Source organism: Hirundo rustica, chromosome 6, assembly GCF_015227805.2.
Source record: "Hirundo rustica isolate bHirRus1 chromosome 6, bHirRus1.pri.v3, whole genome shotgun sequence".
NCBI lineage: Eukaryota > Metazoa > Chordata > Aves > Passeriformes > Hirundinidae > Hirundo > Hirundo rustica.
The window spans coordinates 23,654,706-24,229,455 of record NC_053455.1 but is presented as its reverse complement, the minus strand read 5'-3'; the positions used below and the strand labels follow the sequence as shown (position 1 = coordinate 24,229,455).

The 574,750-nt window shown below is 41.8% G+C and overlaps 18 protein-coding genes and 1 long non-coding RNA gene across 44 annotated transcripts; 10 read left to right on the top strand and 9 right to left on the bottom strand.

Annotated features, from left to right (window-relative positions):
- Positions 1–7,400: 7,400 nt before the first annotated feature.
- LOC120754546 (uncharacterized) lies at positions 7,401–8,405 on the top strand. 3 transcript variants are annotated; one of them, XM_040068278.1, is made up of 3 exons: positions 7,401–7,733; positions 7,897–8,045; positions 8,137–8,405. In XM_040068278.1, exons 1-3 carry the CDS (start codon positions 7,511–7,513, stop codon positions 8,224–8,226), a joined length of 462 nt encoding a protein of 153 aa, XP_039924212.1. In that variant the 5' UTR covers positions 7,401–7,510; the 3' UTR covers positions 8,227–8,405. The 3 variants fall into 3 exon arrangements, with proteins under 3 accessions (XP_039924212.1, XP_039924211.1, XP_039924210.1); XM_040068277.1 differs by having other exon boundaries at positions 7,401–7,580; positions 7,897–8,405; XM_040068276.1 differs by having other exon boundaries at positions 7,897–8,405.
- A 159,543-nt stretch (positions 8,406–167,948) lies between these two features.
- Positions 167,949–195,330, bottom strand: SEC23A (SEC23 homolog A, COPII coat complex component). Of its 2 annotated transcripts, none has more exons than XM_040067687.2 (20): positions 195,189–195,330; positions 191,434–191,675; positions 189,566–189,623; positions 189,225–189,311; positions 187,818–188,054; positions 187,639–187,718; positions 186,597–186,741; positions 186,138–186,296; positions 185,223–185,338; positions 183,688–183,811; positions 182,471–182,551; positions 180,679–180,768; positions 179,520–179,626; positions 178,373–178,526; positions 177,564–177,641; positions 176,417–176,578; positions 174,833–174,919; positions 173,188–173,343; positions 172,526–172,591; positions 167,949–169,385 (listed from the first exon to the last, which is right to left on the bottom strand). In XM_040067687.2, the coding sequence occupies exons 2-20, from the start codon at positions 191,652–191,654 to the stop codon at positions 169,296–169,298; spliced, it is 2,298 nt and encodes a 765-aa protein (XP_039923621.1). In that variant the 5' UTR covers positions 191,655–191,675; positions 195,189–195,330; the 3' UTR covers positions 167,949–169,295. The 2 variants fall into 2 exon arrangements, with proteins under 2 accessions (XP_039923621.1, XP_039923620.1); XM_040067686.1 differs by having other exon boundaries at positions 195,096–195,194.
- Positions 195,331–198,203: 2,873 nt separating this feature from the next.
- Positions 198,204–214,193, top strand: GEMIN2 (gem nuclear organelle associated protein 2). Of its 2 annotated transcripts, XM_040066744.1 has the most exons (10): positions 198,204–198,375; positions 198,893–198,977; positions 200,136–200,225; positions 202,173–202,232; positions 202,404–202,514; positions 203,103–203,147; positions 203,845–203,913; positions 212,751–212,861; positions 213,071–213,129; positions 213,787–214,193. In XM_040066744.1, the coding sequence occupies exons 1-10, from the start codon at positions 198,254–198,256 to the stop codon at positions 213,824–213,826; spliced, it is 792 nt and encodes a 263-aa protein (XP_039922678.1). In that variant the 5' UTR covers positions 198,204–198,253; the 3' UTR covers positions 213,827–214,193. The 2 variants fall into 2 exon arrangements, with proteins under 2 accessions (XP_039922678.1, XP_039922679.1); XM_040066745.2 differs by lacking the exons at positions 212,751–212,861; positions 213,071–213,129; positions 213,787–214,193 and adding an exon at positions 207,076–207,527 and having other exon boundaries at positions 198,230–198,375.
- A 727-nt stretch (positions 214,194–214,920) lies between these two features.
- Positions 214,921–220,331, bottom strand: TRAPPC6B (trafficking protein particle complex subunit 6B). Its single transcript, XM_040066747.2, has 6 exons — positions 219,618–220,331; positions 219,468–219,535; positions 218,327–218,444; positions 216,793–216,876; positions 215,741–215,834; positions 214,921–215,103 (listed from the first exon to the last, which is right to left on the bottom strand). The coding sequence occupies exons 1-6, from the start codon at positions 219,696–219,698 to the stop codon at positions 215,072–215,074; spliced, it is 477 nt and encodes a 158-aa protein (XP_039922681.1). The 5' UTR covers positions 219,699–220,331; the 3' UTR covers positions 214,921–215,071.
- Positions 220,332–220,659: 328 nt separating this feature from the next.
- PNN (pinin, desmosome associated protein) lies at positions 220,660–230,448 on the top strand. The gene is made up of 9 exons (XM_040065907.2): positions 220,660–220,811; positions 221,115–221,186; positions 221,868–221,936; positions 223,050–223,122; positions 223,206–223,300; positions 225,129–225,210; positions 226,656–226,811; positions 226,894–227,032; positions 228,061–230,448. Exons 1-9 carry the CDS (start codon positions 220,699–220,701, stop codon positions 229,341–229,343), a joined length of 2,082 nt encoding a protein of 693 aa, XP_039921841.1. The 5' UTR covers positions 220,660–220,698; the 3' UTR covers positions 229,344–230,448.
- Positions 230,449–236,622: 6,174 nt separating this feature from the next.
- On the bottom strand, positions 236,623–241,873 carry LOC120753589 (uncharacterized). The gene is made up of 3 exons (XR_005701171.2): positions 241,823–241,873; positions 238,259–238,378; positions 236,623–236,782 (listed from the first exon to the last, which is right to left on the bottom strand). It is a non-coding gene; the product is annotated as an uncharacterized LOC120753589 (long non-coding RNA).
- MIA2 (MIA SH3 domain ER export factor 2) lies at positions 237,293–273,425 on the top strand. 3 transcript variants are annotated; one of them, XM_040065903.1, is made up of 29 exons: positions 237,293–237,407; positions 238,975–239,108; positions 240,381–240,467; positions 240,785–241,916; positions 245,052–245,258; positions 245,442–245,542; positions 248,369–248,500; positions 250,966–250,987; positions 251,105–251,193; positions 251,600–251,671; positions 252,329–252,439; positions 252,754–252,825; positions 253,247–253,351; positions 256,848–256,970; positions 257,531–257,651; positions 258,526–258,572; positions 258,761–258,851; positions 260,062–260,200; positions 261,793–261,894; positions 263,194–263,254; positions 263,579–263,614; positions 264,524–264,591; positions 265,257–265,339; positions 265,700–265,831; positions 267,349–267,501; positions 268,854–268,985; positions 271,355–271,431; positions 271,829–272,063; positions 272,863–273,425. In XM_040065903.1, the coding sequence occupies exons 1-29, from the start codon at positions 237,293–237,295 to the stop codon at positions 273,009–273,011; spliced, it is 4,128 nt and encodes a 1,375-aa protein (XP_039921837.1). In that variant the 3' UTR covers positions 273,012–273,425. The 3 variants fall into 3 exon arrangements, with proteins under 3 accessions (XP_039921837.1, XP_039921838.1, XP_039921839.1); XM_040065904.2 differs by lacking the exons at positions 237,293–237,407; positions 238,975–239,108; positions 240,381–240,467; ... (1 more) ...; positions 245,052–245,258; positions 245,442–245,542 and adding an exon at positions 246,820–246,946; XM_040065905.2 differs by lacking the exons at positions 237,293–237,407; positions 238,975–239,108; positions 240,381–240,467; ... (1 more) ...; positions 245,052–245,258; positions 245,442–245,542 and adding an exon at positions 247,292–247,380.
- A 3,120-nt stretch (positions 273,426–276,545) lies between these two features.
- Positions 276,546–293,397, bottom strand: FBXO33 (F-box protein 33). The gene is made up of 4 exons (XM_040065908.1): positions 292,895–293,397; positions 286,449–286,559; positions 282,875–283,560; positions 276,546–278,934 (listed from the first exon to the last, which is right to left on the bottom strand). The coding sequence occupies exons 1-4, from the start codon at positions 293,395–293,397 to the stop codon at positions 278,663–278,665; spliced, it is 1,572 nt and encodes a 523-aa protein (XP_039921842.1). The 3' UTR covers positions 276,546–278,662.
- On the top strand, positions 292,826–315,554 carry ZNF410 (zinc finger protein 410). Of its 3 annotated transcripts, none has more exons than XM_040065911.2 (10): positions 292,826–292,938; positions 294,755–294,812; positions 307,757–307,892; positions 308,192–308,425; positions 308,715–308,906; positions 309,768–309,927; positions 310,246–310,427; positions 313,055–313,144; positions 314,233–314,358; positions 314,917–315,554. In XM_040065911.2, the coding sequence occupies exons 3-10, from the start codon at positions 307,883–307,885 to the stop codon at positions 315,099–315,101; spliced, it is 1,179 nt and encodes a 392-aa protein (XP_039921845.1). In that variant the 5' UTR covers positions 292,826–292,938; positions 294,755–294,812; positions 307,757–307,882; the 3' UTR covers positions 315,102–315,554. The 3 variants fall into 3 exon arrangements, with proteins under 3 accessions (XP_039921845.1, XP_039921844.1, XP_039921843.1); XM_040065909.2 differs by lacking the exons at positions 292,826–292,938; positions 294,755–294,812 and adding exons at positions 297,216–297,312; positions 298,479–298,699; XM_040065910.2 differs by lacking the exons at positions 292,826–292,938; positions 294,755–294,812 and adding an exon at positions 297,193–297,312.
- Positions 315,555–316,979: 1,425 nt separating this feature from the next.
- FAM161B (FAM161 centrosomal protein B) lies at positions 316,980–325,402 on the bottom strand. Its single transcript, XM_040068443.2, has 8 exons — positions 325,084–325,402; positions 323,346–323,908; positions 321,276–321,613; positions 320,754–320,881; positions 320,293–320,460; positions 319,701–319,800; positions 318,193–318,323; positions 316,980–317,969 (listed from the first exon to the last, which is right to left on the bottom strand). The coding sequence occupies exons 1-8, from the start codon at positions 325,230–325,232 to the stop codon at positions 317,879–317,881; spliced, it is 1,668 nt and encodes a 555-aa protein (XP_039924377.1). The 5' UTR covers positions 325,233–325,402; the 3' UTR covers positions 316,980–317,878.
- A 179-nt stretch (positions 325,403–325,581) lies between these two features.
- On the top strand, positions 325,582–334,971 carry COQ6 (coenzyme Q6, monooxygenase). The gene is made up of 12 exons (XM_040067968.2): positions 325,582–325,747; positions 327,526–327,660; positions 328,370–328,428; positions 329,530–329,653; positions 330,094–330,224; positions 330,589–330,696; positions 330,786–330,848; positions 331,162–331,269; positions 331,667–331,869; positions 332,989–333,104; positions 333,497–333,663; positions 334,818–334,971. Exons 1-12 carry the CDS (start codon positions 325,582–325,584, stop codon positions 334,845–334,847), a joined length of 1,410 nt encoding a protein of 469 aa, XP_039923902.1. The 3' UTR covers positions 334,848–334,971.
- A 519-nt stretch (positions 334,972–335,490) lies between these two features.
- ENTPD5 (ectonucleoside triphosphate diphosphohydrolase 5 (inactive)) lies at positions 335,491–358,282 on the bottom strand. Of its 5 annotated transcripts, none has more exons than XM_040067966.2 (15): positions 358,258–358,282; positions 355,877–355,990; positions 352,707–352,984; positions 351,446–351,525; positions 350,048–350,191; positions 349,613–349,688; positions 347,968–348,003; positions 347,042–347,130; positions 344,379–344,458; positions 343,129–343,190; positions 341,595–341,696; positions 340,661–340,801; positions 340,275–340,331; positions 338,697–338,812; positions 335,491–338,531 (listed from the first exon to the last, which is right to left on the bottom strand). In XM_040067966.2, exons 3-15 carry the CDS (start codon positions 352,921–352,923, stop codon positions 338,445–338,447), a joined length of 1,287 nt encoding a protein of 428 aa, XP_039923900.1. In that variant the 5' UTR covers positions 352,924–352,984; positions 355,877–355,990; positions 358,258–358,282; the 3' UTR covers positions 335,491–338,444. The 5 variants fall into 5 exon arrangements, with proteins under 5 accessions (XP_039923900.1, XP_039923897.1, XP_039923898.1 ...); XM_040067963.2 differs by lacking the exon at positions 358,258–358,282 and adding an exon at positions 357,803–357,986; XM_040067964.2 differs by lacking the exon at positions 358,258–358,282 and adding an exon at positions 357,852–357,942.
- Positions 358,283–365,420: 7,138 nt separating this feature from the next.
- Positions 365,421–375,803, bottom strand: ALDH6A1 (aldehyde dehydrogenase 6 family member A1). Its single transcript, XM_040067858.2, has 12 exons — positions 375,740–375,803; positions 375,503–375,565; positions 373,347–373,421; positions 371,835–371,996; positions 371,216–371,294; positions 370,357–370,659; positions 369,534–369,655; positions 369,098–369,287; positions 368,238–368,419; positions 367,657–367,836; positions 367,389–367,487; positions 365,421–366,948 (listed from the first exon to the last, which is right to left on the bottom strand). The coding sequence occupies exons 1-12, from the start codon at positions 375,797–375,799 to the stop codon at positions 366,844–366,846; spliced, it is 1,620 nt and encodes a 539-aa protein (XP_039923792.1). The 5' UTR covers positions 375,800–375,803; the 3' UTR covers positions 365,421–366,843.
- Positions 375,804–376,073: 270 nt separating this feature from the next.
- Positions 376,074–418,355, top strand: LIN52 (lin-52 DREAM MuvB core complex component). Of its 4 annotated transcripts, none has more exons than XM_040066908.1 (6): positions 376,074–376,133; positions 376,216–376,290; positions 376,475–376,512; positions 376,985–377,051; positions 378,069–378,152; positions 393,777–394,003. In XM_040066908.1, the coding sequence occupies exons 1-6, from the start codon at positions 376,115–376,117 to the stop codon at positions 393,824–393,826; spliced, it is 333 nt and encodes a 110-aa protein (XP_039922842.1). In that variant the 5' UTR covers positions 376,074–376,114; the 3' UTR covers positions 393,827–394,003. The 4 variants fall into 4 exon arrangements, with proteins under 4 accessions (XP_039922842.1, XP_039922845.1, XP_039922843.1 ...); XM_040066911.2 differs by lacking the exon at positions 393,777–394,003 and adding an exon at positions 389,018–389,411; XM_040066909.2 differs by lacking the exon at positions 393,777–394,003 and adding an exon at positions 378,227–378,670.
- Positions 418,356–462,306: 43,951 nt separating this feature from the next.
- VSX2 (visual system homeobox 2) lies at positions 462,307–485,008 on the top strand. Of its 2 annotated transcripts, none has more exons than XM_040066906.2 (5): positions 462,307–462,745; positions 463,921–464,005; positions 466,831–466,954; positions 482,214–482,394; positions 483,392–485,008. In XM_040066906.2, the coding sequence occupies exons 1-5, from the start codon at positions 462,307–462,309 to the stop codon at positions 483,721–483,723; spliced, it is 1,161 nt and encodes a 386-aa protein (XP_039922840.1). In that variant the 3' UTR covers positions 483,724–485,008. The 2 variants fall into 2 exon arrangements, with proteins under 2 accessions (XP_039922840.1, XP_039922839.1); XM_040066905.2 differs by having other exon boundaries at positions 483,329–485,008.
- A 2,987-nt stretch (positions 485,009–487,995) lies between these two features.
- Positions 487,996–502,499, top strand: LOC120753621 (acetyl-coenzyme A synthetase 2-like, mitochondrial). Of its 2 annotated transcripts, none has more exons than XM_040065993.2 (15): positions 487,996–488,092; positions 489,418–489,923; positions 491,296–491,392; positions 492,535–492,734; positions 493,186–493,361; positions 493,975–494,127; positions 496,304–496,451; positions 496,886–497,023; positions 497,156–497,248; positions 497,654–497,766; positions 498,249–498,375; positions 498,998–499,125; positions 499,354–499,417; positions 499,751–499,872; positions 499,961–502,499. In XM_040065993.2, exons 2-15 carry the CDS (start codon positions 489,611–489,613, stop codon positions 500,135–500,137), a joined length of 2,049 nt encoding a protein of 682 aa, XP_039921927.1. In that variant the 5' UTR covers positions 487,996–488,092; positions 489,418–489,610; the 3' UTR covers positions 500,138–502,499. The 2 variants fall into 2 exon arrangements, with proteins under 2 accessions (XP_039921927.1, XP_039921928.1); XM_040065994.1 differs by lacking the exon at positions 487,996–488,092 and adding an exon at positions 488,750–488,920.
- Positions 501,136–516,023, bottom strand: ABCD4 (ATP binding cassette subfamily D member 4). 6 transcript variants are annotated; one of them, XM_040065999.2, is made up of 19 exons: positions 515,977–516,019; positions 515,635–515,759; positions 515,390–515,517; positions 515,055–515,194; positions 511,870–511,986; positions 511,472–511,597; positions 510,558–510,608; positions 507,889–507,983; positions 506,832–506,953; positions 505,895–505,986; positions 505,629–505,718; positions 505,175–505,383; positions 504,798–504,889; positions 504,552–504,588; positions 503,403–503,452; positions 503,069–503,121; positions 502,645–502,721; positions 501,432–501,547; positions 501,136–501,274 (listed from the first exon to the last, which is right to left on the bottom strand). In XM_040065999.2, exons 1-19 carry the CDS (start codon positions 515,991–515,993, stop codon positions 501,182–501,184), a joined length of 1,830 nt encoding a protein of 609 aa, XP_039921933.1. In that variant the 5' UTR covers positions 515,994–516,019; the 3' UTR covers positions 501,136–501,181. The 6 variants fall into 6 exon arrangements, with proteins under 6 accessions (XP_039921933.1, XP_039921930.1, XP_039921932.1 ...); XM_040065996.2 differs by lacking the exon at positions 501,136–501,274 and having other exon boundaries at positions 501,309–501,547; positions 515,977–516,023; XM_040065998.2 differs by lacking the exon at positions 501,136–501,274 and having other exon boundaries at positions 501,309–501,547; positions 505,175–505,380.
- Positions 516,024–524,153: 8,130 nt separating this feature from the next.
- On the top strand, positions 524,154–534,198 carry VRTN (vertebrae development associated). 2 transcript variants are annotated; one of them, XM_040068731.2, is made up of 2 exons: positions 524,154–524,250; positions 527,661–534,197. In XM_040068731.2, the coding sequence occupies exon 2, from the start codon at positions 527,662–527,664 to the stop codon at positions 529,687–529,689; it is 2,028 nt and encodes a 675-aa protein (XP_039924665.1). In that variant the 5' UTR covers positions 524,154–524,250; position 527,661; the 3' UTR covers positions 529,690–534,197. The 2 variants fall into 2 exon arrangements, with proteins under 2 accessions (XP_039924665.1, XP_039924667.1); XM_040068733.2 differs by having other exon boundaries at positions 524,225–524,674; positions 527,661–534,198.
- Positions 534,199–539,137: 4,939 nt separating this feature from the next.
- On the bottom strand, positions 539,138–556,897 carry SYNDIG1L (synapse differentiation inducing 1 like). Of its 3 annotated transcripts, XM_040068552.2 has the most exons (5): positions 556,791–556,871; positions 555,695–555,845; positions 543,905–544,363; positions 542,537–542,674; positions 539,138–540,917 (listed from the first exon to the last, which is right to left on the bottom strand). In XM_040068552.2, exons 3-5 carry the CDS (start codon positions 544,331–544,333, stop codon positions 540,759–540,761), a joined length of 726 nt encoding a protein of 241 aa, XP_039924486.1. In that variant the 5' UTR covers positions 544,334–544,363; positions 555,695–555,845; positions 556,791–556,871; the 3' UTR covers positions 539,138–540,758. The 3 variants fall into 3 exon arrangements, with proteins under 3 accessions (XP_039924486.1, XP_039924485.1, XP_039924488.1); XM_040068551.2 differs by lacking the exon at positions 555,695–555,845 and having other exon boundaries at positions 556,791–556,897; XM_040068554.2 differs by lacking the exons at positions 555,695–555,845; positions 556,791–556,871 and adding an exon at positions 547,058–547,134.
- Positions 556,898–574,750: the final 17,853 nt, after the last annotated feature.

The window sequence follows — 574,750 nt, the reverse complement described above, 5'->3', positions numbered from 1 at the left end:
ATGGTAAAAGTCAGTTACTTTCTATTTTCACAACTGAGCTTTACCCTGTGATACAGAAAATGGCTAGTTATTTTTGGAACAGACCTGGCTGCTACTGCAAGTGGGAACAGATTAACTTTTGTGATTTTATCCAGTGGAAATCTTTTCACAGGCACAGCTCCAAAGTTGTGTGAGCCACTGACTGCCTCCAGTCCTAAATCCAAAGCTGTGAGGGTAACTCTGATAGTGGTTCACTGACTTACAGTATCCAAACCAACAGAATGGCAGGAAAAATGCTGGAAATACACTATATCCATGAAAGATAAACATAATTTGCTATTTAAAGTATGCTCAAACCTTTTTGTCATAAAACCATTTTACCAAAAAGCTCCATGGTAGATTAAGTAACGGTACAGTACAATAAATAACACATTGTGTCCTACATGCATCATAAATGTGATATAAAATCTCTTCAAACCTCTTTTTACAAAGAATCACTGATGTAACGCAGCTTGGATGGCTGACATGGTAGTGCAAAGTTACAGAGTTAAGGTCTGTGAAGCTATGGCCTCAGTATCCTATGCTAATCTGGTGTTAGCAACAATCATGAAACCTTAATGAAAGTCATAAGGGCACTTAAACCCCCCATTATTTTAGTAGGAACTTTCCTTAGGCATAAAGATTAACACAAGTTATTTAGCTGGCTATCAGACTGTAGAATGACTGATTTTCTTTGTACTGTTGAAAATCTCTTTTCAGTGTAAACAACGGTTCCCCACAAGGATCATGGTTATCAAATGCTCTTTTCCACAGTCTTGAACAGCAAGTTTGCATTTTAAATTCAAATTTTAGAATGCTGTGAATCTACGTGCTTATAGCTGTATACATTATGGGGCAAAAAGATGCTTGCCACAGAAGTATGTTTGATGTTAATTTTGTTTGCTAGATCCTCAGGGAAGGCTATTTCAAAACAGTGCTGTTTTCAATAAAACATCAAAGCCTTTTCATTCTGTCAAAATCACTGTCTTATTAAAAAGCTGTAATAGCTTGGTTAAAGTTTATGTGAATGTGTGTATCTACCTTGCAGCCCACAAATAACTCACAAGTATCAGTTTGTAGTCCCAGATGTTATATACTACGTTACCAAATCCCAATCAGAATCACCTTTTTTTTCTAGTAGCTTATTCTTCATCTGTAAATGCTGCAAACTATGCAAGTTTTCCCAGTTTTAGGAATCTAATCAGGTCCAAATTATTTGACTTTTTTTTTTCCCCTCAGTTTTATGATCTAATCTACAGCACTGTCTGCTGGGACAAATTATTTTTCAACATCAAAAAAGAAACTACTGTAGCGTTGCTTTTCTAAGATGAAAATTTTCTTTGCCAAATAAACTCCAAGGATATATAGTTAAATGTGAGCTGTTGGGGGGGAAGGGGGGAGGTGTAGTTTGAGAAAATATTTCCAAAGGACAGTTCTCTAAGTATATAACTTACAAAACATAAGCACCAGAAACCTCCACTAATTCGGACCCTTCTTTGCCAGGATGATAAGTCACGCTGAGTTGAGGTGAACATCTATACCTGATCTAAGTATTACTTTTATAGATGTTCAGCTGAGGAACAAAACATGATTGTCATATTCCCATAGCTACACATCATCAACAGACTATAGTAATGTATTTTATTTCTCAGGTTAGCATATTAATCAGAAGAATTTAATAGAAAATTCATCCACAGCCCACAAGCAGACTCCAGCTGGGCCTCAACTCAGTGGGATGAACCAACAGCCATTTCATTTTGCTTAAAGGTGAAGTTAAGCTGCTTTTTTTCTCATGTGGAGGGTGATGTGTTATAATCTTAGTAGCGTTGTGTCAGTGACTGTGCATTTACGTTACTAAAAGGTTGGTTTTTAAGATTTCTTTTCAAAATATTTTTGTGAGAGGATTTGGTGTAGTCTTGTAAACCAATTCTGAATTCAAGGGAGGATATTATCAAGGTAGTAAATATATTTATTTCTATGGAAAATTTAATCCTAATAAGCAGCTGCTTATGCTAGAAATGTCATCTATGTCTTTCTTCCATCCTGATATGACTGCCGATCTTCATTTGAAAACTAATATGTTAAGAGTTACCATTTGTCAAATACCAAGATATACTCAGTTGGGAAGCATCCCTGAAACTTTTAACTGATTGCTGCAAAAACAAGAGACTTTTAATCTTGCTATCACCATGCTGTAAAATTCAGGATAGCTGATCTGGGTACCAGCTGTCTCTTTTCAATGAAACAACCATTTGGGATACAATTTTCTGTAGTTCTATACAACTACCAATTATCCACAGTCACAATGGGCCATTAGAGACCCATCAGTCAGTGATTCATGTCTGCTAGTTATTTTAGAAATCTAAAAATCTAAATAAATAAATAAATAAATAAAACTTCCTTAATCTGCTTCCAGAAAAATTAAAAAACTTTGGTAAAAGGATGCATTGAAATTACCTAGAAGTCCCATGAAGATGGAGCAAAGGACTGTGAATTGACTAAATCCAATACTGTAATATAGCCAAAGAAAACATTTTTTACTCAGGAGTGAGATATTTTAGTGGTAGGGGGAGTTGAAAAAAAAAAAATATTATAAATTTTATAAATTGTCACTAAACATTTTGGGCTGTGGCAGTACATGTGGCTGTAATATGTGTATGTACATATGTAAGTATACAAACAGTTGGTTTCCCCTGTTCCCAGCAAGCCTAATCCAAATCATCGCATAATTGTGTCTGATAACATGCTGCTAGTTCTGTCTACATAGAGCCATCAGAGGACATTAGGAAACCTGATATTTTACATAAGCATTTCTCAAGCTATTTTAATCTCATTTACTGCTATCTCAGAGAAATTCAGCTGTTCACATCTCCTGCTTATTGGCTTCAACACAAAGCTGTACTGACACAAATATGTGGGTAATGTACCTAAAAAAAATAGCTCAAAGTATTGCCTTTTCCAATTCTCATCTCTTCCATGCAGCTCAAAGTATTGCCTTTCCCAATTCTCATCTCTTCCATGCAGCTCAAGGGAAACACTTGGAAACACCGATATCCCAAGCTTTGAAAAGATCATTTGAATAAAGTTGATACCATGCACCCCCCTGACACATACTGAAAAGCAGATTACCTCTCCAAACAGCAACCCACTCTTTATTTTTAACCATTAGCAAATAAGGTTTCAAAGAAAGCTCCTCAGTAGGCATGAACTAGTTATGGGTATTTTTCTTCTTGTTCTTAGAGGGGTAGGTGACTATCATCCTGACTACCACAGAAATAAAAATAAAAATTAAAAAAAAAAAAAAAAAAACAACCACACACACAACTCAAATCTCAGAATCAGAACAAGTATATTTAATCAACCTTTCTACTGAATCAGATATAATAATTTATAAGTAGGGGGTTTTCTTGTAGTCAGTAAACTGATTTTAAAACTGCTATTCTAGAGTGATAGCTATTCAATCTTTTAAGAATAGATTTTTAGTGCATTTGAACCAGATCAAGATAAAAATATAGTCATTATAATGAGACATCTAGTACTTTCTGAATGGACTAATCTGAGAGACTTACTAATAAAAAATGGTAAATAGAGATGGCAGTTTCCAGTAGATTCCATACGTAAATTTTTGTCTTACATAACATGCTCAAACTAAGGAGAAAAAAGATCACAGTTTAAAAAAATCTCAGGACAATCTTGTGTGGTATCTATATATGTGAGGGAACATTTCTCCTTCATTTCTTTACATGGCTGGGCAAACTTATCTACAAAGTGATATGCTTTCACAGGGATCTAAAATAGATAATCTCTTTTTTTTGTGGCTAAAATTCTTGTGGAATTTAAAGAGCACCTCCATGATATATGATCTCTTCAGGAGGTAAGGTGTTTAAATAGTTGTGTTTTGTGAAATGCCATATATTATGTATATAATAAATAATCACCGTATTTTTTTCTTCACATATATATAAAATAGCAACATCCTTTGTTCATTTGATGGGATTATTTAATATTGAAAATAAAAAGTCATCAACTACTATGCAGTTCTTAGATTTTCTAAACAGACTTGACTGAACATTCAGGTAAAATTGTTAAGTAAAGCAGATTTGGGAACATAAAATCCTCCTGCAGCTCAAAAGGGATCCAAAAATCCTTATAAAATCGTTTTTACTGGAGAAATTATTTAGAATGCTCAGTTGTGAGGCTGGTTCAGTTATCTGAAAAGTCACTTTTCCTTCTGATAGCATTAATTGCTTGAGGGCTGTGATAGATAGGGAAAAGTCTGATTGTTAAATTTTAACTGCAAGAGAGCAGGAACATTACATCTGCCAAGGAGCTAATGAGTATCTGAATGATCAGAAAAGGCAGCACTGACATTCGTGCAATAAAACCAGAGGAGATGAAGTCAAATTATGAATCCTTCAGAGTAAATATCTTATTTTCCCCAGTGTATTAGAGCTAGCAATTAAACAACTGGTATTTCCAATATTAGATTTTATCTTTGACCATATGGTACAGCTTATAGAAGTAATTTGGGCAGAAGCTGATGAGGGTTTTTTATGTGCTTGCTAAGTTTTTTCTTGGTACAAGCAGATGCCAACATTAGAAACATATCACTGGGTACTATTAGAGTAGGTACATTAGCTAGACATTAAAAAAATGAGCCAGTCTATATTTTCCTCAGTGAATAAATATGCAATTCAAACTGCTTTAAATTCATAGGTCTAAGCCACTGGCCTTTATATATGATACTGATAAAGGACATATGTCTGAGCCTGTAGTTTTACCCAAAACTTCTCCTGCCATCTGAACAGTAGAAACCTGCTGACAATGTGATTTGTGGGTGGATGAACGACAGCTCAGGTGGAAAAGCAAGAAGCTGCTTTCAGAGAGAAGGACAATTCAGCACTGCCTGCGACACACTGCTGTGTAATGCTGGCAGAAATATGAATGAGTTGTTGCATAAGGTGATGCCAAAAGAGGATCTGTAGTTGGATCAGGAAAAAAATTTATTGAAGTTTGTTTCAAGGTAACATGACTTTCACTACCTTATAACTAGCAATTACCATTTCTCTGAAAAAGCAAAGCAAATCAGATGTTGGATTTTTTTAGGTTGGAAATTTTTGCAGCACTTTCTTTGATGCTGCTGTATGCAGTAGTGCTCACTCCTGGTCACAGGTCACTTGGAACAGCTGATGTGGCCACTGCCCCCTCTGCCTCCCCAGGACTCCCCCCATCCCTCCAGCAGATACTAAATACTGTGTTGTGAATGAGAGTTCAGATCCAGAGCTGCTAAATTCTACAGCAGTCATTCTTTTCTCTTCAGAGCAACTGAACTAATGCTTTGGTTTTCTCTCCTGACCCCCTAGGAAGGACTTGGAAATATGCCTCCCTGTGTCCCTGGCTCCTGTTGCTTACTGAACACAATGCATCAAACCTCAGCATCAGCAGCTACAGAAATGAGCACTTTAGGCAATGACTGTGGGGAAGCAGGGACAGCCCCACTTACAGCACTCCAAACCTTAATGTCGCCAGGCTTTCTTCTGTGCTCAGCTCCATGCTGGCTGCACACCCACCTGTGCACTGCTGGGAGCAGCATGAGGGAGCAGCCAGCAAGCAGGCACGCTGCTGCAGAGCTGGAGGGTGGCAGGAGGGGCGGGCTGCTAATTCCTTGCTGCTGGACCAGCTGCTGGACCAGTGATGAGTGCTGTTTTGCCCCCACGGTTAAGGTGCCAGCTATGCAGGGATAAGTGCAGCAGTAATTATTAGTTTTGCAGCAGCATCCAGGGTTCAGTTGAGATTGTTCTAATGCAATAGGAAATATATAAACATCTGGGAGGCAAAGATCTTCATTACGTGAACTGGCTGCCATTTTGCAATCCCTTGTTATGACAGCTGGCAAAACAGCCCTTTCTTTGGTACATGTTTATATACTAAATTCAGTGATATTTTGTTATCTAGTAGGTAGATTTAGCATATAAAGGGATAATTGTCAGACAGAGTTTTAACATACACTGCTCATTTAAAATCTAAATGAAAGATACAATTTTCCATCAAACAAAAAATATGGATTGAAATGTAGAAAATATTTCCCTTTTATTACAAGCTAAATGATCTGATCTGTGTGTAAGACAAGAAATTTTATAGCTGTTTCTCTTCATACAGGTCATGAATGTCCTGTTTATATAAGCAGATTATGGAAGTATTTATGTAAAAATGGCATCAAAAGCTTTTAAAAAAGACAGAAAATCTGAAATGTTATATTACAAATCTGTCTTGATTCCCATTAAAAATAAAAGTTATATTGGGAAAACCAGAGAAAATTAGTAAACTCTGATTCAAAAGTTTTAGCCACAAACACAAAGCAAAAAGTTACCCTATTATCAGCCAATGTGTAAAGATATTCATCTGCATGCCCTTAGCAAATTTAGAGTACTTTAAATTAGCCAGGTTCTTTGTAACTGAAAGCCAAGTAACTGAAATTACCTGACATTTTCTGTAGGCTAAATAAGGCAGTCCTGCTGAGTCTAAGAGCATTGGTTCTTTATGAGAGTCAGGTAATTCTACAACCTAATTTCTATTTCTAAAATTAGATTCCCTGAATATTCCTTTTTGGAGTGCACAGATGATGTGTGTATGCACTTGCAGGTGGATTTTTTGTTACCTTTTTTCTTTCTGATCTTTAAGTCCTTATTCTTTACTCAGAATACTCAGCCCTAAGAGCTGAAAGAATTTTATTTTTCCAGTTTGCTTTCACTTCCCAGCTGCACTCCATTACTATCTCCTATGCCAAAAATGTTTGTTGCTTCATTGCATCCTCAAACAAAGGTCTTAAGCCTTTTTCAGCATCTAGTATGGTTGGTTTGCTTCTCCAGAGAACTAGGATACACATACAAGTTTCCAATGACAGGAGCTCTCTGCCCGTGCACAGAATTTCCTGGGATAATTGAGCACAGAAGCCTTTTTCACAAATGAGAATTAGCATTTCCTACATTCAGTCTAGCAACACAGAAATGGTGTTTCAGACATGCTATAGTCTGTTAACTTCCATGAAGGCAACACTTTCCAAACAACTTCTTTTGTATAAACATTTGTAAAAAGTGGGTTAACATCACATACTTATGTTGATTGAAAAACGTATCTAGTCTCCAATTCACAAGTTTGTATTAGAATAATTAGTGTCAGGTGAACTGAGCTAAAGGAAGAGTGCAAGTGGCTCTAGCAGACCCTAGTTTGAGCAGTGGGGTTAATCTAGACCACCTGCCTTCCAACATCAGCAATTTTGAAATTCTCTTCATCTGATTGCAAAATATCTTCCCTGCCATTTAAGCTCTGAAATGCTTCTGAAAGGTGCCAGCTGACAGCAGATCTTAAGCAGAGACCTACAGTTAGGCTTATTAGCACTTAATATTTTCTCGTAGGCATGGTTATTCTAACCAGTCAAGCAGCCTGGGCACTCCAAAACAACACAGCACTTTTCAGCAGTGATAGCAAATAAATGCTAGAAAGAGCTGCATTGCAGAAAACATTTGTTTTGCCACTGGGGATGAGCTGGCAGAAGAAACACAGTGAGTTGACCCTGTCTGGAGTCCAGGTGCTCTCCAAAGCTGCTCTATCACTCCCCTCCTCAGCTGCGCAGGGGAGAGGAAATATAATGAAAGGCTCAGCAGCTCTTTCCCTCCTAAGTGTAGGGAGAGAAGACTCATCAGTTGATTTTACAGGTAGAGAAGACTCAACTTGGGCAAATTAATTTAATTTATTACCAATCAAATCAGAGTAGGGTAATGAGAGATAAACCCAAAACTTTTAAACACTTTCCTCCCACCCCTCCCTTCTTCCCAGGCTTTAATTTTTTTCCATGTTCTCTACCTTCTCCCCACCCAGACAAACAGGATAGGAATGGAGTTTATGGTCAGTTCATCACTCATTGTCTGCTGCTGTTTCCTCCAGAAGGGGAGGACTCTTCACACTCTTCCTCTTCTCCAGTATGGGGTCCCTCCAACAGGAAACAGTCTTCCATGAACTTCTCCAATGTGAGTACTTCCCATGGACTACAGTTCTTTAGAAACTGTTCCACTTGGGAACCTTTGATGTGGTTCAGTCCTTCAGGAACAGATTGTATAGGCCCCCACAGGGTCACAGGTCCTGCCAGCAAACCTGCTCCAGCCAGGGCTCCTCTACGTGGGACCATACAACCTGCCAGGAGCCTGGTAAAGCACAGGGTCACAGCCTCCTTTGGGTACATCCACCTGCTCCGGTGTGGGGTCCTCCGTGGGCTGCATGTGGATATCTGTTCCATCATGGATGTCTATGGACTGCTGGGGCTACTGGTTCTCTGACCTCAGTTATCTCAGCTTACGCAGGCAATGTTGAAAATAAACAAAAACAGAAAAATAAAGGTATTTTCCTAGTTCAGTTCATTCTATGGGGGTTGTGCATTCTCCTCCCTTTTTGTTTTCCTGAGTTCCATTACAACCTTTACTAGTTTGGGCTGGAGGAAATAGGAGAAGAATTGTTTCTAGTGTTATTTCCTGGAGATAAAGCTCATATCTAAACTGTGAAACAGATGAAAATGGTAAACTCTAAAACACTGATTGATGATCTTAAGCATGGAGCAGGTTAGGTGTTTTGGATGGAGCCACTGAATTTCATACTAAAAAATGTTTGAGGCATATTATTTAGTGCTGTTTTAAAGCAGGACACACTTACCTTGCTAACCATGCCATCACTTGGGAGATGATCGAGCCGAAAGCCCTTTAAAATGGTATAGCCGAGGCTGGATTTCTCAATACAGCTCTGAGGAGTTTGCAAGGTAGGAGTCACACAAAAATCCTTCCTTGTTGAGCCAAACAGGATCTCACCCTGGCCAGCATGGAGATTCTCCCCAGACATTCCCACATCACCTGCTCGAAGCTGGTTCCCATAAAAGCTTTACTAAATGGCTGGTTATCTAACTTCCTTAAATAGAATTCAGTAGAAACTTCATATCTGGGGTTTTGATAATCAGTCCAAGGCACTCACAACGCAAACCCTAATGCAGAAACCTGATCTGAAGTGCAACTCCTTTCAGGCAGTAGATGACCCTGGCTACTGTCATCTTGAACAAAATGTATAGAATGAAGAGTTTGCCATTGAAAAGAACTGAATTACTCAAAAATCCCTACAATGTCTTTTCAAGCTTAATGAGCCTTCACTATGCACTTTGTTTTAACATCTCTTTCCCTTGAAGAACAAAGTTCTAAGACATTGGTTTAATGCAGTGTACATATTTACATGCAATATCCCTCTAGTATTGTAAGCTATCTTGCTCTGTTTCATCTATATTTTTTCCACAACACAACAATATTCAGAGCCCCTATTTACATATTTCCATCAGTCCATTTTTTGTTAAGTAAGTCACGAACATATAACATTTAGATCAGTTTTGAAACAAAACCAAGGATATTTTAGCTAATTTTCCTGCAAGATTTCTATAATTTCATTGGCAAACCAGGTGGCTGTGCAAACAAGTGAGAAACTCACTCTTTCTTTAACAGTCAATGAAATTTGGCCGTGCTTTCCTTTTTTATTAACTCTAATGCTGGAAAAGATGTAGTATTACTGAATTAAAACACAGGTGGACAATTTAAATATGACTGTAAGTATATCTATACTGGAATAGATTTTTTTTTGTTTACCTTAGGAAGAGCATCAAGCTGGTAATATTTATTCCACAGGCTTAGTCCTAAGGGTTTAGGGCAGAATGATCACTGCAGCACAGACTAGACAAACCAGCCACATTTGAACTAATTGTTCAAAGAAAAGAAGTAGCTCAGTGCAAACTCATCTATCCTGTCTCTCCAACACATTTTTCAGCTTATATTTATCTATATTCTATCATGTCTATATCAATACAAATACTGGTGCTAAACAGTTTAAGGTTAGTGATAGGTATATGCTCAATTATGTGTTATAAAATAAATAGTAGGGATAAGACTTTTCTAGTTTAAGTGAAATAGGACTGACATTAGTATAGATACAGAAACAACACCGCTGGACTCTTCATCTAGAATCACACAGGATTGATGGGGCAGAGGTTTTAACTTAAACAAAGAATGAAAGATTAATTGATGTGCTTTGCATTAACTCCGTATTTAAACCTATGTTCTGAAATAATTTTATGCTTCAATTTCCAGGATGGAACAAAGGCCATACAAGTGAAATATATGCTAACACATAGCTAGGACAAAACATCTGTGGCAAAATGTGGGGCAAGGAAAATTAAACGAGTCCATTTGTATCCCGCCACAGGGAATAAACATTGACACAAGATTACAAAAAAGAGAAAAGGATGTTTGTAACAGTGAAATATAATCGCTTCCCTAAGATGAAATTCTGCTTTTGTTTGCAAAAGTCAAGTGGGATTCTCTTTCATATAAATGAGAAAAAACGATCTGATAATGAGCATTTTGTCTTCATTCCTAATGCATCTCAGGTGAACCCTGCTCGTGCCAAGTACATAATTTGTCACCACAATTCTGTAGATATTCTGATTTTCTTGGGTGATGAGCAGCTTTTTGGATGAATGTATTCATATTAATATGCTAGTGTAATACATCATAAGAGTACCATTGGCACTAGTAAGATTTATTATTCAGAGAGCAACACTGGCCAGCAGATCAGTGGGGAACATTGTATATTTTATTTGGGTTAACTTTAAAATTGACAAGGAAAGAGAATATTTTTCATTGGGACGGATCATTAAGGAGGTGTAAAATGAGCTGCAAATTCTGCTAAGTATAGTCAACCCCTGGGAAAAGTTTTGCATTTTTTCTGATTATTAGGAAAGTATATGAGAAGAGGTAAAGTATAGAGTATTTACAGAAGTCCAAACTTAAGAAAATGGATATTAATTCATAAAGTATGATGAACATAGCAACCCATTATATTTGCAGCAATGATAGAGTGAGATAAATGTGGAAAAGAAATACTACTATGATTTAAAAATAATAGTATACTTTTGTGTTATGGCAGATTAATTTAAATGTCTTACACTGGGACTATATGTCAGATTTGATAGAATGGATATACTGCTATGAACAAAGAAAATCCACACACAAGTTAAATTTCCATCAATACAGATGGGCACAAGTGCCTATTATTGATAGAAAATTTGATGACTTCACTTTACACTTAATGCGATATTCCAGCAAATTTGGTTAGGTGAAGCCATCCTAATTTTAGACTGTGGACAAATGAAATAGTAGTTAATTAGTGACTAAAAATAAAGCAAGGGAAAAATTAAGGCAAAGAATCTAAAAAGGAAGTGAAAAACATTAAAATATGTTACAAAGTTATTTTCATTGGGTGCTGATGCCTGGGTACATGCACCTTCATCACAGTGCTATTCAGACAACAGGGACCACATAAAATAATCGTTAGTTTTATGTCTAGAGTGCCCTCTATCTCCCTACTTTGCTGACCCCAGCTACTTATTTGAGCTAAAGGTTCTTCTCTGTAACCAAATGAACAGCTATGAAACAGTGACAAGAAGCACTGTTTGTAAACCAGTGTCATGAATGGAGAAAAACAAATGCCGGAACAGAAATACTGCTACAGTCTGACCTGTTAGGAACTGAGTGTTTCACCAGAGACACTATTTAAATGTGTTCTGGCTTACAGCCAGAATATCAAACTTCTGAGTTTCTCCCAAATACTATATTACAGTCACTATTAGCTTTCACTTCTTAATTAGAGGTGAGGAGGATACAACTGATGAGGAAAGTACCACCACCTGCAAAAACCCCAAACCTGTCTTCAGCTTTCACAGATCTCTTCTGCTAAATCTGTCAGGGCACCTTCTGAAGACATTTCCAGATTTCTGTGCACTGTCTTTCAAGTGACACATCTCCTGGTAATGCAATGCCATATTTCAGGAAATCTCTGTGCTGCACTAGGCAGCAAGGAGCATTCATCAGTAAACACAATGTCTTGGGCCCTTGCTGGCAATTCCCTTAGGGAGCCTGAGCACACAGCACAGAAATCGACTTCAGAACAGAACAGAGCTTTTGTGTCAAAGACAATCCAGTACTCACCGGAATGGATTCAAAACAAGGCATGTTCTGCGCATTTGATAAGATGTACATTTGGCCTTCATCTCACTCCAGTCTATGTGGGGTCCCCGATGGTACAATGCCAATTTGACTCTTTCTCCTCTTCTCAGCGGCCTATTTTCTTGCAGCTTGGATGAATTTAATATTACTGAGCCCTCTACACCTCTGTCCAGAAGTTTGTTTTAAAGTAGCTGGTACATTCAAGGAGATACAGAATGACAGATTGGCCGATATTGAGACAGATAAAATGCTATCCCATAGACCTAATTTCCCTTGGACGTTAAGCCAATGTGGAAAAAATCCAGTTGCACATTCGTAGTAACATTTAATACTAAGCTGTTCTAGCCCCTGTTATTGTGACTTTACTTTTCATAGCAGCCATACCTGAAAGGAATGTTTTACACCCTAGTTGCTGTAGACAAAGCAACAATAGGTTTTATCAAAGATTGGGAGTTCTCATGTGTAAAACACCTTTTTTCTTTTATCCTTAGTACTTAACTGACTATTAAATAGAAGCTGATCTTTTAAGTTCTCTTTTTATATTAATTTTTACCTGCTGTGTGGTGCACTTATATTGTATGAAGACAGTCTGTTACTTTTGTCTCCCCATACAGTAGGTTTATAACCCAGTTATGGATACGAGGACTCTGCAGTACCTAAATCATATCTGATAGACAAAGGCAGTATAGACCAGTTCAACTGGTCAGCTGTCCACTTTGCAAATGATCATTTTCTTGTGACAAGTTGCAGTCTTTTTTGCATTCTATAGATCGGGTTTAACATATTGGTTGTTACCAATTCAACTCCATTTTGATATAGTAGAAAAAATATTTTAACAATGTGTTACTTCTATTGAGTGGATAGGATTCACAGCCACTAGAGAATGTTTTTTCAATCATAATGATGAAGCCAGACCTCATAAAATACTCAGGCTCCCTGCTAATAGGGCAGATGTTCACACTTCCCTCTGGGCAGGAAGGATGAGTAGGGAAGGATCAGTTCACGATAACCTGTACATTCATTTCTGCTGGGGCTGCAGTACTCAGATTTTGAGTGCTCAGCCCTTCACTAAGAAGCAAAATCCCAGTGTCCAAGCACCCTAACCAATGCCTTATAGGGACAAGCCAAACGAGCAGCATACTGATCAGGGAGAAGACATACCACTAGAAAACAGGGAAAGCAGCGAGCAAGCAAAAGAATATCATCAACCCAGCCCTCTCCAGAGATTTATGCTACTAAATCAGGGCTATGAGCAAACACCTCTGTTTAGCACCCCAGTCTTGCACAGAAATTAAGCAACTAAAAATGTCTTTGAAAGAATCCTGCAATTAAATCTCTCTCATGCTTTTCTGTAATATTTCTGGACTGAATAGGAAAGGGTGGGTAAGAGTAGCTGGATAGTCAGTACTCCTCCTGAAAACAAGACTTCTGAATTCTACGTTTTTCATTAACTGGCAAAATGAAACACATATATTAGATATCTTGGCAACACATCTAGACAAGACTTAAGATGTGAAAAAAGGCACATACATTATTGGCAACTTGCATACTTGATTACATTGTTTTAATGTCAGATTATTGTGTACCAAAATACCATATATTCCAAGGTATTCCATATATTCCAAGCATCCTTACAATGCTGCAAGGTCTTTAATGGTAAATTTGTGCCCAATGAACACTTTGTGATCTCTAATTGGTGGCATATTATCTTTGTGGGACGAAAATCCTCTGAATTCTAATAATCAAGAGTAGCACCTCTAAAATCAGAAAACATTGGTATATCTGGAGTCAAAAACTAATATTGGAAGTTAAATAATAAAAAGTATATTCCCTTTTTTTAAGAACTGGTGAGCATCCTCTGGCCTACATAAATTCTTTCTTCCTTCCTCCTCCATGCCTTTAAATTTTTTTCTTCCCTGAGGCTTCATACCTATTCTGAAGAAGTAAAGATTAATGTAACTGTTCACATTTATCATTTGATCTGACAGAATTCCAAATGGTGGATTTGATTTCTAGAACCAAAGTAATTCAAGGTTGTTCAGATGCAAGGTTTTGAATCCATCTTTATTAGAAATTAGATTTAATAACAAGATCACTTTCTCTTTTGTACAAGCTCTCTTCACAGTAGCTTTTCTCTGCTGAAACTCAGCATGGATTGGCTTTGGGTGTGATTTGAGGCCTTCTTTCTCTGCAGCTGCATTGTTAGAGCACTTGTACTATTTTGAAAGAAGAGTGTTTCCTGCCTTTCCCGTGCCTGCTTGAGAGCTGTTGGGCTGATGCTCACCAAGTTCAATTTGACAATATTGAATGTCCTGGAGGATCCACTTCATGAGGATCTGATCATCATTTCATGAAACAAATAAAGCCTTTTTGATCCAAATTATTAGCTATTAATTATATTCTTTGGTTATACACATTGATACTATTATTGACTAAAACAACACTGGAATTATTTCATAAAAAATTAAAGCCACTAACACTGAATTAAAGCAAAAATCATGAAGACTGATGTCTAAGACTGGGTAGATAAAAATATTTGTAGTTCTGTTCTCTTACAGCAATTGCTTCTATTTTCTGCCTTTCAGCAATGCCCTTTCCAAGGGCTTTTCTCACCTAAGTTACAAGCTATTGTAGATACACTGTATTTGGGTAAAATATAATAAATAGAATTGCATAAATATAATAATATGCAAATATATGTTTCATCTTGATTTGCCTTTTTTTTTTTTTTTTTTCCCAGTTATGAGTTTTCGGTTGCTGAGGAAGGTAATCATTACATAGATTTCCATGACAGTGCAACAACATTAAAAAAATCAATTCATTTTTCCTTTACCCTGAAAATCTACTACAGAGTCCCAAGCCTCTTTCACAGGGTCCACAAAATGCCAAACTTCCATTAAGTTTCCCTACTTATGACAATTATTAGGGTAAAAACTGTTTTGACAGTATACTAAGAGGGTCCCAAAGAGTAATAATGTCTCCTTACAATGGAGTCTCGAATCTCCTCCACTCTATATATAATTTTATTCTTTACCTTCATAAATTCTTCTAGTTCTTGATTTTCCATCAATTATTTGTTTCCTTTTGGTCTTCCTATCATCCCTCCATTTACATCACTGGTTTTTTTCCCCTCTAAATTGCCTACTAAACATTAATGATCTTAAATATTTCCAGATTCTTGTCCTTCTGCAATGTATTAGCCTGGCACACTTCACTCTTCACAAATTCTTCTGTGAGAAGAAAGGGCCCCTGTGGACGAGTCTTTACCACCAGCATTAAACCAGCAGAGAGGCGTCTCAACCTGGATCCAACCTCCCGCATGTATTGAGGAAGTATTTTTCAGTTAGCAGCAGTGGTTAATGGGTACTTGGTTTCTTATTCATTTCCCTCTATGCCAGTTTTCTGAAAGATCAGGCAAGATATAAAAGGCAACAAGGTTCTACAAACTCATCTGTATTGTATTTATTTACACTAGGGGTGGATAACATGTTTGGAGACTGTCTACTCCACAAATGTTCAGAAATAGTGTGTTGATATGACACTTGTAGCATTTCAGTCAAGAACAGAGGAAATTCTTCCTGTCTTATCTTTGTGGTACTTAACTCAGCATAAAAAGCAGTAGAGAAGGAGCTGAAGATAGCAGGACTTGAGACAATTATGGTAGTGTTAGAAAATCAAGCTTTTCAAGAGCAGTTTCAATTGTCATTAAAAAAAAAAAAAAAAAGAAAGAACATTTTGGCTTTCTGAATGTCCCACTTCTGTGTCAGTATCAAGTGTGTAAGAAAAGTTGTTTGTATATAGCTACAAAAAGATTACTCTATGAAACTCCTTCCCACCCCTGAAGTTTTAAACTGAACAGCCTGTCCCTTGGGCTTTGCTTTTCACAGTCCTAAGTCTAGTGAAAATGCCAGTTATGACTAAACATCACCTTTTTCTCTGCATTATTTCCTTCACCTTCTATCTCTTACTGTTTGAGATTAATTTTTTGTTTTTCCCTTCCAGTTCTCATTTCCCCTTTTATTTTCATCCTTTTGTAGTGTCACACAAACATAGTGTCAATTTATACAGTAAGGGTTCATTGCAAGTTTGACTGTTTTAATTTTATTTAAATTTAATTTTAAAACTAATTGTTTTAATAATGATTAGTAATTATGTAGAACCACTGACAGAATCTACTGATCTATTGTGTTTGTTTAAAAGAAACTGGCAACAGTACTAATTATCAAACAGAAGAGCTGTAATGGTCTTGCAATGTCCCTTTTGCTAGTAGGGATTGAAATTAATGAATAAGGTACAAAATTTTATTAATGCATCAAATGAAAACACACAGGGCAAGAAGGAAATCACATGAATATAAATTGAAATCTCCTAACACTTAGAATTTAATCTAGACACAGTCAGATCAAAACCCACAACACTGTGAGAAAACAAAAATCCAGTAAGTGAAAAATCACTATTGACACTCAATGGATATGACGCTGCCACCTGTAAAAATAAAATTTCCAACATAAAGACTACTTATCCCCAGCAACACCTGCGAATCACAGACACACATTGTGTAATTGCTGGACATGTGGCAAGCAGTAAGGTGTAGATTCATTAAGCAACTTCTCCAAAGTACTTTGTTTGTACTGAGAGTAAATTAGATATAAAGGAACAAGATGAATTTATAACTGCCATGGAAATCCAGAAAAGAGATGTTATTAAAAATAAACAAAAGCATTAAAACAAGCAAAAGAGTTCCTTGGGAAACACAACCATGTGTTTTGCTACTTCTTTGTATAAATAATTTAGCTCACAAACTAAGTAATTATTCTATAACATGTTGAAATGCCATCATTGCCTTTTAACAATGAAAGACACTGCATGCTTACAGTACCTTGTGACAGAGTCTCCCCTGCCTCATCTGATTAATTATACCTGTAGCTACCTCGTTCTAAACATGTCCTCCTACCTCTTCTCACTCATAATCCTCCTTATTCCCCAATCCTGACTAGACTTATGGTTATCATATCTCAAATCCCTTTTCCTATGCCTGGAAAATCTCATTTCTCTCATTCCCTTTGCTTCCTTTATCAATTTGGACAGTAATGAAAAGGCAGGAGGGACAGCCCATTGCCCAGCTCCATCCCACTGCTATCTTTAAGCACAAATCACCGTACCTTCCTGTTCTAGTTTTGGCCAGGACAGGGTTAATTTTTTTACAGAGCATGAGGGGAACCTGATGGTTTTTTGGTACTGTCTCATGTCACTTGCCAGGGGCAGGAATTGGGGGCTCTCTCATTTCTCATGGTTGGAGTGGGGACACAAATGATCTGGCGTTTACTTTCTGTGTAAATACATTCTTTTTCTTATATCTTTTGTTCTTAGCATTGTTGCTGCTACTGCTCATTTTCTTGTTTCATTGCTGTTTCCAGTAAATTGTGCTTATCTCAGGTAATGATTTTCATATTTATGTGCCTCCAATTCTCAACTCCATCCCCGGAGCAGGAAGGGGGAGGGGAAGGGGAGTGGGGGGAGTGAGCAAGCAGCGTCTGGTTTGAGAGAGTCTCGTTGGGAGAACTAAATTGAGGAGTACAGTTTCTAAACCACAAAACTTCCTTTGATCTCACTTGCTGATGGTATCATTCTCACCTCTAACCCATCTTTTGAATGCAAATAGATGCTATGGTGCATTAAGCAGGTGTTGCTTAATGCTTATGGAAAGCTTTTATATTTTTAGTCCTGCTTGGCAATTTTTTAGGCAGATCATATCTTACTTGGCATACAGTCTTGTGTTCTGCACAGCATAAAAGCAACATAAACTGTAACATAACTCAAACGCAGAGCAGGGGTGAGGATGGGGAACAAAGACTGGATCGTGGGTTTTAAGGGACACAATCAGGGTGGAGTTTAGGGTCAAGGGGCCAACAGGGAGAAGACCAGGGATGGACACAAGGTGAGGTTTACAGAACACAAACCAATGGGGAGGATAATGTGAGGAGATTTATATAAATAGACCAATGGAGCCTCAAATAATAGAGGATTTCCCAAGGGGCAGTCCAGGCTGGGACTGGTACCAGGGAGAATTGACAGAGAACATTGGGGAATAAGAGGTATGTATCAGGGAAGACTGACAACCCAATGACTGGGCACAACCCAGCATAAACCACCAGCCCAGGGAGGGTGAAATAGAATAGACTGTATGATATTAAAACACAAAATTACACACTACAGGTGTGAAACCTAAATGACTCTGCATTAGGTGGATGGCAACTCTGAATTAGGTAGGTGGGTTTATGCAAATTTCAATGTGTACATTCTTTTTCTTTTTACTCCCTAGTGTGCTTAATTTGTTGAAAATTTCCACCTTGCACCCTGTGCAGAATAAACAGTGTTTCTGCTCTAAACCTGACTCTTTGTTCTTGAGAGTTTTTCCTAAAATCTGGTAACACCACTTGCAAAAAAAGTCTCCCCATGTCATCAGCTCCTGAAGCTCCTGGAGGTATCATCCTTCATCTAGTGTCAACACGTATGAACTGGATCATTCAGAGCTGGCAAAGGTTTGAGAGCGTCTTCAGAAAATATAGGTGTTAAAGTCAAAGAAATATTGGACATAATGAAACAGTAATTTTTTTTAATGCATGTAATGGAGATGAGATCGTTTCTCCCCAAATCTGCAAGACAACCTTTCAGAATATCCCATGTTCTGGGGACACCAAAGAGGCAGGAAGGAATTCTGGAAAGTTCAGGGAACTGATGTAATTCAGAGTTGCTTGGATTTCCTCTTCTCACCAGAAGTGGTGTTCAGCTTCATAGAGAAAAAAAAACCCAAACCAAATCCCCCTAAAATCACAAGTATTATCTTTATGTGTGAACAAAAACGTGGTTTTGTTATAATTTAGAAATATTCTCACTTCAGTTGTTAAAATTGAAGACAGGATTGGAACTTGGTTTCTCCAAGTTTGCAGAGGTTTTTGTGACAAATGTGTTTGTCCTGCAGGGAATGAACATTCATAATAATGAAAGAAAGGTGTCAACATCTAACATCTCTTTTATCTGGTGTGTCTCAGATTTAGTATTAACAGACTAGGAACACTGTCTCTGTCTGTCAGCACATTACCATCTGTAGACATTCTGATTTGCTATTTTCAAACAAAAAGGTAGCAAAATATCTGTCTTCCAGAGGATGAAACTGAACCCAAGAGCTGATTTTCAAAAGATTACACCATTTTTCTATGGCAAAATCAGTAAATAAATCTATGTTCCCTTGTAGAAGTTGAGTACTATAGCCATTGGTCTATGTTATTTCTGGATGAATTCACTGGAAGAATCATCTAAATAGTTCAGTTACATTTCCTGCACATTTTTCACACCTTAAATGAAGACTACAGCGGCTTCTTCCCACTGTCATTTACAAAAACTAGAAATCAAGACTATGAATTCTAATAATTAAAGTAGTCAAATAAATCAAGAAATGTGAATTACAGCCTTAGTAGGTGAGACCTTTTTTGTTCTGTGCATATCCCTTCCTTCTCTGTCATTCCTACTTAGTAAACCAGAATGCAGATAGCTTGATTTAGTTAAGAAGCCAATAGATATAAAGGAAAACAAAATTAACAAACCAAAGGGAAATAAAAAACTGAATCAAGGAAATCGAAACTCTCCTTAATTCAATTGTTTTGGATTTTTTTTCCACAGAGCTGTTCATTTATCAAAAAGGAGAGAAAACCTGAAAAACAGTGGCAAATTCTTTTAGCAAATTCTTCATTCAAATTACACAGAGGAAATGAGCACATTCTGGAAAAACGATGGGTTGAATGTAAAAGCCAGCAATATAGGAGACGCTCACAACTGGCTACTCATGGGAGAGGAAACCAGAACAAGTGTTTCCAGAAAGCTCAGGACGTTGTTGGCTGACTCCTAGTATTTGAGGAAAGGAATTCTCTTAGGGTACAAAATTGTGCGGGCCTGGGCAGATCTTCCTCATCGGGCTTGTATCCTGGAGCAAGTGATGGTATTTCATGGTACTGGCCATGTTATAGCCAAGGAAAGGGTACACTTGCTCTGTATTCTCTTCTGAATTTTTGACACTTAGGAAGGATAAGAGCAGATTATATATTTTAAAAAGCTAAGTGGCTAAGGCTGCTGAGGGAGAGAATATCTACTTTTCTATAAAACCATGCTACTTTACCACAGCCACAGTAACAAAAAATCCTCAGATATTACTCTGAAAACTTGCTTCAGATTTAGCTCTTTCACACACTGTTTCTGCACTACTATCTTTCAAGACACAAATCACACCAAGGGCTAAAATGTAATCAAGCTAGCTTGTCAAATGTCTACTTTCTTTTTTAAAGGGGAAACTCTTTTGATACACAAGATTTTTATATGTCCTGAATAATCCTCAGACCTTTGCAATCTTCTCTTTTCTGAGATACAGCACAATGCTATCAGCATAATAATCAGTCAAAAGCCTTTTTATACACAGATATGACACCTGAGTTAAGTACAACAGCTTTGTCAATCAAAATTCACATTAAAATGGGAGCTCATGTCAGTTCTATTTTCCTGACAGTTGTATGCAGACAGAAAATTTTACAAACCTTCAGCACATCTAAGAAATGGACTGCTCTGCTATCTCTTTCAACATCTTTTCTACATCTGCTAAACCCCCTCAAAAACCATCAGCCTAAAAGCTTCATTTTCCTCCTGTGAGCTGAAACTTTACATATCTGAAATACATCTGTGCTCTAGTTCTTTCAGAGGATATGGAGTCTGGTTTAAGAATAAGTGCATTGAACTCAAAAAAAAAAAAAAAAAAAGAGGCGACGTCCTTTTTTGGCCTTAAACACTGCAAAAATCTGCCTTACTCGTAAAAAGAGATTTCACTTTACATGGGAACTCTTCTATCCCTGTCTAATAATAAATAATCACTCAAGAATCAGATGGAGTTATGTATGTTCACATTAAATCCACACAAGTTAGTCTAAATGAAGTTAGAACAAAAAATGGTACTAAGCCACCTGTGCTTGTGGTGATGGGTAAGAAATTTTGTGTGGGCAATTTCCTACACAGATCAACCACAGTATAGGCAATGCTACATTTTAATTACCATTTTTGGCTTGCAGGGAGGGCAGGATTTAGTTGCAACACACATATACCCACTAGACAAAAAAGTAGATTTATTCATTTAATCTCTGCAGTGCTGACATCTTAAATACACCACAGCATCCACAGCGCTGCACCATTGAAGGAATCTTTGCCAGTAAGGCAGAGAAATTACCTTCAGGAGTAATGGGAAATGCTGCAATGACTAAGCCCCATCTTTTCCCTTGTCCCCAACAGAAAATATGCTGACAGGCAAAGTTAGTAGGCAGACCTCTTCTTCCACTAGAAATGTGTGTCTGCTGTTGGTGCTTTTTTGACATCACCCAGACATCCACGCCGTCATTCAGCTGGCTCTGGCAAGGTATTATTGGGTGGGAGACCCACAAGGCTACTTGCTTGCTCAGGTGAGCAGTGGGCACACATCTGGAGGAGGCTCCATGGAGGGGTAAGCCCTGAGGGTCGTTACTGTCTAGCATGACTTTGTGTCCAGATGACACCTTGGGCAGTGGCTAGCGAAGGATGAACTTCATTAGGGGGAGCCTCATGTCAAGGTAAGTGTCATTTCCCCAAAAGACAAAATGAAACTTCATACACGCTCACACTGGAGAAGGAGATTAAAGTTTGGCGAGTCATTTTGTTCTGTTATAATGCCTTTTTTTGGTCTGCTATAAAGTGTGTGCACCTGTCTGCAAATAGACATTTGACTAATCTGGACAGAGCTGATTCTCTTCAGAACCACTTCCTTCTCATTTGTGATCTTGTCTCGAAGGGCTGCTTCTGAAACAAGAATTTATGTCCTGTAGATCAGCATATCACATCCATAATTGCCAACAACAGAACTGAAAATTGCATTTGCATCCAACACATGCCTGGATCATTTTCTACACAAGAAAGAATTAATTTTCCAGGGAGCTTTTCTATCAAATTAATGGTTGCTTTGAGAATTAAATTCCCCTTATTTTCTCCTAGAAAATCATTAGAGATTAGAGAGATGAGAGAATAAAGTGGACAAGAATCTTGCCTTTCACTTCAGCTAACATGTATTAGAGCTGTACTCGACCATCAAAGCCCCCTAAAAGAGTTTAGAGACAAAAAATCTGGGTCCCACCTGAAAACCTGAAGCTTTTGTAATTTGATGAACTTGAGTGCTTTTTGATTGCATTTTGAATCAACTTTTCTTGTATTAGTTCAAAAGTTATTGTTATGATCATCTGCAGAAAATAATGCTAAATTAATTCCATAAAATTTTATGAGTGAAATTTTACAACATAGTAATGAAATGCAAATATCCTTGTTCATTAGGCTCATCCATTTCAATTGTACCTGCAGTACATTTCTCAGCAGGAGCTGTTAATCATATAGCAGCATGCAGAAAAGAGTGTATTATATTAATTAAATAGCCACGTTATGCATCTGTGTGCTGAATTATGCCCAGGAAATTCAACGTAGAACATTATTATTTTTATTAGATCAAGAGAATTTTATGTTTATGGAATTTGGGATGAATACAGTGTCACTTTGATGTGCACTACAAGTAGCAAATGAAGAACAGTCCAGTATTTCAATAATAAAAATATTCTCCAAAAGAAAACCTTTGCATGAAATTTCACAAAACCATGATCCTTCAAAAGCTGTTTGCAGGCACATGGAACAGTCCATGGGTATGTTCAGACAACACTGAAAAACTAAAGCATGTAGGAAGATTAGAGGGTTGAACAGAGAAAAAATGATTGGCAGAATTGAGCCATCAAATTTTTCAGCCAACCCCTACTCAAGTTGATCCAATACTAAATACAGTTCATTTGCAAAGGCCACTTGGCTAACTTACTACCCAGTCCTTCAAGGACTTTAAGTAAAGATTAAGCTGCTACACACGTATTAAAAAAAAAATTGTCATAACCAGTGTGTGGTATGCTCACATTCACAGAAAAGAAACACTGATTACTGAAAGGTGTTTATGAAACTTTCTTCTTCCATCATTATACATTATGCATACCCTTAATGATGCATCTAATCTGGTTTCTTACTAGGATTTTAAACATGTAAGGTTAATGGAGGTTTACTTCTGGAATTAGAGGTGATATCTCCAAGACCCTCTTAAGAATGCTGGAATCAATGGCATAAGTGAGCAGAAAGAAGTCTACTTCAACAAACCTACTCAGTTTAAAATGTCAGTTTTCCTTTACATATAAAATAGTGCACTTCTCACTGTAGATTATGCTACAAAGATAGGGCAAATTTATATCTTACAACATGCTCTCAGGTTACTAAAGTAATCTTTGTCTTCCCTCTAAAACTATGATGTGAGGCCTGTTAACCAAAAATATTTGAAGAAAAGTCGCCATTTGCATTTACAGATGATCAAGGATTTCAGATTCCTTGAAGAATCGTGGCAGTGACATCAGAACACCTAAAAAATGAGCATCTAACCCTGACAGGACATTAGTTTTTAGGCTCTTTACCTGATCAATGGACACAGGCTCTTCTGGGGCTGGGCAATTCTGTTAAGAAATCAAGATTAATTTCCTGTATTTGAAGGAACCTGACACAACCAGTGTCTGACAATTTGCAGAGGGCTTTAACCAGTAACCTGTCTCACAAAATGTTGGTGGCCGTACAATTCCACCTCCTTCCTCTGTCTTTCAAAACAGCAAAGCCTGCTGTTCCTCACACTGAACTGAAGGCTGGCCATGGGCATTCAGCAAATTCTGGTTATGCCCCAGAGATCAGGTCCTCTGGGCCACAGAATTGGGTTCCTCTTTATACCTGTTATGCCATCAGACCATTCTTGCTCTGTGAACATCAGGCCACATATGTCACTCCATTTTTATGTGGTCTGTCACTCTGGCCTTGGAAGGGTTTATTTTGCACCTAAATGGCATTTATTTTTCCCCATTGGATGCAGAGACACACAGCTCCTATACAGGAAGACACATAGGCCTAGATATAAAGAAATTAAGTACAGCATCACTGAGTGCAAGGGAGCTGCATCTCGGCCATTAAGTTTTTTGTGACATTTAGAGACCTCCTGAGCAGGAATGATGTCAGATTGGACAGATTTTGTTCCATTTTTAAATAAATTACAAGACCAAGATGGTGCTGTGTATGACACAAGGCAAAACTTTTAAAATTATTTTGAAGACACTTTTTTTGTTGCTTCCTTGTGTATCAAATTTACTCCTAAAGTGGCTCTAGTTTTTCATTCTAAATAAACATTTTGATATGCAGTGGTTGTACTGCCTTTCATGCTGCAGTGAAGACTGCAGCCACAATAGCCATGTCTAGTTTCTCCACTGATGTATAAGTGAGTTGTAAAACTTTGTTCTAGTTTCAAAACAAACAGAACAGTTATTTTTGAAAGCAACTGTTTAAAACACAACTTCACATATAAATGTATCAAAACTACATTGTGCCACCTAGCTGGACTCCATTTATGGAAAATGTATGTTTTTAAGAGCCTTTCCTTTCTTGAGCAGTGTCTAGATTGATAAACATCTAAATTAATCAAGAGCTGCTCAGACTTGAGGTCTGGATTCACTTGAATAAGATCATTGTTCTGAATAATGTTAACTGCGCAGTTATCAGGATAATTAATTCGATAACTCTTTGCATGCTGGCTCAACATGCATGCTGGCCCTGACAAGCCATAATGAACTCATGATGGATAGGATATCATTCAGCTCACCGCTGTGTGACCCATCTAATCTGATACTTGAATTCAATTCTGATTTTAACAACAGATCCTCAAAATGAAAAGGAGATACTTTTTGCACACTAGTAAATTAAAGTAATGTTCTCCTATTTTCCCTAGGTTTATCTTAACATCTGTCTATGAAGAAAACAAGGTACAGCTAAGGATCATTGCAGTCACCCAGTCTGAACTTCTACATTAAACAATCCACAGCACTTAGGGATGTTTCCATATCTGTAGCTTACAGCACTTGGCACAGGTTTTTCCCAGACACTGGAGGATAGCTGCTTATCTGTTGTGGCAGTCAATCCATTACGATCTCCCTTATCACTTTTACTACAGCATGATGAGCAAATAGAGCAATCACAACAGTATCAGGGATTGCTACAGGAGGGTGAAATTAAACTGAAGAATTCAGATGGGAAGAGAGAAACACATAGCACTATTCCCAGAAGCAGCACCAATTTTCAGTGGATTATCAAAGCACCCCAAAGGACACAAAGGGCCTGCATATTCAAGACACAAAGGTTTCAGAAAACAGAAACTAACATTTTCACTTCTGAGAAATAGACATTTGTTAGATTTTCATCTGCCTAGATGAGATTAAAGCTGACCCTTTTGTTCCTACTTCCATAGTTCATAAATCAAACTCAGACATGGAACTGATTGTCAGCAATTGAAGCCCTCAACAGTAATAAGTAAACAGATAGATGATACATAAATAAATAAACACACCAAACATTTTGCTGCAATTTTATTAAAGCTGTAAACTAGAACAACTGCCTATAATGTCAGCCAGATTTATTATTTACTCTGACATGGTCACCCAATATTGGCATGTCTGCTGCAGGGAGGCGTTCTCATAACGACAGAGTTGAAAGCACAGCCACTGATTGTGGTTCTCTTTTCCAGGTTCAATTAAGAAACCACCTTCTTTCTATTCTTCTTCTTGAGGCTTTCTTCATGATCACCCTGCCAGCAGTGGATACTGAGTGCTAATAAGTAAAATGTTTGTCATTTAATGTCAGTGCAAACATTGCCTCTTCACACAGGATTATATTTTGCTTTTTTTTCTCATGACTGCGTGTCCTTTTGACAGAGGGAAGGGAAGGGAAGGGAAGGGAAGGGAAGGGAAGGGAAGGGAAGGGAAGGGAAGGGAAGGGAAGGGAAGGGAGGGAAGGGAAGGGAAGGGAAGGGACGGGAAGGGAAGGGAAGGGAAGGGAAGGGAAGGGAAGGGAAGGGAAGGGAAGGGAAGGGAAGGGAAGGGAAGGGAAGGGAAGGAAGGGAAGGGAAGGGAAGGGAAGGGAAGGGAAGGGAAGGGAAGGGAAGGGAAGGGAAGGGAAGGGAAGGGAAGGGAAGGGAAGGGAAGGGAAGGGAAGGGAAGGGAAGGGAGCACAGACGCTTAGTCATCACAGTGGGAGGACGTCTTGAATAGAGTTCAAGGATATGTGTTGGCATCTGTGTTGTTCAACATACTACTAAGTGGTCTGGGAAAGGAGCAGACAATGAAGAGGCAGATTTTTCTGAATTACTCATCTAAAACAGGTTATAGTAAGGCTGAAAAGTTTTGGTAAAGATCATAAGGAAAACCAAAGTCAAGGACCAGCTTCTGCACCAAAAATACCTAAGTAGAATAAGATTCTTAGGAGGGTAAAATAAAAGACTGAGGGGAATAAGACAGAGTTCTTTAACATCAGAAGTGTCATAGAGAGGGTGTATAAGGATTGATGTGCCATTAACTCTCCCAAGAAAAGAAATGGGAATGTGAAATTAAACTATGAAGAAGGCAGTCCAGAACTAAGAGAGTTGTTCTTCATACAGTCACTTTAGCTACAGTACTTCTGGCCACAAGGTGCTGTAAGTTGTAAACATTTACAAGATTTCCGGGAGAGATTAGCAAAGTCCACAGAAGAAATACCTGCTATAAAATAAATAGAAACTACAGCTATCTCCACAAGCCCTTGAGCTGCAAATAACTGGACGCCAGAGGAATAATTTTGGGAGTCATATTTACCTTGTTCTTACACTCTTCCCTCCTCTTTTGGTCAAAGTCAGCAACAGAATACTGGGCAATAAGGATTGACCTCCAGGCTGACTTTTCATGAGTCCTCTACCATTCTTAATTCAGCTAGGGTCAGCATATCAGCTCTACACCCCTCTACAAGGTCATTATGCAAGGTCTCCTATCACATGTCCTTCTTTTTGCTCTAAAATAACTTGTCAGATTGTAGCTGCCCTTTCAGCCTGTTGAATGGTAGAATATATAGGTAACTCCAAAGTGCAAGAGGTAACTCCAAAAATACTGTCAAAATAAAGAGCCCTTGATTTGCACTCTAAGTTATTTTCTTCTCCTCAGTGGTAAGAACACATTGAAATGCTTCTGAATTGCAGCATGCATTAGGTAGTTTGCATCTTGTGCATTTTGTATTCTCTACATTAAAATGAGTTACTTTAATGATGAGTGGTTGTTGATACACCAAAAATACAGCACATTGCAAAATACTGAAGTCAGAGAAATGCATTTAATAAATAATCTCTAAGTCAGAAATTTTGTTTTCATACAAGCTGAAAATTCAAGATTGAATGGCATTGTGTACTCTAAGTAGGATTTTTCAACATGTACGATTTTCTGTGTATACCTTACAAAACCCTTTCCCTCCATAAACATTTTCCAAAGGTCAAAATCAGAGTCACCTGGTAGTCTAGTTGTTAAGTACAGTACAATTATCACAGAAAAGCTTTGGAAGTCTGGGAAAGTAGAATACATTACTTGGGATGTTAAGTACTGAAGAAAAATTAAACATATATGAAATAATTCAAGGAGACAAATAGTATTCAGTAATCTTCACTTATACAGATGTACAATATTCAAATGTCTATTTATACTCCAACAATTCACATATCAATATACTACTTTAATACTATTTTTAGTTGTTCAGTGATGGGCAATGACCATTAAAATAACAACTGAAAACTGCAAAATCAGATTCTATACCAATTTGCATTGCCAAACAGATCCTTGGAGATTTCCCCCTTGAAAAGCCACAACAGATGGGTAAATTGACAGTGAAAACCTGTAAGAAACTTTAGGTCTGTATCTAATTTTTCTGTGCTAGACTCAATCCTCAGTAATGTAGCTAAGAACCATTTTTACTGTTAGAAATATATGAATGTGTAACAACTCTTGTTCATGTCAGAGAATAGGATATTCTATTAAAAGTGCTGTATGTTTCTACTCAATATGCAGTGTGAGCTTCCCTTGGGACTAGAAATCAAAATAAAAACAGAATAAATAGGCAGGTTTCCAACCAATCAACCACACTAAGCCATGGAGTGAATTCCAAGTCGCGTTTTTGAAAAACTGATCAGAATTAGTGCTAAATAAATACTACATAACACATACAAAACACAGGAGATTTTAAACTAGCTCATTCTGTGCTAACTCCATACTGAACTGCTTTTTCATAAATATTGTAATGAATGGTTCACAAAGATGAGCATTCAGTCTTGGGATATTATTGGAAAAATCACTCATTCGAAGACCTTGAACAAGAAAACTGTCAGGATCTCAACATAAAGATACAAACACAAACATTCTCCCCAGAATTCAAACATTGAGTACGTCTAAATCTTTGCTGTATAACCATTCATTTCTCATGGAAACTAGAAAGTATAATTTTATAAACAACTGTTCACAGCAACCATAAGTGTTTGCAATTCAAACAGATGTTAAATTGCTCATATTTGGTGGTAATAAGCCTGACAGTAATGAGACTGCATTTGGAAGTGTCATCATGCCTGTTAAAGTCCAGAAAACACTGAAAGTGGTGCATTACTCTGCTACAAGCTACTAACTAACCCAATAAAATCTTTAGCTCAAAAATCAAAAATTAATGAAAATAACAGTAAAGGTCCAAAGTCACTATCAGTGACTTGCTTGTTCATCTGGCGTCAGACAAGAAAACAAAAACACACAACAATTAAAACCTGGCACCGTTGAGGCTAGCAATAAAGCTCTGGAGATCTTTGCTGTGGGGATGGAGATCCCTTTTACATGCAAAAGAGATATAAGACATAAGATTCCATTAAATTACCTAGTTCTATGCCAGGAAGTAAATCTACAGATGGCTTGGTGACCCTTTCAGATCCAGCTTCGCAGACTGCCAAAGATGGCTAGCACTGTTTTGTTTTTTGGGGGGTTCTTTTTGTGGTTTGGTTTGTTTGTGTTGTTTTGTTGTTGTTTTTGATTTTGGTGGTTTGTGGTTTGTTGTTTTTTTTGTGTGTGTGTGTGTTGGTTTTTCTGTGGTTTTTTTTTTTGGGGGGGGGTTTTTTTTGGTTTTGTTGTTGTTGTTGTTGGTTTGGTTTGGTTTGGTTTGGTTTTTTTTGGTTTTGTTTTGTTTTGTTTTGTTTGGGGTTTTTTGAGGGGGAAGGTAACCCTTATTTGGAGACTCATAAATAAAATCAAAGCATTTATAAAGAACAGAGAAGAAAATTGGAAGACTAGCACTTCACAACTACACATATATTTATAGTTTATGTCTTCAGTTTTATAGTCAATGCTTTTTAAAATACCTGTTTGCTGTGTTGTTTGCCATTCCTACAGAAAAAATAATCCAAAATTTCAAAAGGCTGTAGCAAAAGTTTTGTTAACTCCCTGATTTGAGCTCTATTCAAAAATAAGAGACTTCTTCACCTCAGCTGGTAAATTTGCTGTCTGGGACAATTCCCCATAACCCAGGAGACTCTGCTTTCTCATTAAAACATTTTATCTCTGTGTGAGAAAATTAATGGTTAGTTTGTACAAAGTGGACAATATTTAATTACAATTAAGAGACCTTTGCCACCATAATTCTCCTAATAATTATTCCCTAGCATAAACTACAAACAAACTACAAAATTTCACACAGTCATTTAGTGCTCACATTTTGAAGGTATCATTTTCATTTCAATGCACCGATGAAGTGCAAAAAATCTCACTTTTTTTTTTTTAAAAAGAACTGTTTTATTTCCTGATCAGTCCTACTCCAGAGTTGCCATCTGCTAGTTCTTTACCTATTGCCATGCCAGTACTTTTGTAGAAGGCAGCCACTAATGCTAAACTGCCCCATTAACTGAATCATTCATGCAGCAACTGGATACTTCGCACATTATGTCAGCTAGGATTTTTTTGATTTATAAGCTATGGATGTCAAGCCACTAACTCTCAGTGAGCTATCTCCTTTTGGTATCATTTGTGTTAAATGCAACCTTAAGACAAAGAAACCTTCTAAACAGATTTGGAAGAGAAGAATTTGTCAAGAACCTCATCTCAGCTATGACAATGTGAGAAAACGAGCCAGGTAAAAGAATGGAAGTAGGGCTGGTAATGAACAGAAGCACATTGAATCTGATTTTGCCTATTTGTAAACATGTAGAACTCTTAATTTATTTTCCCTATCCTACACACTTAGGATGTTTCACCAGCATTACACTGAACAAATTATTAGCAACAGGAAAATAATTCTCAAAACAAAGTCTGACACTGTTCTCAGAAAGAAAAGCTATGTGAGGCAGCTGTGGTAGTGTGTTGACTTCTATGTAACCAGGCTTTTGTCCTCAGTTGCTGATTCAACTCCTTAACTTTCAGATTTCTATTGCAGTCAAAAAGTGAGTATTTTCAAGGGTTATGCACAGTATGTACAGTGTAACTTGTAGAAGATGACAGATCACAGGTGTTTTAGTAGCCTGTGAGTGTGGGACAGTGTGTAAACAAAACAGTTGTGCAGGTGAGGCATGTCCTGACTATGGTACACTTATAACAGGGCATTGGTTTTTGTATCTCTCCCCTCCAGTGCCATCTGAAGCATTAAGGTGAGGCTAGTTAGGTGATTAATAATAGGAAGCACTCCATCACTTTCAAGGAATAGGAAGATTCTGGAGTTATTAGAAAGGTAGGTAATGAAGTCACCACCATCAAATCTACCCTAGAAACTTATTAATAAGAGTCCTTGATCTACTGACCATTTTGCCAGACTGTAACATGACCTGGGAGCGGTCAGGGAAAAAAATTTACTATTGCTGCTTCTTAATATTCAAAGTACTAAGACTGAAACATGCATCTTAAAGCTTTTATTAAATGAAGCATAATAAAATGGCCAGCACAAGGATTTCTGCATATGTAAGTATGCTTTCATTCAAGTACTTGTCTGCAGCTTCCCAGAAAGTTCATAAATATTTCTGCATTAAATCACCTGCCAGCATGTACTGTGTTTTCATGTTAAGTGAATAACAAACACTCTGTACATCACCTGTTAAAGTCAAGAGAAAAAAGTAGTTGTGTTCTTGGCATACAAATATAGTTTGACGAGAAAGAGACAAGAACATTACAAAAATGTCCTCTCAATCAGCTTCAGGTCTTTACTCCCGGGTCAAATGAACTTTTTCTAAGTTCTGATTACATATTCTTTTTTAATTTTTCCCAGGTCATTTCTCTTTATGTCCAAATTATATCTCTTGACAAAGTTAAACTTTGCAGCTAGAGAGCAACGTTTATTTCTTCCATAATTATTTACAGAGTTTTGCTGCCCATTCCTGTGCAAACACAAATTTAACTGGCTTCCTTCTTTTGCTTCCTATTTCTAATTAGCCAGTGTAATAATGCCTTCCCTTTAGAAAATGAGCACTAAACAGTGTTTTCTGGAAAAGGCTGGTCCTCCTTCCTATTCCCAGTGCAGCTAATTAACCTCTTCTTGTCTTGGCCAAGGGTAGAAAATATCTCACACTCATATTCTGTTGTTCAGAATCCTGTTAGGCAAGTTTGCTTGATACTATAAAGTATCAAACATTTAGTGCATCAAGCCATTATCTAAACTGACTGCGAATGCCTTTCCATCTATACTGATAATGAGGTTATTTGCATCTGAGGAAAACAGAAGCAGGACAGAGAAGAACAGCAAACCACCTACCCAAGATTTTTTTTCACAGTTCTTTGGTTGTTAATACTTAAGCATCATCTAACAATGCCAGAAGAGAACCTTTAATTCTGATAATAGAAACAGAAAGAATTAGTGGTTTGAGTGCTTTTCTGAGACTTAGAATACCAGAATGCAGAGCTAAGCTCTGCTAATGGGTTTTCTTGTGAACCAGCTCTTCTGACTCCATTGAAACAATTTGTGTGTCTAATTGGGGGCATCCTTATAGCTCAACCACCTGTTTTATGGTCCATAAAACATACCCTAGGCAATGGTAGCCAGCACTCACAGGTGCAACAAGGGCTAAGCACCTAGAGGCGTTATGAGCCAGTTTTATCTTTCCCAATTTTTCATCTCTATATGAAAAATTTCAAAAATATCTGAAATGTCAAATCCAAGCATTTTATCACTTATCTTTGAAATGATGACAAAATGTGATTTTTTCCAGATATATTGCCTTTTATGCTGATGTATAATCTGTCAGGTTTTTATTATAAACAGTCCAGGAGAACATATGTTAAATATATGAATGGTATTTAAAAAGAAATAGCACCTTGACTGAGAACCACTTGAAATTTGAATGGCTGATGAGCATTTAAATTAGTGCTGTATTCTGTTTGTCACTGTATGCCAAAAATTCTACAGTGACAATCCTGCTTGGGAACTTGACTATCCTTAGTGCTTCCAAAACCATTTTCTACAGCACAGCAAGCACTTTTCCTGGTTCTGTTTAAACATTTTATCTTTTATCACAAGGTAGGGCACCAAGCCACTGTTGCTCTAGCTGTCAATCTAAAAGCTCCAGATCCTATTCTTTAGAACTTCAACTTTTCTAGCATTTCCCATTTGCATATGCATAGCTTATTTTAGTCATGTGTGGGAATTTTCCCCTTCACTGATTGATTTACACTGTGTCTGAGTCATCCTATTGCTCCAATCAATTAATATTTCACATTCTAATCTTCCCAAGTGCTTGCGGTTTTCCTGCCCTTCCTTTTTGGGATTTTTTGTTTTTTGGGTTTTTTTGACTGAAAATTTAATAATGGCATTCTTTATTCTGCTGTCCAAACCCTTACTGAAAACAACAAATAATACTTAACTTGAGAAACTTTTCTTTGCTCCTCTTTTCAGTTTGTGGACAACAGATAGCTACTCTCAATATGAATTTTCAGCCACTTGCTTACCAATTCTACACCAGTTCCCCAGCCTCTCTGTATCTCTGTTATGAAAATGCTCTGCAAGAGGACCAAATTATATTGAAAGTCAAGTTGTATATGCAATTTGCTTCCTTCTCCACAAAGCATGTCCCTCATAGTCTAAGAAGAAGTTAGGTGGTTTGGAGTTCATGAATTCTAAACAGTAGAGATACTTTATAAAATTAAATTAAGTTTTTCTCCTCCACTATGAGTCGCTTTGGAAATGGTCACTTGTTATGACTGAGTGAAAACGTGTCTTGAAAATACTACCAGGTATGTAAACCAAAATAATTAGGAGTTCTCTTTACCTTATGTGAGTTAGATAAAGCCATCTTATCTCGGTACTTAAAAGAGAAAAGTATCTGGACAAACTTTGATGGCTAATCTCAGCTGTTCCATGACTGCACTATTGATTTGTGGTTATTGAGTGAAATCTTATCAATAGACAAATGCTGTAGGAGCCTTCATAATTTAAAAAGTATAGGTATAGATAGTAACAATTCTACAGTCTTTTCATCACACAATTGATTATGTCCCTTTCCTAATAACCATTGAAATTTAAAACATGGAGACACAGTGATATATCTATAGCCATATTTTGCAATAAACTTATAAGAAACCTCCAAGTACAATCACACACTTTAGGATTCACTATTAACAAAAATATCCTTTTGTTTTATTAGCAATAATGCTTGGAATTGCTAAAGTTAGTTAGAGCTGTCTTCTTTTGTCCATTGCAATTTGAGACTTTTGACGGTTTCTTTCTTTGTCCACAATGTTTTCACAGTTTACTTCTGAAGCAGTCATCACTCAAAGCCAGGAGTCAGAGAGTTGGCTTTGCTTTCTGTCACTAAATTGCTCAGTTTTGTACATCACCCTAAATGAGTTCTGCCAGAGCTTCTCACACATCCATTTGTCCATGAGTCCATGTGTGTAACTGCTCCCTCTTTGTGCATGATTCAAGCAATCTCTGAGGCTGCTACTGCCCATTTTTCTTTATCCCAAATTGTGTAAATTCTAGTTTTATTTCTTTAGAGGTCATGGAACTGCTCGTCACCCACATCAATCAGTATTATAGGCAGAGAAATATGGTCTGCATTGTGCTGTGGATACAATTTTTTTGTCATTACCTGTCCCTGCAAAAAACTGCATATGAAAAGATGAAAATGGAGGTTCTGTGCAGGGTCAGAACATGGAAATGGAAATATGGATGAAGCTTTGAAAACTCCCATTATTAGCCATAAATAAAAAGGAAGAAATTTTTAAAAATATTCAGATTTGTGTTTCTAACATGTACAGAGTTAAAACCCTCCCTCCCCAGTTTTGAAAGAGTAACAAACATGAGATAAGTTTTTCTGTGGAAAGGCTCCTCAAACCAGATGAAATTGTTGGACTTTTCTGCCTAGTAACTGTGTGATGCTCACACAGAGAACATTTTGTGTGCCCTATCATCCTCACTGTGAGGTGCAAACACTTTGTGACATGCTGCATTTGGATGACCACTTTAATTACTCATTTTAATAACAGACTGGCCACTACAGTGAATAATAATAAACACCTTCCCATCTGCTGGATTTTAAAGACAAGGCATGTTGTTCTCTCCCAATCTCAGCTCTACACACCTGCTAATCTACCCATTTTTCTTCTTGTCTTCCTCCAAGCTAAAGAACACAATAATTCTGTCACTAAAGAGGCAAGACAGGAGCGGTAAGGACAGAATAACACTGCTGACAGCAGTTGTAGGTGAGAAGCTATCAAACCATCAACAAGGGACACGAGGTAAAAGAAGGCTCTAGAAACTTCCACCTGTTTCAAAGCCAACATAGACATTTTTATTCTTTCTTCTGTCTGGTTTAATATTCTGTTTCACTTCAGCTGGATGTGAGTAATAACCCCCGTTATTCCGAACTTTCCAAGTACATACAAAAAAAATCACTTTGTCTCCAAAGGAGAGAGTTCCCTGCAGTTGCTGTCTATGTTTTTGGCAGTAATTTGCTGGCTTTGACTGTAACTACCTAGTAGTAAATTGATCACTGCCATAGGATTTTTTTTTTTTAATTCATGTATTGTGGAAGTCTTATGAACTGTCAGGAAAGGATCAAAGTAAATTCATCAAGTTAAATCAACATGTACTTTGTCTCTACTACTATACTCTAAAAATTAAGAGGACTACATATTTAAGAAAAATTATCTTTAAAAATCCGACGTCTAATAATTCATGCATTACTCACACTAAGCAAAAAAAATCCCATTTTAACTTTCATGTATTAAAATAGGATACAAACTTAGAGTAAGAAAAAGTAATATTAATCATCTCAGTCCTTAATCCAAATCCAATAGGACGCAAAATAAAAGTAAACGAAAAAATATTGAAGATTTAGATTTAAGTACAATTGTTAGTAATCCTAAAATTGTGGCTATTATGAAGTTATGGTCTAAAGTTAGATACATGCAGAAGGATGCTTTTCTCAAAAGATATGGGACTTAACATGGTATTGATTTTTTTGTAAGTGCAACCACTTTCTCTTCTCTTTCCGAGAAGATTTGTGAGTTCAATTCTACTGTTGTATAGCAAGAGCTCTGTGTCTTTTCAAGCCCTTAGCTAAAGAACTATTGAGCAATAAATCAGATGTCAATCCTGATGTACAATATTGATAATTTAGATCTTCACTTCTGAAATCCACATGGGTTGTTTTTTCATAGGGTGTGGTTTTGGGTTTTTCTTGTTTGATTGTTGGGTTTTTTTTTATCCTTGCCCCATCTTCTTAAGTAAATTAAGTGACAAAGAAATTTGATACAAAGCCTGCATCTTAAATGTCTATCTATGGAGTAAAGAAAAAGTCATGTGAAGCATTAACTCTCTTTGGCAAGCACAGTTTTTACCAGGCTCAACAGGATATTGTGACAATGAAGCAGTGGCAACACAAAACATCAGGGTTTAAAAGAATGAGATAATTTTCTATACAAAAGATAGGACATGGAACCTTTCGCCTCATGAAATGAGATTAAGATTTTGTACAAACAAATCACAACCTAACAGCAGCTAATCATCTGAAAGTATTTTGACAGCATTTGGTGAAGAGTCTTCATAGCAGCATTGGAAACCACAGCCTCAAACTAGAGGAATTCAGGCTCTGAAAGAAAACATTTTCTTCTTTTTACTTTTGTCTTTCTTAAGGAAAAAAAATCTTTGTTTCTTCACAGGAAGATAGCCTGGGGAAGCTGGATCATCAAACAGTGCAGAACAAATGAGCAGAGCAAAAAGGAATCAGAGAGAACTGGAAACACTTGTCCATGGCAGAGAGATGGAGCAGGTCTCTGTGAGAAAGCAAGCTAGAGATTAGGTGGAACATTCTCTGTTGCTGTAACTTGCACAGCATAGGAGAAGCTGGATCATGACAGAGAAAAAGAGCTCTTTGCTAACGTTTGTGGAAGTTCTGCTTGTGGCTGAATGTGCTTCCTTCATGTCTGCCTTTGACTCTGCCTGCATCTCCATCATGGAGCTATTTCTCAGCCTAAACTATTGCTGCAGGACATGCCTTTATATTATTAATCACATCTTTGTCAAGTCTCTACATAAGGACCAAAAAAAGAAGCTGTATAAGAAGCAAAAAAGGAAGTAGTGAGATGCTGGAAACTGAGTATCCAGTATATTAAGTAATATCTTGAGCAGTTCTATTTAACATATTCCTTATGTTGGAAGTGCCTACTTTCATTTTGTTTGTGGCCACAACCTTTTCAGTTCATATGAATTAAGTACTCACTTTTTCATCTAGCCCTTCAGTACAATTAATATCTTACTACATGAATTTTAAAACTAGACTAAAATATCTTCTTTCCTGTGTAGGCTTTACAGCTGCTGGCTGAAAATCAAACTTCTCAAACTTGCATCAATCTTCTAATAATTTTACTTCTACATTGTTAATGAATTTTAGATTTCAAGATATTAGGTGGATGGGGGTTGAAGTAGACATTGACTTTTGTGGGTTTTCAGTACTATTATTACCTTACAGATGCTTACAAGTGAAAAAGACTGGACAATTTCTTCTCTACAGTCATGAATTTCTGCTGAGGTTTCAACATAACAAAATTCATGAAAATAATTGGTTTACTAATGATAGAGAAGCTAAAACAGCCTGGTATTCTGTATGGATTCTAAACTTTTTTTTTCTTTTTCTCTCTTTTTTTTTTTTTTTTTTTTTTTTTTAGCGCAGAATTATAAATGCAGTAATAAAGCTAACACAATATTTTGCATTTTTCAACAGAATTTTGGTCACAAGCAAAATCAGGAAGAGTCTAAGTGTCAATCTCTCACCTTTCAGCTTTAATGCAAAGTACAACTGACTGCTATGATGTACTAAGCAGCCCAAAGTAGGAGAGCCATTGCTCCTTATTAGCATATTTTGTCAATGACATCTGATGCATTTCAATGAACTTCTAACCTCTTGCTGTCAAAGAGTTTGGATATATCTGTTTCTCTAACTTTTATGTAAATTCCTGATCAATTCTAAGAATAGATTACACAGGTAAGGAGACTCCCATTTCTAATACTGTATAGCTACCCTTTCAATATTGTTTTACATAAGTAAAAGTGAATTATATTACTGAATAACTAGGAAAAAAAAAAAAAAGAAAAAGAAAAAGAGGAAAAAAAAAAAAGAGTCCATGTGATAATTTTTTCAAAAAAAATTATGGAAGTAAAACCCTAAATAATATTTGGTACTATTTATTGGGTCTACCAATCTAAATACAATATTTGGTTTTAGCTACAGTCAACTCAGAATTACTTTTTGAGCTAAGGTTTAGGTATTTTTTATTAAACAATAGTGAACCTATCAATATATGCAAATATCCATCTGTGGGCAATGTTGATAATAATTATCTTATTCTACAACTACAAAAAGAATCCCACAGAGAAACAGGTTTTGATTCTAGTTACGGAACCATATCTTTACACATCAGAGCTTCCTCTTATATGATACCTGCTCTTTTACTCATCCTGATGGCCTTTCCCTGGGCTGACTCCAGTTTGTCCATGTTTCTTTTGTACTAGAAAGCCAGAACTTATCCCAGCACTCCAGGCAAGGTGCAACCAGCGCTGCATAGACAGGACTAATCACCTTCCTTGGCCTCCTGGCACATTGTGATGCTATGCCGTGTACATCAGTCAGCAGCAGGCAACTCTGCCAAATTAGTTTTTGATGCAGAAATTTTCACCTTCTCCTTGCATAAGCAGTATTTCTATTTCTGCACTTCCACAGATAGAAGTAAGATATGTTAGGTCATAAAAATGGAATATCTCAGACAAATCATTTTTTCCATCTCCCACATTTCTCCTTTAGTCACCAATATTTTTTTAAGCAACTTCTCTGAGATTCCTAGTCTGTAGCTCTCTGCTGAATGTACACTTTTAAGCACTCAGCTGTTCACAGTTTTTCAGCTCCATGATTATAAAAAGCATATTTAGCTTTGTGAGTCATGTGGAAAGACTTATCAGCCAAGATGCTTTATTCTTGGGAAGGTGTCTCTAAAATTTTAGACTTACCAAATTGCAGGCTGGAGCTTCACTTCTGTGTTGCTCTAGACATGGTAATGAAATGCTGGTTAGACTTTCCTAGGATTTTGAAAGTCTGGCATTTGAGACTTCCAGAAGATACCCTAGTTTCAGTGTACCCGAGTCATGCAACCTCAAACTATTCATGAGTAATTCTACAAAATACTGAAACTCTTAAATTATTACCTGTTATTGTTATTTTACCTTGAGAAAACAGATTCTACAGAGTGAGTTAACTATTGCACAAAGTTTAATCACATCTTCCTTTCTTTTTATTTTCTCATCTCTCTTTGCTTATTTGTTTGAGGGACTTCTTACATTTTAGTCATCATTTCTTTCCTTGCAGCAGGATTTAAGACATCTCTCATAGTTTCAAAATTTTAGATTTGAATTAAAAGGTATACTGGAGAAGCCAGGAATAAAAATGCTCAGCAATTGAGATAAAATCATTCAAACGAGTATTCTGTCACCATAGTAACCTTTCTTCCACAAATTTGCACAGGAAAAAACTTAACATGCCATACAGTCATGAAAATGCATCTAATTATGATTTATTCATTATGCCAGTGATGAGCACTTACACATAAAATGTACTGTACTCATTGTATTTAGGTTTGGTTTTTTGAGTAAGAGTCTTACAGAATAATCCTAATACGTGAAATATTTTTTCCAATAAAAGGTTTATACCTGTTTTAGAGTACATAAAATAAATCATAATATCACATTTATCACAGTATGTCTCTATCCTTACAATTATTTTCTTGTAAAAATGCATAAATTTTTCAGCTTAATTGTTCCGTATTATCAAATATTAATTAAGATAACTTCTCCCTCTTACATAATAAATACTGCTACTTTTCCTGAGCCTGCATCTTTCAGAGCCATTCACTTTCATCAAGGATTGTAGAGATAAATTTAGACTTGATTTGAAACATGATCTTATAAAGACTTGTGCATATTCTTAATATCATGGATGGATTTATTAAAAAGGTCTGTACCTCCTTGCCACAAAGGGTATAAATTAACAAAAGACAAGGTACTTTTTCTCCAGGAAAAACTGGCAATATTTTCTATGTGCACAGACAAGTCTTCAAATTAAATTCGACTTTTCAGAGAATTCAACATGTTCTATTAAAAAGGTCATTTGAAAAGGACATTGCATACTGGCAAAACAGCATTGTTTAAATAGTGTGAAAAAAGATGACACTGCTTAATATATTATTAAAAGGCCACAAGTAGTATATTTCATGGCTAAAACTTTGTAATTCAACCTGTAGGAAAAACATATGAATTATTATCTCTTAAATTATATTGGTAGCAGGACATCATCACAGCCTAGATAGACGCATTTTAGGAGCGATCTTTTCCCATGTGAGTGAAGAAGTTCCAATGAAGAAATATTCAAATCTCATAAGAATCAATTTTGTCTTTGTGAGCCAAAGTTTTCTGAACTTATCAATTGTCAAATTTTTACATGTGCTTTCTGTGCCCATTTAAGAGAAAAACAATAAAGTTTCCTACAACATGTCCACAAACTGTGTAAAAAAAAAGTAAAAAAATTTATAGTCTCATATGGTTTTTAGAAGGAACAAAATGCTTTGAAAACATAAATCGGGTAAATCTTTTGAAATAGATCTACAATTTAATCATCATAGGAGCATAAAACATCAAAAATCTCCAAGCATCTCAGAAATACATTATCTTCTCCTAACATGCCTAACAAGTCCTTAGACCCACCAATTATATTTTGCACTTTTTAAAGTGCAACAGAGAGACTGTAGCTCTGTGACATTTTTCTTCCACGAGTTTGGTTAACCAGTGCTATCCAAGTTGGATGGGAAAAGGACAAAGCTTGGCCAGAGTCCGGTGCCTGAGCAATTGATATGATTAAGGATAGCCCCACATCAGAAAGCAGAGGACTAAATAAAAAAAAGGCAAAATACAGAACTGTTGTGCTGTGAGCTTCCACCAATGACAACGATAAGCGTTTCTCTGCCATGAGCTTTGTGAAGGGTTGTGGCTGATTTATCTGTTCTCTTTAACAGAGTGAAGGGAGAACTTGGAGATGAAAAAAAACAACAAACGAGCAAGAACAACAAATGGGTCTGAAAGCACAGACAGGATCCTGGAGAGAGGCAAAATGGCAACTTTGCGTACAGCTAAGGGAAGAAAAAAAAAAGGCAAGCATTCTGCTAAGGTGGACGAAGTTGTGTTATGCTGAACAGTGTGCCTCCAGAGAAAAGAATCTATGTGTGTCTTGGGTTATGTAACAAAAAAAACAAAAACAAAAACAAACAAACAAACAAAAAAAAAGTGTATTCTATTTTATCTATTTTATCTGTAAAAAGCTGTTGGGGAGATATTTTTCCCTCATCTCTTGTGACTCCAGGGGGGATGGGGGCAGATGCCCTCTGATATCGGCCCAGCCATTGAAACCAGGTGGGGCAGTGTTTCTCATCTCTTTCATCACCCCTCCATCCTCCAAGGGGACATCTTCTGAAAATGGGTCATTAGGGCCCACCAATGACATGACACATTCCATCATCCCATTGTGAGATGCTCCACCCAGTGGGGAAGGAGCCAGCTGTTCCCAGCTAGATAAAAACTGGGACTGAAGAACACAAGGTATCCAGTTTTTCCAATGGATTCCCAGAGGAAGACCAGACTCATCTCACCACCACTGGACTTTTTACAGGATCATCTCTGCTCCACAGAACCACATCTGTTACTCCAAGAGTTATTTGGACTGCTTCCAACACCCTGACTACCAGGGTGCCAGGTCACATTCCAGACTGTGTCAGGGTTTTTCCCAGGATTTTTGGGTTTTTTGTACTACTCATTTGTATTTCCTTTTTTTCCTAATATTCCTAGTAAATTACTGTTACTCCTATTCCCATGTCTTTGCCTGAAAGCTCCTAATTGCAAAATTATAATAATTTGAAGGGAAGGGGGTTTACATTCTCCATTCCAAGGGAAGCTCTAGCTTTCCCTGGCAGACAAACTGTCTTTCAAAACCAAGACAATATGTAATGAAAACTTCTGTAAAAATAAAAGAAACTCTGTAGCACCAATGAAGATTTAAGAAGTAGGCATTCTTTCTTTGGCCAGATGCACCAGGGAATATCTCCTCCAAAATATTGTGCATGATGAGTTCCTGCTTATATACTGTATTGGACATACATATTCATTGATTGTCCCAGAATATACATATGATAATGTATTTCCTGAAATCATTAACATATTTCCCCTCCCCTTTATCAATGCATTTTTCTGTCCTGGGGGTCCCTTTGGTAGTCCCTAGTGGTCAGTCTCCCTGATGAAATGAGTTCAAAGTGAGGCAAAACATAATGCATAGCAAGAACACCTAGAATTGTAGAAATTTTAACCAAAGAGTTAGGTCAGCAGTTGAAAGAGACTGGAAGTTCAAAATTAATGATGAAAGCTGGACCATGTTGTGAATCAGGTCAATCAGTATTCTAGAAGACAATTCAGTGGGGAAAAAAAAAATATGAAATATAAATAAGATTGCAGTACACAGAAGTCATCAACCCTTGTGACAGGGATTGGAATTGCTGACACAATCCAGGTTGTGCCAGGTCATATCTATCAGTTTGCCACAGCAATGCACTGCTTTCCTCCATAAAAAGAGTCAATGAAGGTAACACCTCCCAAAGTAAGCATAAAACTGATGACAGTAAGAATGAATGACATGAGGAGACCAATTTATCCTCAGACTGACTGGGAGTTGTAGCTCTTCAGTAGTAACCTGCAGTACAGTGGATGTTAGGAAACCTCAAGAATGATGTGAAAGCCTACAAAGTGAAAGCCTGCAAAGATACTGCAAGGGCATTTACACATTCATCAGCTTGAGCAATAACCCATTGTTGGACAGCAAATGACAGCTAATACCTTTAAACTGCATGGTGCCTACTTACAGTCTGTTTGCATGTGCTAAATGCCAAAACAGAGAGGCCCACAGGAGCAATACTAGCTCCTAGTCTGATTATGCAAAGGTTCCGAATAGGATGCATGAGGCATAAAGGACTGAAGCACCCGAAGTAAGGCACAAGTAAACCAAATGGTAATTGAAATGCAGCATTGATGGTCCTTTCTAAGAACTATTAGCGAAAATAATATTCCTTTATAAATAGGATAAATAAATAAATACTTCTTTAACTGGAATTTTAGTTCAGGTCTTTGGGCTTTTGTCTTCATGGGCCAGCTGTTCAAACCCAATTATTTGTCTATAGAATTTCAAGAATGGCAAAGAAAAAATGCAGTAAATAGGTGAAGATTTCCAATTATTCAGCACCTTCCAGCTGCTCATCTTTGTACTCTTTTTCTTCTACACAAAAATCTGTTTTCCAGAAGGCCATTTCATTCCAAGTCTTTGTATAGAAGAGGTTTTAAGTAAGAGTGCTTTAGATAGCTGCAGAAAACAAGTACACAGAGCATTCAGAGAAGGTTCAGTGAAAGCACCAGGTGATTTTTCAGAGTCAGTATCTTCTTATTCTAAGGAGTCTGACATAAAAGCTTATTGTTTCTATTGGCTAAATCAAAAGCACTTGAATTTGAAGTATGCTCTCTACAAAATTTTAATCTGGCGTAGAAATCCTTGGGTTTCAACGGAAAGCAACAGAAGTCTTCTTAAAAATTAATGATACAAACCGCAGTGTCTTTGAAACAACTGGATACTCTTTATTAGAAACAGAGATTTTTGCATTGGGTCTATTTGAAGAATCGAGGTGTAGTCAAATTAGGTGTTAAATAAGAGATCACCTAAGCAGTTTTGGAGCTGTTATTTTGAGACAAATTAGGGGGTGTTGTGAAGTGTTATTGACTTAGGAAGATTCTGAGATGATACTTTTTTACAAAACTAAATTTGTCTGATACCAGCATTTTTGTATTTCATGTAATTCTGCACACAATTATTCTAGCAAGACTTGAATTAAACTATAAACAACAGGAAGAATATTACTGCACAATGCAACTGCTAGCAACAGTATCAGCATGCCCTACAGGATAACTATATCATTAGTAAAATAGTTTTTAAAAGGCACACATTTTCAAAAAATATTATTTAAACTGCTTTTTCCTAAAATGTTTTCAGAAATAATATTTTGTCATTTTTTTTCTTGAGAAGTCTAAAACACTTTTATTTTCTGTCTATACAGGGACAGGCAGTAACAGCAGCTTCCTGAAAAGTACTCAGTCTGTCCTTCGCTGAGCTCTGGCTGCAAATGCCACCAGAATTGCTCCAGGCTCTCTCAGTAATCAATTTCCAAAAGGTACTTGGAGCTTCAGAGTCAGAGTGTTAGGCCATAAATATCATCTTTGAATATGATAAAGAAAAATATCTTATTTGAATATCATCTTCTGTGCCAAAAGTTATAAAGGATCCATAAGCAGGTGGTATGTAAAAAATTTGCAAGTAAAATTAGCGTAATCAGAGACAGTACTGACAGCTTTCTTTCACAGCAGTTAAGTGCTGTGTCTAGTGAGGAAAGATTCCACTGTCTGGCTTTTTTTTTCAGTTTAGGAATTTCTATTGTATTATCATAAATAGTATCCATTTTATGAAATCAGCTCTTCATCTCTTTTCTGGAGCAGTGGCTGCAAAATCAGGCACTTTTAACATCCATGTTGAAACAGAGGTAGGATGATAGCTCACTTTTTATCAACCTGAATAATATTAGATTCTGTGTCCCCATTCAAGGTTATCACTGTCCCTTGATGAGTTGTTTGAACCAAAGGCTAAGTGCATGCTTTCTGTGCACAAATAGAATTAAGGTGTTCTACCTGACACAATGAGTCTTATTGCACTGCTGAAGTCACTAGTCAAAACAAACAAACAAACAAACAAACAAACAAACAAACAAACAAACAAAAACCCCTTACTAGAAGTACAGAGACTAGTAAGAAAACAAAGTCCTATTCTGAAATTAAAATGAAATCATTTAAAATTTGAGGGGAAAAATACATCTTAATAGCTAACAACACACTGATTAGAGATTCAAGATCACATTCCTGTTTTACCTGGTACATAGCACAAGTCTTCTGTGATTTGGATTCAAAGAACTACTGTATTGAACATCTCTTATCCTTGCCCCATCCTGACTTGCAAATTGAAATACATGATTATTCTTCAACAGTTCTGCCTTATACACTTTAAAATCTCCATATATTCTCTTCTGTTTTACTGTAGGCCAGTGACAACTCTTATTTTCATTTCATATCAGAACAAAAATTCTGTTCGTCCAGCTAGTGTTAATCAGATTTTAACACCTAATACTTGTTAGAATAACACAAACAATACATTGCAAACAGTGAAAAAAAAAAAAAAAGTCAATCTAGTCATTATACTCTGTAGCAATACTGAGACTTTCACTAAGTGCTTTTTATTAATATTTTTTCTGCATTTACATAAAAATAGGGTTTTCCTTTCTGTTTCTTGATAAATGATAAACAAGGCTTTTGATGTACCAGTATGTATATGCCTAATGTTATCATTCTGAGAGGATTTGATTAGAGTAACAGAAATCCCTTTATACTTGTGCCAGATGTTACAATGCATCAAAGCATTCTGATGTCATAAAACAAATATATTATTATGTCAGGTTCTACCATCTTTCCCTACAGCAACACCAGCTCTCTACTGATGGCAAATGAGTACAGCTGAGAGAATGCTGAAGAGACAGTTTATCTCGGAAGGTAGACAGCACATGCATGTTTACCCATATGATGAGCTGTCTCTGTAGCAAAGCTTGAAATTTTGCTCTTTCAGAAGTGTTCTACTTCCTAAAATATGCACTCTGGCCAAACAGACAACAATCACTTTGTAACCTTGTGTTTGTCTTTCACACAAAGGAATACAAGTTGTCCTCTCTTATTTTTGTTGTTTCACTTGTTATAACTGCAAAATTGTTTTAAAGCCAATGCCTGAAGATTCATGTGAAGCCGTATGCTGTATTCCTCCCATCTGACTGACAGCTACAGCTACTTTAAAGTTTGAGATTTTAACATATGTTACATCCAAATATTTCAACTCAATCCTAAGATCCTAAAAGCATATATTCTTAAATCAATTTTGGCACTCAGATATCATAATCATTATTAGAATTTAAAGAAGGACAGTCTTTAAAGATAGACCAAGGACATTTCAGAAATTTAGAGAAAAAATCAGAAATTCAAGAATAAAAGCTTAATTTGGGGTTAGAAATAATTAAACGTGTGAACATGGGGTAAGATTCAGATGTCCTAGAGCAGCAACATCGAATTGAAACATGATGACAAGAACTATTGCTTACTGCTTTCCTAAGGCCTAATTGTGTACCATGATCCACAGGACAACCTATTGCACCAGGGTAGATCATAGTTCAAGAACCCCAACTAGAACATTAGCCTCAAGGCCTGCCTTATCCAGCATTTGTACAATGCCTACCATGAAGAGCCCCAAGCTGGGCAAAACCAGCAGAAGTTACTGCCAAGAACGGACAACTACTTGGTAATCAGATCTCGAAAAAAGGAAAAAAACCTAGAGACCTCCCAGTAGTCTGTTCTTGTACTGGGGTAGTTCCAGTTACAGATGAGGAGACTCTATTGTGCAGAGTTAAACTGTTATTACATAATTCTTATCACTTATAAATGTGATTGAATGCATATGTGCATTACATGTATGTACATACACATGTGCAGTATGAATATAATTCATATTCCATATAAATATGAAAAGTTAGAGTTTATAACCCTGAGAGTGCAATCCAGATATAAATCTTCCTGCCTTCTACTGCAACAGTCAGTCCCTGTAACATCTTGGTTTTCGTCACCTGGAGAACCTGAAGTAATATAGGACCAATGCTCAGGCACTATCAGGAATTATCCTCTGGATAAGAGACAAAAATTTACAAAATACAATTTTGATATCCTATGCTTCCCTACTCTGCAATAAATCAGTTAAATCTGCAATACTTACTTCATTTGAGAAAGAATCATACCAAAGGTTAGTATGTAGTACATGGGTATAATTTTTAAAGATTTCAAGGAGGCAAAAAAAAAAAAAATAGTCTATTCTTACAGAGCTTTAATGATAACTTCCCTCCAGGCAGTAAATCACTAGAGACAGTTCTTTTCAACTGTACAGCTCTGGGCATAATCTCCCTGATAAGAGTAATTCCTGAAGGGCATCGTATCAAATGTTGCCTGAAAATTCAGAGATGGGGGTCATGCCACTAATTTAGATTAGAGAAAAAAAAAGTCTTTCATCTTTTCAATAAAACATAAGGGTTTTCTGGCTTATATAAAACCTTTCTGCTTGTTTGCTGCTCCCACTTGAAGCAAAAGTTGCTTCCCTGCAGTTGTCTTATGATTGTTAACTACTCTTTTCTTTGAAGTTGTCTTTTAAGCCCCTACTTGACTAAACCAAGGGATTGCTATGTCAGCAATTAAAGTTGGTAGTCATTAGAGAGCTGGCCTCACATGTGGGGTGTGTTCAATACGTTCTAGGACTCCGTCAATACCCCAGTCCCTTTCTTTGACATTGAGTACAACACCCATGGGACTACTGCAGCCCTCATACACAGAACGGATCAGACATTTTTGCTTTGATAATTTACAAGCACTGTCAAGAAGTTTTATGGTTTTTGTCTTGTGACAAATCACAAAAACACAATGAATTCCTTCAATGCAGTGGCTCCCTGGAGGCAACTCACAAAATACTGTATTGTTCAAGAACACTTTAACTTTTTTCTTACTGTACAAAATGCCTACTGTAGTTAAAATACATAATAGCACAACTGGAAATAATAAAATGAAATCACACTCCTAGATGAAACCTCCTGTGAACAAATGTCATTGAGACTTAGCAAGAGTCAATAAAAATAAAGTTCTATACAAATGAGGGCTAATTCTCCATTAGAGTATGTAGGCTTCTGTAGGATAAATATCATACTTGCCTAAGAAATGTCCTGACCAGTGAGGAAAGCAGGTGAGGAGCCCCCCATAAGAAAATCGGTTTGTTTCTCCTAAGGATGGCTCACCAAAATCAGAGTTACTTTGTGGTTTGGGGCAATGGACAGTGTTTCTGTCATTACTGCTGTGTACCACGGGCTATTAATACACACACAGGATGGAATACAATGAATAATCTCCATCCTAGCTGAAAAAAACCCATACAACCTTGTTAAAATATGAGTGTATTTAAGGTAGTTCATACTGCACCTCTGAGAAACACGGTCATATTACCTAACCTGTACAGCTACGTCAGGATCCAATCAGATCAAGGCAGATCAAGAATTTTACATGTTGAATAAAATAGAGATGCTGAAAATATACATTAAATGCCTAATGATATTAACAGTCGAATCTTATTAACACAGAGAACTGAAAATCCTTTTAAGATGAAGTATTGGGAAGAAAGGTTTAAAACACAAAGATTTAGTGAGGAAGGAATAGCTCTCACTCAAAGTATCCTTGCATCCGGGAATGCTGAGAATGTTGGTGTGGGAAAACTCCATTGATTATGCATAGTATTGTTTATTCTCTGCCTGTTTTGAGTAGATTCCTGTGTAGAGATAACACACTCTCACACACAGGTTTGAGCGTCCTGCTGGGAGAGAGATCATGAAAGCACAGTCTTGTGATAAACTGCGTGTGGTAAAGCCCTTTGACATTGGGGCAGGCGGTGCCCCACCTGCCACTGCCCACTAGGGTGACCTAAGCCTACCAGAGCCTGCGTCCCTGTGTGTCTTTGCCGCCCAGCATTGTTAGGGAGATAATAAAATAAATCTATTTTGCATTTCAGCTGTTCCTTGGAGGACTCCTGGTTACCTGTATGTGTTGATTCACCCAAGTACCACTACAGGTTTTGTATCATTTGATAGCTCAGATAGGGCACTGTAGTTAGCAAGTGTCATCATTGAGGTCAATTGCTCACATATTTAGGAAGAGCAAATTCACTCTAAAAGGGTTAAAGCTGTCAACAGTTTCACAAGAGCATAAATGTTTAGAAGTTTCCCCTGTATCCCTGGCGAAAATTACTTCTCAATTGTCTCTTTTATAACATTCTGATATCTCTACATAAAATTCCTTGTTATTTGTGATTTACCTTTAATATAAAGAAGACTAGCAATGTAGTAGACTCTAGAATGCTTTATTTCAATCCAAAAATAGTTGGCAACAAAAGGAATTATTCACATATCTCTGTGGTAGAGTTTAGAGCATCCTGTTGTCATCGGCGTACAGTTATTTGTACAGCCTGAGCATGCAGACGTGACCACCTGATTACGCTAAGTGTTTGTGAAACAGCCTTAGCCCCTGACGATGGAAGAGAGTGCACTCCCAGAAGTGTTGCTGATAACATCAAATTGAGAGGGAGCAGTCAATATGCTGACACTGGAGGGCAGGGCTGCCATTCAGAGAGACCTGGGCAGACTGGAGAAGTGGGCTGACAGGAACATCATGAAGCTCAATAAAGGCAAAATATTGCATCTGGAAAATAATAGTCCTATGTAACAGTACAGTCTGTGGGACGTCTTGGCTGAAATGACCTGGAAGTCCTGGGAAACAAAACCTAAGCACAAGTCAGCACTGTGCCCTCACAACCACTAAAGCAGTTTTATCCTGGGCTCTGAGGACAAGTCAAGGAAGTGATTATTCCCTTCTCTGTGGCATTTATGAGAACAGTTCTCCAAAGATTTTTGCATGGTGCATCAAGTCCATGAGCATGTGACAACTGAGAAAAGCCTGAGGGAGCTATGTTTATTCATTCTTAAAAATAGGAAGGCTCAAGGGAGATCATATCTCTGTCTACAGCTACCAAGTGGGAAGGTATAGAGAGGACGCAGCCAAACTCTTCTCAGAGATATATTTTGGAAGGAGGAGAGGCAACACACATGAGATGTGATGGGAAATTCCAGTTTGAATAAAGGAAATGGCTTTTGTTTTGTTGTTTGCTGGGTTATTTTGCCTTAGACATTGTCAAAGATGGCTGGATGAGGTGATCTCTGGAGACCTCATTGAATCTATGGCTAACGACAAGCCACCCTGGTCCAAACACTACTAAAGACATAGTTTTCACTTTATATAGCAGTTTGAGGCTTCAGCTAAGACCACAGGCTGACTCTGATATCTGAATGAAAGAGAGTCCACACTAGAAACTCTTTGCAGTCCAAGAACTACAATATTGGCCCACTAAAATCAAAGCCCGTATAGGCATGATTACAATGTATATCAGATTTCCAAACTCAAAACACAGAGAAATTGACCAACCAGTCAAAATAATTGAAATTGAAGAAAAATTCTGTTACCACATCAAATAATTAAATGCATTAGAAATCTGTTTCAAATTATTTTTGGTTTAGATTCAACTGTAATATCTTTTTGAATATCTTAACCTTTTAAAATATAGAAATCTGTGAACTGTAAAATATTATTATTTCATTTTAACAATATTCCACTTTCACTTTGATGGCATGGAAATGTGCATTGATAATGATTCCATTTCAGGGGCTTTTAACTGGTAAATATTAGTATTCTCCCTTTGGATGAAAAGAAAAATATTGAAGTCGCTCATACTTTTACTTCTGTCTGCCTTTAAAACAATACGTAAGCATATAAAAAGGGAGAGAGAGAAAGCAGAAACATAAAAGATGCTACATTTTCTCCTCTGCAAATTGTCATCATCTTCACACTGCTGAGGAAACTTAGATGCATCACAACTTTCTATGCTGGGCAAGCCTTATCATGCCAGACAAAGGAAGCTCATCACAAACACCTTCTACCTTCTCTTTTGCCTGACCAAATACCCAGGTTATGAACCTCTGTACTAATCCTCATTACAAAAATATATCAGTGATTAAGCCCATGACTATCTGGGACAATCTGATTACCTACAGCCTGCCTGTAGATACCTGAAACTAATGAGGTAGCAACTCCTCTCTTGTTATGCAGTTTCTCTGCCTTGCTGTCCCTGGTCATAGCTAATCCCTTATTTAGTCAGCTTTCTGCTGGGTTTTAGTGTCTCAGAGGGGCTATAGTTATACTCTATAGTTATATATTTATATATATTTCTTCCGATGAGGAATTTTGTAGCCCATGCCTTAAAGGCATTCATTCAGTAAGTTTTCCAGAACTTCAACTCTTTGAAAACAAGTTGTCAGTGTAAAGAAAATTACCTGTTGAGATTTGGTAGTGGGATTTGACGATATTGCTCAAAGGTTCCTCACCTAATAACTGGCTGTCATTAGCCCATGAGAACAAGAAAGTTTCAAGGTCTCTATGCTTTCGCACAAACAGGGGTCATGAAACAGATGCTACCCAAAGCAGCAGTAGTGCCACTGATCTCAGCTCAACCAGGCACAGCGTATGCCAGCTAAGCACAGCAACAGTTACCACTAGAAATTCACTGGACGTATGACTTCGAGCCAGTGTGATTTGAGAGCACAGGCTGGATGCTCAAAAGTGGCTCCTCATAGTAGAACTTTGTACATTGTCTGTGCAAACGCAGACACAGTCCCGCCATGGCCTCCTGCTGACTGACCCCTTAAGTAGTAAAGGGCAGCCATTCCATGACTTTTCTTGACTGAAAAGGATTAGGCCAACTGTGACATCCAGGCTCCTGCTCCAACCTTCTACATTAGTTTACTAATCTGAACATGGCAGGTAGGGAGCATTTTCACATTCTGGGTCAGTTACAGGCGAAATACCAAAGCAACATTTTATCAAATCCTAAAACAAGCCCTAGAATACCTGTACATCTTCTCTGCACTTCAGAGACCAATATTGTAAAATATTCTTATCTATTGCCTCAAAATATTTGCTCTAAGAAAATGAATGCATTAATTGTAATAGGTATGGAGTATAACAATGTGTCCTGGGCTTTCAAAGTAATTTCTGATGACTTCTATTAAAACAGTTCATATTCTATTTAATATTTTCATTTCATTTTACTAGCCATGAAATTAAACTGCCTTGTTCAGAAATACCAATATGATTTAAAGGAAGTTACTTGGGTAAATAAACCCAGATGGCTATTACTCATTTCAAAATTTGCCTTTGCTGCTATAGGCTTTACATTTTAAAAAATCAGTAAGAAATTGTATAAAATTATTTCTGAACTAAATAAAATAATTCTAGATTTTAAAAACAAGCAATTAAAAACACAGTGCATTAGTAGTTTCATTTCTAAGAAGGATATACAGCAGTACAACACTTCTGAATAGGTATAATGCAAGATCAAAGAAGGCCGGAACTCTGGTTTTAAGAGGGCAAAGAGCATTCTTCTTTTAAATAGTTCTGTCTCTTTGGTTGTCAACAGCACTGATTTAAAGTGTCCTTTGAAAAATCTTTTAAAAGCTATTCAGTTATTGAAGTATGACCTTTTCACATTTTAATAACCTGGAAATTGCATTTTTATCCATAGGTTATAAGTTATCAGATCCCAGTCAAATTCCCCATGCCTGGCAAAAAGTATAAATGAAACCTGCTCCAATCACCTAATTTTTTATTGGGGTCATTATTGCTTCATCTTTTAAAACATCTAATAGATTGCAGCCAAAATCTATTTGATGAGAAAATGCTGATAAAACTCCACTGCATTATCAGAATTGAATTTTCAGGCTTGTTAAAGGATAAAATGTGCGGGTTTTTTAGCACAGTTTGTGCCCATTTTAAAAAATGAAGCAAAGCATCCAGTAAGCACTGCTGAAAGAAAAAGAAACCTAGAACAGAGTTGCACTTCATGATTTACACACCCAATACAGCATAGGTATGGCAAAGCTCCCAGAACATTGTGTGCATTTCTCAGGGCCAAAATAAGAGCTAACCATTATAAGGTGAGGAAATAATTTTTTCCTCATGTGATCATTTATGCATTCTTGAAGGTCAGGTGCTGGAAATAATATTAACATGAATATAAAATATAAAATACTTTTAATTGTGATCAGTGTTTCCCTGATCATATTGTTGCTCACTATACCTCTGCATTCTACTCTCATTCCAGCTTTAATAACATGGGGTTTGTCTGGATTTTTTTTTTTTTTTTTTTTTTTTTTTTTTTTTTTCCTTCTAATTATATAGCGTATTTTTGCAGGAGGCCTTGGAGATGATATCTCTCTAGCAGAACTATTATTTCAATCTGAATCTACAAGGACACTCACTAACATTTTGACAATCTCCTGTCCATTACTAAGGTTGCCTCATTTTTGAATATGATAGCGTATGGTAAGAAAAGCTTAAGAATTCTGATTCTGTTTATACAAGCGTATTAGAATTTTAGACGTGCATAGTATTTACCCAGATTTTCTATTGAAATGAATGGCAAAGTGCCCACTGGCTCCAGGTGGAGTAAGGACAGGCCACCACTGAGGGTTTTCGTTAATTCTTCCTTCAAGCACAGGACACAGTGCAAATATCTTGAGATAGTGCCACTCTGAGCCATTTTTTACTTTAGTGTATATTCAAGAATAATCAGAAATGGCAACACTATGTGAATTCAAAGACAAAATCCTCTGAATGGCAAGTTAGATTTATAAACTAAAGGCTTATTCTGATAATGATTACATGCCTAGCTGACTTTACACACAGGCAAAGCCTGTGAATGAACGTATTTGTAAGATAATTTCTAATCTCAGGCTTTGATGTTTTCTTGAGTGTTTCATTGGTTTTTTTTTTTTTACAAGCCAGAAGGCAGAAATAACATTTGATTTGTCTTATTTCTTGAAAAATGGAATTTGTCCCTTCGATGGATTTGTCTTATAGTATCCGGTTGCTACGATTATTCTTTGAAAGTGGCAGGACTCAAAAGAGTAGCTAGAAGGGAATGAAGAAGAAATAAATTCTGAAAGGCTCATATTGTGCTAAATGGCACAATATAAAACTCCCTGCACAGACAACAAATGGTGCCATGTTTGTCCATTAGATACAAATGTCATTAGATGATGTGATCAATATTTTTATGTAGCATGTGTCATAGTGAAAAAAAAACCAACTAATTTTGGAAATACCTTAGGAAACAGAGGCAAAAAATTGATGGGCAGTAATTTATTTCTCTTTATTTCTATTTTTACTATCTAAAAATTAGTAAACTAATGTATTTATTGCCTCTCCCAAACACATTTGTGGAAGGGCCATTGGCCTAGCCCACTTTCACTTGGAGACTTTAACACAGACCTTGTTTTTATCCTCACACTCAACAGTCATGTTAGAATACCTTTGTAATGTCATATGGCAAGTAATCTTGCTGAAACTGAGAAATATAGAACTAGTAAAGAAAATACTTTATATGACTATTTATCTTAGTTTCTGTAAGCGTAAACAGATATTTCCTTTCAAGAAACCAGAAGTTTTGGTAATTATACATATTATATTAAAAAATGTTAAAATGTATCATTGTTGATTTGGAAAATACAACTGCAAGATTTCAGTATGGAGGAAGACTAAGCAAATTAATCAAAATTCTTTTGAAGTTGCCTAAGCTTTCAGATAATATTGTTGAAGAACTGGTTTCAAGATGTTACATGAGAAAAGCACATTCTCCTTTTCAAAATTTTTTAATGCATTTGCACATTTATTATCAAATAATGTATTAATGGAATTTATACATATGTCTAAAACACATTAGTCAATTTTTTTTTAGTAACTGAACTTCTGAAATTGAATCACACTACATCTTTTCTCAGTGAGGCTTCTTGGGAAAACAGAACTTTCCCTTAGGTTTTGAAAACAAATTTCCTAGGTTTCAAAACAGCCTCTCATGCACTGTGGCATACAAATAAACACAAGACATACAGCACTGAAAAATTTGAGATTTTGGCAATATTTCCTGTATTTTTCAGTGCTATAAAAGATAACCTGGTGCCTGAGATGCTAACTACTAACCAGATACAGCAATACTTCCTAAAATTCCCTATTATTTATAGTTTTCCTTTGTTCTGTGCAGTGATTTAACAGCTACATCACAGTATTTATTTAGAAGGAAAAATACCCCCACTTTTAAATCACCCAAAGGAGGAACAGAAAAGTTTTAGTATTCTCAGTCTGAAAAATTCACCTTCTGCTTTTGTGGGTTTTCTTAAAGTGAGTGTACATGAATGATGACTGTGGGTATAGTTAGCAACTATGAAATTGTGAATGCTCAAACATCCCCAGAAGAATCTAAACCTGTAAAAGAACCTATTTTTGCTGTATTTGATTGTTTTACATGTCCATCATGTTCATTCATCTCCAACGTATGCCCAAAGTATGAAAATTTCAGCCTTCTGAGAAGTATACATTTGGGATGGCTATCAGTTACATCTATAAAGAGAGTAAAGAAAATAAGTGCTCCATATACCTTCAGGCCAAGATTTTAAAGACTTGTCTCTGTTCCATGAAAGTAACATAGTCTGGTTTTCTGTGCCTGTGCTATCTAGGCAAAGAAAGTCTTAAGACTGAAGTTGGATATTTTATAAGGGAGCTCGTAAATGTAATAGAAGTCCTTGCAGTAGGAGTTGTGATATTGAGAATAATACTGTCCTCTCCTCAACAGTGTTAAAAGCCTTAAAGATTTTAAGATACAAGAAAATGCATTTCTAGAATTCCTTTTTAAATGCTGTCTTAGTCTAGCTGAAAACATTGAACCATGTTTTAAAAGAATCCAAAACCCAAAATGTCACTAAGTGTTCTGGGTTTTTTTCCAGGAAAAATGTTTAGAGCCTTCAAAAAAAAATTCAAAGATTTCTTGTATGATTTGGTGAATCTGTATGAGGCATTAGACACAGAAAACTGAAGAAAATTAGATTGATCCATGAGAGCAAATCTGCGTGAAGTTTGCTACTCTGAATGGAAAAAGGCTTGCTAGTTTATGCAGTGAATACAGCTCAAGGAATAAATTATAAAAGCAGCAGCTCGGAAGAAAATGTGGTAGAATTTGTGGTTGCAGTTATGTTCTAAAAACACCTTACAGAAGCAGGCACTTGAACAAAATCTTTTAAAAAAAGTGGTAATTACAAAACTGAATCTGTATTATTGCATCCTTCAGTAGGATAACTTTGGCTGGCTAAAATAAGTAGCTACAGCACTGCCAGAAACTGTGAGAAGAATACAGGGTCAAAGCTCCATGGCAGCGAAGGCCAACCTGCCTTTCACTCACCCCACAGTAAGCACCTCACCTGGAGTCTGAAAACCCTTCCCTCCCAGACTCATACCAGGATCCAGCCTCCCTTCTGCTCCCAGGTCCCAGCAGCAGCTAGGCCAATGTTCATCTGAGAGTTTACACATCAAGGTGATCTAATGATAACCAAGTGGCTGCCTTGCCCCAAAAGGCTTCTCCCACCACATCTCCTAGTGCAACTCAACATGGCAATAATTTTGTGATCCCTTCTGGAAGATACCTTCCTCCTCCCACTAATAAACCATGGCCTCTGCATTCATCTCTGCTTACAGATATGGGCAAACATTACTCAAGAAAAGGCCCGTAAAAATGTTGCATCCAACTCCTACAGAGAAGGGAGCACCCAAGATTCATAGGTGTCCGTTGTGAAAAAATAATGGAAAAAGTCAAAGGGGCTAAAAAAAAATCCCCCTCAAAACACTACACACTCAACATAGGAAAAAAAAAAAAAAAAAGCCAAAAACCTCTTAGGGGTTTTCAGGGGTTTGGTTTTGCTTTTCACTTTTTTTAATTGCTGCAGGCTGCATGTCTAAGCAGAAATTCAGAAGGACACAGAATTACTGAGTTTAGAAGTGACCTTTGGAGATTCTTACTCTTGTTAAATTCCATGATCATCCAGAACAAGTTGTTCTCCAGGGCACCCAGAGAAGCACTCCAGAGCCTCTCTGGGTGCCCTATTCAAGTGTTAATTACCTTCACAGTAAAAATGGTTGTTTCTTCTGTTTAAAGGGAATTTCTTCAATTATTTTTTTTTCTTTACCTCTTGTCCTTTAACTGGATACCACTAAAGAGACTCTGGCTCTGTTCATTTTACTTTCCTCCATCAGGTATTTATATAAATCTGTCAGATCCCCTCTGAGTTCTCTAGACTAAACAATCCCAGCTCTCTCCTCATGTCAGCCTCCACTCAAATGTCAGATGCTCCAAGTTCTTAGTCATCAGGTCAGAAATATTCAAAACAGAAGCAGCTGATATAAGAGAAATGAGAGCAGGGATTCCTATAATACTGCCACCCACATCACATAACGCAACAGCTTTGTTTTGTTCCTCAGTGTCATCTTTGAAGACAACAAACTCAGAGTGCAGCCATGGGATTAGTAGCTTTTTTGAGTGGCCTTAATATGAATGAACCAGACAAATTTAGAAACTTCACAGCTACTAGGGTTCCTGCCCTGAACTAAGATATATCTTAGAGGAATTCATTATGTGACAGTCAGTCAGAGTAGAAAACCAACAATGCAAGAGTGAACATAAGCTGACAGTCCATGTAGTGAGAGGCACCTCGTTTGATAAGGAGAGAGGCACAGTCAGTAAATGGCTGTGAAGAGATGATCTTTGCAAAAACATTCTGAATGGATGGGAGAGGACTAGACCACATTTGTCTAGCCTCAAAAGACAGCAATACTTACAACACAAATATCTTGGACAAGGGTTTTAGGAGGGAGAGTATAAAAGCTGAGATACCTCTCTATTTCAGAAGTAAAAGGCTGATATGTCAGAGAGGCAAATGGACCAAGAAAGAAGACATTTCAAATAATGTATCTTCATGACAAATAGACTGTTACTATCATCAATAGAGAGTGAGAAGTCAGGGAATAGAGAGGGTTTAAGGAAGACATTTAAGAGCTCTGGTTTATATATTCTGGGTTTATGACTAGACCTCTATAAGAGATCTGTCTCACAATCAGCCCAGTTTTCATTGGGCTCATTTCAGACATTGAGAAAGTCCAGAGCTGAGTGGTAGATGTGTGCAAATGTTCAATATAGAGACTGGCACTAAAATTTGCAAAGCGTTTCACAGAAAATGGAAGCTGTACCACACAATTCTTAGGTAACCATAATTTTTGTAGGAGTTTTATCTGGTTTAAGACTTCAAGGTTGATATCTTTGTTTCTTATGTTTCCATAAAGATACTTCATGTCAAATCCAACACAGCTCTGCAATTTTTATTGAAATTTTTACCTCTGCAAAATGGTCATAAAACGGTGATTTTGGCAAGTACTTTATAAGGTATAAATTACAAAAACATGCAGAAAGTGCCATGAAATCAGAACAGTCGCTTTCTACATCCATTTTGCAGGGGTATAAATTACAAATGCAATCTGCTGCTGAATTGAACCAAGAACTAGTACCTATATACAAAAACAAGCACTTTCCTGTTCACCTTTCCTGCTGTAATAGGTTATGAAAAGAAAGGCAGTGTCCAAGAACCTTTCTGACTTTTAGACCAGTATTACATGTGAATAGGAAGGGTCACAAACAACTAATGGGCAGAGCAGAGAGTGAGCCAGGGGTGAGAGGGTGAGGAGTAGAAGAGAGAGGGAAAAGCAAATGCCTGTTAAACCAGTAAGTACTTTAACGGTTTATCCCACTAAACCAGACAATATGCAAGTGGTGTGGGTGGCATAGCAGTGAAAGGAAATGTGAGCTTTTATATTACAGAGTGAATATACTTGCAAATATCCTAGAAGGAGGTAGTAAACCTTCAGAAAATATAGACCATTACCTTCATAGCTCTAAAACCTCCCTTAGTATGTTCTGCCCGGTCAAGGAGTTCCTCTTGTATATGAAGCACAGAAATGTCTACCATGGACAAGTAGCTAAATAATGAAATCAAAATATCTATTTACAAAAGAAAAAAAAATGTTTCAAAGGAAGGCCTAAAAGGTGGCTCATGAACCCAGCATGTATCTTCTCTGAACACATAATACAACCTGCACTGACACTCCACACAAGCCAATCCAGGGTTCTTCCTGTTCAAGTGTTGCTAAGCAACATCACTACCCAGCAGCAGGGATGTAGTGTGAAGAACTGCCTGGCTTTATAATCATTTATCATCTAATCTATAAATGCTTTTCTGAAAAATAGACCAGAATTTTGCAGACTTTGGCAGTTGCTAGCTGGTTTTGTGGTTCTGCTTTAGAAAAAACTATCAGATATAATTTGGATGCTCTGTCTGCCAGACCATTTGCTTATACAATCCATCTTATACAATTTGATTTTAAAACTGTCTTCTGTTTATCTTTTCATAGTAAAATCTTTCATTATCTTCCCTTAAAATTATGTGTTTTACAATGAATTCTTCATTCTATTGAACAACTCCCTCTTTGTCTAGTCATAAAAGGAATGCTGTATAGCAAGTAAATATTTTCAAATTAACTTTCACTAACACAGCACTTTGTACATTTCAGTTGATATCACATAAAAGTTGTGAGGACTCTAAGACATATCAGCACATGAAGAATCTGTTCATCCTGAACAAACAAACTACCTTGCCAAGCTCTGTAACCTATTACATGCCAATTATTTCCCAAGAGTTAAAATATGTTTGCTTTACTGGAGTGCATAGCTTTTAAGAAAATTAAAATTCCTAAAACAATTTGCATGAGGAAAATCAGATTTGCAGCCTGGCGTACTTTTACTAGATTAGTAGAAAGGAACACAAGGAGCTGGACTTCATCATCTCAATTCCAGGCACTCCTGCATGCAATTTGGTCCCCACACCTCATGTTGCATGTTCTGTGAATCTGGACCATTCTGAACAGGCTTATGCTCAGAATGTGCTGCCACTGCTTACTGTGAGGGCAGGTCATCATCACTCAGCCCATCTCATAAGTTCACTCTATTCCAGATGTACAGCATGTACTCTATATGCTTTTGTTCTGCAGGTGAGCAGCAGCTGCCAGATGTATTCCTGGCATTAAGAACACTGAACAGAGCTATAGTTCTTTTTCTGATCACATGCCTTATGTCTACTTGCTGTGCCTGTGCTGCAGTTTTACACTCAATAGGTTCCTGCAGAGACAGAAGGCACTTGCCTGTCTTTTTTTCTGGAGACCCTCTGGCTGTATAACTCTTTCAAAAATATATTTATGTGTGCATATACATTTATGTAGATTATTATCAACCTCTCAGCCCTTTTCCTGAGGTAATATTTTACATTTAAATAAATATCTCTATTTCTTGCTTTTGGATACTTACAGCTATCATCCATTAGGAGACTGCATATACTGAAACCAGAACGACTGTATTTTTTTACCTGAGATTACCAACATATTGTAATAACATAATGTGATATCATTCCATGACTTCTGCTTGGAACCCTTCTATTGGACTATGAGGATGTCTTTCTATAGGTAAACCTTGCTTTTCATGATCCAAGGATGTGTGATGTGCAGGCTGAGGCTCAGTTGGATCCATACACATCCATTCTACAAGCCATATGTGTCTCTTGTATATCTTTGTCTCATCTTAATTGAAGCAAATTCAGCTATGTCAGGTATCACAACACTTTCTGCCAATCAGTGGCTTGAAATTTCAGAACCATCAAGTTTCAATAAACAGGTAGAGCAGGGTTTGCTCTACCACTGTCCAAGATTCCAGATGCAGCAGCTCTAAGCTGTCAGGTCCTCTGTTGTTCCCAGCAGTAGTTAGGGCTACCCAGAATACAGTAAGTGTTCTGCAGCTCTGGGGTTTGAAAATACCCTTCTTCTCCCTAGTACCAGCTCCTTCTCTCAGCACAATTCCTACAAGAACAACTTCAGCTGGAGGGCTGCTGTGCAGTGCCTCACAGGTGAACAGCACAACTTGGCCATCTTGCCAAACCAAACTCTACTCTTGCAATCATTTTATAGGGTTAGAAGTCTGATACGTAAAGCACAGTCCTGGGAAAAAAAAAAAAAAAAAAAAAAAAAAAAAAAAAAAAAAAAAAAAAAAAAAAAAAAAAAAAACAACACTAATAAAAAACCCACACAAATTAAGCCAACTCAGAAAACACAAAGGGAAACACATTACTTCTATGGACCTACAAGAATATATTGCAAATTACACTGCATGAACAACAAAAGAAGCAAAATGTACAGAACAACTGGCTATTTTATTGCCATATGCCCTTAATGCTCTACTACACTATAAAATATATGAAAAAAATTGAACCAGATATTGTAGGTCTGTGTCTAGATGAAAGCAATATACTTACTGGCAACATTTCTGTAATAATACAGGACTGGTGCCAGACTACTCTGTCAGCAGTCCACCTGACTCCTTAACACCTTTACCATCTCACCATTTACTGATCTCAGACCGAGTCTTGCTCCTGAGAAGTCAGATTCTCATTCTCAGGGGCTTACATGCGGCTGTAACTTTTGATCCATGCTACAAGGGTTTCAGGTCGGTGGAATTCTATACTTTGCATACCAGCACACATTTTCTATGAAGAGAATGCTTTGTTATGCAAAGCTTTCAAAGTTAATAGATGTATTGGTTCAATGTCTGCAAATGCTATGTCAACCAAGAGTTGACATCAAATAAAAAAAATTGCTATGCAAAGGAGTTTCTCTCTACTGTCCTGGTTACAGAGAAAGGGGTAGAGTTTAGTGTTCTGTGTGTGACTGAGTTGTTTATTCTACACCAAGTACATCATCATTAGGTCTGTGGGTTTCGTCAGGAAGAGACAGGGTGCTGGACTGTGAGTGAGTCATCATATTGCCTTTTTCCCTCAAGTACCACATGACACGGGGCATGGGAAAGGCCACCATGTTGCCTTTGTCTGAGGAAACCACACGGATGCATCCTACAGGGAGCATCCATCATCTTGGTTTTGTTCTCAGTAGAGAATACCTTTTTGTGGATAAAACACCTTTTTGCGTTTTGTATACTTCTGCTATTAATGTTGCTGTTGTTACTGTGTGTGTCTTTTTCCATTGCTTTGTGCTTTCAGTAAAGTGTTAAAGTGTTACTTCAAGTCCTAGTATTGCCTTTTTTTTTTTTTTTTTTTGGTCTCTTACTTACTCAAAGTATCAGGGAATGGGAAGTGGCTTATTTGGAGTTTAACTCCCTGCTAATCTTAAAACCAGCACATCCACAGAATTAAAATCAGACTCAAGATTCAGCAGAAATTCCATTAGTTGTAACTTTGAGGGAAAGATCCTATACCACCAGCATGCTAAATTTCACATTATCATATATGCTGAATAATGCCAAACTTCTTGGAGACTGACAAAAATCCTTTCTCCCAAGGGTGGACCCAAGAGATATTCAAATTCTGGTGGAGGTACCACCTCAGAAACCACCAATAATGAACTGGTTTCCCAAGGGGAAAGAGCCTTGTGCAATGTTAATTTTGAAAAGGCCCTGTTCCAGATAACACTTGGACACACATTAGTTCCAGGGTTCCTCCTTCCTCATTGTGATTTTTTACCCCCTTCTCCCACTTTACATGTCTGACAGCATGCTATCACACCCAAAAAAGAGCTCAGTTCCGCAAGCAGACGCACACTGGAATTCTCAGCTGCCCTTGATATTTGGACATGCTTAGAAGGACCCTGCAGTTTCCACAAGCATCAGTAATAAATATGGGAGCAAAACCACTATTTTAAGCCTTGTGCAGGTGACATTTAGGGATTCTTGAAGAGGATTTATGAACATGTTTTCCCATGTGTCCCTCCAGTTGTTTATCTTAAGACGTGCAGGCGGTAGGTGCTACAGACCAGGCCAGTATGGTGTCTAAGCACACCTTCAGAGTCAGCAGAACTTGTTCTTACACATGATTTAACATGAAGAAGTTGTTACCTCATGCTTCCCAAAGTTGCTTCAGCACTTAGGTCAGAGTACAGTTGGATTTAGTGGTGTTTTGTAAGGTATGCAGAACACAATCTGACAGAGCAAGGTACAAGAAAGCTCCCCAGATCCCCTCGGTTTCCAGCTATAAACCTAGCCACGAGCACACTCCCACCTGCCATCCATAAACCTGCTGTTGCATCGTTCATACAACTGGTCCAAGTGCCCCTGATCACAAGTTATATTTACAGCTTTGTCTGTCATTTCCCCACAGCCTAGGTCTTCACACTTTGGTGTGTTACACTGTGTGTGTGGTGCGTGGTGTGAAGTATTTCTCAGATTATGTGGTAGAACTCTGTAATCTAGATTGAAGATGCTCCCATCAGGATGATGGGATAAGCACAGTCACTTTCATAAGCACAATCACAGAATCACAGAGAGTACCCTGATCATTTTACAGCCCACAGAACAAGTTCCTGTGCTGCAAACAGAACTGGCAGGAGTAACTGAATGTCACTGCCTGCTGGGCTGCCAGGAAAAGCTTTTTATCATGACACATAATGGAGAATGTGAGATTATGTCTTCTCAGTGTCTCTAGCCCACTCTCATTCTAGTTGTGAAGGAAAGGGAACCCTTGGGAAAGAATTTTCTTGGAGATGGGAAACACACTATTTTTGGTTTTGCAGCTTTGAGGACTGTCTCAAGTAGCATCAATAAATTACAGAAAACAGCAACAAATTGAAAACCACTAATGGAACACTGCAGTTGATCCTCACTCTTAGTAGCCAAGAATTATGCATAATGTAGTAGCTATTGTTAATTGCACAGGTACCCAATTATTTAAATAAATACATTTGCAGATATTTAAAATGCATGGCAGGACAGTATAGTAAACTGAATATTTATCAGCCCTCTCTCTAAAGTGAATATGTTATGAGGCACTGCAGATTGTTTTCAGAAATGCAAGAAAACAATTCAGAGCTCTATTACATCCATTCTATTTTAAGAACATATTATATAACATGCCATTTTTAATGGATGAAACAGAGAATCTAAATTTAAAGAGTGATATATAGCGCAGAAGAAGTAGGATGGGAAAAGATCAGAGGAAAAATGGGTTTTCTTCTTTTTTTTTTTATTCCTTGAGTTTACTATCTCTGCTTTTGACAGTGCTGCAGGTGTTCAGCTTAATTATTTTCTCTTCTGTAACTAGTCGGTCTGTCAGTTCCCATTCTTGTTTCAAAGGTCATAGCAGCAAAGGAGGGTGAGGGGAAAGGAAGGAAATTGAATAGGGCAAACCCAAAATCTGACAGAACTCTCAAAGGCAATAATGAATTTACATGTTAGATTCATATTTTTATTGGCAAAGACCCCACAAGTGTCAAGAAATATAAATCAGGATGTTTTTCCATTATTTTGACTTGCTGTAATAACATCACCGTATATAAATGAGTGGCAGAAACTAATTATTTTTTCAAACACTGTACTAATGAGGAATGGATCAAGATGTCAATGAGCTAGTCAAATTATGGAATTAATTAAATCTCACCCTTTATGATGCATCAGATTCTAGATGATTTAATAATTCTTTTGAAATTCTTGTCTTGCTTTTCAACCAAACAGATTTCTGGACATGAGGCTTTTATTTCATAAGACTTTTATGTCATTAATAGGAGTATATCTAAATAAGAACATGGTCTCTTGGTTGAGACCTCACTATGAGTGAACAGATTGTCTCAACAAAACACAAAAAGAAAATTTGTTTCAAATAGAACATTGACTAGAATCATTGATATTTGAGTACTTCAGGCTACTTTAAAGCACCTTTTCAAAAACCTCATTCCTATTATAACTCAAAAGAAACCAAGCCTTGGATGGTTTACAGATGTTCATTCTTTAAATTACTGAAGACTTCTATTACATACTCAGGAGTTCGTATTAGGATAAAGTAAAAGAAATCCATCTTTTTAATGTTATGCATGTGTTGGATGGAAATGTAATGTTGGCTACCTGTTTGAGTGGTTATAACATGATAATTAGTGCAGTGCAGTGCATAATCATGTTACTCTACTATATTCACTCAGAACCTTATTCCTTTGACAAAATTATTTACATTGAAGACACTGCTGCAAAATTAACACAGACCTAACCATCATAGCAGCAACTACAGATAAAGAAAAAGGGGGAGAAATGACTTCTCAGTAAGAAATACCCAACTGAAGTATTAGTCAAGAATAACTAAATGGACAAAGGCTCAGTGTAATCCCTAGAAAATAGAAGAATGGAAAAGAAACTGTAGCATAATAACCCAAAACAAATAAATGAAACAGGAAAAATAGGAAATGACCTTAAAAAAAAAAAAAATTAAAAAAAAAAAAAAGGCAACAAATACAATTTACCACAAAGCACATTTTTGCAAAGAATGTAGTACATTTCATTGAGTCAGTGTGCTGTTTTGGGCTAGGATAGAATTAATTTTATCCACAGTACCTGGTATACGGCTACATTTTGCAGCACTGATGGAAGTAGTGTTGATAATACAGAGATTTTGCTATTCCAGAGCAGTGCTTACACAGAATGAAACCCTTTTCTCCTTCTTACACCACCCCACCAATGAGCAGGTTCAGAGTATCCAAGAAGTTGAATGGAATCCAGATGGAGCAGCTGACCCCAACTGACCAAAGGCATATTTCATAGTGTATGGTGTCATGTTCAGATAAAACTGGGAAGAGAAGAAGGAGGAAGAAGGGGTGTTCAGAGTTCTGGAGTTTGTCTTCCCAAGTAACCACTGCATGTGAGGAAATGCTGCTTTCCTGGGGATGGCTGAACAGCTGCCTGCCTGTGGTATTTCTTCATGAGACTAGATGACCACCGATGGCAAAAAGAAAGAGACTGTTCTTTGTCTGGGACGGAAAATATTGCTTTATTCTCCAGTCCTGCCCTTTTTGGCTGGAGATCTCCCCGACAGCTCGCTGGTGCCAGAGAGCGACGCCCCGCCCATACCGGGGCTTTTTCCCCAGGGGGCAGGGCCCAGAGGCAGGGACAAGACACCACCCGATCAGGGATAAAGTGGGAGGGGAACAGGGTTGGGTTACAGCTGAGCAAGGACAAACCACCTGATGACAAATCCGATGAAACACAATATTAATGCATTACAACACCTGCCCATGGGAAGAGGTGAATGAATTCTCTCATTTTTGCACTTCTGGTTCGCTCTCCCTCCCACCAGAGGGAAACTGAGCAAGCATCAGTATTGGGCTTATTTGTTGACTGGGGTTAAACCGTGACAGTCATCTTTCAAAAACAGAATTTTCTCTTTAATATAGAAAACAGTAATAAGCATGCCACTTGATATCAGTTTAAGATTTCTTTCAAAATGCTGACAGATACCATAGTTTTGCTGCCAAGATGCATTTAAATAATTAAAATAACTATGATATTGTATACCATTATGATAGCCTCCTGGTTCTTCTAGAATATTAGCCCTTTTGCTGATAATCTGAGTGATTTAGACTCATCTGCTAGAGTTGAAAAAAAACCTGTGAGCATTGAAAGTTCTCATTCTTCACATTCATTTTTTTCCTGATCCCCAGAACACAGCCAACCTAATATCACTTTAGCATGACCCAAGATTTCTAAGCTGCTAATGGCTTTGTTAGTAGAATTAAAGTGTTTGCTGAAGAACTGCCTATTGAGATTTGGGAGCACACTTGCACACTTTCTTTCTAAAACACAGAGTCACCACATGCTAGGGTAAATTAATGCAGTTACTCTAATTATAACTATCAGTTACCTTAAACTAACACTTAACCTTACTTTATGGCAGCTTAGGGCTTAATCTTTGAATTCAGACTTCAGAAAAATACACCTCAAATGACTGATATTTTCCAAGTATATCATAATAACTCAATATTTCTTTCTCGGACGTTCTGTTAATTTCCATAGTCAAGCTTCCTTTTGTGACTCAAAGTAGTTAAAGGAAAGGATTGTCACTGAAGCCTCGGAGAAAACTGAGCAGAGAAAATTGAGCCAGAAATGTCACATGGAGGCGGTATTGGAAGACAGGCTTTCATCAAAACTATAAGCAACTCCTTTCTGCTTAAATGAACAACCTCACCTTTATATTAGTCATTTAATGCTTGGCACAACAGTAGATCAGCTGGCATATCATTAACCTAAAAGTTGTGTCCTCTTAAAGAAGGAAATTATGTGGTGTCAGAAAACATGATAAGAAAAAAATTCATAGCAAATCCTATATGATCAATAACTGTGTTGTTTAGGCTGGTTCATGCACTCTCACTGATACATGCTTACCTAAACCGAAGGCCATGTACCAGAAGGCCAGAATTGTCAGTCTTTTATTGTCTCTTTTAAGAGGTAATTAGACACCAGGTATAGAACAATGACATGAGCAATTCATCATTCTTCCTTCAGCTACAGATATCCTAACATTGTTGGTCATCTCCAGGCAAGTATGAAACACTGAAAGATCAGCTACAAAATAAATTGTTCTTGGAAGATTAATGTTTTCAGACTTTTTCAAATTTATTTCTTAGGTACTCTGCAAGCCTAATTTTTGTAAAATCATTATTTTTAAAAGTGGTATGAAAATGGTTAGCACTTTAGCTGGTCTGAATATTCATGTTGATATGCATATCATGCAACAATGTTGACAGTAAATCTGCCAAAGTAGACCTAATCAACAGTTTCCAGAAACCTGTCAACATAATTTCTAAACTGAAGTACTTAGTGCAGTTTTGAGATTACATGAAACGGAGAGATTGGATATTATCTAGTTTGGTTTGTGTAAAGAAATAAAGGAAATTAATTGTTTAGTGTCTCTTACTGTCCTGGTTTCAGCCAGGACCTTGGTACCATTCAGTAACATTGCCAGGGACATGGGAAAGGGACTGTCTCTGGCTTCTGATAAGAAGAGCCCAGCTTCTGGTTGAAAAAAACTGAATGTCAGGATTGTCCACTACTGTTCACTGTTGCCATATTATGTGAGCTTTTGTGAGATGTTTACAGCTCTGTAACTGAATTTCCCACAGTCTGTACTGTAAACATCATGTTTTCAACATTCCTTTCTGATGAGCGTCAACTGATGGACTTCTAGCCTGGCCAGTGGGATGGAGAGGTGGTAACCTTGTTCTCCAATCCCTGGTCCTTCTTCAAAACCTATAAAAGCGATATAAAGTTCTTCTTCAGCCTTCATCTCGTGGAGTCAGATCTGTGAGTATTCATGTCCTCTAGCGACAGACCGCCATCTTGGAGTCCTTAGTGAGCATTTCACATGTAAAACACCCTCTCATTTGTATGCTTTTGTTATTAGTATTGTTGTCTCATTTCTTATCTCATTGCTGTTCCCAGTAAGTTGTTCTTTTCTCCACCCCTGATCTTTGCCTTATGTGCCTCCAATTCTCCTTTCTGGCCTCTCTCATAGGGTGGGGAGAGGAGCAGAATGGAGGTGGAGAAAGGGGAGCAAGCAAGAAGCAGTGTGGTTTGGAGTCTTGGTGGGAGAACTAAATTAAGGCAACAACTTGTGAAATTTCACCTAGGTACCCTGAGCTTTTTATCTACCGAAGTAAAAGAAGGCCTCAGAGCTAATTGATCCTCAAAGATAAAGAATCAAGAAAGGCCACTACCCCCATTAAGAGAAGTTGCAGCCTCCTGCAACTAATAAGAGAATAAGATAAGAAGATAAGAGAAGAAACAGCCCGCATAGAGACAACAAAGAAAACCAGTGGAGATCAACACCCCACAAGCTAATATTGTTATTTGACCCATTTCCCGTGAGGGGTGGCGAACTTAGATTGTAAGGGCGTAATTGTCCAGGGTCATATGGCTCAAGCTGTTCCTACCACTGTATCACCCAAATAAATTATCTTGTTGTACTTAAAGAATGAGATTTTGCTACAGGATGCTTAGGGTAGAGAAGTTGCATTAACCATTTGCTTCTTTTAAAGATGAACAGGCCTAGTGCAATCATAGTCTTGGCATACATGAAAAATAAAAATGGCTTAAATTTAAACTGAAAAGTAATTTGGATAACACTAGTTATGGTTCTTCAAGCAAATTCAGTCAATTCCTCTTCCATTTTATTCCCTATCTTATTTATAAGAGACATTAGAGACAGGATATAATTTATGATGATGCTCCATAAATGCAAAGGGAATATAAATGCTCCTTGTTTAAGTGTTAAGTGAGTCAGTCTGGAAGTCCTGAACAGCTAAAACCTATGTACGTGAAAAGCTTAAAAGTGTTGCCACAAGTCTACAGGATAACACAGGAAAGAAAAGAAAGCAGTTGCACTGGAGAGTGTTGAGAAATGAAACAGTTAATTCTTTTTCATCTAGGTTATAATTTTCTTCTTCTCTTGCTTTTTCCTGCTTCCTTTACTCTTTCTATCCCTTTTCTTCCCTTCCTCACTCACTAGTGATTTCATGCTCTGTTTGCAAGCTTATTCTGTTTCAGCCAACCACTTAGTGTCCATCTGTGCCAAAAGGAGCAAATGAAAATGTGAACAGCTTACTCCATGTTCAATGGCAGTACATCTTTGCTACCAGTGGTCTGGAGAGTCTCAGTCCAGTTTTGCATTGACAGAACATCTGTTAATTCACACTATTTAAGAGTTCCTTGATTCTAGTACCACAACACCACAATCACTACCTTCCCTATCCCAAGGCAGCAATTAGCCTCATGTTTTGACCACTGAACCAATCAAGGGAGAAAAACAAAGCTGTCGGGCTTGAGTGACCAATCCCACATATCAGTGAGAGCAGTGACACTGAACAGCAGATGTAGTCAATAAACACTGTTCACACAAACTGAAATTCTTTCCTGTGGTATAGCCAATCAAAAACGAATAGCAAACAAACAAATTAATGTGATCCAAGGTCTGTTTACAAAGCACAAATGGACAGACTGAAACGGATCATATTAATTATTTGCAGCTAGGAGTTTCACTACATTTAGCACTGAATGGTTTAAAAAGATCTTACTATAAATGCATAAATTTCTGCTGCTCCAAGCCTGAAGGATGTTCAACAAATCCTGAACTTCATCTTCAGCAGGTATCTGAACCACTGACTCACCCAATATTAAGGGTTGTGTATCTCCAGTTAATTTTTGTATGGGAGGAATGTCAAAAGTTTCAACTGAAAAAAGGAAAAATTAAATCAATAAAACACAAGCCCATTTTCAATCAATTTTTAATTACTTTTAAATTTTTTTGTACAGTACATTGAGATCTGTGGATCAAATATCCTGAGTAAGAGTGAGGTATGATTATTGGTGCCTCTTGATGGAAGAAGTGTCTTTTATTAGGATTTTTTTATAGTGAGTGGAATGACTAGGCTCATATTTAGAGGATAAATTCTGGGCATTTCAATGTAAGAGTGCTAAATTTAAAAAATGTTAATATGAATATAGCATTCCTTCACTGAGTCCTAATTTCCTACTTCTTCCACATTAATTTATATCTAGGAATTTATTGAGAAAATACTTAGTGATCACAAAAAGAGATTCCCAAGTATAGGTGCAGTACTAACAGCTCTGTTGTCATGAAACAAAAAGATAATTATTTCATTGATGCATGATGTGGCTAGAGTTAGCTGTGGAGGACTAAATAAAGTGCCTACCCTGTGTAGAGAACAGTGATTTCTGATACCAGGTACACCATTAAATAATATCTTGAGATAGCACTAATCATTTTTTTTTCCTCCAAGCTGCGCATATGACATAAAGTGCTTACCTGCCTCCTTCCTAATATTTTTCCATGCTAGCCCAGGTGATGTAGACATAGCAGCAAACATGTTGGATTTCTGAGCTCTGTTAGAAGTACTTTGTAGTGGTAAAGATCCAGAGATGCTGCTTATCGACCAGAGATGAACCATCCTCACACGTTATGTAAAGTGCACATTCACCTCTCCCACCACTCTACCTCGCTCTTGGTTCACTGAGGGAAAATAAGTAATACAGCTACTTGAGTTGACTCATAGAAAAGTCAAGGAGGGATCACAAAACCCCCTTCAACTACACATATGTTATGTCACTCAATTTAGCACTGAAATTACTGGTGGCTGAGCTAGAAGAGATGGAACAGTTTAGCCTAAAGAGCAGTGAAAAGTGAAAACAATCCTAAAAATCCACAGATCCCAAAATATTTTGTCATTTTTCCTTCACTGTAGCTTTAGGATTCCTGGATCTAGATCATCTCTCTCCAATGACTACTTAGTGGAGTCAGTACATGCTGGAAGAAGCTGTGTAGGGAGGTAGCATCTACTTGAGATATGGCCACATTTTCCTCACATGAAACCAATTGACCCAAACATACCAGGTCAGTACAGTCTGAGGGGTGGAAGTTTGTAGATTGATGCCTACCCAAAACCAGCACCCAGATGAAAGGAATTAAATATCATCCCAAATCCATAGACATGAAGAACTATATAGCAAGCTACATCTTCAGAAAACACCAAGTGCCTTTACTTGGAGGGATAGAATATGGGGGAGAGGGGAATTCATTATCAAGATGAAGCCTATACTTGAAAATATTAAGATGGTGACTGAAAAGTTGAGGCTTGTTATAATGTACCCAGAACTGGCTAAACTGTGATCTGTCTGGTTCATTGGCCACGTCTTGTTTAATTACTGCATTACTGCGCTTGAAGACTGGGAATTTTGCTGACTATACAGGAGAGGTCCCACATGAATTTGTTAATCTACATAAACAATGTGGAAGCTATGTTATTATTCTTAGGAAAAATAATAGGAGTAATAATAATAATAATAGTAGGTAGATATGTTCAATCAACTATAGATCTAGAAGTGTTTCATGCAGCTTTCTTGGTAATCTTTCATGTCCAAAACTTTATATTTACCAACAATTATTCTAGGGCTTATACTTTATGTTGTCTCTTTTCCCTGTCAACTTAACATAAACCTATTAGACGTATTTCAGAATAGCATCTATCTGCAAGTGATAGTCTGTCAACTTCTAGCTTGAAGTGCACTATGAATCAGAAAGATAAAACAAACACCATTACCAGTGGTAAATCTGCCTGTTTTTATGTAAGATAGATATTAATTTCACTTCAAGTACTAAGATGAATCAAATAGAACTATCATTCATTACAATGTTGGGAAAGTCAGAATTTTTAGACCAGACATTTTCATAGAAACGTGCTGCATGTTTTTTACGTATTTGTATTTAAGCTCCATCAATCAATCAGGCAAACTAAAGTGCTAAGTGAAACTTAGCCTCAAACAAGATCAAGTCTCGTGAAAATATTGTGTTTTCAATGAGGTTTGAATCCCAAATACAACATAACTCACCTATTTTGACTCACTTTCTCTAGCTTGATCCACATGTTTATGCATCAAAACCACGGTATATGACAGTCGGCTGGGAAAGTGTCAGTGAGCTGGAAACCATTATAAAATAAATCCTGTCTGTGTAAGTGGACAATGAGGTTAAACTGGTCTACTGCGCAAACAAAAATTGCTAGTGATTTTGGCTTTCTTCAATATGGTTACATGATACCAATCCCTGGGTATCTCAATTACATACAAAGATCTAATCACTAGATTAGATGTGATACATAATCTGAACATGAGTATCTGAAAATCTGGCTTTTTCAAGAATCTTAAGATAATATCTCAGTTTTGAGATGCTTAAAGTCAACAATCATCTTTGAAAATGTTGCAATGTGTTTTATGTTACAGGGAAAATTTATTGAGAAGCTCATGTTTAAATAATTCAGTCAGTGAATTATGTTATTCTAGATACCACAATAACCATATATTTTCAGGTAGCATTAGCATGCTAATGAATCCTGTCCATCACTGTTTGTGAATCACTAATGCATTCTAAATATCTGATAAATTGGAACCTTAGGGCGCAAAGTTCTATTAACATGCAAATGCATCTTGTCTCCGCTTGCTTTTGAATTAGAAAAAGTAGGGTTTAGCCAATACAAGGCCATTTTTCATTTTGCTAATGCCATTAGCACAGAGAAAAGTAATAGAGATGCTGTCTGCCAATCAACATTTCTTATCAACTAAGAGGTAAATATACAAAAATACTGCCTGTAAAGCAGTATGGGGAAAAGTCAAACTACCATAGCACCTAACTGTCTTTAGAAGCCCCAAGAATTACTTGTATTTAGCATGTGCATCTGGAAATTTGGCACCTGGCTTGATGTTTCATGGCCCAAAAATTTCCATCATTCTGAGCATCTTAAAAAACCAGTATGATGAATTTAAAAAGGAGTAATGATGTATCTCTGTTCCAAACTCAGAACTTTCCTTAGCAAATGCTACTCCACCCACAGAATTTGCTTTGAATACGATATCTTAGGTCTTCTCAAATTTTATGGAAGCTATAAAGGACTGCTTCCTTCCACTCATTTGAAGATGAGTTACTCCCTGAAATGAGCGAAGTTACATTTGTTTAAAAACAAGATCAGTTCTTTTTAAAATCAGGCCACTGATGAAGAATGCAGTTGTGCAGACCATATTTTTTAGCATTTCACCAGAGGCAAAAAAGAATGTCAGCACCTTGCTCCATACCCATAAGTGAAGTCAAAGGAGTAGAATAAAATGTCTGTACCAACTTACGGATTTGGCTTTGTCAGGGAAATAGGACAACAGCAACGGTTTACCAGCTGCCATGTTAATTAAGGGTCATGATATCCCCTAAGTAGTCTTGATGAGCACTGAAAATCTGTCTGATTTTGGCAATGCATACAGCAAAAAGGTCAAAACTTGTGGGGTTAGTGTGGCCTAATTTCCTCCTGATAAGAAAAATTGTCCTTTCATATACATCCCCTGGGCAAAGAGAGAGACTTGATGCGCAGCAAGGATTAGAGGAGAATCAGTCCCTGGTGCTGGAGATGCACAAAATAGCAAGGCTTTTTACACAGCCTTGCTTATTCTAGGAATCCATTCAAAGAGCCAGCTGCAATCCTGTTTTGGAATTTGTAAGGAGTGCCTTGATGAAAATGTTTTGTATATTAAGTAATGATTATAATACTCTCTTCTCATGCGACACATTTTTCTTGTCCTAGTCTATAACAGAAAACGATGAGGAATGTTTTGGTGGCTTGAGTTATGAATCAGCATAGAACAAAAAGTAGAAAGACACTCAGTCAAACCTAAATAAAAGCAGAATTCCTTTTTGTTTCTGTTTGTAATCCTCTTGTGTACAGTTTCTCAAGAGCAGTTGAGTATTACCAGTACTTTTGCCATTCAAATTTTCTTGGCTTTGAAACTAAAATCCAGAAATACTTGCCAAACAGATCTTCTGCACTTTTTATTGGCAGAATTTTTACCTTTCACGGAACTGTTATGTTACCTAAGGCATCAGATGAAAGAAACATGCATACATTATATGTCTTAGTTCACTAACAGTGTTCAAGAAATGGCCAATAATTTAAAAATTCTCAGATTGGAAAAAATTAACAAACCAGTGAAATTTGTAATAAGCTAGTGGATAATTCATAAACAGAAAAGGTGACATTGGTATTAATTATTCATTAGAAAATATTTACTTAACTGTACTGCAGTCAAATTTCTACTCAGCTTCAGAAAGAAATCATTATGCATTCATTCTTGATCCTAATTAGTTTTTAAACCTTGCTTAGAGATGCAATATGCCACTACATCACTTAGCTTGGTGTAACTTAACAGACATGTGAAAGACAATTGGGTATCTTGAGATCATGACAGATGTTGCAACAGCATTATCTCAGTATATATGAAGATACCAGATAAAAAGAGAACTGGTAATTTACAGGATAGAGGAGGAAGAAATAGCAATCTCCTTTTAAACAGAAAATAGATTCTAACATCTATGATCCAATCACTGAACCTTATAATATGGATGGACAGGGCAATACATACTCTCGGGTCTGCATTTGCTTCTTTAGCAGATAAGCAATGAGCACAGGCTCAAGCACACCTGAGCTGTATTATTAGACTAACAATATCCAATTAAAGTTGGAGTACAGGGGAAAATTTTCAAGTTATTTTATCATTAGAAAGTTTCAAAGCTTATGATGCAAATCTTGCATATTCAAGTGACAGACACAAAATGGGAGAGTCAATAGCAACAAACACTGTGACTAAAATATAACAGAGTACATATATATTGTTTGTAAAGCAGCACAAATTCCTTGCCATCTGTCATACTGTGCACCTGACCTATTATACACGGGTTTCCTACAGTTGCTCATTCTTACTGTCTTATCGTAAGCTTCAGAGACCTGGTACTTGTCCAGAGAGTTTTAATCCCCAGAGATTTGTGATGATGTGGGAGGCTCAAGTGAAAGAAAAATACACGTTTTGTAGTTGAAGAGCACAGCTTGAAAACAAACATTTTTAAAAAGCTCAAACAACAGCAGGAAAATAATTTTTAAAACCCCAGCATATTATTTTAAATATCACGTGAATATATTTTAAACCAAATGCTTGACCCAAAATGGCTCAGATCTAGAAATGTCAGTAAGTTCTGAAGAGTAGCTCTGGGGCTCTGAGATGATGCTAGAGCCCTGTCTCATCTCGCCGTGGTGTCTGTCTTCTACATATCCTACAGAGTTATACTTCCTAAGGGCTTCAAGACAGCAACAAGTTATGCATGGATACTGTGCTGCATCATGTATATAAGTAAAATTATAGCTAATTTTTTTAATGGATGACAGGAAAAATATAGTCCATGAAGCATACGCAAGACCAAGTCCTTCAGTCATCCAAATGAGGGATCCAGCCAAGGTCATCAGGACCAGCCAAGGTTAGCTGCAAATCTTCTCCAGGCCCTGGCCTTGGATTTCCTTCCACAGAAACCAGGGCAGAAGGAGAGGATGATGCACACATAGATGCCTGTTCAGAATTGAGATGCAACAGGGGTATCTGCCTGGACAAAGGAAATGGAGACTTATCCAGAAGCTCACAGTTTGGAAATATCTCACTGAACCAATAGAATCTTAAGGCTTAGTGCAGTGCTGAAATTTGTGGTGAGAAATCTTATGTTTGTCCTTCCCTGTTTAATATCTGACTGCATTCATACATTGATTGTACATACTGATAGAGAGATACACACATACAAAAAATCTAAAAGCAAAGGTAACTTTTTCTTGTGTTCTTCGTATCCTACATTATTTCTGAGTCCCACAACAAAATAAGTATTCTTGTCTGCGAAATGATACTACATGGTTTTAAATTATTGTTGATTTTCTATGCTTATTCCTTTCTAGTGTTAAAATCTCTCATTTAGATGGGATTTTGTAATTTTCTTGTTCTTAGTATGCAATTTTTTTCACTAACAATTAAATTGCAGAACATTTTGTATTTTCAACAAAGATTTAAACCCTCATTACCCTTTTTTTTATCAAAATAGTAATTTCAAATGAATTAAGGTGCTTTGTTCATTGATTCATTATGCAATTAATTTCTTTTCGTATTCTGCACACATCCTGATAAAAGATTAACGAGCATGTACCATGCATACAGTAGGGTGGAGGGAGAACATTTCTCCTTCAAATTAGTATACTGAAATATTAATATAAACAAAGCAGGAATGGTTGTAAGACATTTGCAGTAAGGTACGTCTGAGTGACAAGGAAGGATTTTACAATGCATGCAGAGTATAAGACACTCAAAGTCTAGAGAAATGGACTGAAATTCTCTCTTACATCAATAGTAGTTATTTACTTTTTAATTCAAATTTTGTGATATAGTGTCATTCAATTATCCAGTATTATTGCATTGTTTCTGCTAAAAGATGAAAATCTTTGCATTTTCCCATACTATTTTTCCAAAATAAGTTCAGTTGCTGCAGACATGGTTTCTGTTTTACTCCTTTAGCATTCTTTTGTGGTATTGATGACCCTATCATAAGATATGATAGTCTAAACTTGAATATTCCTAATTTTTCTTTCAGTAACCACGGTAAGGAAATTGTTTGGATAGAGGACACAGGAAGCAGAATATTTTTTCAGTTCACTTGTTTTAGATCCAGTCTTTGAAAAGAAAACTCATAAAAGCAGAGCTGGAGAAGACAATCCAGAAATTAAATGCCCTTTCATCTCCCAAGAACTGAAATAATAAGAAAACAGTGGTTGGGTTGTAGCAGTCATATTCAAAGAATACAGCCTGGGCAAGCTTTGTAGATAAGGTAATATCTTCTACCAGATCAACTGAATTTCTTAGGGACTGATCCTGTCAACTGTTAGGACTTTTAGGAAAAAAAAATAACTGAACCATAAGATTGCTGGAAATGTTTAATTTTTCTAATGGTTATAGAGTTTGACAATTGTGTCATTTATATATTAGAAAATACTTTAACTGTGGATTAATACTGATATTTTGATCATACTCCCAGATGCTTCTGAGCTTCTGATCTGAAATTCTATTCTATACTTTTAAAAAATGTCATTTTCAGGAAAAGATCTAATTTAAGCACCGTGATTCAGGCTAAAAGAATTCAGGTTTTGGTAAAGAAATCTAAACATCCTTTTTTTTGACAGCTTAACTTTCATTATAGTACTGCAATAACACATCCCCTCTGAAGTTTAATTCTTTAAACTCAGGATTTGAGAAATACCAGACACATTTTCACTTTCATCTGCTAAAGGCTTTCATTTTCTCTCCTGTTCTAATACCCAGCTAGGGTGGAGTTCATTCCTGTTTCAAGTATTGCAGTGTTTGTTTCCATCACTGTTAACAAAACCATAAGAGCAATGCTTTACAGCTCACTGGCTTCAAAGGATGCAGGGGATATTCTTTTTAAGCAGCCAAAAGGAGGGCATTTATAGCTGTAAAAGTCTCTGAAGTAGATCATAACTTTACTACAGAGAGGGCAGACATTTTCAACATGTCCAAAACTAAAATTCTCATGGACTTCAGTGTATAATAAACATGGGCAAGATATCGCACATATTCTCAGAACTAAATAATCCCTTTCATTCTAAGCTTCTCAGGCTCAAAGTCCTTGCAATGAAAAGCCTAACAATTGTTTTCTCTTTTGGTTCTAGAAAGAAAGGGTGATTCACACCCTGAACCTGCATAAATTCCAGTCTAATTTCCTGTTAAGCTTGATTTTCTACTATTTTAAGATGTATTAATGTAGTGGTTTCATGTTCGCTGAATTCTGCTTGCCAAATTTAGTGGAGTGGTTTTAGTGTTTATTCTCTTTTTTGTGGGAGAAGATCACGAGAAAGCAAAGCAGGCTTAAGTTTAAAAAGAAACAAATAGTTTTATTAACACACATTTTTAAAAAAATGGAAAAGAAAAATTGGGAAAAAACTAAAACAAAACAGAATGAAACTTCAAAACACTCTTCCCTCCCCCTACAAACTCTTAACTTTCCTACAAAACAACATAGAGAGACATAACCTGCGATTTTCAGTCAGTTTCACCAGTTAAACAGAATCTTTCATCACTTTAGGAGAGGAGTCCCTCTAGAGTACCATGGAGACACTCGCCACAAGACTACAACAGTCTAGCGGCTCCCAACGTCACAAATCTGCAACTACCCGGAATTTTTGCAGATTGTGCAGTCCCACCCAGTAGCAGCCTTTCCCCTGGGTACTCATGGGCTTCTCAGTGTATTTGGGGTACTGTTTAAGAATGCTTCTTCTAGTACAAAACAAGGATTTTCTTCTTCTAGCTTTAAAATCATCCCTATCTCAAAAAACATAGAGACCTCCTTTTACTCTAGGAGCTGAGGGCTTCAAATCACTTTCTCTTTAAAAACACCTTTGTCTCAAAGGCTGAGACCTCCTTTTACCCTAGGAGCGAGGGGCTTTGAGATTCTCACTTAAATCTCAATCATATAAATCCCTAATTTGATTAGAACCAGCATTACCCCAAACAACATTAAGATGTTACAAGAAACAGTCCATTTCTCCATAGTTTACTCCAGAGAAGTCTAGTTCTAATAATCTTATCAGTTCTTTCACTCTTGCTCCACTGACTTCATGCTGTGTCTTTTCTACATCCACTCTGTCTCTTTCTCTTCTCTCTCAGAGAAGGGTTAGGCCTTGGAAGCTTCACGTTGCCAGGAAATGGTTGAATCTGCCCAGGCCTGCAGTGGCCATGTGCTCTCTGTCCCGGGCAGCAGTCTCTACCCTGCTGTATCTCAGATCCTGTACCTCAGATCAGCTGGGGTTTCCTCCCTCCCCTCTTTTTCTTTCTCCATTTGGAATCATCGCAGGAGGGGAGGGGGCAGGAGGTGAAAGCTCTGCCCACCCCTTGGTGAAAATTGGCGCGGGCTTGGCCTAAACAGTAGGCCCATAGCTGCTACCAGGAGCCCAGCAGAGATCCTTCCCTGCTCCAGGGCACTAGGGAAGTTGAAAAAAGCTGTTGCTGTTAAGCTGCAATCTCTCCTCCCCCACCGGGAGCTGATGGAACCTGACCAGGCCTCGGGGCCAGCTTCCCCCCCAAAGGAGGGTGGGGAGCAGCAGGCCCATCTCGGTGTTACCTGTTCAGCTGACCAGGAGGAAAAGGGCCTGACCTGCAGGATATCAAGGTTTATATGGATACTGCCCAAAGTCACATTTAACATTCTCAGTGGTCAAAAGAGATGCCAATATCCCAAACTAGCCTTCTGATAGGTCCCTGTCCTTTCGCAAACAATTCCAAGGTCCTGACCCAGAAAACCACTCCACATTCCTCCCTAACCAAAAACCAAACTGTGCCAACCCATGACAATTGTTGGCATGCAGAAAGGACAGGGAGAAATCTGGACAAGTCTTCTAAATGGAAGCACAGTGCTAAGGAATGCAAGAAAAAGTTCCAGCTAATACAAATTTACTTATTCTTATATCATCTGCTAATACTTTTTTTTTTTTTACTTTCTGCTCAAGAAGTACTGCACATGCAGCCCACGTCCTTTGTCCTCACTGGAGTAAGTAATACGTAGTTACTAATTTGATATAATTACTTGTTGAAGCTCATTCAGTCTATCTTAAAGCCCAGTGAAGATTTCTATTGACAGTGGTAGGCACTAGATTGATATGATCAGAGAGAATAGAGAAGACATTTCACACAAACCACTATAATATGTGAAAATTAAGATAACCAGAAATTGGACTGTTTCAAAGTCCTGAGCAATGTTCTTCATTCTTGCAGCTGTGGCTAACATGGAGGGGGAAGTGGCTTTCAGAGTTGAAGACAGGGAGCTAAAAAAAGCAAAAATTGTCATGACTTACAAAAATAATTGGGATAAAAATAGACAGCTACTGAAGAGAAGAATGTTCTTGCTTTTCAGAGTATTTTAAAACCGCAAGAAATGACACACCTCTTCACTGCTGCAGAACTTGTGTCCATGTTTGAGGACCATAATGATAGCCCGTGTGCAAATTATGAATTTTTTACAATAAAAATTACCTTTTGTAACTGATTTTTACAGTACCCCAAAAAATTGTCTTCTTCTATAAACTACTAAAAAAGCAATGAGATAACTCTTTATAATAAAGTGTTAATTTCTTTCCTGCCGAAGTGTTTTCCAAGAAAATATTTTAATCAACTATAGTGCCTTTTCAAGCTTATCAAACACAGTTAACTGCAGTAGAAGTAACAATGCATCTCAACGTAGATCATTCAGCATAATTTATGCTATTTGTTCCTTTAAAAGGGAATGTTTTTCCTAAAAAAAAAAAAAAAAGGAAAAAAAAAAAAAAGAAAAAGAACTGATCTTTCAAAGTTATTTCTACAGTATTTTTCTCTATACGAAACAAGAAATGAGCCAATATTATCAGGTGAACAGATGTGGCAGCATATGAAAGGACCAGCCGATTGCCAATTAAAGTGGGGAAACAATGAAGAAGCAAAAAAATATTTGAAAATATGTTTGTTTGTATTATATATCTCACATCAAGGGACTGAAAGGAAGGAGGGAATAGGAAACTGCTTAGATTGTTTCCTATTCTTTAGTTTTCAATGCAATATTCCTTTCTATAAAAGGACAACTGTACAAGGTTATAGATACCATATACCCTGACTTTAAGGGGATCTTTTGCATGGTTTTGCATGATATAAGGCAGCAGGGTATAAATGGAATTACTAGGAGACACATGCAATGCAATAGTGATCAACTCTCAAACCAGAAAGGGTCAAGGACATCTGTCTTTTCTGGGTTTCAAAAAAGTCAAGTATTTGTTACTAAGTAGTTGGATGAAACTAAGTATACATTTAGAAGATGACATCCAAAAGGATGTTCTGTGCACCTGGAAAAGGGTGAACTGCAGTTAAGAACAATTGTAAAAAACTGAAGAAATGTACAGAAAAGCAATCTACAATTCAGTATTCTGCAGAACAAGGTCTGGGTTATGATTTCATGTTGGGATGCACAATCAGGTATTCTGTCTCTCTGTTGTAAAAATTAAGCTTTCCAGTCTTCAGGCTCCAGAAAGAGAATTTTGTTTAAATGCCCCCAGGAAAGATGTAAAAGACTTGACAGAGCCCAGAAGAGTTCAAAGAGATAATGATCAAGTTAGGAGATTTAACTATTAGGAAAGAAATTATAGGATAACTTTTTCAGTTTAGAAAAGGAAAAGCTGAAAGACAGTGTAATATACCCAGGTATGTAAAACATGCATGCAGATAACATTTCAAACTGAGGGAGAGAAACCTATTTAAATGCTCTAAATTAGCAATAAGGAAAAAAGTTTCAGCAAATTTAAATATTAGGATAATCCTTATAGAGGTAAGAATAGAAAAAAAAAATGCTAGAGTAGGTTGCATAGGGGAAACGGCAATCACTATAGTTGAAGACTCTTTAGTCTTTAGACCATCTTTAGCTTAATGTTTGTACAGAGTCTTACAAAAATCAGCCTCCTTTGCAGAAAAAAATTGCAGCTGCTCCATCTGTAAAGGTAAACACTCATGGATGCCAAGGGGAAAATAAAGCACATGACTAGGAAGGGTGTGTGAACTGAACAACCATCTCCTGACAATTTAGTTTAATGCAAAGTGATTTCACATCACTGGGAGATATGAAACCATGTCTGTGTCTCTGGTAGTTCATGGATTAAATTAATTGTGTGCTTCTCCAACTGCTAAGGGTTACAACAAGAAAATTCCCATTGTGGGAAATTCAGCAACATACATTAGTGAGAGGAAATAAGATTTCTGGGGTGTTTTCCTGAGGTGACACTTATGTATAAATTTAACAGGTGTGACATCAGTTTGTTCTCAATAAGGAGATATTTCTAGAGAAGCAAGTTTTTTCTAAAGTCCATCCAGTATCATCTTTTAAGCCAGAATTAAAATGGCAGGCAAATGCGTAGTCCATGAATTGGCTTGGTAGATCTCAAAAATTTGAGCTGTTCTCTGTCCAGCCAATTTTTCATTCTTCCTTCTTCCTCAAAATAAAAAACCCCTAATTTTGGAATCTCTGCTGCTCATTTCCTTCTCCATTTCCTCATTTGCTCCTTCAACTGTTCAGTGCATTGAATCACCTGAATTAAGGGAAGCTACTTGCACATTATGATATTCAGGTTGTAATTTGATACACTGGATTTAGCCACAAAAACCAAGGCAAACCATGGTTTCTAGTGAGAGGACTGTGAGTTGAATGCTGCAAGTATTAGGAGAAATACCAAACTATGCTTCACGGAAACAGTCAGATCAATTAATAGTAAAAGTCCCTCGTGGTCTCTCCCTGCTAATTTTTTTGAACAGCTGTTGTACTCACAGCCCCAGCTGTTATATCCCAGAAGCAAAATCAGAACTAGTCAGAACTATTTTTCTGCTTTATTTCTTTGTGCAACACATTGTCTTCACTATCATTGACTTTTTTGTGGAATATGCAAAATTATTTTCTGGGCCATTGACTTCCCATTGCATAGGTCAGAGTGACATGCTGGTAGTTTAATACAATACCTCATGAAAATCTCCTGTTCCATTTTTTCTTCTACTGACCATCATACTACAATGTTGTGAAACATCAAAAGGGTCTTCTAGTTTGGAAAGCAACATGGCAGAAGCAGTAAAATTGCAAACTACAAACCAAAACAAGTAGTCCAGCTCCAGCTCTATACATACAGAAATAACTTACTCAATTCTTTATCCCTTTGCCTTTGTAGTGTAGAATCATAGAAAGGTTTGAGTTGGAAAGGACCTTTAAAGGCCATCTAGTCCAACCCCCTGCTGTTACCTCCCATTAGGGATATGTTCAGCTAGATCAGGCTCAGATCCTATCCAACCTCACCTTGATTGTTTCAAGGAATGGAGTCACCCATCACCTCTCAGGACAACATGTGCCAGTGTTTGATGACATTTATTGTAAAAAGTTTCTTCCTTATATCTAGTCTGAATCTGTAAACCTTGAGGAGGGAATTTCAGGAAAAAGAAAAAAAATTTAAAAACCTGTAAAAATTTGGCTAATTAAATGAAAATTACATCTTTAATAGAAAAGATTGTGATATCTTTTCAGTTTGAGAAATCAGGGTCAATTTGTAGTTGCTAGAAATGCAGCTCAGTCTTCACCTTTTTATTATGCCATGTACTATGTATGCAAATAGACATTCCACTTCCTGAAAAATTTTCTAGACTTTGAAAATCATGATTATTATAGCACAAAATTTGCTTTGCAGGAACAAATCATAGACAGTGAAAGCTACAAGATAATGACAGCTTGATTGCAGATTGTGTTTCACAGCTACCTCTATTCCCCCCAAAAAACATCTATCTGCAGGTATTTTGAAATCCTGAAAGAAATCTTATAAGTCCATTCTGAGGACTGACTCTTTTGCTACCTTCTGAAAGTAAAAGCATGTGAAATGCAAGAACTTCTGAGAGGAAAAAAAAATTTAAAAAGCATAAAAAAGATGAGAAGACAAGCTCCAAATAGAACACCCAAAATCAATATAAGAGTAGTTCACAAACCAAGAACATGTAGAAGTTCCATCATATACTAAGAGATATTAATGCAAAATGAGTTTATAAATGAGGAATTTAGATACAGTCAAAGATTACAATAGAGGTAGTCAGGATTACAAAACTAGATTTCCAAACAGACTTCAAAGCTGGAAATTTTCCATCAAATGCAGTAGCAGAGAAGGGTCATCTGAGAGTAACTTTGCTAAAGAAAATTTGAGATATGTTCATCTGAGACAGGGGTGATAAATTTAAAAAACATTGGGGATTTTACAACTGTATACAGAAACTAATCTATGGTGATATGTCTTGGACTGTAGCAACAGAGCGAAAATAAATAGAAAATCTCTTACTCATTCTCAGGATTTGGGGTACATTTTTCTGAAGTGACAACTTGCAGGAACACACATGAAAAACTCATAAAACAGTTAATGTAGCAAGGCCAAAATAACAGCATGCACATCTCACTGCAAACAGTAAACATGGATAGACAATACAACACTTGAGAAAGCTTAAATAGACACTCCAGTCTGAAAAGCCAGAGTTCATCTTTAGGAATATTTCTAGAGGGCATAATCTGAGCTCAGATCTTAAAATCCAAATGGTCTCAACCTTAAGGGCATAGCTGAGGGAAAAGACATTTTCAAACCTGAGCTTTAAGAGGAATAGCGGCTAGAGGTATGCTCTTCTCTAGCTCTCTTTTCAACTACGATGAAACAGAAACCAGCTAGTGAATGAGTGTGTCATAGCACCCAAATTCTGCAACAATTGATTGCTAAAGACAGAACACACCTTTCTTCCTCTGCTTGGTGCCTTTCTGGAAATTTTACTATCTAAAGGCTATGGGGTTGGTCTAGCCAGAGTTTATCAAACAGTTGAAGGTCCAATTTACAAAAAAGGAACCGCAGACCTCCACAAAGTCACTAATCTTCCTGTAGAAACATCTTAGTATGTCAGGGAAAGGATATTTAAACAATATAAATTATATTTTAGTGGATAAATTGAGTCAATATTATTGCTTGTTTTTCCTTTCTTTAAAGAAAATTGACTGTGGAGCTTTTGAAAGTATTCGTATTGTACATATTAATAGAACAGGAGTCTTATGTTTAAAATATTTTTCCTTTTTTGTGGTGACTGCTCTTGGACCAGGAACTAAGAAAGACAAGGATTTAGCACTAAATAGAACAATTGTTATTTAATGTTATTTTATTGTTGAAAAAGAGAATGTTGAGAGTAAAATGAATTGATTCTAGTACACATAATTTTGATGACCTTTTTAGTATATTTTTGATTCTGGAAAAATAGCATAAGATATTTTAGATAATGTGACCATTTGTCATTCATCTGCTTGGCTTTAGTTATTGTTGCTTCAGGGCTCTTTACTAAAGACAGTTTCTTGTTAATGGTGGAAATATGTTTATAATTATTAGCAGTATTGATCCAGTAGGGCAAAGAGTTTCTGCTTCTACATACTTGAAAGAATAATAAAGATCTATATAAGCTCAGACAAGCTGTTATTCTCATGACTGCTCTTCAAAGTAAGTATATTCCATAGAGGCTGCAGACTTTGCTACACACATAAATTTTAATGAACCCTCTCATACTCTTACTGGTTAGTGTTTGGTAATAAAAATCCATATACAGCAGGGACTGTTCACAAGAGGAAAGTGAGGTTGAAGGATGGAGTTAGACACCCTTATGTTAACCCTGCATAGGCAAATCAACTTTTAGGAGAAAGCTGTAAGAAAAAGGGAGGCCTTCCTGCCTTTCATCAGAGGCTAGACATCAGCCAGGCTAAAGACAGGTCTACCAAGCCTCTTTTAGGTTCATGAAAAAAAATAAAGGCATGCTAGTAAACAAGACCTCCCATGGTAGCCCTGGTTGTGGGTTTATTTCAGGGAAATCACAATAGGGAGTATATTAAGTGTTTTCTTTATATAGATAGAGAAGTTGAATTATATCTCAGAGAACAGGAAAAAACACATTTCCTCTAAGAAATTTTAAGAATTTCCTAATAAACACGCCAGAGTTGTCATTAAGAAAAATATCACTACATTAGACTTTCTTTCTGTATTGAGAGACAGCTTGTTTGTAACAATTGAAACCAGCCTCTTCTGTTTAATTCATGAAATAGCTTAAACAGCATCTGCCATCTGGACCAAAATTAGATCCCTATGGAAATGGCCTATTATAATCTTAAATCACTATTTCTGTGCTATTTAAGAAGAATGTTGCCATACTTCTTGCATGTAGTAACATTACTGGAATCTTTAGAATAGGTACATTGACAATTTAAAATTTTCTAAAGGATAATCACTATATAAGCAAGGCAAAATATGACCAGAACACTGTCTTCTTTTATGTCAGCAAAGTTTTAAAGGATAGAATTTCATTTACAGTCAAAGAAATCAAATTGCATTTTCACCAGCTGCAAAGTTTTAGCTTCAGGAATTTCCATTGTTGTCTAAAGTCCTCAAATCAAAATAGATTGTATTTGAGATGACTCCTTCCTGTTTTTTCCTTATATTTTTTCACTGTAATTTTGACTTTGCAGTAGAGCTGTTGTAAGCTAGTATCCGACACTGGCCTCTTTGTCTCAGCAAGGTCTATATTCTCCATTCAGCATTCATTTTCTTACAGTAAAATAACTCAAATGAAGCCAATGTCTCAAACTAGAGTCCATGATGTGCCCTTGCTCAGAGGAGTATCTCAATTTACAGGACAGAAGGCTTACTAATAAGTGTTTGTACAAAAGGACCTTATGTCACCATATTGCCAGTGACAAACAAAAATAATATGGCTGTATATGAACACAGGTGTAAATGAAGCACAAAAATAATCCATGATTGCTTCTACATTCAAATGGATTGTACCATACACATGCTGTAATTACAGGTGTATTACTGTTAATATCCTTATTACATGCCTCTAGCTATTGTTTCCTTTGTTAGAAAATAGAAATATTAAACAATCCAGTGAGTTCTGAAATCAATAATTCAGAGAAGGAAAGGGAAGAAATCTTCCATAGATGCTTGTTCATTCCACTTACACTCAATCCAGCAAAAGCTATGTTGAGAGCGGTTTCCTGCCCTTTCTATGCACCACCAGTTTCACTGGGTGATGCATGGGAGGAGCAGAACCCAAGGTAAACCCACGCCATCCTCTTCAGGCACAGCTAATATAGTGAGGAGAGGTGGTTAGTAAAGTAAAGCTTGTGGTTTTTATGTTAGTGAGCAATATTACACGTCATTTACTGTTACAGCAGTGTGAAAACTAATCTTTACCATAGGAAATAAGATTTTTAGCCTAGGATAGTGCAGGCATGTCTAAAATGTCTGCCAAAGTAAGTGCCTCGGGGAAAAGATGAGCTATTTAAAGGAATTAATAACAGAGATCATGTGGAGAGTGTGAAAACCCTTGCCAGTCTTTTCTGTAAAAGATGAAAATATCTGGGACAAATACAGAGGACAAAGTGAGAGAATCTGACACAGAAGAAACATGGTGGATCAAATTGCAGAGAGCTGCAAAAAGGCATGAAAGCATCCTTTTGTGAACAAAGAAAATGTATTAGACTTACTAAAGAGAATTTCAAAAGAGACTAGGCCTGGATAGGCAGAAATACCTTGTTTATGCACCAGCTCATAAAAGCTAGCGCAGGAATAATTCAGATACAAATGGCGCTTTGTCCTTGCAATGGAGTTCTGAAAACATCAGAGACCAGTGATGGCTGGTGTAAAAGTGGTGTGGCAGAGAGGAAGGAATGAATGATTGAATGTAAGATAATATAAACCACATATTTTCATTAATGCCTTGTTTCGTAATACAGTGACCCACTTTCCAAACTCCAAGACAGTTTGGTCTCTGGACTAAGTGTTGCCTTAGTCTTTCTCTTAAATTCATGCTTAATATTTGTGATATATGTCCTAAAGTTAATTCGTGTTAAGCAATAGAATATGTAATTCGTTCGAGGCAGAATGTAATAATGTATCATATAACATTAATCTACTTTAAATTTGGTTTAAAAGCAATAAACTAAAAAGTGCATACTGGGTTAACTGAGACGAAAGCTGCACGGTGGGGCACAGGGAATCTCTGCCGGGAATTGTTGCAAAGACAGAATAAAGGAACGGAAAAGGGAGATATGGGCCCTGACGATCTCCTGATAGTATCAGATCACTATCTTATCTGTTCCGGCCCAAAGTTACCATTTCCAAAACTTCTCTGGAGGCAGCAATCAAGACATTGTTCAGCTATTCAACGGACCCCAGACACGGACATGAATATCTAATGAAGCTACCGCGAGGCACGAGCCTCACGGTCTCAGTCAGCCCTCAGCGAAAGACTGTATAAAAATCCGCAGTATGGGACCCAGTTTGTGAACGGAGGGGGTAACAGGCTGGCAGAGTCGGTTACCGTGTTCACCCAGTGCCGAAATCCCGGGATTCGACGCTGTCCCTTTTAATTGTGGCTACCGGAAACTGTGTTTGAGTCTCAAAATAAAATTCTAAATTTTGATTCACTGAATTTGGCTTATCGTGTTTATTACAATATTTGTAAGGATTTAACTTATATGATACCTTTCCACCATCTTTTCTGTGATTGATGGAGTTTTCTCCTTTTTAACAGCCTAAAACATTATGAAACTATGTACTTAGGCTAAAATGAAAACGGGTACTTTCTATCCTAATAGCCTACTTACTAAGATTCTTTTAGACAATGCAGTGTCCTGTCCCTTTCCTACAGACACTGGACATTAAATGACAAGACAGAGAAACGTAATATTTAAAGCTGATCATTTTAATGCAACAACAAAAAAGTGACTATGAAAAAAACACATTGCACTGTAAAACACCAGGAAAAAATGTATCAGGACTTGAGTTTTTCCACTTTGCTGACCATATATAGAAAGGATTGCTGTGGAGCCGTGTTCAGCCTCTGGGTCTTCAGCAAGGCTCTTCATCCAAGGCCTTAAAAAGAAAGCATTTTGACTTGCTGTGGGATATAAACATTGAATTACCAGTATGACATACTTAATTTCAGTATTAAGCCTAATACTTTGATATTTTTCACATTAGGTATGCTTTCCCTAGAAGAAATTGCTATTTTGGGATTAGGTGAAACCTCAATGAAGGTATAGGTAAGACAGCCAGTTTTCACTTACCACAAATACCAGCAAAAGTTAAGCTCCTTTTTGGACGTTAGTAGGAGCAACTGACTACAACAGAAACACCACACAGGTTGTATGGAAGCCTAGGTATCTGTGGTGCAGGTTACAAGTGCTAGTAACACAGTTGTTTGTGTCTGTGGCAAGAGAATCACTGATGGTGGCCATGAGGAAAGCCATCAGAGGTTTCTGGCCTCTGCTGACAGAAAAAAGGCTTAGAGCTGGAAGTAAAAGAGCTAACTAGAGGTATATTCATGCTTGACTATGGAAATCACAGGCATTATGAGGGCAATTACCTCGGAGTAGGAGAAGCTGCTAATGACTAATTATTTCTGTGTAAAAGAAAACAAGGAAAAACCACTCAAGACTCCATATGACTGCTGATTACACTTAGGTGCAAGAATATATAGAATATGAAGCAAGGAAGGGCAGAAAGATTATGAACATCCAGCACCTGCAAGCAAAGCAATGATGGAAAGTAAAAACAGATACAAGGAAGAATCAAAAGGCAAATCAAAGAGGAAGCCTTTCTGCTTTACATACCCCATAGCTTTTCCATTTCTTACCCCTTTCTAATCACATGTTCCCCCACTTTAAGCAGGAAGCTAATTTAGTTATTAAAATACAGCTTTGGAAAGTGAGATTCAAAACAAGAACCATCTGTCTCAAACACAGAGCATGCAGGAAGTCCCTCTCCTAGAACATAAATATGTTTAATTTCTCACAAAAATAGTCTGCTTTAATTTAAAAAACAGGAATGTTGTGAAAAGCATTGTCACTTTTCCAACTATGGGAAGGCATAAAGATGTAATTTTAAAAAATGTAAAAAAATACATTAAATTTTGTATAAATGAATTGTGTAATATGTTTAATATGCAATTCTCATTTTGGTGGGTAAACAATAAGTCTTCTTATCACAAAAGTACATGATTAGCAGGTATCAACTGAAAAGAAATACTCCAGAAAAAAATATAAACTATATAGGATTATTGATAATTTCCAGGTTTTAGAATTTTCATTCATTTTTTTAACAATTTTTTTCCTGATATGTCAGCTTAATCAGCTGTTGCCATATTTTTACTAATCTGTTAAGTTTGTTCAACAACACTTGTAAAGTTTTCTAAATGAATAATTTAAAAACAGATCTATGCTAACAGCTAATTTAAGCTTTTCAAGAATTTTAGCAAACATGAATTTGTTTGCCTTAGTATTCTATATCATTTATTTAGCAGATCAGAAATTAAAAGGGATTAAGGTTCCACGCTGAATATCAGTAATTTTAAAACCTAGCTGTCTTATTGTCACTGAATAGTCTGAGATCTGCATACTGGAGATATCTTCTTCAAAGTGAGATGAAGGGACATTAAATCTTTCATTAATATATTTTTCTACCATCTCTTTTTCAAAAATTTTGGCCAAATTACAAAATAAGCTATCCTATTCTATGCACTTTAACAAGTTTCCATTCCAAAAAAAACAAACACAAGTTTTATTCTATTCCAACTCATACTGGAATTATTAATGTATCCCTTTTCTCTGGCCATTTTCAGAATCATCCTTGAAAACCAGAGTATTGAGACCTACATTTATTTTCATTTGTAAGTGAACTTTATGGTAATTTTTGTTCACTGAATTCATGACTCTACATCTCTGCATGTCATTGTGTTTAATTGTATTAATTATTAACAGAAAAATTGAAGGAAATTTCTACTTCTCAGGCTTTTTTCTTCAGAATCCAATAAAGAATTCAAGGACCTTTTTTGAGGACTACAGAAATCTTTGGGAAAGCACTTTTAAAAGCAAAAATATTTTTAAGATAAAGGCAAAAAGGGAAAATCAATTTCTAAAATGGTAATATTTCCCTTATGGAAAGAATCCAAAATTAGTAAGCTAGTGTAGCTTCAGAAAGTAGGTTAAAAATACTTTCAGGCTTTTCACTCCTTGCATTTATTAATCACTATGAAGTTAATGCATTTGTATTGAGACTTCTACAGAACCTGAAGTGTTTGATTTACATTGAATCAATGTATTTTATTTGTTGAAAATGGATCCATTAAAAATCTCTTCTTTTATTGCTTAAGGAATTTCTTCTCCCCCAGTTTAAAACAGCCATGACAAAAACAAAACCACCATGAATATGCTTCCAGTAAGTACAAAAACAAGAGAACTGACATTGATTATTTTCTCACTCTGCCACCAGGTCTCTTATGACTCAAACAGTGGTGTACACACATCAGTAGATTAATCATGAAGGGGTGAATAAGGTGGAGTTGCATATGTTTGATTAGGAAAGTACTCATACGTGCCATAGTTTGAAATTCTCTTGCTAAATCAGTCCACCAAACAATTCCAATAGTAGATCAATCCTCCTTTTTTTTACCTCAATGTAGTTCCTATATAGAATGACTTCCCGTTTTGGAGAATCTCTTATTTCACTCCACTAACATCCTTTATACAGTATATATATTTATTCCTCATACTTTATATTAACCAACTTAAGATGAGGTTAAACCCCTTTATGGAAATTCCAGGTGTGACACTTGACTGGTCATAGATTATATATGTAAAAAAACCTGACAAAATTACAAGGCAAAACAATTTCCATTTGTATTTTAAAAAGCAAATACATCTTTTAGATGTATTTTTCTCCCAAGTATATTGCTTCTCAACATATTGGAACAACAAGGACCTTGAGTTCATCTCATAGCTCAGGCTTGGATTAAGCCAATTTGTGTGATTTAACAAGCCGAAATTAACTATAGAAAAAAAAAAAAAAAAAAAAAAAAAAGATTGATCTATAGAGTTTGTAGAGCTTATGTTTTAATTATAGTTCTTTTAAGGCTTCTAGAGGCTACAGCAGCAGATTTAATTAATTCAAAGCACCTAACAGTAGCATAATGACAAATTGTATCTGAAGAAACCTGGATGATCAATCAGAAATTAAACTGTCAGTCGCCTTAGCTCAGTTCAGTCAAAGAGATGGCAGATATAACACCACCACATTAATGTCACCAGAGACAGCACTCAACAACTAAGAGGGGAAAAGGGAAGCAGCAACCCAACTTTGCCACGTTGAAGGGCTTAGTTGTAGATGGGATGCATAGAAAAATACTGGTACATTGTATACACTCTGACCTCTGTGCAGAATGGACCTGAATTAATATTCACTGTAATTTTGATGATTTAGTATTGCTGGCATGATATCTATAACAAATATCACTACAATAAAGACAACTTAATTTCTAGAATAGCCTCTTCCCAAAGAGACTCAATTCATCTTCTTTTAGGAGGTATTTGGTATATTCCAAGCTTGGGGTATAGTAAGGTCATTCCAGCATTCAGATAGGATTTTCTCTCACTTTCATTTTGTTCTAATATTTGTGTTTATCAGTGCCACACAGGAAAAAAAAAGGCATTGATTACCCAGGAAATTATTCCAGAAAGCAGACAAAGCATAATAGATGTCATCAGCAATAATATTCCTTAAATGTTTGGGAGGAAAGACAAGTTCTCTTCACCAGAAAAATGTGGACAGTAATACCTTTCATAAAGAATGTCATAAACTTCCCTGAAACCTCAAGAGACAGAACTAACCTAATATTCACCTTCTACAATGAGTTTGGAAGTGACAGCCCTATTAGCAAACTAATTAGCAATCCGTTTTTCATGGCTAAATTAATTTTCATGGCTTAATTAGAAACCCTTTATGAACCTAAAACTTTCAGAAGCTCTATTTTTAATAAGAAATATTACCTTAAAACTCATCATATTGAACTACTAATTTAAATTTCTATAGAGAGTGATGCTTAAAAATATATTAATGATTATATTACCATACTCCTTTTAAATAATAAAATACCAACCACATGCATTCTTCATTGCTTTTATATTACAGTGCAAATACAACAGTATTTTAATACAAGTATGCAAATAAATTTTTGCAAGTGCACCTTACGTCTGCTTGTAACAAGATACAACTGCATTATCAGGATATTACTTTCAACAGTGCAAGCATTGTTCATTCAGCACAGTCTCATGAGGGATATGTCCAGCTAGAAAGTAATGCAGACAAGTCAGAGCAGACCTGTAAAGCCAAATAGTTGGTGATAAAGGCTCAATGTCCAGACTATAGTTATTCCAGCAGTGTTGGGGTTTGCTTTTTAAACTTTGGGATAACTCTAGCATGGACTGACAATGACAATTTACATCTGACGCTGCACCTGGAACACTTCTTCCAGATCAGTTTCATCCAAAAGAAAGCCAAAAAGGGCACTGAAAGGATTGACTGGAACTGCTTCAAAATGCAAACCAAAGCATAAATCAGGAATGAGCAGATTTGCCTAAAACCAAGCTCTTGATCCAGACATAAATTGGACACACCCTCGAGATCAACATATTGACCTATTTGTCCAGAGACTTTTTGTTGAAATCTGATAATAAAATGCAAATTTCACACTTGTTACTGCTGAACCCAAAATCTCTGAAACCTCTGAGGACATCAGCTGCTCTGTAGAGTCAAATAGTCAAACCATTCTTATCCATGACCTTTGATCTGGAAAAGAAAAGGATTTGACTTCAAATGAAGGAGGAAAAAAACCCCAACAGTCTCAACCTCTTATGGGTTCTTAAATGAATGAGTAGTAATAGACTCCCTTTCATGACAGAAATTCCAGCTGTATGGGAACACTGAATATCCACTGAATATCCACTGAAATTGCCTCTTTCATATAACCATCATCTTCTGAAGAAAAGTTATCTCTGTGAAGGTCTTTCCTAATTAACTCGAAGAAAACTGAGACCTTTCATGATTGGCAATGGAGGATTTATATAAGGTATAGGTCATACTGCCTGGAAGAAGGAAGCAAGGAAACACACTGAAATAACAGTGACAAAAAGTGCACAAAGTGACAAAAGGCACAAGAAAATGCAAAGAAAATAGACCATGGACTGCCCTGGTCAATTAACCCAGTGGGTCAAAAATAAAGATGGATTGGCCTTCGTCCATTTCCTCCCTCAGTACTCCAGACTGAGCAAACAAGAAGAGCCCACAGACTTTCCATTTGTTTCAGTACCATCTTGCAACCAGACCCTCTTCTTTTAACTCAGAGTCAAAACAGAGAGCTCTATCTACAGCCTCTTCTGGGCTGTCTGCTCCTTCCCTGAGGGAGACCAAGTAGGTTTCTCCTAGAGAACTCATATCAAAGCTGATATCATATCATTCTTACAGACAGCATGGTTAGAACGATATCAAATTTGATACACCTGCCTGTGTAGCTCTTCACTAGGCCTAATGCCCTAAAGTCATAAAGACAACTTGGGGAGATGTCTATTTCAAATGTCATTCAGCATTCCCTTTCCTTTGCCCACTCTTGGCAAGACTGCCGAGAGTTCAGAGGGCTTAGCAGGCAAGAGACATCGTTTCCTTACAGTTGCCTAAGAATGTATCTAAGAAAGACATTGGTCCATAGTGTTAAAAGAAATACATGAATGCAATAGATCCCCTGTTCTCAACTCATAACAGCCTGTGTCTGGGTGAAGAATACTCCTTTAGGACAGTGTTATGATTCAGCCTGTCACCAGTGCAGAGTAGGGTACGCTCTCCTAGCTAGCCCAGACATTCACAAACAGCTGTATGTGTGCGTATCCCATTCTTCACCCCCAACAGCAAAATGCAGCTGTCCACTCTTTGATCCAGACAGTATTCCACCCCGCTCAGAGCCCTCATCCCTGTTTACACAGCTTGTTTTGCTGTCACTAGAAGAAAAGTTTTCTTTTTCCTTCTTTTTCTAAACTGAAAAATGGCCACTTGTTTACAGGGGTACAGAGAAAAAACTTGCTAACAAATTTCAGTTGATGATTCCATGAAATCAGCAAAAGGTTTTGAAGATTTTGAAACCTGCTGCCTGTGAACTACATGTAAGAAAAATCCAATTTTGTAATCTTAGTCCTCAAAAGTTGTGTTTTGGGAAAATAAGCAATATAATACAAGTCCTCTTTCACACTAGAAAAAAATTACTTTTCCTTCTTTCAGTCAGCTTCCTCAGTTAGAAATTTGTTAAACATGAAATTGCACATATGAATGTTTCAATATTTATGTTTCTCTTGTGGTTTTTCACTTTCCAATTTATAACTTAGAGAAAGTTAGAATTTCCTACGAAATTTTGCAGTTTCCTATTAATTGCTTACCAGGTCAATGTTTCAATCAACAGTGTTACATTTTTTAGCAGCCACAAAAACACAGAAGTTTAATATTCCTGAAAGGTCGCTCTGATATTTCAGAATGCTAATTCTACATTTTAGTAAACTATAATTATTCACACAATCTTAAAGATCTTAACCTTTTCAAGTGGATCTAGGTTTTCTGATTGAGTGACCTCTAGATTTCTCTCTCACTGAGTCTCACAAGTGACAGGGGTCACTGACATACAAATGCATCTTGATGAGCCTGAAAGGCAAAGTTAGGAGCTGGATTTAAACTCTGTCCTAACCAAGATTTCCCCCTTTGTTGTGAAGAACGTGAAAAGAGTTTTAATAGACACCATTAAAAAAGCAGAAATGTTGATAGTAAAATTAACTTTGATGTAATTTTGTAGCCCTGTTATTTTCCATCATGTTGTAAAAATATAAAACTGCAAAACTGATCTGAGAGTCTTAGAGCTGCTATGGATACAAGGCTGTGGCAATGATGTGTTTCTTTCCTGATGAACAAGCAATATAAATATATCTGTTATTTACAAGTGTGTTACTTCATCTATCAAGGCTGCACAGAACAGACTGCACTAAGTATGTAAGTGAAGGAAGCATGGCAGAGAGTGATAAAAATGAAAAATTACTCTCACTTCAGCTATGCTAATTCTGAGCCATGTTTACAATATTTACACCACCTTTTAAGGTAATGCCAAGAATAGAGGTTTAATGAATATTGCATCAGAATATTCAAATATTCCTTTTCAGCTTATTTCACTCAAATAAAAGGAATTCAAATGCCCAACACACACACAAAAAAAAAAAAAAAAAAAAAAAAGTACTGATTTATTTGGGAGGAAAATATCTGCATGATTACAAAGCCCTATATCTATGACACCAGTTGTATAATGAGAATGGCTCTTTGAAGTCAGGACTACAAGTGAAAATAATTTGATAATTACCCAATAATGGGATGCAATAAGTTTCAATATTTCCTTGCATTTATCTCCTTCAGCTCCCTGTATAGAACTGGAGAGCAATTTAAAGCAGGAGGCTGATTGAAATGCTTTTTAAAATTGCCTGGAGAAGCTTAGACATCTTCTTTTACAATAAGAACAATAGTCCAACATCTTTCATGCCAGGATTTGGCAGCATGGCTAACCCCAGGCTTTCCCCAGGTATATTGTGGGGAAAATGTCAATAGGTGGAAGCAGCTGCCATTTTAAACGTCCTTGATTTAGCTAAGGAAGTAGAAACCAAGATTTGTGCCAGAAGCAAACCTTCCAGGACAGAAGAATATGATGCTCTGTCCTCACAATTTATGATACCATAGTGGGATATTGAAAGGTATTAAAATCTAGGCTTCAGAGCAAGGCTTTACTGGAAGCACTGCTCCTGTGATTGCAGTAGATGGTTACAGAAACAGATTACTTCTTGGTCTATGGTGGATTTTCCCTTCACCAAGAAGACTTGCGTCTGCTGCCACCCTCTTGGGATTAATGAATGGTGTCAGCTTCTTGAGGGGAGGAAGAACAGACCTAAAGAGCCCAGTGTAGTCCCCTTCTGCCAAAGGCCGGGGCAAAATCAGAGCTGGAGGGCCTCCATACTTCTGCTACACACTCAGAAATGGAACAAAACCTCTACATAGAAATTCAGTACCACCCCATTTTCGCACGACTGTAATGACAAATGTTTGCCCTTTTTTATGAGAGAGACTGAGAAAAAATTCTTTCAGACTTGGTGACAGGCAGACACTGGGGTACGTATCTGCTCCTACCCTTTGGTCCAAGAGAGAAGGACGTGAAGCTGAGGGAGTGCTTTCTGTGCCTGCCATGTGATGAGAAAGGAGTGGGTGGATTTCTGACAAAACTATTGAAAAAGGAGCTGCTATATTTGTTATCTAAAGGTACATACTCCGCCCCTGCAATTTTCCCCAACTTTATGATTCTGTCCCATTTGTGTTAACAAAAAAATTCATGACTATAATTTAGTAAAAAAAATTCTGACTCATAAGGAAATAAGGCTTCATCAGCTTTCCCACAATTACCAAAAGGGGCTCAAGTTTATTACATTATTTTCTTGTGCAATCCAGAGCTCTTGATTTGAGGCAGATTTTCCAAACCCAGCAGATGGGTGAGATTTTGGGGAAGAAAATGTGGATTCAGTGTAAAATACTTAAAGGGGGAATAGGTCCTTGGAAGAGGAGGAGAATATATTACATACCTTTTAGTATTTGTTTTATTCATCGTAATTTTTAAGGTACAATATATTTGTAATTGTTTCCTTTAAATCTGGGGAGGAAGCAGACTTTACAGACAGCAAAGCTCTGTGGAGTAATCCAAATTCCATTGCAATTCGGTATGTGGCATGTATCGTATCTTTCAAACCATACAGAATATCTTTCAAAGATACTGAAATTTTTACTATTTTCCACAAATTCATACACCTAGGAATTAAGCCTCATGCTTTTACCATTCCTGGGTTCTCTTCTTAAATTAATTCCTAAGATTCAGTGCATACTGCCCAAACTTTGTATTTTTCATCTAGAACACAAAAACTGATAGGAAAGAAAAAAATTATTCTTATCTAAGAAATTATTTTTGTCATATTGATTTAAAACCAACTATACGAGAAAAAATTATAACAAAACCTATGCATATGGTTCCATTTTCTAATGCTCTTAACAAATGAAGTTTATGTAAGTAACTCCAGAGATATTCTTATTTTGGCCATGTTTCAGCTGAATTTAAGCCTATCACTGTTCTTTTTCTATTGTTGTCTTTGGTCTTTCTATTTAAAACAGATCTGTGGAGGAGATCTAGACAAAATCAGTGATCCCAGTGACAAATAATAACAATTCCATAGGGGAAAACAGAACAAAACACATGCGCTGAAGAAGCAGAATTGAATTACTTGTTTTGAAGGTATTCGATATAGATTATATATTTCATACCAATGCAGTCTATAATTATTTGTAAGATCTATTAAGTTTAGTAAATTTAGTGGATTTGTTATTACAAATAAGTTTTGTTTTGGAATATCCCATAAACAATGAACCAATAAAGCTTATTAGAAATGGGCAACCCACTCTGCCTATATTAATTTAAGACACTGCCATTACAAATTTTGCTTCAATTACATAAAAAAAATATTAAAACATAACTTATTTCACTGTTTACTTTATACATAATAAGGACGTGAAGCATATTACAGTGGTTGGGACCGTGAAAGCATTGGTATGCTGTCAAACATTCTCATTCTTCAGAGACATGCTTCAATAAACCCACCTGTACAGAAAATGATTTCAAAACTATTGTCCATACACAATGTCAGCACCATCTCCCAGTGAGTTGGCAATAACATCTCGTCACCCTCACTTTTCTTGGTTTCTTAGACTGACAACAGCCATTGAGTTGGACCTGGGATGAGGCAATATGCAGAGGTCACAAACAATGAACATGACACACCTCAGCTAAGTGAATTAAAAAGCTTCAAACATGTATCTGGTTGTTACGGTAACCATGCACAAATTCACAAATACTTTTAACATAATCTCTTCTATGATATTTACATTGTTTTCCTCTTTGTGACACCCTCCAAGAGCAGTTACACATAGTTGCTTTCACATAATTTTAATTGAAGACAATAAAACACAAGTCATATTTTCAAAACACTGTAAAAAACCTTTTAGGCATAAGTAAAATTTTTTTTTTAGTTCATTACATCAAAATCCAACAAGGATTTATGGTAAAAAAGCCAAATTTCTCCAGCCAATGTCTTTTCTAGTAAAAACATTTTTCCATTACTAATTTAAGCATATTCCATTATTGAATTCAAAATCTGAAACTGTTTTAGCTAAATAATACAGATGATAATTTTCTAATGCAAATTGCATTTCACTAATGATGATGCAATTGTTATCAGAATTGCACTATATATAAAGATTAATTGCTGGATCAAAATATGTGGATATCTAAGAATCAATAACTGCAACATGACTGAAATTTCTTAAAAGAAGACAGACCTCCATTCCAATGCAAACTATGTTCTTCAATAGAGCTAATTTTCTAAATCTGAAGACCATTATTTTGAAGAAGAATCAAGCAAAGATACGACTATGTAAACTTATGTTAAGTAGCTGCAAAAGAGAGACGTTCAATGAAGACAGGAGATTAAAAATATTTTACATTATAAACATTGATATATCAAATGGAAAAGGAGAAAAATGCTTAGGGAAGCTAATCTCTGGGAAAACTCATAGGTAGTAAACGTAAAGCAAATGGAAATGAAAACTCTTGTAGTATACTTAGAGCAAAATATATTGTAATAGTGGTATAGTCTCGCCATTGGGTTTTGCTATTAGCTGTAAAGTCAAAAAGTGTTTCTTAGCTTTATGATATGTGTTCAAAAACAAAGAAGAATGAGGTATTCCAAAGAGGATCCTGGATCTATGTGCAGAGGAATGAGATGCTGGAAAGCAGTGCTGCAGAAAGGGATCTGTGGGTCCTGGTCCTTGGCAAGTTGAACATGAGCCAGCAGTGCCCTGGCAGCCAGGAGGGCCAGCCCTGTCCTGGGGTGCATCAGGCACAGCAGGGCCAGCCAGGCAAGGGGGGGGACTGTCCTGCTCTGCTCTGCACTGGGGCAGCCTCACCTCGAGGGCTGGGGGCAGTTTGGGGTGCCACAATATAAGAAGGATATAAAGCTATTAGAGAGTGTCCAGAGGAGAGCAGTGAAGATGGTGAGGGCCTTGAGGGGAAGTTGTATGAGGAGTGGCTGAGGTCACCTGGTCACTGTTCAGGCTGGAGGAGACTGAGGGGAGACCTCACTGCAGTTACAACTTCCTTGTGAGGAGGAGTGGTAGACACTGATCTCCTCTGTGGTGATCAGTGACAGGACCCAAGGAAATGGCATGAAGTTGTGTCAGGGGAGGTTTAGGTTGGATATTAGGAGGAGATTCTTCACCCAAAGGGTGGTTGGGCACTGGAAAAGGCTCCCCAGGGAAGTGGTTACAGCGCTTAACCAGGGCCATGAGTTTGGCTTCAAAGATCCTTGTGGGTCCCTTTCAACTCAGAATATTCCATCTTTCTGTGAAGTGATTTAAAGTTTGATTTACAGTGCACTAGTTATAGGAAATGTCAAACAGCCCTGTGAAGTTTAGACACTTTTAAAATTGAGCCCTTGGTAATTTACACCTCAAAATTTCTGGATGAGCATATTTCTGGTTTTGGAATTAGGAACATTTAAGAAGCCTGAAAGGATGCCGATGCTCTCCTGATACTCAGCAAGAGTAATGGCAGGTAATTATAGACTTGGTAGCCTGCCAATAAACCAAGGGGGGAAAAAAAGAAATGTTGATATGAAATTCATAATAATTTATGACAGCCAAAATAATTTTACAGAATATAGGTCTCATCAAACAAATAATTTTTTGTATGAAACTAAAAGAATGAAAAAGATAACTGGAGAGATACAGAAAAGATATTTGAACCTCCATTAACTATCACTGATCTTAAGAATTAGCGCACAAAAGATCAGTCTATTCTACATGACAGAAACTGAGAGCTGTTCAATTGTTACATATCAGCAAGCAGTTGGTTTTGTCCTTTATCTTATAACTCAATATGTTAGAGGCATTCTTCAAAATTTGTTTCTAGGCTTGAGGATATGCAAAAGAATAATTAAGATTCAAATGTAGACATAAAACTACTTATAATGAAAGTGGCTGTCCCCAACTAAATAACAATAGCATCAATGTCATCAAGCTTGCTTCCTATTCAAGCGTTCACAAAACAAATAACAATAACAAGTATAGCAACCATTTATGTCAGAGTCACACAAATAACAGAATAGTGGTCAGTAAAGTTCCTTAGAAATTAGAAAATGAGAAAGAAATTATGAGTTTTTCTCACTAATCAAAAATGAAATTTCAGAGGGATCTTTACTGAGTCCATTTCCTCTCTTACATATGCATAAATAAAACTGGAAAAGATGAAGCCTCATGTGAGGCAGTTTACTGATGAAATGTATAATCCAGCCTATAAAAGGTGAGGGCTGGCTGCCAAGACCTTACAGTAACAAACATGACCCTCAATGAAATGTGATTTATATATACATAAGGCAAGGTACCAAAGTATTTAAACCAAAAAACATCAAATCAAACAGAAAACAGGAGCTTTCAACATCAGAAATACTATCTATTTTTAATTCTGCCACCATATTTTTTTTTCTATGCAGAAAGCTTTGATTCCAAAATTTTCAATATTCAAGCTGAGACAAGAAAAAAATCTTGAAACCTTTCAGCCAGAAGGCTTATTCTGTACTAGAAACACAAACAACTGAAAATGGGAGGTGTATTGGGAAGTACTGAACAATATAAAGAGGAGTTTTCTGTTATTGCCTCTTCTCTCTTGAATGTTAGTGGTGTCTTGCCCATCATTCCAGTATTTCTTGGAGATTGTCTTCATCTACTGGCTCAAACAGTTTATCAATGTGATGTGAGCGCTAATGTTTCCACCAACCTCATTTATTGCATCTTTTAACAGCTGTATGAAGAATGTTCATTCAAACTTTTTAGCTGTTTTCTATGATCCCCATTCATGTTCAGACCTGTTACTCAACTGAGGACAAGTTGAGTTGTCTTTCTTTCTTTTAAAACATAGCATAGTAATATGAAGTGACAAACATCACCATTTTGAACTACATTTACTATGTCCTGGCTCTCCTCGTCAAGAAATGAAACTAAATTACCTTCAAAATAGATACATTCAGATACATTGGGGAAAAAAAAAAAAAAAAAAAAAAAAAGTAAACTGATGCTGAGTATTTCTAGGACCATGGGCACCTCCCATGGGTGGGAGGTACCCTTGGTTCTAGAAAAACTTATCATTTGATAATGCTGATTAAAAAAATTGAACTCATAGATTAGAATGTAAATCACAACACCAGGTCTACTAAAAAGGAAGAATAACTGCAAATGCTTTGGATACTAAAGTGAAAAAGACAATTTGCAATAAAACATGAGTCACCTTGGACAGCATATTACAACAATTGCAAAAGCTACAGCATGAAACAAAGCTATCAAATGGCTGTCACCTGAAAAATAATGTTTGGCAAGAGCTACTGTGAACAGCATATTAAACCTGAGCTGGCATTGTAAAATAGTAAAACAAAAGGCAAGCACGGTTGCATAGGAAACATGAAGAAGGCAAATTATTTATTCTTTCAATATGGGCACATGAATATTAGAAAAACTGTCAACACATTAAACCTACAAACCAATTTCTTACCACCCTACCACAGAGGTTGAGCCATAAGAACATCTGTCACACAAGCAAGTTAAAGATGATGGTGCATAGATATTAACAAGACATCTGATCAGAAATCTGTGCAAGACTGCAGCTGACAAGTCAATGAGGGTAGAGACAACTCCAGCCAGACATCTCAGTATGCCAAACTTATGGAAAAGGAGCAGCCACAGCAGAAAAAAGTGAGAGGGAGTTAATGCTGAAATTTAAACACTGATATGAATAGTCATGTAACTACAAAATAAATTTTGTTAAGACCAACCTGAATTGTTCTACTTTACTTTTCACTGCTTTGCATGTGCTCAGCCTTCTGAAGTTGTTGGTCAGCTGAGAAAAAATTTCGGGGATGTGTGGAAGAACAGATGCAAATGGAAGGAAATACTATTTTGCCCTACTGAGCCAGGAGCCCTACCTTAATTCCACCTTCCCAACCTTTCACTGCCTTCTAAACCAAAAGGAAAATCTTGAGGTAAAGCAACAAAAATGACTGCACCACCAATTTATAAGGCTGAAGCCCTTTTTCCATAGAAAACCAGAATCATTAGAATTGTTCTAGAGAAGCTAAGAGAGAGTTAATGTTGATTTCTTTGCCAGGTGCTTAGGGAAGAAGAATGGCTCTGCAGGTTTTCTCCTTGTAGATATCCACAGCAGAGCATGAGAGGCAATGGGAGGAAAAGGAACCTGTCTCAAGATTCTTGGTGCTCGGAAAAAAAATGTGACAGACAAAAGAAGAATTAAAAATTTTGTGAAAAGTAATCAGGCCCTTAATCCACTTCTTTTCCCCACTTACCACAGTTGGCTGCACCTGTTTTCCCAGTAAGAATGAATTCTAATTAACATCCCAAACTGCAACTCAAGGCAGAGATGAGAGGGAACAGAAATTATTGAACTTAGATATTGGTACACATATCTAAGCACACTTCTACAGCTCTGTAGTTCTCTTTTCATGTACATCCCACTGACCCCTCTCTATGCAGGAACCTCTCTGTATAGGTAGCTCTTGCTAATTGAATTTTTATCTCCAAAAAGGTAATGTGGGATGAAATGCAGCCTGGCTTTGGCTCTGTGTTTCAAAAATGAAAACATCCATTATAATAAGATACTTAATTCTTTTAAAAAGTGTCACAGCATCTTTTGTATGGAGATCAGGCGTATTTGGTGTTAATGCAGCCTGTTTGGTAAGGGATAGTGTGGAAAGGTGCTAGGCAATTTCATCTCTCCCTGTCTTCAGTGCTGTAAGAGACCTTAGCACTTACAAGGAAGTTCTTGGCACTTCACAAGGATTGGGACAGAGTGAGAAAATTAGGAGATAGTTTGCTTTCTAATATTTTAAGTCTGACTCATCCAGACTTGACATTTGCAACCTTATTAAAATATGAACATCTTCAAGAGTAATTAAAAGAGAACCAGTTGAAAAGAGCTATTTATATCAAAGAGAAAAGAAATAACTTTGTATTGACTGTCTGGAAAAGCGTGACAAAACCTAATTATATTTATTCAAAATCTAGCCCAAATAAAATGTCAAGATGATGGCTCACTTTCAAATTTAGAGCTGCACAAGGAACATACAGGGAAATAGACTGTAAAAGATATAACCAAATCCAAGTCTGTATTACATGAAAAGCTGTTACAAAAAAAAACCAGAACCATTTTCATAAAAGTAACAACATGGAAAATCAGAGGAAAATAAACACCATCTTCTTGCCTTTAAGAGAACACTAATTCAGTTTCACTGACTAAAGAAGAGTACAGGGACATGCAGAGTGAGGCATGAGGCAGAGGGGAGAATTTCTTAGAAATTATTAACCTTCTTAAAGAGCATGGGTTTAAATGGAAGCAGAAGCACATTAACCTAGGTTCTCAGTCAAATTCATCTGCTCAAGTTCACTCTCAAGATCCCCTGCAGAACCAAGCTCAAGCTGTTAACTGAAGCAAAAAGCCAAATTGCTGTCTCTTCCCTGAAGTAAAGATATATTGCCCAAATGATTTCCACTACTGGAGCAAAGAAAAACAAGGGCAAATGAATGAAAAAAGCCCATCTGAACGTGTTCAGAACAGAAATCTTGAGTGAGGAAAAAGTGATAGCTATAGAAAAAAAGGAGAAATTAAGAACAACTGCTTAACTGGTTCTCAAGTCTCTCTTACGTATACCTTCTCCTTGCTTATCCTCCTACCAGCTAATTTCATCTTTGAATTAACTTCTGCCTGTCCTTATTTTTTCTCCCTCCACTTCTCCATTGGCAACTGGGTTCAATTTCACAGTTCATAACACTGGAAGTCTCCAAACTCTTTGTGGTTTACCCTTTGGATGCTCTCAACCATTTTATGTACCACAAATGAACACAGTACCTCCTCAGGGATTAATCCTGCTATCCTTCAGCTGAGAACTCTCCCCATGGAAGAGGTCACATAGCCTGTTTATCCAGAGAAAGATTACAACGCCAACAAAAATAACTCCAGTGTCACCATTAAGACATGCTCTAATTAGGACTGAAAATAATAAATCAAAAGTCTTTACTATAAAGCTTCTTCTTTCTACATGCTCTAGATGAGTCATCAAAAACATACAAGCGTGTTGAATGCCAGTATTCAGGTAGCATCTCTGCAACATCACAAACTACATGGAAGTTTTATTAAAACAAGGAACTTGAGATCTCTGTCCAATTCTAATTACAAACTCACACTTAGTTCTGTAACTGCCAGATGTCAAGTCAGAGCTGCCAAAGTGAAGCAGAACAGATGGCATAGACCCATTTAAGACTGAGTTTTGAGAATGGGTTTGGGGGATTGCATAGAGGGATTTTTCTTGCGCCAAATAAAGTTCTAGGGGAATTTTCAGCATCTATAGGAAAAAAAATAATTTCAGGACAAATAAAAGAGAATCCAAAGTCTCAAGCAAAATTAGCAGATACTTAAACTCCAATAATTATTTTCTCCAATGGGAATTTTTAAAATAAATCCCCCTTTCTGAATAATTTGTTGGTTTTAATATTAAAAAAAAGTAAAATCTCAAGTCATTCCATAAAGTCTTTTCACTCCTACAGAAAGAAAAACCATATAATGAAGTACTTCAATGCTGATAATGAATCATGGCTCTGAGTGCAGTAGAGAAATGTCAGAGTGAAAATTAAAGAAGTTAAATAAACAACAAAAAAAATCTTTTTCTAGTTCCTGTGGTAGTATTCACATAGAAATCTTACACCTGGTCTTCTACTAGAAGCTTAAAGGACTTTCATCACAAACAAAGTAGCAAAATAGAATTGTTTACCACTAATTCAAGTCCAAAAGAGAAGTTCTATGTATTTGCCCTCTGAAATCACCAAAATCTTCTTTGCTTAGAAACAAAATCCAGAGTGATACTGAGGAACTTCTCCAGTTTTAGAGAGAAGAATTTTAGTTTCTGCAGCTGCAGATAACTAACACATCTTAAGGGTGTGTTCTAAGTGGCTGTTGAAGAGCCCTTTCTACTCTAATTCAGAAGTGACAGGTATTAAGGATGGCTTTTGACACATGAACCATTTCAGTCCAAGACACTGCTGTATTGAGCTTGCACAACAAAGTTCTCCTGGGCGGTGGGAAGACAACAGGGGTGGCTTCCATGAGAAGCTGCTAGAAGCTTCCTCCATGCCCAACAGAGCCAATTCCAGCCGGCTCCAAAACAGAACTTTCACTGGCCAAGGCCAAGCCCATCAGCAAACGTAGTAAACCCTCTGTGATAACTTACTTATGAAGGAAAAAAGTTATTGTGCAGAAGTAATTGTGGTCAGAGAAGAGAATATGTGAGAGAAACAACTCTGCAGACACCAGTCAGTGAAGATGGAGCACATGGAGCTGGAGCAGAGATTCCCCCCTGCAGACTTTGGTAAAGACCATGGGGAGGCAGGCTGTCAGGCTGTCCCCTTGCAGCCCTTGGAGATCTCAGAGGTGCAGAAGTCCACCTGCAGCCTGTGGAAAAGACCCATGCAGAAGCAGATGGATGTCCAAAAGAGGGTTTTGACCCTGTGGGAAGCCCACTCTGGAGCAAGCTCCTGGCAGGAGCTTTGGACCCATGGAGAAAGGAGCCCACACTGGAGCAGGTTCACTGGCAGGACTGTTGGGCACCATGTTGAAGCAGTTTGTGAAGAACTGTAGCATGGGAAGGACTCATGTTGGAGAAGTTTGCGGAGGACTGTGTCTCATGAGATTGATCCCATTTTTGAGCAGGGGAAAGACTTCTTTTCCTGAGGAGGAAGAAACAGCAGAAAAAACTTGTGATGAACTGACCGCAACCCCCATTCTCATTCCCCTGTACCACTGAAGGAGAAGAGGAAGAAGGAAGCGGAGAATCAGGAAAATAGTTAAGCCTGGAAGGAGTTAAAGATGAAAGAAAAGTGTATTTAAGGTTAGTTTTACTTCTCCTTATGCTACTCTGATTTTGATTGGTAACAAATTCAATTAATTTCCTCAAGCTGAGTATGATTTGCTCAAGGCAATTTGTGATCTTTCCCTGCCCTTATCTCAGTTCATGAGCCTTTCTTTATATTTTCTCTTCCCTATGCAGTTGAGGAGGGAAGAGAAAGAGTGGTTTTGCTGGGTGCCTGGCATCCAGCCAGGGTCAACCTACCACCAGTGTGAAAGTAGGAGGCCAGTCATGTGCCAGCGTAGTGCTGTTCTAGAGAGTGTCTGCTCAAAACGCAGTAGCCAACAAGATCATACCATTTTCCCTAAACAGACAGAGTTCCTTCATTTTGAAACTTGCTTCCCTTGACACCCTTTTTATCTCTTCATGTCTGTATTATTGCCATACTGCAGTACATAATCCCCGAGCCTTCTCTCCAGAAAAATGTTTGAAAATGGCTGTTTTCCCTTATGAGTCTGCGCAACATCAAATGTTCAATGTTGCAAACTGCACAGCAAGGCAAGGGCAGATGACAAGAAACAAACCCCTAAGTGCATTGAAGAATAGGTCAGTAAGCTCATATAACATGATGTGAAAGAATTTAGAGGAAGGATGAGCTAATATACTGAAAATAAAACCCTAAGCCTAGTTTTCCTCTGCTCAGCTTTCAATGTTTTACTTGGAAACCTGGCTGCTTTATATCCTCTTACTATATTTTGCAACCATTCAATCCCTCTGTATAATCCAGTGCATTTCAGAGAACAAGAAGCTATGGGGGCTTCTCTCAAGCCTCTTCTCAAGATGGTTTGATTTTAATACCTTCTTGCAAAGAACGTATCTATGCACTACTCACATTCTAGGCAAATTTTTCAGCTCTTGCACTTACATTCACTCATTCTTTAACAGAAAAATTAAAAAGCTTCAAATATCCCTTCCATTTTTTTTCCCCAACTCCAGTCTAATTATGAGAGAAGGGAACAAGCTCTAGACTAGGAATACAAAAGAATATGTTGGATTACAAGAAAGAAGTGGAGAATTATGCAGTAGAAATACAAACAGAGAAATTATCATTATTATTATTATTGTTGTTGCTGTTGTTATTGTTATAACTGCCTTTAACAGGGAAATAAGGCAGTGAGCCAGGCTGAGGAGCTTCTCAAGCAATCAGCCTCCACTCATGGTTCTCTGCTGTAGTTGGTGAAACAGATTTAGGACTAAGGACTTAAGTTCACTAATTTATATCCTCTTCATTATTATTTTAGACCTTATAGAACTCAGCCGTAAAATGGAAATTTTTTTCTTCAAAACAGGATAGGGAAAGCAGGGAGGGTGATTAATAATGATATATCAAAGTTCTGAAGCACAGATTAAACAATGAAAATATAACCTCTGAGAAAAAAATATGAAAGCAAAAGAAGAGGGGAATAAATGAGCTAAATTAGCCAGCTCTAAAACAAGACCTTTTTGCAAAGTAGCTAACTTATCTGGCATTTTATTTACTAAACTATGAGGTTACAAAGGCTATTGCACACTTATCAGCTATATACACCTCAATAACAGTCTTTTCTCACTGAGATTTTCAAACAACCCTTTAAATTTTCCTTTCTTCTTCAAAGTCTGAAAGTGATTTTTTTTAAGCAAGTGAAGCAGCTCAAAAATATTTTTATCTCTGCAAAAATACTGTTTATGAATACGTGGAGATTTCAGAGGAGTTACCAGTGAAATACCCATAGGCCTGAAACTCAACACAAATTTTCAACATGTGCATAATAAAGGAACCAAATATATCAGCCAGAGACCTAGAGGGAAAAAAATAAGGAGAATTGCACAGAAATGCAGGAGGAGTGTAAGTATACATCATTAAGATCTGAAGATAATTATTCCCCCTTTTTTTTCCTGTCCTACCAACAAATGGAGCTCCAGGAGAAGGAAAAAGTTATTTGCCCCATGCTCCTTCTTACACCATAAGGCAATTAAGCCTTTTTCTCAGTAGGTGCTCAACTTCTTCCACACTGTGGGCCAAATTTGCCATGTTTCTGCACTTTGAAGAGCTAACTGCACCTAAAGCACATCAGCATAAAAAAATTAAGTCAGTAAAAGGAAAGCAGATGCTCTGGACTAGGCTCATGAGCTGTTTTTCTCGCTTCTGGTAAGACTCATTTACTCCATGTCTTTTACCATCTGGCACGACCTAACTGTACCTTATTGCCTCATTGTCCTGTCTTCTCTCCAAGTCCCATTTACAAATCTACTTTGCTCTTTGCATGCCTCTTCTGCAGTTTCTCACCTGAATCTTTCAAAGACTTGAATCTGCACATCAGTCTACAATGGAGTGGAATTATTGAGGAAAGGGTGAACAGTATCCTCCAGACTGCTCCCTTAGAGCTCATAGATCTATTCATAACCCTTGCTTTTAATCTGAGTTCCTCCCAAAGTGGTGCATTTACACACTATTCTTATTCTCAGAGCATACATCTAAGGTCTCAGCCTAGTCCTAAACTGAATCTCACAAGAGTCAGCTTGAACATCTCATCTGTCTTAACCATTAAAAAGTTATCAGTAAATAACCAAAAAAACCTATTTCATTCTTAAAACCTCTCATATCTACTGGAGACTTGAATATAATTAGGCCCTACTACAACAAAGGGGAAAAAAAGTGTCTCAAGTCAATTCATGTAATTTTGTAATAACCATTCAACATGATGTTTCTGCTTGTAGAAGATTTTTTTTTTTTCCTAAATAAAATACGTTTTGAGGTCACTGGTAGTTTTCTCCCAGTTTTTGCACTGATTAACTCTCTTGAAGATACTGAAGATATTCCTGACCCAGAAATATTAATCCCATCACACACAAATAACTTCATCCAAGGTAACAGGTCTTTCTTTCCAAAGTAACTTCTATATTCAAGTGTGTATAAAATCATAGCCAAAACCAGGATCAACTAGACCCATAAATGGAGAAATCAGTAAATAACTTAAGATTTTACAGATTCTAAAGCAGTCAATAAAGTTTCTCCGAAACAAATGTTCACTGAAGGCCAGGATGAATACAGCGAGGTAATGCAAGGTAGTTTAACAAAACCTGCCATTTGTTCTCCTGGTCTCGCCCAGCTGATGCTTCTGCTCTCAGAATAGTGAAACTGTGGAAAGCCCTATTTAACACGAAAATTCCAGTTTGCATACAGAAGAATATTACGTATTGGTTTGTCACGTTATAGTACTCCGAAAACTGAATTTCACTATGCTTTTTCTTTTTCAGTCAAATTACATTTTTTCATTACATCAATAGTCAATTATTCTAATTTTGTCAAAAATATGGTTGGAATGATTCAGTGACAGAAAAAAAAATCATACAAAATTAAAAGTATTAAAAAATGTATAAAAAATCTTGAAGAGTAATCATTAAAAAATATGCACTTTGATTTTCTATGCTCTAATGAACTTGAAATTAAAATTTTCCCTCAAAACTCTATCTAACATATATATATCTTCCTGCATTAAGCTAGAAGTTATTGTTCACTTTAAATTATGACACAGAGGCGCTTTCTGCTGAAAACAAAATGTGACCTTTTTCAGTTTACTGATTGCCTTTGAAGACAAATAAAATGTCACTGAGTCTCATGAAATTTGCTGGTAGCTCATGTGAATCAGAAAGATATTTCTTTCTCTCAGTGGGAGACTAAGGTCTATGCAATCTGTGGTAGAAAAACAAAAAAATCCTTTGTTTTAGTTATATAACAAAGTTGTTTCGTTTCTGGGGAAAAAAAAAAAAAAACCACAACAACAACAACAACAACAAAAACGTCAAGAACTGGTTTTGGGTGCCTTTCAAAAACACCAAAAAATTAATGCCTCTCAAAACACCTAACAAAAACCCTCAGAAAATAACTTTACAACTTTCAGTTAGCTTCTACAAGTTACAGATTCCTTAGTGTAGGGATATGTTCTACTCCAAATCTGCCCAAGATTTAGCTCATTATTCCAGCATCTCCTGTTGAGGACTAAGTTGACTCTTGCTTGTTAAAACCCACCATGAAGCAGACAGGAGCACAGCAGAAACCAGTGTCTCAAAACTGGTTTCAAGCAGGAAACTTAAATAGATTCATAAATTTTAAAGCACATTTCAGAAACAAATTCTTTGCTGTGTTTACAATGAAAATTTCTGACACCACTGCATTCTTAATGTAGATTTTACTTTGTGAAAAGATCCACACAAAACAAATAACAAATGCCAGTAGTTACCATGAAGTGACTCTTCCTGGATCTTGTTCCTTCATTATTTCCACTAGGTACTCCAAGAAACAAAAGGTCAAGGTATCAGTAGCCTCCTGCAACACCAGGATGAGATTAAAGAAAAAAAGCAGAACCATGATCTTGAAGGCATGATCTATAAAGGTTGAAACTGATTTAAAAAAATTATCTCCCTTCCTTTCCTACAAGAAAAAATTTTATTCAACTATCTTATCTAATCACAGAGAAATTGTAAAAATACAGGATTCCATTTACTGAAGTTTTCATCCTGTCTCCATTTTTCAAATCTGAAAATTTTTATTTCCAGTTTGGATTTTTTTTTTCCACTAAATATTCTATTCTGTTCAGTGAAGTGTATTCAGCAGTTCCATTCTACTACATTGACATTACTGTTAAAGTTTAAAAATGTTATAGTTAAAAAATAAGACAAAGGAAAGTGAAAATGTGATTATTCTGGATTTTTTTCTATTCAATTTAGTGAGGAAGAAAAAAATATTTAAAATTACATATAAAGCTTTTTTTTTTCCTCTCACAGAGAGTTTCAGAAAGGAAGACACAAGCTCTGTTTAGCAAATATGATCAGCTCTGAACAGAGGTTTAGAAACCCTCTCTAGAGTACGCTGAGCAAATATTTCCCTCTACCACCTATGATCCAACAGACACAGCCTTCCTTGGTGATGTCTCTGTTTTAAATTTTCCAGCAAGAGGGTGCCCAACGCGGTAGATTAGTTTTCCGACTTCTGTTCTTCAGCAATCTTTCTGTTCCTCTGCTGACCAGTGTCAACACAGTACCACATGTAAAACGCTGCAGAAATCCCTCCTTGCCCTAAAACAGCCCATGTGCCTAGTGGGCTGAGATGCTGAGATGGTCAGAAGAGTCCAGTTGCATCAGCATTCCCTTTTGTAGCACACCACGTCTGGTTACCATCTTCTGTTGTTCAGCTTGAAAGCAGAGTGTCCCCATGTGCAGAAACATTATGCTCTCCCTTAAGGCTTTGCTGTGAAGTCCCTATTGCAGCATAGGGATTTTGGCATGGGAAAAGTATAGCAGCCATGGTGAGCCCATACATGAAATCTAATTCCTTGCACCTCACTTTACATAAGCTCCGCTGACTGACATGGTAAATGTGATGTATTAAACATTTCTTAAAGGTCTGTAGAACCAAGGACACTGAACTGGGTGACTAATCCTCTGACACTTAGCTTCTCTTGTACAAGGGTTTATTTTAAAATTTCAGTGTTGCAAAGAAAAATGAAAGGTTTTTGCCAATCCTTTATTTCTGTTTTTTTTTTTTTTTTTTCCCAGAGCTTTGTATTAAATGGCAAATGCACTTCCTACCATAAGCACATGTGTACCACACTGCCTTAGATTACAAGTAAAAATAATATTTTCCAATGTAAATTCCATGTGTTCTAGAAAGGCAGGCAATGGGCACACCAGCAAATAATTCTTGACAGATTATGATCCAGAGCAGTCCTAACCACAACCTATACCTATACTCACAGATTTGTGAGCCTTTCTGGAGAATGAGCAATAAAAAAACTAGCATAAATCTTAATATAATGGTTTACCTACATTGCACACTAGCATGTAACTCAAGATCTCCAAACAAGCTCCAAATAAGTTACTTTGGTCAGTCTCAGATACAGTCTAAGCATCTTGAAGCAGAGTAAATTTGCTCCCAGGAGCTTTGTGCTTCCACTCAGCATGAGCTTTGGAACATAGATTTACTTCTAGTTTTAACACCTGTGCTTACATTTTGTGCCTTTTTTTTTTTTTTTTTTTTTTTTTTTTTTTTTTTTTTGATAGTAAATTTTAGGTGTAGGCTTTGTTTTTATTTAAGATCATGCATATAGCCAAACTAACAAATAAAAGACATTTTAAACCCATCAGATATTTCACCACTGCTGAAAGTCACATTACCAATGACTAATAGATAGGAAAAAACATTGTAAAATTATGTGTGGTCACGTTACTCGTCTATTGACTTTGATTTGTTTGCAAGAATGATTTATGAAACTGTTAGGAGCTGCATACATTAACCAAACTATCCCATTATAGCTTTTGTAGTGCGAACCAGTTATCACTGGTGGTAACAGCAGTTAATGAACAAATCATGATTAGATATCGATAAATCACCAGACAATATTATTTAAATCCAATCACTTGTTCCTAAGCATTTTCAGTTCAGAAGCAACATAACTGGAAATACATCAGCTAGTGTCATTGTGTTCACCCTTTTCTTCAGATAAATATCTGTGCAAATATTCTATTTTTCCTGTTAGTCTATCAAATCGTTCAGTATCAAAAGATTTTATCATCCTATCCATTGTATTTCTTATGATAAAATTTGCTTTTATAGTGGAAATGCTTTTGTTCTCTGTAATTTAGAATACCATCCCTAAATATCTGCAATGAGAAGGATAATGCAACTAAATTAGTGGCAGATGTAACCCTTAGCATAGCAAAGATTATTTTAGCCTGTCAGTCAGAATATCAACCCCTTTTGATCTAATTGTTTGTTCTTGCATTTGTCCCTTCAGCATAACAATTAAATGCTGCATTCTCCTAGACAGTCTGCTCAAGAGTTGATTGTGCTCAATGCCTTAGCTGGAAAAGAAAAGAAGGGAATAAACCTTGAGACATGTTCTGGTTTCACTTATTCACAGAGGCTTACACTAGGATACAGTGTGGATCACTCGTCTTCAATAACAATGCCCTTTTAAACAGAGGTATGAATCGTTACTTGAAGATCAGAAATTATCACCCTCTTGCTGCACCCCACCCTTCTCTTTTTTTTTATTTCCTAAACTGCAACTAATCATTTGAGATCAGATCACCCCTTGTTTTAAGATAGTATCTTGAATTAGAGATACATTCCTGTAATATTATGAATGTATCCTACCATCTTAACACTTCCTCAAACACATTCCTGGCTACAATTTTAATATGTGGCATGATCCACTGTTTAGCCTACACACATACCCACTGCATACCTTTCTAAAATAAATGGAAGTTCTACTGCTAAAAAGTAGTTTTCTGCTACCCAGTGTGGTAAGAGCAGCAGACCCACAGACGAAAGGTTTCTCAGAACAGACCTGCAAATAAAACAGGCCCTTTCTACTCTTACAGCTTGTGGACATTATCTTATCTTTTAAGACCTGAAATCACAAGAACCCACAATTTTTGCTTCAGAATTAGTATATCTGCATAATACTACTGCCTGAGCCTTCACTGACTGCAGTCAGTCTTCATAAAAAAGAGAGCAGAGGCTATATAGGACTCGCACAACTGGGACTTTAAATTTATAGCCTTTGCTTACGGCCCCTATGCACTATGCCATGGAAATACACTTTAATAAATGCTTTATCTGCTACTCAGACAAAATCAGTTAAATGAGTAAGTATACAAGATAAAGAAATAGAAAAATTAGATGTATGCTATCCCCAGCATTTAAAATTGCCAGATTAGTCCATACTACCTTTCATTTAAAAGGTATAAAGAAAAAAAGAAATGCAGCACATATTTGAACTGTCTGTCATAAGCTGTGCTTTACGGGCATATCTGTAACACCTGTATAAATTATACTCTCTGTAAAATTAGGTTCCTTCATGGCATATTTTCCAAACCAGCAATTTTGCATCAACATTTGTTGAATTAGTATGTGCTGGATCCATACACAATCTCAGAATCAGATATTGTGCTTCCATGAGCAAGCAGCAAAAGCAGTTCCCTGGAACTTACCGGCTACAGGCAGTAGTCTTCAGACATTCACTCTGCTTCAGACTCTAAGCAAAGACATCCATTTACATTCTCTTCAACTTTTTCCCTGGCCCCAGATTTCACAAGTACCAGTCAGGTAGTGGATCTGCTCAGTCCTGAGCTAGAAGTCTTGATCCTCTCATCTGTACAGCCTGGCCCACGTGAGACTTGTTACTGGAGTTCTTTGCTGTATCTCACCTTCTGTCCTGCACTAGCCAGCAGAGTAGGTGCAATATTATCACACACCTGTCTCTGCTATATAATACAACTACCTCCATCTTGGCTAAGTACCTATTCAAGTATGGAAAATGTGACAAAACCAGCAAGATCCTATTGAACTTTGATATCAAACAGAAAATGCTTCTACAAAAACAAGCGTATAGTATAGGATTAAAATTTATGTTGAACCAACTGAGAACAAAACCACCCCAAGACAGGGATACAGCAAAGTCGGTAACAAACGAGAAAAAGAGAAACAGAGAGTGTTAACATCTGAAAAATATCTAAAATCTGTTTCTAGTGAACAATAAATACGTATATATACATGTGTGCACATGTGAATGTGTATATTGTATGTGTATTATATATGTGTGTGAGTGTGAGTGTGTGTGTGTGTATATTTATTATTATTATTATTATTATTATTATTATTATTATTATTATTAAAAATACAGGAGAGCCACCCTTGCCCTAGGGGCACCAGGCACAGCATCACCTGTTGGTCAAAAGAAAGGGATTCTCCTGCTCTGCCTGCACTGGTGCAGCCTCATCTCTAGTCCTGTGAACAGATTTGGGCACCACAATATAAGAGATTTAGCTATTAGAGAATGTCCAAAGGAGGACCATGAGGATGGTGAAGGGTCTGGAGGGGAAGTCATATGAAGACTGACTGAGGTCACTTGGTCTGTTCAGCCTGGAGGAAAGGCTCACAAGGGGAAGAGGAGTGGCGTGCACTGATCTCGTCACTCTCATGACCAGTAACAGGACTTGAGGGAATGGCATGAAACTGTTTCAGGAGAGGTTTAGGCTGGATATGAGGAGAAGGTTTTTCACCTGAAGAATGGCTGAGCACTGGAACAGGGTCTCTAGGGGAGTGGTTGCAGCACCAAGCCTGTCTGAGTTCAAAAAGCATTTGGAAAATGCTCTCAGGCACATGATGTGATTCTTGGGGTGTCCTGTGCAGAGCCAGGACTTGGACATCAGTGATCCTAATGTGTCCCTTCCAATTCAGTATATTCTATGATTCTATGATGTACTTTTGCAGGCAGATATATTATGGCTTCTTTTTAATCTGGTCCATACAAATTCAGACTTTTTAAAGAGTATCTTTGCCTGAGAGTTGCTCTTTTTAGTTTTATTTGCTTGTAATTCTTTACTAATCTAATTTTATGGTTCACTTGAGTGCTTGCCAATAAATATATCTTCAGGGGCATCTGGTGTCATGGTTTGCATCTGACACGATCAAAACATCTCAAATGTTGGCTTCAGAGGGCATTTCTTTTTATTCGGAAAAGAATTATAAAAAGAGCAAGATTTTTACTTCAGAATTTCTAGTTTTGATCTTCTAGATTACTCTCCAAACCTGTCAGCAAGAGCTGCAGTGATAAATCATGATGAGGAGGGATGGTTCTCACTCTGTGAATATATTCCTTTTCAAGACTGGTCAAGAGGATGGACTGAAAGCAGTCCATCTGCTCCTGCTTTTTTTATGTTGCTTTTATACTGAAAAGAAAGGTACAAAAATTATTAGGAGCCAGCCTTTTGAAGACTGCTGTGTTAGCAGATGGAGATATGTAGAAAGTTTCTATTGCCTCTGCCCATATGGGGGGTATGTGCAGCCAGCACACCTGTGTGCCAGAAAGGTCGTGAGCAGCTGTATCTGCCAACATACCCGTACCTGCTGTACACTACCCTTAAACCAAGCCAGCCCAAGGACTAGTGAATTCAGAACAGTTTGACAGTACACTTCAGGAGGTAGTGGCTGTGGAAGAGCACCGGGGTGTTTTTATGCCTTTCACCTGTCATTGAAGAGAAATTGTACTGAATCAAGCACTTAGAATCAAACATCCAAAGATTTAGCTTCATTTAGTCTTCAAGTGAACTAATACAGATACAGGGAGACTATTATTTTTGAATAGCAACAACCTGCACAGGAATTAAAGGTGATTTTAAGTAGCACACTTTGAATTAACTTATTTACTTATTCCAAATTCATTTCTATAAATGCTGTGTTGCATACAAGCCTTTAGACACATTTGATGCTGACTGATTTCATCTGGACTCTAGTTGCTTTGGTGAAACTGTCTTAACCACTGACATATTTATCACTGGCAAAGAGCAAGGGAGGGGAACACAGATTCTCAAGTACACTGGAGTCATATGAGAAAAGGGTGCAACAAAACAGCAGAGCAGCTCACCTTAAAAGAGGTTACAGGCTACAACTTGTATCATGAAAAAGGGGTCTCATTACACCAAAAGTTTTGTGCATTCATGGCTTGGCTTCCCCATCCCCTCCACAGCATTGCTATCCTCCTAGTCATCAAAATAACAAGACTCACTCATCCCTAATCATTAACATATTTGAAATATTTCATGTTTCACTACAGAAATTAGACTGAACAAATATTCCTGAGGGATTTTGCTTAAGTAAAGCCAGGAGACCTGAACTATAACCTACTCTTTTTCAGAGATCACATCAGGAAGAATTGAACCACAAGTAACATATGAACATATCTTCTTCCCTGAGTAAAATGGAGAATAATCCACAAACTCATTTATTTGACTTGCATTGAGCAAAAAAGTTTTTGTTGTAGGTTTTTGGTGTAGGTTTGAGTTGCATATTTTATTTAGTACCATGTACATTCTAACAGACAGAAAAATAAGCACAACATTCCCTCCCAAAACCCCGAAAGTTCAAGACAGGATATATCTCACAATAGCTGGAGTCCCTAGCAACTATTTTGTTTCACAAAGAAATCAGATGGGATATTCTATATTCATGGGGCTTGTAACATCAATGAGTGGATGTGGCCATTGTATCCCAGTTGTGTTATACTACTTTTGCCTCCTGTGACAAAGGAGTCAGCAGCATTATACCTCGTTCTTGCATTTCAAAACAGTTTGAGCATGTCGAAAGTCATATCTCAAGTAGGACAGCCTTGAAGTAGCTGGACAACAAGGACAATGGAAAGGTCAAAAGTCTTTTACAAAACAGTAAAAGTCAATCATTTTTGGACACAAAGTCGATTGCCCTTGGGCAACACAAGGGAAACCAGAAAGACTGCTTGGTTTGTTATTCTTCTTCATTGAGCTCTGCTTCTGCAGTACTGCAGAGTCACATTCAAAAGAAAAAAAAATGTACTAAAAAAAGCCCCAAGAATAAAACAGAAAAACCACCCACTTCTTATTGACAGTAAATTTCAATTATATTTAAAGCCAAAATAAGATAGAAGGAGCTAGGTGAAAAAAAAACCCCTCCTGCTACAGAACATAACACTGATAGATAATTTTATTTTCAGAGAATCACATAATCATTTACATTGGAAAACAGCTATAAAATCATTGAATCCACCTGCTAAAGTAACACTGACAAGTCCACCACTAAGCCATGTCCCAGGGGCCACATCTACATGTCTTTAAATACTTCAAGTACTGGTGACTCAATCACTTCCCTGGGCAGCAGTTCCAATGCTTGACATAATTTCTGTGAAGAATTTTTTTTTCTAATATCCAACCCAAACCACCCCAGTGCAACTTGAGGCCATTTCTTTGTTAGCTCTCTTTCCTAACCATTTTCACCTAGTTTTTATTCTCAGCATCATATATCATAATTCAGATAACTAATACCGACACCAGTAACTTTGAAAACAGTGCAAAAACCCCGATATAAAGATTCCTTAAAGAAATTCAGAAACTTCTTATTTTTCCCAAACCCTGAGTCAGATGCAGTAATGTAATAGATGTCAATATGTTTCAGTATTACACCCAGATAAACATCTGTGCTGAAGCTGTGCATTTTCACGTGCCCCTCAGATTTTTCATTCAAACCAGGCAACCAGAAAGATGTAATTATGGTAGGTAATCTTGTCTTTAAAAAAAAACACCTAACTTTTAGGAGTTAGTGTCACAGGAGTGTCACAGAGCATGCTGAAGATCATTAAAAACATGATCCTATTAGAACAACATCAATACAGGTCTCTCTAATTGTTCCCTGCTGTTACAAGTGGAAGGTGAAAGTATGATAACCAGAACACATGTATTAGTTATGTTTGAGTATTTGCAGATGCTGAAACTTCCAGAACCAATATTTTTTAAAAGATATTGGGGTTCTCTTTCAGCTTCCTTTTTTTCACGAATCTTTAACTAGAATCAGAAAAAAAAAATATTAAAGAATAGCTTTCAAAAGGTTTCATATCCTGTCCCTTGATCACCTTCTGGTGCTGCTGTCCAAGTCTGTTTGTATAATCCTTGGGCACACTGTGTGTGATACATATCAGTCTTGAAAATTCAATCCTTCTCATAAAAGCAAGTAATAACAGGTTAATTAACCTATTACTCCCACCGGCTTCTTTGTTCACTGAAGCTGTATATATATCCTGCCATGTCTAAACTTAACATTGAACTTATGTTTTAGAGTTGTTTGTCATTTGTCGAAGTTGATGAAAACAAAATAAATTGCTCAGTCAGTAAAAATAGTGCAGAATTTGTAAAAAACCTTTCAGTGATTTGTACTACAATTTATTTCATAACTATGGAGTTCTATTAACAGCTATGAAATCCAGGATTTATGCTTTGTTTACAGTCTTTATCTCTTATCTAATGTGAGTCAGAACTCATTAAACATTAACCCATTTATTAAATGACATCTTTACTGTAAAATGACTTTTTTCTCCCAGAAAATAAACAAACAAAACCAAAACAACCTGTCTAGATATTGCTGTGATTAGCCAGATGTTAATATTTATATGGAAAAGGTTAAACAAGGTTCTCCTCTGCATAGTTAAAACAGAAACCCTCCAGTCTAACTCACCAGAGAGGAGGATGTCATAAATATCAGGCTTGAGTTCAGAGCATCCAAGACAGAACTCACTTTGTTCACACATGAGAAGCCAAGCACATCTAGGCAAGGAACAGAGCCAAGTTCCCCACAAGAAAGCCATCTCCATCTTTCAGTCAGTTAGACTTGGCCTTGCACAAGGGGAGACAAGGTTGTAACCAACTTTTATTGATCCAGACAGCACAACACTGCTAGCACCTTGTGGCTTAGCACATCTCCTGAGTCACAGCTCAAACTCCCAAATGTGTAGATACAATAGAAGTAATGAAAAATAATTCTTCTGCGAAAGTCAGTTGCAGGAAGAGTTATGGTATTTCTCTGCCATCCAAGCATCCCTTCAGCACCAAGACTACCCAGAGGGTCAGACAGACGTGCCCTCATCTTACAGTGCTCCCTTAGAGCATCATAGACAGCAGTCAGTAAGACAAAGACACAAGTCTTGGGTGGCCTGGTGTATATTGTACCAAACCCCAGACAATGTCATTCATCCACAGCTACAGTTGTCAAAAAGTCTTTGTTGAAGCATGAAGCTAAAGGTTTGGCCAAAAATTTAATTGAGACAAGACAGTTTTTTGTAAATTGGTGATGGTGGTAGCTTTGTACAGATGAGCTACATGACAGGCTGTGAAGTGACTTGACTCAAGGAAAAATGTACAAAAAAAAAAAAAATCAACATTCTGGCTATGGGGCACTGAGGCTCAGAATGCAACATTCTCCCAAGCCTGCATCCCAACAAAAGTTCACTTTCATTCACTGGAAGAGCAGCTTTCACAGAATATATCTTGAAGAAATAAGATCTGCCTGTTTATCCCCACTATCTGCTGCCTACTCTCTCTGGCAGTTTGCCTGTCACTGAGAGTTTTTTATTTTCTCTCTGTTGACAGAAAAAAAAAAAAATCTTCCCTGTTACTTCATCTGTCTCAGCGGGCCTCTGGTGTCTCTGGCCTTGTCTCCTTTCTCTCAGCCTTGGAAAAGTGTATCACACCTTCAGCTATGTGGCATTTAAGAGGTTGATGGATCATTTCTCCTCTTCATCATCAGAATACTGTATTTTATCTAACCAAACTGGACAATTGCTTTGAACACCAGAGCTTTCCAGCATCTGCAATAAGAAGAACCTTCTAGTTTGCACACTCAAACAGTCAGGTGGGGTAACTGTCATGCTGAGCTTGAGGCGTGTTGGATGGCTACTCTCTTAAACTCCATTTCACATTAATGTGTCTGTAGCCACAGCTTTGTCTGTAGCCACGGCTTTAAAGAGTACATCGCCAAGATAAATACTGATGGTGCTATCAGGAGTGACATAGATGCTGAAGACAGGCAAACAAATAATTAATTCCATGCAGATCCATTAATACTAGACCACATACCCCTGACCTGTGTCCTCAGTCAGCAAGGTCAAGAAAGTGTCTACCACAAAATCCAAGTGAATGGACGCAACAGACTGAGCATCTGTGACAGGTCCAGACCAGGAGTAGCAAGGGGAAAAAATTGTACATGATACTCCAAGTAAAAAACTGAGGTCAGCTGCTATGAGTCACTGAAATGTTCCTCCCCTGACATTCCAGAGAAGATAGACAGCTTCCATGACAGGAAAGCAAAAGCACCTTGGTCTTCAATAGTTAGGGCCAACTCATCCGCTTTATGAGTCTAAGAATCTGTTTATTTTACACACTCAGAAGGCCCCATTCAATAAATGCTGATTTTCAGTGAGTGCCCAGTGTACTAAATGTTAACAGTGTTAGTGTCTTGTTAAGGAAGACATGCAATTTTACTATCTGGAGTTTCCTTATTGTTGGAGCATACGATATTAAAAAGGAGAGGGCGAGGGGACTTGCACTGATTAATTGAATTAATTTCCGGTTTAATTAAAATACATTATGTACTACATATTTTATTGCAGAACTACAGAATGACATGCCCTCAACAAACACATTTCTATTATAAGATTTCCTTCAATTAGCGCCAGCACAGAGAGCTTCCGAACGCAATGTACGGCCAGGCAGGACTCATTGGGAGGAAGAGAGGGAGAAAGCCAGCATGAAAGGCACTGTGCCTGGCACACTATGGGTGATCCAGTGTGCCTCTGGCTTCAGGAAGAAAACCAAACAATGGGTGGTTGTTCATTGTGGGACTGACTTACAGCAGAAGCCAGTACCATGCTGGTCCCTCTGCCAGCCTGCTGGCAGCCTAGTGGGGAACATGGACGAGACATTAGGGTGCTGGCTGCCTCCTGAATACTAGATAATCTGAACCTAAAATCATTACCTCACTGTCCTGGTTTAGGGCAAATTTTGGAGAAAAACCTCTGAATAGGGTCCTGCAGGGAAGCAAACCCAAATGGCTCTTTCCCCAACTGGTCCGGGAGAAAATCTCAGAGAAAAGTGGAAAAAACTATTAATTTAAACGAAGTGCCCACAAACACAAAAAAATAATAATATGAAACAATAAAACCTCTCATTCTCTGAAGAGAGATGGCAAATTGAGAAAGTTCTTGCCGTGGGTGTAGCTCGGCTTGCTCAGTCTCTTATCAGTCCCAGTCCCTCTGGCGCTGCTGGAAAATGCCGAGGTCCAGGCCCCAATGGGCCACAGGTGTGAGCTCCCGATGCTCTTCTGGGTTTTTCAGTCCAGAGCCGGTTTAAACAGTCCCAAGAAAAAGGAAAAAAATACAGTCCAGGGAACTTCTCTGCCTCAGCTAGCTACAACTAAGTAAAAGCAAAGAGGTCTCTGTCCCCCTGTCTGTCCGTGCCTCAGACGAGCACAGTCCAGGAGCGAATGTGGAGGAGGGAGGGCAGTTTCTCAAAACAAACTCCATGCTTCTTCTTTCCCCTGCTTCACTCTCAAAATCAGTCTTAAAGGTACAGGGCATAATATCCAGCACAAACAGAACAGACAGCTGGGGATACAAGCATCATAAAGTCACCCTGGGACACCCACCCATGGGCCTTGTCTGTATTTTGAGTAACAGCAATACCAAGCTTCTATAGTAGTATTAGCACAATAGTATTATTATAGTAATATTAGCATAATATGTACTATATAGTAGTATTAGCACAATACTACAACCTTGTGCTAAAACTGTACTAATTCCTCATCATCAGATTTTGAACCCTTCACTGTTCCACCTCCCCCCAAAAGTGCAGATGTCCAGTATTACTGGTGGTTTCACATTCATGATTTCTTACACAGCACATACGTATTGAATTCATGGCTCTGTTCTACCATCCACATCAGCAACATTAGCATCCTCACCGCATTATGATGTCTGAATTTTGGAGAACTGCTCGCCCCTCCCAACTCTCTGTCCTCTGGGCATCATCTTTGTTGTTGTTACATTGGTTGGATGCAGGCAAGAAAACAAGAACTCGAAAAGAAAACCATGGTAATTGTACAGATTGCTAGAACTTTCTGAAAGCAGGAAGAAACTGAGTATCATTGCTCCCCAGCATTTAAACATGGGAACAAGCGCTCTATCTGTGTAATTGCAGAGCAGTTACAGGCAAACAGGTAACAGACCAGGTGGTCTGAGCAGAGTGGGAGGGCAAATGGAGACCTGCCAAAGCGCCATGCAATGCGGGCAAATATAAGCAAGCAATAATAAAACACAAGATGGAGTTAACTGCTACTTCCAAGCAACAGAGTATGGCGTCACTAATGAGTGAATTTCCCAGTAAAGGTAAGACTTTTTATATTCAAAAAATTCAGCGGAGGGTAAGTTCTACAATGTAGCAAAGCCAAAGAACTGTGAATCTCACCCTGAAATTTTTAGTGGAGAGATTCTACAATCTTTTGACATTTAACACATATTCTTATCTAAATTTAGAGATGCTAAAAAAGTATTTTCTATATACCACAACATGATAGCTGTGCAGGTGGAAAGATCAGTCATAGAAATATTATTTCAAAATTTTGGGTTCCCATTTAACTACTACAAGCTTGACCATCCATAGCCTCACATACTATAATCATGTAGATGGGTATTCAGCTGAAATGCTACCCAATTCTACTGGATACTTTCTTCCCACAGAGGTGCAAATGACTTTACAAACAAGAGAGAAGAATCAGGGCCTTGTATACTTGAGTGCCTTGTTGGAGAACATATCCAGAATTGTTGCTGCTTTCACAAAGTATTTGGGATTTCATTTTCTTTCAGGATGCATTCTGTGATATTTTAAAATCTGAATGTAATTACTGATGTGATGTAGCCAGCTGAAATTCAAGAACAATAAAATTTGGAAGAGTTGATGCCAGTCTTTCTTTCACCTAAGCTGCTTAAGAAGCAGTAATTAACACCATGTTGTCACATCTAAATCACAAAGGTACATCCTGTAAAAACAGCAAAACTTTTACTTCCTCCCCTTAAATCACCCCTTGCAGTGCTTATCATTTAAAGACAGACTGCCCAGAACAGAGGACCAAGAGAGTAACTGCTGAGACAAAAGGAACAGACGCCAAGAACAATATGCAAATTTGCACAAGGACCTCTTCTTCAGTAGTGGGACAAATTCAATTCAGCTGTGGCTTATGTAGCTGAGCAGATCATATTTAATACTTATTATTACATAACAGAAGGAGAAGGAGAAAATAACTCTGAGACATAGAAAGAATTAGGTCTGAATGGTAATCCAGAGGGTGGGTGGGTTGCAAACCAGAGCTCTGCACTAGCAGCGGGATTTAACATTTTTCTGCTCTTTTTTCTCTTATTTTTCGACTTCCATGTCCCCGTTTACTTCAACTTGCATTTCTGACCCAAGGCATCTCCCTCAAGTTTGCAAAAAGTAAACTGCCAGGGAGGCAAAAAAGGCCAGTCAGGTTTAGCTAAACATTTCCCTTATGAAGCTAGATCACCTGAAGTTTTGCTCTACATTATGTCTTTCATACACAGAGCAGCTATTCCATGTAGACTCCCATCAGAGAGAGAGCAGCTGTCTTCTGTAAAACCAGAGAAGCTTCCTCCAGTGTCTACTCATTGCCAGCTGCCCCATGGTTGCTGCTTTTTGACTGTCGCTCAAAACTCTGCCTTTCTAGTATCCAGTTTGGTTCCATCTCAATTCAAAGGGCCATAGGTACCCTGCAGACTACCATGTGGTGTATGGTTCTGAACAAGCTTGAAATGAGAAAGCCTGAGTATGAGAGTCTGCCCAGACATGGACACATGATGCTCAGCAGAGGATAATTTATCCCACTTCCAAGAAAAGTAAATTGCCCATGGTAAGCCTTGTGTAACTGTAGCAAGATTTCTACCAATACTCAAGTTACCGCATTTAAAGCTAGGGTGGGAATCTATAAACAATACTGAAAGTTGCACGGTCTCAAATTCAGATGCATTTCCTTAGATGGATCATATTTCCACAGAATCTATTGCCACAGGAAAACAAAAAGGCAGAAGAAAGCTTCCATCATTAAGTACTCAAATCCTTAACAATTCTTTGGCATGTTCAAGCCAGGTCACCCCAAGAACTCATGTGATTAATTCCAATTTTGCTGTTGAGGTGTTGAACACAAAGCAGCTGTTAAACACCACAACCACAAGCAAGTTTCAACACTGCTGTCCTCTTGGGGAAGAAAAGTATTGAGAGCACGTAATGAATTTACTTTGTCTTTGAAGATTGAACTCTCCTTCTAAAGTCTTCCCACCTCAATGTGACCTTTAGACAGTAAAAGGACTCTCGCCAAACACTTTTTTCAATCATGCAGCCTTAGGATGTTCAGTGACTGCGGAAGATAATTTTATGCAGCTACATACATACACATGCATGTACATCTCTCCATCACATACACAAATATCTACATTTATAAAATGAAAGAGACTCTGGTTGTATCCATAAAGACCAGTTGCCACAGAAGTCGATGACAAATGCTGCAAATGGCACAAAACCAACTGTACTGGTAAGTGAGCAACTAGCTGCATACTGATGCCAGAATTCAAGAATACCTTTCTATAAAGGTGATTTCTATTTCATTTTGGATTTTTAAAGACAAAAACTTATCTTGTCAGTTTATAAAATCTTGCAAGTTCTACTATGCATTAGAAAGGACATGTTCCCAAACACTAATCACCCACATTGCCAACTCCAAGATATTTTTCAAAGTAAGATAATGTCATCCTCACTAAAGAAAATACCAGTGACTGACTGCTAAGTTCTAGGGACATTAATAATGTAAGGTATTATGTAAGGTACTGTAATATTTGCATTTTATATTATTTAGAAGTTCTTCAGAAACTGATTGGGATTTTCAGAAGTGGTTATAATTTGCTCAGATCTGCTCTCTCCAAATGAAAATAATTATACCACTTGCTTTATTCATAAAATAAGTAAAAGATTAAACCTCTTTAAAACTACTTTAGAGCTTTTCCTGAATAGAAAAAGTACAATCATTTTGACATTTGTTACTGTCAATGTAGACTGTTAGAATACCTCTATCTATTTAATTACATCATAGCTAGAAATACTTTGAAAAACAGATTCCTGGTTTTGATATTCTGGTATGGTAAGACAAACATAGGCCTAACAAACATAGCATCTCCACTGTTTTGGTGGCTCCAATAATCAGGTAAGAGTTAATCAAGGAATTGCATCAGCTTGAATTACTTTTGGAGAACCAGAGCCAAAGGCCACTGGTGGCTTTAATCATGCAGAAAATTGAAGTGATGTGTTCTCTCAATGCTTTTTTACGGCTTCTTCTTCAAGGAGATTGAAAGCATGAAGAAAACCTTCTGAACAGAAAATCTTCAGCAGAAACTTTAAACAGAACTTGGAAACAGTTGAAAAGCCACAGCATGGAAAAAAGAGATTCTGCAGAGAAGCAGATTGTAACTGGGCAGCAAGGACCTGTCTAAGCTTGCAAAGAATTGCCAAATTTAATTAGGCTGTGTGCATCTAAGGATTTGTTGTTTTAATCTTTTAGCTTGAAAAACTCCTACGGAAAAACAAATCACAAGCAGAACCAGCTGTACATGGTGGTTTGTGGTAGCTCTGGAGATAGTGCTATTGTTCTGACCAGTCAAAAGCAGATCAAACAGCTCAGGAAAATAAGGAGTCAGCCACAGGAGCCCATCAGGCATAAGGGGCATACCCAGGCCTCATGCTAAGAGGACATATTCAGGGAAGAGAGAAAAGGTAGTTTCACCTGATCTGCTTTACTAAAAGACGTACCTATGAACGCTATGGGAAACTTTGGGGGCAGCACAGGTTAATTAAATTTCTTTTTTCTTCCAGGTCTTCCTTATGAGAGTTCCCTTCCACAAAACAAATCCTTCTTTTGCCCTTAGATGAGGGATCATATTTCTAGTCAACCATGAGAACAGATTTTCTTGCTGTCTGTTCTCCTAGGCAATGGCCTGCAGGTACAGAAAGCCGCAACAGCATCATTCTTTGCCCCCATTTTGAAGACACCAATATCACGATCAAGAATAAACACAGCAGAACCAGAAATAAAGGCAATCATTGCACAAGTGGCACTTCCCTGGTGGAAGCTTCTATCACATTACGCGAAGAACTCCTTCCTTCATACATAGCCTGCTGCTACAGGTGAAACACAAAACTGTGTAGGATTGGAGTGCTGCGGTCTCTTAGACTTCTTAAATATTTATCATCACTACCTGAAACTAAACAGCAGTGATGTGCAAGGCAACAAAGAACACTGAACAATTTCCACTCTTATGACTCTTTCTGTCAATCACAAGTTTGGATTAATAACTTGACAATTCAAATATCTTGGTAAAAGCAAGAGCTGTGGGTGTTCATCGTTGCCAGGAATGAGGTGAGTTTTAATATCTGTTCAAGATCATAACCTCTGGAATAACTGAGAAGAGAATTCAGTCCAGAATTGTAACACAGCTAATGCAATGCTGGCAAATCTAAGGGATATGATATCTTATGCAGGCAAATCTAAGCTATGTGATGTCTTACTTCTATACCCATGCAACTGGCTTGCCAGAACTTGGGAAGAACTAACACATAGCTAGTAATGACACAAACAAGAAAGAAGTCTGTAGTCCAAAAGAACTAATCAAGGTCTTGTCTGGTTAATAAGGGGATCGCATGAATATAGGTAATGTACAAATAAAACACTTAAAAATAAGATAGATATTCATAGCATGAATGCTTCTAGTGCATATTATTACATACAAAAGGCAGAACATCATTGCATGCTACAAGGAAACAACATCTTGCATTCATGATGCTGCAACCTGTTGCTGCTCTGTGGCCACTGCTGTATCAGTTGTGACTTTCACTATCTCTGATACTCTGTTGAGAGGAGGACAGCTACTTCCAGCTACTGGAATCCGTGCAGTGCCGGCCACTGGAACACAAGTCAGCAAGAGAAAAATCCCAGCAGGAGCCACCTGCAAAAAGGAACACTTCGTGCTGGGGTGTGGCCAGCGTGATGCACAAGCCACCTCTCCTGTTAGCTGCTGGAGCACTGGCTGGTTGGAGAGAATAAAAACAGACCAGCAGCCTAAAGAATCCCTCCCTCGGTGGGGAGACAGGAGACAGGAAGGAATACTCAGCAGCTTTTCAAATGCAGGTCAGTTCCTATAATAGCAGCTGGATTGCAGCAAAGAGGTCTCTGCCAGTGCACAACAACATATAACTTTTGCATTTTCTGCAAATCCTTTTGGATTTCTTGAACTAGTCTAACATCAACCTGGATATTCTTCATACAGAAATATGGAAATGTTAAAGGAGAGAGTTATCAGAATGTAGTTATTTAAATTAACATATACATAAGAAAAAAACCCCAGGGGTGTTGCCTCAGATGTATTTTTTTTTAGATTTAAAAAAATACATAAACACATATAACGACAGTTTAATCTTAGTCTGGAAGGATAGTGCCCTCTGGTGATAAAAATGCCCTAATATTTCAAAGTATGAAGTGGGGTTTTTTAATTATGACCCTTCTAATCAGCTGCACTAGACTACTCAATTGCCTAAGCTTTGATTTTAAACACATTTAATTAAGAATCTTTCATCTGTAGCAAATATGATTCTGTGTGACTGAAAAAATCTAATGAATTAACATTTTCTCACCTAACACAGATAGCTGCTGACTGATTCTGCTGTTCTGCAATTTTCAGTATTCATTAAGGTTCACAAAAGCTTTATGGACACAAGAGGTACATACTTTCTGGTTGCACTGTTTAAGAAGAAACAGAGGTTTCACACTCTGTCATTGAACTGCTCCAGTTCCCTATAAGTTCATATAGTCAACTACAGGAAAGAAAATAAGGATGTGTTCATATTTTTTCCTATTTACAAAAAAAATATTCTACATTCATGATGTGTTCCACTAAGTATCTCACTAATTCATTCTGGTACAAGTAAATATATAAATCTGAGTGAAAAAAAAAATAGTGAATATTCACAAACTGAGGAATCTTGTATATTTCTGACTGAAGTCAGTTGATGCAACATTTTACACACCCATGACAAAGGAATAGGGATTCCTGCAGTTAGCTGCCATTCCTTATATTGCTACATCTTACTTTCAAATTATAGCAATATTACAAATGGTTGTCCTAAATGAGATATGTTTTAATATCTTTGCTAGGTTGAAAGGTTGAAGTTTAAAAGAGTCCTGCTTAATCCTGGTTCCCTTTTCTACCAAGATGAGAAGGTTTTTGTGGCCAGGTTTGTTTTACTAGCAAGCACTATAGTTACAAATATTGGTAAACCTTATGTAACTCTCTCCTAAGGCTGAAGACTAAGACATTAGAAAAAGAAAGAACAAACACAAGGGGAAAGAAGCTAATGGAATTCTTCTTACCAAGCTGGTATCTTCAGTCTATAAAGATATTGGAAAGGGAGACTAATTTGTCGTATTGAGGCTCCCAGATCCTAGCGCCATGGGAGCATCTGCTAACAGGGCTAGTAAGAAAGACATCATTTGAAGTCTTTATACGAAGAAGCAGGAGCAGTTAAGACAAAATTATACAAATGCTGATGTGAACCTGCCTGTACTCACAAAGAGGGAAGCTGACTGATGGAGAAATCCCATCGTCTCTGCCAGACACATTTCTAATCACTAGCTGAGTTACATACTGATTATTTCCAGGCATTCAGGCTGAAATTCCTTAGAGATTATTTTTGAAATGTTTTTCCATAGCTGTGTGCCCAGAACAAGAACCTTCCTTGAGGAAGAGATTAAAGTAAGCTAATTCTGCCTTGGAAAAGGGTGGAAACATGACAGTGAATAACAGGAAGGCCTCGGAGAGCTGAACCACGCTGCCATGGCAATTGAAGGAAGCATTATCCACCTTCCCACACACTGCACCAACAGCAGCAGTTGCCCTGACACTGCTTAAGGACTGCACACTGCCTGCACCAGAAATTTTTGCTCCACCACATGATCAAGTGACCCACGCAATTCCCTGTGTCTAAACTGTGTCACTGTTGCCAGGTCTGTAGCAGCATGTGTCAATGGAACAATGCAATACACTGTGAAGAATGCCCCCAAAGCCAGAATACATCCAAGGCTTTACGTAGCTCCCCTCACAACAACATCTGAGAAATAAAAGCCGACAGCCAATGACCACTGAAATGAAAGAAGGTTCAGTCTCATTTCCCTTTTCCATACAAGTCTCTTCAAATATTAGAGCAGATGTATCCGCCTTAGTGCCTTTTAAGAGCTCTATATTTTATCACTGGTTTAGTTTTGAGAATTTGAAGATAGGAATAGTGAGAAAGCCAATTTTATCTAAATCTATGGTAGGGAACAAGTTTAAAGAAGCATTCGTGTTCTACTTACAGTTTACACAAAATTAAGTCCTTATTATTTAGTTATATGACCTTCTGTACATTGCCTTTGAAAATTTAAGCAGTGATTATGTGGTGGAAGTGCACATGGAATGCAGCTTAGAAGTTAAAAATAAGTTGCCAATTGAAATGTTTATCTTATCCCCTGAGCAGAAAATTTAGTGAAATCTGCTTCCATTTAATTAGTATTTCTTAAAAGTGATCTTTGTGAAGCAAGAACCAGTTCCACAAATTAGTCTGCAGAACTGTCTTAGATACTTGCTCTTTCTTTCTGACAAAAATAATTGGGTAAGTTGCTTATGATGTTGAGCAGTCAGGAGCATAATGTTAAAAGATTTAACTAGGCATTTAAATCTTCCATGAGCATTTGAAATTATCAACATTCATCAATGTTTAAGAGATCACATATTATTTACTGACTTTCTCATTGAAATAACAGTAAATACAGGAAAGTTTTTTGAATTAAAATCAAATCGGCAAGATCATATACACCCAAGCACCAGAGCTACCATAAAGCTTTTTATGTTGTCTATCAGTCATTTTGCTCTAGAGAGAGCTGATACATACACTGCACTTCTGAAGATTAGACAGTTGCTTCATATACAGGTCTTCATTTTGAAGAACTTTGGGTATATGGAACAGCAACAATTGCCAGAATCAAGCTAGCTACTCCTAGGAAAAATAAACATTTTCCCTTCCTCCCCCATTTCCAGCATCAGAAACAAAGCAAGTTCTGTGTTGCTTGTGTCCTTGTTCTTCTTCCCACACCAAGAGTACAGGTTAGATCAGGCTTCAGCCTTCAGCTTTGATACGTAGTGCTATGAAGTCTTCCACTGACCTTGTTATTTCTACTGTCCAACTTCCTTTTCCAGTTTCCTGTTAGTCATTGGCCCTAGTATATTTTAAACAGTTAATAGCAAAAAGCTATAAACTTAAAAAGAGGAGTGACTCCCCAAAACTAAGACTTGAGAGTGCAAAAGAGAACAAGGCTCATATACCTTGATGTCACAGTGTAGACAACCTACATAACCAAGAGTTATTAACACTTTAAGTAGCATCATTGCATATTTTATGCAGAAATTCTTTGAAATGAGGTTTGTAAGATGAGGGTACCAATAAAGGGTGCTTATAGAGACAAGTTTCTTTATATGGGATCTAAGCTTCTGCAAGATTAGGAATAAAGAGCAGAGGAGTACCGTACTTGAAGAAGTCCAAATTTGCTCTAAAAGTGGTACATCACTAGGAGGGTTGTTTAAAGTTATTAGGGGTTTTTTACATCATTATCATCATTATTTGTGGCGGACACCATCCCTAGAAGTGTTTTAAAAAGCTTGTGAACGGGGCACTTGCAGACATGGTTTAGTGGTGAACATGGTAGCTCTGGGTTAATGGTTGGGCACAATAAAGTTAGAGTTTTTTTCCAAACCTAGCAATTCTATAGTTATTATTCCACTCAATATAACATTTTAATACATTCCAATTCTTTGGGAATCCAAATACACAGAAATAATGGGGAGAGAAGCCTCTGATTTCAACTGTCAAAAGAAAAATCAGATACTGTAAGATTTGCTAAAGTACTAAGCTTCCAACTGACAAGGAGTGTCAATAAAATTTTCAATAAAATGAAAAGGACTTTCATGTTAATGGATCAATTTTCAGATGAAACATGAAACTTCTAAAATAGAAGGGGAAAAAAGATAATAACAGGTTAAAGTGCTTAAAAGACTGCATTATATGCTGTGTTCTTAAATATTTTATTATCTATCACTGTTCCTACAAAATATGTGGATGAAGGATATACTGAATTTTTTTCCTCCCATTAAAATCCACTTGCAGAGCAGCTCCATTTCTTTTCATATTTTGTACCCTATGTAATAATATTCTTACTTTAACCCCTAAGGATTTACCCTGTCTCAGCATATCAAAGATTTCACCAATACAGGACACATTCATTTGGACGTGAATGAGATTCCTGGAAAAACCAAAGGCTGGAAATGGTCACAGAAAAGTAGTCTGCCTGATGTGTTAGTTTAAAAATTGCTACAAACTGCTACATAGCTTAACTCAATAGCAAAGGAGATCAAGGAAGAACTTCCTTCTTTAAAAGTTTTGTTGATCTGGAGGATAGGGAAGAAAGTGCAGCCAAATTGCAGACTACTCTGGTGTAGTCTCCAATGGTGTCACAAAATACTAATAGTAATTCTGGAAGTTCAAGAAGTTTTGAAATGTTTATAAATGTTTATAAATGTTTAATGCTTTTGAAAGTTTAGCTTGTGGTATTTCTTCACGAGACTAGACGACCGCCGATGGCAAAAGGAAAGAGTCTGCTCTCTCACCGGGTGGGATATTACAGCTTTTATTCTCCAGTCCTGCCCTTTTTGGCTGGAGCCCTTCCTGATAGCTCACCGGTGCCAGAGAGCGAGGCCCCGCCCGTACCGGGGCTTTTTCCCCAGGGGGCAGGGCCCAGAGGCAGGGACAAGACACCACCCGATCAGGGATAAAGTGGGAGGGGAACAGGGTTGGGTTACAGCTGAGCAAGGACAAACCGCGTGGTTACAAATCCGATGAAACACAATATAAACCCAATTAATGCGTTACAACCTTAGCTGATGCCTCAGACTTTAGCACCTGTCAACTCAAGCACATTAGAGCAGAAGGTGGCACTGGTGTAATAGCAGTGGGGAGCGTGAGTCTCTGGAATGATCACAGAGGAGAACCAAGTGAACAAGGTTTCTTCCCCAAACAGGAACTGAACATGCAAAGAGGACATCTAGACATTTGTACTGAAATAAAAACAGTGAGTAAGCTATATCTCCACATGAAGGAAACATAACTGAGTGTGACCAATTTTCAGGTGCTCTCTGAATATTTTGTTAATTTGTGTGTGGTTTGTTTGAATTTACAGGTTTGGTTTGTTTTGATCCTTAAGGAGAATGAGTGTTGCAGGAGGCATCACTGCAAAGTCTCCAGATTTGTCCAAGAGGAAGACACTAGTTTGCCTGGCCCCGAAGGAAAACATGACACAGAATGGAGGATAGAAATAGAGGAATTATAATAGATAAAATTGTCAGGATGATCAACAACTCAGGACAGAAACGGGCAGTACGATGTGGGAGCAGCAAAAGAAGGGTGAAAAGGGGGAAAAGAGAGGGAAAATGCATTTTTAATGATAACTAGTTACGTATGCAACTAAAATTTTTCTCCAAAAATGGAGAAGTTCTTCAGCATCTCTTGGATGAAACTGCTTCTTTGGGACTGCAAGGCTGGTTCTCTCTTTTAAGTGTCTGGCATACACCTCACTTTGGCCCTCTGAGCAATTTTCAAATCTGTATAATCCATCACAATAACTGTGACAAAGACTTTTAAATAGCAAGTATTAAGTTAATATGTTTCATCTGCAGATTACCACCAATAACCTGTCCATTATCTTACTACCTCGCACTGCACCCAGAAAAATATATTTTACCTGGACAAGAGTTACTACACATTATCATCATTCCAGTCTGGAGGTTTTTCATGCCATGATTAAGTAACCATACTTGAGGTTAAGGACTTAATCATTTGTTGAGGTTTTATTAAATTTCACTTTTTTTTGTTTAGCTGGCATCAACATTATGTTGCTTATATCTATGTTGGCTTTTAAATACCACGGGAGATTACCAGGTCATTATATTGCATAATTTTGCTTAGTTTAGCTAGAGTGCTGTGCAGTTTGCATGTACTACTACAACCATTACTACCACAATATTCAACATTTTTTTTAATTCTACTGTTTAAGGGACATCGCATAAGCAAAGCTAACACTTCTTTTACAGTAATATGTAAAATTTTATCTCAAATTAAGCAGAAAATATTAAGCATTTTTAAAGGCTAAATCTGCTCTGAGCAATTCTGCAGAAATTATTATATGAATAATTTAAATTTAAAAATAATATTTAATTATTTCTAACAGTGAAACAGCAAGAAGCTTATGCCAGCCTGGTTTTCTTCCCTGAGACTGTTTAATAATAGACTACCAATATTTACAAATTCTCTTGTCATAAAAAGAGCATATGAGCACTGATTTAATTGCTGAGAGCCAGTATGTTCACATATGCTCTGGACAAAAACTGAGATGTTTTTCAACAAGAGACTATCACGATCAGTTTTCTGTAGCATACGCACACACAAAATGCCAAAGTCTACTCTTCTTAATATGAGCCCAGTGGAAAGTTTTAAGATTATTTGCACCTTGCACTGCAATTTTCACTAATCAAAAGAAATCTTAGGTATGTTTTTTAGGCACTTCTCTTTACAGCACTAATTGAGAGTATTTGTATAGAACCAGTATAGAAAAGCAGATCACTTTTATTAAAAAAACATGTTGATATTCTTGCAAATATCAAAACTCTCCCTGCATAAATGAATCCCAGTGGCTATGCAAAAATACAGAGATTGCCAAGAAAACTTCAGAAAGGGTCCCTCTGCACGTAGATGTTCAAAGTCATTGCTCATCTCCTGCATTCTTAGCTGCTCAGCAGATGCCTAGCAGGAGGCAGTAGGCTGCTATTCTTCAGCTGTAAGAAGCACATGCAGAGAGGACCTGGAACTGATAAAAAGCCAAAAAGCACTTTTTAGACCTAGCCACACTAGTTCTCCCTAGTGACATGTGTCTGCTTATTTCAAGCTATCCTTTAGTTTCTTTCCTTGTGTCTTGTATCCCACCTTTCCCCATTGCTCCTCAGTCTTTGGAATAGCAGACCACTTACACACCTTGTGAGTTAGCTTGGGGTTTACTGTGGGTTTTAACTGAGCAAATACTCTCCCTCCACATTCAGGAAATTAATTTGATGCTTTATGTCACAGCCTTCCTGTTGCTCTGTCATATCAGTAAGCTCTGACCTCAGCAGCAGTATCTGGCTATGCCCAGCACCCAGGGGAATCAAGGAAGTAAGGTACACTGTCCAGTCTTAGCAGCAACTCTTCCTTTCCTCAGTGACAGTGGAGGTACCTGCTGTATTTGCCAAGTCCTGAGTCAAAAATCCAGACAGCTCAAGCTCTCAGGCGTATTAGAGAGTTATACTCTTTCCTCCTGCCTGATCCCAAAAGCTATTTTCCACCCCTTCCCAACAGCCTAGATCTATAAAAAGAGCAAGCAGCATAATCCAGTGGTTTGGGTACCCTTTTTCCTGGCAAGAGGTGTTCCCCCACCTGTTCTCTAAAGAAGAAAGAGCAGATGGATGGCCCAAGCCATCTGCACTGAAGGTCTGGGTGTAACAGTTCCAAGCTGAAGGAGGCTCAAGGTTCTTCTCTCACGCCCACATACTTTTCTGAAATGCAAATTTCCCCATTTTGGATTTGGGCTCAGAGAACAGGGTCACAATATAAATGTAAACACAAAAAGGAAAAATTCAATAGCATACAGCTGAACCTTTCAGGAAGCATTTGATTGATGCATGCAGGAAGGTACGTGCAGACATAGGCTTTCATATATTGTAAGGAATTTTTGCTCTTTCCTTATAGGATAAAGCACACAAGAATGCAGAAAATTAGAAAATACACTCTGCTATAACATCTTCACACTCTGTTTGCCTTAACCTGGAAGACACAATTGTATCTGTGGCATCAGTGTTTAGAAAAAAGTTCTTTCTATCATTAGATCTATGAACTAGGACAGGGTGGAATTTGGGGTGTCTTTTTAACATTTTCCTTTTTTTTCCTTTCACTTTGATTCCTTAAGTGGAGACTAATTGAATCACCAAAAGTCATCCCTTGCTCCCAGGAGCAAGGGTCTGTAAGAATACAATAAGTTTAGTGATATCATTTTGCTTCTCAAGTCAGACACTTTAGCATTGTATTTAATAGAATTTGAGAAATCTTTCTAAAGTTGATTTTTACAATTGGGTATCTCTCTTAATTTCTGGAGTCCTGTGGAAAATCTTGATGAGATTTGCAAGACTCTGCAAAAATTTTGCATTTCTGTTGTTTATTGAAATCTACTGTTGGATGTCTCTTATATTCAGTGGATGATTATTGTTTTTACATTTTCAAAACCTTCTCAATTTTTTTATCCCTTTCATGTGTCTGCCTCTTCTCTCTTCCACACTGAAGACCTCCATGCTGCTTAAACTTTTCTCATGAGAAGAGGGGACTCAAATCATGATGGAATAGACACAGTTTTAGAAAAAGACATAATGGTAACCTCAGATTTTCTGTTTGCTTCTTTCTTACTATTCTCTAGTACTTCATAGTACAAAAAAAACATGATGATAGGATCTTTACTGGGTAGCTGAAAGCTTCCGACCCATGCACAGAAAGTGATGATAACACAAAAGCTGAGACTTCTGACAGTAGCCTTTCATCTGACTGCTTTGAAAATCTACTGTCATTGCTAAATTTTGCCACATCATGACTCAGCTCCCAGGATTATATATGAGTAGAATGAAATTATGATGATCAGTGCACTGGTCTTTCCTACACCCTACTTCCATTCTCCTCTATACTGTTAAAAATGGCTCTGTTTCTCCCTTTTCCTCCCTTTTTGTTAATTTTGCTCTTCAAAGCTCTTAAATAATCTAAAGACACCATAGGACAAAAGGGAAAGTTTTTTTCACAGATTAAGAGTTGACTGAAAAACAGCCACAGAAGGACTGGAGTAAATGGATGAAGCTTTTTGCTATGAGTAGCTGGATATCCTCTGAGTAGTGGGCTTTCAACACTTTGCTTTCTTGGTTCTAGCCTTTGCCTCAAAATTATGCCCAAGCATTTTAAGCCACCAAAACCTACTGCTGTGCTTTTTTTTTTTTTTTTTTTTTTTTTTTTTCTGTGAGCCCTCTTTAAGAGCCTCTTCTGTTAATTTGTCTGATTTTTGTTTTTGTTTCACTTGCTGATGAGCTGATGGTATTTTTTTACTTGTCTTCTCCTGTCTCCCCACCTCTGACCCCCAAAAATACAGAGAACTTTTCTTTGTGTTTCCGTTACTAATCACAATGGAATAATCATCAAGACTAAATTATCTCTATTGTACTGCCTGATGAGTACACACTTGAACCATTGCTAGTCAGGGGAAGCATATTCATAGTACAGCAGTTTTCATAGTAACAACTATATGAAAACAACATTCACAGTAAAGTTTCCTTTTACTTTTACATTTTAAAAATTGTTTACTTCTACTAGCCCTATTATGTCATTCTCTATCATTGAATTTTTAGGAATCACTGTAGTACAATAAGTAACTTGAAGTATCTGTTCAACTCACAACTGGAAATCTTAAAACAGACATTGAAAATTCTCTTCTGTGGCACACCAACATCGAATTTCTACTTCAAAGTCAAGAGGAGTATAACAAAGGAATTATTTGTAGCAGCCAACAGTATTAAACCAGAACACGTCAAGACATATAAAGGTCTCAGAAAGCCTTGAAGCTGTTTGTCAATAATACAATTTCCACAGTTTGGAACTGAATAACTGCATTTTACTTGCAGTATTTTTCTTAGATTTGCAATTCATGGCACTCTAAATACCTCAACTGACATCCCACACATCTATTCTTGGGTGTTTTTTCCCATCTGGGTATTGCAGACATTGGTAACTTCTGAAAACATTTGCCTCAGGGTTTCCAACTGAAGGTCCTATTTTCAATGCTGATAAGTTTCCTGAACTCTGCGAGCCTGGACTAAAATTTCCTTGTGGAAAAATGTGCCTTAGAACATAAGGAAGAACTTTTTACTGTGTGAAGAGCACACACAGGAACAGATTGTCCAAAGAGGTTGTGAATCTTCCTGACTGCAGATATTCAAGAACTGTTTGGAATACACAATCCTGTGCCATGTGCTTTGGGATGACCCTGCTTGAGCGCAGAGCTTGACCTAGATGACCCTCTGTGGTCCCTCCCAACCTTACCCCTTCTGAGATTCTGTGATTCAGTTTTGTGTTTTTCCATTATGCAACTAGCTTTTGGAAACGTAAAAAAAAAAAATATATATATATATATATATATATATATATATATATATATATATATATATCTCAAACCCCAAAACACTACAGGATAGATAACTAGTGTTTCACAATTAAGTTTTTATTAATGCCATTACTGCTATGCTCTTCAAGTTACACATTGCTGGTTTTGCCTAATCTGACTAGCGCCATTTACGCACACAACAATAAACCAGTATTAACAAACACACATCCACATGTTTTCTCTCCCATATGATAAAATAGCACTATCAGTTGTTATGATCAAAAGGCTTTTTCCTTATTATATTAACTTTTTTTATGTGTGTCTCATTATCTCTTCATGTTGATTACTCAGAGGAAGAGTTAGATTCTATTTAATGCTACAGAAAAGGTCAGGGACAAAAGGGAACTCAAGTCTTTGTTTGCCATTTTAAAAGAAAACTACTACACTTGTGTTAATATTTGCTTTCACTTACAGAAGGTATACTCAGGCTATCTGAATAGCAAATCATGGTGGGCAGTGTGAATGAAAAAGTACTGAAGTGAAGTTATTGATCTCAGGGGAAAGATGTAGACATGTAACAACTGATTCTTTTTCAACAGAAATCTCTGAAAGTATTTGGGATTTTCTTCTTATGGTTAAAAGCTGTTCAGCTACCCAAATTTATCAGCTATCCACTTCAGAGAAGAGAAATGGCATCATTTTTATCTGATATCCAGAGAACTATAATAAGTAATCAGAACATGAACGGTAAAAGAAAAAGCTATTGATTGAAACTTAATGCAAAGTAAGTTATTAGAAAAAAAAAATTCTTTCAATAAAAATAAAGTTACACAGGCACAGGACATGAATAACTTCTGGGTTTGGTCAGCTAGTTGATTACTTTCGGTGGAGGGAGTGAAAATATTATGGGAATTTTGGTTGCAATTCCAGTCTTAATTCACCAGACAGTCATTTTTAAATGCAAATGTTACTACTGCTTTGAAGCAATGGTGTCAAATCAGGTTTTCTAAGAAATAATAAAGGTCAGGATTCAAGGTTTGCTGCCTGGATCCATTAATAACATTCCAAAAATCAGTATATATTATATTGTGAAAAATTATTTGCTGAGAGGCAATATTTTGTAACTTGCAGAAGTGTTTGATTGCTACTTGTGAGAGATTTCACAGACTGTAAAAAGGGTTCAGCCAGGTCAGGATCTTCGAGAATAGGCCCTGACAGACACAAACAATACTTACCTTGCCTGCTCTGCCTTGATATCTGCTATGGTTGTCAGAAGTAACAGATGCAATATATCCCTTCCAGCATGATAGTATCTCTTTCCTCAAAATCATACATCCTTTTGACATCTTGCCCATCTTGTAAGTGGGAGCGAACAGAGAAGTTAAAGAAGATCAAGGAAGATCAAGACTGTCCCTTCTTCCAGTTAGGAAAATACTGAAAGCAAAATGGAAAATGAACTGAAGGAATATGCAAAAGACTATACTAAAAATGCAATTATGCTCCAGATAGAAGAAAAATGGCAGGAAACTGCATCTTGGAAAAGTCGATACAAGATGGCATTTCCTCCCACGCAGTTTTGGTACCCGTATGCTAATGCTATATATTTGACAGTAGTCTGCTCCAGCTCCTGCATCTGTGACAGCCAAGGCATGAAGCAGCACTTAAAATAGCATTGGCTTATTATTTAAAGTATCTTCTACGGTATTAAAATATGACTCAGATAATCATAGTTACTGTTCAATCCAAGATTGCAGTTAAACTGGAGTTACTTATATGCAGATGGAATCCTAATACATGTTAAATTCTGCCTTTAGACATGTTGTCTAAACACAGGCATCCTGGAAACAATGCTTCATACTTGTCAACACATCAGGAATGCTAAGGAAGTTTGTTATGTCTGAAGATTGCAAAGCATGTTCTCTTGATGGGATTAATGTAGGTGTTCTTTTACTTTTTTAACATATATTAACTTCCTTTTTGCCTTTATAAGCTTTTAAATTTCTATAAATGACAGCTTGGTTCAGCTATTCACTGCAGATTGACTTATTCAGTCTAATTACTTCTTTTCTTACGTTATGTGAAAGCATTATTCCTAAGTTCAGCTTTACTGGATGACTGATCTAAATATATACCTGCATCTCCAGTCCATTTTACACACTGAATGAACAGATAAACAATATAATTCATTTTCACAATGGTATTGTCTTGAGGAAAATTGTACAGTTCAGTCCAGAGAATTTAAAAAATTAAGTTCTACTAAGTGATTAAAAAGCACATCAATGGTTTTGAACTCTGCGGAGATTGAGAATGTAGAAGGCAGGTAACAGAAGTTTCAGACCAGGACTGCCAACCAGGGAACAACGTGACATGGGCGGGTGGGGGAAAATTAAGAGTTCAGGATTGTGCCAGAGGCTGCTTCTAGTGACTCATTTGGCAAGAAGAGAATAGTTTCTTTGTATTAATCCTCAGTGTCTCTGAGTTCACCTGAAACAGGGAACATTTTCTATAACCTGTCCAGAATGCACTCTATTTCCTTTCCCATGGCCTCTCCCAGAAGCACATCATCAAAATGTACCCTACCCTTTCAGCAGAGTACCCTGGGGAGCAGGGCATGAATGAGGAGAAAGTATCCACACCCAAAGAGAGAAAATAAAGCGACGGTCACCATGTCCTCTCCAAGAGGAACAAGGAAAAAAAAAAAGTTTCTCTATTGCCCCTTTTTCTATTCCAAATAACTTTTGAATTGACTTCGTTCACAAGGCACACTTTTCACTACACTCATATCCACATAGGCAAATGTGCAGGCCAAAGCCACAGAGAGGGAGAAGGGGCACACAGGGAGAAATATCTTCATATATTTGTCAGTACCTTCTCTTAGCTTATCAATACAACAGTGAAAGAGTTTCTGTCTAACATCACTGGTTTCAAATATTTCAGGATTATTAATAGGTCAGGGATAAAAAAAATCTATTTCCAAGATTCACTGCACAATAGTTTATACAATTCTACTTCTTTTAATAGCTCACAGCTTTTACCATCTAACATTTTTCTTCTTTCCAAAACAAATTTGAGCTTCCTTAGTGTATTGCTGCTTATTTCATTTCCATTTTCTCCTTTGCACTAAGAATCCACCACAGAGATTACACAGCCATTCATATGTTCAGCAGGGCTAAACAATTACTGGACAAATCCCAAACCATCTTAATGCCTGGGGCCTGAGAAAAGGAGTTTTCAACTGTCTGCAAAACCATTCTTGGATTAAAATTACTGACCCTGAGAAAGTTCATATCATCATCTTTTCCTGCTTGCTAATTTCACTGCTTGTTTCCAATCAGCATGTTCCATCTTGAAATAATTACACACAAGAGATTAGTTCTACAGTCATGTGTTCAATCTCAGAAATTTCAATTACTTGCACTCATCACAAACAAGTTTGGCCCATTTTTTATGCCACTGAAAAAAAATTAATAGAATTTCATTCTCCTTCCAGAAGGAAAACACAGGAAAAAAAATTAAAAAACAACCTTATTGTACAAACTACTGCAAACAAAGCACTTTCACTCTACCACCCTAGGAAGGGAATAGTGTGGCAAGCATATAATAAACATTTTAAGCTTCTTTTTTTTCTTCAAGCTAAAATGATTGCTTGCCTCCCATATTTGAAAAACAAAGTATGTAAGTTGCAGTTAAGACTGATTTCCCAAGCACAAATCCTAAAGTTGGACAGAACCCCAGTTTCATATTACAGTTTTGTGTTCCAGGAAGCTCAGATTTACAGCCCTGGGATCAGTGCTATTTGTGAAGTTTAAAACAGAAACCAGCTCTTGCCACCCTCAGCCCTGAGCTTGCCCTCCAAGAATAGTGTATTCCTAGATGGGTACAGGAAGAGTTCCAATCATGAGCACCGCATGACTCAAGAAGAATTTTGAACATTTGCACTGTTACCAAGCACCACTTCCTTTCTCAACCAAGTATTTTCATAGAATTCTGGAATCATTTAGGTTGGCAAAGACCTTTAAGATCATCAAGTCCAACCCTCAACCTGGCACTGCCAAGTCGACCACTGAACCACGTTCCCTAAGCGCCAAAACTACAGGAAAAGGTGATTCCACCACTTACCTGGGCAACCTGTTCCAAAGGTTGAAAAACCTTTCAGCGAAGAAATTTTTCTTAATATCCAGTCTAAACTTCCCTTGGTTCAGATAAAGAAGGGAGAATGGTAATGTGACACAGCTAGTAATGGTAGATTTATAAAGTTCTAAGAAAATTAAATACAGTCAAAATATCAGTTCAGTGCTTCTTTAAGTTTGTTTTTAATATATAATGTTGTGCAGACATAGGAAAAAATACATCACCTTTTAAAACTGAGTTTTCATCTCTGGATTTATTAAGTTTCTTTCAAAAGCATCCTACAGAGTATACTATTTATAAACTAGCATCAATATAAAGAAGAGATTTTTTTAGGAGATGCTATCATACTACTCTAGCATTTTTTCTTTCTGAACGGATCTATCATAAGCCTTTCTCAGTCTTTCTCCATGTAAAAGTAGAAACCAAGGATCATCGCACTCTCTCAAAGATTGCTGAAAGATCTGAAGACAAAGAAAATCTATTTACAAACCTTGTAAAAAGGCCAGAGAATCCCCAAAAATATTTTTTTAGCAGAGATAGAGCATTGTATCTGCACAAGTCCATGGATGCCTAAGGACACAACCATTCAGCCTGGTACCTGTATTGTAAGTCAGACTTCCAACCCTTCAGATTTCAATACTGTCAATACACTTAAACATTCAATCTGCTGTTGCAGTGTAATTTTTATGTGTTGACTTTCTTGTTCTCTGTGACATTTGCTTTTCCCTTCCTTTATATATTCTTCCTCTGTCATCCTGAGGCCTCCTCCACATAGTTGCCTCTTTCACTATGCCATTAAACCACTTTTTCCTGTGATTCATTGATTTTAATTCTTTCCAGCTGGTAACCACATATTTCTATTTTATATGAGAAACTGTCCATAAAACAGATTCCTGATTACATTTTATGCTGAAAAACAAAGCAGATTCTCCTTTGTTTTAATCCATTTTTTCTTTTAATGTAGCTGAAAATTGGGCCCTATATTCATACTTTCCCCTAAGATAATTTACATTTACATCAATATTTCATTATATAGTTGACCTGAATTTGGGGGATTCTTTGTTTAACTTGATCACAGTAGATACCAGTGTTCATATTATGTTCAGGGATTGAAGTGTCTGCTAGAAGTCACAATGGCTTCTTTCAATGTCTTCCAGAACAACAAGGGAACGCATTGAAATATCAGGACAAATGCAGGCAAAGAGCTTTTCTGAGGAAATATCTGCAATTATTGTAACTTCCCTGATCCAAACGGACCAAAGTAACAAAGGTATATAGGTTGATCTTACTGAAGATGGGACAAAATGAAGTCTGATATCTTTGTTTAGAAGGCACATACAAAATCCTGTTTCTTCAGAGTGCCAGAGAAACCAAAAGAAAACAAAAAGTCTTTTCTGAAATCTTTAGCTTTTTTCCATTGGTCAGTACTTAAGCCTCAACATTGAAATTCAACATTTCTCTCAGAGGTTCTGTAGGTATATTTTAAATTTTCCCTTTGTTTTGTCATTCCACGCTTTTTACACCTATAGAGCAAGGTTCCTCTGCCTATACAGTCCTACTTTCTGAAGGGTCTGATCATACCACAACTAAGCAGTGGCACATGTAATTTAGGATGGAACTTGCTTCTGTTTAAGGAAAAATAGATTTTCCCCATCATAATTGGCAAAAGATAGCGTTTGCACATGCTGACTTTAACATCTTTTGCCCAAAACAAACAAAAAAACCTCCAATAACTTCTTGGAATTTCCATGTTAGAAAAGTGAGGACAACAAAGCTTTTTAGACTTAGAATGAAACAGTGCAGGTAGGGGAAGATAAAAACTTCAGCTGCCTCCTCTGCCATTTACTCCAGTAACAAATTCATGACTTAGCTATTATTAGTACCTCAGCATGGAACAGCTAACCATAAGTCTTACTGCTTGCATTGCAGTAGGAGCATGGACTTTTTGTTACCACTGTGAAGTAATGGGAACATCACTGTTGCACTGTATGTCCTCATTCAAGGATGACAGGATTGATATTTAGAATACATGTTAGCCTAGAGACACAACCCAACTCTTCTGAAAAATGTGTATTCCATGTTTGGTACAGCGAATCTTCCTGCAGTTGCAAACTATTAAAGATTTGTGAAAAAGTTTCTTTTAACAAAATATCTTGAAGCCGCTTGAAAAATGCATGCGGTTTCTGGTAATTATTGCAACTGTTAGTAAAACAGATATGAATTCCCACTTATCAACTCTACAGCAATAACAGATGTTTTAGTCATTAAACTGCAAGTCAAATATTTGCCAATTGTTAAGCTACAGATCCTTGACATTTACCAGAGCCATCCAGGACTCTCTAGTCCTCTTCTATCCAGCCACTTAGTTCTAGGAACACTTACGTTTTTTCCAATGGATGGCCTTGGGTATAGGGAAGACAGACTAACTCTTAGGCTTTTTGAGTTGAGATCATTGGCAAACATTCCTCCCACCACAAAAAGGGCAGATATTAATTTTTAAAGCAGCATTCTATTTAAGAAAAAATGGTACTTACAAGAAAAACATGCAGTCTGAGCAGGTTCTGAAATTATAGGTTGAAACCAACATCAAGCCAAAACATCCTGTTTCAATGGTAAAAGGTTCCATTCATTTCTCCTCCCAGACCTTCAGTTATTAGTCTTTAAGAAGAAGAAATCAATCTCAGGAAGATCTGAAAAGGCAATGATACTAATTATTATATACTGTAGTTGTTTAACTTTGTAAACTAGTTCTTCTCTGAGAAGAAATCAGAATGGCACAACTTGGCATAACACAGCTAAACTACTTGACAGATGAGTCACCATGTCATAGGAACGAAGAAACTAAAGTCATGTATTTACTAATCTTTCCAGAATTAAAGAAGCAACAAGAGTGTGAAATAAAAAACTAAAGGTAAAGCAATAAATCAAAACTCTCCTTGAATACTTGTTCCCTAATACCAAATACTATCACAGATATAACGTGATTGCAGAAGTTCTGTTGCTTTCAGTTCCTATTACAGTTTTGGGCAATTTCAGTTATTTTTTTAAACTCTTTGGCTTAGCACATAATTTTCATCATGGCTATCATTGTACACCTTTGGAAATATGCAATCTTATAGTCAGAAATCGTCAAGTTTCATTCCGTCTTTAATATCTATGCAAGTTTGGTTTTATTAAAAAAAAAATCTCCCCCAAGTGAAAGAAAATTAGTTTAAGACAGAGACACTCAGGAACAAAAATAGTTGTAAGGAATCTAGACTAGAGAAATAATGATTTCCTAGTTTTATAGTTTCTAACTCATTCACCAGGATTTTCAAACTTTTTGCAGATCCCTGGCCAATGGAAGCTTATGCTATGAATTTGAGGCAAGAACTTGCAGACTATTTACTCTCCTAGTCATCATATTAGAGAAACTAATCTGGCCACACACACAAAAGCCCAACCACAGCTACAAGCACTAACCAAAAGATAGAAGACAGAGCACCAACAAGAAAGCCAGGTGGGATAGAGATCCGTTGTAAGTTGACATAAATAGTTTTTGGAAACTTGGGCTAGAAAATTGACACATTCCCACCATGTTTTTAGAACACTACTACCTTAGATAGTAAATGCATCATGTTCATCACCTATTTGGATTTCTACCTAGGAAACACTGGCAGTGAATTCAGAAGAACTCTCTTGATCCCAGGAAGGTCATAGGAGAAGTACTAGGAACTTACCAGCTTATTAAACACTCCTATACCAATAAATTCATTTATCATCTGTTGTAAGCTGAAACCCTCATGGTGCCTCATTGAGCTTCTTCTGCTTCATTGCACTTTTGTTTTTAATATGAGGCCCTATTTTCAAGTTGCAGTTGTGTCTAGAAACTCCATACAATCTAAAAGGAAACCTAGCAACATAGAATATTGGGACTTTTTCCCTTTTTTTTTTTTTTTCAAAAAGCCACCAGCTTTCATGATTTAGAAGAAAAGCATTGCCATTTCATAGATGTCCTAGACAAGATGAACAACAAGACTCAAAGTAACACACATTTCTGCTATGGAGCATGCTATATATTTTGTAGTAATTGTGACTGAATTTCTACAGAGCAAAAACTAAATCATACCTGTGAGATGACCCTCCCATTGGCAGCTTAGATCAGTATTCCAATTTTCCCTTTCTCAGCCAGTTGACATCTACTGATATTTTATCAGAACCCTTTTAGGTATGGCAAATGTTTGTTTCCATAAAGAAATATATACAAGAGCACTCCTCAAAAAACTGATCAAAGCTTGTATTTCTCAACACAGGCTTAGTTTTTCCAACAATCACTGAGCCCTTCTGCTCCAATACACAGCTGCTTGATACAGCACAGCTGAGATAAATGCCTCAGGAGCTGTGGGCCATTTCCAAAGGCCGGATGTCCTTGCAGAGACATTCTGTAGGTCTGTTTCAGAAGCAGAGCTATAGAGTCCTGAAGAAGTGCATAGGACAAGCTCTTCTACAGAACTGCAGCTTGCTGTCAACCTGGCACAATTCTGGCATCCTGGAGCTAGTGTATTCCAGTGAATATCACTAACATATCTCAGAGCTGACACATCAATGCCAAGATCACTCCCAGCTGGCAGTGTGGACAGGTTGCACTAGGTTTGGCTTCCTCCCATCCTCTAAGACTATCTCAGACAGCTTCACACCCTAAAGCATACTTGCAATGTCCTTGTGCCAAGTCACAGGTTTTAATGCTACAAAGACATGTCATTTCACAGGTTCTGAATTCATCACTTCTACCCTGGTTACATTTGAATGGGACTGAGGCTCTGCATGGGGCTTGCAAGAGATTTATGGCAACTACTGCAAGTATGCTGTGGTACTTGGCCTCAGTTCTCTAACACAGTTCTTGGCTCCATTTCACCTGGAACACACAGAGGCTCAGATTTCCTCAGATTTGGAACAGAAAGGCAAGAAAATCAGCAAGATGTCCCGCTCTTTCAGAGATGCTCCTCTCAGTCCCCACACCAATTTTCACCTACATCCTCAACATTCATGAAGGACAATAGACTGTGTTTTGCTGTCTCTCGTATTTCCTCCTTCTTCATCTATATTTTGAATTTCTTCATCAGATCTCAGGTGAACTGCTGTGGTTTTTCACTGACCAGTGCAATTGCCTTTACTGCAGTCATCAGCGCAGCTATTCATCCCCTAAAGGAACAAGCATGTACTTTTCTTGTCCTTTTCTCCATCGATTGGGTTTTTAGCTGTTGAAGCTCTCCTAAAGCCACATGTACCAAACTGAATTAATTCACCAAAGCCCTTAAGGCATAAACTCAGCATACAAAAGAAACCTGCCCATAAGAAAGATTCACCACCTGCAAAACAGGCAACAACATTGCCAAAACAAAAGGATCTGTTGTACCAAAGGAAAAAACATAGAAAACTTCAGTTGCGTCCTTCTACTGAGATTAAGTACAACCACTGGCAAACCAATACTTAAAATGCCAGCATGAAAAGTGCAAAAACATTAGAGTACTCCTTTTACTATGAGGTTTTAAGAGAAATGTTTTCCTTTTCCTCCCACCAGTACCTGATGTCCCAAAACAAAGGGGGATAAAACCCAAACCCTCATGGAAAACAAAATATTACATCCATCCTAAAAAAACAAAAACATAATAAATCTTGCAATTGAGAGAAAAATATGTTTGGGCAACATGTATTTAGATGAAAACCTCTTCAGTGTTAGCCTAGAATAAAAGTCTGAGAAGTCTCCTCCACCCAGCAGCCAGCCTGGGCTACTGACTAATTGAAACAAATTAATATTGATTTTATTCCATTTTTCACCGCTCCACTCAACATCTTGTTTCCCTTGGTTCTCTAAGTACACAGCTCTGCTTTCTAAATTAATTAGTTTTATACCACTATCCCATATAATACAAGTTCTTAACTGGTCCCTGTAAAAGGCAGAAGAAATAATCACAGAATCAGTTAGGTTGGAAAAGATGTCTCAGATCACCAGGTGCAACATTTGATCACCACTTTTATGGCACTAAGTGCCACATCCAGTCATTTCTTGAACATCTCTGGGGATGGTAATTCCACCACCTGCCTGGCCAGTCTGTTCCATAGTTTAACAATTCTTTCCATTAAGAAATTCCTCCTGATTCCAAACTGTACCTTCCCTGGCATAGTTTGAGGCTATATCCTCTCTTGTTGTTAAAGTGCAACTAAATTCCAGGAGAGGATTAGGGATGGCCAGAAAACCTAAACCGGTCCATTTTACTGGCAGGTCAGAGGGCAGGTGGTAAAGGACACAAATGGCAATCATATCTAATAGCCCAGAAACTTGAGCCCCAGCACTCCCCAGCAGCAGCACAGACACGTCACTGCTGAGAAGGCAGAGCAGATAAGCCTACGGTGCTTGTTCTTACATGGTGCAAATGAACGTGCAGCTGCCTTTCTATTGGTGCTTTGACAGAAGAGACCTACCCGCTTCTGACACAAACTGCAGAGCACACAGCCATTGCCAAATGCTTACACAACATTATCAGCCTAGTTACGAACAGAAAGGTCATTTCTGTTTGACAAAGATAAAACCAAAGCTGTTTTTTAAGCACAAGTGAAGGGGGAAGACGAAACAAACACATCTTTTCTCTTCGTGAAACCAGGAAAATAAAAGACATTTGTAACAACATGATTTATAGATCACTTCCTTGCTTTTCTCAGGGGAAGATCAGAAATAGCCACAAATAGATTTATAGACAGACTAACACATTTAAATGTTAAATTGCAATCAAATCTGGCTTAAGCTAGAACATTAGTGCCTGGCTTTCCTATCTGTTGACACCCCACACAGCAAAATCTTCCAATTACAATGAAATTGCTTTTCTGCTGGTGATGCAGAAGGGAGTTTGGGTGGGTATTTTTTCTTATAACTTGATGCTAATGTTTTCCAATAGCCTGGGCATCCCTGAGGAATTAACTTTTCAGTGATCCACCTCTTCCCTTTCCATGAAAAGTTTCACTACAATTGCTACAGAGGCAAGTTTCAGCAATTGCCTTGCATCGCTCAGGTGTCAGATTCCAGTTCAGAAAGTCTCAAGGTCTTAAGATAGGTGTGCCCAATCAAGACACCATTCCAGGGAATGGCAGACGGCTCAACAGGTCTGTCTCTTATGCATTGTTCACAACATCTCACAATACTTGTCTTCCAGGTACTTTGCACCCTCAGTCACTTCTGGGTCAAACCATTCAAGCAGATGCAGTCTCCTGTAATGTGCCACGATGTGTTGGAGCAGGAGGTGCTGCACAGGGACAGAGCTCAAGGCTCATCACTCCGAGGGAGACCACAAATTAGTAAAGAGCGTAGGCACATATGTTACCACTCCATAGAAAAACTTTGGAATTTTGTGCTGTTAACAACTTCATTGCATCTATCCAGAGCTGGCAGTTCAACTGAATATATCATTTCAGGTTTTCCATAGAGAAACCTAAATATTTCAGCATAAATGTCAATGAAGCAAAATTTCTTTACAGATCATCCCTATACTAATTTTAGAAATTCATATCTAGCTAGTGGAAGTCAGGGAGGATGGACTGGATGTGTTTATCCAGGAGGCTGTAGCTTTCAGCACTAGCTTTCTTAGTAATCTATGCTGAAGCCTCAAAATTAACATTTAATAAGGTCTCTAATATTTAGACCACAAGTCATGAATCCTGGCCATGACATATGCAGATAAAAATTAGAAAATATGATAAATAATGAATACAGCATGTAAGCAAAAACCCTGTCACTATGAAGCCAAGAACCTCAGCACATCCCTTAATAGTTTGCTTAAGCAATTTTATCAAATGATCTTCTGCTTCCAAGGGATGTACTAACTCAGCAAGAAGTGGGTGCGCATTTAGATGTGACGAAAAACCTACTAGTAAGCCCTAAATAGATGCTCCAGTTTCTTCCCAACATCATCCATATTGAGATGGGATTAGTAGTTTTTAAAACATACTCCAGCCCACATTTCTCCATCAGTTCTCTCAGTGTTTCATATTAAACTTTCCTCCTGTGGCTCTCCACGTTTAAGCACTCCCCCACCGTCTTTCTGCTTGCCATTTTGCCTGGTGTCACTAGTCAATTAGAGGAAATCTCTCTCTCATGGAAATTCTTCTATTATGAGGTCGCATACTGGTACTTCTCTTCCACCAAAAAACACAATAAAATATGGCTATATTGCATTGATACTTTGCAGCTATCTTGGAAAACCATCTTTAAAGAGATGCGATGTTAAAAAGTAAATAAAAATTAATTAACATTAAAATATAAATAATGTCATTTCAATGTTTTTTATATGAATAGACAGAAAAATGAAACACTTCCATTTCTTCTCCTTCAGTTCAAGAGGTTCATCTTTTCTTGTGCCAGCTGCATCACTTTGAAGTTATACTGGCACATGGAGATTATTTCCACTCTCTTTCCACTTTCCACTTGGTATTCACTGCTCCCAAAAACATTAATAAAACTTTGTATAGCTAAATGCAAACACCTCCCATCCTGGCAGGAAACAGAATCTATATCTCTCTTGACAGTTAATAAGCTAGAAATAAGACATTAGCACTCTGCATGGTTATGTGAGTGAAATAAACACAGGATTCCATTTTCCATCTCAAAATGGCACAACAGACACCTACTGAATTAGTGCTACCTGGTTTTTATTGCCCTTAAATAAATCTGCACAGTCGTAAACATTCAGGGGTAAAGATGCTTTTCAAGATGACTTATCCCAAATCACCATGAAAATGGTGGCTATTTTATTGCTCTGCAAATATATTTATTGTAACTACATGTGGAAGTTGCTGAGAGGGCTAATTCTAATAGAAGAGGGAAAGGTAAGAATTAAAAGGTCATTTTTCTTCTTAAGAGGTAGTACTCCAACTGGGGGCAGGAGTTAGGGAGGCAAACAGAGAGAAACCAGTCATGCAGATAAGCAGGGCCAACTGGCTTCCTTTGAGGAGGTGGGCAAGGAAGTACTAATTTAAAAACCCAAGGTGAATGACAAAACGTCTACAAGTAAGTTCAAGATGCTGGAGGTGCCAAGTCTGACCTCACCATCTGGAAGTCTTCCAGCTTCTGAATCAGTCCATGGGGGCCTGTTCAGAACCCTCCTGAAGGGCATTCAAACATCAAAACACAGAGGTACCAGTTATATCACAAATACCATAGCTGCAAGACTTGTTCTTTAGAAAGGCGTGTAATACTCTGTGTGTGTATACATTGAAAACTGATAGAAAAACAATGTGCCTTTTTGATTATTTAACTTGATACTCCATTATATCTGAACTTAATTTATTAAAATAAAAGTCAGTGGAATATTTATAAGCATCACAGAACACTTCCAAGAATAAAAAGTGTTTATATTTCACTTCTTGTGAATGTCCTTAACTAGTTCCAGACAAAACATACCATTGTGTTAGCCAAAGTGAAACTAGTTGGAGAATTAAAATCCTTGCTATTACTGGAAGAGAATTCATTCTAACATACAGCATTTGTAAATTAAACAGCACGGATACACCATCCCTTACAACACCAATCTACTTGACAAAATAACTTCTCTAGCTCCTGGCCTGCCACTGAGCCATCTCCCAACAACTGTAATTAGCTCCCAGTCAAACATACTAGCTTCCCTTCAACTGCAAAGTTTAGAAATGTCTGACTGTTTACTTTGTGACTGAAAGCATGTTCCCATTCCTAAGGACACAAAGACGGGCTGATAGAGGAAAAGGAGTGAAAAGAACATTATCAAAGCAGGTCAGTCAATATAGTAAACTTAAAACCTAACCTATTAAATCTCAGTCTGATCAGCACACAGGGAAGATTGCTGTCCTTTTTTCCTATGGGAACTTGTACATGGACAAGTGCTATAGAAGAGATATCTTGTAGGTCTTTTCTGGTAATGTTGTTTTACTGACAAAATCTAAGAAATGAGATTTTCCCGTATGGCCCATGTAAGAGAATCAGTTCAAGCTACCAAGATAGTCAGAAATCTGTCCTGCATAAGCCAACCGAAAGGAAAAAAAACAAACAGTAACTTTTTCAGGGACGTGGCTGAAAAAATGAAAGAGATACAAGGGCAGAAATAATAACTTACTCTTTTTTATTGTAACAAGATTATCCTAGTTGTAGATGAATTTTTATAATAGAAGTTGCATAATACTGCATTTACATGGCAGTTTAAAGTGGTCATGAAAATTTCCTTTGTTGCAGTTTATCACAGGATTAGCTAAGAAACAGGTCTGCTTCACCCACTAAAGCTTTAGACTGAAAATTCCACAAAACAGCTTACATAGCAGAGATGAAACAGTTACTGTTGCTATTATAAGAAGTTTCAGAACTTTAAATAGCAAATCAGCTAAGCCTGGGTAGGAAAATAATTGAGTCTAGTGAATTTAATGACAGTGGGCTACATTAGAACCCAGTAATTACAGCTCTTCATTTTATCAGCGTTAGTGAAACTCTAGCATACTGCAAGTCTTTGGGGACATGGCAGCAACAGAATGGTCCTGGAGGATTTGTTGGAATGAATGATAACACACCTCACCTTATCTTTGACAGCTAGCTGGAAGGGAAAGCTCAGGCTGAATCGGTCAGGTTGGCATGGACCAGAGCGGGTCACCTGGCCTGGCCACCTTACTCAAGGAATCCCTGCACAAGTCTCAGCATTATTGAGCTAGCGCCGTAGATGGCATCCGAACTCATTAGCCTTGCCCATAGTGTACACCAACAAACATGAACTCTCACCCTCACTCAGCTAAGGTCACCTGGAAAACTGAAATTAGTGTGCTGAAGATTGAAAGATACTTGGGTAAAAAATCTGGTACTCTTAGAGGTAACTTAAATCCCCGTACAATTGAAAGACCCTTTCATATCTGCTGTTGTACAGCTGTATTTGTAATTAATGTTTTTAAAGAAACAAATTTGCTGGTGCGTTTTGAAAGCCAACTTTTTCTATTTTATCTGTCTTCTGTTCAAAGTCTTATGCTTCTCCAAGCATACAAAAAGTCCCACCATAACGACTCATTTGTTTAAAACTATTTCTTTTCCTTTAATAGGAATGCCTATACAGTTATGACACAATATTTCCAAGGTCTAAGAGGAGTAAGAAGATTTCACACATTTCCAGTGTTATATATAGCACATATCCAGTGCTATTTCATTTTACACATGGATAGGAACGATTAAATCTATACAATCATTGCATAACTAAACTTGTGAACAAGTTCACTGAAACAAACCAGAAAACACTGGGTAAGCAACACACACACAGCGATTTTGCTACTGCAGTTGAAACAGTGGTCACCTCATCATAAACCAAACTGCAAGCAAACCAAAATTTTCTCAAAACAATTTTAGCAATACAGCTGAAAATTAAAAAAGGGAAAAGGATCCTGAAATAAATTTTAATCTTGAGGCCTGATTTTACTAAAATATTATAACCAAAACCATTACCACAAAACTATTTATGGCCTCGGCAGGAGCTAGAGACCCATTTTGAGAACAGACAAGTTAACTCTTCAAAGCTTTACTGTTTTTGATCAGTACAGTGACATAATTTGAGATAGATCCCTAAATGTAGCAGACATACCATTTCAAGAAGAAGTGGAATTTAGCCCGCTGTTCAAAAAACATCAGAAAGCAACTTTAGTTACTGTGGGTCTGAGGAGAGTTGTGTAATAATCCTATGATAGCACTGAATTTAGACAGAAAGCTTTACAGAGAATGACAATCAGTTTTGGTTTTGTGCATTTAAAGATCATTACTACATCGACATATGTTTCAGACCAGAATACTGAGGTGTCACACTTTCCCCTTAAGGAGGTGGGGTGCATTCTCTTGGGATCAAATTATCTTCCTCTTGACATTAAAACTGTAGTGTTGCAGAAAATTAAATTCACCAGATCAGTTTGGTTTTCCTTCTACAAGATACCCCGTTAAGATACCCAAAGACTGATAAAGATTTCTTTCCTCTTGTCAAGTCAAGCATAAAGACCATGCAGTCACACCAGAAATTCCTCAAGGAAAATTATTTGCCAGCACTAAGTGGCAGCTGCTCCAATTTTTCCCCTGGCCTGCATCCATACACCATCCTTCTGTTGAGTCAGGAAATATCTACAGCAGCACAGACAAAACTCTCCCTGCAGCCCATCACATCATACCATACTCAGAGGAATTTCTTAACAACTGGTCTGTACAACCAAGCTGGAGGCAACTTGCACAAAACACAGGTGGTGGATTTCTAACCGCAGCTGAGTGGACTCTTAATTTCACGTGAAGGATTATCAGTGTGGTACATCTCCTTAATGAAAAAAGTTACACTGCAGTTCATTAGGCTATTTCTTTTTCTGCTGTCATCAGCAGCATCTACCACTTGCTACTCCACTTTTTTAGCCGATATGTAATATTGGTTCCCTTCCCCACCATATGATTTTTTTTACTTGCAGACTTTTCAAGATAGTTAAAGGCTGTTTAAATCTTGCTTAAATCTTGCTTGAAGAGGATTTCAACCAGGATAAATCTCCCCAAAAACTTTGAAAGAGAAAAGGGCTGGGGCAAAGAACAAATAGGGATGGGAATTTTGCAGAAGGGCAAGAATTTCGCTAACCACCAAAGTTCAGATTTGCAGCTGTACCACCAGAGTCTTATCATGACATTTCAGTCTGTTCTCTTGGAGGTTTGCTTTAAGTGCAACAAGGCTGAAAACATTCACCACCCCTAACTGCAGGCTGTACTCTGACATGAGCAAAGAAAATGTCTGAGGAGTTTCATGTCCACGGGGTCTTTTGTGCCTCTTCCAGTGCCACAGTGGGGACAATTATTCCGTTTGCCCCACACAGTCAGTTGAATTTGGACTTTTTTCTGGACTCACAAACATGTCAACAAATTCAAGAACTGAAGAGCACCTGTAACTCAGGGTACATAAAACACATTTAAACAATGTGGGTTTTGCCATTAAGGAGCCCTAGACTTCAGAGAATAGCAAAAGCTCAGATGTCTCAAAAAGTCAGAAAATTTCTAACATTCAAGAAATTTTAAGCCAGCCTCTGTTCTCTTACTCCATTTTCAAACTCTGTTGCTAATAAAGCACCATGCATCTTCCATTCTATAAACATAAAGTTATTCAACAAAAAAGCATCTAAGACAATTAGTTGCTAACGCTAAAATAGAGTTTTCTGATTCTGAATACTGAGGCTGTTTAAAATAGCAAGCTTCCCAGCCTCCCTGGGTAGATGAAATTATTTGATACATATTTCCCATATATTCGTGTATATTTCACGAGGTCCACAGACACTTTCGTTTTCTAGCTACTTCAGTCGCGTTCCTTGTTCTTGAAGTACTTCAACTGTGAACCTGTAGCTTTTGTTTTACTCTTTGATGGTAGAGGGAAAAAAATCCATTGTATTCAAATTCTGCAGAGCCTTATGGGGGTTTTTTTTTCCACCTCCCTCCATGTCTACAATATATATTAGACTGACAGTCACAGAATTTCTGGAACAGTCAGGTAGCATTAAAGTAGATAATGAGAAAACAAATTTGTTTTCAAACACTGATGGTAAAAGTTAGCATTATTTATCTTGCAGCTCAAGGAAAAAGGGTAATCAAGAGGTTAGGAGTCTTTCCTTTACACCTGCTGCAAAAAGCATTATAAAAACCGATCACCATGTAGAGGATAAAAGGAATATCAAGTGTTATGGCCTACATAGTAGAAGCTCCCAGGATGTGACTTGCCACTCAAAACTCAGGCATACCCATGTCTTCAGCTATGTGTGTGACCTGCCAGTCTGAAGAAGAAAACCAATCCTTTTCCACATTTAAGTATACATAGTCTTCAACCAGAGATGCATGCACAGTTAGAGCAACCATGACTTTGCTACATCAGTCTCAGACATGAAACTCATTCTGAGAAATTCTTAATACTCATCAGCATCAAGAGTGGCAGATCTCACAGGACTGAGTGAATTCTAAATACCTGTGTTCAGAGTCTTTAGTACTGCAGGAACTTTATTAGTCTACTATGGAACCCAGCAGAAAGCAATAGCATGGATTTGGGGAAAAATTTCCAGGTCACGCTGTATTCCAAAAGCCACGTACTGAATACACAAGTAGCAGATTTTAATCAATACTGCACTCCAAGCAGGCTCTCATCTAGTCCCGTTTGAGGATGCAGTCACGCTGAATAAGGGAGCTGCACTGAAGGAAGAACAACGCTGCACAAAATCTGCTGTACTGCTTTAGGCCATAGTTGTGAGGTATTTCACAGAAGTACAAAAACTACAAAGAAGTTATGCCACTGGTACTTTTGAAAGCAAGAAATTCTCTCAAAATTATTTCCTTTTTTCCTTCTAGGGTTGCAGGATAATGTTGAAAACTGCCCTTATTTGCAGCAAATAGCAAAATGAGCACTCTTTTCTGTAGTGAAAAAGTCACGGTAAAGAGATTGGATTGGATTCTCTCAAGTGCTTGGGTGGATAACAGTGGCATCAACATCAGGGCAGCACCATAGGCAGACCTTGCAGACACGCTCTTTGACATACCCCTCGCTATAAAGTCAGCTTTAAGGAAATCCTTCTCTCAGGTCCTGCTGGCACATTTAAGGGAGTCACCAGGAATGCAGAGCCACCCAGCATTTCCTCAGCTGACATTCACCATGTCACCATGCACGTGGCGCCTGAGGCCTGGCCACACTGCCTGGTGACTGCACTCGGGAGAAAACCGCTGCGCCAGCCCCTTCCCAGCAAGGAACCCTGTGCCTGGACATGTGCTCCTAGAGTGCACAGGGAGCCACGTTTGGCTCCTGTCACAGCAGCCCAATGGATTTCCAGCAGGGAGGGTGTTTTTGTGCTTGGGGTGTCCACAGCGGAGCCCAGGACTCGCCTCGCAGCGAGAGTGAACCCACCACAGGGTGTGCTGCAGAAATGGGATCTCCTGCACCTCCTTGGAGACTGAAGAAGCCAAATACCTCCATTTCTGACAGGATGTCTGTGGAAGGAGCCAAAGCTGGCCTGTCATTTCTTTTAAGTGCAGCTAACAAGCTATCTGAAGTTCCCATATGAAGCTATTTTGAGAACGAGAAGTTCCTTTAACACAACAATCTATTCTGATGGTGAATAACAAATACATCTTCAAGGGATCTGCCCCACGAAAATCAGTAAAGAAAATACATAAGCAATCCAAGAATAGATAGATTTGATGGACAAGTAGAATCCCTTTTACTAACCAACAGAATAATTGGCAAGAAATTGCCCACGAGGTTTGTAAAAACTGTACAAAAGACAGCATGCTGCCATAAAAAAAAGAGAGCCTTCTGAAGGTTTTACTGTGCCACTCTGTATGTCGTGTCTGCCTCCACAATGACAGATGCCCTGACAAATGCTCCTTCCACCTGGAACTGGAGCCAGGGCAGCCAGGCTGTGCTGCCCTCAGAGGGGAGGAGGGCGGCTGGCAAGGACACGGCCAGGCTGGGCGCAGGCCGGGCTCTTGATCCAACACTCCAAGCAGAAACCAGGTGTTACACAAATCAAGCGTTTTAGCACCCTTTCCCAGAGCTCTGGGGGTTCACAGCTCACTCAGATAGTTCATGCTGTAAGTCAAGCCTGAGCCTCTACCTCTGTAGCCACAGTTCAGGAAATCAGCTAATTCAATCACACGGTGAGAGCTGCTGCTTCATGGTGCAGCAGCTCCTGTCTGCAGCCTAACCTTCGCACGCAGCAGCTGCTTGGAAAGTGAAAGCAAATCCTGCCCTTACCAATGTCATCACTGGATGATCCTGTGGTAGAAGGCAGCTTTACGTCGCCTGGTTCTGGGTAGAACCAGGCAATGTACAATATCAATAAAATTATTTTTTTAATATCATTTTCTCTGTTCTGAAGAAAAAGAATTTTAAAAAAGAGAGAGAGAAGAAAAAGAAGCAAGTAACTTTTCAAGATATTTTCCAAAGCATTGGGTCAATATATTCTTACTAGTAATGAATCTGAAAATTCATTCAGCGGTCACAATCACCTTGTTCCTATAGATTTTTCCTACAGTCAAAATTACCTTTTTTTTCATTGCTGGGCCCACTCTCCCTATTACTTATGGTATGGAACAAGTCTTGACCTCACGCTGCTGGATATGCTGACCTTCAACGCCTCTTTTCCCCCGCAGAAAAATCTCCAATACTGTTTGACATAGGAAGAACTTAACAAGGTCTCTATAGTCCTTGCATACATAAAAACCTTCTATCAAAATTGAGTTCTTACGACCTGAGCCTTCCAAGCTAACAATAGAGACTCTGATATTTGTGTAACAAAGATTTTCTTTCCCCAATTTGTGTACCTTGAGTGTTGCGCTCAAAGATAAAAGCATTGTTTTATCAAAAGCTGAGTCCACTAAAAGCCATGGCCTTATGCAATATGCATGTACAATAAACACTTTCCATGGTGTATGACATTAGAAATATTGAAGTGTGCATTAGCAATCTGAATAAAGATAGGTCAGCTGGATCTGAGCTACATCTGCGTCTTGCACAGGTTACAAGTGAATGTCACCTTAACTACACCTGCACTGCATTAAAGTAAAAACTCCCTATTATTGAATGAAGAAACAGAGGGGAATCATTCAGATTTAAAGTGGCTCCTGCAGGGCAGGATTGTCACAAAAACTGGGCCACAAGATCCGTGAGTTGGCCAATGGCAGAATTTAGTCTAAAAATAATAAATAGATAGATGTACCACCCCCACCCCCCCCCCCCAAAAAAAAAAAACAACAAAACACTTTAATTCTAATTAAAGGCTAATTTTGTATACTACCAAAAACTTTGGCAGAAGGCCCAATTGACAAAGCAAGGAACAGCTAATGAATTAAAATTTAAAAAAAAAAAAATCCAAAAAGCAGAAATAAGGACAGGCAGCAAAGGAGGAATATAAAATATTGCTTAGGCAGTCAGGGATGGTGTCAGTAAAGACAGAGCCCAGTTAAGGCTCAGGCTGCCCAGAGGCATAAAAGGTAGAAGGAAAAGAATCCTGTAAGAAGCCTAGTAGCAAACTGAGGATCAAAGCAAATGTGAAACTGGTGTTTAACAGGGAAATACTGAAAGACTTTTTTGCCTCAGTCTTCAAAACACTTCCATACCTTCATGCACATCTGCAGTTTCAGGAATGAAGAAACAGAAAAGTAAGATAAGGACTATTTAGAGACATTGGGTATATTCATGGCTACAGAGATAGATGGGACACATGGAAGGATGATTAAAACCTGGGTGATATGATTGTGAAGCCACATCATCATAAGCACATGTGATGATCCAGGGAAGTCCATGGAAAGGGGCTAGATACTGCAGTCATCTTTAAGGAGCCTACAGAGGATCTGAGGAACTAAATGCTGACCAGCTTCAACTCAGTCCCCAGAAAGACTATGCAGCACAGCTCTTGAGGATCCATTTCCAAACAACTGAAGGACAAGAAGCCAATGAGGAAAAATATGGATTTACACAGGGCAGATCAGTGCTGAAAATCAGCTTTCTCTAATGAAATTACTTGCTACGTGGACAAGGGGGCAGTAGTGAATAGGACATGCACCCCACAGTGACTGTGCATCAAAGCCACCAGTTTTATCATTGTTAGAGCTTCTCCCACTATGTCTACAAGTCACAAGTACCATGCCTCAGCTGCAAAAACACCTGTGGCTGCTCCAGCCTTGCACAGTCATTTGCTTTTCCTTCCTGACACTTTGAACCTCCTGCCCCAGGTTTGCCTGTTTTCACAGAACCATGAAATGGGTAAGATCGGAAAGGAACACAGTGGGTCATCTGGTCCAACCTCCCTGGTCAAGCAGGGTCATCCTAGAGCACATGGCACAGGATTTGTGTCCACAGGGTTCTTGAATATCTCCAGTGATGGAGATTCCACACCCTCTCTGGGCAATCTATTACAGCGCTCAATCACTCACACCATAAATAAGTTCTTCCTCATGTTCAGGTGGAACTTCCTGCGCATCACATCATTTTTGTAACTCTTTTTATATTATTTCTTAATATAACATCAAAAAAGTTTATGACTGGTTGTTTACTTTAGAGTGTTGCCATTTTAATCATAAGAGTTCAATCTGGAAAAATAAAGAAAGAAAATACGGCTGTTTTTTTTAAGTGAAGGTGAATTTAACTGAAATTCTACACTAATTGGGCCCACGCTTTTACAGATCTGTCCTGGGTCCAGCCAGGATAAAGTTATATTTCTTCTTGGTAGCTGGTACAGTGTTGCATTTTGCATTTTCAGTATGAGAACAAGGTTTGACAGCACACTGATGTTTTAGATGTGGATAAGTATTGCTTAGCCAAAGTCATGGACATTTCCTAGTGCACAAGAAGCCAGGAGGGAGCATGGCCAGGGCAGCTGACTGAACTGGCCAAAGTGATATTCCATACCTTAGAGTGCCATGCCCAGTATATAAACTGGGGGAAGCTGGCCAGGAGCTGTCGATTGGTGCTCAGGGATGGACTGGACATCAATCAGCAGAAGGTGAGCAGCTGCATTGTGCATCACTTGTTGCTCCTGGGTTTTATTCTTTTCCCTCCTCTTTTTCAAGACTATTATTATTGTTACTGGTTAAAGGAAGATCTTGTCTTGTGAGGCAAGTACTTAATGCTAAATAAAGAAAGATAAGCCCTGCCATTTGCATTCTGTGTTAACTGTTCTTATCTCAAACCATGGATTCTACCTTTTTCCAATTCTCCTCCCTACCCCACCAGAGGCAGGGTGGGCAGTGAGCAAGCTGCTGAGTGGTACTTAGTTGCTGACTGGAGTTAAACCACAACAGGATGTAAAAAGAGGAACAAAGACACTCAATTACACCAGTAATTAACAGGAACGAGAATCAGACTAGAAGCTTCTTCGGCTGTCTGGAGGTTTGCTAAAGGTAACGCAGTGATGGAAATACTCCCACTCACTGAGTGGCTGCAAATCCATGTTACTATTTTCTCTGCAGTTGGCCTGCTACTGCAATCCTACAAAAAAATGGAATAGCAGACAGAGTGTGGTGGAAAGGGCTTATCTGTTAGCATTAAGTACTGACACTCAGAAGAGAACATTTTCTTTTAACCAAAGCTCTGATCCTGCAGGAGATTAGCACACACATTTGATCCACACACAGAGCAAAACAACCACTTATTCCACTGGGATCAAGGCTGTAAAATCAAATCATTCAGTTCCTTCGTGAGGTTGGAGGTGGAAGCTGTAAAAGTATGCTTGCAAGGACATGGGAACTGTCAATTGCAATGGGCAACGCAATATTTCAAATATTACATCTTTTTGACATATAATTCTATCAGCAAATGGAATGGTTGCATCTAAGATTAAGAAGATGCAGAAATCTGGCTAAAACAGACATCCTATTTATTCTGGTCAACTTAATTCCAAGTTATTTCAAGCTCTGCTTTGAATGGCATTATATCATACATTACCAAATATAGCAACTCAATAAATAAATCCAGACTTATTTATATACATTACTTAACCAGGACAAAGTATAATTTTTCATAGAGATGCAACTGGCCTACTCTGTGGACCTGTCACTTCATGTATTTCAGATACACACAGGGAACAATTTTTTTGTTTAATCTGCTTTCAGTCTACTTATTAAGATGGATTAAGCCTTTGAAAGCATCCTGCCCACGTGTTATCTTTTCAGTTAGAATCACCTCTCAAAAAATACTCTCTGTGCGTTTATACATGTAGTTTTGCACCATGCCAAAAGAGCATAGGAAGCAGAGAGCTTTTGCTCCACCTCCTGCGGTTTATGGGACTATTTCCATCTGGGCTACAATTATGCCAGATAACAGGATCCTGTGCAAGGACTTCTCTGTATTTTCAACTCCTTTTCAAGTCAAAAAAAGCTCTCTACACAAGATCCTTGGTAACTAGCCCTAGGTGGGCGTGCTTGAACAGGCCGGACAAGAAGGTCCTTTCCAAACCTCACCTTCCTGTGATTCTGTGAAAAGCAGAACATACAGTTGAAGAACACTCTATCCTGCAGCAGTTCACATGTAATCACCAAATCCATCCATTTTCTGTACAGTTATCTATCAGGGTTGTAGTCTCCCTTTCTCAAGGAAAACTCTTTCGTAACCCTTAGCCAGAAAAGGATATGAGGTTAGTAAGTAACTTAATCACTTTGATCTGGAAGCTGCAGCCATCAATTTGTGCACCTGTGATCAAAAGTATCCTGTCAACATGTGACTAACACACCTCATAGGTACAAAGTAAATCAATTTCAGGTATTCACAAAGGAAAGGAAGTAACAGCAGAACATTTATGCACTGAAATTTCAGCATAACCATCTATTTTATTGTAGTCAGCCAAATTATAAAAATAGCAATCATAGTGTACTTGGCTCGATTTGCTTTTGATGGGCCAAAAAATCAGAATTAAGTAAAGATCTTTTTTCCATGAACACACTGTATAACCTATTCTGCAAGGGCTGCAGTAGTCTGCCTCACCACCCCTTCAAGGCACAGCTGTGCTTCTGGGGCCTTTCTGCCTTCCTTGGAAACAACCACTAACAACGGCTTGCTCTAGGATGCCAAACTGGTGCTCATAATCAAATGAAAGCTCCAGGGTGTCTTGCTAGCATTTCACATCAAATTAGCTTCCTGATTGGAATATAGCAAGGATTTTTGTGCTCTGGTTAGACTGATAGGGAACTCCAAGGTACTGCATTTCACATAGCTAACTTGTTCCATTACCTGGGCATTTCACTTAATTTCTTTTGCAGTTCCAGAGAATTCCAGACACTGCCATATGCTTTCAATCTCAGCTGCTTTTTCTGCCATATCACAGAGCAAATTTTATCTTACATTTTTGTGAGGAAAAGTTAGTTTTTCAATAGATGTTAAAATATCTTTTGTGGCTGCCATCTCATTCACTGAGAAAACAGGAAAACAGAGACTTGCCTGAGCAAGTCTGTTATGCGAGTATGGCTGTGGGGACTTACCTGATGGCAATCTCTCTTTCCAGACCCATCAGCACTGAGAAAGTGCTGGATGTTCTGCAAATGGTTTTAACTTCAAGGAGACTGTGATAAAACCCTCAGCTTCTAAATGACAAAATATACATTCTTCAGGGCTCTGCAGTAAATTAGCTTTCTCATTTTCTGCTTTTTCAGGGCCAAAAATCAGAGAACAGTTCCATTGTCTGGTTCAATACCATCATTCAAAGGGTGTCATCTCCATCTAGCAGGTGAGTGAGAAGTTATATCTCCTCACGCCCAAGCACTGCTCACACCACATCTGGGCTATTTTTCCCCTCAGTGTAGTGTGTAAAGCTAGAGTGGGAGGAAACATCACAGCAGCTTGTGTGGGAGGGTCACATTTTGTTCCTAACTAGGCTGGCAGCATTGTCTGAAACCATGAGCCACATCAATAGCCCCAGCCTGGCCCTTGAGAGCCAGCTTGGCCAGTTGTTCGTACCTGCCCTTGCAGTTTATCTCACACCTGCTCTTGGACAAAGGAGTTTGCCAGCAGCTGGGTTTCTATGCAGATGGCAACTCTGGTAGCAAGAGATCTGAGGGTCGTTCATTGCTTGTTCGGCTGTTTTACGGCATGCCAGAAAAACGCAGCAAGTAGTATTTTGCCCACCTATAAACTTCCTGTGAGTTTTCTAGAAAAAATTCGAGTCCATTTAAAAAAACAGGGCTAACAAAAGTACACTCAAGGATGAATGAAGACCAACAATGCTATAAACTCCTGATAAAACTACTTCATTAGCCAAGCGTGACAGGTCTGCAGATTAGGATAGCTCCATTTAAACTGTTCATGTTTCAGTTAGCAATTCAAGCTATCCTGTTAGGCTGACATACCTAGCAAGAAGAAACACAATAAAAAAGGAAAAAAACAACGTGTCTCCAATGGAAGCACTTGCTTCAGGTCACATAGGACAGGTCCTCTAAAATGTTCACAACAATTCAGAGCCAAGACTCAAACAAGTCTGTGCTGCTACAGAAAACAGCAAAATCCATACCAGCTCGTGGTATGCAGCTGAAAAGGAGTTCACAGTTGAATGCTAAAAATATAAAATCCTCTTATTTGGTATTTACTAAATGCAAAGGCTACTTCATACCAATGTAGTGCCACCTAAGCTTTTCCGCGTCTCTGTCTAGCTTCAATTTTTCACTCATGGCTATGCCCCCTTGCTAAACTTTTACTAATAACCCTACAAAAGCAATGCAGTCCATATGCTATCTGTAGCTGTGAACTCTGGTACATGAGTCACCAGCATGTCTCCTGAGGCTGAAAGGTTGGTAACCACAGAGAGGTGAGTTCTAACCCAGGAAGAAGTGCATATTCAGGATGTTCAGAGTCCTTCCCAGTTTTATACAACCATTATGGTTCCAAGTTATCCCGATCACATAATTTTTAAACATTTTGAAAGTGGTTAATCCCTTGTGTGGTTGTCTGTGCCTAGTATTCAGGAAGAGAGACTATGACAGGGCTGCCATGCCTGGATTTCGTGAGACACAGGTTCTTTTTCTAGTAAATTATATTGGTATATTGGTCTCTGGCCACTCTCTATCCAGAGAAACATTCCCCAAATGTGCACAGTTCCAATGAATTAAGCTGACTGCAGATCATGACATATTTCTCCCCAAGAAAGCCAAAGAACAGCCTACTGCTTGTTCCTCACACATTAGCCAGCAAGAAAAGTCTTACCCCACCTCATGGCAAGTGTACCACACAACTGGGTACCTCCAGGCAGTGATAGAAAAGGATGGAAAGACACACAAAATGGACAATCTGTAGGAACTGGGACAGCCTCCCTTATTAAAGTATGTAGGGATTATTTTGCTTAATTTTTTCTAAAATCAATTTATGGACATTGCTTTAATTGTTTATCTTTTAGCATTGGAGTTCTTCCTTCAGACAAAAGCTTACACTATTAGGAACAATCTGCTATTTTAAACAAGATTTTAGATTAAATTCAGAGCAGAGCAACAGCTTCATTAGTTTTCCCATCTGTTCTGTTCAGGCTTGTTGGCTTTCATGTAACATTTAACTTTTGTATGAACACAAAATGCCAAAAGCTAAACTGAGCTCAATTCTACTGTGCTTCACAATCTGACAGGAGGTAATACAGTAATCTGCCTCAGATTTGGTTTAATAGGATAGGTTTCTCATCAGCGCTCACCAACTATTCTATTTAACAAAGGAAGAGGGAACACTGAGAAATGCAATTTTCCTAACATTGATGGCAGCTGTAAGACCACTCATTGATGTCACGCTTCCACACACCAAGATATGAAGTTCTAGGAACTGGACAATATTTGTATTTCTAAGCAAATCCACGTGCTTTTAAGCAACTTAATGTCTACTTTTGGTTGAGTTTGTTTAAATCTGTGACTAAACCTGGGAGTTATCCCATCCAAGCATGAGAAGACAGTCTACAGTTAACAACCCAGTACTTTTCCCCAGGAAGAGGAAAGCAAATTATTAAGTTGGTATTAAAAAACAAACAAACAAACAAAAACCAAAACAAAAACACCACACCACATAAAATGTGAAGCAGAGTAGTTAAAACAATCCTAGACTCTCCAAAAAAAAAAAAAAAAAAAAAAAAAAAAAAAGAGAGAGAGAGAGAGAGGGAGAGAGATCCTGAAGGTGTAACATCTGATTAAGTTACTGTCAAGTATTTGTGTCAAGGCTCTTAACACACTGACTGCACCAGCCCCAGTCCTGTGAAGCAGGAGCAGCCAAGAGGCCAAGCCAAGGCATTTAACGCAACAGCTCTGAGTCAGCAAGAAACCAAACAGCTGAGGCTTGATGTCTTGCCAGTGAAAGAATAGAGCACTGTCAAGGATGTTCTGACCTTCTAATATCTATGCGGATGGCAATGATTCTGGTTTTAGGTCCAGTCAGAAATACTTCAGAGTTTAAAGATTTTTTACATATTAAACTACCATTCACATTTTAGATGATGGCTTCTATTGCTCTAAATGGCTTGTTTCAAAACAATCAACCATCATTTCTCTTCCTGAGTGAAAGATAGCTCTCACAATTACAAAGTCCTGAGAACTTTTACCTAATCTTTAACACACTAACAATAGGAACTTTGTGTTGTGGGCAGATCTAAACACGTGAATGGCATATATATATATATAATAAATGGACTCAAATTCAGGACTTAAGGGACTAGAAAGAGAAGAAAAGTTTAGATGGTTGTGCAGCATGCACAGCCTGTAAAGGTGTGCAGAGAAAAAGGCAGCAGGCTAGAACTAAGCACCTTATAGACCAGGCACTAAGGCACTATGTAAGCACTGTCAATCACAATGTGCTTTTCTCTACATCCTAACACCAGACAAAAGAACACCAAAGAACAGGAACAGCTGTTATATTGCTGTGAGCTCCATATGATTTTATGATCCTGGCAATACTTTAACTTCAGAATCTCCCATACTGCTGAGACCAACGTATTTCCCAGATGGAAATGGTTCCGTTTTATACGTGTCCAGTGAGAAAACATCAAATCAAGAACAGATCTTGCACAGTTCTAAAAGTCAGTCTGCCTAGCAACGTGAAGAAAGCAGCACCTGACTGCTTGTTCCCCTACCTCTGACTTGCCATAGATAATTTTTGGTCTTTAACTTGCCAATCCTTAACAGAACAGTCAGCAACTGTTTTATCCCCTGTTCTGCAGAAGGTTAGCCTTTTCAAAGTTTTTTTTTAAAAATATTTGACCAACGCTTCCTCTGATCTCCATTTCCAGTAAAAATCAAATGTTCAAAGCAATCATAAATACTTCGAGTGTCATGGATATTGCAGATTGGTAGAAACTCTTCACCAAGAAACCCAGTAATACTGACACTAGCAAGGACTTCAAATTTTATCAATTTATGTTTTTTAAACCACATTCTCCCGTAGCACTACCCTACAAACACATTATTTTAAATGTTGATCAACTCTCAGTGAACAAATGGCTTCCTTCCCCTACTGCCGCTCACCTGACCTTTGCCAGTGTGCAACAGGTATTAGATCAAGTAAATTAATGAGATGTTACAAGGACTGGATGGCCTCCACTAAGGAGTTCTAAAGGAACTGAGATACGGAAGGGCAGATGTGCCAGTGAACACTTGTAAGACAGTCACTGTGCCAGATGACTGGCAGACCACTGCCAGGGTCCCTCCCATCCACAAGAAGGCTTGTTGAGGGAATGCTGCAAGTTACAGACTGACGAGCCTGACCTCAATCCCAGGAAAAACTGTAGAGCCTATAGTAAGACTTAGGAGCCTATGGTTAGATATGGACATTTTGGAAAGAATCAGCATGCTTCTTAGGAGGGAAAATCCAGTCTCACTAACCACAGAGTCTTTGGAAGAGGTGAATAAGTAGGAGGAAAAAGGTGATATATCAGACATGTTTGGATATCCAAAGAGTCTTTGACAGTGTTAAATACTTGATAAGCTAATGTTGCTAAGAAATTAGATTTAAAAAAAAAAAAAAAAAAAATATTAAAAGGTGAAAGCTGGTTAAAGGATAGGAAGGAAAGCACAAAAAATATTCATTATCATGACTTGGTGATGAATTGATTTATTAGGCAAACAGTACCTAACTATCAAATAAACTGGATGTATTTAGTGTTACAAAAAAATAAGCTATTTATTAGCTAAAACAAAAGAAAGTCAAAAAGGCTACTGAATTATCATCTTCTAAACTGCAACTAGCATAAACCATTCAGTACCTCTGAAAGTTAAATTAGTTTGATACCATTTATTACATGAACAAAAAAAGTGAAGTTATTCTAAATTTTATCACTACTACCTTTATTTTCACACTTGACTTCAAGAACTGACAGAAACCAGCAAAATAAATTAAAAAGTGAGAGAAAAACACGTATTTTATTTGTTTCGAGGCAAAAGGAGCTCATCTCATTCAGATCAAAGAAATGGAGAGCAAATGATTTAATCAAGTTTTTAAGAATTTACAGAAAACACAAAAACCACCCTCGTGTTTATCACACCGATAACAACTGAATTTCCTATGAACTCTCTATTTCTTTAGACTTGGCACGTTTTTTTATTGCCCACTATTACACTTCACATCTTTGCTTGTCAAAATGTTGCATTACCTATGTAAACATCTGTTTTATGTGTAAACTTCAACAAGTAAATGGGAAAACCTACTAATTTATCCACTCCCAAAAAAATCAAGTATGAAGTAAATACCAAATTAACAACATCATATTCTATGTAATACTGTTTCAACAAGAACTATAGCCTGTTGAATTCATAATAAAAAGGATGCAGAAACCAAAAGCAGATGTGCAGTGTCATGCATTAGTGTAATAACATTATAAGGCAATAATAAAAAAAGATAAATTTTATTTTTAACTATACTCACCAAGACAAAAAATCAAGGCTGTTCTCTTTGTTTTGGTAGTGTAGGATTTCTTCTTAGCTGAAGCTGAAAGTGTTAACTTTTGAGCATATCAAACACATATTCACTTGTGTTTGATAATAGATACTTTGGTCAAAATATATGTAGATTTCAATTTTATATGTTTTTAGTTCAAATTCCTTATGTTGAAATAAAGAAAAACTCTGTTCCCAAAGAATCCAATGGGGTAAATGGGAAGAAATACTTAAATTAAATACCCCTAAAATAAGCAATTCACGAACAGCAATATCTCTGCAGGAAATAGACGTTCATCAGCCTAAAATCAAAAGACTGAGTTAATACTATTCTTATACGCTTTTTGTTGTTGCTTTGCTCACTTCAGGGTCAAATTGAGTGAACAAAAGTAATCACGGCAGTCTGAACAGCCAGACATCACCAAAGATTTCCTTTATTGTTCAATGGGCATGCTGCACTGCAGAGCATAATCAGCCCCAACCATTTAAACAAGAAACTGAAATCACACCCCCAAGTTCCTCCAAATGATCTCAAAGTAATTATAGTATCACAGTAATCAAAATGACTGTTCTTTTTCCTCTGCTTCTAACTTAATCTACTATCTGTAATTTTTACAAACTGCAGTTCACATTAAAACACCTGCTGATAACAATGCTTTTCTTTGAAAACAACACTGCTTTACATCTAGTCAGGCAGCTTGTGCATATCAGAGCATTCTGTCAAGAGAGACATGGAAAAGGGTAAAGAAAATAAGCTGAAATATGGCTGCAGTTTGTCTGTGGCTTCAATGCACTGCAGAATTTCAGGCAGCACTAGAGACAGCGAGTTTCTTCAGATGATCCATAAATACTTGTAAACTGACATCATCAGTAAGAATGGGTGCTCCAGACTCCTATGAAATAAGGGAAAAAAGAACTGATTGTACACATTGTGGAAAAAACAACATTTTAAGACACATATGTTCCACTGAATAAACATTTTATAAATTTATCAAGACCTTAGAAGTGTAGCATTGCTGAAATTCTCTGACAAAAAAACCCAGCAGACTGTACATTTACATAAATTTTCATACATTTACATGAATTGAAGCATAAACCACAACTACATTTTGTTCCATATTAACACATACAGCAGTGACTTGCTATACAGCAAGACCTTTACATCAGCCATACAAAACTCAAAGAGTTTTTGACAGCTGCCAAATATTAGCTTACAAACTTTCAAGTGTAAATGAAATTTCCAAGGCACAGTTCCTGTATCACTCCTACCTCAGTAGAGCAAAAAGGAGAGAAAGAGTAATATGCAAATGATGTAACCAACAAATCAGTAGCTGTCAGTGAAGCTCAGACACATCAAAATGGTGGAAGGAGGAAAGAAATCCCCTAAGGGTCTGATTTGACACCAGTGAAGGTCAGCTGGCTTTCCCAAAGAGAGGTGGGCCTATTCTCACTCGTGGCTCTGCACCACCTCAGAGAAAAATCAAAAGCATCTGAAAGTCATGAGCAATCAGATCACAAAAGAATTGAAAAAAAATTTTGGGTGAATTCTTGCAATTTCATAAATCCAAGAAATTCAAAAGGGTCATATTTTTATTACATTTTTAAACAAATTTACAGACAAAATAAACCAGCAGCTGCCAACTCTGCAAATATCACACAGCATAACTTCCTTAAGTCTTTTGAGACCAGTCTACCACTATTTCCATTTACAGATATAGGAAGAATTCCTGTACATCTCAACAATTCAACCTTTTCAAATGTGATAAGTATCCATATTTCCAAATAAAACCAGAGCTGTCGTAACTCTTGTAAAATCTTCCAAAACACAGACATAAAAGTCTAGATGAGGATGGTCAGAACTGGTGTTGTTTTCTGAGAACTGGCCAGAAACAGTCCTCAGTGAATGATCAAGAGACAAATCCAAGTGCAGCAAGACTTCTTAGACCACTACAATATACAGCTACTCTCAGGGAAGGAACGCTGCATTAGCCATCATCTGATGGCAGCAAGATGAAAGGATGCTCTACTTCCAAGCCTGTCAAATGCTAAGTCTGAGCTCTCTTATTTAAGAACCATAGAATCATTTAGGTAGAAAAGACCTCAAACGCCACTGAGTCCAACTATCAACCCAGCACTGCCAAACCCAGAGCTAAAGCACGTCCCTAAGTGCCACATCTACACATCTCGTAAATACCTCCAGGGACAGTGACTCTACCACTTCCATGGACAGCCCATTCCAATGTTTGACAACCCCTCTTACACAGAAAATTTTCCTAATATCCAATCTAAATGTCCTCTGGCATCTTGAGGCAGTTTTTTCTTTTCCTTCTCAACTGTGAGAAGAGACCAACTCCTACCTGGCTTCTTTCAGGTAGCTATGGAGAGTGATAAGGTCTGCCCTGAACCTCCTCTTCTCCAGACTAAGCACCCCCAGCTGCTCCTCAAAGAACTTATGCTCCAGAGCCCTCACCAGCTCCATTTCCCTCTCCTGGACACACTCCAGCACCTCAGTGTCCTCCTTACAGCGAGGGGCCCAAAACCGTACACAGAACTCTGATGTGTGGCTTCACCAGTGCTGCGTACAGGAGGACAATCCCTTCCCTGGTCCTGCTGGAAACAATATTCTTGATCAAAGCCAGAGTGCCACTGGCCTTCTCGGCCACCTGGACACAACACTGGCTCCTGTTCAACAGCTGTCAACCAGCAGTCCCAAGTCCTTTTTGAAAATTTCAATCACATCTTCAAACACCAACCACATAATAGAGATGCACAAGAAGTTTATCATTATTTTCGGAAAATGCTTTCTTATACTATTAAGGTACCTGCCTGCTAAAGCTTAAAGTTTAAAGAAAATCTTTACTTAGTATATTAAAAAACAAACTAGGCAATTCATCCCCTCCTGAAACAATGTTTTCAGTGGTGTGTGGGTGCCCTCTTCAGGTCAGTGTGGGCTTTCGTATTTTATTTAGTGCATAACTGAAAGGTTACATCACCAACTCTCATTCCCTGTATTTTGAAGGTATTTATAGGGATGAGATCTAAAGCTCTGTGATACAGGTGGACAAGAAGATAACAACACAAGGCTATAACATGCTGACTTGAAGAGGAGGCCACCATGTGAACGTCAAGCAGCCTTACTAATGGCTCAGCCAGGTAGAAGAGATACTGAAGTGTTATAGTTCTGTTCTGCCCTTGAGCAATACATACACATTTTCATCCACGAGACAGCTCAGCCTGACCAAAGGTGCCTAAGTCCTCATTGTCACCCATTTATACATGAAAAAACACACCCACCAACATGCAAATGATAAAGTGGCTGCCCTTCTTGCATCTTTCAGAGCAGCAACAGGGAACCAATCCTATTTGGCTACAGCAGGTATCAAATTGGCATTTTAAATCCACCGTGGTGTGGACAAGAATATGATTCTACCTTTCAGACAGGCTGATGGGTTTGTGCCTCCCGCCCTCTGGAGCAGGAACACTCTTTGGTCAGATCCGTATCTCTGCTACTTAGCAGAATGAAACTAAATTTAATTACTGGTGAAGTTAAGCTTAATGAATTGTAAGTTGTAAACTTAGCCTAATCAATCATTGTCTAGCCTTAGAATATCTAGTACTAAGGCAGTAAGTGCACTTATCAGTGACTATTCAAATCTTTTTATCTGTTGCCTCAATAAAATATCTGCTTCTGTCTCTGCAAAACTGTTTCAGTTAAAGTCCTTGGAGGGGCTCTGTCAGGCAAACATCAAACCCATAGTCTTAAGACAACACTGTCTAAGAAAGTAGGCTAGACATGAAAGCAGCCTTAGAGAAGCTTAAAATAGTAAAACCAGATCCTTTCTGTCCAAAGAAATAAAGGCAATTCTCCTTAACTTTTGTGATTTTGGTCACATCAGACCAAAACTGCATTTCCTCTTCAGTTACAAAAACTTTGCATAATTACTTATATGTACACAATATGCCACTTGCCTTCTGAAATAGGGGGGGGAAAAAAAATCATGTGTACAAGACTCCTCAGCAGATTCATACTCACCTGTCCCCACGCATACATATTGTTGTGAGTCTGAGAGGGATTTACTTTTGAAAGCAGGAAACGAGCCTTTAAAAAAATAAAACAAAGACAATAAATTGATCTTCTCAAACGTATTTTTCCTCCACTCAGAAAAAAGTTACATATGTATGAAATATGTAATTTCTGTTATCTGGAGATACAGACACTGCAAACAGCACCTCTGGTAAATAACGCCACTCACTGATTCCACAGCTAAAATGAAAAACTGCTAACAACTTCCTGATGCAGCTGAAAGTAAGCTGAAAGTCTCTTTCAAGCACTAGCAAAGCAAATGTGAATATCAACAAGACATTAATTAGTAAGTTTTAAAAAGATAACACAAATAGTAATTCTGGTATTAGTTCAGAGACCCAGACAAGCACTGTCTTTTCTGCCCTATGCACCTTAGACAAAAAATCTGAGAGTCCAAGTCAGTATGATTAAAATAATAATAAATAGTAGGAATCATAAACTAAGGTGAAAGCTACTTTTAAATATCTTGCTCTGTAAAAGCTTTAAGATTCAAAACATTGATTGTAATTTATATATATTTTAGCAGAGAAATGCATGTTTACTACCAAAAATATCTCACAACATTACTAACACATCATTTCCAAGATTATATAATATACACTTCACCATACCTGGCTTCCTCCATGCTCTGTATCAATGTATCTGGGCATTGGAAATCTGGAATGGAGAATTTCTTGGGCGTCATCTACTGGAGCTTGTAGCAAGTGGTGGAAGTTTTCATACTCTGGCATATCTTGGTACCCTGACTTACGCCACTGGGCTATGGTCTGGGGACAGGGGAAAAAGAGAAGTGTAGAACTGATTCACCAAACCTTCTTAGAGGATACAGAGGTCTTTTCAGAGGAGAATGTGCCATTGTTGGACTCTTTTCTATCACTCATCCCTTTCTGCCCTATAGCATGCAAGTTAATTTTTAAAAGCAAAAATGTTCAAGTAACATGCTACTAGATGGTGTTTTTTTTCTAAACTCGTAACCATTTGTGGTCCATTTGTATTTCCTGTTTTTTTGTCATCTTTTGCATGCCAAATATTTTGTTTGGAGGAGGTCAAAGATACAATTTACATTTCTCTAATACGCATGTCTATGTATAGAAGAAATAAGTATATAAGAAGTAAGTACTTACACTGCTATCTTTCAGAGTCTGTAGCACAACCTCCCCACCCTCTAGGAGTGAAGCTGGCTGCTCAAGGTCAGCTCACTGATACAGGCAGTTGCCAGGAAAGACCTGGAGGGATCCTCAGCTGGGGCCCCTCCCTCCTCTGCTTGGCTGCTGCTTTTAAACTGAGGGTCTCATTCCTGGCTCCTGTGTGAACTACATGCCTGCACCAGGCCATGCACCTACTGGACCCCACTCAGGGACTTGACTTCATGGCCAGAACTTGGACCTGGCTCATCCCCATCAGCTTGTCTGGTGATCTGGACTGAAGGCTGAGTCTGGCTACGGCCCACAACAGCTCTGCTTGCCTTGCTCAGGTACAGTGGGGACAGGTCAGTGACAAGAACCTGTCTGCCTTGCAGTGATACTCAGCTCCCTGCTCCCTGCTCCCCTTCCCTCAGGGAGCAGCCCACCACTGCTGCTTACTGATAGCACCTTACAAAAATGAGGTAACATTCTGCTACTTAAGAAGTGTTGAAGTTCAGCAAATATTTTTATCAGTGCAGCTACAAGGACATGATCCAGAACAGTATTTTTCAAATTCTCATCCATGAACCATTTACAGTTGCAAAGCAGTAAAAAGCACCAGCTCAATTCCTCCAGGGAGGCAGAGCAGTAGCAAGTCACAAGCACTTTAATTTTATTACTAAGAAATGTCTATCTACCAAACTGTCAGGAGTAGTTCCATTCCTCCAGGACAGTACAGACGAAGGGTAACTATAAAACTTGGTGTTCTGACTACCCATCCCTGAAGAACCAATTGAAAGGCCTAAAACAAATTAGTGAAAAGGGGTGGGGGGGGGAGAGGCAGGATATAACATTCTCTAGGAAAAATATGGATCTAAAAAAATTCTCTGCACATTGAAGCTAATTCATCTCAAACTCATCATAAGAAACAGGACCAAAACATCAAGTCATGTCAGGTATCTGCATACAGACACCTTAACCGAGTGAACGACAAACACAAACTAGGACTGCTGTCAGCCATGTAGATGAGAGGGTCAAGCACTGAGGTGCATGAGAACTGGAGCCTGACTTCCAGTGATTTCTATAACATAGCACTCCTACAGAAAAAAAGAGTATTCATGACAACTCTTACCTCTCCATGATAAATAAGGATTTGGAAAAAGGTGTCCATAAGGAGAATGCGATCTGGTAAAATGCTGCTGCTATCCAGAAGAACAGGCTGGAGATTTAAAAATAGATTAAAAAATTATTAACTGATGAAGAATTGAGACGGCAGTCTGATTTCTCAATCAGACAGCATTGCTAGATTTTTTCATTAGTAACTGAATCTTAAGAACTTTTTCAGTCACTTACTAGAGCTCTGTATTTGCTCCTTTTCATGTTACATGACTGCAACCCACGCAATTTCATTCTGAAGTTATCCTGCCTGACTCTATATCTAAAATTTCATGAAAGTAATAAAAAACATATTCAAGAGCTGAAACCCCTTTCATTATTATGCACTTTACTAGTCTTTCATGTACCTCTGTATTTACCCATACAATGCCATTAATTTGAACTGTATTACAATGCATAAGGATTCAGCAGTAATTCAAGTGTAAGATTCGGGGTTTGTGGGTTGTTTAGGGGTTTTTTTTAGTCTTACATATGCACAGTAATAATTTGCTGCAAGGACATCTCCCAATACTGTATACAGTAAATACTCATGCTTTATGAAATCTAATGTAATATTTAAGGTTTTAAGTCACCTTTTTAAAGGTAGCGACACTGTATCAGTACTGTATGTTTTAACTGATTCAGTATTACTAGAGATAACAACAATATTAACTATTCCAAGAATCAAGAAAAAAATATTACTCATTCTACACTGAGACATTAGTTCCTGTTTAATCATATTTATCCCTCAATCACCAGTGGAACTACTTGGTTTTCATACATGGGAGAGTGATACTACATTTGCAAGCTGCTCTTCACAAACCACCTTATTACTTCCATTTAAATTCCACTTCCAGAAGTATTTTTTTTAATATCCTCATGGATAGTCATAAAAAAAAAAATCCTACAAAAAGTTAGAAATCCAGCCTGCCAAGATCCTTGACTACTATGTTCATTTTCAACGTCTCACTCTCTTTTATGTAGCAGACTACTTTTGTTATCTGCTGACACAAAGAAATGTCTGACACTTTCTTTCAGAAGCCTCCTGGAAGACCAGCTTTTTATTTTAGTTTTATACAGAATGTGCCATGAGAAGGTCAGCTGGAAGGTTCTGCACTAAATCTACACATAATGGGAACCGCTTTAAAATTAGTAGCTTTGAATAAAGGCAGTAAAATAGAGCCAGATTTGTACATTAAAAAAAAAACCTTCAACTTTTCTTTCAGGCAACAGTGAAAGTAATTTTTAAATAAAACCATTTTTGTTCATGTTTACATTCTGGCTCCAAGAAATAAAAAAAAATATCTCATGAACTAACAAGAAAATACACCATCTTTAAGTTTAAAACATAACCTCTTTACAAACTGACTTTTGTTCTCAAGACTGCTGCATCAGAATTCTGAGATATGCCTTGCTCATAGCTTTTTTAAATTAAATGAATGTTCTTTCTCATACAATAGATTTTAAACCAATAAATTTTATAACTTAACAGTGAAGACAGCAATCACCTCTTTCTCAACAAAGCACCTTTTAACCCACTATGGAGTTATTTTACTGATACCTCTGGAGGTCCATTGAAGGAGTAGGCATAAAGAATTGGCTGAACCATGATAAGCGACTGGGTTAGATCTTGACGCATAAAATGATGACGATAGTAGGAGCTCTCATCCGGGCTGTTGTTAAAAACTTGCAAGAAAGGAGATCTTCTCAAGTGAAACATGAACTGCAAAACAAGAACTACTGTTTTGAACTTTGACAGATAAAAAGGATAGTTGTATAAGGAGAAAAATATTTTCCACAAACTACGCGAGACCAATGCCACAACAAAACTGAATTCTAACTCCTTTAATATTTTGAATTTGTATATGCACCTTTGCCAGTTTTACACACTCCCATGACGGTAAGAGAGGTATCAGAATGGGTAAACCTACAAAACAGCTTTGAAATCCTTCCTTTACTGTAAGTTCTACTGTTCCTATGAGGGAGGTTGCTGTTCTACAATTAAGTAAGTTATAGTACGTGAACAGAAAGAGGAACATAACCACAGCAAAATCAAACTTTGCTAGTAAAAGCATATGCTTTCACTGGTGAAACTAATTCTCCACATGCTGATTCCGTCTCTACACAACTTAACACCTACAGACAGATTGGTAAGTAACTGAAACAGACATATCATGTAGGTGTATGAGGAGTGCAAAAGTGAAGTATCTGGAGCTATCAGAAGCGAGAAATTTATCAGAATGGATTATTAGCAAAGAAACTATTGAAAGTTTAATACTTTGAATTAAGTTAAGGTCAAGTTCACAGAGAAGTGTTGCTTTTCTCCTCAGTATCATAACTCATACGGGAGAGAAACGATAAAGCAAAACCATTTATTTTCTTCTGTTTTCTGCACTTCTTCATTAGAACAACCCTTTAAAAAGTGTCATTATATGAATTACAAATTCAGGTGAGAAAAGGATTTCATTGTAGGAAAAACAAAAAATATACATAGTTAGACATTTAACTGTAGGGGCTGAGGAGAAAAGGGGATACAGCAGCACAGGCAACAGAAGAGATTTTTCTAATGTCACACACCAGACAGAAGTTGGGGGCAGGGAGGGTCTGTTCATCCTGACATGCCTTATTGTACTCAGTGCAACAAGGACTCTCTCTTCACTGGCATTCTCTTCCATCCCTATAGACACCCTTCCTATAGACAAACTCACCTGTGGATAAAGTGAAAATGTTTCTGAAAATCTGAAAGAGCTTGGATCATCCTTGTGATATTCTCCAAATTTCTGACACTGGAATAAACGAGAAAGAAAATCTATATTAAGAAATATACTTCCATGGTCATGCCATTACTGTCAGTTTGGTTTTAACAGGCACATGACTTGTGATGCTTGCAACTTTGTAAACAAACAGAAACCTAGCAAAAACACTGAAATGAGTTCTCTTTTTAACAAGCAGTGATTTTCTTGCATATGAGACTTTAAGAACTTTGCGTGTTGTTTACCCCTCTAAAATCACTAAGCAGATTTAGATGACTAAACAGCCCAGAAGAAATTGTTTAAAATTAAATTATTAATAACTAATTACTTACAAATAAAAATTAAAATACATTGAAATAAAACCAAACAGAAAACTGAACTTCAGAAAATAATAATTTAAAAATCCATAGTTTTCTAGATAGTTTGCCTCCTTTTTTTGCTAAAAATATTTACACTACAATATCATTACAGACAGCAGAAAGTAGAGAAAACTTTGATTTCTGCTTATCACGTGCTCAAATTTCTCTTAATTCCTGGCAATTATCATGCACTGAGGAAACATTAATAAATCAACTGCCAATACACCTGCTCTTTTTAATATTTAAAATAGAAAATCTTAGGTAATTCTGTATAAGCTTATGTAGAAATTAAGCATTCAGTTAATTTTTTCCTTTGATTTTAAAAGAAACCATCACTGAACAGTAGTCACTTATGTGTCTGCAAACAAGAAACCCATCTGACTCTTTCAACAGAGCTCATTTTACCAGTCGTATGAGTTGTCTGTCCAGCCACCTCAGCACATCAGGGCCCTCCTCTGTCTCTGCCCTGTACACTGCCAACCTAGCCATGAGAATTGCAGCAGCTTCCTGGTCAAAAGATGCAGCAATGTTTTGAATCTGGGTCTGTGCATCTGCCCAGCTGCAAAATAAAAATACAAGGATTTGCATCACAGGGAAAGGAAAAAGATCCAACCTCAAAATATCCCTTCAAAATTAAGGCAAAGAAAGCTTAACAGCAGTTTAACAAACTCATGGTGAAGCTTCAAAAAATCTACTGGCTAGATTAAATGAGCAGCCTCCCAGTTAACCATTCTTTAATTAGAAATGTTCCTTATTTGTACAGATGCCATGCAACCAGTGAAATAAAATATAACATCACTAATAGAACAGCTATCTTTTTTTTTTTTTTTAATTAATGATGAAAAATTCTTACAGAAAACAACATCCACAAATCTAATCACACATTCCCACATAAGAAATTTTCTTGTGCACTTTGCCAGTTCTTTTTGATTTACAGAGTAAACTATTAATCAGACCTTTCATCAGTCACCAGAATTCTACTAATGCAGCTAATTAAGTTAACAACAGAGTCTTTTCAACAGTTAGGGCAATGCTTTTTCCAATAAACTGATTTTTCCATCTAATTAAGCAAGCAATGATCTCCTTCAGCTTAGAACAAATAAATGTCACTCAACACTGAAAAATGTTTTCAAAATATTAAATATAATTTCCTAAAATTGTGAAGTATATTGAAAGAAGGAAGCTGCAGGTAAAGGTTATACATGGAATACCAGGTATTTATATCCCTCTGAACTGCCGTTCACATTCTCAAATTAAGTTATGAAGTGATTTTTGCCATTCCCTAACTCCAAACATATCCTCAGTTTAGGCCACAGAATTTCACTCAGAGCTTCCCCTTTGACTAAAATCACTTGGCTTTCTTCAGAGCACTCCTATAATGACATTATACAGCCACTCAGAGAAAATTTCTCAGAAAAAACAGCCCACAGAACAAGAGAGGAAACTCTCTCAAACAAGAGACTGCTTACAAAATCTACAAAGTAAAAGGCATATATATATATACACACACACCCTGACTTTTCAAAAACTATTCACGACAAGTAAAACATACTTTCTGGCAACTGTGGTCACTCTGATACGTCTCTGTCCACTGGAATGCTGGTACTGAGTCACAAACTGGATTGCACCACGTCCTCCTTGAGGAATAGGAGCATTGTGCTAAGTACAAGAAAGAAGGAAAAAAGGAAAAAGAAAATAACTGATAAAAAATAACTAATGACTTGAAAATCATAACATTCTTTGCAATAGGCAGCCCAAGTTATATATTAATGCATTATCTGGTGCTTTTGTTATGTGCCTTTACTAAACACAGAAAATCAACTTGGAGATTGTTAAGGGATGTTAGAAACACTTCTGGCTTCACCAGATACCCTTAAAGCAACCAATGCTCTCTCCTTACACATGCCCTTGCAGGGACAACATTTTCCAAGGGACCTTACAATTCCTGGTTTCACCACATTTTGTTTGAACACCGTATGATGTAGTAGTTGAAATCAACTATTACACACAATAATTAGGCCAGTTTTAGAGCTACTAATAAAATGCTATGTAAGAAGTAAAATCAAAACCTGGCTAAGGTAAGTTCAAGTTTTCAAACCTTTGCATAGATAAACTATGAAATACAGCATACTAAATATATAGAAACTACAGTCAGCTCAATTCCTGAGCTGCTTCTTGGAATAAGAAATGGTATGAGAATGAGTACCACACTTACTCCTCATATTTTCATCCTCTTTTTTAGTAATCCCTCAGGGAAACAGGAAACTAGACTATCTGCCCTTCATGCATTGCAATAAAACAAATCTCTGCACATATACTAAGCAATAAATGAAAATCTAACACCATGTAGTAATTACCTTGTAACTAAACCATCAGAGAAACAAAGAAGCACTTTTAAATATACAAATTACAGCACTTTCATGTCATGCAATTAAAACACATTCAATAAGTAATACACTGAAAAAAAAATTGGATTGACAGATTATGAACTCTAATCAAAATTTGTAGAGTTCTTTGATTCTCATTATCACATACAAGATTAGCCCATCATTAAGCAGTTAAGAGTCCACCTCTAAACTTTAACACAAAATGACAAGATCATTTTTACACCTGCCACTGCACTTGGGGGAATCACACATAAATACAAGCCTCAAGGGTCATATAAACTAAGATTACTGTGTTTAGTAGACAAGTAGACAAATATTTATTACCTGGTTCACCACCTCAAAGTACAGTGCAAGTGTTGTAGTAGGATTAAGACCACAAATCTTCCACTGACAAGTGCCTCCTGTTCCAATCTCCTGCAGAAAGATTTTGTAATACTTTTATAAACCAGAACTATTTCCTGGTTTGTGAAATACAGCATCTAGCCACTATAGGTAACTGTTTGCAACTACTCTTACAAGCTCTCTCACTGCTCACCCTGTCACCTCACAAAAATACCCCGGCAAAGCAACGGCACTACTGGATGTAGGAATAATAAAAAAAGAGGTTGTTGTTTTAAATAATTAATACATTAGAAAGATCAGGAGCTGGCATTAGAAAAAGATTGAAAAAGCAAGTCAGAAACAGGAAAAAGTACCAGACTTGGCTTAAGCAGAGGCAAGAAGCATATATAAGTGGAATGATTCTTCTAAGGTGCATCAGTAAAACTTTAAGTAATAGCTTACACACTATATTTTATTTAGTTACACAGTCTCTAGTCATTTACAAGGTAACTGTACACAGATGGCAATGTATTTCAACTGACATTTTCTTTTTGGCATTAAAGCAACACGAATATCCAGCAAAACAAATTTAAGTAATCCACCATCCATAACAGACACAAGTGAAACCAAATAGAACATTTAAAGAAAACTATGCTGGCAGTATTGGCACTGTGCCTGTATTCACTTGAAAACATTATGTCCAGTTACCATTGAAATGAGCTGCATATACTCTCATTTCATTCATATTCAAATTTTAATTCAGATAATTTCAACAAAAAGGGGTTTGGAATATAAATTAATCATGATATAACTGCAAGCAACCAACAACCTCACAACTAAATTTCCTATTACCTCTATGAAATAGATATGTAGCTTAAATAAGGAGATGTACCTTTAATTTATTTTTGAGGTTTTTAACTTTTATTGTAATATATGCAATCCCTTCAGGCAATGGAATGAGAAAAATCTGTACCAGATCACTAAGAAAAAAAGATGCTGTTTATATTGAAATTTTGTATTCACAAAGATTCAGTCATAAATACAAGGAAAATTTAAGGAATAAAAGCGCTTGATTAAAGCAGGCCATTTGTGAGCATTTTCATAGTGGGAAGTGCTCTGTTATGCAGATTGTTAGTAATGAAAGTGAGACTTCTCAAATATTAAAGATATTTTGGTCACTAGCAGGAATTGGGGTTTTTTTTATTTGCAAAAAAGGTTAATAATATTATCTGGTAAGAAAATAAGTGATGATTTAAGTCTAATATCATTTAAAGGTATTACTTTAGGAGCCTACAATAGCTAGATCTTTCAACCAATTAATTAAACATGCATTTGGTGAAAGAGCTACAGAAATGGGAAGACAGAGTTCATATAAAAGGGATGTTTCCAAAGCCTAGTGTCCTCCTGTTCTGTCAATTCTTTCTAAAAAATGTATTTTCATGGTTCACTTTGGATAAAAGGACACAGCTCTGATTTTAACAATAAAGCATGCTAACTCACTTTCTACTTGGTTCCTGCTACATCATCATATAACTTTTGCATAATAATTTTAAAGCAATCAAATCTAAACAATCTAAACGAATAACAAGGGATCTGCAAGATCGAATACAATTGAATCTGACCTAGTAATCAATGTAAGCTTCACTGTATTTAAAAATGTATTTAATTTAAAATCGGTAAAAAGTGAACACTTTGTTCTATTTATGGAAGTTTCAGCCTCTCCTCAAATCCAGAAATCTTAAATCCTATTTTCTGTAGTAGGCTATTACCTTCATTTTCAGCAAAGTTTACTTACGTTTTCTGAGACACAAGGTCCTTTAGAGTTGAGAGAGACACAGGGTCCAATCGCTCCAGAAATCTTTACTTCTCTTGAAGTCTTCATGTTTCAAATAAAAAATATACATTAACATGCCACGTTAAAGAATTCAGTCTCATTTTATCATTAGATAATTAAAACCTCAAGGAATATTATGTTACTGATACCTTTAGGAAAGGTTATAATAATGCATGATACATTTGGAGACATTCTTCACATGCTCAGTTCCTACACTTAATTAGGTTTGTTTACTATACCACGTAGTACATATTAACGGCATGAACATAAATTAAAACATGAAGAAAAGCTGCTTGATTTATAAACACAGGAGCCTATAAAGTATACGAGGTAATGTTTCCTTTCTAATGAAAGGATTAAAATATTCAAAAGTAAGATTAAATCTGAAGACTAGTAAGATAAGCCTATATACACCTGTTAAGGAATTTATACTCTATGTCCTAAACATATTTAGCTAAAAGCAAGATCCAGTTATTTATATTCTTCCAATATCACTTTCCTCTTTGAAGTGATCTGTACATTCCTCTAGAACTGGGGGTCCCTTTTTACATTTTCCAGGATCTTTCAACAAAATTCACATGAATATGAATATGAAAAAAAGAGGGTTCAACTATTTGTCCCAGTAATAAAAATTTAAACAGAATTTTACCAAAAATGAAAACAGTCTCATATTCTTCTACAATATGGGATTGTAATATTTTTCAAGAAACATCAAGGAAGGCAGTGCCTGAACCTACAGAATATTCAGCTCTAAGCTTCTCACAATGGTGGAGGCAAAAAACAACATTGTTAAGATGCCAGAACGGATTCTGGTAAGGATGGAAAATGAAAGAAAATTTGTCCTGGATTACACAGAAATGGACCTACCTAAAACCAAGAAATTATTGATATCAAAAACTAAGGTCACAGCATTTTGAGTTTCTAATGGAAACATTTATTATGCTTTAGTCTCTCTTTAAGCTCCCACTGAATGCAAGATGAGCAGGAACTACCATTATACCTAACTCACAAATACAGGATCCCAGAAGTGCAGAAAGACAGCTAGGACTATGTACAGGCCAAACTTAATACATCTCTTTAGCATGTTCCTAAAGATTCCTTAAAATGGAAAAGATTCCACAGTTGGTAGCCATCCTATTCCATTGTTTCACTAACAGACTGCATTTTTGCATGCTTACCTTTATTTCTAATGTGCCACCAAATCCCATTTTAAATTGTCCTTGCATATCTTTAGTGAATACTCTCTGAAAAGTTTGTTTGAATAATGATGTATTGAAAGAGTCTCCCATTACCATGTAGCCGCTAGACAACAATGAAACAAACAAGCAAAACCCGTGAGTTAAAATAGATCCATTATATAGCTCATTTTTTATTAAAGACTAAAACTGAAGACAATTCACTGTGAGACATATTTTTACCTTCTTAAAACAGACTAATGTTAGATTAGCATTTTGCTACAATATTAAGGATTAAAGTTTCACGTGAGGTTCTTGCCCTGTGCATCTTAAGGTCATTATATTATGTAACTAAATCTTTCACTGGGAAAATACTACACTGGACTCTCAACACTAAGGATGTCTCAAGATCCTGTCACACAAAGTTAGTTTACTTCTAATATTTATTATTCCAAACTACAGTATTTTGTGTAGTTCATTCATTATTTCAGGGTTAAATATATGCTCAAGAAGCATGATTTATTTTTATCCTTAGCAACGTTCTGTGGATGTAACTGCAACAGTTTCCCCTTGTCATGAAATATCATACCCCAACTTTAGAAAATAGTAATGGGGGATATTATTTTCAGTCATCAAAAAATGTTAAATGAAACCTTTTCGTAAAATATGTCAATAGGTCAAACATTACACCCAAAAGAAGTTTCCAGGTGGATACTCAAAAATAGAAGAAAATAGACATGGATAGAATCAGAAATTCATCCCTGTATGCAGGATGTAAGCAAAACCAAAATAGAAGAGCTATTGAGAAATAAACAAACTATACACTAAGGCTACAGAAATAGGGTGAGTCACAGGAGCACACAGAAAGAGCAAAACAGTATAAACAAATAAACAGCTTGAGTTTGATGCAGAAAAGGAATAGGTGTCAAATATACAGGTAAAATCAAATTTAAACATCAATATCCTGAACTGTGAAAGCTCCCAAGCTTAGGCTATACACACAGCCCTGAAGAGAAGCAGTGATTAGCATTGCCAAGCTGGCCTAAAACTCGGGAGCTGTACCTGATAGTCATCTAAACCACTAGCTGAACCTATAAACAATATATAAAAGAATGGCATAAACAACACAGAAAGAATAACAGAGGGTTTCATACCACCAGGGTCTCTTGTTTCTGAAGAAAAGTAAGGACAGGTCCTTATCTTTACTGAAACCTGTCACTTACACAGATACACATGGAAAAACAGAAACAGCATATCTGATAAATTGTCTGTTGAAATGATATACATGTTATTCAAGCCTCAAAAAGGTCACATTAAAACAAAGCGGCAAACACATTTCTGAATGAATCCAATATTGTGGTGACAAATCTGCCAGAGGCCAAGCTATTCCAAAATTCCAGTACAAATGTAACCATCACAGTTTATCAGTGTGTTTGTGCTTTTCTTTTAAACAGCGCAACATTCTTTGCAAGTGCTCCCTGTTAAACACTTTTAAACTGCACCTTCATATACTACCAAAAAAACAAACAGACACATACCCAGTGTAGTTGGGACAACACTTCATCTCCAGCAGACCAGTCTGATCCAATGCACATGCATATATGTCAATAACATGACCATTTGTTGCAGCTCGATTAGCCAGGGCTTCAAAATGCTAAATCCAAGATGAAAATACAAGTTCATAGCAATTTACAACGTGAGCTCTCCTTGTCTTCACATTAAATCCTAAACTCACAAAATTGTTCTAAAGCAGCATTATCAGATTCTAGTCACATAAAACTATATTTTTCCTAAAGTTAGGAAGAGTGGAATTTTCAAAACTTGGAGGTTTTTTTCTGATCAGCTGAGAGCCTGACTCCCACTAAAGAGAAGAGTGGTTGCAATTTAAACTAGAAAATTAGTTTGATCTTCTTCCTTGTAACTTTGCACTTAGTACTAGATTCAGCACAGAACTGAATTTACTATTCTAATCTCAAGTGTCTACAATGAGAGGTGCCTGCAACTGAGCTAATTGTTTAAGCTCCCATTATAATCAGCCAAGGTGAATTCAACAGGTTTTGGATGCAGTTCACCAACCCAAATGTACATATTAAATTAGATATGACTAAACTCTAGAGCCTAATCCTTCCCCTACCGAGACAGTTTTGAGCACCTGTCTTAGAAGCACCAGCCTTGTAACACTAGATACGCCACTATGTCACATAAATTTTTTCTGAATTAAACCACAGAAACACTCTGAAGAACTTCAGTGTGAGCTAGACAAATCCTCACTCAATATACTAAAATTTCTGAAGAAATTCTTGAGACATACCACTATTCAGAGCTAGGTAAACAAAAACACAAAATTCCCACCTCCTTACACATTTGCTATTACTAACAGCATTTTACAGTGCCCAGCAATTAAAATGTTTACTTACTGGGAATATGTATGAAATTCCATGATCATCTCTTACCTTAGTACCCTTTTTAACATATTTTGCATTGTCTTTTTCGATGTCATGCCATGATCTTATAGGTAACTTCAATTCATCCCCTACAACCATGCCAGGTCCCTGCGTAGCTGGCCCTCCGATGAACATCATGATGCGTGCACCGGTATTAGGGAAAGTGCACTGCAGGAAATAAAAGACAATTAAAAACCATTGGGCTTTGCTACAAGCCGAAAAAAAGAAATAGATATGTGGGTATTCATCACACTGATGGGATTGTAACAATAACTGCATTTTTTCACTTGCAGAAGTTAAATCTGCCAGTAATTAAAAGTCTGAATTTTGCCTTATTGAATGATATACATCAGAATCACCCTACAAATCTAATACACATCAATTAGTAAGGTTTTTACATATTGATTGTGGCAGCTTTTCTGCAAGAAAATTATCTGTGTTTAGCACAGCTGTAGTTAAAGCTTTTACCTCAAGGAGACCGACAGCTATAGATAGGGCCACCCCAGAAGAACGTAAGGGCCGTTTTCCTTGTGGAACAGGCCAAGGATCACGCTGCAGTTCACCCAAAAGATCAGTAAGATTCATATCAATCTTCTGCACTGGTTGCAAAAATCTGGAAACAAATACATGGAAGTAGTTTAGATTTAAATTATTAAATAAAAATTTTATCAATTGCTCACTAGCAATATATTAGGTATATATTTGAGATGTCTAATTCTAGCTTCTGGTCTGAATTCCGACCAGTGTCTCTGCTTCATCAAATTAAAGCAGTTTGGAATTACTACACACACACACAGAGCTTAAGAAGTTCAGCAAAGAGCTTGCAAAACTGAAACTTGCAGACTTAAGACACACCACCACTATCCAAAAAGAACTCTACCTAGTCAAAAGAATAAAGCAGGTGATGACCTTATGAATTTCAAATATAAACACATTTCCCTACTTCAATGACAATCAAAAATCAGGAAAAAAATTAACATGGTAAGATCTCTATCGTGCTGCTGCAAGCAGTCTACATATACAGCTAATTTTTGGAGGGCAGAGACAGTAAAACTGTCTTTCAAACATTTTATAAATTTCTTCTGTGTCACAGTGAAATACAGAGGAAAATCAAACACCAGCCTGCAATTTCCAAATGAGAGACCAAAGGGGAGAGAAGAGGAAAAGAGGGAGAAAAAGGGAAGGCACAACTGGGTATCTACATAAAGGCCACTAAAGCATCTATTAACACTTTCCAGAACACTAATCAGCAGAAGCATCATTATTACTATTATTATTATTAATGTAACTAAAACATGCCTCTCAGAGCAATTCCAAAAATTATCCAGATAATATTACTATTATCCATTGAGCCAATTCTTCCCAGTACAAACTGTAGGAAAGAGCAGTCTACTAGTGAATTTTTGCTTGACCAAGAAGTTTAGCTGTCAGTTTATTGTTTTAATGTTTAATAAAACTTAGGTTTTCCAGTACATCAATGCAGTCAAGGTATATGTTTAAAGCAGATTACCTGTTTGAAGGTGGTGGCTGCTGCACTTGAGGACCCCGACCAACTTGTGCAACAGCTACTTTTGTAAGCCCCAGCATTTCCTGTAGTCAAATAAATATGAGTTTATTGCAAAATTTGTCTACAGACTGTTTCACCATTAGCACCTTAATGATTTCTTTTTGTTTGCTTCTGTTCATTACCTGAAGCTGTTTTGCAGAGAGGTCCTTTGTTCCTCTGAAGACATAACTTTTGGAAATTCCTTCACAGCCAAGCTCATGAACTTGCACCATTCGGCCAAAGGTTATGAGACCCACTAATGCCGTTGGTGGCAGGAGACTAAGGGACATTTGCATGGATTCCTTCAGAGCTTGCAAGTCTTCATCTTCCATGCATGTATCCACAACATAAAGAAATATCAACGGCATCTGAGGACCACGCTTTGAGAAACAAAATTAGAATCATATGAAAAACAAGTCTTGTAATAGCTAAAGGATCAAAAATGAACAATTAAGATACATCTTGTAAAAGTTTTAATTTTAATCATACCAGTAATGTCAATGTTCCATCTAACTTATATCCCTCTCAATTATTAATCAGGATCCACAACAAAACCCCTACCAAAGTGAACTCCGTACAAAAAGGGAATGTTTACTAGAGAAGAAAAGAAAAAATCCTTTCAGAATATCAGGTAATTTTGAAATATGAGCCAATTATACACATCTTTTAATATACAATGAGCTTTTATTGCTCCAAGTGAACATAAGTCATAAAGCTATTCACAATTTTAAAATATTCTAGCCTAATAACAATCCACAGCATTTCACCTCCTAATTTTACTCTAGAGATCATCAGTACTTTTTATTCTATCTAAACTAGTTTTGCTGTACTATGAGCAAACATTCCATTTATTTTGCATTACAAGAGTTGGCAAAAAGTACAGATTCTGTTAAGTATTCACTCTTCCTTTCATTAAAGTTTGTAAGTCTTCAGTGAGGATTCAGCTTATGATTTGTCTCAATGAGGTCTTGAAAATGTTAATCCTCAAAAATTAATTTGAAGGTTAAAAATTTGCAATTGCAAATGTTTGCAATCCAGAGGTTTAGGTCCATTTTTTAATTCTACTCAAGTAACCTCTATGCTGAAAAAGGATGAATATTAAAATTCAAACACCTGAATTGAATACGTATTGGCTGCTGTCTCTAAACCAGACAACACTAGAACTAACTACTCATCATTCAAATACAAACTTAAATTCAAATTATTAATGAGAGGCGAATGAACAGTGAAATCTGAACTGAAATTATTTCAGCAAGCAACAGAAGTAAGCAGCCTCCTGACACAAACACAAATTAAACTCACTGTAAAGAAACAGACCTAACAGAAGTATCACCTTTAGAGAACTCTCTCCTTTTTTCAAACCAGTCTTATTGGCCATCCTAATGCTCTTATAAAATACTTTCCTTTTCCAACTGACGGCATGAATGTTCAATCTACTAATAAGGACATAAATACAGTCACTAAAATAGAGTAAAGAAGTAAAATCGAAATTTATTCTTATTGTATATTGCAAGGCAATAGATGCTCAATATTCTATATAATGATTTTACCTGTACTACATATTCAATGCTGGAGAATTGAGGCAAAAGTTCAGCTGGCTGATTCATTTCAGATATGCCAGCATAAGTAGGAGGAAACTGCAAATAAAAACATACGAATTAAATATAAATAAAAAAAATTACAATTTCTACAAAGGAAAAAACCCCAGACTTTTTCAACAGATATTCACTATTGCTGTTATGAAAAAAATCTCAATGCAATGTCTGAACATAAAATTGCACACTCCTGCTTTTGTGTCAATTTCGGTTTGCAACTATAATTTGAAAAATCAAGGCTTTCATTCCACCTTGTAAAAAGTATTTTCCATATGCTGAATGTTTCATTTTCTTACCTGGTTTCTCTGGTAACAAAAGTTGCAAGCCCAGAGTTTTGCTCGATAATCCACTTGGCTATAAAAAAACAACAGGAAAAGTTTATATACCATGAACAATTCATTTTCCTCCACTGTTCCTACAGTATTTGTCTTTAAAAATGCATTGACTTTGAAAAAGCTTCTTTCTAACACACTTTCTCCTAGATACCCACATTTCAAACCAAAAATAAGTGGAGCCTTATACAGATGCATCAGGCAAATTATTGTGTTTACAGAGAAAAAATGGTGTTTAGGAAAAAGATGCAAATAAGAAATTTAAAATTACAAACTCAGCACCTGTATTAGAGCCTTTCTCCATAGTTATAGCAAATCTTTTTAACTCTCCCTAGCTTTGAAGTTTCAGCTTTTTCTGCCTCTATCTATTAGCTATCAGAGCGTGGGACTGGCCTGAATATACATTATGCCCTAAAAACCAGGTTCCAATGTGACAGTTATCTCTGGAACAAAAACAACATTGCTTTCAAAATGAGTCTACCTCCTTTTGTCTACATATTTATTAGTATTCAGACAGTTTAAAAAAAAAAAAAGGCAAATTCTAGCTTCATGCCACAGAGATGTCCTAAAGTCCTAATCATATCTTAAGGGAAAGTCACATTAATAGTTCTCAATGTACACTTCCTGCTATTATATCTTCTCCTGTCCACAAGAGCAAAAATCTTTTTAAAATATTATTAAATTTTAAGGTAAGTCCCAGCATGCTGTAAACAAAACACAGATCTATTGCTATCTAATTATCTTTACCAGTTATAGGGGCTGCAAATTACCTAGCCCAAAGCACCACATGGGCTTCTAAAGTCTCCTCAGATGGAGTCTCTAACCACCCCTTCAGGGGAAAAAAAATCCAGTCATTACTTGCACATGCAACACAGGAAAAAAGTACACACTTCACTGTAATGTCAGCATCTGTCTGACCCTTCACAACTTTTGTCTTGTCACTGTTTTTATTCCAGACCTCAATAAAAAATAATGCTTCTGAGAAAGTTAACTTCAACTCAGTCTGACTTCCCATATAACCAGCCACTGTGGCTGCTTAATACCAAAACACAATTTTATGCCTGCTTTGAAGCTGTCTTTTCTCCCAAGCCAGGATAAGTCACTCATAACATTATATTTGTTCTACAGGTTCTCTGACATCATGTCTAATCTCTATCAATCAGGACTCTTTCCATGCCATCAAACTCCAAATCAGAAATCATTCTGCTTCTTTTCCATACTTCTCTGACAGGAATGACATATGAAACACCTCCTCTGCTTCCAACCCAAACTTACCCATGACTAGTCCACAATCATTTGAGCTTGTGCCAATGACACTCTTAAGCTTAAACTGCTTTCCACCCTCTTTCATGCCTACTTCTGATGCTACCTATCTATCTATCTATCTATCATCTTTTGTTCTGGTAAACTAAAACAGATAACCTGCTTTGGTCCACAAATGAACTAATATCAGTAATAAACATAATTTATTTCACTTAGAAATTAAACTATATCAGGTCTAAGAGTTTAAAAGATACAGTATTGTAACTTTTTACCCAAGTCTAGATGCAAAATGCAAGAGTATGCTAACTCCCAAGATGTACAGTTGCAGAAAAATAACATACCTAATCAATACTAAGTACATTGAAACGACTCATTAAATGAAAGCTATGTTTTCAGTAAATGCTACATACAAAAATTGATGGGCAGAACCTTCTAGGACCTCTAAGGCTGCACTGTATAACGATGTGAGGAGTACTTGAACTTGAACCAGATCTTTCGCGCAGTTCGGCTAGCACTGTTCTCAAGATCCTAAGGCAAAGCACTGGAACAATAACACACATTAAGTTTACCATAAGGGATTCAGAACAGCTCGGCACGTGGTCCTACTGCACAACACTGGCTCATACTGAATAGGAGGCAAGTCTGGCCGTTCCTTCAGCGGTGTGAAGAGGGCGGCCACTGGGACTACCATTCTTGTAGCTTCAAGACGACTCGAAGGCCAAACATTCCAGCTGAATCTAACTCCATCTCTGTCCTCATTCTGCTGGATGAATTCCAGGAAGGTTGTCATGGTCAACTTCTCTCTTTAACACTAAAATAAAAAGATAACTGTCAGCAGAACGTCGACATGCAAAGACTTTTAACTACTAAATGCTGAATGCACATAAGGACAGCCACACTGAAATACTGTAACTGAGTCACAGTCCATAAAACACCAAGTAGAGCTTCTTAAATCCTAAAAGCAATGCGCAGAAATCTAAGGGGAGACAAAACACTGCTGTAAAAAAAATTTTTAAGAGTTTCTAACCATATTTTTGGTATCTCATTATGCAGCCTACGTGCAAACATAAAGGAATAACAACATGACATTCCATATTTCTACAGCAATGCTAGGAAATAACTTTGTAAGAAATATAAGTGCCATACTCCAATATATTATGTACCAAGAAGCACTTTTCAACAGTTCTTTGAATTCAAATTTACCATTCTGGCCATTGACTTAAGGCTTTCAAACTGTTCTGCTATGATTACTCAGAAGCTGGAGGACCAGGGAGCACAGACAAATCAGAAAAGCTCAACAGGTACCTGGTGAACATCTGGTAAAGTCAGCAAGGAGCATTCCCTCCCTCCAATCCCAAACTCCTCAGCTGTATACACACTGTTCCTGACTATCTGCTGCACGCTACACAGTACCTTTTATAGTACATATAGCACAGGTTTTTCCAGGAACTAGGATATCTAAACTCATATTGCCTAATAATTAAGGATTTATTGTAAAAGCCTACATGAACTTCCTAAGAGGAAGGAGAAATACTCCTAGGTCTCAATTTATACTGTATGAAGTTAACGAACTTCATACAATTAGAAAGGATGGAGCCCTTCTGAACTGGAATTTAAATCAAAAACTCCCATAAGCACACTGACATTCTTAGTTCTGTCCTTACATACATTACAGGAGACTCACAGAAACTCTCAGTTTATCAAAACCTACTTCTATCTATCAAAATTATAATGGCATTACACCTTTAGTTTCTATGACAGCTAAAAACTTTTCAAGCTACTTTAAATTATATCCTAAATTAATGTTTTTATTCTAATGGTAACTTTTAAGAAAACAGGTTAACAAAAAACATAAAGCAAAGGGAAGAGCCACATTCCACAGTCAATATCCTTAGGAAATAATCAACTACCAACATTTTAATGGGCATGTCTTACTGATATTAGGAGCAAATCTCCTCCTATCTAAACACATCATGGCAATTACAACCCAGGGAGCGTGAGGGACTTTGTGCATAAGAGCATTTCCACCATTGCTTTTACTCAAACTTCTGCAAAGCCATTGGGCAGGGGACAAAACTGAGCAAAAGAGAGAATATCTGGAAGTTGTAATTACTACAGAGAAATCAGAGAGAGAAATTAACTCACCTAAGAGAGGAAATAACACCCTGGCATTTGAAGAAGGTATAGAATTTAAGAAATTTCTCTCCTAATAAATCACAATCCATCCATGTTTTGTAAAAAAGTTTAAGGAACATTATCTCTGAAAAATGGGGTATTAATGTAAGAATCTGCACAACGCAACTATCTGCACTATAACTGCAAACTGAATAATCTCTCCACTTAAAAATTAATTCCTGAGAAGACAGAAAGTTGCAACTTAAGGCTAATTCAGCCATTCACTGGCAGAAGCTATAGACTCATCAAATGCAGCTCCAAACACTGCAACGTGTCACACTTTCTGTCCTGGACTTCAAAGCATTTTCTCCACATGTTTGAAATGGCCATACATGGATATCACTTTTACCACTCAGTTATTGCTCCTTAAAGGGCAATGTACAAACATCAGTGTGCAGTGACTAATCACGTGCACACAGATATATAAATTATTTGTTGGAATTACTGAGTTAAATACTGTTATTTTCTATTAAGTAGGGATTTCCTATTCAGAAGGCCAAAGTGGCTAACAATCAAGTTCTCCTCCACCTTTTCTTCTATCCTTTTCAAGAGCCAATAATGCTTAAATACATCATCATTCATCAAATGTGGAACTCCTGGTCTTACAAGTTACATTCAGTACCATTGTAACAGCTATGCAGACACATTTTCTGAGACAGGTATGGAGATGTTTTGCATTATACAAGAATAGCAAACCCTCGCAGCATACAGGCTACACACCAAATTTTGGACACCTGAATGCCACAAAATACACACTCCCCACCTCAGAAAACCTCAAAGAAGGGATTTTCAGAACAGCTGAACAGCAACAGTTCCCACTTTGCTGCAGATTAGGATATCCAGAAAAAACAGAAATCCTTTCTGGCCGGCTCCCTCCCTCCCACTGCTAAGGCTGAATGTACCTCGAAATCCTGCACCATGACAGTATCACCTGTGGTCACAAAAGAAGCCACACATCTATTGCATTGAGAGTCACTGCTTCACTATCAGCACCTTTAAACGTTTACACATCACAGATAAATATATCCAAAATAATATTCCCTAATCCTATATGCACACATAAACAAACAAAATCCAAACATTTTTCTCTACAGCATTGTAAGAGTTCCACCACAGATAGATCGAAGCCCCTCATAGCACCATGTGTTTAACTACTACTAAATGAGTACAGCTCACTGCACACTCTTCTTACAACACATCTATTCTCTCAGTTTATTAGGCACTAAAACCTGGTAAGAGAGATTAATAATAAACCCTTAATTATTCTTTATGCCCGAATCACATATCAGATACAAATCAATTTCAGTTCCACGGAGAAACAAGCAGAATGGTTTAATTATCTAAAGCAAATTGCTGACATTTTCACCACTCAACTCAGTCATCCTCCAAATGTGCTCTCCCAGACCTCTCACTAAAAACCTAAATTAAAACAAAACAAAACAAAAAACCCCCAAACAAACAACAACAAAAAAACCCACCACCATAATCAAACGCATCAGGACCTGCATTTCTTGTAGCTTTACCTACACTGCAAGGCACCCCCGTCAGTGGCACAGCGGCGCAGGTACAGCAAAGTTCCGGGACAGGAGCACCACAGGCGCTGCCGGAGAGAGCCGCCCTTTACCCCCGGTTGTGGAAAGGCCGTGCCCCGCCGGCCCTACCCGAGCGCCGGCAGCCACGGCCGAGCTGGGGGCTGCTGGGGGCCGCTCTCCCGGCCCCGGCTCGGCGGGAGCTCCCCGCCGCAAGGCAAGGGCACTCGTCCAGCCCAGGCCCTAGAGACCGCGGGCAGTGCTGACCAGCGGCCGGCGGTAACCCCGGACCCCCAGGCCGCCGGGGACCCCCAGAGCAGTTTCGGGCACCCGGAGATCCCCCACTGCCACGGAGACGACGCGGGGAGCTCCCACCACTCTCGCTCCAGGCCCGGCAGCCGCGCGGGGCCCCGCGGCCCGGGGTGCCCCCCGTGCCTCCTGCCTCTCCTCCCCGCGGCACCCCAGCTCCGCCGGCTCGGGCTCCCCGCGCCCTGCGCTGCCCCCTCAGCGCTGCCCTGCCCGCTCACCCGCGTCCCGGCCGCCGCCGCCGCTCCCGCTGTGCTCGCTCTCCCCGCCCGCCCGCTCGCTCGCTCGCAGCCGCCCCGGCGCTGCCGACGTACCAACATGGCTGATAGGAGAGTCCGCGCCACGTCAAGGGGCAGAGAGCGGAGGCGGGCTGAGCTCCGCCGCTCCCCCGCCCCCGGGGGCAGCCCGCGGGCCTCCCCGGCCTCAGCCAGCCCAGGGCTTTGACTGCCGCCTCGCCGCCTCGCCTGCTTCTGCTCGCGTGTGTGCGTTCGCTGTCCTCTTCGGCTTTCTTCTGAAGGTCGGTCGTCTGCATCTCGATGCCAGATCCATTCAGGATTTGCCTTCTGTCCCCGCCGGCAGCGCTCGGCTCCCCCGTGCTGCGCCTGTGCCCGCGAGTACCGGGGCTGCCCGCGGCCCCGCCGGTGGTTGCGCTGCTCTGTCCGCTGCTGCTCTGTCCGCCACGGGACTTCTTGGGACCGAAACAGCCGGGCTTCCGAGGCTGCTTGAGCTCACCCTCCTTGTTGCCATCTTCCACCAGGTGTACTTAGGGCAACTTTTTAATCTGGAAGATTGTTTACATGTTTCTTTTGAGTGCCTGGGGGAAAAAAAAAAATTGAAATTAAATTCCTGGGGGTTTTGACCTGAAACAATCCTTTATCTCGTATTTTTAAATATTTAATACGTTTGTTTACTATCTATGGTAATTATTACATAGCCATTGCTATATGTGTTTGTCCGAGTTTTTTGTTCATGTGGTCAGTTTTTTATCCCCAAACCCAAGTTATAGTGACTCTTCTGTTTCAGGAATTGCTTTTAACAAGCCTGTCATGAAAGGCCACGACAATAACCTCTGTCTTTCCTAACATGTTTTAGTGCAACTAATCCAGATATGGGGGACGACTGAAAAACAATTCTGACTGACTACCATATTCTCCCTCCTTCACTGCAACTCAGAAAACATTCTTTGATCATCAAGCAAATAGAAATGACTAGAGCAACCTTATCCTCTTTTCTTCTATGTCAAATGTGATTATGATAGAATTTCTTTGCCATTACTATCTCCAGTATGGTTTACCAGTCTTCCTCAGTCTAAAAACATGAACTGGTAAACAACAGCAGAATTTACAGGAGGGATTTTAAATTTCCTTGTCCACAAATCTCACTGCCATTTATTGGGAGTATTAAGCAGCAGCTTGCCAATGCCATGTAACATCCTTATTCTGAACTCCAAAGAAAAAAAAGACCAACCCCAAAACCCCACAACACTTTGAACTTCAAACAGATGCTCAGAAAGTGTTGTGATTTCAAAAGTATTCAAATACCTTGTGAAACATTTTCAGAAAATTACTTAAAAAAGAGGCAAGTACTGAAGTCTAAACTGCAGCATGAACTTGAGAGGCAGCTGACATTTAAAGACAAAGGGCAAGAAGGGAAAACAGGAAAGTAATACTACTCTGAAAGTTCACTACAAATAAAAGAAATTAGTTAATCTTCAGCACAATTAAATTTCATTACATAATAACTCAATCCAATGCTCTAAACTTAAAGAAAAGTCTTGCAGCTGTTATGATGGTACGAACCACAGAGAAAACCAAGGAGAAAGAAAAAAGTAGAAAATAGATATAAACTCATTTACTCATAACAAAATATTTTGTTAGCTCCCCATCGCTATATCTAGAATGTAGACTGAAAGTGTTTTAATTTTTCATAATTCAGAATTTTTGTTACTTATTTTTTTTTTAAGCCAACAGGGCATATCCCTTAATGCAGCTCCCCCTTTCTTTAGAAAAGTACTTTCCCTTAATACCTAAGCAGTTGAGAAGAAATATATACATTTCCAGTTTCATTTTCCTTTCTCCACTGAGTCATATTTGCTAGCCATTGCATCAGCGTTGTTGGTAAGACATGTTAGGAACAATTTTATTACCTGTGGAAGACTATCTGCAATAATTAAAAATATTGTTCCTTTGTTTAAAAAGTATCAATGGAAAGTTCCAGAAAAAGTAATCTTAAGATAGAAAGTATATTCAAAGTGTATTTATATCTGAGGATTCTCTTTCTGTTCATACTTCTGGACTTTACAACAAATAGGAAAAATAAGTTCTGAATATTACTAAAGTATTAGAAATGAACTTTATATAGCTGGACTCACCAAAGTTTTTGTCTTGATCATCAGTCAGCTTTTCCAAAATTATCACTGTAGGCTTAACTAAGCAGGTTTTATTTCCAGTGGTGACTGCAATTGTTGCATACTCGACTAGGACGTTAGATCCGGGTTTCAGAAAGAAAACTCCCTGGTACACGTAGGTGCTTTTGGAAACACCTTAAAACAAACAAAAGCCATTGGAGAGGAGGAGTTGAGGTAGATGTTTATTTAGAACTACTGAAATACAGACTTGCAGGGGATTAAAAAAAAATTAATTTATGTCAGAAGTATCTAAAACTACTCTGAAATATTAGATCTAAATTGACTTTGCAGGCAGAACTAATAGCTCTATTTTGTGTAACAGGAATTTCATAGTACACAATGTAAATGATTATAGCATTATCCTTCTTCTTTCTATCTTACCTGGGGGAAAAAATGCACCTTTGTGCAAATGCCGCCTTGCTTTCTGGCATGTGGGTGCTCTCACATTATAGTCCTGAAAAACTCATACGGCAACAACTCAGGCATTGACCCTTCCAGAATGGGAACTCTGTGTAAACTTATAGCCATTAACTTCTATGTAACTGCCTTTAACCACAGATCTCAAAGCATTTCAAGGAAGGGGCAAATATTATGAATACTGGGTGTTCACAGGTAGGAGAGTACTAATGGGTGAGCTTTAAAGGACCTTTGGCAAAAACTACAGTGTATCAGAATAATGGCACGGGGCCTAACGAAACAAGTTATTAAAGGTTTACACCTATTCAACCACAAAAATAGGCCTGGTTTGATGGGTAGTGAATCGGCAAACCCCTTTCTGCCACCGCTCTTCGGCCGTATTTCCTTTATTTCCCTCCGGTGGTTCCCAGGGCAACCAAGGCGCCAGAGCCGGCGGCGGCAGTGAGAGCGCGGGGCCGAGCGCGTGCGGGCGGCGCTGAGCGCCGCGCGGGGACACGGCCGGCTCTCGCGAGAGCAGCGCCGCCGGGCGGGCTCTGCCGCCGGGGCCGTGCGGCCATGGAGCCCGGCCTGGAGGAGCTGATGCCGCGGCTGCTGCCCGTGGACGACTGTGACCTGGCCGAGGACTTCGACCCCACCGTGCCTCCCAGGACGCCGCAGGAGTATCTGAAGCGCGTCCAGTGAGTGGCGGGGCGGACGGGCCGGGGCCGGGGCCGTCACTTCCCCGCGAGAGCGGCGCGGCAGGCGCTGCCGCTCGGGCCGGGCTTGGTGTCGGGGCGCGCCAGGGCGGCCGTGCGGTGCTGCCCTTCGCCGGCGTAGTCACACGCCTGCAGGAGGGGCAGGTACCGGTATCTTCCCCCTCGTGACCGCGACAGGACTCGAGCAAACGACGTGGAGCAGTGTCAGGGGAGGTTCAGGCTGGGTATCAGGAAAAGGTTCTTCACCGAGAGGGTGGTTGAGCCCTGGAACAGGCTCCCCAGGGCAATGGTCACAGATCCAGGGCTGACAGAGTTCGAGAAACATTTGGACAGCGCCCTCGGGCACAGGGTGTGATTTCTGGGCTGTCTTGTGCACGGAGCTGGATTCAGTGCTCTTGATTGGTCCCTCCATGATTTCATGAGTATTTCAGACGCATCCGATACACATTGACCTGTTACAAGAACGAAAAAATGCAGCCTACTTGATTCTGTTTTCTAGGATTGAAGCAGCTCGATGTCCTGACGTGGTCGTGGCACAAATAGATCCCAGAAAATTAAAAAAGAAACCTACAGTAAACATTTCAGTAAGTTTGAGAGCTTTTACACGTTTTGAGAGGGAAAAAAAAAGGGGAAAGATGTTACTATAATGATTGTATTAATTTTGGGGAGTCTGTGGCATAAGTAAATAGCACTGCTAGGTTCTAAAAGTGTCTACAAAATTAAATGTCTGTGTTTGAATAAGCCCTTGCTCAATTGCAAGGTAACAGCAGTCTTTCTAACTGATTAAATTGATAATCCCCGTACTATTTGATACACAGCAGACTATTTTACTGTCTGAGGAAATCAAATATTGTGATATATTTTACAATTATTTAATCATAAAACGTGTATAAATTTTAGAAGAAAAACATATCCATACCTGTCTTTGTGTTTAAGTCTATATCTAGCATAAGGGTAGTAAGTGCAGCTAAGCTTTACTGAAGTTAGATGAAATTCTAGCACCACTTCTTTCCTTTTGGAAGGAGTATTTTATTGGAACTTTTCCTTACTGTTGAAGCAGATTTTTCTGTTGTTGCATTGCCTTGCCAGCTTGGTTTTTAATCTGCTTTCAAATAGTTTGCCTTTCTCCAATGACAGTGATGTAATCTGAGATTTCACTACTAGATTTCTCAAAGAAAGTTTCTAATACTGATGTGACCTTGTAACTTCTGTAGCCATTGTCTTCATCTATCTCATCTGTGTGCATTGACATTCTCTTAAAGACTTGTAGAATGACTTTGTTTAATAATTCTTTCATGCTAATCTTTAAAGAGGTTAAGTCTATTTAATTATCAGACTTAATTTCCTAGATGGTTTTATTGTCTTCTGTTTTCCCCAACATACTATTTTGACAGGTGGAATGCCTAAAATTAATAGTGTCTGTCTCAGATAAGGAAACAGCATCCTGCTTTTTATGAGCAGGAAGATTAAAGCAGAACAATTGCTGAAAGGAAGACCTTAAGTAATGCTTTGACAATGCATTTTGAACACTTAGTTTTCCTTCTTATGTACACAGGAGAAGGGTCAAATAAAAGATATTTTGTCTAAACCAAAATCTTAACTCAGCCTTGGATGTGGTCATGAAATTACCTTTCTTAGATGAAGATTTAAAGGATATTGTTTACCCAACAGTAAACATTTACTGATTCTCTTCTTCTTATAAAACTCTCTTTACATTGTAATTATTGCCAGTGTTTTCTCAGATTTCTGGATGTCAGCCTGCTCCTGAGGGATACTCTCCAACACTCAAGTGGCAGCAGCAGCAAGTGGCCAATTTCTCAGCTGTTCGTCAGGTACAAGATAGTCTGTGAGGGGTCTTGCATGGTCTAGGTAGGACATACCTGTGCTTTAGAGGGGGTAACTTTATATCTAGTATAGAAATGTTATGATTTTGTAGCAGGATGGATGTTGTAGGCAAATGTTTCAAGTTCTTGAAGGCTAATTGAGCATATACTGTGTGGCTTTAAAACCTCTTGATAAAACTCTTCAGAGTCACCTTTAAGAAATTGTCCTTCAACAAAAGTATGTCTGTATTTAGATTGAATGATATGGCATAGTTGAGGAAGGACAAAAACCCCTGTGATGTTGTGCAGTTATATTAAAACATACTGCTTGCAGGAAATGTTCTACAGAACTCAGCATTAACTAAGAATTAGTAGATTCTGACCCATCAGGAGATTCATAAAGTTCATTCATACAGTCCATTTAGGAGGCTGTTAACAGAGGTGGCAACCCATTATGAGGAGAAATACCGATTTGGTATAACATATTTGTAAGGTTGTAGAGTTAGCACAGATTTTAATCTTTCCTGGTAAATTTGCACTGTGCTTGAAATAACACAGCAAGGATAGAAAATTAAGCAGTCTCAAAGGGTAAAGGTTCTAAGTTCAGCTAAGCTTTACCAGAGTTTTAAACTGAAGGAGAGTCGATTTAGATTAGATATAAGGAAGATTTTATTTACGATAAGGGTGGTGAAACACTGGCACATGTTGCCCAGAGAGGGGTGGGTACCCTATCCCTCAAAACACTAAATGTCAGGTTGGATGAGGCTCTGAGCCTGACCTAGTTGAAGATGTCCCTGCCCATGGAAGAGGGGTTGGACTAGATGTCCTGTGAAGATCCCTTCCAACCCAAATCTTTCTGTGATTCTACTATTCTCTATGCACAGTTCAAACAGGGTGAGATGGATAATATAATAAAGACGTAGGTAGAGGTCATTTGTGACTCCAGTGCTGCAGAGAGCATGTTTGCAGTGCATTGTAGGAGTCCCTGAAGTACTGAGGTGTGACCAGCTAGGAGCTGCTCTAGCACTGAGCTCTGCTTCAGCTCATGTTTTTATCAGGGAGGAAAATTTGGTGAAGATCTGTACCACTGCATCTACATTGTAAACAGTAACTGAGCTACCCCTGTTTCTGTGAGGGGTCACATTGCATCCTGTATATTAGGCATAATCTAAGGTTTTAGCAGAACTAAGGACACTGGCATCTAAAGGTTTATTCAGTGTATAGGTATTTCTTTTATGCTCAAATCAATTGTCTTCTTATCTGTGCCAGATCAACACTGAAATATGAGACTATCCTAAAAAGTATTTAAAACCAAAAAAGAGCATCAGAATTTACTTCGTCAACCACTGCATCAGCTGCTGTTACTTAGAGTGTTTTTTAGTGGTCCTTTATACAGTTACAGTGTTTGGAGTAGGAGACAAGTTTCATCTGCTACAGAACATTTACAGCTCTTTACAAGTAACTGTTAAGCAGGCTGATTTATTTTACACAGGATTCCTGCCAGCTAGAAGAAATGTCCTAAGAAACCACTCTTACCTTCTTTCAAACAATTCTGTAGACCTCTGATACAGATACAGACCACTGTTGGAAACAGGATATTGGCTTTATGTGTGCTTTTGGATTAAATCAAAGTGGGTTTTTTCATAAGATTGTTCTAACACGAAAAGTCTAGAAGACCATTAAAGCTTGCTACTTCAGCTTAACCTTATGTGATAGACATCAAAATGCCTTCAGCTTTAACATTACTTCCAAAATCCCAGCATGAGCATCTTAATTACATTTCTGCTAAGAGGCATGGGAAGTATTTAGCCAGTTGTGCTGGCTATAGATCTACTAATTTATATGAAGTCATAAAGTATACTTTTCATACATTTCAAGAATGATGAAGAGTCCTTGTGGCTAGGATAAAATAACTGCAGAGTTAAACTGAGATTCGATTTTGTTTTAATTCCTCAGAGCCTGAACAAGCATAGGAATCACTGGCGGTCACAACATTTGGACAGCAATGTTACGATGGTGAGTAGAATTCATAACTGCATCCTGTGGTTTGTTTTCCCAATTATGGAATTCACAGTTAATCTTGCTTTATAGTTGCATCCAACAATTTATGGGTATTATCAAGTCTTTTCTCCAGTGTCTTCAAGGTAGCAGTATTACACAGTTTTCATTTATTTTTATTTACTTCAGCCAAAATCAGAGGATGAAGAAGGCTGGAAGAAGTTCTGCCTCGGTGAAAGAGTATACTCAGAAATAGATGCACTATCTGCTAATGAAAATTTAGGAATTGATTACATGAAGGTGAGTATAGGACTTCTATTTCATTTTCAGCAGCTATTTTCTAGACTGGCGGCCCCCAGAAACAATCCTTCTGTTTATTACCACTTTGTGCCAAGTAGAAAGTATGCTCTCGTGAGCCCAGAAAGTCCCAGTGTACATTCTTTTTATGCAGAAACTAACTGAAGCAGAAAATGAGTCTGTCTTCAGTCAAAATTTGAAGAGTTCCGTCATCTCTTGTCAGCTGAAGTCATTACTTTGTTCTCACTGAACAGAATGGAAGCTTTCTTCATAGTCTGCTTTAGTGTTTTGTTGCATAGTGATATGTGGCTACCCTCCTCATATGTGATACCCTACAAACATGTTCTTTACTGCATCATTTTGAAAAAACCAAAACTTTAACAAGTAACAGTAGAAGCAAGGTGCTCTGATACTTCACTGGACCCTCAACTTTCTTGAAGATACTTTTTTAATAAATTTCAAAGCTCAGAACAGACTTTCAATTCACTGTAAGTGTCTGAACATGAAATTAAAATTTTAGTATGTTCTAGATTAGAACAAAGACGTTTGTGTGATAATGTTTGCATTTTCCAACTTGCTTGTTTTTTTCAGGTGGGCTTTCCCCCTTTGCTAAGCATTGTAAGCAGGATGAATCAGGTAAGTCTACCTCTTAGAATCATATAGTGACATTGCCTAAATCATTATTTCTCATGTCTGTTGCAGAAGGCTTATCTATTTTTCTTTGCCTAGAGTAGGCAGTTATTACAAATTCTATTTGTTGTACACTCAGAAGGAAAATAAGTATTCATTATCTTACACTCAGCTACAAATAACTTTACAAGCAAAGATTTTTCATTGACTAGTTCTGAAAGTATCTTGTTGTTGTAGTTGCTCTATAGCACATTTAATGTTTGAATTTTTGCTGAATAGCCCAATAGGTGCTTTACAGTGTTTTTAAATTTCTCATTAGTGTTTTAAGTGCAGTCTTCCAGTTCAATTGTGAACTTTTATGTACATTGCAAGGGTAGAAGAATCACAGTTATCTTCCCTTTACTACTTTTCCCACTCGCCACCATTATACAAAACCAACCAACCAGTCAGTGTGATGCCTCTTGCCTAATCTGTAGCTGCTTATCCATAACTTCACGTTAACACAGAAAATTACTTCATTTCATACAAAGTTCTTTCCAAAAAGTGGTACTTTAACACTTACTTTACCCTTGCATGTAACTTCAACCTGGAATAAATACTGTGGAGTAGAAATACTTTTTATATAATAAAACCCTTCAGGTAGAAGGCCAGCAAACCAAAACATTGCAGATACTATATTGTCTCTTTCTGTTCCTCTTTTAAGGCAACAGTAACCAGTGTCTTAGAACACCTGATAGGCTGGTTTGGAGAGAAAAAGTTTACTCCAGAACTGGTAATTTTTAATTTATTCTAACTACTTGCACATGAATGCATTAAACAAACTGTTTGCAGTTTTCTATTACATTATTTTAATTTTCTAAACAGTTCTCTAGAGGGTTGTATCATACTGTTACTTTCAAAACTTTCTTGATTAGATACTAAATGAGTATTCACAGTTGTTTTTGGAAGGATAAAATTATAAAACATAACTGTCATTGTTGTGACAGTCGCAACACACAAAGTGACGCAGTAGAATCTTCCGAAGGTTTCTGTTGGTTATCACAGCATGCTATCTTTTATACACTTAACAAAGCCTACACTCCACCCATTGGTCACAAAAAATAAACACAGCGTTCATTGGCACAAACAGTCTCCACTGCTCTTTTCAACCAATGTTCACAAAACTCTTCCAAGCACACTTCTTCTAGCTGCAGGTTGTTCATCTCCCTCTCCTTCTTTTCTCCTCAGTTTCCATGCCAGCTACCTTGGTGAAATTCCTTTCAGGGGTAAACATGGCTGTTATCAGTTTCTTCTTCAGCTAACATAGACTTCGGGCTTACAGACGGGCTGAAGCCCCGTCCACAATTCCTCCTTTTTGTATTTGAGCCACAGACTACAGCTGAGAATTTTTGCAGGGCCCTTTGCAAAAATCCAAGCAGACAGGGGAGATACAAAACAATGATTGCAACCACCAGCAAAATTAACAGTCCAGCTTCCAACAATCCCCCGAGCTATTCAATGATACCTCAACTTGCAAGGAAACCATTCAATCATTCCTATCCTTCAATCACCTGCAACTGACCAACTCCTTCCTTCAAATCTAGACTGCTTGCTGAACTGACCCATTGTGATCTTACAAGCCCATACAGTACATGCCCTCCAAATCCTGACATCCATAACCGTGTGCCAACAGTAAAAAAAATACACTAACAAGGCACATAGAAAATGGATTTTCAGATGCTATTACAGACCCTGCAGTTCCCTTAATAACACATTTATGGCAGAATGATGCCTTCCCTTTTTGTTAAATAAATTTTTCTCTACACAAAGTTACATTTTTGTGGCTAAGAGAACAAGTCATCTGTCCAGTCTCCAATAAGAACTAAGTAGCATCCATTTAACTTTACAACTGGCTGCTGCTGTCATAATAGGCAACTAACATAGTTGTTTAAAGTGTGGAGTTTTAGCTACTAATTTAACACCCTTATACAAAGGCAGCACCTCTCCCCTAGGTACATTAAGCTCCTCTATTTTGGGACAGTAAGTGCTATGTAAAGGGAAATGGTAGAAGACACGTTACTCAGTGCTGCCATACTCTCTGTAGAGAAGGGCAAAGAACTAAAGTAAAGGTAACATCCACCAGTTTGAATTTGGTTTTCTGTGTGAGTCAGTATCCCCATTTGCTTTGCCCTGAATTATCATCTTCACAAAGTGTTCTTTGAGGATTCATGCTTCAGTCCACCTGATGGCCAGTATCACCCACACATTCTGCTTCAGTTGTGGGACCATCCATCCTGTTCCTTCCTGTGTATTCCAGGTAAGGCTTAACACAACAAGTAGGACCGTTCTCTGTCAAAACACAGGTGTAGCAAGAAAGGAGCCGAGTATCAAACGGACATCAGTGTGATTAGGTTTGATCTCCCTTTATTGTTCTAAAAAGCCAATATTTATGTGAATTAGAGGCTAAAGCAGGCACTGCTAAACAGTAGCTGATTGGTTAAAAACTTATGTTCCGACACTAAATGACTGTCCATTGGTCCACGTCTCTTGGCTGCATGGTCAGTTTTTGTTCTGTCTTGTGATCAGCATTTCTCTTCAGCATCCATGAGAAAGGACAGCAAGTTGTAACATGACTTCCAGTATCCGTGAGAAAGCACCCATGAGAAAGACCTATAAGTTGTTATATTTGCTACTTTCTTGATAATTCCCACAGTGCAAAAGCAGCATAAGAACAATGCAAGGCCTTATGCCATACCCTGATAGCAAGGATTGTTCAAACCTTCCATCACAAGATTGTGGCCTCGCTCTTCTAAAAATTCCTCTATGCACAGGCATATCCCCATCCCCACATTATTAATTCCACTGGGCCAGTCCACGTTCCGCTAATAAAATCCTTAACCCATACAGTAATATTTTTGCAAAAATTTGGCTGTTTAGAATTCAAAGAAGAAAAATGATAAAATACAGGAGACAGTTGTGAGTCAAGTAAAGGACGCAAAAAGTTTAACACATAAACAGCTTTAATCTCGCTTGAGGTGGCTCTCTTTGTATTCCTCCTCTTTGTTTTATGAACCTGGGGGAGGGGTGCTTCAAAACACGATGAGCACATTCAATTATTCCTTGACCTGTTGGAGTATGGGGAATACCAGTAGAATGATCAACACCCCAAACACAGAAAAATGTTTGCAGTTTTTGTGAAACATATGCCAGGCCATTATCTGTCTTTATATGAGATGGAACACCTAAAATAGAAAAGGCGTGGCAAAAATGGTGAATAACATCCCAAGCTGTTTCCCCTGCGAATGCTGATGCAACCGTGGCAGGAGAAAAAGTATCAATTGTAACATGAACATACTTTAAACAACCAAATTCAGGCATTTTTGTAACATCAGTTTGCCATTCTTCAAAGGGAGTAAACCTCTCAGGTTAGTACCGTAATATTGTGAAATATGAGTCATACGACAATCAGGACAAGAAGAAATAATTGATTTTGCTTCACTGTGTGATAACTTGAATTGTTACTGTAAAACCTGAGCACATCGGTGAAAAAAAAAAAATTATGAGATAAAACAGCTTGCTGTAACACATTAAGTACCATTTTGACTGCCATAGCAGCCACAAGGGAATCCACATAAACATTACCGTCAATAAAAAATCCAGGTAGTGATGTATGACTACAAATATGCATAATAAAATAGAAATGCTTTTGATTACAAATAGCAGTCCATAATATCAGCAAATATGACAAATGACAAATAATGGTTTCTCCTTTATATTATATAACACAGCTTGATCTAAATGTTTAACTAAATTAACAACATAAACAGAATCAGTAACTATATTTACAGGATTAGAAAATAAAGTAAATGCCAAAAGTACAGCACAAAGTTCAACCAATTCAGGAGACCCTTATTGAATCATCACTTCATATTCCCAATGATCATCTTTTTTCCAGGCTACAGCAGCTTTTTCAGTTTTCCCTGATCCATCTGTAAAAACTTCCTTACCTTCAACTGGGACAGGAGAACAAATTTGTTTCCCCTGGAAAGGAATATCCCTAGTCAAAGTTAAAACAGGATGAGAAGGTAAATGATATGTTATTTGGCCTCTAAAATAAGATAAAGCAGATTGCAATTCATTATTATTTTGAAAACACCATTCAAAATACCATTGTTGTACAGGTATCACAATAGTTACAGGATCATGGCCTAAGATTTTATGACAATGTGTGCAACCTTTGATAATGATATCTGCAAAAAGTTCATAAAGTCCTCAAGCTGTTTTTCAGGTTCTGAAAGATAAACTTCTAAAATATGCAGTTTATCTTCCCAATCATCATTTCATTGACACAATATTCCACATGGTATTTCATGATCTTTTAAAATAAATAATTGCACACCAACAGAAGTATCTATCCTGTTAACAAATTTGCATGTCAAAGCTAATTCAACAACTTCTATGACCTTTTTTGCTGCAGCAGTCAAATGTCTCTCATCAGTAGAGGAAGTGATCCCTGACAGTAATTCAAACAAAGGTTGCATTTGATGATTAGTTACTCCTAACTATGACCTAATCCAACCTATTGCACCAACCAGTTTCTGTACATCAGTAACAGTTTTAGCTTCAATGTCTAATTTTACAGGTTGAAGCACAATCTGAGTATTTGTTATTATCAACCCCAAATATTTCCAAGGCATCTGTTTCTGTACTTTCACTGAGGCAATAACTAAACCAAAAGTTTTCAAATTTGTTACAGCACATTGTTCAAGAACTGATTATTGTCTATTTTCAGATGCCAACAAGATATCATCCATACAATGATAGCAATAACAATTACTAAATTGCTCTTGCACCTTTGATAATTGTTTGTGCCACAAACCATTGACAAATTGCTGGAGAATTTCGTATTACTTGAGGAAGAACTTTCCACTAATATCTTTTGTTAGGTTCAGCATGATGTAAAGAGGGCACAGCAAAAGGCAATTTTTCCTTATCTTGTTCAGCCAATGGAATGATAAAAAAGCAATCTTTTAAGTCAATGATAATTATTTCCCATCCCTGCGGGATCATTGTGGGTGTTGGAGGGCCTCATAGTAAAGCTCCCATTGTGGCCATCACAGCATTTATCTGCCGTAAATCATGCAAAAGTCTCCATTTTCCTGATGTATTTTTTACCACAAAAACAGGGGTATTCCATGGGCTAAATGATTCTTCAATATGTCCAGCTTGCAGTTGTTCTGCTACTAATTCTTACAGGGCATTAAGCTTTTCAGTAGAGGCCATTGATCAATCCAGACAGGTTTATCTGTCAAGCATGTCAGTTTGCAAGTGGATGTTTAAAGCCCTGCAGCACAGCAGCCCCTATTAAAAAATCCATAGTGATTTTGATACCCCATTGGGATAAACAATCTCATTCCCATAAATTATGTGGGGCATTGGTGATAAAAGGCCTGGTGTTAACTTTTTGGCCTTCAGAATGTTTTACATTAATCACAATAGCAGATAAGCTATCTACAGTTGAACCACCCAACCCAATGACTCCAAAACCTGCTTGAGTGAGGGACCATGATTGAAGCCAAATAATTGTGAATTTATAGTTACATCTGCTCCCATGTCCATCAAACCTGTTATGGTCTCTGGATGATATCCCTTAGCTGTGACAATGCATTGTTTTTCCAGGCGCTGATCTGCCACTTTTTGAGTCCAAAATATCTGAGGTGCTCCTGTAGATCCAAAACCTCCTGTACCATGACTCCGGTTCACTACATTTGGAGCACAACTCACAAAAGGAACAAGTTGAGCAATACAAGTTTCTTTTTGAATAATAATAAGAGGTTCACTGACCGATAGCATAGCATGAATTTGTCCCAAACAATCAGAATCAATAATGCCTAAATGTACATTAACACCTTGAATAGATCTCCCCACTAAAAAGGCACTCAAACCCTGTCCTATGGGACCATAGGCATCAAGGGGCACTTTACCTATTTGTCTTGGCAGAATGGTCACAGTGTTGGTGGTGGGTCTATCAGTCCCTGCAGAGCCACTTGTGGCCCCTGAGTATTGTTCGCAAACGGATAGCTTTGCAGTGCTGGGAGGGCTTGTGGTTGTTGTCGGGGTATTTGTGTTCCCACATGCCCCTTCACATTCTTCTTCCTGTTTCCCTGCAATAGCTGTCCATTTGCATGATATTTTGATCTACATTTTTTAGGATAATGTCCCAATTTACCACAAGGATTACAATTCACTTTATTGCCTGGATTTATCGTGGGCATTGTGCCTTTAAATGCCCGTGTTCTCCGCAAGTAAAACATTTTTTTGGAGCCCCTAGGGCTGCTGCCAAAACAGCCATTTTATGCTCAACTGTGCCAACTTTTGAACAAGCAGTTACAATATCAGCTAAAGAGGGATCTCTTGGCAAAGATTCATTAATTTTTCAGCAGTCCTCATTCACATTATCTCTAGCCAGTTTTTTGCATAGAATTTTGTCTCAAATTTTCATCATCTACTTGTTTCTCAATAGCTGCAGCAACCTTTTCCATAAATTGCAAAAAATGCTCTTTTATCCCTTGTTGTATAGTAACATATCTCTTTTTGGGGAGCTGCCATTTCCATTGTTTTAATTAAAGCACTCATACCTAATTGTTGAGCCTGTGCCAAAATTAGAGGGTCCCATCTTGCCTATAAATCCAGATTTGAAAAAGGTCCATTGCCTAACAAGGCATCAACTCCTATGGCATGACGAGGTCCTGCTGACATAACTGCATGTTATTCAAAGCTGTTCTTTCAGCTAATTGTCTCCAGGTATTTTGAAATACACAATATTGTACTGGCTGAAACAAAATTGTAGCAAGATGCATAATATACGAAGCAAGCACATCAGCATTAATAACATGAATTAATTGCTTTACTTCTGAAGAATTAATACCATATTACCTACCTTTGCCTGGAGGTCTTGCAAGACTTCCATACAAAATTGTGATAGCTATCGTTTTGTCATGAATTAGGAGCTGCTTTAAAAACAGGAAAGGCCATAGGCTTATTACAAGCAGCATTCATATCAGCACTCTGCATGTCCAACATTTTTGGTGGACCTATTTTTTCTAATAAATCCAAATCCCCCACTTCAGCTGCTTTATTTTTAATATGCTCCCAAAATTGTAGAGGCTGTCGAGGAGTCACAGTCACTTAGCAAGGAGGTAAAGTCCAAGGAGCAGCAGGCTTAGATCTGTTCTGGGGTTTGCCACAAACAGATGCATGCACCAGTTCAGATTTTCTGGTCACTGGCATTTCATCATCTTCACTATCACTGCTAGGCAGTGGATGATACAGTGTTAATGATTTCATTTGTTTATGCAGTGCAGGGAGGAGTAGGGGGACAGACAGCTCCGCTTGTTCTTCAATTTGTTTCTCCTGTAAAACTATTTCAGCTAACTGCTGTGCAGGAGTAACATATTTTGACTTGGCACTTAATTCAGCTAGCTGCTGCTAAGGGGAGGGGTACACAGGAGACTTAAAATAGTTTTTCAGGGACAGATACTAAGGCATCATCAGTTTGTTGTCTTTGCTGTTGTTCCCACAGCAGTAGACCCCAGAGAAAACCAGCAGAAGTAGCTCCAGCAGGCTCTACTTCACAGAAAAACCCGTTCTTAAGCTGAACCTCACTTTTCTGTTGTTCCCCATTAACTTTAGTTTCTTGCTCTGATTCTTCCACCTTCTGCTCCCTCTTATCCTGCTCTGTTTTCCATTAACGTCTCATAAAGCAATCTCCAGGTAGCAGCCAGATCTGCAGCCGCCTTGTCCCCTTTCGACACCATGTCCCATAGTCTCTCCCCAACTTCTTTCCATGCTCTAACACTAAAGGCAGTACTTGCATTAGTCTCAAAATCTTGTGACTTTGCCCACAATAACACTACAAAGGGCATAGTTAGAAGTCTTAATACCTTTTCTTTTCAACAAAGCTTTCCATGTAGATAAAACAGTCTTTTCTTCACTTGATAAATTATTTCCCATTATATCCCCAGTGGCTCACCTGTACCTCAGGTGTCAAAATTAATCAGGTCCGGACCAAGCAGCTTCCCCCGCTACTCTCTGCTTCGCTGGGTTCCCGTTCGCGGCTGTACCTCGCTCCTGCAGCCCGCAGATCACGTTCGGCGCCACCAGATGTCGTCGTTATGACAGTCACGACACAAAAAGTGACGTAGTAGAATCTTCCGATTCTTTATTATCACAGCATGCTATCTTTTATACACTTAACAAAGTTTACACTCCACTCATTGGTCACAAAAAATAAACACAACGTTCACTGGCACAAAAAGTCTCCACTGCTCTTTTCAACCAACGTACACAAAACTTTTCCAAGCACACTTCTTCTAGCTGCAGGTTATCTCCTCCTTCTCTCCTCAGTTTCCAAGCCAACGACCTTGGTGAAATTCCTTTCAGGGGTAAAACACAGCTGTTAGCAGTTTCTTCTTCAGCTAACTTACACTTCGGGCTTACAGACCAGCTGAAGCCCCTCCCACCCATAACAGCTACTGACATAAAAAGGACAGCCCAAACTCCATCCCCTTTGTATCACTCGCCTCACTAACTTAAGCCATGAGGCTTGGTGAATTTAGGAGAGGAGAGGAATCAGAGCAGTTTTGGTTCTGTCAGGGTGCTCCACGCTATTTACCAACACCTCCAATTTAGTTTAGAGGCTCATTTCAGTGTTCTGGCAAGGACACATTTAATCTTTCCACATGCAGCACAGACCAGAAAGCTTAGCTGCATTCATGTGGTGATAAATCAAGCCTGCTAAGAACTCCTGATTGACAGGCTTCACTGGTATGGAGTTTGGCCACAACTAGACTGACCAGCTGTGTAATGGCACCATATCTACAGAAGACCTTGGTGGATGTATCTCATCTCCTTCAGTACCACAAAGCAAAAGAGTAATGAAAAATTACATGATGTTTCACTATTTTTTTCAGTCACTTAAAGACCTTTCATGTTCTGTCCTTTCCTGTAGAAGACTATTTTCTTTTTAACCAGTATGTATGTTGCAGGGAATGTGCACACTGACTTTGAGGTTAGGTCCTAGAATGAAGGCCACTAGACATTGTGATTAAATTATGAAGTTAAACTGGTACCAGAAATTAAGTCCGTATAGAATGCAGTAGAATTCAGAGATGTAAAACTCAAATGCCGTATTTTCACAGAGGTGCAAATCTTAAAGCAGATATAACCACTAATTCCACAAAGATCTGAGTTCATACTTTCAGTCTTCAGGAATGTTTTTTCACAGACTGTGAAATTAAAACTTAATAGCCAAGTAATAATGTTTAGATTACTACTAAAATAATCCTTCCTTCAGACTACAATAGCATCAGCTGTAATAATTTTTATCTTGGCCACCATTCAAAAAATGCCAGGAAATCCATGAATAGTGCTCACAAGAATCTTGTCTAGAGACACAGAACTCTCTATCATGTAGCATCTAATGTGGTTTTCAAAATTTAATTATGGCATATAGCACTTAAATGCAGTTTTGTTTTGAGACCTACACTTCAGTCCTGATCTATATAATATGAATTGCTTGAATCTTCAAGGAAGTGCTCAGAATTAAAGCTGTTATTTGAATCCTCACAGGGTAGATGGCTTTATGCACTGTTGGCATGCCTTGAAAAACCTTTGCTACCTGAAGCTCACTCCCTCATTCGGCAGCTGGCAAGACGATGTTCAGAAGTCAGGGCACAGGAGGTAAGCTTTAATATAACTGTGCAGAGGACTTGGTGAATTTAGCAGGTAAGGAGGATCATTTTTCAGAAGTCTTAATAATTAACTTTGCATGTGCTAAGTTTGCTTGAGAATGAAGGGAAGGCTAGAAATATACATAACATGGCGTGTAACAGTGTCTCTATTTCACACAGGTAACAAAAGAATTATTGTAATATTTATCTCTTTTTCAGGAGAGCAAGAATGAAGAACAAATATCAGCTCTGAACTTGATAATCTGCTTAGTTAGCAGGTAATGCAACTTATACACCCAAACCAGTAATGTATAAAAGTGATCATTTGTACTAAGCTACATCCTTTAAAAAGTGAAAGTCAATAAAAGTACCCTGGGCCAACACAGGAAATATACTTAGCTAAAAGACTGTTGTGTTCCTCTGAGGAATGGTTTTTCCCCTCAGAGTTCCCCTGAAGCCTGTGCTATGTAGTTTAACCCTTCTTCCCTATCATACCTACTCCTGACCCTATTGGCTCCGGGCCAGTATCTTTCCTTGGCCCAAAACTAGATATACCCCTGTCTCTTCCTGTTTGCACTCTCTCTTCTCAGGCTCCTGGAACATCACATCGAGAATAAAGCTTGGACAGAAGCCAGGGGGTGACAGCCACTCTTGAAATCTTTATTCTGTCTCTATGAAATGTATTTCCCTAAAACCCCTGAACAACTGAGCTAGCAAGAGCCGGGGGGTGGCTAGAGGGAGTATATTTTCAAAAGACTTGATATACCTAAGAGTAAAGTTAGCTTATTCCTTTCCTCAGATGAGCCCCCTGAACAATGAAGCCATAATTATGATAGCAACACTAAAAGATTAGCTGGAAAGCAATAGGTCAGACAACCTGAAGTAAGGAATATGTTGCACTGGAGGTTTCTTACCATATTCCACTTCATTCCTAGGTACTTCGATCAACAGGACCTGGCTGACGAGCCTTCCTAGGCAGTTTTGAGAACATCCAGTACAAACAGCATTATCAGAGTGAACAGCAAAACACTGCACTGTTCAGACCTGAAGTATTACACAATCCCTTCAGAACACCCTCACACTAATGCATTTGGGACAGTTGTGAATTACTGAGATTGCCAGTGTCTCCAATACCATCATCATAAAGTGGTAACAGAAGTGTCCAGCATCATCCCTCAAGCTCTTGTCTTTGTAAACGACATTCTTGGTTAGAAATTTCTACAATCTGAATAATCTATGGACACTGCTATTAGGTGAAGTTTGAGGTTACATTACAAATTATTATTCTTTTTCTAACAGACTTAATTGAAGACTTTTAAATAAAACTAAAGGATTTTAAAGACTTTTCTTAAACATTGTGGATTTTCTCACTCCATATTATTTAACAGTATAGTCTTACTATAGAAGTCTACTGAATTAGGGCTGAATGTGTTTTTTCAAGTTTTAGTGCCTGAGCTTTAGCACAGCTTAGCGGTTCAACTATAGCCAGCATGTTACTGAAACAATTGTTTCAGTAAAATGTAAACATTACTATTTCTTGAGTAGTACATTTCAGAAGTAAACTGTAGCTAGCAATTAAAAACTATTATATTGAGTTTATTCCAGAAGGTGGAATAAATTTTCTTCTTTGGCCAGTATAGATGACCTTATGCATAAATCATTCTGATACAAGGAACAGCTGCTAATTTTAAGGACAGGAGAAATTGATGTAAAAACAAGTTCTCTTCTACTGCCCAAACTACTTTCCTACAAAGGTCTCCACCTAACATCTTTAATGATGTAAGCTGTTGGCTCACGTGCTAATGGGCTCCATCAAAGAAATACAAAAGCAACCACTGCCTCCCAGTTCAGAGTGAATGGGGAAAAATATATGGGCAAAAAAATATGCAGTCGTTTCTTACTCAAATATAGTCTTGGTCAGGATTTTTCTCTGTTCTCAAACTCTGCCTCTGGTCTTCCAGGCTCTTTTGCTAATTGAAATGTTTTGCTGAATATGTAGAGTACAGAGTTTTTACCATGTAGACGTTTTTACTTTGGTATAGAATAAATTTCATACCAAGACACAAGCATAGTGTTAAGTTATTTTGATGAACATTTATTATATATTTTGGAATTGTGCTGCACACTGCTATAATTTACATATTATATACAAAACTCAGCCAACATACTGAATCCACATACAAAGGCTGTGTAAAATAGATACCCAGATCTGAATGTGCTCTACATCTTCTGTATCATCACCTGAAATTTACCTGCAGGAAAAGCAGAGTCAGATCACATTACCATTAGAATTATTTCTCCAAGTAATTATTTTCTTGTAAAAATTTTTCAAATAAATAGTAAGGAACATTTCAATATTACATTTTAATTGTAAGCAGTTGAGCCATTATTTAAATTTAGCATTTAAATTTTAATTCCACACTGAACAGCTTTTCTCCTTTCTTTTTCTCTCTAAGTTGACCATGTCCCACATCACAGGAGTTTTGTCCACTAAACCTAAAATTTCTGCTAAGTCTGTGGAAAACTTTTAATTGAGCCGCTTATGTAGTTACAGTGGTCTTCACTTACTAACATTCTTAACTCTTACAGAGAAAGATCTTCTCTTGTGCTAACAACCTGGACAGACATCCTTACAAATTTGATGCCTCTAAATGTAAATACAACTTTTTAGTTTTACTTTCCACTCAACATCATGGAGGCTTATCCTCTGTCATTATTTTCTAAATACTAAAATATTTAGTGGCAAGCCATATCCTGAAGCTAAAACAGACTCCTATGGCCCAGCAGCTTCAAAGAAAACCCACCCTGAAAAATGCTTATAACAGCAACACAGTCAGTCAGGAAAGTTACCAAGTCAGATAATAACTGAATACTCCAAGTACTACTTACATGCAGGCATCGATGAAACTTCAGCTGTTACAATACTCTTTATTCCCAGATTTGATAGGCCTCCTCTGATTAGTCCACAGGTGAATGCTAAATACTAAATACAAAGTTGCACTTCAAGTGAGTGTCAACAGTGAAGCTTGTTGATAACGATTGAAACTAAGTACTCAAGAACACAAATTAATACTTGGACAACCATAAAGGTTTTGAGAGACTTTATCAAGTCTCTAATAGACAAAAGCTCCAATATTTGGTAGAGTGGAGCTCACTACACAGACTGTTCTCATTAGAGTCAGTATTTTGAGTCACTTTCTCTTTCCATTAAACCTGTGGGAACTTAATATCCTTAAAACGATTATTCCCAAGACTTGGCTGAAATTAGCAATTGGAAATTAGCAATTAGAATAAAAGGCTTGTAGATATTTAAAATGTGTGTTGCAAAACAGAAGAAACATTTCACCAAATACAAAAATAAATCCCAAGGGCAGTAGCCAATTAGGAGGACTAACATCAAGAACTAAGAAACCATAAAACAGAACTGAATGTCCCATTTCTTAATCTACCTGAACCAAAGTGCTCTAAGATAAGTTCTGCAGAGAGATTGATTTTACCTGAACTATTACCTTAACTCAGCATCTGCACTCAAAACTATTTTTAATTGGTGGAAGATCTTTCTGAACATTCACATCATCTCAGAAGCTTGTTTTACATAACAAACAGCATCTTCCAAATGTGTTTTGGGAATCTTAAAAAAAGTTTCTGAAACCACACGCTTTCTGAAGAGAAAGAATTTGTGTGACAGTGGCAGACAAGCTTTCACTATGAAGTAAATCAAATGTAACAGCAGCAAGTCTCACAACAACCATGAACATTTTTTGAACTATAAATCAAATTTACTGTTCTAAAACAGGCTGCTTTCCTAAAAAGAGAAGTGTTTGTATCTATTTAATTACAAAATTTAAAGTTATTTTTAAAGTTATATTTAAAGATCTATTGATCAAGGTAATTAAAACCAAACTGGTGGAGCACTCCCCCCCATAAAATCGAAGGGTTACCTTTGGTGCATGTTCTAAATACTGCTTTCCTGCAGACATTTGTGTCAAGAGACGAAATTTATTGTCTTGGAGGACATAAATACCCTGTTTAAAAAGAAAATAATTGAGGGGTTTAGTTAAATGTGCAGTAATATAAAATCCACATTTTCTGTGAATAGATTTTATTTCTAGATAAAATATATATGGCTGAAAAATAGAACTTTAGATTAAGGCATATGTGATTTAAGTTTAAATTGTATTACTTACTTACAAGGAATATCAAAAGAAAATATACTTATTTATGAGTATACAAAAAAATCCCTAGACAATAATATGATCAGTTAACCCTAAAAAACGTTTATGTACATTTCTTGGAAGAGTCCTTCCAATGATCAGAAAAAAATAGTTCCATACTAGAAAGTCTTTGGTAATATATCAAATGCATATTGATTTTTACATTCAAATCTCAATTTTCATTGGGTTTTGCACATCTCTATTCTTATTCTCAAATTCGGTGAGAAGTGTTTTTCTTAAAAGCAGTACAGGCAACAACACCCAGCAGACAATCAAAATAAAAGTCCAGCGTTTTCTACAACAGAGTTTTGTGTAACAATATGCATCTTAATAAATTAAGTATAAACACAGTATAGCTTTATCTACACCTGTCATTTTAATTTCCTTGCTACTGACTGCTACTTCAGAATTTCATAAGCCTTGAACTTAATTTAAGGCTGCATATACAATTAAGGCCTTAAGCTCAATACTGTGGCTTTTTTAAATTAAAACCCCAGATTTCTAAAGTAATAATTATCTGTTATTACTTGGTAAGTCACTGAAAAATAAAACCTATTTAATTTAGCACAATCCTTGTACAAATTCTCTTCTTCCTAATTTGACACAACATGGAAATAGCCATAAGAAAACCAAGCTATTCAATACGAAAAAGATTGTTTTACTCTAGTAAAATGGCTCCTTTAGTTATTTTGACCTGGCTTCAAGAACTGTGGCTGTTGATATAGGAAAGCATGTGGATACAGTACAATGTTACCGACATGCATATCTGAAAAGTTTCTCATACAAGTATTTTCAACAGAGTACAACTGTTTCAACTGCTGAAAACTCTAAACATTGTTCAAAGAAATAAAATCACAGCAACCATTCTATTTAAATAGATGTTGAGAGAGTAATATCACTTTTTCACTATTTTTCCACTAACATTTATTAAGAGACAGATTAAAAAGTTCTTGTTTAAATGTCAGCTGTAATCACTACTGTCCTTTCTGTAACACCGCACCAGTGCATATGAAATTCAAAGCATTTTGTCTTTTCAAACAAAAAGACGGGTGGCAATAAAGACATCACAGACAATTATTAAATTGTACTCTAAAGCTACACGATAATATGAATATTGAAAAACACGCTTTTTAAGCAAAACAAATATGGAACGTTTTGGATTTCTTATCTGGTAATTAATTCTGGACCAAGAAAAACAAAAAATGCACTAGCAACTCAAAACTCTCACCAACTTGCCAAGTTAAATCTGCAGCATTAGTACCTGGTGATTAGTCCTTAGGTTATCTATTTGTTTTTTGAATACCGTTGTCCAAAAATCTTTGCAAATGAACTTCATAATATCTAATTCATCCTTGAACCTGGCAGTGTCTTTTGTAAACCTAAAAGAAAAGTGAGGAATATATCAATAATGATAGTACACATAACCTGACCAATTAAACATATAAAAAACTTTTTTGATTGTATTATACAACATAATTTTGAGGTTATTATAAAAGTTAGTTTTCCAACCATCATACAGTATCATTCTAGCTTCACTATGCATTCATCAAGCATTTTAACCTCAGAGCAACACAGTTTTATCTTACTAACTGCAATATGATAGCAGAATAAATTGTTTTAATTCCATGATTATCAAACACAGCTGACAAACAGAAAAGTGGAAAGTGCTCCACCAGTTTTATCTTCAACAAAGTATCTAAATAGAAGATAAACAAAACGCTCACACCTGTACTACTCCTTGGAAGGAGTCCTTCAAATAGGCAAAAGCTCTAACATAGGAACGAGCATGTAAAACTTCTTCCCATTTTCTAGAAGGGACCTCTTTCTCTTGCTTATTTCAGATTTCTCTCCCTTTATCCTCCTTGAGGGTCTTTACCTAGTACTAAAGGACCTCTTTATTCAACAAAAGCATGACTTAAACTCAAGTCTCCACACGACCTCGGAAGGAGGGCGCTGGAGTTGCATCCCGAGTCCCCAAAGAGCCCGAGCTGCTCAGTCGCGAAGTAGCAAGGACTGAGAGCACTTTACAAAAACGAAACAGAGTAACAACCAGTCATAAAATTAAGCTCAAGAAATAAATCGGGGGGGGGGAAAAAAAGTCCGCAAAACGTACCAGAAGCAGGAAACATGCAAAAGTCTACACAAAGTAGAATTAAAGATAGTAGTAAGTATTAAAAATAACTATGTACTCTGACTCGGTTTTCATAACGGGAAGCACTAGGACAACACCACACTACAACACACTCCAAAACTGCCCCGCGATACGCAAACACAGGTCCCCGCAAGAACGAGATGCAAGAGGAAATGTCCGTCCAGCCAGAGCACCACACTTTGCCCGGGCAGGTGTGCTTTACCGGCGAGGTGAAAGCTCCGAGAACGAGCAGGGCCCGGCGGGGACTCACCTCTCGATGAGTCCCTGCCCGACGCGGAAGCCCATGCTCTCCAGCTTGGTGGTGCAGCGCCCGTTCTCCTGCAAGACACAAGGCGCCGCGGCCACAGCGTCAGCCCCGGCCGCTGCCGGACGGCCCCGGGGCGGTCCCGGCCCCACTCACCCCTTCACCCTGCTCGGCAGCGCGGTACATCCCCGCCACCATCTCGCTGTGCAGCAGGAGGAACAGGGCCTCGTCCGCCATCGCCGGGGCCACCGCCCCTTCCGGGCGGGCCCGGACACCCGGGAGCTCCCGGCCGAGGCGGGGTGGTCCAGCAGTGCCGGCCGGGCTGGTTCTGCCCGCGGGGGAAGCGCCGGGAAAGGGGCTCTCGCGTTAAGGCTCTGCAGAGCCCGGGGACTCCGGCAGCGCCGGCAGCCCAGGGTCCTGAGTGAGGGCCGGAGCCGGGGATCAAACGCGCCCGTCCTGCGGAGCTGCCCCGCCCACCCTGCCGCTAGAGCCAGGCGGGGCGCGCGTGTCACTGCCCTCAAGACAGCGCCGCGCCCCTGCCCGCCGCTGGGAGCCGCAGAGAGACGTCGGCTGCAGCGGGGGAAGAACGAGGTTTAAAGCCTCGCCGCCGCCCTGGGCGCCGTGACTAACGCGCAGTACGGAGCGCCCCCGCCACGCCGCTGCGGGCGCGATGTGAGGGCAGGAACGCGCCCGGCACGGGCCGCCCGTGAGGCCGCCACGCCAGCCACCATCAAGTAACGTCCCCGTCTATTGGCTCGCCGGGAACAGCCGCCTCTGGTAGCGCAGCGGTGATTGGCCCGCGTCCCGAGCGTGCCGGCTCTCGGCCCCGTTGAGTGTAAAAAAGCAGGATGTGTCTCGGGGGTGAACAAGCATCCTCCGACTGGTTTTCTGATTGGGCTACAAGGAAATGACGTTTAAGTTCTTATTAGCTCTTCATCATGTCACTCCGGCGGCCCCGTTCGCAGATTCATCGAGCTAGCAGGCAGAGCCTTCCGCTAGTTGGGCGACCGGGATGCCAGTCTGCCTCTGGGCTCTGTGATTGGTGAGTGCTTTTGGCGAGCCACCCTGGTGGGCGTGCCCTTCCTTCTCGTGCCCGGTGATTGGCGGTCAGACAGGGCCCCGGGGCGCGATTGGCTGTGCCCTCCCGGCCCGCGGCCACCGAAGTGGGCGGAGCCTGTTCCCCCTGTTTCCCAGCGCTGCCTCGCGCGGGGCCCGGCCAGGCCGCGCGGCGAGCGGGATGGCGGTGGCCGTGCGCGCGCTGCAGGAGCAGCTGGAGAAAGCCAAGGAAAGCCTCAAGCACGTGGACGAGAATATCCGCAAGCTCACGGGCCGGGACCCCAATGATGTGAGGTGAGGCGGGGAGCGCTATGCGCGCCGCTGTCCCGCGAAGGAAGGGCCGGGCCGGACGGGGAGAGGCGGGGGTGCGCGCGTCGGGCCTGCGGGGCGGGCGGCGCGGAGCCGGCCGCGGGTCCCCGCGTCCCTCTGCGGGCCGTGCCCGCTCCCCTGCGGCGGCGATGGGGGAGCTCTGCCCCTGGCGGGAGGACATGGCCGCGGAGCGCAGGACGGAACGGCCGCGGGCCCATTGGGCCGGGCGGGCAGCAGCGCCCCGGGGGCCGGGCAGGCACCACTAACAGCGCCTACCGTCTCTTTCAGGCCCCCTCAAAACAGGCTGTTAGCCCTCACAGGCCCCGGTGGAGGTAGAGGGCGTGGGAGCTTATTGCTAAGGTAAGGAGGCGCGGAACGGACGGTGGAGTTTCATCCATCCTTTCTCTGGCAGTGGTTCGGGCCATTGCGCTGGGTGTCGTGTGTTGTTCCACGTTTGCTTCCGCTGCTCGCTGCGATGCTTGTGTGAATGAACACCAGAGCTGCCCTACAGGGCTTTGGGGCTTAAATTTAAAGCGCCTTTTCATTTTAAGTTGCAGCGAGTTTAAATGGGTGGTTTTCCCCGACATTCTCAGCTGTTAGGCTGAAAAATAAGGGGAAACGTCAAAATGAAGGGAGGTATTGTCTGGTGGCTGGGACCTTGTCTTTGAAATCGTACAAGATCAGTCTCTGTGTGATGAAAAAAATGGTAGGTGCTCCAGGAGGGATTTTAAAATACGTGTTGATAAAACCTCATCCTGAAAATTGCTGCAGGTGAGATTACTTGAACACAATGGGGTGCTTGTTTTAGTGTAGCTAGTCAGTTAAGTGAGTGCTGAAATTCAGGGTGAAAATAAATAGATAGTTCACAAACAACGTGTTTGAACACTTCACTGCAGTACTAACAGTAAATGGTGATAGAGCAAAGTAAAATTTATGTTTAACCATGACCGAAATGCCAAATTATAATTCAGTTGTGCAGACTTGAGGTTGTCCAGGGATGAACCTAACTTGGTCTAAAGACCGCAAGTGTTTTCTTTTTAGGCGTGGATTCTCGGATAGTGGAGGAGGACCCCCAGCCAAACAGAGGGATCTTGAAGGTGCATCCAGTAGGTGAGTGCAGCCAACTTGCTTTTCCGAATGAGAATTTGCAACAGTAAATGAGAAACTGGTAATAACGGGGGACTTCCACTGTTTTCTTTGGAAGGGTCTTAGCCAAGACTTGTTGGGAATAATTTGGGTGACAGCAAATCCCTGTGGTGAAATCTTTTTCATACCTTAGAGCAACATAGAGATGGTAGTAATAACATAAAGATATAGCAATACAAAGATACTTGAAATTTTCTGGGTTTATTTTGCGTACAATCTGCTATATTACATTCTTTTTTGTAATGACATTTGTTTGCAGTGAACACACATTGAATTTTGACTGAGACCTCCTGTTCAATAAACTGAATATTGGCAATGTGACAATGATCTCAGGTTTTGAGCTTTCACATCTGGATGCAGATCCATCGGATGTGACTGGTAATAGTGAGCTTAAGGGCTGTAGACGCTTACTGTGCAATGGTAGTTCTTGACCAAAGCAAAGCTTGCTTTGGAATTTTTGAGTTAGCAGAAGATGAAGCTGGGAATCAGGAAAGTCTTGTGCCACAACGCTGAAAATGAAGGCTGAAAATAGCTTCAACTTTAATCATTTTAGGATTTATTTTATTTAAATTATTTATTTTAAGTTGTTCTTTGTTAAAGCCTTAGTTCATCGATGTCTCAAGTGGTAAGCACTCTGCCTCTCTCCCATAGGTATTTGCCAGGTAACTTAAATAGCATTTCCTCTTTAAGAAATTGTACCAACCTTTCCATGTCAATGCATTTAAATCTCTTTAGTGATCCCATTATACCAGTAGCCATTTTAGAGATTGTGGAAAAGCACAAACATTTAAAAGAATAAATTTCAAATGTATTTTAAAAAGTCAAATATGATATTTGCAGATTCTTGTGTTTTTACTACTCTGCAAGTTGTATTAAAATTTAAACTGTTCTGTTTCACTGATACTCGCCAGTAGTAGATTTTGTCTGTAAAATGTTACTTACCGGTTGTTGGAACAGTGGGAAGATTTTTACCGAAGCATTGGTTCTTCTGACTAGACATGCTTATATTTTTCCTATGCTGGAAGAGATTCTCTCCTAAATGCACGTTATCTCATGACCACTGACTTTCTTTCTCAGGCTGGGTGGAGAACGTCGGACAAGAAGAGAATCACGCCAAGAAAGCGACGCAGAGGATGATGATATTAAAAAGGTAATACATAGTAAATGGAGCTGTGCAGGAAGAAACCTACCTGCAACATGATGAACAAAGTAGTTTGTTTTTCTTCGTTGTAGCCAGCGTTGCCATCTTCTGTTGTTGCTACCTCCAAAGAGCGAACACGTCGAGACCTTATACAAGATCAAAATATGGATGAGAAAGGAAAACAAAGGTATGCGGAAATCTCTTTTACACTAACGTGATACTTTTGAGTTCTACCACAGAGAGTAGCTTTAGTAGCTTTAAAAAGTATTCTGTGAACATACTTCACAAGCAAGAATATGTGCATTATTCACACGGATTCTGCTTTTCAGGCCACCTACAGGAACAGGTTTGCTAGTGCTGTTTTGACGTCATTTGAGTAAGACAAATATCTGTAGATTCACTGGTGCTTAATGTCTTGGAGTATTACTGCTGTCTTGGCTCATCATTTGTTGTCGTTTGAAGGAAGGTTTTGGTTATGGTTCCTCACTCCTTCTGCCTCTTTTTTTAAATGAAATAGTTCCATCATGTTTCTTTTCTCATACTATTTTGACTTCTTGTTGTGTGTACAGTCTTGCCTTCATTTCACCTGCTGCTTTTTAGATTCCTCCTATGTATATCACCTTCTTCCTGTATTTTATTTTTCTCAGGGCTATTAAAATTCTAGCTGAAATGCAGTTCTATTGGTAAGAGTGTTGGAAAGTGAAATTTGTAACTGTGACCTCTTGGACTCTGTCCACTTCAGACTGCAAGTCACTTGGTGCAATAATAATTACATCTCAAATAAACAGAAGAATTAGAACTGGAATGAGGAGCTATAGAAAGGTTTCTCTGACAAGTCCCCACAGATCAACTGGCACAGAAAACTGGCACTTTGCTTGCTTCTTTAGTTATAAGCTTACATAGAGTCTGCTCTTGCTTCCATTACTAGATTCTAATTGCTTCCTTCACAGAGTGAGAGACTTCCAAATTTCTTACGGAACTTCTAGAGCTTCAGGCATTAAAATTCCCTCAGAATTGTAGTTTAACTCCTTTTCAGTTCAGTAGTCTCTAGGGAGATGAGAAAACCAGTATTAGTCTCTGAATTGTGACAGAAGGAGGTTCCTCAAGAGGACAACATCCACTGAAGTACTGATTTTGCTCAGGGTTTTCTGGGATGTCATTCATATACAAGTGCACTTTCAGTGATCTCTGGCTTTCAATTTTTTATTGGTTCCTGTTTCTACTATTTAATGTACTTCCACCTTTCCATGTGAGGTTTGTGCCTCTGTAATAGAGTGGTACTTAGGGAAGACAGTAGCATTTCCTTTCTCACTTCATTAGGTAAAAGTTCAAAGCAAATAAGAGTCTGTATCATGTTGTAAAGACTTAATTTGGGAGTGAATTAAAAGAAATTGAAGGAGAAAGGTAAGAAACTAGTTCTTGCTAGAAGGGAATTTGCTGAAGAATTTTACTTATTTTTCTCAAAACAACACCTAATTGGATGAGAGCAGTTCTGCTTTCATCGCACAGTATGGTGTCTCATTGTTGGGCAACTGTGATAGATAAGCTTTCACTCCCTTGTAGCTTCATTTGTCCTTAACAGTCTAAGTGGATTCTGGAGAGGGGAGTGTATGCTTCTTAGAAATCTCAGTTTGCTCCCTTGTTGATAGCTCACATTTACTTGACTGTTTTTTCTTCAGTACCCTCTGCTTTAAGATTTTTTGAAATATTTCCTTAGCAATATTATTTCCAGATGAAAAATGTGCAGGCTTCCAGTTTTGCCAGTGCTAGCTCTTCTGTGTTATGGATAAGAGCCGCGTCTTACTTGTAAGCAAAACGATATGTCACTGTAAATTATATCCTGGACTGTTGGCACAGTCAGTATGTCTTCTATTGCTAATGGCCTTGGGTACTACTGAGCCTTTAAAGTAAGAATCTTTGTGGTGAAAAGTCTCTCTGATTATCTATACAAATAAAAATCTTAGTACTTGAACTGAATCTCAAATTTCTTTTTGTTGTGGATTTTTTTTTTTCAGGAATCGACGTATATTTGGCTTGTTGATGGGCACCCTTCAAAAATTTAAACAGGAGTCCACAGTTGCTATTGCTACTGAGAGGGTACTTACTTTAAATTCTATCAGAGTGTAAATAATAAAGCAAAATTGTATGGTTAAGTTATTTCAAGTAAGAATACACCTACAGTGTAGGTTGCAGGTGCAGCAAATTGGTGGGAGTGCATGTAGGTTCTTGTTTGTCTTAATGTATAATTGGGAATGAGGGTGGGAGGCAGGAAAGGGATTCTTACTATGACTTTGTTACCCTATCTCTGACCTTTGTGGAAACAAAAAGGCAATGTTAGATGGAATTTAATCAGGTAAACTATTTATTCAGGTAACTTAGGCTATTTCTGGAAAAAATAGTGATGCAGTATTGCTGCAGCCAAGTATACAGAAATATATGCTTGGTTATGCTATCTGTCTAAAAATGTCTTTCCAGTTTCAGTGCAGATAACCAGAATGTATTATTTTAATAAATAAATGTGTGATTGTTCTGAAGCAAAGGCTTTGCATAGCTTAGTGATTACTTAAAAAAACTTGTACATAGGATGGTGGTAACTTTATTCCTAGTACGCCCTTTTAATTTGTGAAGGCTGTGGTATTTGTTTACTGTTGCACTAAGTGGGTTATTCAGTTAAGAGTAATAACCTTTATATTAAAAATAGTGTTTGAAAGTTCAAATTTCAGCAGTCTAGTTGAAGCAGATAGAAAGATTTAAACTTAAAATGTTTTCTGTATAGTGTAAGCAGAGATAACTCACAGAGGTGGTATTGATTACTTTCAGATTCAGTATTTGGGTGGTTTACCTAACTTGTCATGTGGCACATAAGACCAAAGTTCACTTTTGCCTGCTTACATTAGAACAGAAAGCTATTTATCAGGATGGACTAGAAACACAGAGTCCCTGTCTAATTTATAGGAGTATATGTTTGCACAAAGAGACTTTGAGAAATTACTGCTCCTTGCAAAATTTTTTTCAGACTCCATATGGAGATCTTTTCTTGTTCATAAATGTACACTTGCTATAAACCAAAGTTGAGGCCTGAGGAGTTTTATAACACAGCTATTTTGTTGTCCAGGCAGTAAATTCTATATTTTTATTGACAGTTACTGTACAATCTGAGTACATGGCAGTCTAGGGCATACAAACTTCTTTCTCTCCTGATTTACCTGATTTCCCTGATGCTTCAAATACATTCCTTTTATTTTTCTGCCATTGGGGGAAAAACCTCATGCTGATGCTTACATTGAAAATTTAAGTCCAAACTGAAAGGCACACAGAAATTCACAGGGCCCCATAACTATATAGTTAAACCAACAAATAATGAGGTGCCAGCATGCAGTGATACTCTTTTCTTCCATTAGCTGTAGTTTAGGAGGTATTTTCTAGTGTGTTTTTAGGAATGCCTTTAATGGTGTAAATAATGAAAATATTTAAGTGGATCATACTAGAACACTTTCTCTTGATGTAGAAAAAAAATTAAGATGATATTTCATTTATTTTAGCAAAAGAGACGACAAGAAATTGAACAAAAACTTGAAGTGCAGGCAGAGGAGGAGAGAAAACAAGTTGAAAATGAGAGGCGAGAACTGTTTGAAGAAAGACGTGCTAAACAGACAGAGCTGCGGTTATTGGAGCAAAAGGTTGAGCTTGCTCAGTTGGTGAGTTTTTGTTTTGTTCTTGATCTTCCTCTTGTTTAAGCTGTTCTTGTGTGTCTCAGGGTTATTTTCTTTCATTTCTCAGCAAGAAGAATGGAATGAACATAATGCTAAAATAATTAAATACATAAGAACAAAGACAAAACCTCATATATTCTACATACCTGGCAGAATGTGTCCTGCTACGCAGAAGCTGATGGAAGAGTCACAGAAAAAGATGAATGGTAAGTGGGTTTTGTGATACAAACGTCCTTGTTCTTAAAATTCTTTTAAATCTATGCTTAAACACATGAATTTCATGCTTAGGACAAACTATTCTTACATGGGTGTTCATCATAAGTGGACATTACTCTTTCAGTGACTTATTTTTATATTGAATGGGATTTGATTCTCTTGCAAGAAGTCGAAAGATGCGTATGCATAATTTCAGAGGTATGTGTTTAAAGTTAAAAGTCCATTATGTTAGCTTTAGTACCCAAATGGATCCAAATGCAGCAACTTCATTTTTGAAAAGGCAGATTCTGTGAAGACCCAAGGAACTGCAGGTGTTCACAAAGCATTTGAAAAGTATTTTCTTAAGCATAGCATTAGAACTTCATGATGATTTTTTGACGTCAATGTGTGTTCATTTCTGTTTCACAGGGTGACTGTATTTTTCTTTTGGAAAACAATTTAAAATGCTCCGATTGATGGTAGTCTCACTGATTTTTTTCTTTTTATTAAACTAAGAATGTATTGGTTTGGTTTTTTCTCAGGAGCTTTTCTTCATTTTATGGGGTTGGGGGAATAAGACAAGGTAGCTCACCTATCTATCTGTCTGTCACCAGTATCCTGTAGGATAGCCTGCAATAATTAACCTTTCTAAATACCTAGATAGCTTTTTGCTTATTTTTACTGTTTCTTGTTTACCTTAGGAAGTATATCCTTAATAGATAAATACCAGGAAATTAAGGTATTATTTTGATATACTATTGGTTGGTTTGGTTTTAATGAAATCAAAAAGTTTTTGTTAGCTTAGATTTAAGGCTTTACTGTTCTAATACTCAGCTGAGCTTACTCTCCCCTTTGCTTTGTTTTCTTAAGGCAACTAGCAGTCTTTTTTATTCTACATGAATGGCTTGCTACTTCAGAAAGAACAAGGTTGCACTATTTATATGTTGCATAATTTGATAACTTACTAGCTCATAGTTGAAAGATAAATAGACTTCAGTGTCTGTAGATTATCTTAATTATTTATGCATTTATTCTCTAGCCCTCTTTGAAAGCAGGAGAAATGAATTTGCAGAGCAGATTAACAAAATGGAGGCCAGGCCCAGAAGACAATCTATGAAGGAAAAAGAACATCAGGAGGTGCAGAACGAAGAAAAGAAGGAAGAACAGAACAAGGAGCAGGAAGAGGGTAAGGTGGCTCAGCAGGTGGAAGAGATGGAGACAGGTAATCAGCACAATGATGTAGAAATGGAGGAGGCAGGGGAGGAAAAGGGAAAAACAGGTTCAGGTTCAGGGCATAGCGATGCAGAAAAAGAACAGGAAGAGGATGAGCAGAAACATGACACGGAGATGAAAGTAGAAGAGCCTACTGAGGTGAGGGAGAATGACAAGCAGCAGGATGGTCAGCAGGAGGAGGTCACAGTTGTAAAGGAGGAAAGTGAAAACATTCAGCCAGTGGATAATGAGCAGGACGTGGCTGAAATGAATGAGGCAGATAGTGTAGAACCTGTAGAAAATGAAAATGGCAGAGAAATAGAACCAGAAACAGAGTGTGATGTTCAGCCAGAAAAAGTGTGTAATGTTGCTTCTCCCAAGAAGGAGAAAGGTATAAAAACAGAAAATAAAGCTGAACTTGAAGAAACACAGGAGAAAACACCTGAAGCTCAAACAGAATCTGTGGCTGAGGCTCTATCTCAGCCACAGTCTGTGCCACTAGCACAGTCACCTCAGTTGTCTCAGTCCACTCAGGATACAGAGCCCCAGACAGACAAGGATGAAAATGCTGTGGTGTCTGTAAAGGCGATTGAAGCCCAGGCAGAGCAGAATCAGACACCGAGTGCAGAAGGTAAGAGTAAGACTAGGAGCAGAAGCAGGGGTAGGGCAGGGAACAAAACCGGTCATAACCGTAGCAGCAGCAGTAGTAGCAGTAGCACTTCAAGCAGTACTACCAGTGCAAGTAGTTCCAGTACTGGCAGCAGTACCAGTCGGAGCAGTTCCACCAGCAGCAGCACTACAAGTGGGAGTACGAGCAGGGACAGTAGCAGCAGTAGCTCTAGCAGTAGTGAAAGTAGAAGTCGAAGCCGAGGCAGAGGGCATAACAGAGATAGAAAACGCAGAAGGAGCACAGACAGGAAGCGAAGGGATGCTTCAGGAGTAGATAGAAGTCACAAGTCCTCAAAAGGTAGTAGAGACACCAAAGGCTCAAAGGATAAAAGTTCGAGGTCTGACAGAAAGAGATCTATATCAGAAAGTAGTCGGTCAGGCAAGAGAACTTCACGGAGTGAAAGAGACCGTAAATCAGACAGGAAAGACAAAAGGCGTTAACAGAAGAGACCAAGCTTCCTTAGCCTAATCTTTGCAGCGGAAGATTATTTGAGTGAAAGGATTCCTTGTAAGGAGGAAGAAAAGGCTGCCTTAAGAATTGCATGCTGTAAAAAATCTTTTGGAAAAATGCAGACTGTTTACCAGGCATTCTTGTACTTTTTACATAATTTTGTAAAAGGTTACTTACCAAAATTATGTGAAGTTCCTGAAAATGTAAAAATAAAAGATTAACACTCCTTTGCATCTTTTTTTTAAATATCCTGTACTCATTAAGATACTCTGTATATTTTAATAGGTAAACCTTTAAAGTAGATGTGATCATTTTTTCTGTATCATACGCTTTTTTTTTGTAGAAATAAATGTGCATTTTAAATAAATTGAGATGTCCTGTTGAAATTTAAATTCCCCATATTAGATTATATGTAGGAAGGCAGTATTGCAGGAAATATAAAATTTTGCCTTTCCCCTCTATTACTTGCAAGAATGGGAATTTTAAGACCTAGTAAAGCAAGTATCTCTCCAGTGCTGGGTAGGAAGGCAGAGTTATTATTTGAATCTATACTTTTTGTTTTCTTCTGTAACTGCAAGCTCTTAGTCAATGCCGTCTGTCCTCCAGTTTTAAAAAACTTTCCCATCCATAGGTAAGCAGTGACTAAATGGGAATGTTAACACTGGCCAAGGTAGCTCAAGTCAGTCTGGAAAACTACTCTTTACATGCTTTGTGCAGGAGCTCTGGTAGTATTTACATCCATGTTCTAGATACAGTTAATCTGTTAAATGATAATCCTTGTTTTGGTGGCCAGTGGAAGAAAGACTTCAGCTTGCTACTCAACCAGGATTCTTATTGTTTTAGTTGCAGACTAATCTTTGATCCCTTCATACCACTAGGAATAATTACATTGCAGTGTTGGAGTTACCTGGGACTACCTAATACTAATGTTGTGTGCGTGCAAGAACGCTTTCTGAATGTATTTCATAAAACTTAAGGTGGTGTAGTGTTATCTATGAAGGTGAATACTGGTTTTATATAATTTTGTATGGAAAACAATAACATCTGTTGCTTTGTTCTGTATAAGTGCAAATAAATGTGGCTTTGTAGACTACTTACTCTCTTGATGCCTATGATCTTTTCTATTAACAGGTGTACTACCTTAGTCTTTCTACATTTAAAGTATGAATTGCAATTGCAGGTGGCAGTACCTTACACGCTCTGTATCCAAAATAACTCTTAAGGGCTTTAATTGTCTGTTAACTGAGTATGAAACTAGTGCTATAATCGATGCTGTCTTGACAGGAAGAGAATTGTGTTAATCTGATATGCCAAATCACAGACCAGGAAATCCTAGAAAGATTTCAGGAGGTAAGGACACGTAAGCTTGGTTTAGTGTATGAAATGCCATATACACCTCATTTTTCTAGAAGGTAGTTGCAACATTGTAGCTTGGAGTGTGTCTGATTTCATCTGAACTCAAGAGTAGTGACATTTATGTTCTGAAATGCTAAATGTCATGACTTCAAGAAATGTGTCTAGTAAGGGATGGGAGTGCAGCACAGATCTGCAGTGGGAAAACACAGGCTTCCCCTTCCTCAAGGAGTTCAGATTCTTCAGTGCATTTGCTCCTTCAATCCTATCTCCCTCTTTACAACAGTAATTTTTATTCTTGTCAGTAGTTTCCAACGTTTCCTTCCCTTCAGGGGAATGTTGTGGTTTAATGTACGGTCTTTTTTGAAGGACAAACACAAGTTCAAATGTCTTATTTAAGATGTTAAACATTGTTTTACCAAAAAAAAACCCCTTAATACTGAATAATTGAGTAAATGTTACTGGTCTACATGTTGTTTTGATTAATTTCAGGTTTCAAATTGCCTGTGGAAGCCATTTTAGTTTCTCAATTAGTTACACTTTTTTTGTAACATTGATGCATTTATTGTATCTGATTTTGAGCTTGCGTGATTCACTGCTGTAGTGCATTTCCTGCACAGGTTTGAATGGCTGGTACTGGAGGCAGTGCAAATTTTCTGACCACTGTTTGAGAGCAGCATGTTAACAGGGTTTATGAAAACAACAGAATTGTGGGTCTGGTTGCTGAGGTAAGGACTGGACTGTTTCAGGTTATATTCCCAGCAGCACTGTAATTTTTGACTGTGAAAATAGGAGCTTTGTTGCTGCATACAGATCTGGTGATGTAATTGATAGTTTAATGTTTGTTAAAAGAAACTCACTACCATTGTTAAGTAGTGCCATTAATGGTAAGCATTCCCAGATCAAAGCTGCTTAGTGTAACATAAACATCAGTGTGTGATAACTGATGTTTTCTAAAAGTTCAATGTTGCAATCAGTATTCCACTACAGAAATAGTGTACTATTAGCACCATAAAGCAGTAGTGTTTCTAGTAATTGCTACATTTTCCTTCAAGATCCTCTCCTCTTACCCTGAAACAGTATCAGAGCTGTGGATAAGAATGAGACCATTAAAATAGCTGACAACTTCAAGACTAAATTTCATGGAAGAGTTTGTATTTTCTGAGCATTTAGGGCAGATAGATTAGGGGTAGGAAATGATGGAAACATTTTCTTGTCCCTTCCCCACAATGGTGAAATGGAGATTGAAGGAAAGATGCCTTGTCCTCTTTTCACTCAAGTAAAGTGGACAAAGTAACAATAGTTTTTCCCCTTTTCTAAGAATGAAATAGAGATGCTTTATGTGAGTAGGGAATATACCATGTATGCTCTGTGACTGTCTTTTGAAGTGTTTCCATCACATGGTCCCTTCTAGCTTTAGGCATCATTTAAGAAGGCTGTTGGTGGTTTGCTTGTTTTAGAACCTTTGTACTATGCACTGACTATACCATTACTTGCTGTTTTTTTCTTCAGTCCTGATGCACAGATAAGCTGGAATTCTCCACGAATGTGTTTTTTCCACAATGTTCCATTTGGAGCTCTTGTCAGAGTAGATGTTACACAAATTGCTCATTGAGTATAAACTGAAACATGACTTGGGATTAAAGGCATACCTCTTCAAATTCCTGTTCTTTGGGGTGATGTCTTTGTGCTTGGAATAGCTTATTTATATTTTATTCAAAGGAAACCTGAACATGATTTTTCTGCAGATAGTAGGTATTAGAGAACTGAACAACCCCCCTCCAGTAAAATTAATTTCAAAACCAATACATTTACAAATAGATTTCTGGAACATCTTTGATTTCTCAGGAAAGTAATGGTCTTGTGATTAGGCCCCACATATAAGATGCAGTTTCAGCTGCTGATTTTAAAGCAATTACTGTGGTACAACAGGATAAACATATGCATTTAATGTACGTCCAAGATCTTCAAAATGAGTTTGCCTGGTCAAAGAAGAATTTCTCTGAGATTACATGTATTTATGATGGGATCAAATGCTGCAGCAGTGGTGCATTAGTAATGAATAGAGATCTGTGTTACAGAGGCTATTCAGTCTTGGGTTTTTTTCTCCTGGTTCAGGCAATTTTTATTAGGTGAGAGTATTCAATAATATGGCAAAATGTGAGGTGTTCAAAGCTTGGAAATGTGTTCTCAAGATTCAGAGTAATAAAAGTCATATCTTCTGTGATATTTTTGAAATGCAGTGTCAGTTGTCCTGTTTGTAACTTTCTTGTAATAGAGAAGCAATAGTGGCTTTTTCTTGCTACTTGTTATCCTGGTTTAAAAAGTTGGTTTAGGTCTGCGTGATGAATGACTGTTACCTGCTTAGATTTGTCTAACTGGAAGAGTGAATTAGTGTTACTTTTCTTCCTTTGACTTATTTCTTACAAGATACTTGTTTAAAATTTTGCTATCATGACATTTGATTCAATGTAAAAGTCAATCTGTATTTTCATCCAAAGATCTGATGTCAAGAGAACTATATTGTTAAAAGTGCTTTAGCCATGGACCATATTATTTCACATATTGTGCAATATTCCACACTGTGAAACTCTACATTCTGTGTGGAGCCCTTTGGTGCTATCAAAACAGTATAGCCAAAGCTGTATATTCTGTTCTTATTATAAAATAGATATTAGGAGAACTTCTACCAACTTCTGATATGCTTTGATCTTTATTATCAATGCAGATACTGAATAGTCTAGGAAATGCAAAATGCATCATCTTCACTTCTGTAAAGCCATGTCTTAAGAGTCATCCAGTGTGCTATACTACTCAGATGATTTCAATTACTCCATTAATTCTGATCCTTTTTTGGATTCTAGTATACTTTAAGAGATGTCTGCCTTTCTACTTCAGTAGTTACAGTTACTAAGATGTCATTGCAAATAAAAATCGTTCCATTCTAATGAAAATTATTTGAAATAGGTATTTTTTGTTATTGTCGTCTTTGCATGTGCAATAGTATTCACATTCATTGTTTCAGTTCTGCAGAACAGAAATTAACTGAAGTCTCACTCTATCTGCTGTAAAGCTTTCAACTTTGTCCTTTGGAATCTAGCTACAATAAACTCCATAAATCTTTGACTTCAGTTCAAAGGTGATTGCAAGTCATGCTTGATAGCCTATGCTATGCATAGGATTTGCACCCATAGGAAAAGAATTAATATGATTTATTTTTGAAGTTACTAAAAGAACAGAGATCAGAGCAGTGTGTCAGCACTTCAGCCTTGAAGAATGCTTCTAGTGACTAAGCAACACAATAAGCAGTGCCCAGAATAGCTTGAAAATTTCAAATGCAGTTTTAACTGAGTAGCTGAGATGTTACCTCCATGCAAAGACTTGGACTAAGTTTGGTATCCATATGAAACTGAAGTCAGTGCCATTGTCAGAGCTATTTTCACATATACAGTATTATTGTACAGACCTCAAGATGTGGGTCTGATTGTTCTCCCCCACAAACCTACTTAAGTACGTAAATTTAGACGTCAGAATACCTCACTCTTCCATTTTTAGGTGAAGGGGCTCCATGTTGCCAGGCTCAAGAAGAGACTGCTAACCTTTCTAGGCCCATTGTTGGGTTTTTCTCCATGTTCTGTGTTTGGTGTGCAACACTATGAAAGATTTCTGACCAGTTGGAAAAAAAGTCTTTTTTTCATGTTTTCTTTGGGGTTTTTTCCCTTTTTTTTTTTTTTTTTTAATTTGTACAACATTTAGAGAGAGTCTTTCCAATATAAATTACTTGTATATTCCTTCTCACCAATCTGTTTTGCAGAGACCTGGGAATTAAAAAAAGGGGCAGCATTAAAGTCAGCCAGGAGCGACAGGGAGTGCTGATCTGCAGTGTATTCCCTGGTGCTCTCTGCTGGATTACCTAACAGCAGACAGCTGGTGTAAGGTCATAGGATAGGCTGCCTGACTATCAGGTCATGTGGCAAAGGAAGGGGCCAAAGTGTTAGATTGCAAGTGGAGGACATGTCTCTGAAGTTTTTGCTTGCAGGCCACTGCTGGTTAAGGTGACCCTGGCTCACTTTGTGGCCTTTTTTACTGGCTCTGTAGATCAGGCTAAGCACCAGTGTCTGGCAGGTTTGAGTTGTGGAGCAGAAGGAAGGGGAAACTATGCTGCAAGTAGGATAGAGCTTACGTTTGTGGAAAGAGGATAGTGACCTCTGCACGAGTCATAATCAGGAGGGGCAGGCTTACTAGGAGCCATGTGACGGTAAAGATCATGTTGGGAAGGAATGCAGATTCTTGGGTTGCTATCAAGAAGGCAGGGAGAAGAGGCTTCCTCATGCAGGACAGTGGGAAAGGAAAAGTGAAGCTTTTTTTATAGGTTAACAAGATATATTGTGTTTATGTCATCGAAGAAATGTGGGACAATGATATAAAACCTTTGAAGCAAAGCCTGCTTCTGATGCAAAGAAAGAAGATGGAGACTTTTTTTTTAGCAAGTAGTCACATGTAAAAGACAATGAGTACAAAATTTAGGGGAGATTCAGATTAGACTGTAGAGGAAAATATTTCACAGTGAGAGCAATTGGCCATTGGAACAATCTCCCCATAAAGTGGTGGATGCCCAAAAGTTTTGACACTTCTAAGATTCATGTGGACCGTCTTAAACCATGCTTTTACCAAGAAAAGTTGGACCAGATAAACCTTGAGGCCCCATCTCAACCTGGTATTCTGATTCTCTGCAGGTCTGCATTTATAGCAAGACTTCATGCCTGTATAATTATTGTACATCTCCCTGCATAATTACTAGTTTAAAGCATATTTGAAAAAAAAATATTTATAACTACATATTGGATACTAGGTTGCTAAGAAACAGGCTATTCTTTAAAAAGCAGGGCAGGTCATTTGCTTAGCTTTGCTATATTGTTCTGTGATATATGATGAAGAGATAGCATATGGATTTTCTAGTTGTCTCACAAGCCTGAAAACTGCCAGGCAGCTTTAAGTCTTTGGAGCCAAATAGGCATTCCCCATGCTAAAGGAAGGATTGTACTTTGATCTAGTGCATGAGAAATGTCCAAAAGAATATGTGGAAAACATTTCTGTTCTAAGTTCCCAATGACAGCTATAAATTATCTAATAACATATCTGCACAGAAAAAAAAATAGTTTATTAAAGAAATGAACAAGCAAAAAAAAAATCTACTGTCAGTAGCTAGGTTAGCATTACTGCAAATCAATATAAGCATAAAATTGATAGTTCATCTATCACGTAAAGGGTATGGAGATTGACAGAAATTAACCCCCTGCATTCCAGCTGGTCCTCAGAGATCAGAGGGTCTGAATGTGGCTTGGCTTGATTTATGATCACAATTAATTTGGCACTATAGGTCTGGTTGTGTTCAATAAGAACTTTCACAAGCTCAGATTCACAAATAGTGCAATTTACCAATCCAAAACTACAGATCAAGCTGTGCTCAGTAGGAACTTTCACTGTCCAAGATTCACACATAGCACACATAGTTTGGTTTATTGAAACAACAGAAACACAGTCTTGGAATTGCTTTTGATAAATAGCACTAGCTGTGACAGAGCTCTAACGATAACTAATACTGTCTTAGCCTGGGTAACAACAATAACCCTATGCAGAAGTTTAGCAAGCAGGTATCCCTGCTTGTGAAGAGAGGAGAGTAACCCACCAACTGACCCCAAGAGCTTTTGTGGTCTTTCACTGAGGACATGAAAATTCTATCTGTCTTACATACAGCCCCATCTTATTCTCCTCCTCCTTCTTTGTATGTAGCATAATCTAGGTGGAGGATTGAGTGACATAGTCATGTATGTGATAGCATGTACTTCAATAATCTTATTAGCATTCTCAGGGTGTGTTTTAATATTGAAATATTTTAACTCTTACTCAGGCAGAAGTTACTTTTTTGGCCATGGTGTCCTTCAGAGTTCTATTCCTATGACTTTGTTCCATTCTGTTCAGTTCTTCTGAGCCAAAAGAGGATTATCCTATCACCACAGGGCCTTCTCCTTTGGCCCATTCATCCTTTCTCGATGTCAGCTACACAGAACTCCACCTGCAAAGATAATGTAGAGGGAATGTGGTGTAGGCTGTAGATAGTAGGCTGTCTTAGCCCTTGCCAGGCTTCTTGGTCATCACACTACACCATTTTAAAATCAGATGAAAGAGGTACATTAAAACTGCATTCATGATCCAGAAATAATCCTAATACGACTGCTGGTGAATTTCTCCAGGCACAATCTTTTACAAACTTGGTACTAAAGAATCTATCTGATAGAGGCTAAACTGTGATTTGACCAGAAGTACTTTATTTGTATTCAAAACATCAGCCTAGCTATCAGAACATAGTTAATTATTAATGTGTGTGTATAATCAGGACACCTGACTCTGCAGATTCTTAGCAGGTTAGCATAGCGTACTTCTGTTTAAGCAGGTCAGAGAAGGAAAATAGGATTGAAAGTTTACCTGCAATGTTTTGTTAGGCTAAGAAAAATGTAGAATATTCTTGCTAACTGCACATCAATGCAGTTTCCACACTTTCAGTGCATTCTGGATTTAATTTAAAATGTCAGGGATCTTGGATCAGAGAATTCTGTTGTTAGTAATTTCATTTTCAGCAAGTTTGCAGAGTACAAAGGTACTTTCAGAATGGAAGAAATGTGGTGATCTGGAATGTGAGAGTAAGTAAAATTTGTTTTTTTCAAAGTGTATCTGTAGTGTATATGCAGCTATTAGGAATCATAATGTCAAAATTAGCAATGAAACAGACTGAAAATGAATAGCCATAGCAAATGTTTGTTGTTAATATATTAAGTTTAAGAGCAATAAGCTTAAACTTTTAAAACAAAAAGAGGAGAAAAAAAAGATTTGCTGGATTGTTGTGTAAGGTTATAAAGTTCAAAGTTCAGTAAAAATACTTCTGAATAGCTATTTTTCCTCAGGTGTCCTCAAAACAGGCGGTATAAAAGAGCTTTAAAGTATTTTAACTCATTCTTTACAGGTACAAAAGAAAATAAAATATAAATAAAATTTAAATGGTAGGCTATATATTGAGAAAGACTCTTTATCATTTGTTTATAGTACATTCATAGCCCATTCTGCAGAACTCCTGGGCTTTTTTCTACTGTAAGCAAACTGGTTTGGGATGTATTTTTTAATCCTTCTTACAAAGCACTCTGTTAATATTTCCTCTTTACTTATTTTTTCTTCTTTAACATGAAGAAAGTGCTGTAACTAGTTATGTGGTTCTCAAAGAGTAAATAACTGCAGGAAGCAGAGCCATTGAATCACAAGTGGGCAAATAATGTCCTGTTTATTATCCACTGATTACCATTGTGCAACCCATCATAGCCACAGTTGAAGCCGTTTCTAAGCTGTTTCCACTGGTTTGGCAGACTTAAGTGTTGTATTTTCAATCTTCCACTTCCCCTGAAGCGGAAGAGACCTTAGATCTCCTCTGATTATGGATTTCTATTTTCTATACCTATTGGTATATTGGTATATCCTATACTGGGTTCTCCATTTTCCATACCTATTGGTAGGGTGGAGCCATACCAACTTCAGTAGGTCCTGGATGTTCAGAGATGTCTATCTTTGTGGAACTGCATGTGAAATGGGCTCCAAACTGACCAGAGCACATCAGTAGCGGTTTCTGTGGGGAGACAGGGGTGGAGACAAAGAAAACTCAAAATAATTCAAACTGAAATGGACACTTACATTTTAGCATCATGTTTAAGGTTTATATTCCTAAAATTTACGTATTTTCATCATAATATAAAAGTATTCAAAATAGAGGACAAAATCCCTGAAATAATTACGGGATTTAACTTAGAATTTCTAAAATATAAAATTATAAATATGTCTGGGAAATACTTTTTAGCTGTTTAGATCTACTTTAGTAATTGAATTTGCTAATTTGCTAATTGTATGCTAAAGTATGCATACATCCTTTCAATTTAAGCATTGAAACCTTGGATAACAAGCACTGGAAAATGTCCATATATGACAAGAGCTTTTCTCCTTGATGTCTGCAGTACATAGGAAAGAAAACAAGACAGATCTGCTTTTTGTCTTAGTTGATTTCCACTTGATGATATAAATGGATTAGTACCGTAACAAAGCACATACATTAAAATGTTTGCTACTGCAATTCATCAGTATTTGATATATACCATGTTTCTTCAGTAACCTGACTTCAGACAAAAATGGATGCTGTATTTGTTTATTTCTTTCCACATGTTATTCCAGAGGCAATGAGCCGAGTTCAAGCCACTACTGACTACACAGGGCCTGACTGCCGGTATCTTAACTTCAAAACAGGGGAGGAGATCATCGTATACTCCAAACTTTCAAGGAAAAATGAAAACTTGTGGACAGGAAGTGTAAGTACTTCAATCTGAAAGACTTTCCCCACAAATATTTTAGATAGAGTAACAGCATAACAACTGCAGTCTACTTCCTTCCAAGGATCTTCTATCTCTTTTGGAATACTAACCAGTCATGGATCAATACAGTATTTGGGAGATGGGTCATTTTTACCGTCTTTATACAAAGAAAGAGAAAACCAAATCTTGGCAAAGATCACTCACAGAGAAACAAAGTCAAGATCAGAATACAAGTTTTGTGTTTCCTTCATCTTATCATTTGGCTGTAATGATTTAATCTGGTTCCCTTGTAAACACTCAGATCTATCAGGTCAGGTTCCTCCCTACAGCTGTGGGTAAGAAGTACAGTATTGGGAGCTGGCTTCACAGCAATGCTTAAAGAAAGCTCCCAGAGAAGTTATCATTCATATTTAATAACTTGGAACAAGTGTCAACAAAGTTAGAGCAGTCATTTAAGAAGGAATGGATGCATTGATCCAAATCAAGTTTTACTGCTAGTAAAACTGTGTAAGTGCTTCAAACCTACAAGACATTAGTACATTTTGGGGGTGTTTATTTTTTTCTGTAAATAATCTGTCACATTCATTGTTTAACAGTGAAATTCTGTCTGCCTTTTTTTTTCCATCCAAGAGTATCTTTGCAGGTACCTCACTATTCCTTGCTTTCCAAGACGTATCCCTTCATTAAAGGCAACCCACAATGGTTTGATGCAAAAAAGACAGCAATGGATTCTTGGTCCCTTCAGAGGGACTTGATTCTTCTGGGCCCTATCATTATTTTATTTTCTGTGATGTTGCCATCTTCACTGTAATTGTCTCTTGAGCTGCAGCTAGTCTCATATCTGAATTTCATATCCTACTTTTCTTGTCACTTAATATGGGTTATTAGTTATTAAGGCATGACGTTTGAGACAATGGGAAATTTGCAGCCGATTTTAGTAGGAGTTGGCTGTAACCATCAGCACACACAGCACTGTCTTCAGCTGAAGCAGTTTTAAGGCTACTTCTTTGGTACTGCACAAACTCGTGTTCATAAAAATACAGAATATAATAGTATGGAGTAATATACTTCCCCTTGCTTTCTGAAATGGCAAGGGGAACACTTCTGTGAAGGAAAAATAAACCAATCTTTTGACAAAACAGAATTAAGGAGATAGGGGGCAGTTCTATAAACTTACTGTTCATCCATACTTTTCCAGCACAAATGAAAGCACCTAACATATATATCACTGACGTTTAAATGCTCTTATTAGTCTCCTATCTTTTACAGAAAGGAAAGGATTTTGGATATTTCCCAAGAGATGCTGTGAAGGTTGAGGAAGTTTTAATTGGAGAAGAAGTTGAAGTGCTCACTAAGGTAAAGCAACATTACCAGATTTTCCAATGTAGTTTACAACAATTGAAAATCTAATATCCAGTCAGAAATTCAACCGTTGATGGATATTTTATTTCAGATTATTTAAAATATGTTTTTATAATTGTTCCATTTGCATGTTTATTGTTCTCTAAAATAATTTCTGTATAATTAAAGATATAGTACCTTTAGGAATAATATAATTACAGTTCTTTGTGTACAGTTATATCGGAAAGAATAATGATATATTTTGCTGCACTAGATGGTGATATAGAAAATTACACATTAGAACATTTTAAAAGTTAATATTATTCTTCTAGGAAACGGATTTCCTTTGTCTTCATGAAGATAAGTACACTTTTGAAAATGAAGATAATGCATTATATGATCACAACAAAGAAAGTGAATATTCACTGTCTGATGCAGAATCAAAGCTGCATGAAAATGAATTCTTAAAATATACAAGAGACCCCATACTAAATGAAGAAAGAACTGAATCATTTTCTGAAAATGACTCAGAGGAATCTCGCATTCAGGAGTCTGTAACCAAAAAGTTCATTAGAAAAGATGATACCGAAGAGCCACAAATGCAACACAATCTCCCAGTGGAACCTGTTCAAACTCAGTCTAGTTGGATTTCAGGATGGTTCACCACAGAAAGTGAAAATTATGAAGAGCCCTTAAAAGTTGTTACTGAATCTTCAGAAGCAAATAAATACCAAGGCAGAAAAATACAGGCAGCAGCTGAAAATGATTTACAGGAGCCAAATGATAAGGAGGAACAAGAGCCCTCCACATCTGGTTGGTTTCAAGGTGGACTGACAAGCTTTCTGTATTTTGGCGAAGAGAAAGATGATGTTGATTTGGCATCAGAAAAAAATTATCCACAAAACCGTGATGTCTCTGGTGTGCCTGAGCATTCTAGTACTGAACAGGAAACAACAGTCACTGAGGTATTGTCAGAAGAACAGAGTGAAAGCCAAGAATCCGAATCAAATTGGTTTAATTTGGGTTTCAGTGATGTTCTTAATTTTGGGCATGCTGAGGAAGCTACAATTGCTGCAGAGGACCAGAGAAGGAGAGAAACAATGGATCAAGCAAATAAGAATGAGGAAGAGCAGACTTTAGCCCAGAAAGAACTACATATGGACAAAGAATCAAAGGAAACAATTAACACGGTGACAGATGAAGATGAGAATTATGCACAAGAAATAACAGATTCAAACAGTAACAGGCCAAATCCTGGGGAGACACCAGCAAGTGCACATACTCTTAATGACACCAAAAACACCTCAAGTAGCATAGAATCATCTTTTGATACAATAACATGTGACAAAGAGAAGTCAATTGAACCTTACAGTTCAGATGACTTGGCATCAGGAAGTCAACGGCTGAGAAACACTGAAGCTGAAAAGAAAAATCAGGAGTCAGAAAACAGACGTGGCCAATCAGGTTGGTATACAAATATCTATAATAGTTTTATTAATTATAATATCGACAATCATGATAATCAACAGGAACATTAATCAATTACATCAAATTTCTTGTTCTCATGACCTCCTCTGAATTGTGATCCCTCAGACAAAAAAAATACAGGAGAAAATCCTGAACTATCTGAAGAACGAAGCTATTGCTTCTCTTTTAGTAATTTTGTGGAGATACTGAAGTTTTCGAGTTCAACAGCCAAAGGGCAAGTGCAGTGTTATGGGAAACTACCAGGAACTGCAAATAACCATCTGGGCATCAAGAAGACCTTATGTGACAGTGAGCTGAGGCTTAGTCTGGAAACACCCAAGAAAGACAAACTAGTCAAAGGTTACAGTGCAGAAAAATGGATAGTACTGTAAAAGATGAAATTCACAAATCAGAGAATAAAAGTGCCTCACAAGGTTTTTATGAAAACAACATCAAATATTTCAATCAGGACATTTTTAATGACAAACATCACCAGGAATCTGTGGAGTCGCAAGAACTGACTCCAGACCAACATTTCTCTGCTCACCTCTCATCAAATGGCCTCAGTTTAACTGGCACCAAAACTTCCAAAGAAACTCACCATTTGGAAGAATACGGAGCTTCAGAATGGAAGGTAAAAACTGCTAGCTGAGAAGAACTAAACTTCCCTGATAAAGAAAGACCTTGGTCAGCCTTGATAAAATACCACAGAGAAAGGAAGGCACTCCAAATCAGGAGGTCAAACATAGCATATCAAGTAACAGTAATGCAACTACCTCCAAAGAGAATGATCTTTCCTCATCAGCTGGCAGTGCCAAATAACAAACAGGGCAGTGGAGAAAAAACTTCAACAAAATCTACCAAATGAGTAGAAGATTGGACAACTCTTGATGCTGTTGCTTATAGCTTGTCAGAGAGAAACAATAAACTGAAGAAGTTCCCATAAATGTGCAACATCACCAGGAAGGTGGAGGAGAACTAAAACAGGAAGATTCATGTTCCCAGCATCAGCTTATGGTACCAGAGAACAGACAGTCTCAATCTAGATCTCAGAAAGAAATATAAAAATCACCTCTGATATAGTAAAACAAAATATTAATCTGCATCCTTGGATTTAGGCTTATCAATTCAAACCACCATGACAGTGGTTTTCTATGCTTCTATACAAAAGCATAGAAAATTAATCTGAGTTTTGAAAGGCATACTACTTCAAAAGACAAATTAATATCAGTCTTCAGCTGAATTCATGTCCAAAAAAGTATTTATAAAGAAAATTTATTGAGAATAACAGTAACAGTCATGTGATATGAGTCTGACCTAGTGTAAACTTCTACCCTTGGAGCTCTCTAGAATAAAGACATTTTTAAAGAAAAAAAAAAAAAAAATAGACAGTTAGTGTCTTCTAAAGCCATTTAACTAGAAAGCCAGACTTCTATTAAAAAAAACTGGATTAATTAAATCCTGGCAACCTAGGATTGCTCATAAACCTGGCTGATAGAGTAGATGTTGAAAAACAAGATACTGTTCCAATTGAAAGGATGAATAATGCTGAACGAAAAAAAATGCTGCTACTAAAACTAGTTAGGAGAAGAAAAAAATAAAAACTCTGAAAATAAGAGTCAAAATCCAGAAAAACAAATAATACCAATTATATTCTAACAAAAAGGATTTCAGTAGCATTTTTACCATACCATCAGGGTACCTTGCAAATATATTTAGAAAAACTAAAAATTAAGCCTGTCCAAAAAAAGTCTAAGCATCAAGAAACTCAAATGAAAATAGAAGTGACATTGGGACTAGTAAAATTGATCACTGCACAGAAGAATGAGAGGAAGTTGAAAGGAATCTGAACAATGTAAGATACTATTAAATATACAGCAGGTGCAAAAAAAACCAAAACCAGGCAAATATTGTATGATAAACAGATTTACCAAGCCCATTAATTACATGTCAACAAATTTATTTAAATTAAAACAAGATGTAAAGCAACCCTTATAGTATCTCTGTGATGGAAGCAAACTGCTGCAGCAGCACCAGAAATTTGAAAAGATTCATCATGAAATCACAGCTTACTCAGCTAAAGATAATGCTATGTGGAGGGAACAGGTCATTGTGTCTGCACAAAAGGGGCACAATTTGGACACTGAGCAGGGAAAATATAAAGAGAAAAGGAATGTTCTTCTAGAGCTGCCAGAGCTAGAGCTTCTGTCTGCTATAACAATGAAGCGTGCTGCCCAAACAGCAGCTAAAGTTACTAGTGTAATGTTTCACTAACAGAGATTTAGCAAGAACAAAATATCCTTTGTTGGCAGAAAAAACCCCCCACAACAGATACAACACTGTCTCCTTCTGGTGATTTAAAATGAAGAGGTAGTGAGCCTAACCCCTACCAGTTAATGACTGATCTATGATATTTCAAGGATCTGATAATATGAGTTAATATAATTGTAACAGCTCAAGTGCAAATTACTCCTCTAGAATTACTGGACTACTTCTGATGTGTATCTTCGGCCAATATTGCCTTTAAGCATAAAATTAAATTAAACAATTTGTAACTTTTATTTCTTTGTGGGTAAGCATGGTGTGGGGTTTTTTGCAAGGAGTATTTTATTGGCTTCAGGCAATTTACTCCAAGTCACTAAAACTGAGGCAGCCAGGTGTCTCCAGTCATACCTGTGCATGAACATGCCAGTGGTTTCTTGTATTTTGCAGGGAAACTTGATGTGTTCTGGGAATTTGTTAAGTTTTAATCCTCTATGGTATTTTAAACTGTTCTCCCTCTAAATTTACCCCACTTGTATTTGGATATAAGAAAGAGACCTACTAATCCTGACCAGGGAATCTACCAACTAACTATCAAAACCAAACATTTTTTTTTCCTGAACATTGATTTTTAATTACTTTACTACAACATAACTTTCGCTTAAAGGTCTGTCCTTCAAATTCTGAGATCATTATTTGTATAGTGTTTATTAAATCATAAATCTGTAGCACATTTACTTGGATACTTTATTGCTGGGCTTTAAGTTGAGTGAAAAAAAAAAAAAAAAATCTCTGTAGAGGTTAATACCTTATAGGAGTAAGTTGAATCCTCTAAAAATAACCATGATTTTCCTTCACAATTATGTGCAGGAGTAGGCAGAAGAAAGCTACTAGAAGAAACACCAGAGAAGGAGCGTGAAATGTATGCAGCTGTAGACAGTGAACATGACAGTGACCAAGATTCAAAAGCAACAGGCATTGTTTCAGTAAATTCTGAAACAAATTCAGGACCTGCCTCTGAAGCTGATGTCCAAAAGTCTTTCTCTGATGCCATCCAGAGCTATGTTCCAAGTAATGGTAAGTGCTAAGTTTCTTAATTTTAAGCAAAATAAATTTGCAATGTTAAAAAAAAAAAAAAAAAAAAAAAAAAAAAAAAAAAAAAAAAAAGGCAAAACAAATAACAAGGAAACCAGTTGGAATTATATAAAATTGACAATAATAATGTAAAACCTCTTGTTTTATTCCTTATGACCAAACCAGAAGGAGGCTGGATATATCAGATACTTCTGTGCTTGAATGCTCTTGAGATCAGAGAAACAATAAAATCTACATCATCAGCAGTGATGACTATCATCAAAATGGTAAGAATTCTTTCTGTGTTATAATATTGACATTAGTGCAAATTTAAGCCAGCTACAAGTCATGTTCTGCAATGAAACGCCTAATAATAATAATAATAATAATAATAATAATAATAAACCCTCTGCAATTTCCTGATGCCAGGGTTATTTGACACCAAATGACAGGGAGCACAAGAAAATGTTAGGTCAGCTGCTTATCATTTGCCTCTTTGCAGTGCAGAATCTGATGCACCTAGGGTATGAGGATTTGGGGTTTCGTTTTATGGGTTTTTTTGACAGCCAGGAAACACCTGAGTGGTGTTTTTAAATTTTTGTTTGGTTTTGGTTGTTGGTGGGGTTTTTTGTTGTTGTTGTTTTTGGATTTTTTTTTTCCCCCAATGAAATTAATAGCCCCCTCGAGCTCTCAGAGCAGTACTCATTAAATTTCCTTGGACTTTAAAAACTTGGGTTATGATGAGTAAAATAACCAGACAAGTTCCCTTGTTTTTAAAGACTATTTTCAAAGCCCTGATTCACAAATCCTCCCCTCGTTCATAATTGCATTAAAGACACTTATCTAAGCAAATATATAAAATAGAATGTGGGGTTATTATTGCTCTGGGGGTGTCTTAAACATCAAAACGTAGTGCAGAGTGAAGGTGAACCTTAAAGGGCACAACTGCACAAGAAACAACGCTGCCAGAGCACCGTGAGAAAAGGTAGATGTCTCCTCTAAATAAAAGAGTAGTGACAGGTAAAGCATCATAAGGTAAACTTCACTTCGGTGCTTTGGTTGAACTTTGTTTAGATTGGGTAAATGAAGTTTAAGAACCACATAAATTTATTCCTGATTTCCAGTGTACGTATATAGAATATGTTTAAATTGTAGTTTAGGATGACGAAAACTGAAGGGCTTTGTCCCTCGTGACTGACTGCAACTCATTGACAGTTCACTGCTACGGCCAAACGCGTTCTTGTAGTGTTTGATACAGCTAGAAAAGTTTAAAAAGTACTTCCACCTATCCTGGTCCCTTAGGTGCTTTGCAGGCAAGTCACTCACCTTGCGTTGTGAAAGCTGTTAGCGCACGTTAAAAAAAAAAAAAAAAATCAAATTAGCACTACTTTTAGTGAATGAGACGAAGAGTCGCCCTCTTGCTATGTGGCATCGCATCTTCCCTTACATCTGGTACCGGCAGGATCATTTCGGCACGGGCACTCGGCAGAGCTCGGGCCCGCCCAGCGCTGCGCACCCGGGACCCACCTGCGGCCCGCTCCGCCCCGCCGGGCGCTGCCGGCCCCGCCGCCCGGGCCGGGACACGCGCGGCGGGCGGCCCGCCGGGAGCCGGGCCTTGCCCGGGGAGTTTTATTTCCGTGCCAGCCGCTGCCGCCCGGGCGCACATGGAGGCGGCCAGCGCCGCACGGGAGGTGAGCTTCTCTGAGAGTGACTCTAGGGGGGAACGGCAGCAGGTTCCGCGGGAACGCTTCCGTGCCGGAGGACGGCGACGGGACGGTGGGCGCTCGCGGATGGGAGCTGCCGGCCGGCCGTCCCCGTGCCCAGGGGAGGGTCTGCCCGCCGAGGCCGGAGCCGTCGGGCCCCGGCGGCCGCCACCTGCGCCGCTCGGCCCCCGTTACGGCGGCAGCGGTGGTTCCTCCCCGCCCCCCTCGCGGGCAGTGGTACGGGCCGGTTGTCAGGCGGCGGGCCGGAAGGGGCGCGCGCCGCCCGCGGGAAGATGGCGGCGGGCTGGCGCGGGGGGGCGGCGGCCGGCATCGGCACCGGCATCGGCACGGCCGGGCTGTGGCCGGGGCTGCGGGACAGCGCCCGGCGCTACTGCGGGCCGGCCTGGGAAGGGCTGCGCTGGGTGAGTGACGCCGTGACGCGGGGCTCGGCGAGGCCCCCGCGAGGGCCGGGGTCTTGTGCAGCGCTGCCGCTGAGGGGCTCGGGCAGGGGGGAAATGGACATTGAGACTTAACTGCACGGTACCGTGTTCTTAAGCACGGGTCACGTGTAGTAAATTTGAGCTGCATGGAGCATGTCGTGTATTTGAGCAAATAGATTCGTTTACAAATGAAATGTGAGTGTATCGAAGTGTTTAAAATGCGTTGCATCACTGGTGTGTTCGGTATGTTATTTTAGCCTGAGGTTCGTTGAACAGGTTTTTCTACCAAACGAGTTTCCTACCACATAATCAAGAAGTGCATACTACTGTTGATTCTTCCAGCAGTGAAATGTGTAAGACAACTCAAAGCAGAATTTTCCGTAGTAAATTCTCAGTACCTAAAGAGGCCAACAGAAAGGCTGGAGAGGCACTTTTTACAAGGGCACATAGTGATGAGATAAGGGAGGATGGCTTTAAACTGGAGAGGATACATTTAGGTTAGATAAGAATGAAATTCTTTACTTGGCTTGTTTGGGTGATGAGGCACTGGAGCAAGTTGTCCTGAGAAGCTGTGGATGCCCAGTCTCTGGAATTGTTCAGGGGCAGGCTGGATGGGGCTTTGGGGAAGTAGGTCCAGTAGAAAGTGTTCTTGCCAATGGCAGAGGGGTTGAAACTAGTTGATCTTTTAGGTCCCTTCCAACCCAGATCACTCTGTGATAATTGATAGTCTCAGAAAGAAAAGGTTGCAGAGCTTTATCTGTTGATTTTCATATCTTGTTGGAACTTCTTTCTTTTTTTTCTTCACTTGGTAGATCTGTCATTTTAAAATCAAATGCTTCTGTTAACCATTTTCTTAGAGTTTTGGAGAAAATAAATATACAATTCTTGGAAGTAAATGATGTCAACATGTCTGGTTTTGATAATATTAACCTCTTTTCCTTTAGCTGAAGCTTTTTACTTTACTTTTCAGGCTGTGGCTTCACTGCCTGAAGATATGAGACCTGGCCCTGATCTGTATGGTTTCCCCTGGGAAATAGTGATTTGTGCCGGCATTGTTGGAGCCTTGACAGTTCTCTTGTTCCTGTACAGAAGTTATCAATCAGTAAGTGTTGTGGTCTAATCCCAGACAGCAGCTAAGCACGCACAGCCACTCTCTTGCTCCCTGTGTCACGCTGGATTGAGGGAGGACTAGAAGCTACAAAACTTATGGGTTGAGATGAAGACAGTTTAATAGGGAAAGCAAAAGCAGTGCATGCAACAAAGCAAAACAGGGAATTGATTCACTGCTTCCCATGCCAGGCAGGCGTTCAGCTGTCTCCAAGAAAGCAGGGCTCCATCACATGTAGCAGTTACTCTAGAAGACAAACTTCATCACTCCAAACACGCCCTCCCTTCCTCCTCCTTCCCCTCAGCTTTATGTGCTGAGCATGATGTCAGTGTTATCCCTCTGGTCAGTAGAGGTCAGCTGTCCTATGTCCCTTCCCAGCTTCTTGTGGACCTGCAGCCTCCTTGTGAGTGAGGTGAGAAGCAAAAGAAGCTTGACTCTGTGTGAGCACTGCTCAGCAATAACTAAAACATCCATGTCTTATCAGTGCTTTTCAGCACAAATCCAAAATATAGTCCCATACCAGCCACTGTGAAGAAAATTAATTTTATCCCGGGCAAAACCAGCACAGAAAGTGTTCAAGTTACTTGCAGATATGTAAAGTGTGTTAATAGTTTGCATTGAAGTTGTTATCTTTCCTGTACAAGATATATGATACTTTAGAGTTTTAAATCTATTGTGATTGAATTTAGAATCCCTCTAAAAGAGAAATTAGAAAGTCTGCTTTGTCATGATAGTAAGTGTTTGGACGTGTAGAGAGTGACTGTTATAAGAGGAAATGCAGTGAAACTAGCTGTAGTAAGGCTTCCTTTTTTCTTTTTAATTTCTACACTAGACTTTCAAAGTCAGCCCTTAAATTATTTTCACAGGATACAGATGTCTTCCCTAGGGTGTATGTATTGCTGTGTGTATTGATATCTCTGTAGCCTGGCCATAGCCAGAGCAGCTCAAGACTTTCAAGGTAATTGTAAGCAGAGGCAATCCTCATGGCTTCCTGTCAAGGGAGGCATTTTAAAACTCTTTGGACAGTGACACCTGGATTCTGTTTATTGTGACACTGGAACACTGAACTAATTTAATTGCATGCTCTTTGTGAGCACTAATCTCATGACTTTGAGAATTGCAGTACAGAAACCTCTTAATGCACAAATCAGATTATATTTTTGAAATAATGTCTGTCTTTTCTTGAGAGTAAGTAAAGATCTGAGAAATAAAGGTTGCCTACCATACTTTCCCTGCTACAGAAATGGGGTCAGTATTTGTCATCCAGTATTGTAAATTTCTTCCCATTTTTCACATACTCTCATACAGACAGTATGTAGGTGTAACGATACTCACGTTTTAAGACTGGTTGCGTAGCTGTTTAGTTTTTCAGATATGAACAACTGCATTTTTAGGGTTTTAACATCAACTAACCTTGTCTGTAAGGGGATCTGTGTTTGTGTAAGTTAATGTAACTGTAATTTGGTCATACCTTTTGTTCTCTAGAGGCATCCCTCTAAGTGATACAAAAGGCATTTGAACTGAAATCATGCAAGCAGTTGACCTGGTATTACTTTCCTCCTGCACCTGTCACTTACGGTGTGAGATATTACAGAAGTTATTGATAGCTTTTTCAGTCATCCATATTTAGAACTGCTCTGACTCCTCCTTGAAGAATTGATGGTTACTGAAAAGTAATGGAGTAACTAAACATCCATTTGGGATGATAGAATAAAAGTATACTTAAAACTTTCTTACCCTTTTTTCATTATTTGGACTCCTTGGCTTTAAATAGGGAAGAAACAGGGAAATCTGGGGGGGCCCATTGTTACATTAGGCACGTGACCCAGGCCCAGCCGTGAGAGAAATGCTGTGTTGTAACAGTTTTGTGAGTTCAGCCAAGTTCTGCATCTCTCATACAGGCCATCTGTGGCAGATTCTGCCCTGCAGTTTGTTAGGTTCTGATTCTAGGGCACTAGACCCCACGTGACAGCTGCTGACTTGGCACCTGAAGGATGCCCATCGGGTAGTACCTTACTGCAGCTTTAACTGTTGTGTGTTGTGGTGTGTGGGAGATCTTTCCCCATAGGAAATCTGAGCTCATGTTTGGAGCTTCCCCCTCCCTTCCCTTTCTTACCCTTCTGACTGTATGTGTCCACTGCGGGGCTTTGTGTAGGCAGTCGTGGTTATGTGATGAATATACAGAGGTGTGTTATTAAAGGGATTCAGGTGAAAACTAGCCTCCTTTCCCCTCTTTTGTCTGATCAGAGTGGGAGAAGGATGGGGCAAACACACAAACATGGAGGGGGTAAGAGCAGAGGATATGATTGCCTATTTTTAGTAGGAGCCTGCGTTTATATTCCTTTTTTAAATTCTGTGGTTGAACTTGGCCTGGAATCACAGCTATAAGGAATAGTTTTCAGATACTATGTGAGAGTAATTGATCAGACATTTTCAGTACTTATTCTCTTTTTTTTCAGGTTAGAAGTCGACTTTATGTAGGTAAGCTTATTTTTGATACTTAATTTTTCATATTTCTTTGGAGTATGACTTTATTCTTTCTTTTTTCACCTTTAATTATTTGGATGATGCAACATTTGCTTGTCTTTCGCTTTTTAGGAAGGGAAAAACAGCTTGCCAATAAAATTGCTGAACTAGTTGAAGAAAAATGCAAAATTCTTGAAAAACTCAGCCTCTGCAAGAAAGAGGTAACAGTGCTCATTTATTGCTTTCAGATGTGTCGTAGAAATGGATTCAATCAAGTAAACAACTAGCTTTTCTAGAAGTAAGATGTTTTAAAGCTTTTTTCCTTTTTAAAGGGATTCTTCAAATGCTTTTTTTCTGTCAGTGCCTTTAAGAGCAATTAAAGTGTTGGCAAGTTCTGCCTTTAAACTCTCAATGCAATGTATTTCACTGGAAGCAACTTCAAAATATCTTTTTTTTTGTTCATGTCACTGGGGTAGTCTAGTAGGGTTAAGGCTTTCCTGATTTCCAGCAAGGTGCAATTGTAAATATTTAGGTGATATCTGTGTTTCAGACTGGAGCATCACAAATTAATGCTAGTATTTAATCAATTATTTACCTATATTCTGACATAAAGTAATTCCTTTTCAGTTTGAAGATTTACAATTGTCTCCGAAGGATGGTAGCACTACAAAAGAATCAACAGACACATCTTTTTTTGAGGTAAAAAGATTAATGGAAATTGTCATTTCTACAACATAATATAATATAAGAAGAATAAAGAACACCCAAACAAACTAAATAAAAACAACAGCAAAAAAAGTCAGACAAACCCAAAACCTCCAACTCAATTATTTTAATTGGGTAACTGAAAATGACTTAAAGCATTTAAATTAAGAGAAGCCTTTTTTAACAATTACACTGAGGATGAGTGATATTGGAACAAATGGCATATTGGACAATATCAAATTTTAAGAAGTAAATTGTGCCCATTTCTAGGAGAGAGGGTAGTGCATGAAGTATTATTTCTCACATCTGATCTAATTCAAATACTTTCATAGGCTACATGTGCACAGTTTTAAAGAAAAATTATCACTATAGTGTTTATATCCCCCAAACTGAGAATATATTTGTAAAAGAGTTCTGGATAAGTGAATTAAATACCTAATAGGCTCTGTAAAATTAATGTAAAAAAGCAAGTAGCTTTATTTCATTTTGCACCTCAGATCCTGTAGAGCTAATTCTTACAGCTTTTGTTCATGCAGGAGTCTTGAGTATTTGAGTGACAAATATTTTGCTGTCATATTTCAAATATACTTGTTGTCTTCATATGTCATTAATATCAAATGTTTTATTAACTCACAAACGAACTTGATTTAGGAAATGCATGAAAAACTGAAAAAGTCAAACTTGAAACTCAACGAAGAAATAGAGAATCTAGAAAAAGAACTGGAAGATGAAAAATCTAAGCAGTTGGAAAATGATACCTTGGTAAGAATAAATAGAATCTCATCTCTGTTTCTATTAAAAAAAAATTCTCACAGAAAAAAATCTCTGCAGAACAGACAAAATATTTTCTTTGTGTGTTTGGAAATAAAAACGACATTTTCCATTTTGACTTCCCTGTAACATTAGAAAAATGATAAAGGAAAATACTCAAAAGAAGAAAAGCTGATTTTACAAACATTTTTACTGATTCAGCAGTAGAACTTTCTCAGTTTGAAAATAAAAATGATTTTATTAATTGCCTAGACATTGTCAGTCAAATATGCGAGAGAAGCTGTATGACAACTAATAATTTTCAGGTGGCTGAAATTCAGGAGAAAGTGGAGTCTTTAGAGAATGAAGAAAAATCTATCCAGTCACAAATTGATGAGGTATGTCTAACCTTTATAGTTTCAGTTTACAAATCTTTGCAATTTCTCTATTCCCTGTGTAGTTGCTGTTTTAATTTTTTTTCTATTAAGGGTGCAGAGATCATATGCTGTATAAACCAAAAGACTTTGTAAGGCTTAGTACTTTGGTGTGGCTTCATTGAGCAGCTTTTATTTCTGTAGAGTGATTGGCATTTATTGGAAGTAGTTACCTTGTCTTTTCTTCGCCTTCCTTTCTTACTCCTCAGTGATACATAGTATTGCAAAACTACAGTCAGCAAAAACTGTTGAAATAGTAGAGAAAATGTGAGAATATGTATGTAGCACAGCCAGAAAACCTCAGACAAGTCCAGTGATATCATCATGAGCTCACCTGTATCTTCACCAATATCATTTAAACAACACACTTTTTAATTTCACTTAGGCCAAGTCCACCCTAAAAGTGTATCAGATTAATACTGAGAGACTCAAGACATCTATTCAAGATGCAATAGATGAAAACAGCCATCTTCAGGAAAGTGAGAAACAGGTAGGTTCTTCCTAATTATCCTTAGAAATAACTGTGTTTTCCTATACTAATAAATATGATTTCTCCAAAAAGCTCATCCTCAATAAGTTTGTTAATACCTCTTGTGTGTTTTAGTAAATGGAATGAGGAGGAGGACGTGGTTTTTAAAACAGTTTTACATTGGAGTAACTTTGTCTAAAATAATCCTGTTTTAAAAGAAATGCAGTAGTTAGTGTGTGGGGAATCCTGCATGGAGTTCAGTGGAAGGAGAGTGTGTGGTAATGTAAATCTGGTAACAACTTTGGTGGGACCTGGAGGAAGGCAGAAATACTTTAACAAATCCACAGCTAGGATTCTCTACAGAGGCAGAGAGAAAATTCTTTTACTTGATCTAGAAAACCAAAGACATTGAGGAATGGCAGAGTATTCAGAAGGCAGGTAAAAACCTACTGTACTACCACTGTACCTGTATTGTTGAAAGTCAGGTATGTGACAGGAACAGAAAAGACTGTTACTTCTCAATTTTTACTTGTCTGTTTTCCTCAGTGCTGCAGTCAGATCACAGAGAACACTGCATATTTTAAAATATTTAGCATGTGCAATAGTTGTCCTGTGTGATAGATTGCTTTACAGTGAAACTATTTCCTTTTTCTAACAAATTGGTATTTTCTATGAACGTTTAATGTTCGGTGTAATGTTGATTTGAGGCGGTTTGTTGTGATTTTAGTGGATATCTGTTTATTTTCTGGACTGACTGATGATCTCCCTGTTGTCTGAGGAATAACCTGATAGATATTTTCAGAGGGGAAGGAGTAGTGATGGAAGTACAGGCCTATTGCTTTTTAGCAGTCTTATAAAAAGCTGGGGAGTGCTTTAGTTCCCTCTGTCAGAACATGGTGTGTGTCAAACTTAGTGGTTCAGGAAAAAAGAAAGGGGTGCTGGAAATAAATTTTATTTCTGCGGGAGGAATATTTCAGTTCTGCACAACTCCCTTATAAAACTTGATCTTTTTCCCTAATTCTAGAAGGAGTCCATGTTTATGATTGCCAGAAAAGGAAGATAGTTCTATTAAGAGTTGTGGGTGGAGAAGCAGTGGATTTGACTGTTATCATTGTGAGAATAAGTTGTTTGAGAATTATTTTCTTTCAAGAGTCTTTTTTTTTTCCTAATCTCTACATCCTCTTGATTTTGTGAGGAGGAAGGATCTGGTCACCATGCTTTGTTTCAAATGTGACAGCATTCTTATGTAATAAATTTTGAAAAGCAATACATGAAGTTTTAATAAAGAGGAATTTTCTTTTTTTTTTTCCCTGTGGTAATTTCTTGGGCTCAAACAGAAATAATCCACTTACTTGTGCATGTGACAAAAGTCTTGACTTTCCTTCCTTTTTAATAAAGTAAAAAAATAGTACTTAGAGAAAGATAATACTAAGTGCTGGCAATTGCCTATATTTCTTAGGCAATCATTTTGTAGCAAGGAAAACCAGGGATAAAAAACAGTAAAAATTATTTCCAGGGTTTAATTGCTATGTTCGTAGTTGAAAAAAAAGTTTTTGCATTTTTTCCAGATAAAATAACCTGGGTATAAGTACCTCATTAACCATATTATTTAGGATTAATTACTACACTTTGTTGTTAGCTGAGATTTGTTGCAGTTTTTAGTAGTTTGAGAACATTTGTGCATAGTTTGCTGTGCTTTTTAGTAGATAAATAACCTAATATTATTTGTTGCTGGAACCTGCTATTTAAAAAAGAGTGTCTGCCTTACTTACTTGTGTTCTAATTTCTGAGGTGCTTTCTAAGTGTGAGAGTTAGTTTACTATATCAAAATATCCATATCCTTCTTTTCTTACTTTTTTTTAAAAGATGGAATTTCACGTATGCTCAAAAGGTAACAAAGGTGTTTTTTGTTCACAGAAACTAGAGTCCTTTCTCTGTCCATTTTATGCAAATGGTTCATAATCTCCTGGCACATCGCAGCTTAAACTTTATAAGAGATGTGTTGTTTCAGGTTTGTGATGTGTCAGAGAGTGGATTGGGCTTTTTAGGTTGAACGAGGGAACTGGTAATGAACTTCTGTGCTTTGGTGTTTTTTTGGTTTGGTTTTTTTCTCCTTCAGGAACATTAGAAATATATATTGCTTTAGCTCATTGCAAATCCTTGCTGTTTCTGTTTATTCTAATTCTTACAGGTGTATAAAGTCAGTTTATACAATGTAAATTTATTTTCTCTTTGGTTTCACGAAGAAGGAATCTCTTAAGTCATCTTTTGATAATGAGAGTTAATGATAAAAATAGTTGTCTTTGTATGTCTTCTAATTGCTAATATGTCGTTTGCATGATGCTGCAAATTTAGACATGCCTTTTACTGCTTGGAAAGTGCAATTGTGTGCCAAGGGGCAATGTTCTACTCATATACCTTTTGTTCTGTGCCTTCTAGTTTATCTTTGATAAGTAGTGCCATGTTTGCACGGCAGCTCCCCTGTTTAATTACCGTTTTCTGGTTTTATTTTTAGTACAACTGCCTGTTACGTTCTCATTGCTCAACCTAGTTATTCTTTCCTGTACATTTACTGCTCTTAAATGGATTGCCTGTTGTGCAACTTTAAGCAATATTTTTTGACAGACTCTTAAGACAATTTGTTTGTACTTTACCACGTGTTTTGTCTTAACAGAAATTTGCATCCATTCAATTTTGTTCTCAAAATGTAATTAGTTAAAATGTTTCAGTGGCTATTTTTAACAGCTGGTGATGTAGTGTTCTAATCCCTTTACTCCTGTAAAAATATTTTGTGAAATGAGATTTTCCTAGGGAATATCTGTAAAATGTGACCTTGGAACCCACCTGTCATTTTAGTTAAGCACAGTTAATTGCAGAGATACATACTAGTAGGTGTTGATTACATACAGCTATGACTTTCATTAATGGGGAAGCTTTTTAAAGTAAAAATTTTAAATTACTTCAAGAGGTGTGGAGAAGAGGAGAAATAATTTGGTTTTGCAAGTCAGATGAATATAAATAACTGCCTAAAAGCTTCCTGTTTTCCCTTACTCCTCTGACTGCTTCTAAGTTGAAAAGACACAGGCACCATTTCAGAATTGTGTGTGCATATTGGAGTGTGAGTGTTTTCCATCCATTCCCCGGTGTATGTCACTGTTACATAAAGTATCACTGCTTTATATTCGTTGCTATTGTCACATCAAGGTTTTTAAACTTGAGTGGAATAAACTGAACACTTCCAATAAATGCTTAAAAATATCCTAAAAACTGATTACAATGGACATCTGTAGCAGCTAAAGCAACTGAACTATAACATAGAAGTCTTAATTTTCAATTCTTGAGGTAACTTTCTTGTGGTCTTATCTCTGCTAATTCTTACTGGTGGATGAGAGGTTTAAATCCCGCTTATGTATAGACAGTACACGTAACAGGCTCAGTACTATTCTTGATTTTTGGTTCTAATCCTTGATTCTTGGTTTTGTAGACAGTCATGCTAATCTGATATTTCCCTTTTTAGCTTTTACAAGAAGCTGAAGGATGGGGTGAACGACTTAGTGAACTAAATGAACAAACAAAGATGTTTGAATCATCTAAAACAGATGTAGAAGAGGTTTTGAAAAATAAAGAGAGCCAAATCAAGGTAAATTATAACATTTAGGATTTAATCAAATTATTCAGACTGATTCTAATTATAGAGTTCCAAGAAAAATTGACAACCTCTCCTTGTCTTAGTATGCCTTATGCTGTTTTGGGCTTTTGATTACTGCCTCTATTCTCTAATATCATGTTTCTGGCTAAGCATAAAAAGGGCTGCTTGGCAGCGCAGTGGAGCAGTCTGATAAAGACAACTAAGGAAAAACTCTTTTAGTTCTGATAGAGTATTGGCTTTCCCCCCTGTCCCCAGTTTGGACTGTGGAACTTGGGTGTATATTCTTATAGTTGTATACCTTACATACACAATCCCCACTAAAAGCAGGCATGCTCAGGGCTGTCTGAAAATTCTTCATAAGGATGTGCCTGTTGACCTGCAAATACATGCTTTAATAGAAAAAGTATTATCAGACATCTAGAATCTTGTATGTGGGGCTGACTTAATCTACTAAGGAACTAAATAAAGGACAGAAATCTTGGAAAGTAATTGTAATGATAACTACATTTTCATTGCTTGTATTTGTGAGGGTTTTGTGTGCTTTTTCATAGTCACTGACACAATATATACTGAATATGAAAGACTGGAGTTCAGCAATACAAGATGGTGACACTGAAGACAGCCACTGGGACACAGATATAAAGGGTGAAGCAGAGAATGGAGAGCACTTAGGTATGCTTTGTGTAGTTTCCCTATTTAAATTTTAACAAGTGTTTTAGAAATACAAAACTGACTGACTTCCAGGAGAGTTGGAAGGTTAGCTTTATAGGTTAGCTTTATAGAAGTCGGGTTTTTAAATCTCATCTGATGTCATTCATGTCAGACAGTTAACTGATGCTTGGACATCTGGAGTAGCAGCCTGTCCCCTTGTTCAGTGCATACAGACTGTCACAGAGCAATGTAAAGACTTGGGGGTCAGTCTCTTGCAAATGACACTAATGTCATTGGTGTCATTCTGCTGTATGTGCCTGTGTATTAAGCAGTGACTCTGTGGCATTTCTAGGTAGAAATCTTGCTTTTATTTCTTCTTCAAGTTCCTCCTAGCAGTAGTACTGAGGGTCCTTAGAACCTAATTTCTGCTTCCTTATCCTTACGGAGTTGTTACTTGTTGCAGGCAGTGTGGTAGCACTGTCATCTAGTGGGTGTAGATATGAGTCCCCTTAAACAGCAGCACAGAAAAGCCCTTCTTCTTATTCCCCTTTCTTGCTGCAGCTGCTTTTTGTGCTGGTGCTTAATGATGCCATAGGGCACATGTCTGTGAATGTTACAGTGCATATTCAGCATCTCACTTTTAATGTGACCGGGCTGAGTCGTGATTGACTGGCAGACAAAGCACTACAACACTGGCACATCTTCTACTCACACCCCTGCTTTTTTTTTTCTTTTTTTTGCTTTTTTTTTCTTTGCTCCTTTATCCTCTAGGTATGCTGTGCCTGTTGTGGTATGTTGGCATTGCTCTTGTATAAAAACCAAATAATAGCAGTAAGCTCTGTCTCAAACCCTTTAATGCTTTTTACGTGACTTACTGTTCTATTCCTTCAAGCAGATGATGAGCAAAAACGAACTGTAAAGAAATTGATCTATGCTGCAAAGGTACGTGATTTTAAGAAACTTGTGGGTGGAAGAAGGGAAACTAGAGGGAATATATGTAATTATTCTGATAATACCAGTATCAGAGTTCAGCGTCTTTTTGTGTTTAATTAGATATTTTTGCATGCAAACACTTTCTTAATCTTGTAATCTTATAATGTTCTCTTTTTTTTTTCCAATTTTGATTGTAGTTAAATGCTTGTTTAAAGACCATGGAAGCAGAAAGAGACCAAATGTATTCAAAACTGTCTGATGAAAATAGAGCTAAAGGAGAACTTGTAGGTAATTAAATCTTGTTTTGCCTTTAATAAGATGGTGCTTTGGTAAAATGGTGTTGCAGGCTGCAAGTATTAATTCCAGTAAAAACTGAATTAAGTTTACATTAATAACTACTTCAATAACTTAAAATTAATGTTTAAGTTGCTTAGCTATTTTAAATAAGCGATTTTAGACGTAGAGCAATCGAAGTTGCAAATTTGGTTGTATTCTGCTGGAATATTCTGTAACTAGTAAGTTACAGAATCCTAAAATACAAGAGGAAAGTGATGTTACTCAATACATAACACCTCCTTTACATTATTTCTGTACATGAACGAGTTGAGTTTTAATCTAAATTTTAAAACCATCTATTTAAAGGGTAGCTTAATTATAGTTAGTTTGTAATGGATGCAAGCTCAATCCTTAAAATATAAAGTACCACATTTAGAGAATTGAACGTGCAAAAATCTTGCTCTGTTTCTTTTCCTTTGTTGTGTAGGACACAGTGAATTAAACCTTACGAAATGAAAACCACTCAAATTCAAATTAAAACTTGTAATTAGCTATTGCTTTCATAATCATAGCCAGCAGAGTAGCCATCATACATGAATATATGGCTTTGTTATTTGGGCGGTGAATGCTTTGTCAGACTGTTTTTTCAGTTTCTTAAGTCCTTTATAAACATACTGCTTCTACTAGTGAGTTCTCCAAACTGACTGCAGCTCTGTGCCATAAAGATATTCAAACTTAGTTGAAGCATTGTTTTATTTCTTGAAAAGAGGCACAGGAATAGTAAATAGGAAAAGAAATGTGACTTTGAGTTCAATTTGGAAAGATGAGTGTAGTTTGGCAAATCTGAGTTACCCATTCATGCTGTTGAGGAAGACATTGTGGGAGTAAATCTGCAAGAGCATATGATGGTGCTAGTTTTACTCTTTTAGTCAAATAATTACAATGATAAGAGCCCTAAATGAAAATTTAGATTCTGAATTACAAGACTGAGTTGTTTTCAAAGAACTTGTGTGGTTTGGAGCAAAGGCCTGATACACACACAGGGCTGCACTTTGTGGCAGGTAGAGTATAGTTGCTGGTTTCTTGTTTTGTGTCATATACTGAAATATACTAACTTTATATCTTACGTTATTAAATCAACATCAAAGGTTTTTACAGACTTTTTGTATGCTAAAATATTGCCAGTGTGTTATCCCAGTATAATTATCTCTGACTTTGACAGAACGCGTAGAAAACCTTCAAAGCCAACAAGCTTCCTTGCAGTCTGAAAATGAACGTTTTGAAAGTGAAGTTCAAAAGCTTCAGCAGAAACTTAAAGTAATGACTGAGCTTTATCAAGAAAATGAAATGAAACTACACAGGTGCTGGTTCCTCTTCTCATATTCAATGCTTGCTGTTTGATTTGAATGTAACTCTGATTTGGGGGACTGAAAATTATTGGAAGTTTGAATACTGCTTTCCAGAATTTCCTGAATTGTGAAAACAATTTATTACACTCCTATGATTACAGTAGTTTTATAGAAGCTGTTTCCATGAAACAATTAATTAATTTTAGGACTTTTCCAAAAGCAAGTACAGAAAACAAGAAGCAACATGTTTTTAATCTGTGGAAATCAGGCAATTAAAGTGGGAAAGCTTGATTATTTTTTCTTTAATTGTTATATGATGTGATACATGTGTCAAAGTTGCTGAGAGAAAATCAGTAGGTGCTTTAACTTTGAAATATATTTTACTTAGTAAAAAGAGGAATGTCAGAGGAATGACAAGATATATATAAAACTAAAGTTAAAACCTAGCAAGCTCTTGTTGGTAAGCAACATAGAACCCTTATGAATCAGGGTTTCCTCACCAAGAAAACCAGAATAAGAAGGCTGTACTATCTGCCTGACAGAGTGTTAGTGAGGATTATGACCTAGTGATTGAAATCAGAAGTATGTTCAGGGCTAGAAATTAAAGTTGATTAGTCCAGGGCATGTAATAACCTTCAGGAATGTGTGTGGCAGCAGGGTGCATCACTTTAGGGCATGATGGTAAAATGACAGTTTTACTAATAGGAAATTATCTCTTCAAAGAGCAGGCATAATCTTGAAGGCAGCAAGAGAATCGGCACAAAACTAGATCCTGTACTGAGCAGCGTGTAGGACCTTTTTGAAATATTACTTTCAGTAATCTGCTCTGTAGCATATATATTTGTGTAGATATTTAGCATCTTTGTAGATGCAACAAATCCTAGAAATCACTGCATCAGCATTTTGATTTTTAAAAAATAACAGGGAGGGACTGGGAAGGAACCTGTTAAAAAAGCAGAAACAATAAGTAGGCTGAAAGCAGACAGTGCGGATGGTATTTAAAAATAACCTCACCAAAACTCAGCAAATGTACGCTGCTTATCAAAGAATTTTAGAAAAGCCAAAAAGGAGGGGGGAGAAGCTGGTGTGGTGATGTAGCAGCACAAAAAAGATTTACAATTAAGGCATCTTCTGAAAACTGCGTCTGTTCAAACAGGAGAAGTGAAAAAGTAGGAAATGAAGGTTGAGTAGAAAAGAAATTTAAATCACATTCACAAGATCCATGATTTAGACAGCTTGATTGCTGAGAGCTGCTGTTTATGGGAGAATGACCGTTTTATCCATTCAGGGCTGTAGCAGCAGTGGTATCCATGTCTGTTCTGCAGAGCTGCCTTGTGCATAACCTATGGACTGGAAGTATGAGTTTTCTCTTCTGTAGTGCCCAATAAGGCATAAGGATAAAAAAGAGGGACCTGCAAAGACGTTTTTAAAATAGCTAGTGACAGTCTTTTTTTCCTCTAGAAAATAATTTTTAGAAAATACCAGAACAAATCACTGACCATTAGTGTAGTTTGGGTTTTAGTTTGTTTGAGATGATTTGTGGCTGCTTTCAAAATTGTTGACTTGAAATACAGTTAACCATAGTTTTTGAATTTTGTTAAAAGGATGTTGACAGTAGAAGAGAGGGAACGTCTACAGAAAGAAGAAAAGCTTTCTAAAGTAGATGAAAAAATTACTCATGCTGCTGAAGAACTTAACAGCTACAGGTAATTGCAGATTTTTAGTTGCTGTAATCACTTATTCCAAAGTGAAGAAAGAGCAATAGAGAATTTAAAAAAACACAGCATACGCAAATGTATTTTCTTCCAGTTTCTTTGTGGGGGCTGGGCGTGTGTATTAGATGCTAGTTTGTGTGTAATAATACAGACTAAGGGTGGTTTTACTTTGCTAAAACATTTGGGTGTTGAAGATTGTGGCAAATTCTCTTCCATTAGAATCCTAATTGTACTGATAGATCAGCTTTAATGGTGTGGTAGGATTGGGTCTCTAATCTAGTTCCCCTTATTGAACAAAGCTATAAATACAAAGTTAAGAGAATGTTGTGAAGTAAATGGAATGTTCATTTTTCCTACAGAGCTAACATTTATGCTGTATAGTTACGTTATTCTATTTCTGCATCTCAGAGCTTGTCAGATAGTCCTGTTGCTTAGAAATGCTTTACTAAAATATTGTCGTGGGTGAATATTTGCTGTAGCTGTTTTTTAACTGCTTTGCTCTGGTTTTTGTTACACCAGCTGTGTACCTCTGGGGTTTTTCCTGCATTTCCTCTGTGGCATAATTTCTCAATATGTAATGTATATTTGCCATTTTACTTCAGTGTTTATGGGAGTATTAGGCCTAACAATAGTGGTGAATGCTTCCTGAATTAGATCAATTCTTTCTTATGGATGGTCTTCAGTATTCTTAGAGGAAGACAGAATTCACTCTTCCCGATTTATTCAGAATGTGGATTTTTAGTCATCCTAATTTTAAAGAGGGTATCACTATTGCAAATTGAGTATAACCAAGCAATGTCTGTATCTTTGGCCCACCTGCTGAGAGAGTGTAGAACCTCGAGAGGCTGTGCACAGGGCAGCTGGCAGCAAAGGTGGCACCATACATGCCACCTGTGCAGGTGACTGTCCCTCAGGACTGACTGGTAGCCTGTGACAGAGTGGTGCTCCAGCCACATCAGTTCCTGTGCCGAGCTGGGTGAGGCTGGCTGGTAGGGCACGTGAGGAAGGGTAGCCTTTATGTTGGAAACATCACAAACCACTGAAAAGCTGGGGCTGTGTTGGGGTTTGGGCTCTGCCCTCTTGTTTACAGCCATGTTTGCAGTAATGTAAGGCCTAGAATTTCCACTCTTAGTATAATTTTTGTTTCCCACGGGCATAAGAGATAATACTGTCTTTTGGATTAAAAAAAAAAAAATCCTAATTAAACCCTATGGCTGCTGTTGAGTTTATTGTGGTCAAAACTTTCCTGCACATTTGATTTCAATATCATAAATTCTCATTTTGTTACAGAGAGCGAGCAAAGGATCTTGAAGAAGAGCTGGAGAGAACCATTCGTTCTTACGAGAATCAGGTATTTTGTGCTTTGTGACAACATCTATGCCAGTAGGAGGGGAGTTAGTACAACTGGAGTACCACTTGCTGATGGCTTGTGAACTTGTGTATTTGGCTTGTCTTTTTTGGGTGTCTGATTTTGCCTCCCTATCCCTCTTCTTCATGTCATCTGGTTTTGACTGACACGATTTCATAGCATAGATCACCAGATAACTTTTTTGAAAAGTTGAATTTTCAGTTTAGACATCTCATTATAAATTACCCCCACACATTAAATTTATTAAAAAGAGCATATAATTGTAATTTTGGAGGTTTAGGTGAATAATGAATCTCTCTTTCACAGATTACTTCACATGAGAAAAAAGCTCATGATAATTGGGTAAGTTCCAAACACTGAATTCTCCACGTTTTCTGCTTTTTCATTTTTCATTACTTGAAAAGTTTGCTTTACCACTTTTTCTCTAATCTTTCTCTAATCACTATCTCTAATCTTTCACTTTTAAACATACGGATTTCTTGCAGAAATACGCAAAATCATGTTAAAAATACTTCTATTACTTAAAATAGTTGGAAAAATTAAGGTGGATGCTTATGAACACAGTAGAATGATAATCTTATTTCATTTGTTATAGCAATAAATCTGCTAGAAGAACATGACACCATATAACAAATGTGTGACATTTTGCTAATAATGAAAGCTTTTGGCCTTGTTTCAATGCCATTTTGATATTTTCTTTGAGTGTACTTCACTTCTTTTATCTATAAGTAGATACGTCCTCTGTGAACAGTATGTTCCATTGACAGCTTCCTAAGAATGTTTCTACAAAATTCATTTTTGCCTTTTTTTTCCAAGGAGGAAAATTTAAAATGTCTCCTGACTAATACATTCTTCACAGGACATCTGGGATAAAATCCTGTTAAAAGCTATGGTGCTTTGTGGTCATAATTCCAGAGCTTTTATCTATCTGATTTTAAAATAAAACATTCTTACATAGAATTTGAGAACTTAAAACTTAGATGCTTCAAAGCAACTGTAGCCAGAGAATTCAATTTCTGAAGTTTTAAGGAGCTGCAGGAAAGCCTTATCATTCCTCAAACATTTGGGTTTTTAGAGCTGCCGGTAACATTTGTTGACATATGTGAGGCTCCATACATGAGTCGTATCTTGTGAAAATGCAATCTATATACTTCACATAGAATGTCTTGGATCTAGGAATTGTCATATTTATGAAGCATTTAATCAAAAAATAGCAATATCTAAGCATCTGGGTTTTGTTCTTTCCCAAAGCTGACAGCCCGAGCAGCTGAAAGACACCTCAATGATATAAAAAAAGAAAATGCACATAACAGGCAAAAGTAAGTGCAGTTCTTATCTACTCCTAAGCAAATGCAGCTTGGCATGTGTTGGATTTAGGCAGTTTGATGTTTTCTGTTAATATATTGTGGCCCAAACACAGCAGAGAGATTGCAGTGCTCAGGTTGTGAAAGAAAGGGAGTCACTTGAGCTTTCCTGTAATTATGACATGCAAGAAAGTAAGAATTTAGGAACTACCTGAAGTATTTAAGTACTTCAGGAAAAAAGCAGAATGTAGTACTAGAATACAAATGTTAAGGGGGGGTATTGTTTGTTTGTGTAAAGTATATATCAAGCAGATATGTCATGGTTACCCTGTGATTTTACAGCTTATCTCAGAAGTTACTGCTGAACTAATGGTGGGTGATAGTTGAGAGGAACTTCCAGGTGTGAGGTTAACTGATACTTGGAGTGCAATTAGAGTGATGTCATACTAGGAATGTTGTATCTAAAACTCAGCTTCAGTTTCTGAATTAGTTTAAACACAGCAGCATAGAGAAGTATTTCCAGGCATTTTTAAGTTCAGAATACTGTGACATCCTCTGTCTTATTTATTTAGGGAATAAAATACCTTGCTTCATTAACCAGTTAGGTAGAAAGCCTGTCAGTAAATAGTGTAGTCTGGTAAAGCTTTTGCACTTACTACTTATTTTTTGTCTCTTTGCAGATTAACTGAAACAGAATTTAAACTTGAACTTTTAGAAAAAGACCCTTATGCTCTTGATATTCCATTGAGACCATTTGGCAGAGGTACAGTATTGAATTGTAAAATAGAGCCTAATTCTTCTGGTTTATGGTTTTATTTCCCAAGACCACACATATTTAATTGTTTGAAAACTATCTTGGCCATGTGTATGTACAAATACCAGTCATTTAAAAAAAAAAATAATTGGGTCATAAGTGACTCGAGGTCATGTCAAGTATCTTGTTGAAACTAAGAGCATTTGTAGTATTGATGAGAGTAGACTGGGAATATGTAACACATGGTAATGAGAGCACAATTTTCGTTTTAGTTACACAGTTTAGTTTTTAACTTCACCTGAGAAGTTATTTATACAGTTTGTTAAACTAAGTATTGTGAACTTGAGTATTTTGTTTTAACTGTTCCAGAGCATTCCCCATATGGACCCTCACCAATGGGCCGGCCTTCATCTGAAACAAGAGCTTTTCTTTCCCCTCCAACTTTATTGGAGGGTCCTTTAAGGCTTTCACCTATGCTTCCAGGTGGAGGAGGAGGAAGAGGTACAATTCTTAAACTTGAAAATTTATCTATTCTGGATTTCTCTCTCCTCTCCTATAAACCTGTCACACCTTTTCCTCTTGTTGGTGACAAAATGTATTAAAACAACCAATTTAACATCAACAGTTAATTGGACAAACTCTTCTTCTTTTTCAACTTGCTTCTAAAGCTGTTTAATGTGTAACAGTATAATTGGAAATCTAGTTTTTATTGATAGGCTGGTCAGTGGATTCATTTTAGAGCATAAATTAAGAAAACTAAAAAGCCAGACTTACCTTTTGTCTTTTATTTCTTGCAAAGATGGGATTCTGTTGAAATAAATACAATTTTAAAGTAAAAGGGAGTCAATTAGTTTTCTGAAGAAAGAATACTGCCCCGTCTAGCTCATCTCTACAGCCCGTGAGAGAATGTTGTCAAAAACATGAGGCAGTTTCATTGGTGGTTGTGGTATTAGAAAGTTACTGGTTCAGGAAATTTTCTCTTCCCTTTTTTCTAAATATGAAGCAGCCATCATACATGGAGATTGTTTCTTCCCTACTGATAGAAGGGACCAGAAAGTTTGTAAGGAGTACAAATCAGAGATTCAGGAGTAGGTGACAGCTGGGGTGGCTTGGGTTGTAAGGGAAGAAAAATACCCTCCATTCATATTTCTTATGTTGATGGAAGCAGTGCAGGTAAATGCTAGAGTGAAGTTCAGCATCAGGTAATAAAGAAGCTACTATTTAAGTTATTTTTACCATTACACCCACTGAAGCCTGTACTTAATTAGTGGGAAATACATCCAAATTTCCCTTCTGTAAGGATTTCAATAAGTGCAATTTTAGTACTTATCTCAGAGTGCACAAGACACACAATAACTTCACATTTTAGGCTGAATTTTAGTATGGGGAATTAGAGAATGATAGCAGAATTCAGTATTTCTCTAATTTTTCAGACCCAGTCTGTTTTAGAGCAAGCTTACAATCTAAAATCACTCATATTTACAGTTTTTATTGCACTTGATTATGTGTTGAACTGGCCTTAAAGGTTTTTCTTTTGTCTGGTTTGGATTTTTTGGTTGGTTTTTTCCTTCTTCTTGAAGAAAGAGTTAGAACCAGAAGAGAGTTGAATGCAGATGGGTGTTTTATGATACCGGTATTAACTCGCTCAGCATGCTGATTGTTAGTTTGATTAGCAGCAGGTTTTTATCACTGAGAAGATTATTTATCACGGGGGTACTGATTTCTGGTTCACATTACTGCAACTTGTAAAATCATTAGTTTTTTTGAAAGCATTGCAGGTCCTCTGTGTTGTGCTGTTAATGAACTAAAAGCTTTTCATTGCACACCTCGGAACACTTCTCGTAGGCGTGACTGGTCCTTAGCAAACAGCTGCAGAGTCCCGTGGAGCCGTGCACCTCCTGTGTCTTGACAGTGTCGGCATCCCATGATTTGTTTCACTGTTTCCACACTGAATGAGGAAAGCCACAGGAGAGGATTTAAAACACGAGGGTGAATAACTACTCTGTTTCTTCGATTAGGATCCAGAGGACCAACTGCCATGTATGAAGCTGGAAGTGAAAGAGGAGAGCTGAATTCTGATAGATTGACTGATCCCCACAGACCACCATCAGATACTGGATCCCTGTCTCCTCCTTGGGAAAGAGAACACAGGATAATTCTGCCTCCACCAGGTAAAAACTCTGCTTAGCTACTGTATCCATGGAAAAGAGGAGTTACTGACTTGCAGTTTATATATTTAACTGTTTTGGGTTTAAAAATAATGAATGTTTTCTTGGACTTGCAAGTGCAACTGAAGTGGGTTTTTTAATAGTAGTTTTTTCCTCTTCTTGAACAGTGTGGCTCACCTGCACTTCTCTGCTATCTTTTAAGTATGTATTGGTGTTACCAAGAGAAAATCAACTGTTTGGTTTCATCATTTTACTGGCAGTTTGTTTAGTGCATTAAAAGACATGTCTGGGCTGGGTAGTTAATAAGAGATTTAAGAAGTAAAAAGTTCTAAATTATTTAAATAAAACTAGGTAATGTTGAAGAATACTATTTTTCAGAAAAAAAACTGTTTATATTAATAGTACAGGAGTACCATGGTACATTCATCCTGTCTGGCACATGTTTTCCTGTTGATACTGTCTCTTCAATGATTCACAGCAGCAAAAATCAGTCTTCACTCTCACTTCTTCAGCTAAACGTCTGTTTGCACATTACCACTCAGAGAAGGCAGAGGTGAATTAAGAGGATTCTGCTGATACTTCTCAAGTAAAAACTTGGGGGGATGGACAACCTTCCTGGATACCTGTAATAAAGAAGAAAAAATGTTACAAGTTTAGAAAAAAAAAAAATTAGGTAACATGCACAGATTAAGGTACCTCAGTTATTACTGCAGAAAGCAATACACATTGTGTGAAAGCCTGGTGGTAGAACTCAGGGTCCTGTCAGGATGCAGTTTCTCATCTGGCAGGTCTGGTCTCTGTTGACAGGATACTGCAGAGAGGTAGTCTGGTTTCCTTGGCCTTTCCTTCTTGTTCTTAGCCCACCTTTGTCCTTGGATCTCACTGATACAGTTTGTCTTGTAGCTGCATGAGGGGATTGCTAGATCTGATCCCAGTAGGTTGGTGGAAACATTACAGAACTATGAAACATAATGGGAAACAGCATTCTTACCCAAGAATGGCTTAAAATGTATAGTACCTTATTTTGTCTTCGATCTTCTTTGCTAGGCTGAACCTTTGTTTCAAGGCCCCACTGTTTATAACTTATGCATTCATTACATTTTGAATTCTGCTGCATGTTAAACCAAAAATCAATGAACTTTTTCTTTTGCAGCTCTTTAGAAACATAAGCTGTTGGATATACTTGGTGGGATTCCTCTAGGTCATTTAAGAGTTGTTTGCTCACCCTGATTAATAGACACTTTATGTATTTACAAGAGCGTAAGATACCCAGAGAATCTTTCTGGCCTAAAACTGTGTGGAATGGAAGGAATAGATCTTCACAGACCTGTTTCTTGTGATTTCTTCAACGTTAGGTGAGCCTTATGCTGACCCAGTTCTTCCAGCTCGAAGACAAGAACGATTTTTCCCTAATCCTCCAAATACTGGAAGACTTTCTGGACCAGCAGAACTACGAACTTACAGCGTTCAGTCTTTTGATAAAACAGGTGGGAATCGCTTCCATGATACTCTAAAATGGAAAATCCCAGTGTAAGCTGACCGTGCACGGTAAGCTGTGGCAAGAGGACAGGTTTTTAGCTACCACAGACCTGAAGTTCCATTGTGTAAGAAACATTTTAACACCTGCTGGCCTTGATGCAGCCATTCCCTATTGGAGCACTAGCCCTCCCTGCTGTCAGGTGGGCGGGATTCCGTCAATGGCCGTCAGGAGGTATTTTTTTGGTCTACCCTAACTGTTCTCTATGTTAGCCCCTCATAATTGGTTAAGAGTCTGTTTTGGTACCTCCCTCCATGAGGCTCATCACAGCTTTAAAATGTTGCCACATTTGGTAAAGTTAGGGTTAGACTCATAACGAGTGGAACAGAAACAGCCAACCATTCAAGTGTCCACTGGCTTGGTGCACAGAGGTCCTGAGGGCTCTTCCTGCAAACTCTTGACCATAGTGGCAGCTTTTTGTAGTTCGCGGTGCAGTTGCCCCCAGTTTAATCACAACGTCCACTGACCCACTAGTTTTTAATTGGCCAGTTATGTACATTTTAGTTCCTGATGCTTGGCAACTGCCAGAAGCTCATAGACAAAGTTTTGGTCACTGAGACCTTATCACTGACAGCTTAAGAGCTTAATACTTATTAAGCATTTTTCATCTTTATGTAATGCCCTGGTAAGTCACATGTGTCTGATTCATCAGCAAAGTGAAACCATTAAATTCCCAACAGGAACTTCAACACCCAGGACTCAGTTACTGACAGGTTTAGTAGGAAGTTACCATCTCCCTTGCACCATTTCTGACCAGAGGAGAGAGAACCTGAAGTCAGTTCTGTCCCTGTGCCGCTCCTGGCCTTCCCTCTTTGCCAAGCCTTCTGTCGGTTTCACTTCTGCTTTCTAATACTTCATGTTCCACTGAGGTCTTTCTTCAAGCATGTGGCTTGAAGGACAGGAGAGGTGCACTGTCTTCACACTTTTTTATGCATCCTTTTTTCACCCCGTTCTTCAGTCACTGCCAAGCAACAATTAATTTATTTTTTAAAATGTATTAATTTCTTGGGCATTTCAGAACAGCGTGAATGGAAACAGGGTTTTGGATAACCTTGTTGCCAGCATTTAGCAGGTCATTACGCCTGTGTGAATGTTGCTTTTTAGAGACACATAATTTCATTGGAGTTGACTGAGTGTTTGTAAAAACCATCCCCCCCTGCCCCCCCGCGCAAAAAAATCTCTTCAATTAAAAAACCAACCACCAAAAACCAGCAAATCTGACTTCAGAACCAGCAGAGCACTAAAATCAAGGCTCCCACTCCTTAGAGTTAACAAGTTACACTTCTTAGGAAGATGATCAAAATGTTTTTTAAAGTGAACAAAATAATACAGATTTCCCTAAGTTGGGGTGGCAAAACTATAAAAACTTTTCACTTGAGGAGGTACCTGGAGCAGGAAACTTTTTGTAAGAAAGAAGAGTTAAAGGTTGAGAGAGTTTGTGAGGAACTTCATGAGGACCTAAAATGGAAAAGTGTTATGCAACATAAATATCAAGGCATGAATATTTTGTGTGACATAGAAGTTGAAATGTTTTAGATTAAGCAACAATATCATTAGCAAGGCAGGGCCTGCTTGAAGTGACAAGTAATATAGAGTTTTTGAAAAGACCTGTCTGTTTATTAAGAAAAAAGCTTTGTTTGCTTTCAAGGAGTAGAAATACAACAGGCACATAAAAATTCTGTCACTAGTTAGCAATCTTGTTTTGGTTTGTGTTTTTTAGTATAATCATCTCTATTCAAGCTGAAGCGTAAGAAAGCAATATTTTTGAAATCCCAGTTTTGAGGGGTTGGTTGGTTAGTTTGTTTGTTTAAAGAAAGTGTATTTGGTATATTTATAGCCAATCAGATTCTACTCTCTGACAATTCCCTTTAATAATGTTCTCCAGTTGTTAGTGAAAATACTTGTTCCTAGCAAAGTTTAAAAGTAAAAACACTGAAGTTTCTATTTATCTCTTTACTTATAAAATAAATAAGGCAAACGAGAGGAGGAAGATGATGATTATTCTTATTATTTCTGACTACTTGTCCAAAACTGATGTATTTCTGGAAGTCTCCTTGATATTTGTCAGCCAAGGAGGAAATTGGTTTTTGTCATACTTGAATAGGATTGGTGTCAAGCTCTGTGCCAAGGGGATATCATGGCACAGCCATTACCAGCACAGGGCTTACCAAAGAAATAAACTATTAGTCGGAGGGAGGGGGGAAATGGAACTGCTGCTTGCTGTTGGTTTTGTTGCCAGTCTATCCTGATTTCAGAAAAAATACTGAAATCAGTGGAAAGAGATCAGCACCGAATAACTTACATAACTTTTGCGTACAGATGGGCAGACATCTTCAGAACACAGTCCACGAACAGAACCAAGTGGAGATGGGATGAAAGATCATTCTAACCTTAGTGTAAGTAGCTAAAGAGAGGCATGATTTAAAGAAGCTTTAATTTTTTTGCAAAAAACATAGAAACATTTGTCTGTAGTCCATTGGTCTCATTATATTGCACTCTTTGGTGCAAATTATAAAAGTATATGTTTACTTTATCACAACACATTGTCTTGAGAATTACTTCGATGTATTACTAATATAATCCCTGTCAAAAATTAATTATATCCCGAAAGATGAAACTATGGTCAAGCGGATAGTCAGTACACATAGATGGCCTTGCTCAGGATTGCGCTGCAGCTCAGGCAGAGCTGGAACTAACTCTTACTTAGTGTCACACCTACATGAAAGTGGGCGTGATGGGACTGGGGATGTTCCCTTTCCCTCCACTAACTTCCTTGGTTTCCTTGTGTTGCAGAACTCGCTCCCCGATCAGTCGCTGGTACCTGAAAGTGAAGCTGTCGGCTCAGGGTTTGCACCCCCACCTTTCCCTCCAGTCAGACCTCCGCTGATGCCTGTGGATCCTAGAGCACCACCAGTACCTTTCATGAGACAAGGACCTCCTTTTCCTCCCGCTCCTCCTGCTGGCATGTACGGGCCACGGGAATGCTTTCCAGTGCGGGACTTTGGGCCGCCATGCCCTCCGCTGCCAGGTATGTGGCTTTAGCCAGCATTTGTTTCATGGTGATGAAGGTGAGTGCTTTGTGCAGGTAGCGAGTTACAGAGGGGGTAGACATGTACATATTTGCACACCCTGCTGCTTAATTCAGCTAACAGGGAGCATCTTTTCTGATTAAGGTTCATCGTGTTCTGTACTTCCTTCTTCGCAACAGCTCACCTTGATCTTTTTACAAATACTAGCTTTGGCTGGAAAATACACCTACATGTACTGTTCAGCATTTAAAGGACACGTTTTGGGGGGTAGGAAAGCAACTAGGTGGTTACCTTAATCCTTTTCTTCCTGTGAAATTGCATCTTACATAAATCTTAAAAGTTTCATCCTCTGGCTCTGAGGTGTGCTGGTACCCTGCAAAGGGACAGTCCCAAACCATCTCTTTTCCCTTGGAGTTTGCATGACTGGAGCAAGGTGTAAGTATCAGACTGCAGGACTTTTCTGCCTCTCGCTGTTCTCTGAGTATGTGTGAAGAATTAAGCCATTTATCTGCCAAAGTATCTGTAAGGTGTGGCACGTAAGGGTTGCTGTGGCAGACTGAAGGGGATGTTGGCAGCAGCAGCCCAGGAGCTGGCAGTGGCTGAATGCTGCTTTGAGACTGTTGAAGCTAACTGCTGAGGAAAGTGATAGTTTTGCCCTCCTCTTTCTTGGCATTTCTATCTCTTTGGATCCTGACATGTGATTTCTAGTTAGATAGGCCTAGCTGAGCAGTAAGAGAAGCGGTGTACATGTTTACTGTTTTGATTGATATTAACCAGATTACTCTGATTCTCTCACAGTAAGAAATCCATTTCCAATGAGACCTTATCCTCACTATCCATCTCAACGACCTGGATTTTTGCCTCCACCCCCTCCTCCTGAAAACAGAGTTGAACCATCTCAGTCAAATCCATCAGCTGTAGAAGCAGAACCACAGCAGGAGACCTGACAGTCATTTGGGGAAGGTCCTGAACCAGTTTTGTGCTCTCCTACTGGCATTTTTCCTTATGTTAAGTAACCATTGTTACTTAGGTCTATACAAACGACTTTGCTCAAATTGAAGCTTAATAGGGAAAATTCTCAGGATAGTATTTTGTAAATAAAGAATTAAATACCTATGATTATTGTGAATAAGTGATTTCCACTGTACAATAGTCATTTTAAATTAAGTATTTCTAACTTGTAGTCTCTTCGGAGGTGTATAAAATTAAATCATGTGAACCTTATTGTAAAAGTCCAGCTGCTTTGTGCTGGTTGAGCTGTACAGAGAGTCTCTCTGCATGCCAAAAGTGATGCTTGCTGCTTTATGAATAGGATGTGAAAACAAATGGAAACAGTTAATAAAAATCTACGGAAAACGAAAGCAATGTCACTGGTAACATGGTATAATAGAGAGGTGGAGATGAATAACCATGATTCTCCACCTGAGTCCCCTCTGTTAATGGCCTCATAGGTAATCTTTCAGCTCTCAAGCTCTACAATGTGGCAATTGTACCATGACACTGAGGGGGAAGAGGCAGCAGAAAAGCTGAGCAACTCTCCCCTCGCTCTTCAAAAGCTGGAGTGGAGTAGTGGTTATTGAAGATGTGTTCAGGGAGTTTTGATGACCTGGAAGGAGTCATAGCTAGGAGTGGCTCCAGCACAGCCCTGCCCTTGCCTTTGAAGATGTATAGGTGGGGTGTGTTTTTACTGTCTCAACATGAATTCGGTTTATTAGGCTTCAGATTTTAACGCCAGCATTAGGAAAATGCTAGGCAGGACAAAAGCAGAATTAAAAAGTACAAGAAGGAAGTGGTAAACTGCAGCATCAATAAGCTTGTGTCTTTAAAAGGAGTTGGTGTGGTACCTCGTTCACGTCTTCAGGTTCCTGTGTGCTGCTTCCCTGGCAGGAGTGACTGGCCCAGCAGGCACAGTGCACCCACCTGCAGCCAGGGCAGGGTTGGCCAGTGCTAGGCTGAATCTGGACAGAGCCAAGCTCTGCTTTTAGGTGACTGTACAATCTAAAGTCTTGTGCTAGGAGCTCCTGCCCGTTTGGACAATTTAGCTTCAACTTGAAAACCATGTAAGCACTCAGTATGGTCATTTGGTAAAGGACACTCTAAGATAAAGAAGCAAACTGGTTTTAGCAAGCCCCAGCTCAGCAGCAGTTCAACCACCCGGCTCCATTCTCTGCATGCACGCACACATAACACACAGTTTCAGGCTTTAATGTAAATGCAGCCACCACACCCCATAATTAGAAGTTACCAAAAATACCTCAGCCCACTTTTTTTATAATTGCTTAGGCTGTGTCTGCCAAGGGAGCATTTTCTCTTGTAGCTCAGTACTCCTGCTCCTACCATTCCCACAATGGCTTCCTTCAGCTGTAGAATTCTTCCATGGCTCACTCCCACAATTTCTTTATCCTTTCTGCTTCTAGTTTTGCCCTCAAAGCATTTAGATAAGCCTTTGAACTCCAGCAATTTAATGCCAGATTCTGACAACAGACATTTTAAAGCATCAGCCATGTTAATTAACCATGTAGTTTCACGTGGCTGTTGCATCAGTTTTAGCCAATTAGTTGATGGCTATGAGTTTGCCTGAGAGACTTCACAAGGATTCTCGAAGGGATTACTGGATTTTACCCTTACCCTTGTCAACAGCCCTAGGAACAGCCAGAACTGCCAAATACAGCCTTGCCTCTGCACAGAGAACCATGGTATAGCACAGAAATTCTGAGATGGTAACACATAAACCTTTTTTGTTCCTTGCCCAACTCACCTGGGAGGCTGCAAAAACTATTTATGAATTTATCTGTTTTCTGAGCAAACACGGTATTTCCTTCATGTGGGTTAAATATTTGTTCTAAGTTAAGTCCGGAAAAATTCTTTCTCCACCAAAATAATCTATGCCAAAAGCTACAGGCAAAAGAAAAGATAGCTGGACTAAAACAGTGCAGGAAAAGCATGGATTGGATCATCCTGCAGAGAGAATAGCATCATTTGAGACTTTTTTCCCCCTTCCCCGTTAGCAGTCCAAAATTTTATTTGCAAATTTGGAAACCAGCTCAAGTTTATGCAATGAGCAGCGGGTAGACGGTAACCTGTCAACAGTAGAAACGTCACACAAAAGTGTATATGGGGAAGTCACTGTTCAGCCCACCTGCAAAAGAATAAGCAACCTAGTTTTGAGAGATGAAGGCTTGTGTTCCAAGCTCCTGCAGCTGAACCTAGAGTGCAAAAGACTAACTTGACATTGCCATCTCTTCAGGAAATACAAAGATACAACTAAAGTAAAATTCCTTTTGGGATTATGAAAATTCAAAGTAAATTTCACAATAGTTTGTAATGCACTCCAAATGCAAGAGAATATTAAGATCATCTTAATTTCCTAACAATTAGAGATCACTTCAGCTTGAATCCCTTCATCCTGGTATCACTAATGAAGATTTCTGCTGAAAATACAGGCAGACAACCAACCCCACTTTTATCTATTCCTAAGACAGGAGAAGAATCAGGGGTGCATTTCTCCAGCACTATTTAAGATAGGCTTTCACCACACACTCCTGCTTTACTGGACTCCCTGTAATTTCTAAGATAGAAAGATTCTAACCATCTGTTTTAAGTACACTGACTTCTTCCCTGAACACGAGCCACACCCAGTGTGTAGACTTCAGGCTGTATGAAAAAGATCAGACCTGGAGCATTCTAACAATGGACAGCCATTGCTAAGAGCCAGCTCTGGCTGCAACCGCAGCAAGTGAAAGGGGTGCACATCTCTAATGGAGTCAAATGGGCTGCTTCTCCTGCTCCTCATCTTATCTTTCAAGATTAAGTTAATGAAAATACTTAATTAAAAACAGAAAATAGGTTAGACCAAACAGATTTAAAACACGTTAATACAACAGTAAGGCAAACAGGTTACTTCCCAACTGTTTAGTAAGGCAGTTACCCATAAAATGCAGTAGCTTGTGGAAAAATTACCATTCTGCAACTGTTTAAACGAGAGGACACAGAATTTGCTGTTTCTGGCTTTTTCTGTGACTTCCTGAAGTCTTGAACCCTTTACAACCAAACTTCAGGTTCAGATGCTGCTGAGCAATCACCATCAGATTTATCTGCCCTGAAAGGCACCGAGACAAATCCCAGTATTTCACTTTACTGGAACGTGAAAAGCTGTAACTGTATTTACCTTATTACCCACAGCGTCTCTTCATGATGTTGGTAAATGATCTTGCTTACCAAATCTGGAAGATCTATGAACCTGCAATTTTCTCACTTGGCAGCACCTTGGGCTATCGTAACGTGGAAGTTCAGAAGCTTGAATAAAGTCCGTGCTTGGCACGCACACACTGACAAGCCACTCTGCCAAGCCTCACAGCACAGTCAGCCATTGCAGGGCACCCAGCTCTCCAACAGCTGACCAGACATCTGCAGCTTTCATTCAGAAGGCACAGCTGTGTACTCTGGGGACGGATAAAACGTCAAACTGAAGCGTTGTGGGTATTCATAATCTATTTAATAGTGGGACACCAAAGAAGTACTACACATTTTTCTTGAGCACATTAGATTTTGATTTAAGCGATTGCAGTTGATGCAGTAATTTCTCAAAAGTAGTCTTCTATAATTCTACAATCCACAGTTTACTGTATCAGTCTAATAGGTCATATAATGATATATTGTTTGTGCTAACTGGTCTGATCTTTAGCAAAGCATCCTTCCCATTCCTCCACCACCCCAAAAAATGTTGACAAAATTCAGCCAAATTAAAAAAAATTGTGACTTATTTTAGATTTTCCTGCTAACCTAAACACAATGGGAGCTACTAGTTATACACACCTTATGAACGATGTTGCAGTTTAATTCTAAAGATTTCATGCTAATAACAATAAAGCATTTTATACAGCGATCAATTTTTAATGCTTTATTCGTTGATTAAAAGAATATAACATTTAACATAAACCATACAACATCAGTCATCAAGTCAAACATTCAGCTGGTTTCCTTACATTTTCTGTCAGGAGGTTTTTTTTAATCTGATCACATTTGTAAGATAAAATCTCACCACATCTGGCATATACACACACTGTGCCAGTGGATTCACTCTACTGATGTACATATAAAATCCGCATGGTATGTGCTCACTGGAGACAAAACAGCGCACACCTGTCAAAAGGTCATTTTAATATAAGATGGTAAAACCATTTGTAAAACACATATAAACTTTTTCCATAAATAGAATCATATCTGGACATCTGTTGCATAAATTGTGTTTTCCAAAGCTTACAATATAGCAGCCAGGTCTCAGCACTGCTGGGCACCCACGTTGGCCACTTACTTTATTATTGCAGACTGTCCTTTAAACATTAAATGCACAACATTCGTACCACTTAAAACTGGGGTCAGGTGGAAGTCTCACAGAGACCACGTCTGTACCGCGGTTGCCCTGAAACAGTTACACCGGCTTCTAAAGCCTCTCAGATATAACAAGATTTTAAAACATACTTCATGGAATGTTCTTCATGCATCATAGCAGCTCATACCTGTGATAGAACAAGCTTTGTATTTGTTTCCTTTCCTTCCTTTACATTCACTATTCACAGTGAAACAGGTGCATGTTTGTTAAGAGTTCTGAGGTTGCTGACTGAGCCACAGCACAGCTGTGTACCACAGGTCGAAATTCGACCTTATATATTACAATCTAGCAGTATCTGGCTGGCCAAAAGTTGGCCTACCCCTGCCAGCATGTGGGCACTTCTTCGTTTTTAATCTATTCTTTGGCAGCTGACACAGGCGCTGACAGAGAAAATCCAGTGACTTGGTTGTTAGGGATTTCACGACTAATGTTTTTTGCAGGTGTAGACCTTTGTATTGAAATCTTCACTGTTATGCGTTTACCTCACCGGAGTGCACATTTCTTGCTTTCTCCTTTTAAACTTTGGCCCAAAGCTAACTTTTAAGGAAGATGACAGAACATGAGAACGAACAAGGAGGAGCTTGCAAAGAATCCGAGAGACTACAGCTTTATGGAGTGAATCTGTAAGTGCAGGAACCTGAACGCTAGTGTTTCGCACCGCCGCTTAGCAGCTAAGGAAAGCCGAGAATGGAGTTAAGCCATGCTGCAGAATCCGCACGTGAAATCGAGCAAGGTAAGAGTCTTACAGTGAACAGCCCTGGACGGACTTCTCGTCCCTTAAGCCTCTTAAGTAGCATGCTACTGGATTAAGCATACAATGACAGCATAGAAAGCCACTGGGCTATGGATATGGGTATTAAAAACAGTTGGCTCCCGAGCACAGGACTCCAATATAATAGCAAAATAATTCAAAATGCAGTTACTCAATTAAAGTAAAGTTAGCCGGCAACCTCAGACAGCCTTTGGCTGTATCTTTGCAAGGTTTGGTAGACAAGTCCATTAACCGTGAAAACCCTAAACACTGCCACTTTCAGCTTCTAAACCAATACCCGACTACGTTCTTTGATCAAGAAGTAGAATACACATATATAATTCTATATAGCTAATACTGATTAAACACAGCACAAAAGGGGTTAATTCACACTACCAAAAAAACATAATAGGACCCTACTTGCATATGTAACCACAGGAATTGTAAATAAGGGGCTAAATGCCTTCACTGAAGCTTTGCATCTCTCTGTAAAAGTGACGGGTTGGCTCAGTGAAGACACTGAGCAGCTCTATGTCCATGACGGCGTGCCAAGGGCGACCCAATCCAAGAGATACTTGCTCAATGAAATTGTGTACTGGATCCACATCCTGATCAGCCAGTTCTCCTTGGTCGAATTCAATGCTTTCTTCTGTGACTTCCAGCACTTTCAGGTCAGAGCCACGAAGACGAGCAATTGCTATGAGATTATGAGCCCAGACTGTGTAACCTATGGGGAAAGAAAAACAAAGTCGCTCTGTCATTTTCCTACAAGGCAAAATTTTCTTACTCTAGTACTTAACATCAGACCATCCCAAAACCTCTCCCACCCTGTTCCGTCATGTTCCATCTGGCAAAATTCCCCTAGGACATGGTGGGGGCTTTCTCGTTTCAAGTAGTGAAACCCCCATTTTACACTCTGAATAATAAAGTATAAAAATATTTCAGATGGTTTCATCAAGCTTTTCTAGATCTTTTTCTCCTACTTGCAGAGCAGTGGACTACTGTAAGTTATATATAAAATTTCAAACCTCCTGTGATGTACTCTGTAGTAAAATTAGAATGAAAAAGTGAGTTATCAATTAACTGAATGCATACGACTGCTTTAAAACCGCTTATGCTAGCAAAGAGAGATTTGCTTTCATTGCTTTAGAAAGTACACATAAAAAAAAGCCACCACCAAGCAAACAAAAAGTCAGCATGCACACACATATATATAAAACAAACTACATGTATCTTGTAATTCTGTCTGAGATAAAATAGAATTACAAAGCTTCCCTCTCTTCATACTATATATTAGCATTCCTCTTTAAAAACTCCTACTCCCCAGTTACCTGTAAGCTTTCTGTGCACTTGCTAAGAGAAATGCAAAGCCCATCCTACTCAGATGCAAACCACAGATGGTCTGGGAACTTCCCTTTTGGGGAGCTCTGCCAAATCAACCCTTCCACTGCAAAAGGCAAGACTCATTTCTGCCTTTATCATCATTCTCGCAGGTGCTAAGCCTCTTGGTGGGATGCCCAAGTAGATTCCAAGCAAAGCTGCAGTCTGCACAATATTTGAGCTGAGAAAGCTGAACTGCTGAGAAGTAAAAGCTAACTGTGGTCTGGAACTCCAACATTGTAGTTAACATGCTCTACATCATAATGTATCAAAATAAATTTGATAGAGAATGAAGAAAAGGTGTCAAAGTAATAAAGAAAAGGAATTTCTGTTCTGTTTTCTTTTACATTTTTTTATAGTGTCTCTGGAAATATGTTGGTTAGGGTACATTTTCAACAAAGAAGCCTGCACACATCTGTAAGGCTCATTTCTGGTATATTAACCATTAGGAATGCATGAATTCCCACAATCTTCATCTGCTGGATACATCACCTCCAACACAACTGTCCACAGAAGACAATGATGTCTTAATTCAGGCAGCTTAATTCAATGTCCCTTCCCTAATAGGGACATTGAACTCAGTGGAAAATTCCTTCCTGTATGATGACACACTGCTGCGAGGACATGAAGGAGCTCACACCACCTTCCAGTTACCTTGACTGTAAAGGAATTCACCAAAGAAATCGCTGAGAGCAAGTGTAAGAACAAAGGAAGAAAGAAAAAAAAAAAAAAAAAAAAAGCCCTTCACACAAAACCCCTTTACCATCATGTGGTCAGGTATCTAGCTTTTCCTGTAACTTTTTATTGTGAGATCTTCTATGCACTAGAACAACTATCTTATTCCCAACTTAGTCTCATTCGAAATTATCTCTCCTTTCAAAAGCTCTGCCTGAAATTTCTCTGTGAGCTCCCAGCTGCCAAAAAGTCTCTGTCCAGCTAAGTATTCAGAGGTAAAAAAATGATCACTACTGGTATCACTGAACAAAAAATTTACCATGAGCGCACTGTAATTTGTTCTTCCTTGCTAGCAAAAATGTCAACTTTAGTTTTGTTCGTGGACAGAATAAAACTTCACCAGTATGTTTATAACACAAAGTCATAAAAATCCATGTGGAAGTATCCTTTCCTTAAGGAGGAAGAAAAAATAAAAAAGGCCTTTGTTCTCACAGATGGACGATGCTTTTTATTCACCGTGCCAGATCATATCACCACAAGTGTCCTACTGTCTCCATCCCATCCCAAATGGCCACACACTCTTTCTTCATTCTGCAAGAATGCATTTAACATCTGCCATCCTCTGACTCCTGGACATGCTACCTTGGTGGAAAGACAATGACTTCCCACAAGACTCTGGAGGCAGCCCATATAAAGTGTCCATAGTATATGTTTTCCCCTTCCTCTTTCAGTCAGTGACAAGTGGCAGCTAAAACTAGATGTAAATCAAAGCTTTTTCAAAAGCAAACTAATACCAGAAGAGGAAACATACACATAAACACACACAAAAGCCTGAGAAGCAGTGGAAACTGAAGAATAACCACTTTGGGAGACAGAAGAAGAAACCTGAGCACTTCAAGTGAATTATGGCACCTTGAACAAAACCACCTTCTTTTCCTGAACTAAACTTCACAGTATAACATGACAAGTGGAGCCCAAAAACATTATATGGAAAACCTCAGGGAATCCAAGCATGAGGCTAAGATGCTGTACTGAGTCATCCCAACATTCTGCATATTTCTTCCTAATCGTGTTCCAACTACAGTTACTACTCTCCAAGAATGACACTTGCGGTGTAGTACTAGAGAAGTGATGTCCACAGCTTAGAAAAGATCAGGAGGCATTTAAAAGCAGCTTAGCCAGCTTCTGCTGCAAGGAGGGGGAAAAGAAGGGTGAAAAATGTGAATCCCGATGTAACAGCAAGGTGATATTTGGCCATTTTCTCACACAGGCAGACACAGCATCTCTCCAAAGAAGCAACAATCATTTGCTAGACAGAAGCATAAAGGACGTTTGCTTTCCCAGTGCTCTGCACAGGCAAATACTTTGTACTGAATAGACATACTGATATTAAATGATACTTACACTGGCTTATGTTCAGATGTTTCATTAGCTTTTAAACTTAGATAATATATTAGAGGACCTTTCTGTAGCAGGAGGACAATTTAAGGTAACACAATTTTTTTTTAAAAAGGTCCTCCAACATGTATCCAAATTTTAGAAGAAACTGCTAAAATCCACACCTAGACTGGTACAGTCATGTACCAGTACGTAAAACCTGTCTCGCCTAGAAACTATTAAGTAGAGACAGATGAATTGATCATGCCTCTCCTGCCCCCAGCAATGATTTTTTCAGTAAAAGACCATGGCGGGGGGCGGAAAGAGCAAATACAGCAGGACCTTCTGACTTCAACTGATGGAAATCTGAATGTCCACCTCCTGCTGCTGAAAGTCTCCTGTTTGTACTAAACTGGAGATTTACTCCCCCAAGCAGTCTGAGGAAACACATTTATTCTTGTGCAACACAATACAGTCACTGCTTAACTCTTTCATGCATCAGCAAACTTGGTCTTGGTAAGCTGATTCCAGCACAAATAAAAAAAACATTATTCTGCATTATTTCAGTTTGAGGTGCCTTAAAATTTGCCAGACTGCTGTAACTTCTACCACCAAGTGCTCAATTGTTGACAGAGCTGAATAAGTTCTAGAAGTTATTTGCTACTATATGGCAAATAAACTGGTGGTATAAACCTAGCTCTGGTATTACTGGTGAAACCAACATACTCAGTGAGGCAACCCACTTCAAATATTTTTCAGCCTTCATCTGCTGGTAGTCTTAACCAAATTGGTAACAAATTTCTTCTTTTCAGCTTTGGAGCACTTAATTTGTGTTATTTATGAACAGGAAGCAAAATGATCTAATCTTGCCAGCATGTGAGCTCACAGAAAAACAGCAAATGTTTTCAGTTCACATACACATAACTAGCCACTTAATGGAACTTGGACAGCGCAGAGCACTTGTAGGAGAAGTCTCCTGGAATGCTCACTTCTCAAGTTATCCTCATTTCTGTGAGGAGTTTAAATAAGATCCTACGTGACTTCTCAATAGCAGTTAGTAAGATACTAGCATGTTTAAAACTCATATACAATAAACACCTTCAACAACAGCACGTATAGCAATGGTGCAGCAGCCTTTTGAACAACATGCCACTAAAACACACTGTGATTAGAAAGGCTGAAGGCTTGTAAGCATTTAGAAGTCACATACTATGCCCGTGCAATGTGTCACCTACCATGAACAGCTAGGAGAGACAGTCTTGTGCACCGCCAGGCTAATAAGACAAGTGGATCTTCATTCCGGTTGTCACTGAGATCTGGGAAGGCAGACATATCTATCACATCATTCATTAGTATAAAATGAGTGAGGAACTTGTCATACTGCCTGGATATGAGGTCAACAACAGCCCCTGAAACACAAGTGACATAGCTGTCAAAGTGAATCCTCTCTAGCGGGATACTGGGCTTAAGAATCCTTAACATATCATCACTCTTGACATCAAAAGCCATTATATAGACCCGAAGATTAGTGCTGTTGCGAGTCAGCGCCTGCCAATTCTCATCTTTTGGCATATTGTCCAATGACTTGTGCATTATGGAAACACTGTGGACCAGGAGAGACAGTCGATGCAAAGGCACATGGTTGCTGTCAGCCAGGACTCTTGCCATTTCAGCTGTAAAATCACAGAAATCCAAAGCGAGCGAACGCAGATTCACAAAGCGCTCCAATTCAACCGCAGTGATAAGAGTGGTATTACCAGGGATGTGGTTGTCCAATAAGCTCAGATGTTCCATGGTGTTGGCTATGGGGTTTGATAAGGAGGACAATGATGTGGGAGTTACTATTTGCAGCATTAACCCACAAGACAGCCATTTCAATTGCCTGCTATTGCCTAATATCTCTTCAAAGAGCTGTTGGATTCTGTAAGTAAACAAAACAGACAATGATCCTATTAAACATGGGTTCGTCTTACCAAATGCATACCATTCAATTTTTTTATTCGAGAATTATTCTTCTTTCATTTATAGCCTTATTCTGCAGGAAGATGTTGTTGTTATAGTTCTTGTGAACTGCAACCTGACTGCAGACCTCCCAGAGCATTTTAACATCCACTGCACTTAAAAGGTTAAAATTGTAAACTAAATGACATATGTACTTTGTCTGTCAAAAACGGTGGCACACTAGGAACCTTCACTTCATGTATTTTCCAGCATGTATTTAACACCCTCCTACGTACATTTTAAGGTTATGCAAATAAGAAAACCTGCAATGCTTTTCAAATGCAGCTCTTCTTTTTAAAAACAGCTTTTTGTATATCCTAACTTCCCCAGAACTGAAAATTTAGTATGGAAAAAGAGTAATTTTCAATGAAATGTGGCAGAAACTTAATTCTGAGAGTAGGTAGAATGATGTGAAATCACCTGCTTGATCTGCTCATTAAAAGATAAAAATCAAACATACAAGAAGAATCTTTAAATAATTCCAAACATACAACTAACCGGATTTTCAAGTGCTAACAGGTTCATGTTTTACCAAAACAACTTGGACCCAGTAACATTTCAATCTCAAATTATTAGTGCCAGATTATTATGAACTTGTTCTGAGGCACCCACCTCTCCTACTCCCTTTTTAGTGAAATGTTCTTTATGTTATTTTGTTCAAGAAGGCAATAGAATTATTTTAAATTTTCGATATTAAATTCAAATAGCACAGTCACACTCTAAAGACCTTCTCCATTTAAGTACTTTTCCAGTCTTCATTCCAAAGCTGTAAAGGCTCAAAAGAGTCCTCCTGCTGAAATGACAAGTGTTCTTTCAGTGTGTTAGACAGATGTGTTGGTAAGTAATTGATCTCAAGCCCTGGTCCAGCATTACAGAAAAGCAGTTGAGCCAGGCTATGACAGTCCCATAAAATATCAAGAAGTAAGATCCAGGAAAAAAATAGCAGAAATTTTTTTCTCCAAATCAGGTAATGATTTTGCATAGAACACTTCTTTTATTGCTATGAGGATCTGTATACTTTATATAACTAAGCAAGAAAATATTACAGAATTTTTATTCTCATCCACATAAATTTAATAGAGATAATGTCCAGGCAAAATTAAAGGTTTAAGCCAGTAACCAGACTGACAGCAGAGAACCACTAGCACCTTAAGGTGACAGAACAAAAAAGCACATAGGGATATTTATCAAATATCTCTCTAGTTTCCAAAACTTTTTAACTCAGCTCTGAGCAGAGGTGGCTTTATGTATTTTGCAACTTTCAAGAGATTTCACTCCTAAAAATTCATCGAGGTTCCTCCCTTAGCAGAGTGTTTAGCAAGCATAACACCCAATAATAAAACACTTGGCAGTGTGATTACCCCCTCCTCTTGCTTGCTCTGAATCTGTCACCTCCTACCTTTGATGCCACATAACCCTCCTGCTGTAATGAAGTTAAAAGATCAGCCCTCATTCATCCTCTCTCTTGGTAAATCCTCATCCATGCCCTCCTTGCCCATGTGTGCTTCCTTCCTTCTCCTATGAAGGTACAAGGTTTGCAAGGCCTGACTTCACCTAAGAGGAAAAGCTGGGGTGGTTATTGTATTTATTTTACACCTCAGTTCCCACGGTTTTGCCTAGGATAGTCATCAGGTAAAAAGACTTCAATATTTCCAGATTTCTCCGAACATGTTATTTTAAATTGAGGACTCGCAGCTGTGACATAAATGAAACACTTTTAAACAATAGGTAAGATCCACAGACAGTGTAATTTTTTATTTTATTCCTAAATTCACTTAGAGTTAAGATGAACCTTATTTGATCCTGGCAATGTTTGTTTCATAATTACTCTTGCCAATGCTTAAATTGAAGGCAGACTATCTCACAACCACCTAAGAAAAAGATTCTACCACAGCAATCTCAAATTTCTTCCAAAGACTCTTCCCTCCCCCCCATACACATCCACGAAAAGGTGCTGTAATGCTTGCAGCAATGGCAGGATTTATTTTGTAATAGCCCAGGTAATCAATCTTAATAGCTTTTAATATTTTACAGAACTACTGAAGAAAAGGCAATCTGGAGGTGTTCAGGAGAATACTACCATCTATATGCCTCATTACACTAAAAATCTGTTTACATTGTGGTTCTCATACACCTTAAACATCTGAGCTTAGAAGAACACTGTTTTAGTATCTGCAAAATTTAATAAAAAGAAGTATGACACAGAACTCTGCAGCTCTAGGGTAGCTTTTCTCCCCAGTGGGAACTGCAGTAAGAAACTTTTTAAAAGAGAGCAAATGATTTAATGCAATCTTCACACCAACATTTTAGTGCAAGCACCAAAGTGTTTATCCCAGTATTTAGATTTGTCCTGCTAGTCTAATGACCTGTAGGTCCTAAGAAAACTTTCTCCAGTTCTTAGCCTTTCAAGCAAATTATGTTTTCAACTCTCGTGAAATACAACAGATTACTTCCTTTTCTATTTTTTTTTTTCATGTACAGCAATAGTAAGAGGTGCCGGTAACAGTCCCTCATCCCTCCTCCCCTTTTGTGGCATTAATATAATATTGTTTCTAGAACACAATGAAAAGAGGAAAAGAAAGATTCTCACCCTGCTGAGAACAGAGGAAAAAACCCCAACAAAACATATCAGCCATAAAACCAAACTACTTAATGTAAACAGCAGGAGCAATAATTTAGATTTTTATCCTGTTAAAAAACTTAAAAGCTTTTCAGTCACGTACTTCAGGAATTTCTGTGTTCAGTTATCTATTTTCATTATTATTATTATTATTATTCTGTATTTGATAATTTACAAATATAACTTACTGCTTAATCTTCTTGCCATCAGGGTCAACCTTTCCAAGGTAGGTATTTGATATAGTTCCATGTTGCTGCAAAATGCTTATATCCCCAAAGAGACTTAACTTCTGGAGGTTCCTAGGAAACAACAAAATAAAAAGGAATCTGTACACAAAACTAAAATAGTGTAGGAAATCATTCTGGGTAAGACAAATGCAGGCAATAAACCCCATTATTACAACGAACATATAGCCTGTGATGGAACACTTGCTACATCTGGAACTAGAGAAAATGAGACTGAAGTATAAACGGGAAGAGGACTACACAATCTGCTGAAACCAGCTGTAAGAGCAAATACTGCTTTTCAGTCAGCACAGGAGTATTTTCAGCAGGCCCATAGGACCATAAAGAAAACTTATAATTGGTTTCATGCAATTTTTAATCCTTGAAACATGTGTGTTAAGTGTCACAGATGAAAACATCAAATACCTATTCCTTTTAACATTTAACACTGCATTTAATGCCCAAGTAGACACAACCACAAACAGCGCTTCCTGAGCACTTACATCAACTGGGTTACAAACGGGAACCCAAACCTGCCTCAGTCAAGGCATCACAAACCTCAGACAGGAAAAGCAAAAGCTCCCCACACCCTAATCAGTGTCTAACTTCTGTTATATCAGAGGAGGGGAAGCTTTTCTAATATTCCCCATCAGTAAGGGATAGTGGTCCACCATGACATATGATTGTAACTTTTAGAAGGGCTACCTAAAAAGAAGTGAAAGGAGAACCTCTGAGGTGATGCTGAACCTGACACAGTGGACTCGACAGTCAGCCTTCCTTTCCCTAGCTCAGTTTCCTGACTTGCATCTTTTCTATTCCTAAAACAGGTCAAGAAAGAGATATACAAACGACTGCAGTTTTGAAGTAGCTGTGCAGCATTTGCTATTAAGATTATTATTTTTGTAGCTGACTAAGTTTTGGGTCAACATTTCTTTTATTTATATATGCTGTAAATTAGATTTAGTCCTAACGTGCAAGGGCTAGTTTGCAATTGATAATTAACAAGGCAGAAACTCCAGTTTCACCACAAATAGACACATAAATTAATCCTAAACAGTAGATGCCAATTAACCTGTAGCTCACAATTACATGAGTTACCATAAATCCTTATTTCTTCTGGCTCACAAAGCATATGCTAGTATTTCAAATCAGCCTTGAGGAAAATGCAATATGATTACCATGCTCAAAGCATAGGAAAGCTCTGGTACAGATCACTACCTCCACAGCACAACCTGATATTCTACCAAGAGGAGAGGGGAAGAAAAAAAGGATTAAGTAGCCAAGTTTTACACTTTTTAGTAGGTATGAGCTGCAGTCTATAATTGTTATCTACCATAAATCATAATTTACCTGAAGTTCCTGTATTCAAACACAGCACACTGATTGCCTGAAATCTATCCACTGTTGCACCTGCTACTTTTTTTTCTATAGGAGAACAACAGTTTAATTGCAAGATCCACATGCTTCATATAAAGTCTGACAAATACTGGAGTCAAATATCTAGAATTTACAACTGTGTCTGAAATTCTAACCATTTAATATTTCATATTTTAAGTACAGGCCTACTGTACTGATGATACACTAAAATAAACTGAGCCTTAAAATATGATCAATATTCTACAAATCTCACTAAGACATTGACTGATCATAATGAAAAATAAGTTTGGCAGGGAAACCTAAAACACTGGCACACCTAACTGAGAGTATTTTGGGCTATTTTTTCCTCAAAAGCTGTAAGATATAGTCTGGTATGACAGGGAAGTAGAAGAAACCTCCACCTGGTGTGAAAAGCAGTGTTCACAGCCAATGCTATAAATAAGCCTCTTTTGTCTTGGTGACTTATTTGTGAGAGTCAAGAGCCAAAACGCAGTCTTCAGAACAGCTCTGAATCACCTGCATATTCACATCAAACACAGGTCTTGGTTTGTGCCACTCACACAGCCAGCCAGCGCTACAGTAGGATGCAGGCAGGCATTAGGAGGACCACCAAAGTACAGGACACATGGAACACTAATTACTAGCACCCCACACATTTTTACTGCATCTTTTTGACTGCCATTTCATGCAGTACAGAGACAAATGGAAAAGTTTGCTGCCTGAAAACATAACCAATTACAATATCAATTTATTTTTTCATTCACAGCAGTTATTAAAATCAACAAATCTGATCACAGTTCGACACAATGTTAGATTTTGCTACTACTTGCAGTGTTACACAACTCCATGACATTCAGCTCACTGCTCATCTTTATTTCAGAGAGTCAGTACAGTGATTTAAATAAAATTATTTTAAAATTACTTCTCTTTTGCTTAAAGTCATAATGGCATCTTAATCCTGTGTAGCATCCATACACAGAGCTGGGGAAAAACTTATGTTTTGGGAGGATTTCTAAAACATTTCTTTTCCACTAGCTCAAAAAGCGCACTAGAAATAATAAGCTTCTTACTAGGTTCCATCTTCAGTTTTGGTTGGTCTTTTTTAATACCCAATTTTAAAAAGCACAAAGTGTCCTTGTTAACATTCAAGGCGAACAAAGCGGTAAGGCACATATTGTATTACTATACTAGTTTCAGCTGCCTGTTCAGACCCAAAAGGGTCAGTAGGAAACATTAAAAACAGATGCAGTCCACTGTTTTTGAGCGATTCACTAATTTTTGGTAACTCCAAGAGATATCATACTTCAGCAAGATACCACGGTTTTATAGTAATCTGCATTTTTGTTTCCATAGCAAAGATCAAACAAGTCACACAATTTAACATGCTGCAGAGGAAAAGAGGGGGGTTGTGTGTGTGTGTCACTACTTTCCCATCCTCCTTTGGCAGAAAGGAAGGCAGAGCAGAGGAGACTATACTTTGGCATCATAGAGTTACATAAAAGCACAGGATTTTCCTGCTGAATGACCACCAGGTGCTTATTAGCTGTTGTATGCACGTAAGTACAAAGAGAAAGTTTGCCACACTCCCACCCTGCCGGTGCAGATCATGAAGATTCAAGAAACACCATGCCCACCCACACCTTTTTTCTCAGTAGTAAGGAGAACATCAGCTTTTCAACAGTCATAACCTTTGTTATTTTGCTGTCATAAACATAAAAGCTTGTGGAAAACCTACAGATCACTATAAATGCTACTTTAGTACCTTTTAATTAAACAAATTATAGATTTTTAGAGCTCATCAAGGTCCCAACACTATTAGTCCCAATATTTTGGGAGTAATATGCTGCCACCCACAAAGCAATTTGAGATCTGCTTCAAACAGGAGACGGACCTCGAACATACCTTTTCGGATGGTAACTGGCTGGCAGCAGGAGTATTTGTCAAAAAAATTTTCAGTTGTTTTTAAAACAAGTTGCAGACAAGTTGCTATTTCCTTAATTCCATCAGAACTAGCAAAGGTCAGTCCAAAATACTTTTCTAGAGACTTAACACACGGATTCGCTTAGAAACTAGCAATTTTATGTTGTACAGAAAATGCTCTTAGTAGCAAAATCATTCTCGTCTAGCCAAGAGAGCATTTAGAAATTTCATTACTTTTCTTAGGTCCTGTGGTATTGTAAATCCTCAAGGAAATCTGTAGCATTTCAAGTACATGATTTTTCTTGCAAGGAGGAAGGTTGCTACTTCATTGCTTAATAATAAATTTAACACCCCAAAACAACATTACACAGTTAAGAAACAGCATCACAAAGCAGATTTCTTCCTTTTCAGCTCTGAAGTGTAAGATGGAATGTTTTTTGAACTTATCTGCCAAAAAGCTATCATAAGGGCTGGCAGGAGTTATGAAAGACTGTCCTGTTCTAAACTTAATTCCAAAAGGAATGCATTTACAGTGATTCACCCGCTGGAGAAGTTAAAAATTTCCATTTCAATTATCTTGGAAATTACAATAGCTATCTTGTGTACAGTGAAATACAGTGAAAACAAGAAAGAATTATCAATAGTCCCTGAGTTATAGATAAATAAAGAGAAGAAAAGAAATTAATTAATTATGGACTGCAGTCCCTCCTTAGACAAAACTAAGCATCACGCAGGTGACAATGCTTGTGGTTTAGACATTAGTTCATCACAGTAAGAACTAAGCAGCAATTTGGCATATGTTAATACTCCTTCTCACCTCTTTCCAACCTCAAAAATCTACTTAAAGAACTAAAACCCAACGTTCTACTTGAAAACTAATCAGTTATAGGTAGTTACTTTGTAAGGAAAAAAACTCAAAACCTTCAAACATCAAAATAAACTAAAAACCTAGTCTGTTCAAAGAAGAGTCTATTCTGAAAGCAAAACTGACAAAAGGTCAAGTGTTCAATGTAAATTATGCCACTCTTCCCCCAATTTTTTAAACGCTCATTAAAAAAAGCCTGGTGTAATAACCAGGTACCCTGTGTTCCCCAGGTGTGCATCATTCATTTCAAACCAAAGGAGCTGCACAGAAATGATTTAGGGACAGCAAAAAAAGTACAGCAAAGTACTAACAAAAATCCTATCATAGTTGGTAACTCTTCATCCCTGTCTTACCACCAAAATTATATTATTCTACCAGAGAGCAGGTACCAGAGAAACAACTACTTCTGCATAGTATTTCACTGCAGACCCGAGTCACACTGGCACACAGAATCCGTAAAGGGAACTTCAGAAAGCAAGTGTCCTTGTACAGATTTCAGATAAGACCACGGTGAACTTTTCAAAAGAAAAAGTGTATCAAAAGCCTTCTCACATTGCAGTTAATTTTGACTGCCTCCTATTTCAGTGAAGGAAAAAAAAAAGAAACTATTTCATTTTCTAACAACGCCCCCATGCAACATCTCCTCTAGATACAACCTATTTGAAAATACCAAGCCCATGTCATGATATTTGTCTCAGATCAGACAATCACCACAATCACTTCAACACTTTTTTCCTCTTATAATACTAGCTGGATTTCCCTCAGATTCAACAGTTAAGTGAAAGCTCCTGAAATGCAAGAGAAGACCAGTCAAGAGAGATGATTATGATTCGCACATCAAGGATTTCCAGGCCAAGAAATAAATGAAGATAAAGGTGAGCTGGGACTAACGAGCTGTTTTCTGAAGTGACGTCTGTAACTCTCAGCCACGGCAGCTGCACCACAGGAAGTACCTGCTGGGCGCAACAGAGCAGAGGAACTGAAAGTGGGAATTCACACACCACATTTGCATTCATCTCAAACCAACGAGGAATTGCATTTAAAGTTCTCTTGCTACAATTCAAAATAAAGACACAAGGAAGGCCTCGAGCTACCCTCTCATACCTCTGTAATCAAAGGGGGCGGTAACAAGATCATGACTCAGTTGCAGACAGTTTCCTAAAGGCCATCCACAGGGTTTAATTCATCCTAAAGATGCCCTGAAACACTTGCATCTTTTTTTCTTCCCATGATAGATGAAGCTATATGGGCACAGAGGGGAAAAATTATTAACTATTTCCAATCTTAAGACCTACATGGCTTTCCAAACTCATCATAACCTAACTGAAATATCCTTGTTTTCCTGTCTTACGTGCTGACTAGAGGCCATACATTAGGGTATCTGATTATTATCTTATTATCTCTATCACACCCACACACAGTTAATAGAATGCAAGTATTTCTGTGTTAAAGACCTCAGAGCTGAGAAAATTATCTAACCTGCCAAAGTGTGTGAAAAACACATTTTAAATACAAACCACAGGAAAATGTTTCAATCATTTAAATCCAATTAGGCCAAGAAAGTCCTACATGTGAACCTTTTTTCCAAGAAGCGAAAGAACATAAAACCACCTCAAACCTCAGATGAGCAGGTAAGACGAGAGCGAACATGAAAGCTCAGCTCTTCTACAGCGAAAGACCTCATAGCTGGAAAGGTGAAGGCGTTTTATTGGGGCAGTAACTCAGGGTGCCAGAGCTGTAATTTTAACTCCCCCTTACTTATTTCTCATGACATACTTTTGTCCAAGTATACAAAAGGTCTAAAACATGTCCGGAGTAAGGCTTAAGTGAGAAAGCTGTCCTGTTATGCAGTAAATTCAAACTCCTGGTTCTCACTTGCTCCGTTCGAGCTGCATTCCCCGCTTCCATCCAAAAGATGAAGAACTTTTTATTACTGCAGCTGTATTTGTTTTGCGTATTGACCTGCCGTTCGCCAGCTGGACGTCTGAGCATTAATATTCCTCATCAACACACAATCTACGACAAAAATTTGGTAGTTTCAAGCGGCGCGTCCCCGCTTCTGCCCACCTCACAGACTCGCACACACACACACAGAGCGGCTCCGAGCCCAGCCCCAGCACGAACCGGCCGGCGCCGGCTCGGGCGTTGTTTCCGCCCGCAGAAACCGGCGGGACGGCTGGAGCCGGCCCTGCGCGGCTCGGGGCTCCGTCTGCCCCCACGCCCGGCACCGCCGCTCCCCCGGCGGTACCTGTTGTTGCGGACGCTGCTCAGGACGCACAGCACCAGCTCCAGGTAAGTCCTCAGCAGGTCGAGCCAGCGCGGGCTCAGCGGCGGCGGCGCCTCCCCGTCCCCCGCCACCGCGGCGCTCTCGCCCGCCGCCGCCCCGCCGCCGCCGGTGGGGTAGTTGTCGGCGGCGAACTGTACGCGGAGCTCACGGACGAACCAGCCGCACTTGCGCATGAGGAACTCGAGGCGCGGGCGCTCGGCGGGCGAGACGCGGAGGCTGAGGCGGAGGCGCGGCCAGAGCGCCGGGTAGAAGAGGCACTCCCGCCAGTGCGAGCAGGCGGCCGAGGCCCGCAGCCGGTCGGGGGCCGCCAGGAAGGAAAAAATGTGGACCACCAGCTCGCTGGGCAGGGAGCCGGCGCCCACCGCCTCCCCGCACACCGACATCCCTGGCGCCGGCCCCGCGGCGGCGGCCCCGGGCGGCGGCCCCGGCCTGGCCTGCGGCTCCTGCGACACAAACAACAACATCAATGACACGGCGCGGGGGGGCGGGCGCCGGCCGGGACGCGCCTGCTGCCGGGACGCACCATCCGTGCCGCCGCCGGAGGGGGGGGGGGGGGGGGGGGGGGAGGCGAAGGGGCGGAGCGGCCGCTACCACTGCCCGGCACGGCGGGGAGAGATAGGCCGGACCACCCAACCCTGAGGGCAGCGTTTGAAGGAAGACGCTGCCGGCGCCGCGCTCCGTTTCTGCGGGGCGGCGAGAGCCGCCGCGACGGAGGGAGGAGGGTCCACCCCGCGGGGAAAATGGAACCGGTGCCGGCGGCGGACGGGGAGGCGGAGCCGGCGCGCCCGCCTCGCGGGGGACGTTGGCCGTTCACCCCCCCGTGCCGGCGGCGCGGTCCCCCCGCTCCCCGCCCCTCCGGCGGCTCCCAACGCAGTGCGGCGGAGGCTCCTGCCCGGGGCGCCGCCCGGGACCGCCTTCCCTGCGGGGCTCCACAGTGGGAGCGCCGGCCGCTGCCGGGGGGCAGGCGCGGGACGGCCCCCGCCGGACGCTCCTGCCCCGAGCGCCCGGTGTTTAGGAAAACTTGGGAAGGGTGTCTAGTGATGTCTGGTGGCGGCGGCGCGGAGGCCCGTATGGGACCGCACGTACGCCTTTGAGCCAGCAAAATTACCTCAGCAGCATTCCTGCTGCTGCCGCGGGAAAGGCGCTGACTGCGCAGGAAAGGTGGAGCGCGGCAGAGTCCGACATGTGACAGAGCCGGGTGCGAGCCTGAGGGGATACGGGAGAAAACGCTCCAAATCATCGTACTCTCAGTTTCTTAAATCTCACCCGCTTTTATAACACCCGTGGCGACATCCGCTGCAGGTGTGTGAAGGTGACTTCTGTGCATACAGAGTTTTGAGAGAATTTAAAAGTCTCTCGTGCTGATGCTGTAAAGGCTGAACGACAAAGTGATGGTAATTGCATACATTTTTATAATTTAAAAAAACTTAATGAAAATACTGCTAGTATCTTGGAATAATGGACACAGTTTCTATAACGACTTTTTATATGAGTGTTCAGAAACGTACGCACAAAATAATAAAAGTTGTCCTAATAGAAATGAAGTCTAGACTCCTCTGTATATGGAGTCGGCACACATAACCAGATTAATCAACAATCAAATCAAAACCACCATTCTCCCTTTACTCTATGACTAGCCATTTTTGCTGTCTCACAACAGGGGTGAAAAAACACTATCACTTATCCTTTTCTTAAATCTGGTCCTGCGGAAAATGTGTTTTCCATTTCTCCTTGATTGGAGAGAAGGAGCCTGTAGAGGCAGATGTTATTATGAAAGTAAGACTATAGGAAATTCCCAGTAACAACCATTTCTCTCATCAGGGACCGGTGCTGCTTCACACACCTGCACAAGAGATTTGAACCAGCATAAACAACTCGGGTAAGTGCTGTGCTACTCCCACTGCAGATTCCACCAAAAATTCCCCAGGCAGTCAGGATGCAAGTTCTGAAGCAGCCAAACTCATCTGGCCTAGAAGGATGCAAATGAAAGGAACTTGTGCACCTACATGTCTCCATATTTTACTATCTATTCAATGATTCCCCATTGTTGAGCTGGTGATGAGTCAAAGAACTTCCGAGATTACTGAGTATCTTAAATGTAAAACAGCATCAAGCTTTATGATTCAGTCCCTTTGGACTACCAAAGTAGCATCAAGAAAAGTTGGTTTATGAAGTTAGTAGTTCTGTATTTATGGTTACCTTTGTTGGATTGTGTTGCATCAGCAATTCAATGGCATGCTGCGGTAGGAAAACTTTCTTGTCTGACCATCCAGGAGCTACTCTGACAGTCACACTCTCACCACCTGTGACCAAAGCTGGGCCCAAAACCCCTTCCCAGTGGGCAGCTCCAGTGAGCCTGACTCCCCACACACCCCCATACTCACACAGTCAGACAAGGTTTCCTTACCATCTCAACGGCAGGTTTTCCATAGCAGAGTCCCAGTAGTCCCAATCCTTAAAATAATTCAATCTTTGTGCAATAACTAAATAACAGTGGGAGCTGGGACCCTGGACAAAGGAAACCCTGGGTTTTTTTACCCTCACAGTCTAGGTACGGGAACATTTGGGGGTCCTTGGCTCCTGCCATGTCTCTGGTTACCTGGTTGGGCCACAGGTCCCTGAGCTTGCCAAAGGGTCAGCAGTTCACGACCTCTTGTCTCAGACTCCATCCATCCAGAGAGCCCAATCTGCAGCTTACACTGCAGCTGAAAACCAAGCTACCTGCACTGAAGATATTCCTCAATGGTACAGTGATTTCACTGTTACTGTGGCACGGCCATTTAATGAGCTCCAGCTTTTTGGGATTGTGTTAAAAATTCAGTCTCAGGAGCTATTACTTCCAGTTTTGTAGGCTTGAATAAATAAATCTGTCTAAAGCTTCAGGCTACCACAACTATGGCTGAGTGGTCCAACGTGATAAATGCTAGACTTTCTAGGTTCCCTGATATGATCCATCTGCAGGGCCAGTATGGCCCTGAGGCAGCCCAGTCTCTGAGGCTGTTGATTCTGGGTGTTGAATCAGTTTTCCCTGCCTTGTACAACAGGAATATGCTTCGGTTTGACTGAAAATTGATTTCACAGTGCAGTCTTTTGTTAGTATTAATGCAATGCCTGCAAGCTGATGAGAAAATTACCTCAGAAAAAGTCGTGCATCTAACTTGCTTGCAGACTTTATTGTAGACAGCAGGTAGCTGGTCAATAGTCTTTTTGCTGAAGCATTAGACTGTCAGTATGACTCCAATGCATTGTCCTCCATGAAGCCACTCACTGCACATTTAAAGCCAAGGGAGATAACTGTGAATCTTTATGCTGCAAATGCAATTTTTCAAATGTTCTCAAAGGCAGTGAAGCCATATTGCACATCTTGGAGGGGCTGGAAAAAAGAAACTATTCCAAAGTAGTTCAAGGCAGGAGGTGACATCCATTTACGAGGAAGTGACCACAGGTTTTTTCACAGTCCACCATGGATCAGAAGAGGCTGTTCTCTGAGGGAGCCTCAGGAAATCTGTTTTTGCCAGCCTTGACAGCCTTGCTGTTGGGTTGCTTCCATATCACCAGGGTTTTCAATGCCCATCAGCACCAGTAACAGCGCCAGAAGTGTACCACAAGCAGCCGTGCTTGCATGGGAGTCAGGAATCATGTATAGCTCCAAAGCTACAGGCTAGCCATAACTGAATTAAAGTTTACAGGACCTGAGGGTCACTGGTTCAGCTGCTAATTTCAAGACCAGAGGCTGCCAGCTTCTTCAGGTGCTCTGTCCTGGTCACCTACAGATAACGAGCTAAAACCAAAGCACAAGTTTTTTAAAATGATTCAATCCTTTCGTGTTTTTTAGGTACATTACTAAGACTACAGAGACTAAGATTACAGAGGCATGTATGTCTCTGGAATTACTAATTTGGTCTATGTTATTAGTGAGCTACTTTGAACTCCTGGAGTTTTCCATCACCAGCTGCAAGAACAGACAGAGCAGTAAGTAAGAGCAAAGCAGAAACACAAACAAAGTATTAGTAGAAAACTGGTGTTCCCACATGTGCCGTAACAAACTGGGATAATGGGTCTTCCGTGTTGATTTATGTGGGGAAAAAAAAGAGGAGCTCAGTAGATTGAACGTTTTCATAAGGTTCCGGCATACTGTTCACTTGTACGGTAACAATCCATATAAAAAAGGTTACTTGAGGAGGAATCAGGCTGCAGCTGAAGACTGCGGGCCTGGTCACGATCCCAGCGGAACAGGGGCAAAACCCAAGCACGCAGCCGTTCTCTGTTTCGGGGCCGACGGACCCAGAGGGCGGCAGCGCCGCCCCGCCCCGCGCTCGCCCCGAGCCCTGGCGGTATTTCCGGCCGGGGCCCGTCACGTCCGGGCGGTGGAGATGCCGGTAAGGCGGGTGGTGGCTGGTGGTTCGGCCGCTCCTGCAGGACCTGCCGACCCCCGTGGGGTGCGGGAGCCCGGCGAGCCCCAGAGCGCGGGGAGGAGGGGGGGCGCCCCCACGGCCCTCTTCTCCTTCCCGTCCCCGCTGCCGGAGCCGCCCCTCACGGCTGCGGCCGGACCCGCGCCCTGGGGCGGGTGGCACCTGCCCCGCCGGGCCTCGGCGCTCCGCCCTGCCCCCGTTCCTCCGCCGGCTCCTCCCGGCCGGAGCGTGGGCAGCCGGGCCTGGCAGCGCCGGCTCTTGTGCTCGTGGGTCCCTCGGGGCCCGCCCTGCCGGGTACGGGCTGACGGGGGCGGCGGGTGGACGCGGGAGTATCGGCGGGCCCTGGCTCGCCGCTTGCGGTGCGCTCGCTGTGTGTGGTGTCTTGCCTCTTCACGGCAAGTGAAGCTCCGTGCTGCAGTGCAGCTGCCGGGAGTGTGAGAGGAAGGCTTTTAGGTTCTCTTTTTAGCTGATCCAGTATTCTCGTTATTTTTTAACATAGTCAGTAGATCGGTAGTTGTGTTGGAAAGGGCAAAGAACTGTATGTAGTTCACATTTTTCTCCTATCAGCAGTTGTGTGAGTGTTTTCCCGGCAGGCAAGAAAAGCTTGTCTTCATGTTCCCCTTTTAGAGCAAACATCATGTGGGTATTTGTGAAATAAGTTCTATTTATCTGGGCTCATCAAGGAATTAAATTTCTGATTCTGTGAAATATCTCAACTGACAGGAAGAACTGATGTTTCCAGCTGGCAGGTTGTTTGTATATGGCTCCCTTTTATCAATAATTTGGATAATTCCACTGTGTTGTGGGCTGGGAATTCAGCTTCCTCATATCTTGCATGCTTTATGTGATTTGAAGATGATCCCATAAGTTTCCAGAACAAACAAACTAATTTTCAGTTGAAAATTAGTGATTGCAAAGAAAATGTGGTAAATAATATCCTAACACTGTGAAATTAATTTTTAAAGGCTATTTTGTTGATTCAATGAAAACAGAAATCCAGGAACCTCAGTAAATGAGTTTTACTGATACCTCAAAGTATATTTTACAGTTGCATCAACACATGTTCACTTCTTTTTGCTTTGCTCTTGTTTTTCAGTTCCTCTTTCTTTATGCTTCCTTTTTTGTTATTTTAGGTTAAAATAATTATTTCCGCAACAGAGCTTCTTGCAGAAGGACCACCACACTGGTTTGCACTTAGGAAAATATGAAAATAATCAGGGAGTGTTGTTCACTCTGAACTAAAATTAAAAAAAAAAAAAAAAAAAAAAAAAAAAATCTGTGCCTTGCTGAGAACAGCTGCAGGAGTTGGACACTTGAATCAATGTTATCGGATGAGTTAGAATCCAAACCTGAGGTGAGCAATTATGAACTGAGTTTGGTTCCCAGGAACCTTTATGGGCAACACTTAGAGTTCAGTGAGTTTATTCAGATTGCGGCTTACATACTAATTTTCCAAGTGTTTTCAGTGGCATCTTCTAATGCTTCCATGCTTTGATTTGAATGGTAAAAAATTAGAAAATATTGCAAGTTTTTTTCACCTCCTTTCAAGTATCAGCCAATATTCTTGCCTGTTCTCAGGTAACTTTTTTCCCCACTATTACAGCACTCTTCTGTTACGAGAATAAAATAAATTCACAAATTGACTATTTCTTTCCCTCCAACCAAATTGGCTTTACTTGTTTTTGGACGATCTGAATTATTCTATCAGCATCAGCCAGTCCTGTTTTTCAAAGTACTCCTGTTTCCATTAAGCAGTTGGCAGAAGTGGTAGGCAGCAGCACACAGGGGATCCAGTTGCTCTGTGTGAGGCTGCTGGACTGTTCCAGGTTCAGCTGGTAGCACAGCTGGGCACAAATTGCAGGGATGTTTGTGCATGCACAACTGGTCACAAACACAGGTGAAGCATGAACATACACGTTATCACGTGCACAGGTAAAGCATGAACAGTGATGGTTTGCTAGTGGGCTGTAGCTGTACCCTCATCACTCAACTCTCGTGCATACTCACACGTCTCTGCCAGGCCTACAGTCCTTCTGGCCAGACCCAGGGCTTTTAGCCAGTTTCTGGGTGGAATATTTTTTGTTTTGTTTTGTTTCCAGACTGTGGTACCCTCCTTGCATTAGTCAACCAGAAGCTTACTAGCAGTGGACTCACTTGTGGGTAGAATACTTAGGAATGTCTTTGGTAATTGGATAGGAGGGACTGCAGTGAGCCGGCGCAGCAGTGTACTGACTAGCAGCCAGCAAATACGTGACTGGAGTTGCTTCTCTCCCCTCTACTCCTGATTCTTCATTTATCCGCCTTGATTCCTCCTTTGATCCTCCCCCTAAACAGAGCATAATAAGCTTAATGCATCCTGTTATCCTTGTTCTAATGGATAGTAAGTTTGGTCTGTCTCATGTGACCCATTCTGGTAAGCCATAATAATAGCTTTGTTTTCTTAGCAGTTAAAATTTCTGGTTGAACGTTTGCAAGATGTCACTCTAGCAGTGGCTCACAAATCAGTTGCTGCGGAGTTCTGGGTGTTGTTACTCTTACCTGTAATGTGCTAGATACCAAGTGTCTGCAATTTGTTACATTCAACACCACCACCGGCTGCCTCCGATTTCTTGCCTTATTTTTCAGGTTCAATGGCCCTTTGCTAGTTCTCTGTGCATTGCCCCACTTAAAGGTGAAGGGGTTGTATCACTTGGTGTCCTTGCTGTTCCTGGTTCTCAGCTTTACCCCTGCAGATGGCTAAAGTCCTAGAGCAGAGGACATAGTACAGCTGTGAAATACCTTTTGGGGAAGTTTGCGAGACTTAATTGCATGGGTTTTGTTGAGTTTTGTTTCTATCCCTGTGAGCAATACAGCATTTATCTTAAACTGATACTCTAAAAAGAATGATTATTACATGCTGGTAATTCATTACAGCCCATGTGATGTGTTAAACCATTTGTTTCTTAATAGAGCAGGCAATACCTTTCCAAACACACTGTTCAGGAAAAGTAGCTGCAAATTCATAGCAGCTCTGAGTAGTCTCAGCACGATCTGCAAAGTGTTCTTCTCTCTTGCCTGTTGATATCTTGTACACTCTGTCAATTTTTTTCTGAGTTCTGAATGATAAGGTGGCAGGACTTTGTTACTTTTGTCTGTGAATGGGTGGGTTCCCTTAGATTATTTCTGACAGCCAAGGACCAGAACAGTTGAAATGCTCATTGCTGATTCCTCAAATAGGAGCTGTAACTGGGCCTTGTCTTTTCTCAAGCTGAGTAAGGTATTTGTTAATTAGGCTTGTTTACATAATAGTCCTATTTCCTCATGTCAGAGTTGCATTTCCTTCCTAGCAAGCCCATAATAAGAGTTGGCTGTTTATTCTCTAGGAGAAACAGGCCTGGTACATAAAAAAAGTTACAGTGGTACAGAGGGTGTCCTTTCTGTAGATGCTGTCTCCTAAACCATGTTCCTCAATCTTGATCAAGGCTATTTTATACTAAAAGTTTTGATTAGTTTCCATGTATATATTTCCACCTTCTTTTTCTAGTTCTGATTATGAAACTTGAGTGTTAAGTTAGTACTATTTTCTATTCCTTTGATGTGAAACTGGTAGATACCCTTTTTACACTTTTCCCAAATACCAGTTCAAATGTCTCTGAAAGTAAATAATGATTTTATATCCTCTAGTGAGCCATGGCACCACAATTCTTATAGCCACAGAATTTTTTCATATACCTACCATGTGAGAAATGTATTAATTAAGACCTAGGTGTATTTCTGTAACATCTAGGTGATAACAATCAAAGCACTATGTCTCTACTGCACAGACTTCTTTGCTACTGGTTTTATCCCTAAAGAAGCCACCAACATACCATTAAATATTTAATGCTTGAGTAGAGGTGAATCCTTCTTTCATAGAAAGTTAAAAGTTGCTTGGAGACAATTGTATGGACAGATGGATCTACTTTTTTTTCCGGACTCCCTGCCCCCAAAGCTATGTAACTATCATTCCTCAGGGAGCTGCCAAGATTTGTATTTTGCATGCTTTAAGCCTTCGAGGTGATTTATTACACTTGCAAGTATTTCCAGTCACCTCCACAGTACTGGTCCAGTGCAGGGTGCTTTCCACTCTTGGGGTAACTCTTAGCACAATCAAATTAATTATAACTCTGTTCTATAAATTGAATTAGTTATTGAAAAGGGGGTGAAGAGAGGTATTTTAGCCTCTCCTTACTTTCCTCCTCAGTGCCTCACAAGGAGAGAGACACTTGTGATTTAATTAGTTCCCCAGAGGCTGTATGGGAGGAGGACATCCCAGTTTCTAGGTAACAAGCCTTCTGCCCTGCACACCCTTCAGCTCCGGCCCCTCCTTTCTCCTCCCCCTCCACTAAAGTTTCTTTTGACCTCTTTATTTTGTTTGGTTCACTGGTTAAATTCAGAACAGGAATAGTTTTGATTAAAGACATGGTCCCTTCTGCTCTGGGAATCTAGTCTAGCTTTCTAGCTGTCTAGCGAGAGGATAGATCTGAGGTTTTGGAGAACCTTCTTACCCTGTCCCTCCCAGCAATCCCTACTTCAGTCAAAGCAGCTGCCTGACACTTCTTGGCTTTTGAATCAGCTATTATGGGACACAAACTTATGACAATCCATCCCAGGTGGCCATATCATCACTTGTTTTCTGTTTTGTTGGGTTGGTTGGTTGGGGGTTTGGTTTGATTTTTTTTTTTTTTTGTTAAGGATTTCTAGTAGAGGTTCTCAGTTCTGTAAACATTTTTTTGGTCGTTGTTTGTTGTGGGGGTTTTTCCCCCCTCTCAGGTCAGGGACATTATCCAAGTCTCTTGCTAACACAAGCATTCTGCATTGCTTGCAGTGATAGACCCCAGGATCATCCTGTCCAACCATTTCTCGTTGACCAGCACGGATAATGAGTATTTCCTTAGTGACAACAGCTAAGAAATATTTTACATTTTTTAATACATTCACTGTCTGCATTATTTACAGAATTTTCAATTATGTGGCATTTCAGCAGAAATAGTTAAAGGAGGGTATATTCAAGAGGGTAATATGATAGAGCAAAAATAAATTTTTTTATATCAAGATGCAGCTGAACTTTGCCCTCCAAGGATTATGGATTCTCTCTGTATGAGTCATGTCTGTCCCATAAAGTTTGAATCACTTAAGGATGTCCTTTTGCAGTATTAAAATTTATTTCAGATTCTGAGGTATGTCTTAGTTATAGAGTAAAGCCACCTTACACTTCTTACTGTTCCTTTGGTATTCTGTTAATATTCTGTACATTCAGTTTCCCTAACTGTTCTTATTCTGGTTTCCCAAGATGACCTATCTGCTTTGCTTAGAAATTCTACCACTTTGGTCATAGTGGGTCAGTCTCCTCCCTATGCAGGGATTCTACAGTCACCATCTCAGGAATATTTACAGCCCATCTGGGGCCTATTTGTGATGCTAGATGTCGCTTGGTTATGGGATCTGTCAAACTGCATCATCTAGGAGGTTCCTGCCTTCCTGGTCTTTGAGACATGAGACCACTGGACAGAAGTGCACCTTGGCCTGAACGGCAAGAAAATGTCTGTGCACACATAGACAGTACAGACATCATGGCTCTGTGGCAAGATAGGGCTTTATACCAGCACACTCAAACACAAATGCCATTCCCATGGAAAAGAAAGGCCACAAATGGCCTAATGCTGTCTCTACTTATCAGGTAAAGAGGCTTGAAATTTGCTAGCATATCACATCTGTCCTGCCTTGGCTGACATACATACTTGTGATCGTGCATCTGTCCACTCTTTGCCAAACTTTGAGTCCTTCCAGTATCTATCTCCAGGCCTTGGGCTTTTTAGTTCAGCCTCTGGCCAGAATCTTGGGTTTCCAGATTGTGTTTTTCTCTATTTCACAGGCTCTGCCAAAGTGAATTTAATCAAATGAGTGTACTCAGAAACCATTTAGGAGCAGAAAGCATTAGAGAGGATGAGATAAACCCCAGTGGTGATGCAGAGCATCAACCTGCAGCCTGCTACTGTGGTCAGTCAGTACTATCCCCAATCCCCTTTCTGTTCCCAATAGCTGTTTCTCCCCTATCTACCTTGATCACTCCCTTTTCTTGCCTTTGGTCCTTCCCCTAAACATCTGTAAGTTTTTCACAGTCCCACAGCCTCCACTCAAGGTTCTTTATGTGTTTTATCCAGTCCCAGAATTTCCCCCATATCCCATGAGAAGTTTGCTCTCGCCAATGAGATGGGTTCTGGTAACCCAAGATAACGTTGTTCCTCTTCCTTAGAAAGTTTCTGGTTGAATTTTTTTCAAGGTCACACTCAAGTTATTCTTGTACTGGCCCATCCATCAGTGTGCCAGGAGTTCTGGGTATTTTTACTGTCGCTTATCTGCAGTTTGCTAGAGCTTGTTAGTGTTTTATGTATCTGTGCATTTATCACCTGTCTGTTCCTAGATTTCCATGCTGAATAGCCAACTACAAGATACCCCTATAATCTCCTACTTACTTTCAGCTGCAAAACCATATTGTGAGAAACTTAAGAAAGCCTGACACAATGTTTGTAGTGATTTCTTTCCTGTATTCCAGTTGCTGTAGTTGTCCACAAAGGTATTCAATAATTTTGAACAAGAAGGTTTAGGAAAAATCTGTCAATATAAAACTAACATGAAAACTTTTTATTCTGTCTGAATTATTTGAGTTGATGATTGGTTTGCTTTAGTTTATGTGAAAGGTTGGGGGGTTTTTATTCCACATTTTTAATAATGAGCATGATTCATGTCCTTTTGTTTCCTCTTTTTTTGCCCTCTCATAATTCTCTGCACTAGTTTGTCATTACTTTACAAAGCAAATTAAAAGGAACTTTTTTCTTCTTAGCATCTGTTTGTGGTTGCTGCATTTTGCTTTTCCCTAGTGGCTTAATGTTCCTGTGTTGAAGTGGAAGGTTTAAAGCAAAGCTTTCTTCTTGTAGGAGGCAAGTTTCATTTGGGTCTTTTTGTATAAAAATAGACAAGTCCATAAAACAAGTATTTCATGGTGGAGTAGAGAAGCAGTAGGGCTCATCAACATGAAAGACAATCCAATAATTTGCATCTGTCTTATTGCTCACAGTTTTTAGTCCCTAAAAACTGGTTGCCCTGCTCATTATTCCTAGCTCTGTTTTTACTTCTCTTTCTCCTTTTTTTTTTTTTTTTTTTTTTTTTTGCATTTTCTTTTTTTTCTTTTTTAATTCTAAATTAGAATGCATTGCCCTGGCAGAGGGACTGTCTCGTGTTGCCTGTGTATTTTTTTGACAACAAAAATAGTTCCATCTTCATGCTAGGTCCTCTGGATAATCTTAGATATAAGATGAAACAATTTTAACCTTTCAAACTGCCATCTGGCTTGTGGCCTAGTTCAAATGACACATTGCCATCTGAAAGACTTCAGGACTTAATTTGCAGCTTCGTAATTGTCAGTGATGACAGGCTGCTCCTGAGGGAGGATGAGCAGGGGGTAAGGGTGATCCCAGCCCAGGCAATGCCCGCACAGACCAGGGCACAATACTGCAGCACCTGAGCATGGAAGGCAGAGACAGACAGGTGCTGCAATCCACAGCCCTCAGCCCTGGCTAAGGCAAAGTGATGAGCCAGGTCCAGGGTCTATCCAGGGTCCAGATAGGAGCAGCAGAAGATGGGGCTGGAGACACACATGAAGTAAAAATCTGAGGTTCATCCAGTCGACAGGGCTTGAGACAGGTAAACCTACAGCACAACTCAGGAGGGAATGACTGGCCCAGCCTCAGCTTAAGAGGAACCCCTAGGGAGAGGGTGTGGGTGGGGGTCCCAGAGAAGACCAGTCAGGGCTGTTAAAGCTTCAGGGTTCCTACAGCAGCACAGCTCTTTGAGATAAAAGTGTTTGAGAAAGAAAGCATTTGTCTTTCTAGTGTTTTTGTGAGAGGAAGTGAGCATAGAGAAATCAGCACAAAATGCTAAGTTTTCTTTACAGTTTCTTTCATTTAACAGATTTTCTCTTGATGTAAGAGAGGCTCAAAAAGGCTGCCACAGGATTCCTGCCACAGGAATAATTTGGAATTAGATGCCAACAGTTCTGAAAAAGAAGTACTGAGACAATCACAACATACAAAATAAGAATCAAATTATATGTGACTGTTGGGTTTTAATCACAAATATACAATGGGCACATCAGGATTTTTTAGCCTCTTTCTTTTGACACTAATGAACTATCTCACTGCACAGACAACTCCATATGGGCTCCATGTGACTGCATGCTAAAATGTGTCACAATGAGGGTAGTAGATTTGAATAACTATCCTGTACAATTTCCTTCTAAATGCCAAAGATAAAGGAAGTTTGCTACCTATAGTTGTTTGCTAGACAGCAGCAGAATCCGCAGAATGCAGGTTCTTTGTCGAGGAGATAAGGAACTTGAGGTTTAACTTCTTAGTGTATTGTTATTTTCCATATTTCTTCATTCAGTGTTAAAAAAAAATCAACCCGAGAATGTGAGTATAGGAGTTAATTTGTTTGACAGAGCTTAAAGGCAAACAAATAGATCCTACATGTGGGTTTTCAGCAGCATTTTCTCTGAAACATGGAGTATGTGTCTGGGTGTGTTACAATTGGCCCCTTTCTGTCTTTCTGGAGTTTAAATCCCTACAGGGGAGGGATTTGAGACCGTGTTTGAAAAAGTTTGTGCAGTTCACACAATTTGTTCAGTCCATTGCAAAAGTTGGACTGTGTTATCTCATAACTCCCAGCAGCACTTCCTTTGTTAAATCAGAATATTTTAATATGCCGTGTGACATTGGTAACAGAAAAAAGAGAGTCTCATTTCTGTGTCTGCCTTGGAGGTAAAGAAGAGTCCAGCATTATCTCTGGTACTCTGACAAAAACTTGAGATGTTGTAAAAGGAACAGAATGAGTAAAAAAGGCACACACTTTGCTGCTCTGAACTAGATTAAAAATATGGGAAGTCTTTTCAGGGGTGAAAAAAATAATTTCTCTGACTTCCTGTTCAAGTGTCAGGTTCCTTTTTTATAACTCAAGATTTTGAGGAGTTAGCTGGAAGTAGTTTTTGTCAGAGCTGACTGATGTTAGGGATGGCTAAATCTGCTGGACTGAATGACCTCTCATCTTCTGGGCTCATCAAGAAACATGAGGACAGTTCTTTAATTCTGACATTAGATCCAGCCACTAGTGAGGTTTAGTATCTGTTTGAAAATACGTGTGCACACAATGTACAGATGTGATTGGCACCAAACATATGAACACAGGCTGGGTGCTTGTTGCTCTCATAAACATGGGCAGCACAAAGTACCTGATTCTGTGCTCAAGGGTTGCTGCCTAAGGAAAACCTTAATGGATTTCTTTGGGATTTATCCCCACACTTCTCATTTCACTTGCTAGCTAGGCTGGCTTGGAGTTCATTAGCTTATGACACACACTAGAAACTAGGGTGTGCCACTAGAGACCCACTGTAGAGAGCAGGACCACACAGGAAGTAGGTAAGAATGGAGTTGATTAAGAAGACAGGATGGAGTGTAAGAGTGAGGCTGTGCCAGATGACTGAATTGACCAACTTCCTGCTTATATGCAATGGGCCCCTTTTATCCTTCCCTCTCCAATTTCTCGTTTGTTCTGCCCTGATTCATCTTGATCCTTTCCCTTAAACAACGCTTACTAAGTCCTATACAAATCCCCCCAGATATTTTGACCAGTCCCAAATTCCTGCCCAGGGAATGCATCTCAGTTTAAGTCCTATACCTGTTCATAGGCAATAGTCCCCCTTGATTTGTGTAGTATTTTGGAGAGAGTTTCTTCTGTTAATCCCCTTAGTGGGTGGGTTGGTTGTCCATCTTTGATGGTTTTAGGAGTAGCTGATTTAGATGGGTAAGGCTGTCTGTGTTCTCCCCCTCGTCATTCCAACCTTGTTTCTCTGCTATCTGCTTGTTTTGATAAGCCATATAATAGACATCTTTGTAACTAGTCATCTGATTGCTTTTTTTTTGATTTAGAAAAGGCTAACTTTCAGTTACATATTTAAAGACAATGATTAAAAAAAAATACCTGTACCAAAGGCTGAGCGTGGAAAACATTTACTTGAAATGTTAGACCATGCTAAAGTATCAAGTGGTAAAATATTAATTAAAAAGAACTGTAGCCTAACTAGACTTACTCTGCAATGATCCAGAGCTGTTTATTATGTGCTAAAGAAATGATAAGTTTATAGGTATTTCAGAGATGATAAACAATTCTTTCCTTGTATTAATGTAAATTGAAAAGTTTTCATTTATGTCTGTGTGTATTTATGGTATTATATTCAATGTCTCCTACAAGGCAGTAGGGACTACTGGATTGACTGGATTTAGTACCTTTTTAAATGATTCGTGCTGCTTTTGACCTAATCTTCAGTATGTTTTTTCAGCTGCTGGTTCAGTTTGTTCAAAATACTTCTATTCCACTGGGACAAGGACTGGTGGAATCAGAACCAAAAGACATCACCTGTCTCTCTCTGCTTCCTGTTACTGAGACCTCAGAATGCAACAGACTCATGTTGCCAGGTAAAATCTTTGTGGCAGATCTTTGTGACCCTGCCCTTCAAACAGCTGTCATTACTTCACCACTCTGCCCCCACTGTCTCTTGCTGATAAGACATTCCAGGAGGAACAAGTTCAGCAAAATGACTGAATTGTCTCATTTTATATTGAAGTTATTCATAGTTAGAAACTAATAGTTAGAAACTTCCTCCTCCCTTTTCTCTGAAGTTTTGGGTCTTTTCCTAGAAAAATAATTTCATAGGTATCTTTTAGTCGTACTGCATTTATACTTTTATTTACTCTGGTTTCACTTTCCTCATTAGATGATGAAAGAGAGCTCACTTCTCCAAGTCACGCTAATTCTTCCAAAGATGTGTCTTCGTCTGCTGTCTTGAGAAGTCTTCAGGTAAATGTAGGCCCTGATGGCGAGGAAACAAGGGCACAGAATGTGCAGAAACCATCTGAACTTCTGTCAACCCCAGAAACTTCTAGTTTGTTGCAAGACCTCCAGCCCAGTGACAGCACTTCATTCATTCTTCTCAACCTAACAAGAGCAGGTAATTGTCCTTCTGTTTGTCATCTGGCTGGATATGTCTCAGCGGAATGCAGGAGATACAAGTACAACTCTGTCCCTGCTGTTTATGAAGAGGAAAGGTCATGAAATTTGCTGGGCATTATAGGATATTTTAGGAGCATTTAGTCATCAACACCTTTCTAGAGTGTAGAGGTCAGTGGAGACTTTTTCAGAGCAGCTATTTCATCCATGCTATGAACACTAGTCTCTGAGAAGCAAAAGAAATTTCCCTCTGTTATATTATTGTTTCACAAATTTGTCTGCTTTTCTAGGGCTGGGGTCTCCCGCAGAGCACTTGGTGTTTGTTCAAGATGAAGCAGAAGATTCTGGCAATGACTTTCTCTCTCATGATAGCACAGACAGCAGTACCCCATGGTTCCTACGAGTGCAAGAATTGGCTCATGACAGTTTAATTGCTGCCACTCGGGCACAGCTCGCAAAGAATGCCAAAGCAAGCAATAATGGTAGGAGATCCACAGATTGTGTCTCAAAAGTTGAATGTTCCATACACAACTAGTTTCACCTTGTTTCTTCATCTCTTCAATTCTCTCTTGCCTTGAATCCGTTATGACATCTTCAAGCCATCAGTGACGGAATTATACAGGGCAATTATGCTTTTTTTCTTCAGTATAAATAGGCTTTGCATTTTTTTCATGGAGAATCAACTCTAGTGGAACCATCTGTTCATTGTAGCCTACTAGTTCTCCGGTACATGTAAAGAATATCTTCTTTCTAACTGCAGCTGCTTGTTTTTCAACTTTCATTTTCACTTTTAAGAGCCTATTTTTAATACATACTGTAAATTATACTTTCTTTTTAGCTCCATTGAGTTTGGAGATCAGTTTTCTGCAGAATACATAATTGGATTTAGTCACATGCTTTCTGACTTAATTGTTTTAATAAATAATTGCAAGCAAATGCAGCATCTCTTACTTCAGCTAAGGTTTTTAAAAACAGCTTAGATAATCGGTGATAGTTGGCTGATAGTTAAAATTGGTTATTTGATATTGATATACAGACCGTTTTTATAATTTCTAGTGCATTGGCTTTCTATTCTTTTTGTGATAAGCCTTATCTGGTGGCAGCTGATCTGATCCAGATGGTTTGTTGGCAATAGTTTATGGGCCTGGTAAGGTTTGCAAGTCTGTGTCTTGTCTCTGTTACAGGCTAGGCAGCAGCATGTAGGACCTGCTAAACAGTTAGTAGCCAGACACATACCTGATTTACAATCCTGTATCATATATGATGCTGGTTTTTCTATTAATTTTGACCCATTATAGTGATCTGTATATTTTTTAGATTTCAGTGAGCTTTTTTTTTTCCAGGTGAAAATGTTCATCTTTGTACAGGAGATGGGCAGCCAAAAGATTCAAGCCCCATTCCTCATTTATCTCGCGTGGAAAGGAAGCTGAAGTGCACAGTTGAGGGCTGTGATCGGACATTTGTGTGGCCAGCTCACTTCAAGTATCATCTGAAAACACACCGGTGAGCTGAACAAAACTATTTGTTGTTATGACCTTGAAAAAATGTACTTTCTATTTGAGAAAATTGTAGGTTTTGACATTGACAAGCTGTGAAAACCTGATGTTATTCTTATAAATATTAGATCTCTTGAGTGCTTTAAGTCAATTACACTGAAAAACTTGGATTAGATTTAGATAATTTTGCAGGTCCGGGTTATGTTTGTTTTAGAATTTTTGTATTTTAACAGGTACTCATATTTAATAAAAGAAAGAAGTCAAGTGTTCATGAAAAAATGTGTTGCAGTAGCAGGTAATGAAACAGCTTTTTGTTGCTTTCCAGGAACGACCGCTCCTTCACCTGCCCAGCTGAAGGTTGTGGAAAAAGTTTCTATGTCTTGCAGAGGCTGAAGGTGCACATGAGAACTCACAATGGTGAAAAACCCTTTGTGTGCACAGAACTGGGCTGTGGTAAACAGTTCACAACAGCTGGAAATCTGAAGAACCACCTCCGAATTCACACTGGTGTGTTTTAGACCCTCACCTATTTGTGGTCTGCTGAGGTGGGGTCTTTCCTGAGGAATAAACCACTTCCTCCTCTGTCCTCAAACTATTGAAAGCATTATGTTGTTTACCTCTGCCCTCCATTAATGTCTCTTTTCTGTCAATTCCCCTTGATCTGTAGGTCAGATAAATCAAGTGCTAATCTCTTTTACTATCCTGTATAGTTTCACACAGGCTTTGCCTTTCAAATACTGTGTGGTGATACTGTATTCTGCTCAGACGCATACTCTGAAGATTCCCTTCCAGTTGTGTGATGGAGGGTTGTGTGAAGCTAGACTGTTACCGAGGGAATAGTTAGTGAACATGACTCCTGAAACTGTGTTTGTAAAGAGGTTATTGAAATTCCTGAAAGGCTCAATAGCTTAGCTCGTAGGAGCTGTGCAGACATCTGCCAGACTGACTAGCTTGTGTTATCTATGCTGCTTGTAGAATGACTAATTTGGGACATACAGGGAAATGAGGAATGCAGTGGAATGAGTTGCAGAAATATAGTAGCAAAGTAGAAAAAAGCATTAATTAGAAGATAGCATTGTGGTGTGCAAACTGCTCTGTTTGTGCCAATGCTAATTTGGGATGTTACTGTATGCTGGAGCCTGTATACTCTCAATTCATGCGCAGCTTTTTATAGTAAATAAAACAAGAAACTTTATTTCCTATTACTGTATATTATATATGGTTTCTTTATGATGGCTCCTCTGGAGAATATGATCCTGACCTGTCAGTATTTTTAGAAGCTGGTATAGGAGCCAAAGTGCTTTAGGTGTTTTTGTACTAGAAAGTTTGAGAGGGGCATAAGAGTTACTGCTGAAATGACCAGCAAAGTTCATAGTGAATATTCTGGTGATTTTGTTTGTTTAGTTTTTTAAGCCTCAGGGTTATCACAACACTCAAACAAATGGCCCAGTTCAAGCTTCTTGGAATATTGTTAGAGATTCCCTGATGGCCTCGGAAGCATTGTATTACAGTTGGTTAACTTTTCAAAATAACCTTCACAAGCGTGAGAGAATGAGGCCTCCCAGGTAAAATGAAATTACAGATCATGTGGGTCGCCAGCAGCTGTTTGTGCCTTCTGCCTTACTTAAACACGACCGTATGGTATGTGGTTTGTTGATACACATGGGAAAAGGCTGCTATTTTAAAGTATATGCAGTCTAGCTGGAACACATGGTTTGGGGGCAGATGTTGGGATAGTTAGAAATTGTACATACCAATAATAAAATTTTGAATGTGTAGTAACAGCAGTTATATTTTTTGCAGGTTTTTTTGCACTTACAGCTCCCAGCCAAGGTGCAGATTAAGTTAATAGGTTCAGCTGATACATGCACAATCCTCCCTGATACGTGAGCATTCTGCAACCAACAGAGTAATAGCTTTTGGAGGAGTAAATAGTAACTTTCTAAGCTGCAAATGGATAATGTGGAATTAAGCGTTTGATCAGACCAAAGGTGTTATGAAATTGCAGGTGTAAATAGCTCTAGGGTGTCTTAGAGGTAGAACTGTGCGCTGTTATTTAGGTCAACGGTAGTTTTTCCAAACTTTTAAAGATTTATAGCAAGCCAGAAAGTACAATTGGTGTTTGAGACTCTGCTATGTATTTCAGCTTTGGAACACCAACTGGAACATGCTATGTTGATCCTTTTTGGTCACAGCTGTCAAATTCTGTTGTAGATAAGAGGCTAGTAAATGAGCTGTAGGGAGAAGACTTCTAAAGGCAAAGTCACAGTAGAAACACCTTTAAAAACAAGTTTACTCTGAAAGAGGTACATATATGTTGTATAATAAAATGGTAAAATAGTTTGCTTAATCTCCTGCAGTCTTGCCTATTACTCTTGTGCAGAGGTCCAGTTAAAGGCTTGAAATCATAGTGTTGAACATGGTATATTGAGTTCTTTAGTGGGATATTGGAGGCAAAAGTTATGTCTAGCTTTATTAAGAGAGTGTTCAAAACAGTTTAATTTTATTGCACTGCATTAATATAGTGACCTCCCAATTTATCATAATTCAAATAAATCAAAAATAGCTGTGATACAAATTTCAGCCCATGAGAAAAATTTGTGCCTTGAATTACAGTTCCTGCACACATAGATATAAATGACTGATACATCTTGCAAAGGATTTTGGCAAGTTCAGCCTGATCTGAAACAATGTATAGAATCTGATATGAAGGGAAATACAGTTAATAGGATATTTGTCGCTGAGAGGTAGAAAGGGAGCAGGACCCTGTGAGTGTGTGGAATAGAGAGCTGGTTGTTGAGAACTGCACTGAAGATACATCATAGATCAAGTAGTTTTTTATTATTATATTATTATTTATATACTCAAAGATTATCTAGAAACAGTGGTCTCTTGCTTCACTTTTGGTGAATGATGGTCTAAGAATTTAAAATAATCCCACTGTTTCCTCTGGCGAAGAGAATGCTGTAAAAGCCTTAGGAAGCTTAGGAAGCATGTGTAATTTCCATGGAACACTGATAATACATAAAGCCAAATGGGAGAATGGAATAGAGATGTCCAGGCTGTTCTCAGGGACTTGGGCAATCAGATTAAGTTGTGATGCCAAAATTTAAGAACTTACTTTTCCCTTGTAGGGGAAAAACCTTTTCTGTGTCAGGCACAGGGATGTGGTCGCTCCTTTGCTGAATACTCAAGTCTTCGGAAACATTTGGTTGTCCACTCAGGTAAGAGTCTTCATCTGACGTTCTGTGATCTGTCTGAAAAAAGACATTTATTGTAGGACTTTGATTTGATTTCCTTAAGAAAAATCCTGGTTTCTACAAAACTTCTGGTCATAGTGTTTTTTGACTTCCCTTTCATGGTGTCTGTAGCCTGTACACTTTAATGTTTTAGGTTGTTTCTATTTCTAAATTCAAATTACGTTTTAATTATTTTTTAAATTGTTTCTGAAATGTCATGAAGTTGAATATCTTTTTCATATTTGGTTATTTAAAAGAGAGGCTCTAGCATCTCTGTATATTAACCACAGCCATTTGAATCTGAAATCTCTTGCAAGTGGGTTTCTGCCATAGGTAGGGTTTTCGTTTATTTTTTTCCTACTACATGCTTGTAATTGGACAAAAGTTTAGGTGGAAATGTATTTCACAAGTGTTTCAAAGCTTCTGCCTTCTGTTTTGATTGATCTATCTCAAATATCATCAGGACACCATGAAAATGGTATGTTTGGGGAATGGGAGATTTTATTGAGGTAATAACATTTGTGATTGAATTTTCCATGCTTTTTCTGTCCTGTCTCCTTGGCTTCCATGCCATTGAGCCAAGAGGTATGGACAGCATGCTTGTATTGTGAAAATGATGAACTGCTCCATAAAATGGAAATCCTTTCACAGTGACAAGTCATCGTCAAGTCTCTGCTCAGTAATTGTCAGCCAGATGCTGCAATTCATTGTGTGATGGCAGGAGACAGCCTTGCCTCTGGTCATTTTATTCTATGTGTGGGACATCAAGTATTTCCATATCAATGAGTAAATTATTTCAAATAACTTGTTCCTTCTCATCAATCTGACTTGAAGACTTTGTTACTCTTCAGTCTTGAGTTTTCCAACAACTGCCATCCCCGATATCTAAACTTCTGTTCTAGAAGCTAATGGCCCTCCAGGAGAGGGGAATACTTCTCATTTGGTTTTTACTGATAAGTTAGCACCAGTGGTGCTAACAGCCATTTCAAAACTGTTGTTAGTTTCTTAGTTGATGAGGTATCTTCTCCCAGTTTAGTAATTCTTGGGAAATTTCTTCCCCTTTTGACTCCAAGGAGTGAAGCCTCATCAGTGCCAAATTTGTGGGAAGACATTTTCCCAGAGTGGTAGCAGAAATGTGCATATGAGGAAACACCACTCCCGAATTGGAACAGCTGGCAGCAGGGAGCGAGAACAGCCAGGTAAAGACGGAAGCACACTCACTCTGGGGGAAAAGTGCAGGAAAAAATTAGTGGATGGTCAAAGAAAAGATTTTTGTCCTGATAATATGAGGCCGCAAGCAAGTAAGAAATAAAAGTCTGTTACCTCTTGGAGGCGAGGACTGCTTACCCTCCCCTTTTCTAGGACAGAAGACAAAGGTGTGTTTTTGTATGGTGGTCAAGGGGCAGATATATTTATTGTTTCCAAAATCAATGTGAATCTAGTTGGGTTTTCTAATGTGTTGTTTTGTTTTTTTTTTTTCCCTTGGTTATATTTTCTTGTTGCAAACAGCCTGGGTTTTTACACAATGTGAATTATTTAAAGAGAAAGCCAACCCTGCATAAGATCCTACCATAGTAAAGTCAAAACAATAAACATAGTATTTTCCATCCATTGGAGCACTGGATGCCCAAAGAGTAGGAGCAGATAAAGTAGGTGTCATGGGAAGAAGTCAGCATGACTTGAAGTGGGGCAGGGATTGTATCTCGTATTGCAGTGTCATTGCATCATGAGAATTTTACCCTTTTTCTTCATAATAGAGTCACTGATGGGCAGCAGTTTGCTGGAAGAATCGACAGTGCATAGTAAGAATCTCATCTCCATGAACTCTCAGCCCAGCCTTGGTGTTGAGTCTCTGCACTTGCCAGACACTGAGTCAATTATTGGAGTAGAAGAGGGTGAGACCAGCTGCTCTTTTTTCCGCCCCCTTATATGTGGTGACTGAGATGGGATCGATCATTCCTCCTTGAGGCTCACCATATTGCAGTGGGATGAATGAACATTGCTTTAACTGTGCACAGAGGGGTGGGTAGATAGCGGATGAGTCCTAAAACTAGAGTTGGAGAAGATCTGCTGGACCAAGTTTCTCTCTTGCAGTGCTTAAAAGGTGAAATCTGCTGCTTAGGTGTCACTTAGCCCATGTTGTGGAACACCATTTCAAAACTGCTTATGCAGTCCATCTCCTAAAGCCTAAAGTGTTTGTTTTGCTGGAGCACCTAGGAGCCCCAGCTAAGGACCAGGACCTCATTGTGCTAGGCACTGTTCAAATATTCAGTATCTTGAGCAACAGGCCTTCCTTCCACCCTTTACCTTCAGAGACTATATTCTAATACATCTCACTGTCAGAAGCTGACTTACTATATGAAATAAATGTACTACTTGATATCATTTGGTTACATTTGCTGTGTTCTGTTCCTTCTTTTCCCATTTTTCTCCAAAATTTGTTTGGTATATCAAGCTCTTTAAATGAGTTTTCCACATGGTGTTTTGAATATTTTGTTTACTTAGAGTCTTCAGAAATGGCATTACTGAGAATGCAGAGTTTTGCTAAGGCACTGTGTGTCTGCTTCTATGCAAAGGGAGTGCCTAGAGTTTATATTGCTCTCTAGCTGAATGGAGAGGTAGTGCTGCTGCTGGTACAGGTATTGTAACCTGGAGGTTCCGGCAGAAGCTCCACCAGGTCCCTGGGAAACTGATGCAGTTTGGCTGCCATCTCAGCAATTGATGGGAGATACTCCAGTGAGATGTCCTCTTTTCTACAGTATTTTTGCAGGTTATCTGAACGGGCTGTAAATCTTGTAATTGAATATAACCAAATATTTTCATAAAATGCAAAAATCCAGAACCATAGTTGGAACTCTTTATTTCCGTACCATTTTTGAGACATATTAAGAGACTACATCTCTCTTTTAGGATTATAGAAATGTAATCCTCCTTTCAGAACAAAACTTTATTTAGCAAGAGAGATGTGAGTTTCAGTTGCCTAGTTTGATTCTTTTACTTTCATCACAGAAATTTCTGCAATTTCTGTTTAGGGACCATTGTGAAGACCTTAATTTATTTGTTATTATATTCATGCATGTCACCTTAGTATGTGTTAAAAGGATATGGCATAATAATTTAAACTTTTGTTCCTTCTTTCTTAGGGTTTCCCTTTTCACTTCACGTGCCTGGAAATTTCTTTTTTTTCAGCACCATTAACTACTGTTATGGAAATTAGCAACCAGTTTTAGGAAATACCCTTTAAAATGTATGTATTAAAATTTCAGTCCCGCTGCTCCAAATATATCCATACAAAGAGGCTTTCAACCACAGACTTAAAGCATGGAAGTAATCTTCTTTCCTCTTTCAGTGTAGCAAGGCACGGTGACAATATGCTTACATCACTGCTCTTTTCCAGGGGGTACCCAGAGAAAGAACAGCCTCTGTGTGTCCTACACAATTAAGCCTGTGTAGGAACTGGTACACTGGTAGCACCCTTCCTGGAACCCTCCATGGTGCTTAAGCCTGTTCTCAGTGTGGAGACTGAGTCACAGACGAGGATGCTGCAGTCTGGTGCATTCAGCCTGTAATGTAGCAGTGTGAAACCCCTGGACCACAAATTATTGGATTTAGTGCTTTGTTATTATTAAAAATGTCATTATTTCAGTTTTATATCTTTGTCTAATGTGGTAGCTCTGACAGGTCCTGTATTTCTGATTTGATGATAAGGCTGTGTTGTTGCAGTGTAAGGAAAAAAGGACTGAGGTGACAAAAAGAGACATCTATTTCAGTGAGGAAAAGATGACTGATAAGGAAAATTGAACAACACAGAAACATTACATCAATTTTAAAATATTTTAATGTCAAAGTGCAAAATTCTCAGAAAACATTCCAGGTGGCAAAGACTTTTATTTTTGCAATGGTCTTTAGTGTCAGGTAAAGGGAGATCACTAAAGTGTGAAATCCTCCATTCAAGATGCACTAGGCATTTGAGTGCAATGTGCTGGCAGGCAATATCTAATCTTTTTTCCTCCAGAATCCATCTTTGATATCACAGTAGTCATACAGTTAGGAAAACAATAATTCAAAGTGATGCACTGTTTAATTACAACCTTCTTCATAACTTTGGTTCTTTTTTGGGTCAAATTAATGACCTAAATTGATAAGATGTTGAAACACTTTCAAATCATGCAACTTAGGGGATTTTTTTAATATAGGAAGAGTATTGCTTCTTACTAATGGGGAGAAGAAGCAGAGCTGGTAGTGGAAGCAGACTTCCCTTTGAGTCTTCTCCCAGGGTGGGTCAAATCCTGGTATTTGTTTTTGTAGAAATACCTTGTTTGAAAGCATTCTAGCACAGTGGAAAGCATTTTCCCTTTCCTGTGTACTTCTGTGGCATGAATGCAAGGAGTTGACACTAGAGGATGCACCTCTTCAATCTTTCATATCTACTTTTATCCAAAGATAGCACTTCAACCTCTTTAACTTGTTTTGTTGCCCATTAAAGGGAAAGAGCTCAGGCAAGGGACACTTTCGAAGACTAAGGGAGGCTGCAGGGCTTGCTGGGCTGAACAAGACATGCTCTAAACAACAGCTTTTTTTTGCCTTTACTAAATTCTCCCATCTCACCCCACAGCAATTCTTAGGTGTCAGCTTCAACTATTAAGTTCCTGAGGATTAACCTGGAGAATCTTGAACAGAAAAAGTCAAGAGCTGGTTGATGGATTCTTTCTCGAGCTTCTATGTTGCCGCTCCCTTTGCGCTCTGTTCTTCTTGAGGTACTGCTTCCTGTTGAGTACAGTCATCCTTTTCACCCCGAGGCTCAGGCAGCCTGCAGAAACAGTGATGGTCTAATACCAGAAATGGTTTGCCTTGTGCATATGAAATAGGGTGCAGTCATAGGAATTCAGAGAGAGAAGCCACAGTGCTAAATAAGAGCAGTGAAGTTGATTTAATTTTTCCTACATTAGATTATAGAAAATTGAATGCATTCAGTAACAAGGAAAATATTTTTAGTTACAGAAAAAAGAGCTGTACTGCATTGTTTTTATTACCTGTGAACATCAGATTCTTCTTCCAGCAAGTCAGTGGCATCTTCCCCTTTTCTCCTTACAAATTCTTCACTCAGGCCAACCTGCTGGAGGGTGCGTCTGTAGCGACGCTCTGCTCCTTGACGAGCATCACGCTGTGAAATCGAAACTTAAACAGTAAATATATAGAACTGGGGATTCCCCATAAGGTCAACTTGTTTTGAAGTGCACATCTGACCTTCCTAATGTGCACAAGGGGACAACGCAACCTCCTGTCCAAAATCTTTGCAATCCATACAGTACGCTACCAAACCTGAACACTAGGAAAATATCTAACATCTCTCAAAGTCAGAGTTCACATTTTCCTGCTTCAGTTCTTTGTTCTCTTCCTTCTGTTCTCCTTGAAAAACAGTCTTACCAGACTGGTATACTTGTGTCTGAGTCCAAACTGACACTCAAATCAAAACCATACAAAACCAGAGTTGTGTGAAATCCTGTAAGCACACTTGCTTGTAAGTGGTAAGAACTAACAACAGTGAAGTTAATAAATGGAGAGTGCCTGTGAAATATCTTCATATCAGCTCAATTAAAAACCAAGCAGCTTGGGTCCTATATCCTCACTGCCTCCAAATGAACCTTGCAAATCAATGTAGTCTGAGATGAGGTTTTCCAGAGGGACTGGCCAGTCCCTAAAGATTAAGGTGATCTATATGGAAGGATAGAAACCTAGTATCAACATGAGTGAACACTACTGATAATGATGAATCCTTACCAATCTGGAACATGGAAATATTACCAGTGCTTATCACACAGGTGTGTTCTCTGCCTCCATTATCAGAACAGAAAGCCTGTTCAGCTTTCTGTTGAGAAATCTTAAATCAGCATATTGTCAATGTATTGTCACTGTCTCTAACCAGCTGTAGTTCCTGCAAGGATGGGGAACTGAAAGAGAAAACCCATGGAAAAAGATACAGTACAGATCGTATCTACACCTCAGGTGCAATAGAGATTTGCAGCTGGTACTGTGTGATGGGTGAGATGTGCTGAATGCAGCCCCAGATTGCAAAGCCTACAGGAGATAAAAGCCACATAACCATAATTAATGTTCTTCCATAGCAGTAATGGTACAAAGAAAAAGTGCTTAACTGGAGAGGGTTTTAAGAAAAAGTTTTGTATCTCCAGACTGTAGTCTATGGTATTCAGGTGCAGAATAGGTTTAATTTAATTTCTAGTGTGATAAGGCTTTGATTTTGATCAGACCATATACTGTGATTGCAATACATACTAGGAATTGGCAAGCTCCTAGATACAAGCCTGAATGGTTTTTTTTCAAGTGGTAGGAAGAAATTTAAATTATACTTTGGTGGCTTTTCCATGTGTTATTTTGAATGCAAAATAACACATGGAATGTATTATTTTGCACTCAAATGCAACCATTTGTACCTTTTTATCAATGAATTAATTTGAATTAATGCCTGTCTTAAATGAAAGACAATTTATCCTATTGCCCAGAATGCTCTAGGACCAGTTACCTTGGTGACCTGTTCAAAGAGGAATGGTCTGTTCTTGACTCGTAGCTGCATTTCTTCCAGCTCCTTTCTGTATTCTTTTGCTCTGTCCTGCAAATTTTGCCTGAAAAGGAAAAATTGGCAGTCTACTGTGGGTTTCCTCTGACTGTAGCTGATCAGGAATGATAAATTCTCAGTGAGTGTTTCATTCTTTAAACCACTTTGATAATTCTCTTGATTCTGAATGTTGGGGGGAAAAAAACCCTATTGCTGACAAGTTATGGACCTATTAGCAAAGCTCTTTTAGACTGCAAGCAAGGAAACAGGGTTCAGATTTTTAGAAAACCTTGTCTTTTATGTGCTCTTCACCAAGTTACACATTACAGTTGATTGGCTTGTAGAAATTAGTTTGTGCAAATGCTAATCTAAAGGAAATGGTTCTGTATGGAAGGGGAAGCGTGGAATTGTCAGGATATCCAAATAAATGTGGAATAGATGCAACAGCCAAAAAAGGTTAGACTAGAAATGTTTTTACACCAAATCTGTTCTAAAGAATTATCTGATGATCCTCAGTTAGTAGAGCAAACAGTAATTTTCTGCAGAGTAAGATACTGACCTGTTCTGTTTTGACTTCTCCTTTTGTGTTTCCTCCAGACTTTTATGAGGATCCAGTGCTTTTGCTCGGCTGTTTACAGACTTTTGCATAGCTTGACATTTCATTTTCTGTTTCTCCAGCCAATAAATTCCTTCTTTGTTCCCTTCCTTTTTGTTATCTTGGGCATATCTATACAGAAAAAAAAAGTTACTGATGAGCCCTTGTGGACTGCCAGACCACATGATAGCTGGGAATTTCTTTTTTTTAGTCCTCTAAGGAGAAAAAGCAAAATTCCAGCCATACAAATGTGCAGTTTCCAAAGCAACAGGGAGACAGAGCAAGACTTAGCAAAGAAAGAAGACAGAGAAATGTTTAGGAAATGTCTTGCCCATGTAGTTGATGTGATGAGAGAAAACACAGGTGTTTTTTCCTCCATATTGTTCAGTAGTTGTACAGTCTTGTAGACAAACTATTCTACCTACCTAATAGCTGATTCCCTCTTTCTAGTTGCATCTGTAATATACACAGGAAGGGTGTTGGAAGAGAGAGAGGAAAGTCCAGGCAGAGAGTGACTTTTCTGCACTGAAACCTTGGAAAGCTTCTGAGAATCCTGAAAGAAATAAAACTTCATTCAGTGTATTTGTTCAGACAGTTGCTAGTACAGAATCTCCTCTGTTATTTGCCTACCAAAGAGAACAGCTGGGGTATGAGAATGCACTCACTCTTCTCTCTTCCATCACCAGAGACTTACATGTGGATGTAACTCTGAGGGACAAGGGGAAGGAGACATGATTAGAGCTATGTAAGGGTGACTGTGCCTTAGCTGTCATAGCTCATCTATGTGTAGAATTTTGTTCTCTCATTTGGCCTAGAATTCAGCAGTATTCTCAATACAAGGACGGAGGCCTCAGGATGTTAACTAGTAATAATTAAATGCTACAAACTTGAGAGGTTGGTATCTTAATAGGAGAAAGCAGTACCACAGAAATAACCTGTTATCTCACCTTTATCTTTTCAGTAGCCTGCCTCTGCCTGGCATGGAGATTGGAGGTTCTTAGCTTGAATGGCTTATTACGAATTGGCTCTTTGATTTCTTGTCTTCTTACTGTTTTCCTCTGAAAAGCCCAGTAAAGTTCTTCAAAATCTGGTATTGTTGGATTAATCCTTGGCTTGAAGCTGAAACTTCTATCCTGTAAGAAGCCAAGTCTTTCCTGCTTAGTTCTGGTGGCGGTTCGGGACTGAGGCTCCCTCCGACAGTTGCTGGTATCTATAGGAGCTACAGAGCTCTTGAGCAAATCCTTTGCTCTCATTTGAATGCGGATTTCTCTGTAGAGTTCGGCTTCTAAAGGACCAAAGGAAAGCAATCGGAAGAGCATGAGTGACATAAAAGGCTGTGAAATTGCCACTGCCCAAGTCTCAACTTTCCATCATGATGGCAGCTACACATATAGGAGAGACCTAACATTCTGTGCTCTCCTTACCCCCTCTCTCCACTGCCCCCAGGGAAAAATAATTCAAAAATACCAGTAAACCCATGGTAGGGTCTCTTTCTTAGGCATTAATTTCTAGATATCTCTTTTACTTACTGGAGCAATAACTGAACAGGACTTCTGTTCTTAGGGGTACCAGGTAACTTGTGCCCTTTGTCTCCTTTGTGTTGCAGAAGTGTTAATCTTCCATTAACAGTGATGATCTAGTCTCACTTGTTTAATATGGGACTTAGAGCCATGTTGACTGTGTGGTACAAATTAGTTGTTCAAGTATACTTGTAATAGATGATGGCTTTTATGTAATCTCCAGCAGTAATTGTCTATATTGGAAAAGCTTTTAAGTAAGGAACATTTGATGGATAGATGACACTTTGTGGCTTTCATGACAAACTTTCCATAGAATATATTTCAGATTATAGCATCAAACTGATGCTATAATCAGTTCCCTGTGCAGCACTAAATTTTTGTGAAAATGCAGACCATTGGCCCAGGGTTGGTTTTTTGCTTTTAGGAAAAAAAAAAAAAAAATCAATACTGCTGTATGCAAAATAAGATGGTTTTGAGTCAATTTATAGGTATTCATTGCCTGCAGTATGAAATGTTCATTTCTCCTCCCTTCTCATCTGCCACATAGAAATAGATCAATAGTTTGTCCTTTGCTGCCTTTTACCTTTCTAATCTATTTAGGTTAGTACATCCTAACAGAATGTTTTCTGATGAAAACTGAACTGGTGTATCCTCAAGGAGAAATCACTGGGAAACAGTAAAAAAGGAGAAAAGGATAAGAAAAGCCATGAGAATTATTAAGGACTGGCTTAGTTCCCACATTCCAGCATGAAGTCTGAATTGCTTACTTCAAACTTTCAACTGTGGTGGCTTAAGCCATCTGAAAGCAAGCATCAGTAACATTTCCTTGGCTGTCTTTCTGACTAGAATGGTCCTGGTACCTACTCCCCTTGTTTTAGCACTTGAGCCAGTGCAAGTGGGAAGGCAACTGGAAACATCAGAGAATGGCAGGAGAGACTGGACTACTACACTGTCACTTAGAACTAAACTAAATGCCTGATGTGGGCTCAGGAAATATTTTTCTTGTCTCCTTGGGGTTCTGTGGAGAATGGATCACTTGGGTAGGAGTAAAATTGTCAGAGCTAAGATTCTGCATGGACCTTGGACACCTATGGCACTACACCTGTCTTCATGTTTGTGCCACAAATCATCTCTGTCCCTTTAGTGTAACCAAAGGTACATAACCTAGTGCAGGGAAAGATTCCCAAACTGTCATGATCTGCAATGAAATGGGTATGGAAGTCTGTCTGAAGAGGTCAACATGCCCATGTTTTCTGGGGAGTGGAACAGAAGTGCTGCTGCTGACTGATACAAGACTACTAAACTTAGGGCACTCTACGGCAAGGGTATTCAAACAAAATGTAATGACCAGTGACACACAGGAGATTCAACAAGCCCAGGGGACACTGGCCTTAGGCTCCAAGTGATGCCCTACAGGCCATGATCTTACCTCCCAGCATGGAAACAGCAAGGGACAGGCAGGGAGGTGCTTTTACAGAAAGAGCCCTGGCATGTTACCTTTGAGTTTATCTCCAAGAAGTGAGCCGTAAGTAGATTTAGGAACTTTTTTACTGGCTTGCTTCTGTTTGGAGCTCTCATTTGGGGTTGCTGCTGCCAGGAATTTTTGTCTGATAGCTTCTTTCTTTTTCTCTTCCTTTTCCAGAAAACTGAAGGGCCGCTGTGTTGAAAGTAGCAGCTCCTTTCTTTTCTGTGTTGCTGCTTGCCTGCGAATCTCATTCTGCTCCATTATTTCCTGATAAAGGGGCAGAAACACATGGGCAGGTACAGGCTGTGCCCGGAATTGTTTCTGGCATTCAGCTTCATCCTGGCTTTGCCTTTTGTCTCTCTGTTTGTCTAGTTCAAGAAACATGTATGACTTCATCAACTCGGACTTTTTGCGAGCTTCCCGCAGTGTCATTTTGAAAGGCTGAGGGATGGTGATGGAAGGAATCCAGGGAGATGAAGCGCTTTTTGGCCTCAAGCGGGACTTAGGAAACAAGTGAGGCTTTTGCTGATCCCAGGTACTGTCTGAGGTGAGGTCGGTCAAAGAACTGGACTGCCTTATGTTACCAGATGTATGACTAAGACAAAGACATTATGAAGGGGAAATAAGTGAAATTATTAAAAAACAGAGTTAAAAGAAGGGAGACGCTATTGATTGAAAGACACCATAGGCTGAGCTGGTTGTTAAAAGACAGGCCTAGGGTTTGTCATTTTCAGGCTCCATATTTTGCTTTGCTACCAAAGTTCACGAGCAGAGCTTTGCTTGTTTTGTTTTCCATGTATAAAATGGAAGTTAGGCCCACTTAGCTTTGTCATGCAATTTATTGTGCTGCTAGCACTCTATTGCCAGAAAGGCCACAAGCAAACTATTAAGTTCCAACTTTAAGGTTATCTTGCTAATAGCTACTCAGCATAACAGACAAACACAGGAGAAGCAAATCAGGCACAAAGATGTACAAATCCTAACAGTACCAAACACTAGCATTCCTGGTATGCTGATGGGAATGTCATTACAAGAAACTGCTTTAATGTCACGTTTCAGAGGTTCAGCTAGAAACTTTGTTTGTACCTGAGAAGATGACCATGTTATTGATAATAAGAAAAAAAACCCACCAGAGACTATCCTGGGTCTCATGAAAATACCAAACTTCTCATAGGATGTCTCAGGGTAATTGTGAAAGTGAGGGAAACATGAGATTTTAGGGAAGGAATAGATGCAGGCAAAAGTAAGGATCAAGGTGAATCAGAGTGGCCCAAGAACAGGAAAGGGGAAAAAAGGGGAGGAGACAGAAGGTGCAGATCATGTGAACAGACTCCTGCTGGTCAATACACTTGCTGGTGATTGCTGCAGTCTCTTCTTCATAAACTATTTCTTCTGTTAGAGTGTGCACGTGTGACCTGCTAGTCAATGCCAAGCTAGACTAACCCACAAGGAAAGTCAGCTGAAAGCTCGACCTTGGAAAGACTACAGCTCTGAAGACGATACTGGTTAGAAATGTGTGTGATCTGCTGCCACATTTTAAGCATGATTATATGATGTGAGGGGAAGTGGGGATTTGTGCTTTTTGTGTTTATGTGAATGCTGCTTATGTGGGCACCTACTGACCTCATCCTCCCTGCTGTAACTGCACTGGTGGCCAGTGTTCTGGCATCACACACGTGCATTTTGGGACTTCATGCTCCGCCTCCTCACCAGCCCGAAGATGAGGAATCCTGCACCCCATCCTGCCATCCTTACCAGGCGTCATCCTACCTGAGAGCCTCCCTCAGCTTCTCACGCAGAACTTCCGCCTCCCTCCTGAAACCCTCCAGCTCCTCATCTTCTTCGAGCACCCCGAGGTCACCCCACAATTCTGCCTGGCACGGTACGCCCGGTTCTAACGGAGACCGCCGGCCCCCCATCCCGAGACGATGCTCCTTGCTCGGCAGCGGGAAACTCTGGAGTCGGCGCGTTACAGCCTGAGGGGATGTCGCGTCACCTGGAAGAAATGAAATAAATCGAGAAGCGCCCGTTTTGGGGTTGCAACCCCGCCTCCCCGCCCGGGAGCGCCGCGGCCGGGCCCCCGCCGCTCTGCGGGCCGCCGCCTCAGCCCGCCCCGCCCCGCCCCGGCCTGCACCAATTAGCGCGGCCAGGAGTGCTCGGGCCCGCCCCCTTGGCCTGACGCAGCCAATCAGGCGCGAGGCCGGCGGCGCGCGCGGCCGTTGTCATGGTTCCGCGGCGCCACTTCCGCCCGCCGTCAGTTCCGCGGCAATGGCGGCGCTGCGCGGGCGGGCGCTGCTGGGCCCGCTCGGAGTGCGCCTGAGGGCCGGGCCCCGCGCCCCGCTCCGCTCCGCAGCCTCCGCCTCCGCCCCGCCGCTCTACGATGTGGTGGTGTCGGGCGGGGGCATGGTCGGGAGCGCCATGGCCGCCGTGCTGGGTAAGGCTGTGACCCACTCACCCGCAGTGCGAGATACCCGTGTGTAGGATCTCGATGTCCGGGGTCCTGCTGCGGGATCTCCTTGGCCCTGCGTCGTCGTGTAACAACGCTTTAAAGTTGACCTAAAGCTGTTCGGTGAGCTGATCAGTGATGAGCCTAGCCGTATCAGTGTGTATGCACATCTGTTAATGGAGCCATTAATTGGAGTTTTATAGACCGTAGTGTTTCTGTCAAACATGCTCATCCTTCAATAGCTGATGGATAATGTCATCCATAGCTGAAAATGCTTTTCTGATTATAGAATCATAGAATGGGTTGGAAGGGACCTTAAATATCACCTAATTCCAACCCCCTGCTGTGTGCAGGGACATCTTCCATAGACCAGGTTGCTCTGAGCCACATCCAGCCTGGCCTCCAACATCTCCAGGGTTGGGACATTTACGGCTTCTCTGAGCAACCTGTTTCAGTGTCTCACTACCCTTACAGCAATGAATAGCTAATCTAAACCTAACAGCTAATCTAAACCTACTCTCTTTTACTTTGAATCCATTCCTCCTTGTTATGTCACTACACTGTCATGTAAAAAGTCCTTTTTTCTCTTTCTCGTGGGCTCCCTTCAGGTACTTTAAGGCCACAATTCAGTCACCCCTAAGCCATCTCTTTTCCGGGCTGAACAAACCCAGTTCTCGCAGCCTTTCCTTGTAGGAGCGGTGCTCCATCCCTCTATTCATTATTATCTGATCCCAAGTTTAATTTTCTAACCCTGTATTTTATGTACTGGAGCACCAAGTCAAAATGAATTCCTGCTTGCTTTGTATCATTAGAGATCCTGAGGGTACTGGCTGCTTCTTTATTTGCAACATAGATTGAGAAGGGTGCTGTAGTGACAGAAACCTAAAAAAATAGTGCACAGAAGATCAAAGATCCTGAGCAATAAGTGCTTTGCAAGTATAAGGGTTTACGTTGCAAGCTTAAGTTCTGCTTGTATTGTTAAACAAGAGCACGGTGGATTTGAGATGGCATAAGGATCCCCTGATATCTAGGGCTGACAAGCAGGTTTGGGACCTCTCAGGAGATGAAGTGATTACTGTACATAATCTAGAAAATATGCCCAGGACACTGCTGTCTTTAGGGCTGCTGCAGTGTAAACTCTAGATGTTGCAAGGACACCTCTTCTGTCCTCACTACCTTCTCCATCTGTAGTGGTTGGGATGCTGCAAGCATGGCCAGCTCAGCTGCAGTTTACTTGAGTCTTCATTTTTTTTTTTTCAGTTCTGTTTACCTGGAAGTTCAAAGTGTAAACTGCTTGTGCTATTCCACTGTCAGAATGTGAGAACAGAGAAAACATTAATGTAATTGTTGTGTATCACAGAAGTTTTATTTTGATCTCTTCTTCTAAAAGGAGAATTTATGTTTAAGCTCTGGAAAATGCATTCTGTGCATGCAGTAAACATTGCAGATTCCAATTGATAATACTCGAGTAAATAATTTTCATTTAAAATTGGCACAAATTTGTACAAAAATGTAAGCTTTATGTAAAAGGAAAACATGTAATCCTTGCTTTAGTTGCAAAAGCATTGTCCATCTCAGTAGCAGGACTGTAGTCATAAAGCTTTGACATACAAAAGTTTATCTGCCTGGTCAAAACCTGTATTGTATATGTATTTCTTCATGAAGTGTTGCATCTACTCTGTCTTACTACAAAAACTCAGGTGTTTTGTTTTTGAGATTTTTGGCAGGAACATTGTAACAAAGTATTTGTTATTTACTTATTTTAGGGCATGATATCCACTTCCATGATAAAAAAATCGCTTTGCTGGAGGCTGGTCCTAGGAAAGACTATGATCACATGCCAGACAGTTACAGTAACAGGGTCAGCTCCATCTCCCCAGGATCAGCAACCCTCCTAAGCAGTAAGTATGATTTTGTTGTTTCCATTTTTAATATTTATATTTGAGCTGGTTTTGTTTAAGCAAAGACCCTTTGTTTAAACCATGTGCTGCTTTCACCCTAACATCAGTAGATCTATTTGCCTTTGTCTCTACGTGCTGAGTTGTGGTTATTAAATCCAAATTCTCTTGATAACTGGGATCTGCGTTCTGGTATCTCGGTCTGATTTGTTGTTATATAAATATTTGTGACTTTAGGTTAGTGAATGGTTGTAAGGTGCTCTCTACAGCACGTGGAGTGTTCTATTCACAAAAGCAGCTTAGTGCTTTGTAGTCTGGTAAGTCAGTCCTCAATTAATGAGGATTAATTGTCATTTTAAAGAGATATTTGAGCCTTGATTCCTTATGGAGAAAGCAATATTCTGTACAGTAATGGCTGTGCATTTCTGTGTCTGTTTTATTACCCAGTGATGGGACAGTAAGTTGTCTGTTAGGTCAGAGGTTCATGGGCAGCTCTTGTTTCTTTCCTGCTGGCTTGTGTTAACAGTAAAACAGTGTGATTCTGGAGCTGTGGTAGCGCTGAGGCAGACCTGGCCCTGTCTAGAGATGGTGCAAGCCAAGCCTGAGCATCAGGGAAGGATGGAGGAGAGTATGGAGTGAGCTTCAGTTTCATTTTGGTCTCAGAGTCACACGTGAACCTATCTCCATGTCTTTGTGTCCTTTCCTGTTTCAGGTTGTGGTGCCTGGGATCATGTCTGCAGCCTGAGGCTCAAACCATTCCGGCGAATGCAGGTGCCTGACTCAGGGCTGCACATACACCATGTGTCTGTCTACTCTGAATTCTCAAAAGTGCTTACATCAGTGATACAAAGGTTTTTCTTTCTATGGTAAAGGGCAGGTCATGCTTATGTTCATTTCTGTCCCTTTTTTGTGGGTAGCAGTCTGCTCAGAAATACCTGTCCTCAGGGTCTTGGTGTTACAGGCTGAAAGGTGGATTCCTCATGGCAGCTGTAGATATTGAGGCATGGGTATTAGCCAGGAAATCATGGTAAAGGGTGTATTGGTTTGGCTGGGATAGAGTTCCTTCTCTTCATGGTAGCTTGTATGGGACAGTTTCAGATTTGTGTTGAAGACTGTTGATAACACAGGGATGTTTTAGCTATTGCTGAGCAGTGCATTCAAAGTGCCAAGGCTGTGTTTCTCACACTACCCTGCCAGTGAGCAGGCTGAGGGTGCACAAGAAGCTGGCAGGGTACACAGACTGGACAACTGACCCTCATTGATAATCCGTCCTATGTGGTGTCACATTCAGCAATAAAAGCTGGGCAAAAGAAGAAGGAAAGATGGGAAGTTTGGAGTGATGGCCTTTGTCTTCCCAAGTAACCATTATGCTTCATGGGGCCCTGCTTTCCTGGATATGGCTAAATACCTGCTTGCCCTTGGGCAGCAGTGAATTAATTCCTTGGTTTGCTTTGCTTGCACATGTGGCTTTAACTTTTCCTATTAAACTGTGATACCTTAAACCATGAATTTTGTACCTCCACCCTTCCAGTTTTTTTCCCCATCCCAGTGCAGGGGAGTAGGGAAGCAGCTGCGTGGGACTGAGCTGCCCGCTGGGGTTAACCTACAGCAAGGTTGTAGGGTAGCCTTATATGTCAATTATGTAACAGGAAAGTAGGGATAAAAAACTTGACTTGGAATTACTTTTTGAGCTTAAGCTAAATCATTTAATGAAATTAGTTCTGTGGTGCACTTTAGTAGCTGGGAATGGGCAGTAATCCAGGATGCTTCCTCTAGTTCTGTATTTCTAGATTACTGTGTCTTTTTGCTGTTAAGTCCCTGAAATGGACTTGTTTATCACATAGCTTCATGTAATGTATTTTTTCTTTGTAGGTGTGGGATGCTTGTTCAGAAGCCATGATCGTTTTTGAGAAAGATGACTTAGATGACATGGGTTACATAGTGGAGAATGATGTCATTATGTCTGCTCTCACAAAGCAGTTAGATGCAGTAGCAGGTAGTGGACAACTTCTTCGATGTTTTATTTCATGCAGATAGCTTTCAGTTACTTGCCTTCTGTTGTGTGTACTAAGTCTTGAGATGGAGAAATGCGTCTAAGAAGTAACTCTTGAGAAATGGACAGCTTCTGGAATTGGGAAGGGAGGGAGAAACCTGACTTCCAAAGGCTACAGAGCAGGAAAGCACTTGTATATGTAGTTCTCTAGAATACAGTCTCTCCAAAATTTGACTTAATTAAAAGACCTGTAGCTCCTTGTCCAGAGCAGGCCTTGCAGTGACAAGGGGTTGTCCATATCTGTTCTTTCAAGGTGCCTTTAGAATTGTAGGGTGAGTCCCTAGGGTGCTGTTAAGACACGTGCGGCCATGGCTGTTGTAGGGATGTTTCCTTTTTGCCTGTCCATGTCATGCTGTGACCATGGTACTCTGTGTTCCCATCAGACCGGGTGGAGGTTTTCTACAGGAGCAAAGCAGTTGGGTACACCTGGCCCCTTCCTTCCCACAGCTGTGACACAAACCCTTGGGTCCAAGTTGAGTTAGCTGATGGACGCAGACTTCAGACCAAGCTGCTGGTAACTAAGCTCTTTATATCTGTTGATAAGGTGTCATCTCTAACCCAAGTCCTTTGCACTGGATTTGGTTCTGATTTCGTGTGTGGCACTCCACCCACGTGGAGTGCTGGAGTGAGGGGAGTGGCTAACCCTGTCAGAGAGGGTGTGGGATACTGGCCATGGCCTTCTCTCTGCCTGGTGCAAGGAGGTGGTGCTGAATTCAAGAGCAGAAGGGGCCGCTTCTTCTGGTTTGGGGGGGATTTTTTTTTTCCCTGAATGAACAGACAATATATAGATGCAGGCTAAAATTTTTAGAGTGAAATACTAGCTCCTAGTCTCTCTAGGAGCTGCTGAAGGAGTTGCTTTGCATGTCTTTGTTTTGCAGATTGGTGCGGATGGTCATAACTCTGTGGTCCGGAAGGAAGCTGAAATTAAGAACATTGAACATCAGTATGACCAGTCAGCTGTGGTGGCAACTCTCCATTTATCTGAGGTAAAATCCTGCTAAACTGACTCTTCCATAAGCAGCAGAACCTGAGAGGGTGATCTGGTTTGTTGTCCACTTACTTCTTTCCACTGTAGGCCACAGACAACAACGTAGCATGGCAGCGGTTCCTTCCAACTGGGCCAATTGCACTTCTTCCGGTAAGGGGTCTGTATTTTTAAAAATATTTTTAAAAATTTTGTAGTCTACTAACTTTATTTCTGTCCATGCCTTTCTGTGTTGGTTCTGTCTCTTAAGAATCTGCACATCTGCCCTTTACTCTTCATTTATTGCATTTTCCCCTCCTGCCGTCTCACTTTGTCCTTGGCATTTCCCACTTTTAACAAGTTGGGCTGGAACTGTAATTTTCAGAGGGACTGATGTGAGGCAGGGCAGTGGGGAAATCTTTGCACTGAATATTTATTTTTGCTTCTTTTTCTCTTGATATTTACCCTTGACATTCTCTTAAACTAGCTGTCTGACACTGCCAGCTCTCTGGTCTGGTCTACATCTCATGACCATGCATTGGAACTTCTCGCTATGGATGAGGAAAGCTTTGTGGATAGCATCAACTCTGCCTTTGTGAGTATCATCCTTGTGGCAGGGAAGCGGCTCTAAGAAATAGAATGGAATCCTGTAGCTTAAACAACAGTAATGGGAGAGGTGGATTCTGAAGTTCCTTCCTCTGGTGAGAATGATACTAAAGAGGCACTTAGCAAAGAAAAGATGACCCCTTGGGATTGAATAAGGTTAGTTCTGAAAGTCATAAAAGTTTACCTAAATTTCCAAAAGGTAGGAAGAGTAGGGTCATCTTAGTTGGAAATTGTATGTCCTGAAATGGTGAAGGTAGTTTTTTCTACTGTATAGTTTTTTCCAAGTGGTTAGAATTCAGTATTTGGAACTCGGATTTTTTTTTCAGCTGGGTTCTTTTAAGGCTCCAGTTTGGGTCAACTTCCAAAGATTTGTTTGTCTGTTTCAGTGGAGCAACATAAATCACTCTGACTTCATTGACACTGCTGGGGCCATGTTCCGTTCTGCCATTTCATTCCTGAAGCCCTCAGGGACTGCGGTCCGTCAGCTGCCCCCCAGCGTTGCTAGAGTAGATCCCGAGAGCCGAGCCACGTTCCCTCTTGGAATGGGGCACGCGACAGAGTATGTCCAGCACCGCGTGGCACTTATCGGGTAAGGTCCTCAGTGGTAGCTCTTGGGGGAGCGGGTGGCACGTGGTTAGAAATTATCTGAGGATAGCAACTCACAGTCAACAAATTAGATGTTAGAAATAATATATAGTTCCACTTTGACTTTATCCTGGTCCAGTTTGTTCTGTGTGCTCTCATGTCCTTTTGTATGAGTAGCTTTCTCCCCGTTATCTGTGCTTTCTGTGTAAATTGAAAGATAATTATTTCCCTTCCCTGGTTTGTACAGTCCAGTGAAACAACGCAGTCTCTCATGCTGGATTTGTACTGCTCCTTACATTGTACCAGCCATTCTGTGCACCACTTTGAGTTTAAACTCACCCTTCTTGAACACAAATGACAAAAATTACTCCATGTGGGATGTCAGAGACTTTGTACGGTGGCCTATTCAAACAGGAAGATACTTCATTTCTTATATTCTAAGGTTGCACATACTTTCTTCTCTGCCCCAGTTGCAGTACAGTGGTAGCTTTTAGTAATTCTTGGATGCTGTGCTACACTTCCTTGTGATACACTTTTCATCTTTCCAACCTGTAAATCATTCTATATTTGGGAGCACGCTGTGCTTTATAGCTTAGTAAAGTACATGATCTTGCATTTCATATCAAAACTTTGTTTAATTTCTGTAACTTTGTGACTCCCATATCAATGTTTGAGCTTTACAGGTAAGTCTGTTCATAGAAGAACACAATTTTGTTTCTATTCAGTGATAATCCCACCTCTCCTTTATACTCACGATGTCTGTCCACTTTGTGTTTGTGCAGTGTGTCATTGACAGAGCTCCTGTTGTGCTGAGTTCACGTAAAAAAACATAAAGGCCTGTTCCACGTGTGATCTGAGAGGCTTTGGCTAGTCACCTCTTTATAATTTTTCCTTTCAGACCTGCTTTTTGTTACCTCCCCTTTGTCTTGCTTCTTACAACTGGAGAGGCAGTCAGGTAGTTCAGCATAGCATGCAAGGAGGTACTGGATAAAGCACACATGCTGCTCTAAGGTGGTTCATTTGCAAAGAGGTGAGGAGCACTACACTGATCCCTTCTGGGGTTTGTCAGCCGCTGTGTCTTTCTTCAAGAAGGGAAATAAATTTCTGTTTTCTCTGTCTCCAGGGATGCAGCACACAGAGTCCACCCACTTGCAGGACAAGGAGTAAACCTGGGCTTTGGTGATATTGCATGTTTAGCTCATCACCTCAGTGCAGCAGCCTTCAATGGGAGCGATCTGGGTAAGCATCCAAACCAGCACAGTGTCAGTAGGAGGATTAGTCTTCCAGGCCTTTGCTGCAGCACCTCTGGTTAAGTGTGCTGCTGTGTTGTGTTTGATGGCTTTGTTGAAGCAAAGCTGTTCTGATGTTCATTGGCTGTGGAGCAGTTCACGATTCTTGGATGCAGTTTCCGTCCCACAAATCTTAAAGCTGCTTTAAATAAAATAAAGCTCTGCAGGATGACAGTTAGAGACGTGGTGAGATGAAGAGCACTAGCTGGTGGAAGGTGGTCTTTATTGAGATGGACCATTTCCGTTTTCCTTCAGTTACCAGAGGAAACCGCTCTATAGATAAGATGCAGAATTGTTTGTGGCACATCGAGTATAATAGAAGCATTTGATTATCTCTTCCAGGCTCCTTAAAACACCTCCTCAAGTTTGAAACAGAACGTCAGAGGCATAATGTCTCCTTGATAGCTGCTACTGATGTGCTAAAAAGGCTGTACTCCACCACGCTGGCTCCTCTGGTGTTGCTGAGGACATGGGGATTGCAAGCAACAAATGCCCTGCCTCCTGTCAAAGTAAGGATCTCACTTCAGTGAGGGTTGTAGGAATTGCCCAAAACTATTCATGAAATATGCACAAAATGTAAAGATCTTTGTTTGTTTTAAATGAAACATTTTTGGTTGGAAAATACTAGTTTAAACTGGAGGGGGGCGGGGGGGGGGGGTTGTGTCCTGAATGTGCCTGAGGAGTTCCTAAATAACTGATGGCTAAGTAGTGGTGTGGGTTTTTTTTCCTGCAGCACAAGGGAACATAAAAGATCTAAGTGCCTTATATTCTGTATCAGTAATTAGGAGTTAGAGGTCATTAGAAGTCTTTGGCTTTATTTTGCTATGGAATTCAAATGTCAAACCTTGAATTGTATTCCAGCAATGCACAGAAAAGCAGGCCTGTGAAGACACATCTTCACTAAGACACTGGGTGACTTCATAGATGCAGTATGCAGCCCACACTTTCCTGTTTCTGTGCTGTTTTGCCTTGTGAGTTGTTCCCTCGTGGCAGAAGTTCAAGTCTGAAAAAAATTACCTGAGGAAGGCAGTGGTGAGGAGTTTCTGTCTTAAACACAGACCCTCTGTTTACAGTGTATCTGCCTGAACTTCTCACCCTCTTGACCTAGCTGCTGGATTTTTGTGAGGTTCCTTAAGCCCTCTGCTCTCAAAGCTCCCAACCACCAGCAAATTAGATTCTCATTTTTTGGATTTCAGTATTTTTTTCATTTATTCTCCATTTTCATATTAAACACAGGTGCCCTGTTTCCTTTGTGTTACGGTCACAGTTGAGACACTTCCTCAATTGAAATCAGTACATTCCTAAGGCAGAGCAGGTGCCAATGGCATGGTGTCTTCATTAAGGAAGACTATGCTGCTGTTTCACTGCTCAGAGGTGGTTTTTTTTTTTTTTTTTCTCTTTCTCTGTTTAAAAGGAAAAAACAAATGAAGATGTCTTTTCTGAGCACAGAACCCATTGGTGATACAAGTTTTGTGCTACTTGTGAAAGGAAGGAAAGGAATGCTACAATTTTGTTAATTTTCTAGGACATAGGGGTAGGTTCTCTGCACATAGCTAGAAAGACTGGCCAGGAACTGTTGTTCGTTTATATGAAAGGGAAGGTGCCTAAAGGTTCTTTCTAGAACACGTGCTTATGAATTACTTCTCTTTTTCTTCTCTTATAGGAGCAAATCATGGCTTTTGCCAGCAAGTGATCTGCTGTCAGTCTGCCTGTCAGCAGCTTGCCTATGAATGCATTGCCCTTAAAAGGGACTTGAATCTTTGAACTGTTATTTTAATTTACAATAAAACTGAGGGATTGAGCTGTGTATAACATCATCCACTGGTTTATACAAAAGATGTCTCATTTGCCCTCCTCATTAGCCCTCCGCAGGAGGATTTAGGGTTTCTTTCCATAGTACCACGATGTCTTCAGCCACAGAACTAAATGTACAATGTACTTTTAATTTGGACCTCCTGAATTGAAGATTGAGGTGCAAACAGCTGTCTGTCTTTTGGCAAATTTTGCCAACTGTTGGTTAATTTTTAACAGCTGTTGCTGCTTAATTACTTTCAGTTTCTTCTGAAGTGATTTCTAGAGCTGTAACATCACTCCTGGGTTCTTGGCACCTCAGCTTAGACAGAAGGGGTAGTTTGCAACAGAGAGAGAAACTGCATGGTGGCAGATATATTTTAAAACTGTCTGTCTTTCTTTCACCCTTTTTCCTGCCTTTCTCTTGGTGCTTTATTTAATAACGGTGTTTATCATGGAACTGGCTAGTCTTAAGGGCTCCATGGAAAAAGATACAAAGCAACAATAATATCTAGGAAAAGAAAACTGTACCACAACATCTTGAATATTGTTAAAAATGCTTTAATTACTAAAATAGACAATTCAAGATATTCTTAGGTTCCAAACACCAGCCTCTTGCATTAGACATTTGCCACCCACAAAATTAAAGTAAGCACTGCCCATGGGCAACATACACACAGTATCAGAAATTACCCTCAGAAAGAATGAAACGTAAGTTTTGAGCTGAAAGCCATTACTTGTGCTTCTGCAGTCACTCATGAGGCAGTTCTTGTTAGTGGCTGGCTAAAAGACATTACAAAGGAGGAGATAAAAATCAGGGCTGCAAGTAGAGCTCTTCTCTTAAAAGGCTGCTTACTCTTTAGTTTAGCTAATAAATAATCTCATTGCACTAGGGTAAGTGCGAGGACTTGACTGAGTTGTCCAGGTCCCCTCACCTACTTGGGTTCAGATGTAAACAGCAGGGGCTCAATTCTGCAATTTCTTGCAAAAATAAACCTTTTAACAGAGTTTTTTTTTCTTCCATAACTGAAGGATCATGCCAGTAATAGAAAGCAGCAGTTCTGCTTCAGTTAACGAATTGTGCCACTGACAAATGAAGACCCTGAGCATTCAGATTAAATGCAACTTTGGTACTGGGAAGCAGATGCCCCCCCTTAGCATTTGTAGTACCAGAGTCTGAGGAAAAGAATGCAGGAAAAAAACCTTCCTCTGCATGGTACCCTTCATCTAGCCCCTCTTTGCTTCAGACAAAACGCAGCCCTCGAGCCCTCCTCAGGGCTAGTGTGTGTTCAGAGGGTAGATAACACTGCTGCTTCTTCCTTAGGTACAGCATCCCACCTTCCTTTCCTGTTCAAAACAGCCTCACTGCTGACAGCTCTTAATCCCGAGATCCAGTAAGAGTTTGTCATAGCACTGCCTCAGACTGAAAGATGACCTGTGTGTTATTAAATTAGCTCCTTCTCAGGATAATGCAGCCTGGCCAGTAAACACCGCATCGTGCTTCGTGTTTTCTGAGACTGCAAAAGTGCTCACTGAAAAGAAAATGAATGCATTTGCAGTCACCTTGTTCTGCAGACCAGACCATATACCAAGTTTGGCCAACAGTAGGGAGAGGAATAAGGAATGTTCATGGTTGAGAAAAGACCACATTGCTTTCTTCATGTTCAAACAGAAACTCTTAGAGAAGAAGGAACAGAACTTCGGTGTGACACTGAGGAGTTTCTCAGTGTGGATCTCAAATAGATTCTGGTAAGGAGTACACATGTAGGATGAGCGTTTCCTGTTTCAAAAAAGCAGCCTGAATTTATGGCGAGGTGGCAGAGATGGGGTAAGTGTGGATGGATAAGTAAGGATGGCTCCATCCCCAGCTCTCGGATTCTCGTTGCTGATTGCACTTGTTCAATCAAAAGCACGCCTTGCACCCTCATGATGTAAAACCTGAGATATGAAAAAGGGTAGCTTAATCAGCCACAGGCAAACTTGCACTGCTAACTAGAGGAAAAGGACTAATTTTCACAGTAAGGCAAAGTTCTAAGTCTCCAAACTGGACACATGAGTGCACTGCTTCCTCTCCTTGCTGGGAATTACCAATTATTTTCAAATCCAGTTTGCAGAGGAGGCAGCGTGAGGGCGGTCTTTGGTTTGACAGAAGTGGGAAAGGTGCTTTAGAGCAAACAGGAAACTGCAAATGAACAGGGAAATGTTCATCACAAGACATCAGTGGGTAAGTTTCCCTTAGTCACATGAGTAATAACCTCTTTGTTGTGGTGCGGTAAATTCACCTGTACCTTACACATTCCTGGGGGAAGAGAAGGCAGTAGAAGCTGCCAGTTATTTCATGGGGTGAAAAAACTGTCTACAGCTGTTTTTACTTAGGGGAATGGATGGGTTTCAAATGGGAGACTACACCTTCGAGCTCACTCCGGCAAAAGGGACTGTGGTGCTCAGACTGCTCCTAGCCCAGCAGGTCTCCCTGGGCTGTGCCATGCCTGCTGTCCTCGGGATGGCACTAGACTTGACTCTTGGGTATGCACCACCTCTAGTTAGATGTCCTGAATCACTTCATGCAAGAACGTGAGGAGTACCAGCAGCAGAGGGAAGGGGGCTGTGGGTGTGCCTTGCTGAGAGCAGAGAAACAGAACTGGCTCTCACAGCAAAGTGAGCTGTCAGATCAGCCATTTCATCTGACTGCAATCTCCTTGTGGGTGGAATGTGACAAGCTCTTCTCCTGGCAGTTGAGTTTCAATAGCTGGCACTGCTGCCTCGTTGTGCCAGCACAACTATGTGTTATGACTACATGCTAAATGAATAAATTTATCAAGTCTGGTAGTCAGATGTATGGTGTAGCTGCACAGACTTGTAAAGGGCAGCAAAACTGAAACAGGCACACATTCTGCTTAGGAACTGCCTAAAAAAATGCTTGATAAATTACTATGCTTTAGCCAACACCTTTCCCAAAACCATGCCCAAAGTAGGCCCTTCTTGAAAGACTGCAATATTCTTGCCATATACTTGCTAAGCTAGCAGCTGGATTCTTGGAACACTGAGGTTGGTAGCATCCGGAGTTGTTCACTTTTCTCTGAATGACTGTTGATGCTATTTCTAATTTCTGTATTTAATATCTCACAAGCAAACTTAAGTTATGTATGTTTAAAATAGAATGGGGTAGGGGAAATCATGTGTCTGTGCTCTGCCACATCCAGGAACTCTGTGCTTCTAACAAACTTGCTGGTGAAGGCTGGTTTTGAGCCCCTGGCATATTCTCTGCTGGACTTTAGGCCTTTTGACTTTCATAAGGCAGATTCTGAATCATTTATGGCAATCACAGCCATAAGTCATACTCTCATTAGGCACAGTGCCAATTCAGGGTAGAGATCTGCTGCAAATCTTTGGTCCATGTTCTCCTCTGTGACGAGTCCCAGCTGAACAACATATCTGGAGATTGCAATTTACTTTCTCAGCCTTTCAGAAATGCTGAAGTCCACAGCAGTATCACAGCTCAATAGCTCATCCCCAGAGACTGCAGCAGGTAAAAGGTAGCGCCCAAAGTCCAGCTTGTCTCTATGTTGTTTACTTTCTTTGTCAACTATAAAGGAAGAAAAACAAGTTGTTCCTGACAGTTCTCTAGATTCGTAAGTTGCACAAATGACAGCAACTACATGTTACAAATCTGGAAAGATGCAGTAGATAATTAGTCAGAAAAATGAACTAATGCATGTTAATTGATAGGGATTTAACTGTTTTTTCTCACCTGTAAGACTGTGTTGTCCCTGAATCCAAAACCTTCCTTTAATAAAGCAGTGATGTAAGTGAGATCCATGCAGAGGAAAGGACTGGCTGAGTTATACCTCTCCATGTTATCACAGACTAGAGAAGGAAAAAAGAAAAAAAGAGATCTCAGCAAAATAAGAGCTTTTATCCACATTGTACGTTTGAATTGAACTCAAGCCAAAGCTTTCTAAAACAAGCTACCCTCTTCTGTTAGTGGGTATATTTGACACATGGTACATACTACAGGGCTGTTCTACAATGTTGGAGAATAAACCATGTAGTACATCCAGTTTCTCTTAACTCCATCTTAAGTGCATCTTTTATTACAGCAACATAATCCACAGCTCTTTTGAAGAACCTCTGCTCAACTGGTAACTAGCAGGGTGTTAGATTACTTATTTTTTCAAGAACACAGCATCACCTGTTTTCATCATCCCTTCTGCACAGATGGCTCCAGTAATGGATTCCACCTTCTAGGATGGCAGTTTATTTTATTTTTTCCAATCACACTTGTCCAAGGAAATGGAAGAGGCTATTGCCTAACCAACCACTCCCTCACTGCAGCTAAGTCAAGATTCCATAGTCAGGGTGACAGTGACTAGGAAATGTATTTACACTAAGCATGATTTTCTAGACCTACTGTTACCGCCTTGTTCTACTGGCAGCAAGAGCAGAGTTCACTTCCTTCTACGAAAAGATAAGCAGCATCCTTCAACTATTGAAATGAGATAGAGAATTAGTTCAGGATCACAGAATTGATCTCCTGATGCTCTGAAGCTAAGTGGTTTGATAATGTTAGGTAACATCTTAGCCACGTCTTTGAAATAAGCTCACTATCCAGGGAAAAAATAACAAGCAACCCACACTCAAATTTTAGAGCCTAATCCCCCTATTCAAAATCATCCAAGTTTCCAGGGAGATTAGGTTTAACTGGAAAATCATTAAAATTTAGGCCTTATTTTAGAAAAAAAGTCAGTCCTGAACTATGTAATTAAGCATCTTCTGAAAAATATCATCTACTCATTCTCATGAGAATGATCACAGTACAGGGGTAACTTGCCTTTAGCCATCAGCAGCCAGGCAAGCTGGGAGCTCTCTATCCACAGGAGGTACAAAACGAGAACAAGCATTCAGGAAAAAAAGACGGGGAGGTAAAGGAATGCACAAGAGGCTGTCAGACTTGAAACCCCTTTACTCTCTCCCTCCATTTGGTTAGACATTAAATGGGATTTAAGGTGACAGAGAATTCAGCATTCTCAAACTCAGAGAGTTGCAGTTTGACAGAAGGAGCTCTTGATACAGCAAATTCACTTTTGTAGTGACATGAACTATCTCCTTCTCCTGAACAGAGCTGTAAAGCCACCAACCCCTCGCTGCTCTTTCAGTATTGTCTTCTGCCTCAGTTAGAGTTTTTGACTACTAAAAATAACATGACAGGTGTAAATGAAATAAAGGTTAAATAAATTTGCTTTTCTTCCAAGTCACATTATGTACTGCCTACACATTCATATTTTTGTTATTTCTTGTCCAAACCAATTTCCCAGCTCATGACAATTACCTTCTTTGGCTTTTCTTTCAAAATCTCTCACTTCCAAAACACCTCCATGTTCATAATCTGAAAAAGATGTGAGAAAACATCATCATAGACCTGACAGCATTTGAGTTTTTTATCTAAGTTGACCCTAGAGTGCAACTCAGTGATGCTGCACTTCTATTTGGAACAGAGGACAGAGCTGCAGGTGTAACTGGAGCCCTGAGCACATTTCGTATTCTGAATGCTGAACACCAAACTGCAGTGACAGATAAATGTCATTCCCTCAAGGCATTTTGTGTATCTCCTCAATAACATTCCTTTCCTCTGTTCCCCATGGCTCCAGCTGCCAGGGTTCCTCTGTCTACCTTCTGGTTGACATGCTCACGTATCATAGGTTATCCCAAATTTACCAATTAGGTTGGTGTCAGCTGCTCGATCGTAGTAATAGGAGAAAGCATAGAAGGAACTTCCACGAATCTCATCTGGTTGGTGAAGCTTCCCTCTGACAACCTTGAGTACTTCCAAGTAGCAGGGCTTGAATCCTGTATCTCCTGTCAGGAAAAACACAGATGGGGTGAGCCAAAGAGCATGTGCAAGAGATGAAAGAAATAGTGGAAACAGGATGAAAAATTAAAGAAGCAGAGATTAAAGCATCAGAACAAGAGTTTGTATAACCCTGCCATAATCTAACATGGCACCTGTGCACAGGCAAGTACTCTAAAACCTCCTCAAGTAGAACTGGCTGGAGCAGATGATTGCTGTGTCTGACAGAAGTGCCACGCAAACTACTTCCATGTCAGGCGAAACTCCCATTGACGTGTTCTGTGGTCAGCAGAATCTTCTACATTTGGTGCCATCTGTTAGATAAAATCTTGCTTTCTCTCCCCATCACACTGTAATTTTACCAATCCACTCCACACTGAATCTGCAATTCAGCTTTCATGTTCCACAACCTGTTCAAGTCTATGATGGCAGCAGACTCACGCTCTCTGTGCAGCATTAGAGACTTACTATTTTTAGAGACTTATTATTTTTAGAGACTTAAGAAACAGTTCCACTAGTGAGATTAACTCAAAGCCTCAGAAAAACCTCTTATTTGTACAAGTAATTCTCAACATCTATAAAGGTCTGATTTGTAGTAAAAGATCACAGTCAGAGGACAGGGTCAGCTACGGTTACAGCTTCAGATTTTAATCTGTATTTCTCAGAAATCAGCCTCTAAAACTGCACAGTTATCCTTCATAACCCAATCATCATCAGTTAACTGAGGAAATACTTGACAAGGAAAAATTCAGATTCTGGAGATAAGACTTACTGTAAAAGAAACAAGTCTCCTTAACTTACCTTCTTTGTTGCCACCATACCGATATTTCACTCCCCCAAAGTGCCACTCTGCCTCCAACTGCTTTGGCAAACAAGAACTGCGGAACATTTGTCCATCCACAACTGGAATGAGAGCAGAAGGGAAAGTCAGAAAGCACGGAATTTAACATAGCTATATATCAATATGCAGAACCAGAAAAGGCTAAAAGATCGTCATTAAAGTCTTTAAGCAAAAGTAAAAAAATCTGAATTGATGGATCTGGCACTAACTGATTACAAATTAAGGACCAGTCTCAAGTCTGGAAAAGTTGTGTCTGTTTTGTCCTGCAAACAGCAGAGCAGCTGGGCTTGCCATTTCTTAATGAGATAAATGGTTCCAGGGTATCTGAATAACGGCTATTTACCACAAAAGACAAGAAATGAGAGGTGATAAACACACAGATGCAGAAACCCTAGTGACAGCAGATAAAACCAAGACAAACAAAGCAACTGAGCAATGAAGACAAAACCTTCTAAGACAGAGATCAATGGCCACTACAGGATCCACTGAATGTACCTTTGAGAGGTTCAACCAGAAATACTGTAGCTGATAAGAAGAAAACATGATTATTGCTGCACACACAAGTGTCACAGACAAAGCAAACTTCTAACAGAATGCTTGAGGCAGCTGTGGGACAGCAAAATTTTCTATCAGATGCTTAGGGAAAGGCTCAAAGGCTGGGAAAAGGGGGAATTAAGGGATCAAGGAAGTGCAAGGATGGCAAACCAGAGGGGACTATAAAAGAAGACAGTCACAAGTAAGCAGGTAGCTGGTCTGTGTGCTTTTCTGTCTGAGCCTTGTTACCAATCACTACAGTCTGTCCTATCCTCTTCTTAATCCCTACTCCCAACTATTTTTGATTTGAGTAAATACATTTTTGATTTGATTGATTACATTCCAGTAATTATCACAAGTCCATTTAGCTGTCAAGTAAGGATCCAGAAGGTGGAAAGACTCCAGGTCCTGGCCAGAGACTAGACAAAAGGCCCAACCTCTGGGTGAGACACTGGAAAGACTCAGGAATGTGAATATGCACTCAGGTTAGTGAGTAAGAGTTGTGTGATGTGCTTGTGGGCTTCCATCTAGACTAGTTAGTGCACACAACATGTCTGGGGAACACCCCAGGCCAGGCAGATACCAGAGGGGCCTATGAAGTGGATTTGGCCTAAGCAGCAACCCTCAGGAGAAGATCTATTCATGGTGCTTATGCCTCTGTGGGTGCTTGTAAAGCTGTGTGTTTGTGGCTGGCCATGGTGGTTGCATGCTCCCACATGTGCATTTCTAGAATTTGCACTTGAGCGTCACTGCTGGCTGATCTCAAAAACAGGGAAAAGCAGCTGTCTCATAAGACAACTCCTTAACAAGTGGTAGCTGTTTTCAGACAAATATATGTTATCAGAAACATAGAAAAGCACAAGATACAGAAGTGAAAACACACAGGGAATGGGCTGCTGGCACAAGGCTAAGTCTAAGCATCTCTTCATAAATCTTAAATTTTTTACTATATCAACATACCTTCCATATTCAAAGCTCCAAGCGTTGCCAGTCTTGCAGCTTTTAGTCCAAATCCCAAATAGCTGTGAACAACACAGACAGACATTATAGTCTCGATTCCTACACATCTGGTGTGCTTTACCCATACCCCTCTTCCTAAATCCTGGAACACCCAAACCAAATTTCCTTCCTCTGATTCCCCTTTCTAAAATAGAGCTCCCTTTGCCAGAACAAACCTGAGGGCCAAAAGAGTGACACAAACCCAAGTAATACAAAGAGTTGTAAAATGGGTAAATCTAAAACTGCAGGAAGTGATTAGAGCTGATGTGGCATTTATACAAGATGATAGTGAAAACCAAAAATGCAACATCTTAAAAATGAGGGAGGAAGAAGGGTATGTGAGTGAGAGCCTGGGGAATAGGGCAGCTACTTTTATGTAACAGACACAAAATTGTGCTCTTAGGGCAGCACAAAATGGGAACCGTGGCTTTGTGTGAAATTCACCTGTTTGACTCCACAAGTAACTGCTCCGTTCACTATAAGCTAGAATATGAACAATGCTTATGAGAATGTCATCACACATTGCAGCAACACAGCTAGGTTAAGATCCTGTTGACCTTTACATTCCCACCTGTGTTTGACCAGTTACCACTTTTGTAATGTAATTTTAAACATTTGCAGAATATTGACTGTTAAACTAACCTCCAGCTCTCTCTCAATTTTTAGGAGATGATTTTTCAATTCCAATTATTTTAGGTGACTTAATGGACTGTATTGATGACTTCAGCAATCAGCAAATGTAAGGAGTAGGAGAGGATGACTATTAGTCCAGCTTTGCTGTCAAGTAAGCAAATTCTGTAACTGCCTGAGATGGTAATGTTCATTCCACTAAGGAGCAAGTCTCAGGAAAGTCCTCTTTCCAAATCTCTGATCATGTTTAGTTCTGACTACTGGCTCAGTATTTACCTTTCTGCTTGTTTCAGAATATTTGGCTTGAATCCACTAATAAGAATTCTTCTTCTTAAATATGGGCTTACAATGCCTTCTCCTCATTTGACAGACTGCCTAATATTCCCTTACAGTGACTTTAACCATGATCCTGGAACGTTTCCAGCCAGCTAATGCCATGTTCCACTTCTACTGTTCCATGCAGATAAGTAGTAAAAAAGTCATGGTCTCTGCTGCTGGCACCAGGATAACGTGGCTGTTAACTCAGGGGCTGCAAAAAAGACTGATTTCCCCAGTGGAAATAGCAGTCTTTTGCCCCTCACCTGTGGGTATAGAGCTGGTAGGTGCTATTAAACATTTCAAATGAGGTAAGAAAATCTCCAGGGGTTTCCTTCAGAGTTTCCTAAAAGTTAAGAAAAAAATAGTTTTTAGTTTATATTATGCGATAAAGAATAACCAACTTTAATGTAGTATCACAGATATACCATAGAGTTTACTGACACTCATCTGATCTGCTTTGAAAACAAAGTACAGTTTTCCCATGGTGCCACTGCTGTAATATCTGCAGCTTTTAACACTGATTTTATTTACATGCATCTTTGTGTTACTTCAGTGTATAACAGGGAAACACCACAGATCAGGATGAAAACACTTTCTAATTCAGGTAACCTGATTTTTTTCCAGAGCACTTGCACGCTACTCTACATGTAGAGAGTCCCCATCAAAATCAGCTGCACTAGAAGTGTTGTGAACTTTTGCAAGTTACACTAGGCAACTAAAATTAGGTACTTAGAAGAATTAAAAATACAAAGTACAGGCCCCATTTTAACCATATCAAATAACTTGCTGGTACTTGAGGAAAGACTGTGACTGCTCACTCCCAGTCTTAGGGCTGCTTCACCTAATCAGCCTCTTGTCTCACCACCTCCAGTTTTTTCCTCTCAGTCTTCCCTCTGTACACACCTCCATCCCTCTGGTACCCTGCCCTAGCTTCCTGACAGACCAACACACACTCTTGTAAGGCTGAACTGCGTTAGCAATCATTTACCATTTCTTTGTGTCCACTCCCTAAGCTCTCGGTCTCAGTTTCTGTCTCTCCTCTACTCGTGGCTTCATTCTCCCACCGCTTCTTGGCTCTGTGCACTCATATCAGTCACTGTTATTGTGGGCCAAGCAGCAGAATCTCTGAGAGAACTGAAGCTACATAGTCCTGCAGTTACCATTCAAGTAAGCAGATCCAGATCTGGGTTATTTTTTCTAGAGTCCTAGACAGAAGCCTGCTCAAAGCTGAAAGGAATTTTACAGTATTTAGCTTGAGCTTCTCCTGAGCAAATACAAATCAAAATTTGTTCAGGGTCTCAAGTTGATTATCACTGAAATGGCAGTCACATCCTTGGTCTCATACACACAGACTGCCATATTTTGAGTTCTGTTTCTAAACCTTACATCACAAAAACTATTTAAAGGAGAGATCCTCAAAAAAAAATCTGTTTGGAGAAAACAATTGTCTTTTTTCATGCCCTTTCACAAAAACGAGGCAGACACCAGACAATTTCATAATTACTATGATTGGTTTTCAGCTGCTTTTAACTTTGGCAATAATGCCATGAAATTAAAATCAGCTCCATGCAGTTATCATCATGTGTTCTCTGCTTGCTTGTAATTCATATTTAATTAACAAATCTCTCACTATTACAGTATTTTGTTCAAAACTAATACAAGAGCAAACACATGACTGCTTTGGATTGCAGGAAGGAAAAATCCCCACTGCAAATCAAAGGGAGGTATCCCCACTAATTCTGTCAGATGGGAAAAACTCCCCAAAACATACTGAGCTTATCTATTTGAACTTGACAACACAGGTGAGAAGCAAACATAGTGTACAAGCAGGCAACATGAACCTAGACTCCACACTGTCCTACAAATTCACACCATTAGTCCTGGCCAGCAGCAAACACTCCAGGCCTTTTCCTGCAAGGTTTGAAGGGGACGTTTGAATCCTGAGCTGCAGTTCAGCCTATTTCACAGTTCTATTTATTCTCCAAAACCTTGACATGCAACACCCTTTCCTGTTGGTCAAGTGCCCACTTTAGCAGGTGTTATCAACACAAAACAGAGGACAAGCCCAGAGTATACTTGAGGCTTTGCTGAACAGGATAAGGTTGCATGTCATGTTTCAACGTAACACATGATTGCAGAATGAAAATACCCTGATGTGAAAGCCATGTGTTTTGTGGCCACCAAACATTCCTTGAGAATCTCAAGTTCTATAAACAAAAAATGTTAAAGAAATTACTCCTTTAGAAAGAGTGACATAAACAACATCAATATTAAGGTACAGAACGCTATAGTGCCTTTCCATTACTGATGTAATTTTCTCATGCAAATTGCAGACTTGGGTCCCAGTTCAAACTGTTTCTAAAGAGCTACAGAACTACAAAGAAATCCAGCAGAAGTGTCTGAGGGACAGAGAGCAGAATGCTCAAAAGGAATGAGAAGAAATTGATAAGAAAACAGAGAACTGACTGTGCTACTATTAAAGAAATTTATCCTAAACAACACTCCTCCCCTCCAAAACTTAGTGAAGATCTGTTATCAGACTGGAATGGGGGGGGGGGGGAAAGACCAGCCCTCTAATTTCTTCTAATATTCAAGAATAGTACCTAGAAATGTTCTACATTTGTTGAATACACAGCAATATCAACATTAATGAGGCTTTCCCAGCCTGAGTCTAGAAAACAAAAGCTGTCTTTTTGGTTTTACTCATTTGCTTCCTTTTTATTTCCTCATTACTCAGGCTCCTTTGTTTGCAAGCGCCTATCAGCCAACTGCTGAACTAAAAGGGAACAGAAATACAGATGTTCTGTAAACCACAGATGTTCTGCTTGTGCCACTGCTGACAAAGTGATATCAGAGAGTACAGCAGTGCTCAGATCTCTCCACCTGCCTCGAAGTCCCAACCCACGCACTTTTAACCACTCCTCACCTCAAACCGTGGCAGGAATGTGATTTGGGTTGAGGCTCCTCCCAAGTCCAGAATCCCAACAGTTTGCTGGTTCTGGCCAGACAGCTGCCCTGCAAACAACACCATGCTCAGAACAGCCCCAAGTTCACAAATGCTGAAATGCAGACACCACGTGGATGTTCAGGCAGCCACCAGGTGATCACAATACCACAGCAATACAGGGAGGGCCGAGCTGCCCTTCAAAGAAGAAAACCTCAGAGAGAACAGGCAGGCAAACAGAAGGTATTATGGAAAGATTCATAGACTTTCTTCCTTGATTCCAATCTCTCCTCCAAAGAGGCAAAAGCAGATAAATCTCTAGGTATCAAGCAAAAGCTGAAAGTAAGAAACAAAGTATCTCCTGCAGAAGACTGTCAGAGAGTGCACAAATTTTGTAACCATCATATAGCTGGTCAAAAGCAGCAGGGGAAGGAAGGGCAGTAAGAGCCAAACCAGCTACTATAATTTCTCTTCAGCCAGAGCAGCTTTTTCGCTTGCTCATCTCTCTGCTAGAGTACTGATTTTCTTTGCACTAGATTGCACTCCCAGAAGCTCTTAGAACCAGTAGCCCTAAGGCACCATGCCCTGCAACACCACTGTAGTTGCACTGCTCACACTGGGATGAAGAACACTGCAAGGCCTTGTTTCCCACACATTAGCAGCACCACTCCCCAAAGCATGTTAGGGAAACCAGCTTGCCAGTGCCACCAAGATCTGAGTAAATTCTGGCACCTTTGGGGTTAAGATGTCTCCTTCTTACTACAGACTGCCCAAGACAATCCACTGCTTTAGCACTGGTGACAGAGCGGGGAGGAAAAGCATGGCAAAGGCAGAGGAACTTAGGGTGATCACCTCCACAGAAGAGACTCAAATTCAAGTTTAGAGAGTAGTCATACAGAATTAACTACCTGTCAAAAAGTTCACAGTGATCCAGGCTAAAATTCCTGCAAGGAGTGGAAAAAAAAGAAAAAAAAAAAAAGTCACCACTGAATACTCCCATAATCTCCTGCCCACTATTACCAGCCCTCCACAAGTTATTTATTTACCTGGAAGTCATTACTAATTTAACCCAACCACCCCAGACTTCAGAGATTAATTCAAACTCATAAGTATGTGATGCATTATTGATTCACACAAGTCTCATGAGCTGAAACAGGTAGGACTTTGTAATATCCACGCAACTGCAGCATACACAAATCGTATCTATTATCCAAACAACATACAAAGGAGTAATGAGCTGACACAATGCACAAGTTTCCTTGGGCCCGTTTGTGCAGTCCAGCATTTCAATTCCTAATCTGAAAACTGCATTCACACCACTCTGTGTTTTAACCTTGAAGTTTCTATAATTACACTACAGACAGAGCAGCAACCAGTAAAACACATACAGCTCCTTTGACTTCAGCAGCTTTGCTTGACACTGACAAGATTCTCACCCAAACATAGGCAAGCATGTGACAGTAGAATAGGTAGGGATTTTAAATAAACTTGGCAGGCTACCCTGTGCTCTATTATGCCTCATTGGTCCTGCCCTCTGTCAGTACAACAGTTCTCCCTATTGTACAATTCACCCATTAATCCATAGTGGCAAACTATGCACTGCACCATACTTATCAAATACTTGAAGACTTTATGGTACTTCTCTTTCTCTCTCAGCCCATGTGGACAGATTTTGTTCTTTAGTCTTCCTCAATTTACTAGTTGTTTAAGTACTGTGATAATTCTTCTTGCTTTCCTTCAACACCCTCCAAAGTGGCAATTTATCTGCCATAAGGAAGTGTTCTGAACTGAACATAACATGACAGGATGGTTCTTTTCATCAGGCATCCATGCAGATGATTATTACTTGCCTGTTCTCCAAGGTAGTATGCCTGGATATGTAGCCAGAATGATACAGTGGTCTTTTCTGCCCTGCAAAGTCATTGTTCACTCCAAACCTACAACATATTTCACTTTTTCTTGTATTTTGCAGTACTCCCTTGCTACTTTACTAGCTGTATTTTTCCCAACAGAATATTTTTAACTTATTATTTTATTATTTAGTTATCTAATTTTAATACTTGCCAATTATCCTTCATTCTCCTCTAATACTCACAGTCCTCCCAATTTTAGATGGAAAAGTGATAAGCTAATCATAATAGGTTATTTTTAATGCTGATATTGCAGAATTTACAAGGCACTTTCCATAAGCTTCCCAGCTTGCTCTATATTGTCATGTAGCCTTTCAGAGGTGACACCATCTCTTTTGCACCAGTTCCCAAGAGCAGGCTTCAGCTGGTCAGCCTGCATCAGACAATACTTATAGCTGAGACAAGGTTTTGTTCTGAAACTTGTGAAATCTCGTTGTGTATCTGCATTTGTAGCCTAACAGGTGACCAAGTAATGAACACCACCTCAGAAAGGCAGGATTGCATTGTTTCAAACAGGGCCAGAAACCTTTTATTTTTTTCTCCTTACTTCAGGGACCGTTTCTCTTTCCCTCACATCTTCCTAACATCTCTCTCTTTTTCCTATTTCTCTTTGCTTTTACTTTTTACCCCTCCTAAAACATACCTTCATGAGATCCGTCCATGATGCCAACACTGTCCTCTGGAACAAGAAATGGTGATTCCTCAAAGACTTCTTTCACCTGAGGGAAGAAATAGTGATTAGACTTCTTGGTCTGCAAAGTCTTGTTGCGCTCTGAGGGTGACAAACTTTTTTTTTACGCAGCAGTAGAAAATAAGACAAGTGTGTGGAGTAGGGGCTAGGAAAGAAAGAAAAAAAGTATTGTAGGTCTCTCTCCATGCCTTCCATCACAGTAAGATAGAGAATTTCAGGACAAGATATTCTGCGAGCTTCATGCAATCTTGGGATTACAGTATCTTTTCATAGATGACATTCTCTTATGCCAAATAGAATAGAGAACTGAATGGGGAAAGAAAAAAAAAAAAGATAAGATGAAACAGGGAGAACAATACTAGTGCATTCAAAACAGCTTAGTGCTACCTCTGAAAGCAGAGCCTGAGCTTTCTCCTCTGACAGCAAGCGAAGTCCAGCTGTGGCTTTTAACACTACTGGGGTCTTTTTCCAGAGATGAGGTGGCACAGCATCTATGGCCATGTCCAGCAATGTTTTGACAGTTTCAGCACCCTAAAAGGAAAAATATGGTTTTCATATGGTTTCCTCTTACAGGCCATCAAAGAGCAGGCCTCTCAGTTTCCCCTCAAAACTTGTAAGAACAGTATCCAGTAGCAGAAGATACCCACATCCAAGATAAGTACAAAAACCACGCCAGACATCTCATTAGAACATTAAACAGAATGTCTGCATTGGAAGGAAAGGTATATTCATAAATATATTTTAGGGAAGATAAATATCATTGTTTATGGAAGATATTTTTGGAAAGTATGGAGGGAGGTGAGAGAACTGATTACCTGGCAAACCTAAACGTCTTGCAGTATGATGAAACCAAATGGTGCAATTACTGACTGAGACTACCAAAGGACGGGGAAATATCTGTAGATTTCACTAAATGCAACGTAAGAATTCCAAGTGTGTCCATAGCAAATACTGTAATTAAAATGCCAGCTGTGCCATAGTTACCACACAAGGTACAGACATCACTGCTGGCTTTTAATTATTTCCACTGCTCTAACAAATTACAGTTTGGCATTAGCAATAAACATTCTCCTGTGAACTACCTAGAAATTTCTTTTGGGGTGAGTTCTCCTCTCCTACCCAACAAACAAGATTTACTGGAATCATAGGTGGTCTTAAAAAGTTTAAAAAAGATCCCAAAGCCATTCATTCTTCCATAAAGTGTCACACTCAAACTCCTGTAGCATGGAATCCAACTAAGCAAAATGAGAATCCTGAAACCCCCATAATGCTAGCCCCCAACCTCAAGACTGCTAAAGCACTCAAGATAGTGTATCTAATCTATCATTTCTCTGGCACCTCCTTTAGTTTGTGAAAGAGCTTCCTGTCAGTGCAGGGGGTCTGGAAAATGGCAGCTTACTTCAGATCTGAGAGAATTATTCGTGAGACAGTGTATGCATTTACTCATATTTGGGGTAGCTATAGGAGAAATAAACACTAAATATGGATGCTGCTAGAGACAAAAATCACTCTGTCTTTGAAATTCTCAAAGGCATTTCATCTAGTTATATATAAACAATTAATTAAGCCACTGTTCCACTGATGAAATATGTAAAACACCAGCTCCTATTTCCCCATGTAGAACTTAACTTACAAAAGTAGAGGAACAGGTTAGAGAGACAGCAGTACAACTTCTACATTTCTTCTTGACTTTTTGCAATTGCAATCAGTAATACTTGAACTGCTTGGTAGAATCTAAATGGTATAACAGAAGCCCGACCAGCCCAGGGAATGAAGGACACTTACCTTTTCAGGCTGATCAGCATATGCAGACAGACCTGGCTTCACAGACTCAAAGATTTCCCCTTCCACCTCTGGAAGGTTTTCTGCACAAACAAAACATTACACGATACAGTCAACAACTCAAATCTTATTCTTTAATTTCCAAAAGGTTGCCCTCAGCTCCTGTAAAGTGACTATCCTTGATTCTCCTTGCAAACAAGATTATTCCCCTCCTAAAACAAGCCTTGCTGCTTCACTTCAGGAACGTATTTAGCAGAAACTTGTCCTTGTACCCTCCAAGTTCACAAACAATGAATAACAAGTTGTTACAATTAAAACTGTTCATTTAGCATTTGTGAACTACAGTAAGTTACAACAATGCAGCATAACTGTTGCCTATTCTTAATAAAATTTCTTTCCCTTTCTGTCCTTAAGCTAATTGTGAAATACTAGTGCATATTAAGACACACACAATCATCTGCAGTTATCCTTAGGTGATTCATCCAACTCAGACAGAACAGAGCTGATTGTGCTCAAGTACTTGGCTGAGAAGCCAAACAAGTTTGGCTACTGCTCCCAGAGCAGTTTGGGTGTAGAAGCTATCTGTGAATATTGCATATTACAAGCCAGGCTGAGTCCAAGACAACTGGACCTTGTACCAGTCCTTCCAAACTGTGGATGAAGTCATGCAAAGACACATAAGTACTATGTCCCAGCAACCAGCCTTCAGCCTTTGCTAACCTGCTGGATCACTGTACCCAAGCTAATTCATCCTTCTGAATCCTGTTGCACTGCAGCCAAAATTGTACTTTGTACCATGTGAGTAACAGAAACACTGGAGTGTGGTGCATCTCAGCACAGTTCTCCTGGAAATGGCTTCAGTACTTAAGAACTCTCTAATTTACTGATTTTAATTTGCCAAAATTTGTGACATAAATATATGCAGAATTCAAGTATCTCTTGATAAAATTTAAGGTAACATGCAACCTTACAAAACCACCATAACTATCTGAGATACTCCTTTTAAACAGCTACACAAATTGAAAATGTTTGAAAATATAGAATTCTTCAGTATACCCAGAATTATATCTCTGAGACTCAAAAGCCCTACAAAAAAGTCATTTACACAGCAAAACACTACGACAAATGGACAATGAACACCTGCAGGAGGACCATTTGAAGGACAAACTGTAGGAATCTTCAGCTACCCCCAGATGCTGAGCTGGCAAAAACCAAAACTGTTTTGAGAAGTTGGAATCTAAGTCAATATACATAGGGGTCTTACCTGGGCTCTTCTGCACAAAGGTGTAAATATGAATACGGGTTCCAGTGCTTCCTGCATCAAACATGATGCCATAAAAAGTGTTTGCTTTGGCATTTATAGGGCACACATTAGGTGGAAAGAAATCCTGAAACCACATTACCCTGTTTGAATGTGAAAGAACAAAGGGCAAAGAGGAAAATGCCAAAGCTATAAGGATGGGAAGTCTAGAAGATGCCATCTTGCCAGGACTCCTTGAGGCTGTCAAGCACGTATCAGCAATCACAGAGCTGCAGAAGGTCCTGAAGAGTGGGAGAAAAAAAAAAAAAAAAAAAAAAAAAAAAGGAATAGAAATTACCAATTCTCTCCTTTAAAACTCTGTTAAAAAAGATAAATAAATCATTCTGTACACATACATATTCTCCCTTTAGGTGCTTTTCAGCATCTCATGCAAAAAGAGTTGTTTTATTGCACTTAGTGCTACAACTACATCTAACTGATTTGTTCTTTCAGAGTAAAGGTTTCTGCATTTCCCAAGCACAGAAGACATGGAATAGTTTGCTTTCCAGTATTTCTAGTTTTGACTTTTAGACAATTTCCTTCTCGTATTTGTCTTGCAGATTTTCAACATTCAGAGTCTCCAGAACCTCTCAAAAGCCCAAATATTATCTGAAAATAAGCATTGCCAAAGGGGAACTCTGGGCAGAACCACTTTAACATTTACACACTTGAGATGCTGTGGCAGAACACAAGTGTTATTCAGAGTCACAAACAAAGAGAATTTCATCTCAGGCTAAGAACAGCTGCTGGGAGAGATTAGCACACAGAGAGAATGAAGGCATATCCTTCCAACAGCATCCCCTTCTCTGAGAAAAGCCTGCACAAGAGGGGCTGAGCTGAAGTGTACCTGAGCTCTGCCTCTCAGTATTTTTTTCATGTTTTTCTTTTCTGCTTTTTGGGTTTTATTTTTAGAATTATAAACAACAACAAAAATATCACAGCAAAACCCACACACTCTCCCAAACCTAAAGCAGTTGCCCTGAATGCTCAGGTTGCTTACACAGCTTCTCACAACAGTTTCACAAGCCAAAGCCCCAAAGCTGTGTTACACAGTATTGGATATGAAGATACAACTACATCTCCTCTTAACACCTATCCCTTTGCATGTATTATTCCTAATAGATGCCAATAAAAGACATGGGCACAGAAATCATGTGGTGCCCAGGTAAAAAGGAGTAGTATATAGGCATCTTTAACAGCAGAAAAGAGCATGTGGCCAGATGTCCCACCATATGCAGTATTGCTTGCACCAACCTACACACAGAGCACTCAGCATACAGAAGGTGCAAACAGCTCCTTATCACTTTCCAGACACTTGGTAACACATCCATCCACCCACAGCACTGAATATTCTACTTTATATGGCTGTTCATCAGCTCTGCCCAAGACCCACTTCTTGCTCTTTGACTGTCTTTTAGCAATTTACTCAGCCCCGCCATGTTCATTCTCTTAAGACCTTTACTTGCTGTGTCTATCCTACCTGTATACATCCCTAAACCCTCTCCTTTCCCCATGTATTCATTCCCTATACCCTCTCCTATGTAAGTCTGCTATAGCTTCTATTTCCACACACCTTTCTCCTCACTTCTACTCCACTAACTTTTATCCTAGATTCAGCCCTTATAAGACATTTATTATCTCCATCTTTCACCTTTGTCTCCAGTTACATTGAAGGGAGATTTACCTATGCCCAGCAAAAAAGGTCACAATGCTCAGGCATCTCTCTCACTCCAGCATTCTGCTATGTCTAGAGCCAACAAAGTGCACAGCCCACTGCAGATGGGTACCTCACCTGTCTGCCGTGACCTTTATTATTATCCTCCTGCTCCAAACAAATGCAGAGAGATGGGGGCAGAAGCACCAACTCCTGATCCTCTCTGCCTTAGAAGCACGCTCTGGGAAGAACTGACCACAGTTCCACTAGCAGACAACAGCCTTGGCCGGTGTCCGTGACAGATCAATTCCAACTGCAGTAATTTCTAAAGTATCCACATTTTATGTGGAAAGGAGTAAATACGGAATTCTGTAACAAAGTGCTCTCCTGAAGAGACTGGATGAGATCAGTGCCAAGCAGTTGGGCAGTTTTGTAACTACGGATTTGTACTAAGATGCAGCTGGCATTATGCAGGTTTGCTTCCTCACAGCAAGGGAAGGCCACTGAAAATCCAAGTGGCTGCACTGCTTTAACAGAACATAGGGTGCATTAGTGAGAGCCACCCTCCAGCAGCTTTGGAGAGGTGTTCTTAATTCCATGCAATGTGAGAACTTTGCTTAATTAACTATCACAAACACAACCCAAGCACCTGCCTTAAGAACAAACTCCAGAGTCCTATTACAAACAGCACATGTGATAGTTATGTAAGCCTCAGAATCTCTGATGATCCGAAAATATCTGAGCAACTGCCATCATTAACTCATACTTTCCTTGCCAGATCTACGAGAACCTTAGTCTCACATGAAATTCCCTCATAAAGCTTCACTTCTCTATCCCTTCTCAGATATCTACCACCATATCACACTTTCTGTTTTCTATATTTCCCCATTTTTCTTTTCCTTTCCCCTTTTATACTTCTAAGGACAAATAAAACCCCAAGAGAACAACAAACTCACAACCAATCACCTTGGGGTTTTATTTTTCTTCTCCCTCATTAAGAATGAAAAATGCACACTGAGCCCCTTCGATGACTGATGAAGTTCATTTAACCAAGCACACTAGCAAAACAATGCCCACAGGAAGAATGAAAACAGATGAGTAAGAAATCAGAGGCAAGAAAGAGAAATTAGCAGAGCATAACAGAAATGGAAAAAGAATTTGTAAAGACAGAATCAAAAGTATGGAAGAAAGAATTCAGGGTAGAAAGAGATAAGTTACTGAGAAGGAAAAATATTTTCAGAACAGTTCCTCTCAAACAACTTAAAAGTCCTAGCTGGTATCAGAATACAACAGGGTGGAGAAAGTTAACGACAAACAGAAAGGAGAAATCAGGGTAATTGTAATGTGAGCACAAGCTCATTAATGCAATCAAGCAGTTCAGCAAGGTAAAGCCTACAGTTCCCCATCAATAGGCTCAGCTACTGTCTTTCAGAAGGAGCAATAATAATCAGCATTGATCATGAACACATTAGGCACACACCTGAAGCAGGATGGAAGCAGCAGCTATTCCACTCCAGGGATTGCTAATGAAAACCACCTTCAGAGCAGCACGGCAAGAGACACTGCGCCTGCACTTCTTCACCTTCGCTGTCAGCTAATAGGAGTGGACGATGTATCAGGCAAATTATAAGGTCATCAAATACACATCAACTTGTTTTATTCAAATTTGAGTTTATCATTACTCAATACAAGCAGAGGAACATGCTTATGTAACTACACAGGATGAATTTCAAGAAGGTGAAAGTTAACTTGAGATCAAGTTAGTAAAACATTTACACAAACGCTACAGTTGACCTCAACATCCCTGAGGCCTGAGCCAGCACAACAGGACAGAACACTCACTTTCCAGTGCAGGCAAACACATGTAAATGTCATCTGTACACAGCAGGTTTTAGGTACTAAGTGAAAAAGCCGAAGTACATCCAATACATGAAAATTTGGGAGCTATGCAAAATGTATGATCCAAAAATACTGGGATGTTGCATAGAGACTTCCTAGAAATAAAGTATGAACAGGAAGGAAAAAACCCCAACACCACCACCAAAAAAAAACCCCAACCAAAGTCTCCCTAAACAGGTAAAAACGATACCAAAATAGTAACAACTAACCTTAAGACAGCAAAGCACAACCTTACTTAGAGCTCACCACACACAGAAACACTGGTAATTTTCAAGACAAATATTCAATACTTGACTATTTCTGACAAAATAACACACAAAACACAAAGCACAAAAAAGCATCTCCCTGTAGAAAGGAATGTGATCTGAGGGGAGGGAGAAGCAGTGTATCAGAGATATGCAAGTATTTAAATTCTGTTTCCTAACACAATATTGGGAAATATATGAAGATACACAAAAAATTAAAAAAAAAATTATAAATATTAATGAAATAAATACAAGCAAATATTTTATACACACACACACAAAAAAAGGAAACAAATAAAATTACATCATTCAATTAATATTTGTCCATGCTGAAACACACCAGAAATCATTCACAATGGAAAGTCTTCTGTGCTAAAACAGTAACAAAATCTATTTTCCAGATGAGCAGATCTTATGGTCACAAAATCTACTTTCCAGATGAGAGCTTTAACACTTTCCACTTGTGACTAAATAAATACTTTTAAACCCCTTTTTTTTTTTTTTTTTCCCAGACAAAGAAAAGTCACTACATTTTTTTTCCTGGACTTATTTTTATCTATTGAAAAAAATAGCTTTCTTGGATTGTTTTGACAAAAACTTAAGCTTCTTAAACTTACACTGTTTAGAAGGCACAATAGACGGAATAGCTGAATTCAAAGGCATAATTTCCCAGTATTACCATAAAAATTATGGCGTAGTATTCTTTGCACACATATAATTTCAGTAAAATTCAGGCTCAAGAGCTTTACACTCCAGGGGAAAAAAAGTAGAACCAACTCACAAACATGCGTTATCGGAAGCTTTAATCTTTCTTTCCCCGTACTGAGGCTCCAAATACACATTATTTATTTATTCACATTTCCGGCCAAGTGGGTTTTCAATTTTCCTCTTTAATTAGACCAAGGCAGCTTTTCCAGGAAACCGCTACACTGGGGTGCGGGCACCCGTGAGAGCCGCGAAGGCGCACACCTGCGGGGGCTGTAAGGGCACCTTTTCCTGGGACAGCTGGCATTCCTGGAAAACTGACCTTGGGCGCCGAGAGCTTTAGATTCCGTGCCGGGCTGGAAGCGCCCCGGCGCTGACTCCCGCAGGCGCTCCCCGGGAATGCCCTGGAGCCTCAGGGCCCCGCTGGACCCCGCCGCGGCTGGGGCTGTCGGCGCCGTCCCCGCTGCGCATCCCGGCCCCAGCGCGTCCTGCCTTGCTCCATTTCCCACAGCCGCGACCTAAACCCTCGCCCCGTGCACGCCAAAACCCTTCCCTACCTTCCTTTCCCCTCCCCCGGCAAAAGCCTCCGCGGTGCTCCCCGCGTACCGGCGGTGGCTGGGAGCGCGGCCCGGGACTCTTCCCGGAGCCGGCACGGGCGGCGCTCGGCAGGAACGCCCGCAGAAACGCCCGTGCCCTCCTCACGGGCCGGCCGGCGCTATCGCTCGACCGGGACGTGGCGTCCTCCCACCCGCCCCTGGGAGTAACGGAGACGCCGGCCCGGCCTCGCACCCAGCGGAGCGCCCTCCCGGGGCGCCGGGAGCCGGCACCACGCGGGGGGTGGGGGGGGGCTCGCCCGGCCCGGGAGCGGCGGGACTGCCGCCGCGCCGCGCGCGCTCCCGACCCGGGCGCCGTTGGCACCGGGGGGGGGGGCCGGGCGCGCGCGCGGTGTCCATGGCAGCGCGCGGACGCTGCCGCGCCCCTCCCCCCGCCCCCGCCGGCTGCGCGCGCTCACCGGCCGCTCGCGGCGCCGCATCCCGCCGGCCCCGCGCGCCGCGTCACGGCCCGCACACGTGACGCGCCGCCCGTCGCGGGAGTTGCGCGTGGCGGGCGCGCGCCGTCCGCCCTCCGCGGGAACGGGCGTCTCTCCCGCCGGGCCCCGGACGTTGCTCCCGGCGCGCGGCCATCGGCGGCGGGGCTCCCGACGGCGGGAACGGCGCCGACGCCGCCGTCGGGACGCGGGCGGGACGGCGCGAGCGCCCCGCAGGCAGCGCCCGGCCCGCCGGGGCCGCGTGGGGCGGCAGCGCCCCCTGCGGGCGGGAAGGCGCGCGGCGGGTCGGGCCGCCGGGACGAGCCCCTCAGCGCCCCCGCCTGCCGCCCGCTCCGACCCGCGGGGATACGGCGGCGCCGTCCCCGCTCCTTCCCGAGGGACGGCGGAACACCGGAGAGAACCCGGCGGAGGGGCGCGGCGGTGGTCGGAGCCTTCAGCGCGTGATGGACAAGGCGGGGCTGAAGCGCTTGTTCAGCGCGAAAAAAGAAAGCTGTAAGGGAATCTGCTGGGCTTGGCCGCTTGGAGGAGGTTTTAGAGAGAACGGAGCCAAACTACTCAGAACACAATGAACGAGAAACCCTATGCTGTGGCTCCCATTTGCTCTATCACAGATCCTTTCACTTTACCCCTATTCCTACTTTTCTAAATCCAAGTGCCAAGCAAACACCTTCTACAGTTAGAAACTGAAGATGGAAACAAAAATTCCATTATTTTAACGTATTTATTGAATAAGATGATACAAAGTTCTGATCCCCAGGACTCTGAGGTCAGTCGGTAGGAGACTTTTCCTGCTGATGTGCCAGTGCTTGCTTTCAGCCTATCTGGCGTAGCAGATTGTACTTGGACCCTTTTCCCGCTGGCTGTTTTCCTCTCTATCTGTCGTTTTTTCTCATTTTCTAAACTTCCTCAGCACCGCACCACCATCTGTAGCACAGACCAGACATCTGCAGTATAAAGTGGAAACTGGAAATGGCCTTACGGCCCATGGCCAAAAAATCTGAGAGGGGCTGAGAAAACACTGCACCAACCAAGTATGGTGGAGTTCCAAAAACCTGCAGCAACTACTAGAAATTAAGGACTGAGAGATGGGCTGAATGAAGAACATAGCTCGGAATATCTTAAATGTGGGGACTGAGGTGGAAAGGTTCTATATATATGCCCTGTAATGTGAATCAGCAGATCATATCCACTAGAAAGCATTATAGGAAAAAGGCCGGAACTACCAATAACAAAAAAATATGGAGGCATGTGCAGGGAAGAAACAATTTCCTCAAATCAAAACATTCAAAAGCAGCAGAAATAACACAAATAATATGCACAGAGACGTAGAGGAAGCACATAAATGCTACTGGTATGAAAACACTGAAAACTAGTGTCTGTCTTCCTAGACAAACACCTAAAAAATCCTTTGCATGATGATATTTTTGGATTTGGAAAGCTTAAGGAGACTTCTGTAGTGAGAATTACTGCAAGTTGCAGTATCCTATAAATTAGTAATGACTTTGTGGGCACCTAATTTCAACTAGGTTATCACTTTTTGGTCATTATTTCTATGGATTAAACTAAAGGTAAGCTCAAAAGGGTTCTTTGTATATTCTGCCATGTCCTGTGGAATTGGATAGAGAACTTCCAGTACAGATGTGCTTCTGTAGTTTAATTTTTCTTCTTTTTGGTTTTATAGGTGTTGCTTTGTCTGGCATTCCTTTTTTCTCATTCCAGTGAGATAACAATGAAGCCTAAAAAAATTAGGATTAAGGTGCTCTTTTCTGTATTGCTGATCATTTTAACAGAAACATACCGTCTGTTTTCCACTGGTTTTCCGTATCTCATAAGCCTCTGCTTTGAACTGTGCTTCCAAGGCTGTTTTCCTCAAACTTTCTAATAATCTAAAAATTAAGAAATTACATGAAACAGACACTGACATGTTGAAAACAGGATCACATGCAGAGCAGTACTGATTGACAGGATTACCTTTTACAGTGAATAAAACAAAACCTCAGATTCACAAGAGTATCTCAGAATTTCTGTTAGGATGAAGTTTAAATTAGAGCTACACATGTTGCAGTAGCCAGGACTGCACGCCTCCAGCCTCGTGCTAGACACCTCGTGCTAACTACCCAATTATCCAAGTATCAGAGCACTTCGATTTTAAACCATAGAGTTAAGGTCCCCTCTAACTAAAGCTTGCATACATCCTTGATGAAAGATCAACATGATCCTAAAGCCCAGAAAAAAGTTTGTTTAGTATGGATTGGCTACTGAATAACTTGGTGGCACACAGTTAGTTGGAATGCTTTGTTCAGGTTATCTCAAGAATGATACAGCAGAAACACTCCCTGAAAAATCAGGGGTGAAATTTGTAATTGAAGTCTAAGGAATCTCCTCCCCTGGAGAAGAAGAAGGGGGAGACTGGAAATGACTCTTTTATGTATGAATAGGAGAGACAAGGAAAGGACAATGTATTTGAAACTAATACGTGTTCGTACAAATCCTCCCCCTCCCAGTACTTATAACCACTAACAGAACAGAAATCGTTTGATTTGTTCTATCTGCTTTAGAGACCTGTAGATTTAGAAGTTGAAAACACAACACTGTGTGCTCACATTTGTTTTTTAAATTTATGTGCTATGAAAAGCTGAAAAAGAGCAATGCAGAGCTAGAATTTTAAACCTGTTTTACACATACAGAATGCATGAATGATAAGCCTTTGAAATTTTCTTCAAATACATTGATCTTTTCCATGTTTTTCAGGGAAAAAAATTTTGAAAAACCGAATATCAGTAAGTTGACATGAGAAAAAAACCTCTTGTTTTGTGACTGTTTTTTGTCCAAATGAATGGGACAAATCCGTGGTAATCTTTTGTTGCTTCAGTAGGTGGATACTGAACTGGGCTGGTCACTCCAGGTCACAGGATTCAAGTAAGTTCTGAATCTAACAAGAATCTAGATGTGTGGCTTGGTGTGAGGTACTTTAACTTTTTGAAAGAGTTGGTACACTATATACTGATTTTGTACACGCACTAGACTATACTGTTAGATCTTTGTGTATTTTATCAAAAGAAAAACAAGTGGAAATAAATTTTGGTACTGCTAAGGTCAAGAATAGAAGTCAGGGGAATTAACTTTGCTCAGTGCAGTGGGATTTATTTTGTTCAGTCATTAATGGATCTCTCTCCATCTTTACCAAACAAGTAGATAATGTCTATTGTGACAGTAGCACTCCCCAGGTATATTTCCTTATAAGAGTATTGTAAAGCAAACTTCCCAGCATTAAAAAGTACAAATATCCGCAGCCAGATTATGAAATTACTCTATTGTTCATTGCTGTCTGCATAAGAAATGTGGGAGCATGACTTTAGAGATACTTAAAAGATGGCTTATACTGGAAATTCAAAGTTCAATGAGCATTAAATATATTATAAGCTGTGAATTGGGATATAAGACCTATAGTAGTGTATCTATATGCACATGAATGTGTGACAAAAGTGAGGAATTTTTAAATTAATTTTAAAATTTGTTGTTGTGCTGACCTTTCAGCAGCAGGCATTTAGACTCAGTTGTCATGGAAAAAACATCTCATGACCCCTTAAAGCCTTCTCTTACTGAAAAGCACATTTATGTTTTCTAGAGGATGTTCTTATGAAAGTCCATAATCATACAAGGAGATGCATTTTCAGCTAGCACAGTGAGTTTTGATTAAAAAGGCAAAATCTGTGCAGCTGATGTTGCATTCAGTATAGAACCAGAGAGGCTGGACCATGATAAAGATTCATATGCCTGATTTTTAGATACCAACTCAGATACAACTCTTGCTAATCATAACACTCCCAGGCAAGCAATGTCAGCTTACCCCGGAGGAATAGGTAGGGCGGGGTTCTGGCATGCACAGCTTGTCAGATATGAGGCAGTCAAACACACAAGCCAAAATGTAATACTCAGACATCAAATTACCAGATAAAGTTCATAAGCAGGAGCCCTGGAGGCATTTATACATAAAAATATAGAAAGATGTGAGACTCTTCCTTTGGAAAGGCAGGCTGCCACATCCCAAAATGGATGTGGAAGTGGATTGGAGCATTTTTCTTGACACAGACAGGGGAAAAAACCTCTAAGAGTGAGTGGAAGTCACAGGACCCAATTCTCAGAGGTGGTTAAGCCATTTTAAAATGATTTTTGGATTTATGCATATTAAATAGCTTTCAGAATCTAGATTTCAGTGCCTTCTAAGCAAGAAAGTGTTTTTAATAGTATTCAAAGGGTTGACTATGAAATTGTATTTTGATAGTCTAAAGAAATTTGTTATGAGATACTTTAGATTATACTTTTGTATAACATAGAAGATACATTATTTAGCTTATTTTTATGTCAAGTATTAAATAAAAAGGAGAATAAACAGATGAATGGAAAGCAGTAACAGCAGTGAGATGAGGCAGGTAAATCATGATCAAATAGCCTCTGCAGCTTGATCTAAAAAAGGCAGTTCATTATTAAAAAAGGAATGCACAAGATTTGTATTTCTAGTACAATTAGTTAAAACTATCAGTGTAGCAATGCTGTTGGAAATGTGGAAAATTAGAAAAGATGTTTGCCCACAAATGAAAAGATCATACAGGTGTGTAGAAGATATTTGGAGAAAGTGCAGGAATAGTCCTGCAATTCCTCAGGGAGCAGGTAACTTTGATAATAGACTGTTTTTGTTACAGGAGAAGATGGATTTTAGAATTTCTAAAGGAAAGATACAGTGGGTTTTAATAGGACAACGGCAAAGTCAGACTACTAATGCTGATTAAGCAGAAAATAAAGGCATTTTGAAAGTAAATGACTGTAGACAGTATTAGAGGCTGTTAATTAGCATTTCTTTCCTAGGTGACTGAGTGAATGCCAATGTCTTAATAGTGAGTTACCTAGAATATTTTACCTTTGCAACAAAGAATATATTTCTCCCAACCTAATATTTATTACACAGCAGGCCACATTATCAGATTCATCCTCTTCTGCAGTGATCCTTCCACATATTCAGATGTCAACAGCACAGACCAAGTAAGGCAGCTATACATTTTCCATGAGCAGCAGCCAGCAATTAGCAACTCATCTGCACTTTTCATTTTGAAACTTAGCTTCTGAGTAAGCCTGTGAATTCTAGATCCCCTGCCTGCTGCACTGCTGCTTTGACTCTGTGTTTGAAATCCATCTAGAAAATACTTATTTTTCTCCTTCTTAAAGACCTCATTCTTTCCCAAGCCAGGAGCTTGCAAGACCCTGTACAAAGCACTAGCATTTGGACTAGTGGTTAGAACCCTGTGTATAAAGTGTTGGTACAACTTGGTGAAGATTTATTTTCATTTTGTAGTACAGCTTTTGTTGTGGTTTCAGGCAGATTTGGGGGAAACCCTCCCACGGGGCCCCCCTCCTCTCCCCCAACCGGTTTGGGAAAAGACTTCCTCAGAGAGAAGTGGAAAAAACCTGTTTATTAAACAGGCAAAGCACTCCCAGCACAATACCCGATGACAAGAGCTTCGTGCCGCTTACGGAGGGATAACAAACTTAAAGAAAGAAAGTCTCCTCTTGAAGATAGATACTGTGCTCCACCGCTCCGTCTCTGCTGGCGTTGGGAGAAAAGGAGATGTGCAGGGCTGGTCTTGGTGGGGTGGGTCCCCTGTGGAGGCCCCCGGTGCTTCCCCAGGTCCTTAGTCCGGAGAGGTTGGAATAGTTTCGAGGAGAGGGCAAAAAAGAAAAAAAGGAAGGAAAAAAAAAAGAGGGGGGGGGGGAAAAAAGCAAAAAGCTTCAGCTATTCTACAGCATCTAACTACGCTAGCACTAAACTAACTAACTGCCGGGGAAAAAACAACAGAGCTTCTTTCATCTTGCTGTGTTCCAACTCCCCCGCTTCAAGGTCACTCTGAGGAGCAGAGTTTTCCTGGGGAAAACAAACGGCGCCTCCCTCCCCTTTGCACCTAACAGACGATTGGGGATACACAGTCACCCCAGGACATTTTCCACCCCTTATCCCCATATCGTCGACTTATGGACAGAACCAACGTATATTCCACATAAAACTTCCATCCGTTTTCCCCACAAAAAAAAAATACAAGCAATACCTGTCATGCTCCTGTCACGTTCCACACTGAGCCACTGAATCCAGGCCCCAGGCTGCAGGGCAGCATGATTCCTCTCTCACACTCCATGTGCGTCCCGAAGTGGACGACCTCCCCGACAGAGACGGTACCGTTCATCGGTCAAGGGTATACAGTAGCTGCGCTCCGCTGCTAGAACCTCCAAACAAGCCCAAGGTCCATTTGTAGAACGTAGGGTAGTCAAGCTTCCAAGACTGCAGACTGTATAGAGGAGGCTTACCAGATGACATACCAGAAAGATGGTCTCTTTAACACTCAGGGGAAACTGAATATTGTCCAAAAATGATCTAACCGATTCAGAGGAGAAGAAGGAAACGAAAAGACTGCAACGCTTCATCCTCTGCTTCTCCTCCCACAAACAGGGTGAATAACCATAACCATGACCTATCCATACTAGGAAAAGATCTCAGCACCTTTATAAACTTCCTACAAGTTATTATCATTAAACCAAGGCCAATAGCTACTCTAATCCATGTCCCTCTACTGTAAAAACTGCGTATTAGTGACAATATTGGGGCTATCTCTGGATATGCAAATAAACCTAAGGACCACAAAGGTATTAAGACCTCAAAGAAGCACAAGGATCCAAAACACATCAAGGCCCCCACCCCAAGAGACATAAATTCAAGCAGCATAGTTACTGACTGCTAAATCCTAATCAGTACAGGGTTTTTCCACTCTCTCGAGCCCCACATTTGGCACCAGGAAGTTTGTGTGGACGATTGGGGGATACACAGTCACCCTAGGACAGCTATTTACATGAAGCCTAATAGGTTCTGTGATCAAATTATGTGTACATGGAAACAGAAACATTTCAAGGCATTCCTTGAAATGCTGTGTGAGGAAACTGGTACAGAGGTCCTTGAAATACTGTAAAAGGAAGATGTATACATGGGTTACAGGAGTTGCAGACCATCTTCTGTGAAGAGGGGAATAAAATCAACATCACATCTATATAAGGTCTTACCAAGGAACAGTCACAGTCTGCAGAAATACGTTAGCATGTTTTTAATTTGTAATCAAATTGCAAGGTGAGAATTTCCCTCTAGTGTATAGCAGAGGAAAAAAACAAAATTCAAACATTAGTGAATGCACAGCAATTGCACTAATATAGAGCTGTCAGTTGCAAAGCATCTTTACCAGAAGGCAGGATACAAAGTGTTCACATTCAGGTTGTTTAATTTGAACAAGTAATGGTTACAATGGCTAGAAGAATATTATTTTCCATGGGCGTTTGAGTGAGATCCCTGCAGATCCTTTATGGCTGCATCATCTTTCAGGAACCAGAAATAAAAATATAGGTTCTCCAGCTCCAAATGCACAGATTCTTAAAACCAGAGTGTATATACCAAGCCTTACTCTTCTCTATCAGTAGGAACTTGCAGTCTCAAGAGTACAAGACTGTGTTTGAGCAAATGCGACGAGCAGTCAATCAACCAACACAAAAAAATACAGCTACAGTCAGGACAGGAAACCAACAGACAAGGCCTGGCTGCTTTGTGATTAAAAAATGTGTTCTTTCTTCCTGCTGACCTCTCTACTTATGCTCCATTTTGTTCAGACACACATGATGCTGTGACACAAAGATACATAGACATGGTTTATGTTTCTGCTTCCACAGTTTCATTATGTTACAGGACGTGTAGGCTTGTACCCATTAGCACAGTGAAAAGGCATCAAACAGCTTTCAGGTGTAATGGAATTGCTGGCAAGCTTGAGCATACAAGCCCAAGACAGAACAGGAACAGAAGTTTTCAAGCTGTCAGAGGCACAGTGAAGGTCACTGTACCATATAGAAACTTCTTTCATCCTCAGACAAGCAACCAAATATTCTTTCCTGAAAAATCCATAGAAAGCTGTTTCCCAATGTTTTGGAAACAGTTCAACAGGTGAAAGACTGACAACTTGCTGTCTTCATCGTATGTAAAGTCACTTCTATGACACCCAAGATGTCCCAGTAATGTTACTCAAAATGAGAATTCATCTTTGAGTAAGGTGAACTCAGAATCTTAATATGCAAGATAAAGAGGTAAATAAACCTGCTACAAGATGTAGCCAGGAGTGAGTCACTAAGGCTAAAGATATAGAAGTAAAAAACAGAGTAATGTTCAAGTTCATGGGGTCTGGAAAGAAACACAAATTAAGACCAATCTCAGTGGCTGCCCTTTCAGTTAGAAAAGGTTTTTTAGTCTTTGATAGGTCGTAGGGAAAAAATTAGTTCAGCTAACCAAAAAACACTTTTAACAGCAACAGAAAATCCAGACCGTGAGTCACATGAGCCCACCCAATCTGCACAGTAACAGATTCTTGAGACAAAGCAGCTTTCTATTCATTCCCAAGTAAAGGGTGATAGTTAGGACAAAGCTGGGAAGTGCAGCATAGAAGGGCACCAAGAACAGCATCTGCAAAGGCTGGTTTAGTTTCCCATAGTTGGCATAACAACAGCAGGCTTGGCAACGGTGGCATCTTCCTCTTTCCACTGAGAAATTATAGTTTTCAGCTGTGTATAGAACTGCACTCCCTGGAGGAAAGGAGAGATCCAAAGATCAGATATCTGGCCTTACGAATTCCTCAGGTCTACACTAGAGGTTTATCAAAACAGTTTTTGCTTTATCTAAACAGGATTGATTTTTTTTCTGTGGAAACAATTTTTGTCAGCCTGTTCTTTTTACCAGTTTCACAAAGATTCTGATCCTGTGAGAAAGCTTGCTAGCCATTGCTTCCTTCTCAAATCTCCTCAAAAGACTTGCAATTTTTCACTTAAGGGAAAAAGAAAGAGGAACGGGCTATCTATGTGACATGCATTATGGTGCTGTGATCACTGGCTGGTTTTCAGTTTCCTGGCTGAAATGGCTTCAAAGCCTCCTCACTAATGAGGTCTGATGAGCATCTCCCCATTGCCATTTATGATATGATTTATCACAATTCAACCCAATAGAGTACTGTGAATCAGAAAGTTACCTGTTTGCCATAGAAATTGGTGTCCCCTCTGAAAGAAGCACGAGAGCCGGTGAAAGAAAACATGGGCAGAGGTACTGGGATTGGAACGTTGACACCCACCTGCACCAAAGGAGAGCTGCCATATTAGTCACAAGAAGTAGCAGATTGCAGAGCACTTTCCTAAAGCTCCTGCATTTTGTTTCCTTGTATCTGAGGCTGGGTGTTGTTGGCTTGAGAGTGCAGTGATTACAGCTGAATAGTTAAAGCAAAAATCCTAGCTGGAACATACCTGCCCCACATCTACTAAGTGAGAATACTTCCGAGCTGTGGCTCCATTGGTGGTGAAGATTGCAGTTCCATTCCCATAGGGGTTATTGTTCACCATCTCAATGGCCTCATCCAAAGTGTCTGCTTCCAGCACCACTAGGACAGGCCCAAAGATTTCCTCCTTGTAGCAAGTCATGTTTGGCTGCCAAAACAAACAGCAGAAAAAGCAGCTTGTAGAAAGGATTTAATAAAAATATCATAGTAAATAGGATATAAGAAACATATATGCAGGTAGTACTCATGATATTCCAAGGATTACTGATTACGCTGCATTGCCACAGGCCATCCTTCAGCCCTCCTTACCTCTTTCACCTTTTCCCATGCCCTGTCCTCTATCTAGTACACTAAAGAAGGCACCACTTTTCCTTTCCAGAGTGCTTTCTGCTTTTACTGCCTGCGTTACTATGAGTACTTCATTGGCACTGTGCAAAGGATGGCTGAGCCATTTATGGCCTTTTTACCTGCTATTGATTGATTTGGCTAACCCATTTTTCAGCTGACCCTGCAATGTACTCTTACAAGCACTGGTTTTGGTCATCTTACCTTGACTTTGGCAAGGATTGTTGGTCCAACAAAATTGCCATTTTCATAACCCTTCACTTTGACATTACGTCCGTCCAGGAGAAGGCTGGCACCTTCTTTTACTCCTTTCTCAATCAGACTGCAAACCCGTTCCTTAGCTTGGGGACTGATGAGAGGCCCAAGATCTGCTCCAGGCTGGTCTCCTGTGAAGAGGCAGAGACACCAAGTTTTTAACTCTGACAACTTCCTTTTCATAGGCGTCCGGGAGATAACTACACTGGCAGGAAAAATCTGAAAATCCTGATGTTTCTGAGACACAGAACAAAGATTTGAGACATTGATGAACAGGAAAAATAGCCTGCAGCTCTCATCATCAACAAGGAATCACCAGGAAGCCAAAATTCAACAAAATATTCTTCTCAGGAAGGAGACTTTTCCCCTTTGCAGCACTTTATTGAATATAAACAAATTATAATTCCCCTAGAATTAGCAACAGTCTAGCTTTTCCAAAGTAATTGTTTCCATTTTTCTTTTTTGATTGTATGCTTACTACTAATTGGAAGGATCTCGAAATGAGGTTGCTATATAAATGGCAGATATGAGTTAAACATAGGATTTAACCTCAAATCTCCAGTTAAAACAAGACTGATCCTGTAAACATTGCATCACAGTCCCACCAGCAAGCTGAAAACATATACCTACCTCCAAGTCTAGGGCTGAGTTTCCCAATCCAGACAATCTGCTAGCTCCTACCCCCTACACATCAAATCTGTTGTTCGAATAGCTCCAAGGGTCACAACACGGTATGGCAGATAAGCTGACCTAAAAAGCTATGGCTGTACAGGAGTGAAGTAACTTGTAAAAATTATCCCCGTCTGTACCTGCATTTACTCGTAGGTTTTTGGCTCTGTCCACAAGCTCTGGCAGCCATTTCTGAGCTTCTCCTACTAGAATTGCTGTAGACAGGGCCATGCAGCGTTGGCCAGCTGCTCCAAAAGCAGCTCCAACCAGCTGGTTCAAGGTGTTCTCTTTATTGGCATCAGGCATCACCACACCATGGTTCTTGGCTCCCTGAAAAACAGCGCACACAGTCTCCCATTACTAACCACCCCAGACTGCTCCTTCTCTAGCCCTCTGGCAATGACTTCTTATAGTAGCTATGATTCTGCTACCAACAGGCTGGCAAGAAAGCAGCCTTATCACTTAGCTATCAGCAGCAAAGGCAGCTTCTGCTGCTGAGTGGTGTGGTCTCTCTTAACATTCACAGGTGACAGAGGTACTCTGTGTGCTAAAGTGTGCTCTGTTCAGAGACATTACCATGTTGGCCTGGACTCTCTTGCCATTCCGGGATCCTCTCTCATAGATGTACTCTCCGGCCTGATTAGATCCCACAAAGCTGATTGCTCTGATATCCGGATGGTCACAAATGAAATTCACAGCTACAGACAGGAAATAATACATTATAACTGCGGTGCACAAATGCTTCCCTCCATTCCCATCCCCACAGCGCTACATCTATGTATATTTCTTCTTTTCAAAATTCTGGCCTCTGTGTTTCCTACATCTGAGTTCCCAAAAAGCCTGTCTGTGTAACTTTTCACTGACTTCTTAGCACACATACTCCCTGTCTTCATACTCCTGGCTCTCCTACATATTTTCATGCTTTGGGCACACCCAACGGGTGTCTGAGCAATGCTGAAGTGAAGTTACTGTTCTCTATTTGTATCACTGTGTCCTGAAGCTACTTGTGTGCTGTAAAAAATAGCATGTAAGGAGCCAGGATGTTGGTATCCACTTGTATAGTCAGTGAAGCATTTAATTCTTGTTTAGGCTTCCTTGCGAAACCAAGATGATTTATCTACTTATTTCAGTTGCAGTTTAGGTTGCTAAATAGAATTTGAGCACTTACATGCCTTGGGAACTCTGACCCAAATCCCCAAAATTTTGTCCACTGTATCTCCTGAAAGATCTGGTGCAAGGTGACAGAGAATCTCCCACTCACCTTTCAGTTTCAACAGAGCTGAAGCCTCTCTCCAAACCTATCTAACAGCAGCAGTCTCAGACTCTCCAGCTGGTACCTCCCACTGAGCACCCACCACAACACATACACCCATCATCTCCCAGGAAGGGTGGTTATTACCTTCGTGTTGTCCATGGATAATATTCAGGGTCCCATCGGGGGCACCAGCATCCTGAAACAGCTTGGCAAGGAACATTAGTGCTCCTGGCACACGCTCAGATGGTTTCATCAAGAAGGTGTTTCCGCAAACCATAGCCATGGGGAACATCCAAAGAGGAATCATGGCTGGGAAGTTGAATGGTGCAATTCCAGCGCACACGCCCAGAGGCAGGCGGTAGGTGTAAGTGTCCATGTCTTTAGTGATGGAGGGCATGGTCTCTCCAAGGATGAGGGATGTCACACTGCAAGCATGTTCAACCACCTCTGCAGCAGAAAGGGTAATAGGCTGCTGGATAATCCATTAACAATTAGTCCTCAAAATCCCTTTTCACTACTGCCCTGACCCACCTCTTTCTTCCAGCCTCTTCTCCCACAACTTAAAACTCATTGTGCTCCAGAAAATCCCTCTGCCAAGCATTGTGAACAAATTATGAATGGATTCTCTCTTCTCTCTAATGGACCACACTACACATCATTGTGACAGCAGCAGAGACACAACAGCCCCAGTACAAAATGCACAGGTATAGTATTATTGTACCACCCGGGACTCAACCTTAGGTATTTGAGCACAGGCGAGAAGTTCTTATCCCTTTGTAGTAACTTGCAGTCACTTCCAGAAAAAGCTCTAACAGCTTGGAAGTGTTTTAAAGATACTCTATCTAAGAAAACTCTTCAGCTTAGAGTTACAATTGACACTTTTCTTTGAGTAGGGGGCGATAAAGGGATCAGCATGTACAGAGCCAGCAGTTGCTCAGGAGACCTCATCCATCCTTGTGGGTTCTCAAACCCCCTTTTTTAACGGGAGGAGCCAGCAGCTTACGGAGGCCTCGGAACACATCTCCCTCAGCATCAGCCAGGGTCTTCCCTTGCTCAAAGGTGATGAGTTTAGAAATTTCTTTCTGAAAATGGAAAACACAAAGTTTATGAATGTTAGAAAAGTACTCACCCATGAAATAAAGTGCAAGGATAAGACAGAATTAACAGAGAGTTGAGCAGCACAGTGCTTAGACTGAACGGAAACAGAAAAGCCTATACTGACTGATTTTCTTCTTGTAGACAAAAAGCCAATAATGACTTGTCCTCTAATGTTTTCAGGCATGACACCACATACACATCAAAAAAGCCATCAGGGAAACCCAAAAACATGGTTAACATACTTGTCTTCATCAACTGCCTCATGTGCCATCAAGGCTCAAAGTTCCTTCTGTGGTCTCTTGGTAAAGGGACAAATTCAGAATAATATTCCCTAAGAAGTGCTGCCTCTCTGTTACCATTTGATGGGAAATGTTTTACTGCACCTCTCAACAGTGTCTCAGTTGGCTCCTTGATCATGGCAACATCTCACCAAGAACTCTGTAAAACCCGAGTCTCTCAATTTAGTTCCTAAAATCAGCTGCAATGCATTCAGCCATAGTCATCACACACCCATGGTGTCTCACCAGATTGTCTTTGATGAGTTGTTGATATCGCAGAAAGATTTGCTGGCGACTCAAAACAGATGTTTCTGACCAGTTCCAAAAAGCCTTTTTGCAAGAAGCCACAGCTGCCTCCATCTCACTGGCTGTGGCTTTTGGTACACGGCTAACCACCTCATTTGTGGCCTGAAAGAGAAAACAAATTGTATCAAAACTCAACTTTTCCCATCTGTCCCCACCAACCATTCAAGAGTCCTTTCACAGCACACACGTAATATTCTTGTTCTACAAGGAGTTGTACTTCTGAGGGCAGAGCACAAAGGAGATGCCTTCCCTGATTGCACACAGAAGGCCTGGGCTACAACCAGAGTTCTGAAAACCTGCACTCCAAATATCTCAGATTAGGCACTCAGAAAACTGAAAATGCAGTGCTGACTTCCAAGCTGGAGTTGAAGGGACTTGTCTATCTTGAAACTTCTAGAGAGCATAAGGCAAACGTTTCTGTGGGCTGTGGTCTTTTCCCTTTCCATTGTCTTGGTTCATCTGGCTGTCACTCTTACACATTAAATGAAGCAATGCTCCTTTGGGAAGAACAGTACATGACTATGCAATTGCCATTGATGTTAGCTTACTTATACCCCTAGGCCAAAGTTCTATGTTTACAAGCAACCTTAGTTCTATGTTTGTTACCAGTTTAACCTCCTTCTAATGTTCTCTTAAAAATTAAATCTGCTTTGACATGACAAAAATTCCAGATATATCACTAAGAGAGAAACTACTCAAACCAAGAGGAAGAAAATTAAACAAGAACACTGCTTGCTACACAGAGACCAAATGAGCTTCATGAACATGGGTTGCTGCTCTGATCATTTCCACAAGGCAAATGAAAATAGAGCTTTACAGAGAAGATTTGGAAACTGCTATTTAAATGCTTATTATGGAGGTCAAGGGGGTCAGAATTCTGAGTGCAACCTCATTTCTGTTTGACTTTGGTAGAGTACGTAGACAATACAAGTGTTACTTATCTATTTTGCACTACACAGCATCCAGCTTCTAACTTCTCCGTCATTATTATGGGTTATAGAGAGCTTTCTGAAAGGAGAGGAGCCTCAGCTGTCAGGATTTTTACCTTTTTACTCTGAGAGTAATATCAGTCACTATCAGGACTTCACATTTAGCTGGCATTAAATCACACCAAGTTGATTTTATATACAGGGCGAAAGACACCCTTCAGAAATTTGACATACTCATCACAGAGCCTTTCTATGAGGAAAAAAAATATAACCAGAGTTTAAGCTTCCTTTCTGGAGATCAGGGGCTTATTGTGTGAGGGAGGTAAAGGAGATAGTAACTTTTCTGAGACTGGCATTTCATGTGAAAAGGAAACTGAGAAGTCATAGTCTACCTTAAGATCCAAGACTAAACCTTTCTCAAGAAATATATGCATGTTTTTCTTCTGCCACATCCCTGAAGAGAGGCAGAGACCTTCACTGCACAGTGATCACAATTTATATAAGCTGAGACTATTTCACTTACCGGATTGTGGATATCAATCCATTCGGTAGTTTTGGACTCAATAAACTTCCCATCAATGAAGAGTTTGGTTGTCGGCTGTGGAAGTCGAAACACAGGACAGTTGAGTTATTTTTGTCTCAATGTGCCTAAATACCTACATGCAAGCCTTCATCATTTACTGCTGTGTGAACCACTAGAGAGTCTAGATCCAGTCTTCACAGCAAGACCCAGCTAACTGCTCTCTGCCCCATTTTTCTCTCACTTTACACCAAAATGGCCAAAATTCTTTCTAAAAGCAGTTATAGAAAAAAATACATTGCTCTGCTTAAATTCAGAATTATTTCAATGTATTTAATTAAAACCTGGAAAACCGCAACTCATAAATGTTCAGAAGAAACAACTAATAATTAACTTCATGGGAATTCTGTGAACCCAGTGCAGACTGTACCACTGTCCTATGTGTCTCCTTCCCATCAAGCCACTAAGCAGATTCAACTTTCCAGTTCATAGCTTCAAGCAGAAAATTGGACTTTCCCCACTCCCCACTTGGTCTTGCAACTAAGAGCAAGGAACCTGCATCTGTGGAGTTCACAGTGACTGTCTTGGCTGGCAGCATGGAAAACAGAACCTTCTCACACAGATGCAGGGGAGGCACAAGGAAAGTTTAAAATAAGGAGTTCAGGCAAACATTGAACAGAACAGAAAGCAGAGGTAAAAGCCGAAATTAGCACTAGATAGGCAACAAAACTGTACCATGCAGGAAAACAAATTGTGACTGTATCAATTAAGAAACTAGAAAAGAGGAGTTGGCATTGGGAGGTACGGAGAGAACTAGGAGAAAGCAAGAACCAGTTATCATGACACAAACTCATGACTTGGGGAGAACAAGTGAGAGTCAGAGGAAATTGATCTTCTGTATGAATAACAGAAATGGGACAGACCAACAGAACTGGGATATAAACCCAAATATATCAGAAAACTGAAGAAATTATGATGTGACATTATGAAAGGGAGATGGGGACTTGGATGATAACCAAGGTGTAATGAAGAGAAAGAGATCAGAGGAAGAATCAGGAACATAAATGGTATTGGATAGACAAATAATGACAGTGAAAATTGGATGAAAATGAAAAAAAGTGAGCTACAATGTTAGTTGGAACAAACTGAGAAAGCTTGGGGATGAGAAAGCTAGGATCAGAAGTGTAAAATCAGTCTGTTAATGGACAAGAAAGACCTAGTGATTTGGAAAGCAACACGAGGAGAGAATTAAAATGAAAAAGTTGCAGATGGCTATGTAGCTAGAATCACACTTGTGGAAGAGAGGCAGAACTCTGGCTACAAAAACACAATCTCCTCTAGAACCTGGAAGGAAGCACAGGAAATCTGAGTCCCTTGACCAAGTTTCCTGACTGTCGGAAAAGCTGCTGGGCTAGTGCTGGTCTAAAGAATGACAAACTCCTATGGCTATCAATCACTCCATTAGCCTCAGTGCCACGTATCTGCAATGGAGCTACAAACTCCAGTGCTTTAAGACCCACACGGACTTCACTGCAATGGAGTTCATTCAGTTTGTTTCAAATTGCTTAAAAAGGGTATCTCAAAAATTGCACATGCAACAAAAAGTATTTTAAACAAGCCAGGAAATGCTGGATTGAGATTAATTGCACTTTTTCCATAAGATCGCCAACTTTTTTTCATGTAGAGAATGCACCTGCTGTGGAAACATGGACGGGAGTAAAGCAGACTATTTGTGAAATCCTGGTTTGGAATTCGGAGAGCGTGCAGCATAGACAGCGGAGGAAAAAAGGCAGTACAACAACTAAAGCTGTTCGATACCGTCCGAAGGAAACCAGATCCTCTCTCTGTCGCAAACATGCCACGGGGCCAGTCCAGAGCCACCAGGAGTAACGCGAGGTGACGGGCGGCCACCGCTCATATCCGAAGTCTGACAAATGGGACACGGAATTTTTTCCATCCCTCCCGTCGAGCACGGGGGCAGTGCCGATGTTCGTTCCACCGGACCCACCGGGGTTCCAGCCGAGGCGGCGGGAACGGCCTTAGCGGAGCAGATTTCCCCAGCGAGGGAAGCGCCCGGCGGGCAGCCGCGGCACGGCCCGGGGCTCCCCCGCGCCTCCCTCCCCCGCCCGCCGGCTCCGCTCCGCGGGACGGGCACTCACCACCGAGGAAGAGAAGGACGCGGCGACTGAGGTGATCCAGGGAGCACCGGCTCTCCGGGGCAGCTGGACGGGGGGAAGCACAGACCACTTCAGGGCGGGTCAGGCGGCGCCTCCCCCCGACCCCCCCCTTCGGCCGCTCCCCGCCCGGGACCGACCCGCCGCGGGACCCCGGGTGCAGGTGAGCCGCGATGCCCCTGCGCCCCCCGAGCCGCCGCGGGCCGGGGACGGCCGCCTCACCCTGAGCGCCACGCGCCGCCGCCCGCCCCACGCTCCGCGCGCCGCCGCCGCCGCCGCCATCCCTGCCCGGGGTCGCCGCTCCGAGGTCCCCGGCGGCGCCCCCCGCCCCGCCCCTGGCTCCGCCCCCGTCCGGCCAGCGGCCAATCGCCGCCGGCAGCCGCTCCGGCCGCGCCTCGCGCGGCCCCCGCCCCCCGTGCCGGGTCGCGGATTGGCGGAGGGGGCAGAGCCGCCCTCCGAGCGGCGCGGCCCGGCCCCGCCCGACCCCGCCCCGCGCCGCCCGGCCCCGCGCCGGGCGCGAGAGCGGCACGCGGGGCTCGGGGCGGGGTTTGTTTGCCGCTCCCGCTCGGCCGCCGGCAGTCACGTGAGGCGCGCGCCATGGCGGCCCCGGCGGACGGTGAGGCGGGAGGGTCGGGCGGCGCCGCCGCTGCCCCGCGCCGGTCTCCGCCCGCCCTCCGCTCACCCCCTCTCTGTTGCAGGCGCCGACCTGGAGGCCTCGCTGCTGAGCTTCGAGAAGCTGGACCGCGCCTCCCCGGACCTGTGGCCCGAGCAGCGTAAGTCCGGCGGGCCCGCGGCCCCGGGTCTGGCGGCTCGCGGTGGGGTGGGGAGAGCCCGACCGGGGCCGGGTCTCCTTGGGGCAGCTGCACGGGGCGGGCTGGGCCCGCCGGGGCCGGGCGGGGTGGCGCTGCTGCCCGCGGAGGCGCTCACACCCCGCCAACCTCCGCCTTCTCTTCCCAGTGCCCGGGGTTGCCGAGTTCGCCGCCTCCTTCAAAAGCGTGAGTGAGCGCTGCTTTGCCTTTCGCGTTTCCTCCTTCCGTGTGATGGTAGAGCTGCCGGTTCTCTTGCGGGCTTTACATCTTCTATGAACCGTATCTCAGTAATAACTCCAGTGTGTGCTACAATATACCTTTCGGTTTTAATGTGGTTCTTTTTTATATCTTATGCAGTTTACTGTGCATGAGAATTATACTTTGGAAGAAATAAAGGCTTATAAACTTCAGAAAATACTAATTTTTTGTACTGATTTTTGGCTTGTGGATGTTAGTACGCAGTTTTTTAACTCTAAAATGTTAAGGAAAAAAACCAAGATTAAGCATAAAAATATCTCTGTGGATCACGCTCTTGTATTTTTGTCATTAGTGTAACTGGTTTTCCATAGAGATTGTACTTCATTGTGTAATTCTCAAAGTGGACTTTTCTGAATATGAACTTCTATATTCTTTTTTTTTTTTTTTTTTTTCAAAACAGCCCATTACAAGTTCTCCTCCCAAGTGGATGGCTGAATTAGAAAATGATGATATTGATATGTTGAAGGGTGAGTACAAATATTGTGGGCAGGAGCTGAGGTTGCCAAAGCAAATGGGAATTCAGTACTTACTTAAGAGGCTTAAACCACTTGTTCTTTAAATGTTCTGGTAGTGGCCCTATGGCCTGAGATCTCTAACCATCATATTTGCAGAATCTCCAACTCAGAAGTCTCCTTATCTTGTTAATGATAGACATTTTTGTTAAACCAGTTACTTCCAAGAGCCTATCCAGATGTCAGTGGCAGGCTGGCTTTTCAAAAGAGCAGTGTAACTCTACATGTATTTCAGTCACCTTAGCCATTTTTATCACTGTATAAGTGTAGTGAATGTCTCCTGTGTTTTGAGAATGTGTGAATTTTTGGAGGGGCTCAGCTGAGCAGTTGGTGAGTAGCTTAAACTCGTTGATTGACTTGTTCAGAGATGCTCTATGTGTGTGTCTTCCCTCACAGATCCAGGAGCTCTAATGCAGTGATGGGGTTGTGTGGGCAAGTTACAGAAGGATTAGCTAGCATGTACACTTGCTGCATGTTACAGCTGTTAGTTTGCAGTAAACATCCTTCAGCGTGCTCTGCCTCTTGTGATTTCTGGATGGTGATGTGTGATCATGTCACAGTGATATGTCACAGCTACAGAGTGAAAATGAGATGAATTAGCCCTGACTTGCTCCAAGAAATGTGCTTGAACTCACATTATTAATGTAAAATAAGTCTTGTGTACTTTTATATAGCTTACATACTTTTATATAGCCTGTTCATGTTGCAATGTGAACTTACAGGAAATTCCAAAGTAAGGGTCAAATTACTCTTTGCAATGGTGGCAGATTAAAGCATGAACTAGAGTCATGGCTGTCTTTCTCCTTACATTAAAATTAGGAGCGGAGTCAGCTTGAATTTTGAACGTATACTGTTCACTGAAACAGATCCTGGCAGAAGTATGGCTTGAAAGTGCTCTGCGAAGTACTTACCAGGTGAACTACTGGAGGACTATAGACAGTGTTAAAATTCACCTTTTTCTCTCTTCCTAAGAGTTGGGGAGCCTCACTACAGCTAACCTGATGGAAAAAGTTCGTGGCCTGCAGAACCTGGCTTACCAGCTGGGACTGGATGAATGTAAGTGCTGTACACAGATGTGACTGACTGCATTGCAAATCCTTCCACTAAAGCACGTGCTTGTACATTTGTAGCTGGAAAAGTGTGTTGGCAGATTTGGCAAGTGTTTGACAGTTAGTGACCTTCTGCAACAGGATGAGAGAACGAGCTTACATCTCCAACTTACAGCCTACCTGCATGGGGGGAAACATGTATGTCAGTCTGGTGTTACCCAGTGGCACAGAGACTTCTGTTCCTGAGCTAACATTGTCTTGAATAAATCAGGTCACTTTGCCTAATTTCTCACTCAGATACTGAAGATATTTCTCAGAATACTTGTGGCAGTACTTTTCTCAAATTTCATGCACTGCTTCCAAGGGGAAACTTGCACTTGTGTATAGGATTCTCTCCTGTCACTTTGTTGTTCATACTATCTTCTGCTTCTGTAGCTGTTACTTTTTTCTACACTCAGTTTGGGGTGGGAAGTGATGTCCTTGAGTAATAAAGATGACCTGCATCCCACTTGCAAACAGCCAGCTCTTACTGTCAGGACTGTTGTTAATGGGTTGATCCAGCTTTGGGGATTTCAAGAGAATTGTGGAGTTGTTTTTAATGCTACCCATACATACCAACACTTTTTTTTTTTTTTTTCTATTTAGTTAAGCTCTAACGTAGACGTAGTTGCAATTTCACTTGGGCCAATACACAAAGCACCAAAAATTTCAGGTCTTTCACCTTCCTTTCAGTGGGTAGTGCAACTTAGTAATTAACCTTCAGAGTCTTTCTGACTGCAAACCTAGGATAGCCTAATGCATTCTTAATAACAAATCATTAAGCTTGTTTTAACACACTTCAAGTTTATTTTACTTTCAGTGCTAACATATGTTAAGACTGTGTAAAGCATTTGGTGGAGTAGAAGTTAAAGTGTAACAGTGTAAAACTGAGTCAAGTGCAAAGATTGGCTGATGATTGGCTTCCTCAGTTAAGTTGTAGGCTCTGATCTCAGACAGTGTTGTTCTGCTAAATGGACTTTAGCAGAGCCTGAGTTGCAGTAAAGCTAGGGAGGTGTTTGTTTCCTTATTGCACGTGTGATATTTGTTGCATGTGTTTCCATTTATTTTACTGAGAACAAGTGCATATGTAAAGACAAAGTAGGTGAAAACTGAAATATCTGAGGCTCAACAGTTATGACTTAAGTCTTGAATTTTCAAGCTTTATGAAAGGTTTCCATGCTTGTAACTTCTTGTCACTGAAGGCAGTTTTCCTTTACACTGTAATCCATTGAATACTTTGTGTGTCGTAATATACATTTAGCTTTGGAAAATTATTACCAAAAAATTAGTTGGGGAATTTGAACAGGAGTTGTTTTTCCTGCTCAGGACTGTTTTTCCTAATAGGTTATTTTCTCTTATGGACTTAGACAAATGAGAGAACAAGAAAAAAATCCAAAAGATCTGTTCATTAAAGTTAAGGGACTTGTGCTTTTGTCTCGGACGTATTGGATTTAGTTATATCTCTGTACTGAAGTTTACTAGTCCCCTCTTGACTGGCTGGTTCATTGAAACTGGCTGTCAAAAACGGGACAAAACCCACTGCTGGTCACTCTCCTCTAGATGGCAGCATGAGGCCTCCCGCAGAAGTCTGGCTTCTTTTTAATACAACTCTTTTTAATACAACATTTCAGTTATGGTTTGAAGCTGTTCTTCCCAAGATTCTTTTTTGTGACATATTTTCTTTTCAGAATGTGCACTGTCCTTTTTTATGATATTTTCAAGTGTTTCATCAGGAGTGAGGTTGAGAGACAATTCTGCTTCATTGTATTAGCAACTTACTTCTCTTTCCAACTCTTCTTTTTCTAGATCCCACCTCAAATCCTTCATATTTTCAAAGACTTTTATTTTCATCCAAGTTATTAACTACATACTGTGCAGGACCAAGGTGATTCCTGCAGCACTCCATGAAAAATGTATCTATTGAATGACATTACAATCATGGTGTGAGATCTGTTATTCTTATACCCAGTTCACAACATACTTTACATCAGTTTTGCATTAGAATTCATTAGGCAAAGTGCTGTGGGACTGGGTATCTTTTGAAAAGCTTATTTTTTGAGGTACTGTTGCAATATTAGCGGTGAAATCTGAATAATTGATTTGGCATGATGTAGTTTGATAAATCAATAATTACTGAGTTACATGCCTTGTTTCTTGAATTCATATGAACTCTTACTGTTTTGTCTATATAAATGGGTTTTCTTGAAAAGTTTGGAACAGATGTGTTGAATGTTTTGTCCATCTTGATGGGACATCTGGCTTTCATCTAGGAACAGTTGAATACTGTTATCTGAATTCCAGATTTTTATTATCTACAATTCCAGCTGTCTCTAGCTTTTTGGCCATGGATTTCTCAGTTCCTCTTTTGGTCAAGTGTTTTTCATAGATTTCCTTTCTCTACAACTGACTTCCTCCCCTTTTTTTCCCATAGAGTTACCTTTACCTTCTGTAACCCTGGCTAGTTTCTTGATTGCCCCATAGCTTCTGTGGATAAATTTAATTTGTCAACATATAATTTAGCTTTTCTTTCCAGCTTGTTGTTCCACTTTCTTCCTGGCATGATAGTAGGTGGATTCTTGCTAAGAATATTGCTTGCAGAATATTCTTCCCTTCCTTAGCACAGGATTCATGTTAAAGTATAGGTTTGCATGAATGCAGCAGGACTTTTGTAGCATGAACCATTTAAAGAAAAAGTTTTACTTTCCTCTTTAAGGACAGGCTTGGGTCTCTTTTGTGCTTTTATTCTTTGTTAAAAGGTGATTCTGGAGTTCTCTAGAAGCTTCCAGTCTCAGGTCCTTGTATCAATAAAGTCTCTTAAAAATAAATTATTTTTTAGCACTTCTTCTGAGGTTTCGACTTGTGCTTTCTTGTCTGCTTTTTAAGCTCTGTAAAATCCTATGTCATCATTTTGCTTGTAGCTGCTTTTCTTTTTTTGCTTTGGTTCTTAGAATCATGGAAACATTTAGCCTGGAAAAGGCTTCCGAGGTCATGAAGTCTAGCCTTCTCATTAGAGTTTCTATTTTCCTTCTGTTAATTAATCATTTTATTGGTTAGAATAATCAAAACCATTTTTAGTATTAAATGTCCTGCTTTGTGTTAATTTTACTGTTCCTTTTAATGTGGGTATTTTAAGGGAGAAGGAATTTGGCTCAATTAATACACTGACTTTCAGTTGTTCATACAGGTAGGGTGATTTTGGGAGGCATAGGAGCTCTTCTGAATGTGAGCTGCAGCCAGTCAGTGACTCTCATTTCTGAGTTTGGGGAAAAAACGGTATAAAAGCCTTGTTATGAACTTTTTTCCCTCCTCTCTGTGTCCCTTAATTTTTCCACTTGCAGGCTTTGCTTGGAGTGGAGTAGTGAGTACTGCAGACTCAGCAGACCCCAGCTAATGTGGCAAGGTGTTTTTTGGGAACCCAGTCACAGATCCTGACTCAATGTTTGTGGCCCACAAAGCAGCAAGTTTCAAAACACTTAATGTAAATAACTACAAATTTAGATTGGAAGCTCTGTTTTTCCACTGTATGACCCATTGCACCTTTTGGAGTCAAAGCTGACTTTAGAAGAGTTTCAAAGTCTTGGTTTTATGAACTGGCAACTCTGAGGACTCCATGCATTTAGAGATATGCCTTGTCATCCTTTGGGATACATGTATACAGAGAGATGTATCTGAGAGCTACATACACAGAGAAAAATGTTTTTCTTATAAAAAACCTAAAAGTTTGGTTTTTTCCAAACTTGAGAAAAAAACCTTACATATAAAAGTAACAGATATGTAGGATAGGAGAATGGGAAAAGCACTCTGTCATTGAAGGAATGTGTTTGTCCAGAGACTTTTTGAAGGCCTTGCTATTGTTTCCCTGTGAATCTCTGATATTTTTCAGACAATACCTGCTATACTGGTTCAGAAGTCCTGAAATGTAAATATAGATGGATGTTATCACAGCCATGTTTATAAAATCTCACTGATGCCAGAATGGTGATATGGCCACTATGGTATCACAGTACAGCTCCAGTGATACTGTCAGTGCGAGACTCCCTGCAAAGCCTTCTTCTTAAGTCCCAATATCCATGTGAAGATAATGGTGCCTTGGTGCTGTGTGTGCGTTAAATATTAGAAAATGTGGGATAACTGACCAAACAGATAGGACTATCATTTACAGTTTCCCTGTCAGTGATTTTTGCTAGTCTAATCTCTTATGTTAAATTATTTGAAGTTGAAGGTAGTTTGTGATGTTCCTGCAGTAAAATTAGGAATAACTGTGTTATCCAGTGTCAAATTCTCATACTCTTTCAAGAGCAATGAGATAGTTCCCAAAAATGCTCAAGCAAGTCTCCTTATTTATAATTTCCTGGGGTTTTGTGCACCCTTTCACTAGATTCTAGCAACTTTGCTCCTATTTTCTTTGTAACGCTGATTTATCTTCCATATATGTTCAAACAAATTAAGAAAAAAAAGGGTGCAGCTGAAGAGCTGTTTGATCAAGGGCCCACAGATTAGGCCTGGATAACGTGGGAGATGGCAGATGAACAGCAAAAGGTTGGTCATCTTGTAGCACCAGGCTGATTGAGGAAAAACCATTTCAGGTTTAGTCAGTCACTGATTGTTTTCTTTAATATGAAGAAGAAGTAAACGACCAGGGGTTTTCGGCCTGGAGAGAAACAGCTGTGTGAAACAGTATGTGAAAAAGATCTGTATAACGTTATTGTAGAGAAAGTATGATTAGGGAATGACTCCTCATTGTTTCTCATAGTATGGGAGCCAGAGAGAATAAAAGAGTGTGTTGGGACAAACATGAGGAGATTCTGTTGAAGTCAGAACACATCACCACTGGAGCTTGTGGGCATGGAGTTTCTCACTTAATAATGAGAAAAATGACTGGAAGATAAATCCTTCCAGAGTGTCTGATTGCTGAGAAGTCCCCAGTGGCTTGGACATCTTGGAGGTGCAGAAAGCAGAGAGAGATTACAATGCAGGTACAGCTATGTGCCTTCCTGCACTTACACTCTTTTATAGTTGTTTGCCATTGGCATGGCTGTCAGGGTGGTGGGTTGGAAGAACCTTTTGTTTGACAATGGATATTATTTATTTTAGTAATAGGCTAAACTGTCTGGTAGTTAAGCAACCACTACCAGAAATCTCTGAGGGTTCCCTGTAATGGAGGGACTCTTCCAGAGACAGCAGGAGATGGATGGGCACATGAATGAGAAGCAACTACCTTCCTCTCAAGTTAAGCTGTCCTTGGTTTTGAATTGTAGTCCTCTGCAACCTCAGCAGCCTCTGAAATTTCTGGAAAATCATAAAGGAGTCTTTCTGAATTCTAAGCTATGTACAGATCACCACTTTTCCTTAGATTAGTAGTCTTCGGGTTTTCATTTTTCATTTCAGATAAATGCTCTCTGTTGTGATCTCTTGCCTGCAAGTTCAGCTTTTTTTTGGAGGTTTGGAGGGGCAGAGCAGTTCATCAGGATTTAGCTGTAGCATTTTTTGAACATACACCCTTAGTTCTGCCAGTGATCCTTGCAGGCTGCTCTTGTCATTGTGTTTTGGATGGTGTTTATGTTTTTACCTCATTTTGATGCTGATCATAGGTAGGGTATGTTTAAATTGGGCTCCACCTTTGATGGACTGAACTATTTTAAACTGCAAGATAGGGCATGACAGTTGCTACACTTGAACTTTGTATATACAAAGTTGCTGAATTAGAATCAAAATAAGGAAATGAGGGAAGATAATGTATCCTTTTACTGAAATATCTTTTTCCTTTTGTGTAATAGATTGGATTGCCTAGGAGTGTCTTCATATAGCATGAACATGCAGCCTTTTCAGGCTCCATGCAAAACACCTGGCCTTTGTACCTAAACAGGCTTCTACCAATGGTGTAATTGATCAGATAAAAATATTTTCTGATCAGAACCCCTTTTTCTTTAGTCCTGGCAACACAGAGGCTTTTTAAGCTCAGGAGCCTTACTTTACATTTGTGAACATGGCCTCACTTCTGCATTACAGAAAGAGCCTGGTGATCTTTCTGGTGTGTGTGTACGGTTGTTCAGATTCTTAGATTTGTAGGAAACCAACATATGAACAGATGTGACAGTAAAGGGTGCTTTAATATGTCTTATGACATATTTTGAAATCTCTTAGTGGTCCATTTTAGTAAAAGCTATATGTCCATTCTCTGTAGTCTGGAGGGTTGCATGGAAAAGTGAATTGGACTCTTAGGGTTTCTTACTAGTCAAAATGAGGTTTTGGAACTGTGTAGAGGAGCACACTCTTTTTATAACATGAACTCTTTCTCTATTTCCTTGGGGAAATAAGGCTGTCTGAAGTGTTGTGATGGACCTGGAGAAGAGAGCTGCCTTTGGAGAGGCAAGAAGGAAATAAAGTGAAAGAGTAGCATGTGATTTGGATCTACATCCCACAGCAGTCTCAGTGCAGCTATTATGAAGATACAGCAGTGTTTTTACCACCTAGACTGCTGACAAAAGAGTGAGGAGCATGCTCTCTTTTTCCTTGTTAAAAGCAGGCATCTCCACAAGTACTGTGCTTCTAGCACTTGTGTGCCTGTATTAATCTGAAATATGATGGAAGAAAATATGTTTTGGATCGCCTGCCTTGTCCTAAATACGTTGAGCTTGGAAGAGAACAATGTCTGCCAAGTCTAGTGCTTGTTATGGTCTTAAACAAAATACACAGTTTGTATACTTGTGAGGTGAACTGTCCTGCATAAGAAGGAACACTTTGCGGTGTGTGGGCTTCAGTTATTTCTGCTCTGCTTAGAATTTTCATTGTAGCAACTATCTTTTTTCTTGGTTATTTTTCTGCATTCCCTGCCTTGGTGAGTGAATCTTCATTCATGTTTCATTTTTGCTTGAAAGCATATTTCTCACTTATTTTGTTGTTTAGTACTGTGTTTGGCAAGGACTTTATGTGAAATAGTATACTTCATGTGCTTCAAATCTCGAAGGCAGAGTTTTACATCTGGACAGCAAAATTATGCTCTTTGGACACTGGATTTCTGTAATACACAGCTTGAGAAGTTACTTAGCAGAGTTAGTAGACTTCTCCAATAGAATGTGTCACATTTTGGATGGTTCATTTTTGGGTTAGGAGATGATCACAGAGAATTTCAGGAGCTCACCATCAGCTGAAGTGGTTGGTTTAGTTTTTCATGGTAGGAAAAACATGGAGGCTGTTTTCAGTTTACATTCATAGTAATTCTTGGGCCTTATTTGATTGTTTCAGAGAGGTGAAAAGAAGACTTAAATTGTCTGTTAAGATATTTATATGGCTTGTCACCGTGATATCCAAGGTGCTATGATTTCCATGTGAAACCTTGGCCTTTCTCCTGATTCTCTTTACGCTCTCCTCCCACACTGTAGATCTACCGCTTCATTTTAATGCACATTGCTGTGGTTAGAGATACTCTGCATCTGCAGACGGACAAGGAAATCACCTTTCCTTATACTGTTTGCTGGCTGGCTTATTTACAGGCAGGATTTTTTTGGGGCACCTCCTGTTGGAAGAGCAAGACATCAGAATGCCAGCTTGAAATTGCCATTCATACATGATCTGTGAATTGGCTAATTCTGATATGTAGGTAGTTAAGAAATGATTACAGTCAGAGGAGTCATGACCTCAACTTTTCATCATCTCCATTGGCTTGTGCCCCGGTTTGGAAGTGAAGGAGGCATAGGAAGTTTTAATTGTACCTGTGTGATTTATCCTCAGTCAGCTCTTTAATTTCTTCTGGCTGTCTGAGGTTTCCGACACGCTGTAAATTTCTCCAACTTTTTCATTATCTGCAATTTCTTTATGACTCATGAATCGGAGTGGAGAGAGAGTGTGGATTTACAGCAGAGATAAACATGTCCATAAAGTCTGTATCTGTGTCAGTAATTGTACTGCTGTCAGTGACTGTCCTGTTTTACAGGCCTCTCTTGGGAGAGGAACACGTTTTGCTACCAGTGTCAGAGAAGTGTTCACTTTGATTTGCATTAACGTGCTAGGAGATTAGGTTGCAATGGTGAGGATGGAAATTGAGTTTGGACCATGGCTGCTATTGTTTTTTCTTAAATAAATGGGTGTGTATTTGAGTTGCCCTCTGTGTGCAAGGAAAAAAAAAAAAAGGAGGCTGGTTCAGGTTATTCTTAAATATAAAATCAGAGAGAGACAGTATACTGATGATATCAGATGTGATTCTACCCATATGCATAAATGGTGCATTCTTACCATAAAACAAATGCTGTGTCTAGGTAACTGTCATATATGGAAAGAAATACTGCGTGGATCCTTAGGGTGTTCTCTGTCTGCTAGTAAAAAATATTTCTGCAAGTTTCAGGAAATTTCTGCATCTTTGCCATACCCTTCCCTTACTCGTAGGGAAAGATGCTATGGTGGGCATTGATGGTGAGTACTAATGCATCATCATAGTCTCCAGGCACTGATTATTCTGATTGCTGCAGAAGGAGGTGTTGTAAAGTTTGAGAAAAGGGAAAAAACAACTCTCTAAAACTCTCCTATATGTGTTGGAAGTTCAAACTTCTACAGTTTCTCTGTGCTTTTATTTTCTGTTTGATGCCTGTTGTAGAAACTCATCTATGTGGAATCTTCTTTTGTTAAATTCTATAGTTTGGGTTGGATTTTTTGTCTGTGGCTTAATTTATTCCACAATAAGGGAATTATTTCCAAATATCCAAAGTGACTGTAAAACTCCAAATCTCTGTTATGTCAGGTATTCATTGAGACTCCCAGAAGCAGCTGGTTGCATTTTTCTAATTCTGATGGACACCTCTTACCAAAGGGAGATTATCATAAACAATGTAAGCTATGTGATTGCATAGATAGCTTTAAAATATGGTTAGGTGTAGAAGTGTTAGAAATGCTAAAATGACACCTGCCATTGCACGGTTAATTCTGGAGCCTGAAGTTGGAAGTACAACAGGGAGTTTTTCCAGTGGTAGACAGTGTCCCATCTAGCTCTGATAACTGAGTTTCCAAAGCTATATATATAAGGATCACATGCTGAGTGGCCTAAAAGCTGGCAGGTAACTGCTGTTGAAGTGAGTGATGCTCAATGCAACAGCTTAAATTCTAAATAACAGCTGAGTTGGTGAGATGCTTTTTACCTGATCTTTATTGAAATGTGGGGTTTTTTTCCTTTTCTCTTGTCCTCCTCCTCCTTTTCTACATGCCCATACCTAGTTTGTGAATCTGATTTTGTTAAAACGAAGGTTACCGCTGAAAGGTGCTTCAGCCAGGATGTATTACTTGCTTTATTAAAACAGGACAAAAACTCCACCTCTGCCTCCACCAGAAAGAAACTCAGGACAGCAAATAGCAACAAACAAGAACAACAAAATAAAACCACCAAACCAATAAAACCCCACCACAGAACAATTCCTGTACCCTGGTATTGATGTCTAAGAATGTCTCTTCTGAAAGTCCCCTTTGTCTCCCATAGTTTGTTCAATAGCAGGAAGAAATTCTGCAATGATTGGATCTTTTCTGGAAAAGACTTCTTGAATTCATGTTGATAGAGCGGAGGTTGATCTAGATACTTGCTGTGGTTAAGAAAAGGGAGCCTTTTCCTTAGTAGCGGGGAAGAAGAGAAAGAAATCTGATTAATCTGAAAACCAACTGACCAAACTGCTCTGAAGACTGTGAAATCAGTCATCTGATTCATCACCATTAACTTCTGAATTTTTGGTACGTTACCCAAAGCACCAATCTGTGCTTTGTGAAAACATCTGGATTAGCACTGGTTAGTCAAGTAGTGGAACACATTGTGCAGTCACCGGTTCTGTGTTCTCTGTTCTTGGAGGTTTTCCAGATCTGACTCAATAAAGCTTTAAGTAGCGTGATCTGACCTCATAATCAACCCTACTTTGACCAGGAGACCTCCTGAGCCCTTGTAACCCCAATCATGCAGTGACTCCATCTTTCTGTGATCTGAGATCTTCTAGAACTAGAAGTGCATTTGAAGCCTGCGTTCCCCACAGCACCAAACAGTTCGGCTTATGAGCTTTAGGCAGGTGCAACTTTCTGATCTGCCTCCATGGGAGCAGCTGATTAGGAACAGGAAACCTAAGAATTCCTGTATCACAGTGATGGTTTTTAGGCTTGTGTGGGGATGATGAACGGACTTTCAAACACTCCCATTGACAGAGCTGATTACAAGTCTGTGCAGTGGGGGCTGCAGAGCCCGTTTCTGTCCATTCAGTACAATTCTTTAAGCAGAAGAGGAGAATGGTCCTCAGCATACACAGAGGTTCTTGTGTGTCTTGGCTGAAATGAACAGTGAAACCACCCTCATCTGTCTGGACAAGTAGAGGGTCAATGGGGCTTGACTGAAGAGCTTTTAGCCACAAAAGTAAAGGAATGGGCTGTCACATTAAAGCATTTCTACCTGCCACATGCTTGGCACAGAAAGAAACATGACTACAAACAAAATGTTCTTACATTATACTGTCAGAAGCCTATTTTTTGCTACTCTCATTCTGACAGGATAACTTGTAGACTACTGCCACTGGAGAAATTGAGGATGGGGAAAAGTCTGATCAAACATAAGGTTATGTGCATTTTTCCATTATCATTTATAAACACAAAAATGCCAAACACATCTCAGGAGTCATTCTAGCAGGGACTCTCGAACCTTTACAACTGGCCTGTATTTCTTATTTAAACATCTTTTACTGTCTTTATCTTTACTCATTTAAAAGTTTCCACTTCTGTGTTACTGGAACATTTACTCTGCATTTACAGATATTGGAAAGATTATCTCTGTGCCATCTCTGTCTGAAATGCTTTCCTGTAAATTTTGACTTCTGGCAGGAGCGAAGAGAAAAATTTCTTCCACGGTGTGAGTTGCTGGACCTATTTGCAGAGCAGCAGCTGATCCTAGTGAAAAATCTCACTAGAGTGTGGAGACTTGGCTCAGTTTCTGGTACTACCCCTCTTCTGCTTGGTTCATTTATCTGCCTTCTTACATGCCTCTTCCTCTCTCCCCAGCTGTAAGGTGGAGTTCATGTTAACTTGGTTTTGCAAGGCATTGAAAGAATAATGAATTTTAAAAAACAGTATCTAAATCATTTATTGTTAAGTATCCTTTGCTGTGTGCTGCTGTTTGTTGTTTCCCACTGCTTGCTGCTATTATATGCCACAGGAAGGTATCATTACAATATTGTGTCAATCATCAGAAGTAAAATAAGAATATGACAATAAAAAACCTCCCAGTATCAAGTGCTCTTCAGACTGGGACCCAAGCAGGGTAACTAAGAAAAGCAAGGCTGTTTTCAGCCATTTGCAGACATTATATATATAAATGGATTTCTATTTGCAAGCAGCATAAAGGTTAGAAATTATTAGTCTGTATCCATTCTAATGCCAGAGGTTATTTACCTGTTTTGTTTGCTATATTCCTCTTCAGTTTTCTTAATTTTGGATCTAGTGATAACGCATACAAAGCTATGTGAAAATTTGCCAAGCATTTTGTCACTTTATTGAGTGGTTTCAGTCGTTCTGAGCATGAAGTCTTCTGTAAGATCAATAGTGAACTTGCCACCTTACCTCTTGCATCTGCAGTAAATGCAGCTTTGAACATCCAGTCTTTACAATGTTGCTAGACCAAGTCTGATAGTATCTGTCTCTTATTGCTTCATTAACTTGTGAGCATTAGAACAAGATAAAAATGCCCTAAAGCCTCTTATCTGATGATTGTTGTAACCTTCTGAGTGCCATTAGTTTAAGTTTGCAATCAAATGCTTCCCCTGAGTATAAGGAGCACTGATTAAACCTGAAGTGTCCCCAGAGGCTTTTACAGCTGTCATGGGGGCAGTGGCTGCCCCTGTCCAAAAGGAAAAGGGGGGCTGCAGGTCCCAGTGGGGGGCCACTCTGCAGACATCCACGTGGCTGCCCCAGCTGTTCTGCTTTGCCTAATGAATTGTTTTACAAGGAGAGGCTGGATATTGTCATCACAAGCTGCCTTCCCCAGGGACTGAAGCCAGCCTGATAATGACTAATGTTAGTGATAGTAATTGAAGTGTGATGGCTCTCCAGGGACTTTCACACATGCAGAGCTGTCAGGCACTTGTGGCTGGTGCAGTCCCATGAATACCTCAGAAATGCTTTTTAATTGCTTGACTTTCATAACTAGTTCCCATACGTCTCCTGCAGAAATACACATTTTAAGGGGATAAGGAAAAGGAGCTGAGGACTCTGCTAGGACCCTTGGTGTACTCATGTAGTTACTGTCCTGACATGTTTCCAATAAGGATGGCTGGGTGTTCTTGCTCCCCTTAGTCTTGGTGGACCTGCTCGGTGTCTGCACAGGCATGTGCTGCAACAGATTACACCTGAATGTACCTTTTCTTTTATGCCTAAGCCTTGTCTTCCTGATGCACAAAGATTGTACTTGATTCTTAATGAAGACAATAACTTTATTTAGCTGTTAATAGCATGGAAGCAACAACAGCTATTTGCATTTTCTTAGGGAGTGACTAAATATCTTGTAAAAACCATAGCATATCCATGTGTCCCAATATGACTGGAGTTTATGGCCATGAGATTTGGGGAGTTTGGGGCAGAGGAGTAACCAATGTATGTAAAACGGAGTGATTTTTGTTCTAAAAATATTCTCATTTAGAAGTGCATTGTTCAATATAGCAGTGGGCCTGAGATAAAAACAACCCCAGTGGGGTACTGTACTCCTGACTTCCAGGTGCCTAACATGGATTTGTCAGGGTGCTGAGATGTTTTGAATTGCCTCTGTCTCTACAGGAAGGTTTTGCTGTGGCTTTTTGAGTTCTAGCTGCAGATCAAAAAAGGAAGCTTGATGCTGTTGCCAGCAGAGTAGACATACTACCTCTTCTTATCATATTCATTGCAAGTTTGTTCTTCACATCCCCCCTCCAGTGAAGTGTTGGCTCTTAGAAATTTATTTTAGTAATAAAACATTACTTTATACTTGCCCATGAAAGCATGTTTGAAGGCTGTTTGTGGATTCTTTAAAGTGTCCAAGAGATTATTGTCCCCTAAGCACACTGCAAACTCGTATCTTAATTAAGTCTGATGAATTAATGTGCAGAAAGTTAATCTCGTAACTTTAAGCTGTTAACTTAGGCTTTTAAAATGTGGACCCAAACCTGTGGTTGGTGTGCTGTAATTTGGTTGTCAGTCCCAAACTTGTATGCTTCAATGGGTTTTGGTTCTGAGAAAATGGGTGAATTTATTCTAGCTGTTTTCGGTCACAATGAAGAGATCATAAAGTTGTACTTACTGCATTTCACAGTTGTAAGTCTTGACGGTAAAGCTAAAAGATACAGTTCAGTTATTTTCTTGCAATTTATCTCACAACTTGTACTATAATTGAGGAGGTGGGAATAGGAAACTCCATGCTGTGTAAGAAGAGATTTTCAGTTTATAATTTAGTTGTACTGATTGGTTGCTACAGCACAAGCACAAGAGTGGAGGTAATTGAAAGACATCTAATAACGGATTAAGTAGATTTCATTTATGTGTTGTTTTGAGCACTGTTTTAGTGAAAGCTTGTAAACTTTATTATAATAAGTTCAGCAGAATCTATTTTCTGTGTAGAAATTATTTTACATTGATAGGGCATTTTCATATGGAGAGCTTTTTGTGCTATGAGGAATATATCCACGCATTGTTTAAACTTCATAAAGTGACAATTATTTTGGTGTCACTATCCATTGTCATGTAAAATTTTGCTTTTCAGGTATTTGCTGATTTTTTACAAACATATCATAAATAATTATCTCTAAGTCTTTACATGACTTCCTCCAAACTTATTATTACATTTTAAAGCTTTCCAAGTTTACTGGCAACACAATAAATATTAGCTCCCATATTCTTCAAATTAAAATATGACTTTTGTTTTCTCACTGTGGGGTTTGATCTCTGTTCTACTGAACCAGTTAATATTGAGTTTGGTGGAGGGGAATCTTTGAAGAGCCCAGGTGTTGCATTAAGCAGCATTGGTGCCCTTCTCCTGAAGGGTTGCTGAACTGTTATCCCTTGGTAGCTCTAGAGGGCTCTCTGCTGTTGGAAATGTCACATTTCTAATGACTTAGATGACAAAGGTCTTAATAACCTGTTGATCGTTAAGGAACTCAACGCTTTTTTTGCAAATGCTAACCTCATTGTCATCAGCAAAATATAGCATATGCAATTAGAATCTAATTTCCTCCAGTGTCAATTAAAGGGTCTCATTTTTATTCTGAACTGTATTGTACTATGCCTGTAAATGTCTGTCACTTAAGTTATAGCATTTAAGTAGTGTAGGAAGTAATTTTTGTGTGTGCAGTTTGTGACGTTCCCTGTTAAGTCCGTAAGAGTATGATGTTGCTGGCACTGCCCGTGCAAGAAAGGGAAGATAATCATCCCAGGTTTTATTGTAATCATGCAGTTTGTGACTGTAGTAGCCTTAGAAGTATATGGGCATTGTTGCAGGAGAATTGCAAATAAACATAAAAGATGGAGGACAAGATGGGACAGGATGAAAGTATGAAGAGTAATTTTCAGTAGAATAATAGGTGCTTGTCCTCAAGTTCTATCAAGGCATTAGAAAAGAAGGAGTACCTTCTGGTAGTACTTCTGGTTTTACTTTAATACCCTTTGGGTGTTATACAGGGACATGAGTTCCAGTTCTGCTCCAGTTCTGGGTGGGCAGTGGCAAGCTGGGTTTGACTGGGTATCTATATCAGACTTGGTTGCATTAAAATGGACTTTAAACTTTTAATTTGAAAATCAGTCAGGCAGTTAAACAATGTAATGTGTTCTCTGTTGTAATAGTAAATTCTATTCTCTTATAGTTTTGTAGGGTTTCTTTCTGTATATGTGCCAGTGCTACATTGCTTTCACTCAGTTGTGTTTTGAAAGCAGTGAAAACTAGAAGTAACTAGGAGTAACATCTGTGAAAACTACAAGACTAGAAATAACATCTGTCTAGACTAGAAATAACTGCAACATGATTGCACCTCACATTTTGCAGCACCTTTGGGCATCATGGGTTGGATGTCTGTCATTGACAGTGCTGCAGTGTTGTGCATGATAAGGAGCTTACATATTGAGAGAGTGAAAATAATGTTGAGTATGATGCTCAGTGAGCTTCCCAGTGGAAACATGCATGAGTGTCCTATTTTACCTGCTCTGTGGTGAGTTCTATCTTGTGTATTCTGCAGAGCTCCTGTTTAACATCATCCTTGTGAATTTACTGCTGAAGGGGGAAAAGGTGAAGTATGGATAGACTCAGGAAAGGAAAGGGTTGCTTTATTTTCATTGGTAACATTTGCAGTTCCCCAAGCAACGAGGGCTGCAGAAACTGGCTGTTGAGAGCCACAACTTGATTAGATGTTTGGGTCTGTTGTAAAATCCTGTGGTGTCTGCCTCTTGTGCCAGCCTGAAAATCCTCCTTATACAGTGGAGGAAAGGTATTGAGAAATATTTCATATAAATTCTGTGTCTTTTTCCTTGTTCTAGGAACTACATTTCATAGTAGGAAAAATACACTGAATCACCCTTATTTTCAGAAAACACAAACTAATAACAACTAAGCTATTGATTACTTTTTCAGGCAATAAAAAGATACTTCTTTCACGACTCGTTTCCCCATGCCATCCTTGACTTCAAACACCTGCAACATACAAGTTCTGGTTGTATATGAATTCAAACACTCAGTCCTCCTAGCATTTTGGATGTATTTATTGCATGTACTACATCTTTTCATGTCTCACCACTGTAATTTGAGAAGAAATAATATATTTTGTATTTAAGGTTATATGTTATACTAGTTCAGTTGAAGTGGAGATTTTTTTATGTTTTAATGCACTACTGTAATTTTTGTATAATGGAATCTTAAATTAAAACCTTTTATATAACTACTGAGCTTATGCTTGTAAATTCAGATGATATAGGCATAGCCAGTTTTAAACTACACAAGATTTTGGAATGTTTTTTGAAATATATTTTCAAGTAATTGTGACTGAACTGAAATGTTTTTTGTGAGGTACAGTATTGTGGAGTGGCATCTGCATCCTCTTTATGCTTTGACTTGTTAGTTTTGAATACTTTTGTAGTCAGTTAATAGTGTGATCAGAATACTGAAGTTGCTAAACAAAATGTCTCATAAGTGTCTCAGAATTAGTGTTAACAGAAATGCTCTCAATATGTATAACCATGCCTCTATTTATATTTCATATAACACTGTATAGTGTTAAATCCTGTCAGTTTTGAGATCTAAATATTTTATGAAAGAATTAATCAAAAATACCCTTTTGGCTCCTGCATCTGTGTGAGGGACACCTCCTTCAGAGCGTTTGAAAACACAATCCCTATATTTACTGTGTTTATCTATGTTTACTTCCCTGTAGAGCTATTCAGGAAAGTGACCAAACTTTCCTGCAGAGGGGGACACACTGAAAGTTACTTAGTACAAATTTGTATTGAGAAGAAAAAGGAAATAAACATTTTCTGTAGTCTTCCATTCCTAGTTGTTTTCTGATTAAGTAGCCATGGTGGGTAAAATTCAGGTGCATCTGAGTTTTGGAGATCACTACACAGCTGACAGGCATAAAAAGAGTTTTTCAACAGTGCTAGCCTTGAACCTTCAGAGGCCTGTGTGTATAAGCTCTATGTTATATGAAGCTGTATTCTGTCTGCCTTAAAGTATATCCAGTGCATGTATAAGTCTTTTCACTTCAAGGTCTGTCTTTTACTGAGTACTCCATATTGCTTTTTAAAAAAATAGAGAAATTACTTTTTAAATTGTTTTTAGCCATTTTCACATTTTGGTAATCAGCCACATCACTAACTTTCTGTGTCTGAGTTTGAATGTACAGTAGTCGTGTTCCACTTTAAAAACAGTTTAGTTGAAATGATTGTAGCAGAAATAACATAAAGGTTGTAAGAGTATGCAGTTTTCAAAACGCTGAACCTTCTGAGTAAATGCATGTATGAATGTTACCTGCCTGTTGTTTTCAGCAACTGATCTGAATGTTTCATTCAAAGTTTTGAAAATGTGTCTTTTTTCTTTATTATTTTGACCTAGTTTTGTTACACTGATGGCTCTGTTTGTAGTGAACATTTTCCAGCTATTTGACACGCTGAGCCATCAGTGAATAGTAATTTTCTAGCTGCAATGGGTGGCAGTGCCCACTCTCTGAAGGGCTGGCTTCTGAATCCTTGTCTGCGGTTCTGGTCTAAGTCTCTTGGTCGTGCTGGGGTCACCACGGCGCGTTTATCAGGCTGAAGTTGCAAAGTCCTCAGTGGCCAGGTTGCCTGGTGCTTCCCTGTTAGAATTCAGCGTGCCAGACCCACGGCACCCCTGTCTTTCATGAATGGAATTCAAAAAGACACTTATATTTCCATAAATAAATTAGGAATTCAGTGGCTTCTTCCGGCTAATCAGGGCAGGCTGATAAACCTTGCTAGCTGTTTAATAAATGAATTGTGACTGATTACCTATTAATATGGACGCCTCAGGAATTCACCCTGGGGGAAGCAGAGCAGTGAAATAGAGAGGGGCATGGCCCCCTGGGAAATCAGGGCTTCATGTTTGCAGCTTAAATATCTCTGTGAAGTATCAATAAGGAGGTAATTGAATTTTGAACACAAACATGAGCGCCGGATGGATGAAGGAGAGGGGGGCCCTGATCATCTCTTCATGCCCCTTCATACTCCCCTCCCCTTCCCCTTAGAGACCGCTCTAGTGAAGATAGATGCTAAATCCATTAAATAAAGATTAGACTGTGTCGTGGTAGAAAATGGCAGCTTAGCTAGATCCCTGGGCAAATTGGGACCTTTAAGCAATACAGAAAATTAAAATATACATTTTTAACAAGTGTGCTGTCGACACAGTAATAATGACTCCGTGGCTTGTGGGGTTTGCTCACCTTTCAGATCTGCTTTTGTTTGGTTATATCACTTGCTCTTGTTTTGAAACCAGCCTGCTCGGTCTCTCTGAAGCAAAGAAGACTTATGGGAAGGAGGGTTAGTTTCCCACCTTGCTTTCTGTCTTTGGCACTTTTTATTGGCTCTTATGCTTATAATAGTATAGAAGATCAGTACTCTTGTATTTGAATATGGAAATAATTAACTTTGGCTCCAACACAGTCAGATGTTCTGAAAAGTAGTTGGAAATAGTCTGGGAGAAGAATGGAGATGTAAATGTGATCAAACATTTTATAAATGGTTTTTATTTTCTAAGCACACAGCTTTATTTTTTATTTACTCCAGATCAATTTTTCTGAATTGTACTCCTATGGGGAAAATTAGTATAGGGTTGTGCATTGTAAAAGGTCAGTATTCTTTTTCTCACACAGTGAATTGTAGAAACACAGCTGAAGTGGTGTTCAAGGGGTGACCGTCTTTCTTTGTAATACTGTGGTACACAAGCAGGCCCTCTTCACAATCTCACACACCCTATTGTCTGTTGCACAAAGTCAACAGATCTTGGGTTTTGCAGGCAGAACCTCATCTGCCTGCACAAGCAGAGGACCAATTGCCATACTGGAGAGACTGCTCCTCCTACTTTTTCCAAGTTAGATGATCATTCTGCAAAACAAAATCCAAAATTGTTTCTGTTTAATGATTTGGAACAAGAAATTAGCCTAAACCAATGTTTTCCTAGAGATAACTGCTGTTTCTTCCATCTAGAATTTTTTTTTCTTTAGATAGTTTTGAAAATGGAAGGAGAAAAAAAAAGGTTTTATGCTTTGCTGAATGTCTCAGTTTAAGACAAGTTAGGAAGAAACCCCAAGATACTGAATTACAGTGGACTGAGACAATAGTAACATGGGGACTTCTGTCTGTACTTTCACATCTCCCTGACAACACCACTTCCCTTTTTTCAGACTCCTCTCAAATATTAGCAGTTGTGCTCAGAAAACCCTTGCTGCTGCATCCTGAGCTTTAACTGCTAAGGAGCGAACTCACCGTCTTCATTTTTTGTTTAAGAAGAAGAAGAACAGTAGAAATTATTAAGTATGAAAAAGTATTAACACGTGTCATTTCAGAGATGGTAGTCAGCATACTGGGAAGGTTTTGCCTTCTTTTAACTTATAGCTGCATTCAGATATGGTTTTCTATTTGTTCTCCAAACTATCATCTGCTTCCACATCCTAGCAGTTTCCTCACTTGTCTTTTGTGACAGGTGTTTTTCATTGGGAATGTCTGTAGGAGCTGTGCTTCTAGGAAGAAAAAAAACTTTGTAAGCTGGTTTAGCCTCAAAGATTCTCTTTCATGCTGTTGACACCAAATTGAAAATGAACAGGTACCACCCCTTAGCTAAATTGCAGTAATTGACTGTGTGTGTGCTGGAGCCTGTCTCAGTTGGCAAAGCCAGATATCAAGCCTCCCTTGGTAAGGGGAGATTACACCATTGGGTTTACCTTTGGCCAAGAATGTCGATCATGGGCTTCTTCTTTTTTGGGATTCCTGGTCTTTGTTCTCCTTGCAAGGAGACAGTTCCTTTCCTGAACCCCACCCCTCTCTCTCCAGTTCTTAGTCTGCTGTTTATAACACATCTAGTTTCCTTTAACCTTAGCTGGCCCCTTTCAAAGAAGACACCTGTACCTTGAGAGCCTGAGTTCTTTTTTTTCTTATGCTATGGGCATTCCTTAGCCTTATTATATCACCTGTTCCTCTGCCTATTTTGGAGATTTTTCTGCCCTCTTCTTCCTGCTTGTACACTTAGACTAATTTTCTAGCTCAGGAGTCTTCCTTCCTTTGTATACCCCAAATTTAAAAGGAGACTTTCTAATTTGTTCTGTAGCTTCTTCTGAAAGCAGGCATGTGCCAGGAACCTCACAAGCTTATGGCTTTCTATATTAAGGCACTTAGTGATGCAACATTTTAATTAAATTAAACAGAATTCGTAAATTGTAGATAGACAGATTTTCCAGATCATCTCAATATGAGCTTTTAGAGTGATCAACACTCTGCTGGTGTTTAATCCATCAGACTGCCATATGGGGTGTTGAAGAGTAGAATATCTGTTTATTAACAATTGTTGTTTTTTTCACGTCAGCAAGTACGATTTTTGTATTTGAGGACCTAGGAGTGCAATCTGTTCCTGCATCTCTTACATGAGTTACATCAACCTCATGCCAGTCCTCATTTCATGCCAATCCCTCTTTTTTTTACTCAATTTAGGTGATCCAATAGGCTGCCTAAATGGCATAATAGATAGAGCAAGAGGGTCATTCTAGCAGAGTCTTCAAAGTTCTTGGTTACAGTATCACAAGGGAAATGTGTTCAGATGTCCTTTTTGAGAAATTGCAGATATCCATATTGTCAGTGGTTTCTGAGTACAGTTGAGACACATTTAGTGAAGTTCTGCAATTTGATTGACCATAATATGTCATAATTTACAAAAGTCAGAAAATTGTTCAAGATCAATCCAACATTTTATTCACTCTGAATTAATAAAAACCTGTTCTCAAATCCTAGGATATCTGGTGTTGGACTACTCTAGGAATAGAATTTACCCGTCTCTTTAGACCAGTTGTCTGTTCCATTTTATTGTGAAATACAAGTCTGTTTCTACTCATTTAGCTGAGTGAATGCTTTCCATTGTTGGTCTTTCCAATGGGAAAAATACTCTTCAGGCAAGAGGAAGAAACCTTCTTGTGTTGTGATGTTTTCATTGATCTCCTCAAAATGAAGTATTAGCTCTTCTAGAATGGGAGATGAGATTAGTGCAGTGCAGAAATGTGTTTTGAGCACAGGCATCAGGCTCTTCTCATCATATCTATTTTAAGATGTTTTTCTCTTTAAGAAGCCTGAATTCTCAGCTGGGGTAAAATACAGTCACTTTTATATATTCAAACGTGTCCGTAAATATTGGCTTATTTGCTTTCTTGGATGCATTGACAGAGTGGGGAGTAACATTATCAGGACAGCTTCAAATTTGATCTTTGTTTAGGTAAGGTACAGAGAGGAGGGAGCTGTTGGTATGAGTTGATGGTGATCGATGGAAAACAGCGGGTGTTTGCCTTTATTAGAATTGTCTGTCTTATCCAGCAGGTGGCATTGAAAATGTACCTGCTGGTCTCTCTTCTGGCTAAGCACTGCCTTCGCTGAAATCCGAAATCCTGCAAGCTGGACTCTCCCCTTTGGTGCATAGCTGCAGATCACTTCCTAATGAAGATTTTGAGTGGCCCCTGCCTGCTGGATAAAACAAAAGACCTGCTGCTGGATTTCCAGCGGGGGCACAAGTTCTTCAAGCCAGTGGCAACATCTGTCCCAGTGGAGGGCATGTCTTAGGCTGGTGACAGTAGTTCATAGGCCCTTTGCCTGTGTGTCAATGAGAGGAGGAGAAATGGTGAATGTTGGTGATTTTTAGGGTGGTTATCACCTGGTTTCCAATTAAGTGGTGAGGAAAGTGGGATGTAGATGTATTGTAATGATTCAAATTGTATGGGGCTATGGCAATGAAACAGAGAAGTGAAGAATCTGTTCTATGAATGAGGAGAATATCAGTTCTGTAGCACTTTATTTCCTGTCTTTTCAGTACTCCTTTTATCTTTATTCTCTTTTCAGTAAATAATTCTGATAATTTAATTTCTGTGCAAGCACTACAGTGTTCATGCAAGGTAGTGTTCTATTACTCCTAAGAAGCCAGGTAATTTGAAAGAAATTGTAGAATTTATGTACGTGAAACACAGCTATCTTTTAGAGTGAGTGTGAATGCATGCCTGGCATGGCTTTGTTTGTCTCATATCGTATTTTGTTCTGTATTGTGACTGTAAGTTAGCAACATCCATATTTCAGAGTATTTAGAGCACAGTGGGAGCTAATGAACATTGCTACTTTTCTAGAACCTATGGGATTGAAAATACTTCCTAGCAGCCCCTTCATTTCCCTTATATCTGAGGGACCTGAATACTTGTTGAAACTGGAGCTTTTTACTCCTCCTCCAGTGTCAAACTAATTGTGATCCCTCTTTTGATGACTGCTGTTCTGTTGCTCGTTTAACCTTGTGACCAAGTATAAAGTTTGACTCTCCAGTAAGTCCAAGCACCCAAGTCATAATCTAAATCTTCTTCCATTTTTTGGATATAGCACTTATGGAATAAAACCTTTCCTATACACAGTGCTTATCCAAGTTTTTATATTATTTTACCTTTCTCAGAATCTTTGATCTTATCAAATCTTGTTCCGCTCACAAAGATGAGCTCCATATTTTGACTGTGATCAAGATCTCCATACATTTCTACACATACTTCACTATTGTATCAGATCATTTCTCTATTTCTCATCATGTTTTTTTTTCTTTGTTATTCTGATTTTCTGTATGTTGTGGGTTTTTACATGATTTTTGTGTTTCTGGATGAAAAACTTGCTGTTTCGCAGAATTGTCTTGACAAATCTGTCTGAAGTTGCTGGAGGATTTACTCAAAGTAATTGGGTTTTGTAAACAATTGATGAATGTGACAGGATTTAATCATGTTTTGCATGTGCCCCTCAAACCTCCTGAGCCCCTGGGACCATCCAAAACAGCCAGGTCTAGAATAGCCAGGTCCCCAGCATGGTGAAGCTGAGCTGGTTGTTCTTCTGCTGTATGTCTTCAGGCTCTAGTGAATCTCCAAGTCACAGCAAATTATTATGCTACCTCCCACCTCATCTGTTTGAATTTAATAATTGTTTATGCTTTACATCCTATATTTCTGCATAAGGTCTAATCTTTTTCCAGGGTGGAAATAAGTCTCAGTCTCTATTTTGTAACTTTGGATCCTCTGTCACTTCAGGCAGTATTTTGGTGGTAATAATTTTGTGATAGTGTGGTATACACTATTCACTCCTAGAGAGCTGCTTATAAATCAAGAGTTTTCTTCATGTGGCAGGGAAACGAGCATTTCTTTGATTTGGAAAGGTAGTACAGTTGTTATTTTACATCTCTTCAATTGAGAAGATAAATTGAAAATTCCTGTTGACTCCCAACCCTGAAAAGAATGAGAGGGGAGAAAATAAGAAAACAAATAATGGAAGCTAGTCAGATTAAAATTAGCAAAAATAATGCTTTTTTCATAATGAATGGTTTGATGTGGGACTTTCTGGGATTATTTTTTTTTTTTTTAGACCAAGTACTTAGCAGCAATTGAAAAGGAATGAGGCAATTAAATGGACGATGAGAACATTTTTAGTTAGAGCAGAAAAAAATCTAAAATAAGTAGGAATTATCAGCTCCTTCAGGATATAAAACAAGCACTTAAGAAGAAGAGGAATCTTTCAGTAATAATTATTCCACATGTCTTCATAATGTGGCTCCCTAATTTATCTTTTCTTGTGATGCTTCTGATCTTGGGTGCAGTAGACAGGATGTCTGACTGGGTAGATTACTGATCTGCTCTGCTCTATCAATTCCTATGCTCATTTACAGTTTTTATGACTACAGAGCACACAGATTCCTGTTTAATAGAAAATAACATTTCTACAATCTCTTTTTGCAGCTAGTCATAGATCCTATTTATATATAGGATTTTATATACAAGATTTTAGTCAGTGGTATAGAATGTAAATTCTGGGCATGCTCTGAGTTACATCTCTAGAGAGAACATCATTATTAAACCTTTCTGAAGGTGTCCCTGGTGGCAGCTCCATAGAGCAGGTGGCCTGCATGGCGCAAGCACACAGAGTCAGGAGCCTGTGTCTTATCAGACCATGTAATCTAAAAATCACTCAGCCTGTTTTGGTCTCCTGGGGAGATGATGACGATGACACAGGACTCTTATGCTAAAAACTAATTGTTAACCTGCAGAGGACGTCATTCAACACAAATCCCAGCAGAAAAAGGCTGGGTGATGGATGTTTCTGGGTAGCAGGCCAAGATCTCATTTGGTTTTCAACAGATAGTTCTCCGGGTTGCCCCAAGATTTCCATGTTTGGTACCTGGCTTACTTGAAAATAAAGAGCACATTAATTTACAAAAAAAAAAAAAAAAAAAAAAAAAAAAAAAGGGCAGCTTACAATTTATGTTTATTAATGTATGTGTACAGAACTGAAAGAAACAAAGTTCCCTCCCTGTCTCAAGGCATGAAATGCCCTCATTCTTGCCTATGGTGCTTGGGTTTCCTGGAACATTAAGCAAAGCAGTGAGTACATAGAAGGTTAAAGGCAAGGAAACAGTGTTGAGAAGGAATACAGTAAGTAAGTAGTATATGGGAAAGGAATGTGGGATTTCTTATACATCTGTTGATTGAAACATGGCCTGAAGATCCAGGGAAGTGATGCATCTGCATCTGCAGTGCCACATCCAGAGGTGCCCTCCATGCCCCAGCATGAAGAAAACCCTGGTAAACTGGAGTGAGTTCAGTGGAGGGCCACCAAGGCGATCAGGGGCTGGAACACTTGCCCTGTGAGCAGAGGCCAAGGGAATGGGGCTCATTCAGCATGGAGAAGAGGTGACCTCACAGGGACCTGAGAGCTGCCTGCTAGAAGGAGCAGGGAGGTTATCTGAGGAGATGGTGTCAGGCTGTGGGAGGGCAAGAGACAATAATTATAAATTGATGCGAGAATGTTTCTGACTCGAATCAAGAGAAAACTTTTCCAGCATGGAACAGTCAAGTATTGGAAGGATTGTCAAGAGAGATTGTGCATTCTCCAGCTATGGATGTTTTTATGGCTTGACTGGATAAAGCCTTGAGCAGTCTCTCTGCTCTGAATGGAGCATTAACTGGAGACCTGCCAAGGTTCTATTAAATCAAAATGAATCTCTGATTCTATACAATTTTCCTCATATGATGTTGTACTGTATACCTTATTTCATCTGTTCTCTTCTGGTAGATTAAATTTGCTTCACTAAGCACTTTTTCCTTGTATCTTCATTTTATAATACCTCTTTTACTCTTCTGTACCTTTCTAACTCTAAATACATCTGATAGTTCCATTGTCACTCCATCATGGAGTCTTCATAGTTCCCCTAACTTCCAAAGTTTCTTTAGTGCTCCTCAACCCTCAGAGCAGTGTTCCCAGTCACCAAATCTATGGAGACTCTTCATGGCCATCTTCATGGTGAAGTAGAGGCATTGCCTTCTACTTTCTTTTCTGAGCTTTCTTTTAGAAGGTTTGCTCTCTGCTTTGCTGCAGTGCCTCTGTTCTTTCTTCTAGTAATGGATGACAAACAATTCTGTGCTCATTAAAAGATAGCAGTGTGGCTGCATTCAGCTTTCATAAGAGAAGTATGTAATGGTAGATGTGGCCTCAGACCAGTGGCATGTATAGGCTGTAAATAAACATGAAGGGATTTTTGGAAGCTTATTGGGCTACTCTCAGTATACCTTCTGGAGCGAAAGATAATGATTTTTTGTTTATTTTGGCTTTATTTCTGAGTTTCAAAAAACTGGAGTTTCTTCTCTCTCTCAGGAGATATCTTCAGACTCCATACCGTCCATATTTCTGGTATTCTTAATATTTTCTTCAAAACTCATTGATAATAGTAGCATGAGGGTGTTTATGAAAAATGTTCTCACATTTCCTTGTGGGTCTTGGAGGGTGTATTTTTGGGTCTGTCTTTTACATCTGCTTTTACATTTGAGCCTTGCCTGGTTGTCTTTAAGCTTGTTAGCAGCTAAATTGTAATAATTAGCAGAATCTACATTGTTTATATTTTAATACCCATTCCAAATAACCTTGAGTGGTATTACAATTTTGTTATCACATAGGTCAGGTTAACACTAGTCATAGCTTCTCTGAGTAATAACAGCTTTTTTCTATTCATTTTAACTTGACTCTACTAGCATTTGGATGCTCTAAAAACTAACATTTCTAAATCAGTGCATTTCTTCAGATGTATTGTGACCAGCTTGGAGTTGGTAAAGATGGTTTTGAATTTCATGAATCCTCTTCTGGTCTCTCAGATACTCCTTAGCTCAGGGTATTGCTGCCAGAAGAGTATTGTAGTGGGCAAAACACATGAAATTTATCAAGTTAAAATAACTTAAATAGTATAACTACAACTTGAAATGCTGGACTAAAGCAAGCAGTGAATATACTGGAAGGATGAAGATAGGGATAAGGGTAATTGTTACATGAAATACCTTTGATTCACATGAAGGAAAGAATAAAATGATGGAGGCAGTTGTGAAGGTTTTCTTCTGCAGAAGAAGAAACTGCATATTGCCCTTCTTCTATAATTCTGTCTTAACAAAGCCTGAGACTTTGACCTTGGAACACTAAGATTTCAGTCTTTTGCATATATTTGGCCATACAGACTTTTCCTTGGATTTTTGGAAAGTTTGGAAGTCTCTGTAATGTAATGCATTGTATCAACTAATTGCAAAAGGAATCTTGGTTTAATTAATGTGTAAGTCAAATAGTATTTTTCAAAGCCCCTGAATCTTCTTTTCATAGGGACTTTCAATACTGATAATGCATGGTTGTGTCAAGGGCTGCAGTCATCTAAACTGAAAAATGTTTCAATAAGGAGTCTTGGGATTAGGAAACATTTTAAAGATTTAGTCTGCTCTTTAAAGTAAAGACATACTTCTGGACAAATAAATACAGAATACCATATTACAAACTTCTTTAATCTAGATATTTCTCTCCATTCAGTTTGTTGATGGAAATTAAATTTAACAATTCAGTTCTTCTTCACAGTTCAGGCCATTAGGTAACCTATTGATAAGGGCTACTTTCTACCTTTTGGAGGTCAAGGAAGCTGTACCATTCTTGATCCAGTGCTGCAAGCCTCCCTGTAAACAAGCCTTGATGTCTTCTGATTGGATTTGTGTGCCCTGGCTTGCATAACCATACAGCTTGTATCCCAGCGTTATTAGCCAAAAGGAATATAGGGACTTACATAATCATTACACGATTATTTTTCAGTAACTGTACTGTAAATATGTAATTCTCTCTGCTCCTAATAACTCTTAATCTCTTTGTTTCTATTGGCTCCTGGGCTCAGATTTGGCCATGGCCTCCATGCCCTGGCCACTGATAAAACTTGAAAAAATTGTTACTCTCAGGGTTCACCTGCTTTGCTCCCAGCAGTAAATACGCGTTTCTCCAGCACGGGCAGGGGCACTGCATTGTGGTGCACTGTGTTGCGGAAGTGTGGGCAGCACTTCTGCCTCTGTCCCTTCTGAGAAGGGTCCATTCACCTGCAGAAACCTTTCATACCGGGCTCTGTGTGTGTGTTCAGCACAGACCTCTTTGCTGAGCTTCTTTGTGTGTTTTATGCCCGAGAGTTCTTGAGCAAACAGTTTTGATCTTGTCTCTGCATGTTGTTTGAGAAAGGAGATTCTTCTGTGAGATCCTGTGGTGAGAAAATCTGAATTATCAAGAACTCTTGATCCACTGCAGGTGTTGGAAGCCAGGAAGAGATTATTTTCCTTTTGGTATAAGCAAATAGAAGAAGGCCCTTTAGAGTGTTTCTTGGGGAAAAAATGGCCCTATTCTGCTGTTTATTTGTGATATCTGTGGGATCTGATGGTCAGAGCTCTCCCAAGGTGTAGCACTTCCAGTGATAATTTATGCTAGTAAAGTACTTTACAGGTATATTTGAAAATATACTTAACTTTGATGCAAAATTGCTTTTCTTACTGCTTTTAATATTAGAGCCTTACAAAATAATACTTGAAAATTTTTCTGTATTTAATTAGCTTCATGAGTGCCTGGTCTTAGGTCTTGACATTTTTGGCGTGCAAAATTTTCTTGTGTATTTGACCTTGGCTTTATTCCAGAATAAATATTTTAAGCTGCTAGTTGTGTGTAGTTGTTGGGGGGGGTTGTTGTTGGGGTTTTGTTTGTTTGTTTGTTTTGGGTTTTTTGTTGTTGTTGGGGTTTTGTGGGGGGGGGGTGTCTTTTTTTTTTTTTTTTTGTCTGAGACTGGGGGGCAAGCATAAGGAGCACTGAGAGAAGTGAAGTGTATAAACCACAATTAGAATTGCAGTGCACAGGTGTCTGTAGATCTTACACAATTGCCAAGCTACTTGTTTCTCAAATGATAGGGGCTTTGGGAGTGTATTTTGGAGAATAAAGGGAGCAGAAGGCCTTCCATTTGCATGTTAGTGCCGTGGGTTTGGTTGTTTGGGATTCTTTGGTTTTCTTTTTTGTCAAATCCTGCTTTAAATAGTTCCAGACTTGATACATTTGATATCTTTACAGAACCAGCATATTGAACGGTTGAAAGTGATCTACTGTGGCTGGGGATATACTTTATAACTGCCTTCAGAGAGGATCAGCATTGAAGAATAAAAATTTCTTGCATAATAGCTTTTCTTTGAGCATCAAATTAGGTCTTGTGGTTTAAAAATCTGAATGCCAGCATTGAAAATAAGATGACTTGTAATAATATTAAAAAAGAATGACTTTAGCATCAAGGTTATGGGTGAGTTCTGCTGCAGGCCCTTGAGGATCTTTCTGAGAAGAGAAGCATCTTAAATCTCTATGCTAGTCATACACAAAATATTATCGCAATGAAAAAAGAGTGAAGTGAATAAGCAGCGGCTCACAGTACAGGATGCTTGATGTATCAGGAGTCCTAGTGTTCACTGTTGCAATTTAATGCACGATACTTTTTTAGTTCTGTATTTCTGTATGCTCCACTAACTGTGTTGGATCTGTATTCTTAGGATGTGAGGTTCCATTAAAAAATAAATAATAATCGCAGCCCCCGCTCCCCCCACGTACACTCATTTTCTGTAATATGGTAATGATATCACCGTAGCAGTAATTACGGGTCATCTTCATTTCTTTCATCTCTGCTGGTTCTGATGGCTTCATTCCTTTGACGGAGAAGATTTGGCTCTGGGTGCTGTGATTATTTTGTTAAGCATTATTCGAATAGACAGGAGTGAGAGAAATTAATCAATCCAAATGCAATTAGCATCATGTTTAACCCAGTGATGGACGTCTCAAGGTGAAACAGCCAGGGGAGTTTCAGACATTATTATTCAATCCAGTGGCTCTTATCTAAATTATAATCAAGAGGTTTTTATTGGCTTTGCAGAGAGAAGATGTAACTCTTTCCCTGCTTTGAGGGTCAGAGAGATCAGATCTTTGGCCCTACAATATATTGGCTGCAGGCAGCTCCTAGAATTGGGAGGTACTGTAAGAGTTTACTGTAATATCAGGGTCACTCAGGACAAAATACCTACACATCCTAGTATCTGTGGCCTGGAACATAAGCTTGGTAGCTCCCTGGTCATTGGCAGGGTTGTCTTTGCCCCTTGCTTTGAGCGTTTTCATTGACTGATTTTGCTCATCTGTATGTGAATGAATACCGTTCGTAGTTTCAGCATTCGAAGCTCTGTGAACATCACAGTTTGCAGCTGAATGCAAACAGAATGGTAACCTCCTTGCAAGGTAGGGAAATCTGGTTAGGAGATCGAGATAAATTATTCTGCAGGGAAGGAATCTAATTTTTCGTAGAGCAAATATAATTTTAGTATTTATTGATAGCAACAATAACATTTTTGAGGATTTATTAATCTGCAGCAGGTCTGTTATCACTGGATTATCCTGAATGATCTCTGAGATCTCTTATCAGGTATAAGGTAAAACATGAGTACTATGTGTGGAGAAAAACGAGGTTGAAAGAGGTCACGTGAGGATTTCATAATTCAGGAAAGCATTTGGTATTTGATTACAATTCTTAAGGCTCTAGCTAACACTCACTAAACTGTTTCAATAGTTTAAAACTTTATCAGTCTCAGCTATTTACGACTTCTCTGTCAGAGAGGACTGTTCTCATAGCATACTGGGAGGAGGAGTCCATGTGCTCACCTGCTCCTATTCACAGCCTCGCTTTGTGCAAGCTTTCACCTTCTTCAGCATTTCAAAACAAGCCATGCCAGACTGTGAAGTACAGGTGATATAAGGGCACATTCTGCTGTCTCATTCACCAAGGGAAGGACGCTGATGTTTTGTACCAAGGGGGTGTTATTATTTGAAAATACTGCAGCAAGACTTGGACAGCTCATCCTTCAGAGCCTGAATTCTAGCACAGTTGCTGAATCCCTTCACATACATTTTGTGCTGGTTTTGGCTGGGGTAGAGTTAATTTTCTTCACAGCGGCTGGTATGGGCCCGTGTTCTGGATTTGTGCTGAACACAGGTTGATAATAGAGAGATGGTTTTGTTATTGGTGAGCAGAGCCAAGGCCTTTTCTGCTTTGTGTACTGCCACGCTGGCAGAGGCTTGAGGTACCCGGAAGGTTGGGAGGAGACACAGCAGGAACAGGTGACCCCAACTGACCAAAGGGATGTTCCAGACCACAGAACATTGTGCTCAGTATATAAAGTGGGGGAAAATGACACGGGGAGGGATGCTCAGAGTGGTGGTGTTTGTCTTCCCAAGTCACCATTATATGTGATGGGGCCCTGAGCTCCTGGAGATGGCTGAACACCTGCCTGCCATGGGAAGCAGTGAATCTATTCCTTGTTTTGCTTTGCTTTCTCTGTTAAACTGTCTTTATCTTGACTCAAAAATTTCCCAGCTTTTACCCTTCTGATCCTCTCCCTGATTGTGCTAGTGAGGGAGTGAGCAAATGGCTGCATGGGACTTGGTTGCTGGCTGGGGCAAAAACACAAGAATCTGTACTGAGGCTGTGACCCCATCTGAAAGGTGGGAATTAAATCACTCTGTGTTTCGAGAATATTGTAAGGCTTGATAAACTTTGCAAGTGCTTCAGTACTGATCACTGAGAGATGCCATGGTAATGCAACCTTATTCCACCTGGAGGTTTACACTGATTCTGTTGTCTTACCCGAGGAATGTGTTTCAGGAGTGTTAGGTGATTGCAGAGGTCTTCAGTGTCAGTGTAACAGTTCCTGAAGCACAGCTTGGAGTGTCTCCTTGTGCCAGTTGTGCCTCCAGTGAAGGTGACTGACTTTGCTTTCACTAGCCACTACTCTCCTGAGATGGCAGTTCAACTCTCTCTGAAATTGGTAATTGGGCTTGGGGTAGCATTCACTGGTAAGTATTTGTCAAAGGCCAGCAGTCTTCAACGAGCAGCTCATTTGACACTTATATTAGGAAGTAGACAATGGATAGCAGAGTAATTGAAGCTCTTTCTGTGAAGAAAGAGGTGTGAGCTGGTGCCAGGCGGTGATAGGATTTTGGGGGTCTGGTTTGAGATAGATCTGCAGGGACCAGCTTCTATCTCTCTGACAGTAGTTCAGATTATGTTGTCTGGGTAATAATATTCTCTTGGTCTTGTCTGTCATATGCCTCTTTTTTCTTTGAGGGCTGTTCAGTAATAATGTGAATTGTAAATATTTTTGCTGATTTTAAATTACCTTTTTGCCTTCAACCCTCATTCCCTGAGTTATTTTGTTATTTTCTTCCCACATGCAATATTAGTTGAGCCCGGCTATAAGATACGACTTTGCGATTGGGTTTCAGACGTTCAGTCTCCCACAGTTGCTCACAGGCAGGTTCCTCTAGGCCTTTTTTTATGCCCTGCCAACTAAGAAAAAGAATCATTGTGTCTTCTTATCCTAACATTATATCTCAGCACATAAGAAATCATTTCTGATGCAACAGACTCCTGTGATAGGTTAAAAACCAGAAAACTGTTCTGCTGTCTTTCTGCAATTCATATTCTTTGCCATAAAATGGTAATTTGCATTGACAGAGCTTTAGAAATAAACCTTTCTAGTTTTGTTTTCCATGTAGTCCAAGGACACAGCAGTATTTTGAGAGTGCTTTATTAGTACTTTAAAGGAATCCTTCCATGCTGAAAAACAAGTTCTTTAGTTACTATAAATGCATAAATAGAATGGGAGGAATAACTGATAAGGTAACAAAGTATAACGGTGCCTAAAGTAGACTTTTTGTAGGCAAGAACGTAGCATTCAAAATGTGACACTGCAAGACATTTCAGAGCTAAAAACATAAATTGTCTTGCTGGGTTTTATTAGTAGCAAGATCTTTAGATTTCAGCTAGGCTATATTTTCAGGTCAGAAAAGGATCACAGTCAAATTTGTCCCATAAGTTGTACATCCGGGAGTACATCTTACTAAAGAAGTGCTTCTTTAGTAAGTGACTTTGTATTAAAGTATCTATAATTTGAAGACAGTCGCAAGCTTTGTTTTGAGATTTTTAGACAAGCCCAGAAGTAGTAAGCAGTGAAGGTATAATGTTCATGTGAATGTCTGATAAATACAGTTTGTCACGTATATCTTTTACATAGACTTTACCCCCAAGTGTGCTGTGGATATATTTAAGTGTATATTACGTTTAAAAAGTGTGCATGTATGTGTGTTGCTTAGGGATTCTCCTAGATGAAAGTTGCTTATGTAAGTATAAATCACTGTTTTCCTTGCTGATTTTAAAGCAGTAAATCCTTCCATTATTTCCTGGCTATCCAGACCTTATGACACAATATGTCCTGTGCTGTCATATGTGTGAGAAGGCTTTTTATGGGGAGCAATCAGGCTGGACCCCAATCTCCAGTGCAGTTTTTTTTTTTTTTTCTAATTAAATTGTCAGTGGAAGGAATATCCGGAACAGCAGTTTTCATTTTCAATCGAGGAAAAAACATTATGAGTCTTTGTCATTTGATTAAAAGTTACTTAACCTTTAAATTGCTACAGATGTAAAGATAGCTCTGAGTTTCCAATGTAATCGCCTCCAAGTTAAAATCAGGAAAATCTTTGTGTAATGAAACCCATATGTCATAGTGAAAGGATGCAAAGCACTGGCAGAGTGGGCTGCTCTAGCAGGAGATTCTGCACCCAATCTTGTTAACCCAGACTGCTTTTGGTAATCCCTCATCTCCTCACTTGTAGGAAATCAATCTGTACTACTGAATCTTTTCAACCAGCAACTACAAAATTTACTGCGGAGAGGCAGCTTGGGGACAAGTGTAGTAAAAACGGAGCCTGAGGCAACAAGACTAAATGTGGGATTGAGGGATTGAAGTTCTAAAGAGGAGATTATATTAAACCTTATTCTGCTCCCCTATCAAGTAGAAATGTCTCCTCCTCCTTTCAGCCCCAGCCTTTCCTATCCAGTACCTGTTCTTGAGATCTGCTTGGCAGATCTTGCCAGGCAGCAAACTTAATTCCTACAGTACAGCATGCTCTGTTAATTATAATAGCCTGATACCATTTTTCAATACATTTATCTGAAGGAGTTTATTCAGGCACTACTTCCAGAGCAACCAGTGCTGATATCGACTCTAAGTGGGTTTTTTCTGTGGAGTTCAGTGTTTTCCTTCTCCCTAGCAGGTGAGGTTAATTTGTATCCAAGCTACTGCAATGGTATCCATTGTTGTTTTTTCTATTGTAGTAGATGCACAGCGTAGGCAAGGTTGTAAATCGTGACTTGTCATGCAGATTCATGTTTCAGTTTTGTGCTGCGCAGCCTCTGTGGTGTGTGTCTGCTGGTACAATGAAGCCTGCGCTCAAGCCCTCTCTTCCCTTGAAGTCTGTGGTTTAAACTACCATTGTAAAGAAAAAATCCCTGAGGTTTTCCATATAGTTTTGTCCAACCTTTTAATTAAAAAACCCACCTCTACTATTGAAATGGCTTCTGCTGGTCCCTTGGGTAGTTGCTTAAAGCTGGTTTTACCATCTCTCTTAGCCTACAATCATATTTGGAATGTGGGTGATGGTTTCTTCATTCACAAGCTCTTCCGTCACTCCAGCAAGCTTCCTAAAACCCCAGTGGAAATTATATTCCTATTATTAAGAATTCATTTCTCAGAAGCAATACTGAGCAGAAAAGTCAGTTTAATATTAGAGCCTTTTACTGTGCAAAATCCATCGGATCGTACGCAGATGAAAATGAAACAAAGATGAAGGAATAGCCAAGATGTTTGAACACAGTAATAAAAATTTCTCCTACGTTTACCAGGAGTACATTGAACTGTGCTTCTTGGGCAGATAGGAGAAGCAGCTGAAGCAGGGAAGACAAGACTGTTAATGCTTGTGGAAACTTGCCCTTAGTTTGGCTGTGGTTTTTCTGTCAAATGGGGATGTTACTTCCTGGCCATTTTCATACATATACAAAGATTTCTCAGTTTGGCATCATATCTTTAAAAATAAAGCCCTGCTGCAAGCCTGAGTCTGTGAGGAGACAAGGAATACAGAATAGCAGAAGGCTGTCTCCTGCTCCTAATGGGATTTTGTAGCAGCATGTGCGAGTTTGTTTCAGAAGTCAGAAATGAACAGATGTTGGTATAAATTACCTCTGTGTCTGATGTCTTGCAAATTAAAAGCGCGGTTGGCATCACTAAACAATTTCACCAGGTTGGGGGGGGAAGCGGGTGGTGATTATTGTAGCAGGTCGGTAAGAATCTTTAAGCTGCAGCAGAACAGGATAGCAAGGATAAAGGAATGAAGAATAAAATGAGAGGTCTGTGAATTAATCAGAAATGTTAACATCTCCGATGACAAGTGAACAGGCAGGCACGTGCTCTCGGAGCAACCTCCAACCCACAGTAATTTCGCTCAGCGCGCAGAAGAAGTCTGTGCTCTCTGCCTGATTTATAGGGTGCAGCCCTCTTTGGGGGAACAGAATTGTCATGCGTTCGTATATCTCCTGTATGGGACTTGCACTCTGGAAAACTTTCCACTTTATCAACTACAGTTCAGCTTATGTGCTTTTCTTGTTAAGAGTGTTTTAAAACCTGCACTATTGTTGGAGCAAGGCAGGGAGGTGTCGAAGAATCTCTTCCAAGCTGAAATTTAAAATTTTTTTCAGTTTTATTTAGTCATGTTCTGTGTGCACAACAACTTAGTTCCTGACAAAATGTCAATCTACTCTGTTCTTCTGCAGCACCTTCTATCCCTGTATCACTTCAGCAGCACCTAAAGCATAGAGGTTGTCTTGGGGTTGGGGAGGTAGAGGTACGAATGAGTACTTTTGTAGTAGTTCAGACTGCAAATCAGAAGCAAGATCCCAGGTGATATAAAACTCACCGCTGGAAGCATGAGGCAAGTAAATAGTGTGCAGTGATCTGCTTGAACCTGCAACCAGTCTGAAGCATGTTCCACTCAGGACAGTGGACTTTGCAGCCTACAAGTATCAGTATGTATCAGATAGGTTATATACTTTTACATACAATTAATTGTTTTACAGGGATTTTGCTGATGACAATAACTCGTGATAAAATTTTGTGTAAACAAATTAGAATATAATAATTTAAAGAAGATGCTTTAAGAGACAAATTCTAACTTTTACGTAAACAACAAAACGTCTTTATCTGAGTGCACACTGAGTATTGTAAGCTGAACATTTTTATTACATTTTAGTTTTGTTCTGATAGATAATCAATAATGTCAAAAGAAAACCCAATATCAACAAACCCACCTCCAGTTTTTATGCTAATTTTAATTTCTGATGTTTGTCTCAGTAGAAAAGTCAGGAATTGAATGGATAAAACAGAAAATTAATTCCTATCTCCTTCTAGACTGTTTTTGAGGCTAGGTGTGGGAAACACGCATGATATCAGCATTCCTGTGAATAAAACCCTCCATGTTTTGGTGCCTGCCAGTCCAGCACAAAGCTTACCCCTTTATTGAAAGGAAATGGAGGGGCATCAGTAGGAAGATTGTCTTTCTCCAGGCATCAATTGCTAATGGTGTTGTCTTTGATGCATTGTATTATTATTGCAAGACACGAATAGTATGAGGACTGCGAGGCCGGCTTGTGAGCTTATGGGTTCTCAAGTCAGAAATGTCTCATGCAGAAAAGTGGCTGTGTAAACCCTGCTGTAGTAGAGCTATCAGAGATTGATGGTACCGAGAGTGAGAGAGAGACATATAAGCCTTGCCTTGCTGTATTAAACATCGAAGGACTGACAACACAGAGAGAAAGAGATGACCAAAGCTCTATAAACTTTACTTTATTACCCTATCCATAGATGAACTGCATTGAAGGAATATAAACCCCATTATATTACAGCATCCAGGGACTGACACTGCTGAGAGAGAGAAAATGCTGCCTAATTTCTGTTGAAGACCACATCATCCAGGGACCAATAATCCTGAAACAGAGTTCCATAATCTCTGACAGATTATAACATACAGGGACAATTGTGCCGAGATAGAGCGATGGAGATTTGGATTTCACCATTCAGAGATGGATAGTACAGAAAAAAGGAGGTGCTGCAAGAGCATAATGCAGTAGGAATAGAAAGCATAGATTGTATGTAATGAGACAGCCTGTCAGAATTATTGCTGAGTTTAGAAGATTCCAGACCCTGCCTGCATTTGTAGCATGTCAGGAATTCAAGCTGAAATGTGGTTTTATTTATTTTCCACTTTAATAGATAAATAAAATAATTCTTAGTTTTGGTACAAGCACAAATCTAAATTAATTTCTTATCATATGGTTAGAATATGTTATATAATTATACAAATTATACGTTTGTTTGAGTTTCTTGGCTTTTTAAAAAATACTGATTTCTTTTTCCTCCCTTGTGATTTCAGCTAGAGAAATGACTCGAGGGAAATTCCTGAACATCCTAGAGAAACCCAGAAAGTAGCTGCATCTAGCATTTGGACAAAAATACCCCAACTAGGTCATTTTATGTACTGTGGATCCAGATGAAGCTCAGGAAGTCCAAGAAGAACAAAGCTCTCACTCTAGACCTGCAGAACAAACACCTCTTTTTGCTTCCACAGCTCATCTCTTTATGGGGGAAATGAACGATATGCACAGGTCACAAGGACTGCAGTTGGTTGTGCTGGAATTCAGACTTCATCTGACCATAGGATGTCCAACAGGAGGACTGGGCCCTGACATGCTGTGACACAGTTCCCTGTTTCAATCAGCAGTTCAAAGTGAACAGCTAGTGTCCTTATTCAGCTGTTCCCAGGGGCAGCCTGTTTGAGGAACACAGCAGATGTGACACTGGCCAGGGTCCATCATGAGGCCTTGACCCTTCTGTGTCTTTTGTCTTAGATGCATTGATCTCCCGTGTGCGCTGTCTGTGCTGAAGGATTTGAGCATAGTTTGGGGTTGACCAGGAGCGCTGGCTCAGCAGGACCATGTGCCTTTAGTGTAGAAGCCAAGTGCAGTCTCTGCAGTAGATTCCAGTTGCTCACTCCCTTCTGAGGAGCACGTCTGGTACTCCGAGGAGGAGCTCCAGACCTTCGTGTGACAGGAGCTTCGTTTTCCTGCCAGTGGTTCTCTAAGAGAAATTGGAACTAACAGAGCACAGGGAGTAAGAAGTGTTACTGTGTCTCAAGGAAGATACCCTCACAGAAGTTATGGCCAGTACACGAAGAAACAGCTTTGTCAGTCCTCTGCAATTCTTTGCTTCTCACAGGGCTAGAAACTGGAAAGAGTTATAAAGTTGAAAGATGGTGTTGTTTTCAGTTATCACTCCCAAGAAGTGGCAACAGGACTGTTAGCCAGATTGTGAAGATGGTCTGCCTATACAGGATCTCGGCATTTCTGAAAATAATGTTTTGTGGTATTTTTAATTTCTTATAAACCAGCACCTCAAAATTTTCTTCTCCTACAAAACCAGAATTTTTAAGATAGAAACTTCTGTGAGCTGTTCCCTTTCAGAATGCTGTGATTACAGTTTAATGCCTTTTTCTTCTGTTCATGCAATTCTACCTATTTACCCCTTAGAAGAGACACAGAGCATGTTCAAACTTTTTGTTTTATTTAAGAGAATTTTTTTATTTCATTCCATCCTCTTTCCTTTTCCTAGAAAACAACATTTTAAGCATTAGTAAATATGTTCTTTTTTAGGATACAACATAGCGTTGAAACATAACACATAACAACATATAACGTAACATATAACATCATGTTACTTTTACCATGCAGGCCTTTCAAAACGTGTTATTTCTCAGGCTGTAGTCACATATGAGAGGAGAAATTGTTTGGAAATAGTACATGGAACAGGCTGTCCTTACAGCACTGCATTTTTCTGGCTTTGCAGAGAGAGGAGACTCTTTTTGGGTGCATGTGCAATAAAGAGGGGGAGATTTTTTTGATCAAATAGACTTCTGAGTTTTACTGAATTGATGGTGATGCTTTGCTTTGTGGTCTGTGGTTTTGGTTATTGCCAGTCAGAACCAGGCTTGTTTGGGACAGCTCTGGTTAACTGAGTTTAAGTAGTTAAATCCTACATCCTAGAAAGATTCTGCACACATTTAGAAATATCAGGAGCCTGATTTAAGACTTAACAGAGTTATTTCTGTATTTCTGTCCGTCACAGTTTATGCAGGGCAGAGCTTAACTGGAACTCCATCCCTTGAGAACATGAGAATTAAGACAGATGAATGAAAAGAGAAGCTGAAAGTGGTAGTTCAGGAGCAGAAGAAAACCCAATGGTGCAAACTGATGTTGATGTAGCTTTAAGCATTGAATTATAGATTTGGAATGCAAATTTAAGTTTTTATACTGTATATGTAATATATGTACACATATATGACATAATGGGATACTTCATCTGTATCACCAGTATTAGTTTCTGCATTTTATAGAGGTTTCTTGGTCCAACACATTAAGGAATTGAGATCTGAAAAGAGGATATAAGAAAATATATGAAAACCTGTCCTGGAACTATATATGTATTTTCTGATATGTGCAGTAAGAATTTTCAAACTCTAGGTAGTTTATAGTAACATACGTATGTTAAAAAAAAAAAAAAATCTCCTTTTATTATACACAGTAATCATCTTCTATAGGGCAGCCATTAACATATGCTTTAGAACTGTGATTTTTTTTTTTATTTTGTACTTATTATCTGTAGAGATGAGTCAATGATGTTCTTTTTTTTATTGACGATATTTATATGTATTGATGTGCGTTAGCCAGAGAATTTCTTTCTGTTTGTTATTGCATTTTGGTTTAATAATATGCAAATGCAAACCTCAGAGGTTTGTCTGGGTTTCCAAAATAGCCCTCTGAGATGCAAAAGCTTTTGCTTGGCCACTTAGACAATACTATTCCTCAGGCTCTTCTTCACTTATCTGCATAACACCACCTCAGGGTTTGGCCTGTGGATGTTCCATTCCCATCAGTAAATAAATATTTGTCAATATCCAAATGCTACTAAGGGTTTTCATACCCTTTGAACCCTATTTTTTCCTTCAGTGCTATCCTTCCTGACATCCACGTGGTTATCTATCTATACAAGAAAATCTGAGTGACTTTTTGTTACTGATGGGAATGAAAAGCGTAAGAAAATCAAGATTTGGTAATACTAATCAAGCTGAGTATATAAAGTCTTTTATGAAGTGTTTTCATGTATTGGAATATTAAATGTGAGTTTCTTGGAGGTAAAGTCAGTATTTATTTGGTTTCTTTTAAATGCCAGTATTACACACATTCAGTTATAAAGGCTATTCATTTCAGTCTTGGGCTATCAAATGCTTTGCTATCTAATCCAACTGAGAAGAAATTCTTGTTTGTTATGTTAATCATTATCAAAATAAAAGTCTGTGTGCACTGGCAATTGAATAATGTGATACTCCATTTAACTCAGTCTTTTGCCATTACAAAATCAACAAATTTGTAACAGTCCTGTAACTCACAGTTCTCAACTTTGATTCATATTTCCCTCAAAAAGACACCTAGAAATGACGGATTAGTGAAAATTGACTAATCTGTCTTGGAGGTAAGATTTGAACCTTATTCTGGTTTTTCTGATTTTTATATTATGTAAAAACGTAAGGTGCTATTACAAGTCAAAAAATGACCTTGCTATCACAAGCCAGTCTTATCTGTAATCTCTTTGCTTATAAACAGTTGTAGAAGAATAGGGAAGGATATAAACAAAAAGCTTACACAGTGATTTTGCATTAGAGTAACTTACATAGCATCCAGCAATGTTTTAATTGAATATGGTCCACAGTAGACCCTACCCTCCATACATTTTTCTTAGTCCTAATTTTTCTATACTTCTGACCTGAAAAATGCCCCAGGATAGTGAGTTCCATAATTCAGTTATACAAAGAAAGGTTAAAAATTAAAACAAAAAGAGGTGGAGGGGAAGTTCCTTTAAATCTGCTTACCTAATAATTCTGTTTTGAACCTTTCATTTCTTTTATTGTCAGGAACGGTTGTTTGGATTTTTTCTTCTTTGTTTTCTGTGCACTACTCATGGTTTTTCAGGTTCTGGTATGGTTTTTGTTCTGTGGTTATGTTCACCTTCCTTGTGTTCACAATATTCAATGGTCTGTCTTCTATTGCAGCCTGAGCTGGCATAATTAAAATTGCAGAGTACTCCTAGTGCAAGCATACTGTGAAGTGTGTATGTCCTAATTGCAGCTTGTATTTTGTCCCTCTGCCGTTTTCTTTCACAGCATTGGGGCCTAAATCCTGTTTTGAGTCCTAAGAACAGGATCATCAGCCAGATTTGCAGCTGATCTCATCCACTTCACCTACAGAAACTAGTGCTGGGCAAACAACGATTTTTCCAAATCACAATGACAGTGATTCCAACCATTCCGTGATGATGAACTGACACCTGGTAATTCCATCATCAGCCTATGCGGCATGTGAAAAAGGTAAATTTCATCTTTGTCACATGGTCTGAAATCCTGGCCTCACACAAGTTCAGTGACTTTTCATAAACATTTCTGTAGTACTTCTAAACTAATATAAATTTTTAGATATATACAATCAAAAGAAAAAGACAGCTTGCAAACTAGTGTTGCAGAAAGTCCACAGTGATGCATTCACTCCCCTAGAACCAGCAGTTATTCAGTCTCTGGTTTAGTACTTCAAGCATCCTCACGTTTGAGTTTCTCCTAAGTAAGAACCTCAGGCAACAGGGGTACTTGTAGTGGGAAAATGTGTCACTTCTTTGAGTGAACTATCTGAACATGGCATACAAACTTGATAGAGCGTGAAAATAATCCTCACTTCTTAGTGTTGTACCCCCATCTTCGTATGCCAGTCTGTACTGACACTTTTGAAGAAGTCATTAAATAATCTTTAGTAGAAGATGATAATTCATTGAAAGACAGTTTTCTAGAAGGCTGTATCTTCAGCCCAGGAGAATTATAGTTGGATGGAAACTTTCCGTGGAGCTCTGGGCTGGATAAAAATGATTAGAAGAACAAATGCAAATGTTGTAAACACATTCCTATTATCACTACAGCAAAACCTTCCCACCACAGAAATACCAAAATCCATACCCACTCCTATGTGCACATCCCAGCACATACATCAGCCAGGGTGCCAGATACATCCAAAAGGTATTGAATGTGTGATGCCAAATATACATTGCCCTGATAAGAGATTCACCTTGATATTTTTAGAAGGCAAGAAAAGAGAAAAAAAAAATCTGAAGAAAATCAAGGATAAGGAAATGAAAAAGACTGGATCCTTTTGGTTTTACATAAAGCTATGCTTCTTGGAATCGAACCTATTCTGGAGACACATTATTTCTGCAAGCTGATCTTTTTATCAGTGCTTTGAGTTTCTTTCAGAAGGATGTGAAATGCAATATTCTGAACTCAAATCACTGTAACAAATCATAAAGTCCATATAAAGATAGTTAAAAGATCCAGACTGATGCACTTGTTACAGAGTGTAATCCACATTCTGCATAGAATATGTGCAACAATGCCAGTTTTATTTAGATTGTGCTAGATTTTCAGCATAGCAGGATCCCTTCACATCATGACTTCATCATCCACTGAAACTGCTGGTTTTTAGACTTGACCTTTTCCATCGTGTCTCTTTGAGGAGGATGACTGACTCCAGGCAGCTGATGAGTGTACAGAATAGGCGTTTTCTTGTTGGGTTTGTGTGGTTGACCTCTGCCCTGCCTGCTGATTCTTATAATACAGATCAGTGACCAGTGAAGCCAGAATGCTCCCTGCCTGTCTCTGTTATAGACACCTCAGTAAGGGACAGAAAAGAGAAAGAGGGCTGAGCTTGAAAGCCCTTACTTAATTGCTAGTAGAAAAAATGGGTAATAAGAATGACCTTGCACCTTATTTATTGACCAGATCTCTGTGAGGACAAAGTACTTGACTTGGTTCTGTATCACTTGAAAGGCTGGCTCTGTGGCCCATAGCTGATGAGTAGGCGTAATAATATAGGGTAATTAAATTTTGTGTTTACAGACACTTATATGTGAAGGAGGATTTCCCTCTCAAAAATAGCAGGCTCCATTTTTTTCATAATCACAGAATTTGAAGCTAATTTGAAGCAACACAAATTTGCCATTTACCATCTTCCACTTACTAGGATAGCTGAAAATGCAGCGGGCGGGAATGAAAAGGCAGGAAGAGAGCTCACCAGCTACATGAGAATAAGGGACAAGAGACCAGCACAGCAACCCAAGTGGGCACAGATGCTCAGGCTGCCTGGGTTTATGGCCTTCAGTTTGTTTGCCTCTCTCTGTATTAAAGAAACTTTTTAGTTATAGCTAATTATAAATTATATATTTATATTTATGTATATTGATTATCCCAAATTGCCTTTCAGAGAAAGCAATGGCACCTGCCTTTCTCTTGTACTCTGCATGGATCAGCTTGTCACCCTGTCTTAGGCTTTTTTCCCCCTGCTTTGCACACTGAAGCCAAATAGCACATGTGAAAACAGGACAAATTGCTTCTGTTGAGGCCCATTGTGGGAGGAATCAGGGTGAGCCTGGATTTGCAGAAGGGATCAGTTTGTAATCAGTTGCACAGGAGGCAAATGGATCTGCAGGCCACAAGTATCCTTAACAGGATCAGCTGTGATATTTTCCTCACTATGAGCTTGTAATCAAAAATTAGGGAAAATGTTTTGCTGAAAAATACTTGGTTGATGACAGTTTCTGAAGAAAGCGTCAAGTTGAAAGTTAGAAGGACTATGTGTTTCTTTGCCTTGTTTTGATAAGAGCACTTTGATAAGAGCTGGGGTCTCCTACCCACATCACAACTCATGCTTTTATTATTTTGTGAGAATCTTTAGAAACCTGTCCTGTGAGACTCAGCACGTGTTCCTTTCCATGAGAACTGACAGGATCTTGTTTACCCACATGCTCCTTCCCAGCCTGAACACTGGGCAGACCCATGGCAAGGCCTCACTGGAGAAAAGCCCATGCCAAGTGCAGCATTTCTCTAAGGGCAGCTCACAGCAAGCCTTAGCAGAGACTTGAGGCAAATCTTCTCAGTCAGACGTTTGGTTTTGATGGCGCATTTCTGTGTGGAAGCACAAGTACCTGTGTACGGCTGGAGATGAGAGGGTAAGACAGTCTAGAGAGCTGGATTCAGGTTTCCACCATGCAGGTGGATGGTGGAGATGGAGAAAGGATGGAGAAGGCCCGTGTCCCCAGTACCGTGTGGCTGATGTCCAGCTACTGGCCCCGTGCCATGTAGCTGGGCCCCAGTGCTTGGATTGCTTTTCTGGCTGTTTCTCCCCGTCCCCCTTCTCCTGCCGGTGCCTGAGAGGCGGCTCCCTGTCCGTCTGCGGCGCAGGGAGTGCTGGCTGCCGCTCGTTAGAAGAATTCCCCCAAGTCAGACCTATGGTACGAGCCGTGTGAAGCGGAAGACAATTAGGGGCTTATTAGTGTCCTGGGGAGACGTGTAACTTGTGTTGCTGGGACTTACCAAAACAGCGAGAGTCTTACCGGCAAGCTCCAGCCGAGAAAAGACTGAGGGATTGTCTCACCTAATTACGGGGAATGGGCCTCTTTGTGTTTGTGATTCGGTACGGTTGTCCGATCGCTTTTCTCTGGCTGCTGGCTCAGGCCGAGCTGGAAGTGTGCTAATTAGAAGAGAAATGGACGTAGTGATCCTGTCAGCTCTCGTTACCGGCGTGGACAAAGCCGAATATTATTCTGAGGCAGTGTTTTGTGAGTGTCCCTCTTCCAGCTCTCATTAAGGGCAAGGTTGGTGGACGGAGAGGGGACTTGACCACATGGGTTGGCTAATGGAGCACAGTTACCGTTACTGTGCTAATTAACGGGCTCAGGAGGCAAATGTTTCTCCAACCAGCAGTCTCAGCAGCTGCACCTGGTGCTTCCAAAACCCAACCATCTCGCTGGGCAAGCCAGGCAAAACACTGTGTGTACAAGCAGAAAGGGGCTTGTGTATGATGCATCCATTAGCCATCCAAAAGTGCAGAACCAGTAAAATGGCCATCAGAGAGATGGGAAGGATATTAGTGCTGCAGCAGCAGCAGGTCAAGCTCCAGCAGTTGCTTCTGCCCAGTGACCCTTCACACAGAGGACAATGTGTCAGCTTCTGCCCCTGGAAAGCGGGTAGCAAGGAGAGAGCTGAGGAATTGCCAGGACCTCCAGGTGCCATCAAGAAAGAAATCTCCTGTGAGTTGTTATAATCATCACAGCTCTCAATGTGGCCAGGAAGGGAAAAGCTGGAAAGATGAGAGGTGACATGGAGGTGAATCAGACTATCCCCCCGTGTTGAAGATGGGATGCTTATGGTCTGAGGCAAAAAGCAAGATGTACATACACATCAGAATGATTATTCTGCTCCATTAGGCAGTTAGGCAACATTGAAATGATGCACAAAGGTTGTTAATGTAGGTGAAGATGATGACCAAAGGAGCCATAGAAAATGCTAAAACCAAAATGTATGCTTTTGTGCCTTTAGCCTGAAACTACAATGAGAACAGAAAGAGTGACAGCAGATCTGCTACAGAGGGAGCAGAGAGAGACAGAAGACAAAGCAGGAGCCAGAGCAAGTCTGTAGTGTCACAGCAGCTGAGATGGCCTCAGCAGAAGGGAAAAATAGTGTGTGCTGAGGAGGCTTAGTGGAAGTAAGTAGTTTTATTAACTCGTCACACAGGCTTTCATTTTAATACATAGGTGTTTTGTAAACAGAGTAACTTGCACAAGTTAATTGCTGGTTGATGTTTCCAAAGTTATGGGAATGTATTAGTGATTAAGTCTTATTTGGAAATGATCATTCTAAAGGTCCTTTGTATCTCTGGGCTAAATGTAGTAAAAGAAATAACCATGTCTTCAATCTTTTGATTTGCTTTCTCTCTTTTAACAGTGTACTCATTGCATGCACTCAGGCATGCTTGGGTACTGTTTTCAGACAACCTTTGTCAAGGGTTAAAGCTGCAAGAGGTTCCCTCTTTAGTTTCTTGGGTTATTTTGGAACAGTGAAGCTGTTCCAGCAGAAGGGTTTGTGTCCTTCCTAGTCTCCAGCAACAGTCTCCTGTCATCTTGGATGGAGCTTGAACTCTGCCTTGTGCTTGTGCCTCCTTATTTTTTCTGTCTCCAGTAGCTGTGAACCAAACAAGGATCCTTTTGCCATGGCAGCATGTACCCTATGTCCAAACCTTGCAGTCCTGTAGAGCTGTAAAAGCCTTTCCCTTTTAATGGGGGTTCAATTCCTACTGGCTGCTGTGATGGCTCGAATCTTAGGAGTCTTGATCTTAGGAGCCTGATCTCCAAAGAGGGCTTGAGAAGTATCTTCTCTGCAAAGAGGTTTATTCTAGAAGGAGGAGATGTATAATCCTCTTACTAAAACCCAGAGAGGAAAGGAGAAAAGCTTTATTGCTCCTGCCTTACCCCAGTGAGCTGGCAGCTTTTGTGCTGCCTCATGAATAGAAAGAGGCAGAGACAAAGGTCTGAACACAAGCACTCTACCTGAGGCTCTCTCATGGACGCTCAGTGAAACCGACATCTTCACTGCTTTCCAGTGTCACAGAACAGTTTCTGAAAAGGAAAAACAACTGCCTGTTACACTGTGTGGCCACTTGAGTCTTGGTCTAAGGAGCAGTCACAAATCACTTGTAGAAAACTAAAGACCATCACACCCATCTCCATTTTTGTGCTCTGGAAGCTCAGGAGTCAAAAGTGCCTCCTTGTGTAAATGTTGTGACACTTCCCACGTCAGGCCTTCCTCAGGAGGTTGGGCTTTACTGGCAGACACAAGGAGAAAAGACACACTGCTGGTTTTGCCAATTTATCTCTGTTTCTTTGTCCAAGGAAGTACTGGTATCCCTGCTTGTAACACCTCTATTTGACTGGCCTGCCATCTTGCTGTATGGATAATATCATGTCAGATTTACTGAGTTCCAAATGCAAATAAGGATCCATTGAGCATAAAAAAAGTGTTGGCTTTGTGTCCTTGTGAGGATGGCATTCTGCTAAAGAACATCCATCATACAGATTAGCAGTACTCAAGGACATTGTGAAAATATGCAGATGGAGGGAGAGGGTGCAATGGCTTCTTGTGGCCTCCACCAAGACCTCCTGGCATTCATGTAATACTCACTAGTTGTATGGTACCTGGCCCGTGGGCTGGAGTGGTGTTTGGAGGACATCTCTTCAGCAGTTTGAGTTCTCAAGTGCACTACTAAAGTAATTTAATTCATAGTGACCTCACCAAGTACCAAAACTCTGTTGGGCTGTGCATCATGGAAACGCACGATTAGGTGAACGTTTCTGTCCTCAAGAGGTTATAAGAAGATGAATCACTAAAAGGATGGGAGAAGAAAAGGAGACGTCAAGACGTAAAGAGTCTTGTTAGAGGTTATCCAGCACAGTTCAAATCCTGTAACTTCTTAGCCACCGTCGAGTGGCCCTTCCACTGCTTCCCATCTGCTTTGTTGTTTCATTAAATAGATGTGGGTTTTAAAGTAAAGAAATAAATAAAAATGCAAATGCCTAAGCAACCAACAAGTATAAGAAATTTAAATAACAATAAATTACAGTGCAACACCAGACATTTTAATCTTTTTTTAAAGACCTGTAAGAACTATTCTATGAATTTAATTTTTGTGTGACTTTATGCAATGTTAAAAATTTGAGAATTTAAAAACAGAACTCTAAAAATAAAGGTTTCTCACAGCACTGTTAACTGCCATAGTGTGCACAGTGTACACACGTATTTAGGAGAAAGCTATGAGCATTACAGAGACCCTACAAATAATTATTACATCTTCACTGATGTAGAACACTTATTCTGACCTTGCTGAGCCTTTTACACTCAGACATAGAGGGTATAAGTGCTACTTTGTAGATTTCATGTAATTCCACACTTGCTCAGTCCAAATGTTTGCCGACAAACCAAGGCAGGAAAAACATAATTTTCCTAATTTTCCCATGTTGAAAATCTTGCAAATGCTCTGATGATCTGTGGGTTTGATCCTGCCTTCACGCAGGACATTATTAAAATTATCACTGCAGCTCTCTAGGGAGCTTAAAACTACTTTCTCTAGCAAAAGAGAGATAATTTCTCTTATTCACTTCAATAATTTGGAGAGGGAGGAATTTGCTGCAATAGATATTAGTGTACCGCATTTGTGTATGCATCTGGGTAAAGTTTACAGGAATTTTACTAGCAAGTATCAAAATATTATCAGCAATGTTTTTTTGGTGGGAGAAAACTGTGGAAGTAAAGTGATATGGAAGTCTGAAAGAAAAATACAGGTAAGTGAGAAGAATTAGGGACTTAGAAATAGGAACTTAAGAGGACAGGAGACTAAGATAGGTAAAAAGGTACATTTTGAAAGACAGCAAGGCATGGACAGGAGGTTGGAACAAATTCAAAGGAGTGAAGGAGGCAGACTGTTACAAATGCAGTACAAGAAGAAAAATAGTGAAAAAATCAAAACATGAGGAGGAAAATGGGAAGAGCTGGTGGTTTTTAGCAAGAAGGGTGGTCAGAGAAAAGCAGAAATTTCATGAGCAGTGTCACCAGCCAAGGAAGTATGGTTTTCCTTGTGGATGTGTCTCTCAAGATTGCATCACGTGGGGATTCTTTGATGCCTTACAGGAGGTATGCTCACATTTCAGCGAGAGCAGTCATTGGATTTCTTTCTTAGCCAATTAATGTAATAAAATGTACAGAAATGCACAGAAATGCATTCCCTACCTGGAAAGTTGTCTGAAATTAGCCTACAGGTTCACAGGGGACATCCATGGATGGATGCTAAGATTAGATGATTAATAGCTGAAATTGCAAATGGACAAGAGTGAGTGATAGAGAATGGGAAAACATTAGGAAAATGGGGATTTATGTCTGCTGTTAATGCATTTAATTTGCTTTACTGCCATTTCCTTTCCTGGTTTTACAGTTTCTAAAAAATGAACAAGGATCTGTTTAAAGCCCTCCTCCCAAATCAGGCTGACTTCACTGTATCCACACTGGTTGTTTCTGGGAAGAAAAATCTCTTACAGCAGTTTTGTCTCCAGCCTGCGAAAAAGAGATTCCAGGAGTTGCCCTACCAGCTACACCATCAAAACCTGCCTGGGACCTCACTGAAAGCACATGTGGAACAAAGATACTGCAAAAGCCTTCTGGCTTTCCATGCTGGGGTGAATTGCAGCTCTATTACTGAAACACTTCCGTTGTTTTTCTGCTGTGCTACACAGCTAATTCCTATCTCATTGGTTCCTGCTGCAGTTATTCTCATCTGGTGTTTTCTAGGGACCTCTTCATGACTGTATACTGTGGTTTGGACATTACTTGTATTTTTACTGGCATGCCAGTTTTTTTTTTCAGCTGCTCTATCCCTCGTGTCCTTCCATATTTCACTCTCTTAACAAAATTTCCTGATTTTCAGGCAGAAGGTGTCATGTCAAGAGGTGTTAAATAGGACAGAGCTGACTGCTGATCTCTGGGAGGGAAATCTCCCTCTAACACAATACCTTTTAATGCATCATTATCCTTTATTTGTGGGTCTCCAGCCAATTTTTCATTCCATCTAGTGGTGTAGCCAAACCCATTTGCATTAATTTTGAGTAGGATTTATGTATCAAATCTTTACTAAAATCCTAATGTATCAAATCCATTGTGTTCCCATCATCCACTAATTTTGTAATTCTATTTTAAAAAGCAATCAGGTTTCTCCAGCACAATTCGTTCTCTAGAAATCCCTAGTACAAATGCTTGTTCTCTTATCTCTGGGAGGTTAGCAATTTTTTTCCCCATTTTTTAAAATTCTGTTATTTTACTGGCTATAGATATTCCTGGGAACTCCAAATTTACTACTTTTTTGTTTTGTTTTAATGATCAGTAGCACAATTCCTTTACCCTAGGCAGCTTCTTAATTTTTGTAACTTAAGAAAATTATTGTCCGTGACAAAAAAGTAACATTTGTCATTTTCCTTGCAGCAAGTGGATTGATGTCACTTTTGTCCTGAAAACTCGACTGTACAGGCAGGGTGTTATATAGCTGATGAGCCAAATGTGCTGTCAGTGAAACCAAAGTGTGGAAATCATTGACTTCTATAGTGAACCCAGTCAGGCTTTTTGCCTGGTAATATCTATTCTGGTCAATTGTTATTGCCTACTGAAGAAGTACCAGGAGGGCATTTGTACATTATTTTATTATAATGTCCATAAAAGTCTTAAACTAAGATGAAATAAAAATAGCACCCAAATAAGCCACATCCATATTTGTATACATACATAAGCTATAAGTATTATTGAGAGAAGCTAACAAAAAGAATACCATATTATCAGGACAGTACATTAATTTTGTCTCAGCAACGGATTGAAGACTGGTCATCAAAATAATGCCGAAATAGTCAGCCCCTATAAATTCTGAGAAGCTGTCCTACCACACTGGTTATAAATCCCATCTTGGAGCTATACCAAGTAAAGAGTCTGTACTTTCAAGGGCTGAGTATCTGATGTCTTTTCCTGTCTAGCACTTACACAACTTCAAAATACTTTTAGTTAGGAGAAGGTATGGATAGATGCTCAGAATCAGCTGTCCCTCTACTTCTTTCCTCAGAGTCACATCTCCACTGTCAGTGCCTTAGTCAGAAGTCAGGGGCAAACCTTTTGCTGCTGTTGCCTGATTTGTTGCTGCTGTTGTTCATCCAATACCCTCATGCTAGTCCCACATTTGCCAAAGTGCTCTCTTCACTCTGGGCTTTTGGTCCTAACTCGGAGGTACACAGAGATGGATTCTAGGAGAGAGGAACTCTCTTGGTCTCTTAGTCTTTTCAAGGTGACAAAGAACTCTGGGGCATTCCAGGAGACTAATGCTCCTGGTGACTTGATCTAAAAAGAGAAAGGTTTCCTTCTCTTTCATCCTTGTGGTTCACACTGCCTTGCACCATCTTCAAACAAATTAGATATAAGATCCTCCTTGGGACTCTTCAATTTAATTCAAACAAGTTTGCAACAGTTTGCTCTGCATGAACATAGTGTCATGTAAGCTAAATGTTAAAAAATATTCTTCATTTTCTACAGCTTGGAAACTGATGGCTTTTGGTTCTTTCACCTCAAAATGTTAAAATTCACGACACATAAGGTGGTTTGTTTTTATTTGGGTCGGTCAAATGTTTTGAAAAAGTCCAACATCTAATGGAAAATCTAATACAAAATTCCTACAGAAATAACAGGAACAATACTAGCACAAAAGCTAGGCATTCAACATTTATTCATCAGCAAATTAAAAATACATTTGGGCTGTTGCAGCAGCTCTCTTCTTAGAGTGTAGAAATGAGCTGAGACACAGACTTCTTGGTTATCACAGCGTGAAAAGGGTCCTGGTTTATTTCTCTTTGCAGCTCAGCCATCCTGACTCCAATGATTCACTGACTCTGGCTGCAGCAAGTTCCTACTGCAGGTTTCCCTTGCAGCCTCTGACAGCTGGTTAACTCCTGCTAAGCTATGACTGCATATATGAGCTGGCAGACTCTGACTGCAGGCTTTTACCCAGCTGGACTATGGCTGCAGGTTCCAACAACAGGCCCTAACTGCAAACCCAGACCCACTCACTCCCTCACTCCCTTTTATACCACTTATCTTTATTGGACATAGCTCTGAGTCATCAGGGGCAAGGCTGTATTGGATAATTGACACAGCTGTTACTTATGAGGGGCACAGTCGCCTGTATTCCATTCTATATGGGCTAATGATAAATTTCACAATTTCTATTCCTTCTGCTAACCTAAAATGAGATAAATGTTCTTATTTTTCTTGCAAACAAGATAATTACAATAACCCTCTTACTCCTGAGCGAGGCAATCGATCAGGCATCTTCTCTTCTAAAACCCAGATACTGATAGAGAATAGTTACTTAACAGCTCTTTAAGGTGAAAGATGTTTGAAATTATATAAAAAGTCTGTGCATCTGTGTACATTCTTCTGCTAACTGGCTTCTCAGGCACATGAAGTTAAGTATATGGACCAGAAATTTTTGCATCATGTATTGCATTCATGTTGGAACTATAGGACTTTGATTTTGAGGTTTCATTTAAGCTTGAAATACAAGCTGGTTTTCTGGTGATTGGGAGCTATGTCACTTACATAGGCAGCACCAGAAAAATAACTGTCTTTGAACTTCAGAACTGGAGGTTGACCTGCTCAGTGTAAACATGGGCTATGGATATTTGTTAGTTTTTGAAGCTATTTAGCAGGATCTTGACTAAAAATTCAGCCTTCTAATTGCTTTGGGAGAGTTTTCATCCAGCCTTGCAGAGTAGGTGCCAATACACAGATGTACACAGGCATGTACGTGTAGTTAGACATGGATTTTAAAGCTACATTTCATCAAGCTTCTGCTGTTAGCATCATAATTTTGAGCTACTTCACACAGGCTCTATGTATGTGGAAAAATATTGTTTCTGGATCCAGACTCAATAGAAAGAGCTTAGTTTTGGTGGCTACTCTCTCCATATGTTACAGAAGAAATTCTTAGGTATGAAAAAAGCTGGAAATATTTCAGAAAAATCAGGGCTAAGAAGCTCTCCCTCCAGCCATTCCTACTCTTCAGGTTCAGAGCAGTCCTCTCAGCCTGTTGTATTATCCCATGCTGCAGAGGTACCGAAATTAAATGGAGACATTGGAGAATCAGCAGGTTGCTCTTTTAGAAGTCACTGATTACAGATGGTGGTGTGGACAGATTCAGACCTAGCTTCAGTTGCAAATGCATTTATGAGGTAGGCCTTTGTGGCTGGACACGTGGTGCAGGGATGTTAGTGCTGAACAACTGCTTGATCTGCCAGATTAGAAAAGAACAGATGTAGTCAAGAAAATCTTAGTGTTTTACATCTAACGCCTCTTCCTCCTTGAAATGGCCAGAGCTATGTTCAAAGAGGAAAGCAACAGAAGGGCTGTCACAGAAGGAGCAAGTTGTGTCACCATCTGAGCACGGTCCTCACCCAGTGACACAAATGACTGCTTCAGCATCTTGTGCTGGCCCAGGTGTCAGCAACAGCATCCTTACCGCTGCTTAGGTAATTATCTTTCTAAAACACTCCAACCTGCTGAAAGTCCAGATTGCTTTCCAAAATGGTAGTCTTGCCTCCCTCAGACAATTTGCTGAGACTTCCTCCTCTTTTTTGTATTCCCAAAAAAAGACAATTCCAAAGCCAAAACTGAGATAAAAATAAATTAAACTCAAACGGGTTACCCTGTCATTGATCACAGCAAGTTTCCATTCTCGTAACTTACTTAGAAAGCTTATGTCTAGTTTGTGTAGGGATTACTTGCACTTCTACTATTGTAAAATAAACTACCGGTATTACACACTTTTCCTTTTTTTTTTTTTTTTCTCCAGCATCGATAGACTTAGTACAGAAAGTAGTTTCCCTAAATTTAATGGAATTCTGGATGTCCAAGTGACCTGTATTTACATACCAATAGCTTGTTATATACCAATAATCAGTCTCCCTGGCTGAAATGACACCAGCCTAAGTCACAATATGCTGTTATAGAATGGATTTCTCTGAGAAAACAACTCTCAAATAAATGATCCTATGCTATCCTGATTCTTATATCAGTATGACAATCCTAGTGAGACTACTTACTACTCCCTCAAAGATCGTATCTGTTGCTGCTTACCCAGAGCTTTAGAGCTGTCTAAAATTTCCTGCTACTAGAACTAACTCTCTAAGACTGGACTCAGCAATCTCCTTACAGACAGAAGGACCTCCTGACTCAGTTACCACAGAACGTTGGAAAAAGTCTCTGAGATTGAATCCAACCATTAAGGTAACTCTGACAGGTCTGCCACCATATCCCTAAGCATCACATCTACATCCTTCTGGAACACTTCCAGGGATGGTGAGTGGGAATTCTGGCTTCCAGATATTTCTTGGGAGTTCAGGCAAATATTCAGTATCAAAAAGGAACTCTTCTTACAGCTTAGACCTCAGAAGAGTCATGGACCCTATGAAACATTCCTTCTTCTGAAAGGAACTTAGCCTGACAGTGTGGCATTTGGTGGGTGAGGCTTTCTACAGCAAGAGAGAGCTCTAAAGGTTCAGTGAGTTGAAACATGCAGAATGCTCTTTTCCTATCTGGATCTGCTTCAGACATCCTGTTAAATGGGGGCAAACACCTAATTTACCTCGTCCTAGCACTCCATCTGTAAGCTGATAACACTATGCGAGCTCATAGAAAATGTATATGGTTAAATGTATCCCTGTTTATGAGATTTTTTCATCACTGTTGATGAAATCCATGTCAACAAAGAGAGGAGGAAGAAATTCATGAGGAGGTAACCCAGTGCTATGCCTAATGCTTAATATTATTGCCTCAATGCACAGTCTTTGTATTTACACTACAAGGCAACAGCCTTGTAATAGTCAAGATGAGAAACGGCCAAGGTTTAGCCAATTTCTGCAATGGATTTAGAGAGAAAAAGAGGAAACTACCTGCCTGGGCTCCTCCAAATAACTCCTCTCCCAGGTTCTAAGTGATAAATGCCACTATAAAAGTTGTTGGGGTGTTCTCCTCTCAAATGCAACTTAAATTATGGACACCTTCTCCTGAAAGAGACAGACATGGGAAAGGTTCTAAGCAAGTGAGCAAAATTTATTTGTCACATGGGTCCATTTGGCCTCTGTACCATGAATCATCACCTAGTCCGGGTGCGTTTAGGGTAGAAAGAAGGAACAACCAATGGGAGAAGGGTATTAAATAATGATTGCCATAGAGACCAGTCAGCTTTACCCAACTCCATGAAATTTAAACAAGAGAGTTTGAAAATGAAACATCAGTACATTTCAAAGGGATAAAGGGCAGTGTACAAGTTAGCTGTGGAATGTAACAACAGAATATCAAAGCAAGTTGTTTAGTCAGGTTTCTAAAAGCCACTGTCAGCAGTATGCAGATAAGACACCTATATTTTTCATCCTTTCTGATCACACCAAGAATGTGAGGATAGCATAGCACTTTCAGAGGAGTCAGAGGCAGAAATAAGACCAAAATAAGGCAGAGGAATGATGCAATGTGTGAAGGGAAGTGTCTGAGAAGGCTTCAGTTGCAATGCAGCTTCCTCTGGCTGAAGAGCTCCAGTGGTCAGGTCAAACTGTGATTTATGATGTTTTTTTAGATTCCTCCATATGCTCACAGAAGAGTTGTCTGCAATTTTTCCAGGAAATCCCATTCCTTTGATTTCTGTTATCCAAGCCTTTCTTGCCCATAGCAGTGCAAAATACCTTGGTATGAATGAAGCCTATGTCTGCCTGGAAAGTCCAGTTATTACTGTCCCCTGTAGTCATTCTGCTCACCAGCACAGCTTATTTCTCATTCCTCCTCTCAGCCACTTTCTGCATTGGCTTACCACTGAATCCTGATCCAAGCTGACGAAGATGAGATGGAGTCTAAGGGTGGTAAGCCCTCCCACAGCAACAAGAAGCCATGACAGACCTTTGTGACCTTTCAAGTACATTTCTCCAGCCACATCCTATCTGACATAATTAGACTGTAGCCTTTTAAAAAGGCATCCTCTTGCCCCTCTCCTCAGCATTGCCAGGAACATCCCAGATCTGTGAGCTGCCAGTCTCACAGGAGCAGAGTAAGGCCAGACCTCTGGCAGTCATCCTCAGGTAACTGGCTTTGTGCTTCTCAGAAATGGTGAAGATGGTTTTATGGTCAAGGCCCAGGATGTAGGGCTCAAAAAGCTGGATCCAGCTTAGATTTTCAATATAACCTTGGTTGTGTCATTTAGCCTCTCTATGCAGGGATTCCACCAGTTCCAGAAAGGTGAGATAAGGATACATTTGTAAATCCAGAGGACATGCCCGAATTCTCCATTGAGGAAGATCAATAGAATGTTAGGTAAGCAGCTCTCTTGCTGTCCTGTGATTTGCATGCAGTAAGGAGCAATTGAGAAAAGTCTTATTGAAAAAAGATTCCCGTTTTTCAGTCAGTAGTTATATGATGTAAACATGAAGTGACTAATGATGTCTTGCAGCACAGCAAGCACAGGTGCTTACAGCCCGCCAGCAGCTGCTGGGGACTCCTGTTGAAGGGATGGTCCTGTGGCATCCCTCCATCACCCCGGATACCCTGCGGGGGCTATGGACATGGTGGGGGACTGCTGGCCCAGCCTACAGGGACCTGCAGCCTTGGGAGCCTTCATCCTGTGCACACCTCTTTCCCCTCCTGCCTGCATACTTGGCTTCTTATCCTGAGCCCCCAGCCGATCACCAACCTCCAAACTCCTCCTGCTTTATCACCACAGGGAGTCCCGCTGCCCTGCAGCATCCCTCATGCTGCGTCCCTCTGGGGGTGTTTGTCCTCCCGACACCCTGTGGCCACGGCCCCCAGGATCCCATCTCCCACCGGGCAGCCTCACTTGTCCCCACCCTGGGCCGCCCAGGTGAGTGGGCGGCAAGCGGGTACCAGAGGGGGGCTGCACATCACCTGACCCCCTCCAGCTGATTCCCTCAGACAGGACGTCAAGTTAATGAGCCCTCAGGCCTGTAATTAGCTGTCAATTACCTCAAATTAATCAACTCCTCGCCTAATTAAGCATAATCGGCAGGTGGGCAGAAAACGGGCCATTGTGAGGGAGCCATGAGAAAAGCATGGCTGGCAAACTTGTTTAGGATCAGCGGCGCATTCCCGGACGCCGCGCCACCGACACCCGGGCGCCCCGGCCCCGGCCTGCCGTGCTGGGGCAGCGCGGCCGAGGCCCCTGCCGGCGAGGGGCGGCCCTGGCGCTGCCTGCGGGCCCGGGCCTGCAAAGAGCCATGGCCTGGCCGTAGGGGCGGCGTTCCTTCTCGCGAAACATCCGCACCACCAAGCCTTCATGTACCATCTCGCCCTCCGCTTTTTCTCTCCCCGGCGTGCCGTGCTTTTTGCGCTCGTACCCTTCTCGCGTCTCTCCGAGAAAGGGACTGAAACACACGCCCCGCTCCCTGACCCAGGCCCTCCTCAGTTCTGAGCACACCAACTTAACTGCGTGGAGATGCATCTGGGTGGAAAACAGGGTTTCAACAGGCACTAATTACTACCTATAAAAATGAGTCGTACTGAATTACTTTTTTTGTGGCATTAACACAATCCAAGAAAGTCTCCATCCATCTTCCAGAGCTCTGTTTGGCGAAGGGGAGACATTCCCCACCGAGGCCAGGGAAGGAGCAGGGCACCTGCCAACTTTTGGATGTCACTGGGGCGCAGGACAAAAACTGCACTCCACTGTGCTAGGGGCCGGATCCTGCACCCTGCCCACTAAATCCCACTGGGCGCCCGCTTTATCTAGAGGCAAACGGAGCACAGTATCCTTCTGGGCTGCGGAGAAGAAGAACTGGGGAAAATGCAATTTCATCGTAAAAGTATTGTGCTCAATATTAAAGTGAAAGGTTTTGATTATGCCTTTAAATTTTTTTTTTTTTTTTTTTTTTTTTTTTTAATGTAGCCAGATTATCACCCAGCGCGCTGGATTTACACTGCATTAGCGATTGTCAAGATTAGAACAGAATCCCCAGATAACAAACAGGAACACAAGACGTCAATTTATGACATAATAGCAATAGTAATGCAACAATAATCATAGGCGAAAGAAGGATGCAGTGGAGGGCAAGTTGAATGTCTCAGCTCTGAAGAGAGAAGCTCCCTGCATTGGAGTGGCTTTGATTAAAAAATCCCCATTTTGTCCATAAGTATAATTTTATACTTATTTTCCCTGACAGACAGGAAAAACAACAGCCCAGCACAGGTCTGGCAAAGCTGGTGCATGAAACCACCAGCAATTATAGTTAGGCAATGCAAGTTTCTCCCTGGACTCTGCTAAGTGTCTATGCAGGTCACAAAAGCTTCCTGGACCTCCCAAAATAAAGTGTTCATAAAACTTGGCATTCCTGTGCCAGCAGCAATTTGGAGCACAAGCCCCAAGAAGAGAGGCTGCAGGCAGCCAGCCTCTGCCCTGCGAAGGGTGTCATCGGCTGGTGGGAGAGAAGCTGCGGAGTTGCCGTGCTGGGGAACGAGCTGGATCCTGGCAGCTGGCCTGACCCCGAGGGATTAGAGACTCCCCCACCTTCCCAGCTCGCATGGTGGCACACGCTGCAGCCGGGCTATGAAGCCCCTTTTTTTGTTCCTGCCTGCCCTGTTCTCAGTCAAGCGCTTATTACCACAGCAGGAAGCTTGGGCCGGGATCCCTCTGCACACATAATGCAAGAGCCATGAGATGCTAGGGGACTCAGTGTTTGCTCTGTCCCCTTGTCAAAGCCACCATTTCCCAGAGCTTCTCCTGTGCCTGCCGTCTCAGGGTGACCACTAGATTCTTTGGTGGGGAAACCCCTTTTTTTTTGGGAATCAGGAACCACTCTTCTTGAGTAGCCTTGCTTCCCTCATTTATGAGTGGGTTTTTTTCCAGACCCCTTTCTCCATCACATGTCTTCCTTTGTCTGCAGGACTGATCCCACTCTCTGGGGTCCATGAGCACATTCACAAGGACTGGGCTGGAAAGGATGCACTGCATGATGGTGTCATGGATGGTGACATGAGCTGCAGGCAGACAGCACTCTCCCACAGTTTCCTGCTTATTTGCCGGCATGCACACTGGTTTCACCTGATCATTCCCATTTAGAGCTGGAGCACTCAAATGACTTACATCAAGGCTGACTACCCATTTCTACTATTAGCAGCCTTCTTAATCACTTACAACTCTTTTGGTTGGGGAGTGTGAAATTCTCCAGATCTGATCTCTAGCCAGGGAAGTGGTGATTGCTTTGACTGTGCTGAGTTTGAGCAAAAATGGCCCAGGGATTTATGACTTTAAGTGCCCAAGCCACAGAATCCTTATCCCATTATAAACCAAAACTCTATCTTCGTGGAAATTAATGAAAAAAACCCCAAACAATAGATAAACAGGCAGTAGAAATCTGTTAGGACTAAAATGATGAAGCAACTTTCAGTGATCCATTGAAAATCAATTGCAACAGCTGTTACAGGTAGAGAAATGGTGCTGAGAGAGGCAGTGTTACTGCTGGTGGTGCCTGGAGACCTTCTTGCTGAAGGGACGGCATGGTGAGCGGGTGTGCAAGGTACTGTACAGTGGAATGCTGCCCCGTGGAGAAGACAGGAGCTTGACTGGAACTGCACATGGCCACCTCTTATGGGAGCACACCTGGAGCCCGGCTGCTGGCTGCAGAGCTTTGTCTTGGAAAGGAAGAGGAGGGGTACAGGGGCAGAGTCAGGGCACATCAGAGGAATCCAGCAGCTATTCAAGTTCAAGTAGGAAAAATGTATCTATTCCTATCTCTGACGTTGTTTGAACTTGACTGGCCACTCCAGCTGTACCAGACTATGCTGTCCTGCAGGTAGTGCCCCAACTGGGAAAATGCTCTTCTCTCCCTTGGCACTGTCGTAACAAACACCAAAAAAAATTGGGTAAGCAGTGAAGCTGTGCCATTCTCTGAGTTTGAGAAAGGAAAAGCTATAACTATTTCATTAATTATTTTGGCCAATGAGTTGGAAACAACAGCAGGGAAGTCACAATCACTTGTGTCATTCTGTCTGTATACAATACTGTTTGCAAGGATCATGGTCACCATCTCATTTACTTTGTGCAATGCCATAACATTGAGGCCAACCATGTTTTGGTTTGATTGTTCCTTACTGCACTGCCTTGGCAAGCAGCAGAAGTAGTTTGAGAGGAAAGCACTGCAGCTCTAAAAAGTTGTTTCTACAAAAACAATGAGCTTCTCTGGACTTAACAGCTAAGTGGAGCAAGGTGGAGAATGAGATCTTCCTGACCAATCCTTCTGTGCAGTTCTACTCCATAATTATAAATCAAAGGACTCAGGGTAGAAAGTACTTACAGGGTGCATAAGTGTTTTAAACATCATGATTCTCCTGCATGTGTTCATTACAACATAATCTGCAGTCACATATCTGTAGTGTTGCCGGCTCTTCCTGGCCATGCATGAAACCAACTTCAGTAACAGCTGGGTAACCACTGCAAACACAGCCAGTCCCCAAGGCCAAGAGTTTTGGGCTAGCCTCAAGCAGGCTGCCTTTCCTCAGCTCCTGCTTGCCCTGGGCCCCATGGAAATGTGCACAGCAGCTTGTCAGCATCAGGATTTAAGAGAAGCATGAAGGAAAGTCGCAAATTCAGAACTGTTCAGTGTCATACCTGGTGAACAGCCTCATCCTGGCACTGAGGGTATGCGCACATGAACACGTGTAAGTCTGCTTAACAAGGTGCAATCATGCTATTCCCGGGCAGGAATCCCAGGGTCCAGGAGCAGCTGTGCTCAGCCCAGGAGCCTTGAAGGTGACCAAAACAAGAGGCTGAGTGTGGAGATGCTCTGTTACAGCTCCATGCTGCCAGGCAGGAGTCAGCTGCCAGGCAGAGCAAGCCACATCTGTCCCTGCTTGTCTGTGTACAAGCACACTGAATAACTGTGGCTGCTTCCCAGAGCAAGTTTCTAGGCTTCATTATATTTTCCCTTGTCTTGCAAGGGACAGAGCAAGCGCTCTGATAAATGAAGAGAAAGGGCTGCTTGCTTTGCAGGAGATTTATGCGACAGTCTTTCTCTCAGCCCAAGAAATCCTGTGTGCTGTTCCTCACAGTTGTCATCCCTAGACAGCTGTAGACAGGGTGCTCTGGACTTGGGGAGATGCAGATGAGCATGCTGGCGCTGCCCCTGCGCTCGAACCAGCAGCGTTCACCAGCTGAGTCTGGGTGCTACTGAAAGACACACTGTGCTGGTTTGTTCCCAACCAGCTCAGTGACCTGAGCTAGCCTTCACAACCCAGGTGGCTTCAGGAGACCCTTGTATGTGTTCAGGAGACCCTTTGCATCGCTGTCAGTGCCTGTGAGCGTGGCGGCTACACAATCCCTGCGTGTGTCAGTCCCTCACCCACTGTGGATGCTGAAAAAGCTGCAAGTTCTTTGGTAGGTTCATGGTGCTGGATGGGGACACCCCTGCTAAGGGGGCAGGGGGCAGAGATGGCCCCGGGCCAGGGGCCGTGCACATGAAGGCAGCAGTGGGTCCAGGACGTGCTGCCCAGCGTGCTGAGGCTGTGGCGGGCAGCAAGCAGGGACCATATGGAAGGTGTTGCCAAACGAGGCCGTTGAAGCAAAGGCTGCAAATGAGTTTAGCAGACAGATATTTTGAGGGGGGAGGCAGAGGGCGTGGAGGAGAGCAGGAGAAAGGGAGTGCTCAACACCACAACCAAGAGGGGCCTGCCAGGGCCACACAGGCCTGCTGGACAGTGCTCCATTTCCCCTCACCGCACACCTTTTCCCAGTGCCTTAACTTTAAGATCCTTCAAAGGAAAGACGGGACCAAGGTGTCGTGGCCCCTTCTTTGTTTTTTAATTACTTCCCATTTTAATCTTGATTTGCATGTCGATCTCTCAGAACTGGGCCAGGGACTCTACAAAGCCCTTGTCAGCAATTCCCCCAATAATAAACAGGAAAAGGCTTAAGGGGCAAATCACTTGCATGTTAATGAGACTGTTTGCTGGAGTCAAGAGAGAAAACAGCAAACAAACAAATGGACTGAATTCCAGCGGCAGCTGTTTGCTCCTTAATCTCGGCTTGTCAGAGCTGCCCTTTGATGGGACACAATCTACACAAACGATTGTGCTAAATCTTCTAATCTACGTCCTCATTATTACATCCCTTCTTACTCATGTAAATCAGGGACAAACTCATTTTAATATTTAGATAGATTATGGAAGGGAAGGGGAGGGGATTGGAGGGAAAGGAGCTGCTGGTGGTGTCTGCTCCTGCCGGTAAGGAGGGGTGTTAATGAGGAGCCCAGGGAGGGGAGCTGTCTGCAGCCCAGGGCAGCAGCAGCAGGAGGAGCACCTGTTGTCAAGGCAAAATGGGGAGTATAAAGGGGCAAGGGCTCTGACACTGGGATTCTGGAGAAGAAACGGGCAAGGGGGAAGCATTGGCAAGGTGATGTGACAGAGTGCTGTGGAGGACATCACCCTGGTGTTCCCCAAGCCCTCTACCCACGCACTCAGCCCCTGGCTTTGCTGGAGGAAGATTTGGTGTTGTACATGGGGGCTTGGTGAGGGCATCGTGAGAGGTGCCAGGGCCCCTCTGTGAGGGCACACCAGCACTGTGGGTACTTTGTAGTGCAGGTTCCTGGGTACCTTACAGTGCAGGGCCTCTTTGCAGCACAGCACTGTTATCTCCCATCCCTCTTCAATCTGCCCTCACTATTAGTGAGCTGAGGATCAGATTAACCACCAGCCCAGAGAAGCAGGCTGACCCCTTACTGCAGAATTCAAGGACACAGCCTCACTACCTCCATATAAATGTCATTAGAGCTGTGGTTATGATATTTAATAATGCTCAAAATAATTGCTGTTACAACAAATACCACTGTGGGGAAAAGGGCTCTCCTGCATTTCCCTGCCTCTGGCATCTCCTAATCCAATTGTCAACCTAAACCTGCCCCTTAACCTTCAACTGCAGCAAACTCATGATATGCCAGCCTTATTTCTCTGAGCCCCTCATCCTCCTCTGTTCCAGAAGGGGCTGTTGTAAAGTAAAATAGGAAAAAAATTAAAACAACCTGGTTAGTTCACAAATTTGCCATTGGCCTCACACCTGTGAAGTAAGGATGCAGAAGAGAGCAATAGCTTGGTGCACAAAAGATGAGTACAGAAGAACAGCAGAGGCAAGCAGGAACATAATCAAAAAGGCCAAGCATAAAATAAGTTTGTAAGTAGTAGGATAATCAAAGGGAACAAGAAATCATTCTGTAAATTCATTAGTAGCAAGAGGAAGACTAAGCAAAATATTGGATCTCTGCTCAACAGGGAGTGAAAATTATTGACAGAGGATAATATTAGAGAAACTAATAACAGTGATAAAGAAGTAAAATCTCGGCATAGAATAAGAAAAGTGTATGGGAGAGGTAATGTTATTGAGTTAGATGCATTCAGATTTATTTGGCATAACGAGCTTCATTGAAGGTGCTTAGAAATTTGGCTATAGCAGTCTCAGAGTCAGTAGTGGCTGTCTCCCAGAACCTGCAGAGATGTGGTGGAGTACAGGAAAATCACAGGCATTGCTTTTACAGAAGTGAAGAAAAGGGCAATGGGTAATTATAGACCAATCAGCTTAATTCCTTTTCCCATTAAAATTCTGGAATAAATTACCTGGTTATCTCTAAATATCAAAAATTAAAATGAGACAATCAATTGTTTTCAGTGTGAATTTGTCAAGGATCAGTCCCTTTCAGTCAATCTAATTTCTTGCTCTAGCAAGGAAACAGGTCTTGTAGATAAAGAAGGAACAGAAGAGGTTGAGTATCTTTACTTCCATGAGCTGTTTAGGCTCCATTTCAAAAGCTATCCATCCTTGTGAGTAAACTAGGGAAATATAAATTAGCAGAAACTAATGTTAGATAGATGAAAAATTAGTTGAAAAACTGTGCTCAGTGAGTAGTTCTCAATGGTTTACTATCAAAATAAAGGATGCATTGAGAATAGCCCCATGAAGATCTGTTCTGGGTCTGGTTCTGCTCACTGGATGAATTGACAACATTGATGACAAAAGAGGGAGTGGGCACATCAAGAAGACACAGACCTGGAAGGCACTTTAAGTGACTTTAAGGACAGACTTAGCATTCAAAATCATCCTGGCAATTTCAGAAAGCAGTTGGAAAAGTGTAGATGCAAATCAATAAGAAACCATGCAAAGAATCTCAGTGATGCAGAAAGAATGAAGTGCATAAACAGGAGTTGGAAAACAACTTGTTATGCAGCAATTCTTCCAAAAAAGCAGTAGGGGTTAGAAGGGATTACAAGCACTGTCAAAAATAGTATAGTGTTGCAAATAAATCAAACCTCCTACTGTGAAGAATGGGTAAGACTACAACTGTCAAGACCTCTGTAAATTACCTTTCCTTGTATTCAGCATTGGTGAGACTTTAGTTGGTGTATTGAGCCCAGTGTTGGAATTGCCTTTCTAAGTAGATTCACTGGAGAGTGCCTAATGGAGGGCAATCAGAATGATCACAGATCTGACACATGTCCTGCGAGGAGAACCCAAGAGATGTGATGCTGTGTAACTTGAAGAGGGAAGACAGAGAGAGGATAAAAGAAAATCTCCAGCTGTATAGGAAGAAGAAAAAAAGTTGCCCTCTGTGCCCATGGCACAGAAAATTGTAGCAGGAAAGGTCTATGTTAGACATTAGGAGCAAAATTAAGAAAAATGAGCAGGAGGAGTGAAACAGACTGCAAGGGAGACAGAGGAAGAGATTACTTAGATGTTTGTCCCGCTGTCAAGAGTGAGATGGGTATAACTGGTCATGGCACAGGGCAGAAGGGACAAACAGACAGCTTCTCTGGCTTCCCACTAGTCCTAGTTCTAGCAATCCATCTCCTCATTTGACATCCATCGTCTAACCTTCAGCAGTGTTTGAGATGCAAGTACACTGAGAGAGATGAGGCATAAGGAAATGACATTGGTTCACTGAATGCATCACTGCTCCCCTCACCCACACCCCACTGTGTTCTTACTAACCAGGAATGATGACAGGATGGAGACCTGAAAAATGACAGAAACTCAAGAACTGACCGAACTCTGGAGATGGACAAAGTACTGGCCCTTACCATCTTCTGGGAAGTGGTTAGAGGAAAAGGGCAGAGATGTGCCACCCAGATCACTGCTGTGTGATCCCATGATTGACTGAGCATTGTTGTGAGAGTTAAAAGAGTGGTGTGAGCATCTGCTTCCCTATCACCACCAGATAACCATTGTGACTGCTGGTACCGCTCCTCCCTGCTAGGAAAACTAAATCAAGTGATGCCTTGAAGACTTAAAATAAACTGTCTATATACCTTAATAGAAATATCTATTTCTGCAGCATTTCCTTGGGGAAATCTAGGGAGGTTGTAAATGTATGAGGCTGGCATCAGTATCCACCACAAATAATGGAATTTCAAGTAAAGACTCGAAAATTTTCTTCTACCCTTTCTCTCTATTCCCAGCTATTTTCAGTTTGTATGATTGTCCTTCATCACCTTCTTTCCTTGACCCCATGCATTCTTAGTAACAGAATAGAAATATAGGACTCTTTAGGTTGGAAAAGACCTTAAATATCATTGAGTACAACCTTTTACCCAGCACTAAACTATGCCCCTAAAACCCACATCTATATGTTTTATAAAATACCTCCAGGGCTATACTCAACCACTTCCCTGGGCAGCCTGTTCCAGTGCTTGGGAACCCTTTCTATTAGAAATTTTTTCTAATATCCAATCTAAGCCTTTTCTGGCACAACTTGGGACCATTTCCCCTTGTCCTATTCCTTGTTACTTGAGAGAAGAGACTGAACATCACCTGGCTACAACCTCCTTTCAGGTAGTTGTAGAGAAATAAGTTCCCTCCCGAGCCCCTTTTGCCCCAGGCTAAACAACCCCAGTTCCCTCACATGCTCCTCACAGGACTTGTGCTCCAGACCCTTCACCAGCTCTGTTGCCCTTCTCTGGACATGCTCCAGCACCTCAATGTCTTTCTTGTAGTGAGGGGCCCAGAACTGAATACTAGATAGAAGGTGTGTGGCCTCACCAGTGCCAAGAACAGGAGACAATCACTGCCCTGGTCCTGCTGGACACTGTTTCTCATACAAACCAGGGTGCTTGTATCATACGCTTGTATCACACTTGATGCTCCACGCACCCTTGTCTGTCTGAGGAGCACAAACCTTTTCATTTGAGATCAGGGACAGACCATGAGAGGATAATGGTCGCTTGGCCAGATGGGCCTTGGACTTATATACACTCTATCTGGGATTAAAGGTGGACACATTCTCAGGATCCATCTCTGAGTCAATACAAGCAGCTCACTGTTGTGTTCTATGTATCATGCTGATTCTCATGTTGCATTGTCTGCCAAGCCAGGATATTAGCTGTGGTCTTCAAAGCTCTCTCAGAGTCAATTATGTCTGAGTCTGCATTTTCATCACAGCCCACCTGTTCCTTTGGGAAAATGCAGTGGCCTAAGTCTATGATGAAGTGAGGGAAACTGGAGATGAAATGGAGGTAAATGTCAATGGGGTTTCGCTACTGAAGTTTGCAAAGGAAATACGCTGCCTCAGACCGGATAAGTTTAGGACACACAGCAGTGCTGCTTTTCTTATGAAGCTTTTCCACCGTAACAGAAAAGAGGGCTTAATATTATAAAATATTATTAAAACAAACAAGCAAATGCAGTAGGCCCTTCTTAACAGACTACATCAGCAATTACCAAACTAGTTTAATAGTCATAAGGAAAACTGGTTTGATAGGCATAAGGAAAACTAGTTTGAAGCCCTAAGACACATAGCAGCCCCCAGTAAGCTTAAGGGAAGGCAACATCAGAAAAGACATGGAGCATGCAGAAGATTGCAGGAAAACATGTCAAAGAGGTTGGGATGGGACATGGAACATTATGTAGGAGTTTTCTGCCTTCACTGGGACTTATATGAGCCAAGCAGGCAGGATGCAAGGAGTCAGCAGCATTGCACAGCCCCTGTGTCTCTCAGTGATGGCTACCAGCAGTAAGAGGGCAAATGTGTGAGAGTGAAAATATCTAATCTATTAAATATTCCCCATGACAGGGCTCCCACAGTCCTACCAGCTACTCTGGGGAAATGTCACATTTTAACGTCATCCATTCCCTCTCAATGCTCACCTTTATCCTGTGCATACATGACCTGTGATCTGCCTTTCACTTAGTGACTAATACTCCTCTTCCTGGTGCTACCTCAAATCTTAGGCTTCCTCATCAGATTCTGTACCTTTCTGGTAGCTGAAGGATTCCTATTCCTCTCTCTTTAGTTATCACTTAAGTCAGACCCATCTCTGCACGGCTCATAGAGCAAAACCACAAGTTCCCAGGCATTTTATTTCCTCTTTTCTATGCTCTGTTTCAATTATCAGTATTTCCTTAAGAAACAAATTTGCAAAACTGCATGGGAAATTTGAGTTTTAACATTGGAGAAATACCACATTAATAGGCTGCTCCACAATGTCATGTTTCTGAATGTGGAGCTGTCTCAATCTTTTTTAGAGCTTTGTCATATTGCAAATGTACATTGCGATCATACCAAACTATTATGCCCAGCTGTTCTCACTGTCCTACTATCTGTCTCTGAGGCACAGTTTTTGGCTCTGGGATTTTTCCCTTTTAACAGTTTGCTGAGTTGGCTCCCACCTATGTTCTCCAAGCTGCAGCTCCCTGGTTTTCTTCTGCTCATGGGCATAAATTTTCCTAACTCAGTGTCCAGCAAATGGCATTAATACACACCTCAGCCACCCTTCTTCATTGGTTATGAAGACTTGAAGAAGGGCCAATTTAAACCGTCCTTGCTGAGAACTTTTGTCCCAAAATCTTAGGGTTGCAGTCAGTCATATGGCTGCATTCTCTTTATCACCGATAACTCCTATCTGAAAAAACTCCCAATAATTCTTCCAGTGGCAATTTCACATTTTGCCAATTAGACCCTCAAGAACTGACCTGAAAAGGGAATTTTTTAATCAACAAAAAAACTCCTGCAGAGCTGAACAAAGCCCAGTGTATTTCTGACACTGGGCAAGAAGGTCACTTGAACCAGTTTAATTTCATTTGCATTGTCTTCTTGGCAATTCGACCTGAATTTATTTTGACAAACAAACCTTGTGGGTAGTCTTCCCACACACTGAATGCATCTGTGGTGTTCCCTTCCTCCAACAGTTCCATAACACTAAGACAATTCAGTATGCATAGAAAAAAAATCTTCCAGTTATGATAGAGTGATGGAAATTAGATTTTTGCTATAACAATTGAATTTAGCATTCTTTCCCCCTTTGGAAGATAAATTTATCTATCATGCTTCTTTCTTCAGCATCTAGGTCTGTGGCATCTAAATGCTGTAGAAAAGTAATATAACCACAGCCCAGAACAAGAACCTCATTTTAGTATTCCTTTGTTCTGAGGCAGAGGAATATGTAATTGTGCTGTTCCACTACTGCCAAAGCAGAGTAATGCCTCTCCTTCCTTATAGTGGGATTCATCTTGCTTAACTTCTGATGCCTACACCTGAGCTAGTCCTGGGCTACTTCTCTAGTCAGTATCTATCTCATCAATAAAGTTAATGGAGATGCAATTCCCCTAATCCAGTTTATCTTACCTTTATCAAGGTAAGATAAACCATGTCCTAGGCTCTACTGAGCCTATTGATCAGGGTCCTCTGGCTACAGTAGGAATATGCCCAAAGTAGACACCCTACCCTGTAGGTATTCATGCTGGATCTGATGCATCCCACTGCCACATTGTGTCCTCTCTCTGGCCAGTATTTGGCTCAATTTCTGCATTTGCTCCTTCTGACAGTTCCCATATAGATGACAATGAGCCAAAATCTTGGGGCTGTTCTTTGATATTGCTGCTACCACAATGCTTTAGTCCAGTTCCTCTGTGGTACTTGGTTACTGCCTTTGATCATGGAACCCCTCTTTGAAGTCTACCTATATAAGTTTTTCCTGATTCCAAAATTCAGAGTTCAGGACAAGCAATGAAATATTAGACCACATTTATCAAAGAGCAGGGAGACATTTTTGAGGAGTAAGAAATAGCCTCCAGGGTTCCAGTCAGGCCTGCACAAGGTACTAGGCTTGGCAGCTAGCTGGGTGTTCTGAGTTGGAGTAGCTCCTCCACTGCTGCCTCCACCCTATGGTCAGGTCAGTGCAGCTCTGGGGTATCACACTGTAAATCATCAAGAGATCTGGGTTAGAAACAACCTCTCCCTAGGAGGCAAATGGCACCTCCAGGTGCTGATTTGGCCACTGTTTTCAACCTCTGGAGAAATGATGTTCAATACAGGTTGGTCCTCAGGTAAAGTGAAACAGGTCAGGCTTGATGGCTTCTTGCACGTGTGTTAATATCCAACACACGATACCCAAATATTTCTAGCATCCTCCCTCACACATGAGTCTTCCCAGGGAGCAAGGGCAGCTTTTGGAGAGTCCTCATTAGGTCACCAGCCTTGGTAGCTGAAATCTCCCCTCCCCCACCTTTGTACACAACTGTTCCTCATTTACATAAATTATCTCTATTCAATTATCTGTCCAGATGTCCGAATTGTGCCACCAATGATCTGTGAATGAATTAAAAATGGAATATAATTTAATAATAACTGATTAGAAGGAGATTAGTTGTTATATAAAAAGCAAAAACCAAGAGATAGCTAGTTGCCCTTAATCCGAGCCAATCCACAGTAATTATAGAAATACAGTCTCGCTTGCTCTTCTTCCCATTTCTCTTCTTCTCCCCCCATCCCCCCCCCCTTTTCTCTCTTTCTCCTTTTCCCTTTTCCCTCTGTGCTTTTCCTCTCTCTCTCTCTCTCCCCCCTCTTTCTTTTTTGTTTCTTGGTTTCCATCCCTCCTGTGCCTTCTCTCCACTTTCTCCTCCTGATTATAACTACCTACGTCAACAGAGTCAAAGCCCCTCCGGCTGCTGAAACACCCGTGTAGCTGGGGTTGTCCTGGCAGATCCAACCAGCAATAGCTTTCAGCTGCATTAACATCCTGTCTTTCAAGCCATGTTAATGATGGTGTCTTTATACTCTCACTTTTCTGTTAAACATTTCTGGAATCACTGCTTTTTCCTTAGGTTCATAAGGCAGGCTCTTTAAAAGTTTCCCTGTTCTTGTCTTTTGGAGTGGTGCAGAGCAATTTCTACACTGTCCTGGATGCTTTAAAATTATAACCATTAAAGAGGCTTTGCCCCTCCTCTTGAACCAGTAAGAACCAGCAGCAAGTCCCTGAGCCCCTGTTGTGTCTGTTCTGAAAAAGAGCACCCAGAATTTTGCAGGAAACTTGCCATGGGTTTTTGTTTTTTTTTTTCAGTGATATTTTCTCCTCTCCCTGTCATACAGGCAAAATACCCCAGAGCCAGGCTGAGATAATGCCACACTTAATATTGGAGGCAGAAAAATTTGGAGAGAAAAATGCAGCACCTTGTTATCCGAATGTTCCATGAAGATTCCCCACCCTGTCTAACAGAGCTCCCTCCCTCCCTTCTAGCTGCCACCCTCCTATGTCAGCAGGGACTTCTTCACCTCTCACTGTGATTGGCAATGGCATGAAGCTGAATAACTAAAAACTATTATTAATTTATTTCTATTCCTCTTGTAAATTAGAACAAGGGAAAAAATAATTTGCTGATGTTAGTGGACAGTTTATTTCAGGTAATTTCATAACATGATTTGGAAACTATCAGCCAGTAAAAGCCTAAGTCAAATTTCCCCACTAGTTCAACATGGGACTTGTCAGACATGGACAGTGATGATTAGGAATAGTGCTTACAGTTATGTTCTTACAAGAAAAATGAAGCTGAAAACAGACATATTCACTGTCATACTCACCTCCCTGTACTCAGATACCAGGTATTTAAAACCTGCAAAGTCTTGGCTTGCTCTGTGAATGCAGTTTTTCTGAATTAAAAGCTCTGCTCTTCCTTCATACATCACCCTTAAGAGCAGTGCTCACAGCAGCACTTTTTGCCTCTTCTAAACACTAAGCCATCTGCTCTTGGTTGGCTCTACCAAGGTGGAGCAGAAATCAGAGAGACTGACGGCCTGAGGCCCAGAGAGCAAACCCACATGATGTAATACTACACAGACCATTTTGACAAGCTCACCGGTGACACTGTGATGGTAGTTTGTAGTTATTTTACCCTTTAATGTACCTTTTATTTCTTTAAAATAGAAGGGTCTTTGTAGACATAAAGGATGTTGTTAAAACTACAGCTTCACCAAGAACTAGGAAATGTTTCCCAAAATAAATTTTGAGAACGTTAGCGTCAAAAAAAACCCCAACTATTTCAAAACCAGTAGAAATTATTTACTATGAAATGTATAAAGTTTTGAATAGCAGTCATTCAACTCCTTTCATTAGCAAAAATGAAAATGTGAAGATTTACTTTATCATTCCAGTAATACGCAGTTTGGGTAAATTATTTTGGTTTTTTCTGTGGAAACACTACCCTAACCTTCAAAAATATTTATGAAGGTTTATTCTGGTAAGCTAGTTTGTGTAAGTGCTGGAAGCACACAGTATTTATTCCTTGTTTAGTTGGTAACTGCAGAATGGACTGCCAGCTCCAAAGGAAGATGATCAAGAGCTAGTTAAGGTAACGTGTCTCATTTACAGGTCACTGCAACTAAAATTCTTCATTAACTGTAATTTCTGTGTTGTTGCTAAATGTTACAATGCTGCTTTGCATCTCACTATATTTGTGCTTTTCACAAAGACCTCTAATAATCAAGAGAGTACAAGAAAATTTCAGCTTTTATTAAGAAGCTCTGCTGGTGCAAAAGGTTTGACAGCACCAACTGGAGCCATATTAATGCAAAAAAACCCTAAAATAAATTTAATACATTATTTAAAGCCTTCTACAATTTTCAACCTAATATATTTATTTTTTATGGACTTAATTAAAAAACTTTGGACTCTTGGGCTTTTGCAGTGAGCATTTTTATATTTTGATAATTAAAATGTTATCGCTCTGTGGCTAGAAGACGTGTTCAGCAGACTTTGAAGGATATTATTTACATATGATTTGGCTTCGATAGTCCTATTTTTTTGAGTAACATTTTACTCACAAGTAGTTCAACTGGCTTCTATGAGTATTATTCAATATGATAATGTGAGGAGAGGTAGAAAATCTGTCCCCTAGGTTAATGCAAGACAATCCATAGTTACTGAAGGTAAATTAATGATTTCCGGTTTGAAAAAAGTGTTTTTCTCTGTTTTATACAGCTATCTCTAAAGCCCACAGGAAAAATTTTGCATTTTGTTATTTCTGTGGCAGAGATTCAAAGTTAAAGGGATTACTGAAATCTTTCTTTATTGTAAATTTTCTCAGGTTTAGATTTATGTTAGAAGATTTGTCAACTGGAAGCATGATCAAACCCTTAACACAGGTTACCTTTTTATTCTCCCTCTTTTTGCATTGTTTCCATCAGGGTTTCGGCACTGGTTTTCTAGTGTTCGTTATCCTCCAGAGCAGCCTTATTTTGAAGTTGGTTTTCTTGATGATTGTTATGGAGCTCTTCAGGAAAAGGATGTACATTTACAACAAATCTAAGAACAAATTGCAATGTTTAGTTTCATTTTTTAGTCTGTGTTTTGTTGGGAGTCTGAAAACAATGGGCAGTGCCATGGCATGAGCAGAGGGACCAGGAGCACTGCAGTCCAGTCCTCCCATAACTTCATCAGATGACAGTGGGTTTTAGCACACCAAAGCCAAATGACTTCTTCAGACCACCCCATGAGCAGGATCTTTTCCAGGTGATGCTCCTGTGCATCATCCATGAGGAGCAGTGGCACCACCGTGTGCCATTGGCTTTGCCCAGACTCATCCCTGGGCAGCAAGCACTGCTTTCTTTCCAGGGCCTGTAAACACCTTAGTTCAGTTCTGAGTGATTCCTTATCTCTTGAACCTATTCTCATCTAACAGACATGCATGGCTCATTTCCCTTGGCTCCACCTCTGCCAGGCAAACCAAACCTCTGGCAAGTGACTGAGATTTCCAGCTTTGCCTGGGCTATACCACACAAAAGCAGCAGCAATGATAGAGGCTTCTTTCATTCCAGACTGTCAAGATGCTCTTTAAAATCATCTAAGTTAAGTGTAAAGTGTCTGTGGAGTGAGAATGTGGCATTTTCAGGAATCCACGCTGATCTGAAGGTGGGCTTCTCAGCTCCACACAAGGATGAAGGCAGAAACTTGTTGCTAAACAGAGGCTATTTTGCAACAGAACAGGACAAGCCTTCCAACAAAATGGCATGCACATCGGAAGATACTCAAGGATGCAAGATGAGAAAGAGGCTCAGGTGTGTTCATAAACAATGGACCTATCCCAAGCAATCCAAAGTTGGGATACACGTGAGATATTGCAGCTGCTAATACAGACTCTGAGGAAACAAAGGGCACTCTGGGCTCATTTTGCCTCCTCTGTCCAAGGAGCAAGCAAAGGGATGATGGGACTCCAGTGGTTCAAATCAAAGTGGTGTAAGTGACACCTGCTGGCAGATTCCTGGGCAGCCGGAGCACAGCCCTCCTCCTTGCTGTGGGAGCAAGGGTGGCATGTGGTCACCGTGGGTCATGCTGAGCCTCCACACAGCCCCAGCTTCAGAGAGTCATAGAACACCCTGAGCTGGAAGGGACCGACAAGGATCACCACAGTCCAGCTCCCGGCTTGGGAGTGTCACCCGTTTACATCCAACTAGGGTTGCACTCAATGGTGGCTCCATGGATTTTGTTTTAGACATTTCATGGCTTTATCTACTCTGCAGGTTATTAATTCATTAGGGCACACTGGGAGGCACTAAAAACAGTTGGTGCTGAAGACTTGGTGCCTCCACTGTAGATGTTTGGGGTGAATTCTTTGGCTTAGCTCTTCTCTGGAATGAGGACCCATTAGCAGCTGGAGGGTGTTGGAAGTGGGGGCTCAAACTACATCATCTTCCAACCCTGTTTCATCTGCAAGAACACCAGGTTGAGCCTCCTGTGACCCCTGTGCAACACAGAGAGCAGCAACTGAGGAGACCACAACCTTTGCATCTGGAGAGCAACCTGGATCCAAAAACCACAGACATGTGGACAGACTCATAAGTCACCAAGTCTGACCTGAGCCAAGACTGCAAGGTTTGTCTGTGCTTAAGCATATATTTTAGAAGGTCTGAGTGGGAAAGACCATTCCTCAGGTAAACAGTTTTAATGCTGAAATATTAGATATGGCTGTAAATCCTGTTCTCTCATACTGTGGAAAATTCTAGTATTTTAAAGTATTTCCCTCCATGGAGAATTAGTGTTGTAATTTTAAAGTGCTGTTTTGGCAACTGATTCTTTTTTTTTTTTTTTTTTTTTTTTTTAGACTTACAGGTCATCAGCAACAACTGAAAGCAAACAATGCCTGTAGTGTACAGACACCATGATTGACAATGGTGATTCCTATTTTATATTTTAAAATCATTAAGGTCATTCAAAACTTCATGCAACATTAAATATTTCAGTTTTGGCAGCAAGAAGATTCTCTGCTCTGTTATAACAAAAGGATTTTCCATTAATTTAGTATTTACCCAGTACTATGTAGCAAATGTACTTAACAGTTTGAAAATTAAAATGAAAATAGATTTAAACGATTTTTCATTCTATAATGTGATAGTAGTAGAATAATATAAAATGAAAATGCATAAATTAGCATCAGAAAATACATTTCAGAACAATTTTGTAAAACAAACTGTTTCAAAATTATATTGCTCTAGGGATTTCTGTAAGCAACTGCATATTTTTTTCTGTCAAAAGCCCAAACAACTCCATCCAAAGAAGTTCTTTTTCAACAAGAAGCTGTTTCAAAAATGTCTTGCCTACTCTACTAATTATCCTCACTGTGAAAAATTCGGGCCTTATATTAATACTTATATTAAATTAATTATGAATTAGTTAGCTTGACCTTCTAGTGCTAAATCCTGTTATGCCTTTGCTAATAAATTAAAGAACCTTCCCTCCTCTGAAAGTGTCTCTCCTAACTCACGGGTTGTTCATGAAGTTCTTATCTGAACAATTTCCAGTTCTTTGGTGTTTTTTTAATTGAAAATGTAGACATCAGGAGTGGACACGGTATAAATCTGTTATGGTCTTGAGATGCCAAGACCACCCTCATCCTGCTAGGTAACGTTTTCTTGCCGATAGATTTGGAAATGACATAGCTCTGATAGAGCAGATTACACCAAAAATCCATGCTTAGTTTTCATTATCTGGCACATCTCCTCCATCCTCCTCAGAGCCACTGCTTCCCATGACAGCAGCCTGTGACCTTCATTTTCTGTTCTGAGATATATAGTCTCGCATTTGGCTATATTAAAATCACATATTGTTCAAATGAGCAGAGCCTGCCAAGTGATCCAGATTGCTCAGTATAACTGACCTACTCCCATCATTATTTATCACTCCACCAATTTTTACGTCAAGTAGAAATCGTTACCGGCATTGATTTCGTATTTTCTTCTGAGTCACCACAAAGATATTGCGCGGTGCGGACCAAGAACTGATCTCTAGACAGCACACCTTCAAAATTTCTCTGGCAGCGGATGATTCCCCAGTGAATTTGTCCCAAGCACTAATTAGTCAGCTTTTAATTCATTTAACACGTGTAATTCCGATTCCACCTCAAGCTAATATTTTACCAAGAAAGTGACGGAGCGCCAAGCCAAGTGCCGGCCCGGCACCCAAACGCGCCGTGACAGCGGCTGCCTCCACACCGCTCTATTTTTCCCTCTCCCGCAAACCAAGTCCCGCTCCCCACGACGTTCCCCACGGAGCTCCCGTCCTCCGGGACTATTGGGGTCGTGGATCTGGGCACTCCGTACCCGGCCGTGCGGAGCCGGGGCTGTCCCCGCGGGCAGGCGCCGGCCCGCAGCGGCGGGAGCCCGGCTGCGAGGGGCGGGGAGCCGGGGAACCGGGGGTCCCCGAGCCCGGGAGCCCTCCGCGGCCGGCGGCGGAGCTGCCGCCCGTAATTAGCGGCATTAGCGGAAGGAAAGTCGCCTGCTCTGATCTCCCGTCCCGAGGCCACGAGGTCCCCGGGCGTCTCCATCCCTCCTCAGCCCTTCCCTTTCCTTTCCTCACTGCTCTATTGCAAGCCGGAGCGGCCAGCCCCTTCTCCCCTTCCCTCCCCGCCAGCCGGGGGAGGCTCCCGCTCGTATTTACCAGCAAATGATTAATTGTTGCTCGGCGCTGGCTGCTAATGCTGCTAATCCGGGCGGCTGCGTGTTCGGCCGCTCGCCCGGTGCCAGGCCCCGCGGGCGGAGGGCGCAGCGCCGCGGCGGGCGGGGGCCGGGCTGCGCCCCCGCCTGTAATTACTGCCCAGACAAATCTCTGCCAACGGAGGAGCGGGGAAATCTCTGCCCATATTGCGAGGGGCTCCGGCCCCCACCCGCGGAATAATTTTGAGACTCAAATCCCAGCAAAGACCTGCTACAAATTGCTGCAAATTAAGCTGATTTTGCCCCGAATGAGGGATTTTCTGCTGCAGATCAGCCCTTCCCGGAGCTGATGAGGTGGGGATTAGAGAGGGGACTGAAATCAAAGGGACAGGATGGTGCGGGAGGGGGGAGCCTGAGAGGGGAGCCCAGCAGTGAAAGTCCTGGAGCATTAACACTTATTGATTTCTACTTTGCTGACATTTTATTCTATTACCAAGTTTACGATTAGCCTAAACTGGGATCCGTGACAGCCAAGGCAGGGTGCGCAGCCCCGAGGGGTGAGGGGCGCTCGCTTCTTGGGTTTGCACCCCACCAGCCCCGTGAGCCTCTGCTCTGAGCGAATGCCACCTTCTAGGGGCTGCCTGGCTCCTGGCACCGGAAGGGTGCTGAGGTGAGCCGAGTTTGCGACCCTGGGCAGGCTGCACTCTCTTTGTGCCCACCAAGAGGATGCTGGTGATTTTGAGGAGAGTGAGCTTTCTCCAAATTCTGTATCCTCATCAACCCCCAAATCTTTCGTGTTGTATGTGGTGGGGATAGTCAGCTCACCCCCTTCTCAACATCCGTCCGTCCATCTCTCCATCCCTTCTTCTCTCCCTCTCCCTTCCCTCTGGATCCTCATTTCCATCTGTTTAAACAGCAACAGCAATGTATGTTGCAGGTATTTCAAATTGCACCATTAAAGATTTTATGTTGTGGATGTTAAAATTAAAAAGATATATGTGCAAATAGTCACTATGAATTTAATCAACTTGATTTAATACTAATAGGAAACAGCAAATGGAATTTATGACTCAAAAAGAAGTGAATTTTTTAAATAAATACAAGTACTTTGTGAAAAACAGAAAAAAAATCCCAATCTGAAGAGTTTATTAGAGTCTAATCCCCCAACAACAACTGAAACCGGGGCTGCCCACCCAATAATCCTGGCTGCCATTAAAATATTAAAGATAAATCTAATCGTCTCTTTATCCAAAATAAGCGACTTTTATGTGGAGAGAAAATGTCTAACCCTTTGGGAAGAGAATTACTCCTAATGCATCAAATGGAATTCAGTCAGGATGGCAAAACTAGGTTTAAAAGCAAATGAGATGGTAATAGAGATAAAGGCCAGTATAACAAATTAAAAATACTCATTTACACGAATTAAAATCACTCCTGAAAGGGTTCTGAGTAAGGAGGCCACAGGATGGTCTTGGCCCTTCTTGGTATGCACGGGTTTATGCAGCCTCCCAGGACATGGGGGAAGGCAGAATGTGGTGCTGAGTAGTTGTGGGGAAGAAGTTCTGTTCCTGACTCCATCTCTCTGAGGTGGTTTTTACACATATCCTGCAATGGCCCCAAACCCATGCTTGGCAGAAGTTACAGCAGTCCACAGCCTCCAAACAACTGCTTCTGGCCGCAGCATTCCTTCCCCAGCTGATGTCATATGCCCAGGATGTCTCTGTGGAATCCCCTGTGCTCCAGGGTTTGTAACACTTTGTGGCAGCTCCCAGGGGCACCAAGTTTGTGCTGGGCAGGACAAGATGCCCAGCCTGGGGTCTGGGTGATGTCTGTCTGTGGGAACACTCTGTTGAGGATGAGAGTCCCCAGGGAGTTCAGCCAGCTAGGGCAAAATCACCTCTGGGACCTGGAAGATGAGCTTGCTGTGTGCCAGGAGGAGCTGCACCTGAGTGGTGTTTGAGCACAGAACCCCGCACAGAGGTCTGGGAGCTGTGAGTTTCCTCTCCTTTCCTGCTGCCTGAGAAGTTTAAAGGAGTGGGGCGAGGCAGAGAGGAAACCTGACAGCTTTGCTGCTTTCCCAAGCCCTGTGCCTGGACAGATCCAGCACCCCAGGCTCAGTGCCCCTTCCCTTCCCACAGCTTCACACCCTGCACATGGGAAGCAGTTTCCAGGACAACATGTGTTCTGGATCTGCAGGAGGGTCAGGGCCCCATGGCAAGGGCATGGATGTGGGCAAGGGCAGCACACAGCTGCTGATGGGCGCTGGGGTGGGCACTGCGGCAGCATCCTGCCTCCTCACACATCCCCATGGGCACTGATGCGCTGAAGGTTGTAGCTGGTTCCACTACCTTGTTAAATCACTTTGAGATTGTCTGTGTGCCCCACTTTTGGAAACCTAAACCAGTCTGTGGGTACACCGGAGAAAAAATCCCGCTGCAATGCTTCTTCCAAAATACAGCGCAGGGCACACTCACAGGCAAGGTGCCATTTGCAATGGGTTATAGGCAAGCATGTTTGCCAAAAATGGGAAGATGCTGAGTTCCCTTAAAACCAGCTTCAAGAAAGGCATCTGGTAAATTGATAGAACACACCTTTACCTGCTCAGACTTCTCCTTCCATGCATGAAATGCAAACATGGTTCCAAAGAGAGAAAGTGAAACAATGGAATTGTAAATGTGCTCACTAGAATGTGTGGCATGAGTAAGAGCAGTTCTTTACAGCATCAGAGCTTCAGGCTGCTTAGTTTCCCTAGCATCATTTTAGGTTCACTTTGCAGTTTTAAGATTATTGATGCAACTTTATAGGCAAAATAATTTTTTCTTTAGATAATGATTAGGATCTGGAAAGCAAGATTGCTTCCTTTGGGGGAAAAGCCCCTTGTCTTCCCAAATTTGACCGTTAACACTTTGCCTTTAGTAGAAGACTTCTGTCTTCTGAATGACAGTGGAATCAGTGATGTTCTTGGCATCTTGGCTTCTTATTTGTACAGACAGCAATTTCAGCTCACCAGGACCTTGGCAGGCCCTGTAGCCCTTCTCCCAGCTCTTAGTAGGATCCATCATACACAAACCAGTCCTGTGGGATGTATGTAACCTGTCCTTAAACCTACACAGTGAAGTTTCTCCAAGACAGGCATCCTATCCTAATGCCTGCCCTAAAGAGGATCAGCATCCTGTCCTAACACTTTCCTAACTGTTGAAGAGTTTCTCCTACTGCCTTGCTACAGACAAAGCCATCTGCCATAATGCTCCTGGTCTGTCCGCTATGCTCAGTAGATAGAATGGACAATTTTGGAAGACCACCACTGCTACTTTTTGTTGCTGTTGTTTGTTTGTTTTGGATGGGTTTTTTTGTTTGTTTTGTGGTTTTTTGTGGGTTTTTTTTTGGTTTGTTTTTTTTTTTTTTAATGTGTTGGAAGACTTGTTGACATCTCACTTCAGTCATCTTCTCTGTACACCAAAGAAATGTATGCTTTCTAGATACCTCATTATTTTTCTGCTCTTCCTCATCAATCAGCCCAGATTCAACCTGAAGCTCAGGATGCAGAACAGGCAGAGCAAAGTGCAACCCACACCATGGACTGGCTAGAAAGCTGCTTTAGATACTTTATTTTGTATATATCCCCAGGACAGGTACTATGGGCAGAAGATGAATCTAGTAATACTTTCCTATATATGTATTTTCCTTAAAGACTTCATACCTTGTAATAAAACAAGATCTCTCTGGGATTTCCCCCCTAACATAAGCACTTTTCTTTAAACAGGGCATTGTATTTTATTATCTGATGATGGAAAGGACATCAGATTGATTCCCAAATTTCCCCTTTCTCACAAACCAAGAAAAGTGAACATCTAATATAGTTAGATGAAATATATGCAAATGAAAAATTAAAATGTATCAGACAAACCCCTTTAATACAATGTGTAATTTACCTGAAGTACTTGTGTGCCAAAGCATTATTTAGAAGTGAGCAGGACATCCTCAGCCAAAAACAGTGTTAGAATTAAATATTATCATTAAAAGGTTAATGAGGTGGCCAACATTCATGGTGAACCAAGCAAATCTTTATATACTTTTATGGCAGCTTTTTTTAGGTTGTCAAAGTCAAATATCATTACTTTCCTAAGCCACATTTTAGCTGAATTTAAAATTATATCTGCTGGACAGACTTTAGTCCACATGGTAAAGCCCATGTCTTGCTGCTCTGTTACTTTCTAATGAATCAGTACTGGAACTCTTGAAACTGGTTGAACAAAAATAAGTTCCGCTGCTCCAGGAGAGTTAAAAGCATGCCTACATATGGGTCCAGCTTGCTATAAAAATAATTTCTAGTAAGCTTCTTTAAAAAGAAGATATAAACATTTATCCATTGAATAATATTCTCTTCTGTTTTAGGAGTTGGAAAAGAGTGGCAGTAAACCTCTGGTGTTGCCCCATCCAGCGCTGCCCAGAGAGAGGAAGTGAACCAGATGTGAAGGGACACTGTCATGCAGCACTCACTCCAGACTGGCCCAAAGGGTTAAACTTTTCTCCTCTGATTTCCAGGCAGCTGGAAGTCACTGATATCTTCAGCTAACAGAAAGCTTTGATATCCAGCCCTCAACTGTTCAGCAGCCCCATGCAGAAAAGGTTTTGTTTAACCCCTTGTCCTAAGAAGAGCACAGCCACCCAATGCCTCAAGCTGAAAAGTGCCAGAGGAAAGGTATCCTGAGTTACCCTGACCTTGCAGCAGGAAACTGTAGGACAGAGGAACTGCCTGTGGTACAGCATGGTTGAGTCCTAGCAGCTGGATGTTCCATGTGGCATGAGTGGAGGTGCTCAGCCAGAGAGAAAATGTGAGAAATATGGATGCATTTGTGTCAGGAGAGAAAGAGAGGTATAATGGAAAAAAAGGAAAATGTCAGAAGTGCTAAGCAAAGTGAAATCCTAGCTCTGTTAAATGTCAGTGGCCAAGGTCCTGCTGTATTTAGTAGGATGAAGATTTTACCCAGGGGTTAAGAGGTGCAGCTCAAAACTACCAGGATGATTCAGAGCAGGCGGAAACAGAGAGGTCTGCTGCAGTAACTCAGCCAGCAGCTGCCAGCTTGGGAGCATTTGGCCATGGGCATGACAGGTGCCATAATCTCTTGTCATCGTGTACTTTGTATCTTTGATTATTTAGAGATCAATAGACTGACATGTAAAGGAAAATATATGTTCAATAGCACACTTGACATCAGAAGCTTCTTATATGGGAAGGCTTTTATATAGATAGAACATCCCTGTCAGACACCATGAGCTCCATGGAGTTCAAGATTTTAGGGCCTGAAGGGAACATCACAACCTTCTAGCCTGAACTTCAGGATAAAATAGGCTACAAAACCAAATAATTTCTGCATCAGGCCAATATCTTCTGGATGAGTTATAGATCATGTCTTAAAAACTTTCAGCCTTGATCTGAAGAATTTATATGATAGATTTTACAACATCTGGCAGGTAGCTCTGGTCAGTCTTCGTGTCTCAGCAGTTTCGATTAATAGAGCAAGTGTCTCTTCTTGTCATATTTGCATTATCATGTCTTATGTCCACCTACAGTGCGACATATGGTGGAAGGATAATGTAAAATTGTGACTGTGACTTCAGTGGATCACCAGTGCTCCCCAAAGTTTAAGAACACAGCTAAAATAAAAAGCATACAAAGAGAGATTTTACTCAAAGTATTTTTCCCAGTGCAAGTTTTGTAAGGAGACAGGCAGGAGCTGCATGCACTTCCACTGCAGAGGAGACCACAATAACTGATGCAGTGCTGGAAGAACCCAAAAGCCATTGTAGAGAAGATGGAAGAGCACAGAGAGAACAGGTCTGACCTATCTGTTTGAATCATCAGAGAATCATAGAATGTGTTGGGTTGAAAGGGACCTTAAAGATCCTTTAGTTCCAGCCCCCCTGCCATGACCAGGGATTCCACCCACTAGATCAGGTTGCTTCAAGCCTCATCCAGCCTGGCCTTGGAGACACTTCCCCAGGATGGGGCATCCACAACTTCTCCAGGTAACCTGTTCAGTACCTCGCTACCTCCTGAGTAAAAAATTTCTTCCTAGCAACTAATCTAAATCTCATTCAATTTAAAACCTGTCTACCCATGTAAAAACTTGCCCTCCATATTTTTTTTTAAGGCACTTTTATCCACTGAGGTCTGTCTAGACAAGACGGCTTTGAACTGAGTGCTGACAGAGACAACGAAGAGCATACTTCTGTAATAGAAATGGGGGAGAAGTAACACTTCTTTAGAGACTAAAGGGTTAACAACAAACATTGCTTCTACTGGGATTCAAGTTGTCCATGGACACAGGAGAAAGCTGAAGTAAAAACTGAAGATAGATGTGCCTGGATGAAGGACAGATTTGCAAACAATTGGGAGAAGTGGAAAAGTTCAGCCCCAAGGATAAGACATATGAACTACGGAAGAAGAAAAAGTATGAGATGGATCAAAAAAATGTGAGAGGATTCAAGGTTTCTAATGTTTCTATCCTCAGGAAACCACCTGAGTCATGCATCTGAGGAAAGCTCAAATAAAGCCAGAATTTCTTCTGGTCAAGACAGGGTGAAAATATTGCCAGAAATTAGTTAGAGAGGTACTGAAATGCAAGTAAGTACAGATATATAGGAAACTCCAGTATATATCAGCAAAGCCCCTATCTATGTCTATACCTTTATATCCTGACAGTGGTCAGAGCATTAACTTTGTATGGACCACTTCTAATCACCCATCAAGGAAACTAAAAATGATAAAGGTGACACATGCTGTAGAGTGGACCTCAGGCTGATAAACTCTGATGGGCTTGTCAAATTGGTCTCTGTGACGAGCTTGAGCTAGGACACCTAAATAACCCACACCCCCAAATAACCCACACCCCTGTACCTGTCCTTGGGCTGGGTCTGAAGGAAAAGGAGGAAAATTGTGGTGCACAAAGAGCTGTCAGAACATGGGCTCAAGCTGAGGAAGCCCCTGTGCACATCCACACCCTGTGTGAGCTCTAGGCAGTTCTTTAGGCAGAACAACAGTATGCACCTCCTCACACTGATGTTGGTACCAAACAGAGGTAGTTACAACATTTCAGAGGGCTTTAAGACCTGGTGGGTTTAGCTCTACAGCAGAATGCGGCTTGTGGCCACATAACCCACACAATGTCATTCAGCCTCAGAGATGTTTGGGGAGGAACTGTTTCTGGAGAGATTTGAATCAGTTTATAGAGAACATGAGAATTAGAGAAATCATAATAAAGTTCTGAATAATTTATTGGCAAGATGATAGCTGTAACTTTTACTCTAACAGACCCCGTCATGCTGAGGCACGGCTTGTCTAACTCCAGGTTAAATGCTGGGGGAGGAAATTGCATACCATACCTGGGGAGCCCAAATGGGGTGGGACAGAGGTCAGACCAAAAACTGACTATTGCAGACAAGACACAACCAAAGTTTGAGGGGGTAGGATTGTCAGATATGACCCTGGCAAAGCATGTAAGCACAACCTCCCCACCCTCTAGGAGTGAAGCTGGCTGCTCAAGGTCAGCTCACTGATACAGGCAGTTGCCAGGAAAGACCTGGAGGGATCCTCAGCTGGGGCCCCTCCCTCCTCTGCTTGGCTGCTGCTTTTAAACTGAGGGTCTCATTCCTGGCTCCTGTGTGAACTACATGCCTGCACCAGGCCATGCACCTACTGAACCCCACTCAGGGTCTTCATGGCCAGAACTTGGACCTGGCTCATCCCCATCAGCTTGTCTGGTGATCTGGACTGAAGGCTGAGTCTGGCTACGGCCCACAACAGCTCTGCTTGCCTTGCTCAGGTACAGTGAGATGGAGCCAGGGCTGGGGGAAACCTGCTCCATTGACTCTTAATATGTTTGGCTCCCAGATTCCTGTCCGTTAGAAAGCAGCTGGCCACCCCAGTGCCCTGGCAGTCTTAATTCATCTGTTCAAACCATTTCCATCTCTGTGGAGACATGAGTTTCTTTAAAATAATGGCTGGGAATATGACTACCTTGCTGGTCTAACATGAGACAGTCTCAGCAATCCTGCCATCACAGTGAACATGCCCATGGTTTGCTCAGGGAAGGCATGATTTTCAGCATCTGCAGCAGCCCAAATTTTTTGACTGGCCAAGACTCTAAACCAGGATTTCCAAAGTATGCAGGACATGCCCTTTGGGCAATCAAAAACACTTGCAGCCATCCTGGACAGATACCACAAATTTCAGAGACAGTCCCCTGCCCTTGTTTCACCATGCACCTGGCACTGGAGAGCCTTCTCCAGAGACCAAGAGGACAGGTTTCCCCTGGGGACAGGCTCCCCTTCGTGGAAAGACTGGAGCCATTTAGCCTGATGAACCATCCTAGAGACCTGCAAAATGGAGGAGGAATAGGGAGCTGCTACTCCTTGAAGATCAGGCAGAAGATGGACTTTTCATGCTGATCTGGAGGTACAGTGCCAGCCCCAGTTTGGTATTCTGCTGATTGACCGGCCCCATGAGCAGACCGCAGGAGCCACGCTGAGTAGGAGTCACCCTGAGGACTGCTGACCACGGTCGCAGTACTTGCGCTGGTGGAGCTCTTGCCTCAAGTTGAGTGAATCAGGGGAAGTCAGGCTTTCTCTTAGTTTTTTGTCTTTGGTTGGGATGATGCTGGCAGGGATGAGGTGTGTGGTATCTTGCCCGCAGATGATAAAAAGCTAGTTAATGGGGAACTGTGTGGTTCAGAAACCCTGCTCATGGGCGTGGGTGTCTAGAGAGTCCAAGCAACTGTTTCACCCCCTCTGAGGGCATGAGGCCGAATGCTTGTCCAACGTGCAAAGTTTCCAGCTCTGTATTTTAAGGAATACGTCTCAGTTTTAATTCTTAGCTTACCTCCGAGGTCCCTAATTTCTCTTCTGGCCCCTTATTTATCTCAGAACATGGGATGAGCAAGAAAGCCAGAGAGCCCGTGGTTTCCCTACACGTAAGCTTTGCGCATCTCTCCTCCAGGGCCGGTGCCCCACGCCGTGCGTGTTTATGAAAGCAGGGATGCCTCCATCCCTCCCTCCCTCCCTTCCTAACCCCACCTCCCCAGCACGGCTGGAGGCGAAGCGGGGCCGGGGCCTACGGGGCCGGGCCGGCCCTTCTTTGCGCAGGGGCGGGCGGCAGCCCCAGTCCGCTGGCGGGCACCGGCCCCAGCCCGCCGAGCAGCGGCCCCGCCGCCGCCGGTGCCGGCTTTTTGGCATCCCTAATCGCGGCTGGCCCCTGTGATTGGCTGCGCGGCTCTGACCCCGCTCGGGCTCCCGGCTGGGCGGATAAAAGGGGCCTGAGCCGGGGGCTCCCAGGCATTCCCGGAGCGGGCACCAGGGACCGCTGGCCGCAGCATGACGGGCAAAGCGGGCGCGGCGCTGGCCCCCAGCCTGCCCGGCAAGCCCAAGCCCGACGGCGCGGCCGCCGCCCCCGCCGCCCCGCCGCTGCCTCCGCCGCCCCCCGCGGCTGGGGTCAAGTCCAACTCTGGGCCCACCCCTCCCCGCTGCACCGGCTTCGGCATCCAGGAGATCCTGGGCTTGAACAAGGAGCCGCCGTCGCACCCTCGGGCCGCCCTGGACTCTCTGCCCGCCGGGCACCTGCTGGCGGCCCGCTCCGTACTCAGTCCCGCCGGGGTGGGCGGCGTGGGCATGGGGCTGCTGGGGGCCAGCGGCATCCCCGGCTTTTACACCCAACCCACCTTCCTAGAGGTGCTCTCCGACCCCCAGAGCGTCCACCTGCAGCCCCTGGCCCGGGCCCCCGGGCAGCTGGACAGCAGCCAGACGGCCAGCTCAGGTAGGCACGTCCCCGGTCCCCGGGGGCCCGCCGCGCCCCGCCAGCGCCGCCGCCCGCACCCAGCAGCCGCCCGCACCCGCTGTCCCTGCGGCAGGCCGCTTGCTCGGCGGCGGAAGGGAGATTTCGTTTCGATCCCGAGAATGAGGAGAAGGGCGGGCGGGACCGTTTTTTCCCCCGTCCGGGGTTGCGGCCGCGGTTTGATGGCGCGGTCCCGGGGGCCCGGCCTAGGGATGCGCAGAGCCCCGTTGGAGCCCCCGCGACCTCGTGTCGTTTGCCGGAGAACTGGGGATCTTTCGGCATCCTTTTCCTAGACGGCAACAGCTTCTCGCAACTCTGCCCGCAGGCCCCGTTCCGCGGCCGCTTCGGGTCCCCCCAGAGCGGCAGGCAGCAGCGCCGGACCCTGGCTCCGGGGCGATCCCCGGCTTCCCTCCGGCAGCGGCGCCCGTCCCGGGCCGTGCCCGTCGCCCCCGCCCGCAGCGCGGCCCGCCGAGCACGGGGCCGGGGCCGGGCAGGCGGCGCGGCGCCGCGGACAGGAGTGTGACCGGAGCGCGCATCGAAATACGGGTCCCTGATCCGTCCCCCGGTTGCTCCTTCGGGGTAAGGGCGGCGGCGTCCTGCCCTTAACACCCCCGGGCCGCGGCGTCCCCGGGGAGCCGGGGGCCGCGGATAGGCACCAGCTCCTCTCGGGGCTCGTTTTTGCTGGTAGCTCCATAAACCTCAATTTCTCTCTCCCCGCTCCGGTGTTTCTGCGGCGCAGTCCGGGATCCCCGGGCTGGGGCGGGCGGGCGCGGTTGCCCGGCCGCGCAGAGGGGGCTGCAGCTTTCCCGTTTTCCTACGGTTTGGTCGAGCTCGCCGGGCCCTGCGTTTTAGCAGCGAGGCGACAGCAGCCTCGGCAAACGACTCTGGTGGAGAGGGGCGAGAGCTAGAGCCCGGTCCCGGCCCGGAGCCTTCCCTGGCTGTGGCGTATCGCCCCGAGCTGCCCGCAGCGGATCGGGAGCGGCGCTGGGGCCGCGCTGGAGGGAGCGGCCGGCGTCGGGCCCCGTCCGTGGCGCGATCGCAACGAAATCTTCGGCCAGAGCCGGCGGAGGCAGCGGAGCCGGCGGGCCTGGCCCTACCCGGGAGGACTCCGGCGGGGAGCGAGCCCCAGCCCACAGCCGCTGCCTGTCTTTCCGCAGATTCCGAGGATGTCTCCTCCAGCGACCGAAAAATGTCCAAATCCTCCCTAAATCAGAGCAAGAAACGAAAGAAGAGGCGGCACAGGTAAGACAGAGGCGGCCACCCCGCCCGCTCCCGTCGCCGCAGTCCCCAGAGAACCGGCCACCGGCGGGGACGGCCGGCTCCGGCCTGGAGCAAAATATTCTTGCCGGCACCGGCCGCCGGAGCGCCCCGGCGGCTTCTCCAACGGGTGCTTCCCTTTATTCTTTCTCCCCGTCCAAATTAAATCGGATATGGAGAACGTGCCTATAGGGAGTGGGGGATTCGACCGCAGGTGTCATTTTATTTAATTTTTTCTGGCTGCGAATCCCGAGTCACAATCCTGAGCAGCCCATGAGCTGCGGTGGAATGCGGATCATCGGTGTTTGGAAGGGAATATCTTCAACCTGTCAGAAATAATAAAAACCGTTTCCAGCTCCACACAGAGCAGTCTTAATACTGGCTGTCAGCAAGACAGAATTCCTATCAAAAATTTAAATATTTTATTACGTAAAAAATAAATATTTTGCCAATAGATTAAATAGTGAGAATCAGAGACAGCCTGCAAAGGAGGTGAAGAAGGCTGGGGAACTGTTTAAGGAAACGAAGATCCACTTTGGATTTGGTTTCCTCCAAGCACGGTCAGGGTAACAGACTTTGCCTGACTTCTCCCACAGTTAAAATGGAGTTGGTTTGTTTGCGCTTTATACACAGAAACGAAAAATCCCGTGCTGGGTTCTGGCATTGCTGTGGCCAGAGGGCCGGGACAAAGGAAGGCCAAACCCCATCCACCGAGGGTGATTTAGGAATAATTAAATCAATCCTGCCACGATGCAGGAAAGGTGGATTAAAAGACGCTCCAGTGAAAGCTTAGCAGGTCGCGGGGTGGAAGGAGACCGACTATCCCAGGAGACATCCTGCTGCGTGTGCAACAGGAGGCTCGGTCTGGGGGACTCGTTTCCAAACCCGGGCCCCCTTCCCAGGCAAATGTTCCGAGTTTGGGTGCTCTGGAGTAAGTAAGAGTTCGTTTTCTTTGTGCTCCAGACAGGGCAGGGTGAGAACACAGCTGGGACTGGTACAGGTCCCGATCTGGATGGGAGATAGGAAACTAAATTCAGATTTGTTTTGTTTTCAGTTCTAGGCGGAAACAGACCTGCAATATTTGGCTGTAGTTGTATATTCTGTGCTAAAGAGTAAAGACCTCTAATTGTACCATGGAAGGGCTGGAAGATGACTGGCCAATAGCCTGCAAATAGCTGCAGGATAGAAGCACCAAAAGCGGGAGTGGGTTGTGAATTGCAGAAGGGACAGGGACTACCCGGGCATGGGCTAAAAAAGGAAAACTTCAGCTGAATGTTAGCAAAACCCTCCTGCCGGTGAGCCTGGACAGGCTTCTGCGCTCGTGTCGGAGGAAGATGGAGGGGAATGCTTGAAATTTAAACAGGATCAAAATTCGAATAATTTTTCCTGTGGTCCCAGAGAGAGAAAATACGTGATTCAGTGTACCTCTGCTGTCCCTAGAGTTCGCAGGTTTGTCAGAGTTGAAGAAAAACTGTTTGGAAAGAGAATGGATTTAAGAGTGAATTTAAAGAAGGGTCTGATTGCAGGCAAGTCCCCTGCATTTGCATGCTGCTTTTGTTAGTAATATTATCGATCCGGTGGAATCTTTTTCATTTTGTATAGCAGAGGATATTTCTGATATTTTCTGTTTATGCTCTCTGGAACTGAAAGGCTTTTCTGAAATTTGGATGTATTTTAGAAAAAGACTCTATTACCTCTTTCCTCCCGGGAGATACATGTTTCTTAGATTGATGGTAAATTTATATAAATTTACTTTACATAAGAGCTTCAATTCGTTTTTGGGTTGAGTTGGTGGGGGGGGGAGGGTTTGTTTGGGTTTTTTTGGTTTGTTTGTTTATTTGTTTTAATTTTTTGTTTGCTTTGGCTTTTCGTTGCTTTTTTGTTTTTGTTTTTATTTGGTTGGGGTGGGGTGTTTTTTTTTGTTTCCTTTGTTGTTTGGGATTTTTTTTGTCATTGCAGAATTGTTAGCTTTTATCAAAAATTTTGCTTTCTGTACTGGAGGAGTTGAAGGGTGGGAGTTTTAACCCTCAGGGATCGGAAGTGGTCCAAGACTTCTCATCCATCTGCTAGAGAAGGGCTTTCATCTGTCTCGGCTTTCCAGCTGCTGATTTTTCAATTTAGTTGTCCCAAACTGAGAACTGGCTGCGTGGAGGCGGGTTGGGCTGCTGCCTGCCCAGGGTGCTCCAGGAGGATTTCTAAAGGATAATGGGGTAATGCAAACTGGCAGGGAACAGCTAACAGGATATTGGAGTAGAAGCAGCCGGGGTAAAGGCAGAGGAAGGGAGGTGGTCCTGACTCTCATGGGGAAGGACTGGTGAAGAGTGGTGGGTTAGGGTGTAGAAAACCTTTGGGGAATTCGCCCAAAGACTGGGACTCAAGGTGAAGGATTATTTGCTCATGGAGTTTGAAGAGGCTAAGGACCAGCAGCTGGGGAAGGGCTCAGCACCTCTCCAGACAGGGTGCTGAGGAGATGCTGCTTCATCCCAGTGTGATGATCCTCACAAGAGGCAGCAGGGTCTGAGATCAGCTGCCATCACTGCGGGTGCTTGCTGCTGGGGAGACACTGTCTCCAGAGGCGAGTCCCTGAAAGGGAGCATGATTTGTAACTGTTAAAAATGCTGTCTTCTGGCATTTTCTGGTTCTCCTTTCACCCTGGCACTTGACCTTTTGTGCACAGATACACAGGAGGTGGGGAAAAGCTATGTGTTAGCCGGTTACCCAGGTTTCAGTGTTTTCAGTGTCCATTTCTCTGACTCTTCATCATCTTTGCTGCTTCTTGTGTTTTGATCAAAGAGTTTTACTCCCCTCAGGACAATCTTCACATCCTACCAACTGGAGGAGCTGGAAAAGGCCTTCAATGAGGCCCACTATCCTGACGTATATGCTAGAGAGATGCTGGCCATGAAAACAGAGTTGCCAGAAGACAGGATACAGGTAATCATATCTCTTGGACCCCCTTATTGTGCTGCTCTCAGCCATGTTCAATCCTCCGTGAAGAAAAGGTAGTGGCATGGGAAGGATGACATTCTTCTGAATAAACTTCCCCAGGCTGTCCACTCTCCTGCTTTTGATGGGTAGGCAGACAGATCAGGTATTCTTGGCAGATTTGTATTTGGTGTATGTATGTCAACATGTGCTGTGTGTGGTGTGTGGTACCAGTGATTTAGGGTGTGTGTAACAGAGGGAATCCCAAGTCAGAGAAGGACAAAAGGCATGCAAAAAAAAGATGACAGTGTTTCAAGGTCTTGGTAAAAGCAAGAAGAGAACCTCCCAGAGACCATGTCTGGGTGGGCATTGCTGAAGGGAAAGAGCTCATCTCTGCTCCTTTGGCCACAGAGGGATGCACAGGGATGGAGTGGGCAGCTAGCGCAGCTGTGGGTAGGATGCAGTGTTGGAATGATGGGTGAGTCCCAGTGAGATGTTTCCACCACATCTGCACTTTTACTGTATTTGCCTCCTCAGGTGACACTTCCCTGAAAGTTTCTGGGGATAATTTTTGGGTGGGGTTTTTTTGGTGTGGGGTTTTTTTTGTTGTTGTTGTTGTTGGTTTTTTTTCTTTTTCTTTTTTCTTTTTTCGTTAATCTGTTAAATTTTATTAAGTTAACAACTTTTAACATTAAGGTTTTAGCTGCATATCTGTCTTGTTGTGCTCCTGTGAGGAGGTAGAACACGGTGGTGTGGAATACCACTGCTGTGTGGTGACTCCTCCAGCAGGAAGGAGCAGCCTGAGCTGCAGGGCTGGGCCAGGACCAGCCTTTGGCATGCATTACAGCCAGATAGCTGGAGAAGACTTAACAGCTGCTGTTTACAGTGTGGGAGGCACACTGGACAGAGTTAACATGGTGTTCACAAGGGTGGGCTGCAGCAGCTTCTATTGCCTCACCTTACCCCATGGATTGCTCCCATCAGATTTCCACACAAGGCACAGGATTGTAATGGCCAAGCCTTGAGCAGGTGGAGTTCTGGTTTGCTGGAAGTTAACCTGTCCTGGTTCTCCACACAGTGGCACTGGCTGGCCTCTGTGACTAGTAGTGCATAGTAGTTTCCACAAGAGACATTGTCCTATGTGCCATGCAGTGTTGGGAGGGCCCTGGTTTCCCTGGTTCCTCCTTCTGTTCATCCCTCATGCATGCCCAGCACCCACCAAGCTTGTCTTGAGCTTCTGCTCTTTCTTTGCTGAAGAGAAGGCCCAGGAGGCTGCTCCCTTTTGGGTCTGCAATGTAGCTCAGAGGGCACCTAGCAGGATAATACTGATGCTGGGAGCTGCTGCAGTATGACCCTGTGCGGAGACAGGAAGATCCTCCAAAGCAAAAGTGTAGCCTTTTATCCCTCTGTCCTGAGCCCTCCCCACCACCCTTATTCTTGTGCTCAATCAAAAATGACATTTTTATAAAAACAACTCGTGCTTCTTATCCCACTGACCTGGCAGGACTCCTGCTGATCTAACAGCTTGCAGATAACCTGGGTGCTACTAGGATTTCCACCAGTCTTCAGAAATAATGACCCATCATCTCAAATCCTACCTGATGCATTAGGATTTTACTCTGAGAAACAAGCCCTGATGCTTTGCCTTTAAAAAGAGTGAAATGGATGGACGGTCACTTCTCCACTTGTGATCCTGTAGGACATCAAGTCAAGAGAGGAGAGACTGCTGGGAGTTTATTGTTGCCTACAGCCACCATTTGGTGCTGGGCTGGAAAGAAGATCCTTTGATTTCCCATAAAAGACCTTTTCAAGGAAGAGGTTCACCTAGTGGCACAGTGTTATGTCAAATTCCAGAGGCCCATTTCTCTGGCCAGGGCTGAGAGCACTCACTCTGTGTGAGGTGGAGTGAGATGTTGTGGCAGACAGTGTAGAGCTGACACAGCTTGTACGGCTTCAGCACCTGGAGTACCATTCTAGTGCTGAGTGTTTTAACTGATTTGGAAGTGAAATAGTGGGTAAAGTATCTTAGCTGTCACTTACTTGTCTGCCCTGTCATTCTGCAGCTGGCTAATGAACAGCTGCCTACTCTTCCTGTATTGCAGCTTTTAAGCCTAGGAGGGCTCCTTACTGTGACTCCTCTGCTCCTGAGATCAGATTAGGCTTGGACAGCAGAACACCCCAATGTATGGCTGTCCTGAACATCAGGTGTAACTAATGGCATGTGTATTCCAGAAAAACGTGATTGTGAATAACAGTTTTGCTGATCGTGAAAGGGGAAATAATGAGAAACAACAGAATTTCTGAAGCATTTGTTGAGCACCTTGCCAGGGTGAGCATCAGGCTCACACAGGAGTCCTGAGCACCACTGTTCTTTCCAACAGGTCTGCAATTGATTGTCTCTTACCACACATTCTATGAAATTTCCTTGTCCATATTTTTTGTGTGTGGCAAGCCATGGTAAGGTGATTCCCAGCTTCTTGATATTTTACCTCATATTCCTTTTCAACTTTGGACCTTTTTGTTATGAGCCTAACTCTTTACCCCTGGTTATAAACTTCATGTTCTTTAAATAAATCGAAGACATTTCTTCTCCTGGCTGTCACTTTTGGTTTTCATCATTGCTTAAGCAAGTTGCAAAGATCTTTCCTTAAATCATCCTTCATAAATCACATGCTCATCTCTTAATCCTGTGGTTGTACTTACAGGAAGCCCATCCTGTCTGTCAGCCTTCCTGGAGATAAGGGGCCACGTGCCTACAGCTGCATGCTGGGTGTGTTCACACCAATTTAGCTGGACTCATGGTCCCTTGCAGAAATAGACTTGAATTAGCACTGGTCTGCTTGTTTCCTTATATATTTCTATTTATCTTATTCAGTCACTTCAAACTTCTTTTAGACAGATTTTATTTTATGCTCAGGATTTTCCCTTCAGTGTTCTGGATTTCATATGGAATTTTGTTAACTTTGGCTAACAAGCATAATAACAGCCCTACCAGCTCTGACAGTGGCAAGAGGTGGATGCTACACAGGGCAGCTCTCTAGTGATACTGAGTACTTTGTCAGTCTCCTGGGATTCCGAATACATGTAAATATCTTAATATCCCATGGCAAGAAGTTCTGCAGCAGAACTGCCTGAGTGCAGTAAATCTTGCTTTGAATCTCTTTGCATAATTTAATGCCCCTTGGAAGAGACAGCTTACAATGAATTTTTCTCCCATCTTCATAATATTTATTATTTCACATCATTGCATTTTTTTCCTTGCATGAGTTTCCAGTTTTGCATTTTCATTGTAGCTTGCGGTTCCCCTCATCTTTCAGCAATGCTCTCTCCTTCCTGTAGGTCATTAATGAAAGTGTTTTCTAATATTGTTGTGAGCATCACATGTCGTGGACTCCTACAGCATTTCATGTGGCTTCCCATTGGATCCTCACCTAAGACTGATATCTACCCCTTATTTTCATTCATGGAATTATTTCTCAGGAGGGATTAGTCAAAGAGAAAGTAAATCACCTCTGAAATTTGATGTGAAAGTGAAATTCAAAGATGGCAATTGAAAGGATGATATATAGGAACTGTTTGCAGGTAAATCCTTCAGCAGGACACAAAAAATAGCCATCAGAGGCCAAAAAAAGTTACTGGTTTAAGAGAACATTGAATCTAGGAAAAAAATATTCAAACCCTCCATTTAAGGAGAAGATGAAAGTGTGTTTTTTTTTTTTTCCAAGGCAGACACACACTATGTGTGTCTTACTCCCACACTGAGCTGGCTGCTCCTGGAAGGAAAATGAGCATCCTCTCACTGGGTAGCATGGGAAAATAATTTTTTTCATAGTGAGATACTATGCACAAGTCAGATCAGATATCACTGTGGCCATTTTGCAAGATACTTGAAAAAGACCACATTAATCAATGTATTTGAAAGAATATTCATAGGAGTTGAAGTGCCAGACTGTTCTGTAAAATCCAAGAGAGGTAAGTAGATTCCTGTGGGAAAGTATATCCTTAATAAACATTATGAAGTATTAAAAATGTCCTGAGCCTGACAAATACTGCGACATCTGACTTAAATCGCTGTTTCTCATAACAAATCTCTTAAGTGTAATGTGTATATTTTAGATAAATTATCCCTATTGAATTTATTAATACTTAACAGTTCCAAACTTTGAACTGAGTAGTTACAATATTAAAGTTCAGTAACAGTTTGATTTGGGGATTATTGAAATGATTGTGTATTTTTGTCCCTAAAGTATGTCTCCTGCTGATCAAACAAATTGATTAATCAGTATTTAAAAAAAATAAGATCCTGACTGCTATTGTAGGGACATTATAGTCACCTTTTAAGGGAAGTAATCAATTTAAAAAGGTAATAAAACTGCTAAAATTTGTCAATTCTTGCTGGTAAAAGATTGTATGGTAATTATTGGATGACAAATTTTGAGACAAATAAAATTGCTCACATAAGCAAAAGAAATCCCGAGAAGAGGCTGGTGCTGTGTGTGGAGCGGGGGTTGTCTGTGCATCCAGCAAGCTTTGTAAGGTAGCTAAGAGGCCAACTTTGGCTAAAAACAAAACAAACAACTAAATCTCTAATTGAAAAAGTATTGGTTTAGCTATCAGATCATTTCACTGTGAAGTCCTTTAGGAGTTGAATAGGGATGGAGGAATCGGGAGGAGTAATCATTTAGAGGCAAGCAAGTATCAAGAGTATTTTGCAAGGACCTTCCTTCAGTTTTGCAAAAAGGTTCTCTGTTTAGAGATTACCATAATTTGGCAAGGCCTCAGGAATTACACACTGCACTGAGTGTGAGCTCAGGAGTGAACCCACTGAGTCCCCTCAAGAAACATGGTAGAAAGCATGATGGAAAAATTAGTTTTATGCAGCTTTAGCAGCCCTGGTTTCTTCCTCTCCTGCCAGTTTTTCCTGCTTGCTGCAGAGTGCTGAGGTCTGAATCCCATGGTGTAAGTATGGAATGCTGTGCTTGCTCCATGCAGCTGGTGACCTCTCCTGAATGTGTGCCTGGAATGGCTGCCAAAGCATTACCTGGTGCTGCAGAAAGTGGTGGTGGTGGATTTTCTTAGCTTTTCACTATTGCTCTAAGAAGTGAGGGCCTCTCTACTCTTGTTAAAATATTGGGTGAATCTCACACATACAACAGAGAAAGGCAGAGATAAGGCACACTGCCGGTGGGTTCCAGCTGGCATCTCTATACAGCACATTCACAGGGACCACGTAGCTGGAAGGAAATTACCAGAGTTGTTAAGGTTGTTGAGGTAGATTACCAAGGTGAAGGACAAGCCGAAAATGTTGCTGTTGTGCAAGCCAACCTTTTCAAAATATATATGTTTTAAGAGTCCTGCAAGCAGTTGATAATGAAACAGAGTTGAGCAGCTAGTGCTGGCTACCTTTGCCAATAATTAATGAGCACTGGGGCAAGCCATGACTGTGTGATACCAGATAAGAGTCATAAACTTCCCCTATGCTTCTAGAAATGTAGGAAGTATACATGTGAGAGTAATAAAACTAATCAAACTTAGTGGCTTACTGAGTATATTGTTATGAGTTTTTCTCATGGCATATGGTGCATCTCTGCCTCCATGTCTTTAATTGGTATGTTAGGAGTTCATCCACTTTTCTGCCTCTTCAATAACATGCTTGTTTAGTTGATCTAAATTCATATTCATTTCCATTTTTCAATTAAGAGTTGTTTAATTTGGCCCTTTCTCTAATGGATTGTTTTCATTACCCTTTATCTATGGCCTGTTTTCAGCCCATGTGCTAGAACTTCGTTTACAAGTTAATTACCAGAGCTGCAAACAGAGGGGCTGGGTGATGGGCAAGAGCAGGGACCCAGGCAAGCCTTTCCAAAGGGATTCCTGTCTGGAAAGTCTTACACTACATGCTTTTGGACAGAGAAAGAAAATGTGGCAGGAGAAAAGAAGGAAAATGGAGGGCTGGGAATGACACTTCAGCTTATTGAAGTTTGAACTCTCCTGCTTGTTGCTAGACCATGCAGATTGCCTCCTTATCTTGTGGGATTTTTACCCTGCTACAGCTGGGGCTGTTAGGTGCGGTTTTAAAAGGTCTTCTTAGTGCAGAGGTGGAGGTATAGAGTTATGAATATTTTCTTTACTCAGGCACTGCTTTATCCCTCTGTGTTCAGTCCCTGAATTGCCCTAGCCACTGACCAATTTTCTAAATGGGGCAGAAAAACAAATAAAACCAAACTTGCCTGTTCTTGCCTTCTGCTCTGTTCTTGCAAGATGTTTGTGGCTGTCCCAGGACACGGGACTGTGAATTTGATGTGCTCCTCCACAGTATTGGGAGGGAAACAGGGCTCTTTATGGTGACTCTGCTTGTTCTCCCCATCGTTTGGAGACGCTATCAGCAAGGGTCTGACACCTTCAAACATTGGGTCACACAAGTTCCCTGTGAAAGGAAAGACAGGTGGGCAACAAAATATGCTGAAGCCCATTTCTGTGGAGTGCCTTGGCAAAGGCTTTCCCCATTGTGTCCAAGAGAATCAGAAACAGCTCTGCAGGCATGATGCCAGGCTGTACCAACCCTTCCATGCATTCATCCCCCCATTTTCTTAACAGCAGTAGTTCAAGGCTAACACTTCTCTGAGTTAGCTTAGGCATTGCAGTTCCTCGATCACTTTAATTCTTCTGGAAATACTGTCCCAAATCTCTGTGCTGGGAACACTTGTATTCACTTCTTCATTTAAAGATGAACTTTCTTTTCTCTCCTCTGATACCACTGGGATTTTTCACAACTGATTTTTAGAAAACAATTGATCATCCCAGCAATTTCAGTAGTTAATTCCTCTCCAGCCTTATGACGCCTGGCAGAGGGAACACATGATGGCTGCATTCATGTTTTCCTTTAATGACCCTTTATTACAAAGTTTTCCTCCTTTCCTGGCTTTGAATAGAGATTTTTCTAACAGTTCAATAACACAGGCACTTTAGACACTCAGTTAATTTACTCTCCCCTTTATTTCTTAATGGATCTATTTCTCTCTGTAGTGTTTTTCTTTTACCCTGATAGATCTCACCAAGTTCTTCTGATTCTTCTCTGGAGGCGCAAACCTGCTCTCCTTTTCATTGCCCTTCTCTGTGGGTGTTCTGTGAGCCAGGTTTTGCCCAGGCACTGCAGAGCAGTCCAGTCCTCAGCAGACATACCAAGAACCTCAATCTCCACATGCACGAGGCCAGCAGGTCCTTCTGTGGAGCAGAAAAGAGGAACTGAGCTGAACAACACACCATTTCTGCAGTATCTTACAACACAGGTGCCTTCCAGAGGGCACTTCATCAGGGGCTGTGAAAAAGCATTAGGTGCTCTTCTGTCTACCCTGAGCGTTACTGTCCTGGGAGCAGCAGTGAGAGGTGTTCAGTTTAGGACCTGCCTGGTGTGAGAAGCACACTTTGCTCCCCACTTTCCCTCTCAGCAGGTATCTGGTGGGCTCCCAAATGTCTGAACAAAGGCAGAGCTGAAACTGTGGCTGCCACATTGTTATTGGAGCTTTCAGCTGCAGCTTTCTCTTCAAAATTGTAGCAGGGGAATGCAAGCCAAGCATTGCTTGTACCTGGTCTCCTTTCTGTGAGTTATATAAACGCTCTTGCCGTGCACATTGCACATTCATAAACATAGGTGTTACGTCCCTTCCGTGGCCTGGAAGTAACCTAGTGACTGACTTGTGCCTGGCTGTTGTAGATGATGTGCTACAACGTGGATAAGCAGCAGCACCTTGCCAGGCCAGGTTAGCTGGTACCCGTGTTGTTCAGGCAGGCCAGCACACACTGGCTCCCACTCGTGCCTCTGGGAAGCTCTGCTTCACCTGCAGCTTCGGGACCCACATGGCAAGATACTTTCTCACCGTGCTGCTCTTTCCTTTCTAAAGACACTGCTTGGCTCACCCAGAGCCAAGGGAGGGCTAAACTGTGAGTGTCGTTGAGAAAAAACTTCTTGGAAGGATCTAGCCATCCCATCCATGTGAACATGCATGATAAACACCTGTGCCAGACACTGCTCGTAGCCAGACATGCCAGTGATGTCCATTCCAAAGCAACTTGCTTTATGTCCATCACACCTTTCTGATATCTCTGGGTCCCTTCACTGCCAGCCTTTCAACTCAGAGTGCCCCATGATTGTCACTACAACGACTTTGTTATTTGTTATTTGACTGGATCAACTTCTTCAGATTATATGACGACCATGACTGAGACCCAGGCTCAGTGTTTAAGTGGCAACTAAGAGGAGGTCCCGGCCCGAGACACCTGGGACTGTGCTGCGAGCTCAGATGTGCTGTCCTGGTGTGAGCAGCATTCCCAGACAGCCTGCGAGTCACCAGCTGTGAGGTCACACCATCAGCTGTGTGTGCCCGAGCTGGTGGTGTCGGCTGCAGGCATCAGCAGCACAGCTGCAGCCAGCGCCGGGAGCATCAGTTTTCTGGAGCTGGAAGGCGACCTGTGAAAACCCCTGGAGCGGTGAATTACCCAAAGAAGGTTAAGGGTACGCAGCTGAGGAACAAGTAGAGCCAGGAGCAGACATGTGGTAGGAGTACAGTGCTGAAGGCTCACCCAAGCTGGTGCATGGAAACTGACTACATCTTACAGTATTTGATAAAATTTCATGCTTGTATAGATATCTTCCAGCTAAATCTTCAATGCTTCGTGGGTGCAGTGGATTGGTGAGCATGTTTTGTACCCCTTGGGGACTTTGTAGACTGTCCCTATGCATGTAGGGGTGGGCTTGAGAATTATCTCAGGGAACAGTGGGCACCAGTAGTACGACAGACGCCATCTCTTACTGGTGCACAGCCTCTGGTGCCTATGTTTTTTTTCTGGAGAAGGTCAGAGAGCACCTTTACCCTTTGCTCAGTGTCTACTGATGCAGGGCAGGGCACCACGGGTCTGACGCTGGCATGCAGGGGGCAGTCCCAGAGCACAGGCAGTGCTACACAGCCTCAGAGGAATGCTGGCATCCCATGGTCTGATTTCAGGGCCCATTGAAAGGCGTCATGAAGGGGATGTGACATTTCTCCTCTGACTGTCCTGACTCATCTTCTCTAGCATGAAAATGCTAATGCGGTGTGCGCCTGCATGATTACAGAGTGCATTACATACGGATGTTTAGGAAGATCTATGCTAAGGTTTCCTCTGTGCTAAGGGCCTGCAGAGCAGTGTTAGTGGGGGAAAAGGTAAAATGCAATAATTCAGGCTGGATAGCGGCTTGGTTAATGGAGTCAGGTGCCATGATCGCCTAAAAGATGGATGTGCACTCTCACCATTTGTGACAATGACAGATGTCCTCCTGGGTTTGAGTGGATTAGGATGATGACTACACTCTCGTCAGCTTGCTTGTGACTATCATGCTTCTGTGACACTGATGTTTTTCTTGTTTTCCACTCAGCGTGTTAGGAAAAGAGGAATTTGGGTGCTGATCTGCCCGGTCCCAGCATATGGGAGCCTGTACTGTAGTGCCAGCTAAGCTACTGGTCAGGAGGAACTACAGTGTGGCTGTGGTGAAGTCAGTGTCTCAGAGATGCATTTGCTGTGCAGATGTGATGCACAGACTGAGTGTGTGCTGAACCACTGATCTCACTATACTGACCCAGCACACCATGTGCACACTGGTTTTTCTTTGGGGAAGATGGGATCCCTGCAGCAAATGAAGCTCTTTGTTTTTGAAAGGTTACAAGAAGTGGAAAAACATGTTTCCACGTGAGGCCAGGTGAAAACCTCACATTTACCAAGGGAACGCAGTTTAAGACTTATTTCCAGGTCAAGTGGGATTTTATAGCTTTGGTTGCATAAGTCAGATAAATTGCAACAAACAGTTATTCTTGGCCCATGTAGTGCTTTTAAGAGGAGGACTCAGAGACAGGCCTAGCCTGCAGGACTGGTGGCATGGTAATATCAAGTATATTTTTGCTAGATTAAGCCCATATTCAATTAATGCCCTGTGCTCTTTTAGCTTAGAGGAGACCCAAACTTGGATGCACCATCACATCTTCACTCAAGAGGGATGAGTGCTGTCTCACAGCTCATCTTGTATCTCTGGCTGGACCTGTTAGCCAAGTGGGTTGGACACAACTTCAGCTATTATCAGGAAGGGCTCTTACTATATTGTGTATATGAATTGCTCCTTTAAAAGGTTCAGCAAGCTCTTTCCCAGTGTTTAGCAAGAAGAGGGATGATGAGTCCTGCAATCAGCCATGCAGCCCATGTGCAACCTTTACTGCTCTCATTTAACTTCATAACCACTTTACACCAGCCATAGAAAGTGATGTCACTATAAACAGTACCAATAACTTTGATGTTGCATTTGAAAAGACAGTAATAAACTGTTTCCAGGCTTACACAAGTGGTGTAGTCTCCACCAGCAGTCAGGAAGCATTTCTGTAGTGATTGCTAAAAGGGAGGGATTTGAGGAAGCCCCAGGGCACAGGCAGACCTCATGCTCTCCTGGCAATCCTTTATACAGCCCCAGTACTAATGGGTATGGATGGGGACACGCTCCAAGCAGGGTAAGAGGCCATTCTTTACAGTGTTCACATTTTCAGATTGAACCCATCCAGGGCCGCAGTTCCTGTCTGATACGAGGATGAGGAGACCACTGCTTTTTTAGAGGAGGTTTTCTTTTTGACCACTGTCATTGTTAAGTTTTGGGTTGGAGAGGGAGAAGGTAGAAAAGGGAGAGGTGTAGTTGTCAGGAGAAACTGGGTACTGAGATGGCACCAGGCCCCGGAGGGCAGCTGGAGGGGTTGTCTGGTCCGCAGCTCGACCTCCCGAAGCGCTTCACGTGGGGAAGTGACAAAGAACACGCACCTTGTGCCGGGGAGGTGCTCTCAGCGTGACTCTGGGGGGCTTTGGGATTTTAGGGGCTGTTTTTCTTGGGGGAAAAGCAGCTGCTCCCTGCAGCCTGGCAGCCGCGTGTGCTGGAGTGTCTGTGTGTCCGTGTCGGTGTGTCCGCAGGCGCGGACGTGCGTCTGTCCGTGGCCATCTAGTGGACACTCAGCTGGGACCGGCCAGTGCTCCATAAACCTGGCTCCCTGAAATGCTCCTCTTGGAATTTAGAGTGCTACATCAAAGGCAGTATGAGAGATTTCTTGAAGCAAAATGTCCCTATAATCAAGCCTGAGATTTTCCTTTAATAGATGAGGAATGCTCGGGCAGAGTGTATATATATATATATATATATATATATATATATATTTCAATATCAATTCTCTTGTCTTTGTACTCTAGCTTGGAAAGTAGCTGCCAAGAAAATGTGTGCTACCAGTGGAAAATTTTAGGTTGAAACAAAGCAGAAACAATACACAGGAACACCACAGATGTTTTAAAATTTCCCTTTGCTAATTCAGATTTCTGAATTATGGCGAACCTCAGGGAGACTTCTCTCTTTAGCAGACAATGTTTCAGGCACTGGTTAGGTAAACAAACTAATATGATGAATGTGGATAACAAGGATGTGTCAAGTGTCACATCTCCTTGCAAAATGAGAGATTTCTCCTCCTACAATTTGCTCTTCTGCATCATCAATTATCTGAAGAACTATCAGTTGTCATTTGTGATTCAGAGGAGAAAACTGTCGAGATTATCCTCCCCAGTCTTGACTCCAAAACTCTCACTCCAAAACCCTTGTATCCTTCTAGTCAAGTACAGAGTGGCTGAACTTCTATTGCTTTGGGCAGTGGGCACTGGAGGTGAGAATTAGGTGATGATTAAATTTATAAACATTCCCATTTATAAAGCTTTGCAATATTGCAAGACAAGCCTGTCCACTTTTCTCCATTGTCCATTTAGGACAGGCTTCCTGGAACAAGCTTCCCAGCTTTCACAAAGGCTGTTTGTGTGAAAATAAAGAGGTGTGAAACTTCTTGGGGTGCAACACATTGGTCCAAAAGACACTTCTGCACATCACATCGTGACAGCTTTGCCCAAACATGACATGCTTCAGTCTAAAGTTAATCTGAAGGTTTCACCACTGCCCATGAGATGTGGAAGCAGAAACAATTTTCACCATACCCTGGGCTGTGCAAGAGAGAGCCAGATGAAAACAAGTGCGAAGGAAGGGGCACGGTACAGAGCAACGTCAGTAAAGCATTTCACAAAGCTGAGCCAATCCATGGGGTGGGAAGGGGCAAGAGGAAATGCGGACAAACCTAGACGTTGTTTGAATCAGACCAAATCTTACAGAGTCAGAGGAAGCTGTAGAGTAGGTATCTCCAAACAAGGACAATAAGCAGCCAAAGAATACCAAAGCCACAAGAGGTGTGTAAGGTGAGTAAAGTGCAAGGGTGAAACCTTCTCCCAGAAAAGTGAGACGCCAACAATAAATAACTGCATATTGGGATGTTGTGACTGATGTACCAACACAGCTGAAAATACCTCTGAATTACTAAAATCACCACACGATTCAGCTCAGAATCAAGGCATGTGAAAATTTTGGTTACATATTGATAAATTTGAAGAAATCACTGAGATCTTCTTGTGAATGAAAGCCCCACTGATGGAGCCATCTGAATGATGACAAAATCATGAAAACAGGACATAGGGAACAATCCTGCCGATCTGAAATGGCACGAGGGCTGCCAGTTCCTCAGAACGAGCTTGCGACAGCGATGCTTGACTGGGATCTGATCCCAGCAATACTCAGTATTCAGCACCATTGGTTTCACTTAATTTCATCCCTCAGGTGAAGAGATGGTTCCTGCTATTACAGTAAGATGGTCAGTCTTCCTGATTCCTGTTCTGCTGAACATTCTGGCGTTTCAAACTTTAATTTTTCCTAGTCAAAACCAAGAGGAAATTCCTAACAAATGACAAAAATTGGTTTTGGAAATCTCAGAATGATCTTACTGAAATGTTGATGCAATTTTTATTTTCTCATTTGGCTTTAAAGCATAGATTTTGCATGTCTTAGGCTGAGATTAAAATAGAGCATTCAGAAGAAAGCTATAGATAATTTTGATTACACTTCCACCCTGCTAGACACAGTTTTTCCTATGTGATTGAATCAGCATTTTTTGATTGAAGATTTTCTACCAGCTCTAGTCAAAATTGGGCTGCCAGCTGGCAAAGCTTCTGCTGCCTCCAGTATTTGAATAACACTGCCATGGAGAACGGGATGCTCCAGGGTAGCAGGTTTAGTGGCAGTGGGCTGTGCTGGGGCAGGCTGGGACCTGGCCAGGGAAACGGAAGAGGAGCATGAGGCGTGCGGGAATATGATAGAGGCATCGAGGCGAGAGGGAAGAGAAAGGGCAAGTGGAAGAAGCACCAGTAAAGAGGCACCTGCAGCTCTGCACCCTGTGCTCTGGGAATGGGAGGACTGCACGACCTGGAGTGAGACCCTCTGCCAGCATCCTGCTGACTGCACAGCCAAGCAAACCCACGTTTCACACAGGCGTGGAGGAGAGGGTGAGGAGAGGAAGCTCTGCATTCCTGAGGGTCTTTGCTTAGGCCCTGGAGGATTTGCAACCACCCGCAGCCCAGGGGTTACAGATCAGCAGCAGTATGAAAGTGTAAATCAGACTGGTTTATCATGCAGAGGAGCTGATGTGGTGAAGCAGCCTCCTTCCTTTGCCTGGTAAAATCCTCTCTGACATGCACAGAGTGTCTTCTGCTGGGGGAAGCTGGGATCACAGCCAGTGGGACCACCACCCCACGCATTCCACAGAGCAGTCTGGGGGAGCAGGCTGGCTGTGCTCCTGGGAATGGCCAGCGGTGGCTGTCATCAGTCACCCACCCACCTGCCTACCCTGCAGCTCTGTCCCTACCCTAAGGTTTCAGTGCTGGGCAGTTCTTCTCTGCACAGGTAGAAGAGATGATATTAACTTGCCACCTGACACCAGGACATCCCTCTGTGACATCAGTCTTATGGCCCCCATGGAAAAGCTGGGGGACTGGCACAGACCCCCAGTGTTCCCCACTGCAGCTTGAGCCACCCCACAGCCATGAGTAGTGGGGACAAGAGAGGGTTAAGCTGTCAGCTCTGTAATGTTAAACAGGTGTCAAAGGCACCTCCATATATCTGCAGATTGAAATCAAATTCTTTGCAGTATAAAAAGATAAATTACCCAGGCGATTCCCGCCTCATCCCACTCATCAGGCCAGCGCCAGACGGCAAGCAATTTTTTTTTTTAATGTGCTAACGACCTAATCAAGCAATCAAGTCGGAGAAGATTGCAGAGTGACCCCGAGCATCCATCTGCCAGCGAGACCCCGACATTCATTTCCATTCTGCCGTGTACTTTCCGGGAAAGGGAGGGAAAAAAAATAGAAAAGAAAAAAAAAAATCCTAAACAAATTAACACCCAATTTTCTGTGAGTCTAATTAGTTAAATGAGGAGGTGTTTGGGGTGTCCACGGGGAGGGAGGGACTGCCTCTCGGAGAGGGGCCTGGTAACTCCATGGCATTAATTAGCGCAGGTCAATGGCGTGGTTCCCTGGGGACCAGCTGCTTTAATTTCCCGTGATATTTCAGTGCCTGAGGCCTATCGATTCAAACTGAAATTAACTTATTTTTCAATCAGGCCTGGGCTGCCCCTGGGGCTGACTCTTCCTTTGCCTCCTTCTGAATAGACCTCAAGCAATTTTTCATCTAAAGCTGATGCCTCTGCTTTGGGGGGGAAAGGGAGGGGAGCCGGGGAGGGAGGAGGGCGAGGGAGACAAGAGGAATGGAAATCAGAGAGAGAGCACTAATAGATTTCTGCGAGTATCACCCCCTCCCTGCCTTGCTGCCCGCCTCTCTGCTCACTGCCCCCCAGGTCACAGCTCAGAGATTATTCTGCCAATTTTCTGAGAAGATGAGGGGTTTTTCAAGCTGGGAATTCAGGGCAAAGCGCATAGAGCAGCTTCCCCCTTCTTTAGCACATCCGCCCCCATCCCAGCCCTCCCTGCAGGCACTGCTGCCTGCAGCCCTGTACCGCTGCTCAGACACAGCAAATAATAAAAGAAAATCCCAGGCACGAGAGCCAAAAGCCACTAGAAAAAAGATGTTGCAATGGCAAATTAATTACATCCTGTGGAGAGGGATGGGACCTGTTTTCACTCTGGGCCCTTGCCACTCCTTCAAGAGAGGGAGGGAGAGATACCCAGCGTCTGTTGCATGGGGGAAGAGGTTGTATTGCCTTTAGGGATAAACATCCACCCACCTGCTTTCATCATGCTGTGGAAACACATGTCTGTTCCTGCATGGGAGGGGGCCTGGCATGCCTTCTCCATGCACAAAAACCATGTTCCTCCTTGTGGCCTGCTCCAGGTTTGGTTCCAGAACCGCCGGGCCAAATGGCGGAAGAGGGAGAAGTGCTGGGGCAGGAGCAGCGTGATGGCTGAGTACGGGCTCTACGGTGCCATGGTGCGTCACTCCATCCCGCTGCCTGAATCCATCCTCAAGTCTGCCAAGGATGGCATCATGGAGTCCTGTGCCCCTTGGCTCCTGGGTAAGAGAACAGCCAACTTCATGGGGAATGGCTAATGGGTAGAGACAGGGGCATGCAAGGAAGAAATCAGTCATGTTGAAAATAGGTGAAGAGCAGCAGGGCAAGGTCTCCCCATCCTGTCGCCTTTGATACCTCCATCTGTCAACCCTTGTCAATAGGGTTTGACCACTCATCCCAAATTCCTGCTGGACTTTGGAACATGACCTGCAGAATCTGTCTGGGAGTCAAATTTGCCCATATGCTCAGGCTGGTGCTAGCCTTCACTTCCCATGGCTCAAGCATCCTTCATGCCCAGCTCTGGAGCAGGGGCTCCAATTCTTGCCCAAGGCAGGAAGTCATCCCAGTCTCACTCCTCCAGCCTTGTGATGCTGGATAGGGTGCTAGGATTCCCAAATGCTCTGTCTTTGCCCAAGTTTCACTTTTTTTTTTTTTTTTTGCAGACATGGAGGTAGCAGCTACCCTGTCACACTCCTTCTCTTTGCTTCCCTCTTTCTGACTTCCCAAGCTGGCTCTGCCCCAAAATTAGTGTCTGGCATCTTGACGATGGGCTGGCCTGTCCTTCTGTCTGTATGAAATGCAGAGAGGCAAAAAGGTGGTTGTGGTTTGATAGAGAAATAGAAATACCCCTCCTAATGAGGGATCTCCCTCCCCAGCCTCGGTGAAACTCAGGCAATTATGCTGCTTTCTGAGACCCCCATCTCCATGCAGAAACAAGTTAGCTTCAGGTTCACAGGGAGAAATGAAGGGGAGAGTAATTACAGACCTTTGGGACCAGCCACAGTCTGCAGATGCTGGGCTGTCCCGGCCGGCAGCTGCCTTGCCTGGGCTGCCCTCGCGCGGGGGCCAGAGCGAGTGGCTCGCCGTGACTGCTGGGTGAAGCGAGGGTTTCTGCTTTTCCTTAATTCTGGCCTCTCTTTATCTTTGCTGTTTTCAGTTCAAGATGGCTTTCCCATGCCCAGGCGCTTTTCTAAACCCGAATACCAACAATTCTTTTTAGGGATGCACAAAAAGTCTCTGGAGGCAGCGGCTGAGGCGGGGAGGAAGACAGAGGTGGAGCGCCAGGCCCTGCCCAAGCTTGACAAAGGTGACAAAGAAGAAAGGGGTCCTGATCCCAAAACCACCATTTCCCAGGAGGAACTGAGAGAAAACAGCATTGCTGCCCTCAGGGCCAAAGCTCAGGAGCACAGCACCAAAGTCCTGGGGACCATCGCCGGGGACACACCAGCCCCAGGCAGGAAGCCGGAGACAGGGGAGGAGGCGGCAGTTGCAGAAGATGAGAGACAGACAGAGAAGTTGAACTCATCGCAGAAGGAGGAGAAGTTGATCTAGGGAGAAGAGAGGTGGCAGAAGCCAACCCCGACAGACGCTGTGTCCTCTGGGGGCCACATTCCCCTTTGGACTGCCAGGTGTCCCTGGCCACCCCTGCCAGGGAGAGGGGCCCTGGTCTCTGTGTTTGGGGCTGCCTGGCAGGGGTGCCCACTGCCTGCTTCCCTTGAGCACACCCCTGCCCCTCGCTCCTCCACCCCACCAGGCCTTCCTCACCCCCCCACCCCCTCCTTTTGGGGTACTGGGAAGTGTCATATCATCACTGCCACCAATGACACTAAGGTTCTGGTCCTTTCAGCCTCATGACTGGCTCTGGGGCTTTCTCCTTGTGCTGCAGCCCCAAACCCCATTTGCCATACTGAAGCAAGCCCATTCCCTGCTGTCATGCCTCTCCTTGGTGCACATCTCTGCCCAGTGCTGCCCAAGGCCCTTCCCCTTGCGCCCTGTCCCACTGTGCCCCGGGCAGACATGCCACCTTCTGCTGGCCATCACCTCTGCCTGTGGCCCAGGCTTCAGCAGAACAAGCCCATGGCAGTGCTTGCATGAAATGACAGCCATCTGTCTAGGGTGGTTTGCACCTTCCACCCTTCTCTCCCTGCCCAGCACTGAGTTCTGCTGGGAAAGGAATGCAGCTTAAAGAGGAGTTATGTTTTGCCTCTCTTTGGCAGGGAGAGGCAGATTTAGGCACGACACCCTGGTCCCACCTGGCACCCTGAGCTGACCCCAGCCCATTTCACTGGCTCCTGCAGGGCTGGGCAGTTGGGTCTGACTCTGCCCTAAACACCAAAACCCTAAACCCCTGCAGAGGGGATGAATGGTGAATTTATTTATTGAATACATTATTCCAGGTGAGACAAAAACATCCACCTAATGTATTTATTGAATTAAATTTATCCAGGTCACTCTCTGAGTGTTAAAGGGAATGACAGCCATGCACATCCACCCCGATACACCCTGTAGCGTGTACATGCATCCCATAGGAGCACACGCAGACCCGCACAGCCAAACTGACTCCATGGTACCATCACCTTCCCATCCCAGTAAAGCACTATTCCCCCTCCAAAAGCTGTAGGACAGTGACTTCCAGGTGACCCTTTCTGTCCTGCTTTCAGCTGTGAGAGCCCTTTCCCCAGAGCTACTGTTTTTCTTCCATCAAAGGGTTAAGCCCAGTCATCCAACCCCTGTTTGTCTTTGTCCCCTGGTCGTTTGACGTGTTAGATGATAGCCCATGGAGTGTAAATAATGTATATACAGTGAGAAAATAATTCAGTATTGAGGTGTTTGAGATATGGAGCTGTAACAACTTCTAGTCATCCAGCATCTGTGATTTATGTGCCATTTTCTGTAAAGATATGAAGAAGAATAAAACTAAACAGGAATATTGTGTACGAGTCCAGTCACCAATGTTCAGAAGGATGAGTTCAGCCAAAACTGAGAAGGAGCTGGATGCCATGCTGTAGCCAGAGAGAGGCAAGAGATCCAAAGCAGCCCAGAGGTCTGCACTTTCCTCCCCACCGAGGCATGGAGGAGATGGGGCTTGGGTCTCCCTCTGCAGTGAAATACAAAACTGAAAGGGGTATGCTTGTACTTGAAGCAGAAGTTACAGTATGCAGCTGGTGAGAGAACAAGTCACTTCAGCATCCAGAGCAGCCCTGGTGCTTTGGGTCATCCCATATTGCATGTGCCCTGGTGTCAGAGAATTGGACAGACCTCCAGGCAGACTCAGCCTCTGCCAGGAGCAGGTTGCAGGGCCCTGCTGGCCTGAGGAGCTGAGGCAGCAGCCAGACACTGCAAGTGCAGGGGAGCTGGTTGAGAGGAAAGGGCACCCATGCCAAATTGAGAGCAGTGGAAGCCTATTCTGGGTTACCAGGTGTAGCGGGTTTAGTGATGGCCAAACACCAATGACCCACTAGAATTATTTACTCATTTCCTGCTGAGAGACATGGATTAGGAGGAGGCCAAAACAGTCTCAAAACTGTAAAGGGTTTAAAGAAAACTTTATTAACAGAATTTAAAAAAGAGTAGTAAGAAAATCAGAATAAACCTTCAGAACACTTCCCCTTCCCCCACACCCTCTTTTATTTCCCACTGACAATGTAAAGAGACAAAATCTGGGCCTTTCAGTCAGTTTACCACCTCTAAAATAGTCTTTCTTCAGTTCTCTTAGGGAAAGGAGTCTCTCTTGCCATGCCATGGAGACTCCTCCACAAGAAACAGTTCTCTCATGATTTTTAATTTCCATGAATAGCAGCCACCCAGAAATCTGAAATCACAGAGTCCTCCCATCTCTTGCAGCCTTCCCACAGCTGCAGTCATGGGCCATGTCAACTTATGGATTATCCTCTATATTAAGGATGAGCTGTTCTAGCATAAAAGCAAAAGTTCTTTTCATCCACCTCTGGGAACAGAGGTTTTCTTCTTTCTGTTCCTGGGTCAAGGTTTCTCATCTCTCTCTGTTCAAGATTCCCAGTGGATCACAGCTGAGCGACAATTGCTTACTTCAACAATGGTACCTCTGCTCACGGCGGTGGTTACAGTGCTACATCCCCCCAGTGCATTCCATGAGTTACAGGGAAAAACCAAAGTCTGATACATCAAACATATCTTCACCATAGCCTTAGTGTCTTGGTTTGAAAAGACAGGTATCTGCTAGGGAGAGGTGGGCCTCTCTAGGAATGGGGAATTCCAATCCCTTCCCTCCGTGTTATAATTTGGAAGATTAAAAAAACTTTTCAGTCAGAGCTATGGGGAAAGGAATAACAGTCCTTTACTAGTAAATATAACAGGACAGACAAACAACAACAGCAATTATAATAATAATAAACAGAACCAAGAACCCCGAGGGCCTTTGTCTCACAAGTCCCAGGCAGTGTGATCTCTTGGGACCCCAAGAGCACCAAGCCGAAACGGAGAAAACTCCAGCACTGATGGCTGGAAAAGGTGGGTTGTCCCGGCAGGCAGGGGGTGTCCCGGCAGGCAGGGGGTGTCCCGGCAGGCAGGGGGGTGTCCTGGCAGGCAGGGGGGTGTCCCGGCAGGCGAAGTGAGCGGTGCTGGAGAAGCCGCGGTGGCTGGACCCGGGCTGACCCAGCTCCAGCAGGGCCGGCGAAGAGCTCTGAACTCCCGGGCGCTCCAACAGATGATAGAATTCCCAGGACCGGACTCCTCCGTTAGCCGTGGACTCCACGCAGCCAGCGGTCGCCCGACCGTCCTCCCTGGAAAACCAAGAGCAGAGAAACCACCACACTCAGCACCCAGGAGCCTTTCCCTCCCCTCCCTAAACTAAGTGATCCACTTCTTTTGTACGGGTCAAGCACCCTTTAAGCATCAGTATTTAGTCTCCTAGCAACTTATGGGGGGAAAAATTCCACAGGAAAACTTAACCCTCAACACTTACAAAAGAATTTCAGCCCAAGACTAAGGCATCTCCTCAATCCCCTCCCATCTAGATTTTGATTTCTTCTTCACTGACCCCAGCCAGTGTCCCCAGTTGTTTTCTCTATGTCTTCACCCTTTCCTTTTCCTGATTCGGGAGAGAATTGGTGTTTGCAGGTTCATTTGTTCTCAAGCTTTATCAACTAAAACAGTTGAGTTCTGCGGTGCTGAAAGGTTGATCTCATCCAGGCTCTGCATCAGAGAGATTGCTCGCCGTGATCTCTACCAACACTGTGCAAGCCGTGCTGGCTGCCGGCTCTACTCAGCGCTTTTCTTCATGTGGAGAGCCGAAAACAAGAAAAGCTGAAGCTGCTGCTGCTGTTTTTGTCCTTTTGTCAGCAGCATGGCTGGCTAGAAGTGGCTAAACAAATAAAGTTTATTGCGAGCCACGCTGAGGCAGCCACGGCCATGCACCGCTGTACCAGTCACGCCGACTTTGGCCATGCAGTCCCAGCCACATGACCACTTCTGGCCTGGGGGCCACCCCCAGCACCAACCACAGGGCCACTCCCAGTGCTGGTCCCAGCCACGGTTGCTCCCCGTGCTGGGATGGTTCCCAGCAGCATGGACCAGTAGCAAAAAAGAACCGGCAGGCTCTGCTGGGAAGGGGCCCCAGTCGCTCCGCTGGGATGGGGCCTGGGAAGGGGCGGGTGCCGCAGCAGAGCCCAGCATGGCCTGGCCTTGCCAGTCACCTGTTCAAAGGCCAGAAGCCAAGAGAGCTTTTTCCGGCCTTGTTTGTTTTTAAATGCACTTTGCCACAGAGGCGTGTTGAACTCCTTTTAAGTGGTTTAACCAGGTGTCAATCTTCAAAACTAGCCAGCTGATTGGCTCTTCAAACTAGCCAGCTGATTGGCTCCACCCGGCCCCCTCAGGGAGCCAGCCCGCCGCCGGTGGACTCCATCCCAACTGAAAACCAGACTCCGTTAAACCATGATACCAGGTAAGGACTTGCCTGCCATGCTAAGAGAATCTGGGAATGGTCTGGGAATGGTGGAAAAACGTAATGTCTTCCAGGGACAGGAAAAATGCTGAGGCAGAGCAGGTGCGCATAGGAAATAAGAGACTTTCGAAACAGTGAGGCTGCTTGGGCCTGACTTTGTGGAGGGGCTGTAAGCCTAGAGGACTGCGTTCCCCCAGGGGGACAGCGCCCTTGTAGGTTCGCACCAAGCTCGGGATGGCTTTGACACAAAACAGGTGTGTGTTTTGGGATGAGTGCACCTGATGGGAAATAGTGTCTGTCTCCCACACTGGTGTCCAGCCTGTTCACCAAACATACCGGCTCCATAGATTGTGAGTGGTGGTGCACTTTGAAGAGCAAAGAGAAGACCTACTAACCCTGTCATCTCTACTGTTGATTCCTTAAGTGTGCCTGGCTGAGAACAACCCTACATGCAGGGAGAGCTTTTTTCTGCTCTTCTCTTGTGCCCTCAAGAAGAGAAGGAAATTTTGTCAATGACATTAAGGAATCCTCCAAATTCTTCCTTAAAAAAACTACCTATATAGGGCCTGAAGGAAAGGAAGACGGGGGAAAAAATCCCACCCTGTTGAGAGGCAGCTGAGCTCTGCTACAATGGGTGGTGAGAGGTCTCATCAGCAAGAGGAAATGGGCTGTAGTGCTTTCTGCCAAACCACCCCCAGCTGCTCCACCATGGCCTCCTTGAGTGCTCCCAGCCCAGCTGGTGGTACAGCCAGTCTGTAGTGCTTGGGAGGAGGCAGAGAGCCCAGCCCAAACTACCAGAGGGGACAGCTCTGACTGCTATGGTGTAAGGTGGGATGGGATGCAATATTCCCCAGCTGACAGCTGCATGAGAAAAACCTTCCCTGGCCCACCACAGCCTAGTGCTCTGCCATAAACGGGCATTAATTCTGGAAAGGGGATAGTCCTGTCACTCATGACTAGCATGGGGGTGGCCCTAAGTTTACAGGGACCTGCCCCAAGGTGCCTTTGTGGCCCACAAAGGACTGGGGGTGCTGTGGCAAGGGAGGGGATGGTGATGAATAGACAGAGGTGTGAGGGAGGTGACTGGGGATAAAACAGAGGGGTCTGGGGATGCAGTGCAGCCCTAAGAGAGAAGGAGCAGGCTGTTAGAACCTGGCCCAGGCTCCTTGGCCCCTAAGGAGAGTCCAGGCACACGTTTAACCTGGCTCCTGTTCAAGAACTGCTGTCAGGACTCAGATTAGCGTGAAGGTTATTTTCAGTCAAATATTTCTACAGCCCACCCCTTTCCCCTCCCTTACAGTGATTGAGTTTCTTTTTTCCCACAGTGCTCTGGAAGAGAGGAGGAGAGGAACAAGGCAGGGCAGAAGGGGTGCCCAGCCTCCCTGTGTGAGAGAGCTGCTTTGTGTCCAGTCAGCCCAGGACAACGTAGCCCCATCTTCCACAGGGGCCAGGTGCCCCAAGCAGCTGTGAGGGCTGCAGGCATCCATTTCCTCATTGAGGGGCAGGTACCCTGCAGTGATGGCCAGGCTGCTGGCCAGGACCTGCTGCTTCAAAGCTCTTTCTCAGGCTCCCAGATGCCCCTCTGGGCTGGTGGCTGCCAGACCCTGGAGCCATGGGCCTATCACTGCCTACATGCCTGAAGCCATCACCTTCCCCAGATCCAAGGACCACCAAGATTTGTACAAGGTGTCAGTGGAGCAGAGTGACATCTTTTGGGGAGCTCTAGGAAGGAGCCGGCTCACCTGGATCACCCCTTTCCACTCTGTCCAGGACTGCGACTTGTGCCAGGGCAGAATCTCCTGGTTCCTGGGTGGGCAGCTGAATGTGACAGGTAAGGACATGGACATGGGATTGTACCAAGTGCCTGCAGGTGCTTCTTTGTGTGTGACTTCAGCCCTGGGAATGTAGGGAAGAGCACAGAGTTAAAGGTCTGGAGAGAGGGGGATCCTCAAAAGGTCCAGCTGGTCCTGCAGTGGCTGTGGTGTAAGGTTGTGGCTGGCCTTAAGGAAGCACCTGGGTTTCATCAGAGACGTTGCAGCTGGATTGGTGTGTGCTGGGAGCTGGGTAGCTCTCCCTCATCCCCCATGGATCCCACAGCAGTGCGGTAGCTCTGTCCTGCAGGACCAAAGGCAGTAACACTGAACCCTGTGCATTCAGCAGGCAGGGTGGCTCTAGGTCATTCCTGCTCAGTGAAGGCAAGATGTATCTATAGAAAGCAAAATACAGGAGAAATGAGCCATACTGTCACCACTGTAGTGGGAGGCTCTTTTGTGAACTGGGGTTATTGCCTTAGGGGGACTGTCAGGGGAAGACACGGGGGCTGGTGACACTGTGTCCTACTCACACTACTGTTGGTCCCCGTGTTCAAAATATGAGACAGACCTCTGAGAAAATCAGATCTTATGTAATCTATTTGGGAACAAGAGCAGGTGTTATTTGCCTTTGGGATTTGACATCTTACTCTTTCTCCTTTTATGTGCATTTCTTTCTCTCCTGGAAAACTACGAATGGTCAGGAGAAAAAAATTCTTATGCAAACTGGGGCTGCTGCATCATCCCACTACTTTAGCAGGTTTAAGGAAAACAGAGAGTGGAACAAGGCTTCTGAGGAAACTGCAGCTGCCAGCAATGTGGGAAACTTTACATGGAAGAACTGCAGCCAAAGCCTCAGCTCACGATGTCCCTGGAAAGCCAGCGGCTGTGCACTCTGTATTTACCCTGGCTCTTTTCCATCTTGGACAAATGCACCCTGCAGCCTTCCAGTGCAGAGCTTCACTTTGCCCTACATTTGTTATTTAGGAGCACCACCACTAAAAAACTGCCCTACTTCACCCTGGAGGCAGCTGCAAGGCAGTTCTGGGTAGAGTGACGACTTAGTTAATGTTTGCCAGGACTCTGAGGGTACTGGGGATGTGACCTCCAAAGGGACTTCAGGCGTTTTCTGCTCTGGACTGCATGAGGTCGCAGTTAAGGAGGAAGCTGATAGTGGGGATTGGCAGGTATTGGAGTGGTGAGGAGCATAACAGGCTTGGGATGTGCTTGTGATCTCCTGGCTGGTATCCACAAAGGCCACCCAAGGCTAATGCTGAGAAGACACACACAGCCCTAACTCTGACCTGAAAATGGCACTGCCAGTGCTGGCTTTATGAGAGGTAAGAGGTACTGAGGGTTGCTCTGTCAATGATACTGGGTTTTCCTTTCCAGTGAATTGTCTGGACCGTCACGTCCATGTAGCCCCAGACAAAGTGGCCTTAATCTGGGAGAGGGATGAACCTGGAGAGGAGGTACGGGTGACATACAGGTCAGTAATTACCTCTCAGCATACGAGAGGCGTATTGTAGCACGCATGAACACTGCACAGGGCTGATCTGCTGATGTCTGTCATGTGAGGGAATGCAGCATCCCTTCACACAGATCCAGAGTATGGTAGCTGTTGGCTTGCTTGTGCTGATCTGAAACTTCAGCCTACCCCGATTAAATCTTTTGGACCCTGAGGAGTCACTGCCCAGCTGGGGAGGCAGATATAAGCTCCTTGGGGCAGCACTGCAATGCATGTAGCTAAGACACACAGGAAAGTCATACATGTGCCTTCACACCCAGGTTCCTGTTATCTGAAATTCTGAGTAAGTGGTCAGCAAGAAAGGCAAATTTGCAGCTCCAAATGTGTTGTGAAATCCCACACACATCCTCATGTCAGCAGTGCTGCTGAATTTGGCTCTCTGGGGGGCTGCCTGTCCAGCCCTACTAGGTTGGTCTGGGACCTTCCAGCTTAAATTGCCAGCTCTCTGAATCACCACCACAGAATTCACTTAAATCCCTCTGCACACCAAACATGTCCCTCTGTCCTCTCTGACTTCAGGCCTCACACAACAAATATGACCACCCACCCCTGCCAATCCCCATGCATGGAGAGCCCTTCCATAAAATGACTCACTGACAGCCAAGCTGTGGTTTCTGGGAGGGACACTTCTTGGGAGAGGCACCTTTCTGCTCACTGCTTTCCTATAGCTGTTCTTGCTTGACCTCAGCTTTAGCAAAGCATGGGATCCTGCTTTGGGGAAAGATATCTAACTTCTCTCATGTAGCCTCCAGCTGTGCACAGTAGTGTGTCATGCTGGTTGTAAGAAGTAAGGTTGGTAAGAAGTGTGCAGGCTGTCATTGTGAAAGTCAGCTGAGATGTTGTGGGTTTGCTGAGCCAGAGGAATTGCCAGTGGCTGTTGTACAGAAATCATTTTAATTTATGTCTTTTTCATAAATAGCGGTCTGTATTAGAGACTGTCTTCTTTCCTTCCCACTGATTCTTGCAGCTCTCCCATGGTCTTCCAGAGTGAGGAGGGTTAAAGTATGTAGGGATCTAAGCCGTGTCTTTGTGACTCTGAGGCCCTCCATCTTTATGCACACAGGTAAGAAAGTCTCTAATTGTGTCATTGCTTCTTTGGGCAGGGAGCTGCTGGAGCTGACGTGCCGCCTGGGAAATACCTTGAAACGGCAAGGGGTGAAGCAGGGTGACAGGGTGACAATCTACATGCCCCCGTGCCCACTGGCAGTGGCTAGCATGCTGGCCTGTGCCCGCATCGGGGCCGTGCACGCTGTGGTGTTTGCTGGCTTCAGTGCAGAGTCTCTCGCCGACAGGATCCAGGATGGTAAGAGGCAGTGGGTAACAGTGACATATTTCCCTTGGGGGACAGTACTAAGCTTGTTGGTTCAGAAGCTCAGGGTTGTGTGGGTGGCAAAGGTTTTCTGAGTGAGACTCCTTGGGCTTTCTGAGGGTATTCTGACATAATGTATAGTCATGGAGCAGGTACTAGCAACCCAGTAAATGGCATGAGTTCACTAAATACCTTCCAGCCTGTGGGATGAACAGGTTTTCTCTTTCATCTATGGGACTGAAGGATTGGGCTGTCTCCTGTAAGGGGATGCAACACAGGCAGAAATGAATGGGAAACCAAGATGCAAATCTCCTGTCCTAAATGAAGGACATGAGTCCTAAGGGCTGAGAGACAAAGAGGTGAAAGGTCAGGGTAGAACAAAACTGCTCTGTGGCTGGTGGAGAGGGGCAGATTTGCTTACGTCTTATGCTTCTGTCTTCTGCAGCCCAGTCGGAGACGGTGATTACAGTGAACCAGGGGCTAAGAGGTGGCAAGATTATTGAGCTAAAAAAGACAGTGGACCAAGCTGTGAAGAAGTGCCCTGGAGTGAAACGGGTTCTGGTTTCCATGAGGACCACCAGCAAGGTTCCCATGACAGCTCTAGATGTGCCCCTGGAGGAGGTGAGAGGCTGCCCAGTGATTTTGCTACTTCTTCTGGGCAAAGTGCTTGCTCTTGGTGCAGGGACACTGGGTAGAGAGAGGATCTCACCTGGCCATGGCAGTTTTCTGGCATTGACAGAATTTGGGGACACTGTCCCACAGCAGCAGTGGCAGTCAGAGCTGCACACAAGTACAGGACAGTCCCAGTAGCCATTAGGATGGGCAACTGGTATGTCTTCCAACATTACCAACCCTGTACTGTCAGGGGCAGGCAGTGCAAGCCAGAGCACATAGCAGGGTGGACAGCGGCCTAGACACACACGAGACATGGGCTGCTAGTTTGTGAATCCAGCCTTGGACTGCCACTACACTGTCACACATGGGACTGCTGGCAGACCTGGCATATGCCTGGTACCCATAGCACACAGGGTGGTTAGGCTGCCAGCATGGAGCACAGCTTCTGAACAGGTGAGCCCTTGCCAAGCATTTCTTCTGGAGGATGTTTGTGGGGATCAGGGTGGCACAGGTGCTCAGAGGGGAGGGAGACTCCGGAGAGGAGGTGCACAAGCAGGTGTGGGGATGATACAGGGGAGGCTGTGAGACTCTGGGAAAACTGCTGTGCTCTTTCCTGCAGGAGATGATGAAGGAGGATGCATGCTGTGAGCCTGCTGTCATGGACAGTGAAGACATGTTGTTTCTTCTCTACACATCAGGCAGTACTGGCAAACCCAAGGGCTTGGTTCATTCCCAAGCTGGTTACTTGCTGTTTGCTGCTCTAACACACAAGGTAATGAATCCCAGGCACAAAGTGTTCATGAGCCAGCTGTTCATAGGCAGTGCAGGGAAGACACATGCTCCTTGTTGCATTACCAGCTCATCTGTATCCAGTGCAAAGCCTCTGGGAAGCCCTCCAAGCCCCAGCAGACCACATCTGGCTACAGGTAGTGCTCCATAGCAAGGTCTCCCAAATACATACTGCTCTGAGCTACCTTCTTGGCTTTCATCTTTCATTGTCCTACACTAAACAGAAACATTGGATAGAATGCTCAGCTTTGCAAGAGTAATTTTATATTACTGGGTTAGGAGGAAAAAGCCAATTGCTTCCTAGAAACTGTGGCTTTTCCTAAGTGTAACTACCCCAGCTCAGGTGGGAGATCAAAGGCAGTGCTTCTGGGAGGAGCACATCTGATAATACCTGTAAAATCTGGTGAGTGCTCTCATGACAAAGGGTCTATATGTGTGGGTCATCTTTGGGAAGAGGAAAGCCTGTAACCATGACAGGTGCCCAGAGCAAACTTAGAACTGGATAAAAGGGCACTGGGCCCAGCACAGAGATGCCTTTGGCTGGAGGACTGGTTGGAAGGAGCATTCCTATGACATAATATGAGGTTCCATGTAAGAGGGAATCATTACCTGAACAGCCCCTTTGCTTTGGATCTGGCTCTTCCTGAATGTGACTGCAGTTCCAGTAGTGCCTCAGACCACACCCCCTGTGCTAAAGCAAGCTCAGGGCTGGCTGCATCTTCTCTGTTAGCCATGAGTGCTGAAGGCCATAGCTCCTGGGTGTGTGCTAGAAGCCCTTGGCTTTCCTGTGAACTAAGCTGTGCCCAGTGGGATGGGTGATCCTCTCAAGACCATCGGAGTAGATTTGCAAGAATTCAAGAGTTCAAAGAATTCAGGGCTGTCATTCCAGACTGGCAATGCAGGGGGTGAGCAGCATGTGGCCATTTTAGCTCCCAAGAGCACTGGAAACCTGGACACAGGGCTGACACACTCAGAACCCTCAGTTGGATGGGGCAGACTGCTGGTACCATAACTCACTGGTCCACTAAAAAGAGACAGAAGAAGCTTCCATTATGGCACTTCAGAACACGCGAGGCCCTGCAGTCCCCAGGTGAAAGACAGCAGGGAGCTGCAGGAAGAAATGAGCGGGTCTGAAACCACAGAAATCAGAGGAGATGGGAAGAAGTGATAGGCTAGTGGGAGAGTGGCCCCTAGGAAGCTTTTCTAGCACTGAGTAAATGAAATGAAGAAGAGTGCTTTAGGAAGCTGGTTGTGTTGCTGCCAATATGACAACACTCAGCTCTGCCCTGCACAGGGTAGTCATCGTTCCTTCATGTTCCAGCTTTGCAGCCAAGGGTCTCATGAGGAATAAATGGGGCAGTGGGAAGAAGAGCTTGTTTTGCTTTCTGCCTGCAGGCACAGCACTGCACTCACCCAGCTGAGATGGAAAGATTCCAACTCTTGTGGGCAGGCTGGGGTTGCTCTGGGCCAAGGCATCACATGGTCCCCTGCTTGCTGCCTCACTGCCCCTGTGCTGGGCTCCTTGCTGAGCTCAGTGGGTTTTGAGTGTTTACTGCCCATCTGGAGTCCAGCAGTACCTACAGGAGGCTCATGGAGTCCTCTACCACTTTGCCCTTGCCTACAACTCCTCTCCTTCCACATGGTCACGTAAGTAGAGAGGCACCTTTCTTACCCAGAAGGTTCTGTTTTGATGCTACAGGATCAAAATGTTGGATGTCTAGGTATCTAGCCTTGTCTAAATACCAGCAAAATGAAAGAAAGGCTGTATCTCTCTCCATTGGAAAAGAGCAAATTTAGTTGTGGGGTGGTTTGGGGTTTTTTTGGTTGTTTGTTTTTTGTTTGTTTGGGGGGTTTTTTGTTTGTTTTGTTTTTGGTTGGTTGGTTGGTTGTTTTGGTTTTTGTTTTGTTTTGTTTTTTTCAAGTGTCTGTCTCCTGCATCTTCACAGTTTGGGGGTTTTTTATCTTTAATTTTATTTTTTTCTGACTTTTTTTTTTTAAAAAAAAAAACTCTTTGCAGGAAGGTGTCCCTGCAGGGGTGGTAGGAAGACAGAACACAGTAATATGAGGGCTGACAGAGGGTACACTGCTCCCTGTTGTGCCCCTTGCCAGGAATGCAGGCCCAGGTGAAACCGCTCACTTGCCTCTTTTTTCTTGTTCAGTATGTGTTCAACTACCAGGACAGAGACATCTTTGGCTGTGTGGCAGACATCGGCTGGATCACGGGACACACCTATGTGGTCTACGGGCCCCTCTGCAATGGTGGTACCACTGTCCTTTTTGAGAGCACTCCTGTCTATCCTAACCCTGGTGAGTGAGGTGATACATGGGAGTTGGGATATTCCACAGCATCCTGAGATCCACAGCAGGCAGGGAGCTGGTGGCTTGATGCCAGGACATGAGCAGCAAGGCTCTGTTGCCTCAGCAGCAGTCTGTGGGCTGTGCCCAGTAGAGAGCTGCTAGGGGAAGTCTTTTCATCTGCTTAGGAAGCCACTTCTGCTTCTCCAGGGGTGGGGCTGTTAATCCCTCTCCCTCCCTGCAGAAGGAACGATAGCAGAGCTAGGTGATGTGAAGAAAAAGGGGCTGCTGCTCCTGAACTGCTTCCATCCTTCCCACCATGCGATTAACTTGGCTGAGGGTCCTGGCACTGCTGGGGAGTCTTTGCTCTCACCTCTTCTTTCTCTGCCTTGGTGTTGGGCTGGGAGGACCTGTGTGGACACTCACTGGCCCTGTTTCCATTCCAGGCCGCTACTGGGAAACAGTAGAGAGGTTAAGAATTAACCAGTTCTACGGGGCGCCCACTGCCATCCGCCTGCTCCTGAGATACGGTGATGAATGGGTGAAGAAGTATGACCGCTCTTCTCTTAAACTGCTTGGCTCAGGTAAGTGCAGCAACACAGACTGGGGCAGCAAATCCTTGGACATCACATTGTGCCTCTTCCAGCAGCACATGAGACCCCAGAGTCAGGAGACTGCACTATTTCAGCTCTGTCCCCTTGTCTTTCCCCTTGCAGTGGGGGAACCCATCAACAAGGAGGCGTGGGAATGGTACTTCCACGTGGTCGGCGAGACACGATGCCCGGTAGTGGACACTTGGTGGCAAACTGGTGAGATGCATATGATTCCTTGTTCCAGCTTCTGCTCTCCCAGGCTTTAGGAGTGACCTACTGCTTTGCTGGCCAAGTGATAGTAGCTGAGTAGCTGTTGCTGACAGTCTTGCATGAGCAAGGTTGTAAGGGACCATGAGCAGCCAAATGTAAAAGAGAAAAATGGCCTTTAAAGCTAACCCAGATAAACACAGGGATTTGAGGGTACATCTCAACAGATCCCTGCTGAACTAAATGAGCACAATCATCCTTCTGCAAAATTCCTTCCCCAGCTCTCTAGCAAATCCAGCCACAGCCTGTGTAGTGTGTAGTAAGCAACAGGGCAAAGGCTGTTGGCCAAGCAGTGCTACTTGGCATTCCTCTTGTCCTCGACTTTGATGAGCTTCACAGTTTCTTTTCCTTCAGAAACAGGAGGCATCTGTATCTCACCCCGTCCTTCTAATCCTGGGGCTGAAATCCTTCCAGGCATGGCTATGAGACCCTTTTTTGGGATCAGCCCCTCCCTCTTGGATGCCAAGGTACATTTATAACCTGCAGTCCCAGACTCTGGCTCAGACTCCTATCCCCAGGTACCTGCAGTGTGTACTTGCTGATGGGAGTGGAAATCTGTAAGCATGTCTTTCCTGCTCATCTCTGCTAGACAGCAACATTCCTTGCTGGAAAGGAACAAACAGGGAAGCTGTTCTTCCAGCCAGTGCAGAAGTTCAGTTGTTGTCTAGCTTGCACTGTCCTGACAGGAGAGGCTGTGTTTGAGCTCCCTGGCACATCTTTCCAGGAAGGACATGGCTGGGCAGGGACAGCCAGGCCTTGCATCCCACCATGGGAGGCAGTTTGTTGCAGATATATGCCTGGGAGAATAAGCCTGTCCTGCTGAAGTGAGGCACACAGGACCCTCCTCACTGCCCCCCCTGACAATTCCATCACAGGGTTATTAAAAAGGCAGTAGCTAAACATCCCAAGTACCTTCAGCCATGGTTACTAAAAGGTAACTTTTTTACAGGGAAATGTCCTTCTGGAAAATGATGTCTCTGGAGCTCTTTGCATCTCACAAGCCTGGCCCGGTATGGCACGAACCATTTACAACGACCACAAGAGATTTCTGGAAACTTACCTGACTCGTTATCCAGGTAAGGAAAACGTGGCAGGACACTTGCACACATTTGGTTGGGTATGGTTAGGTCTGCTTGCTGGCTTTCTGTATGGAGGCAGGACTCAGGAGAGCTGGTACTGATCCTTTGTTCTTCCAGAGGCCCTCCACAGTCCTAAGGCCTTTCATCTCCCCAGGTCTATCACAGGACTGCCTCTCACCAACCTTCCCAACTGGATCACACATTAAGTGGATTTGTCCTTCTGCCCCTAGTACTCTTGAGCACAGACCTCTTGCTGCATCTCTTGGAACCCTGTGAGCCTCTGTGACTTACCCAGAGGCACTGAGCAAGCCCAAGACTGTGTGTGTCTTGATGTAATGTGAAGAGAAGCAGCAAGATCACAGGCACCTGCACTGGAGCAAAGTGCTCCCAGCACATGGTGATGAGACAAGCACAGAATTAGCCAGCACCCTGCAGAATGAGGGCAGGAGCATACTAAAAAGGAATGTAGGCACATTGACCCTGAGCAGCTGAGGAAGAAGCAGAGCACATGGGCCCTGAAGCCAACAGCAAGGAGGAGGGGAAATGTGAAAGTCTGGCTGCTGAGCAGCTCACGTGCTCCCTCCAACAAGTGACTATGGCATGGTTCTGGCTACTGCAGGATTTTTCTTCACTGGGGATGGTGTGTATCGTACCAGTGAGGGCTACTACCAGCTAACAGGACGGCTGGACGACATCATTAACATCAGTGGACACCGACTGGGCACTGCAGAGGTGGAAGACATTGTGGTAAGAGATGTGGGTGGGAGGTAAAAACCATCCAAACTAAAGCAGTCAGGGGCAGGAGGAAAATACCAGTGCTTGCAGACCTACTGAGACAGGAAGGAAAAAGGGCAGAGGCCATCTGAGGCCCTTCCTTATCTCTCTGCATTATTGTGGGCTGCAGCAGCCAAGTCAGGTCAGGGCAGCCAGCCTGCCAAAAGTACTGAGTCAAATCCCTGCCCTGTTCTCTTCCAGACTCACCATGTGGCAGTGGCAGAGTCTGCTGTCATTGGCTACCCACATGAGATCAAGGGAGAAGGTAAGATGCTTTATTTCCTGCCCTGAAACATCTCCTGGGGCTATGGCACTGCAGTGGGAAGTGGCACTGGTAGCAGTGCTGTGTCCACACCATGCTGCATGTTAGTGGGGATCTCAGCACAGCCATCACAACCTGCACCTGCACCACAGACCAGCTAAGCTTTGCATAAGGTGGCAGCAGCAGTGCTTCTCTGTGGCCAAAAGCATGCAGTTTTGGTTACAGAGAACCCCCTGAGGCTACCAGCAGAGAGGGATTCTCCTGGCACTAGGTCCAGGCAGGGTCTCAGGGGCAGGGTCTGCACTGTGCTCAGTAACCTGGTGGTCCTCCTGCCAGGAGCCTATGTGTTTGTTGTGCTGAAGAAAGACAGTGGCTACACACAGGAGACTCTTGCTGCCGAGCTACAGGAGCTCATCTCAAAGAAGATTGCTAAGTACGCAGCTCCAGATTACGTTCAGGTAACACAAGCAAACTGGTCCAACAGCCACACTGGCAGATTGGCTGAGCTCTTTCCCCCAGCCTTGACTCTGTTCCTCCCCGTCATAGGTCACACACCGGCTACCCAAGACACGCTCGGGTAAGATTATGCGTCGGGTGCTACGGAAAATTGTGGAGGACAAGGCCAGTGAGCTTGGGGACCTAACTACCCTGGACGACCATGAGGCTGTGCAGCAGATCATAGAGGGACACAAGCACCTTGTGGAGCAGCAGAAGCGCCACTAGCTTGGCTCTGTCAGCAGCCACCACCTCCTCCTTCACTGCAAAACCAGGGAACCATCCAGAAAAGCCACTAAGCAAGTGGTGGCCAGTAAGTTCTCAGATCATACCTCCACTGCAGTCTTGGAGTGACCTCTCCACAAGAGACCCTCAAAACCTGTTTCCATACACCCGTGTAGACAGAGGAAAGAACATGATTCATCATAGGCAGAAGAGTAAGGGGAAGGGAGACAAGCTGTTTCATTCCATGAAAGCAGAGAGCAAAAGGCCCTCCTTGAGATTCCTTGTGCCTTGCAGTAGCTGCAGAGGTAGCAGCAGGCAGGATGTCCAGCCCTGGACAGGGATCCTACTCCTACCTCTGCTCTGCTCTTTAGCAATAGTCTTGTCCAGGACCATTGCTAACATACAAAGATCTCCTGCAAAGCAAACCCCAGAAAGAAAACACACAACAGTTCGGTTAACAAATATTGACTTTTCTCCATAAAAAGTTTGAAAACTGGCCACAGATTTTAATACAAAAATGTTCCTTTCACCTGTAGCCATGTGAGGAGAGCAGAGACATGCCCCTTCTCTGTGCTAGCATTCTCCTCCCCTTGCCTCCTGCTGGAAAACACAATTCTCAACAGAGCCACGAGGTACATAAAGCTTCTGCAGAGCTGTGTATCAAAGACAGAGCTCCTATCAAGGCAGAGGGCAAAAAAGAAGGCTGCATTCTAGCCTCACACCAATGTATCCCAGACAAAGAGGGGATATTGTTTCTACAAGACCCACAAGGCAGCATCTTCTCTCATGGAGGCCTAGCAGCTCAGCTCCTGTCTCCCATGAGAGCCAGGGAGGCAGAAGGAGGCTGGGAGAAGGATGGCATAGTTGTATCTGCTCTTAGCAGAACTCCACACCATGAGTTCAGACATACTCTGTGTCTATCGGCAAAATCCAGAACTGGTCTTGCACTGTTTGACACAGCTGCTAGCTTGGCAGCTCCATGTCTGCTATTGAGAGCTCTTCCACACGTGTATAGGTTCTATGGCTGGCCAAACAAGGGCATGCTTTTCAGTGTTCTTCCTCAGAGGGGAGTCGCTTCTTCTCACATCGAGTAAGCTCCCATCTTCCCTCCCCATGAAGCTTCAAAATCCAGCTGTGGAACTGCAATTCAATAGCACAACATTGAGGCATGTCTCTACAAGGGCATGGTCCACCCACAGTGAGGTCCTCCAGCCTTAGTCACGCCCCTCTGCTCGCCAGAGACCCGCTCTACTTCACCAGCACGAGGGAGGCATGGAACACTGCCTCCCTGTCTCACCTTTTCCAGGCTGGGTCTGTGTCCCACACTGATCAGTGTCATCCCCAGCTGAAGGCACACACGGTACAGTTCATGTTCCACCTCTTCTGTCAAGGCGCTGGTGGCTTCATCTAACACTGAAACAGAAGTCATAAGCCCCACAAATCCTCTCCCAACCAGACATCTGCAGGCAAGAGCAGCAACTCCCAAGAGCATTTCACATATTAACTGGAGTTCACCAAGAGCATCTGCAGAAGGCAAGTGAGGAGAAACCTAAAGACTCTGGTATTCCTCTGGCATAACTGGTGTCAGGCAACTAGGAAAGCTGTCCTTCCCCTCAACTACTTGAATCCATCCAAACCACACCGTTCACCTCACTCCTCCCTCAACAGCTGCCAGCCACTGCCTCATCCTCATCATGGCAAAAGCCAAGACATGACCTTCTCCAGGCAGACCACATGCCAGAGTACCAGGCTGAACAACAAGTCAGTGTACTCTTCCAGCACAGACTCTACATGGAGCATGTAGGATGGCCTGTGGCACCTTCCTGACTATTAAGGGTAAATACTACAGACCTGGAGCAAATAAATTCAAATAATCTCTACAGCTTTTAGTTTGCAATCCACAGGTTCCATCTGCCCAGACATCACTGAGCTGTGCCACAGGCTTCAGGTGAAAGAGAGGTACTTACATGTAGCTACCTGCTACCAAAACTGGCTCTGTTCACCCACCTCCAACCTGGCTTTCATGGCAAGTCCTCCAACAGCTCAAGCCCCCAGCAGAGCCTAAGGAATTCTTTTGCTACATTTTTGCTTCTTTTGCTACATCAGGGCTAAACCTTCCATATTGTCCCAAAACGATACGGCCATTCATGAGCTTCAGATATGACAGCTGCTGCCACATTCCCTAACACATGCACTTCTTTAAATGGCAACTGGTGAGCAGGCTGACAGAGTTCTTCTGGTGCCATTGGACATGGACCATGAACATTAATCATCAGTTCCCCAAGAAGAAAATGCCTTATGTACAGCCTCTTGATATACCACCCTCCACACAAATAATGAAACGTTTTCACGTTTCACAAATGAATCCTGTGTGCTATGCTGCTAAAATAATGGCCAAGACAAAACGTTCCTAACACTAAAAGGATTTCATAAGCTGTCTCTGTTCCAGCTTCTCTATACACCAAAGGCCTTATCTTTTTTTCTCCCCTCTTTTGTAGTCAGTCACTCACCTGCATATTTTGGCTGGAGGTAGAAGAGCCGTGCAAATGAGAGCCTCTGCATCTCCCCTGGGGACAGGATGTCATACCTGCAGCAGGGTTGAGATTCAACACCTTCCTCAAGAAATGGAGCTCATTTGCTGAAAATCTCATGGCTTCTGACATTGGAGACCAGCAAACAACTGTCCCTGTGTATCCCTTGTGCCCCCCTCCATGCTGGGACTGGCTCTGCACCCCTGTATACAGTCAGCTGCCTGCAGAACATCACAGCTGGTGACTGTTGGCAAACATGCTTGTGGCATGAAGGCCTTGCTCCTGTATACTGTCCACATCTCACAGAACACAGATAGACACCGATAAATCCAGCAGCAATGTGCATCTGCTTAGAACTGTTCCCCACTCAGAAATCACCCAAATACACAGTGAGCTCCCTTACCAGTTCCAGTCCACCTGTTCATCCAGTCCTCCAGCCCTTGCCAGCAAATCAGTCTACAGAGAACACAGAAGACTTGTGAACACAGTCCCCAACCCTGTCAGCTTGTGGCCCTAAGCATAACCACCTGCTTCTTACCAGTCTCCCTTTCCCCACTTGAGCTGAAATTGTACCATATCTTTCCTCTTTCTGTCCCACAGACAGTTGTATCCCAGGTACAGACAATGTCCCCACATAAGTTCAGTACACAATCATGCTGTGATGCCACAAAAAATCATCCTTTCTTCCCTCACTGGTGGCACCAGGAAAGAAGGCAGCAGTGCTACCAGTGACTCACCAGCCCAGCCAGCTCCAGGAATCGCACAATCCTCTCATCATCTGCAGACCCTAGGGAGAAAGTCACACAGCATAAGCAGAGGCAGTATGTGCTGAGGCCACTGCTGAATGAAGGAGTTGGTGGGGCAGAAGGGAAGAACTGGAGTGTCTCCTTAGGCTCAATGCAGTGGACCTGGCCACTTAGTTACACCAGATCCTGAGCTTAGGCAGAGATAGCCCCAAAGACTGACCTTCCTTAAAAATGTTGACCATGCCTGTGAACAGCATACCAGGAGGTAGCTGGGCTCCACAGATACACCTGAGATTTGCCTCAGTTCATGGCCACAGCCAGAATACAAGGATCTAGGCTTCAACTACCAACGCCTGCCCAGTTGCTCTCATAGAGCTGAGAATGCACACTGCAAGTGGTGGAGTCATGGGAATGGGGTTCAGGTAAGAGTCAGCAAAAGGACCCTATGTGGGGAGAGAAATACCTCAGGGTAGGTCAGCTGTGGAGCAGAACATACACTTGAGCTGGTACAGACAGCATCTATGGAAGTTGAATAAAAGGCTGTGCATCTGCCATAGGCCTCTCTGAAGCTGCCGGAGAGCCACAACAGTAGCTGATGGCTGTAGTTAACTCTCAGCAAAATTGTGACTACCAAGGGTTTGAAAGCAGCAGGTAACAGTGCTGGACATCTCCAAGCTACAGCAGACCACAAGTGGTCTGGCTTTGGAAGAGGGCAGGGGAGAGAAAGGATCCATATATTCTGACCTGGGACATAATTTTGAAAAAGTGGAACAGTAAAAGATGGAGGTGGATGGAAAATGAGATGAAGGCAAACATGGCTGCTGAAAGGCTGTACCAAATAAATCAGATGTATCCCAACAGCAACATATATCATGTCTAGCGCAGCAGGAAGAGCATGGCCAGCTTGTTCTCCTTGTACTATAACAGCAAGTTCTAATCAAGTGAGTCTGCTCCCTCACAAAATGAGAGGGACACAGAATTGACCTCTACACACACTGATCCGCTAGGGAACACCAGAGCAACAAAAGCAAAATGGATGAGTGTTCCTGATGGTTACAGCAGGGAAGAAGCTGCACTGGGTACAGGACAGTGAGGCAATACCACAGCATTGATTAATTGCTCTAACAGATTTCCACAAACCTGAAAGTGGATAGATCTCCTTCAGGGGATAGATCACCTGTTCAACAGAGCAAAAGAAACCATGTCAGAGGGAGCTGAACACTGTCCATCAGAGATGCAACAGCAGGAACTCTACAGGGCACAAGGGAAGGAGCAGCCACAGACATCCTCCCTCTTGCAGGCCTCTCTGCACCCCATGGGTTTGCAGGGCATGAGCACAGGTGGGAGCAGAGCTGAGGCCAGAGCAAAGACAGACCCTGGGCTCACCTGCTCACGCAGGCTTCCATCAGTGAAGAAGGGCCGCTGCGGTAGGAACACCACTCCTCGGGGGCCAAAGCAGGTCAGCATCCTGATGCTCCCTGCACAGAGACACCCATCACACCTGCAGTACCAGGCAGCAACTCCCCACTGCCCCACCTAGTACTGTCCCATGAAGTAGCCAACAAGTCCTCACAAAAGTGTGTTTGCAACACAGAACAAAGCAGTGAGAGCCAAATACAGTGATAGAGATGGGTGGCTCAAATCAGTGACACATTCACCATCACATGGTGGCACTGGCCTCACAAACTGCCACACTCTCACCTTCCAAACTCAGGGTAGCTGTGGTTGAGAAAGAGAAGGCTGAGTCAAGTAGCAGTCCTTACCCCGCGTGCTCTCCCAGAGTCCTCCAAGGACCCTCAAGAGAGATGTCTTCCCTGTACCAGTGTTTCCCACAATCATCACACTGTTTCCTTGTGAGATCCTGAGGCTCAAGTCCTTGATAAGCAGCTTGCCAGAGGATGGTACTGAGAGTGTCACTTGCTCCAGAAGGAAAGCTGTGTCCCTTGGCACTGGGTCCTCCCCAGAATGGCTGCTGGGCCACCACCAAGACAACAAGAGATCCAGGGGTAAGTGACCATGCCGAGACTAGCAAAGATCAGACACCTTTGACCTCCTGTGCATCTGTGCCCCACACACCCTGGGAATGACAGCGAGCATTGCCTGCTCCAACCAAATGCATGCAACAGATTGTGACACCAAGGGCCACCTCCATCCCATGGCAACCCCATGTGCTGGGACATAAGCTGCAAGCCAGCCAGTTGCTGAGAGGCGACTCACCCATCCAAATCCCAGCTGGTTTTGGCTTCTGAGTAGTTACCGTTCTTTTTTCTGCCAAGGCTCAGCAAGGTCTCCTGCAGTTCACCAATCCTTCACACATAGGAGGTTGCATGAATGCCAGGGACAATTCCAGCAGTCTCCTCACAATATCCAAACTTGCCCATGCTTGCACACAAGCAACTGTTTCTTTTCTTTTTAGCACAGACCTGGGCAGTCTTGTCCTGCACTGCCCTTTCCTCCAGAGATGTGCCCACAGATAAGCTCACCTGTGTGTGTAGCCAGCTACATCGGTCACAGTGCTGCAGAGATCTATGAGCTGGCTGAAGCAGCCAATGAGGTAGATGGAAACAAAGGCATTCTGGGGAGAAATCACATGCCAGAGTAAGGGTCAGTGCTGAGCTGGGGCCCTGACCCTTATTCCATGACTGCAAGGAGGCGGCCAAGGAGTCCACACATTTGGCCACATCAGCTGTCTCAGCAAGATGAATGAGGGGTGGTGAAGTCACCCACGGTGAAGGAGTGAAGATGACCACATTTGAAGCAGGGCTTCCCTGCTCAGTACAGCAGTTTTTGCCAGGTAGACACGTCCTGTCACCCAGGGATGGTGTTTGCAGAGTGCCTGATGGCCAGCCTAGGGGCCCAGTGTGCTTTCCCAAGTCACACAGATCCATGCCACCAACCCTGCCTCACCACCATATATGGCTCAGAGCAGGGTGTCTCAGTCCGCAGTGCCCACTTAGTTATTTTTAGCTCTGCATTCTCTATCACAAGCCAGTTTGGAGTATCTGGTAACATGTCAGGTCAAGAAGGTGAATGCAAGCCAGCTCAGCCTCACTGGTGGCCAGGCTCACCACAGGCAGTAGCCCAGGGCACAACCCAGATCCACAGCACTGCACAGACCCCACCCCCACCTGCACTGCTGAATACCAGAGACTTTCTGACCTCCTGTGTGTTTTTTTTTAGACACGGAGGCCTGAGCTAGGAAACACTTACGTAAATGTGTCCTTGGCAGTTCTCACCCCCAAGTTAATCACATATCAGCTGGCTACAAATTTCCATGACACTGTGAGTAGGGACAGTCTAACCTGAAGATCAAGTGCTGCAGGTTATCTAGCCCCAGGGCCACCAGCACCATGTGAAATCTCCATCCTCAGTGCATGCTCACCCTTCCCAATGGGGTCACAGAGATTACCCTTAGCTCACCTTGCTGACAAGGGCACTGAGCTCTGTTGGACTCAGGTCACCGTAGACCCCAGAAAAGATGGGAATGGCAATGACCACGTAGCTCAGGATGCTGCCCAGATAATCAAAGGTGTTGATCCCAACTGGGCACAAGCACATTGAAAGAAGAGAGTGAGTTAAAGTAGAAACCTCGGTCCTAGCCAGGCCCAAGTGCTGACCCTGAGCCTAGTCAGAGGAAGAGCCATGTTCTTGCCTCGGCCCTTTATGATGAACTAGAGCAGAAAAACCCATTTTGCAGGATAGCACAAGCATCAGTGTGAAAATCCATTTGCCAAGCAAAGAGCACTTTGGGGTAGACCCCTGAGCAGAGAATCATCATCCAGACACACAGCTCAGGGACTACTATGGGGCAAAAGCCACTTTGCCTACTCGTTGCTGTGCTTTGGGGGCCTGATTGATTCACAGTAAATGGGAAGGAAGGGCAAAAAACAAGCTCTGGGGGTGAGATAGTTTGCCATGAAGTGTGTCTTGGGAGCACACAACAGAAAGACTTAAGATCCCAAATTCCCACAGACACTTCTGTTCAGGGTTTTCCCTCCATTACGCTGCTCAAAATCACTGTGCTGCCGAGATCAGGAAGAGCTGTCTTTATAGGGGTCATTTAAAAAAAAAAAACGCTGGACTCAGTGAAAAAGGGAGAAGGAATATTTTCAGGGGACAACTATGCTTAAGGGTCAGGCTCTATAGAAAAGAAGTTTCCACAGCTCCCAACTACATACACAGTCCCCAAAGCTCAAGCCCTTCCTTCTTTTCTTGGCATGTGAACACCTGCCCCACAAAACGCCAGATTCTTCGTCCTTCACAATTTTGCCTCTTTATGAGGCTTTTACACAAAAGGATTCCCATTTAGCACTGCAGGAGGCACCCTCTGTTCACCCTCATGGCTTTCACAGACCAGCAAGAGGCAGAAGAAAACACAGCACCCACCCAATTGCTCTGCCAGTAGAGTTTCCCAGCGTGTGGGCCACCACAATGGAGTTACCACACATCCCACTTCACCCCCAGTCTGCCCACTCACTGTACAGCCACAGCTCCTTGCCGATCAGCTCCCGCTGGGTCTCCAGCAGCCTCTGCAGCCTCCGGTCTGTGCGCATGTGCTCCACTCGCCCAGCCCTGTAAAAATAAGACTGCAACATGCCACAGACATCCTAGGATCATGGGCTTTAAAACTGAAGCTTTGCATGGGCCTGGAACCTCTGCCTCCAACTAAAAAGCTCTTTATTGACCAGGAACTGAACAGCCAGGACTGCCTTCCTGAAGGGTATCATCAAGAAACCCTGGCTGAAGCAAGCAGTCCTACAATCTCTCCCAGAGCCCATGGCTGCAGCTGGAGGAGGTAAAGTCAGGCCAGACACTGTCAGCAAGGCTCCAACCTGAAGCAATGTACACCCAAGGTTGAACACAGTTCCCAAACACAGCCTGGTTGGAAAAGAGGGATGTCACTGCTACACAGCTGGACCTAAAAAGGAGAGGGCAGAAGAGAGTTCAGGGGGTGATAGCATTGCCTTCATGGCCAGCAGCCTCAGCCCACCTCTTCCCATTTCCTACTCCACAAGAACAGGACAAAGCCAAGTCCTGAGCAGTGCAACCCCTGGTACGGGTACCCAAACTCCATAATTCCCCCCTTCCCAGAGCTATCTCCATCAGGTCACCCACCACACAAGTTAGTGGTGATGCTCCACTAACTGTGGTGGTGGCCAGGCTGAGCCAGGAGAAAGGTGGTATCTCCTAAACCACTTCCTTCAAGCAATTGTGACAGCTCCTGCTGCTGCTTTGCAAGGCCTGGGCTGCCCTCAGGTGGCAAAATGCAGAGAGAGCTCCGTATCTCACTTCAGACTCCCGCCTGCCATGGCACCTATTGCCCCTGACATCCAACAGTGCCCAGTACACAAACCATGCTCCCACCACGGTCTGTGCAACAGGGCCCAAGAAGGTAAGGCCAGAAGCAGCACAAAACCATCCAAAATAAGATTTTTGAGGTCTCATTTCTAAAGATTCTCAGTTCATAGAAAAAAATACATCTTCTTTCTCAAAAATGAGCCTGGTTAGAATTCAGTTTGGCTTTACTGCCTTATAATACATCTCACTACCAAGCTGCGATCTTTGCTTTCCATGTGTTAGGAAAGGAGAAAGGCTTGGACACAACGAGTTAAAGGTGAGAAAGGAACCAGGGACCTTTGTTCTAGAAATATTATTCTATTGCAGATGAGGACAGATTGCTGTATTGGTTTCCTCTTTTCCTCCCATTCACTTCACTTTTAAAGCAAGTTTGCCAAAGGTTTAGTAACAGAAGTGAAAAGGTGGCAATGTTCTGCTTGTGTTTCTTCCTTTACTGAGACAATGTTTATGCAGTCTTAAGAAGACAAGATCACCAACTAGAGAAGTTGAGCAATCAAAACCAGCCACTCACCACATGCTCCTCCTCTTGCAGGATTCTAGGAATGCAACCTATTAAAAAATTCCTTTATTTTTAATTATGACGCATAACATGAAAATGCCTGATTGTGTGCAACTCAGCTAAGTTCTAGTTTCACACAAAAGGAAGCTTTTCTACTAAAACACTGTACTGAAAACTAAGACACTCTGTTTTCTGGTATAATAATCCACTTTCCATTTTCTACTTAGTAATAAAATAAAAAAAAATCTAAATTGTGAGGGAAAGTACTGCTTTCCCCGAAAGTACTTAAATAAGGGCATGTAATTACAGTATCTTTTCCATTACCAAAAAATTATCATCAACCAGTAGGAATCAATCAGAGTACAAAGAAATAACTCAGGCTTGTCAGTGCAAACCAAGATTGATTTTGGTTACTTAAATCAGTTTCATTCCTGTCAATATGAGTTGTTATGAAATCAGTGACTTTGAATCAAGCCACTGTGGGGACAGCACCACAACACTTGAAATGCCTGCTCAAATACAGCATGAAGGAGCCAAATACAGATCAGGAGCAGGGAAGACCGGAGCGAGAACATGTGCTACAATTCCTGGAAGAAGTGCGATTTTGCAACATATAGGCCAAAGACTCGTGACAAGAGAGAAACAATGGCCTCCTGCCACCCCAACACAAGCTACACCAAATTCATACCTCTTTTCCTGGTGAACCAAGCAGCAGCTCAACAGGCTGCAGGGCATCACTAAATGGGGGAGGTGCTGCCAGGCTCCTGACTGTGTGCTCAGCTCAGGGGTAACGGCTTTGAGCCAGTTCAGAGCACCAGCAGAGCACATGGAGGATCAGGGCACAGACTGACCAAGAGGAGCAAAGCAGAGGTGAGGTAGCCAGGTAGCAGCTAGCACGCCCACAGAAGACACGCAGGCAAGCAGCAGCAGGATGGGGCCAGAAGCAACATGCAACAAGTCCTCAGCGGAACCAGATGCAGTAAGACTTTGAGCAATCTTCCAGGTAAGGACCTGGCAAAACATCAGTAATGGTCTCTAAGCCAGCACCAAATCTATATCTGCCTCTGACGATGTCAGAAGGGAGGCAAAGGAAAGACAGTTGTCTCCAGTTGTTGTGGATTATTTCTGCAGATGATGCACAGAATGCAAAGAACAGAGTGTCAGGGCTGTATGATGCTGCAATGGAAGGGATAGAAAGCTGCAGCAACAGCTGGGATATGTGAACACAACAAGGATGCTCTGAACTGGGACAAACCTTTTGAGGATACAAAGAAATTAACACTACTAACCTGTAGAAAGCAGCTGGTTCTGCATTGACACGAATCTGCATGTGCTTGAACCTGTACAACCAAAAAACCATCATAATTGTGTACAAATGCTCAGTGAATTAAGTAGCCAAAACCATCCCTAGAGGAAATTTATCTTGCATGTTAGAGCAGTGATCTGAGGGCATCTCTTGACAGAAATACTCAACAGGCTCAGAAAGGCACCAGAGACCAACGCTTAACACGAGCTGCCATCATTCAGGGCCAGCTCAGGTATTTGTTTGATATCCTGCTCTCTGTGCACATCTTCTTAGCCCCTGGGCTCACTGTTTACTGCTAGTTCAGCATCTCTACCATACAAAATCACTGCAGCCAACTGCCCTGGGCTGGGCTCTCTGTGGCACAACAGCTTATGCTGCTGTCCCTGGATGCCTTGAGCCCCAGGGAAAGCTACAAAGCCCCTGCCACACACACAGCCAACCCTGCAAGCAAGGGGGAGGAGGTGAGTTACAGAGCATATGGAAAGACTGGGCTGTTTTAGGGACCCAGTGAAGGCAGTGGTGAAGCAGAAACCTGATTTCTGTCAGTAGATGCAGTTCACTGAATGCGCATCTGCACCCAAGGAAGCTCCGTGTGCAGTTTTCTTCAACACATCCCTAGCAGAAGCACCAGCAATGAGCAGGCAAACAGCCTGAAGACTGAGCTGTGAGACTGAACCAAAGGCATTGTCTGCCACAGCACAAGGCTGTGAATGGTTGGCAGGGGCTCAGTACACCAACTTTAAGGCACCATTGCACAGGTAGCCTTCTCTGAGTGTGGGGAATGTCGCAGACAAGAGAATTAACTACATACACAGCACTGAATGGGGACAAATAAGAAGTTTTCATAGGAGCTGCCAAAGGGTAGTGAAAACACAGCTCAGCTCTGCTGGAACTCACCTGAAATCTCCTTCCAGTTTTTCCTGCTGCACAAGTTTAGACACAATTGGGCTCATCAACACTTTGTTAATCATCGTCCCGATGACAAAATACCCGAAGATGCTCACCGGGCCTAGCCAGCCTGTGCTACAGAGAAGAAAGAGAAGTAAGCTAATAATCCAAACAAAAGGACACTCCTGCACCATTAGGCTCAAGCAATCAGAGCCCTCTGCTGTCACCTCTCTTGGCTTTCACAGAAGTTTGGGGTCCAACACTGCACATCCCAGCATCCCCAAGGCAGAGTTCTCTTTGGAGTGTAGAGACCACTCCCCCATCTGGGGAGTTGTAATATGGGTGGCAGACTCCAAAAAAATAACACAGAAAAGAAGTGTGCAAGCAGGGCCAGGATACAGCCTTACCTGTGAAAGCACTGGTATGTGTAGTAGGCCAGTGTGAAGGGTGAGATGACAAGCTTGCTGGCCATGGAGCTGAGCTGCCTGCAGAACCTCTCCACATCCTGGCTGATGCGCTGGTCCCTGCTCAACACAAAGAGCCATTGACACCATTACAGCCCAGAAGCAAGAGCGAGTACTAAAGCCCTAACAAGGCACAAACCAGGCTGTTTTGTTGCATGAACACAGGACAGGCTGCAGGTGAACAACCTTGCCTGGGAAGGACCTGCAGCTCCACCACAGGAGACCATTTTCATGGCCCAGCAGGACCCACCCAAAGGCCTTCATGGCACCCAGAAAGAACAACTCCTGCCATTGCTTTCACCCTGTTCCTTGTATTTATCGCTTGTTCCACTTTCAACAATATTGTTCAACACATGTGCTGAAGGTCTCTGCATCATCGTCCTTTACTCCTCTCCTGGAACAACCCCCATACTATGAAAAAATACTGATTCTGCCCCTAACCTTCAGTACTGAGCTGAAATGCCATCAGACCCAAGCTGATCCCTTGGCTCTGCATGGAGTGCCTCTGGTTCCTTTGCTGCAAGGGAAGTGATTCCACCCACCCACCTCCCAGGAGCAGGAAGCAGCACACACTTCTCACCTCACTAGCAGCAGGCACATGGGTGGCTGACCCTCAAGTCCCATCTATCTCACTGCTGAGCAGGTTGAGAGTTACCCCAAGTTGCACTTGGGATAGCTAGGAAGAATTTCAGTATATTTACTCCCCAGCACCTCATCTGTCCAGAGCACATGGATGAGGGCTTCAGCCAGCTGTGCTAAGCTCCAGTGGAAAGGCCATAACTTAATGCTGGAGTTCAGAATGAAGAGCAAGGATGGACTCCTGGTTAGTCTCAGTGAAGATATAACCACAAGGACATTCATGTTTTAACACTTTTGCAGTTCTGGAACAGCAATGGATTTAATTCTGGGCCAGCTTTCACCCTGACTGACCTTACAGTCATAATTTTTCCTTTTCCTCCGACTGTAATATCCCCATAAAATGGTAACTTAAATTGTGTTATAGTCTCATAGGAGGATATTGTTTTTTACAAGCTATTAAGTAACATGAAATGAAAACACATGAAAGCATCAACTCAAATGCCCTGATAGGTGCTGCACATGTTTGTATGCCACTCAGAACTCACTCTTCATTCCTTTGAAGGGGATGACTCCATGCATTTAACACTCAGTTTGATTTGCACTGCATAATGGGAGGTCTCTGGTTGCTCTAGTTTGTTCTCTAAGTGTTTGGTGCAAGGGAAAAAACCTCTCATCAAGGAATTGCAAGATGAAGAGAATTTTTGCAGTGGTACCAAAACCACCCTAAACAGTAAGACTGAATGTTGGAGCAACAGCAAGGTATAGTGAGACATACTCCACATTTGGTCTGCAAAGGTCAGGAGAGCTGTCTCTTTTGCTGCAGGGCAGACTGACCCAGTTGTCTTCTACATTTCACTGCACAATGTAAAAACTTTCCCTAGTTAAAAATAAACCTGAGCAGAATAATCATGTGGTGAGGGGCCTCTGTTCCTGTGCTTCCCCTCACACCCCCAAAGATAGGCATGCAGGAGTCTCTGGCTTCAACGTACTGCACTGCCTGGGAAGCGCTGCATGCCCTGGTGACAGAAGTGGTTTTTTAACCTCTCCTTGCAACTCCGTGCCACTACAAAACACTATCAGAAATGAACATTTAATGATAGTGGGAGTAAACCCAACCGCAACCCAGAAGTGCATCAGCTTGATAATGATGACCTACTGCCAGACATGTAGAGCTCTTTGACCCAAGCTGAGATCTCTCTCCTTGCTTGCTGCTCCCCCTTAGATACCCAGCATGTTTTCTTGCAGCAGCCACAAAAAACCATCCTGCTCTGCAATGAAGGAGCAAGGAGAGGCAGCCAGTAGCAACAGGCAGCAGAAGTGCAGAAGCTGCTTCAGCCTCATGAAGTTTCCACTATTAGCAAGTTATGAGTCCCTGCAAGACAGCAATTCTTCCCCAGGACCCTGGGCATGGTCTCCTCTTGCCATCAACATGGGAAACGGCACCAGTGCAGTGACTAGATCAGAGGTGCCCACTGGAGCAGAGGAGAACTTGGGAGTCTCAAAACAATGATATAACAACACACCATTTGGAAAACATTCCCCCTTTATATCTAGTTTTTCAGCTACTATTTAAGAATAACCTTAAATTCTGGAGGGGGAATAATTAGGGACATTCTACTCTAAGATTAGCTCAGCTGGTTAAAGCATGGTGCTAATAATGACATGGGTTCAGTCCCTGCATGGGCTATTCACTTAAAGAGTTGGACTCAACCCCCATGTGGGTCCACTCCAACTAAGAATATTGTGTGATTCTGTGACCTCTCACATGATGTCTAACACAGGATTTTTAGCTCTTTCTTCACAGCGTGCAACTAGGACAGCAGTGCCCTGTGTGCGAGGACAGGCTGGAAGGCCAAGGTCCACACACAGCTGTGAGGAAGGGCATTCGACCTTTGCTGCACAGCCCAGGTAGATCAACAGCTCTGCAGTAAGCAGCACAAAGCAAACTGGAAAGGGACCTCGTGTGGGTGGGAGCTGGGATCCACAAGGAGAGACTGAATGCTCCGCCTCTTATATTTCAGGTCACCACTGACACTTCCTTCCCAGGAACAGGAAAGGGAAATGCAGCCCTCATACACTGCAAAACAAAGCCCTTCCTGAATGTGGCTCCCATGGGTTATCAAACCATTAAAATACAAGTAAACTGTGCTCAGCTGCAGATTCTGGTGTTTGAAGTTCAAACAGAACAGGGACTGTCTTAATGCATCAGCTGCATGAAGGAAAGGAGAGGCACTGCTGACTCCAGCCAGGCCCTTTGCAACATCACAGTGTCAAGGACTGAGTTTGCAGACAGTGTATTTACAGCAGCACTAGATCCCTGTTCCAATGGGCATCCACTTTCCTTGCAATTGAAACATCACGCCCCTAAAACCATCACAACCAGCAGTCACCTCCCACTGAGGTAGAAGAGGGAGCCTAGATTTGTGCCTAAATGGTAACAGCTTCTAGGGCTCAAGCCCCTACCCAGAGACAAATAGAAGTCAGGAAAAGGTGTGCAGCAGCCCAGGAGAAGCCAAGCAAGATACTGAAAGAAGCTGCTGGCAGCCTACGGGTTATCGATGTCCTCACGCAGCACGTGCAGGCTGTAGTAGACCTGGCCTTGGAAGTAGCAGCTGTGGAGGTATTCAGTGAGGGATTTCCTCCAGTTCACATACATCATGTTGCAGATAAACTTGTCGAAACTTTTTAGCTGGAACAAGGGCAAAGAGATGGATGGGGAGAAATAAGTGAGAACTAACATTTTTTCAAAATTAAATAAAAATTATCAGTTTGTACTAGTGATCTAGGGCATGGGCAGACTGGAATCCTTTGTGACCAGGATCATGCCAGGAGCCATGGGCAGCTTTCCCTTCCTCTCCCAAGACACGTGAGACTCTGGTCTTACCGTGGAGTTGACAATGATCAGAGTCACGGCAACGGCAGTCAATGTTTTGAATCCGGAGAAGTTCTTGTTCCCTAGGACCTCATAGTACTGGCTGGGGATGACACCGACCTGGTAAATAACCAGCTGCTCTGGAGGAGAAAGGCAAGCAGGGGAAGGAGTTGATGGATTGCGGTGACAAGGCAAAGCGGGGGACCACGGGGAGCAGATGTGGGGTGCAGCCCCCCATCCCCACCACGCAGGCTCACCCAGCAAGGCGACACCCAGCAGCGTCAGGAACATGAGGGCGCTCGGGGAGGGCCACCCAGGAAAGAGCACGGCCAGGAGCCGCAGGAACCGCCGCAGGAACAGCCCGTCCAGCCGGGAGCCGGCCCTGCAACGGAGGGAGACGGGGCCCGGCAGTGAGGTCGGGGGGTCCACCGCACCTCCCCTGCCCCACGCCCGGGCCCGGCCCGGCCCGTCCTCACCGCCCGCCGGCACCGGCGCCCCGCGCGCTGCCGCTGCCGCTGCCCCCCGCCATCGGCGCCCGCCGGACCGAACCAGCCAAGCCAGACCCGGCCCCGCGGGCGCTTCACTCGAATACTCATCACCTCTCCTCGCCCTGCATCAGCCCCGCCCGGGGGCGGCCGCCGGTACGGCTGCCGCGTGTGGCGTCACCCGAGCTCCGCCCGCCGGCACCGCCTCTCCCGCGCCACCGAGCGGGAGCGCCCCCCGGCGAGGCGCCGCGCTGACCGCGGGCACAACGCCCCCTGGCGGCGCCGTGCGGCTGTGCGCCGTCAGCGCCCGCCCCGCCCGCGCGCTCCCCACACAGCGGAGCCGGGCGGGCGATCCCGGCGGGCGATCCCGGCGGGCGATCCCGGCGGGCGATCCCGGCGGGCGATCCCGGCGGGCGATCCCGGCGGGCGATCCCGGCGGGCGATCCCGGCGGGCGATCCCGGCGGGCGATCCCGGCCGGCGATCCCGGCCGGCGATCCCGGCGGGCGGGCCCGGCGCGGTGGATGTGCTCGCGTCCCTCACCTTCTCCCTGCCCGCCTGCTCACTGAGACGGACCGTGGTGCCGGGCAGGGTCCAGGGCCGAGCCACAGGCCGCCCGGCCGGAGAACCCGGGCACTAACACCTCTCGAGGAAGGAGCTGGACAGGCACGAACCGATCCCTCTGGAGATCCCAGAGGCTGAGGGATAGTCACCGTGGGCAGCAGGTACTGCCCGCCTGTTACAGGGGAGACAAGAAAGAAGTACCAGTACTAATTCTGCACATTCGTCTTATTTTGGGGTCGGCAGTGAAGTTTCAGGTTGCTTCCAACGGACACACAACTTGCAGTGGCCATTGTAGGAGATTTCTCAAGCCGAGACGTCGGGATTAGGCAGCGATCCCCAGCACGATGGTGAATGGCAGTGTGTGCTCCCCGCCCTGCTGCAGGAACAGAACGGAGCACTGCGAAACCCCAGGCAGGGGGGGGACTTCAAGAAAGCAGCAATGAGCTGTATCAGTGAATGGACCCTCTCTGGCTTCTCAGTGACCCCAGTTTTAATACAGAAACCAAAGTTTTTGGTTTGTTTCAGGTTTTGGCTGGAATCTGGTTTTATAACCCAAAACTCTGAGTTATGAATTATTTCAGAACAGGTAAATTTCTGGACATGCCTCATGATTAGAAATGAGAGATCCTATGACCTGTCGTGCCTTCCTTACTCATGTATCTCTCACCATCCTGCTGATGCCATTTCTTCTGCAGAGACTTTGGGCTTCTGCACATACCCTGTGGGTCCCTCTTCCCACATGCCTAGTAGCTTTGTTCTGCTAGTTCCCTGCCTCCCAGCCCTCTTTCTCTTCCTTCATCCTCATTTCCTTCATCTTTGCTCTGCTGCTACCTGCTCAGTGGTCCAGATAATTCATACTTTGCACTTCGCAAAATCAGTGTATATGCTCTCAGGGTTGAAAGAAGACAAATCAGTGCGTTTCCTCAGCAAATGGCCTTGTCTCTAGCAGTGTCCCTTTCTCCTTGCCCTCATCTCCCTTCTCTCAGCTCTTTTGGAATTCACAATGCTATCAGTCATACCTAAAGGTTAAGCTCCAAAGGGCAGAGATCAGCTCTGTGAAAACCTGACCTCAGTGATGACTAACTTTTATGTTAAAAGAATCATGGGGTTTTTTTTCTCAGCTGTTGCATCAGACCTGGGCGATGGTTGCTCCTGAGCAGCCACATCCCCTCATGGGGCAGTACTGCAGCTGTGGCAACTGTGTGTTTCACCTTGTCACTGGTTACCAGGATTGAACTGACTCCTTTGCTCTGTTGTCCACTTTATGATGAGGGGATATTCCTTCCCTCCTCGAATGATGAAATGGCTTTCCAGCACCAGGGGAGTCAGAGGATCTAACACAGAGATGAGATGGCCACAACTGTCTATGCCAAGACCGCCCTCCTACTTCTTCCTTCTCCCTGCCCTTTGTTCTGTCACTGGCACCCCACGACCTCCACCTGATAAAGCACACGCTTGTGAGCTCCCTTTGGTGTATCAGCTTCACGATTTTTCCTGGGAACCCTCCTAAGGCAGCCAAGATCAAGAACAAAAGAGAAGTGCTTTCCCGGTGCCTCTCCATCCCCCTCCGAGGCTGTGCCCTAGACACTCAGCTGCTGTCAGCACAGAAACATTTACATCTTTTACAGCACTCCAGCTCTACTTCTCACGTTTCTCCCCCAGCAAACACCATGGCCATTCCAGTGTGTGCCTGGGGGCAGGGCTTGGGAAAGGATTGGGGAATCACAACTTGAGTAGAGTTTTATGGGTCTGTTTGCACTGAAGGGCCATATCTCAGCTCCCTGACTAGCTACAGACCCAAGAGAAACCCTCTCTGCATTGCTAACCTGTCACTAAAGTGTATCCATGAATGCAGGGAAGCGAGAGCTGGGCCTGGCTTGCTAGATCCTGGGCTCCTTGAGGCAGTGCAAGTTAATTCCTTGTGGTGTTTAACCGCAGCCCCATCTGCTCCTGCTTGCTAGGTGTGAAACATCCCATCCCCCATCCTCCCTTGCCTGTTCCATGCATTTTTGCCCTGCCCTGGACCAGTGAAGGAAGCCAGATCCTCTTGCATCCCTGGCCTCTGAGCCCATGGCTCACATCATTCTGCACTGCCCCTCTATGTTTCCATTTCCCTCTCTGCCTGCTGGCCTGTAGCTGGGATGTGGAGAGAAGCCTGACAAACCCATCTTTCACTGCCTTTGTGCAGTAAGTGGTCCTGGGCGTTCTCTGAAGTAAGCAGCAGCTTCTGTCATCACAGAAAGAAACACAAAACTGCAGCCTTGAATCTGTAGCTTGCTTTCCCTCTTTCCCAGGTCTTTCTTAATGCTGCTGGCTTTGTGTGATGTTGCGTAATGAAGCACTGCCAGAAGATTATCCCCTTCCTGGGCTTTCCAAAACTGAATCCACCATTTCCTGCCCATGTGTCCAATTTCTAATCTCCTTATAGGTACCTGTCCTCACCGCAGCTTGCAGCTTCTTCAGTGTGGGATCACCTACAAGCTTTAGCCCTCTGTCAGATCATTTGTAAGGAAGGGGAAATGAAAACTCCCATCCTGAGTTTCAGCTCTGTCTTTTATTAGGATGTGAACTAAACCAGTTAATTTTCAGCTGGATCAGCAAGATGAACTGACTGACAGAGTCCCTCACACTCCTGTGCCACCCCAAAACAGAGGGTGGGAATGGGAAACCAAGGGGAAGCAAACAGCATAGGCCAAGCTCAGCATGGCTTAAACCTCCATGGAGCCGCACCACGGGCTCCTGCTGTGATATCTTAATGATTCTGCCTTTTCCTTCTCCACACTCTGTGTCTTAATTAGCCTTTCCCCCTCCTGTGGGCCAAACTGCTCTGCTTTCTTTTCAATCCTCCTTCCTTGTGCTTTGCTTCTAACAGTGTCTTTCTACTGTACACTTCAAAGGCTTTGCTTGCTGCATCTCCCCCATGCTGGCATTGGCTGGTAACACCCCCAAAGCATGGCCAGGTCTGCCATGAACTCAGTCATTGAAACGGTTTTGGGCCCTTTGGATCTGGGTATGAAGCAGGCATGGTGGAGGAGAGGTCAAGGATTTTCAGCATTTCACCTATAAGAAAATTATTAGTAACACAGGGGAAAAAAAATTATTAGAAACACAGGGAAAAAAACCCCAAAAAAAGGGACCCCTCCTCCACCCACCCTCCCCAGAGGAGAGCCCGCTGAGGGCAGAGTGCTTTTATGTGCAAGTGGGAGGGAAGGAGAGTGTTAGGGCTTCAGAGGGAAATGCTTTGATCTTGACTTTGAATCTCCTTCAGTTCCCAGCTCTCCCCCACTCTCCCACCCATGGTCAGGACCACAGGATGCAGCCGACTCCCAGTCTTTGCTCAGTGCTATGGTACTTCACTTGCCGTTTCACATTTAATTTCTTCCTGGGCACCTGGGAGCCTCACAGAGGCCTCATGGAGCAAGAGCACAGTGCCAACACCAAGTTCAAACTTTGCCTCCCATCTCATAGAATGAGAAGAAAAAGAGAGCCCAGTCAGACAGAATCCAGGAGGGAAAAGAGCCCTGAGATGAGTAGAAGTGAATTAGAGATGGGACCTGCTGCCAAGGCTCTGGTACCCCAGGGCAGGAGGTAGGCAGATCTGGCTCTCCTGTGTGTTCTGGTACATTAGACTGGTCAGTGCTGAACATGACCCAGAAGATGAACTGGGAAGCAGTAACCATTAGGAGAGTGACACGGAGTGGCTCTCAGGAGACAGCACTGATATGCCCTGGTCCCACAAAAAATTAAGTTGGAGAGAGGAGAGCCCTTGGTGTTTTCTGCAGGACGGGAAGGAGGTGGCACTGATGGTGCTCGACGATGGGGAACGACCCTGAGTTCTGATTCACTTTAAAGGAAGAGGATGATTGGGTGTGGGAGAGACTTAGGGGCCTCCAGTCTCTTGTCAAAGGTGAGATCTAATGTGGAGGCAAGTTTCTCACTTCCCTTGGGAGATGAAACTCCTGATTGGGCCTTACCCTTAAGGTGTCTTAAAGTTCAGGGCAAATACTTCGGCTGTCTGTGTTGCCCCTTTTTTTCTCAGCTGAAGCTCCTGTTAACGCTCTCCCTTGCTGAAGTTCTTGCACTTGAATATCCCTGTCTGCCAGTTCTCACTTCAGCACCACTAAATAGAGTTTATCCTCACATCACCTCTTATTTATAATTCAATCACTCCAGCTCTGCTATTCCTGGCTGAAAACTTCCTATAGTTTGTTACTTTCCCTTTCAGTATGATGTGAGCAGACCTGTCTGCTGGTGTCCAGCACTGTCCCGGGCTTACACAGACCAGAGGGTGCCTCACAGGACTTCTCTGCAGAGCCCAACTATTGCTCTCTCTGAGCATCACTTTAAGGGCTTCAGCACAGACATGAGGTAGTGTGCTCAAAGGTGGTTTCAGGTCTGGAAATGAGAAGTACCAGATAATGTGAATGCCGAAACAGGACTTCTGTCATTCATAGCAAACAACTTACTACAAAAATTGTGGTGGATTCTATGTTTTCCAGGTCCCTCTTGGGCAATATCACACTAGAACCCCCTGAAGTTCCTTCTCCCCAAGACTGGCGGGCATATTGCAGCTGTGGCCTCCCCATTTCTGTTGCCAATTCAGGCTGCAAGCTCTGCTCATTGATCTTTCCTTGTGGAGCAATGCCAGGCACAGGAGAGAAAGCAGCTAAGACAGTAGACACTTAGGACCCTCCTAGAAGCTCCATGCTCTCATTTCCATCATCTGCAGTCCCAGCTCCCCTGACTTCCTGGAGAGATTCAAATTCTGCAGTGCTCTGGAGGGAAAAGGGTGGGAAAAAACAGAAGCCAGGGCACCAGCAGTGACTTTAAGAGGATGGACATGTCAATTTAGCCCATGTATAGATCATAAATGGGTCATAAAGTAGTGTGGGTCAATCTTTTCCAACTCCAGAAGAGGTTTTGGCAACTGTCACCTGCCACCACAGTCTCACCTGCCCCAAATGGCATTTGGCTGCCCAGGTGTTTCAGTTATATCCAATCTATCTGAATAGTCTCATCTGGTCCACCCATGGACAGCCCTGCAGTAGGTAGGGTGTTCTGACTCCCTCCACTCCTGGAGATCCCCTAGGTGGGACTGGGGAACTTTCCCTGATGGGATGCATAGCTGAGTGTTTAAATGTTGTCCCCACGAGTGACGCTGTCAAGATTGTCACATTCCAATGACAGAGCCAGAGCAAGCCCCATTTTATTTTATAAGAACTTGGCAGCACCAAGTCCTTGAGACATCCTTCCTCATGAGGTTCAAGCCAACAAGAATTCTATCTGGTGAACAAAGAGATAGAACCTCCTTGACCTGGGAGAAGACTCCGTGCCCGAACTTGGAGCAGTAAAACCTGCCTTATAGCACAGCTGGTAACATGGTGCCTAGAGACCTCCTGGACATCTCTGCACCTTTTCTCTGAGCCTTGTCTGGGACAGAATGGGCTGCAAGCAGGCAGGTTAAAACACAACAGACAGAAAAGCTTCTGGTAGCCATAGCTAAACTGCAAAGGTCTCCACGGTTGTAATGCTGAAGCATCCTGCACCAAAGCAGGAAGCACTCTGGTCCCCCACTGAACTCCTCCAAGAAACAGAAAAATGCTAACTACTTGTTTATAAGCTGGAAGCGGGTGTGTGCAGTCATCTGCATAACAGAACTGCCCAAGCTGTCTCTTTGTGTGTTTTCCAGCTCCTATGTTAATCACTGACCCTGCTGACTCCGGCATTTACCAGTGTCTCACTGCCCTGTGAGCACTGCTTTGCATTTGCAACCGAAGAAGTTAAAAGGATGAAGGATGAGAAGGGAAGCTCAGCAGCTGGGGATATGAACACCAGCCTGCCAGAGGGGAAAAGAGCCAGGACTGGACAGGTTGATAGAGAGAGTGGAGCTGGTTTTGAAAGATTGTCTGAAGAGGATAAAGCTCACCAGGGAATGGTTTAGGTCTCTCTTCCTTGCACTGTAGCTTCTCTGTGTCCAGTGAGAGTGACCTCTTTGAGTCCTGAAGGCCAGGGTTCAGTGTCACCTGGAGTGATGACTCTTAACTGAGGCTGGGAGGACTCTCAAACAGCCAGTCCACAGCTTCCAGGGAGCCCTTTCCTCCTGTCAAACCCTCCTTGCAGGGCCTCCCCCTGCATCCCTGGGATCAAATGTGAGACAAGAGAAGTGGGAAAAAAATGCTCTGGGATATGTGCTTCTGGGCAGTGAAAGTATGCCTTGGTTTGTGCAGCAATGCTTGCCCCTGGATACAGTGGAAGGGAAAGGCAGCAGGAGAGGGAGCTGGGCACTTTTACCCTTTGAAATATGTGTGTTTAGTTGCTTCCTGAATTGCACAGGAATCCTACAAATGGTGTCTCCGTGAGCCCTCCTGCCCTCTTGTTGCCAAATGCTGAAGCAGAAATGAGTGCCACAATGAGGTTCCCCAAGGGCAGAGGTATGTGGGGCAGGAAGCCCTTGCAGTCTCTGGCTTCAGGAGTTACTTTGTGCCCTCACTGGATCTGGCAGTGTGGCAGGCTTCAGGCTGGTCTCCAGGGATAGGCTGGGGATGGGGAGAGGAAACTAGATACTGCCTGCAACCAGAACTATACCCACACAGGGGACATGAAGCACTGATACAGCAGAGATCCCAACTCTTCCCTCTTGACCAAACTATGACCCCTGTCATTAAAATGCACCCAGGCCTCACACCCAAGACCAGATGGGCTCCTTGGGTTCCTGTTTTGGGGTGGTATAGATTGGGATAAGACAGGTTCTGGAGGAAACTTTAGAGTTCTGGACATGTGAAGAGGCCATAGGGTGGAGGTGGTGTTGACATCTTAGCAATGCTGGAGCGATGCTGGAGCGAGGTGCCTGATGTGCTGGCTGTTTGCACAGCCTCACGTGATGCTCAAGAGACAGGATGAAGCCATTGTGAGAGCGGGAGTTAAGGAGGGGGACCTCGGCCCTGAGATTAGCCTGAGGAGGCAGCAGGGCAGAGATAATGGGGAGAAAGACAGCTCCACTGAGGGCCATGGCACCAGCAGGCAGATGTAAGGCTGTCCAGGAGGCTGCCTAGAGCTGAGGACAGGGAAAAGATTTCTGTCATGTGGGTGGCTCCCACAGACAAACGAGAAGGTTTTGACGGGCAGCTTTGTCTGCCTTAGGAACCCAAGGGTCCCACCAGCCTGGCCTTGCTGGTGAAAGGGCACCACTCGGGAAAGGGCATCTCCTAGGTAGCAGGACAGAAGGACCGTGGCCTCGTCAGGAGCGAGCCGGGAGAAGGGAGTAGACAAACACACAGGTTTGGGCTGCAGTGACACTCACCTGGGACCTGCCTGCTCCCCGTGGGACACGATGGGTGCCCCGCACAGGCGCCCAGTTCCCACTCCGTGGCCCTAGTGGGGTCCACCACTCGCCGTGGGGCTGCAAGCCCGGGCGGGGTGAGTGGCAGGAGGATGCTTTGGGCGCAGGGTGCCTGGGCGCTCCGGGGCGCAGCGGGACAGGGCGGCCCGAGGCGGCGGCCCCTTTAAGTAGGCGGCGGCGGCACAATGGCCATTATCACTTTAGCTTTGGAAGTGACCCCCGGCCCGCTCCGCTTTCATCTGGGCCGGGGCCGCGGGGATGGCCCGCTTCCTGGCGGGGGAGGGGAGGGCGGGGGCCGGCGGGGAGGGGAGGGGCGGTCCGGCCCGGGTCGGCCCGGCCCGGCGCCGCACGCGGCCGCCCGCTCCCGGGGGTCACTGCGGGGCTGGCACCGGGGCGGCCGCGGCTCCGCGCCGCTTCCTGCCGCCGCCCTTAAAGGTGCGGGGCGGCCCAGGGTGCGGGCTGGGCGTGACTTGACCCGCGGAGTCAGGTGAGTGCGGAGCTGTGCCGGGCACCGTCGGGGCCGCGGCTCCTCGCCATCGCTTCCAAACCCGCGGGCTATCCCGCTGTGGCGGCACCGTCCCCGGACGGGCGTCCGGTCCCGTTCCGCCCTCGGTCTCCGCTCAGCAGCTCCCCGAGCACCGGCGGCGTCTCCCCCGACCCGGGGCAGTGTGTCCCTTTGTCTCCCGGCGAGGGGAGCGGCCGCCTGTGCTCCCACCCGGGGTGCGGGGCCATCCCCGTCGCGGGGCAGCCGCACAGAGCCATCTCCGCCGCCTTCGGGAGAGGCGTGAGCAGCCGCGGGTTCCTGCGACTGGGGGTGTCTGTCAGGAGCCGCCCGCACCCGAGCGCTCGGTGCCCCCGCCCGGGGGACGGACGAAGCCGGGCTTGGCTGCAACGCTTCGGCCTAGGTTAAGGTGGGTCTGAGGCTTTTCGGTCTCCCGGTGAGCGACTCCCCGTTTTTGAACTTCGGTGCACGTGTGGATGTCGGCAGATGGAGTAGGCATCCTGCTGCCTTTGCTGCTCACCCCTGGAGCTCCTCCGGTGTTATTTCTAGCTTAGACAGCTCCTGGAGACTACCACTTCTATGCTCCTGCTGTACAGTCCCAGTGGTTCAAATATCTTTCTCTCCAATGAGAGCCTTTACGTCTGGAGTGGCCTGAATGCACAGCTGGGGCTGGGAAGTGAGCCACTTAGCCCAGGTGGGCTGGGGTTCATGGGCCCCCCTGCTCCCGTGAGGTACCAGGGGTCCTGGGCAGTTGGGGCTGAAATCTCCTGGATTCCTGCTGGTGGGAGCATTCTTAGGACTGGCTGGGGGAACTTGCACTACTGGATGCCACCAGCCCATCAGTTTAGGTGAGGGAACGTGACCTGCAGCTGTTTCCTTATCTGTTACAATGCAAAAGTGGCCAGGTTAGGTAAAACCTTTATCAGCAGCGAAAAGTTCCCTTGGTTACTTCTTGGTGCTGAGGTGGTTTAATGAACACTTGTCTGTCGTGTTCAGCATGCTTCCCTGGGGGTGTGCAGGGAGAAGTGTTCCCTTTGCATCAGGTCCTCTGTGCTGAGAGCTGCTGGGTTTGAGCTGGCCGTGAGCCAAGCCCCCCAGCTTGTCTGACTTCTGCTTCTGATTTACCCAAGTCCCTCTCCACCTGCCCCAGGAGCTCTTTGCTGCTGATTCAGCTGTGGGTTTTGCCTTAGGGTTGCTCTGGGCAGCAGGAGCTGACAGTGACATTGAGGCTGTGGATTTATTGAAGAAAGGGATTAATGGCTGTTAAGCTATGCCTCCAGCTCTCCCTCTCTCTATCTCCCCCAGTCTATAAGGGAGTGGGAAATGCCTGCTAGGACAGAAATACCTGGGTTGTTGCTGATGCTCCTCACCTGTGTCAACTACATCCTCACCCCCTCCAGGGAGAAAAAAGTCTGTCTTGCCTTTCTTGGCTCTTCTGGTGGGACAGTGCTCAGCAGACCTTGGCTGCTGCAAGGAGAGGTGTCTGGCCCGTAAAGCATTTAACAAACTACAGAGAAGGAGGACTTGGGCTCTGTCAGCCCTATAAGTTGTCCTGCGCTGTGCCTTTGTTTCAGCTCCTCAAGCACATGTCTCTCAACATAGACTTAGTCAAAATTTCTATAACCTACTGTAAATGTCTACAAACTTCTAGGAAACTAACAATACAGACCTGACCTGAAGTGATAATTCCATACCTTCCAGACCAGAATTTTAGGGCTATCTTCCCTACTTCACAGCTGTGTGCATTCTCCTGTGTTTGTCTCTAGTAACTTATGCCCTACAGCTGTGTGAGCAGCTACAAGAACGTTCTGGCCTCTGACATGCAGGAGATTGTAGAGGAGTTTGGAGCAGGGGAAGGGATGCAATTGGTGACTGCCTGTGACCTGATTAAAGGCAGGGGCCAGTGGTGGCAGCAGCAGCAGGGAGGCTCCATGTGATGAAGGCCTTGTACATGTTTGTGTCATTCTGTGGCACCTCATGTGGTTTGGTCATGGCCAGGGGCTATAGATGTTACAGCGCTCACACCCGTATCTGCAGCAGGGTTGAGAACGGGGAGATCAGGCAGGACATCTGCTTTACTGCAGAGTTGCTGCTTTTCCTGCCTCTGCTGTTCCTCATGTACCCCAGAGCTGTGAGTGCATAGTGATACCTGTGAAGTGTTGAGAGAGGGTGAGCTCTGGCTGGGCTGTGAACTGAGCAGGCTGCAAAGTGATGCCATACATATTAGGCATGATATGAGAATGAAGTTTAGGAGAAAATGAAGATTTGGCTTCTTGAGTGAGGTGTTGTGGTTCCCTGGGAGAACACTGGCCCAAGGGGAAGAGAGTAGGCTGGCTGGGGAGAGGCCTGAGCTGGCTGACAGTGAAAGGATGCTGAAGAGGGCTGCAGTGACAAAACTGGAGCTAAGAGCCATGCAGCCATCAGGAAAAGTCCCTGGAGTAGTGGGGACAGAACCACGTAGGAATCCAAAAGCTGGACAAAGAGGGCAGTGCAGGTTTGATCCTTTATGTTTCATGGATGGAAATTGGCATGCAGAGGGAGGCAGGACAGGACTGGGACCGGCTCAGGCAGGGAGGAGCAGTCCATAAACACTCTGAAATACCCACTCGGTGCTTGCACTCTGTACTCTTGGGTTGCCTTCTGCCTGGTAGCTCGCCTAGGAGAAGCCCTCCTTTTGTGCCTTCTCCTTAGCTGGTGATGTGTGTGGGCTGAGCAGCAAGTGACATCTAGTGTCGGCTCAGGCAGCAGTAGCTGTAGCTTGGGCTGGCTTTGTCACTTCCATCCCAGGTTCTGAGGCAGTTTCTGGTGCGTGCAATGGGTGCAGCTGCAGTGCGCTGTTCTGAGGGTGAGGGCAAGCTCCTTGCTCCTTCTTCTGTTGAGCTTGAACATCTTAAGCCATGTGCATCTGTGGCCCCACCCAGGGTGGTTCTGTCACAAGGTCCTTTCCTGCAGAGGTGACAAATGTTTTCCCTTTGAGGGAAACTCTTCTCTCTCGGTGCTGGTAGGGGAGTAGTAAAATGGAAATGATGGAACTACTAGTGGGAGAGGTGGGTGTAGGGGTGATGCCAGGCCAAAGTCAGGTGTGCAGTGGTAAGAGCTGATCTGGCTCCCCACCCCATGCCTGCAGTCACCCCTTAGTTTCGCTTAGATAATTGGAGGCTGTGTGCCCTATGTGCTGCCCACAGGAGGTCACTGGTGAGCAAGCTGAGCCCATGTCCACTCCCAGGTCTGCCTGGCAAGGACTGAGTCTTCTTCCTTTGTCCTTGGAATGTGCATGGTGGCCTTTTTCCCCCATCCTGTCCTTTGGGCAGGAGCTGGACCTGGAGGCCAGGCCATTGCCAGTCTGGAGTGTGCACTTCATCTCCAGTGACTTCTTTCTTTTTGCCATCCTTCAGGATGATCCAGAGGCACCAGCTGGTACAGTCTGTGCTGCAGGAGCTACAGGAAGCCACCGAATGTTTTGGTCTGGAGGGCCTCACCAGTGCTGCGCTGGAGGCAGAGAGGACCTTGTCATCTTTTTCCCTACCTGGCTATTGTGGGAGTCAGTTCCAAGAGGAGCTGGAGGTTGACCGGGTAGCTAGGAGCCTCTATCCTGAGGATGCCCCAAGTAACATGCTGCCTCTCGTTTGCAAAGGTGAGGGAAACCGCCTCTTTGAGGCTGCCAGTGTGCTGCTCTGGGGCAACCCCAGCCTCAGCCTGGAGCTGCAGGTGCGTACCGTAGTGGAGATGCTGCTGCACAAACAATACTACTTGAATGGCATGATTGATTCCAAAGTGATGCTGCAGGCTGCCCGCTACTCCCTCTGCACTGAGGAGACCCCAGAGATGACCAGCCTCCCCATGGCTATCCTGGAAGCTATCTTTGATGCTGATATCAAAGCTACCTGTTTCCCTGGCACCTTTGCCAACATGTGGCATGTCTATGCTCTTGCCTCAGTACTGCAGTGTAACATCTACTCCATCTATCCCATGAGCAACTTGAAGATCCGGCCCTATTTTAACCGGCTCATCCGGCCCAGGAAGTGCGGCCCACGGACCTCCACGCTGCACATCATGTGGTCAGGGCAGCAGCTCTCCCAGCAGGTCTTCAAAGCGCAGTACTTCGTGGCCGTTGTTGGCCTGGAGGAGCTGGAACCCACAATACCTTCACCAGAGCCTCCTGTCCAGCCCATGAAGACCCTCGAGCTGCTGAACAGTGACCCCCAACTGACCTACTCCAACCTGCGTGACCGCTACAGCATTACCAAGAGCACCTTCTACCGCTGGAAGCGCCAGTCTCGTGAACACCGGCAGAAAGCAGCTGCCAGGTTTGCAGCTAAACACTTCCTTCAGTCCTGCTTTCAGGAGGGCAATATAATCCCCCTCCAGCACTTTCGACAAATGTTTCCAGAGATTTCCCGATCGACATACTATGCCTGGAAGCATGAGATGCAGAGCATGGTCAATGGTGATGCCTCTGCTCTGTCTGAGGCCCACAGGTTGCAGGAACTTCACAGGGTTGTCCCAAAAAAGGCTGATGTGAATGAGCCGGCAAATTTGCAGGGGAGCTTAAAATCCTCAAGTCCTTCCCTAGATCCCATTCAAGCAGGAATCTTTATGCAAGGAGCCAAATCCTACCTGGAGAAATGTATTTCCATGAACACTCTGGTGCCTTACAGATGCTTCAAACGCAGCTTCCCTGGCATCTCCAGGTCCACTTACTATAACTGGCGAAGAAAAGCAATCAAGGAGAACCCCAACTTCAAACACCCCCAATCACCCTTGGATAACCAGAAAACTCTAGCTGTAGGAAAGCCATTCCTGCAGTTGAAGCCAAGCAGTGTGCCTGTTAGGAAGAGACGAAATGAAGACCGGCCAACATCCAGGAGTTTCCTGCAGCTCCAACCTTCTCTGTGCTGGAGAAAGCAGCTGCGAGATGTGGCCAGGAGGCAGGTCCAGCAGTGGCAGCTGCCGTTCTGCAAGTATCGCCTGCGCTATCCATCTCTCTCCTCCACAGCCTACTGGTTTTGGAAGGGCAGTGGCCAAGCCACTTGGCAGCATCGCCTGCCCTGGAGCAGCTCCAGCCTGCCATTGAACCGTGTGGCTTCCCTGGCACCTCCGAGAGCAGAACCAGGCCTCAAACCGCAGTGCCATTTGGAGGTAGCCACCAAGCACATAGATAAGCCGGTGCCTGCTGTGCCGTGCAACACCACCATTTCGGGCTATGCCACGTCGGAGAGAGCCAACAGCCGGATGTTTGTGATGGATGTGATCGCCACTGCCCAGTTCAAGGCACAGGCCAAGCTATTCCTGCAGCAACGCTTTGAGTCGAAGACCTTCCCAACCTACAAAGAGTTCAGTGCCCGCTTCCCACTCACGGCCCGTTCCACCTATTACATGTGGAAGCGTGCCCTGCACGATGGGCTGACATTGGTGGATGCCTGAGTGCCAGCTGGCTTGGCCACAGCTCCTCTGCTGATGTGCCCTTTGGCTCTCTGGTGAGGTGCCCAGGTTGGGGCCTCGCTAATTTTTGTTCTGGTTTGGTTTTTGTTTTTGTTCCTAGTCTCTGGCTTTCTTTATTTGTGTGGTTCAATCAGGTATGGAAGCATCCTCACAGTGCCTATTCCCAGAGGCTGGAGGAGTGGAAGGAGAAGGCATTGAGTATCCCAAGGGAGAGGGGCCGGGTCATTTTCCTCTCTTTGTGCTCAGAGGATGAGCAAGGGAGGTAGTACTGTGCCAGTGTCATGGGATGCTGCTGTGTCCTGTGACGTGGAGGATGTGAAAGTCTCTCTGCCTCAGGCAGTTGCTTGAATGAGTAATGTGGATGTGCAGGATGAGCACGGAGGTGCCTAGCATCTCATCAGTGAGCAGAGTAGTACTGGCTCAGCTCTAGGTGAGGAGAGGTTTGGGGAATGTTCAGCTTTATGTAAGAAGCATCTTTGGTCTGGGCTTTTCCCAGCCAAGGAGAATAAAAGCTTCACTTGGGGTGAGTGAAGCTCTGGCTTTTAATACCTGCCTCTGGCTGCCCTGATCTTTTCTAGATGGAGCAGAGGCTGGTAGCGGACTTGTTTGTGTCCTCACTGTGGTCAGTATGCTGGGAATGCTAAACTAGGAGTCAGTGTCTTTTGCAGGCTCTGGAGAAGCTGTCCCTGACCTTTCAGGTCTTGTAGCAATAACCTTTCACACAAACCTTTCTTCTCTCAGCTGGCAGCTGCCTTATGTTTCTAGGGTCTCTCTTCCCTGATGTCTAGGAGAATGCAGAGACTGCAACTTGTGTGCCCGGTGTCCCTGCATCCCATGTGCTGTGCTGCAAGCAACATGGATGCCTATATCTCACTTGTAAGAAACCAAAGCAATAAAGACTGTTCCACTCCTAGTCCTGTGTGGTTTCTCACTCTCACTGCATGATTTATAGGCAAGGGTTTCCTCTCCCTCTCTGGTTTCTAAAACTGTCTAATGTTTTAGAAAGTGCAGGGAAAGCGTGTGCACATCTCAATCCCTGCTCCTGAGAAGGTCCTCCACTGGTTCCTGGTGGGGACTGTCTGTTGCTTGATGTCTCCTCTCTGGAGACCTGGCTGGAGCTGTGCTCTCCCTGGTAAGAGCCTAAGGCTTGCTTTCCGGAACAGATGCGAGGCTGGAGATAACCCAGTGTGCACAGCCCTGTGTGACAGCAGGGATGCAGGGACAATGTCTGAGATGTTGGTGGTCCTGCCCTGAAGTGGTAGTGATGTACTGGTAGGCTGAAACCAGCTGTTTGCATCTTTGCCGTGTGAGCATCTTGAGGAGTAAGGCTGAGGAGGTCTCTGCCTGACTCCAGGAACCCTCATCCCCTTAGGGTGTGAGTTCTCCTGTGGTGTCTGTCACATGGCTGTGCAGGACTAAGCTGTAGGATGTCTAGGGCTGGCTGGTACCACCGAGGGTTGTGGTGACAACTGCAGTACCTGGTCTTGCTTCCCAGAAAGCTGTCAGAAGTCAAAGCAACCGACAAATATGGGGGGAGAGCTTCCCAAGCTCTGTGTTTACAAGGTCAGCTCCTGAGGCTGGGTCAGCAGGACTGACTCTTGTCTTACTCTCAGGCCTTTGGCAGGGCATTATGAGCTTTGGTGACCATGTTAAGAGGAGATGCCATAACACGTGGTGTTTCTGTCCCAAATCCATCCCCCTGTTCCGCCCCACCCCCTCCTCCCAAACTTGTTTGCAAATAACTTGTTTTTTCCTTAAGGTGTCTGGAACCTGTCACTGGCTGCTGCAGCCCTGTCCTGTTCCTGACTTAGTCTGTCTTCACTCCCGGTGAGCCTCCTAGGCAGAGGGGGCCTGTGCTAGAAAATTCTGCTGAGCTTGCTCCTGCAGCCGCCTGCAGGAGGAAGGGGTGCTCAGGGTTGTCCTGTGGTGGGGCAGTCAGGTAGAACCAGCATCTGGGGCATGTCTTAAGAAACCATTTAACTCCTTGTCCTTGGTGATGGTGGGATCTCACCACCACCCACCCACTCCAGCATGTCCTCTGTGGTCCCAGAGGAGGGGTTCTGGGGCACTTGCTGCTTTGGGAAGGGAGGCATAAGGAGCAGGGAGCTCCCAAGCAGTGTTGTGTGCTGCTGCAGAGAGCCCTGGGCTCTGTCAGGAAGTAACTGAAGTAATTAGCTGCCAGGGAGGAGGACTCATCCATGAACTCATCTAAGGGAGTGAGCTGGTAATTACTCCAGAAAGATTACCTATGTCTCCAAACTGCTGGAGGCTGGAGATAGCTGCTTGCAGCAGCAGTGGTGGTGACAGCAGCAGCTGTGAAAATGGATGGAAAATCCCCCAGTGTTCCCTGCCTTGCCTGAGCCAAGGGAAGCAGCAGAGAGGGTGGGTTTTCTGACAGTGGGTGCTAACATGGGCTCTGTTTGGGTGGCCATGAGGCTGGGGCAGACTGTGCCTGACAGCAGGGCTGAGGCATCCATCAGCATGGCACAGCACAAAGGGTAATGGTCAGCTGCTGCTGGGGGCAGGTGGACATTGGGGGAGCCTCTGTGGTGTGGCCCAGGGCTCTGCAGGGTGAAGGAATGGCTTCTACTTCACATCGCCCAACCCTCCCTGAACTGGGAGTGCTGCATGCATCACACCTGGCCAGTTGCAGGATGAATCTCTTCCGGGTCCTGGGCTCCACAACCCTTTGCAAGACAATTTTTAGAAGCCCTGGTGAAGAGATCTAGGTGTAATGCTTTTTCTACCCTTAGCTGAATGCCTGGGTGGGGCATGATGGGGAAAAGAATACATATCTCCCTCCCTGTGCCTTGATGGCAGCTGGCCATGTTGGATCACTGCCAGTTGGCGCCACCTAAATGGTGGGTGCTTCTTCATTATTGATGTCATTTGTGGCTGAGCAGAGCTTAAATGGGGGGGAATTGTAGCACTTGATTTGTGAATGTCGTGCTGCTCTCACACTGAGCTGGTGCTGGGAGATGAATTTGAGGCAGGCTCTGCTGCTCTGCATCACACCACCAGGGAGTGAATCTCTCCCTTTGCACCTGGGCAGTGGGGTTTAGTTCAGGCGTCACCTAAACTCCTTCATAGACAGGTGCTTATAAAAACTGACCCCAGAAAAGATGAAAATTAAAAGGTGACTGAAAAGCAGAGGCTGGGGGGCTGCAAAGCACTTGGGGACCAGCCTTTCGCTTACCTGTAATTTAGGGCTCTCCTCTGCCCTGCCACTAAGGCATCTCATTTGCATCTGCGGAGAAGTGTGGAAGGTGGGCAGTGAGGCAGAGCCTGCCCAAGTGCTGTGGGAATAGTTGATTATGCCCAAGCAAAGCTCTGGGGCACTTAGCTGGTACATGTTAGCTCAAGCATGGCTTTGCCTCCAGATTTTGCACAGGCAGCTTGTTTGTTGGTGCAAAGAGCAATAGTATTGGTGTTAAAAGCATATCAAGGTGGCAAAAGGGTTGCATTTCACAGGATAGCTCGTCTGCTTTGCTGGGATCATCAGGGTGGAGAAGCAGCAGCAGCAGGAAGATAGAGAAGCCAGAGCCACTATTCAAAACTGCTCACAAGCTGACAAGCATAGCAGCAATTCGTTTTCAAGAATATCTGTGTGGAGAGGGAAAAAAAGATGAGAAGAGGGAAAAAAGGGATCGTTTTTATCAGTCTGCTGCATAATTTCCTCCACAGATCCAGACTACAGGCAACTAGTGCTGCCAAGCCAATTCAATTGTTCAAACAGAATCTTCTTCCTCCTGTGCCCCAGCAGTATTTGTGGGGAACCATCTGCCTCTGTCTCAGCAGGTTATGCTAGCCACTGCCAGGTCCTGTTCCCTGTTCTTCTACCACCTGCTCTGCCTTCTTTCCATTAAAATTCGTCTCATGTGCTGTGGCTGAAAATGTCTTCTGGAGTCCAGCTGTGGCCCATCACTGCCCTGCCATTATGCTTCATGAATATTTTTTTGCTGAACTGATTACCCAAACATCAGATCTGCCTTTTTCATGTTGGAGCAATGGCTCAGGCCTTTCCCTGGTTGCTGCCAGCTGAGGACTTCCCTGCCTGCTGCAGCAATTCCTGCTGGCAACACCTCATTGCATTTCCCTGCATTTCATCCCATCCCATCTTCAAGGTAGCCCGGTTTCTCTACTCTTCTTCTGTATTTCAAAACCCTCCTAATTTGTCTCATTAGCAAATGACACTGAGGTACCCCTCTTTTCTTATGCCAGCTTGTAGTGAAAATATGGAAGAACAATCTTCATGCAGATCCTTAAGACTGTTGCCTTCCAGCCCAACTGACCTCCTAAAATATCAACAGCCCATTAATACCTGTCTTAGCTTTCTTGGACCAGCCCCCACCTGACAACTCCTGGTGTGGTTCCATCCCAGCAGTTTGGCCAAGTTCCAGATGCAGTGTTCCCAGCCTTTCCTCTTCTAGAAAACAAATAAGCTGATGTGTAAGGCTATTTTAGCACAGTCAACATCTGGAAAATAATGCTGTTTTGGAGAAAGTACTCAGGTATGAAAGCACTTTAGGAAGAAAACTTCCCTTTTTCCTGCCTAATACTGTCAAGAGTTTGGTACCTATGCCTTGACTTTGATATACTATTTTGAGGATGGCATTTCAGCATATACTGCACTTGTATTTTCATTTCATTTCTCCTCCCCTGTCATCTTCCTTTACTGATCTCCCCATGCCTTTTCCATCACTTCAGTAACTGTAGTGCTGAGAAAGGCAGGAGAGCTGTGGCAGAATGGACACACACTCCTGCCAAACTCAGGTGCTTGGGAATAAAGGTGTATCTTCATGGCATTTCTATAACTGTGTGAGTCTGGGCAGGGAGCCTGCCTGGGTGGCAGGAGGGACTCCTTGCCCATTGGGCTGTCCCTCAGCTCTCTGTGCCGGGAGAAGGCAGCGCTCTGCACTCTGACTTCTGGGAGAAACTGGGATTGATCCTGCCTGACATTTTGATTAAGCAACAAGATTTATTAAAAAATGAAGTCAGCAAATAGTGAAAGGATTAAAAACTGGTTAAGCACTGTGTCTCCAAAAGTAGAAGGAGAAATTGCAGACTGGCAGCATTTCTGCTGAGAAGCCTTCAGAGGATGGGAGCAGGTTGAATGCAGCCCTGCAGCCAGAAAAGCTCCAAGCTCCTGAGTAGAAATGAGCAGGAGTGGGGCAGGGTGGGGGGAGAAGAGAGGCTCTTCCACTGCTGCTCCCATCCCATCCCCTCTCCTCCCCTGGCATAGCTGGAGGGGCAGCACCAGTTTCTCTGCTCAGGGGAGCTTGGCCTGAGGGGAGATCCTGCTGATTTTGGATGGGGAGACACAGGGCCTGTCTGGCCTGGGATCTCCTAAGTTGGGTGCTTCTGACACCTGTTAGTCTCAAGTCTCCAAAGCTTCTGAAGTACCATCAGTGAGAATATTTAAATTGCATCTTCAAGATACACCTACTAAAGGGCATTTATGGTCCATGTGCAAAGGCCTTCCTTGCTTCTGAGATCCAGCCCAGACAACAGCTAGAGCAAAACCAGGGTCAGCTCAGAGGAGCAGCACACCTGCAGATGTGGTCCCCAAATGTCCCTGTACCTGGACACCACCAGGACATGGAGTGGAACAGTGGAGAGGGGGCTGTATTGGGTGCAGTCCCTTGGCACCACAAGGGATAGATGAGTAGTGGAGGGCGGTGCCAACACCCTCCTGTGTCACCCTCGCTAAGCCCTCCAGAGGCATCACAACAAGCCCTGATGTTCACCAGTGACTGTGGAGACAGCATATGCCTTTGTCCTCAGCAAGGTGTCCCCACCTAGTGCTCTGTCCTCTCTTGACACCACTTGTCCTCTTGCCCCATGGGGACAGCTGGACCTCAGCAGTGTGTTCTGGCACGTGTGGCTGCCAGAGTCTGTGGAAGAGTGACCTGGTGCCTGCATGTGTGGTGAGAGGAGAGGTAATGAAGCTCCTGATTTCCCAGCAGCTGATGCCTGCCTGAGTGATAGCTCTTAATTGGCTTCTCTCTGCAAAAATCCTCTCCCGCCGTCCCCAGGAGAGATGGCATTGCCACAGGCTGTGCCTCCCCATGCTCTCCCCACTGCAGGCTGTTTTTGGGAAGCAAAGAGGAAAAGATAAACTAGGTGAAGAGATGCACTGCTACATGATTTAAAGGTAGTTGTTTGGTTTTGGCTGTGTTTTTTTGTTGGTTTTTTTTTTTGGGGGGGGGGTTGGTTTGGTTTGGTGTTTTTTTGTTGTGGTTGTGGTGGTGTGTGGTTTTTTTTTTTTTTTTTTTTTTTTTTTTTTTTTTTTTTTTTTTTTTAACAGAAATAAATATTAGCCCTCTCTCAGATAATTAGCTATTTCCTTACTGGATTGCTGTGAAGGGAAAACACTCACTATGCTATTAAGTGAGCTAAAAGACTCACTGTGCTTTTATTTTCCCATGTCACTTTTCTCACCATTGTCCAGATGAGAGATAGGGGTGAAATAAAGGCATTTCTGCTCCACCAGCATGGTTACAGTCCCACCCAACTGATGGGTGCTGGTAAGAAGAGCAGATGGTGGCTTTGCCTCTGCAAAGAGCTTTGTTCTCCCGGGGAGTGAGGATGCTGGGAGTGCAGCAGGAAGGACACCCCATAGCCTGCTCCGGTAGTTCCCACATCACGCACCTTGGGGCTGACCCCAAAGAAGGGCAGGTTGGCTGGGGGTGTGTGGGAGGACCAGTGTCCTAGTGGATCCCATTAGTCAGGGACAGTGTCCCACAGGGGTTTGGAGTCCCCCAGAAACCACACCAGATTTTTTCCCCTTTGCCGTCCTCTCACCTCATCCCTGTGGGAAGAGGCGCAAGATCCAGCATGGCACCATCCCTGCTTCCCCCATCACCAGTTCCCAGCTCCTATTTGTAGCCAGTGAGACTCTTTTGGCACACCGCAGCAGTTGCTGAGGAGTGAGCAGTAGCAGCAGAGCAGGTGACAGCTCAGATGTGTTGATCACTCAGATCTGTGCTACGCTGCTGGTGCTTTTTTCCTCAGCAGCTTTCTTCCTGGCTGCATCCCAGAAGGAGGTAGGATTCAAAGGCTGCCCCTGCCCCGCCCCACCCTGTCCTTAGCTGCTTCTGAAGAGAAAGGCCTGAAGGAAGTGCTCACCTTGATGCTGTGGAGGTTACAAAAGGAGCTCAAGCTGGTGTTTTTCATTGCTGTGAAAAGAAACCAAATCCCAATACACCTCAGACAGTGCTGCTCTTGAGCTCCTGGCTGAGCAAGGAGCATCTCCGAGGCAGGGGAGGCATGGAGGGGACGTTCAACCAGTCCAGGGAGTGGGGCTGGCTTGGTCCCCAAGTCCTTGTCCTCACAGCAAGGAGGGGATCTGGGACACCCGGTCATGGCACTTCTGGCCACCCAAAGGCACAGAGTGTGTGAAATGAGAGAGGGGTGTTTGTGCTCAGATTTGGGAAGGGGGCAGGGAATGGGCTTTCTGTGACTGTGTGTGTCTGCCTCTCGGTGTCACTGGCTTAGGATGAAGGCTGGTGGGGCAACTGAGCCAGGGCACGGGCATTTGGGGAGCAGGGGAGGAGGGCCATGGTATAGGGATGCTGAGGCCAGGGGGGAGGTGCCCGTGCCGAGGGTGCCGGACAGTACCTGTGTTCACAGGGACAGGCACCTGCAGCCATCTGGTGGGGAAGCTGGTTACAAACAGATGTCCTAATCATGAATAGAGAAGAGGAAGTAGTTCTGCTATGTCATGGAACTCTTCAGTACCACTTGCAATTATTTTTTAGAAAGCTCTGGGATGCAGAGGACAGCAGGTTGTTGTTATAGAACACCACTGTTTTACCAACATCCCCATCTCAGAGAACCCCAAAGCGTTCCTCATCAGCCACCAGATATCTCACTTTCACTGCCCCTCTACACAAAGATCATCTTTGCACTTTCTGCCCTTTGCATCACATCCCATAGCAGTGACCTGCCAGGCTCCCTGCATTCCTTCTCCTTTCTGGGCTCGACATGTTGCCAGGTCAGAACTTGAGGCTATTCCTCCTTCCTCCCAAATTTTTGAGTATCCCCTGGAGGATCTGGACCATTACAGAGCTCTGCTGCTGAGCTGAGGGTCCTGGTTGGGAGAGGGACCCCTTCTCTGGGAGGACAGGAGGAAGAGGGTGAAGAGTCACTTCTTCCACACCCACTGGTAGAATTTAAGTTAACTTTTTTTTTTTTTTTTTTTAAGCTCAATCAAATTTCTGGAGCTTGAACCTTCTTTGACTGCTCTGTCTTCTTGCCTTTTTACTTCCTTCCCTTCTGCTTAGGCAGCTACAGCAGACACTGTGAGTCATTAATAAGTTATTTAGCAGTGATCATGCTCTTCCTTGGATTTCAATTTCCACATGTTTCCCTTCAGGCTGTTTCCAACTAATTTCTCCATTTGCATAATGCCACCCGTAGGGATGCTCTGGCACAGCCCCTTCTCCCCTGCTTTGACAAGTTCATCAGAGATTCAGGCTATTAGTGGAAAAGACTCATTCTGCTGGCCCTTTAGCCTGCTCCTTCCCCGTGCATCTCCAATTAAAAAAAAGACAAGCAGTTTGGGGTTCAGAGGGACGGAATGCCCATGGGAAGTGGGCTGAAGACTGCTGGACTCCCCACCCTTGGAAGCCCTTGGAGGGAACCTGCTGGAAGAATTCCAAATTCAGAAGTAAAAGCTGCATCTTATTGTAGATTCTAGTCTGGCTGCCCAAATAACTTTGTCTAGACCAGAATCAGCAGGGACGCCCCACCCCTGCTGATTCTGGGGTACTTGAAGAGGAGAGATGAGGAGGGTTTTAGCTGGGACAGCACTGAGCTGGGGTGGGGGGGGAGGGTAGGGCTCTTCACCCGTGCTGCAGATTCCCTGCCACACGTCCCCTCTCCTGAAATAATGCTCTTGCTTGGTTGTTTGGAGGGGTGGACATCCAGGAAGGCTGAACACATGCAGGAGAGGGGAATGAAAACCATCACATGGGTGCCAGGTAAGTCTGCCCCTTTTTACTCTTCTCTAAGGCCACCTCATCTGTTTTGGACATGCCAGCCCTTCGCTGCAAATTCTGCCTCTCTGTCCACCATCAGAAGTAAGATCTGCTTATTTTCTCCTGATGTTTGTATTCCTCTGCCCCTGTTCAAGTAGATTTTATGCTTCTACTACACACAGATGCTCCAGTCTCTCTCCCTAATTCTTGTCCAACTACACAGGGAAAAAAAGCCTTCACCACCATCCTGCTCTCAGTGGTATTTGCCCACTGTGATCTACACTGAAATACATCTCCCTCCAAGATACTCAGACACCAGCTGGATTATAAATTCCTTTAGGAACAGCATAAACACCTCCAGGTTTAAGTGAGTGCGGCACTCTTGTGAAGCTCACCTCTTTGACAGCCAGCTCCACATTATTATAAACAGAGTCTTTTCTCCTGCTTTTTTTATTAGTTCTTCCATGTTAAAAAACATAATGGGAACTTTCAGACCAGCTTCTGTACAGATCTCTGATGCACTTCTTTCTTTTATGGCTCAAATACAATGACAATTGCAGACATTAACATGCTTCTTTAGGATGAAATTACATTTGAATGGCACCCAGCTGGAGGAACATGCTGCATCTCTTGCAAAGCTGGCTGCAGCCTTCCCAGAAACTCTGGGAAGGAGGTGAGGGATGCCCAGAGTCTGCCTGCAGTCTCCTGCACGTGGGGAAAAGAGGCAACAGGGGAGCCAGAGAGAGGAGGGATGGTCAAAGGCAGATGCTGGAGAGTGGGGGGTGAGGCATGGCTTCTAAATGCCAACCTTTTGGGGCAATCACTGCCTTCATAGCCACCTCTGAAGCCTTTAATGTGTTGCTGACAATATACAAATAAGGAAAAGTAAGATGTATGAGTGGCAATGCTTGGTATTTCCTTGTTACTAGAAGCGGATGGATGGATGGATGGATGGATGGATGGATGGATGGATGGATGGATGGATGGATGGATGGATGGAGATACCTCTCTTCAAGGCATGGGAAGGAGCGTGTTGAGGTCACCCTGCGTCTCAGGCTCCTTCCATGTCTCTTCCTTCTCTGGATCTCATCCCCTCACAAGCAGCACTCCCACCCCAGATTTGGCAGGTTTTGTCAGCCTTTTCTTTCCATCCCTCTTTGTGTGCAGGGCCCTGACCTAGTACAAGGAGTGGAATCCTTCAGGCCAGCACCCCTCCCAGAACACTTCTTAGGTAGAGATTTCCATTACAAAACTTTTGAGAGTCCAGCACTCTGGGACGGCAACCTTATGAGGCCTCTGACTTGGGATCAGCATGGCAGTCACTACTAACACAGAAAAAACCTTGCTGTCTTTACCAGCTTGCATCAATAATGGGAGAGATGGCGTGCAACCACCAGCCTGCCTTCCTCCTTGTTTCTGATTTGGGATAAACCAGCAACCGGGATGTTCCCCTGTGGATCAGGGGTCTGTCTGCAGAGGGATGCAGAGGGCATGCTTCTTGGTCTTGTCCGTGCTCTGTCCTCCTACTCCACTGCAGCTGAGGGGTCAGGCCACCCCACGGCACTGAAGCAAGAATGTTGTTCCCATCACAGGAGTCTGGAGACCCCACCAGGACTCTGGCCTCCCAGAAGAAGCAGCAGTCATTCCCTGGCACCATCTCCCCTCTTCTCCCTGTGTGTACCCTTCATGGCCCAAGCCTGGGCAAGAGGCGGATCTCCCAGCTGCGGGCCTGAGAAGGGAAGCTGTAGCCCCAGATGGGGGTTGTTGCACCAGCCCAGCAGCAGCGCGTGGTTTCTCTCCTGCACATCTTCCACCAGGCAAATGTGCTCCTCCTTGTCCCAGCAGCCAGGCTGGTGCTCCATTCCCTGTTGCTAGATGGTCGCATGCCACAGCCTCAGGGAGAAGAGGGGTCCACTGTTGTCTGGAAGAGGAAGAAACCTGCACAGCACATCCATGCTGAGGCCCTGCTGTGCAAGCAGCCCTTGCAGGCACTGGGGCTCTGTGCTCCGCAGGAAAGCTCAATCCCAGAAGGGTCAGCGGCCAGGGATGGCAGTGACATGCAGGTGGCAGCTACACGTGGCCCCCTTTTGAGAGATAAGCAATCAGTGCTACCACCACCCCGATGTACACTCCTGTGCCAATGGTTATGGAGAGAGCGGCAAGGAAGAGAGCTCGGCGGGAAGCTGAACTGGCCAGATGAAAATCTCCTTTGGAGACAGCCTTGCTGGTCTGGAAGGAGAAGAAATGCTTGTTGCTCACAGCTGTACCAACCTGGCATTTAACCAGCATGCAATTGTTTCATTACTGAGTCAGCGCTTTTCGTCTGCCCACTGCACCCCACCGAGGCTGGGAACAGACAGCGAGGTGTCTGTCAGTCTGGGAGGGCTCAGAACAGCAGTGCCACCTGCACACATTTCCCTGTGGAATTTGCCTCCAAGGGAAGCATGGGCTTCAGCTACTTGTCTGAAAGCACCCACCTGGGCACACAGCCAGAGCTGTGAGTGGGTGGCTGGGCACTTGTAAGAGCTCAGTGCACGGGGTGATGGCTGTGTGGTACTGGCCAGATACCAGTGCACCCTGTACAGAGATGTAACAAGAACTGCCTATGCTCAGGGAGCTGGCTCCTGATGGCATGGTCTGTTGGTCCAGCTGTGCTGCCACCTGATTCCTCCTGCATGGGGTTTTCAGCTTAAGCCTATTTGCTGTTGAAGGGCTGATGAAAACAGCAGTGGAATCAGATCCTCATCTCTCTGGAAAAGGATGGCAACTTCCAGCTTATCTGAGTGCTCAGGGCATATTCCAAGCTGCTCTAGCTATTACCTACTACTTGAGTTCAAGTTGCCAGGTGAAGACACCAAACAGATATAGTCCTTGCCTCAGTGAGTGAACAAAGGGGGTAGTTATAGAACATGGAGCTGGATATAAACTGCCCCACCTACATCATCACATGGAGGGTGCACTGTGCTATCTTGTACTACGTAGAAAAATGTGAAATCAATTGCTCCTTGGGGCCCTAATCAATTAATGCTTCCACTGCCTCTCACCAGCTCTGTGCCAGGCACTCATGTAATATATTTTTCCACTTCTGTTCCTATCATCTTGATTTAACTTCTTAATGCCTCCCCCCCATCTATTCTTGGTACAGCAGCATCTACGCAAATGCGGAGTAAATCCCCTGGCTCTGTATGAATTATTCTGGGTCAACAGCGATATAAGTGAGCCCAGGCTCCAGGCTAAGCCCTCAAGGACAGAGCAGCTCCTCTGAGCTGCTGCAGCCTGAGGGCCATTTCCTCTCCAGCCTCTGCCAGCCTGGCATTGGCTCCCACAGGTTAGCCAATGTGCACCAGAAACAAGTGCAAGAGAGGAGCTGTAGTGTGATATGGACACCAAGCTCCCTTTTGTGTCTCCAGCCTCCAGAGCAGCCTGGCTCCTGTGGGATGAGCTGCCTCAGTCTGAGTCATGGTGTAGAACTTCACAGTACTGGGGCATGGGAGGATACATGGGAAAATGCTGTCATCCTGGACCTGGCTGGAGGGTGAGAAGCTGGGCAAGGGGCCAGGGGAGGCCCCAGTTCCCTAAATAACAGCCAGAAAACCCAAAAGAAAAGCAAAGATAAAGATGCAGCCCTGACCTCCAGTAACCCACGCCAGAACTGGAGGGGTTCCAACCCCACAACAGTTGTGGAGACATCCAGGAGCACCCTTTGTCTCAACCTTCAGAGTTACAGCCATGGCACAGAGATGAGCCTTAGATTCAGAAAGGTGTTGGTCACCTCCCTGGGCCGCTGTGGTTCTCAGAGCCCCTGCTTTAGCACTCGGCACATGCAGGCAAGCAAAGGGATTCCTTACCCCTTGGGAGAAGTAGAAGGCAGCAATCCCCAGGGGCCAGCAGCAACACAGCATGGAGAAAAGAGCCAGGCCCAAGTGGTCCCGGGGGGGAAGCATCAGGAAATGATCCTCGCTTTCACTGTCGCTGGAGGAGTCGCTCTGCAAAACCAGATGGATTCAGCACATGCCCACCTCCCCGTGCCACTCTGCAGGCTGCATCTCAGCACCTCGCCTCCCAGCTCCCACTCTCTCCTGATCCTGTCACATATTCTCGTCCAATTCCCACTGGCAAATTCAAGGAGTAAATTTCAAAAATATTTTACATTCTTCAGCATGGTTTGATGAGGAGCAACGTAGCTCAGCAAATTCAAGAGTGAAATGGATTCTCGGCTCCCTGCCAGAGCAAATGCTGGGGGTCTGGGATTTCCCTGCATTAGAGAGAGTCTTAAACTGAAATATCTTCAGCTTTGGCAGAACTGACTGTTTGTCAGCTTAAACAAACTTAAACAAAGTGACTTATCCCCATTAGAGACTAGGAGATCAATATCCTGCTAGACTAATTCAGGAAGTGAGGGAAAGGCTTTGAAGTGGAGCCTACATGGCAGGGGCAGCCTGCCCTGTCCCCTTAGTGAGTCACTGCTCGCTGGCTGTGGGGAGCCCTCCTGTCTTTGGGCACCGCTGGGCCAGCCTCAGACCACCCTGCAAGGGTCATGTCTTGGTGGGGAAGGGATGCAGAGGTGGGGACATCCCTGCTGCCATCTGAAGAGGCTACATCACCAACACCAAACAAGCAGAGCTGTGCTGGGTCACCAGCTCCACTGAGCTCTGGGGCTCTCTCCCTCCTCTCAAGACCCTGGATGAGGCTTCCCAGCCTTGTCACCGCTGCTCAAGCCATAGTGGGGCACAGCACAGCAACGAGGCTGCTTTGTCAGCTCTCATCCTTCCTGCACAGGATTCATCCTGTCTTTATATATGCAAAGCTTTCTCTCAGCTGCTGCCATCTCGCATGTGAATTTTGAAGTTATGCAAGAATTGCTGTTTGTCTTTAGCTCGAGTGCCACAGCAACAGCAGGCTGCCCTTGTCAAAGTGTTCCCATTTCCCAAGGGTCCCGCAGAGACCCACCTCTCTTTTGCTCCCAGCAGCAGGCAGCCAGGCTGCTCTTAGGGAAGCTGACCTCCTTCTGAGGTCAGCAGTGAGGGAAAAGGAGCAGGAATTATAAGGAGAAAGAAGAAATACTGGGTGCACAGGGAGGCTGGTGAGGCAGGAGATGGAAGGATTTGGGGGGGAGTTCTGGCTAGAGGAGGGAGAATAAATTATCAAGAATTTGAGCCAATGTCCAGAAAGAATGACCACAGGAGTTTAGTGCTATCCCACCTGCCCAAGCTCACCTCATACTCCTGGAGCTCCTCTTCCTCCACCTCATAGGAAACAGTTTGGATGCGGATGTCACTCTCTACCAGGCAGGACCCTTGTGCCTCATGCCCTTCAGGAGCTTCAGACAGAGACTCTTTGCTTTCTGTAAAAGTGGTCTCGCAGCTTTCCATCATGCTGTCCTTGGCCTTGAGAGCAGTCTCATCCTTCACAAGGATGAAACTGGGGCCATACAAGGCTTCAACAGCCAGCTGCAGGGAACTGGCATCCAGCAGCTGGTGAGTCCTGGCACCACCAGTGTTTTGGAATATGTAGGAATACAGTTTCCCTTGGCAGCGATGACTGGGGTAGTCCTGGCTGTGGTGCTGGTGGTAAGAATAGCTGCTGCGAAGGTGGCCGTTGGATTTGGCCAAGAGCGGGTTTTGGAGCTCACGCACGCTTTCCATGCTGCTGGCAGTGGTGGTGGTGGGGCGATCCTGCAGGAGCAGAGGGGGTGGGAGGGAGTAGGCTGTTATTTCAGCAAGGAAAGGGAGCAGAAAAGCCTCTCACCCATGCACAGCCATTGTTGAGAGGCTAGCGGGAACAGAAAAACTTGGCGATACTGGAGAAAACGAGACCCCTCCCCACCTCTGCACAGCCTGAATGCTATCTCCCCAGGTGGCAGCAAGATAAGGATGCAGTCCTGCAGTAAGGTTATCTGATTCAGGCTGGATTAACATGAGGACTTGCTGTATCTATAATGCATCTTAAGTTGGCCATGTGCAGCCTGACAGGAAAGGACCTACTGCATCTTTTCTGCTGGTTCATAATGCGTGCTGTGACAAAGACTGACAGCACAGAAGTAGATAAGAGACTGACAATCACTCAAGGAGTCTCCCTGACTTCCCATGGTGAATTGTATCCATCTGGACATTACACATACACCTAACTGGCTTTCAGGTGCATGGGAAATTCTCCAGGACTCATCCAAGATTGAGCTGGGGCCAGGGCATGTGCAGTGAGCCACCAAGGGAAGCCAGGGGGCTGCTGTGAGGACGTGGAGGTGGTGTTTAGCCTGGGGTGGGAGCGTTGGGTGCTCAGCCAGCTGTGAGGAGGAACAGAAAGATGAGGAGATTAAAGGGGAGACTCCATGGGCTTTAGTCCACTTTGTAATCATGACGTTTTAAGTAAATGATCCATCACATCGAAGTGTTGTATAAACCAGCTCCACCCCTGAGTACAGCAGCAGCCAGACAGCCTTGGCTCTGGGCCACCAGCTTCAGAAACTGCTGAGCCCAAATGAGATTCCTCAGCTACAAATTTCAACATTGGTTTCTTCCTCAGGGAAATTCACCTCCCTCTCCCTTCCTCCATTTCAGAGCGCTGAAACCTTGTACTGCTCTCATTTTTGTTTCCTACGAAAATTTTTCATATGAAATATTTCCACCCCTTTCCTTCAGAGGAGCATTTGGCTTCCAACCCACCTTGGAACAAAGAAAAAGTACAGTGAAACATCAGCTTTCTCAGGAGAGAGAAACAATTACTTTGCCCTCTTGACTACCTGAGCCACAGGTTTTACAGTCTCTTTAGCATTTTTCCCAGCTCCCAGACCATGCCACCTTATTGCCATGCAACCTCAAATGTTCCTGTCCTCCTTAGAGATCTCGGTCACTGACTCCTCTGCAGGATGCTGTGTAGCAGGGTCACACTTCCTTCTGCTGTAGGAATCCCTGAGGTGCACTAGGTCTTCTGATAGACAGCACCTCACCTTGGCTTTAAATCTCAAGAAGGAAATATAAATAGAGAAACTGAGGACTTCTAGAGAGCGAAAAGCCCAAGTGGTCCTGTTTCCTCAGCCAAGCTCCACCACATCATGCAGGTTTGGGAGCCATGCATGGTTTTAAAGGGACCTCTCCATTGGCTGTGTTCAGGCAGTGGACATCACATTTTGGAAATCTGCTCAGGAAAATGGAACTGTTCAAAACCCCTCTTGTGCTGCTAAAACACTGTGCATTTTGGTGAATGCCCTTCACTTCTCCCTTCCCAAAGCCATTCCCTGCCTTCCACAGTCTCCCACCTTACTTATAAAGCTGGTAATGGCTCATGCAGCAGATGGCCATTAAGTATTTTCAAAATATTTAAGGGAGATGCATATTTGTAGTAAAGATGGTTTCGTTTTCTGCACGGACACAGAGAAGCTCAAAGCTACATCCCAGTTTTCAGGCAAGGAAACCACGACCCTCTTCTTTGGTTATGTTAACATGCAAATTAGATTATTAATAAAATAACTTAATTTTTAACAAAAGGCTAAGGAGAGAGCAGTCACCAAGTATCATTTGAGAGCAGCAGCCGAAGAAAGAGCCCAGTACTAGCGAGAGAAAATTGACAGATTTAGTACAGCATCCACGCCTTATCTCAAGAAATGATTCTGGCAGCAAGCTAGGGTAGGAAGGAATGGGATCTTGCTGAGAACTGCTGAAGGGAGTCAGTTCCAAATGTGTTGAGAAACACCAGCAGACGGACTGCGGGCAGGCTGCCGGCCACTGGGCAGCAGGTGCTGCCTGTGCGGAAGTTGCTGTGCTTCTCACTTTGGGTCCTCAGCAACAGGTTGGAGAAGGAGCAGAGCTGCATGGAAAAGCCACAGGTTGACAGCAGCAAGCACTGGGAAACAGTGTGGGAGAGGGAAAGAAGGGAAAGGAGTTGGGAGGAATTGGAAATCTAAAAGGGAGTTTGGGAGGTGCCAGGGAACCAGTGTGGGAAGAATGCATCTATGCAGCTGGACTGCTGTTGGACATGGACTCTGTTGAATCCCAAAGGATGCCAGAAGGGCTGGTGGGAGATGTCTCACTGACCTGGGCTGTGGGGAAGAGGCAGTGAGGGCTTGCAGGCAGCAAACATCCTAAGGTGAACATACCTTGGAAGAGTAACAGTCTGGGTAGCAAAAGAAATCACAGGAAAAACTCCTGAAGTATGGAGATGTCTGTGAATATGGGATGGGCACGGGTGAGGCTTCATCCCAGGGAACTGGGGAGAGCTCAAACCTCTCTGGTCCCTCAAATTGTCCTGGTGCTGTCCTTAGAGCAGAGCCAGGATCTTGGAACTCCTGCACAGGGCATGGATAGGGCAGGGCTACAACTAGAAGGATTTAGTCTGGGCTGGTTCTGTACCCTCTGGAATTATAAAATATTTACCTGTACTAAAGTCTCTTTTCCTTGCTGCCTTCCACTCTTGGGAGTTGGGGCTGATGCTGTCCCTGGGAGACTGCGGGGACAAGGGGAAAAATGCAGAAGAAAATCTCACAGTGCTTCTGATAAATAAGCAAAGGAGCTACCAACTGCAGCCTTGATGCCCAGTTCTGGCATTTGTCAGCAGTGGGGAGGGGACAACGAGGGCCAGTGTCACAGCACACTTACAGCAGTGTGCTCAGCCCTGCTGGAAAGCAGCCAGGCTGAAACCTCCCTCTCCAACAATGGTGAAGATGTGAAAGAGTCCCAGTGCCAGAGGGGTTAGGGATGCTTCCCACGCCCCAGTCACCAACATCAGCACATCCCACAGAGACCACGTACCGAATGGTCTGGGTTTGCAGGTGGAGACAAGGGCCATCAAGCCTCTGGAGATGACATTAGAGAGGGAATGGCAGAGAGCAGGACCAGCCCTGCATGCACATGTGCAGGGAAGGAGAGAGTCAGACCAGCCCTGCAGTTGTCCCCAAACCCCATTTGGGTTATCTGAATCCCACAGGAATTTAGCCACACGGGGACTTAAAAAAGGAAGACTAATTATAAAATAAGCCTGGTGATAAAGAAAGCCTGTTAATAACCAAGGTTGGGGAAAGAGGAATGGAGTCAGAAGATGAAAGCAAGAAAGCAGTAAAAGACAAAATTGTCAAAGAGTGGCCATTCTCTGTCCTGATTAGCAGCAAGACTGGATAGCGTGGATATCCATCGGCCCCATGGGGCTAGGCTGGGCAGTACTGGCAGCGGGTAGTGGTGGTGAGATGCTGCCAGATGCACGGGGAGGACGCACACACACACAGACGTGCTGCCAGATACACGGGGAGGACGCACACACACACAGACGTGCTGCCAGGTGCACGGGAGGATGCACACACACACACACACACACAGACGTGCTGCCAGGTGCACGGGAGGATGCACACACACACACAGACGTGCTGCCAGATACACGGGGAGGATGCACACACACACACAGACGTGCTGTCAGATACACGGGGAGGATGCACACACACACACAGGCGTGCTGCCAGGTGCACGGGAGGATGCACACACACACACACAGACGTGCTGTCAGATGCACGGGGAGGACACACACACACACACAGACGTGCTGCCAGGTGCACAGGAGGATGCACACACACACACACACACACACAGACGTGCTGCCAGGTGCACAGGAGGATGCACACACACACAGACGTGCTGCCAGGTGCATGGGAGGATGCACACACACACACACACACACACAGACGTGCTGCTAGGTGCACAGGAGGATGCACACACACACACAGACGTGCTGCTAGGTGCACGGGAGGATGCACACACACACACAGACGTGCTGCTAGGTGCACAGGAGGTTGCACACACACACACAGACGTGCTGCCAGGTGCATGGGAGGATGCACACACACACACACAGACGTGCTGCCAGGTGCACGGGAGGATGCACACATACAAGCATACACACACAACTTGGGCACACCTGGGGGAGGCAGACTGCGGTGCCCTAGTTGAGCCGAACCATTGCTGCAGCTCTGCTGCTGCCTGACAGCTGCTGGCTCCCTGCAGAACTGCCTCCCCTGTGCATGGCTGCTCCTGAAACCAGCTGCCAGAGCAGGGCCCCCATACTCCCCAGCCCGCTTTGCAGCAGTCCCAGCAGAGTGGGAAATGCACAGCTGTGTCGTGTACTCTCAGCTTCTTAAGGCGAGTACTGGGTAAAATGAGTCAAAAAAGGGCATAAAAATAAAGAGGTAGCAAATTTAGCTTTGTATTTCACAGATCTCACCTCCACACCACATCTCCTGAGGCAGTTCTCAGAGGGACCCTTGGCACAGATGCCGGCTACGATAAGCCAGTTAATGATGAATTAAGTAGCTGTTCCAGAAATCAATCATCATTTAATTGCCCTGTCAAGCAAACACTCTGCCTTGCTTCCCGGGTTCATTAGCCGGTTGTGGCTGTGGTGCATGTCCCCAGACGCCACAGTGAGAAGGTTAGCCCACCCTGCCTGAAGGCTTTCCCCTTCAGGACAGCACCGGGAGAGGTCAGTGCCCTCAGGTACTGGTGTCCTGCTGCACTGCCATGCCCTGGTTGGTCTGAGGGCAGGGGACTGTGAATGTCTGTTCCTGATCCAGCTGATGTTAAGCAGCACCATGGCCAGGTACAGCTGCCATAGCCTCAGACAGATGTGGATCCACTCCTGATGAAAGAGGAAAGCATAGGAGATTTGTCGAGCACTTGTCCCTGAGCCCAGACCTTCCTAGAAGCTGTCAGGAGGTGCTTTGGATCTTCGAAGTAGAGGCCTGGGTCCAGTCAGGACACAGTACCTCTGCCTCTGGGCATCCAGGCTTGTGATTCTGCCCAAGAGAAAACCATCTCACAAAGGCTGCTGAGAAGCAAAGGCACAGAATCGCCTGGGCAGTTGTCGTTTTGGAGATGGGGATGAAGGAAGGGCTGCGAAAACTCATGGACAATGTGTCTGGCAGGAGTGGAGCAAGCCCTCTCTCAGCCACAGGAGCCCGTGCAGCAGCATGGATACCTGGCATGTCTCAGCAGGGTGAACCACAGCTCAAGGGGAGAAGGAAGTGCTTTCATCAGCCCCACAGACATGACTGCAGAAAGCAGTTTTGCTCCAGCCAACACTGAAGCCTTCCCATGGGTGCTCGTCTGACACCACTGCTTCTGCCTTGGGCACAGCACCGGCGTGCAGATGGAGAGGATTTTTATCCCTGGGGTGTAACAAAGCCTTCACTAGTCCTGGGAAAGGTTACTGCGACAGGAGCATCAGGTGAGGTGGCCTGGGGGCTGGAAAGGTCAGAGGGCTGATGTGAGGGAGGCAGGTCTCAGTGTGGGGCAGGAGGGAAGGCTGGTGATACGTGACGGCGCCAGTGGGGCTGGCAGAGAGGGTACCCAGAGAAACAAAAGAGCACAGCAGGGACAGCAGTGGGAAGGGAAATGGTGGGCAAGAAGCATGGGGCAGGGGAAGCAAAGTGACATCTGAGGCAGACAGGGAGCTGGATCCTGGCCACCGACATGGAGAAAAAAAGGACTATGAAGCTGCTGGAGGGGAAAGAGTTGGTGAACACCAGGAGGGAAGGAAGAAGGTGACACAAAGCCTGTGGACTTGGATTAGAGGGAGGATAGCTGAGGCATCTGTGATGTGGAGAATCTGATTCACACCTTTGATGCAGCTGGTTTGATAGAGCTGGAATGGAGTGAATAAAATGCTTGTTCTGATCTCCTGACAGGTGGAAAGCCAGTACCAAAGGGCTGCTGGCTCCAACAGAGACTAAATTGCTCTGAGAATTGGGACGCGATGGACTGCTTTTCAAGGATCACAAGTCAAATTGGGCAATTTCCTGGTGGAAATCGGGTCTTTATTGTCTCCGATAAAAATGTTTCTCTGTGGCAGTGTTCTGACCCGGCTATGCTCAGAACTAAGGTGTTGCTCTTAATGGTAGGAAGCAGCAAATCCATCCCTGGGGCTGGCAGGGAAGAGCCAGGCTGGTTTTGGAGAAGCCATTCTAGGGGCTATAGCGGGCTGGGGCTCCCGACCCTCCCTGTCCCCAGCTCCGGTGCCAGTTATCTGGACACGCAGCCCGTGCGCGTCGCATCAACAGGGGAGCGGTGGAAACTCCATCGCCTCCGTGCAGGCATCCCCGTAACACCCGGACTCACACCGGGAGCCCCGGCACACGGGCTGTGCGGAGCCGGCGGGCTGTTTGTGGCTGCCGTGTGCCCGCCACGGCCGCGCCCGGCGCTCGCCAGGCGGCCGCCAGGTGTCCCCGGTGCTCCGCGCAGCGCCCACCGCGCCACCCGCACCGCCCGCACAACCCCGCACAGCCCATACAGCCCCGCACAGCCCGCACAGCTCCGCACCGCGCCGCCCCGTACCGCACCGCCGGCACAGCCCATACAGCCCCGCACCGCTCCGCACAGCCCCGCACAGCCCCGCACAGCCCCGCACAGCTCCACACAGCCCCGCAGAGCCCCGCACCGCACAGCCCAGCAGAGCCCCGCACAGTCCCCCACAGCCCCGCACAGCCCATACAGCCCCGCACAGCCCCGCACAGCTCCACACAGCCCCGCAGAGCCCCGCACCGCACAGCCCAGCAGAGCCCCGCACAGTCCCCCACAGCCCCGCACAGCCCATACAGCCCCGCACAGCCCCGCACAGCTCCACACAGCCCCGCAGAGCCCCGCACCGCACAGCCCAGCAGAGCCCCGCACAGTCCCCCACAGCCCCGCACAGCCCATACAGCCCCGCACAGCTCCGCACAGACCCGCACAGCTCCGCACAGCTCCGCACCGTACAGCCCATACAGCCCCGCACAGCTCCGCACCGCACAGCCCCGCACAGCCCCGCTCCGCACAGCCCAGCACTGCTCCGCACAGCCCCGCAAGCCCATACAGCCCCGCAAGCCCATCCAGCCCCGCACAGCCCCACACCGCCCCGCACAGCCCCACACCGCTCCGCACAGCCCGAGCATTCCCGCACAGCCCGCACCGCCCGCCCAACCGCGCACCTCCCGAACAGCCCGGCACCGTCCCGGCCGCCGGGCTCTGCCCGCTTCCGCCCCTCAGCGTCGCGGGGCCGGGACGGCGCCTGCGGGCAAAGCCCGGGCCCGGTGCCTGCATGTGTAAATCCCTGGGGGCGGCTACGGTGCCCCAACAGCCCGTGGTTGGTGTCGGTTCGTCCAGAGCGAGCACGGAGCTCGCCCGGTGCATCCCGCCGTGCCCCCCAGGCACGAGAGAGACGGGAAGGGCTCATCGAGCTGGAGATGCGGGAAGAAGGAAGCATGGACGGTGATGGAAATAAAGCACATGGTGGTGTGGGTGGCTAGGTGTATAATTAGCAGGTTTGGGCTCTCTTGGCATCCCTTTTTTTAGGCAGGAGACGCAAACAAATAAATAAGGTGGCTGTCGGAAGTTTCCGCGGGCTGTCCTGTGTACATGGGAGCAGCGCGGAGAGCAGGCAGTGCAGGGGGGCTGCTCCTGCGGCTGGCCCGGAGCTGCAGGGCAGCAGAGCAGCCATGGGTGCCCAGCTGAGGCAGAGCAGAGCGGGTCACCTGGCTGGCAGCACTGGACCAGGGACGTGAACCGGGACAGGATCAGGGATGGGCAAGTTCTGAAGGTTCCGACAGCCCCACTGGGACAGTCCTCTCAGCCTCAGAGCACCCCTGATGGGTTTACAGCCACCAGCCCTGCAGCACCTTCAACAATAGGCCCCTGTGAGGGGCTTTAAAGGGGTACAAGATGCCAAACAGAGAGGATGGATTGCTCTCATCAGAGGCTCCTTCACCTTCCTGTATGGGGACCCAGCAGGTTGCTGGGAGGCAGTGGAGATCAGGACAATGACTCCCAAGTGTGGTCCCTGCTGGGACTGACGGCATCTGCGGTCCTTTGAGGCATCAGACAGTGAAGACAGCTTTGGAGGCTGTTGGGCTCTCACTTCTCATCTGAGCCAAAATATACCAGTCCAGGGTCAGGGGAGACTAATTCCCCTGCCTGCTACAGCAACTAAATCACTGTCCTGGAGAAACATGAGCTCAGATTGGATCTGGGCTTCAACCTTCTCTTCCTCAGCTGAGGACCATCCTAAGGAATTACCCTAAGACTGGAGAGAGGGGCATTGGCATCCTGCCCTCAAGGTAGAAAACCTACTTAGAAACATCGATGTATACAGAGCCACTGAGAGACAAACTCACTGACACCTGGGCTCCAATGCTTCCAGAACAGAGGGAGCCCAATCCCTCACCCAAGATCAGGCTCCTTGCTCAGAGAGCCCAAAGGGACAACAAATATCCCACTGGACTGCTCACAGAGGTCCCTCAAGGTGTGTTTACTATCAAGACATTTTCTCTGCTGCTGGAAATGCACAGAAGCTCTTGCTGGCAGATTGTAATTTTGCTCATGGCTGATTTTGCTCTGCTAATGACTATGGTCCTCAATTTCACATCAGGTTTTCTCCATCACTATTTATACCCAGTATCAAACCGCACACAGCGGTTATCCGAAATGGCTCCATGCTCTTCTCCAAGCAAGCACTTTTACCCATACCCTTTTCTCCTGTCTCATCATCTCTGCTTCAAGGCTCTTCTGCTCATGAAGTCCCACAGGCCATTCATGGCTGCTGTTATCGTGGGACCCTGCACCCCATCCTCCCCAGAGACCACCCTGAGAGCATCAGTACCTTGTGCTGGAGCAGACCTGTGCCTCACGCTCCCCTCCAGGACCAGCCGTGCTCCCCTTGGCCCTGCAGCCCAGCCTGGGACCATGTGCAGGTCTGCATCCCAGGGATGAACCCCCTTCTCTCCTGGTACCCAGCACAGAAGTGATCGGGCAGATGGGACCTGGCTTTCTTCCAGGTGAGAGGCTTGCACTGTCCGAGACCAAAATGGGGACAGGGACACTCAAGGTGGCAGCAGTTGTTGGGGGCACAGAAGGATGTCCTCCCCTTCACAGCTGTGGCTTGCTGATAGAGCAGCTTATCCACAGCACCTAACTCCATCCTCACATCTCCCTGAAAATCCCCCTCTTATCACCAAAGCTGGCAATGTAAAGCGTCTGTTGAGGACTGCTCATTTGTCTCTGTTTAGAACATACTCGTACTCTAATGATTCATTAGCACCCTGAAGGCTAGCGCATGCAGCACCCTCCTTTCCCCACTGCCCTGTTTACTTTTTCTATGTCTCCCTGCCTTCGGCTCAGGGCTGTTTCCACCTTGCTTACTATGCCCTGATTCTCCTGGGGATTCACAAGGCTCCTTTGTAGCTCAGATGTTTAATTCATCTGCCAATGATCTGCTCTCTTTTTAAAAATGAACTTAAGTCATGGAGATGACAGCTTACTTTTCCAGCCCTATGTTTCCAAAATCAGTGTGTGTTTATCAGCAGTAAGATGATTTCCTGGTCCAGCAAATAAGTGGACTGCTGTCTTCCCATCTGGCAAACATCTGCAGACCCAGACAAAGTTTAAGGTGTTAAAATTATTACTTGGGTCAAAAAGTGCAATCCAAACCAGATGTTGAGAGTCTCTTCCATATTGCCATAGAACTCTCAAGCGGAGATGTGTCCTCTGAGTTTGAGGAGGGGCAGTTCACACTCATTTATTCTATCATCAGGAATATGATGACAGGAAAGGCAGCAGCTGCCCCCAGCCATCCCACAACCCTTGTCCATCCCACAGTATCAGATTCCAGGATGATGCAGGTGATAGTGCTAAATTTTCTTCCATATAGTATGGAAACAGCTGTTACAAAACAGTATCACATTTTCTTTTCCATGACCTTGCCAAGTTGCCTTGCTGAGGCACCCTCTGGACTGCTCCTTCATTTGCTGTACGAATGCTCTCCTTTTCTTCTTGGCCCATTTCTCTTCCCAGCCCATGACACCAACGCCCTGGGACAGGATTCAGCTTGCTCCTTGCACCCATCCAGAGTCACAGCGTGTTCAAAGAGGCAGCTGTGCACCAGGTGAGCTGCACTGTTGGTCCTATGTGGGCTGAGCAAGGACATTCTGCTCATGGTGTTTCCCTCCCGGCATGTGTCTGCTGGGTGGGGACAAGCCTCAGCATCACCCTCTTGTCCTTCCCTGCCACCATGGAAGTCATGGAGAGCAGGAAGGATTTGCAGAGAAACCTCTGCCCAGCCCAGGAGCAGCACCAGTGTGGCTCTCACGCATGGTATTGAATCTCTGATGTACCTTGGGCCGATTTTTCACACCAGCTGTTGAGCTTCCAGACATATAGCTTGGGGACAAATCCTGCAACCAGCTCTGGTTTTCGAAATATACCCGAAGTGTTTTACTCCATAAGGAAGCTGGTTTGAGTGATGCCCCCAAGAAACACTGGGGATCATTGTAGCCTTCCCTTCCAGGCTGAGCAAAGTGTTTGGTTTGCTGCCTTTTTCACTTGACAGAGAAACAGCAACAGAAGAACAATTTGGAGGAAACCTGTAATGCGGTTTTTTTTTCCCTCTCTAATGCTGTGCCTTGGCCCTTCACTCAGGAAAGTCAATCATTCGCCTATCTCCAACTCTACAAATAGAGAAATTCTGTCTGAAGACTTTGCCTGAAATTACCACCCTGAAAGCAGCAACAGAGCTGCAGCTCCTGCAAGGGGTATCTTCCAGTCTCAGCTCAGATTCAGAACTTAAGAAACTAGGCAGAAAAAGGGAGGCAGAAAGGGCAGAGCTTTGGACTCCCTAGTGAAGTCAAAGATGGTCCTGGAAAGATGTGAGTGCATCCCAACAGAAGCAGAGGGGCTGTGAGGGGGGCAGACAAAGCAAAATGGCCTGCAGTGCCCATGTCCATGCCAGTGGCCCACAGATTGCTCTGCCATAAGCTGCCAGGCTGGGCAGGATTGGCCCTCTTGGGGCTTGCTCCCGGGAGTGTGTGGGTGGTAGAGGGAGATTTTAATGGCCAATTTTTTTCTGAGCACCTGGCCACTTCTCTGCAAGTGACGGTGATGTCTGCAGGCTGGGCTGAGGGCAGGAAGGAGTTGGGTACCATGCAAAAGCAGGGATCTGCTGTACAAATTCACCAGGCTAGAGCTGCAGCAAATTACTCATTCTTTAATAATGGTGTTTATTACCTGCGTCTGACGGTGGCTCAGGGAGACAAAGTGAAGTGGATTCAGCTCCCCAAAGCTTTAGCTCTGCCAGCTGTTTTTATGACACGAGAAACTTTTGCCAGAGAAATGCAGTCACTGCATTTTGGCTTGGGTAATTTCTCCTCTTGACAATCTGCAAAGTAACCAGCAACTATCCCTCAGAGACCAAAGCTATTTTTTTCCATGCGTGTGGCAGGCAGGCTCAAACCCCACTTCTCTGGTTTTCCCTGGTATTTATATAGTGCTACCTTCCTTCTGGGAAAAAGGTTTTTACCAGTGGCAGATCCAAGCTAAGTGAAAGGGGAATTTATCTTTTTCAGAAGCAAAGGAAGGAGCCGGGTAAAATGGGTTTGGGAGAGCATTGTGTCTTTTATGAAACGTGTAGCAGCTTCGGAGAAGGAATTATTAACTGGCTAGAGAAGGAAAGTGCTTCCCATTGAAACTCCTGAACGAGTGGCTTTTCCCCCGGACACAAAATGGGAGGTCATCCTGAGGGCTGTACGGAGACGGGCGCTGCACAGGGAAGTCGTGTCGCTGGCACAAGCCACGGCACCGTCAATAGCTGTATCTACCGAGGTCCCAGGACTGTTCCCCCGCCCAGCCGCATCCCGGGGATGGCCGGCAGTGGCGTGGCTCCCGCCGGCTGCTGAGGCTTCTCAGAAGGAAAACCCCCCCTAAACTTCAGCCGACGGCTGAGCTGCCCCCGGGGAGGGAGTCCCGAAGGCAGGCTGTGTCCAAGGTGCCATTGCAATTGCTCCGACATAGCTGGCCTCCAAAACTTTGGTTGAAATCCTTACATTTTGGCCACCCCAGAGCCTCTGACGAGGTAATTTGTCCTGGTTTCTCCAGGTTGTAGCCTTTCATCTTTACATCCCTCAACGTATTTTCTGATCCCCCCCCCACACCAACTGGAGCTCGGCGCGAGGCTGCCTTTCCCTGGGGACGTGCTGCCATCGCCCTGGAACAGCCGGGGGACGCTGGGGACGAGCTCCGGGACCCCCGGCACCCCCCGGGGAAAGCCGACCGCCCGGGCGGCAGCGGGTGTGCCCCCACCCGAGAGCCGTACGCGGGTCCTTACCTGGGTGTCGGGGAAGGGCTCACCCGCCAAGTTGGATCACCGGCGGCAGGAGGGGACAGGCGGCGGCCGGCATGACGGCGGCCGGCAGCGGCTCGGCGGCCCCGCCGCGGCCTGTGGCCGGCCGGGCGCCCGGCGGCCCTGCGGCGGGCCCGGCCGCGGCCGTGGGGAGCGGCGGGAGCGGCGGAGCCCCGGCCGGTGCCGGAGCGGGCAGCGCAGAGGCACGGCGGGGAGCGGCGCGGAGCTCCGGCCGCCGCCGCGCCGGACCGCGCCTCACCGCCGCGCCCGCAGAGCCGCGCCGGGGCGATCAGCGACTCGAGGGCTGGCTGAGGGGAGCCGCGCCGCTGCTCCCGACGTGACTGCTGCTGCTGCTGCTCCCGATAACACGGCGCGAACTCTCTCCTTTCTCTTCGGATCGCTGCATTTCCCAGGGCGCAGCCCTTCCCACTCCCCCAGCAAGGGAAAGACCCAGCGCCAGCGAGCAGAGTTTAAAGGAAAAGGATAAAAGCGATTTCTCGCTGCCCGAGCCGGGGCTGAAGGGACGGGCAGCCCGGCCTGGGGGCTGCACCCCAGGGGCAGCCGGCTCGTTTGCTGGCTCAGTCAGGTATTTTTCTGCCCTGCTCCGTAAGGACTGGAGTGGCAGGCTGATTTGCCCCACACGCATCGGGGCATCACTCCGATTAGTGCAGGTAACCCGGGTTTGCACCAGCACGGCAAGGGTCAACAGCACAGCCCCAACAGCCCTTTCCTCCTGAGTCCGTTCCCACCCACCCCCCCCCAAAATGTCCCGGGGAGCTCGTGGTGCTCCCTCACCCTCCGGCAGCTCCCCGAGCCCTGCAGCGATGCCCTGCTATTTTTAAACTCCCTAGGTGTCCTCCTAATAGTTTTCCCCACTTCAGGACCACCCAGCACCGAGACGACTGTTGGCAGATACAGGCGCGGCTGGAGCCCGGTCTATCCACAGTGACCTGCTCGAGCGGCAGAGAGCCGCTTGCCCTCACCCATCCTCAGGGCGGCTTCGCCGGGAGCAGTCCGTGACAGGCACACCCAGGTGCGACCCACAGCCACCCGTGCCCAGCAGCAATACTACCCAGCTGTCACCCTCTGCAGCCCACCCTCTGAGGCTCCCCTGGGACTATGCTGTGTCTTCTCAGTACAACGTGTCTGTCTGAAGGTCCGGGCTTGACTCTAACACCTCCCAGTTTCTTCCAGGAGCTGGACTGACAGCTGATGGGCTGTGTACCAGGGCAGCTGGGTCTCAAGGTCCCATTACCAGAGGGGCTGGGGCACTGACTAGGGAAGGAGGTCGGCAGGGCAGCCTCCCCTCTGTTCAGCTCTCAGATAGCTGCACATCTTTCCAGAAGCAGATGAGACACCCTTTTGCAGAGCTAAAAGGGCTGAATTACACGGGCTAGCAACAGAACTGAAGTGCATGTGTTGCCCAAAGAAGCGGTGACAGGTGGCCGTATTTCCCTCCCTGAGGAGAATATCTGCGTCCCACTGTTGACAACACCCAGGAGGTATGGGGAGGATTTGAGCCCAAAATGCAAACCCCATGATGGGGGCCTCAGCGGGGAAGCTGTCTTTGAGGATGTCAGCCAAAGCGCAAAGGCTGCTGCTATGAGCAGAGCGATCTCCAGAGAAAATGTTCCTGTGTCCAGACAGGGCCAGCATAGCTTGAGGGGAATCTAAGAAGGAAATAGTTGTCCCCATGTCCCAAGGGAGTGGGACAGACAGGAAAGGGCTAGGGGTGCAGTAAAGGAAGTTTTACATCTCTGCCATCCTAGGTCTGTCAATCCAGATTAGAAGAATACTTTGGAAGTGGCTTCAGAATGTGACTTGGGACACAGAGACAGAGTCGATGACTTGTAGAGGTTTCTTCAGCCCTGATGACCCCAGTTACGGCAAAGTGCTGGCAAGTGTGAGGTAAAGCTCTGTCTGTGCACACCTGAAGATACAATGTGGGTGTGGGGTGAGCTGCAGCCCTGTGAGGAAGCAAGGGTGTCAGTGGGACTTGCTGTGGCATGGGTGGGAACAAAGAGGTTTGGTGGCAATCACCTTACCCGAGTCAAAGTCCCCATAAGGGTCCTGCTCATGACCTTGGGGGCTCCTGGGGATGTGGTCACCACTGAGTGCCTCCTTCCCAGTCCCACTGTCTGCCTCAGTTATGAGATCCCAAGCAGCCCTGTCCAGCCAGCATGGGGTAATTAAAGGCAAAGAGGCCTCATTCCTGAAGGACAGCCTCTTGGCTGTGGAGTTATAGGGAAGCAAGACGTGCTCTAAACCCTAACTTTCCCTGTCCTGGGAGAGGGTGAAAGAAAAACTCAGTTGCTGGATGAAGCATCTTCATCCATGGCTTCCTGAGGCCCAGAGAGCTTTGTTGTCTATTCCACATGCAGAAGGCCGGGAGCATAGAGGATAGCTCACGGAGGCAACACCGCTACAATGCTGTGCATGGTCACCTCCACCACAGCTGTCCCTGGTTCTTGATCAGCTCCTCCCTTCAGCTGGGGATGGCTGCTCCATCCTTCACCAGAGCCACAGGTATCCCTGGAGCAATGTGCAGGTGCAGCAGTTGCCTGGCTGGACAGAGGATTAGCCCTCACCAGCTTTTACAGATACGCTGCTTTAGCAGCAGAGCTACAGTTTCTCCTGCTTTAACAATGAGAAGGTCACATTACCATCCCAAATCAAAGCCTCTCTGACCTGGAGCGGCTCTGAGAGAAACGTATGCACACGCAGTTATGTACATGCTTGTGGAGGTACGATGAAAATCAGCCTGTTCTGTGGTTTGGGGCTTTTCTTTTATAACCACAGCCATTCAGTCCAGGTTAGAGGTGGGCAGTGTCCCTGGGAGGTGACATGAGGCAAAGGCTATGTGACCTGGAAGAGTCAGCCAGAGATAAAACACTTCTGGGGCACTGAGGATAAGCTGCCACTTGGAAACTTTCCTGCCCATAAAAAGAATAGGGACAGACTCTGAAGGGAATGTAGCAAAATGCACTGAGCCTCCCACTCTGCTGAAACTTCTTGTCGTATTTATGCATCCACTGGGATGAATGAAATGAAAATGGATATCAAAATGGCCCTTTGCTCTCAGCTGCAAGGGAGACTGTTGAGAACTAATCCAGCAGAAGGAAATGAGATCTCATTACATTAAATATTAGCTGATGCACTATCCCATTGGACTTGTTATACAATCCAAATGATGCACCTCTTCAAAAAATAATTAGAAAAAATGTTGCTGGAGACATAATATACAAGAGGAAAAGGCTCTACTCGTGTTTCAGGCCTGCCTGGCATGGAAAGGTGGGGTTTTGTTTTTGATTACATTAAAAACATTACTCTCAAGCATTAAAATCTGCCTGCCAATACATTCTGAGCTTCACATGCTTCATTTAACTACAGACATAGCAACAGATAAATATGCCATGACAAATTTGGTAACACTACTTTTTTGATGGCCAAAAACAACCCCCAGATCACTCAAGACTAAAGCCTGAACTCCTGCCAAACAATCGCAAGCAAAGTGCTGAGATGAAAGATTTCGCGCCAGGAATGGACAGACACTACTAAAACGCCCAATAACTGGAAGGTCTCCGCAAAGGTGAGGGCTCAGCTGCAGAGCATCCTCAAAGAAACAGAAATAGAGAGTGAAAACACAATGAAAGGGGAAAAAACCACACTTGAGATGACTGGTAATTGCTGCTCAGGCGACTGCATCAGCAGGACAAGAGAGCATCAGGCAGGAGTCACTTGTCAGAGGCACTCAGTGCGCCTCGCGCCGGCGAGGTGTGTGGGGGGATTTGAAGCACCTATTTATGATGGCTGAGGGGAGCAGATTAAACTTATACTTGCAGCTATTAAAAATGATCAGATTAGTGGAATCTAGAGACAAGAGAGAAACTTCAGAGTGATGAGCCAAAGCTAATTAATTGGGCAGAGTGATGGGAGAAGAAATTAAGCGTGGACAGGGGGAAGGTAAAACATATTGGAAGGAACAACTTCAATGCTTCATAATCACTAGTGATTTCTAAATTAACTGGAAGCATGAAGGCAAAAAAATTATGTGGGTGTATCTGCGGACAATAGAGCGAAAACCATCTGGTTAATGTACAGTAGTGAGGAAAAAAAACCCCGAACATGCTGTCAGATTGCTTTCATAGAGGGATACAGAAAATAATAAAAATATTACAGTACCGTGTTGGTAATGATTCAGCTGTTATGGATATGTTGAGGTTTTTCAATTAGAAGACAGATTCAGCCCATTTATTGTGAAAAATACAGTTTTAAAACCCCAAGTCTTCTGTAAAAGTGAGACATTAAGCCCTGGAGGGCAGAATGAAGTTTTTAAAGTGTTTATGAGGAAGTCTGGTCATTTAGGAGGCAGAAGTAAACAATGCATAAGATGCAGTTCCCTTATGAAACATACCACCCAGCATCAGATCTTGTCAGGACCTGATTACATGGATAACTCCAACCTCACATGTAGTTAAAGCTCCTGAGGAGCCCGTGTTTGCAATATATATGAATAACATCCTTCTGGAATTAGTGCCACTGTCTTCGTTTTTAGCAAATGTCTTCTGAGGAGGCTGAAGATTAAAATGTTTCAGTGCGGTAAAATCCACAGGGAATTCCTTCCTATCCCTCCCTTGCTGCCCATCACCCACAGCCCTGAGTGTCTCGTGCAGCCATGTCAAAGGGGGGCCTCTTACCCCTTGTGAGTGGTGCTGAAGCAGTATCCAGGTGTCAGGCACCGCTCTTTGGAGTGCAGTGGGTGGAGGAAGGAGGTACTTTTGGAAAGCACCTGAATTCTGCAGTAATTAAGCTCCCAGTTGACATGCTGTGGATAGATATTCAGTGTGACCTTTTCCTTGCTCCAACTACGAAATCTTGCTGGATGCCTAAAGTATGTGGCAGAATCTCCAGCTCCTCACAGCATAAGAAACTCCCATTCTCCTGGACAGCTGCCTTAGGAGGACAGGACATGGAGGTCATCATGGAAAAGGGCAAGTCCCCATGAGGGCAAGAGACCTCCATGAACTCCAAGTGTCCTCAGAGCTGATGCTCCTGGACCAGAGCCAGCTGCGATGTAGGCTGGGAGAGCTGGGCAGCAGTGTGGGATTTTCAAAAATATGAAGGGGCCAAGGAGTGAGAAGGAGGTGGTGTGTATGGGTGCAGTCATGTCATGTAGGGGATATGTTCAGCGAAATAGCAGACATCTGGAGGACGAGTGCGATATGGAAGGGAACCCTGTGTGCTGTCTAGCTGCTTTGCATTGCTCTGGAAAAGCAAAGCAGCTCTAAACCCAGAATAGCTGCTCCATATGCTTTGGCTGTTTTCGCCCGCAGCCAGAGCTTTGTGGTAAATCTGGCCATGAAAGATAACAGTCTCTTAAAAATGCTGAGCTGGTGGTGGGACTGTTTGTCCACCATGGATGACCTCAGAACAGTCCTTCCAGCCTGATTCACTGTGATTCTGTAACTGCTGAAGGTAAAACTCTGAGTCATGAAGAAAATCAAGGGGGAAACCACACAACCTCAAATCTATGTATACTCCCGTGTAGCCTGAAACAAAAAATGCTCAGTGAGCTTCAGCTGTAAAAATATAGATGTGCTTGGGACAGGGCAGAGTGTTTGAGGCCTGTCTGTGCGCTTCTGTATCCTATTATGTTGAATTTAAGTCATAAACTGAAGGCTTCACTTTGACATAATTCCTCCCAAGAATAGAATCTGTGACATGTGGTTGCCTGGCAAATCTTGCCCATCTCTGATTGTGAGAGAAGTGAGGTCAATGGCTGACAGATGTGATCCAGCCTTCCTGTTACCAGAGCTGGTTTTGCTGCTGGTACAGGCTGCAGCCACTAGTCCCTAGGGCCTTGAAGGGCATGGAGCAAATTCAGCCATGTTTTCAGAGGAGACGACAAAGAGAAAACTCCTCATGTCCCACAGCTGGCTTTGAGCCAACAGGGTTCAATCCTGTTCTCTCACAAGGGCCTGGACTGTGGTGCTTCACTTCATTAAAGATCCTACTTACTGTTTTTTTCTGTTCCCTCTCATTTTTCTGAGTTGTCCCGCTCTGCCCCAAAACCCCCATGCTGAGCTAGGATGTGTCCCAGTCTATGCATGTGGACATGGACAGCCACCGCAGCTGGGGGCTCTCAGACTGTCCACATGCTGTGATGTAGTGGCAGAGGCACCACCTGAGGTGGCCATCACTTGCATGATAGCAGGTCTCCCACTGACTGATTGCTGAATAAACCCTCTTTAGAGACTGGCAGAGTGATCCCTGGGGACCTCCTTTTGCAGCTATTAGCAGGAGGCAATGCCTCTGGAAATGAAGCTTTACCAGGCTGCTGAAGCCCCAGACGAAAGGCAGGCAGCAGGGTTAGGATGGAAATGTCAGCGAGGAGCTGCGTGAGCACCACAGGGACCTTCCTTATTTGTGCTCAGTCCCTTGCTGGCTCAGAGGGGCAGTGGTGGGCTGCATCCCTGTCTTTGGGATCCTGTAGGCTGCTGCAGACCCTTTAGCATCCCTCTACCCTCCTCTGGGGGCTTGTGCTCTACTCATGAGCAGTTGAGGGCACTCTCCACTTCATGGCTGTGGCGAGTGGGGAGTGGGCCTTGCACCAGGGCAGCCTCCTGATGCAACCCCCTGCACACAGACCTGCAAATCTCTTGATTTCTGCTTGTTTTCTTATTTCTGGTATCAAATCTCTGGGAAACTGACTGTGAACATATTAAGGAAATTCAACTTGTCAAATAGGAACAGAAGGACTTTGCCCCCCAAACCCTTAAAAAGGATTGAAATTCACTCGAATAAGCAAAAAAATGACTGAGCTGTCACACATGAGGCACATGAATCATCTTCAGGGAGGAAAGCAATTCTGGCGATGTCTGGGCTTGAAGTTAACTGTAGTTAACATTGTAATGACTCACACCACATATGCGTCATATCGTTTTTCATTAAGAGCAGCATTCTGATGTCCTGTGACTAACTGGAAGCTGAAATTGTGCTCCCAAAGCCTTGGGACGGGAACTTGTCTTGCTCATAAGTTCTGTCTTATGGTCAAAGGCATTATCAGCCTTCAAATATTAAAATAATAATAATGATAACAACAACAATAACTCTCTGATCAAACACTTCATTCAAGTGACAAATTGAGATGGGCTTTGGAGCTGTCCTCCCCAGGAGTGCCATGATTTTAGTAGGGAGAAAATGGATAAATTGAGGGCAGGCACCTCCAGAGAGGCCAGTCTTCTGCTCTCAGCTCATTAATGTCAAACCAGGCTCTTCAGCTGATTTCTGATCTTCAGACAAGGTTAAAATTTCCATTTTTGTCTCTCCACAGAAAGACCGTGGATTCCTTTTCTATAACCCTTGTGACCTCCCCCACAGCATCCTTCCAACAAATTTTTTCATGTGCAAATCCATGCTAGTCAGGCACGGACATCAGCTCCAGCAGCCCAAGCCACTCAGCCGACATCACCCCGACCAGCCCACGTGTCACCAAGCCACTGCTTGTCTGTGCTTGCCAGGGACCAGAGCTAGCACTGACCTTTCACCCTGCAAAACAGGGTTCTGGAGGCTGCTGGAGTTCGGGGTGTCAGAGGTGAAGGGGTAATGTTGCACAAGAGATGCAATGCAATGATGGATGAGTTAGGGACAACAAATGCAGGGGATTAAGGGAATGAACTAGTGGCAACTCATTGAGGACAACTTCAATTTTTTTTGAGGGCTACAGCTTTTGTGGGCTCAGTCCATTACACTTGGTCAGGGGAAGCGTCATGGCTCTGGGATGACATCAGCTCCTCTGGTCAGACCAGCCCTCTCCAGCATTTCGGCCTTGCTGTTGCCCCATGAGGTCAGCCAGGCTGTTTTGGGGGCTGCTTTGAGTCTGTTGGGGTGGGTCTGGAGGACAGTGAGCACACCCAAGGCAATGCTAATGGATCATTGCCTCTGTTCCAACCCCAAAATACTCAAATTGTATTAAAATTTTATGATTGTTGGGAGAAAATTATCAGGAAATGGGAGGTAAAGGTGAGGAGATCCCCAGGAACCACCTGCCACAGGGAAAAATGGGAGAGATGTAGCTCTGGGATATGAGCCAAGGATGCACTGAGCTGCCAGGGGAACAGTTTGGGGCGCCTACGCCACAGCTATGTTTTGATGGTAGCATAACTCTGCTTCCCAGAGGGCTGCCATGGGCTTTGCAGCACAACTGGCGTCACTTGTTGGTCATGGTTGCCCTGTTTTCGTGCTGGTAGAGCTATGACACCCCTTCAGGGATGGAGTCCTCAGTGGGAGTTACAATGAGCAGTCCTAAAGTGGCTGCTGGAGCCTGCAGAAGGTGGCAGGCTGGATACCACAAGAGGTTGTTCAGAAACCTCTGTGTAGCAGGGAAGCTCCCTTCCTGCTCAGAGCTGCCCTGGGATAAGGCTTTGAAGAGATGGAGGACAAACCCTGGCGCAGAGCAGCGGCAGATGTGCTATAGCAAGATGGGCTTCCTGTGGCTGTCCTTGGGGTCTCGTGTTCTCAAGACAATGGTTCCTCCAGGCTCTGGGTCCTACTGAATCTTGTGCTGTCTTAAAACCATTTTTCATAACCAAATTGTCCTCCAGCATAATGACAACCTCGAATCTGGGTGTGAGCAGAGCAGCTGAGGGCTATGCTGGAGTTACTCTATCAAACTGCAGTAAGAGGAAAAACACAATCTGGAAGATACCTGTGGTGCTAAATACATGCTATCCTGCTAACTGAAGAAACAGATCAGTCAAAAAAAATATTATCAAACTTTACAAAATATACCACCTATGAGCTGAAGGAAGCAAGAGAAAGCACATCTCAAAGGGAAATATTTATAGAAAAAGTGATAAACTACAAAAACAAGTTGCCTACATCTGAAGCTCCCTCTCAGTCACTGCAGCAGGACAAGGACAGTACTCTCTCTGCTGAGGAGCAAGCACTGTCATGGGTGGCACTGATGCACCATCTGAAATCCACAGCAGGCCAATAATCATTCACATCAGCTGCTGAAATACCTTGTAGAGGCTAGATTGGCAGGAGGAGGAATCTTACAAACCTTGGGAGATGAGATTGCCTGAGATAGAGACAAAACCACAACAGCAGTGGGGTCCAGAGGGAGACAGCAGTCAAGTAAATTGCCTGTTCAGCTTTGCCTCCCTAACCCCAGGACATCCAGTCCTCAAGCTGGACCTGTGACAAGGCTGCAGCATCTGCAGCCATTTTGGTACCACACTGAGCCAGACCAGCTCCAAAGTACATTCACTAGCAGGCGGGCCATGGTGGGGAGCTCGAATCTAAGGAGAAGTGGCCAATATATTTGTTTTCTTGTGGACACTTGGCTGTAAAAGAAAACTTTGCACAAAGTTCATACAGCTACTTGTTTTTATTTGGGTCCCTTTTCAGGGTTATAGATTTAGCTATATCATTAACTGCCTCAACGTCAGACTAGAGATCATTTATAAACAGGAAAGTATTTCAAGTGTTGAATGTGCCAGGCTATGACATAAATGGATATAGTTTGGAGGGACTGTGCTATAATCAATTGACTCAGGACACTGTTATCGGTGAGACACAGATACAATCTCATAAAAACATTTCTAAAAGGTATGAATACAAAATAAAAATATTTTACAAGCCTCTCTCTCATAGATGCGTTTCTAATACAGCATTTCTAATACATCATGTCAAACCCATCAGCACAAATGGCATCATTGCTGCCCCAAAGGCCTGCCCACCCTTTTCCTTCACCTCCCTGCACCATAGGTGCAGCCCTATGAGCTTGGGGCCACAGCTCTGGGCCTGAGCAGGTACAGCCTGAGCGCCAAAATGACTGGGTAGCTTCTGGATTCAGGTGTCCCAACCAGGGTCATCTCATAACAGCATGACCAGGACATGAGGCCGGACAACATTCCTTATTGCAGCATCTCTCAGTGGTCCAAAGGTCCCATGTTTTTAAAACTAAGCTTCTGCTACAGATTAATGTGCTAGCTTTGCAAAGTTGCTCTGATTTGGCTCTTCACAACCAAGTGTCATTGCCCTGCACTGCAGCCCATACCAGTGTGCTGTCAAAGCATCAGGGTCCTGCAGCATCTCTGCTGGCTCTGGAAACAGGGAAGGTGGGGGACCAAAGTGCATTCTTTGTTTTCAGCCAGTAGTGCAATTTACTGCACCCCCTGATGACCATGCAAGAGCAGTAAACACCTACATGGCCATTTGGCTCAATTATTGTAATTCCCTCTCCACAGGGCTTCTCCATTGTGCCTTGCGGGCTGCTCTGGAAGCAGCAGCACACTGGCTTACTGGCTGGAGCTTCATTATCATATCATCACTTCTGCCACCTGTAAAGCAGTGGATTGATTGACTTGGTCTCACTAGTCTCTAAAGCCCTCATCAATGTTTACTGTGGATGTCTTAAAATCCCATTCTCCATCCACACAGGAACTGCCTGTCAAATCTTGTCAAACCTCTGCCCTCACCTCAGCCCTCTCTGCTCTTTCAGCACGGCTGCTATAGAGCAGGAAGGGCGGGGCCCTGAAGACACTGCACGATTGGTGTAATTCTTGTTTCTCACCCAGCTGCAATGTAATTTGTAATGGTAATTACTGAAGTAATTACCATTTTCTAACACCCAGAGATGTCAGTGACAGGCAGTATGCTGGCAGCAGGTATTGCATGGACATGAAAAAGGGAAATGTAGAGGGCATATCTGGGATGGTGCACATAATAACACAAAGCCAGAAGTGCACTCAGAATAGCACTCAGCTGAAGTGCCAAGCCTTTGAGAGAGCTTGGAACTAGAGTGGTCAGGAGACCGGGAAGAATGATCAGAAGCTAAACAGAAAAGAGAGGAAAGATAGAGTTAGGGAGCTGAGGATGAGAAGTTCAAACCTGACTCAAGAAGAAGCCAACAGAGAGAAGCAATTAATACCACATCCTGGAGAGAGAAGCAGGTGCATTGAGCATGGGCTGAAGAAGGCAGAGATAAAAGAGCATGGTTGGTAGTTGCAAAGCAGAGGCTGTCAAAGTGTGATTTTGACCAGCACCTAATTAGAGCTAGAGTTTTCCACGCACTGGAGCAAGCCAGACTCCAGAAAGGCCAGGCACAACCGATTGGCACAACTTGGACATGAGCTGGGTGTGCAAGGAGAGGGATGGAGGATGGATGAAGGTGCTCACTCCATCTTCAAGCTTTGGTCGCAGTGTGAGGAGCATCACCAGGAGAATGTCACCCTGCTGGTATGGTAGCATTTCAGCATTCTCCTTGCCATCCTGTTTTTCCCTCCTGCTCTGTACCAACTTCCTTTAATTGGCTCATCCAAGGGAGCTGGGTTATTACAACAAATTGTGGCATTTTCTCTTTAAACCTGTGGAATAGCCAGAGCCCTGAAATTGTCCTGAACTCTAATGGGTACAATTCTGGCTCAAATAAATTATTGGCAAGCTTCTCACTGACTCTTGCAGGGCCAAGATTTCACCTCAGATGGACCCTATTTTCAATTAAAGGTATTACTCTTAATATTAATTAAAATTCTGTCTAATCCCAGCTTTACAAGGGGCAAACCCTGAAATTCATTAAGAGTTGTATAAAGAGCAGAAAAGACCAGTCAGGAAAAGTGCCTTATTTGAGAGGCTAAGGAAGGCCACCTTAAATTTGCCAGGTCTGAGAAAGTGGAACAACTTGATGCTGGAGCCCACTGGGAACATGATCTCCCTGTGTCTGAATGACTACAGAGCTCGTGGGAACTCCTCCAGCTCCCCATGGTTTTGCTCTTTAGCTCCTTGCCTTTTCCAAGGGTCCCAGTGCTGAGGTAGAAGAGGGCAGGTGAAGGAGGCAGCATGGAGCTACAGATGCTAGGAGGTACCCAGCTAATGTCTTTGCTTCACCTTCTCTTCTTCCTTCAACCTCCTTCAGGTGTCCACCCACACAGACACGATCTTGCTCATGGGTGCTTTTCCCAGCAGCTCAGCCCACAGTCAGACTGTGGTCACAGGACGGGTCTCTATGATCTTCCAGACCTTGCCTTTGCTATCCTGTGTTGTTTCCATCTGCCGTCCTCTAAAGCCCCTCCCAGAAAAACCTTGAAAGAGTGCAGCCACCAGTGGGGAGCAGCTGCTGCCTGTTCTGCACAGGGGGAGAGGCCGCCCATTCTGCTCATCCAGGGGTCTGGTGGTGATCATCCACCATTCACCACTCTTTGAGGCTAGGGATGCAAAAAACACTCTGTGCTTACGAGGGAGATAGCCCAGCTCCTTACCAGATTGGGGGGCTATCACATCTGACCCTTCCAAGGACCTCAGCTGCATTCCTGACTCTGGGATATCACAGCATCTACCTAGGGAGCTGTGCTAGTTCTCAGCTTCCCAAGACTCATCCAGGCTGGAAGCATGCCAGGCTCCAGCTCACAGACTGCCAGCAGACTTCAATGCCTGTGTGAAAGAAGGATAAGGGTGACAGGCAAACATGGGAACCATCTCGGCTGGCTGCTGCCCACCCTCCTCCAGCAGCTGCCTGCCGTTGGCTAAGCAGCCATGTGCAGCTCCTTCCCCTTCATGGCACTTGGCCTCTGCTTGCCGACCACGTCACCCAAGAAGCACCAAGAAATCCAGAGCCCACCATATCCCTGAAGAAAACCAGCCCTGGTTTTGCACTTCACTCGACGAGACCCTTCATCCCCACCACAGCCTGCACTTTATTGCGCACCTGTGCAAAGCCCTACGGGCTGCTTGTGACTTTCTGCTGGCATCTGATGGTGCTCTGGCCTTCAAATCCAACACTTCCCAAGCCGTTGAGAGAACACCCCAAGAAGCTGCCCAAGGATTTGCTGTTACCTGCCTGGAGGGGCAGCAAGCAGGCAGCTAGCAGGGAGAGACAGTGCATGCAGCCCTGACGTTAGCTCTGAGATAAAAAAAACTGACTGAAAGGAAGAAATATCTTGGAGGCTGGAAGATGGAGAAATGAAATGGAAGAAACTGGTCAGGTGAACTCTGCAAGGGTGTTTCTCCACACCAAAGGCTGGGATCAAGTCTCAGGATTAGAGACATTTGGCCAAAAAGCTAATGAGTTGCCTCACTCGGGAGCTGAATCTCAGATATCATAGTATTTTCTGGCCCTCAGATGTGAACCCAAGTGCCTTGGGTCTGTCCTCTGGTCACTTTATTTCAGTGTAGGCATCCTAGATTCTCTGCTTGTGTTTGCAGATGCTGGAATTTTATATGCATTTTTGTGAGACATATAAATAAAAAATATTTCTTCATCAAATAAGTGTCAGTGCTTTATTCACAGGCTGCAGCTGTAGGTGGTTGCTCGACCTCTGTGAGAACCCCTGGTTTGCTACATGTTAGACAAACAATTTTTCACTGTCTCTTGTGTTTCTCTGCATCTGTTAATTCCTTTATTTTTATTTCTAAAGCTGTCCCATCAGGCTGAATGACTCCTAAATCACTGTTCTCTCTCTCTGCATTCTAAAATCCAGATTTAACCCTAGGGGTGCTATTGTTGTCTGAAGCCAGAGGGAAGGCTGCCAAGAGTCCCCTCTCCCTCTTCTCCCAAATATCATCTGCTTTCCCCAGCCATGAAATATGCTGTATGAAACACATTAGGTTCCCCTGGTCAATAATCCATCAGTACTCCTGAACACCAGGGAAGCAGCCTGGTCTTCTGCTTCTTCCAGCTAATTCCCTGAGAACTCTTCTCCTGTTTCCCCCGTTGCCCTGCCAGGTTCTGTTTCGCTCCATCCCTCCCTTGTCCCTCTCTTGCTTCCAAAGTCTGGCACTGCTCCTTGTGCTCCGTTCCTTTAACTGTGTCCAAAATTCTCTTGTTTCTTACTCTCTGCCTCTTCTTCCTTTCTTCTTCTAGCCTCTCCACTCTGCTTTCTCCTTACTTCTTTCTCTTAATAAATTGTATACTGTCATTTACAACTATAGCGATGGTGAAAGACCCAAGATGTGAAAATAGCAGGCATCCATTTGCTACCTGTCCCTTCCCTCCTCCCCTGACACTCTAGGCAAATTTAATTTTTGCAGGTCTCCTACAGCCAGAGCAGCAGAGATCCAGCCTGGCTGGGGAGCATCCATGTCGTGCCAGCAGATGCAGAATGATGAAGGATGTCAGCAAGGGTCAGCTCCTCTGGCTAAGCTCCTTTGGGGAGCTGTGATATTACAGCTGCAGCAAGGTGAGGGCTGGCTTCGGGGCGCTTTCCACCCAGCCATCGCCAAGTGCTCTGCAGTGATAGGCAAATTGCTTTATCTCTGTGACACAGATGGAGAAATTGAAACAAATCATTGGGTTCTGTAATGAGTGAGAGGGGCACAGGTGGAGTGCTTTCCCTTTATGCTCTGATGGAAAATATCACTCAAAGGGCCTGGCCCCAGGGACCAGCCACAGCTGAGCTTGACTCTCCCAGTGGGAGAGTAGCAAACTTTTCACTGCAAATCTGGAATCTGCAATGTGAAATTCAGCCTAAACTTTGACACTCTTCTGCCTCCAGCCTGCTGCTGAGGTGACAGAGGGCCGACTCACTGGGAGCCCGTGCCAAGGCTGGCCCTTGGCTGCAGCACACTGCTTGCCGGAGAAAGCTAAGGGGAGCAGCCCTTTAGCAGGGAATCTGACAGAGCAAAGGAACACAGCAATGGATATGACCCTGGCAAATTCCATGAGAGGCAGACATAGCTCACATAGTCTCACAGAAACGCTCACCTCCTCATTACCCAGACCCCAGAGAACAGAGAGATTTATTAGAAGTTGATCCAAGCAGTCCCTGGACAAACCTAGCCCATTATCTCACCTTGGCCATACCTACAGGCCAGGCCCACAGAGCCACCAGCTCTGCTCCTGTGCATCCCATTTTCCTTGCTTTAAAGGAGGGGGTTTTAGTTACCTCTCTTCTTCAAGTGCTTTTTGGCTGTCCTTCCTCTTGAAATACCTGCACCTGTTCTTACATTGGTTGCGTCATTCTTGATGATCTCAGTAAATCAAGCAGGTAACCAACTGTTGACTGAACATTAGCCGTGCTGGAGTTGCTTTTCCAGTGCTATAAGCTGTTTCAATAAGATAATGAGAAATTAGTCAAGTATTCATGAACAGATGCTCTTCCTTCTGAAGAACACAGGGCTCACATCATTGTTTGAACAAATCTTTCTGCTAAGCCACCGCTAGCTGCTAAGGTGCTGATTTGATGTGATGTGTACCATTTGTCTTCATAACATTTTCCAAAGTGAGTGCTGCAAACTGAAGCCTGCCGACACCCATGGCCTGTTTTGGTTGACTCAGACACACTTCGCAGCAAGTGCCTTCAGTAGAGGGAAAGAAAACTTCGTGACCTGGTCCAGGAGGTCACCACATGGAAAGTGGTAAGTGGTGAAAGTTCAGAGGAGCACATGGACCCGTCCTCTGTTTTCTTTCCTCTGTGGAAAGCATGCACAGCTCTCCACAAGGGCACAGTGTGGCAGGAGGATGGAGGGTTATCTTCACAGTGGGTCATCTTCATGGCAGTGGTCCAAGGGTGTGGATACCCAATCAGGGAAAGACGACTAGATCCAACATTTCTGTCCATTTGCAATAGCGAGAGAGAAATTTAATGTCTTCTCAAGAGGACCAAGTTAAAAAAGCAGGTCAGCGCTGGTTCAACCACATGACATAAATTCATGCTAGCTTCACCTGATATTTGTAGGGAGAAATGAAAAAATGGAAAATAGATTTTCTTTTGTGTATCAGGAATTCCTGTGAAAAAAATGAGTGTATCCAAACAACTTGCATTTCTGGAATAAAAGCAAACTGGAGTTTGGAGGCTCAGCGGCTTCATTCACATAGATCAAATTCTCTATAAAAAGTTGGTAAGTTGATACTTCTGCTTGTGAATCCAAAAGCTACAGCTCTTCACATGGGGTCTGCATGAACCTGGGCTCTCAGGACCCTTATTTAATATCTATCAGGCTCTAGCCATTTACTCTTGTCCAGCTTCTCAAAGCTTTAAACATCAAGCACAGACCCATGCTGCTCACTCCCTGGGTTCTTGTTTCTAGGCTTAGCACAGCTTTGTGCTGCTGAAATCCTGGTCACTTGCACCAATACATAAAAAAGAGGTAATTCTCCTGAATGTATGGGTCTCTCCATTGTTCTTACAGCTCTGAGGCTATCTTGTATTGCACTTCTTTCATTTGGTACACGCATGTGGGATGTATGAAACTATAACCCAGCCCATTCTTTTTCTTCAAGGTTGCACACCCAAAGCTCTCGTTTCTTAGCCCCATTTCTCTCCCCAGGATGCTACATTTATTCCTTGTTGTCTGATGTGAACTCAGTCATGGACATCATGGGGCACAGGAAACAATTATAAGGAGCAGAAATAGCCTCCACACACAGTGGGAAGAGCTCTCTAATTCAGAGCCGTTATTACAGATCAGAGCCCATAAAATTCAAAGGCTGTGTAGACCATAAGAGACTGTGTGGTTTCTGGATTTCCTCTGAAGCATGCTACGGCAAGTAGAAAAAGACGTTGTCTGTCATGTAAAAAAAAAAAAAAAAAAAAAATTAACCCTTGCCAGCCTGCAGTGGACCAGTGTAGTAGAAAGACGGGTGTCTGAAGCTGGGGCCAGGTTAAGGCAGGACACATTAGCCCAAATACTTTTACATCTGGGCTCTGCAGCAGCAACAGCTGACTTGATTAGGATTGGTGCTGGATCTCCAGGGCTGGTTTGACTAATTGAGTCTCTTTCCCTGAAAATGCACTCTTATCTCTCAGAAAATTATTTTCTGTGTCCATGGGCATCTTCTCACTCATTGATTTACCTTGTACTCTAGTGGAAGTTTTAACAGGAAAAGGGGTTCATCAGGTAAGACACAACTTACTCTGAGAGATGTTTCAGATCAAAGCCGTTGCCTCTCCAAAACAGAACTGAATCCTTGGGAAGTCCTCAGTGTTGTGAAAATGTACATGGCTACATTGCATTTATGGCACTGTTTCCTCTGTGACTCTGTGGCACAGGTGACAGAGCAGGGATTTCTTCACCTGCTTTCCTGTTTCTACCTCTAGCCCCAGTGCCGGCCCCATCCTTTTCCTGCCACTGCTTCCTTGGGTGTGCAGAACCTTTTCTGGATCTGCTTTCCAAAGCGCTTCGCACCAGACTCAGTGCTTCCTGACCATTCATCATGGCCGCTGAAGAAGCAGCCCCTCCTCAGGGCTCCCAACAGAGGACACTGATATTTGTTGTTTCCCCTCTGCTTTCTGCTGTCAGAGATTCACACGCCTCGGTGCCCCAGCCCAAGGCCTCATCAGTGCCATGGTGTGTTTAGGAGGCCCATCAAGGCTGGGGATTAGGGCCTTCACAAGACACCAGCTTTTGGCTGAATGTGCCCCCAACTCCACTGACAAATATGCAGTAGCAATGACCCAATTTCATCTCCCTCCACCACTCAACCTTAGACAAGAGCATGGGATTTATTATGCTGGGACTTGTGTTCCTAAGCGTGAAGATGTTGCTATTATCAGCAGTTGACAGGCCATCAAGCAAACGTTGCTGTCAAAGTGACAAGCCAGTGGTTAGCTTTTCCAAAACCCCCGTTTGTTGGCAAACAGCAGGAGGAGTACAGCTCCTGCCCATGCACACAAGTTCCTGGAGACCTGGGGGGATCATCACCCTGACCACGATGGCATGTGGGTCCCAGCTCTCCAGCATCATTGCCGGAGGATGAACCATTTCTGAGCAGGCTGCTGTGCCCTGCTGCTGGCAGGAGGAAGCCCTGGCTGCCTTGCCAAAGGCTGTTTTTGTTGGTGAGAGATAATGACAGTCAGTGTGCTGGGGCTGTCCACCATGTCAGCATCCTATTTTTTGGAAGAATGTATGTTAGGCTTGAATAGTCTCTAAGCACAGCAGGAGAGGTCTCAGCATGGAGCATTAAGCCCATGGATTTCCTAATCTGAGAATTACCTAGGAATGGC

Excerpts from the sequence above, each read along its gene's own strand:
- LOC120754546 (XM_040068276.1), top strand. The coding sequence starts at position 7,511 with ATGCTAGAAAGAGCTGCATTGCAGAAAACATTTGTTTTGCCACTGGGG. Across the intron at positions 7,734-7,896 it reads CTCATCAGTTGATTTTACAG|ACAAACAGGATAGGAATGGA; the intron begins GTAGAGAAGACT and ends CTCCCCACCCAG.
- SEC23A (XM_040067687.2), bottom strand. The coding sequence starts at position 191,654 with ATGACAACCTTCCTGGAATTCATCCAGCAGAATGAGGACAGAGATGGA. Across the intron at positions 188,055-189,224 it reads GCATTGAATATGTAGTACAG|CGTGGTCCTCAGATGCCGTT; the intron begins GTAAAATCATTA and ends TGTTTCTCAAAG. Across the intron at positions 186,297-186,596 it reads TAGCTGTCGGTCTCCTTGAG|TGCACTTTCCCTAATACCGG; the intron begins GTAAAAGCTTTA and ends TATTTCCTGCAG.
- GEMIN2 (XM_040066744.1), top strand. The coding sequence starts at position 198,254 with ATGGAGCCCGGCCTGGAGGAGCTGATGCCGCGGCTGCTGCCCGTGGAC. Across the intron at positions 200,226-202,172 it reads ATTTCTCAGCTGTTCGTCAG|AGCCTGAACAAGCATAGGAA; the intron begins GTACAAGATAGT and ends TTAATTCCTCAG. Across the intron at positions 202,515-203,102 it reads TAGGAATTGATTACATGAAG|GTGGGCTTTCCCCCTTTGCT; the intron begins GTGAGTATAGGA and ends TGTTTTTTTCAG.
- TRAPPC6B (XM_040066747.2), bottom strand. The coding sequence starts at position 219,698 with ATGGCGGACGAGGCCCTGTTCCTCCTGCTGCACAGCGAGATGGTGGCG. Across the intron at positions 218,445-219,467 it reads GGGCAGGGACTCATCGAGAG|GTTTACAAAAGACACTGCCA; the intron begins GTGAGTCCCCGC and ends CTTTTCTTTTAG. Across the intron at positions 215,104-215,740 it reads AGTTTCATCGATGCCTGCAT|GTAAATTTCAGGTGATGATA; the intron begins GTAAGTAGTACT and ends CTTTTCCTGCAG.
- PNN (XM_040065907.2), top strand. The coding sequence starts at position 220,699 with ATGGCGGTGGCCGTGCGCGCGCTGCAGGAGCAGCTGGAGAAAGCCAAG. Across the intron at positions 223,123-223,205 it reads AGGATGATGATATTAAAAAG|CCAGCGTTGCCATCTTCTGT; the intron begins GTAATACATAGT and ends TCTTCGTTGTAG. Across the intron at positions 225,211-226,655 it reads TTGCTATTGCTACTGAGAGG|CAAAAGAGACGACAAGAAAT; the intron begins GTACTTACTTTA and ends CATTTATTTTAG.
- MIA2 (XM_040065903.1), top strand. The coding sequence starts at position 237,293 with ATGTCAGGGATCTTGGATCAGAGAATTCTGTTGTTAGTAATTTCATTT. Across the intron at positions 251,194-251,599 it reads TCAGCCTCTGCAAGAAAGAG|TTTGAAGATTTACAATTGTC; the intron begins GTAACAGTGCTC and ends ATTCCTTTTCAG. Across the intron at positions 271,432-271,828 it reads AAGATCATTCTAACCTTAGT|AACTCGCTCCCCGATCAGTC; the intron begins GTAAGTAGCTAA and ends CTTGTGTTGCAG.
- FBXO33 (XM_040065908.1), bottom strand. The coding sequence starts at position 293,397 with ATGTTGTTGTTTGTGTCGCAGGAGCCGCAGGCCAGGCCGGGGCCGCCG. Across the intron at positions 283,561-286,448 it reads GATGGCAAGAAGATTAAGCA|AATCCAACAGCTCTTTGAAG; the intron begins GTAAGTTATATT and ends GTTTACTTACAG. Across the intron at positions 278,935-282,874 it reads GTCTCTCCTAGCTGTTCATG|GTTACACAGTCTGGGCTCAT; the intron begins GTAGGTGACACA and ends CTTTCCCCATAG.
- ZNF410 (XM_040065909.2), top strand. The coding sequence starts at position 298,667 with ATGTTATCGGATGAGTTAGAATCCAAACCTGAG. Across the intron at positions 298,700-307,756 it reads AGTTAGAATCCAAACCTGAG|CTGCTGGTTCAGTTTGTTCA; the intron begins GTGAGCAATTAT and ends ATGTTTTTTCAG. Across the intron at positions 314,359-314,916 it reads CAGGGAGCGAGAACAGCCAG|AGTCACTGATGGGCAGCAGT; the intron begins GTAAAGACGGAA and ends TCTTCATAATAG.
- FAM161B (XM_040068443.2), bottom strand. The coding sequence starts at position 325,232 with ATGGGGGGCCGGCGGTCTCCGTTAGAACCGGGCGTACCGTGCCAGGCA. Across the intron at positions 323,909-325,083 it reads AAGCTGAGGGAGGCTCTCAG|TCATACATCTGGTAACATAA; the intron begins GTAGGATGACGC and ends TCTTTGTCTTAG. Across the intron at positions 321,614-323,345 it reads TCTTGGAGATAAACTCAAAG|AAGCCGAACTCTACAGAGAA; the intron begins GTAACATGCCAG and ends TTGGTCCTTTAG.
- COQ6 (XM_040067968.2), top strand. The coding sequence starts at position 325,582 with ATGGCGGCGCTGCGCGGGCGGGCGCTGCTGGGCCCGCTCGGAGTGCGC. Across the intron at positions 330,697-330,785 it reads CAACTCTCCATTTATCTGAG|GCCACAGACAACAACGTAGC; the intron begins GTAAAATCCTGC and ends TTTCCACTGTAG. Across the intron at positions 330,849-331,161 it reads GGCCAATTGCACTTCTTCCG|CTGTCTGACACTGCCAGCTC; the intron begins GTAAGGGGTCTG and ends CTCTTAAACTAG.
- ENTPD5 (XM_040067962.2), bottom strand. The coding sequence starts at position 355,391 with ATGAGGGAGAAGAAAAATAAAACCCCAAG. Across the intron at positions 352,985-355,362 it reads AAGAAAAATAAAACCCCAAG|GACCTTCTGCAGCTCTGTGA; the intron begins GTGATTGGTTGT and ends CCCACTCTTCAG. Across the intron at positions 341,697-343,128 it reads TGGAGCTTTGAATATGGAAG|TTGTGGATGGACAAATGTTC; the intron begins GTATGTTGATAT and ends CTCTCATTCCAG.
- ALDH6A1 (XM_040067858.2), bottom strand. The coding sequence starts at position 375,799 with ATGGCGGCGGCGGCGGCGGCGCGCGGAGCGTGGGGCGGGCGGCGGCGC. Across the intron at positions 367,837-368,237 it reads CAATCCTTGCCAAAGTCAAG|CCAAACATGACTTGCTACAA; the intron begins GTAAGATGACCA and ends TTGTTTTGGCAG. Across the intron at positions 367,488-367,656 it reads ACTTAGTAGATGTGGGGCAG|GTGGGTGTCAACGTTCCAAT; the intron begins GTATGTTCCAGC and ends CCTTTGGTGCAG.
- LIN52 (XM_040066907.2), top strand. Across the intron at positions 377,052-378,068 it reads TGATATTGATATGTTGAAGG|AGTTGGGGAGCCTCACTACA; the intron begins GTGAGTACAAAT and ends TCTCTTCCTAAG. Across the intron at positions 378,153-414,583 it reads CCAGCTGGGACTGGATGAAT|CTAGAGAAATGACTCGAGGG; the intron begins GTAAGTGCTGTA and ends TTGTGATTTCAG.
- VSX2 (XM_040066905.2), top strand. The coding sequence starts at position 462,307 with ATGACGGGCAAAGCGGGCGCGGCGCTGGCCCCCAGCCTGCCCGGCAAG. Across the intron at positions 462,746-463,920 it reads CAGCCAGACGGCCAGCTCAG|ATTCCGAGGATGTCTCCTCC; the intron begins GTAGGCACGTCC and ends GTCTTTCCGCAG. Across the intron at positions 482,395-483,328 it reads CTGTGCCCCTTGGCTCCTGG|TTCAAGATGGCTTTCCCATG; the intron begins GTAAGAGAACAG and ends TGCTGTTTTCAG.
- LOC120753621 (XM_040065993.2), top strand. The coding sequence starts at position 489,611 with ATGGCCAGGCTGCTGGCCAGGACCTGCTGCTTCAAAGCTCTTTCTCAG. Across the intron at positions 491,393-492,534 it reads GAGGTACGGGTGACATACAG|GGAGCTGCTGGAGCTGACGT; the intron begins GTCAGTAATTAC and ends TTCTTTGGGCAG. Across the intron at positions 497,249-497,653 it reads GGACACTTGGTGGCAAACTG|AAACAGGAGGCATCTGTATC; the intron begins GTGAGATGCATA and ends CTTTTCCTTCAG.
- ABCD4 (XM_040065996.2), bottom strand. Across the intron at positions 507,984-510,557 it reads GAACCAGCTGCTTTCTACAG|GGCTGGGCGAGTGGAGCACA; the intron begins GTTAGTAGTGTT and ends TTATTTTTACAG. Across the intron at positions 503,122-503,402 it reads TCCTGGAGCTGGCTGGGCTG|ACTGATTTGCTGGCAAGGGC; the intron begins GTGAGTCACTGG and ends TGTTCTCTGTAG.
- VRTN (XM_040068733.2), top strand. The coding sequence starts at position 527,662 with ATGATCCAGAGGCACCAGCTGGTACAGTCTGTGCTGCAGGAGCTACAG.
- SYNDIG1L (XM_040068551.2), bottom strand. The coding sequence starts at position 544,333 with ATGGAAAGCGTGCGTGAGCTCCAAAACCCGCTCTTGGCCAAATCCAAC. Across the intron at positions 542,675-543,904 it reads AGGAGCTCCAGGAGTATGAG|AGCGACTCCTCCAGCGACAG; the intron begins GTGAGCTTGGGC and ends CTGGTTTTGCAG. Across the intron at positions 540,918-542,536 it reads CCTTCTACTTCTCCCAAGGG|ACCAGCAAGGCTGTCTCCAA; the intron begins GTAAGGAATCCC and ends TTCTCCTTCCAG.